Source organism: Gobio gobio (assembly GCF_949357685.1).
Source record: "Gobio gobio genome assembly, chromosome: 7".
Lineage (NCBI taxonomy): Eukaryota > Metazoa > Chordata > Actinopteri > Cypriniformes > Gobionidae > Gobio > Gobio gobio.
Genome location: NC_137103.1, coordinates 42,453,971 through 42,922,711, shown reverse-complemented (window position 1 = coordinate 42,922,711; position 468,741 = coordinate 42,453,971). Strand labels below are relative to the sequence as shown.

Here is a 468,741-nt window from a genome sequence, read left to right as displayed (position 1 = left end):
CTCATGGATTCATAGTCCTTTACTAACATGCCATTGCATGAAACAGAACTTTCACTGAGGAAAAAACAAAGGAAAATCTATTCTCAGGATGGAAGTGTCAGTGGAACTCATTCACCATGTTTTACCGGGGTAGTGGTGTGATTATAGGAAGTACACTGTTTGTTTGTTTTTACAAAATTAATGAAGTCTGGTCAGTTGTAGACCAATTTAACCACAAACAGAATGACATTTAAAGCTAAATATATTATGAATAAGCTTAACACACATTTAAATAAATCCACAGAGCTCTCAAAGAGGCACATAAAGAAACTTTCTGTTTGCAAAAGTTGAAAAAAAACATCAACAAACCTTATTAAAAGGTTAAGGCATAAAGTTACTAACAGGGAATGTCTTGACTTAAATTCAATAAGTAATGGTGGTCCTGAGTGTTGGCTACAATACTGACACCAAAAATGATTTAAAATGTAGACCAAAGGACCTTGAGATGTAATTATGGAACATACCGGTACACCAAAATGTGTTTCTTTACCCAAAAAAACAAAACAAAAAGTACATCTGGAAAAAACAATATATTAACTTAGTTAATTTCCTCTAATAGAAAGAGACTTCATAAAGAGACTAAATAATGTTATTTTAAGCATATGATTCAATAGTCAATAGTATAACTATAAATCATTTCATACCAATACTGTTAGTCAACTGGTTCCCAGTAGCCCAATAAGTGTGAATCCTCACATTCTATATGACTCCGAGAGTGGTACTGAACCTGCTTTAAACAGGACAAATTAATAGTGTGTTATATCCATAATAGTTTATGAAATATTGCACATGGATAATGGAGGTGAGCAGGGGAAATGGGGGTGGCAGTGATCAGTAAATAAGGACACTTTACCCAAACTACATCGACTTCTACTGGCCCCTCAACTCCAGTAAGAAACGTTTGAAAAACGTTTACTGAATGTTTTCTAATGCTACGTACAGTACACCCTGAAAATAGCCTACGGACAGACAGAATTTCTTTCTTCCTGGTTCTGCACAAAGCAAATCCAGTAGTTTATTACTATCAAAGCTACCTCTTCATAGAACTGCTCTCAGGTAGAACTTGAAGCAGAATGGAAACTGGATAAATCCAGTCATTTCCACACCAATCACATGTCAAAGATACATTTCTGTTCTGTGACAAACAGAATGGACAATAAAGTTCAATTCAATTCAAATTCAAATATATAGTATTATCACTCAGATATGATTAAACCAACTACATGAAGCCACTGAAGGATAAGGATCAAATGCTTTTCGTAACACAGTAACTATAATACTGAATCGACACTGCTTTTGTTCTCTCTCTGTGCATTACAAACGCGCACACGACACAACACAATTAAGGTAATCACGTCAGATCGCAGAACTGTTGTGATTTGTAATACCAAGAAACGAGTCGAGAAAAATGCGAGTGTCAAGATCCAGACAACATTTAAATAACTGCTAACGTCAAATAGAAGCAGTCTGGAGCTGTTTATCACAATGAAATGTGATTTAGCATTTTTCATTGAATAAAAAATGACAAATAACAATGAGATGGAGAAGTGTCAAATACAATAGGGAAAAAAAATAGATAAAAGTCCATCACACAAACCATCACCAAGTAGTTTTGCACATGCAAAGGCAGAATGCATGATTTGTTCATCTGAGCACTTCACAATGTCGAAATACAGTGTGTGAATAGCTTTTTGCAAACAGGCCTAATCCATTTTTTTAAAAAAGAAAAACATGTTTTACAGATAAAACTTTCACGCAAAACGGGGAAAAATACATACAAACAAGTCAGTGTTATGGACTCTTATTTTGATATTCTGGTTCATTTCCTTTAGTTCCTGTTTCCCTGCACTGTTTAGTTTCCTTGGTTATGTATTATTATCACCTGTGTACAGGACCGTAACCACCTTAGACATTGAGGGGGACAAGTCCCCCCCAAATAATCAGAAATGGCCAAATTGCCCCCCCAATATTTGATATTGTTGATGGTGCTCTGCTGTAACTTACTCCATTACACATCGCTCTGTTCGTTGGTAGGATGACAAAAGTAAAATGTCAAATTTTTTAGGTCGGTCTGCCTCGGTGGTCTAACCAAGCGACAACCTCCCGCAGTTTCTCTTGAAGCCAATACGGAAGTGACTTAAACTGCAATTCATCGACTGGCTGCTAGGGACAGGCTCCAGAAGGGAGCAGAATCTCATTGAGCCCCATGTTAAAAAAAACACATGTTTACAGCCTGGTACAAATTGTGTTTTTGGTCTATACGGCTAATTTTGCCCTTCATGACAATTTCTTTTTTTTTATAACTCATTCGTTTACATTATATAAAGCATTAAAGTTCAGCCTAATTAAGGGCGTGGCCACTTCGAGTGACAGGTGGATAGCCATTTATCTGCTGTCTGTTAGTCAACGCGTCACTTCAGCTCCGCCCAAATACCGCCTTTTTGCCCATTTTCTGTTATCCGGGAGAGACGCGCTGCCAAGATGGCAACGGCCTTCTCGTCCCTACTTTGCACTTCAAAACAGCTCATCAGAATCCTATGGGTGACGTCACGGACACTACGCACATACTACATATTTTTTTTACAGTCTATGGGTCTAACAGGTACTGTCAGAATGGGTGAGATGGCCAATCAGATCAAAGAAGGCGGGGCTTAATGTTAATGTGAATTCCAACGCGACACTTTAGTTATAGCAGTAAAAGAGTGCATCATAAGATGTAAGTAGCTAAACATTTAAAGGGATAGTTCACCCAAAAATGAAAATTCTGTCATCATTTACTCACCCTCAAGTTGTTCCAAACCTGTATGAGTTTCTTTGTTCTAGTGAGCATAAAAGAAGATATTTTGAAGAATGTTTGTAACCAAGCAGATAGAGCAACCATTGACTACCATAGTATTTTTCCCCTACTTTTCATTTTTGGGTGAACTATCCCTTTAATATTTGACAACTGTTTTATGATAAAAAACGTTCAGCGACCAACAGAAGTGATGCAAAGTACTTCAATTTTCACTATTTTGAATTGAAAATATGACATTATTTATGTAAATCATGACTGAATTAGACAGATGAAAATAAGAGTGAATGTGTGCATAAAAATAAAAAAAATTCACAACTACAATAGAACAGGAACTTTTACCGTTCTTATTTTTTTCCCTTAAATCCCTTTTTAATCCTTTAATAATTGAATTCCTTTAAATAAACCAATAAGACCAATACCCCCTCCCTCCACGCAAAAGAACAACAACTTTGGTCCCCCCCAAAGTTGGTTACGGCCTTGCCTGTGTATCATTAAGCTTGTGATGTATATGTACCCCCGTTTCAGTTCAGTCATTTGTCACGATTACGTTGATTTGCTATATCTCCTACGTTTCTTCTGCAATCAGTATTACATTTTCTAAATAAAGACTTTGTTTTGCTACTTCTAGGTTTCGTTGTGCGTGCTGCAAGCCAACCCGTGACAAAACAAGGCATTTCCTTTTACAGCTCGTACGTTTCATCTTAGTTTGTCTTAAGTCTAATTTTAATTCTAATACCCAGAAAATATACTATTGGTCAGGCACACACTAAATAGTTCAAGATTAGTAGTAGTCATAATACTCAATGACTGTTTCAGAAAGCTTAATAGGGCTTTATCGTGACTCAATGACAGAATGGATCTCCACTCAGCTGTCACATATTTCAGTGAAACACGGTATTGTGCCATTATATAGATATCTCTTTAACATGTTATAAAACATGCTATAATTATATAGCATAACGAAAATAATATAGATATAATCAGTGGCGTAACTTTGCTTTGAAAAGTGGTGGGGACACCGGGACACCGCACAACTCGTTTTGCTATGTGTTTATTTAATAAAGAGACGCATTTCTGCCACATAGGCCTACATATTATTTTTTCACTCAATTAGCCTATGTAGTAATAACGAGATCTTATGTCATAAAAACGACATCATTTTCTCGTAATAACGAGATTGTATGTTGTTAAAACGACATATTTTTTTTCCTAATAAGGACATGTGTTGTATAGTGATGTGTGTATATATATGTCTGTATCCATATTGGAGAATTTATTTAGCCCATGCCTTTGTCACACTTGTCTGAAAAGCTCAGCGTAAAATATCTCATCCGCTGCCTGTATCGGTGGCAATGCCCATAGCACGAAATTGTTGTAGCCTAATTTATTGATTAATTTATTTATCAGAGCAGGTGGCCATGGACCGCTCATGTGGCGTAACTTTAACCTTGTAATGACGGACCCCGGTGCAGCCACAAATATCATAACTATCTATAAGTCCTACTGTAATTAAGACATTCTAGAAATGTATTAAAAAGAAAGACGCTTTCAGCCTTACTCAACGGCCGCGGAAACAGTGGGTTCAATGCATTCCCGGCGTTCTTATTTTGCTTCCGATGTATTAAATATAGGCTACAGGCAATTAGTTTATGAAACCTTGATAAAAATTAAAATACAATTCACTTTTCATCATCAACATATAAAAATTAAAACAATAATATAATAGGCTAATATTTAAACATAACTGTGAATCTAAATAGGCTACGTTTTGCATGTAGCCTACTCCACTCCAAACGCTTAAAAAAATGATTTTGTTTATTAAACAAAAAGTTTTTCATTTCAAATGTAATTTATAAATTCAGTTCATATTTCCAGCAAACGAAATTCCGAGCCAAAATAACAAAGTGGTAAAAAAAACTGCAACAATGAAAAATATTAAAGAATTCGCGGGTGCTTTCGTCGGCATGGAGTGGGGTCAGACATGATTTCTATTGAGTGTTGTTTTGCAGAAATCATTTCTTTAAAGTGAATTTCGTTTTCTATAAATTGTATTTTAATTTTGATCAAGGTTTCATAAATGAATGGCCTGTATATTTAATACATAAGAACCAAAATAAGAACTGGATTGACGTGCGTAACGAACCCACCGGCCTGTTTCTGCGACCTTTGAGTAAGGCTGAAAGCATCTTTCTTTTTAATACATTTCTAGAATATATGTAGCTATTACAATATAGCATACAATATATTACTGTAGGCCTATTATAGAGTTAGATGATATTTGTGCACCGGTTATGCCACTGATGCTAACATGAGCGGTCCATGGCACCTGTTACCCGTAACGAAGTGGTAAAACTTTGAGTTACCACCATGCAATTTCAAACATTTTGCTCATCTCTGTAGCCTATGTGGCAGCTGGCAGCAATGCGTCACAATAACCTGGCGTAAAAGTTGATCATTCTTTACAGATGGCGCGGTATGTTTGGAAAGAAGACGAGTTCTTTATTAAACTCATAAAAAAAAACAATAGAATATAAAATGCCACAATTTATCAAGACCTTGAAGCAGATAAGAGAGAGAAACACCTCGTATGTGCCGCTCAAGTAAGGGGCTTTCCTTGCCATCAGTGCTTGAATAACACGCGCGTCTCCTTCCAGTAAAAATAATGGCGTGCGTTGGCTGGGATATACATAAACCTAAGAACATACGCGGCATAATTTTTGGAATGGCTTATCACGTGAGAAAAAAAAATGTTTTAGTCGCATAACATCAGTTAATGGAAACGCTGTCATTTCGCAATATTTTTTTATCGACTATTAAATATGGCAAAAGTTTTGCAAAAATCTGTAATGGAAAAAAAAGCTTCTGACCGTCGGAAAAATTTGTTAAATGAATGTATTACGATTTGTAGATCGTGCTTTTGCTTTAATACACACCTTCCGTAATCTATTTTTCAATTACTTTTAAAAAGTGGTGGGGACAATATCGAGCCTGGCAAAAAGTGGTGGGGACATGTCCCACCCGTCCCACCCGTAAATTACGCCTATGGATATAATAAATTCTTTTGTGATTTCTTTAGATTTTTGGGTTGAAATATGATCTGGAGATTCTGACAGGTTTCATGAGATTCGTATATTTACTATTACTACCAAGTAATGGAGTAATTTAAAGTGATAAATCCACCTGATACAACTAGTATGGTCTAATTTCTTTGCAATAGTGGCTGTGTCCGAAAACTTAGGCAGCTGACTTGTTGTCTCGCTGCCTTATCAGGCAATGATTTTGTAGGCAGCATTTGCGCACAAAGGCAGCGTAACGGTTTAATGATCTACTACAGCAAAATAAAGCGAGCGCTTTGGTGAACTGAGCAAATATTGAATAACTACAGTAGTAATTTTTCACTAGAAATGACATCAGAAGTGGAAAATGGCCGTACATTTACACCTGAACTTTCAAAAACAATCTTTAATTTTAGCTCAACTGTCACAGAATGGAAAGCGCAGGATTGTGGGATATCAAAGGCAGCGAAGAATACATCTATGCCTTCAAAAATCGATCAGATGAAGGTATCTCAGGAGACAGGAAGTGAAGCTAACATTGGATATGAATGTGCCTTGATGCCTTCCTACCTTGGAATGCATTCTCCGAAGGCAGCATTTTTAAGTTTTCGGACGCAGCCAGCATCTCACATGTAGGCCTGGGGAAAGCGCTGAGCGAACTATAGGCATTATGGTGTGCATAAAAAAGGACAATTTGTTGCAATATTTTGTATTCTGCTTGAAAAGACACTGTCTGCGGATAGCATCGTTATGAAAATAGACCACAGGAAAAGAAACCTCTTGGATTTTGGCACCTATGAAGCTTTCTGCTTCGTACCTGAGGCTGTCTGGGCCACCAAAAATATACTAAGACAGGAAGAGACAGACCAGTGAATGCGTGACACTTCCATTGGCTACTGAAATCGTGCAAAAAGGCTCTGTGCTGATTGGCTGTTGGCACCGCTGAGCATTTCAGCATGCCGGCACTAGTTCAGGGTGAAAATTAGCATGCCACCACAAAGAGTCCTGCTAATATAGACGGCGCAGGGCTTTGGTTAGCAATTAGATGCAGAGCTTAGGCCTCAACTAGGAGAAATTGGATGGACCATATGGTACTATAGTTCTCACTCCTCCAGGAGAGCATCTTATCTCAACCATTGCAGATAAACTGCCTGACAAAAGATGCTCATGAGCTACAAACAACTGCCTTACATAGATGGACCGGGTGCTCGGATTTTGGCTTTAGTTAAGATGGCCCATAGACGGGAATCTGTGCCGGAGTGAACGCAATGCACTGCATTTTCAGAAAGGGCTTACACAATTACATGAGAGTTATCTCATCACTCTGGCTGTAGTGGTTTGGGTGTTCAGAGTCTGTGCCGCGAGTCGTTACTGTAGCCCCCGGGGGAGCCCCGGTTGCGGTGAGGTTTGTACGCGTCTTGATATGGATCATGGTAATCCTCCTCTACAAGAGGGTAGTGGTCTCGACTTTGCTGGGAGCTGGAGGACAGGCGGTTATGACTCTTCTTTTGCCGCTCGTTGTTGTGGTAGTTCTCATCCGAAGTCATCAAGCTGCGTCGCTCCATTGGAGAGTTGTCGCTGATGTGATTGCTGTTTTTATTTTTTTGGCTCTGTTGAAAGTTCATAGATATCAGCTGTTTCTACACATTCTAATTAGCATATATTGACACATTCTAAACAAATTTTCTGGCTAAGCCCCAAGCCTTCACTCACCTGTAGTCCAGAGATGGCTGTGGGGTATGGTGACAGGACAGTGGAGCCCAGGTTGCGGCCCAGCAGAGGGTTTAGAGGAGTGCTGAGGGAAGTGTGAGTTGCGCGCCAATAGGCCTCCAGAAATTCAGCCAGATGTTCACATGCATCCTCGAGCTGATTCTCGTCCAAAATTACATCAAACATTTCCTGGAGTGGAGCAGGAACAGCAAAGTAGTCAATGTTTTATGATTTGTCACAAAAAAAATTTTTTTGACCCAATGAATAAATTTTTTACTCAGAAATACACATTCAAAAGTTTGTGGTCAGAAAGATTTAAAAAATGTATAAATAAATAAATACTTTTATTAAGCAATGAGGTTAAACGTATCGCAGTTGATCCATGATCTTACGGACCTGGCCCCATGGTTCGGCATGCATATGATTCACAGATTAAGTTTAACCACCATTGAGTGAAAGTTTAGCATTTGCACATGTTTTGTCTTACCAATTTACACATTGAAGAGATTTTAAACCCAGACGAAAAGGCAAAAATTATGACTCATGTGCTGTTATCTGTGCGCAGAGCCGCACACACCGAAGTGCGGGTAAGTATTCTCTAGGTTATGTCTTAAGTGAATGTAAACACTTGAGAAAGAAACCGGATCAGTATATTCAGTCTGTGTATTCAGTCTTAAAGTGACAGCAGCCTAATAATCCTGCTGATGTCTGTGTCATTAATGTTAATAAAACAACAAAATACAGATTTAACAAAGATTAATCTATATTTAATTTCTACAGTGAACACAATAGTGTCATTTTTTTGTCAACTTTGTTATGTAGCATTCATCTATGCTTGTAATCTGTGTATTTGTTCATATTTTATTACTGACTTCGCTTGTCTTTAATAATGTTTGAACTTTATTAGTTAGGCTAGTAGTTTACTGTGATATCGAAGTACTTAAAATTAGCTTTAAGTAATAAATAAAAAGCAAAAATGATCTGATCCGTGACTCAACAGCCGTAAATGATCCGAACCGTGAGTTTTGTGAAACGTTGCGCCACTATTTAGCAAAGGATCTAAATAATCAGAAGTGACAGCAAAGGCATTTATATTGTTACAAAAGATTCAACAGTTTCAAATATAAGCTTTGAACTTTCTATTAATAAAAGAATTCTGAACAAATTGTACAATGGCTTCCACAAAATTATTAGCAGCACAACTGTTTTCAATGATTTCATGATTTCTAAAGATCATGTGACATTGAAGACTGGAGTAATGATGCTGAAAATCCAGCTTTGCATTACAGGAATCAATTACATTTTAAAATATTAAAATAGAAAACAGATATTTTGAATTGCAATGATATTTCACAATATTACTATTTTACTGTATGTTTAATCAAATAAAGGCTGTCTTGGTGAGCATAAGAGGCTTCTTTCAAAAACATTAAAAATCTTACTGAACTCAAACTTTTGAGCAGCAGTGCATGTCAGATTATGAAAGTGAAATGGGTTGTGCACACTGTCTTCTAAATTGAAGAATCGGACTATGTTCAGATTACTCTGAATACTCACTGGAGGACACTGTGCTAATTTGTCTGCCGCCACCAATTGTACATTTAAATGCTTGCTCTGAGACTTCCCACGTGATTTGATCAGCCGTTGCAATACCTGCAAGCACACACAATATTACTGTTGAAGACAGAGACAATAACATTATTCAACTAACAGATACTGTTAGTACTTCTTTAGTCTTTGTTAAAGAAATGCAAAGGGGACATTATTTTATTAATGACTGATACCTTGGGAGAAGACACTTTGACATGGACAATAATGGGAGCTAAAGAAGTCTTGATGAGCTGGGCTGGATGGTTGATCGTGTCGGCATCCAACACAACCAGCTGAAGGGATCGGGCCAATTCAAAGATTCGCTCAATCTCACTCTGAACCTCCGCTGTCAGAAACAGGAAACATTCACAAAAACCAAGTGTCAGCAGGACAACCCAGCTAACAGGGAACGTTTTTCCCGAAACCTTTTAGTTGGACGGTCGTCTAAAGTTTCTTTTTAAATGTTTCAGAATGTTCAGAGAACAATCCAATATATATGCAAAATGACAAAATGGAATGTTTCCTTACAAGGTTAGTTCACCCCAAAATTAAAATGTTGTCATTAATTACTCACCCACATTTCATTCCAAACCCGTAAGACCTTCAGAACACAAATTAAGATATTTTTGATGAAATCAGAGACCTTTCTGATCCCACATAGACTGCAACGTTATTACCAGTATCAAGACCCAGAAAGGTAGTAAAGACATAGCCCTGAAATAATATTAAATTAGTTATGAAGTGGTGAGAATACATTTTGTGCGCAAACTCTCATCCCTGTGCAAATTCTCATCCGTGTCAGTCTCTGACGCTTTTCACGTTGTAAACACAGTGTAGTGTTTCCGGGTTCTACGTCAGAACACTGACTCAGTTTTGGCTGACGCTGTTCACTTGAGCACCACAACACATGCGTGTGATGCTGACGCAGGAGCTGGCCAATATTGAGCCTCGTAGAACCTGGAAGCACTATTTTAACAATGCCTTTACTACCTTTCTGGCCCTTGAAAGTGGTATTAACGCTGCAGTCTCGCTCTTGGATTTCATCAAAAATATCTTATTTGTGTTCCGAAGACGAACAAAAGTCTTATGGGTTTGGAACGAGGTAAGTAATTAATTACTTAATTTTCATTTTTGGGTGAACTAACCCTTTCACATTCACATAACCAAAAAATATTGTTTTGGATGTTTTGAACATTCAGAGAACTTTTAGAAATAACTGCCCGGATTCACAGACAGGGCTTAGACTAAACTAGGATTAGGCCTTAGTTCAATTTAATGCATTTAAGTAACTTTTATAAACATGTCCTAGAAAAAAAACATTACTGGTGTGCGTCTCCAAAACAATGGCACTGGCATCGTGACATATTGACACTTAAGATATTTCAGTTCAAGATTCCTTCAGTTAAAAAAACTCAAACATGCATGTTAGTCTAGGTGGGACTAGTTTAAGCCTTGTCTGTGAAACCACATTTTTATAACTTAAGCTTGGTACATGCTCCACAAGAACAAAGAAATTTATTAGTTTTCTCGGAGTGGCAAGAACAAGAACAAAGTTTGTTCTGGCCAGGACATTCCATACTTCACGAGAAAAGCAGGTGCAGAACATTTCCGTTTCTCTGCATTAACCCTGCACACTTTAAATTTCTGACCAATCACACAATAGTTCTTGGACACCCACAAGAAAAAAGTTCTGCTCAGATGATGTGTCGAGAACAAGCTGCGAGAACTCCCAAACCAGAGCAGGAACTTGTTGCTCTGTTCTTGCGGAGTATGTAATGGCCTTAAATGGGAACGTTAGAAAAAAGTTCTTAGGTTTGTTCTTTTTGGCTGGGAACATGTTGATTTAGTAAACATTTTTAACATCAAAGAGATAGTCCACCGAAAAATGAAATTTCTGTCATAATTTAATGTTTAATGTTTGTCCATACAATGGAAATCAATGGGAACCAAAACGGTTTGGTTACCAACATTCTTCACATAATTTTTTTCTGTATGTTCCACAACATGAGGGTTTTTGGTGGACTATCGGTTTAAACTAACTTTTAGTTAGAAACATTCAGTTAGAAATGCTTAATGGCAATTAAGGACATACCCAGGTTGGATCTGGTGTTGGATCTCTCAATGATGGCTCTCTTACTTGGGTTATTCAGCACAGATCTCTTGGCTAAAGAGATATCTGCGGTTACTCTTGTGATTGATATCCTGGAATTATGAAATAAATATGGTGAAATCTATCACATTGACAAGGTATTCAAAGTCCACAACACATTCAAAGTTGTCCCTCACCTGCCTTCAAACCTGTGTTTTAGGAAGTCAAAGAGTGCTTTCTGCATCATATCTGTCACCTGTGTTCAAACCCATGAGGACAGGAGAGTAAGCACAATGAACAAAAAGGAGATTTTTATTTGATCGATTTATTAAGGAACAATGGGAAACATCTACTGTACTTCAACAGTGTCTAGCCAGGAAACAACACAAATGTGCAGTCTGTCTTAAATGTTTGAAAAAGAGCAGATGACATATATGCTTGCATAAAGAAATGAAATGAGCAAACAGCTGTTTAGCATTCACAGATCAATCATTATATACGCTTCAAGCCTTGCATGCCTTGAGATCTAGTCACTAATATTCAGATGGTGCATGATTGTCACACTGATTTCTGGGAGGGTGGTTGTTTTTTTCTGTTTCTAATTTCAAACCATGCTCCATTTTTGAGACTGGCATGTTGTACCCAGAAGGTTGTTGCCTTGGCAACTCTGCTTGGAGATGATGACTGCTATTTAGTGACAAACCGACATCCCCTCTTGCTTGCTGCTTAAGAAGTGATGCCCTGGTTACCATGTCTAAATATATACACACACACACAATAGGGATTGGGGGAGACCTACCTCATATCCCTTAAGTGATGGGCCAACTAACACCACTGGCCTCATGGAAGGGACCACATCGTATGGAGGAATGTGCTCGGCCTGCAATATAACAGCGATTTAGACGTGAAATAATATTTATTTGCACTACAATAACCCTGTACTGATTACCACATGAACACTGCAATGCCTTGAAATAGCACACTGTACATTTAACAGGATTTATAGAATTGAAAAAACGAAAGACAGTGAACTCACCACTTTCTGTTTCTGTTTACCTGGAATAGTGGAAAAGAGGATTTAAAAAAAAGCCGATTTTAAACCGAGCCATAAAAACAAATACTGTACATCAAAATAAGATGCATCTTTCTTCTATTTAAATTTATATGAAGTTCTAAAATAAAACAAATTCAAAAAATTCAAACATTTTCAATGCCTAGCATTTCTCCTGCATGGTTTTTAATATAATACTAAATGTTCTATAATATGTTCTATATAATCACTGCTATTGTAAAATATCCATTCATTCCCTATTTTCTCTGGAAATTGTTATAAAATCAGCCTAAAAATCTGAATTGGTCTGGAAGTTTTCAGTAAAAGTGAAGTCTGAAGCTGACCTGCAGAAGCAGGGTTGGGCTTGAAGGTGCCGGACACCATTTCACCCAGACTGGAGGAGGAGTTCCCACTGGACTTCCTGTGGGGGCGGAGTAAAGAAAAGAGCATAGTGTTAATTAAAGACTAATGCGGTGTTCGAAATCGCCCCCTATACCCTCATTCACTATTCCCTACATAACTCCGCTTATATAGTCCACTGGAAGGAGTGAATGAAAATGACTCAGTGAATTCGAAACACTGAATGCAAACTCTCAACGTGGCTCCAGTAGTAATGAAAAGATTTATCTTGAACTCTGCCATGGAAACTAGCATGTATAAACCATAATTAAACAATTTAATAATCAATTATAAAGGAATTTATAGCTGTATGATATTACACTGGACCAGTGCAGTTTGTAAAATGTATGGATGATTGATTGAGCTGTGTACTTCCCTTGTACACTCGTTTTTGCAGTGCATTGCGGGATTGAATGAGTGTTCTCAATAACGTCCACTATGGTTTCGGACACCACTACAAATGACTGTCCCCTCAAATAGTGCCCTATTTAAGGGTATAGGGGCCGATTTTGGACACAGCCTATGTTCAGAATGTAATACTACATCAATTTTGTGATGGAGAGACATTGAAGTTGTCTTCCATCACCGTTTTTAATGTGTTCTTACTTACTGTGTATGCATTTTAAAATATAAACGTGGGAAAGCACAAACCTGTAAGGGAGTGCTCATTTTAGCTAATTTGTGAAAATGTTTGTGCAAAAGTATGTTTTGTTTTTATCTGTCCTTTTTATTGTATTTACTAATGTTGATTTTAACTCTTGTTCTTAATCATCTTTGCCGGTTTCACAGACAAGGTTGAAGCCTACTAAATGCATGTTTTAGCTGTCTTAATTGAAAGCAACTTGCACAGACACATCTTAAAATATGTCAGTGCTATTATTTTGTCTCAAGATGCTAAGGCCTAAGACTTAAGGTGCAGTGTGTAGTATTTATGAGGACCTATTGACAGAAATGCAACATAATATACATAACTATGTTTTCAGTGGTGTATAAAAGACCTTACATAATGTACCGTTATGTTTTTATTATCTTACCTTACTCATTACCCTACATACGCGGATCCCCTTACAGTGAAATCGCCATTTTGCGCAGTCATATTTCTACAGTAGCCCTAAACAGACAAACTTCTCTACAGAGCACTAGTCACACTCTGCTCTCTCCGATGATGACATTTTTTTGTGTCGACCCCTGTAGCTTCTCTATATGTTTCAAAAGGGAGGGGTGAGCAGTGTGTGATTGCAATTCACAACCTCACCGCTAGATGCCACAAAAATTTACACACTACACCTTTAAGGCCTGTTCACACTAAGGACGATAACTATAAAGATAACGATAAAGATATAGTACTAAAAATCGCTCTCAATATTAAAGAATAGCCAACACCACAGCTATAATGATAACGGCACAGAGAAACAATATAATTGGAATCACTTTCAGAATTATTTTATCTAGCTGATGAACGATAAAAACATTGACAGCCAATCAGAATTCATCCTGCTGTAACAAGCGCAACCCTTTAAAGTGACAGACAAGCATGCAGGTAGAATAAACAGAACGATATCAACCGCTGGTTTGGACGCTAGTTATCTTTATAGTTATCATTCTGGGCGTGAATGGGCCTTTAGTCCTGGCTTAGTCTAAGCCATGTCTGTGAAACCAGGGCCTTATGTATTTATTTATTAATCATATGGTGAGGTAAGAGTTACATTTAAAATATGGTATGTTGCTATGTTCCAATAAGTAAGAGCAGGAAAGATGTGCATTTAAGATGGCTGTCACCAGTAGCAAGGGACTAGTGGAGGGATTGTGGTTGTAGAGTAAATTTGAACAAGGTTATTTTAGTGCTGTTCAGCCTTAATTGCTGAAGAGGGGAGTTGGAACTTTTTTTATTACCTAGCAGGTCTAGTTTTTAGACTGTTTTTATTAATAACCTTAGTTTTATTTATGCTTGCAATCATATTTATTTGCACATCTGCTTTAATAAACATATTCTGGACGCCTGCTTGAGACCGTTCTGGTCCCTATCACACATTATATATGATACACTACTATTATATATGATACCAACTATACCCCTTAGGGATTTAACAATATATTGTCTCACAATCTATTGCAATACAAAAATGCAACAATATGTATCATGGATAGTGACAATCTGTATTGTGTATAGTTCACCCAAAATGGAAATTACTGTAAAAAAGAAATTCAGTGAGTTTTAGTGTCAGTACTAAATTAAACTACTATATAATGTTGAATATACTGTGTAATTGTGCATGTTTGTGGGTCCTGGTAATGCCAAATTAGAAACCAGTAGAAACCGGCCAACAATATTTTAAATATATCTAATCAGTGACAGTGTATTTTCAGCTTCAGAATCATTCAAATATTTTTATTCTGGTGTCACCATTGTCCTGTGCATTGGGTTACCAGCAGTCCAAGCCTATTCATTTCCACTCAAATGTAATACCATAATCAACAGTACATTTTACCATATGTCTTGGAGTATCGCACTACTATTGTATCGTGAGTTCAGTATCATTATATGTATCGAATCATGACATGAGTGTATCGTTACACCCATAATACCTACTATTTTTAAAATAGTTTTCAAAACAAAAATCAGTTCATCACATGCATGTCTAATTGGAGTCCAGTTATCATCTCAGAAATAAAGAGTAATTTTGCATTTTTAATTCAATTTTGAGTAAAATTTTGTGGAAATAAGATCAAATCAAGGCAGTCTGTGTCAAGATAAAGATGTCAGCAGTTAGAATACTGTATGCTATAAACGTCAGACTAGTTTGAGAAAAAGAGCATTCAGTCCTCCTCTCCCGAGCATTTTGCTCGCAAATGTCCAATCCTTGGAGAATAAGATGGACGATCTTAGAGCCAGGATAAGTTTTCAACGGGACATGAGAGACTGCAACATCTATTGTCTGTCCGAAACATGGCTCACGCCAGCGGTCCCGGATACAGCCGTGACGCCGTCCGAGAACTTCTCTGTTTTTCGGATGGACAGAACAGCCGAGGCCGGGAAATCTAAAGGCGGTGGAGTGTGTTTCATGATAAACAAGAAATGGTGCGATCCTAGGAACATCTCCATTCTTTCGCGATCCTGCTCGCCTCACTTGGAACATTTAACTCTCATGTGCCGGCCTTTCTACCTGCCGAGGGAGTTTTCCTCGGTCATCGCCACTGCCGTTTATATTCCACCACAAGCAGACACGGGGCTGGCTTTATCTGCCCTCCATGATGTGACCAGCGGCTTCATAAACAAACACCCCGACGCTGCTTTCATCGTCGCGGGTGATTTTAACAAAGCAAACCTAAAGAAAGTATTGCCAAACTTTCACCAGCATGTCTCCTGTCCCACACGAGGAGCAAACACACTGGATCATTGCTACTCTCCGTTTAAGAACGCCTACAAAGCTCGTTCACAGCCAGCTTTTGGCAAATCGGACCATGCCGCCATTTTCCTCACACCGGAATATAAACAAAGGCTCGTTCAAGAGCCCCCGGTGAGGAGGGAAGTCAAACGCTGGTCATCCCATTCAGAGATCACGCTACAGGCAGCTCTTGATGACGTCGACTGGGACATGTTCCGCGCGAGTTCTGAAGACGTCAGCGAGTTCACAGAAGTGGCGCTCTGCTTTATTAACACACTGACAGAGCAAGCCACACAAACAATAACTATAACGTCCTTCCCTAATCAGAAACCGTGGGTGGACAGTTCAATTCGCACTGCAGTAAACTCGCGCACCACCACTTACAATACCGGTCTCCAAACGGGGGATATGAGGGAGTACAAAGCTTCATGTTACGCCCTCCGGCGCGCCGTTAAAGCCGCAAAACTCCGCTATAAAGACCGAGTGGAATCTCATTTCCAACTCAACGACTCCCGGCGGATGTGGCAGGGACTGAGAACCATCTGTGCTTTTGGAACTAAATCCTCTGCAGAGGTGAGAGCTGATCCGTTGCTGGTGAACGAGTTAAACTCTTTCTACGCTCGCTTTGATGGTAATCGCGGCAGCGCGACTCCGGCGAGTGACGCGTCAGAGAGAGTCCCTCAGAGCAGCAACGGTCACGTGATCTCTGTCTCGGAGGACGAGGTTCGGAGGGCACTCAAACGTGTGGATGTCAGGAAAGCTGCTGGGCCGGATGGTATTTCAGGTCGTGTTCTGCGGTCCTGTGCTGATCAGCTCGCAGGGCTCTTTACATCCATATTCAACGAGTCCCTTGCTACATCTGTTGTCCCCACCTCCTTCAAACGATCCTCCATCATCCCTGTACCTAAGATCAGTAAACCCTCTTGCCTAAATGACTATCGTCCAGTGGCTCTCACATCTTTAGTCATGAAGGTCTTTGAGAGACTCATTAAAAACAACATTTGCTCCTCCATTCCTGACACTTTGGACCCTCTTCAGTTTGCCTATCGTCCCAATAGATCGACTGAAGATGCCATTTCTCACGTCCTTCACTCCTGCCTCACTCACATCGACAGCAAAAGTGGGAACTATGTCAGGCTGCTATTTATTGACTATAGCTCAGCCTTTAACACCATAGTTCCCATTAAGCTAACACACAAACTCCTGGATCTAGGCCTGAATTCTTCTCTCTGCCTCTGGATTGAAGATTTCCTCACTGGCAGACCCCAGGCGGTGAGAGTAGGCCAGTTCACCTCCACCTCCATCACCCTGAGTGTTGGAGCTCCACAGGGCTGTGTGCTGAGTCCCCTGCTCTACTCTCTCTACACCCATGACTGTTTGTCCACACACAGCTCCACCTCGATCATCAAGTTTGCTGATGATACTGTTGTCCTGGGTCTCATCTCCAACAACAATGAGACGGCATACTTGGACGAAGTGGAGCAACTGACATCATGGTGCCAGGACAACTGTCTCTCTCTGAATGTTAACAAGACCAAAGAACTGATTGTGGACTTCAGGAAGAGACAGCATCGGTCATACTCCCCTCTCATGATCAGCGGGACACCGGTAGAGAGAGTGAGCAGCTTCAAATACCTGGGTGTGAACATCTCCGAGGATCTGACCTGGACTACACACATCCAGACACAGGTGAAAAAAGCCAGGCAAAGACTGTACCACCTGCGCCAGCTGAGGAAATTCAGGGTTTCACCAGCCATCCTGAAAACTTTCTATCGAGGGGCGATAGAAAGTGTCCTGACTCAGTGCATCACAGCGTGGTACGGGAACAGCACCAGTCACGACTGCAAAGCCCTGCAAAGAGTGGTGCGCTTATCCGAGCGCATCTCAGGCTCAGCTCTCCCGTCTCTGCAGGACATCTTCACCAAACGCTGCAGAGGTAGAGCTACTAAAATCATCAGAGACATTAATCACCCTGCAAACTCTCACTTCACCCTGCTGCCATCTGGTAAGCGCTTCCGTAGCCTGATGGCAAAGACTGAAAGACTCAGGAGGAGTTTCTTCCCCCAGGCCATCAGACTCCTGAACTCAGTCACGTGACTCACTTCACCCCCGCACACACATAAACATACAGTCTTTTAACATTAACATCCACATACTGCAATTGCACTGCACTTTACGTCCCTATTGTTACTGCGTAACAACCTGTAATAAACCTTGCACATTATACTTCTTTATATATACATATTATATATTTTATGTTAACCACTTATTTTTAAGTCTACAGTTTATCTCACTTATCATATCCACATATTTTTTATATTTTTATTTTTATCTTATTTCCTATTTTTATCTTTTACTTGATTTATTTATAATTCTACTTATGTTAATACTTTTTATTCTAATTTTATTCTATTTCTATTTAATTTCTTGTAACTGTTATTTGCACTGTCCATGGAGCGGACCTGTTTACATTTCACTGCCAGTTGTATATTGTGTATATAACTGTGTATGTGACAAATAAAACTCTTGAAATCTTGAAATCTTGAAATCTTGAAAACGTAAACATTTTACGTCTTTGATAATTTTAATGCAAGTAAAATGTAAATATCTTTAAGGTATTACAGTATCGATCACCATTTTATAATTATGGATGCAACAACTAGTCAATAAAATTGATAATAATTGACAGACCCCTGCCCTGTTGGATTGGTTTATTATAAGCAAGACGCTTGCGTTTGTTCTAGACAGTGTTAGTCTACTCAATTGCTTACTCATGACACATAGCAACACAGCTAAAAGTATTACTGATATGTATTTTTATTGAAAGTAGCCTACTGATACCTGTTGAGACATTACTCCCCAAGCCCTCTCAAGAGCTGTTTGTGATCTTTGAGTTGGGGAAGGTGTGACGCACGAAAGTGGTGTTTGAAAAGTTGTTTGAAAATCTGCTTTATTTTTTTAAAGGGGTGGTAAAACACATTGTTTTGAAGGCTTGATTGTGTTTGTGGGGTGCACTGTAACATGTGTTCATGCTTCGTTTTAAAAAAAAATAATTATTTTTTCATATATTTGACCTTTATTTTACACTGCTCTGTCCCTCCTTGTAAAACGGTCTGATGCTTTCCGGGTTGTATGAAGCCAGTCCCTCAAAAATACGCAATGGGCTCAGATTGGTTAGCTGGCCCAGTGTGTTGTGATTCGCTAACCGCAGTGTACGTTTGTCGGATATTCACGCCCCTTCCCTTCACCGGTAGACTGTGCTTTGGTCAGTATTAGAAACGATGGCGTCAATAAAACCACACCAATCTGAGCCCGAATCAGACCCAGAACATTTTAGTGAAGATGATCGAGCAGAACCTGTTCAGTCCTCAAGAGTAAAGACTGCGGATCTACAGTGATCGCTACTGAATGGCACTGTTACTTTTGTATTTTTAGAACGATTATAGCCAAATATCTGTCGCAAGAACTATTAAACACTGGCTTTACTAGTAAGTTAGCCAAATCACACACAGAACCATGTTTAGCATGCCTGTAGATAAATAATACATAAAAGCTCTAATCAAAGAATCATTTACACTAATGCTGTCACAGTGACGAACTCTGTGACTCCCTCCTCTGGCCACCAGAGGGAGCCATCACAAGAGTACTAACTCACTATTGCACTACATTTCCCAATAGCCCGTACCTTGGACTGATTTCTCGCCAGCTGTTACCCATCACCTGGACTATAAAGGACTGCCATTCACTCCAGTGCACCGCGAAGTCTTGTTTTGCCTAGGTGGACATTTCTGAGCGTTTATATATCCTGTTTGACTGCCTGTTACCGACCACTGTTGTTACCTGTCTTTCTCTGCCTGCTGCCTGCCTTTTGATCCTTGCCTGGTTATTCTTCTGTGAGTGTTATCTGCCTGCCCTGACCTATTGCCTGTCATCTGACTACGTTTTCTGCCTGCCCCAGTCATTTCCAGTTTATCCGCTCAACCGTCTCACAGGTCTCACAGAAGAGCTGGTGAATGCACTCCAAGGCTTGCATATCCGCACTCCCGCAGAGCCTTCACTGCCCGCCACTGCACACGTGTTGGAGACGCCGCCAACAACCAATCCCCGCCTCTCTTTACCTGAGAAATTCGACGGCGACCCTGCAAGGTGCAAAGGATTCATTCTCCAGTGTTCCCTCTTCCTCAAACAACAGCCTGCCATGTTCAGTACTGATGCCAGTAAGATTGCTTTGATTTGTTCATTGTTTACAAGGAGAGCGCTAGACTGGATTACAGCGATGTGGGGTGACGACGGGTCTGCTTTTCCGTCGTATGAATACTTTCTACAAAGATTCAGGGAGGTATTCGATCATCCCAGTGATGGCAAAGGGGCCGGCGACCGCCTGTTGGAACTCACTCAGGGAAGGGACACGGCGGCTGAGTATGCTTTGGCTTTCCGTACACTTGCAGCACAGACAACCTGGGTGAGTGATACGCTCAAAGTCTGTTTCAGAAGAGGTCTGTCACGAGAGTTACAAACTGAACTCGCCTGCCGAGATGAATGGAAAAGTCTGGATCAGTTTATTGAACTCACCATTCATATCGATAACCTCATCCGTGCTCGTAAAGCAGGTTCCAGAGGTAACACTCGTGCTCCTCCTTCGACTGACCCTGAATTCAATGAACCGATGCAAATCAACGCGTATCGTCTGTCTGAGGAGGAGAGAGGACGCCGTATTGCTTATCGACTGTGTCTGTACTGTGGGGGTTCGGGTCATTTGAGAAACAACTGCCCGGTGCGCTCTCGCTCTGAGACTCCACGTTCGGTGAGTGACTCCAAACCTCATTACTCCTCAGCTATGTGTGTGTCTGTGCCCATCAAATTGTTATTTAATGACGTTCCTCTGGAGACCCTTGCGTTACTGGATTCTGGGGCTGCGGGAAACTTCATATCCCAAAGCTATGTTGATCAGCAAAAAATCCCAGTAATTGAATGTCTCTCTTCCCTCACAGTGGAGGCCATAGATGGACGCCCTCTGGGTTCAGGAAGCATTAACACCATTACACAACCACTAACCATGCAGATTGGTATCTTCCACACAGAACGTATTCAATTTCATGTTCTACCCACATCCACCTCTTCCATCATTCTGGGGTTACCGTGGCTCCGCACACACAACCCACACATCTGCTGGAGAGAGGGTCAAATCTTGCAATGGAACAAGCACTGCCTAACTAAATGTTTGCCTCGGTCACCCTCTTTATGTGTCAGGACCATCCAGGCCACCGAATCCACCATGGAACCTACCACAGAAGCTCCGGCAGGCTTGACACTCCCCCACGAATATCAAGACCTGGCTGTGGCCTTCAGCAAGGTACGAGCATCTCAATTACCACCTCACCGCATTCATGACTGTGCCATTGATCTTATTCCAGGAGCAACTCTGCCCAAGGTACGTTGGCCCATATCAAATCACACACCAAATAACACCTGTTTCATTTCGTCTGGCCCTGCCTGACCATTTTCGCATTTCCCCCACGTTCCATGTCTCACTGCTCAAGCCTGCCGATGGTCCCAGCGAGGAGAGGTCAGGTGATCAGGGTCCCCCTCCCATCCTAGTGGAGGGCGAGGAGGTTTACCAAGTCCGTGAGCTACTGGACTCCAGGCGCCGAGGACGCTTACTTCAATATCTGGTGGACTGGGAGGGGTATGGCCCGGAGGAACAAACCTGGGTCAACTCGGATGATATCCTGGACCCCAACCTATTGGAAGAATTCCACACCAATCATCCGGACAAGCCTGCCCCTCGTCCTCGTGGAAGACCTCGGCGTCGCTTGCCTCCTCACGCCAGGAGGCGTTCGCAGGGGGGGGGCTCTGTCACAGTGACAAACTCTGTGACTCCCTCCTCTGGCCACCAGAGGGAGCCATCACCAGAGTACTAACTCACTATTGCACTACATTTCCCAATAGCCCGTACCTTGGACTGATTTCTCGCCAGCTGTTACCCATCACCCGGACTATAAAGGACTGCCATTCACTCCAGTGCACCGCAAAGTCTTGTTTTGCCTAGGTGGACATTTCTGAGCGTTTATATATCCTGTTTGACTGCCTGTTACCGACCACTGTTGTTACCTGTCTTTCTCTGCCTGCTGCCTGCCTTTTGATCCTTGCCTGGTTATTCTTCTGTGAGTGTTATCTGCCTGCCCTGACCTATTGCCTGTCATCTGACTACGTTTTCTGCCTGCCCCTGTCATTTCCAGTTTATCCCTGTCTGACCCTGCCTGTACGACCACGCTATTTCATTAAAGCATGCAAATGGATCCCAGTCTTAGTGATGAATCATTACAAATGCCAAGTTCGCTGTTGAGATTTTAACGTTAGTGTTTGTAACGATAGGTGTTCGTCGGATAACGTTAAGTATGAATAAGCATTTAACAGACTGGTTTGCAGAACAGTGTTGTCATCTGTTTACTTCCTTGCTACAACCTATTACAGGAAAACACATCGATGAAAAATAAATCAGACTTACAGGTTGTGGCCCGTAAACAGCTTCTGTTTGTAAATCCAGCTTTTAGGTCAAGCTGTTGTGCATATCCTGTATTGAACTCGCGAACATTGTGGAAGTTTTCCTCCGTGAAATGTGCTGCGGGAGGGAGCCCCGCGCGCGTCGTGCATTCACACACTGGCCGCGTTTGTCTCACGCAGCTGACGTTGTGCAAATCCGGTGTTGAACTCGCGAACATTGTGAAAGTTTCCCTCCGTGAGATGTGCTGCGGGAGCCCCGCACGCGCCTGTTCCCTTCTGTCTCATACACACGTGCATATAACATGCTGTATGTTAAACGCTCTGCAACGCACCCCTGTCCCTATGAAGGCTGAACAAAGCAAGTGCCCCAGACCTGCAATCCGGATGAATATAACAGCGTTTCCTCGGCATCGCGGCAACAACACTCCAGCCTAACTATACCACAACAGCGCCGCGATACAAAATGGCGCCCCCGCCCCCCCTATTTAATATTCTCGGAGGAGGGGTTTATGTAAATATTGAGCCTGGTGATGTCACCAAGCCTGGAGGAATGTGTGTAGTCGCCTACTGGCCGTTTGCTGTAGTTCTTAGAAATGGATTTCTTTAAAAGCAAATATCTCCCTTTGCTTTAAACTTTGAACGTTGTAACTTTGCAGATGTTGTTTATGCTAAAGCAGCAACATTACACGCTAGCTAAAGTTAGAATAGTGAAATCGTGGTTTACCACCCCTTTAATTTCCACTAGGTGCCAGTAATGTCCCAATAACAACATACTTCACCTTTAAGGCATGGTGTTACACTCATTACTCTCATATTCTACTGTCTTACCCGTGGAAGCGCCCCCTTTTTTGCTCCTGCTGTAAGCGGATGTTCTCCAGTTTTAAGGGACTGGGGATGAAACCGATATCACAACCTTCCTTCACCAGTCGTCCAATCCACCAGTCATTGTTGTACTTCTGTGGAAATACAGAGAAGACAAAGGAACGTGTTTAAAGTCCATTTATAAATGTTCTACAATATGTGGAGACAGCTAGACAGGCTCTCATTAAATAAATGCCTTCTTCACCTCCTTGATGTGAAGGAAGTCTTTTACATCAAAGGAAATGGCAGTGCCAGCGACAGGGACATCCTCATCTAGGGCACCACAGTAGCTGACATTTGTCCTCACAGCGAAGGCCACTGCTTTGGCCTAAGACAGATATAAAGCACATAGTGATGAATGGCATAGCAGTGCTGTATGTCGGTACTACCGAGTACCGATTCACATTAAATCAAATGGTGCAAAATTTCGGTACCAGAGTCGCGTGAGTCACTTCATGAGCATTTTACCATTTCATTTGAGAAAACTATTGTCATCATAAACACGCAGAAACTCAAAGGTCTTCATGGCAACTCACCAAATTAAAAGTTTGGTTTAACTTGACAAATATATTACTGTTGTACAGTGAAATTTAGATACGTCTAAATGTAATAATAATACTAACAGTAATGTAATAATAATAAATTATCAAAACTTACATTTTTAAGTAATAATCAAAAATGTTCTTCCATGTTTTAATTTGAACAATATAAAGCTCAGTTCCCTTACGAGAGTACTCTCGTATTGCGTTTGCTAAACGCTTATGGGGGAATTCCTTTCCTCGAGATATTGAAGCAAATTTTTGAAAAAAATACCTTTTACACGCAGTGCAGCTGCACAACTCTCAGCAGGAAGCAGCTGCGTGCTGATTGGCTGTGCCGCTGCAACTGCAGCAACCTATAGCGAGACCGCGGGGCGGGACGGACCAATCAAGTCCTTCTAAATTCCCGTCACAAGGGGCAACAGAATTTTTTTATAGCCAAGGGTATATAAGACCCTGTCTCGCAAGGTTAGTCAGATTAATTCTTCTTCAGCGACTTGCTCTCGCTGAGCTCCGGATCGAAGCCTGCTGTCGACACGCACCCAGCGGAACTCTGCAGCCTGAGGACGTCGGATTCTCCGCCTTAAGCCTGCCTTCCAGCTGCGCCATCCGGCACATATCCTTTTAATACCTTCTGTGTTTACACATTCAAAAAGAGCCGAGACGTTGTTTCAAATGTCTCGTTCCTGCGCCTCGTGCAGAGGTTTAATTGCGGACGAGGATCGGCACATCATCTGCGTGTCATGTCTCGGACGAGACCACACACAGCCTGCACTCAACCAGGGCGGCTGCCCAGAGTGCGACGAACTGACGCTGCAGACCCTTCGGGCTCGACTCGCCAGTTTCGACCCGAATCCCGTCCCTTGCTCTCAGCCTCTCGAGCCACGGAAGAAGAAACGTCGCGACCAGAGGCCCCCGGAGCGCTCTGACGAGCACACGCCGGGCATGTCCCCGCGTGCCTCGCCATCGCCCGTATTGTTCGCCGAGGAACAGCACAGCTCCCCTCGCCTGGCGGCTGCTACTGTTTCCTTCGGCGGACCAGAGGAGGAAGAGGATGACAGCCTTTCCCTTGCTGCATCCGAAAGCGGGTGGTCGGATACCGCCTCGGAGCACGCACTTCGACGCGGACTGCCAGCGGCGCCATAACCTCAGTCGACGCTGAGCTTATGCGCCTGCTCACGAAGGCCATGGACGACCTCGGCATTGACTGGTCTTAACCCGAGGAGCCCACGAGAAGCCGACTGGATGAGTGGTTTTTCGAGAACCGCCGTCAACCGACCGCTCCCTTCTTCCCAGAAGTCCACGAGGAACTAACAAAGTCGTGGAAGGCACCATTTTCTTCTCGCGCCAAATCCTCTTTTTCTTCAGCTCTCGGTGGTCGATGGCGCTCAGAAAAAAGGATACCAAGCCCTTCCTCCCCTCGAGGAAGCCGTCGCTGCACACCTTTGCCCACCCTCCACCAGAGGATGGCAGTCAAAGGCTGTGCACCCTTCCAAGGCCTGCCGCACTACTTCCAGCCTCGCCGATCGAGCATTCGCCTCCGCCGGCCAGGCGGCGTCAGCGCTACACTCGATGGCGGTGCTTCAGGTCTTCCAGGCCAAACTCCTCCGTTCCCTGGATGAGTCTGTCCCTGATAATGAGGCTCTGAAGGATCTGCGCGGCGCCACTGACTTGGCCCTGCGCGCCACCAAGGCCAACGCTCAGGCGATCGGCAGATGTATGGCCAGCTTGACGGTGTTGGAGCGCCATTTGTGGCTCAACTTAACCGAAATGAAGGACGCGGACAAGACCGCTTTCCTGGACGCGCCCATGTCGCCTTCAGGATTATTTGGTCCCTCCGTGGTTGGGTTCACAGAGCGCTTCACTGAAGCACAGAAGGCTTCGCAGGCAATGCGACATTTCCTGCCTAAGCGTTCCAGCTCCTCTGCTAGCCATCACGCTAAAGCTGGACCGGCCCAGCCCACCAAGGCGGCGCCATCAGCTCACCAGCCTCGCGCGGCTTCTAAGCCCGGACAGCGTTCCCGCTCTACGAGCCGCAGCAGACCGCTGGAGCGTCGAGGTCCCCGACCCAGCAATGTGTCGAAACCTGAGCCTCCGAAGCCGTCCTAGCCAGAGGTATAAAGAGAAGGTGGATAGCGCCCGCTTCGGCCGGTGTACCACCTCGCTCTCTTCTAAAACGTTCCCCAGCTCCCTTCAAGGTGGCTGGGAACATCACATTTACAGCCAACGAGCCCGCAAGCAAGCGCGTTCGCCTGTGCACAAACGCCGTTTTCACAGTGACCCATATGAGTCACAAAAAGAGGCAGTGTGCCAGCATTAAAGCATGTACCCCTACACTCAAGCACTCCCCCATGTTCACCAGCCCCCTGCACTCAGGTGGCTGGAAACATTATTCTCACAGTCAACGAGCCCGTGCTCAAACGCGCTCGCCTGTACACAAGCACCAATATTCTATGCCCCCCGGCCCCCTGCACTCAGGCGGCGGGAAACATTTCCCTCATAAGCGCCAACTTGGCGCAAAATTATCGGGCCACCGAGTCCCTGTTACTCAGCGACTCGCCCCACAGATTAATTCAGCCCCTGGCTTCGAAGGCCGAGGCCTGGCAGGCCATTCCCGGCATTTCGAGATGGGTGTTGAACATAATAGAACAAGGTTACTCGCTACAGTTTGCTCGCAGACCACCGCACTTTCGCGCCGTGGAAGAGATAACGGTGAGAAGCGACACAAGTCACGTGCTTCGAACCGAGATATCAAAACTGTTAATAAAAGGGGCGGTGGAAGCCGTACACCCCTCACAGAGCGAGTCGGGCTTTTACAGTCGTTACTTCCTTGTACCAAAAAAGGACGGTGGTCTCAGACCCATCCTAGATCTCAGACATCTGAACAAAGCCCTTATGAAGCGCCCATTCAGAATGTTGAGAATGAAACAAATCCTCGCGCACATTCGCCCGGGAGATTGGTTTTTCACTGTGGATCTAGAGGATGCCTATTTCCACATATAAATAGCCCCTCATCACAGGCCATTCTTGAGATTCGCCTTCGAGGGGAAAGTATACCAATACAAGGTGCTACCTTTTGGTCTATCTCTGGCTCCCAGCACGTTTACGAAGTGCATGGAAGCGGCGCTAACCCCGCTGAGGCTTTGGGGAATGAGAATTCTCAATTATCTCGACGACTGGCTCATAATAGCTCAGTCAGAGATACAGTTATTAAACCACAGATCTTGGCTTCTCAACCATTTAGAATGCTTGGGACTCAGAATCAACGTGGCAAAGAGTTCATTGTCTCCCACACAGAAAGTTTTGTTTCTGGGAACAGTATTGGACTCACTGCAGATGAGCGCGCGACTGACGTCACAGCGCGTGCTCTCTGTTCAGAACCGAGCGGTTTCCCTCAGGTTCGGTGCACGCATTCCTCTCAAACCCTTTCAGAGGATGCTGGGTCTCATGGCCTCGGCGGCGCCACTTCTCAGACTAAGTCTGTTGCACATAAGCCCCCTATAGCACTGGCTGAATCGCCGCGTTCCAGCTCACGCATGGCTCTCGGGCCGATTGCAAATCAAGGTAGACCACAGCTGTGTGTTGGCTCTGGCTCTTTGGAAAAATCTCGTCTGGTACCAGACGGGCGTGAGTTTGGGCACTGTTACGAAGTGGAAAGTTATCTCGACAGATGCATCCAACCTAGGTTGGGGAGCCCTTCATGAGGGCAGGCCAGTCTCCGGTCTCTGGTCAGACTCGGAGAGGAGCCTTCACATAAACTGTCTAGAGATGAAAGCGGTCACGCTATCGCTAAGGGCTTTCCTTCTGTACATAAAGGACCACCATGTCCTGGTCCGAACGGACAGCAGGTCGGTGGTAGCCTATATAAATCGCCAAGACGGTCTGAAATCTATCGATCTGCACACAATGGCGGAAGAAGTCCTAATATGGGCAGAGCACAATCTGAGCTCGCTAAGAGCGACTCATGTGCCAGGCATTCTGAATTTGGGTCCGGACATGCTGTCCAGGGGCAAAGTGTCCCCTGCAGAGTGGTCTCTTCACCCACATGCAATTCAGACAATTTGGGGCAGGTTTCGAGAGGCAAAAGTGGATCTTTTCACCTCACAAGACAATGCTCAATGCCGAATATATTTCTCCAAGCACAAGGATGCGTTGGCCCACGAATGGCCCAACCTTCCTCTTTATGCTTTTCCCCCAATCTCAATGTTACCTCAGGTCATAGAGAGGATCAGGGAGAGCAAATGCGATGTGCTTTTAATAGCCCCGCTTTGGAGAAATCAACCTTGGTTCTCACTACTGAGTCAGATGTCAGATGTCAGATACAGATCCGTGGCCGATCCCGCTGAGGAGAGACCTCCTCATCCAGGCGGAACGGCAGATCTGGCATCCCCGTCCCGATCTATGGGCGCTTCATGTCTGGCCCATCAACGGGTACATGAGAACCTCTCTGAAAATGTATTGAATACTATTACTGAAGCTAGAGCCCCCACGACCAGGCGGCTCTATTCAGGCAAATGGTCAGTCTTTTCGGACTGGTGTAAAGCGCGAAGTCTGATCCCACATGATTGTGAAGTGTCAGAAGTGCTTACATTTTTACAAGAGCTTCTGGACACGGGTCGTTCCCCCTCCACGCTCAAAGTTTATGTGGCTGCTATAGCAGTGTATCACATTCAAGTGAACGGACTGTCACTAGGAAAGAACGATCTCATTGTTCGCTTCCTTAAAGGGGCTAGAAGGCATCACCCACCTCGCCCCCCTTCAGTCCCTATATGGGACCTGTCCACGGTCCTGGATGCCATGAAGAGCTCTACATTTGAGCCTCTGCATTCGGTGAGCTTAAAGCTCCTGTCACTAAAGACCGCTTTTTTGCTGGCGATCGCGTCAGTTAAGCGAGTGGGTGATCTGCATGCGCTCTCTGTGAGCGCCTCGTGTCTGGAATTTGGGCCAAACGACTCCAAAGTCGTCCTCAAACCAAGACATGGATATGTACCTAAAGTGCTTTCAACTCTGTTCAGAGCACAGGTCATTTCACTCTCAGCACTTTCATCACCGATAGATGAAGAAGATGCTAATTTGCTCTGTCCTGTCAGAGCGCTGAGGATATACATAGAGCGTTCCGCTGCTTACAGGCAAACTGAACAGCTCTTTGTATGCTTTGGCGGCCGCACCCGAGGGTGCGCGGTTACAAAGCAGACCTTGTCACGTTGGATAGTGGATGCTATCTCACTGGCCTATGAGTCTAAAGATCTCAGCTGCCCTTTAGGCATCAAAGCCCATTCTACTAGAGGCATGGCCTCTTCGTGGGCTTGGTCTACTGGCATTTCTCTGAATGATATCTGTGCGGTGGCAGGCTGGGCCTCCCTGTCCACTTTTATCAGATTCTATAATTTAGATGTTCCGGCCTTACAAGCTGGGCTTCTTGCTGTGTAAACAGATTTAACCCCTTAAGGCTCGAAAAGTCCGGTCTGGGTTAAATATTGTATAAGTCATAAGTACATTCCTTATACGGCTCGAATTATCTGGCCATTCATTATTCCTGGCCCGACTATGTCTGGTCTATACATTATATTATTACACGTATATCGTGTTCATTCTCATTAAGGGCCCGACTCAGGTCTGGCTCATTTTGGGACTTCTTGATATCATTTTACGGGCCCACCTAGTTTGGCCTGGGTTTGGTGTTGTCGGCTTTAGAGCCGTTAAGCAAGCAAGGCATTTTGCATTGGTCCCCCATAAGCGTTTAGCAAACGCAATACGAGAGTACTCTCGTAAGGGAACGCTTCGGTTACTAACGTAACCTCGGTTCCCTAAGATGAGGGAACGAGTATTACGTTTGCTTGCCGTGCTTGCTTACTTGCTCAGGAGTCACTTCAGTCGATTAACCTGACTAACCTTGCGAGACAGGGTCTTATATACCCTTGGCTATGCAAATTCTGTTGCCCCATGTGGCGGGAATTTAGAAGGACCTGATTGGTCCGTCCCGCCCCGCGGTCGTGCTATAGGTTGCTGCAGTTGCAGCGGCACAGCCAATCAGCATGCAGCTGCTTCCTGCTGAGAGTTGTGCAGCTGCACTGCGTGTAAAAGGTATTTTTGGATAAAAATTTGCTTCAATATCTCGAGGAAAGGAATTCCCCCATAAGTGTTTAGCAAACGCAATACTCGTTCCCTCATCTTAGGGAACCGAGGTTACGTTAGTAACCGAAGCGTTGTGCAGCAAAAATGACAAAAATTTCATGATTAAAAGATATATTAAATTAATGTTTTATGTCTTCATTTGATTACCAAAAAAAAAAACACAACAGAATTTGTGTGTGAAAAAAATCATAGATTATCATAGAAAAAAATATACATTAAAATTGTTGTTTTTATGAATTCACTTAATTAAGTAGCTAGTAGCCAACAATTTATGGGTAAATATTACAGTATACAAACATCACAGACAATGGCAGACAGAGACCAAGGCAGCTCTACACTTCTATAAATGACTTACAGTTTCTTTACAGTTATTGAGGTAAACATCCCTAAAGAATTTCAGGTACCGGTACCGGTTAAAATGTGAATGGGCAGGTACCCAACCCTAATTGTGACATGAACGTTCCCGGAAGAAAACTTAAGACTACAATTGAGATGTCTCAGGGAGATAGGAGACTGTGTTTACTGATATTGGGAATAACTCCCTTTGGAGTGGACTTTGTGCTATGTAACTTTGCAGACCTTTTTCATACTCAAACAGCAACATTACACACTAAAGAAAGTTGAAAGTGTAAAAATGCATAATAGGACCCCTTTCACAATTTGGTATGTCAAAAAAGAGAAGCATAAATACAGGTATAGCTCTGGTTAAGACAGTCTGACCTTTGCCCTCTCCAGCTGAACGGCGGCCTGCTGTTCTTTCTCCTGCCTGCCGCCCTGCTCCTCGTCCAGAGAGACATCTGAGTCAGACGGTCTGCTAGTGTAGGAATCGGCGGAACCCTGCACACACATGTGAATACCTATCAATTTATTGTCATACCCACAAATCCATCCTTTAAAAAGACAGTTGATGTATGCTACACTAAACAAAGGAAGAGTTTTTAGCCTTTACTTTGCTCATGCTTGTCAATACTGACACACTCACACATTTGTATTATGCATTTATATTATTTTGTATTTAGTCTGTATTGAAACGTTTTGTTTTAAATAACTCTTCATTGCAGTGCATCAAGCAGAAGCTGATAGTTTTACTAATCTCTCATGACAGATAGCCTTCAAAGTAGAAGTAGCAGTAATAGTGAAATGGCACATTATCAAGGAGAATGTGATAAGCATGAATGTCTTTATGGGATAGGGAGGGAGTTTAAATGATGGGTAAGATGAGTACTTAGTCATATTTCTTCAACCACAGAATAAAAAACAGTCTTTTGATTAAAAAAATACAGTACTGTCTATTATCATATACTAATGTTCAAATGTCTGGGATCAGTAAGAACAAATGAGACCTTTACAATAAGCTCTATTTTTAACATTAGTTAATGTATTAACTAACATGAACTAACAATGAGAAATTCATTTGTTACAGTGTTTATTAATATTTTATTAATATATGTTAGTTAATCAAAATAAAGCTGTTCACTGATTGTTCATGTTACTTCAGTGCATTAACTAATGTTAACAAATACAAAATTTGATTTTAATAATGTGTTTGTAAATGCTGAAATTAACTAAGATTAATGAATGCTGTAGAAGTGCAGCTAATTCTTAGTTCATGCTAACTAAAGTAGTTAACTAATGTTAACTAATGAAACCTTATTGTAAAGTGTTACCATTTCTTTAAAGAAATCAATGTTTTTATTCAGCAAGGACAAATTGATCAAGTGGCAGCAAAGACATTCCTGTTCTATTAATCAAAGAATAATTACATTTTCACAAAAAATATTATGTAATACAACTGTTTTCAATATTAATGAATGTTTCTTGAGCACCAAATCATAAATACATTTGACTGTTTTTGTTGTCTTTTTTATCAAATAATGAGCATAAGAGACTTCTTTCAAAAATATCAATAAATATTACCAACCTCAAACAAATCTATGAAATGATAAATGATACAAGTAAAATACTAGGAATTCCACCTTAATATTCAGTGACAAGGCACATAAAAAGGGCAATTCCCAGTTTGCATTCTGAGGAATCTGAAATCATGAATAACAAGTTAAATTCCTTTTAGACGCTTCATACATTATCACAAACAGGCGACAAGGCAGATGTGACACTTATGAAACCAAGTCCAGTAAGTGTGCAGTAAACAGGTCTGATGCAGACCTCACAGTGTTTGTAAAGCTGAGAAATGCAGTCGACTGAACATGTGCAGGTGTTAATGCACAGACTGATGGAAGCATTGAAGGAAACAGGACTGGATCAAAGGCAAAATGATTGAAGCTGACAACCTTGTTCAAGTGATTATACTGTAATCTATTACTGAGAAAGAGAAAGGGAGAATGGATCAATAGTCCCACAAAAAAAAGACAAACTCAACAAGATCTCTTTAATATCTTTATTTCTACAGCTAAACAGCAATGAGAGCATTAAATGGAGAGCAAATCTGCCTCTCAGAAGTTCCTATCTTAGTGATCTATCACAAACTGTCCTCAGATGTACAAAAACATGCAAGTCTCCAATCAACATCAGGGATTTAAATATGAAGTCAAACATTTCTCATCAAATCCTTCCAATAACAAATCATCTTGCTATGAGCTATATCATCCACATTCATTTACTTATTAATTGTGTCTTTTTATTTCACCAAGAGAGCTCCTTCAAAGCTGATCTTACACAACATAAATAGTCTTTTATTTTCCTTGAACAGCAGGAAACTACTGACAAACCAATATAAGAACAGATGGACCTTTAGAAGGAATATCTAAGATGAAGTATTGAGACGCATTGAATGCAAGAGCAACGTGCTTTAATCTCCTAATCAAAAGATTGTGCTCAAAGCCAACAGATGCCTTGAAGGTTCATTAACCATATAGTTGTGTCCCATAAGAACATATCCACTAATCATATAATCCACTATAGTATTCTCTTTATCACTGCAATACAGTCATCCAGCATCTAATACAGCCCTTCATCCCACCAGCAATTACTGTAAATGCCATTAAAGGAATGTTATATAATCTACGGAATCTGTGAAACACGGGCTGATTACTTATTACAAAAAATTATCTGTAAAAACAGTACATTAATGCACTTACAATGTGTATAAAGTCAATGCGTATAGATCAATAACCCCTTTCACACATACAGACTTTACTGGTACCGGGATTGCTGTGTGAAAGGGGCTATTGAGGTAAATTCTAAATTCCTGAAGCCCGCCTAAATTATATTCCATCTCAGACCCCCTAAAAAATAAGCGATTAACTCTGTCAACACCATTAAAATCTGTCTGTGATCTCACTTCATTCTTGTTGAAAACAGAAATCTGGGTAATATATCTGATTTGACTCTGAATGAAGTTTATTTCATTATTTATGCATTGTTATTATATCCTTTATATACAATACATGCATCCATATGGTTGTATCCATTGTATTTTATGCTCCAGTCAAAATATTAAATCCTTTAAAAAGCACAATAATAATAAAGGTGGTATTACTTAAAGGGTTAGCTCGCCCAAAAATTTAAATTTTCTTATTAATTTCTCACCCTCATGTCGTTCTAAACCTGTAAGACTTTCATTCATCTTCGAACACAAATTAAGATATTTTTTAATGAAATCTGAGTGCTTTCTATCAGCTTTTTTTCTAGACAGTACGCAACTGACACTTTGACGCATCAAAAAGTTAATAAAGAGGTTGTAAAACTAATCCATATGAATTGAGCGGTTTAGTCCAAGTTTTCTGAAGAGACTCGATCGCTTTATATGATGAATCTAGGCTTTTATTATATAAACACTGATCAGCAAACATAAACAGAAGCTCAACCGAACATGCTTGACGCGCAAGAACATACCTCTTGCGGAAGCTCAAACGCGCTGCATAACACGAGAATGAACCTCATTGGTTCTTGCAGAAGCTCAAATGTGCTACATAACATGAGAACAAACCTCAATGGTTCTTGCTGAAGCTCAGTTGTGCTGCGCAACCCAAGAGAATGAACCTTATTGGTTCTTGCAGAAGCTCGAACGTGCTACGTAACACACGAGAATTAACCTCATTGGTTTCTGCAGAAGCTCAAACGTGCTAACACACGAGAATGAACCTCATTGGTTTCTGCAGAAGCTCAAACGTGCTAACACACGAGAATTAACCTCATTGGTTTCTGCAGAAGCTCAAACGTGCTAACACACGAGAATGAACCTCATTGGTTTCTGCAGAAGCTCAAACGTGCTAACACACGAGAATGAACCTCATTGGTTTCTGCAGAAGCTCAAACGTGCTAACACACGAAAATGAACCTCATTGGTTTCTGCAGAAGCTCAAAAGTGCAAACACACGAGAAGGAACCTCATTGGTTCTTGCTGAAGTTCGAACGTGCTGAGCAAAACACAAGAATTAACCTCATTGGTTTCTGCAGAAGCTCAAACGTGCTAACACACGAGAATGAACCTCATTGGTCTCTGCAGAAGCTAAAAAGTGCTGCGTAACATGAGAACAAACCTCAATGGTTCTTGCAGAAGCTCAATCATGCTGAGCAAAACACGAGAATGAACCTCATTGGTTTCTGCAGAAGCTCAAAAGTGCTAACACACGAGAATTAACCTCATTGGTTTCTGCAGAAGCTCAAACGTGCTGCGTAACGTGAGAACAAACCTCAATGGTTCTTGCTGAAGCTCAATCGTACTGTGCAACACACGAGAATGAACCTCATTGTTTCTTTCAGAAGCTCAAACGTGCTACATAACACACAAGAATTAACCTCACTGGTTTCTGCAGAAGCTCAAATGCGCTGCGTAACACGAGAACAAACCTCAATGGTTCTTGCTGAAGCAACACACGAGAATGAACCTCATTGGTTCTCACACGTCAAGCGAACATGCTTGAGCTTCCGTTTACCACAACTGATGTGTGCATTTAATTCAATCTGTTCATGCATTCGTGTATCTTCAGAAAATTTTGGACTAAAAAAATCATATGGATTAGGTTTACGATCTCTTTATGAACTTTTTGAAGTGTCAAAGTGTGAGTTGCGTAGATGCCTATGGAGGGAAAGAAAGCTCTCAGATTTCATCAAAAATATCTTAAAGGGGTGGTAAAACACATTCTTTCGAAAACTTGATTGTGTTTGTGGGGTGCACTGTAACGTGTTCATGTTTCGTTTTTAAAAAATTTAATTATTTCTCATATATTTTACCTTTATTCTACACTTCTATGTCCCTCCTTGTAAAATCGGGTTTTCGGGTTCTATGAAGCCGGTCCCTCAAAAATACGCAATGGGCTCAGATTGGTTAGCTGGCCCAGTGTGTTGTGATTCGCTAACCACCTAGTGCAAGTTTTTCAGAAACGTCATGCCCCTTACCTTTACCGGTAGACTGTGCTTTGGTAGTATTAGAAACAATGGCATCTATAAAACCATACCAATTTGAGCCTGAATCGGACCCAGAACATTTTAGTGAAGATGATCGAGCAGAACCTGTTCAAGAACGGCTGTTAAACGACGTTTCAGAATGGTTTGTTTTTTGTTGTTGTCTCCTACTTTTTAGATACATTGTATGTAAGTTAAGTTTGTAATGTTAGGTGTTTGTCGGATAACGTTAAGTATGAATGAGCATTTAACAGACTGGTTTGCAGAGCCAAACAGCGTTGTCATTTGTTTACTTCCTTGCTACAACGTACAATTAACAATACGAACTATTACAGGAAAACACATCGACAAAAAATAAATCATACTTACAGGTTGTGGCCTGTAAACAGCTTCTGTTTTTAAAGTTGGAACTACTCCATCTTTCAGGACAAGTCGTTGTGCGAATCCTGCATTGAACTCGCGAAGATTGTGGAAGCTTTCTTCCGTAAAATGTGCAGCACAGAAAGCGAGATTTGGGTAATAATTATGAGGGGCCGAGTTAAAAATAAATTTTAACCATTGATCTCCCACGTCCCTGAAGGCTGAACAAAGTGGACGAATAATCCGGATGAAAATAGCAGCGTTTCGTCGGCATTGCTGCAACAACACTCCAGCCTACTAACTATATCACAACAACTCTTCTCCACAGCAATACAAAATGGCCTCGCCCCCCTTATTTAATATTCTAGGAGGAGGGGTTTATGTAAATATTGGGGCTGGTGATGTCAGCAACCCTGGAGGAATGTCTGTAGTTCCTACCGGCCGTTTGCTGTAGTCCTTAGAAATTGATTTCTTTAAAAGCAAATATCTCCCTTTGCTTTAAACTTTGAACGTTGTAACTTTGCAGATGTTGTTTATGCTCAAACAGCAACATTACACACTAGCTAAAGTTAGAAAAGTGAAATCGTGTTTTACCACCCCTTTAATTTGGGTTATAAAGATAAACGAAATATTAACAGGTTTGAAAGGACTTTTTTATTAATTAAAGTAAAACATTTAAAAAAAAAACTTTTTTAGTAATTAAAGAGGGTGAGACATTTTTGGGTGAGCTAACCCTTTAATGTGCCATATTATCTTACAACATATACCATAAAATGTCTTAGCTGTCAGCATAAATAACATCAGTGTATCCCCTGATGCAGTTTGACAGATGATGCCCATGCCTATCTTTTGTGAGTTGGTGTGGGTTGCTGAGTCGTCCTCTTGCCTAAGGTAGTCTGATACTGTTACCATCACGACAGCTGTAAAATACACACTGTCCCTCGCTTAAACAAAGCCAACCTGCTGAGATTGTACTGCATCAAACTTAATCAAGAGCAAAAAATAATGATGGACTAACAGAACACTGTAAATCTGACAGACAAAGATACACAGTCATGAACAACTGTTATGGATTCATAAACAATGTCAAATAATCAACAAGGCTCAATACATGAGGAAAAATTATGGACTTGGTCTCTGAAAAAGAAAAACTTGGAAAAAACTTTCAAAATTCCATGCAAGTTTTTTCCTGATCAAAAATGATCTTCGGTGGTGGCGGACGAACACCTGCCTGTCACTAATCAGGAGCTTGGATTTTCCTGTTGGATCTGCCTGGAGTTCTCTGCCTATTTGATCTTGTTGGCTGACTTGCAAGTTGGATTTGGTTGTCTGTGGGATGGTTTGAACTCCCTCTGAGTTGTGGAGCCATGCAGCTCATGCTGTCATCCTATTTGTTCATTAATAAAAAATTAAAATCCAGCATCCTACTGCATTTGGGTCATTTATTAAAATATAAATATTTAAAATACATTCAAGATAATCATTGTTAAAGATGCTTGATGGAGCTTAAAAATAAAGACAATTAATCAGTTATATTGGCTAAGAACCTTAAACAAGTGACCCAAATAAAGGGCTTAAGAAGGAAGAAAGACTAGAGATACGGGAGATTGGTGAAGCCCAGATGCAGCAGAAATGCCTCATCAGAGAGAAACTGATTCTATTCATGGTACTTCCTCAAAGGTACATGGAGACATCCACTGAATCAAACTATGAACTCATCACTTCTGCAGGTTCATGGTTACTCACTTTTGTGCCATGACAGATGTCTCTGCCATTTTGGGGGAAGAAGGAAGCAGACGAAAAGTTCAAAAGATGTCATTCTTTTATTTTAAGTAGCTTAGCAACTAAGAAGCAGCTGTATGGTGACTGGCAACCCTGTTGAAAAGACCAGTTTAGACCAAATCAGAATTGGTTCTGGTCTCGCGGGTGGACCAGCATATTAATTAGTATCTATAGATCTCTGGTCTGGACACTTGATGACTATACATCACTGACATCACACACTGAAATTGTGAAGCTCACAACCCTGGCATTCACATTGTCCTCACTATTGGCCATCACACTAGATCATGGACCTCCATGGCCAGAAAAGTCATGTGACCAGTGTTACATAAGGCGATGTGCACTGAGGCGCGTCAAGTGACAGGCGCTGCATCTGCTCTTAATGGCATCAAAGCCCCTGTGATTCATCCTCACCGCACCTCGTTCCATCTTCTCATTCTCCAGCATGCATTAAGACCACTGGACCATCAAACTATTCAGTTTAATACTGCAACACAAACAGTCTGAATCTTTAAAATGAGCTGATGCCCAATGACTTAAAAACACAGGTTTTTTTTGTGTGGTTTTGTTCAAGTCCATCACAAGTTGTGCATGTGTGATATGTGATAGAAAATTGTCCTTATATGGCAATTTCAGTGTATCAAGCCACAGAAAGTGTTTTGCTGTAGGGGAGGAGAAATATATTGCATTCTCAAACTCCGACTTTATTGATTTGCATGTAAACCGCTTAATCAGGTTATTTCAATATGAAATATGTGTGTGTTATTAGTGTGCATGTAAACGTGCTCAATGATAAATGCAAATAATAGAATGCATCTAATCATATAAACATGCAGTTAAAAGAGCGAAAAGTAAATTGCTTAAAATTATTAGGGCATTTTTACACCTGGCTCACTTGGAGAGTTTGTTTCGAAACCTGGTACGTTTTCTCCCTTAGTTCGGTTCGTTTAGGCATCGCAATGATGCTCGGATCAGCACCAAAACACTTCACTCCGAGAACGTCCGAAAAAGGTGGTTTAGGCCTGATTGAAAACTAATTCTGGAGCAGTTCAGTTGAGGTGAGAATGCAGTCTGACCCAACGAACCAAGCTGTATTATAATTAATAACGAAATGCGTTGAAACTCTAACCAATAAGAGGACCGTTTAACTCAAATGTGACTTGCATAAACACATTTTGTTATGTTTTGCAATGTTCCCTTGTGAAAGCGAACCGAACCAAGAAGAAAATGCAACATTTTAACAAATGAAGTCCCTGTTTCGGATTCCCGAACCAAGCAAACAATCTACAGGTCTGAAAATGGTCTTAGTCAGTTGTTCTTGAGATCGGAAGAGTCTGCAGGATCTGACAGAGCTTGCTAGCAAATGAAGATCAAGCCAAACCAATATCCATTCATTTACAGAATCCGCAGTCAGGCAATCACTTCACTTTGGAACACATTACACCCCGTGGCCAGCTGGTTTGCTTCCTCTACGCTGCCGACTCAGCATTACTGATGGTTGGATGGAGAGAGATGGCAGGGTGCGGGATGTCAACATTTCCCCAGCAGATGATAGCACAGTTCCTCTTTCACAGGCTGCCAGCAACAGACTTAAACTTCAAGCTTCAAGCAATGAACGGTTATAGCCATTCGATTTCTTTTATTTTAATGATCAGTTTTTAAAGTATTGAAATATTTTGAATTTTTGAAATATTTTTGAATTATTGAAATAATATATATGGTCTGCATCCTCTTCCTTAAAAGATAACTTCAGTGATTTAGCATTAGGCTTTGTATCAGTAGAAACCCAGTAGTATATTCAAATTATGGTACTTTTGCCCCTCATATCCCCCTGAGACTAGAGAATTATGCATTTTATTTCTGGAAAAAATCCTCCGATGACGCAAATATCGTCATTTTGCGTCATCAGAGGATTTTTTGGCCAGAGGCTAAAGACTACAGCCACTAGATAGAGCTGTTCCGCATGTTATCAACCCGCCCATAGGGGAGAGATCTCACACAGAATGTAAGACACATGCGATAACAACAGCAATAATTTAACCGCACGAACATTCATAACGGAGCAATGCAGAGCAAAGTGAGTGTTTCAACTTTTCAATGAATTCCTGTGATAGTTTAGCTTCCATATGCGATCAGAAAACGTGCCAGACTGGCGCTTAACGTTCTGCTCAGCTCTTCGTGATGAATGAAATCTGACACTGCTGCGTCTGTGCCGTGACTTTCGTTCGGCTCACTCACACTTTATTGAAAAGACACGCTCAGTTTTTAATTGTAGTGTTTATTCTTTAACTGAACGAAATGATTGTATTACTATGAAGATAAAAAAACGACGGTGTACGGAGTGGCCTCGTAGGGCAGCGAAGCATTCTGGGAGTTGTTGTATTTCATCCACATGAGACAAAAATACATTTTCTGTCTTTTCTCAGTCTAGAAGGCACCAAATTCAAAAATAATTTCACATTTCTACTACATAAATGACCCAGTTTAAATACAAAGCTTAATGCTAAATCACTGAAGTAACCCTTTAAACTGTCGGTGTTCTGGTCCTGTCCGTTCTCTCAATCAGACTGCAATTACATTTTGTGCTACTAGCACAGAAATTACGCACTTAAAACTAGGGTAGGCAATGTTTTTCATATGCAGTTGTAGACTGTTGTGTTGTAGAGTTGTAGACGCGTGAAAGTCACTGAGCGCCAGAAACAAACAGCAGCAGCCACATTTTACATTTATTCCTGAACCAAAACACAGAGCTTATGGTGCATTCAAACCATGCCGCAATTACCGTAATTATGAGATGGCAACCCGTGGCGTTCTACTCAGAGCGATTCCCATCCTCAGAATCAGATTTATGTGTTTCTATGGCAACACTATCAACACCAAAATGAATTTGCAGCTGTCAAGTGGTACAAGTCAGCGTTCTCTAAGTTGTTTATGTTCATTATTATTGTAATGTTGAGACATGAGGTAATTTAAAGCCGTATCTCATTTTGGAGGAGGCTTTGGAGAGCGCACTGAAGGGAGAGGGTGGAATTTTATGATTGCCTTTTACAGCACAAAAAAACTTGGAAGTTTAACAAGTGAGTTTTAAAGATTCTAGACGATGCTTAAGAGGGTCATAAATATATTTCTAATTCCTGAAGGCATGATTCAGTCCACTGACCTGTTCCAAGTCAATCCCATAAGAGAGCTTTCCTGAAACAATTTGGACTATCAAGTAAATTTTACTTTAATTGTGTGCTGCCAAGTTATTTAAATTAAAATATTCAGCACATTTACATGTACTTGATAAAACTTTAGTCTTAAAAATACATGCCAATACATATTTATTAAAATAATGAATGTTCTTAAAAATATAATGTAAAAACTTTAGTCTGATTATTGGGATTTAGTCTGTATCCGTCTGATTATTGGGATGTTGGACTGAAGTTCTTCTTCATTGAGCGTTCGTATAAAATACAATAATCAGACTACAGTTTGATTTGGTATAGCAAACTTGCTCCAAAAGACATACTCAGACAGACAGATTGAAGCCTGCGTCCGAAAGCTTAAAAATGCTGCCTTCGGAGGATGCATTCCAAGGTAGGAAGGCATCAAGCCAAGGCACATTCAAATCCAATGTTAGCTTCACTTCACTTCACTGAGATACCTTCATCTGGTCGATTTTTGAAGGCAGGTAGCATACAGTAGATGTATCCTCCACTGCCTTTGATATATCTCAATCCTGTGCTTTCCATTCTGTGACAGTTGAGCTAAAAAATAAAGATAGCATCTGAAAGTTTGAGGGGTGGTTGAGGAATCATCTCAAAATATAATTTCTACAATTCTACATCCCAACAACAAATGCATGCAAATAATGCAGAAAATGTATACTGTTCTCAAAGTTGGTACATCAGAATGAAACTCATCAGTCTGTTTAAAAGAGGCTATTTCGAATACACATTCTTGAGGGACATATGAAAACACCTTGGATTATAAACGCTTAGAGACACATTAGAATTTCTAATTCAAGCACTTGGTTTAGCATGAATGCCCACGGAAATTATTTCTGTGCCTCAGCTATCAAAACCTACTTAGCATCAAGACAGTTTTATAAATGATTCAGCGGATATTTATTTATCACCAGATAGTGAAATATATTAACCTGTAAATCCAAAAGCTTAAGTAGCCATGAATGGTCTGCAAGTAAAAAGAAAACGATAAAGTACTGCATGAAATATTTTTTTACGCCAGTCTCTCATGAACGCCCGTGCGACAGTTAGCGGAAGTTAGAGATTACAGTTTGAAAAGTTTTAAATATGGATATTTTTCTTACACAAATGCATCGCTTCGCTTCAGAAGGCCTTTATTACCCCCCCCCCCCCCCCCCCCCGGAGCCGTGTGGAGCACTTTTATGATGGATAGATGCACTTTTATGGACTTCAAAACAGAAACAGCCATTCACTGCCATTATAAAGCTTGGAAGAGCCAGGACATTTTTTAATATAACTCCGATTGTATTTGTCTGAAAGAAGAATGTCATATACACCTAGGAAGACTTTAGGGTGAGTAAATCATGGGCTAATTTCCATTTTTGGGTGAACTTTTCCTTTAAGTCAGTCTACTACACTATAAACCAAAAAAATATTTATTGAATTGAGTAGAGTAAACTTAAATTAAACAAATTAGTTCAATCAAAGGAACTTTTATGAGTATTTAGAACTTTCTTTTTCTTTTGAGTTTATAAACTTGTTTCTTTTAATTTAAACTAACTTAAATTTAACTGAAACTGGGATTTTTTTATATCCCAGCATGCTTTGCCACGACACTCGAACATACTCCGCCTAGAAACAAATGCCGTGACGCCAAACTCCCTTGTGGAAGAATTCCGCCGTTGTGGTTACAACTGTGACAACGAGCGCTTATAAGGATCAACTGAAGGCTGGATTTTCAAAAGTATTTGAAGTTTGTGGCTCCATAGTTACAGTAAACTTGAACAATGTTCTTGAATGAATAATTTATAGATGCACGCCGTTCTGTTATTGCAGGGACATCCGACTTTTTCACGCCCCTAAACATGACACGGAACAAAACTAACTGTGATTGGTTGCTTTGCATGTCAGTCAAACGTCCTCTTGGGCAGCCCTCGATCAATGAAAGCTGCGATAAAGTCCAGACCCTCTGCCGTCAGTCTGAAGGTCTGGCTACGCGAGACTACCATCATGGTGACAAGTGGAGCATGAGCTTGGCTATGTTAACGCTATCAAAGCATTGTGTTACCAATTAGCAAGATAGCATTTACTGAATTAGCTAGTAAAAGTTTCCACTACTAAAAATATTTTTTATTATTATTTCTTTTATTTGAACAGGGACAGTGCACAATAAAACATCAACCCTGTATATAACAAGGAGAGATGCATTGCACCGTTTTTTTAGCAAGTTGCTATTTTCCACCCGTAGTCCAGCACCCGTAGTCCCTGGGCATTTAAATTGAGATTACATGATAATTTTAAGTTAAATGTATGAATTAGCTTACTCAAATATTTCAAGTTAAGAGTAATTAAAATGTATGAGTACGAAATAGATATCTGCCAGTTCAGCTTACTTAAACTTTGACATTTTAAATGATTTACTGATTTACTTTTTGACTGATTAACTTTGACTGAATTTTGCCAACTTGATCGGGTTTACAGTGTAATACTCTAATGAGATAGTTACTTATAGTCAACAGAATATTCAAGTGACCATAAAAAAAAGTGTTACCAATGTTTACTTAGTACTCTTTATTATAACAAATCATCAATGAAAATTCTTCATGATATGAAGATGACCCGTTTAAACATAATGGCACCTTTCCTTAAAAAAATCCTTAGATTGTGTATGTGTACAGTACACACATATACAATATATATATATATATTTTTAAATTTTGTGTATATATTAACAGTATATATTAGAATTTATAATATTTCTATATTAGAATATATTAGATTAGAACTTTATTTAAGAATCCTTTACTTAAAAAAATAACAATAAGGATGATTTGAGCTAACATCTGGGGACAAATTTGTCCAGATAAGCGAACACACACCCAAACGATGGCTGAACCCCTTGCAGCATTCATGTATCTGCCTCAGTACGTACACCATTATCTAACCACGTCAAGTGTGTGGGCTTGGGTTTGTCAAGCCACACGTTCTGCTTATCTTCAGAGATTGCACGCCGTGAACATTTTTCTGTGATGCCAGTGGGTCTGAGAGCATTTGTGGCCCTGAAAGCCCATTGTGGTGTTAGATCCTTGCCCCGCATTTCTTTAAAAACAAAAGCAGATTAATCGGTCAGTGAAAAAGCATCCTCCAGTGAGCAGATATGAAGATGAATCATGAGTGCTGAGGACCAAGCGCAGTGTGTAATTACAGATAAATCTCTCCACAACGCAGCATGAGATCACTACCATTTAGGGCCACATCTGATGAAAGCAAATACTTAACCATAAAAAGAGATGATGAAAGCTTTGTATCACATAGTAAGCCATGAAAGGTACTTCTCGTATCTGACTAAACTCTTTAAATCAGTGGCTCTCAACTGGTTGGTTGCAACCCAAAAGTGGAATCGAGTCACTGCACACTGAACTCGTCTGTTTATTGTTCAGTCTAATTTGTGAACTGTTTCTGATCACTTGCAGAATCAGACATTGTTCTAGAATCATAGTACGCCCAATTATTGTCTCATTTTGAGACTGGTTCCCTGATTGAGTTATTAAAGAAAAAGTTCACCCAAAAATAAAAAAACTCAATCATCATTTACTCATGTCATACCAATCATGTATGCATTTCTTTTTTTCTGTGGAACACAAAAGAAGATATACAAAAAGAAAGTTAAAAAAAAAAGTTAATGAGGTCCAATGTGGTTTTTCAGAATAATTTGGGGTTACACTTTATTTTAAAGGTGGAGTCTAATGCTATTTAATGCATTCTGACTTATTTACACTGTTTTTGTGAACAATTATTTTTTATTGAGTAGTCAGTTCAATATGGAGAAGATACAATAGTTCACAAGAGCCCAGTTTCCACCGAAATTACCCGGAACAATTTGTACCAGGAACTTTTTTTACATGAACGTTTTTGTCCCCCAGACCTGCTACTGTCTGCATTTCCACTGCGGTCTAAAGTACCGTGAAGTTTAGGCAAATTAGTCCAGAGACGTGGGACTGCGCGCCTGTTCCTCCCAGTCAGTGACGAACAATAACCATTTTTGCGCGACACTGTCTGCAACAATAACAAGTATAGAGGAGATGCAAGCAGCGCTGCTTTTGCTGGTTATGTATTGGTTTACTAAAGAGGTCATTAACAAAACTGCGGAAAAGAGACAAGCACTGATACTAAAGCGTATTCTGAAAGCTCGTAAAGCTAGATTTAAAATAAGACAATGTATGTTGTCAGCTATTACGGACATTGACCGTGAGATGGCTGAGACGAACGCGCTACATCGGACAGAAAGAGCAAGACTGATATTTACTGAATGCAGAACGAACCTCGCAAAAGACTTTTAAAAATGCCGGTTGAAATAAAATGCTGCTTTAGCTCAACCAATCAGCATTTTCAGCGGCCAAGTCCCACCCCCGAAAGTTCCCGAACTTTGGGTGCGTCTCAATCAGCTCCTGGGGGCGTATAGAGACAGAGCGTATTTAGGCCACGCCCACACCGGGGGGGGGGGGGGGGGGGGGCAATCCAACGCTCTCCATTGACTTTGCATTGCGTGAGGCTGCCTCATTGTCATTTCGGACTTATAAGACTTCAAAAGACTTGTTCGAGAATGGCGTTACATTTATTAATTATACAAGAAGAAGAGCAGCAACATTTGATGGTGGAGAGAATTTTGGAGGACCCAGAGGATGTGCTGCGCTTTGATGATAAAACAATAAATCTGTAAATAATTACAGACTCCCACGACACATGATTCTGCAGTTAGTTGACGAATTGCGACCAACATTACAGAGGCCAACGAGCCGTCACGGAGCATTACCGGTCACTTTTCAAGTGACTAACGCCTTACGTTTTTTTGCAAAAGGCGATTATCAAAGTGAGGTCGCTTCTATAGCAAAAATGTCACAACCTGGCATATCTAAAAATCTTACAGAAGTGGCCAGGGCAATCAGTGCTTTAGCATCTACATACATTCGGTTTCCAAGAGGAGAGGAGCTGTCAACCATCAAAACTGAGTTTTTCCGGACAAGTAGGATGCCGGGGGTAATAGGACTAGTGGATGGCTCACTCTTTCCAATGAAGGCCCCTACTGGAGGCCGCCAGTGGAGAGAATGAGGTGGCGTATATGTGCCGAAAAGGGTATCATGCTCTCTTTTAGATTGGTTTGTTCCCGGTCATGAGTCGTAACCGCAGGATTTGCTGACAATCGGCGCGTAAGTGCATATAATGTAAACAACACAAACGTATAGTGAATCGAAAGTTATCCAGGGATAATGCCATGATGTATTTCGTGTGTGTGTGTATGTGTCTCTTTAGCTCCGCCCACTGCACGCCTGCATGAGTTCTGCTGTTTTCAGAAAGAATCGGTCCAGCGTATCTGTCTTTTATAAATATGATAAAACTAAAGACTCTTCAGAGACATGAAGGATGCAATTCTACTCTATAGGTACTCAAGATTAACATGAGACTGGTTATGTTAATGAGAACATGAGAAACTGTGTGTGTTATGTACCCTTTAAGGTGTCCGTGTTACAGTACTGAGTAATAATAATGATCTACATGCTTACTATGGGGTCAGGGTTAGGATTAGGGTGTGGTTTAGGTTAGTTGCATGCATGTGATTAAGCACAATTTATAGTAATTACTATAGTAACTACATGTAACAGACATGTTCCGCAGAACAAAAAAAAGTCATACATTGTCATTTTTGGGTGAACACTTGCCCTTTAACCGGGTAAATTCAAAACATAAACTGCTCTTACTGATTCAGTCCAATTTAGCTAACAATGCATTGATGAGAATTGGTTAAAAGGAACAATCACTATCATCTATTCTTCTCAAAAACATTTACCTTGAAACTATACTGAAAAAACAATCACTTACACTTTAACTGCAGTATGAGATCAAATTTGATCCAGATCGAAACTTATGCAGTTGATTTTATTAGAAACCAATTCCAAATATAATAGTGCGAATCTAGTTAGGCTAACAATAGTGGAACACCGTCACTGTCATAAATATAAAAAAACAGGATACATGAAACAATTACACGCAATGAATAGTACCCGCTTGAACCCTCCATTAGCTTTAATAGTCATAAGCTGTTAGGGAAGAGGAGAAAAGAGGGGCAGACACAATTAGAACACAAGGCTATATTAAGATCATCAGAGGCCACCAGATCTGAGCTACTTTGTCATTATTTCATTCTAATTACATAATTTCCATGATATTTCTGCACCATATAATTCCAGAGAAAATACTTGCTGCAGGGTATTAAATTGTCCTCCTCACAAATTAAACCGTTTCTCTGCATTTTAATGTAGAGAACAGTTATGTTGTAAAGTTGTACTTGCAGATGGACAGACGGATGGATGGACACTTCTAAATATTTTATTACAAACTTCATCAGAGCCTCCTGACTGAATCCCCAGTGGTATATGGTGTGAACCATCTGCCACCTGCTGCCTAATAAACAGAGCTTTAAAGGGGTAATTTATAGCTGACAAGATGGGCTTTTAAAAAAAATAACTTGCAAACTTGTCTTTTAACAACGTTAGAGCGCTTTATTAATTAGGTGAGTGGAGGTAAATCATGAAGATCTCCTAAGAGCCACAGAACAATGAAAGTTTTGAAGTTTTTAATGTTGTTTATATGTCTATGTGGTGTTTTTAATATGCTTTAAGACAAACCATGTGCAAATTCATAAGTCAACACTATTGCAGAGTATTTTCTCCTTAAAACTGCAGTGAAAAAAAGACAGTCTCAAGAATGCGATTTGAAATCTCCGGTGTTTCTTAGGTCACAAACTACCTTGTAACCAATCACATCAATGAGCGGGTGGGCTTTGGCATATCATTAACTATAACTTCTCTGAAGCAGGGGAGTCTCAAGAGAAGCCAGGTTCTCCTGGTATATTTTTCTGTTGATATAAAAAATAGGGTACATTTAGCAATATAGCATGTGAATTATGTACAAAGATGTATATTATGATGTTATGATGAAATATACGCATTTCTCCACTGACGTTCTAAGTTGTTCAAAGTGTTTCTAAGGGTACTGATTTTCAAAAGGCAGATGTCTGACTCTGAGATGGCGAACGGGAACATGGTTTGTGTAACATTAGCAACACATTATTAGCTGTTTGATAATGTAGTCAAGCAAAAAGCTAATCATGTCAATTACCATTATGTGTCCGATACTGTAGAGAGCGATACATAAAACACATTACCATTCTGATACATCAACTTGCATACAAGCCTGCATGAGTGAGTGAAGGCGGGGTTTGTTTGCATATTCATGGATCAGCGTATACTAAATGAAGGAAGGGTGCAGTTACATTCAAGCTATTTTAAGGCATGACTACATTTAAATATGTATTTTTGGTGATCAAAGATGAGCTTTAAGGGATACAATTATTGACTACGGGTGGATTTTAACAGAATGCATTTGGTAAAATGGAATGTTATAACACGTACAACACTATGTTAAAGATAGTGTCCTAATCTGAATTTCTGCTAAATTTTTGTGAGACAGTCAGACACTGATCTAAACTGATTTATGGTGACACACTTAATTTAAAGCTGCAGTTCGTAACTTTCTTTAGTAAAATATTATACAAAATACATTTTGAGCAAGTACACAACCAGCCAGTGTTCAAAACGACCTCCTCATCTTAGCGCGATCCTTTAAATTTAAATTATATATAAAATATATAACTCCTTTAATTCTTCTTTGTTCAAAACAAGTGTCACAATATGAGACAATGAATATTTTATGAATAAAGAGAATTTTGCAACTTTCTGTGTAATACTTTCACCAAGGCTAAATCAAACACACAATTATGAAGAATGTCATAATGAAGGGATAAAAAAATTATAGACATAACACAAAATGTGCTGGTTCTTGCTTCCACGGCATTCACCCAAACATTTTAATTGTGTCATCATGTTCCAATACTAGTTATTCTGTGAAACATAACATATTTTGAGAATTGTCTCAATGGATGCCAATAGGCTCCAATGCTGTTTGGTTCCCAGTGTTCTTCAAAATATCTTCTTTTGTACTCCACAGAAGAAAGTAAATCATATTGGTTTCGACCAAAGTGAGGATGGGAAAATTACAACAACAAAAATAGTCAACTGTTCTTTTAAGGATACGTTTTTTAACATTTAAACAAATTAAATGCATCAATGAGTCAAACCCTTTATAAAACCATATTCAGCCAAAAAAAATTATAAGACCATAGATTCATTTTTGCATATGGTAACTGAGTGGAATGGGAATAATTTGTGGTATATGTTAATAAATAAAAGAAAACAGCAGCGTCTCTAAGAGCAACAGGAGCATCTCTTGTAAAGTGTTGAAACTTGTGACCAGTTGATTAAGGAGACTGCCCTTGACATGGCTCTAACCAGCATAGACATTATGCTGAATGCTGAATATTAATGTTACACCCATGGGACTTGTTTATGTCTGATGATCTAATGATGGTAATTAAATGAACAAGAAGAAACAAAGTGGCACTTAAAGCAAGCATTTCATTTGAGAGTAGCTGAGGCTACACTGAAAATCCAACAAAAACAACAATGCATGCAAGCATTGAGGAACTAAACCAGTAAGCAGGCATTGTAAGCGACAGCTCAATGATACGGAATAACAGGCTACCAGCACAGCTGACTGATGCTCTCCACTGACACTGACTCCACCGATGCATCTGAGGAACAGAGCGTGGTTTGGAGAAAGAGAGAAAGAGTGGAGGGGATACTGAAACAAAACCCATACACATGCACACACACATACGGATCCCCTCCCCCAAAACACTCACTGGGACCAGTAGCACCATCTACGAGCTGAATTCCTCCAGCCATCCCCAGAGCGTTTGTGTGAGCATGCATTCATTGAAGATGCAAACATAGACCCTTACTCACCGCCTCCGAGTCTTCGAATCCATGAAGGTACAAATTGTCGTACATGGAGGTCTGATATTCCCAAGGGATCACCTTAATGATCAAATGTAAATGTGGGATAAGGAAGCTCCAGCGAGAGTATGTCTAACAGGGCTCTCTTACAATCCCCTTCCCCACAGAAAGACCACCGAAGGAGGAATGTCAAGGAAACAGCAGTCGCCCTCTCGCTCCTGAAGCCAGCGTGTTGTATTAATGAGGATGAAGCGTGATCGATCACATCATAGAAAACTGGGGCTCACCCCAGAGGCTGCAGAGACCTGGCATTTTATCAAGCTTCCACAAACAGAGCAAGCAAACAGAGCCTTCCTCAATCAGAGGCTGATGACAGAGCAGCTCAACTGTCTTCTGATTGGCTGAGGGGAGCTCCAGTAAGAAAAGACAAGTGCTCTCTTCTGTTGATTGTTAGAGGAGGAGAAGGGGTCTGCAGGGTGCTGACAGCATTCCACTCCTTGACCACTGGGTTTCCTGCAATTTTTCCTCGCCGTTTCTATTTTTGTCCATCATGGAACTGCATCTTACCTCTTTCTCTTTTCATCTCCTTCTTTCACCCATGTTCACATATAGACTCCACAAATATTCACAAACAACTAATGTATTACAGTTCACATACACTGTAAAAAAATATGTGTTTGCTAAATTCAACTAAGGCAACAGTTTTAAAATGAATCAATTCACTTGACTGAATTGTAGCTTTCTTAAGATTATTAACTTAAATAAAATCTCAATGTAAATAGTTCCCTTTATTTATATTGTTAATTATACTGTAAAGTATGTAGTATTATTAATATTATGTGTTTCTGTCTTAAACTAATGACAACATTTGAGACAAAAAAAATCATACAATACCTTAAAATGCCAAACACAGACATCCACAAGGTACATGGAATGCAAGGGTAAACATCATTTTAAGTAGAATAACAAACGCATCCTGACAACACAATACTAAATATGACAACAAAATCAGAGTCAGATGGTCAAATAATTGTAACAATTGCAAATGTTAATTATTCATGTTCATCCATGCTGACAGAAAATGGAACTAAACCGCAAACCTTTCCCCCCCAATGTATAGTAAGTTGAGTTAAAAAGCATTATTTGTGTTCCTACTCCAATAACTAAAATAAAGTAAATCTTTACAATTAAGTACATTTTTACAGAAATATTTACTTCTAAAAAATGTTTGAAGTAAATATACACACACACACACACACACACACACACACACACACACACACACACACACACACACACACACACACACACACACACACACACACACACACACACACACACACACACACACACACACACACACACACACACACACACACACACACACACACACATAATACAAAAATATCCATCACTACAAAACGTCCCTGGTGCCTAAATCTCTCTAACCACCAGTTTATGGCAAATTGAAACGAGAAAAAAAAACAACAACGAGAAATTGACATGCCGATAATGAACCAGACTTTCCTTTAGCAGCAGTATCAATACCTCTGCTTTGTGTAATTACATCCCCATGACTGTGTATAAGCTATAAAACACCAACTCCATCTCGAGGTCACTGACAAGCAGGGACCTAGGGCACTAGAAGCTTGTTTTGCATTGCTAATTCTGTTATTGATTAATATTTCCCATGATATCACTCCAGCTGCTGAAAAATTAAGAAAACCAAGAACAATCAGGCCTTTTCAAGTAATTACATGAAAATGAACTGACGGTGTTGCTGTTAATTAATCATGGCTCTCTCTTGAGTATAAAACTCTGGCACACATCGCCCCCTGTAGTTCAGAACGCTCATCTACATACAACGTGCCTGCTTTTCTACTCACTGAAATACATATTATTCTGAGTAAAGACAAAATACATTCACCTCTGTGATCTACTCTTATTACTTTAATCAAATAAACCCATGAAGGAGTCCATAGATATCACAAGAAAACAAGAGCAAGCAACAGTTTTCTATCTGTTTCAACTTTAACTACCAAGCAGCATTTGAAGAGATAATAATGGCAAATCTCTCTTTTAAAATAAAAGTGAATGAATATTGTTAATAATATAAAATATATACATCCACAAATTTACAAAAATTCTTACAATTTTTAGTAAAATGTATAAAAATACTTTAATGCGTTGCTTTACATGTACTCCTTAAGTCCACTACTGATATTTTCAGATTTAATGAAGAAGAAGAAAAAAAAACATTTATGATTTAGCTATCAGAGTGGAAGACCAGAATAAATGCCTGTTACTAAAAGCGTAGCTTAATGTTATCCTAACCCTGTAATAAATGTGGTTTCCTTTTAATACTTTTATGTGAATGGTTGTAATAATTGTTCGAAGAACCCACTTGCTTTTTTGCAATCAATGATTATGTGCCTTGTTTCCATATTCCATTTAATAATCTTTCAAATCTTATATGTCAACATTTGATCATCAAATCATCAGTCATGCTAACAGTCAGCCACTGTTCGAGCTTTTTGGGAGGGACTATGGTCAATAAACACAGCAGGGAAGCAAAGAAATAAATGAATTACTAAAGAGTTTAGCCATGTGACCTATACTACACATTAATAATTTATACAAGCTCCCAATGATCAGGAATTTTAAATGCGTTATTATGGATAACAATAAAAACAGCAATAACTTCCAATGGTTTGGGTTAATAAATAATTTTATAAGTCTCTCTGCATTAAAATAAGATTTGTTACAGCCATACATTTAAGGCAAGTTCAAGTAAGGTTTTATATACATGACTATACCTGCAGTCTTGTCTTTAACCTTGATCTCAGCAGGTTTTAACAACCCCTGGGTTTTCACGCCACATTTGAGCAAGGTGTTTCCTCGCAGAACCACTCTATAAAAATCTTTCATATACATCTGGAGATGTATATTTTAATTTCCCAGGGACTTGGAAGTATACTAACAGTCTACCATCTAAATCTAAGGTTCTCATAGATTAATTTAATTTAATTGAGAAGAATTTAACCTAAACCTAACTCTACTTAGGATCACATTTAAAAAAACATACATATGCAAACTTTGTTAAGTAGGTTGTCCTCAATGAAGGGTCTTGGCTGTGAAACCACCTTTATGGCCAGAAATAGAGTGTCCTGGAAGTCAGTCAAAACGCAGAATTCCCAAGGTTCTTTGGGGACCTAGATTCTAGAATCATTTTGAGCTAGACTGCAGCATATGGGCTGCATACATGAGGTGACCGGACTTATCAATTACAGTTAAAGCTGTTTTAAGTGTCATTACAGCACCAATAAAATTGCAACTAATAAACTGTTAATTACAAAAAACAAAAATCCAAAAAAGGAAATCATACCACAAGGAATGACAGAGATGATAAAAGAAATGTGACAACCTTGTTGTCATGAATAGTAAAATAGTGAAGTTACAGGAACAGTTATAATGTGTAATGAATATTTTGAAACACGTATTCTACATGTCTTTTAAAATGAATATTGATTATATATAACTATAAATTGATTCCAAAACAGTAAAATACACTGTAAAAATATATAAAGTATGTAGTATAAATTACCTTATAATTCATGGACAAAATATATGTTTAAAAAAGCAATGCATATGTTTCTATGGTAATATTATTGTAGCATAACATAGCGGTGGTTACAATTATTCACAATATGAATTATTTAAAGTAAAAATGTATCTGGAAAGAGGCATTCCCTGTAATAATCAATGCATTTGTTTGTCTGAATTTTTTTTTTTTAAATGTATGTTTCTTCATATTAGTAATGATTAATAATATAAAACAAAAAACAGACACCAAACTGCCATCCCATAGTGGTGGTGACATCACTGTTTTCACAGTCACGTTCTGGCAACCACGGTGGCTAGATTTGTGACTGTAAATTGATCAAAAACATTTACAGTAAATGTTGTTTGGTTACAGTATAGGAATGGAAGTTTAATCCTATCCACATTATGATTTAATACACAAAGGCAAAGCTATTTGCTTTACAGCAGCACAAAATCTCTGCATGGAATACTGTACAGTCCTCAAACGTACGAGCAAGAGTAGACTCAGCGACAGCTAGAAATGCCACATTGCAGGCATCAAGGTCATTGGTTTCCCCTGGGATACTTTCTTCTTCAGTGCAAACTCAGAGATCTAGATGCATCTGACAACAGGGATTACATCATATTTCTATTAGGGCTGTCAATAGATTTCATTTTTGTTGTGTGATTAATCGCACACTTATCGTGAGATTAAGCATACGCCATTTATCTCATTAAACCAGGGCTCCAGACTAACCTTTTTCACTAGGAGCACAGTGGCCCCCAACTGAAAATTTTAGGGGCACAACCAGAAATTTTAGGGGCGCACACCGTAAATCAACATGCTAACCAAATCTACTAATTTCCACTGTATTACTAATAGGGATGGGTATCGTTAAGGTTTTAACGGTATTACTACTCTTACCGATACTGCTTATCGATCCGGTACTTTAACAGTATTCTTACCGGTTCTTTTTATTATACTTTATTTTTATTTTTTTATGGAAAAAAAAAAAACATAATTAAGAACATAATTAACATTGCTTTATAATCTGAAAAGTAAAATATCTATAGCAAAAGAAACCGCAAAGTTTGAACAAAAATATAAAACATCTATTTGTAAATGGACCAGTGTGCAGGCATTCAGAAGGTCTGCTAACATTAATATTACAGTAAAGAACAAACCTACAAATAAATCTAATAAAGTAATGAAATGTAAAATAACGTTGCATAGTTTTCACTGTATAAATTGATAGATTAATGCTTATAAAAGCTAAAGTTATTAATTCAAGAGATGTGAATGTTTTCTATTTGCCTTTTGTTCGATTCGAATTAATGGCTCAATCATCAGCAGGTTTATTAGACGCTGCCCCTTTAAGACCGATCGAATGTAGAACTAATAATATCATATTCTCCTATTTCTCCAAACTATTTACGCCCATTTAAGATATAAACTGTTAAAATAACTACTCTCCAATCCGGTCATTTTGACACCGGCTATTTTTTGTTTATTTGATGGTTTAGACGCGCACACGAAGCCTAAAATATTAAGTGCAAGTTGGTCCATTTCGCAGCACACACGCCGCCTTGAAGTTGGAAACAGCGTCTCTTACGTGGATTATTGTGCATTTAATAGCTCTTTATTATCAAACACATCCCGCAGTTTAGCAACAGTAGAGACTGCAGTTTACAACAATCACTGATCTGACGTTAAGTTTAGGTTTAAGGAGAAATGACAGCGCAAGGCTGTGAAGGGAAGGATGTCGCGCTCGACTGAACACGGCTTTACTTTACGAATAGTTTTACCTCATATCATTTTATAATTCTTGGAAGCCAAAATCAAAAATAAAATTAGATTAATATCACAGCACATCCCTAAAGTTTAAGCAGACTAAACTTTAGTTTAGTTATTGGCCATCGTCACTCATTAAGCTGACTGTGGTGTTGTGTTCGCCGAAGCTCCACGTGAGAGAGCTCGCTTTCTCTCTCTTCTGGATTGCGAATAGCAAAAATGCATCAGGGACAAATGGTTTAATATTATCTCATATAGAAACGGCTGGCAAAGATAGAATTTGCCAGACATAAAGTCTATCAATTATAATTAGTAAGTGTATTTTCTTAATTTCTCCAGTACCGACAGCAGGCAAATTTACTGGTCGCACATGTGTGACTGGATTTAAAATTCAGTCGCACACTCTCAAATTTTAGTCGCAAAATGCGACCATTTAGTCGCACTCTGGAGCCCTGCATTAAACACATTCATTTTGTCATAATTTGCCATATCCAGCAAAGTAAACAATCAGATTGAAGGGTGATTCTCACAAAACTATTTTCTGCAAGCGTCAAGGATCGCTGGAGACTCAAAAGGACACCAAATAACCAAATATAAGGAGTCCATATAAGTATAAAAAAATTTATACACATGAAAAAACGTTACAGAATTCACAGTGTATATAGTATATGTACAGAGCAACCACAACGCGATTGTTTTCATTTTAGACGAGTCAAGCTGCGATACCAAACAGGACCACACGGAGACGCCCAAAAACTCCTAAATCAACCGCTTTGACTGCATAAACCTAGGATTACTAAACAATAACGTACACATGAAAAATCAAACATTATCCTTCCTGTGTGTGGAAACAACGTGAATGTACTGAAATATATCTGTACATGAATGCTGCGTGGGATTAGTGATCTAGAGCGCGCACATACATGGTTTATTCTTTGTGCATCAATATAACAGACTCTCACGCGCTTACTGTACGACTCCTGTCCGTCACCAAAATTGCGCTCTTCAGATACAATCGCAGAATACGACAGAGCTCGTGTTTTAAAGCACACACTGGAATGAATAATTCACTAAAACGCAATGTGCGTCTCTATTCTCTGATGTAATCAGCCTGGCCTTCTTTACATTAGCGCTGTTTTGGACTGACTGAATGAATTCGATTACTGGATCACTAAAGACTTTCCCAGAGTTTAACGGCTTAAAATGGCCTGATCACAAACAGAGAAGCATAATTGGGTTAAATAGTTAGAATGGAAAGGAAGAATGGCTTGAAGATGCTCAGTGTGATTGTGATAAACTCCCGACTTCTAAGATCATCTAACTGCGTGACGAAAATCACGTTAAGGACTTTATATTAATCGCATGCGTTAACGCGTTAACGTTGACAGCACTAATTTCTATATTTCCATTAGAACAACATTCAAGCTCTTTCATTTCATACTGCATGTTCTGAAAGAATATTTAGAGGTTTGAAAATCTATATATATATATATTTTTTTTTTAGATGTTATGAAGATCCAAGCTAGCTTTATTCAACTAAATGTCAAACAAGTTCAGTTGGAAAGGTAGCCATGAGCAATTCATATTCATCTGATGACAGTGAGGATTCATCTGTTGCTTGGAAACCAAATGACCCATTGAAAAGGCTGCACAGTAGTATAATTCTTTGAAATATATATATATTGAGAACTGTACAACTTGTACAAAGGTATATCAGAGTACAGGCCTATGATTTTAGAATTAGGCACTAAATTCAAAGATTTTGTTTGCACTGACTGCAGTATTATGATAAATGCAAACTCATTGGCTTCAATAAAAAGTATTACATAACCCAGTTTTGCACATTAGGCACATGGAAAATGGATACTCAATTGTACTGAGAATATTAGTCACTGTTCAAAACTCTTCAAAATGTCCTACGCAGAGTGAGCTATCTGAAACCAAGTCTCAAACAAAAGAGAATAATTCATTGCAAAACAAAAGCAAGCGTGAGAGTGTTTCAGAGAGTCATATCAAAACATCTAAATTGATAAACATTATTTCCATAATCTCCATCATCCCCTCTCACCTGGCGGAGGATGAAGCTGGTCGATGTCGTACTGCCGTCGGATCTCTTAAGTCGACTGCGCCGTGAGTAGGTTCCTCTGTTCACCTGCAGGAAGAGAACAAGCTATTAATCCATTTCTTTCCTCCCGGCAGAACAGGGGCACCTTCACAAACACGTACGCCCACATATCCCACCACAACACTGTCAGGGGGGTCTCAATGGGGTTCGTTAGTTATACAAGTTACTGTCGGAGTCAAATGCACTGTTAGGGCAGCAATTCATCACTCGCATTAATAATAGCTATTTTGTGCAGCAGTGTGAAACCTACAGCTAAACATGGCGGACATGAGCATCTTTGACCTATCCATGTTACATGACTAAAAGCTTGACAGGTAAGAAGGGTCTATTGAAATAGATGTCAAAGTGCATCACCACAAGGAAGGAAGCTGAACTCTGCAGTGCCACATAGACATCAATACAATGTGTTGAGCAGGCGAAAATGCCCTTCAGTATGGCTGGCCGCAATGCAGTCCTACATCGAACCCCTTTAGGGTAGATCATGCGGTTCAAATATATGGCGGTTTGGGCTGAACGGATGTTTTCAGTGAGTTTGTTGCAAACGAAAAATGTTATGGCCATCTGCTCCGTAAAAAGCACTGATGCTTACAAACTGGGTCAGTTCATGCATCCTTTACAAGGAAATCAATGAGAACATGAATTATTTAGCAGCCTAATTAAGGACCAATGGTTCAAACTGACATCCATTAATCTTTAGCACATTCGGGATTCGTTTTTAATGATCCTTTTAACTGTAAAAGCAGCATGTGAAGGTTAAAGGGATAGTATACCCCAAAATGAAAATTCTCTCTTCATTTACTCACCCATATATTTCTTCATTCCACCGAACACAAAAGGAGATGTTAGATAGAATGATGGATGGCCACCATTTACTTACATTGTATGAAAAGAAATGCAACTTGAAGTGAATGGTGACCGAGGTTGTCGGTCCATAACATTTCAAAGTCATTTGGGTATGGGACAACATAAGGGTGAGTAAATGACGACAGAACTTTTATTTTCAGGTGTACTGTCCCTTTAAGCTATTATCCCACATGATACATAGGTTTAAAATACAAAACTGAGGGATTTTGCTCAGTGTGAAATAATATGCAAAAGAGAGAACAGGTAAACATCATTCTGACGACCATCAGCATATCAGGAGAGAGCAAAACCTACACAAGACTTGGACATGTACAATTGTAATATCATGTTAGTCTTTTATATACATTGAAGTACCATTCAACTACAACTGTGTGTCATTTGTATCAACACAGTAAGTGCAACAACATCAAGTCATCTAATGGAAATATTACAAGGGCATTCAGAGGTTTGCTGCTTGTGAGATCTATTCAGGAAATGTATTACAAGCATAAATATATCTATAAAAAGTACATACAGCCTAGTATTGGGCTATGGTTTGGATTTAAGATGCTAAACTCGAAGACATTGTTTGCACAGCAGTATTACAGATACAACACGACAAGTTTTGAACATATTATTATGCAAATGAGCCATTTACAGTGAGTAAAAGACCTTTAAAAGAAAGCATCTTGTCACTGTTTGCAGATTTGAAAGAAATATGTTCATTATGGATAAATGCAAATGGATTCTATAAACACAAACATAACAACTATGCGAGTGCTAGTGCATGGTGCAGATTCACAGGGCATCAACACCTTCACTAGCGTCCCTACCTGAAAAATGGGCTTCTGAACCCCGTCGCCTATCCCGTGTCGGGTGTAGATATGCCGGGACATTTCTGCGAGTTCATCGGTCCACGGTGGTGGTTGCCTTTCGGTCCCGGTCCACTGGGTCGGCGGAGGATACTGAACTGTTTGCTCCAGTTTCGCTGTGGTGTCCGCGGTCCGAAGACGAGACTTGTGTGATGCAGTGCGCGCTCGCTGTGCAGCTGTAGTGAAGATGCAGCGCGAGCGGTCACCACTAGAGCATCGCGAGCTACTGTACAGCTGCTCAACAGAGGTCATCAGATTTTATGTATTAAACAGTGTTGGCAAGATACTCAAAATGTAGCTAAAAGGAAAGCTACGCTGTAAAGAAAGCTAGTTACAAAGCTACATAACATAGGCTACATAAGCTACGTCATACGATTTTTTTTATAAATATATATTTTTTTAATTATAAAACGTATTATAAAACAAATAATCTCCAAAAGGAGTAAAACAAAAAACGATTACCCAAGTTGATCACATGACATGCAGCACCTGCAGATGTTGAAAATAATGCTTTTTCGTCGCTAAAAAATTATTTGATAAATTTGCAGCTTTAGTTTCAATGGTTTGCGGCAAATATCCACTTTATCTATTTTTTTTCCTCCGTGCTCCAGTCTTAACTAGTATTGTGTTACTTTTTTTCTGAGCGGGAAACTGCACCAAACTGTTTAGGGCGCGAATGTGCTGCTCGAAGGCATTGTGCGTTCCTCTGATGGACAAGCAATATTCAACCATTTAAATTTTTATATCAAAGTGTCTGGTGTTCAACAAAAAATAATAGGCTGCTATGCTATTTTCCATAACATTACATGATTAATAGTTACAATGTTCATGTTTGACAGGCTAATTAACTACAATGGTGACAACACACTACAAATAGCTTTTATTTTTTATTTTATTATAGCATTTTTACTTTTCACATTTCAAATCTTAAAATATGAAATTCTCAAATTACTATATATATATATATATATATTTTTTTTTTATTTTTTATTTTTTTTATGTAATTTGATTACTGTGATATACACGTGTTTGGTAATTGTCAAACCATTTTGTGAAAAAAATTATTCAGCAAAATAATAAAATAAATACAATAATCAATGTGACAAGTGAAGGTAATGTAAGCATAAAAAATGTATTATAAATTTGGTCTATTATTGTTGGCTGTTATCTATTGTTTGTTAATTATAGTTTATCGCTGTAAAAGATTGGAAGTCAATACAACCAATCATACATGCCGTAGCCTACCTCTCCTTAAGTAGGAGACCAACATGCTGTTCTGTTTCTAAATACATAAATGACTACATTATAAAATTAACGCTAATGTAATGTGTTACCCATTTTGGCCTCCTATGTATAGATCTATCAGCATATTTGATGAAAACCAAGAGAATTATCGAAGGGCATTCATTTTTTTTTATTATTTTAGCATCCACAAAAAGCTGATAAGGAAATGCTAAATTGCAGGGGATCTGTATCATAGCTGTAGCTGCCTTTCCAACAGAGACCCTATGAGGAAGGATTCACATGAGGTTGATCATTAGTAGGATATCATCTGTGCATAAATTAGCAAGCTTTTGACAGAACATAATTGGATTTGATGCACAACTCATGTATGATAGAAATGTATAAATGTATATAGCAACTTTTGAAACAGGTAGTTTTTATTTTCTGAAGACTTTAACAATTCAATGCGTTACAAAAGGAATTTGAAAAATGAGCAGGCAGGATACAAAGAAATCTTGATGTTACAAAACATTGAGTCCATGAGTACAATACAGATTTCCCTCTAAATCTCTTAAAACATACAGGTTTACAAATATACAGCAGCTTCTGAAATAAAGTCTTTTGAATTGGTTTCTATGTTTATTCGGTCTCGTGAAAGAACAAGGCATCTGGTGGTAAATAAATGTTTATAAAGTTAAGGTGCAAAACAGACAAAGCCATTTATTTAACATCTAATATACAATATTTTTTCGAGCTGATAATGAAAAAAATAAAGACAATTTTCATCTACATTTTACTACATTAATCCCATTTCAACAAGAATGAAAGCTGTCTATATGGTAAGGGAATTATACATTTTCCCACCTCAGTTAAGGAGAAATGGGTGGGTACATCAGCAAAGCACGTTTCTTCACATATGTAAGAAGCACAAAACAACAATTAATCAATCTTTCCAGCAAAGGAAATCATAGACCAGATGAAAATTATACTGTATGCACTTTTACACGCTTAAATTAAGTCAAACAACAGCAAATGGCCAAACACAAGCGGTTCTTGCATATTATAAATATCATTATACAGCGAAACATATGGATTGACCATAAAGGGATTGCATTTGTGACCACTGTCAGTTCTAAAGCAAAGGTTGCAAAGGAATTTATGAATATTACATGAAAATCTAGCCTGTTGCTGCCCCTACTATATCTGGCCCATAATTCTGGAATCACTAACAGGGAGTTGAACCTAAAACCGCCATTTTGATTGTAGGAGTTTATACAAATGCTCTGAGTATTGGCACATAAAATCATTCCAGATTTGGTGATCCATGTAAATCCAATCTTCTTCATACAATTGTCCTCTCTATACCGCACGGTGCCATTGATAAAACCCCAACATTTGCTTTTGAAAGGCAAGAAATTTAAGTGTAGGGACGGTCAACCCAGACATAAATGGAAAATGGCAACATTTTAAAGAATTGTCTCTTTAAATGAAGTATAATATCATGTATGTGCATTTTACCATTTAATCTTAAATCCACAATCAGAAAAAAAGACGAATATGCTGGTGATTATCACAAGATGATGAAAATGATGTTTATGGTTAGTGTGACTCATTCCATCAATTCTGAACACCTGCCCTAAACTGCTTCATGGGTTAATAAGTGGGAGAGAAAAACAAGTGCTTGCTTCCTTTCGAGTGGATTACATCTCTGTCCTGCGAAGACAAATGTCAGCGAATCTTTGCATACCCCTTGACATCAATAGAGACGAGAGAGGAAAATACTCTCAACCTCATTTCACCATTTGGAATTTGCATTGGATATTAATTGCTGTGTAGTCGGACCTGTCATACGGTCAGTCTTACAGAAGGGGTTGCTGGTAGAAGGCCGCTTGTTGCTGATGGGGTGCGGGTTGGGCTGGACCCGACATCGGATAGGAGGTTGGAGGCAGACCAGGATTAGCGTTCTGATAGGCAGACATGTCCATAGCCACGCCCATCTGTGGTGGGTAAGGGGCAGGGGCTCCGGGAGCTTGGTTCGCATATGGTCCATTCATGGGGCCGCTGCAAGAAATAAACAATTTGCTGTTACTTATGGCGGTTTTTCCCAACAACACTATCAGAATGTTATTCTAAACAAAAGTATCTAATTAAAAAAAAATGGCCTCCTGTGGTTTTTGACATAAAAGCTCTGTGGAACAATAATAGCCTATTTCACAAGTACATTAGTAATGTCTTTTTATTTTTTATTTAATTTTTTTGTAGCTGGGAGTTAAAAACTGTTCAACTTTGGGTAAAACTCATGACTGTCACGTTTTACCCGGTCGTCCAATCACAGTGGAGGAGGGGTGGGACAAATACTACACCGACTAACCATCCTACAATGACTGAACAAAAAGTTAATATTGCTGGATAATGCATCTTTATATTCAGTAAAAATCCTAAAAATGAGATTACAGATTACTAACTGGCATATTTTGTGTCTCAGCTGGAAAAATGCTGCACCTCCAAAGCGTTCTTAAACGGCACCAGCTGGCCATTTTACGAAGAGCACCTGGCTAAATATGCTTTGGCGGACGCACGTTAATTGAATATTTATTGTTAGGCACATGGCCAATTAGTCTCTCTAGCATTTATGCAATATACTGGAGCCAAACCTGAGAAGGGAGTCCAGAAGATTCCACAGCGTTCCTGGACATGTAATTTACATAGCTGTAACTCATGGGCGGGGATTATGCTAATTGTGCATGCGCGCCCTATTTACGAATAAATGGAATTCATTAACATACACACCTTTAACTATCAAATTGGATGTTTACAAATCGTTTGTGGACACCTGTTTTTACACGCACATGACCGTTAATGATATCCCATTCTTAATCCGTAGGGTTTAATATGGAGTAAGCCCACCCTTTGCAGCTATAACATTCAAACATTCATAACCTCAAACATTTGCATTTGAGAGGTCAGGCACTGATGTTGGACGAGAAGGCCTGGCTTGCAGTCTCCGCTCTAATTCATCCCCAAAGGTGTTCTATCGGGTTGAGGTCAGGACTCTGTGCAGGCCAGTCAAGTTCCTCCACACCAAATTTGCTCATCCATGTCTTTATGGAGCTTGCTTTGTGCACTGGTGCGCAGTCATGTTGGAACAGGAAGGGGCCATCCCCAAACTGTCCAAAATGTCTTGGTATGCAGAAGCATTAAGAGTTTCTTTCACTGGAACTAAGGGGCCAAGCCCAATCCCTAAAAACACTGCCACACCATAATCCCCCCTCCACCAAACTTTACATTTGGCACAATGCAGTCAGGCAAGTACTGTTCTAGCAACTGCCAAACCCAGACTCGTCCATCGGATTGCCAGACAGAGAAGTGTGATTCGTCACTCCAGAGAACACGTCTCCACTGCTCTAGTGTCTTGAGCCGACGTGCTTTACACCACTGCATTTGACACTTTGCATTGCACTTGGTTATGTAAGGCTTGGACGCAGCTGCTCGGCCATGGAAACCCATTCTATGAAGCTCTCTACGCACTGTTCTTGAGCTAATCTGAAGGCTACACAAAGTTTGGAGGTCTGTAGCTATTGACACTGCAGAAAGTTGGTGACTTCTACGCACCGTGTGGCTCAGCATGGACTGGAGTACAATAAAAATCAATACTTTTACTTAATAAAATTTTTTAATAAAAAAAAAGTACTTTTTACTCCTTACAATTTTATTTACAGTCAAAAAGTACTTATTTTTTGGAGATCACTTCATTCTATTTTCCCTTGCTATTACCAAACCAATTGAATTGCGCTGATGCCCAGTTTAATCTAAATGTTTAATTTAAATGTATTTATTCTGCCAATGAGATTCATTTTCACATTCCATGAAATTGGTCAGACATGTTAATTGGTCCTTTGGAAGTGACGTCATGTCGCATCAATTACCACAATTGCAGCACCTTGACCTGGGCTGCGTTTCCCAAAACCATCGTAAGCATGTGAATGGTACATGACTACTAGCATCATCTATGAGAGTAAAAAAAACCTGCACAGACAAATCCATATTAAACTCTGCCACTTGTGACAACACATTGATGTCCGAAGACATGAAACGATCGGTTTGTGCGAGAAACCGAACAGTATTTTTATAATATTTTTACCTCAAAAACACCCGTTCAGCACGGCATCACTTCCGGTAAGTGTGGTCAATGTACATAATAATAATAATAATAATAATATTGGGTACTCAAATTGCTTTACATAAAGAAGGCGGGAATCTCCTCAACCAACACCAATGTGCAGCTCCACCTGGATGATGCGACAGCAGCCATATTGCGCCAGAACGCCCACCACACATCAGCTTATGGTGGAGAGGAGACGGAGTGATGAAGCCAATCGGTATATGGGGAGGATTAGGAGGCCATAATGGACAGAGGGCAATTTGGTCAGGATGCCGGGGTTACACCCCTACTCTTTTTCTGAAGGAGATCCTAGGATTTTTTTTAGGGACCTAGGTTTAACGTCTCATCTGAAGGACGGTGCTCTTTGACAGTATAGTGTCCCCTACTGGGGCGTTAGGACCCATACAGACCACAGGGTGAGCACCCCCTGCTGGCCTCACTAACACATCTACCAGCAGACACCTGGTTTTCCCAGGAGATCTCCCATACGGGTACTGATCATGCTCAGCCCTGCTTAACTTCAGTGGGAAACAAGTTTTGGGCAAAAGGGTGATATGGCTAACGGTGTCGGTGTCGGACTTAGGACGTATTTATCGTTTCGTGTCTTAGGACATTGGGACACAATGTGTCGTCACAAGCTGCGGGGTTTAATATGGAAAATGAAAATTCTGTCATTAATTACTTACCCTCATGTCGTTTGACACCCGTAAGACCTCCGTTCATCTTCGGAACAGAAATGAAGATATTTTAGTTGAAATCTGATGGCTCTGAAAGGCCTCCATTGGCACAATGGCACTTTACACTCTCAAGACCCTTAAAAGGTACTAAAGACGTCGTTACAAAGTCCATCTCACTACAGTGGCTCTACAATAACTTTATGAATCGGCGATAATAGTTTTTGTGCGCAAAAAAACCCTAAATAACGACTTACATAGTGATGACGTTTTCAAAACAAGGCATCATGAAGCTTCGAAGCGTTATGAATCAGTGAGTCGATTCAGCGGTTTGAATCGCCAAATTTCAGCAGTTTGGCGGTTTGACACGCGATCCGAATCATCATTCGACTCACTGAATAATGAGTATGAATCAGTGAGCCGAATGATGATTCGGATCGCGTGTCAAACCGCCAAACTGCTGAAATTTAACTAATTCTCGCAGATTCATAAAGTTATTTTAGAACCACTGTAGTGAGATGGACTTTGTAACGACGTCTTTTGTACCTTTTAAGGGTCTTGAGAGTGTAAAGTGCCATTGTGCCAATGGAGGCCTTTCAGAGCCATCAGATTTCAACTAAAATATCTTCATTTCTGTTCCGAAGATGAACGGAGGTCTTACGGGTGTCGAACGACATGAGGGTAAGTAATTAATGACAGAATTTTCATTTTTGGGTGAACTAACCCTTTAAGTTAAATCCGGGGTTTTACAACTTTGAGTAGCATGTTGCATACTGGCATTAGGTATAGTTTGATAAATACCATTAAATTCAAACAGTTCTAAAGCAGGATAAAACCTTGTATGTGGTTCATTCACTTCATGTTTTTAGAGATTAAAAGCTTAAAGAAGAATCTCTAGGTTTCATTCTTGCTGCTACTTTTACACTACTTTTACTTTTTTAATACTCAAGTACAATTTTAATGTGGTACTTTTTTACTTTTACTCAAGTATGATTCTGGCCAGATACTTTTACTTTTAATTGAGTAAAAATTTCATTCAGTACTTGTACTTTCACTTGAGTAACATTTTTGAGTACTTTTTTCACCTCTGGTGGTGGGCCGTTATCGGCGTTAACGTGCTGCGTTATCGGGCGATAAAAAAAATATCACGTTAATCTATTCTCAAAGTTGGGTTGGGAGCTGGGTCTATACTACGCAAGCTAAGATGACTTTCACCTTGATATTTTAGCGCGGATGTATACCTAGCCGAGTTGCACTGTAGGGGGCGAGATTTTACACAGTATCGATATCAGCTGCGCTCTCCTCTCCTCTCCGACCGACAGCGAGTTGACACACACCCGCCTAATTCAGTCCGGTTAACCATCTGAACATGGCAAACGGTTATTCATTTTTCTTCGTGACAGCGTGTTAGTATTGGTGTGACCGGTCTGAATTTCGTGCGGGGTTGCACATAACGTTAATTCTACTAATTCCCACAGATTTCGCGCTTGGATCTGAAGTGCACACACACATACCGTAATAAAGCCGCCTCTGACATACAAAAAATGCAAAAATGAGCTCCTTTACCCAGTTTATTAATGTTCAAATACACTCAAAAATGTCTCAATGCCCATGTTGGTGAGTTTTAACGTAAACACAGTCGTAACCAACGTAAGGAACAGTGTTTGGGATCCATGCGTGCGTCAGGTCTTAAAGGGACAGAAGTTATTTATTATTCAAACTACAAAAAGACAAACGATCACTTATGAGCACACATATTCTGAATGCCTTCGGCAGAATTCAAATGAGCCATTTTAATCTAGATTAATTCCAAGATTACAGTGAGATTAATCTAGATTAAAAAAAAATATCTATGCCCACCACTAATATATATATATATATACACATATATACAGTGAGGAAAATAAGTATTTAAACACCCTGCTATTTTGTAAGTTCTCCCTCTTAGAAATCATGGAGGGGCATCATCTAAAAAAAAAAATATCCAGAAATAACAATGTATGATTTTTTAAATATTTATTTGTATGATACAGCTGCAAATAAGTATTTGAACACCTGAGAAAATCAATGTAAATATTATACCCATCTTCAATGCTCTAACTGAGGGAAGGAGGTTGTTCCCCAAAATCTCGCAATACATGGCCCCAGTCATCCTCTCCTTAATAAAGTGCAGTCGCCCTGTCCCATGTGCAGAAAAACACCCCCAAAGCATGATGCTACCACCCCCATGCTTCACAGTAGGGATGGTGTTCTTGGGATGGTACTCATCATTCTTCTTCCTCCAAACACGTTTAGTGGAATTATGACCAAAAAGTTTTATTTTGGTCTCATCTGACCACATGACTTTCTCCCATGACTCCTCTGGATCATCCAAATGGTCATTGGCAAACTTAAGATGGGCCTGGACATGTGCTGGTTTACGCAGGGGAACCTTCCGTGCCATGCATGATTTCAAACCATGACGTCTTAGTGTATTACCAACAGTAACCTTGGAAACGGTGGTCCCAGCTCTTTTCAGGTCATTGACCAGCTCCTCTCGTGTAGTTCTGGGCTGATTTCTCACCTTTCTTAGGATCATTGAGACCCCACGAGGTGAGATCTTGCATGGAGCCCCAGTCCGAGGAAGATTGACAGTCATGATTAGCTTCTTCCATTTTCTAATGATTGCTCCAACAGTGGACCTTTTTTTTCCACCAAGCTGCTTGGCAATTTCCCCGTAGCCCTTTCCAGCCTTGTGGAGGTGTACAATTTTGTCTCTAGTGTCTTTGGACAGGTCTTTGGTCTTGGCCATGTTAGTAGTTGGATTCTTACTGATTGTATGGGGTGTACAGGTGTCTTTGTGCAGCTAACGACCTCAAACAGGTGCATCTAATTTAGGATAATAAATGGAGTGGAGGTGGACATTTTAAAGGCAGACTAACAGGTCTTTGAGGGTCAGAATTCTAGCTGATAGACAGGTGTTCAAATACTTATTTGCAGCTGTATCATACAAATAAATAGTTAAAAAAAATCATACATTGTGATTTCTGGATTTGTTTTTTTAGATTATGTCTCTCACAGTGGACATGCACCTACGATGACAATTTCAGACCCCTCCATGATTTCTAAGTGGGAGAACTTGCAAAATAGCAGGGTGTTCAAATACTTATTTTCCTCACTGTATATATCACTGTTGGTGTGGACAGGAGGACAGGATTTTATTTTTTTATATGGAGGGATGAGTACTGCATTTTCAGAAAAATCCATATACATGTAGAGCAGACAAAAGTTGTTTGAGATTTAGAGGTAGGCTAGCAGGACACATTTATATTACCTGATGTAAGGAGGTTGTGCCTGTTGGCTGGTGGCCGCTGAATTGACTGAAGGAGGAAGAGAGCAGAGAGGGCCAGCTTGGTCTGAAAGACTATAGCCCTGTGGAACACCAGAGGACATGTAGGCTCCAGACGGATGATAACCCTGAGAGAGACAAGAAATAAATAAAGTAGTCAGAATAACGCTTTGGAAGAAAAAAACAAAACAAAAAATATCAGAAAATATCATGGACTGAATTGTCACTAATTATCAATTTAAATGGCTAGGCCAACCTGCATAGTGAGATGAGTAGGGGCTCCTGGGTAAGTGCCTTGGATAGTCTGCATTTTAGAGTATGCATTGTAAAGTGGAGCCTCATTCATTAGCTGGTTATACAGCTCCAGAGCCTCCAGCACCTTCACGTTCAGCTCGGACAACTCAGAGTGCTTCCTGCGGGAATGAGAGAGATGTTCTTTTTCATATGCCAAGACTGGGAAAACGGGCAGCTTGTTTTGGGGTAAGATTTCAACAAACCTGTCAATCTCTTCTAGTTTCTCATCAATCATTGGGTTCATCTTTTCACAAGCATCTAGAAGATGAAGAGAACAAAAGATTAGCACCCTGGAATTAATAATTTACCCAGTGGAACTGTCAAAACCTGTGTGCAATGTCACATATGACAATAGTGACACAACAATTTTATGTCAGATTTATGACGAAATCTCCCCCATTCCCTAAAATAGGACACTATTTGAAGGGACAGCCATTTGTAGTGGTGTTTGAAACCATAGTAGACAACCAATGTACGCTCAACGGTTAGAGAATACCCATAATGCACTGTGAGAGTCACGCATCGAATGAATTCCCCTGTCTGACCAGTAGATGGTGCCCACAGCTGAATCATTCATCCATTCATTCATTTTACAAACCACTGGTCCAATGTGGCTACAGTGTAATATCATAAGTGTAAATTCCTTTTAATTGATTATTAAATTGTTTAATTAAGGTTTGCCAAAGCTAGTTTCCAAGGCAAGGCAAGGCAAAGTTCAAGATAAATCTTTTCATTACTACTGGAGCTGCCAGTTTGCTATGTTTCAATTGATACTTAAAAAGCAAGCACAAACTATGAAGAAATGGCAGCTCTCCAGGTGCACTCAGTGTCCGAATTCAATCACTCGTTTTCATTCACTCCTTCAAGTGGACTATATTAGTGGAGTAACGTAGGGAACGGAGAATGAGGGTATAGAGGCCGATTTTAAACTCAGCAACAGTTTTTCTGCCTGTTTTCCTTTGGTCCTCCCTAAAGAGGGTATGTGCGTGACATCACCGTCAACCGGAGTGACTACGGTTACGCCCAGTGAGTGGCAGAATGACGCGTGAATGCAGTGTGAATGCCGCAAAAAACACTCAAAACACATCTAAAATGGGAAAGAGCTTTGAGATTGACTGTAAATCTGAGGTATATTTTTAAAGACTAACAAAAGCTACAGAAAACAGAAGCAAATGGTTTGTTGCAATTCACAGAAACGACTTGTAAAGCATTGTGTCCGGAGGAAATAGGGATCACTCACTTGGTTAGAGACTACACAGAGCCGATTGACATTCCCAGCTCGCACTTTATACCACGTGAAACTCTGTAACTATAGCTGTCCGTCACAAACGTTCTAAGTCCACATCGTTACTTAATAACAAAATAACATAAAACAACAACGGAAAGACAGAAATAACCCGTATACACAGAGGAGCTCGAGGCGCATAGCATACAATGCAGACAATTCAACAGGGGAGCGCACAGCTCTTAAAGGGGCCATAATTAATTCTACACATTTAGAAACTGGACTCCAGTCAGCTTGTGACAACTCATCAATTAAATATTTACATCTTAGATTCTGCATTATTGGATGTTTTTAAATAAACACTGATAAAAACGATACAAGTTTTAGGGCTGGACAGGTCGATATGACGATATAACGTTGATATAAGTGGTCACCCGGATTTAGACCTACGTATATTGTATTTATTTAAAGCATTCACATGCAAATTTGATTTGTGTATTTCACTGGCGTCGAAATCAGGCTAATATAAATGTCAGGAAACACGATTCCTGGCTGCATGTCAATATCCATGGATCACAGGATCTTTGGTAAGTTGTAAGGAACACTATATCGAGGAGTGTGATTGGAGCCAGCTGTTCTACATAAGTGACTGTAGATAGGAGCCAGTATTTAAGCAGAAGAAACTGGCTGTTCAGAGAGAGACTTTCTCCAGACAGTGTGACCTGTTCCAGACATTGTGCTGTATAGTTGAGTGTGTGCACTGAGCTATAAATGGTATTTTTTTTTTTTTTTAAAGAAAACCCTTTTGCTCCTGCTGTGGTGGCAGCCTAAGTTGATGTGTTGAAGCATTACTGTTATTGATTGCAGAAGCAGTTGGGAGGTGGGTGCCATTTTCTTTGCTAAACCTTTTTCTCCTGCGTTTGGTTAGTATGAATCTCAGACAAGAGTTTTTTTGCTTATTTGATTTTCTTTTGATAGGTTATGTATTACTTTCTTACTCCCAGGTAGTTTACTTTTTTATTTTGGCCTTACCCCCTTCTGAAGCCTCTTTGTACTTGTTTCTTTTGAAATTATTGTTACTATTATTATCAACATTTTGATCATTATTTACCAGTAAAAAGACTGTAAATAAACCCTAGAATATTTCATTTGTGTGGTGAGTGCTGATAGAGCCATCTCTCTTACGTTCTTGCTCTTTTGTTCTCGTTGGTACATTTTTGATATGCTACTCTCCTACCGCCCCTAGACACAAGGGGACGTAACAATGTGTCATTGTGATACGAGAGAGAGATATAAAATGATGGATAACAGTCAATCTACAGTTTAGTGGACATTATACAAAAAGATTCTGACCAATCAGAATTAAGTACTCTAGAGAGCCATGCAATGATGTGATCTAAAATGGACCCTTTTCACTTTTCTGGGGTTCTCAGAAACGGAAGTCAACATAGTTGGGTAAACTAGAATAACTATAGCGGTGAATGGAAATATGAAAAAATATGATTTTTAATATAACCCAATAGCAAAAGAATAAAATCCACTTTAGTGTTTCTATGACTTTACATAAAAGGAAAAAAATATCCAGATTTATTTTGTTGGTCAGAAGACAAAAAGATGGCAAATTTACAGTCACCTCCCACCTTTTCTGTAATTTAATGTGAAAGTAATAATACAAAGTAGTGTTAGAAATTAAAAAAAAATGTAAATGTATTTTTGATGTTAAAGAGCACCTATTATGGCATTTAAAATGTTCCAAATATTGTTTTAGAAGTCCCCAACAACAGTTTTGCATGCATGCAATGACAAAAAAGACTTTAGTTTTCTTATAATATGCATTTATTTTTACCTGTTTTGACAGCGATTCTCAAATGATTCCTTTAGTGATTCACTTTTCAAAACCCCGCCTTTACGTGACGCTAATCTGCGGTGATTGGTCCGATGACCCAGTCAGTTGTGATTGGTATAGTCTGTGCAGATATTTTCGGAAACGGAACGCCCATCAAAGTCTTATAGTCACAGTAATTTGTTAATATGTGTCAGGAGTTATGAATATGAAAACCGCGTCGGTACTGTTTGATTGTAATATGAGCCTCAGCTGATCTCATTCATAAAAAAACTCCTCTATTCTCCTCACGAAGACTCGCGACAAATCAACATCCCTCAGGGCTTTTAGTTCAAAAGTGTGCAGATGAGGAGACATATTGATAGATTCTCATATGTCTGTGTCAAATTTCTAAACAGAGGAGAATTTTTTATTCAATACTTCCTCAAAATGCGCAGATGTCTCTTATTTGTTGTTTTCAATTCATACTGGCAGCCGGAGGGCGCTCTGTGCACATGTAGTCCATATATGGTACAGACAGACGAAGAAGATACCATGTGCCATAATAGAAGTCCCTAATAAAAGCTTCCTGAGATCGCGAAACATGCAAATAGAGACATTTGAAGACTAATAAACACCACGACGATGTATGGTTTGTCTTCAAGCCACTTAGTCTTCAAATGCTCATCCTTGGGCAGATGAAAAAAGTTTGCTTGAGTCGCACTTCAGAACACAGCGTCTCGTCGCCATGATGTTTTCTAGTTTTCACTGGCGTCTTGGAGCGCAATAAGTGGGCGTATCGTATTCAAATAACTTGACAAGTTGACGTCATCTAGTCAGAGAAAAAGCTTCGGTCTTCTAACGATTCTTAAAAATGACTGAGTCGACTCTTACTTTTGAAAGAAAATAACTATATATACGGTGCACTGTCATATTTCAAACTTTGCAGGATGTTTTTGTTCACTTAGATCTATGTTACACACTAAAATGTGTAACGTAAATTTCAAAATTCCATGATAGGTGCTCTTTAAAGTTACAATGACATATATTGACAATTCTTATTTTTTTAAGGACCATTGCAGTATTTTAGTAAATAATTTATCCATGCATATCTTTGTGTAATGTTTAACCAAAATAACTGTCCCTCCCTCTTGAAGCAACCTGTGACAACCTGTCACTCACATGAGATCACAGCAATAGCAAACCACAACAATCCAATTAATTCCCGATGGACAAAATCAAGTCCTGTCCTACATTTTTTTCTTGTTCAAGAAGTCGTATCACTCGGATATACGGAACAATAGGAAAGCAAAGACTATGGCAACTTCAGTTACATGTTAACTTTAACTGTAGAAACCAGTCATAACAGTGTGTGAAAAGGGTTCATTACATATTCATGGTCATATTTTGTTTGTACCGCCCACTCCTACACCTAAATGCAATTGGTTTCTGCAGAGAAGACATTAAAGACATCCTAGTACCTTCTAATGTGACCAGCTCTGAGCTGTCAGGAGAGGCATCTGCAGGGTCTGTGTTTTGGAGAAGGTAGAGAGTTTTGTCCATCTTCTCCTGTAGAAAACAACAATCAATATAAGACACCAAAAGAACTTCACCTAGAGATGATTTTTCATATCAATTACTTCTGGACACTTTTCTAAATTAGTGGTGAGGTGTAGCCGAGTCACGCAAAAATCATTCAGCACTCACCTCATCTATATACACAGGCTCAGGTTCAGCTTTGACTTCAACGATGGGCTCTTCTGGGACCACAGTCTTCTCTACAAACATCACTACAGGAAAGAGAATTCAGGAGATCTGTGTGTGCAATTTGATGAGAAAAACAAATCATCCAGGTTATAAAGTGTATTACCAGGGTCTGGTTCAGTGTTCAGGTTGGTGGTGACAAAGTTTGAAGGGAAGAGGCCTACTCCTCGATGGTTCTCTCCTTTCCACCAGTTTGGATCACTGTTGGATAATAGCAACATTATAATTTAATAATGGACAACCAATATGGGTTATGGGAAATTCAAAGACAGCAATAAATTAAGTTAAGTGAATGCCCTTGAACAATCAGTTTACCTGTCATCTAGAATGAGCACAAGCTCTCCAGCCTTAAAAGTGAGTTCATTGTCCTCAGCCGCTTCAAAATCATAGAGTGCGCGCACTTTACGAGACTCTTTTCCTCCATTTGTGTTATAGGGTGGATCAGCTATCATGGTGAGGGGTCGTGTCTCTACCTGCTGTTTCTGCTCCTGTAAGGACAGCTCAATGGCTGAGCAAAATATAAACACTCATTATCTGGGTAAAGAAGACTATGGTTTGACTCCACAGTCACAAATCATTTATGATGCTTTGGCAGGGCCGAAAATCATTTGTCAGAACAGACTAAATAAACCCCAATATCAAAAAACGATATGAAATTATGAGCAACCTTCCTCACCTTTGGCCAGATCATCATCATCAGCAACTCTGCTGGGGGCAGGAGCGCTAATAGGCTTTGTGCTGGAGCTCTGCAATAACAGATCACATGATAACAGATCAGCACTGATTTGCAAAAAATAACTGTAACACTTTAGTTTAGGGTCCAATTCTCACTATTAACTAATTGCTTATTAGCATGCATATTACTAGGATATTGACTGTTTATTGGTACTTATAAAGCACATATTAATGCCTTATTCTGCATGGTCATATTCTACATTCATTAATCCTACCCCATACCTAAACTTAACAACTACCTAAACTAACTATTAATAAACAGGAGGAGTTTATTGAGGCAAAAGTCACAGTTAATAGTGAGAATTGGACCCTAATCTAAAGTGTCACCAAATTTACTTTAAAAAAGTATTATATGCATATACACTACCATTAAAACGTCTCTTATGCTCCCCAAGGTTGCATTTATTTAGTCAAAAATACAGTGAAAACACTAATACTGTAAAATATTACAATATTTTAAAATGTCTTCAGTGTCACATGATACTTCAGAAATCATTCTGACTTGCTGCTCAAGAATTTTTTTATTATTATTATCAGTTGTGCTAAGATCATTTGTCATAATTTTTTTCAGGATTCTTAGATGAATAGATTGTTCAAAAGAACAACATTTATTTGAAATAGAAATATTTCATAACATTATAAATGTCTTTATTGTCACATTTGATCAATTTAATGCATCATTGCTGAATAAAAGATTGAATTTCTTTAAATAAAAATTACTGAACCCAAACCTTTGAATAATAGTGTATAAACTTAATTGATTTGTATATATTGCACAACAGCTGTACAGTATATGAACACAGAACTATAACGCCATCTGTAGATCTACTACTGTACAGTAAATACCAAAGAAAAAATAGTAGCAAAAACACTGATACTGATCAGATAAGGTTAACCAATGACTCATCACAAGCCATTTACAGAAGTAGGTTTTTGAGATAACGTATATGATGGCCTTTGCGTGACACAGTAGTGACACAGACACAAGACAAAGTCTTGTGACCTATTTACATAGTCGGACTCGGCACTTATTAACAGATACAGACAAGTTCACATGCACTAGTCAAGTCAAGTCAACTTTATTTATATAGCGCTTTTAACAATGTAGATTGTTTCAAAGCAGCTTTACAGTGTTAAACAGGAAAATAATGCAGCATAATTTTATTCAGCTGTATAGCCATTCTGGAAAAATTTCAAGTATCATACAGTGACAGTGTGGGCTTTAGATCAATAATTTGATCAGTAATTTAGTTTAAATGGTTAATTTAGTTTATTATTTAGATGTATTTCGATGTTTAGTTGAAAAATTTAGTGTCTAAATTTTTGGATTTTTGGACTACACTAGTCATGTAGTCCAACACAATAAATGGAGGAGGAAGAGAACAAAGAAGAATTGACAACTCATGGTTCCCTGAGGTCAGTACGGCAAATATGAGGCAGGAAATTCCATTCTAGCCGCTTGGTTCTCTTGTCTCCAGTTTTCACACATGCATAGCATTCCAGACTCACTTGGCTGATTTATACAAACAGCTAAAATGTTAACAGATATGTCATGTGAGAAACAGTGGTCATGTTTAGTCACATGGCTGCTTGCGAAATTGCATACTTCCTTACTATATAGTAGGTGACAAATAGTAAGTGGAAAAAAAAAAAAAAAGTATGCCTGAATTAAGAGTCATTGAAGAGTAGGAAAAAAAGTACTCGGATGACCCATTACTTCTGGGTGAGATTCTGAAGAGCATATACAATGGACACTTTACTATCTCATGAGGACATGGGAGAGGATTTATGAATGGTATGGTGACGCAAATGACGCTGGTAGGTTACACGAAAATGACAACATAGCGAACGTAGTACATCCAGATTACATTTATACCAGAGATGGGGGACTCGAGTCACATGACTTGACTCGAGTCAGACTTAAGTCACATATTTTAGTACTTGCTTAACAAATATTAATTAAAGACTTGACTTTGACTTGATATTCATGACTTGAGACTTGACTCGCACTTGAGTTTAATGACTCGAAATAACTTGTGTTTTGGTTAAATATCTGTTTTTGAACACACCGCAACCTAACCACATGACGCAGCAGGCAAGCATAGAGAGCTAACGTAAGAGCATTGACAGCCGTGACTAAACATGAAAGGCACTACGCAAAGGATAATTAATTTTGGGTAGGTACCAGGATTATGTGAATTTCAAGTATCCATGGTAATCAGTCACCCGCACCGTATCCATACTTTTCATACAAAGAGGTTGCGATGAGTTCAAAATGGCAAAAAAAAACGTCTTCACTACGAAAATGTCAAGCACTGCAAGTTGACATGTGGTATCCATATTGTGTTGCACAATGATGAGTAACTCTGCCTATTTCTCTTGTTGTGAAATTAGCCAGTTTTGCTGAAGACACCTAGCTGTGAGTGTTTCGGCAGCGTAGCGTTTTTTTGTGTAATATACGGAATATCCGCAGAAGTGTTTACTAGTATCTCAGTTCACAGATAGTTTGTTTCTGTATTGTTTCTATATAAAAATGTTGATACAATGTAAAGTATTTGGCAACAGGCTAAATTGGCTTTTGGCTAATGAAAACAAGTCCCCAATATGAAATGAACTGGAAATTGAATTGGAAATTAAAAGGCTGAAAGGTGAAATTAAAGGCAACAACTGCATATTCTGCAATCCAAGCAAAGATGTTACTTAAATCAGCATTTGTTTTTAAATTCAGTGTAAAGGAAAAAAGTCTTTACCAGTGAAATTAAATAAAACCAAAGTATATAATTTTTCCAAAATGTTAAATCAAATAATGTTTAGTGCAACGAAAAAAACTAAGATGCTACAGCAGGTGCTTTTTAAATCAAATTAAGTCAATGTAATTTTAAGGTAAAATAAAAATGATCATCGTATAGGCTACAGAACTGATAGTATTTCATTTCAAAAGTGCATGCACGTTCTTCATTAGGCTACAAAAAGAAGTATTTCGGCTTTGTCACAAGTTAGTCTGTTTCGTTCTCATCCGATCCAACACGTGAGAAGCTGAGCTGAACAAACGCTCACCATCTACGCTTGAGCAGGGCGCGGAGAGGTAAGCTTGCGCAGGAAAGCGGCTCTTCATTCCCTTCAGCATCTCGTCTCTTCCCTCAGTTCTCCAGTTTCCGTTTGTAACACACAAGTGACATGTTCGCGAATGATTGCAATATAGGCGTATGTGCACGCGGGCACACTTCCGGAAAAATCGGCGGAAAAATACAAAGAAAACCGTTTTTTGGCCGGTCAACCGGTGCATCCCTAGCTACACCCCTGTTTGGACATGTTAAGAGTTGATAAAAATCAATAATCCAAGGCACTCGAATATTATTGAGAAAATATTAAAAGCCTTTATTTCATCATGGCTTTAATATTTTAAAAACAGGTGACAAATACTGCACACCTACGCGCTGTGGCTAATAAGCCTTCATCAGGGTGTGAGCAACAAACACAATCTGAGTTCTCTTAAGTTAATTTGTCATAATAACAATCACCTGGTCACGTTGTACAGGACAAGCAGGAGAGAGAAAATTCAAATAATACAAAGAGAACCTTTCTCACCCAATATATTGGCCTAATTTCAGTTACATTTGCATTTTAGGCTATGTAGTTTTAATTTTAATTTTTTAGATTTTTATTGTATTAACAACTCAGTTGTATGTGGGAACCTTTTGAGTAGAAATGCATATTGCGATTTTTTGTTGCAAATAAAACTCCCATAGTCCATAACTACTGTAGTTTTAACTTATAATATAAATTCAGTTAAATCATCAAACATTTGTATGACTTACCAGTGACTTACTTGACTTTAAAGCTTTACTTTACAAGCTACAACTTGACTTGAATTGCTTGACATAAAGCAGTGACTTGACTTGCTTGATTCTCACAAAAATTGACTTGGACTTGCTTGAGACTGGAAGGTTAAGACTTGAGACTTGTGACTTGCACATGTGTGACTGACTCCCACCTCTGATTCATAATACACAGAACATACTTTTTTAGTGCACGCAAAGTAATTAATCGATTTCGAACACAGCCATGATTAATTTATAATCTCTCATACAGAGGTGGTTCTTGACTATTGGTAATTGACTGGGCATTTATGTTATTATACTTTTAATGTAGATTTTAAAAACTAGTGCTCTTTTTCAAAGATTGACCAAAACAAAAAAATAAAGAAAAAGCTCACAAGAAAACATTAAATCAACAATACTATTTCAGATTTTGCTCATATACTGTTAGTTCTTTAGGTTGGCAAATTAATATAGTAGTGAAATATAATACTGAAATATTATTACAAATTTAAAATATCAATATTTTCCTTTTGTGGCAAAGCTGAATTTTCAGCAGTCATTAGACAGATCATCCCCAAACTTTTGAATAGTAGTGTATCAGTACTTACACAGTTATGTGTAACTGTGTAAGTGCAACAACAACATACAAATGTAAAAATATCTGATATTATCCGCCACAGAAAGTTCCAAACAACATTGTAATGACCTACATTGCATAAATGCCATGGCATGACAACAAGGAGACACAGATACATCTGTCACAGATTTCTGTGACCTTACCGGTACAGAAAAACAAACTGAATACCTAATGAACTATGCTGATCTGGGATGTAAAAAGTCGCTATGAATTTTAACTCAGCCAAGTTACAGGGTCATTTATCTAGGCCAAAAACCAGCGGCTGCTTTCTGTTCATCAGCATCTGTGTTTATGAACAGCTGAGATCACAGTGAGAACCAACAGGATCATGGTATTAGTTGATAGAAGGAATACTTGGGGGTAACACGTCATTTTGACGTCATTTGACCACATTTGACATTCTACTAACTATAAGTAACTTTAGAACTAAATGTCAACTACCAGTTATTACATTATTAGTCGACTGTCTGCTTAAAGGGTTAGTTAGTTCACCCACAAATGAAAATTCTGTCATTAATTACCACCCTCATGTCGTTCCAAACCCAAAGAAATTGTTGAACAAAGTCAATATTTTTGTTTGATTTTGCGCACAAAAAGTATTCCCGTCGCTTCATAAAATTATGAACAACACATTGACTATTTTATCAATGTCTTTCCTACCTTTCTGGCCCTTGAAAAGTATTAATTAAATTGCTGTCTATGGAGGGGTCAGAGAGCTCTCGAAATTATCACAAATATCTTAATTTGTGTTTCAAAGATGAACAAAGGTCTTATGGGTTTGGAACGACTTGAGGGTGAGTAATTAATGACAGAATTTTCATTTTGGGGAGAACTAACCCAAATATCTGCTAACACTTTATTTTGATGGTCCCTCAACAGACAATATCTTTGCAACTACATGTCAGCTTATTCTACAAACCCTAACCTAACAGCCTACTAATAGTTAGTTGAGATGTAATTGCACAGTTACTTATAGTTAGCAGTAGGGGTGTCGAAATTAATCGTTTCTTCGATGCATCGTGATGCAGACGAGGACGATTCGGTATCGGTTCAGTAATAGACCATAACCGATTATAATGTACTGATTCTTTTCTGACGTCATGTCACGTACGTGCTGTGTCGAAGTAGCATACAATGGCAGAGGGAGGCGAGACGCAAGTGTGAGTAATTAAAATGCTCCAACTACTTTAAAAGCAAACATCTGGGCACATTTCGGCTTTTATGAACAACCTGGTAAGCACGACCTGGAGAACACACGCGCTGTGTGTAAATCAAAGCTATCTGATTTATCAAAACGATTTCATTTACACTTGGGCACATAAATGTATCTCCGCAAAACGGATATAAATCCGATATAATTCCCGCACTATATGCATATTTATTGTAGTTCACGTCATCGAAAACAACAGATATGAGCTGCATTTTATTAATCATCAGCTAATTTCACAATCAAAGGCCGCAATAGGAGCGAGCGTGGCAACAGCACTGGTAAGATCATTCAGTTTCTTTACTTTTAATGAATATGATTGCATGTTGAGCCTAGGGCTGTACGATTAATCGAAAAATAACCAAAACCGACATTCAGAACTTCTAACCGACGTATTTTTCCCATGTCGGTTATTTCGGTTTTCACATGACTCCGCCCCGTCAGTCACATCAAGTGCAGTTTGCAGGCACACAGAGATGCAGGAGCAGTTATCTGTGTTTATAGATGCCCAGAATCACTATAGTAACTTCATGTTTTACACAGTTTATACAGGTCAGCGCGCTGACACACACACACACACACTAGGGCTGCTCGATTATGGAAAAAATCATAATCACGATTATTTTGGTCAATATTGAAATCACGATTATGTAACACGATTATTTCACATGACTTTGGGAATGTGTTGTATTTATTAAAAATACACCTTTCAACAATTCAATTGAAATTGTAACATTTGTTGTACTTTTTGAACTATTAAAATAAATAATATAACATATATTCGAATCAAAGTATAAAAGTATTCACGTAAAAATGATAACCACAAATAAATAAGATCAACAATATGGTTCGGCTATGCTTTTCATGTACGTCTAACATTAGTTTTCAGGTACAGAAATGTATCAAATGTAAAATAACATTGCATATTTGAGTGCATAAATTAAAGATTAATCCTATTAAACTTACAAAAGCTATTCAATCAAGAGCAGTGAGTGATGTCCTTGTCTTTTGTTGTTTGACATTAAACAGACAGCAGTAAAGGCTACTGCCCCTTTAAGACCTCGTGTCTTCTTTATCGACTGTATAAAGTTCACTTAAGGCATATACAGACTATGTCTGCTAGGATACTCATCAAGATGGACATGTTGACATACGTTTTGTGTGAGTTTGTCCGTTTAAGAGCAAGACTTGAAAGAGAACTCAATATTTGCGCGCTGAGAGACGTGTGCGCGCTCTCGGATGAACGCACAGAGACACATTTTCTCACAGCGCGCGCGGCTTCTCATTCTAAACCTAAACCCTAAAGCACTAAACCCGGGTGATGACGGTGAAAATGACTGGTCATATTCGAAAATATGGCAGCACTCGCAATCTCGCATGCATTGAACAAAGTTTACAAAGAGAGAATTATTTGAAAAATATGAAGGAAAAAAAGGACGTTTACACGGCTCCCCTGCTCTCGTCAGTTTTTGTTTCTTTATTAGATTGTCATAGGTCACTCTGTTTAATGTTCAAGTGGTTAAACAAATTCGTGGTGTTCCCTTGCGTTGCAGCCACTACATGTAGCAAATCTTAGCATGTTTCTGCTCGTCGTCTGATTCCTCGAAGCCAAACTGTTCCCAGACAACGGAGTTGGTTTTGCCTTTTTTGCTCACCAAACGCTGCTGTAACTGCCCTCCTTCTGCCATCTTTACTCGCGCCGAGTTTTTAAATTCCAGCGGATGATATGCACACGAGACTCACAACCTGAGAGAGATTTGTGGCTTCGGGAGGGGCGGATGTGCGCGTGCGCGTTTCATTCAGAACGCAAGGCAAAATAATCGTTTTTTCTCGATTGTACTATTTTGGTGATCGTTGGGAGGCAAAATCGAAATCGAAATCGAAATTCGATTAATTGCACAGCCCTAACACACACACACAGACGGTGCGCGCAAGCCCCGAAGCCAGATCGCTTTCACTTTCATGCTCATAAAGTTAGTCAAGTACATGCGTTTAAAGGCTTGCCAGTTTCAACATTTAAAGCGATTGTGCACTATTCAAAAACAACAATACGTATCCGTTCAGTGCTCAGCTTTTTTTCTGTGACACAGAGAGCCGAGTCGTGTCGCGTCTCTGACAACACGCGCGCGCGCCCTGAAGGCAGACCTCTTTCACCTAAGTCCTCACAAAGCTTGTCATTTGTATGTGGTTTAAGCCCCGCCAGTTTGAACATTAAAGCGAGTTTCGACCATCAGATGTGTATTATGTTGAACTAATGCCTGATATATTGTGATATATTGTGACAAACGAACACTCAGACAGAAGCTCGCACATCACGTGAAGATCGCGCGCAGTAACGCAGTCACCGCCGTCCTGTGACTAAAGTCACTAAACTAAAGGAGCTTAGAAACTCAACCGTTATAGGCATATATTTGAATACCTTTGAAGTAAGTACAAACAACAGCTTCATAATGAATATAGACTGTATGATTACTCATGAGTAATTCACACTAGGGCTGTGCAATTAATCGAATTTCGATTTCGATTTTGCCTCCCAACGATCACCAAAATGGTACAATCGAGAAAAAACGATTATTTTGCCTTGCGTTCTGAATGAAACGCGCATGCGCACATCCGCCCCTCCCGAAGCCACAAACTTTCTCAGATCGGGAGTCTCGTGTCTCGTGTGCATATCATCCGCTGGAATTTAAAAACTCTGCGCGAGTAAAGATGGCAGAAGGAGGGCAGTTACAGCAGCGTTTGGTGAGCAAAAAAGGCAAAACCAACTCCGTTGTCTGGGAACAGTTTGGCTTCGAGGAATCAGACGACGAGCAGAAACATGCTACGTGCAAGATTTGCTACATGGTAGTGGCTGCAACTCAAGGGAACATCACGAATTTGTTTAACCACTTGAAAATTAAACAGAGTGACCTATGACAATCTAATAAAGAAACAAAAACTGACGAGAGCAGGGGTGCCGTGTAAACGTCCTTTTTCCCCTCATATTTTTCAAATAATTCTCTCTTTGTAAACTTTGTTCAATGCATGCGAGTGCTGCCGTATGTTTGAATATGACCAGTCGTTTTCACCTTCATCACCCGGGTTTAGTGCCAGAAGACGCGAATGAGAAGCCGCGCGCGCTGTGAGGAAATGTATCTCTGTGCGCTCATCCGAGAGCGCGCACACGTCTCTCAGCGCGCAAATATTGAGTTCTCTTTCAAGTCTTGCTCTTGAACGGACAAACTCACACAAAACGTATGTCAACATGTCCATCTTGATGAGTATCCTAGCAGACATAGTCTGTATATGCCTTAAGTGAACTTTATACAGTCGATAAAGACGACGCATATCCGATCCGGATTGAATAGCTTTTGTAAGTTTAATAGGATTCATCTTTAATTTATGCACTCAAATATGCAATGTTATTTTACATTTGAGACATTTCTGTACCTGAAAACTAAGGTTAGACGTACATGAAAAGCATATCTAGCCGAACCATAGGCCTATTGTTGATCTTATTTATTTGTGATTATCATTTTTACATGAATACTTTTATACTTTGATTTGAATATGTTATATTATTTATTTTAATAGTTCAAAAAGTACAACAAATGTTACAATTTCAATTGAATTGTTGAAAGGTGTATTTTTAATAAATACAACACATTCCCAAAGTCATGTGAAATAATCGTGTTACATAATCGTGATTTCAATATTGACCAAAATAATCGTGATTATGATTTTTTCCATAATCGAGCAGCCCTAATTCACACACACAATCACTCTCATTTCTCTACTCCCATAGACAATAACTGCTAAAAGTGAACCGTTTCCTTCAAGTATTTTAAAATCACAAAGAAATGCACTTTTTCATTAGAAAAAAAAAATCCACCTTAAATAGACAGTATTTACAGTACAAACCTTATCAGTGAACTTACTCAAAAACCTTATGAGGGCAAAAAAAGCAACCAAAAAAAAAGCACAATAATCGTTCATTAATCGTAATCGAGGGCAAATGTTCAATTAATCGAGGTTTTTATTTTTGGTCAAATCGTTACAGCCCTAGTTGAGCCCCTGCGACTTTACTTTCGGTAGTGTGTGCATTCGCTTGATGAAGAGATACGCAGCTGCTCGTCTGCGGCGATGCGTGCTTCAGTAGCGCTGTCATATATAGTAGCTATAACATGTCATATAGCCCATAACACGCTCACACATACATTTTTTTTTATATATTGTTGTGAGGAGTAAAATTTACATGTGGTTTCAACAACCACATGCATTTAGTCTTTAGTTTTGACTGTAATCCCAGACCACCTCCTGAAGTGGCTTTTAGTATTTTGTGTAATTGTTCTAAACGCTCCTGTTGTCTTCTGTGCCCAGACTTCTTTTGTCTGATACATTCAAGAAGCGTGTTTTCTTTGAGCAGGTAAAATTAAAGGTTCATTTCATATAACAGACTGACAAAATTGTATACATGAGGATGCAGTGCATCGTCAACGCATTGTGATATCAAATTGAACCGAATCGATGGCATGATAATCGTAATCGAACCGAACCGTGAGACCAGTGTAGGTTCACACCCCTAGTTAGCAGAATGTCTAAAGTGGGCCAAAGTGTAACCTACCTGGGGGTTTGCGGTGGGAAAGGTCACTCCTTCTTCTTTGAGGGACTTGATGGTGGCACTGATGAGACTCAGTTGCGGTTCTTTCTGGAATTCTTCAGCCCACTCCACCATCAGGGCCTTCAGTTTCTCACCAACCTTTGGGTGCACCTGAGGAGAAGAGGATGAAGATGGTAACAATTATCAATATTTATTGTACTCTGAAACCAGGATTTGCCTTAATGTACAGAATTACACTGATATTTATACAGCAAGCTGAAGTTCCTTACCCTGTTCAACACACTACGAACTTCACTTGCAAACTCCCGCGAGCAGATTTCTAGGTGAAAGATTTTTCCACTGTTTGAAACGCAGGCACCTAGCAACTAAAAGGGGATATAACAGCAATATTTGAACAGCTATTATTTGCTTAAAATACAGATCTGTGAATAGGTTTGATCGATTCATTGAAATGTTCAATACAAACAGTGATTGCACATGTAACATTTCTATAACTGTTAATACTTTAAATATGTGCAAGTTAAAATTCACATCATCATAAAATTATTACAGAAAACAACAACAATTGTTATTATGATAAAAACAAAACAACAAAAAAGGAAGAGCATATCAACCCATTCCATTCCTTTGTAATACCCATGTAATAAACTTTTGGAAAAATACATCCAGATGAAAAAGAATTAGAGAAAATCTAAAAATAGAGTGAGAAATCTGAGGCTGAGAAGTTGGTGAGTCACAGTAGAAGCCTACAGAGATGCCTGTCACTTCCAGACGCTAAAGCACTCTGGAGTTTTTAAAGCTTTTACAGCTTCCGTCTCTTCTATCCCAGCTTAGTGTGCAGTGACTATATGCAAGTCATTCACAGATTAACTTTACCAAGGATGTGTGACAACCCGTATGACTGTATTCTGGACTGCAGACACCCTTGTGGGTGCACCTCTGTTTTACTACAATGGGAACTGAAGATGAAGAGCTCACCGTTAACGCTTGCATAGCGACGTGAGGGACCTTGTGGTTCACTCGCTTCATAACTGACCTGAGACAGTCCTTTGCACTATAAAACAAAAAGAGTCAAAACGGCATGATTATACCTACAGTATATTAGGGAGAAATCTATATAAGAACAATAATAATGCATTCAAGCAACATTCATGTTACTAATTGTTACGAAAATAAGCATAAAATAAAAACATATAGGTCCGGTTTCATAGACAGGGTTTAGATTAAGCCAGGATTCTGCCTTAGTTCAATTAGGGCATTTGAGTAGCTTGTAAAACGTGTAAAAAAACAATGGCACTGAAGATATGTCAGTTCAAGTTGCTTTCAGTTAAAACAGCTCAAACATGAATTTTAGTCTGAGACTAGGCTTAACCCTTGTCTGTAAAACCGGGGGATGGTTATTCAAATCATGTTTGTATGCTGATATTTCAGCTCACCCATTCGGAGTTGTCCCAACACGGTCACAGATATCCATAATGAGGCCCCAGTCCTCCGCTGTGTTAGTTTCACTAGTTGCTTTCTCTGAAAAGGCAAATGAGCATTCAAATGAGACTCTAAATAAAAGGTGTCATTACTGAATCATATCAATGCTGAAAATCTGAAACTGAGTCAAAGTCTCGACCTCTACATGTCTAAACGTCCTTTCATTTACATAAAGGCAATCAACAAAGAAAATACACAAACACCATACTAGATACAATTTGTAAAAAGTTTTGAATATTATTAGTTTTACATGCTAGGAAGGGTTACAGTTTGTTAAGTAGCTAGGGGTGGGGACGGGTGTTTTTACAAAAATAATTACGATATCACAAAAATAAAACAACGTAAATATTACAAAATGTGACATTAAAAAGTATAAAAGTAATTTGTTTTTATGAGGTAACACTGTCCAATAAGGACACCCGCAGGTAAAGTTACAGCAAAAAGCTTGCCTCCCCTAAGTTCATTGGCTTTTAAAAGACCCCCCAAAGTGTGCGGCGAGTTTAGTGGCGGGTAATTGAGAATAAATGGGGGAAAGTCACGTTAGAGACTTTCATCACGCTCTGATTGGATATGATCAGTTATTATTGGATATGATTGACTTGTGCGCCACTTGATGCCGCCTCTTAATTTCGTGCACATTCTCAAACCAGTCTGAATGAAGACAATGATGCCATTAATGGGAAGACTAATTCATAACTAATAAGGAAGTCAGAATCAAACTTGAAATGGCCTGAAAACATGATGGCTGTGGGGAGTTTTAGTGAGCAATCAGCTTGGGGAAATTAAAGGTACATTTTCGTGTCTGTGACCAGTGTGTTCAAGCTGGATGACTACTGAAAATAAGTAAACTATTAAAAAGAAAAGCTGAACATTAGTTCACAAATAATCTATATTTTTTAAATTGTTACTGCCTTTAGTTATTACTTTGGAATAATTGTAACAATGCGTAAAAACACTAACTAAATGGTTAATAAATAGAACATTACATTGTTAGTGTAAAATATGTCTCTCTTTTTATGTAATGTTTATTTAACCAGGAAAATTAAGTGTAACAGGGAAGTTTAAAAAAATGTGAGGACTTTGCCTCCTCATTTTAAAACACCACCACCACCACTGAAATAGGAGTATTATGTGCATCCCGTTAAACAGACAAAGCAGCCTGTTTTGCCTGTTATTTTACATATCCAGCTTGTCTCAACAGGCACAACCATTTATGTCATAATCCACTAGTATAGATTATTTGTCCCCTCCTTCAAGAACAAAACAACTGGGCACATTTTAGTGACTAACTCTTAAATCACATTGCGAAATCTAGCAGAGTAAACCTTAAAATAAAATGAACAATACTCAAGTGCGTTAAGTTCATACACACTGAGCTCTTAAAGGACAAAGCTGTAAAAAATAAAGCCAATGTACATGTATGCTTATGGGTTCCCACACTTTTGACAAATGAACTTCCATTATACGTCCAGTCATTTTTTTTTAAATCAAGACTTTTTTTTAAATCTAGAAACTTTTAAGAGCAGAGCATTTTGATCTTATTATATAATAATACATTATATAAGCAAGATAATGTACTATTTCCTGATATATGTACATTTTTATATCACATTATGTCTTATTAATTACATTTATTATATTGTATTGTATTATTAAGAGATAGAATCTAATAAAAAATATCAAGGAATATATAGGAAACATAAGACAGCTCAAATCTCCTTTTCACAGAGAGTATTTAAACTGAATAACTGAAATGTTCCAGAAATGTAGAATATTTGAATAAGGATGCAGACAACTCTATTATTTACGTTTCAAATCTTGATACATAATATATAAATGATCAGAGTAATAGAAGAAATAAATACAACAGAAAAACAAAGCTCTTGAGGATATGACAGTAAACAGTGCGGCCCTGTTGACTTGTCAAGATCACAACACTTCGACAAAAACAACAGTGAAACTCACCCACATCTTGATCGAACGGATTTTGGCCAAATAAAGGCATTTTGTGACCTTTTCCTATCTATTAAAGAAGAAACTCGAGCGTATTTTCTACGTAGATCGACGATTTCTCCTTCTCTCATCCATTAAATTGCATTCACTTCCACCAGTTGCTCTTCCGTAAACTGAGTAAGCAAACGCAATGCCTGTCAGAAATCGCATACGTGTCATAACTGTCAAATCATTCTGGATTTTAAACTATATTCAATATTCGTGTTAATACCACACAATTAACAAATTAAATTATTTCATTTTGTTTTTGTTTTTATAAATCTATTTTTCTGACAGGCATTATAATTGAGTCCTTTTTAAAGGCAAGTGCGTTCCGAACTCGAGCCCGCACTGCCATCTAGCGACTGGAACAGATGTTTGTGAGATCTCTGTACTACACAATTTAACACAAATATTATCATTAGTATTATAGTTATTATTTATAATTATCAATTGTTGTTGTTGTTGTAAATGTCTGTCAAGAAGGCGAATCCAAACTGTAACTTGTAACACACAAAACATAATTTACACTCCGTTCTCGCCAGGGGGCGCTCCATTCATAAACACCTTCTATACGTATCAGCAAGGCCACACGCCTTTATTCACCGGGACCATTTGGATGATCCAGTTTTTCTAATGATAGTTCAGTCATGTCGGCACCTGCCATGGGGACCAGCAAAACAGCGCACAGTGATTCCAGTAACAAGAGGAAAAAGGGACCCGGAACGCTGGCCATCGCTTATCTGGTCATTTACAACGTGGTTATGACAGCAGGGTATGATGGAAATCAAATGCGCTTCCGTGCTCTCTGTTCAAGCGTGTGACAGTAAGAATGAATGGTTCGATTTCAGACAGTGCTTGACCGAATCGCGGTTACCTCCCCTTTGAGTTTATATGACATGATTTAAGACCGTTTACATTGAAATATTTTGAAGTTATTCTGTTTAAAAAAATCATTCAATGTTTGGCTACGTTAAGCCTATTAACGCCTATTTAACACGCCATAGATTCATCAGGGCTGGTTGCATGAATGCACTGTTCTCATTTTACAGTCGTTGGTCTGGTAATGTATGGAAGTACGAGTGAATTTACTGTCTTTGTTCATTTACATGTTGTAATACAGTTCACTAGTCATCAGTTGATACAATGAACTGAAGTCCACCTTACCCTTCGTAACCCCGAAACTGTTGCACAATGATGTCCGTCTCGGTCAACGAATCGATTTGCTAGAACCAATTCATTTCTAAATTACTCGTCTCGCTTTTGAAATCGGATGGCGTGTTGGAACCATAAACAACACAGTATTTGAAACCTTTCATATTGATAATATAATCTGTATGCACATAATATAAATGTGATACACATTTATTATTGAGTACAATCTATTTTACTGAAAATGTGAAACGTAGAAAGTGAGTTACGTTACTTAAACACTTGAATAATGCCTCATTTATCCGAATGAACGATTCGTTAAATTGGTGACATTGTTTTTAGTGATTGCTAAATGCACTCATGCACACGGAAAGATTAAATGCCTTTCACCTAAGCATGATGAGTAAAAAAAAAATAATAAAAAAAAAATAATCACAGATGACACTTTTATATAATTCTCTTGCCTGGAAACGGCGAACCGTGTAGTTCTTTTTAGTGATTCGATTAAATCGAATCGTTTGCAAATCACTCGACTGTATGGGAGGAACCACAAACTGTTCGAACGAACTGATTCACTCAAATTAATCGAACTTCAATCATTCATTAATTCCAAAATTAATTTGGTTGCATCAGCAGTAACCAAAAAGCATTTGCTATATTTTCGTCATGTCCGTTCAGTCCAGAATTTCGATAGTTTGATGCAATTCAGTCAATTCTTATCGCTTAGAGACATTTCATGATATCTCAAACGGACATTAATTATATTATTTAAACTTTGTCCAGTAATGTACTGTGCATTTATTATTTTCAATCTGAAAAACCAATTGCAATACAGTCCTGTGCATTATGCTGTTTAATTTTTTAGCTTCGTCTCATTTAAGTCGATCTGATTTTTGGTGATATTCAGTTAATGATGTGATGCGCTTCTGCAAGTATTATGGTTTTGTGCCTTCATCATTTTATGTCCATTTTATACATCAATGCATGTGAATAGCTATAAATGTGCTGGATCATTTGAATGAGACTGTTACATGCCACTACTGGCTGTTAAGTGCTGCGTGGTAGGAGATTTGCATGCTGTCTAGCGTTTGTGTGCATTGCGGAAATGCCCTCCTTTCTCAAATCAAGGGCAAGTGGCACAGCAGAGTTACTCTATGAATGTTTTCCTATCTAGATGGCTGGTGATTGCAGTTGGTCTTGTTCGAGCATACCTTGCCAGAGGAAGTTACCATGGTCTTTATTACTCAATAGAGAAGCCCCTAAAATTCTTTCAGACTGGTGCACTCCTTGAGGTGAGTTGTATGGGAGCGTTAAACATTTACATTCATCCAGTCATAATTATGAATTTGACTCTTTATTTTTGCAAATGTAATGTGGATAAAATATATATATAAATAAATAATTTAGTTTCTTTGTATAAAAGTAATAATACTTTTCAGAAGGATACATTAAATAAAATCATGAGACACTGAAGACTGGAGTAATGGCTTCTGAAAATTCAGCTTTGCCATCACAGGAATAAATTACATTTAAAAATATATTAAAATAGAAATCAGCTAAATGGTAATAATAATATCCCACAGTTTTACTGTATTAAAGGGAACATAACGCAACACACAGTTTCTGCCAGTCTCATGTTAGTCTTGAGTACCTATAGAGTAGTATTGCATCCTTCATATCTCCGAAGAGTCTTTAGTTTTATCATATTTATAAAAGACAGATACGCTGTACCGATTCTTTCCGAAAACAGCCAAGCTCATGCAGGCGTGCAGTGGGCAGCGCTAAAGAGTCACGAGCCTGTGCACGCACACACACACAATACATCATGGCATTATCCCTGGATAACTTTCGATTCACTATACGTTCGTGTTATTTACATTCTATGCACTTATGCGCCGATTGCCAACAAAACACAGACATTTGATGCAGTTTCACTCACCGCCTGCGGTTTCGACTCCTGACCGGGAACAAACAAACACACTTGCAGAACTCTGTTGCTGCTCTGGGAAAACAAACTGCATCCACTGTTTCCTTAATACTGGGTTATTTGGGAAGCTAAACAAGGTTATCGTTGCCTCACAAACAAAATCACACTTTTTTAGTGACATTGTTGATTTCGTGGTAAAAATGACAGCGCTGCCGACGGCTTCCCCTAACCGAACGAAGCTCGTTGATGGGCGTGCTCTTGCTCTCGCGCTGGTTGATGTGCGCACGCGCTCATCCGAGAGAAGTGCCCATAGAAGTAATTCCACCCTTTATGACCTTATACAGGGCCATACTGGAAGAAAAACTTTCAGAAACTTATTTTGAATCCTGAAGGAGTGTATTTGGCACAGAAATACTCCATCATACGTCCAAATAATTTTTTTAAAATTTTGGCCATGTTTAGCATGAGAATCCAACACTTTAACAGTGTACCGTAAATAAGTCAGAATGTATGAAATCGCATTAGACCCCCTAAGTAAGTGTAGCCTTGGTCCGCATAAGATGTCTTTCAGAAACATTAAAAAATCTTACAGACCCCTAACTTTTCAAAAGTAAAAATATTCTCTCACCCTGCAGAGTTGTTTTAATTATTCTTTATGCTAAAAATGGTATTTCCTTGAGGCTGAGTGCACCTTATAATATTTGTTCTGTGCTCTCTTCACAGATATTGCATTGTGCCGTGGGTAAGTGCACCTGCTAATAACAGTCTCTTATTAATTTCTCCTATAAATATGCACTCAGCGCAGTATATAGATCAGATTGTCTATATCGGGGAAGCTTTTTTTAACCCAGCAGTGCCATCGCCAGCTGCTTTCTCTGCCAGTCTGACAGTGATAATGTGATAAAAATTCTCACTGCACCCGTGGAGCGTAGAGTTCACAGTCCACACCTCATTATCTGGGACTTAAAGCTTAATGTGACCTTTCCCAGTGCAAACAGCCAGTCCTGCAGTACTCTGTCATATAACCCTCCTTATTATAATGATTCATTTCCAACCTATTATGTCTCTCTAAATGTGTAGTATAATGTATTGAATTTTTTTTTTTATTCTTTAACTCATCTCTGCATGATTATTTTGATTAGACCCACAAATGATTAATCTCTTTACTTGACATTCTAAATTTTGTGAAGGAATTGTTCCCTCCTCGGTGGTTCTGACTGGGTTTCAGGTGATGTCACGGGTGTTCCTTACCTGGGCAGTGACACACAGTGTTAGAGAAGTAAGTTATTTTTTAACTTGCATGAGTTATTTTAGAATTATTTATATACTATTATAGTATTTATCAGTGATTTAAATTGTCATTTTTATATTTTGGTATTTTTAGTATTTTGATTTTAAGTTAGAGTAATTTTGTACATTTTTATGCTTTCTATTTAGCTTTATTATTTATTTATTATTACTTAAACTTATTTATTTCAGCTAGTTGCCTAGGTTGTATGTAAGTTTTTAAATATACGTTTTTTTTAATGAAATAAATTGATTGAATATTTTATTTTAGCTTTAATTTCGTTAATGAAAAGTTTTAGTTAACAATAACACCGATGTGTTACTAGTTCAGGTCACCTATGGTCTAATGGTATTATAATTAATTATGATATGATGATGTTAAAGGGATAATTCACCCAAAAATGAAAATTAGCCCATGATTTACTCACCCTCAAGTCATCCTAGGTGTATATGACATTCTTCTTTCAGACGAATACAATCTGAGTAATATTAAAAAAGTCCAAGCTAATCCACGCATTATTATAGCAGTAATAGTTGCTCTGTTTTTGAAGTCCAAAAAAAATGCATCTGTCTGTCGAATAACGTGCTCCACACGGCTCTGGGGTGTTAATAAAGGCCTTCTGAAGCGAATCGATCTGTTTGTGTAAGAAAAATATCCATATTTAAAACTTTATAAAGTTAACTTCCAGCTGATCGCCTTGCGTGGAAAAGTGTTGAAAGTGCCATCTCGCAATTCAAGATGCGTACATGATGTCTGACGAGCGTACCTGGTAGCGATTGTCTTTCGATCGGCAGAGGCACTTTCAACACTTTTTCCATAAATTGAATACGGAAGGCGGTTGGCTGAAACTTTATAAAGTTTTTAATATGGATATTTTTCTTACACAAACGCATCGATTCGCTTCAGAAGGCCTTTATTAACACCCCGGAGCCACGTGGAGCACGTTATTCGACGGACAGATGCATTTTTTTATGGACTTCAAAAACAGAGCAACTATTAATTCTATTATAATGCTTTGATTAGCCTGGACTTTTTTAATATAACATAAGAAGGATGTCATATACACCTAGGATGACTCGATGGTGAGTAAATCATGGGCTAATTTTAATTTTTGGGTGAACTATCCCTTTAAGTCTAATTAGGATTCCCATGGTTAAACCTGGTTATAAAAAATTCAGCATCAAGTAATCTTCTGCCATTTTTCTCATTGGCTCTAGTATACTGCCATCTAGTGGACCAAATGGATTTCAACAGCTGTTTTAATATTTCAGTGCTCATCGAGAGCCAAACTTAGTAGAATGTTAGTGTGAAGAAAACAGTGTTATTTATTGTATTCAACTTTAAAATTCTTTGTAACTAAGAATCAGGTTTTGATTGTCTATCCCAGAGAAAGACGTCTGAGCTGAAGTGTATAGGTCTGTAAGTTATTCCTGCCAGAAACCTGCTTGAACCAAAACTAAAGAATAATACTAATATGCAAAGTGTCCATGTGTGCCTGTGTATGCTTATGTTGCTAAAATAACCTCCTTTCGAGCCTGTATGTTGAAGCCTTTGACAGGCCTGAATGCGTTTTGAAGTGCTCCGTTTCTCAAGTTCTGAGTTGTCCATCTTTGTGTGTCGAGTAGCCTCAGTGAATTGCGATGAAATGGTAGCAGACATAACTGCATGGTTCTCGACTAAATTTTGAGAAGAGATCTGTCTCTTCCCCTTGTGACTTAAAGTTCGCTCTCGTTTTAGGTCCAAAGCGAAGACAGTGTTCTCCTTTTTGTGGTGGCCTGGACTGTCACAGAGATCATCCGTTACTCTTTCTACACCTTCAGCCTGCTCAACCATCTGCCTTACCTCATCAAATGGGCAAGGTGAAGCTTCTCAGAGTCAGTCCACTGACTTTTTATTTGTAGAAAAGTGTTTTTTATTACATATTATTATTATTATCTTCACAGGTACACATTTTTTATTGTGCTGTACCCTATGGGAGTGTCGGGGGAACTTTTGACGATCTACGCCGCGCTGCCATACGTACAAAAAACAGGGCTCTACTCCATCACCTTGCCTAACAAGTACAACTTCTCCTTCGACTACCACGCCTTCCTCATCCTCATCATGATCTCCTACATCCCCTGTACGTTTGAACTCTTAGACTAAGAGATTGTACATAATATATTTTCTCAAAATGCTTTTGTTTAGATATCTGCCATCCGTAAATAATCCGATTCCTCAGTTGATCTTGTGTAGCGAAATCTCTTGAAGCTCATTCTTGTCCAGTGAATGAACAGCTCTGTTCCTGTTAATGACGGCCTTTGTCTGTGCTCCTCAGTATTCCCTCAGCTCTACTTCCACATGATGCGCCAGAGGAAGAAAGTTTTGGGTCACGTGGAGGAGTACAGCAAAGTGGAATAACTCGGCCCGCAGTGTGCCGCACACAGCAGACTGATCGCAAAACGGAAACATGCGGATAACCTTTAAAAGCCACACTTTACAGATTTTTAAAAAAAGAAGACCGGGCCAGATATGCCGAATGATTGTTAATACTATTTCGTTGAAGAACTGTTCAGATGGTGATTTTAGGGATCCTGTAACTACACAAATGCGCTTTTCCTCAGTTTAGAGGGAGGGGAATGGCGTTACCATACTAATACATCAGCTACTGTGTGAACATTTTATTTTATTTTGGATTCTAAATGTAGAATTACTGACCAAATAATGTAGCAAATATAATTAAAAAAAGGGCAAAAATACTGTTAGCTCCATCTGGTGCTTTTAACCAGAAGAAATGTCCCATAATTATCCTGTGTTGTGTGTTTTGTACACTGTATTTCAGACAACTGAATCTAGTTGGCTTAAATATCTCCTTGTTTCTCAGTCAACGCATTACTTTTCTTTATATTTGAGTATGATTCATAACTCTAACTGTACTTGACATTCACACTGCTTATGTTCCCATCATGATTACTGTTAGCATTTACTTTCTTTGTTTTGTGCTGTGTTTCTTAAAGGATCAATGTTAATCGGTTGTTTTATTCAGTATTGGATCTATATTGTTGGTTTGTGGCCGTTTGCTCAGAAAAGAGGTGTATCGCCCAAAGAAATTGGCTGAGTTGCAGGGTTCGGACCTCACAGTCAACACTACTAATGTACTAGATGTGCATTTCTGTCATAGAAGGAGATTGCAGCTGACACTTTACGAGCTTTTACGGCTGGTGATGTGGAAGGGTTTGGCTGGGAGAGGAGAGGGCTACGGAAGCGCATGCCGAGCAGAAGCGAGCACAAGCCTCGGCTAACGGGGGCCAATTGGATTTGAGTGCCTCAAGTCATGCTTCTCCAATGAGTCAAATCTAATAATGTGGAGAGAAATCTGTGAGTCAAGACTAACTTAACGCTTCATTGCCCGTCTGCCTAATTGTGAACAGCCAAGTTTAGCCCCCCAATGCAAACAAATCTCTTGCGTATTAAAGTGTGGTCCACACTATTGCCTTTCCAAACAAAGTGGTAAGCCTGTTCTCCTTATCAAACCAATTCATGAAATGATTAACATGGGATGGATGCTTGTGAAAAGCTGGAGTGCAACTTTGAATAACACTGCATGTAAAAGTGTGGCTGTACCTTGGTTAATAGAAGCATGACCCTTAACTCAAATAAAAACGCCGACATTGTTAAGCTTTTGATATTAAAGATCTGCATGGGACCAGCAAACTTTGTATGAATAGTAATACAACGATATATATATTTACAATAAACCATAACATGGGAAGCAAAGCTAGTTTGTGTCAGTATATATATAAGGGTATGTGCCTATATGAAATTAAATGCTTTTTGTCCCTCATTTTAGTATTTAACCTGTAGTTTAATTAGAAGTATTGTTTTTTATATTTCACTTTATGTGAGTATATTTACAATTAAACACCTATTATGTCTCCTCTAATAGACTGAATAATACATTATTTTAGTAAAGAGGATCATAGTTGTTCACTCTTGGTTACCGTATTCATCCTTCCTTCACATGATGGCAGTAGAGATCTATTCCCATCTCTAGCATAAGGTCTGATATTTATATTTGCAGATATATGTTGTGTGCTCCAGTTTTAAAAAAAAAAAAGTAATAACATGTAATATGTGCTCCTTTGGGTTTATAAAAACACTAGCAAATACATTAAACTTATTTCAGTAAAGTAACATGTACATCGGAATAATTATAATAATTCACCTTTAGAATAAGAATAAATGTCTAGTGTTTAAAAAGTTAGTATAAACCAGTTGTTTTGTTTCCACATTTTAAATTTCATTGGAACTTTAGCCCTAAATCAAGATTCATTTTTGACACTGATGTGCTCATTTTGTTATTTAGAAAGGTTTGTAAAGCTGAATGAACACAATTAAATGCTTCCTGTTATAATTGGTAACACTTTACAATAAGGTGGCTTTTTTTAAACATTATTTATGAACTATCAGTGGAAAATACTTAATCTTAATTTGTGATAATTTCAACATTTAGTAATATATTATTAAAAACAGAAGTTGCATCTGTTAATTTTATTAAATGAACCGGCGCTAACATGAAGTAACAACAAGAGTTGTACGTTAACAAAGATGAATAAATACTGTAAGAAATGTGTTGCTCATTGTCAGTTAAGGCATTAACTAATGTGACCTTGTTGTAAAGTGTATACATAGCCTATGTACAGTTTGAAATCTGAGATCAAGGTTATTCAACAATCCTATCTTTATGTCAGATTTTAACGTTTTAGAATCGACACTCAATTATATTTCAGTTTTTAAAGCCTGAAAGTTGTCAGAATTCTGTTGTGTTCATAATTAAAGTGGGGAAAATAGATTAAAAGCAAATTTCCTTAGGGTTTGTATCTCAGAATATCATCTGTTTAAAGGATGGGAGTCATGGGACCTATGGAAAAAAAAAAACAAGGAGGCATGACTCTGTTGACTGCAAACAATAAGTTCTTTTGTCTTCTCAGGCTGTCACAGAAAAGTTCAATTCTCTTCACACGTTACAAAGGTTCTGTGGTTGCATATAAGCACAGTGATAAAGACGAGGATTTCAGAATATATAATCTTCATTTATAAATTTAAATCACAAGAGAAAAGCTAACCACACTTGAATGTAAACAAGAACCAAGAATAAAAACCTGAAACACATGAGTAGCCTATCAAGCTACTAACAAAGGGAATTAGATGAGAAACAGGCGAATATAATAATCTCAGTAACTATTAATCAATGGGAACAAAGAGAACAGGAACTAAACACATTATATTATATAATATGTAATATATAACTTTAAAATATAATTTATTTATGTGATGCAAAGCGGAATTTTCATCAGCCATTCAGTGTCACACGATCCTTCAAAAATCATTATAATATGCTGATTTATTATCAAAGCTAGAAACAGATATTTTTTAATAACCTGTGATACTTTTTTCCGGATTCTTTAATGAATAAAAAGTTAAAAAGAACAGCATTTATTTAAAACAGAAATATTTTGTAAATTTGTTTTCTTTCTTTTTTTTAAAAAAGAAATTAATATTTTATTCAACAAGGATGTGTTAAATTGATAAAAAGTGACAGTAAAGATTTATATTGATAGAAAATTCTATTTTGAATAAACACTGTTCTTTTTATTCACAATGAATCCTGAAAAAAGTATCACAGGTTCCAAGAAAATATTTGAATGTTTCCAACATTGATAATAAATCATCATCATATTAGAATGATTTCTGTTGGATCAAGTGACTGAAGATTGGAGTAATGGCTGATGAAAATTCAGCTTAGCATCATAGAAATAAATAATATTTTAAAGTATATTAAATAGAAAAACATTATTTTTAAATTGTAAAAATATTTCACCATAATTCTGTATTTTTGATCAAATAAATGCAGGCTTTATGAGCATAAGAGACTTCTGTCAAAAACATTAAAAATAGTGATGTTTCCAAACTTTTGACCGGTATTGTATATGGTAGTTTCTGTTGTGTTATATTGTTCTGAACATAACAATAAACAAACAAACAAACAGCTTTCTCCCTTGCATACAGCTGTGTAGTTAGACCCGCCCACTTATCTAAATCACCATCGCACTGACACATGGGTTGACCAATAGAAAAATTGATTGGCAACTTGTGCGACCAACTATCCAATAGGATCGCACGTAAGGCGGGGCCTAAAGATCATACTTGGTTGAATGGCAATACAAAGACAAGAAGCACCAACGGATGATAACGCTTAATCAATTCTGTGTGCTTCGGTCTTGAGAATCTGCAGAGAAAGGACGTGCAGCTCCTCTGGCACAGTCAATACGCAGCTCTTATCGAGCAAGGCTGATTCGACGCTCCCGTGGCGTGACAATTCATCTCTCATCTATACGCCAGCGTTGATGATGTTGCTGCCACTGCATCAGGAGCTTTGGAGATGCCAATCTGCCCAGCACGGATGAAGACTCCTTCGCTAAAGGACAATTGTGAGGTCATCGTGGGGTGACGCAACTTGCCATGCAGGAGCGTTGGAAAGCTCAGGTTTTCACAGCGGTCGTGATCATGTAATCATCCAGTGGGCTGCGACCATATATTCACAGGTGTACAGCTTGTGTGGATCTAATGCATCAATGCGTACGCACCATGGAGTCGTACTCCGCACGGTCGTCTCTTACCACACCACACTTTCGCGGACACTATTTGCCCCTGTCATGAAAACGTGGAGATCTAGCGCGATGGACGTAGGGTCAGTTCTCTCTGATTTGGACTAAACCACGCAGTTTTAAGAAGTGTGCGAATTATACAGTGACTTAAGGGGGTTCGACTATTTTAAACGAACTTTTTTTTTTAGAAAGAAAGAAAGCTGCTGAATTATTAAATGTAAATTTAGCTGGGGCCACAATCTTTCGAGGTTCATCTCGTGCCGACGCAAATTGTCATTTGGCGCCGCCAGCACATAGATATCTAAACGTCAGTTATCCGAAAGACATTTTAAGCCAAACTCTTAAGTTGTGACAAATGTGTGAAATGTAAATGTATATTAAATTGATACATGATAGTTCTTGTCATGCTTTATGGACCTATCGTGCGGAACTGAAGGCTCGCGAGCAGCGTAGCCTGTTGTTATGGTTACCTCATCTGGCGAACGCGACTTCTGTTTGTTATATTTGGCGACAGGAGAAAATACGCTTTCTGACTAACTTATCTAACTTTTATTAGTGCTGAAACTTTGAACCCTACATACATATACGGATACATTTCATTACGTTCACAATATTTCGTTTTTATTTCCGCTGGGGGAGTTGGAGCCTCGTAATTTGTACCCAGAGGTGGTGTTTTGAAATGTATGAATTGAAATGTGGCGCACAATAACTCCCTCTGCCGTTTACATCTTCTAATGCTCTGGCCAACTGATGATGTGTCCCAAATGACTATGTCCTCGATGTATTTATAATGATATGAGCGGATTGATTAGCAAAATGCGTTTCTCTTTACCTGAGAGTTTGCCTTCAATATATATATATATTTTCACTTCACATTGGTCCTACTTTATAAAAGCAGGATGCAACGAAGAACTCTTCAGGGCCACTTTTACTAGCTCACTTTTTAACGAGATCCACGTGTAGGCTAGATCTCAGATAACCGAGTTCGTTTTTTTGTTTTAAATCACAAGTTGACTGCAACGTTGGCAAAATGGCTTTAATATAATATGTTCCCTTAAAATATAACCCAAACTGTAGTGTAAAAACGATGTATTTTGGGATCATATAGCCTACATGATTGACAAGTCATTGATCTAAACACGATAACTTCGTGGCGTGCCTAACTTAGCCTACATCTTATGCATCGTTTGATATTATGCAAACAGCTATTAAGCAGCTGTTGCTATGGTCACCTCCTCAAGCATAGGCGATTTCTGTTCGCGAGCGTGGGCTATACATTTAGTGGACTCCTGACTAACTTTCGTGGCTACTAAAACATTGCTGAAACTCGTAAGACCCCCGACCCTTTCTTTTAATAATTAGGGAGTCAGCCCCCGATGGGTCGCGCACTGTAGTCTGTAGTAAACTGCATGTAGTAGCCTAATCGAGATCATGTCCAGATCTAACAGCGTGAGCCCACCCGGCGCTGGCGCTCCTGTATTGAGGGGAGGGACGGAGCACAGATCCGCTTGGGGCGAGTCTGAGTCCGTGGCGAACGGATGTCCATACTCGGCCAGATCCTCCTGCAAAAAGCTCATACGGTCCAACAGTCGGTGGAGAGAGGACGATGACTTCGAGCGACAACCGGGCCGAGCCACGACCACCGTCAGCCGGGTTAGTTTCAGATCCAAGTCTGCTTGGCAAGAACACGGAGAGGAGAGTCGCAACAATAACCGATCGTCCCCGAGGTACCGAGATGGAGACGTGAGACCCAAGTCCGTGGAGCTGGGTTTGGAGGACAGGAGAACCAAGTCCAAGCCAGAGGAGGAGCTCATGCCTGAAGTGAACTTTTCCATGAGCGCGTTCTGCAACGGCGTGATGCAGATTTTCAAATCCAAGAAGTTCCAGTCGGAGAAGTTGGAGAGGCTTTACCAGCGCTACTTCTTCCGACTCAACCAGAGCAGTTTGACGATGCTCATGGCCGTTCTAGTGCTGGTGTGCGCGGTGATGCTGGGCTTCCACTGCGCTGGAGGAGTGTGTCGGCTCACTTACTTGGTGGTTTTCTCCACGGCGATCGTACTCATCCTCACGCTGATTGTCGTGTGCAACAGGAACGGCTTCCACCAGGATCACATGTGGATAGTTTGCTATGTGCTCATTTTGCTGGTGCTGGCCGTGCATGTGATCGGTGTGCTGCTGGTGGAGCCGCGGAGCGCGTCTGAAGGCATCTGGTGGACGGTGTTTTTCATCTATGTCATTTACACACTTCTGCCGGTGCGGATGAGAGCAGCGGTCATCACTGGAATTATACTCTCTGCCATACATGTGCTGGTCTCGTGGAAGTTAAACGAGAGGGACGTCTTTTTGTGGAAACAGGTGAGTGCAGTGCAGACTTTCATTACTTTATTGCTTGGATTTGAAGTAACGCCTTACGTTATTTTATTAATTAATTGTATTTATTTATGCATTTACTTGCATACACAAGCTACATATATTCAGTCAGTGACTTAAAGCTGTCAGCCATGATTGTGATTTGACCAATTATTGGTACAAGTTCTGTAGCCTACACTATTCCATGTGATAGGCTACTGTTTGCAGGCAACCGTTGTGTAGCCTAAACAAGAAGTTAATATAATGAGAGTATTTATTTAGTTCGTTCAATTTTTCTCTGTCAACGAAGATTTAAAAAAAGCGTTAGAATCAACGCAGGGACTGACAGCCAGTCTGGAGTCTCTGGACCAGGGGGTGACACTTTTCCCCTCACCTATTTCAAGTGTTCTGTAATCACTCCGCTCCAAATCCACTCCGTGTTTTCCATTTTCCTTTCACGGCTCTTTTATAGAGTTTATAGAATTGCTTAACTGTGTTAAAGTAGAATGGATACAGCTTTATACACGCGCAGTATTGTGCAACATACATCTTATGTGAACATTTTTAACAAAACAAAAAACAACGTTATTATAAAAATACAAAAATGACAAAATCGCTCACAATGTGCTGTTGGTCATGTTTGTATTGCTGAAGGACAGTTTACTGCACTGTTTATTTGATTGCTGTAACTATTTAGTTCTCTAGTAACTTTTTTTGATCTGAGAATTTCATTAACCTTTAGAAGAATTGCCAATCCCTTGTAGCCTCAAACCTTTCATCTAAAGTTTAAGAGTGTTTATACATGGGGGAAGACAAATAATGAGTCTTAAAATAATGTTTATCAGTGAAAAGCACTTCAATGTTCTTGTGATTCTGAAAGCAACAAAAGTTGATGACTCACACTTGTTTTCTCTGCAAAACCTCTGGATGTAGTTGAGCATATTAAAGTATGCTTTCTTAGATTTGGTTTGGTTTTTCTCCCTTTTTGGGTGACTTGGTCAAGATGAGTGATGGAGATATGTGTCAGTAGATTAATGCAACAGCAGTCTCTTGGTACTAATGATGTGTGCTTGGATTTTTTTACGTGATAACCTGCACAGTATAGCACATTCAAAAAATGCAATCAAATACAGTGATGATCTCAAACAGTGCCATCAAATATAAAGATCTAATGAACTCAGGAGACTAGTAACTGCAGCTTTTAACTGCATGTACGTGTGCTATTTATTTATTTATACATGGCATCCTGTACATTTCTCATCAGTAGATTCATAACCTTCAAAATAGGTTATGTAAACCCTTTGTATACTTTACCGCTGTGCTCAGTTGCAATCTTTCGACTCTTGCAGCTAATATAACATTTTATAGTAAACGTGCTTTAAACTCGTCTTTAGATATAATTATGTTTTCATTGAAAATACGGACTCTTTGAATGGTGTGTGTGGGAACGGGCCGCTGTGTTTGTTGCTCTTTCCACACAATGCTGTTGTCTTTAGCATATCAGATCTTTCTCTGTTTACATGGGACCTAGCAGGACTCCCCAATAGTTGTTGTTTTATAGAAATCCTGGGATGAAGGATGTATTAGGAGTGCTCTCATAGATGACTAGCTTTCATCTGCCGTTTTATGAGGTCAGAGGTTTTGGGGTAGGAACGACGCCGATCAGGTCGCTTTTTGTGTTCCTCGGTTGAGATTTAAAGGGCGTTCTGGGTTCAAAACAAAATGATTAGTCCCATTTATTATACATCTCATTTATTGTACTTTTTAGGATTTAGAACATGCAGATCATAGCGTTTTTTTTTCTTTTCTAAAAACATTGGGAATTCACTTCCAAAACCAATTCTGCTAAAACTAGCTTGTTCTGGCACAAATAAAGTCCTGATGAGTAGTGCTAATTATTTGCAACATTCGGAAGCAAATTCATTGCAATTATGATGTTTTGCAATTATTTTTAATGACTATTTAAGTTGTCTTCCACTCCATCCTTTCATTATAGCAGGACCAGGCTACAAGAAAACCGACATGTGCTTAAGGATAAGAACAAATCAAAGGTGCTTTTCAGGATTGTCTTACAGATCATCGACAGTTCACAATCTCCAGCTCCATTTCCCCTGTGTGCTTCATTAAAGCTGGAGGTGGGACTCAGTTAGAGGAGCTAGCATAGACGCTTCCCCCTAGGGGGAAAACAGAAGAGGTGGACAGAGTCCTGCATGGCACATCTCCAGTGGTAACATGGTTTGTGGCTGCTTTAATTGAATTGCCCCACTCTATAACATGCAGACCCACTGGAATTCAAAACAGATGTCCTTCTTGTCCTTCTTGAAAGAACTGCTATTAATTTGCCTTTCTGAGTCAACCCCTATGGAACCATTAAAGTCACCATCAAATTCACCTGCCCTTTGTATTCTTTAACCCTGTAAAACTAAATGTAATTTTGGTTGTAAAATTTGTGTAGGGTCACTAACGACCCGAGTTGTGTAATGTATTTTTTTCTGCACGACAATGATTTAATGTTTGATGACTGAATGAGTGCAATTACCCTTTATTGCTTTATTTTATTCTTAAAAAAATGCTAATATCTGGAGAGTTTTATATTATTGCGACAGGTAGCGATCCATCAGTGTTAGATATAGATACGGGTCACTAAAGACCCGAATATGTCATAGTGATTGGCAAAACATTCATGCATTTAATGGTTCCTCAAAATAACTGTCTCTCCCTCTTGCAGCGACATCTCTTTTCTCTGATGATGTGTTTACTGGGGTGAGGGCGGGACAATCTGTCGTTCACATGAGATCACAGCACTGGCAAATGACGATCATCTAACCATTTCCCGTTAGACAAAATAAAGCCATTTCACTTGCGTCACAATAGGGAAGAAAACACACTCGCAACTTCTGTTTCATGCTGACTTTAACCTTCCAACAGGCCAGGCTGACTACGTGCTCTGCAGAGCGGCTCGCTGAAGAAAGCAACACCTCTAGGGAATAATGCAGAGCGCACACACAGAGGATATTTTGATATACTGTCAACTTTTGCTCAACTTGTGCAGTTGAGTAGATGCACATTTACATTAATTTACGTTATATCACATACATTCAGACTAATGTCAGTGTAATTTTGCAGCAAAAACGTATTCGCTACTAAAGACACCTCTTCTTATTATTATTATTACTACTACTACTATTGTTATTATACAATTATTATATTATTATTACTATTATCACTTCTATTACATCATTATAATATAATCAGCAATAACAATGATCATTATTAATGATGATACTATTTATAAGAATTACTACTACTAAAATCATCATTATAATATAATGCACAATAATAATTATAATAATAAATTAGAGCTGTCAATTGATTAAACAATTTAATAAAATTAACATGAAAATAATTGCATGCAGCCATAAAAGCCCCTATTAAATAAAAACAAGTACATCATACACTGTAAAAAAAAAAACTTTTACTACATAAGTAAATACATATTACATACATATATTTACTACAAATTACATAAGTACTAATGGGTCTCAAAAACGAGAGTTTACAGTGAGATCTAGTACAGTGCAGATCTAGAAGAAAATAGTGTCATAGTCCTGCTTAACTAAATTCAGTGATGGTTCATTTCTGTTGTAAAAATGTTATTAATTTAGTTCATTTATCAATACAGCTGCTCTGGAGAAAACAGTGATTGTCATCGTCCAGGGGCCTGTACCATGATGGTAGTTGAACAAACTCAGGGTTACAGGATTAGTTTCAGGTTGACAAAACCAAACCAATACAATCCGGCTTTGTTGGTACCATGACGTTGATCATTAACCTTCTCTGTCAAGTCAGGCTTTGATCCTGAGTTTAGGTGTGACTGACATCAGAAGCGAACAGCCAATCATATGCTGTGGAACAGTGAAACTGCGAAACTTACTTCTCTCTTCTGCAGAATATTATGAGATTGAAAATACTAAGAATTTAAACAAATTTACACAGCAAGAAGAAAAAAGCTGTTTGTGGAAAAGGACAAATAAAAGAAAAACTTGTTATATCAGTGCAAGTAAAAGTTGTGAAGTTAGTTTATGTAGTTGATATTGTAGAGAGATTTGAACAATAAAGCTACATGTAGTCATTTGTATAGCTTTATCTACGGATTCTAAAGCTTTTTTTAAATATTACCTGTACAGGCTATTTTAATTTTAATTCTATTTAATTTTTTAATTTAACCTAAGTGCTTAATAATAATTGATCAACTAAAACTGTACATGAGTAATGGATTAAGGGTATGACAATTACATAACTAATATCTAAATTATAGCAAATTATTATTATAAATAGGCTTTGCTTAAAGCCAGATAATCATTTGCTATGTAGGGACCTTTTAATTTGGAGAAACTCTGGGAGTGACTTTATTTAGTCAGAGATGTGTCACTTTGTTCACAGCTTGATTGGTCCAATTTCAGTTTGAGATCTCTTATCCAGAACATAACCTGGTCCAATTTCAGTTTGAGATCTCTTATCCAGAACATAACCTGCCCAGGAGCAGGTTAGCCGTGGAGCTTAAGTTACTATGGCGATGAACACTGCTAAAATCCAAACCACTTTCATGGTCCCTAAAACCCAGGGTTGGTGCAAACTAAACTGAAACATACCTAGCTAGCCACCTTAACCGGCTTCATGGTATAGGCTCAGTTCAGTTCTCATACAATGATGTCAATGCAGGCAGATCAATAATATTGTTGAATATTTAGTGTCCCTAACTAAGCAAGCCAAAGGCGGCAGTGGCAAGGGATCAAAACTCCATCAGGTGACAGAATGGAGAAAAAAACAGGAAGTAGAAACTTGGGAAGTATGTTTTTATTTGACGAAGAAACATCCACTAATATAAATGTATGTTTCAATGTGTATTGTATTGTGATGTAGCAGTCAACCAACTTTATTGCAGATCTTGTTTGGTTACTTGAAGACATTACAAGTTTCAGATGGGGGTTTACAACCATGCGTGTAAGCTATGGGAATCTGTTTTTTTATTTATTTAAATGCAGCCGTAGGAGTGAGTTTGTGTTACCTCTCAAGATCCAACTCTGACATGTCTCAGATAAGTGCAGACCCTCAATTGTGCTTCTTGTATCTTAGCAACCAAGGCCTGGTCTCACAAACAACATCCAGAAGCACTCAGGGCTTCCCTGTGAGAGGACCCCTGCTTTTCATCTCTTAACCACCTCCAGTGAATGCGCGATTAGAGGTTCAAATTGAGATAATTAAGGTGCAACTGCCCCTGGTGCTGTGGGCCTTTTCTCTCTTCTCTCCCCCCTTGCATTGTTTTTTTCTGTTGTCAAGGTAGATATGAGGGTAATCAAGCTCTGCTGTGTGTGGGAGGCTGCCCGCACACCTCTCTTAAACATTTGCTGTGGTCTATGGCTTATATTAGATGTCTTATTAGGAGCTACATCTTGAGGCTTGAAGTTATAAACTATTCTAAGCTGTTTATTTATATTGTGTAATATACATAATATACATTTTATTTATATATATATATATATATATATATATATATGATATACAAATATTTCTTAAATATGTGTGTATTCAAATAACATAATAATTATACACAGTACACACATATATTATGCAAATATTTGACAGCACTAATATATATATATATATATATATTATACAGATTTTACAGATTATACAACCTGTTTTCTATAATCACAATAAGAAGTGTTACCTGAGTGTCAAATCAGCATATTTCTGAATGATCATGTGTCAAGGAAGACTGGAGTGTAATGGCTGCTTTGCCATTACAAGAATAAATTACATTTTAAAATATATTAAAATAAAAAAACATTATTTTAAATTGTAATAATATTTAACAAAATTGGTTTTCTTTTCGGTCAAATACAGAGACTTTTTCAAAAACGTAAAAAAAAAAAACCGTACTGACCCCAAACATTTGAACTGTAACGTGTTAATAGATTGACCGGTAGTATATTATTTAGAAAACCTGTTTGGAATTGGAAGCAGTTATTATTTTTGAAATTCCATGGGTGCTTAGTGCTAATGAAATTACACCCTTATCCCAAAATAAGAGGAGAAAGCATGTCAGATTTCGGCTGTTTTAATGAAGCTTCTAAATGATCATGTGCAGCTGCTTGGAATTTAATGAAGTTTCATGTGTACATTGGATAGTTAAAAAGCAGGAGTGTGTCTTGTAAACCATCTCCGACACATTTAGTTGCGTAACTTTTACGATCTTCAAAATATTTTCCATGTTGATAATAATCGTAATGAGAACTCAACATGCACATTTTGGATTCGTGAAACTCCTCCACTGATTAAATTAATTGACATGAAATAAACACTTTTGATTAATATATTGGCATACATTGGGTCATTTTCATTGGTGATGTTTTGTCAATATTTAGCAACCACTTTCTCCTCACTCCAGTAATGCTTCACACAAGATGAATGTGAGATGTGTCACGCGTGGAGACGATTATTTCTGTAGAGACTCTGGAATGCATCCTGATTCAAACCAAACTCAGCATGTTATTTTTATTGCCGAACCACCCCCTGTTTCTCCTTTATTTGTCACCCATCTTTTTCTAATTTTCTCTGAAATGGGCCTTGTTGCCGCCTACAAACTGTATACCCACATAGTGTCAAATCATGTATACGCACTAATTTTATAATTGTACATGGCAGGCTGAATGTACTAGATGTAATAGTCAACATGTTTTTCATGTAATTTTAGTGTCAACCTGCTGTGTAAGTGGCCCTCTTTTTTAAAATAAACATTGGGGCAAGTGTCATATTAAAATAGTATTTGGACACTTCATTTTAAAAAAGTGTTTGAAAAAAAAAAATCATTGCATTAGATGGAATGATATCAGAGCAAGTGGCACTTATTTTAAAGAATAAAAATATAACCTTCAGGCTAATATTTTAGAAAAATAAATAGGCTAATGTTACAGATATAATGTTCAAATTTCAAACAAAGTAATTTAGACTTTAGTAATTCAAGTAAAGTAAATAAACGATTTTAATCAGCTTTGTGTTGTTACAATGTCGGTAGTATGTAAATTACGGCGGTTTGCTTCGGGTAGAACTGATGGAAGTTTCAGAACTTAGGTTTACACCTATCGAAATTTCTAGCCACTTGGGGACCATATACAGGCTAGAGGAACTCATATTAATGTTGAAAAAACTCATAAAATGAAATTTTCATGCCATGGGACCTTTTAACAATGACAAACTTAGAAACCCAGGTTTTTAAGAAGTACTATTCCATATTTTTGTTCTGCATTTTTCTTGTGGACAAAAGTATTGATGAACCTGAACGGTTTACTATCCTGTAAAGTCATTTAGCATGATCATAAGCAGATGCTGCTTTCTCTCTAGAAATAAATGGAAGGTCCCTAAGCCAGTTCCAATGTTTGCATCATTGCTCATTTTCACTGTCAGGTTCCTGAACCGTCTTCAAAAGTTGTCTGAGCCCTTTCCATAGCTCTGTCACTATTGCAAAGGATACATGGAGGGAAGCCAGTTGGCTGTGTTTTCATTTTCATTTTTGCATGGCAAGCAGAAATAAGTCGTTTCTCACAACATTACATACGGCTAGGGTGTGGAGAACATTTTCAAACTCTTGTAGCTAAAATATGTTCCATAACCCATTGATGAAATCATGTTGTTGAAGGAATTAAGCTCTGTAGAACACTGACAGGCATAGATTCAAGAGATGACACAGAGTCAAGAGGAACATACAGCTAGTCAGTAAAACACTCAGATGTGATAAGTGTCATCCTATCGGCTACCTCACTAAAGCAGAACAAAAGAAAAGTGTGATTTTGAAGTTATTTCAGATCATCAGGATTTACATGAGAAATTTAGGCTAAACTTACTTGTAAAATAATTGACGAGTATGAACTGTTGTGACTTTCTGACGTTCCTCAAAGAGCTTAAGTAACAACAATTCATATTCTCTCTCTCTCTCCACTTTCCAGGAAGAGAAACTCTATATCTTTGTATTGGTTGCAGGCAAATTACCTCGTTTGCCAATATTCAAATAATTTATGAAATGAACTGTTATTTGTTTATCTTTGTTGTTGTTCCCACAGTGTCCTTATCTGTGTCAGGCAACTTTATGTTGTCAGGAAAGATCAAATCAGATTTGTATATGCGCTCTATTTTAGGCTAAGAAATGGGCATAAATGTTCAGTGGACTAAATCTAATCTAATTAAATTTGCAGGTAAAGTATTCAAATATATGACAGGGTTTGTTTAAAATAAGTTAGCATCACATTGCGTTTGACAGTTGTTGTTATACTTTCCATTTATTGCAAAGTCAGGGAAACAAATAATGCTTTGCAGAAGTGTGAGGACATCATTTATAATGGTAATAATAATGTAATACTGTTGCTTAATTTGATGATTCCAGACAGAGGGATTGTAGTCTTTAGACTAGTGCTGAAGAATGATAAATGTTTGAATATCTATGTACAGTATGCATGCATGTACAGTATACATATGTGCGCGTGTGTATATGTTTTTTCATTCTTAAGAAATGCTATAAAATTAGTCTTTGCAAAAAAAAAAGCTCACACGCATAACAGATGCCATTGTTTTGTAAATAAAGGAAAAGGAACAGATTTCAAGTTTGATGTCACAGATATTTCATTTTCTTCTCACTCTAGCAGTTGCCTGCTGTTGGAGTGAGATATGACATGTTTCTTGACATATTTTACTAGAAAACGCCATTTTGGCCTTGGAAGTTGTGAGCTGAGAAAGAAGTATTTGTTCAGACTCCAGAATGATGACTTTACTGCACCCATATTTGGTCTCTCTTATCTTATCTTAACTTTTTGGTAAAGAGGGGATTTATCTGAATTGGGTAGAAATAGCGGAGCATATACAAAATGTGCAGAGCGGTGGGTCCCCTGGACCAGAATTGAAAACAAATTCTTTACTGGACTATAAGGTTCATTATGTGAACAATGTAATTTGGTTACTTTGAAATGTTACAAACCAGCTGAGAAAACTGAAAAAAGTTACTTTGAGTGGTAGTCCATTTAGCAACATTTTATCATGATTCTTACACAATTTAGAACAGGGTTCCTCAAACTCGGTCCTGGAGGGCCACTGCCCTGCAGAGTTTAGCTCCAACCCTGATCAAACTCTATCTGTGATGTTCTAGTAATCCTAAATACCATGATTAGCTTGCTCAGGTGTGCTTGATCAGGGTTGGAGCTAAACTCTGCAGGACAGTGGCCCTCCAGGACCGAGTTTGAGGAACCCTGATATAGAACATTACCTATACAGTAAGTTTATACAAAAATGTTTGTAGTTTTTAAAGAAAAAAACATTTAAAAAAATTGGTTAGCTGTAAGGCCACTTACAAAAAAACTCTTTTTCAATAAAGTTCCATTTGTTAACATTAACTAACAACGAAAATACTTCTATTAGCATGAATTAATCTTATTTAATTTCAACAGTTAAATACTACATTAATAAAATCAAAAGTTGTAGGCCTATCTGTTAATAATATAAAAAAAATGTATACAAGTGTTCATTGTTAGCTCATGTTAGCTCAGGTCCATTAATTAACATTACCAAAATATTAGGCTGCTGTCACTTTAAGACCAAATACATGGACAGATCCAGTATAATGACATTCATCTGATTTCTTCCTCAATTGTTTATGTTCATTACATTATTCTATAATAACCGACCATGGTTACTACACGCCAAGGCAGATATTATTGACATAAGCCGCGTTTCCATTACAGATTTGCGCAAAACTTTTGCGATATTTTCTAAAAGTCGATAAAAAAATATTGCGAAATGACAGCGTTTCCATTAACTGATGTTATGCGACTAAAACAATTTTTTCCCTCTCGTGATAAATCATTCCAAAAATCATCCTACGTATGTTGTTGGGTTTATGTCCCAGCCACCACACGCCATTATTTTTAATGGTAAGAGACGTGTGTGTTATCCAAGCACTGATGGCAAGGAAAGCACCTTATACTTGAGCGGCACATATGAGGTGTTATGATAAATTGTGGCATTTTATATTCTATTGTTTTTTTACGAGTTTAATAAAGAACTCGTCTTCTGTCCAAACACACCATCATCAGTAAAGAATGATCGACTTTTACATACGCCAGGTTATTGTGACGCATTGCCACATACAGAGACAAGCGAAAAGTTTGAATTTGCATGGTGGTAACTCAAAGGTTTTTTTTACCACTTCGTTATTTTGGCTCGGAATTTCGTTTTTTGGAAATATAAACTGAATTTAGAAATGATTTTGAAATAAAAAAACATTGCGTTTAATAAACAAAATATATTTTTGAAATGAAGACAGCGTTTGGAGTGGAGTGCAAAATAATCTGTTCCCTGAGTCCACGGCCTTTTGCTGTTATAATGAGTGTACACAAATAAAAGTAGAGAGTTTACTGTTTATAATTATGTCTTGTACTTGCATTTTAGCATCTGTATGGCTAAAAATGATGGAGTATTGTGAGTTTCCGCTGGAATAAGGAAAAAATCCATCAAAAGGCGCCAACGACTTCGTCAGACAGAGGGTTAAAGAAAACGTAGCCTATTTAGTTTCATATAGTTAGGCTATGTCTAAATATTATAATCTTTTAATTTCATATGTTGATTATGAAAAGTGAGCAGCATGAGTAAGGCTACATAATCAGATGCACATATGTCTGGAGACATGGATTTTGAGCACAATTTAATTGTTTTCTAGAAAGTCTTTCTTTAAAATTAATTTCGTTTTGAATAAATTGTATTTTAATTTTGATCAATGTTTAATTAACTATTTGGCTGTATATTTAATAAATAAGAAGCAAACCAAGATCGTCAGGAACGGATTGACGTGCGTAACTGGCCTGTTAGTCTTTGAGCAAGGCTGAAACTATAGCATCTTTCTGTTTTAATACATTTCTTGAATATATGTCTTAATTACAGTAGGCCTATAGATAGGCTAGTTATGATATTTGTGGTTGCACCGGGGTCCGTCATTATAAAGTTACGCCACTTTCCTTATTAGGAGAAAATATGTTGTTTTAATGACATAAGATCTCGTACTTGAGTGGAAAAAAAATTATATGTAGGCCCTATGTGAGAGCAATGCGTGACCGTACCAGGTGACCTGTACATGCGGAAAAACTGTTTCCATTGCAGTTTTGCGAAAATTTCCTTTTTCGAATTGCCTGAAAAACCACGTCATGTGAGCGTAAAAACTTTTTTGCGATATATGGGCAGTTTTTGCGAAATTGACCCGTTTCCATTGAGTGTATTTTCAATTAGCAATTTCAATTTGCGCAATTTGAAGGGCAATGGAAACGCGGCTATAGTGTTGTGTATTTGTCCGTTCAAGAGCAAGAACATGGCAATTCTGTGTTTGTGAAATTGTGGCGGCAGACACTTTTCATGTTAAAGTCTTTTAAAAAATTTAATTTTTTTTATTATTTTTTACTTGTTAAAATAAGTAATCAAATGATTCGCTAATGTTTTAACAATTTTATATTTTTATTTGTATATTTTTTAAAGTGGAATTGCTTGGACATGGTGTGGAACATAGTGGCTCTCTCAGAGGGAGAGAAGAAAAAAGCCAAGCTCTTTCTCATCTCAAACTGCTGTGATGAAAATTTTATGTGCTCCTCTGCTATCCGTTGCCTTGATTGTACTTTTTCCTGCCTCCTCTTTTATCATCCAACTGGATTAATATTTATAGAAAATATCCCATGATGGCTTTAAAGAAACCGATTTTGCATCCCACGAATTCCATCGCTCGGCTAAAAAGGAAACTTAGTTGCAGGGATCACATAACACCTGCTGTTTGCTTGATTAACATTTATCATCAACAAGGTTGACAATTATGTTTTGTTGATGGCAATATCATTTAGTGTAATGCCACTAGAGTAGGGAACCACACAACTAAATGTGGGTACTAGTCATCTATTCAGCCCTGTATAATTGGCCTTGTTTATATAGGTCTGGAGTCAGCACTAATAGAAGTGATGGATGCTTTTTAGACATGTCTGCAGCCGCACTGACGTTGAACTTTGATATGCCATTCTAATCTTTCAAATGTTACATTATACAAGGGGGACGCAAAACTTTTGCAAGAGAATGCAAAAATATATTTATTTTTCACCCATTTCATTTTTTCCCCCATCACCACATGTCCTCACATTTCCAAATCTAGATTAAACTTTTTGAACAACTGGGCCTTGGTTCATATTTTCCAATGGATACTGGCGGTTTGACATGAAGAGGTGTGAATGTGAGCTGTGGGAGTGTGTAAGATAATGACAGTGATGTACAGGCTCGTGTCAGTGAGCCAAAGAGCAGCAGGTCTTGTGTCGAGCTATTAACTGGACGATGACAGCAGCAACACGGGAGGTTTATTCTTTATTTTTCTCACTCGCTCGCAAAACGGGCTTGAGAAAGCATGTGTGGGCTGTAGGCTTTGTGTGTGTGTGTGTAACATGTAAGTTTAAAAACCTTTACATTTTTAAGTAATACAATGAGAACACTATAGACCTTTTGTTTTCCCGCCCCTCAAAGCTTCACATGTGAAAGTCCATTTTTTTCAGAGACTCTTTCAGTTTACTCTCCCATAGTTTTTCGACTCCCACACTCAGTTGTGGTGTCTCTGGAGAATCTGAAACCATTTTTAACTTCTCACATGTCTAGATGGTTGTAAAAATATTCTCTAGTCTAATCTCAGCCCAGTCAATGTTTTTGGCCAAATTGCAATGTTTATGCCAAAACACTATCAGCCAGCTCCCTTACACCCCCCCCCCCCCCCCCTTCTTATACACTGCCAGTCAAAAGTTAGGACACACTTTTTTATTCAGTCTTTTATTTTGAATAATAGGAAGAAAGTTATCAAAACTATTTATACTGTAGCTAATAGCTATCATTATGAGTTATGTTATGTTGCAGCAGATGTGCGTATGCATTTAAAAGGGTGACCACAGTCAACAGCAAGTTATCAAGTTAAAGGACTAACACTGAAGTATTTTATGCCACAAAGCTTGATTTAACACATTTAGTGTAGTAACCCTTCAAGTGCATTTCAGTGTTGTAGCGAATACAACTATGGGCACGAAGTTCTCCAGATCTCAGTCTACATCCTGAGAGAGACATCCAAGCCACAGCTGACAGCCTCAGGACTTTACCCCCCCCCCCCCCCCATCATGACAGACTTTCACTGACACTTAGATTTGGAGCACTTGAGTAATGCATCAATGATCATTTAAAGGGATAGTCCACCCAAAAGCGAACATTCTGTCATCATTTACTCACCCTCTTGTCATTCCAAACCTGTATTACTTTCTTGAATGTTTCGGGAAAATTTAAAGATCATTTTTCATGCAATTACGAAGGGGACTGAGGGATGCAAATGCACTAAAAAGGATGCAAAAAAGGATACTGCAAAGTATTTAGTATACAATTCATTTGGACTACTTGCCTGACGTCGTCATACTCAATTCTAGTCAGAATATGAGTCTGATACTGCTCCATTGGACTGTGAATTATGGGGCGTGTTTCAAACGAACCAGGAAAGACCTCAATTGGATAGACCTACAACCAATCAGAACAACGGAACTCATCTGCAATGCACACTGGAAGAAGTAGAAGAAGATGAGTGTAAACGATCTTTGCCGGTGTTGTAAAAAGAATTTAAGGATACACAGAGTACTTACCAACACGGTCATCATTTTTGAGGGAAATAGTAAAGGTGAATGCATATACGAACAAGTTCTCTGTTTAGGATTAGAACAAATTCAACCCAAGCGATCTTTAGTGACGTGAATGCTTACGTTGCTGTTTGTCATCTGTCCATCATCGTATAAAGCCCGCCCTGACAATTTGATTGGTCTGAACAGCTCCTGTTCGGGCATAGTTGCTCCACAACGGATCAAGTCCAGACCGAATTTCCCGACCTCAAATGTTGTGGGCGGGGCTAAATTCGGCTGGCATCCAGGCCAGATTTCATTAAATAATAATTTTTTCTGGTCTGAATCAATTGATTAGTATTTTTGAAAATATTTTTTTGAAAGTCATAGATATTTGGAATGCCATGAGCGTGAGTAAAAGATGAAAGAAATTTCATTTTTGTGCGAACTATCCCTTTAAGTAATGCCTTCTTAAGATGAGCTATTTCTGATCATTTATTATTATATAGTTGATAAATGCTAATTTCCTCCTGTTGCTTCTGTAATGGGTGTGATAAAGCTTACTCATTATGTTACCAAATATAGCCTAGACAGACACATATGCAGTGTTGTGGATTCTACTGTCATCCTATACTGTATATGACTAGGCCAGCAAAGATTCTGCTCGCAGAAATCCACAGAAAACTCCGTAAATACCCACAGAATTCATTTTGTGTGTTCATTTAGCTAAATATTTTGGCTAGTTAGTTGATAATGCTTTCAGTTACTAACAAAAGTGTAATACTCTGAACTCGTGTTGAACACGTTGTCATATTTAAACCATTCCACAGATTTTAACACCATTATTTTGCTAAGAAAATGTGAGAGAAAGTGTGCAGAATTTGTGTAATGCTATGGTTCACACATACACTACCGTAGCACTTAGCATGCCTCAAATGGGTTTCTTAGCAGTCCATTTAAAGTCATGGAAAAAAAAACCTCTGCATTAAAACAAAGTGGAAAATTGATGACCTCACCATATCAGTCCTCTGGGACGTGTTTAAAGAGCGTTAGCCTGTGACGTATGTTCTCCTCTTGCTCCTATTTGCCTCTCCTTGTAGCTTTTTTTTCCAGTTTGCCTTAAGTGATTAGGCTGGACAAAACAAAGCGAGGTTCACAGGTCTCTCATATGTATCAGTAACAGCTGTTATTTGGATCCAAGCTCGGAGCTTTGTGAATTCCATGAATACAAAATTGCGCATTTGTGTGGCACATGGAAAGACCAGAGCAGCTCCATCCAGGGAAACAATATCCCAGCTGTCTAGCTGTGGCTTCACTCTGTGAGCCCATATGCTTGTTAATATAACAAGATATTTGTGCTAATCACAGGGTGGCAGAAGTAAATCCAGGTGACTGAAACAAGGCCATGGGTGCCAGACCTGCTATATGAATAAAATGGTCTAAATTAAATCTCACATGGTAGCATGGATTGGTTTCATATGATGGCGATTGTGCCAGGGAACCGTGTTGAATTCATTATTTTGAGACACGCAGCATGGCAAACAAAGCTGCAAGTAGTTTCAAAGCATTTTCTAATCAATATCTTGCATAATTCTCACTCAAAAAGGTTATGCGCAAAATACCAAGACCCAAATATATTTCTTTAAAGTCATGACCATAGTGGCTTTCCACCAAAATAAAAAGCTTGATGTTTTAATGTTTGAAAATGAACTTGAAACAGCCATAAATATTAGTATTGTAAAAAAAAAAAAAAGCACAACTGTAAAATTGCATTATTTTACTTTTACAGTTAAAATGAATAATAATTATAATGTCATATAGCTGCATATATATAGCACAATTGTTTGCCAAATTGTGTAGCCCTACAAAAAAGCACAGCAAACCTGATTTTTGTTTTTAAAATTGCTTTTTAAATCGCATTTGAATTCTTATCAGAAAAACTGCAATTCGAACCCCCCCCTCCCCAAAATGCCTAACCCAAGTCAAAGGTGCTCGCTGTTCCCAAAATGTTTGAATTTGGCACCCCTTTTCAAATTCTTCCCTCCAACTGATTCAATATTGTTAAATTAAATGCCCTAATTACATGATCAAAATCAATTCCCGCCTGCATTTTTTCATGTTCTTTGTTTAGACAAGTACAAGGGGTTGTGAATGGTAAAGTTTCATGATCAAATTTGCTTTCTAAGGAGAGCTGGAAAGTGTTTTTTATGTTGGATATGATTGGCAGCCACAAAACTTGAGCAATTAATGACACAGCACTGACACAGCATTTTGCCACTTATGGGAGGGTTGGGAATCGGGATAGTGGTGTCCTATGAATTATGGGTTAACAATTTTAAGCTGATATAAACAGACATAATTTTCATGCCATTATGGTAATTATTGCAACTTTACTTTGCTCCCCTCTCCTTCTTGCGTTTTAAATTCCTTGCGCAGAATGATGAGTGAGAGGGTGATTTTTCACACCAATCCCATTTTAGTCAACGAAGAACGGTAGCGTTTAGCACAGTTGTGCCTCAATAAATCCATTGCACCTGATTTATCTCCGAGCAGCAGAGTAGATCTGACATCGTCTAACAACAAAGCTGAGTCACTCATAGGAAACTTCATGTTCTCCCTGTCTAAATGCCATACCTTTTCAGGAAATGTTCTTGTTTTAATTCACCGATCTTCCGGAGTTTGTTTACATCCATTTAAGCAACAGGGAAGAATTAAATTGCTTATTCACATCAGATGGGCCAATCTGCAAATGTGATTTAATCTTATCCGGCTGAACTTGATGAGTGTTTCTTTACAAAGGAAAGGTTCGTGTAAATCAAATTTTTTTATACAAAATTAATTGCTACAATATTTGACTTCTTAATCTTTCTCCTTTTTCCGCTCCATATTTTTGCATTCCACCATGTTATTTTGTTATGAGTTGTAAAATTACTGGATGCAGAAATGAGGTGCGTATGTGTGTACATCAGCCACAGAGGATAAGCTTGACTGTATTCAAGTAGCGATTGCCACGGCAACTGAATGACACCTTTGGCGGCCTTGGTAGCAAGAGCCTCTGCAAATATAGTCAAGACTCCAGTGGGAGGAAAAGCTGGAATCTTTGACAAGTTGTATAAAAAACTAAGGCTGTCAAGTCGACAAGTTAATTTAGTACAATTATTTAAAAAAGAATGCAAAAATGAATGCAATTATTAATCATGCTCCGTGAACCCTAAATGTCAAGATGTCATTTAATTTGATTACTTTTTTTAGATTTTTAATAAATTGACAATACTAGTGAAACTAGTTTTAGACATTTGTCTTAAGGCTACATAATCAAAAAAGGGAGTTTGGTTAAAATGTAGCTATTTTATATTAATGTGTTTGAGGTTGTGTAGCTCTGTATAATTTCTTAGAAGGAGGCTAGATTTGGTTTAAAATTGGCCCAGAAATTACAGATGGTTCTCTTGGCACGATGTATCTTTAAATATGCATTATGCTTTGGTTATCATTATGCTGTGTTAAAAAATCCCACTCTGATGTTTCTCCAGTAAAGCACTTAAATACACAAGGAGTCGAATGAAATCATACTTTAGAGAGGACAGCAATTCTCAGCTATGCCATATATGGACCTCATGTAGCAATTGACCTATCGGTAAGCCCCGCCCCCCTTAGTTACTGTTGCTAACTCGGACAAACAAACGGAGATGCTATATCTTACAATGACAGCTGTCAGTGTGAAAACCTTATCCCGAGATGTTTTTGGACACACAATGTAGCGTATATCCCGTCTGAATGATGGCCAAACTTTACTGTTGGTTTATCAAGTTTATTATGTCCTTTTTCACTCCAAAAAATCATTGTAAGAGCTTAACAAACAAAGCATAAGAAGTGCGCATTAACGTCTCATTCACAAGCTATCTCTCTCCGTTGCTCTCTCCGTTGCATTACCATTAAACATACACAGCAAATTACACAAAAACACTCATACAACTAACAGTAAACAAACATATACACAGAGCGTATGCCTTTTCAGGGGTGCAGTTAATAACTGGTAAACTTTGTATCTGCAAAACAACTCCTATAAACTGCGAGTGCGAGCTCTCCCTTTCACTATAATTCCCATCAAAATAGGAGTCCTCCTTAGTAGGACAGATAATGTAGACTTTAAACATATCTAAAATTAAATTAATTTACATATAATCAGTTTAATATGGAGAGGCACTGAAACGTAGACCTTCGTGTTTTTGACCTACAGTGATACATGACGTGAGAACAGTTAGTTATTTCGGTTTGTATGTTAGCAGAGACTTAATGAGAGTATGACAAACAGAAAATCCTCTCTGGATCCCTGGAATCAGTGTTGCAATACCTCAGGCACGACGTTTTAGCATTTTTGTAGCATAAACACCATGAAACCGATGAGAGCTTCGGATTTTCCAATGAATCTCTATGGCGCTGACACCTAAAGATGTCCGAGTTCCGGTCCCAGCGCAACTGATACTCAACTGCTATTGGCTCATCTGCGTTCGAGGGGAGGGGCTTACCGATAGGTCAATTGGATTTGGGAGTAAACTTTAGAGCAGGGTTATTCTAATTCCAAATTGTCCAGCCTCTACATTCTGCTGTCGCAAGTGTCCAAACAAACATAACTTGTAATTAATGTAATCATTTTTTAAACATTTATTTACCTCAGAAGCAAATCTCTGCACATCTCTGAGCAGAGCAGTGTTTTTAAACTAATTAAGTGACTGATTCAATGATTCACTTCTTAGGTTAGGTATTGATTGAATCCATCTTGGAATGAATCGGTTGAATAAATTATGTAATGAGTAATGACTCATCATGATCAAGTCATGATCATTCGGTCACTTCAATTAAAAAGATGAATTCATCTGACTTTCTAGAATAAAACTCCCTTCCCTGTACTTGTTCAGTTAGGCATTGCGTCCAGCCGACTGTACAGTTGCCTGGTTACATATGAACTGGTATGAAGGATGGTGCCAGGACTTGAACATATGAAGGAAACATTGGCTCAGTGGGACCAATCTGGCAGTCAGCCCCCTCCTGCCCTCTGCTCCCCCTGCTAGCCTGGCCCTCTGGGCTGCTCTTTCCATTGTCTCAAAGCCAACAATTTGCACTTTTGAGAAATCTTGTAATTAGGAAAGCAAGGAGTATGAGAGCTTTTGAGTTGCAATTATTATTTGCTTGAGCTGTGTTAGGAAAACATTAGAAACGTGAAGGCCTCAGCTATGTCAGCATTTTCAGTTAAGACCAGCACTTCTGTTTCAGAGCACAATATGTAATAATCATGCATTCCTCCCTGCCAAACTAGACCCCGCATTTAAACAATGGCAAGATAAGGGCATTGTTAAGTTTGATGGTCTTTTTGCTAGTTTTAATGATTTGATTTGTTTTATTACATTGGAAATCTACAAACCCAACTAACGCATCGCATTGGCTTCAGGATTTTATGTTATATACCTATACTTGGAAAAGATTAAATATTAAATTTTCTTATGTCTTGCAACCCTAATTATCATATTTCTCTGCCATAAATGTACTACCTGGGGAGTAATGGGATTTACACTGATATTGTAACTTTTTATATCCTATATGGTCTAGTTGTGATGGGCGTTTAGATACTTTTACATATGTAAATATGTAGGTTTATGCTGTTTCTTGTGGTATCATTGTTACAACCTTGATTGCAGTGTCCAACAATTTTTTTTACAGTCATTATTATTTATTTTAATTTAATTTTGTATCATTATTATTATTATTATTATTACTAATTGTATTATTTGTTTTCACTATCTTTTGTACTATTACTGTTTAATTTAAACACCATCTAAGGCAGTTTGTTCTGGGTTAGTTGGGGAGGGATTGAAAATGTTAAAAATATAATCTTTGTACAATCAATAGTATTTGTCTTTGGAATGAAAGTAAAGGGGAAAAAAAAGTGAATGCAAAAGTGGGCAAAAACGGTGGCCAACTGAATGTGGTAAATGTGTTTTTAAAATGTCCAGCATAGTAAAGTTTTTCCTGTGCCAAATTTTCAATATTTAAAGGTGTGAGATGGAAGAAAAAATTGTTTCTCCTATCTCAATTTAATATCGAAAGACAACTACAAGCCAATTGTAGGATGAATTCCCAAAGAACATACACTGTGGTGCATATACATAAGAAAATAAATAAATACACACACACACACACGCGCGCGCGCACACACACACATACATACGTGTACATTATTAGGGCTGCCCCCTAATTGTCGACTAAATGTTAGTCGCTTAGTCGGCCAAGATTTTATTAGTCGTCAGGTCGCAGAAAAAACTAACTCAACAGGACGTGGCGCAGATGTCACGCAGTCCGTGAGGGACATATTAACGGTGGGTCTATGGTCTATGTTGGGCAGGAAATTTAAATGTTCGACCTCAAAATATGGCTTATCTTCTGAAACATATAAGTGGCAACTTTACATGGTCGCTCATTCTAACGTTAACCTAGATAAATGTGCGCTATTATTAGGTGCATATCCAAGTGTTCATGCTGATGGTGGAAGCCAAAGTGTAGCGTGTTTACTGCATGACATGGAGGCGCTGGAGTGATCACTTGCCATTTTTGCAACTTAAAATACTAATGCATCGCTGTATTACACAAATGTAAAGGGTCTACCATTTTGGTGTCAGTAGTGACAACGTAGAACTGTCTAAAAATCAGTGGATTGTGCTGGGAGTTGTCACACTTTTACCACGTAGATTGATTTTGCTCAACTGGAAACAAAAAAATCCACCTCACTGCTCTGCCCTGATTAGATATGTTATGCACCACCTTCAACTCAAAAAGATTAGATTTTCTTTAAAAAAAGAAGACTGATAATTTTTGTGCTGTATGGAAACCCTTTAAGACAGCAATAATTGAACCTTAACCCACTACTTCTTCTTCCTCACCCCCCTTCCTCAACAGCAAAACTTGTAAAATAAAGAATACAAACAGGATGCGCTTTCTGCCATCCCAGTCTCCCTGAACAGCAGCTCATCACTAGCCTGACAAGCCAGACCCACAATCAAGATGTTGGGTCTGGGAAAACACCATTGGCAGGGCTCAATCCGAGGGGCGGGATAAACGGTTGTCTTTCAAATTCCCTCTGCACGCAATAGGATAGCGCTACAACCAATCAGAGCAACGAAGAAGGTGAAGCAGAGCTAGTTGATAAATTAAACTTTCGCTGTATCCGGTCGGCAAACACATCTTCCTTTCTTAAGAATGACTTCAGTGCTGTTCTTTAGTTTTTTTTCTCAAAGAAAAGCTTAACTCCAAGTCTTCCAGAGTCACGGCCAAAGCCGATTCGAAAGACCGCTGTTCGCCGGGTTCTTTGTTTACAAGTAGCACGCAGAACCACGTCAACTCTGCCGTCATTATGTTAAGCCCGCCCACTGACTCTATACAACACGATGTGACTGTCCTGACCAGAGTTTGGTTTTTCCAGCTGCAAGCCAACGGAGAGTTGCTAGACTACCCTGGCTGCAAATTAGATTTGCTGCCGCTAAGGGTGCATCTAGATTTCTAGGCTAGCTCATCACAAAAATGAACCGAAACGCAGCCCTACTTGCCTCAAAGACATGAGAAATATATCTGTAGAAAACTTGAAATGTCTACTTTTAAACTAACCAATTTAAATCAAAAACAAATAGTCTCTGATTTTGTGATCCATATGAAAGGTGCCTTTCTCGCGTGTTCACGATACTGCGGAGGCGACGAGTCAGCATCGTCAACTTCCTCTTTACAGCATGACAGTCGGATCGTCAGAGGGTTGGCACCAAAATGAAAAAGTGCATTATGGATATTGACGTTTTTGGCAGAAGGGTATAGCCCTTTTCTCTGTTTTCTGTATAGTTGAAATTAACACTTCTACAGCATTAACACATACGTTTTGGCAGCACTGGTTGTGCAGAGATTACTTATCTTTTTAATTATAGACCATGAAAGCTTATTGAGATCCACCTTTTTTCAGATATTTATATTGCTATTGATTAGTACTTTTGTTAGTGCTTTGTTATTGTGAGCAACAAAAATAAATTCATGCATGATTATAAAATGTTGAACATAAGTTCTTGGATATTTTGATCTCTTTTAATGTTTGCCAAACAATTTGTTCTCTTAAAAGCCTAACAGGTTTTGGAGTCTAAACTCCAAAGTTGAGGAATGTCATTAGTGTGTCAACAGCACGGTTTGTAGACTGACTGTGTACTCTGTAAGAGGTTGAAATTCTCATGCCCGGGCTTAGTGCTGTTTCTGGTTAGCTGCGCTCCACATTAGCAGCTTTGCCTGAGCTCAGTAATGGGGAACAATACTTCCCACTGTCCAAACTTTTGTCCCCTACAACCATAATCCATAAGTGATCAAAAGGTGAAACATGTGAATTAGCCCAAGACATAAAAATAGAGAATGCATTTCAAACATAAACTGCAGAGGTTGCTATGAAAACATCAATTCAAACTTTTGTCCTTTGGCGTGTGATTGTTCACTGAATTCACTATGTGTGTGTGTGCATGTAATAATTGTAAACATTTATAAGTCATGCTGTGGCCCCCTTGGAAGTTAGCTGAGGCTCAGAACCAAGGTGTTAAACGAAACATAAGTGTTATCTGTTTTTTTATGATGATGTAATATGCTGCTTTCCTTTTCTGCATTAAAGGTGCACTATGTAACATTATTTTCAGTAAAATATCCAAAAACCACTAGGCCAGTGTTATATATTTTGTTCAGTTGAGTACTTAAAATATCCCAAATGTTTCCAACTATTTGTAAATCGTAAGAAAATTGCTGTTTAAACCAAGGAACCGGGACGTGTGAGAGAGTCGCCTGTCAATGGCGTCATATCTGCGTTACCCTCGGTTTCGTGTCATAGCAGCCGCCGAACGAGCGCACAGGGTAACGTCATAACATCATTTTCAACACAATCAGGGGCCCGTTTCAGAAAGGAGGTTAAGTGAAAACTCTGAGTAGGTTAACCCTGAAATAAGGGAAACTCTGGGTTTTCTGTTTCAGAATGGGAGGTATGTCAAACCCGAGAAAGCAGGGTAAGTCAAGTCAGTTTCTGAAAGAGAGGTAACTTATACTCAGAGTCAGTTACCAGGGTAACTTACTCTGTGAACCTAACCTGGTCAGGAGCAGGTTTTCTTTGGTAAACCCAGAGTTTCTTTCGTTCTCCTCCCCCTTTTTAAAGCACCAGCAGTGTTTAAATACTTTATTCATTCATTCAAACGCCACAAATGCTTTTCTTACTGAGTATTTTGGTTGTATTTCAAGTATAAATATTAAAAAAAATTATAAATTTAATCTAAATCTAAAGTAAGCAAAGTTTCCTTAAAACAAATAAAATTTTACACAAAAATTGACAAAAATTCAAAGTAAGAAAAGCATTCTTTGCAGGAACATTCATTGCTCATATTTTCATCATGAGGACACTGTCAAAGTGACAAAAATGGCATGTCCTTTTATACAGGATCCTGACGTTCACTTGATAATCCTCTAGAAGTATCCTAATAATTCGAATTTCCTTTAGGATTTCCAGTGGTTGTACGCATTTATGACACTCATATACCCATCATCACACTTTCTGAAAACGGATTATTGTATGGAATGGAAGGATGCTGCCAGATGGTAGTACGAGATATATGCCATAACCACCACCACAGCTGTTAAATACATTTATTTACAATTTTTTATGGTCATCTTTATTTCCTACAAATACTTTATTCTTTTTTCTGTTGGGTGTTAATATTCTTCCTCCATCTCCTCTTCATCTGTCAGTGGTGCTGGTGTTTGGCTGGCCTGAGTAGAAGTCAAATGTTTAATGTCATTACCCTGATTAATAAATGTAACAGGTGTGATCAGAGAACATTTCATTATGTGGAAAGAGCATAGACCCTTTTCACATTTCTGGGTTTCCGAAGCTGAAGTCGTCATAGTTGGGTTAACTCTTATAGCGGTGAATGAGAGAATACATTAAATATATATTTTTGTGTCTCCATTTGCTCAAATAGCAAAATAAAAACTCCACAATAGTGATTTCACAACTTTCAAAAAGGGAAAAATTAAAGTAAGATTGATAACTGCAGTGAAAAGAGAGAAAGATGTAAATTTTAACTATCACTCCCATAGACGCTGTATTAGAAACACTCTCACTGCAGCGGTAACTTGATTTTTGTAATTTGATGCAAAAGTAATATAATACAAAGTATTAGTGTTATAAATGTAATTGGGACAAAAATACATTAAAAAAAATACAAAAAACGTTGCAGGATTTACGATATTAATGACCATTAAAACGTCATCACAGTCTGTGAAAAGGGTCTATGTGGGAAAAGCTGCTGCACATTGGACACTGAATGATATTTATTTAATATGTCAAATGTTTGTAAAGTCATTAAACCTACACCCATGAACATTTTATGCTTAAAGCTTTTCCTGATTGAATTATGTTTTTTTTTTTTTTTTTTAGCTGCTGCCACATTCTTTGTTTGCCTTTTGGATACCATGAAAATTAAACTTCATTAAAATAATTAAGAATTAAACTTGTGTATTGACCTGGAAGTATGCAAACGTCTTTTTGTAGGGTGCTGTTGCCATGGTGAATCGTAATCTCGGAGCTCCATTGATCGTGGCTTTTCATAGTTGGAGTGCATGAGCTTAACTCAGAGTCAGTCTACTCAGAGTTGATTGAACTACCTCAATTCAGCTGTTCTGAAACCCAAAACTCAGAGTTTCCCATCTCAGAGTAAGTCAACTCAGAGTTCAGGTTTAAACTCAGAGTTGGTTGAACCTCCTTTCTGAAACAGGCCCCAGATGTATCTAATATGACAAAACAGAGCTGCGTTACCTCATACTCATGGCCGGAAAAGCGGAAATGGCTCCGGCGACTGTGGCATAATAAAAGTCCCGCCGGTCCCACTGCTCGCGAGGCTTGTGTTGTGTTGCGCTCTTGTGACGCAAACAATCGCTCCTGCTTCTGCTTCATACTACAGTAACTTTAATAATCACATCCATGAACATGATTTCTGCCCAAGTCCTATCCCGATTCTTTTCCACCGGCTGTGTGAGGTGAAGACCACATGTCCCAAGATTCTGCGCTCAAACTTGGCATCATCAAACTACGCCTTCGTTTTGAATAGGCGACCTCTAGTGGATGGAAAAGTTACATAGTGCAGCTTTAATGCTCACTGTGTTTCACATAAGGCTGTGTGCACATAAGGCACATAAATGTCTCATCACCCAGGCTTTGCGACCACAATCTGGTCAAATATGTCAGCATTAGAACATAGTGAGGACTGGAAATAGAAACAGCTGTTGAGTGACAGGGAGTTTTACATTTGGCATTCTGGTCCATGGATTGGTTGAAACTCTGTTCACTGTGAGATTGACAGACAGCCTTATCGATGTATGCAATTCACTTCTTCTCATTCATGGATTTTTTTTTCTCTTGGAGATTCCCATACTCCAGAATTGATGCCGTATGCACATGTGGGCAAGGGGGAAAAATCCATCTGTTGTATTTTAGATTTGGAGAATGCATTTAATTAGCTAGCTTTTTTCAGCATAAGCAATCTTTATGCTACTCTATTTTGATGCAGCTCTTTGTATGCTTTTTTTAAGCAGAACCCCAAACAATGACAATTGCCGAGAGCATGTAGGTGGAGTGGGATTGCGTCTCCAGTGCAATTGAGAGAGAGAACGAGAGAGAGAGAGATACACAATTTAATTTTGTCCATTCTTCCTTTCACTGGGCAATATCCTCTTTTCAATATAGAAGTAGACATGCACAATCAAAGGCTTTTATGTCCCTCAAGCCTCTCTGATCCAAGGTCTAAGAAGACATCTGTAGTTGGTTTACTGCAGTGTTGGGGAGTAACTAACTAAAACTAGCGATGATATTAATGCAACATAACCATTAATTAAGAGGTTTGGAAGAACACGAGGGTTTATAAATTTGCAATACTCTACAGCTAGCTAAAAATAGATAAATAATAGATAAATATTGAATAAATAGTATTTTTTTATGAGATTTAACCGATTGTACTTGACATTGAATGATTTACTCTAACGTTAAAAATGTTGAGGTCAGTAGCAATTTTTTAAAAGGAATTAATACTTCTATTTAACAAGGATGCATTCAGTTGATCAAAAATGTCAGACTTTTACATTGTCACCAAAAAGTTCTGTACCAAAAGCTCGCCGATAGTGCAGTTGCGCTTCAGGCTTCCCGAGTTCGAGTCCCATCACGTGGACCTTTCCCGATCCTGTAACAACCCCCCCCACACACACACCTCTCTCTCTCACTCTCTCTCTCTCTCTCTCTCTCTCTCTCTCTCTCTCTCTCTCTCTCTCTCTCTCTCTCCAACTTTGCTTCCTGTCAACTAACTGTCCTGTCATAATAAAACACCAATTTTTTTTTAAAAAGTTCAGTTTCAAATAAATGCTGTTCTTTTGACCTTTCTACTCGAAATATAATAATAAGTATAATATTAAAATGGTTTCTATAGGATCATGTGAAACTACAGACTGGAGTAATGGCTTCTGAAGATTTTGCTTTGCCATCACAGGAATAAATTACATTTTAAATACAAATGTTATTTTAAATTACAATAATATTTCACAATGTATTATGGATCAAATTAATATAGCCTTGGTGAGCAGAATTAGAGACTTTCAAAAACATTATACAATCTTACCGTCTCAGAGTTTTGAATGTAAGTTTAAGTTTCTATAATCGACGAACATTAACAATATTTACACACAGGTTCATGTTTTGAGTTCATTTGGACCGTGTTCTACTGGGCCTTTGATCTCCAGGAAACAGACAAAACCTGTTCCGGAGAGCTGTGGCCGACTTCTGTCAGGATCCTGAGAGGTCAAACACATCAACTTGACCTGTCATGTGGGGAAGGTCATCAGTGGGGACATTGGTTTTTGTGATTGGCCATGACCTTCTGGACTACTGTTTACCACAGAATGTCCCATGCAGTTAAGATGCATGCGCAAATAGTAATTTTATAATTTCGTAATTTACTCTAGAATTAATATCTGCATTTGAGATCAGTTTCATTTGGGAATTTCATACTGACTCACTTTGTAGGAGGTGATATATTGGCACACCATCTCTGTCAAATTAAGTTTTAAAGGATGTGTTTCATTAGAGGTTTGGTTTCATGACTGTTCTGAGGTTTTTAAAGAGATAATTCACCCAAAATTAAAAATCTGTTACCACCATGTCCTTGCAAACCAGTATGACTTTCTGGCTGCAAAACATATCAAAGAAGATATTTTGAGAAATGTCCTTCAAGTGGAAGTCAGTGGTCACCAAAACTGTTTGGTTAGCAACATTCTTCTAAACTTATTCTATTTTGTTTAGCAGAAGACAGTAAGTCATACAGGTCTAAAACGGCAAGAGGGTGAGTAAATTGACACAATTCTCATTTTGCGCGAACTGTCACTTTAAAAACGTGCCTTTTACCGTACCTGTTAGAGTCATTACGGCTTAATCTACATAAAAGCCCAACATGCTTTGTTATTGTAATGTTTGTGTGCTTACAGGACCTGATATAATCTATTAAATATTTAGTGTTTTTATTCAGCACTGTTTCTTTTGTTAATAAATGCATCTTTTATATACGTGCCACTCAGCCATGTATATTTTTCTTGCCACTCTTTGTAGCTCTCTAAAGAGGCATGATCCCTCTGGCAATACATGAAGCACCACCGTAAACTTGAAGCCCTTGTGTTATTTTCAGTGTGTCTGTTGTTTCAGCATTCGTTTCATAATTTTTCTCTATAGCACAAAGTCACAGTGAAGTGGAAATGTACTGTCAGAAGTCCATTAACTCAAGGACTGTGGACTATTATCGGTACAAGGTCTTTCAAAATACATTTTATGAAAATCCTCTTGTATATAATTGCCATTTTTAAGGTTGATATATTGGCTTCTAGGTATTTATTATGTAGTCATCTCTAATTTGCTGTAGAAAAGAACAGCAAATTAGAAAAGCAATTATTTATATATTTATTATTAGAGAAGACTAGCACCTTTTGAAGAGCCAATATTAAAAGCATTGTCTGGAGAAAAGTGATCATATTTTCTATTGATATCTGTGATCTCTGCTTATTTGTATTTGTTTATTTGTGTTTGTTTGTTTATTAGTTTGCTTTCTTAAATATTTTGTTTGTTTTATATATTTTCTTTATTAATTTATAAATTGTTGTATTCCTTAAAAAAAAGTATTTATTCATATTTGTTTGAACACTAATACCTAATTGAGAATTGAGTTTTTTTATACTACTTGAATTATGATCTCTTTCATACTTATAGGCTCTGATGGAATATGAATTTTCTGTGCTGATGTTGAGAATTAGCTGAATTCAACTGAATGGATTCACATTGGTAAAACAAAGCTCTTATTAGTAGCTTTAAAGGAGTAGGCCCAGTTCACTTTAAAATGAAAATTACCCCCTGATTTACTCACCCTCAAGCCATCCTAGGTGTATATGACTTTCTTCTTTCTGATGAACACAATCAGAGTTATATTAATAAATGTCCTGACGCTTCCAAGATTTATAATGGCAGTGACGGAGTCCATTGAGTTTGAAGCTCAAAAAAGTGCATCCATCCATAATAAACGTACTCCACACGGCTCCAGGGGGTTAGAAAAGGCCTTCTGAAGCGAATCGATAGGGTTTTGTAAGAAAAATATCAATTTTTAAAACTTTATGCGAAATATCTAGCTTCCGCCAGAACGCCTTCCGTATTCAACTCAACTTGCGCAGAAAGTGTAACACCTCTCGCAGTTCAAAACGCTTACGCTACTTTCAACGTCATCCGTCGCGCCAGTTACGCTTTCGTTTTACGTTTTCGTAAGTTGAATATGGAAGCCGGTCTGCCGGAAGCTAGATATTTTCCATTATAAAGTTTTAAATATGGATATTTTTCTTACAAAACCCCATCGATTTATTAACCCCCCGGAGCCATGTGGAGTACGTTTATGAGGGATGGATGCACGTTTTTGAGCTTCAAACGCAATGGACTGTCATTTATAAAGCTTGGAAGCATCAGGATATTTATTAATATAACCCTGATTGTGTTAATCAGAAAGAAGAATGTCATTATACACCTAGGATGGCTTGAGGGTGAGTAAATCATGGGGTAATTTTCATTTGAAAGTGAACTACTCCTTTAAAGTTCTTTTGAATTATCCCATATTCCCATACATTAACACACAAGGGGATGTGTAGAACTCTTTGTCTTGACTTTGTTTTGGAACAATTTATCATGAAAAACGCTATACAAACAAATAGAAATTAAGTTGGATTTTCCCCATGTTAATAAACAACGCCAATCTGATGCTAAGCTCATAGAGAACCATGAACAGCAACTTCAGACAGAGGTCTAACAGGTTAAAACGTTTAAAGTGAACCTCCATTTGCAGGCGATCAGATCCCACTGAAGAAAACCGAACGAAAACAAGTTTCATGTGACCGGCCTGCAGACATGTCCCTCGGTTAAAATATACAGAGTTGTTGTTGTTCACTGCCCTTCTATCGCTCTCGCTGTCTTCACACACCTACTTCTTTTCTCATTCTCTGGCAAAGTCTATCTGAAGCCTTGTTCTCTGCATTCACTTTCATGTGTTATTCTGCAGACCTTCTTTTCAGTCAGCTCAAAACAAAGAGAACAATCCAGAAGCATGACCTACTTAAATTTTCCATGCTAACAGACCACTGTTGTTTCCAACCACTTTAAACATGATAGATCTTACAGCTATCCTATAATGCTGTAAATACTTTGCCCTTGTAGGCAGAGCATACTGGAGGACCATCTTGCATCCCTTTGGATGTGCATCTGTGGTCTGTGTTGCCATTTGGCTGGCTGTTAGAAAGTATGAGCCCAACTCTAAAGGCCCGTTCACAACAAGGAAGATAACGATAAAGATCTAGTTCTAAAAATCATCAATATTAATGAGAAGAGTTCACAGCACAGTTATAACGATAATGGCACAGAGAAACGATATCGTTGGAATCACTTTCAGAACATGTTTTTCCAGGTGATGAACAATAAAAACATTGACAGCCAATGAGAATCCATCCTGCTGTAACAAACTTTAAAATGATTATTATTATTAAAATTATTATTAGCATTTAAAGCGGCAGACAAGCATGCGCTTAGAATGAACAGAACAATATCGTCCACTGGTGTGGACACTAATATAGTTATCTTTAAAATTAAATTAATTAATTTAGCATTTAATTATAGTTGATGTATATAAAATAACTATAGCTGAGTTTTCAGCATCATTACTCCAGTCTTCAGTGTCACATGATCCTTCAGAAATCATTCTGTTATGCTAATTTGCTGCTCAAGAAACATTTATTATTATTATCAATGTTGAAAACCGTTGTGCTGCTTAATATTTGTGTGGAAACAGTGTTATTTTTCAGGGTTATTTGATTAAATAGAAAGTTTAAAAGAACAGCATTTATTTGAAATGGAAAATCTCCTGTAACATTGTAACAATCTTTATTGTCACTTTTGATCATTTTAATTAGTCCTTTCTGAATAAAAGTATTCATTTCTTTTAAAAAGACTCCAAACTCTTGAATGGTATTTTGTTAGCCAAACTCACTTGCAACCAAATGTAAATGTAGTCTCCCTTGCCCTCTGTGTTAGGAATGCTATTTATGGCAGACAGAGTTGCTGTCTATGCAGAGCTTTTCAAATCGATCACATATGAGGTTCCATTTCAGGAACTTTCTTAGAAAGTGCAGCTATATGTAGAGGCTATACATCAAGACGGCTCACTAGGCTTTGGAACAGAGTCTAAGTCTCAGCAGCTGTTTTTATCCACCTATTTTTATGCACATTTCGGGATATTGCATAAAAAATAGTGGATAGAAACATGTAGATGCACATACATTCTAAAAATGTGCTTAACAAAAACGTATACGCTCTATTGAGTAGGATCATTTATTTGTGTTCCATGAGAAAACATGCACACAACCTATGATGGAAACACATTTACTGAATAAGTCCCTTGATGCACATCAAAAAAGTCACTTGACTTTGCGTGATGGGAAGGCATAACGGACTAACCAGCAGACCGATCTCTTTACACAATATCTGAAATTATGTTTTGGTCATTCTGAAATGCCTGCAATGTCTGTTGTTAAAGTGGTTTGGTATAATTCGCACCAGAACTGTCTTACATGACTACATTCCCAAACATCTGCCTCCGAAAGCAAGGTAACATCACCATGTTTTTAAAAATTAAAATTATTATATACATTGGCCTATCCTAATTTTCTTAGTGATGTTTAGTGACAGTTTATCAGGAAGTAACGGTTTTGTTCTCTTTGACTTTGAAACTGTGCTTTATTAGCAAATGTTTTTTGTTATATTACAATTTTGCAAATAAGTTAAATATGCAACTTTGGATGGAAAATAGCTAGTGTGAGTGTCATTAGTGGTCGACCGGTTATCTAGAGAACAATGGCTAAAGCCCAAAGTATACGTCCTCGCACCGTCCGCAGGAGGTCATCAGGAGGGTTCGTGGACATCCGCACACCCCGTCCGCGTGGTCTCAAATTTTGCTGCATGCGGACAGGGTGTGCCGATGTCAACGAACCCTCCTGATGACGAAAATTACAGTGCATGCGCAAGAAAGAAGAGTCCACTAGGCACTCAAAATTAGGGATGGGACGCTATGAATAAATAATAATAAATTTCATTTATAGTGACCAAAATTATCACGATTATAAATATTATCACGGTTTTGTTAAAATGAGATGAAAGTGTTAAAAAACAACTGATGCACACACTGAAAACATTTCAACAAGTTTTATATTTCAAAATCAACAAACAACAAATAAAACACGCAGCTCTATGCACTTTAAGCAAGATTCTATTCTGTGGCATTTCCTTCCTTATATTGACAGTCGTCAATATCAACGCATTATAACACAGCGCACATCCATGTATCACAACGGACGCGTGCTCACGTTTCATTCAAATGCAACTTGCCGTCTTGCATCTCCGTTTTTGATTGTATTGAAAATGAAATCAGAGGACTTTACTATTAATATGGCAAGGGGGGCGTGGTTCAGCAGAGTCTGCAACTGGAGAGAGGCAGAAGACGAGCCACGCACGAGCTCCCAGTCCAGTCTCACCCCCAGTCTTGCATTTCCAGGTGGCTTATATCCTCTCCAAACCAATTACTGAAACAAGACACAGGTGTTTAGTCATTTGTACTTGATCCACTTCTGTCCCGCACGTCTCCTGCCTCTCTCCAGTTCCAGATTCTGCTGAACCACACCCCCCTTGCCACGTACTACTATAATATTGTTGTGATCATCTTGTCTGGACGGTTGTTTTGTTCACTGTACAAAATGGATTTATAAACAGATAAGATTTAAAACATTAATCTCAATTCAATGTGTCCCCGTAATTATGTGGTAAAAAAAAATAATGGGTAAATAAGTGTACAATGAATATATATTATTATCCCTTAAATGTCACCCTTCTTGTCTGAACTTGTTTGTTTGTCTTTGGCTCAAAGCCACTTGCTGCGAACTTTTCTTCGCGGAAGCTTCGTGCTAATTTCAAGTAAGTAGAAAATATTTTAACTCAAAAAAACATTTTGTGTCCAATTATTTCCCAGATGTATTTTTGGTTGTTATTGAGTTCTGAAGTCTACTTGCCTTGCGTTCGCTATACAACAGATGGTCACGAAGACGACTCTGCAGATTTGAAGTGTTCCCCCCTATTGTCGCAACTTTCTTTTTGCATGTTCTGCTGACAGGGTGACCATCTTCGATTAAGTTTCCCTCAGGACTTTTGTAAAGGCCAAAAAATGACCAAACCTCAGATTTGGTCCTTTTAGAAGGCTGAAAAATCTCCCAAGCTCCCACTGCCTTCCGCCATTTCTTCTCGTTCAAAAAACGACGTTGCACGATGTGTCTGCGCCAGATGCTGGCTGGACGGGATTTACCACGAGTTTTCAAAATCGCGATAATCAAACACGGTTTCAATGATAATTAAATTTTAAACGATAATATTAACCGTTTAGTACATTTTATCGTGGTTTATCGTGAAACCGATAATCGCCCCATCCCTACTCAAAATCGAATTATTGGCTTTTAGGATGAATATGCTAGCCTTACTGTTATCTATAAGCTAGTGGGCTCCAGAACAATGACAAAATTCACATTTAGAAGATATACGTGTTTAAAACTTAGTCTCTCACTTCCACCAATATGGATCAGTGATTTTGATGACATCGCTCTGCACTTCAGCTTCTCATCAGATGTTCTGTCCAATCAAATGCTCTCTAGAATTGAAAGCGTCCCGCCCCCTACATCATAAATAGACGCTGAAGCTGCGGCTGAAATCGGTCTATTCGGCACTATTTTCTACATGGGGAATGGCACACATGTGCACTATATAGGGGATAGGGAACGATTCAGACAGTGTACATATGCTTTCCACTGGGGCGAATGAAGTTTCACGTCAGTGTCACGCGAACCGCCGCAGCTCTCACACAGTCTGCTCTGGTCCAGAGACACGATAGCACAGAGTGGATCATAATGCACAAGTCTGCGCAGACCAAAAAACTTATTGGACCCATTAGAATTCTGAACAGAATGATATTTTAAAGCAATATGGAGGAGATTAGGAGGAGATTCGGTTAGAGATTAGGAGGAAACTGCGGCTTTACAGAGCTCAACAGCTCTGGCCGAGCTGTGATTTTTAAATGAAACACTATTAGCTAATATTTAAAAAAAGGTGAGGAGCTATTCGTTATGTCCTGCTGTGTCTTTCTGTTTCAGTGGAAATTACATAAACACATTGAATAATACTGCTCATTTCAAGGCACTTCAGTGGGCCTTTAATAATAATAACCAATGCATCCTTCTCAAAATTACTAAAATTAACATTTGGGCACAGATATCGGCCCCTCGTAACACTTTCAAAATGGCCAAATATTGGTTGTTGGAATGGTTGGAAAATCACTAATGAGCTCATTTATCTGTGAATATGTCATTTGTTTTCCTAATGCAGAGCAAATTGAGTTTTCTGCATCTCCGGAGAAAAACACCCAAAATCTCACTTGTCTCTAGTGGTTTTCAAACCTGGTTCAGAGACCCAGCACTGCACATTTTGTATGTCTCTGTTATCTGACATGCTCATTTGAGTTCATGGAGCTCTCTTCTAATGGGCTGATTATTTGAATAAGGTATGTTTAATAACAAAAACATATAAAACATGCAATGATGTGGATCAGCACAACCAGGATCAGAAGAGGTCTCGATGATGGTGACAGCGAAGTCTGCAATCACAAGACACATTTCAAAGTGGTCTTATGAATTTTGTAGCTCTATGATGGTCTTGTTTGTCTCTCATTTCATTCCTCTAAGGGGATTTTAGGAGAAACATCTGAGACAAAGTTTATACGCAACAGAACATTATGCCTCTTGAGCTGTGAAAGAACAACCTCCGAGCGATAGTTTTCCTCTGGGTATCATCTGTCACTGCTCTCCATGTTCCATTGAGCTGTACACTTGAAGTCAGCTGCTATCAACAGTGAAAAAAGAGCTTTAGAAATAGAAAGGAAGAATAATACAACAACATCTCATAACAGTTATTTCCTGGCGCGGGTGGTGTAATGCACCTGACAACAAGAGCAGCCAGATCTTTGTTCTTTGCCTGAGGCCTGTTGCAAGAAGCTAGTTGAACAAACTCAGAGTTCCAGAGTAGGTTTAGGCTCACAACGTTGTTTAAACGTTCTCTGTCAACTCCGAGTTTGATCCAGGGTTTGTGATTAACTCTAGAGTGCTGGAACAGCCAATCACACGGAACATGGAGAGCGTCAGTGTGATTCTCTTCTTGCGAGAGAGTCGGCGCAATTTACTCCTCTGTTGAAAATGAAGAGGTCGTTTTGAAAAATATCATGATTTTTAAATGCATTTACAAGGCAGGAGAAAACTGCTTCTGCTGCGAGAGTTTGAGAAGACAGCCGAATGAAAATATCTGACAATATCAATGCATCTGAATGAACTGAATTGAAATCATTTATATAGTTTCACAAAGAGCTCAAAATAATTTTGAAACTGGCTTTGTGCAAGAGACCTCAGAGGAGTCATTAGTTTGAAAGCCTTGTTGTATTTTGAGGACACTGCTTGATTGGTTTGTGACATTTAGAGCTGGTTAATGGCTTTTTTACTTTTTAACTCGGATGACCTGAATTGGGAAGGCTGTTAGATGTGTCTCTCCAAGCATCATGTGTGTCGTAGCCACAAAAAGTCTATTCAACCCATCCTCGAGGAGGTTTTAAAGTGCGTCATGAATGCATAAAACCAGGCACTTGTTAAATAACTTCATAGACTGACTGTAAACAACATCCACCCTTAGCATAATGAGCAGTACAGTCATTTGAATAAGGCTAATCATTATGAGGGTGATGACATTCATTAAAGACTCACATTTACTGAAGTTTAATAGTGTGATTGCGGTTGCCGTCTCTTAGCAACTGTTTGTTCCAGTCGTCATAGAGAATTGTATTCCCTAGTGGAAGACCATTGTCATTGGGGTAACCCTGGATTTTCCAGCTGAAGACTGGAGAAAAAATGTCATTGGCAAATGAAAATGTAGGTTCTAAAAAGGCTGAAATGATATAAGGATGAGCTGATGGGTGATGGAATAATGTCATGTACATCCACCTGCCATGGTGTATTGGAGTAATGGACACGCAGCAGCATCAGGGATTCCATCTCAGATCCCAAAATGTATTAGGTCTGATTTACACCTACAGTAAGGAGGACAGACTTACAAGGGTAAACGGACACGGGTGTCAAATGAAACTGCTCAGTTTGAGAAAAGGCGCTGTCATTTTACATGTAATTAAGGATTTTTTATTTATTTATCTAGACGTAGATCACTATTACATCAGTATGTGACTGAGTGGAATGGAGGTTTTAAACTGAGTAACTATTGAGTGTATATTGGGTCTTATTTACTAATAATTGTGTAGATTATTTGTATTTTTATGATATGGAGAACGTCTCACAAAAATGTACGCATAATTCACAACACATGCACATGAATTTGTTTTTAACCTTGTTCTAATGTTAATGAATTTGGGGTGTTTTAAATGAGTGACAATTTATAGGAACACTCCACTTTTTTGAAAATAGGCTCATTTTCGAACTCCCCTAGAGTTAAACAGTTGAGTTTTACCATTTTCGAATCCATTCAGCCAATCTCCGGATCTGGCGGTAGAACTTTTAGCATAGCTTAGCATAGATCATTGAATTTGATTAGACCGTTAGCATCTTGGTCAAAAATGACCAAAGACTTTCAATATTTTTCCTATTCATACTAAAAGCTAAAAAACGTACATTATGATTTCAGGGGGACTTAGGTGATTTATTTTATTTTGATGGTTACCATAGACATCATTGTTTATATCTGAACTATAAACTTTTATTATTGTGATAATTTGAATTATTGTAACAGAAATAGCGATACTGTTTGTGAAGCTGTTTCATACCTATAGGGAGTGCCGGTCCTCCCTATACGCATAATACTCAAGTTGCGCAGGGCCCACCAGTTTAAGTCTCCTGCTGGACTCCTCGATATAAAAAAAATAAAAGAGTTAAAAGCGAATTGAAGAGACGCTGTTCCCCAGATGGCGTTCTGTGCACAAAATCCGAGACGGAGTGAAACATGGACAAATATAGGCTACTTTGGGCTTCGGCCATGCGCTTAAATGGAGAGATGCACAAATATGATGAAATATTACAGATGCACATGCAAAAATATGTCAAAATGTCAGTCACAGTCAGTTCTATCTTTAATTAAACATAAACAGTTGGGAAAGTAACCGAATGCTTGTCAGTGTATTAGATAGATCTATGCATTCAGTGTTAAAGTGATGGCAGCCTGATAAACCTGCCGTTGTCTGTAATTTAATGTTAATCAAACAACAATAGAAAACGAGAGAATCATTTACTGCTCTTCACTGAATAACTTTATTATTCGATGAAGACTATACAGTGTTTTATTTTTACTTTTACTTTTTTAATTTCTGTATAGTGTACTATTATTTAGACTAAACTTAGTTCCCCAGGAAGTCTAGGACCGGCACTGCCTATAGCCTACGGGACAACTACTCTCTCTTGTGTGAAAGCAGATTTGAATGATCCGCTGTGATCATAATTATCAAAGGTTTAATAATCAGCCGAATCGTTGCAATTTAGGAATAAGATTGCGTGGGTGTTTGAATATAGGATTTCACAATATTACTATTTCTACTGTATTTTCGATCAAATAAATGCAGCCTTGGTGAGCATAAAAGACTTTCAAAAACATACAAAAAAATCTCATCTACCACAAACTTTTTAACTGTTGTGTAATCTGCACAAACTGTCAAAAGCACTTGCTATTGGTCTATTTATAGACCATATACAATTCTAATGATTGTAACTTTATTTTACATCTACTGGTATGACATGGATTGGGTGATCTACTGTACCTCCTTTAATGTATTAACGTTTGTCTCTTGCTTACATGTGAATGATGTGGATGGAAATTGGATTAAGAGCCTCACTATAGTGACATCAAAGGGCTGCCAAAGCCCAGAGCCACATGTGGCTGGTGTTTGCTGTGGCTATTTTTGGACTATGTGTATGCTTTATTTGTTTTGATGTGGCGGATGAAAAATTTAAAATGCTTTCTATTCTTTTTTTCTTCTTTAGCCAATAGGCCTAGTGGTCCTCTTCAAAGGTGTGACTCAGAATGTGACATTTAGGACCCTTTCAAAACCATACCGGTATGGATCACACCAGTGTTACCGTGAGAGCACTCTGAAGGTCTCGGTGCTCTCACACAGGGAGAAGTCACAGGAAGAAATGTCCTTCAAAAAGACATGGACTTTTCTCAAGTGTATTGTCATCTTTTTCAATATTTTATCGAAACCTCTTTTTACGTGATCAGTATGAAGCCCCGGAGGCAGATAATTGTATTTTAGAGTCGACTCTGGGGATTTCAGCTATAGCTACCGTCATGACCTTTCTATTGTGTGAGGTCACATGAGCTTCATCCCATGAAAGAGGGAACACAAGGCAGAGTTCAAAAGAAGTGGTGACAAAGTGACACATATTCTTTATCTTATTTTTAGCAACAAAGGTTTGTTCTTCATATTGTAGAGTCACAGATATTTCATACTTCATGACGAATGCCATAATTCTTTCTGACTTGGAAGCAGTGTTGGGGAACGATTTTAATTATGAATAGCCTTTTCAGTTTCAAAGTAGGTTACCTGCAGTCAAATAAAAAAGGAAGCTAACAACACTCCTAACAAAAAGTAGTACGTTGAAGCCATTTAAACTATCAGTTTATGCTTTTTTATATTAAAGGATTAGTTCACTAACTTAACTTTAAAATGAAAATTCACTCACCCTCAAGTTACACTTTCTGTGTAGCTAGATATTTTAAATATGGATATTTTTCTTACAAAACACCATGGCTTCGCTTCAGAAGGCCTTTATTAACCCCCCGCAGCCGTGTGGAGTACGTTTAAGATGGATGGATGGATGCACTTTATTGAGCTTCAAACTCAATGGACCCTATCACTGCCATTATAAAGATTGGAAACGTCAGGCATTTATTAATAAAACTCTGATTGTGTTCATCAGAAAGAAGAAAGTCATATACACCTAGGATGGCTTGAGAGTAAATCATGGTGTAATTTTCATTTTAAAGTGAACTACTCCTTTAAGGACCATATTTATCTGAAAAACATAATGGGACATTTCATTTACAGTAAATATGATACATACATTTAGACTAACTAGGTCTAGGTCTAAGCAGTAACTATTAAGTAATTATTTAGCTACAAAAAAAAGACAATCAATTAGTTTTTTTTTTTGTTTGTTTAGTGAATTTTGATCAGTCAGAAGTTTGGGGTTGTTAATGTTTTTAATATATGAAGTTCCTTACTGAATGCTCACCAAGGCTGTATTTATTTGATTAAAAAATACAGTAAAAACAGTAATATTGTGAAATATTATTACAATTAAAAATAACTGTTTTTTAATAATTTAATGTAATTTTATTCCAGTGATGGCAAAGCTGAGTTTTCATAAGCCATTACTTCAATCTTCAGTGTCACATGATCTTTCAGAAATATGCAGATTTGCTGCTCAAGAAACATTTCTTATTATCAGTGTTGCTGCTTATTTTCTAGATACATATTTGTCAGGATTCAAAGAAAATTCAAAAGAACATTTTTAACATTGTAAATGTTACTTTTGATAAATTTTTAATGCGTCCTTGCTGAAAAAAAAAAATCTTACTGAACCCAAACGTTTGAAAAGAGCTAGTTAGTAGCATTACTATTTTTAGATGGTTTATTCCCAACACTGCTGACAAGATCATTCATTGCCTTAAACAGCTCAAATTCTTTAGCAAAATGAGATGTGTCATTTCTTTTGAACTGATACAGATAGCAGAACTATCAGAAAAAGGTGGGGAGAGGGGAAGATGGGGGACTCGTTTTCGGACAAATATTGACTTTTGGCACATTTTGCTCTGTGGGATTTTTATGGTGCCGCCAGCAATCATTAATCTCTCTGAAATAATGTTTTGCTGCGCGCTGCCTGTTCCCTAGTTACAGTTCATGCCGTCTGAGGCAGTACGCTTCTGTGAACACAGTCAGACAACTCAGCCAGCCATGCCTCTCCAACAGCCGCGTGGAACAGGGATGACAGCCTTATCCCTGCTTTTGCTCCCACATGATTGACGACTATATTGCATAGAAAATGAGTTGTTGACTGTGTTTTATTGTTCAGGTTGCGCTCTTTATAAACGTACTGCGCCCGTCTGTTATTAAATCCATATTCATCAAAGATGCATGAAGTTCTTCTTCTGGCACGTCAGTGTGTTAACTATAATATTTGGGTTTTAGAGAACATGCATTTGAGGCCAGAATTCTCATATATCTTCTTTTTAAGGCCAGTAAACAAGTATGCGAATGCAGAGGCAAATGCTTGGTCAACATGTTTGCATGGCAGTAACAAATACTCAAACTCAAGGGAGTGAAAAAGTTACCTTCAAATGTCTGCGCCATTGGATATGTTGTAATTCAGATACATAGTTATAACATATCAAATATAAAATGTTAGGAGTGTATATTGTACTGTATTTACTAAACTATGACAGATGAAAACTGACCTAATTGTTAACAAAAACCAACAACCTTTGTAAGTGGAAATAAAACCAAAAAAACGACTTCATAAAAAAATATTGAAACATTTAAAATAAGCTCAGTTACTGTAACACATTTACTTTGGCAGCCCTAAAATATTGACAGTCATAGACTGTCATAGAAATCAAACTTTTTTAAATTTAAAGGGGATAGTTCAAAAATGAAAATTCTGTCATTTATTTTAGTCACGCTCAAGTTTTTCCCGTAGTCAATGGCTGCCGAGATCTGCTTGGTTACAAACATTCTTCCAATTATCTTCCTTTGTGTTCAGCAGGGGAAATAAATTCATACAGGTTTGGAACAACTTGAGGGTGAGTAAATGATGACAGAAGAATTGTGCGTGAACTATCCCTTTAATGGGCAAAATGAAAAGAAATGGGAAAAATACTTATTCAAACTTGTAATAACACAACGAAAAAACAGCACGTCCTTTTCAAATTTTGCTAGACGCATTACATTCTTGTATTTGCATATATGTTTCAGGCTTTGACGCATTACTGGTGTTTGTACAGTATAGTGCTACAACCAGCCATTTCTTGTTCATTATCACTTGTTTTGTTTTTTTGTTTTTTCTTTAACAGCATAGAGTTTGTCTAGCTCAGACCTGCCAGAGCTCTCCATTAGGTGTGTTGTTGGACCTCAAGGTTCAGCTTGCAGCTCATACTGTACCATTATCATTGCTCACCTTGCTGGAATAATGCTGGAACATCCATTACACCGACTGTGTTCATATGAGGATTCTTTGCTTTTGAGATTCAACATCCTATTATATGCATGAGATTGCTCTGAGTAAGGAGGATGTTTAGGATGCTATTCTGATGAGTAATTTAAATGCTTAGAGTGCATTTTGTGCTATAGTTTAGCCTGGTTTATTATTACTTTATGAGCACAATATTATTTATTCGTTTTGGTACCAGTTTAATAATACTATATATATATATATATATATATATATAATCTAAAACATTTTAAAACACAAAGTGTCATTGCCCTTTTTTTACTGAGACCAGAAAAGGATTGCAATTCTTATTTAGTCATTGTATTTAAGATGTCATATAAATAATTTGACTGATAATTGGCTGACTTTTTAATGACATTTCTAATAACAGTAAAGCAACCAACTTCAGGACTTTTTTTGAATGTACTCAATTTATGGAAAAATTTGTTCTATTAACATAACAATTCAAGTTGGTCTGTGCTTTTAGTGAACATAATAAAATAAGTTCCATAGCAATCATAATTTATACCTGTGGGTCCATGTTCAATAGGCTATCATTTTCAATTCAAAATGAGTATTAATATTGCACATTATTAATGTAAAATTTCCTTTTGGCAGACCTTTCCACTAAACAATTGGAAAAAGTCAAATAAAGTTTGTAATGTCAACTTTTTCCTACATGATATAGTTCAAACTACTTTTAAAATAGACTTTGTCTGATGTATTTGGGAATGGGATGTTCTGTTTGTGAAAGATGTTTTATTTAATATATGTTAATATAATGTCTTTTTGGGGGGGATGGCCATTGTTAAATTAGACCTTATTTATTGCAACACAATTTGTTTAATACTTTACTATAGGCTAGGTAATTTTATTTGTTTATTATTCATGCAACAATACTTATTACTGTAATAGTTTTCATTAATAAGCATTGCTATATGATAACAAGAACTTTGTCTGTGCTCTTATGAATGTTTTCAAGCATGACGTGAAAAGTTAACTACTATACTGATTGAAATAGAATTTCTTCATGGCAGGGTTTGCATATTTGGCACATTTCATTCTGTAACGTACTTGTTCTACAGATCTGTGTACTAGTGTTGTTGTGCTACTGTTTTTGATAGTGTGATACCGTTACTTACAGATAATATAATGATGATCATTGCATTTGTCTTACCGAATGTGGTATCCTGTCAGCTATAAATTGTCTATGGGCCTTTTTGGATTAGTCAGTTTAAGTGCCGGTGATGCAGTGTTGCCAGAAATTGCTACACGACACAAACAAAAACAATTTTTACATACAGTACACAAATAAAGTAAATACAAGCAAGAGTTGGTTGTTAGTCGCCAGCAGCACAGCAGCTTGTAAGACCGCATGAATTCGCTCCAAGGATCGGCAGCGAACCGCGGTGAAGGCCTTACGCGTTCAGTGTCTCAGCTGGAAGAATGGATTTGATTATAATATTCTTTATCTGACTCCATTTCATTTAGTGGTCGCATTTAGAAGAGAATCCCAACCGACTGTTTGGTCATCTATATTTGGTAGTTAATCATACATTTGATCGTTCCGTTTTAACCCTTTGTTACAATTATACCGTTCCACATTGGAGATAGTTAATAATTACAGATTAATTCAGAAAGGATCAAAATGTAACAATTTATTAACAATCAAGTAAATGTAAAATGTCAATTACATCATAGACATAAATCTCTTCTAAAAGGAAACACAAATTCTGGTTATGGTTACACTTAAAATCGTTTCAAATAAATGTAAAACATAAACCCTTAATTATGCTCTGTAGGCCTCTGCCTAGAATGTTACCTGTGAGATAGAGAGAGAGAAAGAGAGAGAGAGAGAGAAAGGGAGAGAGCTAAAGAATAGCTCTCTCCAGAGAAAGCCAGAGAAACCAAAGAGAGCGAGCTACAGATGAAATCTTCTTTTATCCTCTTCCCTGATGTCACCAAATTCAAATCTGACTCTTGTAAAACTGACCAATCAGACCAACCCGTGAGACATTTGAAAATAACCAATCAGACAAAACTTCCCCCATTGTATCAAAGGTGCGAAAACCTGTTGGCCAGCCGGCCAATCATTCTTTTGTCTTTCTAACTCAACCTGGCCCTTCTGATGGCGTTAAGGGGGAAGGGGTTGAGTCAATTTCAATATCTTGATCACGACGATGGCAGTTAACAGCAAAGCAGAGGATTTTGTTCCATTTCAAATATCTTTGATTATTTTCCACCTTACAAGCTCAAGACAAACAATGACACTCAAAACTGTCCTGTAACTATGGCTAACATTACAACAACAGCATTTCTTGGTTCTGTGAAACTGTAAAACCAATGTTACTCACGTATGGATCAGAAACCACACAACCTCTGTGTCCGATTCCAGGCCTTCCCACGGAGGTCTCTCTAGAAAAGCTGGAAGGAATCTTAAACTGCTTATTAGTAGAGGTCCGGACCTCTTTGACCCCATAGCTGGCTATACGGCCTTGGCTACTGGTTTGCTAAAATTTAGTTGCTACAAAGTTTGCCAGGTTAGTGCCATTAAATCTTTGAAAGGTATTCTGACTCTGGTTGATCCAGTGTTGGGTGTAAATAGTGACTAAATACTTAGTTACTATAATATATTTACTTTTCCCTTGAAAAATTAAAGAAAGGGATTACTCTTATTTCTTCTGTAATTTAATTGCAGTTACTTCTGATGTAATTGAACTAAATACTGTGTATAGACTGTAGAACAATTATATATGATAAAATAGTGTAATTAATATAAACATTTAAAGTCTAAAATGTGTTTTTATGTATCCTTTTCACATTTCACATTTGTAATACTTTGGTCAGTTAATAAGAATAATTGATGTAGTTTTATATTATTTATTTGAATTAATTAAAAGAGCCGTTTCATGTCTATCCCATAGTAGACTGTAAAAAAAATATGGACGTAGTGTCCGTGACGTCCCCCATAGGATTCTGAAGAGCAGTTTCGAAGCGTAAAGTAGGGAGCTGGCCGTTGCCATCTTGGATCACTCCCAGATAATAGAAAATGGGCAAAGAGGCAGGACGTGGGTGGAGCTGAGGTGACGCGATTACTAACAGACAGTAATAGGGATGCACCGAATGTTCGGCTACCGAAATAATGTGAAATAAGTGACCGAATAAGTGAAAAGACAGAATAAATTTTACCGAACAATGAGGTTTTTGATAACGTGATCAAATATAGACACTGTTCTGCTGAATTGTCTAAGCACCCTCAAATGCAAACAAGAGCACCCTCAGTTGATACTGTAATAATATTTTGGCAAATACTCCAGTGCATATTTGTGTCTGTAGAACATCAAATGTATCCATTTACAACATGTTTCTGCTGCGGTGAAATAGTTGTTGACATCTTGTAAGCAATGGCCAATATGTTATAAGTTAGTCAGACTCCACTCACTGCTCAAAGTTTTTATTCAGTGCTGAGTTATACAGGCTCGCAAAACCTCTCGTGAACAAACAAACAAAATTTGATTATGATTTGCTTATGATACCTGTAGGCATAATAGGCCAAAGATAAGATAAGATGGCCAAATAAAAATATTTTTATTTTACTTTTTCTTTTTTAAGTTATATTGTGCTTTGTTTGTACACTGTAAAAAAAAATCAGGTCTCCAATTGAAAATTTTCTAGTGAGCAATCACATCTAAAATTTTCAGTTGGCCAAATTGAATTTCTTGAATTTTAATTGAATGAAATTGCATCAATTCACAGAAATTCAATTTGGCCAACTGAAAAATTTGTGATGTGAAAGATGTGAACGCTCACTAGAAAATTTTCAATTGGAGACCTGATTTTTTTTTACAGTGTATAATGTCTGCTGGAATGCTAAGAATTTTCAGTATTAAATAAATATTTTTAAATTGTAAATTTGTGTTTTTGTTATTTATTTTAAAAGCAAGACAAAATAGTAAAAAAAGCTAATTTATGCAATGGTGAAAAAATTGGCAAAATAAATGGAATTTTTTTTTGAAAAAACGTGTTCGGTATTCGGCTTCGGCCAAGTGTTTTATTATTATTCGGCTTCGGCCAAGATTTTTCATTTCGTTGCATCCCTAGACAGCAGATAAATGGCTATCGACCTGTCACTCAAAGTGGCCACACCCTTAATTATGCAGAACTTTAAGACTTTATATAATGTAAACGAATGCGTTATAAAAAAATTCACTCCCCTCACAGTTGTCATGAAGGTCAAAAGTAGCCGTATAGACCAAAACCACAATTTGTACCAGGCTGTAAACATGTTTTTTTTTCTGCTGTAAAGTTGGACATTTTAACATGGGGCTCAATGAGATTCTGCTCCCTTCTGGAGCCTGTCCCTAGCGGCCATTCAATGAATTGCAGTTTAAGTCACTTCCGTATTGGCTTCAAGAGAAACTGCGGGAGGTTGCCGCTTGGTCTATCCTTGAATCACTTAACTAGTCGAGGTTGAAATAGGATTTAGAAAGTAATTAGTAATAAGTAATTAAATACTTTTTGGACAGAGTAATTTGTACAGTAATCGAATTACACTATTGAAGATGTAACTAGTAATTAATAACTTTTTTAGAGTAACTTACCCAACACTGGGTTGATCGCTTTACTTGACAGTCAGGTGGTCTCTTAGCCTAGAAATCTAGACGCACCCTAGCGGCAGAAAATTGATTTTGCCGCGAGTGTAGTCTAGCAACTCTCGGTAGACCTGAGAGCTGGAAAAACCAAACTCTGGTCAGGCCAATCACAGCGTGTGTAGAGTCGGTGGGCGGGCTTAACATAATGACGGCACGTCACGGCAGAGTTGCGGAGGTTCTGCGTGCTACTCGTAAACAAAGCTGACGAACAGCAGTCTTTTGAATCGGTTTTGGCCGCGACTCTGGAAGACTTGGAGTTAAGCTTCTCTTTGAGAAAAGAACAAAGAACGGCACTGAAGTCATTCTTAAGAAAGGAAGATATGTTCGAAGTTTTGCCGACCGGATACGGCGAAAGTCTATCAACTAACGTTAGCTCGGCCTCACCTTTTTCTTCGCTCTGTTTGGTTGTGGCGGTCATGGCGCTATCCAATTGCGTGCAGAGGGAATTTGAAAGACAGCCGTTTATCCCGCCCCTCGGATTGAGCCCTGTCAATGGTGAGTTTCCAGACCCAACATCTTGATGTGGGTCTGGCTTGTCAGGCTAGTGGTCTCTTTTTGTCTAAGCAAATGTAGACGAAAGTCAAACTCAAGACTAAGTAAAACATAATTATAACATGTCTTATATTATCACCTTAAAATTTTGAGCCTTGGTGTCTTGTTCGCACTGCTCTGTAAGACTACCATTTCAGATTCCTAGCTAAGACAGCAGCCAGCTGTTCCAATTCATAGGGTTTGCAACTGGCGTCGGCGGGTTTGCTGTACTGGCTTTGACAGTGAGTGAGTGATTGGCTTCCCAGAGGACCCATGACTGACCCATCCTGCTCTGCTCAGTATTAATATGTCCAACAAATGCAGAATATGGCTACATCTATCAAGGTGGCAGATTGCATTAGAATTTATCGTGAATAACACATGAGATGAAACACAAAAGGCTAATTTGAGAAGTGTGATGCATACGCTAATCTGTTAAAAACAAAAGAGTTCCTACTATATTTATTCCCACTCTGATAGCCCCGCATTCCTAGGGCAGAGAAGCACTATTAGGCATCCCCTCCTACTGGGTGACAGCGATTCCGCCTTAGGAACTTCCTAATAAGGACATTACGGAACATGAAAATGGAGTGTATTAAAAGAGAGGATTATTGCTTAGGAATATTTGCATTGCAGTACGTCTATTTTATGTTTCAATGGCACTGATGGAGTTAATGCACAACTGGCCCAAAGCTCCTGCGCTCAATGCAGCAGACACCCAACACTGCAGCTGCTGCTCCCAGATAATGTTATAGTCTGTTATCACATATTCAATCTGCAGAAGTTAACTGAGCTGAAATGAATTGACTTACATGGCCAGACACAGTCTTTCGTGATAGACTCCCTTAGCCTTGAGTTGATACTGAAATCACTTAGGGTGATCCCTAAGTGATTTCAGAATCAACTCAAGGCTAAGACATGTGTGTACGAAATGGAGGTCTCGATTTGTTTACTTGGATGTGTGACACAAAACCAGTCCTTTCTCACAATTTGCTTTCAGTCTCTCTATTTACTTCTGTGTCTTTTTCATGAGTGTGGTGGTAGCCATAAATAGATAGATAGTTTGCCAAAAATGGAACATTGTCACTATTAACTCGCTGTAATGTTGTTTCAATTCTGTATGTTGTTATTGTCGTTCCAAACCTGTCGTTCCATCCATCCAACCCAAGCCATCCAATCCCATCCATCCAATCCCATCCATCCAATCCCATCCATCCATCCATCCATCCATCCATCCATCCATCCATCCATCCATCCATCCATCCATCCATCCATCCATCCATCCATCCATCCATCCATCCATCCATCCATCCATCCATCCATCCATCCATCCATCCATCCATCCATCCATCCATCCATCCATCCATCCATCCATCCATCCATCCATCCATCCATCCATCCATCCATCCATCCATCCATCCGATAATGTCAGGTTCACCTTGTCACGCACAACAAAGCTAATACTTTTTATTCGACAATGATTGGTTCATCCTAATCACTGAATAATGAAAACTTTACTACTAATAATTTAATCAAGAATACACAGTTAAGAGTACAATAGAGTAATTATTATTTACGCCATCAAATTTAACCATTTAAAGACAAAATAATGCAAAAGGAAAAGCAATGTTATTATGTTAACACAATCCATATAAGGGTGAAGCATCTGGTGCGGCTGTGTTTTGGACCCTGAGGTCATGGCAGAGATATGTCCACTGAAGTTCAGTCCAGCTCAAGAAAAGATTATTATGAGAATGCGTCTCGCTGCCCCTGATACCAGTGTTTAGAAGGAGTGAAGACGCCCTGTTCCTGACCCCGCTTGTGGAAGAGAGGGAGGAGGGCCTTTTTAACTCAGAAAAATTGAAACGTGTTGACACTGAACAGCTTCAGGTTGTTTGGCGAGTCCTTATCATATGCTCTATTTTAGAGACTTGCAGACTTCCTGGATTTGCTTTCTCTTAACCACAAACTCATCTTGGACGTTGCAATGTAAAAGTCAAATATGTTGTGTGTGTGTGTGTGTACTGGATGTGTGTTAACGCTTCTGGTTAACAATTTCAAATTAAACTCCATGGTAGCAAGGCTGTAACCATATAGTCAGCATTGGCGTAACCAAATGTAATAGTAGCAATTATATTGTACATTAGCTATTTTAATAACATGGTTATAACTATACAAAGCATCAGCTCCCACTCTGATATCATAAAAATAGTTTGGCAGAAATTTATTAGTTTGAAACTCCCAGAATGCCAAGACTTACACAACAGACTCCATTCAGTAAATCATAGATAAACTACTCCAGATGATTGTCAACTAATGCCTAGTTCAGACTGCACGATTTTCAAACTCGTCGGATCACTGCTCTTTTCACACTGCATGACTATCTGGGCCAGCATTCAGTCACTGCTGTGTTCCCACTGCACGATGGATCGGCGACAGGGGGTTTCACAGTGCATGTCTGTACAAGAGGAATAATCGCAGACGGCTCGGTCCTGTCCGCAAATTACGTTTCGCAACAAAGCACACGCGAGAAGTGAGAAGGAAACAACGCGAGACTGGAATTGTTATTAAAAATATAGACTGCTGTGCAGAAACTTCCAAATTGTCTGTGCGCTGATTTGCAGCAAAAGGGAGACAAATAAAAAAGATTATGGTGGAGGAAATGGTTGGGGAGACACAGGGAGCAAGGATTGTGTTCCGCAAAGAGAGTTTGAGGTAAATAAATAATATTGCAATGTGCTGCTGTTGCGGCTGATCAAGCAAATGTTTGTGCTTTGTTTGTTTGATATAACTGTATATCTATTAAAATACTAATATTATGGTCTATAGCTCCTGCCCGAACCTCCAGCTGCCCTGTATCTTGCTCTCTCATTGGCTGTAGGTCATCGCCGATGTATTTTTCAGTCAGAACACATTTCACACATGCAGCAGGAGTCTGAATCGCCGACAGGTCCAGATATTTAGCATGCCAAATATCTTGCGGGCGTCGGCGATTCTCCCTGATCGCGTCTTTGATCATTCACACTGCGTGATTGTCACTCGCGTGCACGAGCACCGATTTGCCTATGATTTCGGGCATTTGTCGGCAATTTCGCAAAACCTGTTGGCGAGTCAAAATCGGGGCTAAAATCGGGGCTCGATTTTAACCCCGATTTTGACTCGCCGACAGGTTTTTGATCAGTTGGGCAACGTGGTGGTTGCACCAGCGCGACCTCTAACCAAATTTAGTTGTACCAGTAGGAAAAAAAGTCGCAAAATGTGACCATTTAGTCCTAGTCTGGAGCCCTGCAAGTACATTTTTTTTTGTTTGTTTTTAAAGTGAAATATCCCCTTAAGGTGTCTACACACATATCATCAATACTGTATCAATATTTGGGTCTCTGAAGGCTGAAGAGCGCCGTTGTCACATTTCGTATTGTTTGATGTTGTATTCTGCTTTCTTTCACAGCTTGTGTCCAATGTCCTGATCTTCTCCTGCACTAATATAGTTGGCGTGTGCACACACTACCCTGCAGAAGGCTCACAGAGACAAGCCTTCCAGGAGACCAGAGAATGTATTCAAGCTCGTCTGCACTCTCAGAGAGAAAACCAGCAACAGGTAAGAGACCAACAGAAATCAAGAATTGTAGCTGCAGAGCATGTTTTCATTTCAAGTGTCATTCTGTGAGTCTGAAAGATTTGACGCTCAGCATGTTGATTAGGCACAGATATATACACTACTGTTCAAAAGTTTGAGGTCAGTTTTTTTTCTTACTATATTTCTGATTGAATAAATTCAGCCTTGGTGAGCATAAGAGACTTCTTTCGAAGACATAAAATCTTGCCTTTGTTCTAAAAAGTATATGGGAAAAATATATTTTGAACTCTTAAGTCAAGTCAAGTCAAGTCAAGTCAAGTCAAGTCAAGTCAAGTCAAGTCAAGTCAAGTCAAGTCAAGTCAAGTCAAGTCAAGTCAAGTCAAGTCAAGTCAAGTCAAGTCAAGTCAAGTCAAGTCAACTTTATTTATATAGCGCTTTTAACAATGTAGATTGTTTCAAAGCAGCTTTACAGTGTTAAACAGGAAAATAATGCAGCATAATTTTATTCAGCTGTATAGCCATTCTGGAAAAATTTCAAGTATCATACAGTGACAGTGTGGGCTTTAGATCAATAATTTGATTAGTAATTTAGTTTAATTGTTTATTTCAGTTTATTATTTTGATGTATTTTGATGTTTAGTTGAAAAATTTTGTGCCCGGTCATGCAAAATTTCATTGTGTTAGAAAAAAAAAAATTCAAACCAAGTGGCATCTAATTATTTTAATTACCTTTTTCTTTTTTTAGCAACTGGTCCTAGATTGTGTTTGAAAAGTGTAAAGTATAGTACACTATAGTATATGTAAAATATAGTGTTCTATATTTCTTTAAAATAAAAGTCACTTGTTTTGATAGTTTGTTATATAACGGAAAGATATTCATACAATTTTCAAACCGAACCGAAAAACCGCGATACACCACCCACAGTTCAAACCGCGATACTCTCATGTCGAACCGAACGTGCCCCGCCCCCTGCTGCCCGCCCCAGCTCTAACTTCACCTTATGCCACAAAATTTTTTTTTTCTTCCTTTACATTTGATTAAATAGTAATTAGTACACTTTTATCAACTAATAAGAGCTGTATTTTTACTAAATATTATTATACTAATATTATTTACTAAATATACACTAATTTTTGACTTCCAAGTGCATGTCACGTGACTTGGGTGATCCCTCAAGTTGCAATGTGGAAGGACAAAGAAAGCCAGTTTCCCCATTTTATCCAGGTAGGCAAAAAGCTACCTTGGAGTCCCACCAGCATCGTCATTTTCGTAGCTTGTTACGAAAAAAAAAAATCTCTCACCTCAGAAAACCGCATTCCTGTCCTGTCAGCTGTTATACTGTGCTCATAGCGCACACTCTTTAGGCCGTATATAAAGCGCAAGAGAAAGAGCATGCAACGTTACGATGTCAATTTGTAAGTCATGAAATAAAAGTAAAGTACCAATAAATCACGTAAGTGGTTCGACGTGTGTTAGCTGGGAAGGCATGCAGGTGTAATGTTTCATTAACAGTTCATGATGTATTGTGTATTCGCCATGGGAAACTGTTGTTTCCATAATCACAAAATGCCACTTTATTTTCACTTTATTTTGTTTATTTTAAAATTAGTGTGGTGACTACTTTATATTAACAAAAACTGCTATTTAATAGCTTTAACTTATAGGTCTGTTTATTTATCAGTATTAGTCATATTCATACAATTTATGTGTTTGTTTAGTAGACTAAAGTGGGACATTTGCTTGTGTGTGTCATCAATTTTTATGAAATAAACGTGCCTGTTTTTATTTTTTAAACATTATGGTAAATGGTAAAATGAGTAGATTATTTCTGACTAGTCTACAGTGCAGACATTTATTTTATTTTAGTTTATAAGATAAATTTCAATTTAAAAATCATTAATAAAGATAAAGTATGCAAACTGCTCTAAAAGGAAACATGACGCCAATTTATTAAGTTAATAAAGATAAATATTTATAAAGATAAATTATTGCTGTTGTTATTATTAAGTTAAAAGTGAATCTAGTGTCATTATTGCTGGTGCCCTGCCATGAACCCTGACCCCACAGCAAACAGAACCGAACCGAACCGAACCGAACTGAACTGTGGCTCCGAAACCGTGACATGAACCGAACCGTGGCATAGGTGTATCGTTACATCCCTAATTTTAACTGTGGCTTAAGTGCCTAAATACCTTAACTTGGTTACAAAAGTACCATGATTAATACTATAGTATTCATTTAAATACCCAAGAGAACCATATGAAAACGAAATTATATTAAATTATATTAGCAGCATGATGATCATTTAATGCAAATATTTTCTCTAAGCCGTACGCATGAGAAAAAAAGTATGCCCAGAAGACAGACTCAAACATGTGTGGGGAAACAGCTGCAAATTGCTTGAATTCGAGTTAAATAAACAGACAACATTTCAGCTGGAGTTCATTCACATGTCCAATGATTTTCAGTATGTAAGTGAAGCTATGAGAAAACCAGTGCATGGAGACACGCAGTGCTGATTAATTTGCGAGATTAGAACCACATCCTAGAACAATCCAGAGATTCATAGTGGCACCAAAGGGAAAAATAATAGCCGTTTCCTCACACACAGAAGCCCACAGGGGCCATGCATCATTACTTTGACAATATGTACATTTTTTTTCTTTTTTATTTCTTTTCATATCAAGTCTTTCAAAAATAACAGCATGGCCTCTAGATAAGATAGAATTTACTGTCACGAACTCTCTGTTGTTTTTTGTGGACTTTTCATTTGTTTCTCTCATTTACCTGTTTTCCTTTGTTCCTGTGTTCCCGCTCATCTTTTGTTTTTCTGTGGTGATTCATTGTTTCATTAATTAGAGCACACCTGTTCGTCATTTGAGTTTTATCTGGTGTCTGGTATTGATCATGTGAATGTGTAAACGTATGCTCAGTTGTTTATGCCATACACGCTGTTACGAAGCCTTTGACCTTTATAGATAACTTGATTTTGTTTTATTAAAGAACCTTTTGTTTATTGGAACCTGTTTGAACCTTTTTCACCAACCTCACCGAGACCTGATCGTGACGCTTACCAGTATTAAATAACTATTATAATAATCCTGCCACAGTAACATTTTTAATATATGGAACGTAACATTTTGTTTGTTCATTCATTTTTTTTAATTAGGCAATTTTTTTTTAAATTGATACAGTAACTAAAACACGAAAATACTGTTTTAGTTACTGTTTTTAAATAAATTAGATCAAATAAATTTAAAATCAAATAAATTAAAGGGGACATTGATCATATATATATTAATAATTAATTAATTAATTATATTTATATAGCGCTTTCTAGGCACTCACTCAAAGCGCTTATACATAGAAGGGGGGAATCTCCTCAACCACCACCAATATATATATATATATATATATTTATATTTATATTTATATTTATATTTATATTTATTTATTTATTTATTTATATAATATATACTATATATATAAAATATTGAAATACAATGATGTTAGCATCTGATACCATCACTGTACCATGGTACCACATTATTAGTGGTATAGGACTAAAGTAGTACTATAATACGATGTCTTTGTTTGTCTTTCCCCTCTTTTCCCCCTTACTATCACTGTCGTCATTTGCAGGAACGCCTCCTCCTCTCTGTGCTTCCTCGACATGTCGCTATGGAGATGAAAGCCGACATAAATGCCAAACAAGAGGATATGATGTTCCACAAGATCTATATTCAAAAGCATGACAATGTGAGGTAAGAGTGACTCCTCAAATAGCCTGAAAGATGGTAGTCAGTGTTTGCACCTCAAAGCACCTTCAAAGCCCGCAATAATCATTACATTTATTTTTATACCATTCACGTTAACAATTATTAAAGGGAAAGTTCACCCAAAAATGAAATTTATCCCATGATTTACTCACTCTCAAGTGAACACAGAAGCGCAGCGGATAGAGCAAAACAAAACACTGGTTACAAAAACAAGATTTTTTAAAGAGAAATGCTGGAGGGTTTTTGATATAAGAGAAGGGGAGCTTGAGTTTGTTGCCCAGCCCTATTTGTTTGAACCACGAGAGGCATCAAAGTTTACGCTACTCCTACATCCTACGTCATACATCGTGTCATGAGTTTCTCTTTTGCTGTAAGTCGACTTGTGTACGGTCGTCTGCTGGAAGCTAGTTATTTTAGTCTATAAAAATTTAAATATGGACATGTTACTTACAAAAACGCATCGCTTCACTTCAGAAGCCCTTATTAAATCCCCAAAGCCGTGTGGAGTACTTTTAGAATGGATGGATGTGCTTTTTTGACCTTCAAAATCTCATTTACCATTCACTCCCATTATAAAGCTTGGAAGAGCCAGGGCATTTTTTTTATATAACTCTGATTGTGTTCGTCTGAAAGAAGAAAGTCATATACACCTAGGAAGGCATTTTTGGGTGAACTATCCCTTTAAGGTTGAGAGCTTCCCTCATAGACAGTCTCTAAAAATATTGAACCTCATAAGCAAACAGAACATCTGCTCCTAGGATGTTTGCTCAACTAACAACATGATACAATTTCCTTATTATTAAATTAATTTATTATATTTATTATTAAGGAATATATATGCTATGTTGTCTCGGATTAAAAGCTGTCTTGATAAGCAGCTCACTAGGTTTTGGAACAGAGCTTGTAAGTGTCTTCTCTGATAAGCGTTAGATATTGCACCCTCTTGTGGATTTAGAAATGAGAACACTGGCTCATCTCTATCTCCAACTGACCATCCATGTGTCACAGCAGCTCTTCTGGACGTCGCCAGACACATTCCCACTCATTACAAGTTGATTTTCACAGCACCAGACTAGTTAGGACACTCACAGTCACAAGAGGCCCTATTAGGTGTTGTAACCTGTTGTTTCACCTCATGTTGATTTTTGATTTGTTCCTCAGCTTTAATCTAGAGAAGACTTTTAGAGAAGAGAGTTTGCTTCTAATGTACTTCTAATGAAGCATGTGTGCCTCAGGTCGATGACATAAGATAACTCTGGCATCCATGTGATGAATTCTGATTCTCCACTGTGAAGAAATCTAAATCTGGAGCCTGTGCCATAATGGTAGCTGAACAGACTCAGGGGTACAGGATTAGATTCGAGTTGACAAACCAAACCAGTCCAGAGCTGCCGTCAAATCATCAACTTTCTCTGTCTAGTCAGTCTTTGATCCTGTGTTTAGGAGTTTAGGTGTGACATCAATAGCGAACAGCCAATCATATGCTGTGGAACAGTGAAACTGCGATTTACTTCTGGCGAGAGAAGCAGTGCGATTCACTTCTCTCTTCTGCAGAATATTATGAGATTGAAAAATATTACGAATTGAAACAAATTTACACAACAAGAAGAAAAGAGCTGTTTATGACAGAGGACAACTAAAATAAAAAATTCTTGCTCTATCAGTGCAAGTAAAAGTTGTGAAGTTAAATTGTAGTTTAAGCTCACATGTAGTCATTTTTATAGCTTTATCTATTGATTCTGAAGCTATTATTTTCAGGCCTATATATTGATATAGTGCTTAATAATAATAAATGATAAACTAAAATTGTATGTGTGTAATGGATTAATGGTATAATAATTACATAATATCTAAATCAAATGAAATTATTATTATAAATAAGCATTGCTAAAAACCAGACTATTTTGTCTTTAAGAATTATTTGCTAATAGTAGGGCTGTGCAACATGGACAGAATAATCATATTGCGATTTTTTTTTTAATGAAAATTGCAATTGCGATTTTATTTGCGATTTTGGCAATTGTTTTTGCTTTTTCAAACATGTCAGTGCACAAGAAATGCATAACATAACATTTCACAATGAAATAACATAGTATTAACATCTTGATAAACAAAAATTTTAAATAGACAACATCAAATAAATTAAGGTTAACTAACCTAAATTCCAGTCATAACAATCAATAAACTTCAAAACATATCTGTGGACGCAGCGTAGTAAATGTGTTTTTATTCACTAGTAACATTTGTTTCATAAAAACAAATAAATACAGTGCATTGATTCTAAAATTGGTTGACAGATTATTTTTCAGATAAATTTTGGCAGCATTAAAGTTCTGAATATAATCTAAATATGTTGCTTTGGAATGATATTCATTGTGAAAGGTGATAAATCTTAAATTAATTATTCATTATACAAGTGGGTAGTAAAAAAAAACTGAACATGAAATAAATATTTCCAGATAATTTTATAAAGTTTGCTTTGGCATTAGTGGCAATATAAAAGCTAATTATTCAAGGGTGTAGTTTTGGTACAGTAGTCATTTCCCTTCAGAAATACATTAATAGAATTCAGTCCTACTTTAATTCATATTGACCGATTTCCCTTGTTATCGCTTGTAAAGGTTGTAAAACCTCTCAGTTCTTTCCGTAAAGAAACCTGCACTGCATGATGTGTCTGCATGAGACTGTTGCTTGCTTTCTACTTCAATAAGTCAAACTAACTTTACTTAACCTTTTTTTTTGTTAACTTTTTTTTTTAAACTTTTTTTTTACTATAGCATGATAGGAACAGCTTGTGCAAATCTCATCACCCTTTTGGAGCGCGCTGGTGAACGCACGCAGAGTAACCTACTAATAATGTTGCATTGATAATCGGTCCCTTCAGTTAGCGCGGGAACTTATAGCGCTTATAAAAGCTCAGAACGCATGATGCATATAATTCATAATTTAGCCTAATTCACTCACCACCATATTTGTCACGCTGTGTCCGCTCGGTCCAGTCCGCTGCAGTGAGAGAACTGCATGCACTGAGTGATCTCTGATTGGTTAACATCTTAAATATGCGCACAAGAACATTGTAGTATTCTGAATTCAAATATAAATAAATAAATACAATCGCAGCCTTATGCGGTTCAGAAATCGCGTGCTCAAATCACGATTGTTTTGCGATTGCGATTAATTGCACAGCCCTAGCTAATAGTGACATTTAATTTGGAGTAGAAACAGGGGGAGTGACTTTATTTCATCAGACATGTGTCCCTTTGCTCTAAGCTGATTGGTTCGATTTTGCTTTGAGATCTCTTACCTGAAACATAACCTGCCCCAGAGCAGGTTAGCCATGGAGCGCAAGTTACTATTGCAATGAACACCGCTAAAACCAGACCACTTTAATGGTGCCAAAAACCCAGGGTTGGCGCAAACTAAACTGAAACATACCTGGCTAGCCACTTAAACCAGCTTCATGGTATAGGCCCTTGGAGGGCTAAGGCACGGATACTGCCTGCCACACCATTTTACAGCTAAAACTATAGTTCACGAATACACTGAATTTTTATTATAGTAGAGCAGAGCATTATGCTAACTTTTTTTACTTTATGCAACTATCAATAGAAGTACACACAGTGATCATCCAGCTGATACTGTTCAATACAGCAGCAGCACCTACTGGAAAACAACAGCACAGAGACTTGGTGACCTCCAGTGTTATAATGGCTGTTGGGGTTTGATACTCTCTGCCAGCCCTTTTCTATGATCAAATGGCGGATAGACTAAAGGAACAACGGGCAACATGTACTTGGGGCTCATGAGCCAGTGGGCAGTGAGACTCCTGGCCCTCTTGGCTGTTGTCTGCAGTCAAGGGTCTGTCTGTTTTCCTTTTCCAGTAAAGCCCCCACCTAAGAGGCTCCATGGTCAGAGGAATTATGTAAGTGTGCAGCCAACCGATATCTCGCTAAGTGGAATATTGATAAGTCTGTTCCTAGAGAACCCAGTAGGACGGTTATATAACAATGTCTGTATTTGAATCTTTGCTCTTGAACAAAACCCACACTATTATGGTAAGTGGAGGCTGGGAGTTCCGCCGGAGGAATGAAAAAGTGGACTGATCCGATTGCTGCTGTTCTTGAGTCAACAACTCACTGATTCAATGATCCTGTCAGAGCGAGTCTCCAGTTAACGATTCCCTGAATTCACAAGTCTGACTCAAAATGAGCCAAGAACCAGGAGATCCTCTGAGCTTGAGTGCGTGGGTGACTGATTAAGTAAGTTAAGTAAGTAAGTTATTGATGCCGACTTCTAGGGTTGATTAGTGTAAATGAAAATCATATTTAGGTCGAGACTGTCAGTTGTCTGTGAACTAAATCTGCTGTAAAAAGGCGAGCTGTGTAATGCTTGAATGCAGACATGTCCACATTTGTGTAGGTTTTAGGTTGTTGAATTTTTAACATTAGAATAATGCAAAGTAATGGCCATGCATCTTCACTGTCATCAATGTTTCAAATGATATAAAACTAGCATGTTTGCATACCATTCTTCTTAATATGTTATGCATTTCGCCCTATGTGACGTCTTTTCATATTGTTTGTGAAAGCACATTTAGTTTTTCCTCATTTTTAAATACTATGTTATTGGTTTATTACTTGTTTGCACACATGAAGTATCAGTAACCTAAATTGATATTTTAATGTATTTCATATTTTGATAGTGTGACAAATTTTGATATTAAAATAAAACGTTTCCTTACTTTCAGATCAATACTGCTACTTGATAATTAAATATTTTCTTATGCTTTTTATATTTAATTTGAAATTATTGTATTTGTAATTTTCTACAAATCACTTGTGTGCAGGGAGGCGGATTTGACAGGCTTTTAGACAACAGCTGTAGATCCAGTATCATAATTAAGGAATTATAGAACCAGCTTGAGCTGATGAGGGGGAAAGAGCTTTAAGGAAGCGATCATATGTAGAACAGGCAAAAAATGTAGTATGAACTATAGTTTTCCAATCTGTTACAGAGTCAGAACTGATGGGTAGATACAAAGCAGCAGCCCTTGCAGTTTCAGGGGCGAGGGATCAAGAGGTCAGACTTTTCAAGCAGTGACCCTTGATGGATTTAGGAGGCCATGTTATATGGAAGTGTAGCTTTGTGCAAAATTCCTTCCAGGCACTTTTCTTTTTTGGATGACGTGGTTTTAATGCTGATGTGCCTAAGCAGACTGTTGCTGACACACTACACACGCTTATTAAACTTCCTGCCATTTTATTATGAAATTTCCCTGTCAACACTTTGCTATTCTGGCTCCCAAGGTAATTTTGTATGTTCAGAGAGCAGCTAAATTTGATCTTAGTGTTGCTGTCACCACAAATCCATTAACATCCCCACTGGCAAGAACTATTGTTTTGTCCCCACCGAGACAATATATATCTCACAGGCTTCTATGAGATTAATACTTTCTAATACTTTTATTCAGCAAGGACGGATTCATTTGATCAGAAGTGACAGTAAAGACTTTTTATTTCATTACAAAAGATTTTTATTTCAAATAAATGCTGTTCTGTTGAACTTTGTTCATCAAAGAATCCTTTTTAAAAAAATGATCACGGTTTCTACAAAAAGTATTAAGCAGCACACACTGTAAAATAAAATCAGAAAAATCAGGTCTCCAATTGAAAATTTTCTAGTGACCGATCACATCTAAATTTTTCAGTTGGCCAAATTGAATTTCTGTGAATTGATGCAATTTAATTCACAGAAATTCAGTTTGGCCAACTAAAAAATTTAGATGTGATCAGTCACTAGAAAATTTTCAATTGGAGACCTGATTTTTCTTTTTACAGTGCAGCTGTTTTCAACATTTATGATAATAAGAAATGTTTTTTGAGCATCAAATCAGCATATTAGAATGATTTCTGAAAGAGTAATGATGCTGAAAATTCCGTTTTGCCATCACAGAAATAAATTATAAATATATTCAATATATTCAAATAGAAAACACGTATTTTAAATTGTAATGATATTTCACAGTATTACCAATTATTACCAATATAACCAATTGTTGATCAAATGAATTCAGAATTGGTGCATAAGAGACTTCCTTCAAAAGCATCAAAAATCATACAGACCCCAAACTTTTGAATGATAATGCATGTTTGAATGATAGTGTATGTTTATATTTGAAACTAAAGTTATTTATTAGATAGATAGATAGATAGATAGATAGATAGATAGATAGATAGATAGATAGATAGATAGATAGATAGATAGATAGATGATAGATAGATAGATAGATGGATGAATGAGAGTCGCAGCACAGACCAGCAGCAGGAGTCAGATTTCATTTATCATGAGAATAAAGAGTGGAAGATTTGGTTTCCATGCGAAATGTAAAAGCGCCTATTTAAGCGAGCTTTTCATTGTACTGTTTTGTTGTTGTGTTTTTATTAAGAATAATAATGAACCCACCATTCAAGCAACTGCCACCCCCGAATTGACGCTAATTCTAAACCGAAAGTAAAATGCGCACGGCCATTCATAATGGTGCATGTCCACTGGCACAGATCAGAGTGAGCGTTTCCTGTTCATTCCTATTGAAGCTTAACTTCCAAAAGAGTTAATTGAAAACCGTCGTTTTGCTGCACACCGTTATGAATGCCCGTGCGGCCATTTTACTTTCGCTTTGCGAATTAACGATTTAAAATAAAGGTGCAAAAGAGGGAAAACTCCAACGTTGATACCGGTATTACCGGTGTTGGCACGCGTCGATTAACCGGTGGGAAAATGTTCTCACCGTCACATCCCTACTTGGAAGTAAAAAGAAATTTGAACTATAGATATACTGTTATAACGAAAATCCCGAAGCCGCCCACACTGCTGAGAGCGACGTTTAGATGAAGTAAATATGTGCTGTGTGCTTTCCTCTCAATAACATATTAAACACACAACAAAAATTACATGGCTGAGAAAGCAGCAGTTAAGAAAGCATCTGATCATAATGATGTGGATATGCAATTCACCAGGCATCATTTCGACAGATGAGGTAATTAAAATGACACCATTATAATAGTTTGATTTGATGGTTTGAATTAATCGCTTTTCTTTGCGTGACACCGTACAGAATAGCTCTTTCGTCATTATCCTTAACATAAGCATTCATTTCATGCATCATACACTCTAAAAAAAAAAGGTTCTATATGGCACCAAAAATGGTTCTTGGCTCGTAATCATAGGGGAACCTTTTTAAGTGCTATATAGCACCAATTTTGGTGCTTCAGCGGTTCTTCAGAGGTTCTTCATCGGTTCTTTGACTAAGGTGCTATATACAGTAGCACCGCTACCGTATACAGAACATGTTAAGATATGGTGCTGTATAGCACCAAAAGTGGTGCCTCTATGGTTATGACGAAGAACCATTTTTGGTGCCATATAGAACCTTTTTTTTTTTTTAGAGTGTAGAAGGAAAGAAAGGCTCTCAATGCACGTAAACGTCACGTCCTTTTGTTTTTCCCACCAAAAACATCCTTCACATCAGTTTACATGCTTTCATAGATAACAACCTAGGTTTTGTTTTTTAGTTTCGTTAAAAGCTGTTCACACATTGGCAATAATAATAAAAAAAATCTTATATATACAAATGTATGTGAATCCAGAAAGCTGTCAGTCTAGGCAGTCTTTCTTTTAGGGTGTGCACTGGATTTGATTGAATACTTTGCCTTATGTTTACACACTAGAAGCCCTGGATTACCAGCTCCTAATAAAGGACCCAGAGTGTGTTCGTAATAGACAGCAGAAATACTCCAGAGGCCGTAATGTGTTTGGATTCTCTTTAAAAAGCCGTCCTGCCATTGTGCCACACTGCAGCGACATTTTTGGTCCAGGCTGCAGGGAGCTGATGAGTCACCTCCGTGTTAACGATTAAATGAGGTTTAAAGATCCGTCTGAGATGCTCGCAGCAGCCCCGACGCTCCTGCCTTCAGAGAGCACTGCACTCTGTCGACTTTCAGAGTCAACTAACCTTAATCCACCCACCCAGGGGAGGCCTTTTATTTGGAGTTTTTATATATAGCAACTAATAGATTCGTCAGCTATATGAAAACCTTTGATCTGTGACCTAATATAAGGGTTTCAGCATGCTATATTGTATAAGGGAAGGATTGGATGTAGACTCTGTGTTTTTGTGCTGTTAGTTGTCTGTGGATTTTTAAAGGAATAGTTAACCCAAAATTATAATTCTTAATATTTTCTCATCCTCATGCAGTTACAAACCTGTATGCTTTGTTACGTAATAAAATATGAAATTATTTATATATTATTTATTTAATTTTTTTATAGTTAGTTTATCCGAGAATGAAAATTGTTTATCATTTACACACTCTAAAAGAGGATATTTTGAAAACTTCCTGACATGAGTAAATAACAAAATCTTAATTTTTGGATGAACTAGGTTATTCATTTCAATCTGCCATAACTAATCTGGTATCAGTTCAAATGTATTTCTAATGTGTTTATTTTTAGTTATCATGCTTATCTACTTATGAATGTCTCCTATGATAAATTGCACATATCGAGGCAACTTTTTCAAAAGTCACATACTGCAAAGCCGCATGACTCTTCCTTCAATTACTAATTTGTGCTTATGACAAGTTCTTTGCAACTTCCAGTAAACAAAAAGGTATAGGAGAAACCATAGCAATATCAGTTTACAAAGGCTTTTATTATGATTACACTTATGTCCAAACAGTCAAAGTTCTTGTTTTTGTTAGGACAGCTCCTAAGAGACTTGTGTATCGACGACAAATTCCTTGTATGCTTATGCATACTTGACCAGTAAAGTTGATTCAATTCACTTCAGCTCAATTCAATTCAATGTACAATTGTGTGATGCTTTTGCTTGGTTGTTTTTGCTTGGCTCTTGTAATAAGATATTCCTGTGCTTCATCTTTGTCAGCTTTCAGACAGCTTTCAGTATCTAATTATCGGATACAATTTCACGATGCTCTTTGTACACTTGATTTACTATGAAGAAGTGGCATCAATAATTCATTATGGTATATTGACATCATAGAGTAGGAAGTGGGCTAAATGTAGCAAGTTTTTTTTTCTTTTTTTCCCCCCTTTTGTGCATTAAATCGTAACATATAACCGACAGCGGCATGTTAAGGGACACAAATCAATTCCAATAGTTCAAATAATCTAATTTGAATAATTAAATCCGGCAAACAAAATCAATTTGAAAATTTGTACCACTAGAAAGTGAGTGAGAGGTCTGAAATACACTCTTGCTTACTATTGCTCATACTTACAGGGATAAAATAGAAAATTCCATCCATCCATCATCTTCCGCTTATCCGGGGCCGGGTCGCGGGGGCAACAGTCTAAGCAGAGACGCCCAGACTTTCCTCTCCCTAGCCACTTTCTCCAGCTCTTCCGGGGGAACCCCGAGGCGTTCCCAGGCCAGCCGGGAGACATAATCCCTCCAGCGTGTCCTAGGTCTTCCCCTGGGCCTCCTCCCGGTGGGACGTGCCCAGAACACCTCCCTGGGAAGGCGTCCTGGAGGCATCCGAAATAGATGCCCGAGCCACCTCAGCTGACTCCTCTCGATGTGGAGGAGCAACGGCTCTACTCTGAGCTCCTCCCGAGTGACCGAGCTTCTCACCCTATCTCGAAGGGAGCTCCCAGCCACCCTGCGTAGAAAGCTCATTTCGGCCACTTTAATATGGGATCTTGTCCTTTCGGTCATGACCCACAGCTCATGACCATAGGTGAGAGTAGGAACGTAGATGGACCGGTAAATCGAGATCTTCGCCTTACAGCTCAGTTCCTTCTTTACCATGACAGACTGGTACATCGACCGCATTACTGCAGAAGCTGCACCGATCCGTCTGTAAATCTCCCGTTCCATCCTTCCCTCACTCGTGAACAAGACCCCAAGATACCTAAACTCCTTCACTTGAGGCAGGAACTCTCCACCAACCTGAAGAGGGCAAGCCACCCTTTTCCGACTGAGAACCATGGCCTCATACTTGGAGGTGCTGATTCTCATCCCAGCCGCTTCACACTCGGCTGCAAACCGTCCCAGTGCACACTGAAGGTCCTGGTCTGAGGAGGCCAACACGACAACATCATCCGCAAAAAGCAGCGACGAAATGGCGTGGTCCCCAAACCGGACACTCTCTGGCCCTTGGCTGTGCCTAGAAATTCTGTCCATAAAAATTATGAACAGAACCGGTGACAAAGGGCAGCCCTGCCGGAGTCCAACGTGCACCGGGAACAAGTCTGACTTACTGCCGGCAATGCAGACCAAGCTCCTGCTCCGGTCGTACAGGGACCGAACAGCCCTAAGCAGGGGGCCCCGGACCCCATACTCCCAGAGCACCCTCCACAGGACGCCATGAGGAACACAGTCGAATGCCTTCTCCAAATCCAAAAAACACATGTGGATTGGTTGGGCAAACTCCAATGAACCCTCCAGCACCCTGGAAAGGGTATAGAGCTGGTCCAGTGTTAAAAACTGAAAAAATTGAAAATTACCCCATAATTTACTCACCTCAAGCCATCCTATATGGCATTCTTCTTTCAGACGAATACAATTGGAGTTATATTAAAAAATGTCCTGGTTAATCCAAGCTTAATAATGGCAGTGAATGGGAGCCCAAAATTTGAAACCCAAAAAAGTGCATCCATCCATTATAAAAGTAATCCACATGGCTCCTGGGGGTTAATAAAGGCCTTCTGAAGCAAATCGATGGGTTTGTGTAAGAAAAATATCCATATTTAAAATATTTTATACAGTAAAATATCTAGCTTCCACCACACCACCTTCCGTATTCAATTTACAAATAAATTGCAATGCCTCTTTCAGTTTTTTATTTTCTTTAGGGTCAACAAATGTTTAAAAAACCTGTTTGAATCAGCTGGTTTAAGATGGTTAAGCTGCTACTTTAGCTGAATTTGAAACATCTAAGCATTCAATTGAGGGTTGAAGGGTCTTTTTTGGAAAATATGTGGAAGGTCTGCAGTGTCAAAGTTCACAGTCAAAGATTGATTGAATGAAAGTCATTAAGCAGGCTTTTTTTCAGTGAACCAATGCCCCCTGTGTGCCTCGAAAAAGGGAGTGACAACCATCACATGAGATGAGTTTGTTGTTCGAGAACAGCCTGCCTTCTGCCTTTTTAAACATTCCTGGAAATCGTCTTTGATATTGAGTCTGAACGGAGGGGTCCCGCTCACCTGGATCCTGGTCTTCAGTCAAACCTCACTGTCTCCCTACTCTCACGCTATAGCTTGAGTGTCAGACCTGCCCAGAGCTGTTTGAAATAAAGCTAGATCAATGTCAGCATTTCAGCATTTGGTAAAAGCTCTGTAGATGAATATTGAATAGGAAAAGTCATTACAGCCCACAAGCTTTTGTTTTGTCTTTCATTCAAGGTGCACAATGATGAGCCATATCTGTTACCGGCTCCCACAGGGGAATATCGTGCTTTATTCACTTTCTTGTCTCTGTAGGCCCAACATTCTCTTAATGTGATTGTCATCTATTGCTATAAAGAGTGCTCACTCCCAAACGAACCTGTCTGCTGTGCCATTGGCATGGTAATGGAGCTGTGACGCTGGGATCACATTAGTTAGCTCATATTGTATCTATGTAAAGTCTGCCTCGCAAATGGTCAATTGAAATGAATAGCTGTGGGCGAGGGTTTCAATTGTCAGCCAGGTAACCGTGGCAACCGTGTAATATAGGTGATTGTGCACTGCACTGATGTGGGGATGAGAGCCTGAGATGATTAATGTTTTTTCATTGGGTTTATTTATTTGGCAAATGCCTTCATCCACAATGACAGTGTATACATGCATATATTGCTTATATCGCTTAAGACATAACCGACCATGTTTACTAGGATACTCGCCAAGACAAACATTTTGACATAATATTGTGTTCCATTCAAGCGCAAGAAGACTTGAAAGATCTAGGATTTCTTTCAGAGAAACGCATGTTATCTTTCGTGTCTTCTTGCGCTTGAATGTTTAGATTGGCAATGCTAAAAAACATGTGGAAATGATAAACTTTCATGATGATGCAGCACTGGCTGTTCTGTCAACTCTTGTCCATCGGGCAGTCCTGTCGAGACCTGCATTAACGTGTCACTTCTGTGTGTAAGCCTCTCTTTTTCTCTTATGTTGAGTGCGCATGTGTGAGAGAAAGTGAGGCCGCTCTCAGCTAAGCGACTGTGTTGTCTGACTTTGAGATGGCGATCTGGAACATGGAGCTGTGTCTCATTTCATTTAAATTTAGAAGGCTGCGTCCTCCGGAGGACACATCCTGTGAAGGATGCAGTATACGAAGTGTCCTTAATCAGAATTAAACAAGACGTCCTTCATAGGACACACAGGCGAAAAGGAAACGGGAAGAATCATGTTGCTATGCCAACATGTTCACAGTGTGGGTGCGCTCACACCAGTTAAATGAAAATGTATATATATTTATCAATTTCTACAGTTAACAAGAAATAAAATGTTTCTTGCCTTGCCAGCAAAGTACTGTTCTAAACGTTTAAAAATCACTGAACACTTGTAATCTATAAAATAACACTTGTAGTTCTGTTTACCACAACTATCTATTGAGCTAATACAACTTAAAAAGCAAAAACAAGCGTGACACTACTTACATTTAAGCACGACATCTTTGCTTGCATGTATATCTGCCGGCGCTGCCATTTTTTCAAATAATATAAAAAAAATATCACTGTTATTAAGGGCGATGCAAAGACTTATTAGGTTAGCTGCAGCAGCAAAGGATACACCTCATGTACCCTCCAAAATCCTGTGAAAGAAGGGTGCATTCGAAGGAGGACGCAGCCTTCGAAATGAGACACAGCCATGGTTTGTGTAACATTAGCAACACATTATTAGCTGTTTGATAACGTAGTCAAGCAATCATATGAATTACTGCTATGTGTCCGAGGTTGTAGAGAGCGATTACATAAAACTCATTACCATTCAGATACATCGACTTGTAGACGAGCCTGTATAATTCACTCTTCCACTTCTTCTGAATCAGTGTATGGCTGAATTAACCCAGTTTTTCCACTTGCCATTGTGCAGCATTTACTACTGTAAAGTGTGAGTGGAGACGGGGCTAATTTGCATATTCATGAAAAAAATCCCTGAAATCTGTTAGTTTTCATAAAAACGAACACATGAAAAGATATAAAAGTGCCTATTGCTGACTAAACCTCCAACCATGTTTAATATTTCTCTCTCTCTCTCCGCAGTATCCTCTTTGCTGACATTGAGGGCTTCACCAGTTTGGCTTCCCAGTGTACTGCCCAGGAGTTAGTGATGACCCTCAACGAGCTCTTCGCACGATTTGACAAACTAGCCGCCGTAAGTGTCCATAGAACAGCCCACGCCCTCCACCAAACAGCTTCTTTTTTTTGTTTTTTTAGCAAAACACGGTGGCAAACTGCGATGCAATCATATTAATTCCGCTTGCATCCCACTCACACAGCTGACTGGGATAGACAGGCCCTCCCTCCTGTCAGATGAGTGTTTGCGATCATGCTTCGCACACTGAGCTTCCCGCTGTTTTCCAGCCTAACTATCTCCTCATTATCTCCACCAGTGGTGGTGACTCATCGCAGCCAAGTTGCCATGCACGTATTCTCTGCTGCTGCAGAGAGATATCGCTCAAAGTGGAAACCATCTGGTGGCTGTTCAGATGTTTGCACACTTCCCAAAACCTTTGAGCAAAGACACAAAAAAGTATGCACGCGCACATCGGCCTGATGATCAACAATAGAGGTGTTGTACAGGCTACGGGTTAAATCAAGGCATGCGCTGGGGTGACATTCAGGTGGCTGTCATAAGACCCGGGCCTGCTGCCGCGAGTCCTGTGCCCAGCCCAAGGCTTTCTCTTCTGCTCTCCACTGTTTGATGACTCACTAACTAAGATACCTATAGTACTCCAATAACAATGTATAGTTATCTCAAAAATGACATTTATTTTATCATTTATTCAACCTTACGTTGTTTCAAACCAAGACTTTCTTTCTTCCTTCCAATGTTTGAAGAACGTTCTTGTTCTTTTTCATGCAATTACAATGCATTACTGGAGGTTTCAAGCTTCAAAAAGCATGCAAAAACACCATAAAAGTATCATATATGCTATATTACTCTATTTAATCTTATCATACTTTGATTAACAAATAATGACAGAATTTGAACTTTAAAAAACCTTTTTTGAGCTGTCTGTTGCAACTACACGTTTTTCCAAACAAAATATCTGGACAAATTGGGTTGGATTTTTGAAACCATGAAAGTGGGATGCCAAATTTACTACATAAAAAATACACTGTAGACCCAGATTAAAATCTGACCTTTTTGGAAGCCATTTTGGAACAGCCATTTGGGGTTTTGAGTTTGTTTTGTCTTCATAAATCAAATAAATCCCTATGAAAATCCACACCCTTAAAAGGAAAAACCATGTGCGGTATGTGAAGGGGTTTTAATGGGGGAAAGGCTATATATGTAACACTCCCTGTATGAGATATCCAGTATCACACCCTAATGGCGACTATTAAATTATTTCACCTTTGAGTGAAAGGTTTTATAGAAACGAACGCAAAGATGCTGAACTACAGCAGCTCAAACAGCAGAATTGTATTGTAGGACTCATCGTTGATCCTGTTTACACCATAAACATTACCGATCTTTGTTTCACTGTTTGGTCATTTTCTGTGTGTCTGCAGGAGAATCACTGTCTGCGGATTAAGATCCTGGGCGACTGCTACTACTGCGTGTCAGGGCTGCCCGAGGCCCGTGCCGACCATGCGCACTGCTGCGTGGAGATGGGTGTGGACATGATCGAAGCAATCTCGTGAGTATTACAGTGTTGCTTCTGTTCATCAGACAGGAACAGCAAGGCTTTTGTGTCTTGTTTTAAATGCCTCCCGGGAGATACAAAGAAGACGCTATGGTGAAGCAGGACCTGGCACTTTCCATAAATATAGATACACTTTGATGTCCCATACAAATCTCTCATTTATTATCATAATTCATTATAATAGAATAATAGTTTAGTTTTCTCTCTTAAAATGTACGTCAGCTGGGATATTCAAAGGAAAGACGCTATGGTGAATCATGACCTGGCCTATGGAATGTATTGTGGTCAGAACATTAAAGGTGTCATGAAATGGCTTTTTTTTATTTTGTTGTACTTTTGTCTGAGGTCAACTTCTGACGTTCGCGTGGTTTTTACATTCAAAAACATCATAACGAATAAGTAATAGGCTATTTTCTGCCCTGGTTTTGAGGCTCTCTCCTGCACGCTCGGATTTTATGGGCGTGCCGCACTGAAGACTTGGAAGTAAATGCCCACGGCTATGATTGGATAAGATTTGCATATTTAATGAGCTTTGACGCCCCACGAGTACACCGTGAGGGATTGTTTTGAAGCATGTTGGAAAACGGCAACCGGAATAATTCGTCCCACAGGGTTCGCAAAACGTCTTTATCAAACAAACACAATGATTTATCTCTCATCCACCCGCGATTGATTGGAATGTTATTTTTGTATTACTTGGCCCGCCCGATCGGAGGATATAAGCGTGAACTGTGCATCACACACACACGGGCGCCAAGTACGTTGCAGACTGCATGATCAAAACTGCCGTGATTGTATTTTTCCTTCAAATATCAAGTCAAGAGAGTGAACAACGCACATCAAGAACCACAAATAAAGGATTCTCCAGCCTGTGACAGCGTGCTATGGTATGTTAAGTTATACGCGTACACATAATCAATAGAAAACGATCTGTAACAATGCAATACTGTCACATACAGTATAAAAAACATGTTTTACTCACATTAGTGTGTTGGTTCATTCAATCAAGTCACTTGTTTACAAACGAATCCGTGATCAGAACAAACGCGCAAAGTCTTCCCCACGTGAGCTGGATATTAATTAAAAATAAAGTTCATCTATGCATTCATAATATTGGAATCCGAATTAAGCTTATGCGGTATGTTTAGAAATTCGATGCGGTTTAGCTCTATGTAGGCCTATGTCATGTTAGTGGCACGAGTCGGTGGGCGGGGCTACAGAATCAGGCATTCCTCTTCTTCTGTTGAGGCGGTGCTTCACTACACTCTGACGTCATAGCCTGGCACATTATGAGATCGATCTTTTGCTGGTCCTGGTGTCAATAAAAGCTTTTCTTTGACTAACAAGGAAGTTTTCAGCTCTGAAACTTACAGGATATTCTTATATTACCATGACCTTTTATATGTCAAAATCTCAAGGGAAAGTTGATTTCTCAATTCATGACCCCTTTAAAGGGATAGTTTACCCAAAAAATGAAAAATTCTGTCATCATTTACTCACCTTCATGTCATTCCAAACCTGTAAGACTTTTGTTCATCTTCTGAAAACATAAATAAAGATATTTTAATGAAATCTGAGAGCTTTCTGTTCCTCCATTGACAGTCCACACAACTGCCACTTTGACGCTTCAAAAAGTTCATAAAGAGATCGTAAAACGAATCCATATATATTTTAGCTTCCACAAGAACCAATGAGGTTCATTCTCGTGTGTTACGCAGCACGTTTGAGCCTCTGCAAGAACCAATGAGGTTTGTTCTCATGCATCAAACAGGTTCGGTTTATGTTTGCTAATCAATGTATATATGTGAAACGCTTTCAAACATTCATCCAGTCTCTTTATAAAATGTTGACTAAACCGCTCAATTCATAATATGAATTAGTTTTACGATCTCTTGATGCATCAAAGTGGTAGTTGCGTAGACTGTCAATGGAGGGATCGAAATTTCTCCAATTTCATAAAAAATATTTTCATTATATTTTTAACCGTATTTAGACATTTTGATAACAGGGTTACAAATTTGCAAAAAATAAATAAATCAGCTCATATAAAATTTTGTTTGAATTCCTTTGAAATGTTCATTGATCAATACCTTCTCAAGATTAAGTGCATCTTTTCTCTGACTAACTATTGAAAAAGGAAAAAAATGCTGTTTAGGAGTTTGAGGCCCTATTTTGTTCCCAGTTCATAGAAAGTGCGGCTATTAGTGGACCGTATCAAGGTTCACGGAAAGGCTGAGCTGAGAGAGAACACTTAATCTTATTTACCTGCCTTACTAATCGTGACTAAATTGTTATAAGCATTAGGTTTTTTTCTAGAAACTTTGAATTACCCTCTGTGGGTCTGTCCTTCTAAATAGTCAGGTCAGTCATCTCTTAATTGAGTTGTTTCCAAGTTATTTGTCTTGCGTGTGTGTGGACGTGTCCACAGGCCTGACTTCTCTAATGTTCAGTCTCTCTGAGCAGTTGTTTGTTAAAGCAGGAATGGCGGTGACTGGCTTTCTGCTCCAATGAGCACGTGTCTGTGTTTCTCTGAGCTGCAGCCAGCCGCCCCAGCGCCCCATCACAGGACGAGTCTATTTTCCGCAGACTTGCCTGTCGCCCTCAATGTTCAAAGAAGTTTGATGGCTTGTTTGCTGTGTGATGTCGGGATCAGAATGTGCTGTGTTAACTTGTTGATGTGCTGAGTGGAAAGGTGCATTTCAGGGAGTGCTAAACCACCTTAGGACTTTTTCATAAAGGTATAAAGTGAGAGGATGTCGATGGGTAAGGTTATGAATTATGTCATATATTAAGATGGTAGTTGTGGGATAAAGTGTGCCAGGGTCAAAATGTAGGAAAGACTGGTTAATTGGTCACATTAAAAAAGGGAAAGCTAGCAAAGAGAAACCCACCATTCAAGGAAAATTATCACAATTTTGCCCACTTATAACTTATACTCAAAAGCTATATACAGTGAGGAAAATAAGTATTTGAACACCCTGCTATTTTGCAAGTTCTCCCACTTAGAAATCATGGAGGGGTCTGAAATTGTCATCGTAGGTGCATGTCCACTGTGAGAGACATAATCTAAAAAAAAAAAATCCAGAAATCACAATGTATGATTTTTTAACTATTTATTTGCATGATACAGCTGCAAATAAGTATTTGAACACCTGAGAAAATCAATGTTAATATTTGGTACAGTAGCCTTTGTTTGCAATTACAGAGGTCAAACGTTTCCTGTAGTTTTTCACCAGGTTTGCACACACTGCAGGAGGGATTTTGGCCCACTCCTCCACACAGATCTTCTCTAGATCAGTCAGGTTTCTGGCCTGTCGCTGAGAAACACAGAGTTTGAGCTCCCTCCAAAGATTCTCTATTGGGTTTAGGTCTGGAGACTGGCTAGGCCACGCCAGAACCTTGAAATGCTTCTTACAGAGCCACTCCTTGGTTATCCTGGCTGTGTGCTTCGGGTCATTGTCATGTTGGAAGACCCAGCCTCGAGCCATCTTCAATGCTCTAACTGAGGGAAGGAGGTTGTTCCCCAAAATCTCGCAATACATGGCCCCGGTCATCCTCTCCTTAATACAGTGCAGTCGCCCTGTCCCATGTGCAGAAAAACACCCCCAAAGCATGATGCTACCACCCCCATGCTTCACAGTAGAGATGGTGTTCTTGGGATGGTACTCATCATTCTTCTTCCTCCAAACACGTTTAGTGGAATTATGACCAAAAAGTTCTATTTTGGTCTCATCTGACCACATGACTTTCTCCCATGACTCCCCTGGATCGTCCAAATGGTCATTGGCAAACTTAAGACGGGCCTGGACATGTGCTGGTTTAAGCAGGGGAACCTTCCGTGCCATGCATGATTTCAAACCATGACGTCTTAGTGTATTACCAACAGTAACCTTGGAAACGGTGGTCCCAGCTCTTTTCAGGTCATTGACCAGCTCCTCCCGTGTAGTTCTGGGCTGATTTCTCACCTTTCTTAGGATCATTGAGACCCCACGAGGTGAGATCTTGCATGGAGCCCCAGTCCGAGGGAGATTGACAGTCATGTTTAGCTTCCATTTTCGAATGATTGCTCCAACAGTGGACCTTTTTTCACCAAGCTGCTTGGCAATTTCCCCGTAGCCCTTTCCAGCCTTGTGGAGGTGTACAATTTTGTCTCTAGTGTCTTTGGACAGCTCTTTGGTCTTGGCCATGTTAGTAGTTGGATTCTTAATGATTGTATGGGGTGGACAGGTGTCTTTATGCAGCTAACGACCTCAAACAGGTGCATCTAATTTAGGATAATAAATGGAGTGGAGGTGGACATTTTAAAGGCAGACTAACAGGTCTTTGAGGGTCAGAATTCTAGCTGATAGACAGGTGTTCAAATACTTATTTGCAGCTGTATCATACAAACAGTGATGGGAATAACGGCGTTATAGATAAACGGCGTTACTAACGGAATAATTATTTTCAGTAACGAGTAATCAAACAAATGACTGTTTCTCCCGTTACAACACCGTTAGCATTACTGAGAAAAAAATGCGGCGTTACTATAATTGAGCTCACTGAAGCGGTTTTCATCCGAACAGGCTCTCTGTCAGTTGGACCTGCAACGTGTGTGTGTGTGTGTGTGTGTGTGTGTGTGTATGCGTGCGGGCGTGCATGCCATGCGTGTTGGGGGGTGGGTGGGGTGGTAAACATAACTGATGATAATTGGTGGGTGGGAGACAAGGTTGAGGTTGTTAGGTTGAGTTCACACACACACACACACACGCATATGCATATGCAAAGTCACACACGACCAGGAGGAGTCAGAGCGATGGCAAGTCCAACGACTTCAAAGGTAGCTTTCGCTAACTGGAAGTATACGCGCTACTTTTCTCTCGTTGAGGTGAAAGGTAAGAATGTTTATGTAACGTGTAACTTATGCCCAGGAAGAAAGAGTCTCTCCACGTCGGTGGCAAGTAATTATAATCTAATGAAGCGCCTCACATCATCACAGCCACAACATTAGTGGCTAAAAACCCAGGTGATAACATGAGCTCCACTATCAAAGGAGTAGTACTGATAATATTTACACAATATTTACACTATAGTAGGTCTACTGAAAATATTTACAATAATGTATTGAATTTGACAGGTGTCTCTCACATTGTCCCACAGCAACATTACAATAGTGTACATTAATGTACAATGTTTTATTATAATAATATATTCTATTTAGTGTCCAATTCATTCATTTAACATATTTAATATTGGGGGCATCCAAGTTATTTGACATATTTGAACATTTGAAAAAAAAAAAAAAAAAAGTCACGCAGTAATTACTTTCCTTGGTAATTAGTTACTTTTATAATGATGTAACTCAGTTACTAACTCAGTTACTATTTGTAAGAAGTAACTAGTAACTATAAATAATTACTTTTTTAAAGTAACGTGCCCGACACTGCATACAAATAAATAGTTAAAAAATCATACATTGGGATTTCTGGATTTTTTTTTTTTAGATTATGTCTCTCACAGTGGACATGCACCTACGATGACAATTTCAGACCCCTCCATGATTTCTAAGTGGGAGAACTTGCAAAATAGCAGGGTGTTCAAATACTTATTTTCCTCACTGAATATATACATATTTTGAATAAGTAATCCTTTCACAGATTCCCCTAAACACTTTCTTTTGAGATATCTTTATTTCTATTAAGATGCTTTCTTTTCATTTAAGTTTATTGCTGACACCAGGTTTAGTAGTTTTACATTTGTCTCCTTTACTAGAGGACAACTTAAAAAAGTGACACTTATCTTATGTGGTTCTCCCCACATGCTTCAACATGTAAACAGTTTTCAAAGTTTTTTCTTGTAATACTAGAAGTTTGATATCACCTTCAGAGTTCAAATTTAGCATATTGTTGATGCATGGTATAAATATATATGAATTACAAAATGAACAGCAGGTGTATCTACGTTTTTTTGTCTTTGTGCTCCAGGTTGGTGAGGGAAGTCACTGGTGTCAACGTCAACATGCGTGTGGGTATACACAGCGGGCGTGTCCACTGCGGGGTGCTGGGATTAAGGAAGTGGCAGTTTGATGTCTGGTCCAACGATGTCACCTTGGCCAATCACATGGAAGCTGGGGGCGAAGCAGGGTGGGTTCATGAACTTTGGATTTTTTTTCTGGCCATGTTTTCTCACCTGAATTCCCTTAGTCTCTTCACTTTTACAATCTGAATTTTTTTCATTAACACAAGATATGTTCAGACATGTCTCTCCAGTTATCTTTCTTCACCATAGTTTTGTACGGAATAAATTGCTAGCATACTGCTTTCTGTAGTATGTATACTGTGTATAGTATTTCTGTATGAATCTAATTCCTGACTGAATTACTACTACTACTATCAAAATGTCTAAATATACTTTAAATCATAATATGTGTGATTGTGCAATTTTCTAAAAATAAACCAACACAAAATAGAGAAAAATTGTATATTTATATATATATATAAAATAAATGACAAATTATATAATTATATTAAAAAAATTGAACAGGTATTGTAAGATGTACTATAATATTATGCATCATTCTCCCACAATCTATGTACTTGACTTGATCTTTCTTTTCATCGCAATGGAAATAGAATATCATCCCAACATTTCTTTTTTTTAATGATGAAAATAAATGTTTTATTTTTCAAAATAGAAAGTGCTTCATAATGTTTTCTGTTTCACACACTATAAAAAATGCAAGGCACAGGCAGTACATGAGATATATCCAGCTGCAGAACAGCAGCCACAGAACAGAAGTGAGGGGTGGAGATCATACAGTCTTAATAGAGTTGTAATAGAGTTGAATAATTACCTGTCATTTTCTTTTATTAGATATGAGCTATTTTCACATGGATTTTGATTGAATCGATATATACAGTATTTAATGACAATAGTTTTAAATAAGGTCTCTTTTCAATTTGTATATGCATAAGATATCATGCAGCATTATTTTAAGATCACGTTAATGCCTAGTACAAACAATAGTTTGTTGTTCATACTGCATGATCTTATGAGAGAAAAATTTTAACTTCATATAAATATATATCGATCAGGCATAACATTATGACCTAATATTGTGTTGGTCCCCCTTTTGCTGCCAAAACAGCCCTGACCCGTCGAGGCTTGGACCTCCATTGTTTGGACTTGTTTGTTCAGCACATCCCACAGATGCTCAATTGGATTTGGAGGCCAACACCTCAAACTCGTTGTTGTCTCAAACCATTTTTGCTTTGTGGTAGGACTCATTATCCTGCTGAAAGAGGCCACAGCCAGCAGGGAATACCGTTTCCATGAAAGGGTGTACATGGTCTGCAACAATGGTTAGGTAGGTGGTATGTGTCAAAGTAACATCCACATGGATGTCAGGACCCAAAGTTTCCCAGCAGAACATTGTCCAAAGCATCACTGTGCCTCCGCCGACTTGCCTTCTTTCCATAATGCATCCTGGTGCCATGTGTTCCCCAGGTAAGCGACGCACATGTACCCGGCCATCCTCGTGATGTAAAAGCCAGCCTTCGCTCCCCACGTGTATCAATGAGCCATGACCGCCCATGAGCCTGTCGCCGGTTCACCATTGTTCTTTCCTTGGACCACTTTTGATAGGGGATTGGGAAAGAGTTGCAGTTTTGGTCGTCTAGCCATCACAATTTGGCCCTTGTCAAACTCGCTCAAATCCTTACACTTGCCCATTTTTCCTGCTTCTAACACATCAACTTTGAGGACAAAATGTTCGCTTGCTGCCTAATATAGCCCACCCACTAACAGGTGCCATGATGAAGAGATAATCAGTGTTATTCACTTCACCTGTCAGCGGTCATAATGTTATGATCGGTGTGTATGTATATATGAACATGCATACATATATATATGTGTTTGTATATGTGTATATGTATGTACTATGTATGTTCATCTATATTGCTTTTTCTTTTTGTATTATGCATTCTTGTGTTTCGTAAGCTAGCTTATTTGTCTGGTATTTGCATTTTCCAGGTTTTTTTATTTTTATTTTTTTGTGTGTGTATCGCTTTGTTTGCTTAATAATAATAATAATAATAATTTTTTTTCATTTAAATATTGTAGATATCAATCCAATAAAAATCCATGTGAAAATAGCTCATATCTAATAAAAGTAAATTATGTGTATGCAGTAAATAGAGCAACTCTATTAAGACTGTCTGATCTCTTCCGTTCTGTGGCTGCTGTTCTGAATCTGCTGGTGCTGCAGTTCTGCATCTAGATACTGTTGGTACATTCTCAGTATTCCATTCCGAATCCAAATGTGCTGCTTTTGATTGAGTTCAGGGCAACTCCCTGTCCACATTATGCCAAAGTAGTTTTTATTAAAGTTGTTTTTATCATTTCAGGCGTATCCATATCACCAAGGCCACCCTGAACTACCTGAATGGGGATTATGATGTGGAACCTGGATTTGGTGGAGAAAGAAACGTCTATCTCAAGAAGCACAACATTGAAACCTACCTCATTGTGGGCTGCAGTCAGAAGCGGGTGAGACCTTTTATTTGTCCTGATCAGCTAATTGCATCCGTTCAATTTTATAATAAATTCAGGTCTTTAAGACATTTTAAAGTGTCCCGGCTCTTGTGTATTTCGAATCGCACATTAAAAACATGTGGGTTCGACAAGCTGTGATTCTCTGTTAATATGCACATCCTTTTAAAGCAGAAACACCTAGTGCTCAACAATAGCATGACTCACATGATGCAGGGCAGTAGATGAATGCAAATGAGCTGTGTAGATAAATTCAGGGAAATGTGACGTCAAAAAACAAGCTAGTTAATGACTATGACATTAAAAGCATGGACCGTAATACTGCCCCGGTTTTATATTTCCCTTCACAGAAAGAAGAAAAGGCCATGATTGCTAAGATGAACCGGCAACGTACCAACTCGGTCACTCATAATAGCACTCACTGGACCGACCGGCCCTTCTACAATCACCTGGGTGGCAATCAGGTTTCCAAGGAGATGAAGAGGATGGTGAGGAAGCTACACTTTTGAAAGGGCTGCATTAACCACCCTTGTAGGATGAGAACATTATCTGAGTACTGAAAAACAGTTGGTTTACATTTACTCTAATTGCCATGTCTAAAACCCATTACTGCCTCTGTTGGAGGATAAGGCCTTTGACAGGGGAGGCTTTTTTTGTACCATGTGTTAACTAAGCCAAAACAATCCCAAGGACATTGCTTTAGGGCCACATGTAAAGGGCCTTCTGCCCTTTGTGCAGTCCCAGTTCTTTCATTCAGTTCTTCGCTCTTCCCCGGCTGTGGAACCCGAAGGGAACAGCACTCTAATTAAATAAAGCTGGACTGCCTCACATACCGCCCTGAGGGATTTAATCAGGCAAAGTGGAACCAGCAATTAGTTCCTGTGCGCTCCATGGGAATATCCTTTTTTTTTTTTTTGTCTGAATCACCTGTTCCTTCTCATCTTGGTTAACATAGTAAGAAGAAACAGAAATCCAGCCTAACTTATTCTCTCTATGACAGACACACTTCAAATTGAGTTGTCAAATAAAACCCAACAGGAATACGTTTCCATTATTAAAATAGTTGTCTAAAAGGTTTTTTTTTTCCAGTTCAAGTTTATGATTTAAACATCACATCAGTTTTGAGCCAATCATTCGGGCTCTAGTAAAATATCTACTAATACCATCACGAAAAACACTTTCAAAAGTTTGGGCTCAGTAAGATTTTTCTTTTAAAAATACATTTTTTTTCTCCAGAATGGAGAAAAAAACCTTGGGAGAAATCAGGCTCATCACGATTGTATCACGATTTGCACAAAAATATTAAACAACACAACTGTTTTGAACATGAATAATGTTTCTTGAGCAGCAAATCAGCATATTAGAATGATTTCTGAAGGATCATGTGACGGCTGCTGAAAATTCAGCTTCGTTTCACAGGAATAGATTATATTTTAAAATGTATTCAAATAGAAAACAGTTATTTTATAATGTAATACTATTTCTTTACCAACCCCAAACTTTTGAATGATAGGCAGCATCTTTTGAATGTTTTAAAAATAAGCAGTGTAGTTACAACATCTATCAGCAGAGGGTAGCAGTAAACCCCTTGGTTTTAAGCGTCCTGAACAGCATAACCCAGCAACATTGGCTAAACCAGTGGATTTTGCTTTTGGAATATCTGTTTGTCCAACCAACTGCAGATGGGGGGGGGGGGGGGGGGGGCTGTTTGTAATTATTTCTGCAATTGCATTTGGTGATGATGGTGGCACAGATAAATCCTGTCGGATATATCCTGTCGAAGCTCAGGCTGGCATGTTATTCCCAGATATCATCTGCCTACATAAACAGCGAGCATTGATGAAGGCAGATGAACATGCAGTGTATTCTGACGAGCAGAATATTTGTTTCATAATAACAACAGCACCTCTTTTTGTCTGTTGTATTGTCTAGAGACTTGTGTTGGCCCAGAAGGTGTTGCTCAGTCCAGGAGAGAAACAAATGGTGTAACACATCAACATACTGACTGGGTCATAGTCTCTGTGGAGTGAATACATGGAGGCCTGTGTGTGGGAGTGCATCTCAGTCTACAGAGACTATAAATTTACTGACTATTATTATCCATCTAACAACCTGTCCCATAGATGCTTTTTGCTCCCAATTTAATGGTTAGTGGTTAGAAATTACCATTAAAACAGTCATTTGATATCTAATGGGAATAATTCAGTCTGTTCCTTGACCCACATATCTGCTGTTTTAAAATATATATATATATATATATATTAAGTAAGTAGTCAATTAGCAGATGCTTTTATTCAAAGCACTTATTGTAGAGATTGGGGTTCTCATATTACTGGGTTTCAGCAGTTGTCACCAATGCAATTTTCCATACAAATACCACAGCCAAAACTAAAATATGTTTGGACACATTTGATGGCTTAATTTGTGTTTCTTAGGGTCTATAAAATATTATCTAAAGGCTTTTGCTTAAATGTTTAAAGTCAGTTTTGAAGACAACTATAAATTGTGGTTACATATAAAAACATTTTTTTAACCAAACTAAATTATATTACTTATACATTACTTATATAAGTATAAGTGGCACTCACCGGCCACTTTATTAGGACCCCTTTCAGAACTGCCTTAATTCTTCATGGCATAGATTCAACAAGGTGCTGGAAACAGAGATTTTGGTCCATATTGACATGATAGCATTACGCAGTTGCTGCAGATTTGTCGACTGCACATCCATGATGCGAATCTCTCGTTCCACCACATCCCAAAGGTGCTCTACTGGATTGAGATCTGGTAACTGTCGAGGCCATTTGAGTGTAGTGAACTCATTGTCATGTTCAAGAAACCAGTTTGAGATGATTTAAGCTTTGTGGTATGGCGCGTTATCCTGCTGGAAGTAGCCATCAGAAGACGGGTTACACTGTGGTCATAAAGGGATGGACATGGCCCACAACAACACTCAGGCAGGCTGTGGCATTTAAAAAAAAAGCTCAATTGGTACTAAGGGTCCCAAAGTCTGCCAAGCAAATATCCTCCACACTATTACACCAGCCTGAACTGTTGATACAAGGCATGCTTCCATGTTGTTTACGCCAAATTCTAGCTTAGAAACATGGAACGGTTTGAAATGTCGAGTATCTTTTGCTGCTTGTATAAAGCATTCCACATTATATGGCATCTGTCTTTGTAGGCAGTGGCTTACTTAGTTTTGTAACTTCTAATGTTTGTGTGAAATCATAGTTAAAACCCCCCCAAGGAAAAGACAAAACACCAATCGCTAAAGCACATGTGCATCATGAGCCTATTTGGTGTCCTCTCCATGTTTCCCATGTCCTACCATGACAAATCAATGCCTCATCAGCCAGCTCTGTTTACTGCTGTTCTCAGTGGGATCTGAATGTTAACTTTTAACCCAAAACAGAGAGCTTGTGGTCACAAATCCAGCCACCTGAATCAGCTCTCAGCTTGCTTATACACAAAGTCAGTCAACATGTGTTTGGTTATATCAATACAGTAATATTAAATCCTCAGTCTCACAGCAGTTATTATATGTTTATTTTATCCCCCAATCCCTCCCTCCTCTCTTTCTTTATCTCTTGTAAATGTGTTAATCACTAGTCTGTTATGTGCTGTATGACAGTATAAGAAGTTAATAGAGATTTATGTGTGGAATGTAGGGGCTCATTTTGGAATGGAGTTTTTGGCAAATCATTTTTAATACTCAAATACGAAAAGAAGAATGTGGTCCAAACATCTTCCAGGGAAAAAAAGTTTTCATCTGCTTTTTGAATTCACTCAACCCCTATAATCATGAAGTGTTCTTGCCCTAGTTTTGTTGAAGCTTTCCAGAAGGGGACACTGTTGTGCTGACTGTACAAATGCAGATATTCTAATGCTCTTTCATTCTGCGTTGATGTATAATGCATTTTCTCTTCCAATTTTGTTGCAGGGATTTGAGGATCCTAAAGACAAGTGAGTATATGGAACACATCTCCCTATCTCTAATCCTGCATGCTAATTATTTTATTAATAGATGAATACGGAATTTGTTATACACTATACACAACTGTTCAAAAGTTTGGAGTCCGTAACATTTTTAAACAAGCCTCTATTTAAGAAATGTAATAAATGTCTTTACTCTCACTTTTGATCAAGTATGCATCCCTTGTGAATAAAAGTATTAATTTCTGTCAAAAAAAAGTACTGACCCCAAACTTTTGAATGGCGCATATATAGCTTTATATATATATAAAGTAAAACTTATATGATCAAACTTCAGACTCTTAGTTCTGGTTGGATGAGGTTAGATGAAATTGGATGGGTGCAGGTCAGGACACTATAGCTAACTTATGTAAGTGAGGAAAGCAAAATACCCAAAAAGTCTTCATACAGTGAACTACCAGTAAAATTGATAAAAATGTGGGACCAAAATTATTCAGACACTTTGACCTGACCATGTTTTGCTTGAGTGTTTTTTCGTTAATTGCTAATGCGACCTTTTACACCACAGACTGAACAAAATGAAGCATTGCTTGGTAATTGGTTGACCTAAATTGGTATTATCCAATTGTGTACTTAAATTTAACAGCTGACAGCTGATTGGTTGATTGTAATCCATTGCATACCTTATCAAAGTATTCTGACATTATCAAGATGAGTTTGTCTGACACAGTTTAACTCTGAGTTCTTGTCATATTTTATTATCATTTTCTAAACTATAGTGAATAAACTGTGATAATATGAGAAAATGGTGAAGGTGTCTGAATACATTTTGGTTTGACTGTATAAGTAGGCCTGTGTATAATCTGTGCCATCTGTCATGTTTTCTATACTGATTATAGGGAAAAATCTGCATAATGGATTAAATAATGGTAAAAATGGGTGAAAAGGAGTTAGCTCTGCTACAATTGTTTGTAGTTAAAAGACATTTATTTATTTTTTACTGTACAGTAAGTTGGAAAAACAAATAAATGGTGGGAAAAAACAAAACTACGCAGGAGACTGGGGAAGCGTTGAACTTTGTAAATGATGTACGTTCCTAGTCTGCAGAAAACTGCTGAGCTGTTGGCAGAGATTTCATATAGGCCTAATTACTAAGACTACACATTTATTTTTATAAAAAAATATATTACTAAAATATATTAATGTAATAATAAATGAACTTCCAAAGACACAAATTAACGAATCAACATGTGCACATAGTATGAGCGTTTCCATCACTTTTACAGTGGTGTTGAAATATGCTTTTAGAAACTGGAATTCTGGCTCTCTTGATACTTATGAATCACTGTGCTTGTCTTATTAACTAGTCGGCAGATATCTAAAGGTGTAAGTACAGATATGCACATCGGTTTGCTTCTCTAGGCAATTCATAATCAAACCTTACAAACCCATTGTAAAGTTTCAAATACTTTAAGTTCTTAATACTTAAGCACATGGCTGATAGTAGTTATTGAAGTGCTTGAACTCTAGCAGATGATTTGTTCTCTCTCAACATAATACTCTTAGTTTCACTGACAATCATATCAAGGCTGTTAATCATGGTGATTCTGAGCTGCCCTTTACCTTGTTTTTTGTGTTTTTTGGGGGGTGTGGTGCTGCTACTTTTTGGTGGTCTAGCTGTACACTCACCTAAAGGATTATTAGGAACACCATACTAATACTGTGTTTGACCCCCTTTCACCTTCAGAACTGCCTTAATTCGACGTGGCATTGATTCAACAAGGTGCTGAAAGCATTCTTTAGAAATGTTGGCCCATATTGATAGGATAGCATCTTGCAGTTGATGGAGATTTGTGGGATGCACATCCAGGACACGAAGCTTCCGTTCCACCACATCCCAAAGATGCTCTATTGGGTTGAGATCTGGTGACTGTGGGGGCCATTTTAGTACAGTGAACTCATTGTCATGTTCAAGAAACCAATTTGAAATGATTCAAGCTTTGTGACATGGTGCATTATCCTGCTAGAAGTAGCCATCAGAGGATGGGTGCACGGTGGTCATAAAGGGATGGACATGGTCAGAAACAATGCTCAGGTAGGCCGTGGCACTAAGGGGCCTAAAGTGTGCCAAGAAAACATCCCCCACACCATTACAACACCACCACCAGCCTGCACAGTGGTAACAAGGCATGATGGATCCATGTTCTCATTCTGTTTACGCCAAATTCTGACCCTACCATCTGAATGTCTCAACAGAAATCTAAACTCATAAGACCAGGCAACATTTTTCCAGTCTTCAACTGTCCAATTTTGGTGAGCTCGTGCAAATTTTAGCCTCTTTTTCCTATTTGTAGTGGAGATAAGTGGTACCCGGTGGGGTCTTCTGCTGTTGTAGCCCATCCGCCTCAAGGTTGTGCGTGTTGTGGCTTCACAAATGCTTTGCTGCATACCTCGGTTGGTACGAGTGTTTATTTCAGTCAAAGTTGCTCTTCTATCAGCTTGAATCAGTCGGCCCATTCTCCTCTGACCTCTAGCATCAACAAGGCATTTTCGCCCACAGGACTGCCGTATACTGGATATTTTTCCCTTTTCACACCATTCTTTGTAAACCCTAGAAATGGTTGTGTGTGAAAATCCCAGTAACTGAGCAGATTGTAAAATACTCAGACCGGCCCGTCTGGCACCAACAACCATGCCACGCTCAAAATTGCTTAAATCACCTTTCTTTCCCATTCTGACATTCAGTTTGGAGTTCAGGAGATTGTCTTGACCAGGACCACTCCCCTAAATGCATTGAAGCAACTGCCATGTGATTGGTTGATTAGATAATTGCATTAATAAGAAATTGAACAGGTGTTCCTAATAATCCTTTAGGTGAGTGTATATTAAGTTAAAGAATAAGAGGGGAGGAAGAAGGTGGAAAAACTATGTCTCGTCTTGTGTTATCTAGACATTTCATTTTCAGAAACACGCAAGAAAACCTGAACCCAGAGGATGAGGTGGATGAGTTTCTGGGCCGCGCCATTGATGCTCGGAGCATCGACCGGTTACGGTCCGAACACGTCAAGAAATTTCTGCTGACATTCCGAGAACCTGACCTGGAGAAGAAGGTATGGCTTTCATTTACGTGACCAATGATAAGATAAACCTCAACACCACAGCGTGGTTTATTAGCTAATGCTAATCCGCATGGAACATGAACATTTTTGTTCCATGGAACACAGAAAGGAGAAATTTAGCTAAATGTTCACAAAATGTTCAAAATATTATTAATAAATACTGTAATAGTTTTTGTTTTAAAATAGGCAAATGCTTAAGAGTCAGTGATTGGATCATTATTGCACTGAATATCAGGTTTCTAGCGTGTTAGATGTTAGCCCTAATGATCGATGAAATGTGTAGCTTTTCATTTTTTAAGCAACCATGTAGGAAGACACATCATGGCCATATTCCAGGATGACAAGGTCAAGATGCATCAGGCTCAAATTGTGAAAGAATAGTTGGGAGGGAGCATGAAGAATCATTTACTTTGTAAAGCACTTTGTAAAGTCTACTCCAGCACATCCCAAAGACTTTCAATGAATTTAAGGTCTGGGCTCAGAGGTGCCAATTCATGTGTGAAAATGTTCTTCCAACCCTTCCAACCATTCTTTCACAATTTGAGCCTGATGCATCTTGACATTGACATTGTCAAATCAAAAGGTTTTCTGAAGCCATGTAAAGTCTTCAAAAAGTCTTCAAAAATGAACATTGTTTACATTGTTGTCCAATGAAAATCTTTATTAGACCTTATATCAACTGATTATGTGTTTTTAATGCATGATAAGCTTAAACAATTGGTTTTTCATGCTATATTGGACATTGTAGTTTGCCAGATCTACTGATTTAAATGTGTCATCAAGATAAAAAATTTAGACTTCTTGGGGTTTAATTGTAAATTGCGTGACTTGTGAGCATGAACTAACCATTTAGCAGATCATTAGTTAATGTTACTGCTAAAGCGTTCCTTTAATTGCATAGCAAAAATAAAGCAGAGAGCCAATCAGAAGTCTATTATGTTAGTACTGTTGTTCAGGCAGCCTAAAAGTATTCAGCATAGCTCAAAGATGTGGCATACTGCTAAGATGAATAGAGGCAATGAAATTCAAGGTCCAGGTTCGGAATGAGTCAGAAACTGACGTCTTTATGCTGCGCTGTGATTGAAGTCATTTTGTGGTGTTACCTTCAAAACATTTGTCACCACTAACCTCCCCCACCTCAAAGAGATGCCCAAACTTTCTCAGAAAAGATGGAGTTTTTGTGACTGTGTAGGAGACTGCAGAGAAGGTGACGAAAGGGTAATGGAAGGGAAGTCTCTCAGCCTTTGCATTTACGTTCTCCTCCTCCATCAGCAGTTGCATACACTTTTGGCACTTTGTATGCTGGTTCTTATAAACTTTTAGCACTGATTAGATGACTCTTTCAGAGACTTGCCTCTGGTTTGTATCGGAGATAATTATTGCTTTTGTTGTCTTTCATTGTCTGTGTCCAGAATGTCTTGCAATTATCCTTCATAAGCTTTGTCTGAAGAAATTCACTTGTTATTTTGTTAGATATTTTACATAGAATTTTGTTTAGTTTTTTTTAAATAAAGACTTCGTTCTTTTATTTAAAAAGGATGCATTAAATTGACCAAAAGTGACAGTAAAGACCTTTATGTTTCCAAAGATTCGTGTTTCAAATAAATGCTGTTTTTAACCAAAAGTATCCTGAATTTTTAACATAGTTTCCACAAAAATATGAAGCAGAACAACCTCTTTTCAACATTAATAATAAGAAATGTTTCTTGAGCAGCAAATCAGCATATTAGAATGCTGATCATGTGACACTGAAGACTGTGAGAGTAATGTCTGCTGAAAATTCAGCTTTGCCATCACAGGAATTATTTACAATTTGAATTATTAAAATACAAAACAGCTACTTTAAAGTGTAATAATATTTCACAATATTACTAATATTACTGCATTTTTGGTCAAAGAAATGTAGCCTTGGTGAACATGACATCTATCAAATTTTTTTTTATAAATATTGCTGAACACAAACTTATGTAGTGTGTATATATATATGGGGCATTTTATTTATTTATTATTGATTTGTGTTCTAGGCGAGATATTTGCATGTATAAGACATGTTGGTCTAGTGGTGCAGTAATACTTTTTTTATTTATTAATCTTAATGTAAATGTCAACATTTACTAATACATTATTAAAATCAAAAATTGTATTTGTTAACATTTTTTAATGCACTGTAAGCTAACATCGCTAACTGTTCATTGTTTGTTAAACTATTATGTTAACAAAGATTAATAAATACTGTAACAAATGTACAAATTGCGCAATGTTAATTAATGTTATTTTATACATTACCTAATGAGACCTTATTGTAAAATGTTAAAAAAAAATTATAAACCAAGCAAAACTGCAACTTTTTAAATATTTAATATTTTCAGAGTTCCCTTTGTTGTGGTAAACCTGGATACATTAGGCAATTTTACAGTTGTGATTTCCAGGCCTGGATATGTTTTAAAATGTAAAAGCTTAAAACTTCTCGTACATTTATTTGTTTCTAGTTATACTCTGCTAAAATATTTAACAATTAACTTGAGTTAATATGTATACATACACTCCCTTCTGTCAGTTAAACACTACTTTCACATGCCATTTAAACAGTTTTTGTGACCCCACTCTTTTCTCTCGTCTTTCCTCACCTTCTATCAGTACTCCAAACAGGTAGACACCAGGTTCGGAGCATACGTAGCCTGCGCCTCCCTCGTCTTTTTATTCATCTGCTTCATTCAGATTGTCATCGTGCCGCAGTAAGTACACTACAGTTAAAACCTGATCCTAGCAAATGTTTTCTAATCCATTCAAACAAGCCACAGGCTCAGAGAAGGTTTTGTTTGAATTTGAAAGGGAGTGTCACATACACAGAAGCTTTCATTATGTTTGACTTTGTAAAGGTGAAGACAGTTATTACCTGAGCAGCCAACATATTCAAAGCAGGTCTCTCCTCTCAGTCAGACGCAATGTTAATTATGACATTATTATAATAATTCTGTTTAAAATGACATACAGCTATTTTCTATTCACCTGGTTTCCTCTCTATACCTGTGTGTTGTTGTTGTTGTTTTGCAGCTCCGGGCTGATGCTAGGCTTCTATATAGTGTGCCTGGTCATCTTGATGGCTGTCATGTTCATCTCAGCCATTTACTCCTGTTTTGGGGTGAGTGAAATATTGGTGTTTTACACATGAAATATAGCCTATACAATGTTAATGTGTAATATAATGAAGTTCTGATATAATAATAATGCTATGTATTCTATAGTAATATTGTTATTATTAACTAATTAGATAATAAATAGTTATTAAAAATAATATTAGAAATTAAAGAGATTATTAGTAATAATAGAGGTCAAACCTAGAGCAACATGCCCTCTTTTGTCTCTAAAGTGCAGCAAAACACAAAAACAAGCCCCAATAACATAATACATCTTTACACATCCTTCACAGACCATTTCCTAACAATCTCACAAACACATCTTCGCTAAATCCAAGTGTTTATCAACCTTCTCCACTAAAATAACCTGAGCGGTTTTGATTGATATTGAGCTTTTAGCTTTGAGCAGGTCTCCAGAGACAATGAGTCACACAGAGCAAAGACCGAGACACAATAAAGTGCTGGCAGCTCATTTGTGCATGCTGAAGTGGAACTGTCACTGCACCGCTCCATGGGGCGTCACAGGTCTTTCCTTAGAGATGCTCTGGAATTCTGAACTTCCTGACCCATAAAAAGTCTTTCATAAATGCCTGTTCGTTTCTCTACAGAATCTCTGCTTTAATGTTTAATAATTTATTTCTTTTTTTATTATTTTCTTTATTAAAGTTGAGTTTTCTTCAGCCATTACTAGGCATGCACCAAAATTTCAGCCGAGTAATGATTATTTTTGTTCAGTCTGTGGTGTAAAAGGTCGCATTAGCTAGTAAAAGATTATATCTGGGGCCGGTTGCATAAACTGCTTAGACTAGTCTTAAAAGTCGTCTATTTTTTTCTTCAAGACTGTTCTTAACTTTTTAAAGTCAGTTACATTAAAGCAGCACTAGGTAACTTTTCAACCTTTATAATATATTTTCAAGACTCTTGTGATGATACATCGACTTACAATAGGTTGAATGACACGTCTGCCATAGCCTGACGGGGTCTGTATCGTTTTTAATCGTACTTTTAAACTTCGGGTTTCGGGTAGTAACCCGAGAACAAAAAGAACTACAAAATTCGACTGCTTTACGGCATATACGTCACTTCCACCACCACCCCCACTTCCTTAAATTCGGACGTGCGAGCCCAACTATCATTTGTTTGCCGAATGTTATAGTCATGGCCGAAGCAGCACAGAAAAATAAGAAAGCAAAGGTTTTGTCGGAGGAAAGCAAAAAGAGGAAACGAGAAAGTGATCGGATTAAAGGCAGGACGAGGATCAACATTGGGCCAGCGTTTGCTCGTTGGCGTGAGCTGAAGGAGGAGGGGCTACATTCTTGCAAGTAAATACATAAGACGTACTAAATCATATTTTAGGATACCTAACATGTCTGTGATATTGGTTTATTTGTCTTGCCTCAAGCTATAATGCAAATCGATTTTTCAAATTTGCAGATTCATCTATGGTATCTTGATATTATAATATTGACGATATATGGTTATTATTACCTACCACTCAAACATTGAATTGAAGTATCATATAGATTCTGTAAAACGGGAACCAATAGACTAGGCTACTATAATGACGCTGGCTTGTAAACGTGAGCATCGCGATCATTTGGCGTTTGAAAAAAAATAAAACCCATGAAATGATATTCATATGACATGCTGAAACATATGCCACTGTACCTGGGATGAAGACATTTCACACGCGACGCAAGCAGAACACCTGCATGTGAACTCCTGCAGTGTTCGGGGCTATCATAGTTGTCATGTCAACAAATGCACGTGCGATGCATCCCCTGATGTAGAATGACAGAGTTTACGACAGTAGTAGAGCACAATACTGTTTCCCAACTGTAGGAGGACCCCGAGAGCAAAACCTACCTAGTGCTGCTTTAAAATTTAGATTAGATTAGTTCTTAAGACACAGTCTAAACATAATGGCTAGGTTTATGCAACTGGCCCCAATACTTTAGGCTTGACTGTCATTTTTGGTTTCACTCTCGCGCAGCATTTTTTTGTAACTTCGCGAGCGGTTCCGCTTCCGAAGATGCACAACTTAAAAGTGACTTTGCTGAGCAGGGAAGTCTATACCGACACCCGGTTTGCCCTGCTCTGCTCAGTCGCTCATGGCCTAAAGGAACGCTCAATTCATGTACCGCTCAGGCTCACCAGAAAAGCAAACTCTGCTCAAATAATGTGCCAACATGAAATTTCTCTGTAGTAGACTTGTTTCTGTTTGCAATAGTCCTATACTGTGCTGTAACATGGTGTGGTATAGCCATGATGGTAAAATGATGCTACCCTCGCATTTACTGATCCACTCCAAGCCTACGCTCTACTCACATGCTCTGATAATAATAGCTTTGTAGCACAATACTTTAATTTATAATATAATTTTACATTTTATCAAAATAAATCTGTTACATCTGATTATGTTGCATAGAACTGAATGAAGAATAATATATTGACATATTTAATATTCATTTTAAATATTTTCTGTCCAATTTTGGTGTGTTACTTTAAATAAAAGTGATTATTGGCTTAAATTCAGAATCAATAAAATTATTAAATTTAATTATAAAGTGCATCCAGAATTTTTGGTTTCGGCCCAGAATTTTCATTTCGGTGCATCCCTAGCCATTACTCCAGTCTTCAGTGTCCCACAATCCTTCAGAAATCATTCTAATATGCAATTTATTTCAAGCTTTGAGTAGAAAGTTCAAAACAGCAGCTCTTTTATTAAACAATTTTTTTGATTTTCATAATGCGACAGCAAAACTTTTTCAGATACTGTGGTATTACCTCTAATCATGTTTTTTTTCTATTGACAGTTTTTCCCTGTGCCTCTGCAAACTCTGTCTAAAAGGATTGTTCAGTCCAGGCTAAACAGCACCCTGGTGGGGGTTTTTACAATCGTGCTGGTCTTTCTCTCCGCTTTCATTAACATTGTGAGTCACACAAAAGTCTTAACCTTAAAATGTAGTGCTTTATTGCCTTTGATATTTAGCCATATAGCCATACAACTAACACTTAACCTGTGTCACATTATTTAAAGACTTACAGGACCTGAGGCACCAAACAGAATTGCAAAAATAGAAATCTTTAGTTGCAATCATGTATAGTGTTGATAGTGACACTGAAATCATCTGCTTTTAAGTAATTAACTTTTGACATTGAAAAGTTTGTTTATAACGTGATCTGTTGTGGATTCATTAAATAATGTTACATAAGTATTCATCTGAGAAACTATTTTATCCGTCCTTTAGTTCACCTGCAGTACAGATGACCTGAAGACGTGTTTAGGGCAGGAGTTTAACATCACCCCCAGAGATGTTAACGCTTGCCACGTCCGCAGCTCTTCCTTCAACTACTCTCTCTGGTCTCAGGACAGCCTCTGCAACAGCTCGTCACCCACCTGCAATTTCCCAGAGGTGTGGCAATATTCTCAGATCAGCTCAGTTTCGTAGTTTTGCAACTTTTGATCAGCTTGAAACCAGCTAGAGTACCGTGTTCCAAAAAAACAGCTTCAAGACTTTAATCTGGATTTTCCTGCAGCGATAGGTCTTTGCATTTTTTTAGGCACTGCTCTGAAATGCTTGTCTTTTGATCAATCATACATGGAACAAGTTGAAAGGAAAACGAAAGAGTAATGTCTGAATGTTTTTCTCTTCCTCTGCAGTACTTCTCATCATGTGTGCTGCTCAGTTTGCTGGCCTGCTCAGTGTTCCTACAGGTCAGCAGTATTGGTAAACTCATCCTCATGCTCTTCATCGAGATCCTGTATGTGCTTATCATGGAGGTGCCTGAGGTCAGCCTGTTTGACAATGTGGACCTGCTGGTCATGGCCAATGCCATGTGAGTATCTGGATTTTAGCCAACATCATCATCATCATCCTTCTTATCATTTATTTTGCTGTATTTTAAATGTTGGTCTTTTTTTACATATGGGTGGTTATCTCTTTCAAATTTATGGGACTGCTAAATATTCCCTAGATTTTTTTCTATATCAGAGTTGTAACTGAAAATAATATAAACTATAGTTCAAAAGTTTGGAGCCGGTAAGATTTTTCAATGTGTTTGAAAGAAGTCTCTTATGCTCATCAAGGCTGACTTTATTTGATCAAAAATACAGTAAAAACAGTAATATTGAGATATCACTATTAAACATAGCTGTTTTCTATTTGAATATACAGTATTAAAAATTGTAATTTATTCCTGTGATGGCAAAGTCACTTTTTGTAGGCCAACCGGCAGTTAGCATCACACCGGTTCCCTTGAGAAAAACCCATTAGGATTTTCCCATAGGCTTTTGGATTATCGCTAAAAACAAGCTCTGTGATCAACAAAAGTGTATGATACTTGCACGTTTTGTCCGTAAAGATAATTATTACAGATGAACATGAATTTTGAAGCCTATATGCCAGAAGTAAAAAGCTGAAGGTAGCCTATAAACGTCCCACGAATTCAACGTCACCCTCACTAAGCTTCTGACAGCTCTTTGAGTTTTTACTTAAAAACAGAACGCTTGAGTTAGTATAGTTTATAAGAACACAATTATAAGCTTAATGAGGCTGTAAAAGCGGACTGAGGTTACCTGCTCGGCGTGATGACGTTTAATCTCCTTGACTGCCTCTGTAGTCCCATTTAGCCACTTGTTAGAAACAAGTTTCAAAAAAATCATGAGTGGGGTAGTATTGATGTATTTTATGTCGTAGAATAAAATGTGAGCGTGTCTTGGGCTTGTGTTCACCACAGACCTTATTTCAGTCATTTAACCAAAATCCCCATTCAAAAAAACCCCATTGACTTCGGGATGGTGGAAGGAGTGCTAAAATGCTAATGCTACGTTTTGGCCTACAAAGTGATGTCAAACCTGCACCACTTGATATGCTTATTTGCTGCTCCAGTAACACATAATTTGCCTCATATCAGTTTTATCTGAAGATAAAATTTTGGCTGTTGTGCTTCATCCTTCTGATACATTTGCTTTTTCTTTGTATTCACAGAGAGTATATTAATGGAACAAGGTAAGATAAAATCAGTGAAATAAAAACCCTGATCTGAAAGAAATTCCAGTGTGCATGTTGTTTTCATTGTGTGCCTATAAAGGTTGCTGTTACCATTGAAGTAAATCGAATGTGTGACCATGTAGACACATACAGTACTGTTGTGATATGATATAACATGTATTTGAACACTATAGATCATCATGCACTTTAGTGTGTAATTATTGACATTCAGCACTGTGTGTGTTATAGCTGTGTGACAGACATGCGGGTTCCTCTAAAGATCATGACTCCAGTAGTCATCACGGTCTTTGTGCTAGCACTCTACCTTCATGCACAGCAGGTGGAGTCCACTGCCAGACTGGACTTTCTCTGGAAGTTACAGGTGTGTTTACCTTTGTAATTGTACAGATTGTACCGTTGTAATTATATTTTGCCTACTCTCGCTTCTTGTTCTTAAACATTTTGTTGTAGCTTACACTACTGTTCAAAAGTTTGAACTGAAGTTGAAAGAAACTAATATTTTGATTCACTAAGGATGCTTTAAATTGTTACAGTGAATACTTTTACATTGTTACCAAGCAGCACAACTGTTTTCAACTGGGATAGAAATGCTTCTCAAACCAGCATACTAGAATGATTTCTGAAGGATCATGTGACACTGAAGACTGGAGTGTAATGGCTGATGAAAATCCAGCTTTGCCATCACAGGAATAAATCACATTTGAAAATATATTCAAAAAGAAAACACTTGGTGACTCTTTGAAAACACTAAATTGTAATAATATTTCACAATATTCCTGTTGTACTTAATTAATCCAATAAATGCAGCCTTGGTGAGCATAAGAGTCTTCGTTCAAAAACATATTTTATTCATTTTGCCTTTGAGTGTTATCATAGAAACAAAGAGAGTCTGATGATGTGAATTCAGCATAGATTCGCCAAGTTAATTGCAGTCACTTTGGTGCAACAAGAATGCAGTGTTTAACTAGTTACCTTTCTTTTTTGTTATTTGTAGCTTCATCCTCTATTTTTATTGTATTCATAGGCTACAGAGGAGAAGGAGGAGATGGAGGAACTTCAGGCCTACAACCGTCGGCTTCTCCACAACATCTTGCCCAAAGATGTGGCTGCACACTTTCTGGCGCGCGAGCGGCGGAATGACGAACTGTATTATCAGTCGTGCGAATGTGTGGCTGTCATGTTTGCCTCCATCAGCAACTTCTCCGAGTTCTATGTGGAACTGGAGGCCAATAATGAAGGTGTGGAGTGCTTGAGACTGCTCAACGAGATCATCGCTGACTTTGATGAGGTACAGCAATTTTTGACAAACCTCGGGACTTTCAAGATGATTTCACACTACTTTTGAGCGTGATACATTACACTTGACTTATTTTAAAGTCTTTCTTTTTCTAAATCTTATTTGCAAAAGTTTCAGTTGGTGTTGAAAAGACTAATTCCCTTGAATCAGATCTTCCAAAATGTTTGCTTTAAAATTATTAATAAAAAACATAAAAAATACTAATAATAATATTGTAATCATATAATAATATATATGTAATCACGCATATATATATATATATATATACACCGATCAGGCATAACATTATGAAATTTATGTAGTTAGCATTAACACAGGTGTTACATCCCCTTCTTGTCCCCTTCAAAATGATAAAAAAGTAAAACTGAAAAAGACAAAAATGTCCATAAGGATGCACAAAGGTTAATGAACTCTGTCTCGTCTTCTGTCCAAACATACCACGTCATCTTTAAAGAATGATCGACCTTTACGTGTGCCAGGTGACCTGTTAATGCGAAAAAACTGTTTCCATTGCAGGAAACATGTATTTTTCGAAAGCCTCAAAATCCACCTCATGCGAGTGTAAAAACTTTTTTGTGATATACGGGAGTTTTTGCAAAATTTCCATTTGGCGTATTTTCAATTCGCAATATCAATTTGCGCAATTTGAAGGGTAATGGAAACATGGCTACTGATTATCTCTTCACGGCACCTGTTAGTGGATGGAATATATTATGCAGCAAGTGAACATTTTGTCCTCAGAGCTTTTGAGGATTTGAGAGAGTTTGACAAGGGCCAAATTGCGATTGCTAAATGACTAGATGGGTCAGAGTATCTCCAAAACTGCAGCTCTTGTGAGGTGTTCCCAGTCTGCAGTGGTCAGTATCTATCAAAAGTGGTCCAAGGAAGGAACAGTGGTGAACCGGCGAAGGACGGCCAAGGCTCATTGATGCACGTGGGGAGCAAAGGCTGGCCCGTGTGGTCCGGTCAAACAGACAAACTACTGTAGCTCAAATTTCTCAAGAAGTTAATGCTGGTTCTGATAGAAAGGTGCGTATGGGGCTGCATAGCCACAGACCATTCAGGGTGCCCATGCTTACCCCTGTCCACCACCGAAAGCACCAACAGTGGGCATGTGAGCATCAGAACTGGACCACGGAGCAATGGAAGAAAGTGGCCTGGTCTGATAAATCACGTTTTCTTTTACATCACGTAGATGGCCGGTTGCGTGTGTGCCGCTTACCTGGGGAACACATGGCACCAGGATGCAATATGGGATGAAGGCAAGCCGTACCACCTACCTAAGCATTGTTGCAGACCATGTACACGTATGTACGGTATTCCCTGGTGGCTGTGGCCTCTTTCAGCAGGATAATTCCCCCTGCCACAAAGCAAAAATGGTTCAGGGATGGTTTGAGGAGCACAACAATGAGTTTGAGGTGTTGACTAGGCCTCCAAATTCCCCAGATCTCAATCCAATCGAGCATCTGTGGGATGTGCTGAACAAACAAGTCCGATCCATGGAGCCCCCACCTCACAAATTACAGGACTTAAAGGATCTGCTGCTAACATCTTGGTGCCAGATACCACAGCACACCTTCCGGGGTCTAGTGGAGTCCATGGCTCGACAGGTCAGGGCTGTTTTGACAGCAAAAGGGGGACCAACAGATTAAATATTATTACAGAAGGAAAAATATTGAAAAGCAAAAAAAAGTTGAAAACAACCCTTGATTATTTTAACTAGGTTTTTACTGTTTTAATTCTTGCATTAAACATTTTAATTTACTTTGCAACAGTTGGTCATTGTTTCAAATTAGAATTGTGTGTGTGAAACTGGACCTGCATCTTCACGTCTTTCCTAAACTGTTTGTATTCTTAGAAATGTAGACGTTCAATATGCCTGCTCATTTGTAGGTGGAGGTCATCACCTTATTGTACTTTTCTTGCAGATCATTAGTGAGGATCAGTTTCGTCAACTAGAAAAGATCAAAACCATTGGCAGCACCTACATGGCTGCGTCTGGGCTTAATGACTCCACTTATGATAAAGTAGGAAGGTCACACATTCGCGCTCTGGCCGACTACGCCATGCGCCTCATGGACCAAATGAAGTACATCAATGAGCACTCTTTTAATAACTTCAAAATGAAGATCGGTAAGGATTTGGCTTAGCCACCCTTAAATAACCAATAAATTTGACCAATCAGCTGCCTAATCTGTGTTTAATATGTGTCATTTTATGAAACAGTCCTTTTACCCTTTAAAAAATGCTACATTATTGTAGGATTTAAATATATTCTCTCAGTCAAAGACTTGCATAGAGTGACCCATATATTTTACTGTTGTAAAATTAAAAAAAGCAAATTGCCTTGTAGGTCTCAACATGGGTCCCGTCGTGGCTGGTGTCATAGGGGCTCGTAAACCGCAATATGACATATGGGGGAATACTGTGAATGTAGCCAGCCGTATGGACAGCACTGGGGTACCTGAGAGAATACAGGTGAGATGTTGTCTTGCTCTCTGTGATTGTCCAGATCAAATTACCCATAAGATATCCTATGATTACTACTATAGTGTCCACATTGAGTGATTGAAAATCTAATTAAATTTGGAAAATACATACACAATGAACATTTTTGGAAGTTTTCTTTTTTGTGGTGTATATCTGTGTGAAACGGCTTCTTGAACAAGAAAACATGTTGGGCAGGACTTGATTTTGTCCATCAGGAATTTATTGGATTGTTGGATCATTTGCTAGTGCTGTGATCTCCTGTGAGTGACAGGTTGTCCCGCCCTCGTGCCAGTTAACACGTCATCAGAGAAGACGGAGTGAAAGTTATTTTGAATAAAGATTACGAGGGCACATGATAATATAATTATTATTATAATAAATACTGCAATATTCCATAATAAATAAGAATTGTGGTGACTTTAACTAGTGGTCTCAAATGTTTGGATCTGTAAATCTGATCTGCTTCACAAACTTTCCAGTCCATCACAAATGCTTACATGCTCTTAATTTCTCTCTGTATCAGGTCACAACTGACCTCTACCAGGTTCTCAGCTCATATAACTACACACTGGAGTACAGAGGCATGGTGAAGGTGAAGGGCAAAGGAGAAATGATGACCTACTTCCTAAACGGAGGACCCAACAGCAGTTAACACTCAGCATCTGATATTCAGAACATTTCTCAGATGATATTGGGGAGCAGACACTGTGGTCCGGGCCAGCCAGGCTGTTGACGGGCATCCTCCTGGACCAATCACAATAGGATGCGTTTGGAAAGCCAGTCTAAGAGTGGCTTCTTTGCACACTGAGACTTCCTATAGGATTAACGGAGGGCTTTGCCCCCTTTATTTAAGGTATGGAACAGCTCAGAAAGACGTTCAACCTCAGAGACCAAAGAAACAAAGGAATCTCAAGGCATACAAAGCAGTTCTCCCTGTCTTATATTTCTTATATTGCCAAGAGAGGACAGATGCACTGCATTCTCTGCACCTGGCTTTGGCTCTCTCAGGTGTGGCGGGACTGCGATCTTACTCCACCGACTGGTCCTGGTGGATCCAAATCAAAACTGCATGAAAACACTGAAGCCAATATACCTGTAAAACACACGTTTTATGTGTATAGGATTCATCAGTGTATGTAAAGACTAAAGTTCTGTTCATACGGTCCTGTTGCGCTCTACACTGTCTAGGTGATATCGCAATAGATAGAGATTTCACAATCAGCTAATATATGGTAGAAGGCCATAGTGAGCACTGCAACTTTACAAACCCTCTATGGTTCCCCGAACTTTGCTGCAGCGACTGTGGTTGTTACTGGTAAGGGAGCTAGTGTTGACAGTGTTACCTCCGAGCGATCTAGAGTTGAGAATGAAGCCCCGTTCACGCTGCCAGCACCTTGAAATGCCACGAAGTCATTCATTTTCAGTGCCGAGTTGTGGCCAGTTCTAACAATGCAACAACGTTTCTAGCATCTTCATTTAGCAACTGTAGTTGAGAGCCAGCTTGACTAAAGTTTGTCCTTGTAGTCAGAAATATTATGTGCATCTTACCATGTGCAGGGACAGTATTAAATACTGATGTGTATTATATGACAATTAAGCGTGTGTGGACCCAAATAGCCTAGCGTTTGTGCTTTCGGTACAGATAAATGGTATTCCACAATGACAAAGAGCACATAATGATTCTCGTTCATCTTTAATATAATGCATAATGCACTGTCACAGCTTATATACCGCGTTTTCTCCCCCAGAATGTTCATTTAAGCAGCATAAACTTGTAACAAGAGATGAGATGGAACAAAAAAGCAACCAGTGTGGCCGATGGCTACATGCAACGAGAACGTTTCTGGTGGCATGAACGTGGCTTGAGACTTCAACTTTGTGTTCCAAACAAATTTACTTTCACAAAACTGCACATCCACACACACTCGTCCACACTGAAGACACTATTAAAGACAGAGGAAAATGGCCAAATGTGGCTGTTTGTGTATTTTTAACATTTTATATTTTGACTCCAAAAGCCAAACTGTCAAAGCTATTTTAGATGATATATTTTGTACATTAATATATTTAAATAATGTCTATAAACACCAATGTGTATTTAGATATTTATATATATATTCATCTAATGGAACACTACAGTCCTGCACATTTGAACAGGGAGATTTAGTGTCTGCAAATTATCAGTCACCCTTTTTTGTCGCTGCATCCATTTAAATAAAATCAGTAGCTAGCCTTGTAACCAAGTAAGGAGAATATGTTTGGCCTTCCTCCAAAAAGGGTTTCTGTATCCTGTCAAGTACACTACAATGTAATTATGAGTATTAAATGGATTTGTAGGACGAGAAATGGCAAGTGATTGTTTCAGAACAGCCACAGTCGTTTAAAGCTTGGCAAACACATCTGCAAATATTGATTTTAGCCTCGCGTTTATGGTGAGTGGGACAACGAGTTTGGATCCTCTAGGGATGTTTCCGTTATGCCACAAATATTCACCATTTTTGCACTGCAGCTCGACCAGCATTCCCTTCCCTCTCAGTTTAGTGTGATGGTACGACCCAATGAATGTCCATTTTCTCCAATGAGGCCTTTGTATGTGAAGAATTTGAGTGTGTACACAAATTTATAGGGTAGTCCATAAAATGATCGTTTTTTTTTGTTGTTTTTTTGCTTTACCTGTTTCAGTTCTTCAGTCCATACAGAGAGGATTATGATATAATGTGTTGGGAAAATCTGCATTTCATCGAAAGTGTTATGAAATAGTAAACTATATTTGGTCCTGTTCTAGTTTCTAAAAACAGCTGGGCTTCCAGAGTCACTACTTCACTCTTTATTTCCCACAAGGAAATCAGTGCCATTTTTCTTGCCAGCAAATTTAAAATAAAATATATGGTTGAATGTTTTTTGTACTTGGTCATCATGATACACATATAGTATGGCCTTTCAATTACAATGCAGGTGCCATATGAATTCCTAAGTTAAAGGTGAAGTGTGTAATTTCTGTGCAGTTAGCGGCACCAAACGGAATTGGACACGCACCCTTTCTACCATTGGTTAAACTATGTATAAGTTAGTCCCGCCATAATCTCACGCCATTGGCTGAGCCAGTGTTGCTTTGTCGGGCTGGTCGGGATTCTCACAGCGTTTTGACAACGCTAGAGAAGAGAGTTTGACTCTTATCACAGTTTTAACTTATCTCTGCATATTGGGAGGAAAGAGTATTTTAACATAAAAAAAAATCAAACTTCAGCTTTAATTCACTTGTGTTTGCCATCCAAATGAAAGCACTGAGGTAAGAGATGTCAAGTAAATACCACATTTCTGTCCTGCTGAGTACTGGCATTACTATTCCAGTGGAGCTTCATCTTGGGTTGCTTATATGCCATGTCAAAACTCAATGCTGTAATTTTCTTTTTCTTTTTTTACATCCAATTAAACTATTATAACATTAAACTCATTCTGAAACCATGTAGTTATGATTATTACAATTATTATGTTTGCAAAGCAGCACTCTATTGAAATAAGGTTCAATTTTGAAATCACTTAAAGGAATCGTTCACCTAAAAGTGAAAAATCTGTCATTTAGTCACCCTCATGTGATTCGAAGTGTCTATATTTATTTTCTCTGTGGAAAATAATTTTTGTCCATTGTGAGATTGAAGTGATTTAATGGAATGTGACATGAAGGTTTACAGTGCATCCGGATAGTATTCACTTTTTCCACATTTGTTTTGTTACAGCCCTATTACAAAATGGATTACATTCATTATTTTCCTCGAAATTCTACAAAAAATACCCCATAATGACAGAAGTTTGTTTGAAATCTTTGCAAATGTATTAAAACTAAAAAAACTTCACTTGTACACAAGTATTCACAGCCTTTGTTCAATCCTATGTTAAAGCACCTTTGGCACCAATTACAGCCACAAGACTTTGAGTATGAAGCTTGGCACACCTATTTTTGGGCAGTTTCTCACATTCTTTGCAGGACCTTTTCAGATCTCCCCAGAATGTTCAATCGGGTTCAAGTCTGGGCCACTCAAGGACAGAGTTGTCCTGTAGCCACTCCTTTGTTGTCTTGGCTGTGTGCTTAGGTTCCTGTTGGAAGATGAACCGTCGGCCCAGTCTGAGGTCCAGAGCGCTCTGGAGCAAGTTTTCATCAAGGATGTTTCTGTATATTGCTGCAATTATCTTTCCCTCGATCCTGACTAGTCTCCCAGTTCATGCCGCTGAAAAATATCCCCACAGCATGATGCTGCCACCACCTTGCTTCACTGTATGGGCCAGGTGATGAACGGTGCCTGGTTTCCTTCAGACATAATGCTTGCCATTCAGGCCAAAGAGTTGAATCGGTTTAATCAGACCAGTTTCTGTTTCTCATGGTCTGAAAGTCCTTCTGATACCTTTTGGCAAACTCCAGGTGCCTTTTACTGACAAAAATACAAGAAGGAAGTGCCTTCCGTCTGGCCACTCTACCATACAGGCCTGATTGGTGGAGTACTGCAGAAATGGTTGTAGTTCTGGAAGGTTCTCCTCTCTCCACAGAGAAATGCTGGAGCTCTGTCAGAGTGACCTCCCAGACTAATGCTGCCTTCACGTGCTATCGGAAATTTCCTAATTCCCACTTTAGAAGTCGTGATTACGAGCTTGTTGCATTCAAGTGCTTTGTTGTCGGAGTGAACAGGAATCATGGTGGACACCAGTTTATTCTTGCCTATTTATTGGGGAAATCTTATTAAAACCAACATCAAATACTTGTCCCATGTACATGACAACCATAAACATTCCAGATAGTCCGCTTCTGACGATTCTGTAGCCTAATTTCAGTCAAATGCAGGCTATTTTCGCTGTGTACCAAACACGCTTCATATGATTATTACATGTAAATAGGCTACTACATTAATGTCATAATGGGGGGGGGGGGGATTAAAACTACACCTGCCACAGCAGTCTAGTTCTCCCCGCCACCATGTTTAAGGCTTATGACACGCCCATCTCGGGAATTGGGGTATCAAAATTATTTCCGAACTTCCCAGTGGTAAACACGACATCAGAGGGCGTTCATGTGCAATTTTTACCTAGGAAACTCGTATTTACGATAATTCCGATAGCACGTGAAGGCAGCATAAGGCCCTTCTCCCCCGATCGCTCAGTTTGGCTGGGCGGCCAGCTCTAAGAAGAGTCCTGGTGGTTCCAAACTTCTTCCATTTACAGATGATTGAGGCCACATTGCTCACTGGGACCTTCAATGCTGCAGAAATGTTTCTGTACTCTTCCCCAGATGTGTGCCTCGATACAATCCTGTCTCGGAGGTCTACAGACAATTCCTTCATGGCTTGTTTGTGCTCTGACATGCAGTGTTAACTGTGGGACCTTAAATAGGCAGGTGTGTGCCTTTCCAAATCATGTTCAATCAACTGAATTTACCACAGGTGGACTCCAATCAAGTTGTAGAAACATCTCAACGATGATCATGGCAAAGGCTGTATATATGTGTACATGTGACCCCCCCCCCCCCCCCCCCCATTTGTTGTTTTAGTACATTTGCAAAGATTTTAAACAAACTTCTTTCACGTTGTCATTATGTGGTATTGATTGTAGAATTTTTAGGGAAATAATTAATTAAATCAATTTTGGAATAAGCCTGTGACATAATAAAATGTGGAAAAAGTGAAGCGCTGTGAATACTTTCCAAATGCACTGTAATATAACTGTCCTATTTGAGTGGACATTTGAATTTTAAAAACCTAAACATTCAAATTGTAACCAACAATTTGTTAGGCCTACCTGACATCGTTATTATAAGATTTGCATACTGAATTGTGATTGGCTCTTTCTTTTGTTTAAGCATTTATAATCGCATTTAACGGTGCTCCCCACTGGACTGTGTTCAGATTATATTAACCGAAATCGTCCCCCCTACTATTTGAGGGGAAAGCCATTTGTAGTCCATGTAGTCCATTGTAGTCACTGAACGAATTCCCGCGTCTCGCCAGGAGATGGCACCCGCAGCTGAATCATCCATCCATCAATTTTTCCAAATTACGCTAATACAGCGTAATATCATACAGGTAAGGTATACATGATTTGACTTTACTGGTATAAATGATTAAATTGCTTAATTATGGTTTACATACACTAGTTTCCAAGGCAGAGTTCAAGATAAATACTTTCATTACTAACTTGGAGCTGCCAGTTTGCTACGTTTCAAATTATTTTATTAAACATTATTAAACCGCAAGCACAAACTGCAAAAGCGGCGGCCCTTCAGGCGCACTCTGTGTCCGAATTCACTCACTCGTTTTCATTCACTCCTTCAAGTGGACTATTATAGTAGTAATGTAGGGAATAGTGAATGAGGGCGAATTCGATCCGCGGTGCGTTTGAGTCATAGGGTGCTTCTCAATCAGCTCCCTAGTTCAGTAGTCAGGGCACGGATCAGGACATAAGTCAATGGGCTGACTCCCTGATCAGTGCCCCGACTACTGAACTAGGGAGCTGATTGAGGTGGTCTGAGTTCGGTTGCACTCGAACTGTGCCGTGATTCACGTGAACGGACCATAGACCGTAAAAAAATATGGACGACGCGACTTCATTGACTTCCGCTGTCCGCTGACCAGAGTTGAAGTTTTTCGGAGGCCGCACACGGAGGTTTCGAGTTCTGCAGGTTTGGAACGGACTAGGGTGCTCACTTGCTCAGGAATAAAAGTAACCTGCGCATGTGTTTTAGTTAAATAAACACATACAGTGAGGAAAATATAAGTATTTGAACACCCTGCTATTTTGCAAGTTCTCCCACTTAGAAATCATGGAGGGGTCTGAAATTGTCATCGTAGGTGCATGTCCACTGTGAGAGACAATCTAAAAAAAAAAAATCCAGAAATCACAATGTATTATTTTTTAACTATTTATTTGTATGGTATAGCTGCAAATAATTATTTGAACACCTGAGAAAATCAATGTTAATATTTGGTACAGTAGCCTTTGTTTGCAATTACTGAGGTCAAACGTTTCCTGTAGTTTTTCACCAGGTTTGCACACACTGCAGGAGGGATTTTGGCCCACTCCTCCACACAGATCTTCTCTAGATCAGTCAGGTTTCTGGCCTGTCGCTGAGAAACACGGAGTTTGAGCTCCCTCCAAAGATTCTCTAATGGGTTTAGGTCTGGAGACTGGCTAGGCCACGCCAGAACCTTGAAATGCTTCTTACAGAGCCACTCCTTGGTTATCCTGGCTGTGTGCTTCGGGTCATTGTCATGTTGGAAGACCCAGCCTCGACCCATTTTCAATGCTCTAACTGAGGGAAGGAGGTTGTTCCCCAAAACCTTGCAATACATGGCCCTGGTCATCTTCTCCTTAATACAGTGCAGTCGCCCTGTCCCATGTGCAGAAAAACACCCCCAAAGCATGATGCTACCACCCCCATGCTTCACAGTAGAGATGGTGTTCTTGGGATGGTACTCATCATTCTTCTTCCTCCAAACACGTTTAGTGGTATTATGACCAAAAAGTTCTATTTTGGTCTCATCTGACCACATGACTTTCTCCAATGACTCCTCTGGATCATCCAAATGGTCATTGGCAAACTTAAGACGGGCCTGGACATGTACTGGTTTAAGCAGGGGAACCTTCCGTGCCATGCATGATTTCAAACCATGACGTCTTAGTGTATTACCAACAGTAACCTTGGAAACGGTGGTCCCAGCTCTTTTCAGGTCATTGACCAGGTCCTCCCGTGTAGTTCTGGGCTGATTTCTCACCTTTCTTAGGATCATTGAGACCCCACGAGGTGAGATCTTGCATGGAGCCCCAGTCCGAGGGAGATTGACAGTCATGTTTAGCTTCTTCCATTTTCTAATGATTGCTCCAACAGTGGACCTTTTTTCACCAAGCTGCTTGGCAATTTCCCCGTAGCCCTTTCCAGCCTTGTGGAGGTGTACAATTTTGTCTCTAGTGTCTTTGGACTGCTCTTTGATCTTGGCCATGTTAGTAGTTGGATTCTTAATGATTGTATGGGGTGGACAGGTGTCTTTATGCAGCTAACAACCTCAAACAGGTGCATCTAATTTAGGATAATAAATGGAGTGTAGGTGGACATTTTAAAGGCAGACTAACAGGTCTTTGAGGGTCAGAATTCTAGCTGATAGACGGGTGTTCAAATATTTATTTGCAGCTGTATCATACAAATAAATAGTTAAAAAATCATACATTGTGATTTCTGGATTTTTTTTTAGATTATGTCTCTCACAGTGGACATGCACCTACGATGACAATTTCAGACCCCTCCATGATTTCTAAGTGGGAGAACTTGCAAAATAGCAGGGTGTTCAAATACTTATTTTCCTTACTGTATATGGGATGATAGTGTTGATTATTTACCTCAGATGCGAGCGCGAGAGTAAGCATAGCGAATGCAATCATGGCAAATTAATAGAAGAGTCATTCTGCAAGCAGCAGAAAGCAGACGCATACAGTAAACCCAAATGTCCTTTACTCAGCTGCGCAATATTATGGAAGCTTGTTCCCGGCCGCCACAGAATAATAAAACGTTTTATCTCTCAATTCTCTCACAATGCAACCCCCCCCCCCCCCCCCCCCCCAAATCCTGATGTATCACGCCAGACAGACTTCTTTTCACACAGTTCTGAGATGTAACTGCGAGATGTAAATTCACAACTGTGAGATAAAAAGTTGCAATTATCTTTTAAAATGTTTTATTCTGTGCCGGAAACAAGCTTCCATACATAACGGCACCAAATTAATAAATTGAAAGCGAATTTCAACCCCCTGCCAAATTATTACCCCCCTTGTAAAAATCGCTTCCTGATTGCCTAATCCAAACCCCACCCCTAATCCTGACCCCTCCTCACACCTACTCCTAAACCTACCAATACTAGTGGGGTAATAATCTGGCAGGGGATCAGAATTCGGATACAACACCTGTTACACAGCTCCCGAGTTCGGAAGACAGGGTTCACATCATCCAAACAAACCGAACTCTGACGTCAGTCCAACCCGTGTGCAAAACAAAAGTGCTAGTGTGAAAGCACCCGATTGTGGACGTCAGCCTGACGATTGTTATGCTGAAGGTAAAGTGGCACATATAACCATATCTAAACTAAACTTTTACCCAGGGGCGCCACAAGCAATTTTGGGCCCTATGAAAGAATATGATGTTGGAGCTCATACCGCACCAACCTAGCTATCCAAAATCTTTGTCTGCAATTTAATAATACTGACCAATAAGCTCCGCTTGCTCAACCCAGCAAGTGGCTGATGAACCATTGATTAAAATTTAGATACAATTTATACAAAATGAAATTTACTTTAAAGAAATGCTTTCTACAAAATCATGTCTGACCCACTCCCACTCTCCTGGCATTGCACATCTTATGATGTGTGCTGTTCACTTTTCATAATCAACATAGACATTAAAAAAAAAAACATAATATTTAAACATAAATATAAAACTAAATACCTTTTCTTAATGGCTACAACAAGTATATTACCCTATACTACAGTACAGAGAAATGTCATGTTGGAGTGGGATTTGAGCAAATGTCGTTTTACCCGTGAGTGTGAGCGGTTCATGAGTGGAGCGTTTTGCTGGATTTTGGCGGAAATGCAGAAATAAGCCATAATTTTGTTATATTTGTAACTCTTTGGTAGATTATTCATTTATAATTTTTATTACATTACTACTAGTACTGGTACTACTAATAAAACCAATCTCTGGGGGCCCCAGAAGTGTGGGGCATTTTATTATATTACTGTATTTGGACAAAAATAACATTTGGGATGTCCAGAGGGTGGCAGCAGTGCGCTTTCAATGCGCATCTAGTCCTACAATTATTTCTTTACTTGCCTCCAATGTCAATGTGCCAATGTGTTTGCATGAAACTCTCATTGTACAATGCTTTAACCACAGTATGCTAGTTGTATAACAATTTGCACCTTTGTTTTTTAACCTAATACAGAGCTGTTTTTCAGACTAGGCTATTCATAAACAAAATGTGCCCAGAAATATGAGAACAAAGAACAGAAACCCCACAGAGCGGCTGTTTGGTCACCCAGGCATGTTATAATTCACATAATTTCAGTACACTTTCCCCACTGGCAAGCCTGACCTTTTTTATCTTAAAAATGTGCCTGTGAAATACCCCCGTTTGAGTGCACTTGAATTTAGCCTGCATGTGTCCGATCTGGTCAGTTTGACTGAGCAAAGCTGTTTTATGAAGCATTAAAGAAAGGCCATTGTGCTGGGCGTGGGACTGGCATTTCATTGACATTAAAAACAGTCTAATGGCCAAATGGTTTGGGTTTGATCCAGCAGTCAAAAGGTTAGAAAGACCTGAGGCGAAGCACAATGTCATAAAAATCAAAGAAACAAAAACTCAAATCATTTCTCACCCTAATGATGCAGTTACGGAAGCCTTGAACTGATAAGGAACAAAATTACAAGGTGATTTTGTTGTTGCAGTTTTTTAATGTCACATTTGTCTTTTTTTTTTTTGTTGGTTCAAATGTGTATAGTCTATATGTTAACCTTGGCGGAAAAAAAAACTAATTAAAAAAGAGAAAAAAAAAAAAAAACAATTTTACACAGTAGTGTGCTATGCAACTATAAAATTAGAAAGAAAAAAAACATCAATTACAAAGACGTCACAAATGTACAGACTTTTCCCCCTCACTAAGTACAAATAAGCCTAAATGGGCTGCAATTTCCACATACACAAAAGCATTCACTGCATCACCTGGAACATTACTTTCATTTGTCACGCTTCTATAAGCCAAATGACTTGATTTAATAACCACAATCATCATCATCATTGCAGCTTAGAATTTGAAAATAGCAGTAAGTTTATAAATTGCGTGAGCTTCTTCCCACACTTGACATCACTGACTTTGAAGTACGTATTCAAGCATTTTCATATGTGAAAGAGGTTTTTTTTTTATATAGCTAAATTATGTCCAAACCGCTTTTTATCATACAGTAAAACGTGAATAATAACCGCGGACATCAAGCAAGATTTTTTGTGAATAATAACCTACATTTTGGCGTTTCTCACACAAAGCCGAGGGCAACAGTGCCCACACACTTTTTCAGTGGCCTTGGTTCCGGAAGTATTTTTTTCCTTTAGAGATTAAAAAAAGTCTTCTGTAAAGAGTTATAAGCCAAGAACCAAACTAACCAACAATCACAACATTAAAAACTTAGCTAGCCCCGATAAGTTACTTTTCATAAATGTGTAAAATGCATTAAAAACACACACACAAGATGCAAGCATACACATTCAAGGTTTTTACTGATGGTTTCAGGACAGGGCCTTTCCTTTGAGTACAAACACATTAGGCCAAAGGGCAATGCACTACTGCTGGAGAGAGAGAGAGCATTGAAGTACTTGACGTGCTGTCTTTGCAATGCAAAGGTGCAGATGCAATCTTTGATCACTGAAACTTGGGGGGGTGGGGGAGTAAAGGAAATGCATGAGGAATTTTGAAACCCCTTGACCCTTAATCTGTCAATCACCCATACACCATGTCATTTTCACAATGAAAACAGGATGCAAAACAAGCCAGGTGAATAGAAACAGAATAAAACATAATTCATTCATATTACCGCTCAACATGGTCACTGAACAGACCCGTTGACAAAAGGCAGCAAACACTGAGGGAAAACAACAGTGTGTATATTAGCGCGATTCCATTTCCCTCTTAGCCAAACACATTCATTTGCGGGAAGCACACCTGCAGGCAGCATAGACATGATTGACAAATAACACATCTGATTATGCTTTCAGGGCAGAGACGTCGTGACTAATGACCACAAACACAGTGACACTCAAATTAGGCTATATGACAAAACAAAACGCGCGTGGAAATGAGTGAAAATTACATTTCATATATATGGGCAGCTATAAAAAGTCTTGCATACAAGTTGGCTTTAACAATCAAAATACAAAAACAATTGTACAACGTCTAAAAACATTCTAAAAAGACAACAAAGATATAGTTTACCATAAATGAAAATTCATTATCATTTCTTTATGTACACAAAAGGAGATGGTTAGCTGAAATGTCAATACAATCAAACGTGAACAATGACCACAGCTGTCAAGCAAGATTTTTATTGAATAATAACTTACATTTTGGTCTGTTTCTCGCTAGAAGCTAGAGTGCAACAGTGCCCACACACTTTTTCAGTGGCCTTGGTTCCGGAAGTATTTTTCACATAGTAATTTTTAAAAAGCCTTCATTAAAGAGTTATAAGCCATGAACCAAACCAACCAGCTTCGAGGTGAATCGCAACATTACAAACTTTGATGCGAAGCAAAAAACTATTTGAAAATTGGACAAAAAGAATTATAATACTGTGTACTTAACAGCTTTAATATGGGAAAGAACTACAATCCCATGCAACATAGCAAATGACAATCAGATAAAAAATATAAAACAATAGATTTAAAGATTCTGATTGTGTATATAGAAACAACATATTTTACGTTTATTGCAAGATATACATATATATGCAAATATTTAAGTAGTTTAAAATGTTGTTATTTTTTATGCTTTTAATGTTTTTGTTTTGTTTTTAATCTTTGACAGACACTGGTAACCATCCACGTTCACTGTATGGAGGAAAGTCACTTAAAGCCACATTCTTCAAGAAATGACCAGAATTTTCATTTTTGGGTGAGCCGTCTCTCTCTAAAAATTGACTACAAAAAACTACAATGACTCCCTATTGGAAAATATATTAATTGCGCACATCTGAATTGCCTGCTAGCAATTTGCTTTAATATTTCATGCATAAATCTAATATTGTGTGCGCTTATGAAGTCACCGTTATGAACCTTTTGCTTTAATCAAAACAAAAGTGTGTGATCTGTGATCTCAACTGGATGTGAAACAGCAGGAAGTTTTTCAAAACAATTTGATATAAAACCTGCTTCACAATCCATAGTTCTTTTGTCCTCAGATTGGGTGGAAACAGGTTGAAATGCTGGGCTATGTTATGCAGTCTTAAAAGAGTTTGGGGGGGGTCAAACGTTGTAGTCGGGTGCTTTGCCCTGCGGTCTTCTCAGGTGGATCTGCAGAGTGATGAACGCACCCACCGTCACGTGAAAGAGGATCTGCCACATGTTACGGAGTTCATACAGATACATGTTACATAGGCAGATCATAGCGAAGGCCAGGAATGACTTGATGTTCCTCCAAACTGAGAAGTAGGCGAACAAATAACACTACATATAGAAAAAGAAACAAGAGGAAAACAGTTTTAAGCAGGAACAAGCAAATGCAGTACAAGCTTTGTTTTAAGAATAAATACAGACAGTATAAGATAGTGTAGTGAGGTTTAAGCCTTACTATTCAAAACCATGGGGGCGGTAATATTTTTAATGTTTCTGAAAGATGTCTCTGAAAAATGTCTCTTATGCTCACCAAGGCTACATTCATTTGATCTAAATATTGTATAACACGTGACTTTGGGCTTCTTTTTTTGGCAAGTCGATCATATACTAAATTATACATATATATACTACCATGTGTCACATGATCCTTTAGAAATCATTCTAATATGCTGATTTGGTGATTAAGAAAAATTTCACAAATGTATTCATTTCTTTAAAAAAAAAAAAGTATTAAAAATGGTTGTCTTTTCTGAAAACAAGTCTTAATATTGTAATTAGGGCTGAAACGATTCCTTGAGTAACTTGAGTTACTCGAATTCAAAAAAGCATCGAGGAGCTTCGTGTAGTCGTGCATTTAACTGCACACGATCATGTTGGAGAAAGATATTGTGTGAGGATTAGCGCATACTGCGCGGATTGCGGTTATATCCGCGGGTCAGGTGGGTAAAGTAATAAAAAGTAACATTCTAAAAATTGCGGGTGGATGAGAGATAAATAATTAATGTGTTGATTTTAATAATGACGCGGAACTCTCATTTCACGGTAAAACGCAATGAATGTGTCATTCTTTAACTTTCGGTTTCAGCTCATTTCAAGATCAGAGACCGAAATGCGAGAGAGAGAGCGGTATCAGCACTGGTAATATAATTGTCTCGCTATTTTTAAATTAACATTTTAAACGTTTATAAGCTTAACTTGATATATCGGGCCGAATTTTTTTCCCTGCATTATTTACAGACAGGCGTCCACAGGCAGCTCTCACCGTCTTCAAACTGTCTTGCTCTCCCTCCGTCGCGCATATTAATCAAAATCAATTGAGAATTGACACGATGGTAAAAGGTCGAAAGACTGAAGTTTCACGTGGAGCATTGGGAGATTTTTTCCTGAATTACCGCTGGTGTTGCTCTACAAGAGATTAAGTTAAGTGCACCTACACTCTAAAAAATGTTGGTTTAAAAATAACCCAAGTTGGGTTGAAAATGGACTAACCCATCAATTGTTTTAAGCAAACATTTAACCCAACCGCTGGGTCAAAACAACCCAATTGCTGGGTTAGTCCATATTCAACCCAACTTGGGTTATTTTTAACACAGCATTTTTTAGAGTGTAACCATTAAATGACTAGGTTGTAAATAGTTTTAAAATTAAGTATAGTACAGTCAGTGTGCACTTTATTATGCTGCTTGCTTGTTGATACTGTGTGCAATATTGTAATTATTTTATTTATGCTTAAATATTTATTTTCACCACTGAACTCTTTTTTTTTCTTGTTCTACCACACCTGTTTTTACTATTTGTTAAATATAGTTTTTTTAGTTCAATAAATGTTCCTTTTTTAAATTGTAAATTTTTAATTGTTATCATCATGATCATTGTGTCATTTTTATGTTGTAAATTGAGGGAGCAAAAGCAGTATCGGCTCCAAATATCGGCTCAAGAAAACCAGCAGCCCGTATCGGTCATCGGCTAAGGCTGATGAAAAAAAAAATCGGTATCGGCATCGACACTAAAAAATCCATATCGGTGGATCTCTACTTTGCACATGCATCACCGTCATTGTGATGTGTATGTGAAATGTTTAATGGGACATTATATACTTGATTTCACGGAAATACACCATTAAAATTTTCTCAAAGCTAAGCGCAACAAAAAGCAGAACAAGCTGTAACTGTTGTGTGCGCGACGCGTGATGCGCAGCACTCGTGCTCTCAGAGTTGCGTGCTTTCATTGATTTGCGTAATTTAAATCTCACACTTTAATCACAGGCTATTTATAGCTCCTAATATAATAAAACAAGCTGTGTTACTATGATGAATGATTAGCTCAAAATGTAGCCTAGATCTGTGCAACGAACTTCATCTGAATTAAACACAAACGCATCTCTCGTGTTTCCCCTCTCTTTCCATCTCTCGTGTTTATAATCTGGCAATTGAATGCACTAAATTGGTTTAGTTTTCACAGATATTAATGTATGCAATTTCAGCAATAAAACTTAACATTTTTCTAAAAAGGAAACTAATTAGTTGTTCACTTTAAGATACCCGTCTTATTTTCTCTTGTATATTTAGTATTGCTCTTTAATAAAGATAAAGTACTTCTTATCTGATTACTTGATTAATTGATGGAAAATTGGTAGAATACTCGATTACTAAAATATTCGATAGCTACAGCCCTAATCGTAATGATCAATTTTGCTTCTCAACTAAAAATGTATTTAGTTTTAGGGATGCTTAGATATTTTTTACTAAGAAACAAGCAAAAAATACTGGTTTATAATTATTATTTTTTGCTGTGCAGAATACGAGAGAAACGCTACTAATATAAAGCATGCTTGCCAGCTACAATGCCAGCTGCTTTTCTTTGATGCTAGTAAAAAGGCAATGTTTCTCCAATTTTCCAGATGACGCTTTTACACTACAGTGAGGAAAAGTGTGATATATTAGCATTGGTTGGTCAGACTAAGACAGAGAGCAGAGGAAATGAAGCCTGGCAGGCCGACAGTAACTCACGGTCTGACTGCCGTCACTTACCTGATACAAACAGGCCGCGGTTCCGAGGAAAAAAGCAATTACGTAATTAAAGTCTTCATCCTCGTTCTGCAGATGAAGCAGAAAAAGAGGAAAGACAGGGTGCTGTGTTAAAGAGTGAACAAATTACAGCAGGAAGCCATGTGCTAAAACAGGATGAATTAGAAAGAGAGAGTCAGGGCTCGAGGGCTCACTTATCAGTGCAATATAAAAAGCCAAGCAAAACTGTTATGTTTACGGAAGAGGAAAATCACATTACATCTAAGTGCAAAGTCTGACAAATTATTCAAGAGTACTGTTACTATCCATTAGGTATGATTCATTATATTACAATGGCACAAATAATGTTTTGTCCAATGTGTTAATCAATAAAAGAAACAAAGCCCAAAATAAAGTGCCAGCATCACTATTAGCGTATGATTTAACTTACCTGCAATACGCTTTCTATTGCATGGACTCCCCGCAGCAAATTAAGAGCGCCGCATAGGACACTTAGGATGCAGGCGACGATACCCGACAGGGTGAGGGCCTCCAACATTTGATTAGGAGCTGCAGGAATAAATCAAGCAGAAAATCCGTGTCAAACAGTAGCAAAGTAACTAGATTGTAAGATTTAAGAAGGAAACCTGTCGTGCAAAACTTTCTGCCATGATGCTAGGCTGTTCTGAGTGGTCTTTCAAAATGTTCTACTTCTTGAGAACAAAGGGAAGCTTACAAGTTGTGCTCACAGTGTGTTCCCTACCTATGCCTTTATATTTAGACTGCCTGTGTTCTGAGAAGCCGTTGATTGATCCAATGTCCTCCGCAGAGAGCTGATAAGGAGGCCGGAGCTTGATCTCAGTCTGCATGTCGGCCAGATTAATCTTGGTGGAGAGGGAACGTGGGCTATTGTAACGTTGCTTGGTTTTCCGAATGAAGTTATCTGTCAAAATAATAGAAACAGCGGAGTGAATAGATGCTTCAATCACAACATGGTCTATATGTTACAAATGGCTTCAGGTCATTTCAAATCACATTAAATGGAAAGTCTGCTGGATGCGTTTATATTTATATAGATTTCCAAAGATTCCTAGCCAAAACGGAGCCTCATAACAAGTGACTAAATGTTCCACATAAGATGCAACATTATTTACTCAAACTCATCCATGTGCAAAATGCTCTTCAGAGAATCAACTAATGCTCAAGGTTGGTGAAACTGCCCATGTAGAACTCATTTAAGTGGAACTAATTACTACACACTTTTCAGTGTTGAATAAAAAACTGAATGTGATAATCGGAGGGTTAACAACAAAATAAAAGTCTTTCTATTGAGTTGTCCTGACTCTTATAGGCACTAGTCAGATTCGTTTAATTCTTAAAAAAAACTGGTTAGAATCAGCCTGACAAATCCATCAGAGCTGCATTTCCCAAAAGCATTGTTAGCCTAAACAGGTCGTAGAAACCATTGCTGCCAAGGGTTTTCTACGATCTATGGCTTGCAGTGCTTTTGGGGGAATCTGACTCACTTGCTCACTTACTTGACTACAAGTTTTAATAAAGTAGGTTTTGTGTACTTAAGGTTCAGGAAACTTAAAACAGTATCATTACAGACTTGTTGGTTGTTCATAAGACATCATATAGTTGAAGATACACATTTGATAACATTTGGAGTAATGATACATATATATATATAGTATGCACCATTGTTCAAAAGGCGGGAGTCAGCTAGCTTTTCTTTTTCTTCTTTTTTTTAAAAGAAATTGATACTTTTATTCAGCAAAGATGCATTAAATTTATAAAAAAGTGCTAAATATGTTTGTTACAAACGATTTGTATTTTAATAAAATTGTATTATAATAAACCTTTTATTCATGAAAGAATCCTGAAAATAAAATATTAAAGGGTTAGTTGTCATTTCATGTCATTTATTAGTACTCACACTCATGCCGTTCCACACCTGTAAGAGCTTCGTTCATCTTCGGAACACAAATTAAGATATTTGTGTTGAAATCCGATGGCTCAGTAAAGCCTGCATAGCCAGCAATGACATTTCCTCTCTCAAGATCCATTAATGTACTAAAAACATATTTAAATCAGTTAAATTAAAGTTTAAATTTTAACGTCCTCATGAAATCAAAATCGATCTTATTTACTTTGTTAGCCCACATTACAGGTCTTAGGGTGAACAATTAATCTGTGCAAGTTAATAGACATAAAAAAATTGTTTGCCGTGGTAATCTTTAATCAAAAATCTGAAAAGTAACTTCCGGTCTTGAATGGCGTTTCCTTTCCGATGACGACTATGTGACGGCTTGGGTTTGAATATCCTTAACCACTCCCCTCCAACCGTTAGTCTGCTATGAGCGTGAGACGGAGAGGAGGAGCGCTGAAGTGAAACCCTGCCCTCTATTCAACATTCCGTTTCACTTGGAAATACGTCACAGCACTGAAATAAAATCAGTTGCAACTTCCGGTTCACTGGGACTTGAAAAAAACTAAATAACGACTTATATAGTGATAACCGATTTCAAAACACTGCTTCATGAAGATTCAAACCGTTATGAATCCGTGTATCGAATCAGCGGTTCGGAGCACCAAAGTCACGTGATTTCAGCAGATTGGCGGTTTGACACGCGATCTGAATCATGATTCGACTCGCTGATTTATAACGGTAATGTTTTGAAATTGATTATTACTATACAATTCATTATTTCGTTTTTTTTAGGCGCACCAAAAATATTCTTGTTGCTTTATAATATTAACATTGAACCACTGTACTCACATGAACTGATTTAAATATGTTTTTAGCACATTAATGGATCTTTAGAGAGGAAATGTCATTGCTGGCTATGCAGGCCTCACTGAGCCATCGGATTTCAACAAAAATATCTTAATTTGCTTTTCGAAGATGAACGAAGGTCTTACGGGTGTGGAACTACATTAGGGTGAGTAATACATGACATTATTTTCATTTTTGGGTGAACTAACCCTTTAAGCAACTGTTTTCAACTGTGATAATAATAAGAAATGTTTCTTGAGCAGCAAATCAGGACATTAGAATGATTTCTGAAGGATAACAAGTCTTTCTATTGAATAAATCACCTTTTATTCTATTTTGATCGCTACCATAGACATGAGTGTAAATGAAAATATAGCTTTGCCATCATAGGAATATATTACATGAAATTATAATATTTTACAATGCCACAATTTTTACTGTATTTTTGATTAAAAAAAATGCAGCCTTGGTGAGCATGAGACTTTGTTCAAAGTACTTTAAAAAAACTTACTGACCCCAAAGCTTTGAATGATGCAGTGGTGTAAAAATTAAATATGTATTGAAAATATACAAAAATTATAGTCCCTTTTGCAAAAACAGATTTCTGTCAGAAACCTGCCTTGACCCCCTTTAGAAACTCACCAAACTCAATAAAAGAGAAAGGTCTCAAAGCGCTGTTGATCCGCTTAGTGTCATACGTGACAATGAACTCTCTCTGAAGCTCGTCCAGGAAGCTGAAGGCCAGGACATTGGGATAGTTTTCTGAGCAAACCATCATGTACCCAACTCCGAGAGAGCTTGTAAAACTATGGAAGGAAAGATACATCATTGATTATATCATACATTTAGTCCATTTAATTTCAATTAAGTTAAGGACAATTTATGTTGTGACACACACTGACAACCACATGTGAAAACATAACATCTGTCACAGACAGGGTGGGGGAAGTCATTCAAGTGGACTTGAAAGTCCATTCCAAGGACATGAGAATTTAAACAATCCAAGTGTATAAGAGCATAAAAATCACCCTTCACCCTCTGTTTTACACCTGCTCTGGATCTGAACAGTTTAGTAACTTGCCTCGAGAACAAAGAAACTCAATGTGTCTCTCCATATTAACGTATGTTTGAGAGATAAAACGATTCATTGAGTCACTCCAGAGAGGGAGAAATAGATGACTCGTTTCTGCCTGCTTGTGAAGTTTGGAGTGATGAATAGCAGCCAGGCTATGAAATGGTCACCCCTGGGTCTCTCAGTGCAATGCATCTGAATTAGACCTTGCTGAAGGGGAACTTTTTGGCATTAGAACAGTTGGCAATCAGAGCACTCCTCCCCACTGTGTAATTTGTTTTTGTCGGGATGTTTTAATTAAAGGGATGGTCACCCAAAAATGAAAAATTTGTCATCATTTAGTCACTCAAATGGCATTCTAAATGTTAGGGCTGCACGATTTTAGATAAATTGAGAATCAAAAAATTTTCGTTCGCAATCCTCCCATGATTCTGAACAGAAAATTAAACAAAATAAAATGTATTTACAAGAGGTTCTGACAAAATGTTAATTGCTGCAGTCTGTTTAATTCATTTGAATGAATTATTTCGGTTTGAATGAATGATTCAATGACTCACTCAAAAATACTTCACTTGTTTTATTACAAGATGAATCAATGTTTTTGAACAAATTTCTTAAATGAATGATTCAATGACAAATCATTTTTTTAACAGTCACGTATAACAACGTAATTGACTCAATTGTTATTTAATGCACAGAGTTATTTTCAAATGGTGATTTATTCTATTTTGATCGCTACCATAGACATGAGTGTTTTTATCGTAACTATAAACATTTGTTCCAGTACTTCTGTGATCATTTAAATATATTTATAACACAGGAATAATGTTTGGGGAGTGAACTGTTCCTTTAGCCGCAAATGTATCAATGTAAGCAATCGTTTTCGCATTTAGCCTCAGTGGCCACCACAACTTCCGGTGTAGTGCAGTGTATACTTAAGACCTTCATTCATCATCGGAACACAAATTAAGAAATTTTTTATGAAATCCGAGAGCTTTCTGATCCCACATAAACAGCAACACAACGACCACTTTCAAGGCCCAGGAAGGTAGTAAAAAAAATGTTAAAATAGTCAATTTGACTACAGTGGTTCAACCTTAATGTTATGAAGCGACGAGAATACTTTGTGCAAAAAAATTAAAATAAATAACTTTATTCAACAATGTCTTCTCCTCCATGTCACTCTCTTATGCATTCACGTTGTTGGGCTATTCACACAGTACAGCGTTTCCAGGTTTTTACGGCAAACCGCCAGCTCACTACACTGTGTGCAGAATTATTATGCACGTTGATTTTCTGATCATATTTTTTTTCCAGGCACATTTGACCAATTCCAAACCACAGTAATCCTAATAACTACTATTAATTTAGTATTTAATAATGTATAAGTGATATATAATTGTTCATGAAGGCTGGAAATGAAACCACCTTATATTCAGGTGTGCAGAATTATTGGCATGTTTTCTTTTACAGATAAAATTAGCCAAAAAAGAGATTTAACTCATTTAACTTATGAAATGCCCATGAGAAGGATGCAATACTAATGCAATACTAGACATTGCAGTTAAGGCATGACCATTGGACAGTGAAATGTTCATTCAGTCAGCAGGATCAGACAAAAACAGGTGGTGAAGAAAAGACACCTGTTAACTGCAAAATAATTAAGGTGAAGAATTAAGGATGAAACCATCAGGAACCCTTTAGTCTCCAGCGCCACAATTTTCCAGAGCTGTAACCTACCTGGAGTCTCCAGAAGTGCAAGGTGTCAGGATCTCAGAGACTTAAATTAGGTAAAGAATCCTAAAAAATGACCCCCACTAGATAAGAATCACAAGCTAAAGTGTTGTAAAATACATGAAGACTGTTTTTTTTTATAGGCTTTATGGACAGATAGGTTGAGAGTGACTCTTGAAGGACCAGCACCACATCCTCTAGTACCACTGTTTGAAGAATTCATCTTCCAGAATCTGGCAGTACGTTTTGGGAGTTCATTTTAGTCTATCCTGAAGTCCATTTTCCAGAGATGGACTAAAATGAACTCCCAAAACGTACTGCCAGATTCTGGAAGTTTAATTCTTCAAACAGCGGTGCAAGAAGATGGGGTAAGGGTTATTTAATGGGGGTCATTTTTTAGGATTCTTTACCTAACTGAAGTCTCTGAGATCCTGACACCTTGCACTTCTGGAGACTCCAGGTAGGTTGCAGCTCTGGAAAATGGTGGCGCTGGAGACTAAAGGGTTCCTGATGGTTTCACACTTAATTATTCACCTTAATTCTTCATTCTTTTGCAGTTAACAGGTGTCTTTTCTTCACCACCTGTTTTTGTCTGACCCTGCTGACCCAATGAGCATTTCACTGTCCAATGGTCATGCCTTAACTGCAATGTCTAGTATTGCATTAGTATTGCATCCTTCTCATGGCCATGTCATAATTTTTGACTTTTCAGTCTGAGTTAAATCTCTTTTTTGGCTCATTTTATCTGTAAAAGAAAACATGCCAATAATTCTGCACACCAGAATATAAGGTGGTTTTCATTTCCAGCCTTCGTGAACAATTATATATCACTTATACATTATTAAATACTAAATTAATAGTAGTTATTAGGATTACTGTGGTTTAGAATTGGTCAAATGTGCCTGGAAAAAAAAAATGATCAGAAAATCAACGTGCCTAATAATTCTGCCTAATAATTCTCATGATCCCATGATTACATGCATGTGTTGTGGTGCTTACGTGGATCGCGTAGGAGACTGGCACGGGAGATAAGAGATTGTTGAATAAAGTTGTTATTTTTGTTTGTTTCAAAAAGTACGTTGCAGTCTATGGAGGGGTCAGAGAGCAAAAATATCTTAATTTGTGTTCCGAAGATGAACGAAGGTCTTGCGGGTTTGGAATGACATGAAGGTGAGTAATTAATGGCAGAAATTTCATTTTGGGTAAACTAACCCTTTAAGGGATGTAGAATATGGTTATGCAGAATATGGCATTATTATGTGCTTTATAAGTACTAATATACAGCCAGTATCCTAGTAATATGCATGCTAATAAGCAACTAGTTAAAGGGTTAGTTCACCCAAAAATGAAAATTAGCCCATGATCCTTGGTGTAAGTCATTCTTCTTTCAGACGAATACAATCAGAGTTATATTAAAAATGTCCTGGCTCTTCAAGGCTTTATAATGGCAGTGAATGATTAGGTCCAAAAAAGTTTATCTATCCATCATATAACTGCTCCACACAACTCTGGGGGGGTTAATAAAGGCCTTCTGAAGCAAAGTGGTGTGTTTGTGTAAGAAAAAAAAATTATTTTTAAAACTTTATAGACTAAAATAACTAGCTTCCGGCGGTTAGCGGTACAGGAGGCAACTTATGCTAAAAGAGTAACCCGTGACACTACGTTTTGTTTTGCTCTATCCTTTGCGCTTCTGCTTTCGTCAATACCATAGACTGTAAAAAAATATGGACGTAGTGTCCGTGACGTCACCCATAGGATTCTGAAGAGCAGTTTTGAAGCGTAAAGTAGGGACGAGCTGGCCGTTGCCATCTTGGCAGCGCGTCATCGCGCGTGCGCCACTTCCGGATAACAGAAAATGGGCAAAGAGGCAGGACATGGGTGGAGCTGAGGTGACGTGATGGCTAACAGACAGCAGACAAAGAACCGATTTGAAACTAGGCTCTGGCTCCGATCTAGCTCTGGCTCTGCTTTGGTGGAAAAGGGGTAACAAACGACAATCCACCTGTCACTCAAAGTGGCCACTCCCTTAATTATGCAGAACTTTAAGGCTTTATATAATGTAAACGAATGAGTTATAAAAAAATTCACCCCCCTCACAGTTGTCATGAAGGGCAAAATTAGCCGTATAGACCAAAACCACAATTTGTACTAGGCTGTAAACATGTTTTTTTCTTTTGTAAAGTTTGGCATTTTAACATGGGGCTCAATGAGATTCTGCTCCCTTCTGGTCGATTAATTGCAGTTTAAGTCACTTCCTTATTGGCTTCGAGAAACTGCGGGAGGTTGCCGCTTGGTCAATACGCATGCGTCAAGGGTTCAAGGGTTACTCTTTTAGCGCAAGTGACTCGTGTACCGCTGACCGCCTTTAGTATATAAAGTTTTAAATATGGTTATTTCTCTTACACAAACGCGCCACTTCACTTCAGAAGGCCTTTATTAACCCCCCGGAGCCGTGTGGAGCAGTTGTATGATGGATAGATGCACTTTTATGGACTACGAAAATGACCTAACCATTCACTGCCATTATAAAGCTTTGAAGAGCCATGACATTTTAATAGAACTTTGATTTTATTCGTCTGAAAGAAGAATGTCATATACACCTAGGATGATTTGAGGTAAATCATGGGCTAATTTTCATTTTTGGGTAAACTAACCCTTTAATAGTGAGAATTGGACCCTAAACTAAAGTGTTACCTAATATTTTTTATCAATAGCATTACATTTTTATGTCTGATTATTTTAGGAAACCATGTCGGGTATGTGGAATAACCATTTTATAAAAGCAATAAGTCCTGTGAAACTGTTTAGAACAGCCAAGCGGAGCTTTAATAAGCAACTGTAACAACATTCAGGAACTCATTACTGAAACGTTATGTTTTAATTTTATATACTTAAGTGTTATGTTTATAATACACAGTTTACTATGTCAGAATACTCTGGAAGGTCACGTAGGACTGATATTTTAGCGAAAATACTTAGGAACGCGTAGAGCCCATTAAAGCAACTGAAAGTTAATTAAAATAAGTTAAGTTAGTAATGGGGGTTTGTATTAGGTCAGTAATTATGCGTTTCAAATAAAAATTCTGCTTTGCATGGAACTTGCGTACAACAGACCGTGTCAAAAATACCTTTAAGTATAAATGCATTTCCAGTGTAATGCACTGCAAACACCAGTTTGTTTTCACACTGAAGACATGTAAAATGGTGTAACAACGTCCACACACATCCTCAATGCCTCTGCATTTATAACTCACTTGATGTTGAATATGCCAGATCTAAGTGAGCAGCGATCAGGAAACTGGCAGAGTTTTTTGGACAGACTCTTGAGATGTTTCTTAGACTCCTGAAGCCCTTTATCCTGTTCATAGTCCGTGGAGGCCGAGAGAGGTAGACCGTCCCTCACTCTCACCACCGAGGCAAACAGGACCAGAGACATCTTACAGGCAGCTCAGTGGAAACCTGGAAGAACAGGAGAAAATGCAATATTCAGTGCATATAATGTAAACAATACTCCCTTTTCCCCACTCCCATGTTTTATGCTGACAAAACAGAATGTAATGTATACATAGAGATTAAATTAATAGATATATAAACAGCTAGAGGCTCGTATAAATTCTATTATATTCAGCTCTGTAGACTCATGACATCTGTAGCACACTGTGCTATGCTAATAATAACATTAGCACGTTTGCTGGCAGCTGTTATCACATAACATCGGCTGATGGTTCTATGCGCTCACCAAAATAACACATCTAATTATATGGGTTCATTAGACTTTATTTAAAAGGGAACCATCAAAACCACACATTGCAATTGTGCATCATTCATTGCAATGATGATGTGGAGTAACTAAGATGCCACTGCTACCATAGCAAGACTGTTAGCGTGAGTGACACTGCATACACGGACATTGATAGCTGTACTTACCTACTGGCATGAGTCGTTTTAAAACATATTAAGACATTATAATCCTTTTTGAATATTTGGCTAATATACTATCGTGGTCGCTGAGCTCTTCCTGCATGTCTCATAGCTGACGGTTCCGCTCACGTTTGATAGAGCTTCGGCTAACTTCGTCTCATTTTCGTCGTAGTTCGGCTTCGCTTCGGCTCTGTTCGGCACAACTTCGTCGGTGTGTGTGAGCCTATGGTGTGAGCCATAGACCGTAAAAAAATTGAGCCTGTGTGACGTGGCTGGAGGAAAAGCATTATGGGTCACTAAAGTGAACATCAGCAAACCATTTAGCCAGAAAATCATTTATATGGGAAATTGGATGTGACGCTAAGATTTTATAAAATAAAACATAAACTGAAAAACCTATACTTGTAAAAATGATACAAAATCAAATCATTTAGAAAAAAAATGTTGACATTGCTTTAGCATTCTCAAATGAAGCCATTTGATAAAGCATGTGGATTCAAAAACTTTTTCTGTGGTTATAAGCCTAATGTTCCTCTGGGCAAGAAGGTACATTTTTAAATTATATACATTTCTAAATGTGATAAATTAAAGGGTTAGTTCACCCAAAAATGAAAATTCTGTCATTAATTACTTACCCTCATGTCGTTCGACACCCGTAAGACCTCCGTTCATCTTCGGAACACAAATGAAGATATTTTAGTTGAAATCCTATTGCTCAGAAAGGCCTCCATTGGCACAATGCACTTTACACTCTCAAGACCCATAAAAGGTACTAAAGACGTCGTTACAAAGTCCATCTCACTACAGTGGTTCTACAATAACTTTATAAAGCGACGAGAATAGTATTTGTGCGCAAAAAAACCCTTAATGACGACTTATATAGTGATGACCGATTTCAAAATAATGCATCATGAAGCTTCGAAGCGTTATGAATCAGCGAGTCGAATCATGATTCGGATCGCGTGTCAAACCGCCAAACTGTTGAAATCACGTGACTTTGGCGATTCAAACCGCTGAATCGACTCACTGATTCATAACGCTTCGAAGCTTCATGATGCCTTGTTTTGAAATCGGTCATCATGATATAAGTTGTTATTTAGGGTTTTTTTGCGCACAAAAACTATTCTCGTCACTTTATAAAGTTATTGTAGAACCACTGTAGTGAGATGGACTTTGTAACGACGTCTTTAGTACCTTTTATGGGTCTTGAGAGTGTAAAGAGCCATTGTGCCAATGGAGGCCTTTCTGAGCGATCGGATTTCAACTAAAATATCTTCATTTGTGTTCCGAAGATGAACGGAGGTTTTACGGGTGTCGAACAACATGAGGATAAGAAATTAATGGCATAATTTTCATTCTTGGGTGAACTAACCCTTTAAGTTATAATTTACGCTTACAGATCTGACACATTGCACCTTAGCGTGTAATCTGATTTTGATAATGTATTTGTTATATCAGAAGAACGTAGACCTATGTTACGAACTTATATTAGCTTTTGTGTGTGTGCACGCACTTGGATATTCTATAATCATCTTTTCACTTTTATTTTGCCAACTTTTCTGGAAATTGTTGTAAATCATTTTCATTCACTGTCAAAAAATAGATGAACAAAGTTTAAAGATAACGTCTCAACATGTTTAAGCTCAAAAACCACAAAATCAGACTTGCATTTTGTAGTTCTGTCGGTGTCTGTTGAATACCATGGTCTTTGATGTGAATCGTTCAAATTCATTCATCACACGCTCTTCTGAATTACAAGGATGAAACTGATCGCTCTTCAGCCAAAAGTGACCTCCTGGAAACATCCACTTCAAACAGCATGCAGCGTGAGCCATGCATTGAAGATTGATGTTCTCTACATGGACAGCTTGATGAATAGCTGGCAGTCGTAAAGCTATGCGTTTAGTGCAGGAGTGTCAGGGTGACAAGCGAAGATGTTGTCATTCTGACAGCATGTGGAGCGGTAGAGTGGGCAGTGTTGTACCTCTGAAAATTCTGCAGCAACTTATGGAGGAGTAAAAGATGAAGCTCAGTGGGTTGGGTAAAGCCGATATTGACATCACTCTATAAACGTGCTATACCTCCCGCCAAATGCTCATTCATCCCTATAAAGCACCCTTAATGACTGATCCAGTAGGTCTCTGTAATATACATTTTATGGATGATTAAAAACAACAGCAGAATTATTGCATTTCGATGGACGCTAAACTCACAGCCTCTCTGTGTCTTTCTCCATAAAACCCAATTACAGCTCAAAAGTGTCTTTTCTTATTCTGCTGCTGTTGCGGAAACATGCATTTTTGACAAGGGGAGAATGAGTTTGTATTGATTTCTTGGCAAGTGGTGCACATCATTCTGATTATTGCTATAGCAAGGGTGCAGGAAAATCTTTATTCCTCCTGTAATAATGCAATTCAATTTACATTTATTTGTGTAGCGCTTTTATATCGTTTCAAAGCAGCTTTACAGAAAAATGCATGATTCTACATGAGAATTCAGAGTCATAATCTAGGTCAAATGTATTTAAGATGCTAATGCAATTAGCTCATGTATTAATTTAGGCAGGAGAATGATCTCATGAAAGCAATTAGACTATTACAAGTTGTGATCATAATAATTACAATAGGCTTTATAGAACATTTGGCAGTGGTGCATGTTGATTCAGAGCTGGCGTCGTCTGAAGTCCTCGCAGGGGTTGGCATCATCTCTTCATATCTATTCACGTAATGGGGGTGTATTTTGACTTGTTACTGCGAGATTTGTCCCATTGACGTGTAGGCTATTATTGAATATTTCCACGGGCTATCCATTTTCATGCCACAAGCTGAAAGGACTGTGTTGAACTAACTGAAAATTGCAGTAGGTGAAACAATGCTCTACAAAAGGCCAATGTAACTGGAGAGACCATTTGCACTATAGTCAAATATTGACAAAATAATATATCAGGCTTTAGATTCATGGTCTCAAAAATTTAATTATGGGTAGGAAATGAATGTACATATAGTATTGATTAACAGCACAGGGACTGTATCATTCTGCTTGCCTTTCACACACACGGTGTCTGTGTATTAATGATGGGGATTTTTTTTAGCGACTCTTTCTGCAGGTTACAGTTACGCCAGTAGGTGGCAACAAATGACAGTGTTATGAGTGAATCATTCATTCAACCGATTGATTCAGTAACAAAACATGTGACGTTTTTATTTATGAATAGCATTGAAACATTCACTCAAATGATTCTTTCAAACACACTGATTCGTTGGCGAAGCAATAGAAAAAAAGACAATATTTTGTCTAAAACGTAAGTTACTCAATATCAACTTACTGTGTGTACGACCGAATCACTGGTCCGAAATTGTCATCATTTACTCACCGTCAAGTTGTTCCATTAACTTCTACAGTTTGGTATTTTTTTCACACCATGGAAGTTAATGGGGCTGATCAACTGTTTTCATATGCTCCACAACTGTTAGAGCGCGCATATATTCGTTATCATAATAATTTGATTCAAATTTAAGAACAATTCAAATTCAATAATCACTGCATTGCACTTTTATTATCGGCTCGTTCGTTTTTCAGTCAAACATGGATCTTGAGAATACGCAGACATCTCAATGGCAGACCATTTTATGCCAGAAGCTATATGCTTATGTTTGATGGATACAAAATTGTTAGCCTGCATTCAGTCTGCACTGGCAAACAATTTCCCGGCGATAAAGGGGTGGTTGACAGTCCATGTCTGGATTATGACAGCTATATCCTGGATGTTTAAGGTCAGTGAGATTGGATACACTTTATTAACTTTTGGCATCACCCAATTATACAGAGGAAAAGATGTACTCTATATTACACACAGGTATTTATCTTCCATTTCTTTACTTTCATTCATGCAGGCATTTTCTTGTCCTCTTTTTACCCCTGGTTCTGACAAGTAGGAGTGCATCCAGGCAAAATAATTGCCTGCACCCACAGTAGCTTCCTCCATGTAATTCTGATGGAACCATCCCTCTCTCCAAACCATTAAACAGTCACGTATTGCACTTGACAACACATGCATTTCACCAGCAGGTGTTTCTCCACGGGCAGCAGTTTAAATGTCCAAAAGTGACTCATCCCTTGAGTTTCCAATCTGGCAAACGGCTCATGCCTCTTACAAGGGTATTTCTGTGCGGTTTGATGGTAAAGGCCTCGGATCGTTTGAGATCATGACAGAATTAGTCCAGGAAGACTTTCGTAAACAGAAACACCTGACAGAAAAGTTTGATAAGAAATTACTCAGAAACCACACAGTAGCGCTAGTTTTCTCAGTTTTCTCAGGTAGTTTTCGTTGCCACCATGACAGCATAGCTGCTAATTGACAGCAGGGGAAGACTAATTTTCTCCTGCTTTTCAAAAGTAATGACACATCTTCCCATATTTACCATGAGCGTGTCTACAAAAAAAAGATTCGCTACAAAAATAACAGGTTTTGGTCAGACTCAGATGCCTCATTCTTCACCCGGTTGGCTTCATGAACCGGACAAATTGGCTAATTTCATATAGTAGGATAAAAGTTGATCTCTAATAAGCATGTGTGCATGTATTGGGTCCCTTTTTCCAAGGTAGTAAAAAGATTAAAAAAGAAAAAAGGTTATTAAAGTACTGTGTGCGTCACCTTAATGCAGACCAAATAGAAAATAGAAAACAAAAGATCTGTCGGTCAGGCAGACAAAAGGCGGCTAACTAACCAACATTTGTCCTTTGGACAAACTATAGCATTGTACAAATTGTGCAGAAAAAAATAACCCCCCCCCCCATTATGTTGTAGGCCTACTGGCCCACCCAAAGTCAAAAGAGCCCTCCCAAGTCTCTAATGGGATATTATAAGATCTTTAATTAAAAATATTTTGATATGCTTTCAATTTAAGTCTGGATTTTTTTTACCATCATCCCTGGGGTAAAAAGTAATAGTCAATTACATTTACCCTGCTTGCATTTCATCTTGGAAAAAAAAGAAGTTGGCTATGTTCATTACCAAATAAGTCATTTTAAAAATATTTGAATAATTTGGACAATGGTTCTTGGAAATGTATGCCTTTTATTTTGCATTGTGTTCATCAATGCAGCAAAACTGTACATATGGCTGGGCACAAAAAAAACAAAATGGCGACAGTGACTTCTTGGCATCGTGGTATCTCCCACATTCCACAGACCTTTGGGATAAGACAAAGCACACCTTTCTACAACAGAATAACTCAAAGGAACCAGATGAAAGTCCTTAACCATCCAAATATTGATGTAAATGTCAATGCACAAACGAACCATGTCTCGACAGCACCGGAGACAAACCTGTGCAAACGTTCATTTGTTACATCTGTCATTTTGGACCATTATTGAACATGTTCTGACAAACTATCTGTACCCTTCCCCTCATTAGGACCCTTTTACCATCAGCTACATGATACAAATTCAGCATGTGATCTTGCTTTGCTCTTAAAGACAGTATTTGAACTTGAAGCCATTATCTTGCATATAATTGACATCCATGCATCAGCGTTCCTTGGCTCATGTTTTATTCAACGCTTCTTGCCGCAAATTTGGCAAGGAAATGTAAACTGAAATCCTGTTCAATGTTTTTTTCCGTATTCAATCTCCCAAAGACACATGTAAACAATTCATAATTTGGCGAAATGAATAGAGAACACTCAACTGGATTGCAAATTACGATGAGCGCTAGTGCTCTTCAATTGTGTTTCGCTATCCCTGAGAACCTTATTTATAATGAAACAAACCAACCTTCTGAATTATACAACAAAAGTTCAGCTACAAGACCATTAAATATGTATACTGCCTAGAGCAGGGAGTTTTACACACACACATAATAGTGTAGTCGCTACAAAGATATTGGGGTATCACTAAGAGTGCTAACATCTGGCAGAGAGCAAGTAAAACAGATCCTCCGGCACTGCACTGTTTAAACCAGCGAGACGTGTTAAATGAGCATCACTCGACATGCCTTAAAGCAAACCATCTCCCTCCTGCATAAATGAAGACGTTATTATCTGCGGTTCCCATCATCACCTTTTGTACCCATGCTTAGAAGAGGAAATGTCCATGTGTATTAGAGATCTAGAGTAGCATTGTAAACCAGAAGAGGGGTGGGTCATAGACTACATAACCAGACTAGACATTTAAACCAGACAAGACTTTAAAAATAAGCAGAACAATCATTTACAATGGAACGTGAAGGGCCAAGAATTGCAAGAATTCCAGAATGAATTTGGAAAAGAAATGATTTCGATCTAAAGCTTTTTTTTTTTTTGCACTTCCAGTTTTGTTACATCATTTTATTCTGTCACAACTGACAATAAAACATGAGGGGAAAAGAATACTTTGAATACATGTCCTTGTCTTTTGGCCCTAGTACTGTACTTCTCGAAAATGGTAAAATATTTGGACAATTATTCAAACATTTAAGGCCACAAAGTTCAGCTACAACAACTTTATCCATCTTTTTTTTTCTCCCAAAACCATGATGTCATACAGCATTTTTCCCTTTTTTAATTTTTTTTTTTTATAAAAATATTTGCAGATACGATTGTACACATTATTCCTCCTCGCTGGAATGGGAGTAATGGCAATGTGTCCTGGCGATAACTGGTTTTATCCAAATAAACACCAGCCACCCGTCACACGTACGGGACCCTGGCGAGTGAGGGACCAGTGTTGCATAGATTTCAGGTGTGGATTTCAGGAACACAAGTCACAGTATTTGGAAACAATTTCACAAAATGTCTGAGGAAATAAAAAAACAAAAAACAAAGCAAAAATCTGAAGTGGTCTGATGGTAATACATTGGTATTATAAACATAAGGGCACAGCTGTATAAAAAATAGCCTTTTTAGCTGAGGTTTCAAGTCTGTGGCATCAGTGCTGGGATGTCCCTGCCCAAGTCACAGTGCAATGATAGGCTCCTCCCATCAACTGGAACCACGCCCATACTATTAGAGCTCCTCCTTTCGCTTGACCACTTTCTCTTGGTCCCGGCCCCTGAGATTTCTCATGAAACCAATGAAGCCAGCTTCCTGTATGGTGTAGACAGTGTACACGGTGAGAAACAGTTTACCTCGTAATGTGAAAAACAGTCAGCACAATGGCCCCCCCAAAAATATTTGGATGCTTGAATTGTCAAATGCATGAATGATAAACCAAGTGGCATTTGCAAACAAATTATGCTAGAACTTTTTTGTCTTTGGAAGTCGGCTCTTTTCAAATTCATACAGGTAATTTTAACCAAAGCAGCAACAGGTGTACTGTAGTTCATTACATTAACTGTGGACATGTTTCATTAAAGTTGCAGTCACACTAGAAAAGAGTATGAAATGATTTCAGACTCAGGATATAGTACAACAGGATGATGTCAGGCTGTGGTTCTTAAAGCCCGTTCACACCTACAGTGGGGCAAAAAAGTATTTAGTCAGCCACAAATTGTGCAAGTTCTCCCACTTAAAAAGATGAGAGAGGCCTGTGTTTTCATCATAGGTACACTTCAACTATGAGAGATAGAATGAGAAAAAAAATCCAGAAAATCACATTGTCTGATTTTTAAAGAATTTATTTGCAAATTATGGTGGAAAAGTATTTGGTCAATAACAAAAGTTCTCTCATCTCAATACTTTGTTATATACCCTTTGTTGCCAATGACAGAGGTCAAACGTTTTCTGTAAGTCTCCACAAGGTTTTTACACACTGTTGCTGTTAGTTTGGCCCATTCCTCCATGCAGATCTCCTCTAGAGCAGTGATGTTTTGAGGCTGTCGCTGGGCAACACGGATTTTCAACTCCCTCCAAAGATTTTCTATGGGGTTGAAATCTGGAGACTGGCTAGGCCACTCCAGGACCTTGAAATGCTTCTTACGAAGCCACTCCTTCGTTGCTCGGGCGGTGTGTTTGGGATCATAGTCATGCTGAAAGACCCAGCCACGTTTCATCTTCAATGCCCTTGCTGATTGAAGGAGGTTTTTACTCAAAATCTCACGATACATGGCCTCATTCATTCTTTCCTTTACACGGATCAGTCGTCCTGGTCCCTTTGCAGAAAAACAGTCCCAAAGCATGATGTTTCCACCCCCATGCTTCACAGTAGGTATGGTGTTCTTTGGATGCAACTCAGCATTCTTTCTCCTCCAAGTTGAGTTTTTACCAAAAAGTTATATTTTGGTTTCATCTGACCATATGACAATCTCCCAATCCTCCTCTGGATCATCCAAATGCTCTCTAGCAAACTTCAGACGGGCCTGGACATGTACTGGCTTAAGCAGGGGGACACGTCTGGCACAGCAGGATTTGAGTCCCTGGCGGCGTAGTGTGTTACTGATGGTAGCCTTTGTTACTTTGGTCCCAGCTCTCTGCAGGTCGTTCACTAGGTCCCCCGTGTGGTTCTGGGATTTTTGCTCACCGTTCTTGTGATAATTCTGACCCCAGGGGGTGAGATCTTGCGTGGAGCCCCAGATCGAGGGAGATTATCAGTGGTCTTGTATGTCTTCCAATTTCTAATAATTGCTCCCACAATTGATTTCTTCACACCAAGCTGCTTACCTATTGCAGATTCAGTCTTCCCAGCCTGGTGCAGGTCTACAATTTTGCTTCTGGTGTCCTTTGACAGCTCTTTGGTCTTGGCCATAGTGGAGTTTGGAGTCTGACTGTTTGAGGTTGTGGACAGGTGTCTTTTATACTGATAACGAGTTCAAACAGGTGCCATTAATACAGGTAACGAGTGGAGGACAGAGAAGCCTCTTAAAGAAGTTACAGGTCTGTGAGAGCCAGAAATCTAACTTTTTTTGTAGGTGACCAAATACTTATTTTCCATCATAATTTGCAAATAAATTCTTTAAAAATCAGACAATGGGATTTTCTGGATTCTGGAAGCAGAAAGAGCAACCATTGACTACCATAGTAGGGAAAAAAATACTATGGTGGTCAATGGTTGCTCTATCTGCTTGGTTACAAACATTCTTCAAAATATCTTCTTTTGTGTTCAGCAAAACAAAGAAACTCATACAGGTTTGCAGCAACTTGAGGGTGAGTAAATGATGACAGAATTAAAATTGGGTGAACTATCCCTTTAACATGTTTAAATAAATACACATTTTAACACAATACATATGGTTGGAACTAGATGGAGCGCAAAGTCTAATCGTATCTGAAGTGATGTTATCATGATCCAATCATTATAATTTCACAAGTGCTACTAATAATGCAACTTAGTTTGATATTTTGTCAAATGCCACTGTACTATATTCAGATAACTCACATGAAAGAACACTTACCCCTCTTTCCCCATTGTATTTCTCGCTGAACTTCCCATAGTTGTAGTAGTTGAATGTTGGGTAGCCCTCAACTCCTTCTTGTTTACACAACTCATGGTTTTGTCCCTTTGTGCAGTCCACCGCAGCATATGCAATCTAAAAGGAATGACAGCATGATTATTTTGACACGAATGATACCTTTATTACACCTACGTATGTTGTATCAGATACAGTAGTATTACTATGGTAATGTGATATATTAGAGTTATGGTAACATCGATCAGGATTATTTGGACACATAAAAGTACACTTTTCAAAGTTAAAAAGGCACGAGTTTGTGAGCAGTGTTGGGGGAAAGTTACTTTTAAAAGTAATGCATTACAATATTGTATTACTCCATAATAAAGATAATTTAAGGTCAGCATAGACATTGGCTAAAGGGATAGTTCACCCAAAAATGAAAATTCTGTCATCATTTACTCACCCTCAATTTTGTTTTGACTTTCTTCTGTTGAACACAAAAGATATTTTAAAGAATGTTGATAACCAGACAGTTGATGGTATTCCCTACTATGGACGTCAATGGGGTCCATCAACTGCTTGATCATTAACATTCATTAAAATATATATTTTTGTGTTCAACAGAAGAAAGAAACAACTTGAGGGTGAGTTTTTGGGTGAACTATCCCTTTAATAAAGTGAGATTAAATACATAAAGTATATGTGTGTAATTTAACATATTTGATAATTGCTGGTTTGAGTAATACTCTGAGTTTGTGTTGCATGGTTTTTTATAAATTTTGAGGAATACTAAATAATTTTTTTTCCAAGTAAGATTAAAACTACAATAACCATCATGTTTACACAAGGTCTCTGCACTTACTCCAGATTTCTCTCAACATGGGGGCAGGAGAGCTGTCAGTCAATAAATGGGAAAACAAAGTAACTTTCATACTTATTTGAAAAAGTAACTCAGCTATTTTATTGTACATTTAAAAGTATTGTGTTACTTTACTAGTAACTAGAAAAAAAGCTAGAATCTGATTACAAAATGCAAGTTACCCCCAACACCGAGTTGTGCAGGATGTAGCGTGTGGTGAGGAATTATGCTGTCTGATCATGGTTTCAATGAGTGCGTTTACATGCACCCTCATAATACGGTTATAATGGGATTTGGCAATATTGCGATTAAACTTTACCGCAATATTTTATCAAATTAATGCAATTTAAGCTCATAATCATAGAGACCATACTCACATTAAACTAAGTGGCGTATGCTGAATTTAAACGCAATAAACAAGCATGTAAACACGTTAATCGCAATATTACCGCCCCGACTAAAGTGCGGATGTGCTCGTTTGTACACGGATGTCGCGTGTCGTTCACACAAGTTCATGACTGAACATTATTCTTTAGTTCTTTCACTCCGAATCACTAACTCTGTCAACACAACAGCGTCATTGCGATGTTCATCACAGCACCAGATAACCTTCCAATAAGTCAAATGTATTTTGACTGCAAGTAGATTAAAACAGTGGCCAGTAACATGCCTAATGTATCCGAGTTTTGTATACTGGCAGCAATTGGCATGTATTGCATGTTAACGGTAGTAAAGAGGTTTGCTTGTAAACTGCAATTAAGTCCTTACTCTGATTATTGTAAATAATCGCATTATTTGTGCACATGTAAATGTTGTTATATACATAAGCCACTTGCAAACTCATTGTTCCAAACTCAGGAGAGGATTTACTTTCCTGTATATTTGAAACCCATTTTCAACTACAGCCCAACTACATTTATACCTACTGCATTTCATAGTATGTTGACTGAATTGAACAATGCTTTGGGTTTTTATTGGATTAATTTACAGAGATGTAAAACACTGCTCAATAATCCATAAGGTCTCATGGCAGCACATTTGAATCTTCTTGATGACCACTGGCTTGTATATAAACCTTCTTCTGATATGGCAACATAAAACATCAACATAAAACAGCAACATAAAAAACCTGAAGCTGGCAGTCAAAAGTGCCTAAAATCAAACTTCTTTGCCCTTTAGAGTTTTAATGTGTGAAAACGTAACTGTGAAATCTAACAGCACAGCTGCTTTGGCACTGACTGAACCGCTTCGCTCGCTGCACCCCTACATCTTGAATTTAGCCTGCCGTTTTTTTCTCTAGGGTAAGGAAAAATGAGTAATACGCTCCTGTCGAGAAAAGGCCATTCAAAGCAGAATAGGAAAAAATAATATAGCAATCACCCCAACATTCAAACAAGAGCAGAGATTAATGCTCAGGATATCTGAGGATGGCAGTTAGTGAAACAAACAAGTGAACCATAAATGTCTCTTGGCGAACGGCATATTTCTGTCATTTTTTTCCCTAGTCAAGGTGCTAAATAAAGGTTCTGTCAAGGTGCACTTTATCACTCCAAAGGTGAAAACAAAAAGCCCTATTTGCATAACTCAATATTTATCTTCATGGCAACCGTGTTTGACGCTATACAACCACATCAGTTCAGCAGTATCCAAATAAATTCTCCTCCTAGTGAAATTGCCATGGTGTATTCTTACTCTTAAGAGAAAAACGATTCACATAAAAAAGATGCAGAGGAGCTTGCTACACCAATCAAACAGGATCCTCCCAGATTACAGGGTTTCATTGGAGGTTGACATGAATGTGCTAGTGATTATTCGGTCTTTACATTGACAGGAGAAATTGAGAGGAAAGGGACTGTTCACTTGGTTGCCAGCCAATTCTGATATTGATCCTCATTCGTTGGTGGAATACCCTCCTGGCACCTGACTGATCTCGCTATAACCTCAACAATAAGCAGATGTAAGCAACATAAGACTGTGGAAACTGGATTTCGTGCTTACAGAGGGTGGTTTATGAGATGGATGAGGTTGAAAAAGTCATTCACAAGGGCACAGAGATCCATCTCAGACAGTAATTATCAACCTCACAGAGAAATAGCTCAGGTCATTGCGCAAAGGAAATGAAACAGCCAGTGAGCTCATGAATATTACAGAAGAAACTAAAATTTGAAGTTAAAACAGGTCAACAAAAGAACATCTGAACCAAGACTAGGATTTACACCATTAGCCTTTTTTCACAGTTGTATTTAATTGGACCGCATCCGTTAGCTTTTACTAAAAAAACAAACAAACAAAAAAACTGTTTAGTCAGACAGGAAACAAAGTGCAAAGAGGCTTTACATTAAAATTTGAAGGCCATGCGCTGCTAGAAGGCCATTTAAAATGTTTACTAATGCACTGACTGTATATAAAGGAAATGAGCACTAATGAGGAAGAGGATGAACAGTGGAACCAGGAGGAGATAATTGGAACCAGAACCACAAACCATTCTACATACAATCTAAACAAGCTTTCTTGTTCGAGTGTCAGGGTCACATTCATTTGCAAATTGACCTGTCATTTTACTAAACTCCTCTAGAATTCCTTTGATGCTTTAAATGAATAAAAATTGATTGGCATGCCAGGAAAAAAAATGACCGAAAAAATTAGATTGTTTGGAATATTCAACTCGGTTGTTTGTAGTCCGAAAAGCAAACCCAATCCAAACTACATCCATATGTGGTTTGAATGAAATGTTATTAAAATCAGATTTGAGCTTCCCTAATCCATATGTTCTAGACCTTTCCTGCCCTTTTCTTTACTACTGTTGCGCAGATTTCATTTGAATTAAGGCAAGGAAAAAAACAATTTTATTCAACTGGAAAAGCCCTCATCCAGATTTTATTCACATTAAAGACATTTACATGCTTCCTAGGTAAACCCAACAACGATATTTACTAAAATATGGCACCTTTCTTGCATGTCAAAACTGTATTCCCCTTTCTATTTCAATTTCCATTTCTGTCTCTGTATTCTTTATCTTTGTATACATCTTTAAAAAAAGAAAGTTCATAAATAAATCATAAATACAAAATTACATTTTTGGAAATGCATTTCAGTATGGGAGGTGATTTTTCCTTATATGTACCTCATTTTCACCCTGCCTTTCCCTACATAGTGAAGTATAGCATTCACTGTGTAGTGAATAATGGATGAGTGAATGAGTGAGCAGTTTCATGACAACAGGCCATTAAAATATATTGAAATATTATGCACACCCAGTGGTGGTAATGCAGCCACAATGTGAAGCATCAGGTGCGCATTAATTTTTAAAACGGCCTGGAGTCAATTATTCTGCTTATACCATGGTTACCACACCTCAAGACATTGGTCTCATTCACTAATAATTGTGGATTATTTCATATTTGTACGTGCAGGAGAACTTCTCATGAAGAAAAATCTCTAATTCACAACACATGCGTAAGCACATGAACACATGGTAGCACTTTATTTCACAGTCCTGTTCCCCATGTACATTCTATGTACTTATTATAGTTATTACAATAACTGGTCATTACATATATAGTTATTACTAATAACTAGGTACTAATCCTAAACCTAACCTTATATTAACCAGTACTTTCTTAGGTAAGTACACGCAAGTGCACAAACTGTAAAATAAAGTGCAACCACATGAATTTGTTTGAGTATTATAAATAAGCGGCCGTGTGCATATGGTTAGTCATTTGCATAAAACACGCCCAAACCATCTCCATATAAAGGCTTTCTGCACAACAGTTGACTCTTTGCAGACACGCTCTTGCCAGATCCCCGAGCAATGCCAAGTGTGTCATCCTTAAAACCAGTTTAATCACAATAAACACCTTTTATACAGACCCAGATTACAAATCTCTTATTAGCCAGCTGTAAATACTCATAAATCGGTGTTATTCAGAGAAACCTTGCAGTGGCATCTAACACAGTTTTCTTACTCTTTCACTGCATGATGAAATATATTTAAGATAAAATTTAATTGTGTTTAATAATATAATATAATATCATATAATAATAGTTGTGTTAAGATGAAATATAACCGCACAGAGAAAGTGCTTTTTGTGTGTGGTATGTGGTTTCAGTTTTTCCTACATTATTTCTCGTAAATTTTTAATACATTTTAGTCCGAAAGTGAATCATGACTTGTTCATGAAAACGCAGACAAATTCGTGCATACATGCTTAGTGAATGAGAGCCATTGTTTTATTTCAAGACATAAATCAAGTCAGATTTCTGCTCTTGCGTTTCGAAATTATTTCTTACATATCTCATCCCAAGCCTGTTGCGAATTAAAACATTTAATTTTAGAGCTAGTAACGGAGGCTTGAGACATTGATATACAGACTTAAAGGGTTAGTTCACCCAAAAATGAAAATTCTGTCATTAATTACTTACCCTCATGTCGTTCGACACCCGCAAGACCTCCGTTCATCTTCGGAACAGAAATGAAGATATTTTAGATTCATTTTATGAATCGGCGAGAATAGTTTTTGTGCGCAAAAAACCCCTAAATAACGACTTGTATAGTGATGACGATTTCAAAACACGGCATCATCAAGCTTCGAAGCGTTATGAATCGAATCATCGTGAGTCGAATCATGATTCGGATCGCGTGTCAAACCGCAAAATCATCCAAACTGCTGATTTGACTCACTGATTCATAACGCTATGTTATTTTCATAAAGTCGCAGATTCATAAAGTTATTTTAGAACCACTGTAGTGAGATGGACTTTGTAACGATATACAATCGGATGTAACAATATCTTCATTTCTGTTCCGCAGACGAACGGATGTCTTACAGGTGTCGAACGACATGAGGGTAAGGAATTAATGACAGAATTTTCATTTTTGGGTGAAGAAAAAGTGCATTTTCCATAGATAATGAAAGGTAAATTAGTGGGAAAAGCATGTAAATTATAATTTTTATCCTATTGTTTGTCATAGTTGTATGCATGGTCAGTGTCTTTGTGGGTTTTGGTTCATTTGCTTAGCTGTGTGTTTGAATGTTCGTCAACAAATTAGAATCAAGCATTCAACAGCCCTGTGATGTGTGTAAATAATGTAATGCTTCTGATGCTCATGTGGTCACGCATCTTGAGTGCAACTCTACGGAGAGATGCAATGACTGACAAAAGCAGAGGTTTATGCATGTGTGAAAAATAACTATGACTGTATTTTAAATGATGTGAAGTGGCTCACTGTTTGGAAAAAACAGCAGATGGAGCTTCATGAACCAAGCTTTTATTCTTCAGACAAACAATATCTGTTTTTAATAATATCTTTAAGGGCGTTAGCTCAAAATTGGCTCCATTTGAATCTTGGCAAAGTGAATTTCCAAATGCAGTTCATCTGAATAACGATTATGCGCAAACTTAAGAGCTATAGGGAAATTGAAGAGGACTGACGTTGTGCCTGATGAATTATAGACATTTGCAAACAACAATTCAACATCACTGTCTTATGGCCAATGATAAATGCATGCAGTTAAAGAAGCCAGGGAAATGTTTTCACAGGCCCCTGAAGATCCAAAAGAGAGCCAGCTACTTTCAAAGAAATTTCAGGAGAAAGAGGAAAGATTTAGAGAATGATGAAATGTCAGTGCATAGATGTCTGAGATGGAGTGTTACTCGGAAAAACGTGTCTGAAGCGTGAAAAGGCGGAAACATCGGCACTCGTCAAAGTGAATGCGATGTGTGAATTTAAAAGTTATGCCAAGCGCACACTACAAGACTGAAGCTTGTCAGCCCTTAATGTTTTAAGTCTTCACCTAGTCCGTGACAAAATGCCACAGATCATAGCCAAAGCCTAAGCACATTGTGCATGTGAGAGGGGAAAGGCGCAATACAGCCAAAAAACAGGAGGAAGTGCCTCCATGTCACTATGAGTGTTTGATTACCCTGTCACTGGGATAATGGGTAACATTACAGTTTTGCTGGTTTTTCAAAACGATTGAGGTGCCCCCAATCGCTCCCTGGGTGCCACAGAAACAACAAAAAAAAGGCTACCCACGGTTTGCAGTGTGTGTGTGTTCATTACTCACTTGTCCTAATGTGTGTGCAACTAACAGAGGACAAATTATGAGTATGGGCTACCCTACTTGGCCTTCACGTCATGTCACTTTTTTAGGGTCCTATCATACGCCTGGCGTGTTTTTTTGCTAGTTTCAGCCCGGTGCAGTCATCATATTCACGTCTAACTGTTCCCCCATGGGCGTGCCGCTCTGAAAACGAGAGGCACATTTTTGGCACGTTGCTATTTTGAGGCAACTGAAAACGACTGCGCCATTGACCAACAAAAACCTGGTCTAAAGACAATAGCGCAATATTTTTTATGTTATTTAAAGGGCGCGTTAGTAATGTGCACCTAGGGTCGGGTGCATAACACGCGTACAACATACACACACAGGGAAGCGCAGCAGCACACAAACATTTTTAAATATTAGAAATAAAAGGATTCCTCTCTGGAGAGCCGTTCAGTCGTTCCGCTCACAAATACCGCCATGTAAATAGCGAATCCGCCATGGTGCAAGCGCAACTGGCTTTTAAAGGGAATGGGAGATGAGGTTCTGATTGGTTTATTGCACGTTACGCCCAAAACACACCCTTGACTCATTAAGAGACTAGGTGCAACCCTTTTGGACCATGCGCCTGGCACGCAGACCGTCTTTTGCATCGTTAATTTAGCAAAAGTGGAATCAGACACGCCCTAAGTGCACCTGCGCCATGCGCTTCAGACCATGCGCTTAGATCGTTAAAATAGGGCCCTTACACTTTATTTTGGACTAAAATGTCCAAATTGGACATTTGCATTTGTCACAGGCACCAACCACTTAAAACATGACAGGGTAGAAAAGGCTTAGTCTTGTAGTGAGTGTTTGACTTAAACTGACAAAACATGACCAAGGCAGCATAATCTGCTACAGACTAGAATACAGATTTCAACAGAGGAACAACGGGTGAGGTAGAGGATTGAAGGTCAACAGCATCAGACGGCAAAGGGACTCTGACATTGAAGTCCTTGAGAATGTTCTGGAGATGAAAAGAGATTAAATTCTAGGATGTGTGAAGGCTGTCTGAATGAGAGAGAGCGAACTTGATTGCGCTTGACAGAACCTGGAAGTCATTTAAAAGCGTTTGTTATTTAGAGTGGATGGAAATCTCCTTAATGGCACTGAGCCTCACCTTGCGGTCCTCTTTGAACAGCTCGGCTGCTGTGGTGAAATGAGGGACGGCATTCTTGCAGTGTGGACACCCTGGAGAAAACAGTAAGATATAAGTATTCATCGAGCTGTCTCACCTCATAAATGAAGAGAACAAACAGCAAGAGGTGATATATCCCAGCATACACAAATAGAGATGAATACTAACGCAAAAGAACAGAAGACAATAACGGAATTCTTTAAAAATAAAAAGACATTACTCACATGATAATAACTTAAGCCAAACAAATGCAAATTTAATCCATCACTGCTTGTGTGCAGCAGGTTAAAATGACAAAATTAATCTATGTAGCACGTCGAAAGTTGCTTTCTTATTCTTATAGGCCCAACGGGGGCTTTCCTGAGGCAATGCATGTCCATCAAACGTACCAAAGAATAGGCAAGAGTTTCTACCCTCATAACTGCTAAACTTAAATTTCCATCATGTTCTTTCGAGGTGGTTTTAATGCTGAGGGTGTTATTCTTATGAATTATGCATGGCATTTGGAGTTAAATGTTTCGAACAAACAACTTCCATCGAATAAACAGCTGCCTAAAGCTAAAAACTTGCCAAATGGCATGGCAACATAGCCATGGGACAACTGTCTCATTTACTGTGCTAGTTTAGGTTGTCACGCAATCCTGTTTGCACACATTTGTTCTATTTTACGTTATTCAAGCAAGTGAGTTCACTTTGGAAAACTGGTGACTTTTAAATGGCAGTTAATGGCACGGTCATAATTTGCAGGGCAGCAAACAAAGGCCTGCTTGTGTGAGGAACAAGGCGTCTAATTTAAGACACACGAGGGTCATTATAAATAATGGAGCATAAAGTTGTGTACCTCCACTTTTGGCTCATGTTGCCATTATATGAGGAGAAGAAAGGCTGGGCAGGCCTCCAGACTCATGCAAGGTCGATGCGAGTCTGTCTCAGTGCCAAGTTAGATACGCTAATCAAGAACTCAAAGCGTGGGCAGAAGCTGTACTTAAAATAACAGAGCATAATAATTTTTCATGATATGCAAGAAGAAATTTTGGGTGCGTTTCAATCGACCCTAGTTCAGTAGTAAGTGCACTGCCCTGGGAACTAATTCTAGGGCGGTCCAATTGTCAAAATAGTTCCAGTGCACTGAAACATTTGCTCCCTAGAAATTGTGTGCTTGTGTTGACATTAACATCTGACATATGGGATGTGGCTTGAGAGAACTAAAGCCCTCGAGTCTGCTTGTTTCAACTATCATGCTCGCTCCGAAGTGTTACCACTGTTATCATCAGAGTCGCTGGGTGATATTTAAACCTTCAGCGCAGTACAAATGCAAAGACCTGCCCTATCATTAACTAGAAAGTTGCTTCTACATTGATGCAGGCTGCCCACTATCATGTTCATCAAATGGCCGTTCAACAGAACAAAGCAACACTGATGGAATCATTCAATAAAGCACTGCCGGGCTCGGATTTAAATCGGTGCTAATCACAGAATAAATTGTGCCACTAATCAGTTTTGATTAACAGTCTTTAATATCCAATACAAAAGCTAATTTGGTTGCATTCCACTTCTAAAGAAAAGCTGTAATTAAAGGATCCAGTGAGACTGAGAGGTCAGTAGATGTAAAGTATGACACAATACAGTCTAATGTTAAAGGGGTGGTTGATTATGATTTCACTTTTTTAACTTTAGTTAGTGTGTAATTTTGCTGTTTGAGCATAAAAACATCTGCAAAGTTACAACGCTCAAAGTTCAAATCAAAGGGAGAGATTTTGTTTTAAAGAAATAGCTTTTTAAGGACTACAACAAACAGCTTGTAGGGACTACACAAGTTTCCTCCCGGGTTAGTGACATCACTAACCCTGAAATTTACATAAACCGTGTCCCCGGGAACACGCAATAAATGGGGGTGAGGCTATGTTGAGAATGTATAGGTTATCACGACAGAATATGCTAATCAATGACTTAAATATAGTTAGCTCCACATCAGCTACATAAATTCATCAACTAACCATTTAGGAACATATTGTTGCATTCTACATGTTGTCACTTCTTCTTGAGTCTCTCCATCATTGTCCGACTCCGGTTTGAACATAAAAGGCTGAACAGTTTCATTGCCTGTCTGCATGAGGTAATCTGAGCTATTAACTGGAGTTCTTGAAGCTCCGCCCCATGAGCAGCAGCTAAATTGCATTTAAAGGGACACAAGTGTGATCATTTTAACATGCTATAAAAAAGGATCTGTGGGGTATTTTGAGCTAAAACTTCACATGCACACTTTGGGGACAGAGACTTATTTTACATCTTGTAAAAAGGGGCGATCAACCACACCTTAAAAAAAATTATAGAATTGTTCATTGAATACACACTGCAATTGTTACACGCCTCAGTTATGATAACAAAAAAGGCATAATAATATGAAATTATGTTCTCAAATGTGAGTACAACCAATACTGATGCTGCAGATAGAAAAAAGTCCAATAACTGATGCAAATTCAGCACAAAAGAGCCGATTCAGGTGTATGCAGTATACATTAAAAAAGAAAAGAAAAGAAAAGCTAAACACTAAGGGCCAGATTTACTAAACGTGGCAAATTAAAAACGCAGACAGGAGTGGAAGGTTTTGTACGTGATCTACTGACGACACATAAATTAAAGAACACAGACCTAGTCAGATCATTTAAATGGATCAAGTAAACAAGTAAACAAGTAAATAAATATATAATACAGAAAATGGGATAATTGTGTTTTTTTATATTGTGACATTATTTTCATGGCAATTTAAAGGGGTAGTTAATCCAAAAATGAAAATTATCCCATAATTTACACACCCTCGAGCCCTCCTAGGTGTATATGACATTCTTCTTTCAGACGAATACAATCGGAGTTACATTAAAAAATGTCCTGGCTAATCCATGCAGTATAATGGCAAACTTTTCACCACAAACAGCATCATTCTCCCTGACTATTGCTGTGATTCTTGAGATTTGTTTACACACATACTCAACATAGCAACACTACAATTCTAGAAAAGATGTCAACAAACAACATAAAGGGAGAAAAAGAAGAAAATGAGCCGAATGCCAATAAGGAAGAGACAGTTTTAGGGGAGACGTGGGCAGGAGTTTGATGTTTTGTTTTTGGCTCCTGCTTACCACTGTCTATCCCTCCTCTCACAATTTCATTGGCTGTTGCTCATCGCTGCTTTCTTGTTGACAATGCGCAGACCTGATGACTGGTTGGCCAGATTTCAAAACAGTTTGACATGTATTGTAGCATCTGCGTAAATTGGAAGAGCGTTACAACAATTTGGCTACGATCGGAGGCTTTTTGTTGCAGATTTACAACATAAAAGGGCAACAAGCTTCAGTCTTGACATACATATATATATATATATTATATAATATATAATAATATATATATATATATATATATATATTATATAATATATATATAATAATATATATATATATTATATACTATATATATATATATATATATATATATATATATATATATATATATATATATATATATATATATATATATATATATATATATATATATATATATTATTATATAATATATATATAATAATATATATATATATATATATATTATTATATAATATATATATAATAATATATATAATAATATATATATATATATATATATATATATATATATATATATATATATATATATATATATATATATATATATATATATATATATATATATATATATATATATATATATATATATATATATATAGGTGCATCGTAGGTGCATGTCCACTGTGAGAGACATAATCTAAAAAAAAATCCAGAAATCACAATGTATGATTTTTTTACTATTTATTTGTATGATACAGCTGCAAATAAGTATTTGAACACCTGTCTATCAGCTAGAATTCTGCCCCTAAAAGACCTGTTAGTCTGCCTTTAAAATGTCCACCTCCACTCCATTTATTATCCTAAATTAGATGCACCTGTTTGAGGTCGTTAGCTGCATAAAGACACCTGTCCACCCCATACAATCAGTAAGAATCCAACTACTAACACGGCCAAGAGCTGTCCAAAGACACTAGAGACAAAATTGTACACCTCCACAAGGCTGGAAAGGGCTACGGGGAAATTGCCAAGCAGCTTGGTGAAAAAAGGTCCACTGTTGGAGCAATCATTAGAAAATGGAAGAAGCTAAACATGACTGTCAGTCTCCCTCGGACTGGGGCTCCATGCAAGATCTCACCTCGTGGGGTCTCAATGATCCTAAGAAAGGTGAGAAATCAGCCCAAACTACACGGGAGGAGCTGGTCAATGACCTGAAAAGAGCTGGGACCACCGTTTCCAAGGTTACTGTTGGTAATACACTAAGACGTCATGGTTTGAAATCATGCATGGCACGGAAGGTTCCCCTGCGTAAACCAGCATATGTCCAGGCCCGTCTTAAGTTTGCCAATGACCATTTGGATGATCCAGAGGAGTCATGGGAGAAAGTTATGTGGTCAGATGAGACCAAAATAGAACTTTTTGGTCATAATTCCACTAAACGTGTTTGGAGGAAGAAGAATGATGAGTACCATCCCAAGAAAACCCTCCCTACTGTGAAGCATGGGGGTGGTAGCATCATGCTTTGGGGGTGTTTTTCTGCACATGGGACAGGGCGACTGCACTGTATTAAGGAGAGGATGACCAGGGCCATGTATTGCAAGGTTTTGGGGAACAACCTCCTTCCCTCAGTTAGAGCATTGAAAATGGGTCGAGGCTGGGTCTTCCAACATGACAATGACCCGAAGCACACAGCCAGGATAACCAAGGAGTGGCTCTGTAAGAAGCATATCAAGGTTCTGGCGTGGCCTAGCCAGTCTCCAGACCTAAACCCAATAGAGAATCTTTGGAGGGAGCTCAAACTCTGTGTTTCTCAGCGACAGGCCAGAAACCTGACTGATCTAGAGAAGATCTGTGTGGAGGAGTGGGCCGAAATCCCTCCTGCAGTGTGTGCAAACCTGGTGAAAACTACAGGAAACGTTTGACCTCTGTAATTGCAAACAAAGGCTACTGTACCAAATATTAACATTGATTTTGTCAGGTGTTCAAATACTTATTTGCAGCTGTATCGTACAAATAAATAGTTAAAAAATCATACATTGTGATTTCTGGATTTTTTTTATTTAGATTATGTCTCTCACAGTCGACATGCACCTAAAATGACAATTTCAGACCCCTCCATGATTTCTAAGTGGGAGAACTTGCAAAATAGCAGGGTGTTCAAATACTTATTTTCCTCACTGTATATATATATATATATATATATATATATATATATATATATATATAGTTGCAGTTACAATTTCAAATGGTAAAAAATAATCAGCATCACAGTAGTGAAAATTGGGGTTGTTTTAATTTCTTTCTATGCCTTTTTTAAATTTCTTTCTATGCCTTTTTTCTTTGCCATAGTCACCATTTTCTTATTTATTGAGGGTTTTTTGTAATGCACTATTCTTTTTAAAGCTGCTATGGAACAATATATAATATGTAAAAAGCACTATATAACTAAGATGAATAGAAATGCATTATAATGCATTGAATTGTGTTTGACTTCACAAATAATAGCAGAGGAGGAAATTCGTCCCTTTGCTTCCTTGAGCCTAAACATTTGAACATCAGAAACATACAGAGATGCAAACATCAAATGAAACTGTTATGGCCAATTGTGAATATTTTAAACATTGTAAAATATTATATGCAGGAAGCTATGGTGCCATTTGGCAGATGTTACGCCACCTGCACATTTCATTGCTTCATATAATTGCCGTCACACATGATGTTTTAGGAGGATGCAACAAAATTCTGCTTCATAATGTTAAAAGGTTTAGAAGAAGCCTGGATACGTGCTTTGAGACAGAAACAACAGCTGTGGTATTTTGGGGGAAAAAAACAGAAGGCTTACATGGAGCATAGAACATGACCAAGGCGTGTTTCTTCTTTTTCAGAGATTCCCTGAAATCTTCGGCTCCCAGGTGGCTCACGCTGGACGGCATCTCTTCCCACGACTTCTCTGGAGGAGGTGGGGCCTGGGGACTGAGAGAGAAAAAAAAGAGAGAGAGAGCCTGTGATTAAATAGCTAAGCTGTTAGGCTTAGATCTCTGAAACCATAATACTCACAGCCAAGTTAGCTAATTATATATTAACTATACAAATTTGCATCATCACTTTAATATACTGAATGAAAAGCTGATGTAATTAGCCCTACACCTAAGAATTCAGTGAAACTAAATGGCTCCAAAAGTATTTAGACACTTATAGTGAATAAACAGAGCAATTCCAAGAGGGTCCTTGCACCATCGGTGCTTGGGCCCTAAATAGTGTATAATATACACTACATATACACAACCGTTTGGGGTTAGTAGGATTTTTTTTAAAGAAATGAACACTTTTATTCAGCATAACTGAATAAAAATGGATCAAAAGTGATAGTAAAGACTTTCACATTGATACATTGAAGTTTTCTATTTCAAATGCTGTTTTTTTAATTAATTCAACTTTCTATCCATCAAACAATCACAATTTCCACAAATAATATTAAGCAGTACAACACTGATAATAATAATAATAATAATAAGAAGAAGAAATGTTTCTTGAGCAGCAAATCAGCATATTAGAATAAAAGCAGCCTTGGTGAACATAACATAATTTTAAAAATATTAAATAAATCTTACTGACCCCAACCCTTTGAACGGTAGTGTATATATAGATACGTTTTCACCGCAGGAACTTTCTCCAGGAACTAGGAACTTTGTGGTGGTACTCTGTGTTTCTCGACCGCAGGGACCAGGGTCTAAATGAAGTTCCGGGTAAAAAATTCTCCCTCAGAAAGTCCCTGCTCGAGAGGTAGCACTTTTTCAAAGTTCAGGAACTTTCAGGGGTAGGACTTGGGCGCTGAACATGCTGATTGGTTGAGTTCAAGCAGCATTTAGATTGGTTGACTCCAGACAACATTTTATTTCAACCACCATTTCTTTTAAAGCCTGTTGCATAACAAATGTACATCCATAGATGCAAACAAAGTATGTGGTCACCATCAATCATAAATAAGAGATAAGCAGCATCCTTAATCTTCTGTTTGAGTGAATCTGCACATGCTGTGTCGCTGCTGTATGCAGGATTCAATTTTACGCCGTTCTTTTTAACAACTCAATTTGACCCATGAATTTGATGAATGGTAATTCCTCCTTAGCTATGAAATATGCTGTGTTAAATTTCACTATCATCTGCTGACTGAATGTTAGCTTCCAATCTGCAAAATGCTGTTGGATGTGACGATGCAGTTTCTTTAATGTCTGTCTCGGCATATTTTATGCTTCAAGCTACTAGTGTGTCATGTTTAAACTATGCGGTGCCGGTTGCCTCAAACTTGGTTTTTCCCCGCGTTTTAGACCACATAGAGAGCAGAAGATACAGTTCATGGTGTTGGTGTTTTTTCAAGATAAAAGCCACGCAAACTCCCTCAGCCATTCCTGTCAGAAATATTGTTGTCTTGCCTTTTTCACCACAATGGCTTCTTCTGACTCATCACCTGATTTTCCCTTCTCTGCAATTTATTGCTGTAGAGGGCCTGGATCTGGGACTGAAAAATGTGTCAAAAGTAAATCTTCCCATGTCCCATGGTATTACCATATTGCAGTAATGCTATGAGTCTGACAACAGGCTTGGCCCTGCTGTTCTGGGACCTGTGAGATGGCACAGTCATGCACTTAAACTCAAAGCTGATGCCTGCGCAGCAGGACTGCTCCAGGATCAAACAAGGGCAAGCTCTTCCACTGAGAGGTGAGTTTAGCAGTGATTGATTGAAGTCAAGCTCCGTTGAACACATCCCAGAAAGTCAAGGGAGATGCAGTGTAAAAGTAAATTCTCAGACTCCCAGCCCACATGCAGGTCGCTCTTTAGAATCAGTCAGGGCGTGTTTTCGGGAGCATGTTCCCATTGACTGAACCCCTGTCAGTTATGTGGCCCTCTTAGTGCGAAGTTCGGTAATGCGTAAAAAACATATCCAGGTCAAATGTGTGGCGCTTTCAAACAATTCTGTTCTCTGAAAAAATTCGCCTTTTTTTCAAAAGTCTAGCACTTGTTTTAACTAGGTGACATTCAGTTACTACTTTAACATTTAAAACAAAACCACAAAGTGGGTACATACACCGTGGGTCCCCTTACAATGAAGTCACCATTTCGCTCCGCCATGTTTCTACAGTAGCCCTAAACGGACAAACTGCTCTACAGAGCGCTAGCTACTCTCTGCTGTCTCAGATGATGACATCTTTGCCCTGTGACGGCCACCGTAGCGTCTCTATGCGCTTTGAAAGGGAGGTTGCAATTTGAATACAAAAATGCCGCTACAATTTACACAGTGTAAAATGTGTACACATTTCTAAACTCTTTCCCAGTCACCCTCCCATGGAATAAACCTGTTGAATTGCTCCCGAAATTGCTCCATTATCCTCATTTCTAAACATCTCTTCTCATCTGGGATTTTTTGCAGCATCTTTGGAATGTTAATTAGATCTTTTTATTCACACATCAACTTTATCTAACATAGTTTTACTGTAAATTGAGAAATTATAATTTTTTTCATATGGCAACGCTGTAACACATTGGAATTGCAGTAATGTATTTCCACATTGGGATTTTTTTATACATTAGTAGCATCAATAATATAATTGCAGTTATTCATTTATTTGAAGCGTTTATTGTATTATAGTTGTATTTAAGTATAAATGACTACATTTCTTCTTTTCAGAAAATGAATACAGCAATATTTTATGGAAAGGGCAATAGGAAGAATGCAGAGTTAGCTCTTCCATGTGATGAGAGTGAGAATGAGTTTTGCCATTTTGAAGGTTAAATGAAAGGGATCTACTTATTTTTGGTTTACATGAGTTCCAAGTATATAAATCTATCAATTTCTTAAAGAAATGTGCATTTAAATAGAAAAGAAAATCCTAATTTTAAAGAGCCCCTATTATGCTATTTTAAAGTTTCCTTATTTAGTTTTGGAGGTCTCCAACAACAGGTTTACATGCATTAAAGGTCTAAAAACACTTTCATTTCCTCATAATATACATTGCACATCACCACAACGTTCAATGATTCTCAAACGACTCAATGGATGAATCAGTCTCTCGAAATCCCTCCTTTCCACGAGCCTACTCTGCTCTGATTGGTCAGACGGACCAGTCTGTTGTGATTGGTCTACCGCATACAGCGCGTATTTCGGAAACAATCGTCCATTACCATAACTGATCTTCAGCTCTGTTCAGGAGGCTTCCTGTTCCTAAAGCTCAGCGATAGTACACACTGTAAAAGACAGTAATGATGATGTTGATTTTGGCAATGGAAGAACTAGTTATACAACCCGAACCTTGATCAGGACGTTACTTAGTAATGTTACTCAGTTTTTAAATGCAATTCCTCAGCATCAGCATTAACAAGTGTGCTTCCATCAACAAACCTGTGTGTGTGTGTGTGTGTGTGTGTCTAATGTATTGCGGTGCACATGTGGGAACTGTATCAATAACAGTGCATACGTTAGGCGCGCTGATGTAAACATTAACATTTGCAAAACAAGTGGACAGGCAATATGCTAATGTTTCATCTTGACGTGACAACGAAACAGCTTGTGACTCATTTTAAAAACGATTAGTTTAATTGACTCAGACCACATCCACTTTTTTTCCCCCTCGTCTCAAGAAATATCTGCGTACACACGAAACCACTGAAACCAACTCAAAACGATGTAGTATACATGCAAGACCAGTATTTGGTGCTGTAATTCTGCCACAGAAATACACTAAAAACAGAGAAGAAGAGCTGTGGCTTGAAGGGGTACAGCAATGGTCGGAAGAAAGGCAAAATTTCACGATAAAATAAATAATAAATTTGCTACTAACCAGATTGTGTTTTATTAACACCTACACCTACCCCAACCCTAAATCTACCATTACAATAATGCAAAAAAAGTAATTAAATGACGCAATATTGATGTGCGCATGCCCAGTGGCCGTAGCTGTATCCCTTCTAGTCTTTACCGTGCGGGACGGGGTGTGATGACATCACCGTTTCACAAAATATACGGTTTGGCTGTACACACGAAAACGCAAGGGTGTTGGTTTCAGATTTATCCACTCTGGGACCTGGTTTTAAAAAAATAGTTTTCAGGCTCCTAAAACGTTGGATCCATCTGGACGAAACGCTGATACGATACAGTTTTTTTATATACGCACTTTCAGATTTAAAACTTTGCAGGACGTTTTCATTCACTTAGAACTGTTACACACTACATGAAAAGGTCATTTTCAAAAATCCATAATAAGGTCTCTTTAAAGAAAAACTATTTTTTTGACCATTTTTTCACGTTTCCCCAAGAACCCCCCAAAAACCTTTTTTTTTCTTTCTTTCTTTCAAAAATCTGTTTTGATGTGTTTGATTGAAGCCATTTCATGTAATAAAAACTTATTTAAAAATATATTTCATGGTAAGAACATAATGCATACCATAGATGGTTAAGAGATTGTAGAGGGTAAGCGTAGTTCAACGAAAAGCAATTTATGCCTCACCTGTACCTGATCTTAGCTAAGCACTAAATCCATTTCTATAATAAATAAACATTACAAAGTGTGAAGAAATAAATGAAAGCAAAAACAAGCGTTTACCCAGGCAGACCTCAGTTCACCTACATATAACCACATCCAGTCAAAAGTGGTTTGTGTTTTATCTGTTTTGTGCATTAAAACCTCTACAGACTTCAGAAACAACATCTTTTCACTTGTATATAGAGAGAGTAGAAAGAGAGAATAAACAAACAATAATAAATACATTTGATTTAATTTCTCATGCTGATTGTCAGTAAACCAACGAACAGCAGAGTTGAAAAGACTAAGAGTCAACTCACTTCTGCAGCCACTCGATGATCTTGTCTTTGTTCCGGAGATGAGGAAGCGTGTACTTCTCCTCCCCCTTTTCAAAGTACTTCACTGTGGGGAAGCCTGAGATTTTAAACCGCTCTCCGATGGACTTGTGAATGGTGGTATCCACTGCTGCCAATACACCTGGGCTCTAAATCCATACAGACATACAAAGAAAAGTACTGTTTTAGCTTAAAAACACAAACAGGGCTTAGATTAAGCCAGGATTAGGCTTTTAAGTAGCTTTTAAAAACGTGCCTTAGAAAAAACATTATTGGTATTCATCTTGAGACAAAACAATGCCACTGACATATTTTAAGATATGCCAGTGCAAATTGCTTTCGGTTAAAACGCTCAAACATGCATTTTGGTCTGGGATAAGTTTTGTCTGTGAAACCGGGGGTATACGTTATCTGACAGCTGATCAAGCACAAACACAAAAGATCAAAAAATCTCACATGTTGGACATTGTTAGTCCATTTGTTTAAAAACAAAAAGCCTATGCAAACTGAACTTTTTCAATGTGATTGAGGTGCCAAGCAAATTAGAGATGCTCATTTTTAATCCAACTCATTCTCTAAAAACTTTACAGCAATTATGGAACTCATTTAGTTCCAAATGTCAACTTAATTAAAATCATGAGGCTACATAATTTAAGAACAGAGCAAGTTGCCATTTTAATACTGATTATGTTCTGTGGCTGAAGGGACCTCCTGTAGGTGGAGTAGATGAGATGCATAATTATTCAACAATTTCAAAAGCTCAAGAGAGGAGATTAAGAATATAGCCATCAATTCCCTCTAATTCAAACGTTACATTTTAAAATAACTTTCAGTAATTTTAAAGACAGAATATATTGGTCTTTACACAGTATTTTACTGGTTTAAATCAGGGATTCATGTTAATTCATGTGACTTAAAAACAACAACAACAAAAAAACTATAATTTGCATTGGGTGCATTTCCAGAGCATTTCAAGAAATATAATAATTTGTTAGATTTATATAGCACTTTTCTCAGCACACAAAGCGCTTTATATGGAAGGGGGGAATCTCCTCAACCACCATCAATGTGCAGCATCCACCTGGATGATGCAACGGCAGCCATATTGCACCAGAACTCCCACCACACACCAGTTTATTGGTGGAGAGGAGACTGAGTGATGAAGCCAATCATATATATATGGGGATGATTAGGAGGCCATAATGATGGGCCGAGGACAATGGGAAAATTTTGCCAGGATGCCGGGATTACACCCCTACTCTTTTACGAAGGACATCCTGGGATTTTTAATGACCACAGAGAGTCACAACCTTAGTTTAACGTCTCATCTGAAGGACGTGCTTTTTGACAGTATAGTGTCCCCATCACTATACTGGGGCATTAGGACCCACACAGACCACAAGGTGAGCACACCCTGCTGGCTTAAGAAAAGTGATTTAAGAAAATTTACCGGCCAGAAATATTTTTTAACAGTCATGACACAAAGACAGGCAGTTATGACACCAAAATTTTAGATACTACTGAAAATTCACAATCCTCCATTCCAATTTTGATACCACAGCTAAAACAACTAGCTTAACTAATAAAATTTAATAGCCTTTTAAGACAAGTAAACAGTCAGTAACAAAATAAGAACATATAGCACACAAATACAATACAACAAAGATAAAAGAAATAAACAGTGCTCTTCAGGCAGGTCTAATAGTTTTCAGGTACTGAAATTTAATAAAGTAGGCTAATCAAATAAATAACACTGCATGTCTTCATATAATTTTTGTGAAAATAGTGATTTTTTTTCTGTCCTCTGTTGTTTGATTAACATTAAAAACGCAGACAGTAGCAAGATTATTAGGATGCTGTCACTTTAAGAACGAATGCATGCACGGATCATGCGTTTTCTTGCTCAACGGTTTACATTCACTTAAGACATATCCGACTATGTTTACTAGGATTAGGATACTCGCCGAGATGGCATTTTCTTTGACATAATTGAGTAAATTTGTCCATTCAAGCACAGGAAGGCACGAAAATGTTATGTTGTTGGCCTTTTTGGGCCTTTATTGGATATGACAGTAGAGATTTTTGACAGGAAAGCATGGGGTGGAGAAAGACAGGGGAACGGGATCGGCAAAGGACCTCGAGCTGGGAATCGAATCGGAGTCGCAGTTGCGGCATGTGTCAGCGAGCTAACCACAACGCCATCATTCCTACAGCGTTTGTATATTTACATTGTAAAGGTTGAAATGTTTGTGATGATGCAGCACTGACCAGTCAACTGTACAAAGCGCCGTTCATGTTTGTTCACGTTAATGTTCTGACAACATTGTATTGTTAGAACAATAATAAAAAAAAAACGTACCAGTCGAAAAGCGCCATTAATAAAACGAAAACATCTTAGAGTCCTTGATGAGGAGGAAGGGAGTTCAACAGCAGGGTAACGTTAAGTCACTACAAAATCCCACTTTTGTTCCGTTTGGAAGTGAGGAGTGACGTCCCTCCAGTAGCTCTTCTGGTGCTTGTTTACTCGTTATCCAGCTTGACAAGCATGACAAGTTAGCGTTAGCTTGTTAATAACAGTAGTAAAGCAGGGGTGGTATAGTTTGCAAGACTAAAGACACGTTTTTATTCACTTGCCTTTTTTGGCCCATTCATTTTTCAATCTGTTGCTACGTTAATTTCGTTGACAAATAATTTGTCAATATTTTAATCAACATTTTTCACACACAAAAACGAGACGAAAATCAAAACCAGCTTTGAATGACAAAAACTATGACTAATATCTACTGTCATTTTCGTTCAGCATTCGGTCTTTAAGTGACATCAGTCCATTAACCTGCTTCCATTTGTGCTCTTGAAGGGTTAGTTCACCCAAAAATGAAAATTCTGTCATTAATTACTTACCCTCATGTCGTTACGTACCCTCATAGTTTTTGTGCGCAAAAAAAAACCTAAATAACGACTTACATAGTGATGACCGATCTCAAAATAATGCATCATGAAGCTTGGAAGCGTTATGAATCAGTGAGTCGATTCAGCGGTTTGGATCGCCAAAGTCACGTATTTCAGCAGTTTGACACGCGATCCGAATCATGATTCGACTCGCTGATTCATAACGCTTCAAAGCTTCATGATGCATTGTTTTGAAATCGGTCATAACTATATAAGTTATTTAGGTTTTTTTTGCGCACAAAAACTATTCTCGCTGCTTTATAAAGTTATCGTAGAACCGGCACTGTAGTGAGATGGATTGTAATGACGTCTTTAGTACCTTTTATGGGTCTTGAGAGTGTAAAGTGCATTGTGCCACTGGAGGCCTTTCCGAGCCATCGAATTTCAGCTAAAATATCTTCATTTGTGTTCCCAAGATGAACGGAGGTCTTACGGGTGTCGAATGACATGAGGGTGAGTAATTAATGACAGAATTTTAATTTTTGGGTGAACTAACCCTTTAATATTAATCAAACAACAAAAGACAGAGAAAAATCACCTCTTTAGTTTTAATAAGGATTCGTTATATTATACATTATTTAATCCATATTTAATCTATAAGGAATGTTGTATGCAAGTTGTTAAAAAGAATGCATATCATTCATTGAAAATAAGACATTGTGTTCTTCTTTAGGAGGAGTAGTTTTATTTTATTGTTACATAAACATATATGTCACAGCAGTTAAATCTGTGTCTGTATTGCATGTTTAAACTTTAATATCATTCATATTAATAGGTTAATACAGTAGATGTTTTCTCCAGGAGTATATAATGGGTTTGGACATTTTAGAGAAATTCTTAATGCATTACAATTTAACTAAACCAATTCAATTTTGTTTGTGAGTGTGTGCATCTGAGTGTAGTGCTTTATAAAAAAAGATTTATATATTTATTGTAGCAACCTGTGCACTTTCTGAAGATTTTTTGCACTGTGAATTTGCACTGTCAGTTCTGTTTTTGAATAAAGGATTGGAAATTAATGTGTTTTTTTTTTTTTATCCGATTCATCTGAAAAATAATCGACAGATGAATCGATCATTAAAATAATCGTTAGTTGCAGCATTACTGGCCAACTGGCGACTGACAGAGTTTCATATACTCGCCAACACCAATTTTTACTTGCATTTGGCGCTTGGCGAGTGTTAATTTTAGGCAGCAGCCACCTAGTTTTCCCAGGAGGTCTCCCATAACCAATCTTTGGCTACAGGGTGATATGGCTGCTGGCAAAATATATGAAAAATCATATGATATGTTTTTCCGCGAGGGGGACACAAAGAGCAGTGTTGCATAAATATACCCTTTGAGTGTCACACACAGAAAATTGCAGAAAATTATATTTACACAAAGGCCTAATGTATAGACAGATTAATGACATCCCCAGTTTAAACACAATCAATTTGTTGAAGTTGTGGAGGCAACAGGCACGTTTTTTTAATGAAATGGCAGCATAATTTAGCACAGCTTTGTTTCCACCATTATACTGTATATCTGCAGAATGGACTGTCATTATGAATGTTTCCTCAGCTTAAACTTAATTAACTGCCTCTATTTGCAAACATCTGTCAGTGGGATACCTTAAATCTAAGATGAGAGCCTGGGTCATTATCACAAACAAAGGATTTGTGTTTGAGTTTAGGCACCAACCCTGCAGGGGCCAAGTAATCTATGGACCGCTATTGGATCTGTGAGCCAATTAGAAGTGTATGAAAACCAAACTACTTGAAAAATAATACAAACACTTCTCAAAGTAACGGCACTTCATTTCAACAACACACTTGAGAGATAAGCACAGCCGCTTCAATTTCTCCACCATCCACTTGCCAAATGTCACGTTCATAACCCCTCGGTCTTACAGCCATATATGCACATTTAAACAACGTTATTCCAAACTCTCAGTGAGATGCAAATTAAAAATATTGTTTTAAAAGATCTCGACACGTGGACTCGCTCTTTAAACTGCGTGTAGGGCCGTGAGCAAAAGGAATGAGAAAAATAAATGACTTCAGCTCTCTCAAGGGAGAAGATGTGAGGACTAGAGCATGCATTAGATAATGTGTAGTGGTGTCTTTATTGAACTCTTGGAAGAGCATCACTTTGATTAGCTTCAAGCTGAAGGCTAGAGGGACGGCACAGAGGAAAAGGAAAATGAGATAAATACTCCAACTATAAGGCTCTGGTGACTGCAATTGGCCTGCAACTGTGGACTCGAGAGCAGAGCCAGCACAGCCCTAGAAAATGAGAAACACATCACTTGCACAACATGGCCAGGGCTGTTTGTGACCTGGAAAGGTCTCGTTGTAACTTTAAACGTTAAAAAAAATCATATCATGGAAGAACAGACATTCTGAATTGAAAGGTTGTTGAGTAAAACATTATTTTGGGATTTGCTGCAGGGTGTCATCAAATTGTCTAGGCTGATGGGAAATTACAATTGGCTTTTTTAATCAAGTCAATTGGACACAGACATTTTACATTGAATGCCTCAAAGCAAAAATTACACATCTAGAACCATTTCATTAAGTACACAGGTGCCATCCTGCCTATGTTGTCTCTTGCAAAGTCTAAGGATGTATGAAGAAAATATACATTTTCCATGTCAGAGAATTAGTATGAAGAAACTCACATCAGAGTTTTTGTTGAGGAACTCAGCAGCTTCATCATACTCTGGCTTCATCTTCTTACAGTGGCCACACCCTAAAAAACATCACAAGGAATGTGAATAATTTAACATGTAATCAAAAAAAGTACGAGACACAAACATGTTTTGACTAAATGTATTTTGTCAAAGTTGTGCACTTTGAGATATTAATCAAATCTTTTTTTTTTTTACATTCACAAATCACCAGACTTCATAATATTGCTACATCACTCTGCTTTCTAGATTGATCACAAATCATGAAAGTAATTGTAATTATTTTATTCTATAGACAGCACTAGTTTTTAACAGAATGAAAAAATAAACAAATGTGCATATAGTTTTGTGAAAGAAATATAAATATTATAATATAAAGAATCAAGTAAATAAATGTATGCTACAGTTCAAAGTCTTGTGGTCAGTAAGATATTTTGAAAGTAATTAATACTTTTATTCAGCAAGGATACATTAAATTAATCAAAATGAAAATGTAGCTTTGCCATCATGAAAATAAATAGCATTTTAAAATGCATTACAATAGAAAACACTCGTATCAAATTCTGGCAGGTCACGTTAGTCAAGCTCACATCAGCTGACTGTCTACTTATAGGAATCATAGACCGTCAAATCTGCGCGGTAGAGAGCAGGAAGTAGAGGCGTAATATCAAAAACCATCCACACTCTCGCAGATGCTGAACAATTCATTATGTTGGTGTGAAATAAACAGTAATGGAAATGTAGAAATTAAAGCTAAAGCTCCAATCTCCTCCCAAAAATCCCCAAATTAGTGCCTCAGTGACATCAACTTCACTCAGAGAAGCCGTCAGTCTCAGCTGTCAATCATGACATCACACCCCCCGTTTTTATAGCATCAAATAACTAACTAAAACTAAACTTATTTAAAAAACGAACACTCATTTTCGAACACAAATCATTGTGATAAAATCTGCCTACAATGACAGAAACCAACTTTGGGAAAAAGTTATTTGGAGTGTAATTGAATTGTTTAGTTTGTCTCGCGTCTATTAGAAAACACGGAGGGGCAGGGGTTATGACCTATACTGGGACCAACCACCTGGGGGCGATCGAGGCGCGGAGGCTTCAGTTTCTGAGAGGAGTGCTACAGGCTTGATAGGAATACAACGTATATCACAGCATACATATACAAGCTCCTTCAGTACTATCAGCAGCTATCGCGTTCTCCAGAGCTCATTTACCCTCCTCCATCCAGTCAGGATTTGGTTTTCTGATTCCCCTTGAATCAGACTAAATTCCAGAATTATTCTGTATATTTAATATCGACATTAGGAGGCGCAGGCAGTTCTTGTCCAGAACGGAACCATACCGCCAATCCAAACTGTATGCTAATAGTCAATCAATCATCTTTGACGATAGTGGTCCTGACAGAATTTAAATTGTGATAATATTTCACAATAATACTGTTGTGTATTTTACATATAAACGCAGCCTCAGTGAGCATAGAAACTTCTTTCAAACACAAAAACAAATTTGTTCATGTTCCCATAGTGTAAATAAAAACTTTCTAAAGTTTTGAATGGTAGTGTTTATACATCAAAACATTTAGACAACTCTGCTGTAAATTATTAGCCAGATGTGTTTGATGGCTGGCCTGCTTTGGTTGTTTTTGAGTTTTTTTCAACACCAACTAAACACCAAAAACCATCTATCTTAGGCTAGTTTTAGCTGCTTTTTTTCCAAAAGGGCTGTCATGCATAATTGACATAAACAGCAGCAACTCCATAGCCATAAAAGACTACAACATGTCAGTCATAATATGATCTGAAAACAGCACTCATCTGGAAAGAGATTATATTTCCCTTCCAAGTATTTAAAAGATATTTCCTTTCCAATTCTCCACCTGTTACATAATCATAACAGCCTTTCCAGTAAAGTAATCCAGAGCTCACAAAGTCAAGCCTGGATTTATTTACACTATGGGAATATGAAAACAAATCTGGTCACTGATTATAAACGTGTTTGCATTTTTGCTAAGAATGATGCAATCCTTTTTTTTTTATTAATAAAAGTGAAATGAAATTTGCACACTGAGGGGAGTGTCAGTATGTATTGCATCTCATAGTTAATCCGACGCAGAGAAGGAGTTATTTTTTGAGCAGTGTCGATTATGTGTCGAGATGACTCATTGGCACTATGATATCTGTGTGCATGTGAACCGAGGTTTGTGCCTAAACAAGGATATTGCATTTTGGCAAGCTGATGAGAATGTAAACGAGTCATTCTGAATCCGTACCTTCTCAGTGTATTCATGTGGAGAGAGAGTTTGTGCATGTACTGTGGACTCAGTGGCAGATTGGTAGGATACACCCTGTGCCATACAGGAAATGAATATGTTCTATCAGAGGTGTTTGATCAAAAATGTATGAAAGCTGAGAGCCATCTTCCTTCAATCACTAAAAAAGCCCCTTCCAAGAAACTGAAATACTACCGACATGCTCATATCAGCAAATCTGTGTCAGGCAGATTCCTCTGAGAATAAAATTGATAGACAAAAATATCAACAGTGTCCAAGTGCAATTCAACCAAAATACGTTTGTTTTTTTGTCTCTCTTTGAACTTTCAATTGGACTTAGACAAAAATTACTAGTAATGATCCTTATACCATAAAATATCTATGTACTGTACAATGATTTTACATGAAACTCCAATGTACTTCAAAGAGTACTATGGTTCTACCTTAGTATGTGTGCAAATAATTATTGTGTTATCATAATAACTTTCCACAAAAAAAAACATGGTAATTCAGTGATTTTTACTACTTTCTTGCCCTAACATTTGGGGGGATAGTTCTCCCAAAATCATTTACTCACCCTCGTGTTGTTCCAAACCTGTAGGATTTTCGCTCTCTTGTGGAACTCAAAAAAGGTGGATGTCACTGGCTTTAATTATATGAAGAAAGACTTTTCGCATTCCACAGAATAAAGTAATTCATACAGGTTTGGAATGACAAAAGTGACAATTTAAATTCTTGAGTGCACTATCGCTTTAACTACTTGAAATGTCATTCAAGCCCAGCCCTAAACGAACCCTAAAATCTTATTGGTTGATAGATATATTCTTCCAGGAACAATATTCGTAAAAAGTCATCACCATGACCAGCAAGAGCCGTGTTGTTGATACTCACAGGGAGCGTAGAACATGATCAAGGCTGAAGGATGCTCCTCCAGGAACGTGTCAAAAGACTCATCGGTCAGATGGAAGACGGCTGAGCCGGACTCTGACCAGGGCACCTCTGGAGTTTTAGGTTGTGGAGGCTGAGGGCTACGCAACATAAAAACAAGTAGTTAAAATCATTTCCATATTCCATTAGTCAATATGTCATAGGCTTTGAGACATGACTCAAAACTCTCCAAATGACTAATGAGAAGCACCTAAGCTCTAAATTGGCCACTGCCAGTACACATCAGTACATTACATCTGGTGGGGAAACGGTCACACCCAAATGACTGAAGAGAGCTAGCAATTCACATGTCTTCTGATGGGCCTCGTGCCCATACAAGGATAGTCCAAATGATTCCCTCGTAGAGTGCAAAGAGCAAAAAGCTTGGCTCCTAGAAGTGCGTCAGCTGAACAAAGACTAGCCAGAGGCAGCTTTGCCAGGGATAAACACAAGCAAACTCAACCATTCAGTGGGTAAAATGCACTAAATGGTTGGGTTTGCTAGAGTTTTCACTTTACTTCATTCAAAATTAATTCTACAAGATAAGCCAGGGACATCTGCAAGTGTTTTGAGAGCCGGAGGTCACCATTGGAATCTCTTAGCAGGAGTTGGTTGACCAATACAAGTGCATGTTGTCATATAGTTTATAGGATTGCAATAATGATTTTCTGTTTCTCACAAACTATAGACCACCCACAGTTCCTTCACTGACCGTCTCATGGGTATATAGCACACAAAAATGATAAGAGCTGACTGAATTTGCTAGTTCTATACTAATTGGTTAGCAACTTTTATTGGTCCCCGAAAAAAAAAAAAAATTGTAATGTACCCGTTTGCTACATTGATCATTTTTGAGGAACAACCAATTACTGGATTTGTTTGCATGGTTAGTGGCATCAAATCTTTTAAACACTACTGTTCAAAAGTTTAGGGTTGGCAAGAATTTGTTGTTCACCCAGGCTGTGTTTATATGATAAAAAATACAGTAAAAACAGTAACATTGTGAAATATTACTACAAATTAAAATAACTTTATTTTAATATATTTTAAAATACAATTCATTCCTGTGATGGCAAAGCTGAATTTTCAGCAGCCATTACTCTAGTCTATAGTGTCACATGATCCTTCAGAAATCATTCTAATATGCTGATTTGCTGCTCATCTCATTATTATCAATGTCGAAAATGGTTGTGCTGCTTAATAATTTTTGTGGAAACGGTTATTACTTTTCCAGGATTCTTTGATGAACAGAAAGTTTCATAAGAAACTATTTGAAATAGAAATCTTTGGTAGCATTATTTTGTAGGATTTTACGGTCACCTTTGAGCAATTTGCTGAGTAAAAATATTACTTTCTTTCAAATAAATAAATAAATTCTTACTGAGCCAAACTCAACTTTAAACAGAGATGTTTAATTTGGTTGCTGGTAAGCTGGTTTAATTTCAAGATTATCTTAAATGACACAAAAATACAAAACAAGCTGTGGTTGGTCTTATTACATATTGTTCAAACAAGCCAACTGGGAAGTTATTGACCAGAATAAGTGGACCAGACTTGACGCCAATAAAAATGGTCTGGCTATACTAGACTACTCACTAACTATTGTGTCTTGTTAAAGCACACAAGTCAAAATTTAACAATAGAAATACTGCTCTACACTACAGGAACCTTCTGGCCTAGTTCACCTTGTCTTGTTCTTGACCCATAATATATAGCATCAGCAATATTTTTATTGTTATTGTTTATTGTTATATATTTTATACACTGAGATGTGTACATAGGAAGTGTACACCTGTATATTTTTGTTCACTCTGTCAGTTTGATAGTTGGTTAAGACACTGCAGAGGGCTTAAAGCCTCATCACATCTCTGTTAGGAGGCACAGAGGACTGTTTACCTCCAGTATTTTACAGTGCACATCATATCTTTTACAGCACAGTTCCTGTAAAACACTCCCTGGATAATGGTGGAGACCGTGGGCAGAAGTCCAAGATGTCACACCTCTTCAAAACATGCTTCTAGTGCGTGTAAAGGGCACTAGAATGAATGAAAATGTTTGTTGAACGTTGAAAAAAAAAAAGTGCAGATTATTTATTTACTCACTTTTTCAACCAATCCGCGATGTCTTTGGAGGTGGCTCCATAATTCTCATAGTGATGCAAGAATTTCCCCTTCCTTTTTGGAAAAAGAACAAAAAAGGGCAGAATAAATATTTATGATTAATCCTAACCAAAACAAATTTCGTCATGAGCAAAGAAAACAACTGTACAATATGTAAGATGGACAAAATTTAGTAAAGGGGGGTAATTTGTTTGTGAAATAGGTCAGAGTTCTAGCTTAGTAATTGTGGCACATGCCCCTGCTACGATGCTTGCAGGAGACGCGAGATCGATTCTGGCCCGTGTCCGATCACGACCCCATTATTTCCTGTCCTTGCTCTACTGCCTGTATAAAAACATGGCCAAAAGTTTGTAAAAACATAAACAAAAGGTTTGTTTAAAGCGGTTAGCATTGATTTAAAAAAAAGAAAAAAAAAAGTTCAAATCTTGCCTTCTTTCAAAAAGGACATACAAAAGAGGGAGAAGTCAATATTTATTAGCACTTATTTTCTTTACATAAATTGCACTAGACAGCTTAGGATATTTGTACCCACACAACAAAGATGCAAAGCATCCAAGATTGCTGCTCGCTTTTTGCCATCCAAGATAAACATTTTAAATGAGTGTTTGACTCAAAGCTAATTAAGCCATTTGGCCCAGGGCTCTTAGCATAATCAAAGACCTCAGCTAGCAGCCTTTGTGCTCTTACTAATCCATACAACCACAAGCAGATCATGAATATATACAGAAATGCTCTTGAACACACAGCTGAATGCAGAAGAAAGCTTCAAGCATCGAAAACTCGAGTTTTATCTGCCATCATCTGCTCCCTTTCCGTGACTCAGAATAATCTGCAGCAAGTGAGAGCTTAGCGGAGACGCTGGCAGTCGACTGCCATTTGTAACTGTCACTAATCAGTTGGGATCCACAAGCACTGTGGGAACCCAAACAAAGAAATATAATAATAAAGTGGAAAACCCATGTCCATCAAACAGAATTATCACTTTAGTGTCAGGCTAAATCTTGATCTTCTAGTCTGAAAAATATTTTTTCCCTAAAGTGACTTTCAAATTCCAAGGGACCGCAAACCCTTACTTAAAGGGATAGTTCACCCAAAAATGAAAATTACCCCATGATTTATTCACCCTCAAGCCATCCTAGGTGTATATGACATTCTTCTTTCAGACGAATACAATCGGAGTTATTAAAAAATGTCCTGGCTCTTCCAAGGTTTATAATGGCAGCAAATGGATGCCCAAAAAAGTGTATCTATCCATTATAAAAAGTGCTCCACATGGCTCCAGGGGGTTAATAATTTCTTTTTTGTAAGAAAAATATCCAGTTGTAGAGTAAAATATCTAGATTCCGGCAGACCACCTTCCGTATTCAACTTACGGGAGCCATGTGGATTACTTTTATAATGGATGGATGCATTTTTTTGGTCTTCAAATTTTGAATAAATGCCATTATAAAGCTTGGAAGAGCCAGGACATTTTTTAACATAACTCTGTGTTCGTCTGAAAGAAGAATGTCATATACACCTAGGATGGCTTTAGGGTGAGTAAATTATGGGATCATTTTTATTTTTGGGTGAACTATCCCTTTAATGCCTTTATGTTTGTAACGAGCATGTGACATCCACAGCAAAAATAATCAAATAAAATGATACAATAAAATAAATAATTATGCTCTCTTTGATCAGAGATATATAATGCATAACTGAAATATTAATTGATTCAAAAGAGCAGTGCTAAGTTGGGGAGGTGTGGTGCAGAGATCTGGCTTTTGGGCGAAGGACCGTGTTTAATTATCTTCTAGTAATTAAAACAGCGGTGTAATGGAGCACTAAACAGAAGCTAAATGCACACAGCTGCAGCCGCAAGTATAAATATACATGCAAAAGACCTCATGAAAAGAATCCATATTAAAATTCTCTGATTCATTTAAAATCATAAATCATCCCTTTTGCTTGGGCTATTAGTTCTAGCACGCTACATATAAAAAGCTGCCCCAAAAATGTCTTAGAAATTAATTGATTTTAACCGTTGGAATTGAATATGCAAAAATTATTTTGTGGAAGAAACGAGTACTTTTTCAAATAATGCAAATCACTTCTCTACCCCGCAATCATTGCTACATTATGTATCGGTAAAGAACATTTTGTGCAACTTTAAGTTTGAACTACTACTAGCAAATATTTACTAGAATTAACATTTGATGTATTTTTGTAACTGTTCTTCGATCTTAGTTTCATGAGAAATCTTTATTTTGGACTTTCTTCTTTCATTATCCATTATTTAACAGTATTGTTGTCAGTAACATAAATTTAAAACAATAAAAACCACTGACGTGCATGTTACGTTTAAAAGAACACTCCACAAAACTGATGTTCATTACGGTGCATTTTATCATGCTGACATTTTTATGTACTTGGGCCTTTGGAAAAATGAAGGACTAGTGAATGGTTCAACGAAAAGCACAGACGTCTTCAAAAATCCTTTCAAAACATTTGTTGTGTATGAGACTGAGCCAGTGGCCCTTAATTGGATTGTAGAAAAAGTACCATTCTGATCCATCTTTCCCAGGCTCCTTTAGACCAAATACATCACAAATGTACCCTATGATGCTAGTGTTATAATAAAGCTGAACTGGTTTAAGAAAAGTATTATGGGTAGGGCTGGTCGATATATCAAATACTTATCCAAATACTACAATGATTTGGCTTGCACCATAAACTTAAAGGGATAGTTCACCCAAAAATGAAAATTTAATGTTTTTCTGCTTACCCCTAAGGCAACCAAGATGTAGGTGTCTTTGTTTCTTCAGTAGAACACAAATTAAGATTTTTAACTCCAACCGTTGCTGTGTGTCACTCATATAATGCTTGTCAATGGAGACTAATTCTATTAGAGTAAAAAAAACATGGACAGACAACTTCAAATTAAACGCAGCGGCTCGTGACGACACATTGATGTCTTAAGACACGAAACGATCGGTTTCTGAGAGAAACCGAACGGTATTTATGCAAATATATCACCTCATATCAATCGAACGCTTTAGCTCTCCAGACTGCCATCACTTCCCGTAGGTGAGGTCAAAATAGCGGCCGGGTCATAGATATATACATAGATTCCTCATTCGAGCGATCCACGCCATGATCCACGCAGGCACTAATGAGGTATCTATGTACACTCCTTCAGGATTTAAATAAGTTTCGGAAAGTTATTTTTTCCGAGTATGATCCTGTATGATGCCATAAAGGGCAGAATTGCTTGTATGGGCACTTCTCCCAGATAAGCGCGTGCGCACATCAACCATAGTGAGAGCAAGAGCACGCCCATCAACGAGCTTCATTCGGGTTACAGAAGCCGTCGGCAGCGCTGTCATTTTGTTTTTAGACCACGAAATCAACAATGTCACTAAAGAAGTGTGTTTTTGGTGGTGAGGGAAAGATAACTTTGTTCAGCTTCCCAAATAACCCAGCGTTAAGGAAACAGTGGATGCAAATTGTTTTTCCGGAGCAGCAACATAGTTTTACAAGTGTGTTTGTTTGTTCCCGGTCACGAGTCAAAACTGCAGGCGGTGAGTGAAACTGCATCAAATGTCTGTGTTTTGTTGGCGATCGGCATGCAAGTGAATATAAATGTAGGGATAATGCCATGATGTATTGTTTGTGTGTGTGTCATAGGTGTGTGTGTGTCATAGGTGTGTGTGTGTGTGTGTGTGCTTTAGAGGCCTGCTACCCGACCCGAGCCCGACGGTTCCCGAAAAACGTACGGGTTTCGGGTCAGTTTCGGGCTTATGTTTAATGAACAGCCTCGGGTTCGGTTTTGTAATTAAGAAAAAATAAATCAGCTATATACTTTGCGTGCCTTGTGCTTTGGCTGTTGTGACCGAAAGAGCATGCGTGTGCGCAAGAGAGATAATGAGAATATATTAGGGCTGGGCAAATTAACGTTTTAACGCGGGCGATTCATTTTTTCAGCAAATAACGCAGCGTCCGTTTTTATATCCATTTTTGCCTAGCGTTACATCATATGATCACGCTCTTATTCATGTAAATGCTTCCAAGCGCGACAAGACACAAGAGAACGCGCTGTGTGTCAATGTCCTGTGTGTGTGTGTGTGTGTGTGTGTCAGAGTGTCCCTCGATTAGCTGACATGAGACGCAGCCACACACACACACACTCGACGCACAGACAGAATCGCGTCAGTCTCCTGCTCACATCGAGTTCTCTTTTGCTCTTGAACAAACAATAACAACAACACATAGAATTTTGAGTATTCTCATATTAGGAGTCTTAAATTAGTTAAATAACGTCTTAAATTAACTTAAAGAGTTGTGAGGAAATGAGATGCGTGAGATCCGCGTCATGTTCGTCAGTGGCTGTTCTTAAAGTGACAGGAGTACTGATGATGCCTGTCATTAATGTTCATCAAAGAACAACGGGAACAGAGAAAATTGTAGATTTAATGATGATTAATCTATATTACATTTATTATTTATGCAGTTAAGAAAGCTGTTTGATAACCATTACATTTCTGTATATGTCTAAAAGGGAAGGCCATGGGTAAATATAACATTTATTATAATGGGTTTATGTAAAGATTGTTTTAAGTTCAATTAAATTAAAAGTTGTTTTTTTTAAAGCCTAATAAATGTTGAAATTGGGAGCTTTCAGTTATACTGTAATGTAACGTAATTAATGTTTCATAGAGACATCAGTGATACTGGCCTTCATTCATAAAAACATGCCATTACAACACATATTTAAAATATACTGTCTTTAAATTGTTTATACATTAATTTGGAGAGTAACTGAAATTATTACAATATCAAAATATTAAAAACGTAAAATATTAAAAACTTGCGATTAATCGCAGAAAAAAATTCAATTAATTAGTTAAATTTTTTTAATCGATTCCCAGCACTAGAATATATATATACACATTTTATTTTATCATTATAATAGGCGCATGGTTCATGGTATCATGGTTCCAAATGATGCTGGAAAAGCTGCACTCTGGAAGAATTATGATCAACTGTCAATGCCATTCTCTTCCTTCATAACTTGTAGGCTGCTGAGAAGGATATATTTGTTTAAATAGTTTAGCAACACTGCGTGAACTTATTGAAGTTTAAAGTTTGAGTTCCAGAGAAATGTTTTTTTTGTGTGACTGTTACACCTATTCGAACACAGCAAAGTTACGTAATTGGTAAGTCTGTGCTTTTTCTCTTACTGCTGTGGGGGCAGCTGTGCCTGTGATTGTACATTGTGTTTACCGTTGCAAGCAATCTTTAAATACAACATATTGCAAAAATGGTATTTGCTGTTAGATACGGACCTCGGGTTCGGGCTTAACATGAAAAATGTAATGGTCAGGTCGGGTTAAAGGATCTCGGGTATGGGCCGGGTTTGGGCTTCTTTTAAAGCCCGTGCAGACCTCTAGTGTGCTTGTGACTCTTTAGCTCCGCCCACTGCACGCCTGCACAAGCTCGGCTGTTTTCAGAAAGAAGTAATACACCTTAATATGTCTTTTATAAATATGATAAAACTAAAGACTCTACGGAGATATGAAGGATGCAATACTACTCTATAGGTACTCAAGATTAACATGAGACTGGCAGAAACTGTGTGTGTTATGTACCCTTTAAATTAATATTGCAAGCTTTTGGCCATGAAGTTTATTACAGTTAAGTTACATTAAATGTCCTTCCCATTTTGTGGAATTCAATAATTTACTTGCCAACAATGACTTTTTGGTTGAAATAATAAAGCCACTGCAGAGCAAATATATAAATAGAGATCTATACTGTAACATCAAAAAGTTGAAGAATATAAATAGATCCTTTATAGCTGTATCACTCAGCTCTAATACTTAGCAAATTAGTCGATTTTATTTAGTTCAACTGGTGACATTGTGTTTAGAGGTGTTTAGGCGGAATCAAACTTACTCAAAGTAGCAGAAGGTTGGGTAGCCCTTGACGGTGAACTCCTGTTTGAGCCCGTCGAACTCCGCCGGGTGCACGTTCATCCCAGCCAACACCTACACCAAAGCAATGAATTAGACTCCAAACAAACAATCCCTGCCTAGCACCTCAAATACAGGAAAATGAAGATGAATGGCCACATCAGAGTGTACGCAGAAAGCTTGTCGACAGAGATGGCATGCAGTGAAGTGGCACACGGTAAACATCCAACTCTTTCATGACATTGCAGGCTTGACCTGACATGCTAATCGCATCCCGAGAACAATTTCAACTCACTTTGGTTGTGGAGGACATTTACTTTACATCACTCCAGACTCAATTTACTTTGTGTTTGAATGCATCAAATCATGAAAAAACTTCATCCATTTCTATGGTGTCACATTGCAAAGTTGAAATATAGCTTGTGCCCTAATTTCAAAACAAACTGCACCGTTATGACAGGCCATGCTTGATAATGTATTCCAAAATAAATGCATATTATCCCTGAGTAAGTCACAAATCGTTTCCAGTGCCTCGTATGCATCTGGCCCATGAAAAATATGCAGACAAACTCTGCTGACCAGCGATTACCTCACAAATCCATCAATGTTTTTGCAGCGCTATCAGCTTCACGACACATGCACGTGGAAACTCAGAAACACAGGAGGCAGCAAATCTACACATCGCGTCCATACCAGCAAGCTACCCATTCATTATGCAAAGCTCTAAACGAGCAGCTTATTTACTAGTGCTAAGTCATCAGTCCAGGGGTTAGAGGAATAAATACTGCTTAAATATCTCTCTGTCTGTGGGAAAAAATAATAATAACAACTGAAAAAAATTATAATAGTAACACCTTACAATAAGGTCCAATTTGTAAATGCATTAGGTATCATAAACAAAGAATTGACATTTTTAACAGCATTTATTAATGCATGATCATCTACTGTTCCTTGTTCATTAATGTTCATAATACTTATGCTAATACTAATTACAGTACATGAAATATTAAAAGTGTTAGTATACATTACTGTTCATTTTATTCAGCAACAATGTTATAAACTGATCAAAAGCAACAATTAAGACATTTATAATGTTACAAAAGTTTTCTATTTCACATAAATGCTGTTTTTCTATTTATAAAAACTTTATTTTAGGGTTCAATTCTCACTATTAACTAGTTGCTTATTAGCATGCATATTACTAGGATATTGGCTGTTTATTAGTACTTATAAAGCACATATTAATGAATTATTCTGCATCCCTTAATCCTACCCAATACCTAAACTTAAACACTACAACTACCTTACGAATTATGAATAAGCAGGAAATTAGTTTATTGAGGCAAAAGTCATAGTTAATAGCAAATGTGTGTTTCCTATACTAAAGTTTTACCCAAAAAAACTTTTCTGAAAAAAATGGTATCACGGTTTCCACAAAAATATGTTTTCATCATTGGATCATGTGACACTGAAACTCTATAATATGTCACAATATTACTGTTTTTACTGTATTTGCAAACAAATGAATGCAGCTTTGGTTAGACGTCTTTCAAAAGAAGAAAAAAAAAATCTTACCAACTACAAACTTATGAATGGTAGTGTAGAAGTGCAGAAATTAACATTAAACTAAATTAATAAATGCTGTACAAGCAATGTTTATTGTTAGGTCATGATACCTAATGCATTAAGTAACAAATTGAACCTTATTGTAAAGTGTTAACATAGTAATAATAAAAAAAAAAAAAATCCTTCCCACTGTGTGGTTTTTCTTTATGCGATACATTTTTCAGTTTACCAATGGATAAAAGTAACATAAGAACCTTCAGCTGCACAATACTAAAGAATGTTCTCTTGACTTACGCAAGCTCTGCGTTTTCTGCTTTGACATTCACAGTGTGATCTTAAAAAAAACGTTACATTTCAATTGGGACAATTTGAGTTTGATGAAAGTTTATGTTTGAGCTTCTGTGTACATTCTGAGATGCGAGATGGGGAGAAGGACAGGGGGAGGTAAAAAGAGAAGGGCTGAGAGAGAAAAATGTGTGGTGAATTGTACTGCGAGTCTCCCAGCAGTTCACATAGAGATATTGAGCTGAGTTGGCATATAATCCATACTTCACCATAGACTTCAACAGCAGGAAGTACATCCTATAACTGTACTATGAAATCAGCAAAAGGGCTTTTAAGCAAAATTGCCTCTTGCTCTAATGAGGGGGAACTAAACGTTCTGTCAAAAAGGGACGTCAATGGTTTCACAAAACATCCACCTGTTAAGTGATTCAACAACTATACCAGATATGGTTTTAAAAAAACAACATTTGGTTAAGATACAGTCTAGCAAAAAAAAAAAACAACAGGCCATGATTCTAACATGCTACTGTACTTACATATTTTCCTTTTGTCTCAGTGGCTGCTTGCTGGAAAATGGGCTGCATCCTTTTACATACACCACACCCTACATGTAGAAGAGATGATCGAGGTTAAGGTGCGGTCCCATTAGTGACATTTGAGACAAAATTTCATGGGAAAAAAAGGTATATTTGTCAGTAGTGTGGCATGGTCTGAATCACATCTCAAACAGTCACTAGGGTCACACTTTAGATTATGGTCCAATTCTCACTATTATCTAACTATTAACTACAACTTTTGCCTCAAACTCCTAATTATTGCTTATTAAGGGTTAGGATGTAGAATATGGTCATGCAGAACAAGGCATTAATGTGTGCTTGTATAAGTACTAATAAACAGCCAAAATCCTAGTAATATGCATGCTAATAAGCAACTAGTTAATATTGAGAATCGGACCCCAAACTAAAGTGTCAGTCACTTTCAAACAAAGAAGATTTCTGTTGGTCAAAGTGCCGAATCCGTGCAAACTTAAACCATTGCGAAATCTATGTGGGGTCGGTTAAAGATACTTTAATGGTTTTGAAAGAAATCTCTTATGATCATCAATAGAGCATTTATATAAGAATACAGTATAAACAGTAATATTGTAAAATACTATAACACTTTACAACTTTTCTATTTCGACTCTGCAGATTTGGTGCTCAAGAAACATGTCTAATTATTATCAATGTTGAAAACGATACTCGGTTACTTAACGTAACCTCGGTTCTCTCTAGAAGAGGGAACGAGTATTGCGTAAGTTCCTTACGCTACGGGAAAGTATTCTTTCTTCGAGATTTCTGAAAAACCCAAAATTATCCTTAATTTTGTAACATTGTCAACGCAGTGCGGCAGCCTGGCAGACTATAGCAGGCTATTCCAGCGTGCTATTGGCTGCTCTGCTGGCAACTGCAGCAGCCTATCGGTGAGCCCGCGTGACGTGGCGACCAATGAGGGCGCTTCGCGCCCACCTGGCTTCATTTGCCTACAGGTGGGGCGTGGCCACGTGTATATAAGCAGGGCTCACGGGCTGCATATTCGGTTTTCTTAGTTCTGAAGCGTAAAAGCCAGCGGGGCGCACGGCAAGGAACGCAATACTCGTTCCCTCTTCTAGAGAGAACCGAGGTTACGTTAAGTAACCGAGTATCGTTCTCTTACGAGAGGTTCTCTCGTATTGCGTAAGTTCCTTACGCTACGGGAACATATTGTCAACGCCGTGCGCGCCTCGCATACAGCATATGTATCCCAGGGAACCGGGGACCATAACACTGCTCGGGCAGGGTGGCCGGTAAAGAAAAAACGGGCCACCACATATACAGACACTTCATTCGAACTGACGGGTGGTTTACGACGGGTGGTTACAACACCCTGTCCCATGAATGAGGGAACGGCACCTGCCGGTCTCCTTCAAATTCACCACACCTTGTCTCATGAATGAGGGAGCGGCAACGCCGGTCGCCTTCAAATTCACAATATCTTGTTATATGAGTGAGGTAACGGCACCGCCGGTCACCTTCAAACTCACAACAGCTCGTCTCGTAAATGAGGGAACGGCACCGCCGGTCTCCTTCAAATTCACATGAGCCTAGTACCGAACTTACTACCAGTATGTGAGCTATGTCTGCGCAGAATCACTGGGCAGAACCAACGGCCCTATTGAACTGATAACACTTTCGCCTGTAAGGCAGGAACTTCCAGATTGTAAAATCTCACGAACGTAGACGGGGAGGCCCAGCCTGCCGCCATACAGATATCGTGGATGGAAATCCCTCTGGCCCAAGCCCACGAAGAGGCCATGCCTCTGGTGGAGTGTGCTCTGACACCTAGCGGGCACTGCAGGTGTTTGGAAGCGTATGCAGTTGCAATCGCGTCCACTATCCACCTGGACAGGGTCTGTTTCGAGGAGGCGAGACCTTTAGTGCGCCCACCAAACGAAACAAATAGCTGCTCAGAACGCCTGAAGGCGGCGGAGCGTGTGACATAAACTCTCAATGCCCTGACAGGGCAGAGGAAATTGCCACCGTCCCCCTCATCGGATGCTGGCAGAGCCGAGAGGGAGATAATCTACGCCCTGAAGGGAGTGCCAATCGCTTTGGGGACATAACCATGCCTCGGTCTGAGAATGACCTTAGAGTCATTAGGACCGAACTCCATACACGCCGGGCTCACTGAGAGCGCGTGTAGATCCCCCACGCGTTTCACTGAAGCCAGAGCTATCAGAAACGTGGTTTTCAGCGAAAGGAACCTTGGTTCCACAGTCTCGAGCGGTTCAAAGGGATGAGCCTTCAGGGCCTCTAGGACCAAGGCCAGATCCCATATAGGAACCGACGGGGGCCGCGGGGGATTCATCCGTCTGGCTCCTCTGAGGAAACGGACGATGAGCTCGTTCCTTCCTAGCATGCTACCTAGCGTCGTCTGAGCGAACGCTGCTATAGCCGCCACATACACTTTGAGCGTGGAAGGGGACCTGCCCAATTCCAAAAGCTCTTGGAGGAAGGAGAGCACCCGCTGGACACCACATTGCTGTGGGTCCAATCCCTTGGAAACACACCATTCAGTGAACACCGACCACTTAGAACTATATAACCGCCTCGTCGAGGGGGCTCTAGAGTGTGAAATCGTGTTCATAACCCCTTCGGGCAGGTCAACGGGTATCCGTTGGTCACCCATACATGCAGAGACCATCGCTCTGGATGGGGATGCCAAACTGAGCCTCCTGCTTGAGAGAGAAGGTCTGCTCTCAGCGGAACTGGCCAGGGGGGTGAGTGCGACAGCTTCACCAGCTCTGGGTACCAAATCTGGTTCTCCCAGCGCGGTGCTATAAGGAGCACCGGACGGCGCGTTTCCCTGATTTTCGCTATGACCTGGGGCAATAGGGAGATCGGCGGGAAAGCATACAGCGGGAGGCTGGGCCAAGTTTGGGACAGCGCATCCTCGCTTTTGGACAGAAACGTCGGGCAGCGGGCGTTCTCTTTTGTTGCAAAGAGGTCGAGCTCCGCTCTGCCGAACAGGCGCCATACCAGCTGGACTGTCTGGGGGTGCAGGGACCATTCTCCTGGGAGAATGAGGCCCCTGGACAGCTTGTCCGGGCCCACATTGAGGTGGCCCGGCACGTGCGCAGCTCTCAACGAGCGCAGCGAGCTGTGTCACCACACGAGCAGGCGTTCTGTCAGATTGCCCAGACCTCTGGACCTGACACCGCCCTGCCGGTTCACGTAGGACACCACTGTGGTGTTGTCCGACCGGACTAACACATGGTGTCCTCGTATAAGCGGGAGAAACTGCTTGAGCGCGTTCTCTACCGCTATCATCTCCAAACAGTTTATGTGTAGGAGTTTTTCCTCGCTCGACCAAAGGCCCGAGGCTGATCTGCCCTCGAAAACGGCGCCCCAACCCGTGGTGGAGGCGTCCGTCGAGATGACCTTGCGGTGTGAGATGGCTCCCATCGTCACTCCCCTCTGGTACCAGTCGGCTACTAACCAGGGCTCTAGGGCTGACACGCAGCCCTGAGTCACTCTGATCCTGAAGCCACCGGACGCCCAGGCCCTGTGAGGCACTCGGGCGTTTAACCAGCATTGCAGCGGGCGCATGCGCATTAAGCCCAGCTGGAGCACAGCTGCAGCTGAGGCCATACGTCCCAGCATCCTCTGAAACAGCTTGAGAGGTGCGATTTTGCATGGCCGAAAATACGCAGCCATGCGCCGAACTTGGCGCGCGCGATGGGGTGACAGGCGGGCTGACATTGCCACAGTGTCCAGATTCAAACCCAGAAATGAGGTTGATTGCGTGGGCACTAATGAGCTCTTGGTCCAATTGACCGTGAGCCCTAGGCTGTCCAGATGGCTGAGCAGCATTGCCCTGTGGGCGAGGAGCTCGGCCTCCGACTGCGCCAGGATGAGCCAATCGTCCAGATAGTTCAATACTCGCATCCCTCGATTTCTCAGAGGAGCGAGGGCCGCGTCCATGCACTTCGTAAATGTACGGGGTGCTAGTGACAGGCCGAACGGAAGGACGGTGTATTGATAAGCCTGGCCGTCGAAGGCGAATCGTAAGAATGGCCTGTGACGCGGCGTTATCTTGATTTGAAAATATGCATCTTTCAAATCTAGGGAGATTAGCCAGTCTCTCGGGCGAATATGCGCGAGGATCTGCTTGGTCGTGAGCATCTTGAACGATCTTTTCATAAGAGCTTTGTTCAGACGCCTCAGATCCAGAATCGGTCTGAGCGACCCATCCCTTTTTGGCACGAGAAAATACCGGCTGTAAAAGCCTGACTCGCTCATAGAGTGGGGAACCGGTTCTATAGCCCCTTTGCACAGCAGCGTGGCTATTTCTGCTCGAAGTAGATGTGCTACTTCTTCGCTCACTCTCGTCTCTGTACGCGCACAGAAGCGCGGAGGGCGGCGAGCGAACTGCAGAGTGTAGCCGTGCTTCACTGTTTTCAGCACCCATTCTGATACACCTGGAATGGCTTCCCACGCTCTCGCGTGCGCCACACGGGATAGAACGGCCTCCGGGCTCGAAACGCCGCGCTTCGCGGGTTTGACGGCCCGTATAGGAGGGGCGGGCGCAGTGCGCGCGCTCTCTGTGCTGTGGGCCAGCCGATCGCTCGCGATGGCTGGCCGCCCTACACACTGCATCTCTGCCGCTTCGAGCGGGGAGTGGCTTGTGTGCGGCCCTACACTCATCGCTCCGGCCACCCTGGGCGGAAAATAAATGGTGTGTGGCGTGGCGCGTGGCGCCTGAGGCATAATGTTCGCGAAAATGTGTGAGCGCGTTTGAGCGGGCACAACTCTTACGCGTGGAACATGACCGGTTAAGAGTGGCTGTGTGACAGCGCGTGTGGTGGTTAGTCGTGGACGTAAACAAGCGGACACGTGACCTAACTCTAGCACTCGAGCGGCCGGTGGCCGCTTTATGTGAGTGGGGGACACAGGGTTTATAGTGCTTGTGTGCAGGGGTGAACACAGAAAAGTGGGCACATTTACTGCATTTGAAACACATACGGCGCGAGCCGTGCGACCAGAAATAATGCAACTTTTGTGATTTCTCTGGTTCGCCGTAAAAACGGCGGTTGTTGACAGGCGAGAAGGCATTTTTGCCGGCTCGTTGGCTGCGTGAAATCCATCTGCAGCAGCCACAGTGGTGGGGGCTGACAGGAAAAAGAGTTTTGACGGTGGTCCGGCCGCGGCGGGACTTAACCGTCGTTTCTCGCCTCTTGCTAGGAGGACTTTGGAGGCTCGGGCTTCAGCGTGATCCTAGGCCGGGGGCCCCGAGGTGGAGGCGGCTTACCACGGCTGGAAGAGCGCGATCTGGGGCGGCCGCTCGGTCTTCTCTGAGACGAAGGGGGCCGCGCTGGGCGCTGCGCGGAGCTCCTTGCTGGCTGGTCACGAGGACGGCGAGCAGCGGAGCTATTGCTAGCGCCGGGGCGTCGAGGCAGGAAAAGGTTCATGGCCTGCGTCGTTTTCTGCACTTCGGAGAAACGGTCGACGATCCCCTTGACCGCTGGTCCGAAAAGCCCAGACGGAGAGAGCGGGGCGTTTAGGAAGGCCGCGCGCTCTGTTTCTCGCATGTCCGCGAGCGTGAGCCAGAGGTGGCGCTCAGCTACCGTGAGGGAGGCCATAGAGCGTCCGAGGGCCTGTGCTGCGGTCTTGGTGGCGCGAAGGGAGAGATCCGTCGCGCTTCGCAAATCCGTGATTAACTCAGCGTCACAGCATTTCTCGTCCATGTCGCGGAGGAGATTAGCTTGGAGGATTTGCAGCACGGCCATAGAGTGCAGAGCGGACGCAGCTTGACCGGAGGCAGCGAAAGCGCGGCCGATCAGCGATGACGTCACTCTGCAGGCCTTAGACGGGAGGGCAGCCTTTGAGCGCCAACCAGAAGGCGGGCAAAGGTGCGCTGCGACCGCCTCTTCCACCGGAGGGATAGCGTTGTAGCCTTTCTCGGCCGCGCCGTCAACTTGTGAGAGCGTCGAAGAAGCCTGAGACGAGACCCTCGCGGAGAATGGCGCATTCCAGGACTTTGCGAGCTCCTCGTGAAGCTCCGGCAAAAAGAGTGCAGTCCTGGAGGTGGGCGCACGGCGGCGACTGTTTAGGAAGCATCCGTCAAGTCGGTTCGGCACTGCCACCTTGGGCGGGGCCCATTCGAGGCCTAGCTGCTCGACAGCCCGGGTGAGAAGGCGCAAGAGTTCGGCGTCCTCACCCGCTCGAGAGCGTCCGGAGCCCCGGACTGAAGAGGATGCGGAAGACCAGTCCTCGCTGTCGGAAGCCATGATGGAGCAGCTGTCGGCGCGTTCTGCGGCCGCATCCGCCTCATCCCCGGAGGCGGCAACAGAAATGGCGGCCTGGGGTGGGGGCGGGGAAGGCGAGAGTGAAGCGGGCGGGAAAGGTTCCGGCGAGCTTCTCTCTGCGAGCTCCGGAGTCCGCTGCGAGCGGCGCTTCTTCTTGCGCGGCGTGGCAGGGACTGGAGGGATATCATCTTCGAACAGGACGAGTCGAGCCCGCAGGGTCGACATCGTCAGTTCTTCGCACTCTTGGCATCCGCCAGCGTGGAGTGCGGCGGCGGCGTGATCACGGCCCAGGCAGAGAGCGCAGATCACATGGCGGTCCCCGGAGCTGAGCTGCGCGTGACACGAGCCGCAGGTGGAACGAGACATTTGTATCAACGCTCGGCTCTTTTTGTGAAAAGTGTGACGCAGCGGCGACAACACTTTGAGCGTAAAAGGATATGGGGCTGCCGGATAGCAGAGCAGGCACGGAAGGCTGAAGGTGGCGCGATGCTGCCGGCTTCCTCAGGCGCTGTCCTCTGCTTGCTTGTCTGCGCGGTCACGGCGGCGGGTTCCAGATCCAGCGATGCGAAGGGCTTCGCTGAAGAAAAGAAAATCGAATATGCAGCCCGTGAGCCCTGCTTATATACACGTGGCCACGCCCCACCTGTAGGCAAATGAAGCCAGGTGGGCGCGAAGCGCCCTCATTGGTCGCCACGTCACGCGGGCTCACCGATAGGCTGCTGCAGTTGCCAGCAGAGCAGCCAATAGCACGCTGGAATAGCCTGCTATGGTCTGCCAGGCTGCCGCACTGCGTTGACAATGTTACAAAATTAAGGATAATTTTGGGTTTTTCAGAAATCTCGAAGAAAGAATACTTTCCCGTAGCGTAAGGAACTTACGCAATACGAGAGAACCTCTCGTAAGAGAACTATTGTGCTGCTTGATTTTTTTGTGGAAACCGTGATTAAAAAATGTCAGAATATAAAGTAATTAAAGGTCCCATGGCATGCAAATTTCACTTTATAAGGTTTTTTAACATTAATATGAGTTCCCATAACCTGTCTATGGTCCCCCAGTGGCTAGAAATGGCGATAGGTATAAACCAAGCCCTGGGTATTTTGATCTGCCTTTGAGAAAATGAAAACTTCTCTATATGTCATCATACGGGGAAAGGTTACCTCCCCTTTCTCTGCTTTGCCCGCCCAGAGAATTTGGAGAAAATTGATTCAGTTTATTTTTTACATTTAATTCAGTCGCAATGTCATCACAGGCTTTAAAAACAGACTTTTACAATATGGATATTCGACTATAGATTTTCTTTCTAAATCATTTAATACAGTTTATGCATCAGTGAATCAAGCCAGTGACTTATTTAAATTGTGATTAAACTACAGAGAGTGATCAAAGAACACTCTTTATAATGTTCGAAGCTGTCAATCACACGTCGCGAGTATATCTGCACACTTGCCCAAACTACCGTTATAATGAATGACGCGGTTATGCTGCACAATGAAGCTCTTACTGTATTCATATTCATATCGATGTCGTGTTTGCTGTTAGTTGTGGTGAAAGCATTTTGTGAGAGAAATAGCATTGCAATGACGAGATCACTGCATTCACGCGATAAACAGACTGTCTGTCTACTCAATGCTCATCAGTGCAGCCTTTCATGTGATGGGAAAAGATCTAAAAATAATGCTATAATCAACACTTTCACGATTTGTTAATCTTGACAGCTGTAATAGTGAAAAACATAGCAAAAGTTTTCGAGAGGGGTTCCACATGTAATACACATTTCAAATGCAAAGATGTCAGCCAATCACAACAGTGGGCGTTTACACTGAAGTCTCACAGCAGACACGCCCCTTCAAACAGAGCATTCAAGCCAGAGGGCTAAAATCAGGATAGAAAAATGCCTTTTATTTCTAAATGATGACATTTTATGATGTAAAAATCATACTAACAATAAGTACACCTCAGGAAACATTAAAATAAAAAAAATCCACATCATGGGACCTTTAAGAACAGCATTTATCTGAAACAGAATTATTCCGTAACATTGTAAATGTTTTAACTGTAACTTTTGATCAATTTACTGTATCCTTAGAGAATAAAAGTATTTAAAAAGTAATCATTTATTTATGGGTAATAGTAACAGCAATGATCTAATTAACCTTTTAGCCAGAGGTTAAAATTTAACCGCAAGAAGAGTCTTGGAGGGAAAAATATTAAAGAGTTTGTACTACCTAGAGCTTCCCTGCATCTGTCAATCTAAATATGATTTCAGCAGATTCCTCATCTACGAGACTTACTATTGCAGTAATGAGGGTTTGGGTTCCTCTGATCACTACACAAGAAATCAAGTCGAGTCTTTGGAAGTTAAACACCCATTGACAAATGCTGGACATCTTAATGACATCTCAACCACATTCCCAACCTACATTGATTCAGGCACACACAAATCACACTTTACACTTTATTTGTTTTGCTAGAACTTGGCACATCTTGTATGATTGCACACAGTTTGCATGATTGCACACAGTTTGCATCATATGAACTGTCTAGTTGTGGAAGATTACAGACAGGGGTGACTCACATGGGGCGTAAAACATCATTAGGATGGGCCGCTCCTCTCTTTTCAACAGCTTCCGGAAGTCCTGCAAGCCAAACAAGACAAATTGAGTGAGTCAAACACTGGGTTGAGTAGCTATAACTTTTAGTGAAGTTTCAAATGATCTCAGTAAACCAACAAACTAGTGCTGAGATTCCCTGGCCTCTTTAGCTAGCATGGTTTTGGGTTTGCTCGTATGGTTTCGCTATTGCAGAAAATATTCGACTAAATTTATTTTAAAATTTATTAAAAGGTGTAGTACCTAATTTCTTTCAATACACTGTAAAGTATGTACAATATTTAATTAACATTGAATGTGTAGCCATTCATAGTTTGACTTTCCTGAAAAAATAATATGTTTTTCACTATTGTAATTTCATGAAAATATTATCACAATTATATATTCAACATTGAATGTTGAGTCTTTAGGCTTTTCCAGACATTTAAGACCACACTTGTTCCTGGACACACAGTCCATCTGCCAGATTTAGCCTCAAGAGACAGAAGAATAGGCACCGGTTGTTCTGTTGCAGATTGCTCAGCTGCAAGTCTTTTGTTCTGTGTGACATTCCCACACCTGATAAATACTCAGCAGAAAACCGATCTTCGCTGCAGTGAGCTTTAGAGAGCGATACTTACCTTCTCTGACTCTATGTGAACAACATCTTTAGCCTCAGGGTTCTCCTCCCACAGGGGGGCACCTGCAGGGTCTTTCAGAAATGCCACCATGGACTAAGAGATGTGAGAGAATAGATAGAAACTTTGAAAAGAGACCATTAGAGAATCATCTTTCACTGTCAAAAGAAATGCTCAACTCACTGCATTTACTTCATTTAATAGTGAATCACTGTGATATTAGAGGTACGGATCTACAATAATAGGATGTACACTATTATTCAAAAATCTGGGCTTGGTCATTTTTTGTTATGTTTTGAAAGAAGTCTCTTATGCTCATCAAGCCTGCATTTATTGGATCAAAAATACTGTAAAACAATAATGTGAATATTATAACAATGTAACTGTTTTCCATTTGAATATATTTTAAATTGCAATTTATGACTGTGATGGAAAATTACTCCAGTCTTCAGTGTCACATGATCCAACATAAATAGTTCTAATATGCTGATTTGATGCTCAGGAAACATTTATTATTATTATCAATATTGAAAACAGTTTTGCTGCTTAATATTGTTGTGGAAACGGATACATTTTTTAAGGATTCTTTGATTAATAGAAAGTTCAAAAGGACAGCATTTATTTGGATTTTTTGTAACAATGCAAAATTATATATATTTGACTTTTAATCAATTTAATGCATCCTAAATAAGAATATTACTTTCTTTCAAACTAAAGATACTATATTTGTTCATTGGCATATTAGTATTTGCTGTGGTATAAATTGGTTATTGAACGTTTACATTTTGACTACTGAAATCGTCATTTTGCTAATTTTGGTAATATTCCAAACTTGTTCTAAGCATGATTCATCATAAAAAGTATGGAGAATTTTCACAGTTGAAAAATGTTTCACTCTTGCGCAATTACACAAATTTATTTCCTAATCTATGCATCCGAGACATTAGGAACTAATCACTCCCTTGACAAGAAGTGCTCAAAGTACAGCGTTATTGCTATACCAAGGGAAAATGAAGAGCAATATGTGGTACTTAACAGCAGGTGCATTTAATAAGAGCTCTCCATTTTTTCCACACCAGTGGCGCCAGCGAACATGTCCCATCACCGTCTCATCATCCAGCATAGCTCAGCTCATTCATTTTTAACATATTCACATTACAGCTCCCTTCATTCCAGAGCCATTCATCAATGCCTCGTCACATTTGGTCATAATTGAGCTGAAAGGCATGTGGCGAATGAGATAGGTGAGAGGGACCAATGAGACAAGTTTGAGTCGTCTACTTATGAACATTGGACTTCTGGCTCTGGTGCTTGAGGCTGAGTAGTAGGAAATAACAGCCATGGGAAAACTGTGGGTGTCAAGCGAGTAAATAACAACAAAGAGCGAATCATCCAGTAACAGATGACAGAGTATGCATCCGAAAAGGCACAGACGGTTTTTACTGAAAATGCTGATTGTCAATCCATTTGTCCAACAAAGAAATATCGATAAATTGGATTCTAAAAGAGGCTTCAAAAATGCTGTGATTTTTGCCAAAGATGCCTTCCTCAAAATGCAATTTTCAGAAAAATTACCTTAAATGTGGCTGGTCTGTCGTATTCTGTGTGGAAGGTCCCATCCCTAAAAGCAACACAAAACTACAAGATGAATTGCTGCGCTCATTGTTCTCAGTAATAATTCGTAAGACCTCCATCTACCATTGTTACATGGATCTCAGAAAATGAAGGCTATTCTTACTTGTAATGCAGGACCTCGACTCCTTTGGTCTTTGAGCTGGGATCTACCTTGACTTTTTTACAGAGTTTGCGGCCTTCTGAATCCCTGTGGTGGGGGAAAAAAAAAAACATTAATATTCAATCACATAGAAGTATATCACATAAATAATGCATATAGAACAGTTGTTTTTGATAAATATCAGGTTGGACAAAGTTCCAATTTTAATAATTGCTTCTTTTTTAATTCATGCGTTGGAATTCCATTACAGTCGTATCCGACTCATGGTGATCCTATGGGTCATCTCTCGCCATGCTTTATGTTCTTTTGCTTGCTTTTTCAGCTGTTCTATGCCTAGGCCAGTGTCACTTTTGATGGTGTCGAGCCAATGAGTTTTTCTTGTTCCACTAACTGTGACAAGCATCATTGCATTTTCTAGTGAAGTTGTTCGATACCCATGAGACGCAGTTTGGTAATTTTTCCCTCAAGTGACATCTCTGGTTTAATGTGCTCCAGGACTGCTCTGTTGGTATCCCTCACTGTCCATAGTATCCTTAAGATACTCAAAGGCATCAATCCTCCTTAGATCAGTTTTTTTTCCATAGCCCAGCTTTCACATCAATATGTTGATATAGGAAACACAATTGCCTGGAGTAGCTTGCATTTGGTAGTGAGGTTGATGTCTTTGCTCCTCCAGATTTGGTGCATGGTTGGCATTGTACTACGTCCTAATGAAATTTGGCTCTTTATTTCAGGTGTGCGGTTGCCAGTTTGGTCAATCATAGATTCCAAGAAGCAGAAGTCCTTAACACATTTAATGTCGTCTCAGTTAATGGCTACTTTAATTGCTCCAGTTCCAGCTGTTCAGGTGGAGTCCCATCTTTTCACTTTTCGTTTCTGCTAATAAGCTTGTATCATCAGCATAACTGAGATTATTGATTTTCTGCTGCAAATATTCACACCCATTTCTGATTCTTCCAGACCTAATTTCCTCATGATCATTTCAGCATGAAGATTGAAGAGAAATAGGGAGAGAATCAAACACCCCTTGTATCACATATTATATTATATTATATTATATTATATTATATTATATTATATTATATTATATTATATTATATTATATTATATTATATTATATTATATTATATTATATTATATTATATTATATTATATTATATTATATTATATATAAATTCAAATTTCAATTTAGCACTTTGTTTGCAACTTAGTAACTGAATTGGATATTAAAGGATTAGTTCACTTTCAATCCAATCCCTTGTCATCCAAGATATCCATGTCTTTCTGTCTTCAGTCGAAAAGAAATGAAGATTTTTGATGAAAACATTTCAGGATATTCCTCCATATAATGGAATTCAATAGACCCCAAACGGTTCAAGGTCCAAATGAGAGGTTCAGTACAGCTTCAAAGGGCTTTAAACCACATCAAACGGTACCAGACGATCAATAAGGGTCTTATCTAGCGAAACGAACTGTAATTTTTTAAAAAATAAATCAAGTTTAAGTTTTATAAGCACAAATGCTCGCCTTGCTCTGTTCAGTGTTGCACGCTCGTGACGTCACATAAAACGCAATTACGTTGAAAAGGTCACGCTAGACGCAGGCGCAAAGACGTTTGAATATGTGGATACGGTCCTCCTTCCGCTCATTTGTAAACACTGACTCGGTACTTCCGCCTGCGTCTAACGTGACCTTTTCAACGTAATTGCATTTTACGTGACATCACGAGCGGCTATCACGGAACAGAGCAAGGCGAGCATTTGTGCTTATAAAACTTAAACTTTATTTATTTAAAAAAAAAAAAGACCAATCGTTTCGCTAGATAAGATCCTTATTGATCGTCTGGTACCGTTTGATGTGGTTTAAAGCCCTTTTGAAGCTGTACTGAACCTCTCATTTGGACCTTGAACCGTTTGGGGTCTATTGAATTCCATTATATGGAGGAATATCCTGAAATGTTTTCTTAAAAAAATCTTCATTTCTTTTCGACTGAAGACAGAAAGACATGGATATCTTGGATGACAAGGGGGTGAGTAAATTATACGCAAAAGTTTATTTGAAAGTGAACTAATCCTTTAAAGCCATTATCAATTCAAGTATAAATGGCACACGACCCTGGTGTTGCAGGGAAAACGAAGTTTAAAGCAACCATGTTCGGCACAGTGTCTGCAAGCACAATCAATTACCTTCATACTTTGTGCAAACTCAGAGGCGAAAGCGAACATCAAGTCATAGCAAATTATGCTCAACAAATATTATAATCACATTATTCTATTATAACACAGGCCCTTGAAGGACATTTGTCATGCAAATTGATGCAGCCAAAAAGTGAAGCGATACAATTAATGTCCCAAGACATTTAATAAATTGCTGTAGCAGCAATACGAGACCGCTCATGGGAAGCGACAGATGACCACAGCAATAAGCTAATGTAAGGGCGGCTTCGAAGTTTTGGCAAACCGTGTCATTCTTCTTTTTTTTGAAGGACAAGACATTCAGCTTCCTTTGCTTCAGTGTATTATACATACAGTCTTGCCTGCTTTAATTCAGAGCCACAGGTCTCCAGATAAGAAAAGTTAAATGTTTCTTTCCTCCCCGCTCCGCTTTAGCGACTTCTTACAACTAAAGAGCACGCTTCATAAGTCCTGAGCATTAAATGGATTTTGTACGAGTATGTGGTACTGGTGATAGGCATTGTGTAAATCGGAAACATTCCACAATCTGGCACACTTTTCATCTAACGTTTTTTTTTTTTTTTCAAGCAGTTTTATTGTGACAAATATTAGATATGTTAGATAAACTCATCTAACATTAATTAATATAGCATAAAAAGTAGCTGGATTTAAACATCATATGTCTATCACAAGTAGTAAAGTGATTTGGATCCTTTCTACATGATTAGAAGTAAACATTTGCAGTTCTCAATTTCTACACAAAAAGTAGTTCTGAATAAATGTATCATGCTCAACCATTCAACCCTGTTACTCAAGTTATTGTAAGAAAACTATCAAAAAATATGTAACTTATGGGGTTAATACAAGTTATAAACATAACTACAATTACACATTTGGTCTGAAATTAGCTAACTCTTTAAATTTGATGTGCATTTCAAAAACAAACAGAAAATGAATTGAGAATACATAACTGCTTATTTAATATTAATATAAACTTCATGAGGCTGACAATTAAAAATGTCTGACGATTAAGTGTCTACTTTCACTGGCAAATTGATGAAAAAACTTTGTTTTTATGGATTTCTGGTCCTATTTTGTATCCTTTATTAGAGGAAGTGCCACAGAGGGATTAAAAAATTCAGTGCTCTGTAAATTCATTGCACAAAAAAAAAAAAAAAGAACGCTCCAGTTCCAGAAAAATTCATCTTTGTCATACAGCCAATGACAAAAAATAACAACAACAGCAACAAAGCACACTATCTTCACACTCACATCTCGACAGAATCTGAGAACAGAAAGTACCCACAATTACCTGGTCCCACTTTCACCGCACATACACCCACACCCTCCCAAAGAGATCCAGATCGCTCCATTGAAAAGACTTCCTTCCCTTAAGCGATAATGAGCATGGAAATGTATTACATAAGGACAAATAGGAGCAGAGAGGACTCAGCAGCAATCTAAAGCCCCATGCTAATGGAAATTCAAAGAGACAGAATTCAATTATGCTCCTGACAGCATCCGCCCCCAACCGGCTCCATCCCTTAAAGGTAGATGAGACGCCATCATTAGCGTTACGCATTTCCCACATAACGCCTTTGTGGGAGGACCGAGAGAGGTGCGGTGGAGATCAGAGCTCAGCATGCCTAATTGAGTTTCCCACTTGACAGACTGTGTGTTGAACGAGCTGACTCAAGATCACAGATGGCAATAAGCACACATGCGTAGACATACACCTTGATATCCTCCCCAAACCCTATGACACTGTTCGGTACTCCAAAATAATTGGTCATCCTTTTCAAGCACCATAAGACATTCTAAAGCATGAGAGTCAATATGTTTTACGTGCAGGGGAGTTTGAAAGTGGGTATCAGAGCCTCAAAATTGCTGAAGAGGAAAGCAGTTAGTGCCTGAGATTGTTGGCTTCAAACAAGTAGAGTGGAAAAAATGAGGAAGTTGAAAGCCAAGAAAAGTTTGAAGGTTCGAAGAAAAAAAATTGCTGACTTTTTTTTTTCTTTCAATAAATTGCCACAAAATATCCCATTGGATAGTTCAGATGGAATTACTGCACTCCCATTTTCTTCATACTGATCCCACTCTGTCCATGACCTACTTCCTTAATGGTATCCCCCAGTGGACTGCAGTTGGCCATCTCTCAGGTCCCTGTCATCTGTAGAAAATATGTGGGTGTATCTCTGCCTTGCTCTATCACACTGCTGCCTGTGTGGAGTTACTTTTTTTAAACCCAGCTTTATATAAGTTGTTCACAAGGGGACTCAATGTACCCAAGACGGTACTGGTTCTGGAAAAAGAAACCATGCTTGGCTAAGCTAGAACAAGCTTCACATCTTACACATCCTACACACCCTACCATTTATCACTCAGCCATTAAGAAATGATTCAGAGGCAAGCTTTGATTGCTTATCATCAGAAACATATAATGTGATATCTCTTTCTTAAAGCAGAAAAAGACACTGAGAAGAAGATGCTGAGCCGTGACCCTTGCATGAGCTGAACTAGAATCCAATGGAAAGCCAGAAGAAAATACAAGGTAATAACCACAGACATTGATGGTAAACACGACCTCTGCAATAATTTAGGCTTAAAGGGATAGTTCACCCAAAAATGCATTTTAAAATAAAACAAGTTCAAGGTTCTACATTAACATAGAGTTTGAAACACCATCTCCTAATAATCTTCATACCGCATGTATTGCTGTTTATTAAGTCACAGCTGGTATAAAAAGACACAATATCAGAATTTAAGCAACGCCAAAAGGTTGATCAGGATGTCAACTGCCTCAACCTTAGTGGCAAAAAAGTACACTAGCAGTAACCTGCTAAAATACAAGAGCCAAATCGATGGAGACTCACCCGCAATTCACCCAGGCGATGGTACCCTGACCTTTCACGGCTTGAGCAACATCAGAGAGCAGCTTTAGATGAGCATCTCCAGACGAAGCTGAGGACACAAAAAACACATTTAGACGACTGTAGAAGAGACAGTAACACCCTTAAACATCATAAGCTTGTATCCAGTGTAAGCGGATGGTCTCCAACACTGTGCCCATGGCACCTGGAAGCCCGCATGGAGCCTGCATGTCACCCGCAGAGAAAATGCTATAAATAGCCTAAATTATAATGCTTGAATTGCCTTTATTCCCCATCCATGCAATTAAAGAAATAACTATTTTAATATTTTACATAACATTAAATATTTTTAATTTTAACATTTAGCCAATGCTTCTGATCTGCATTCTCATATGCTACTAAGCAAGCCATTGCTAGTTCAAAAGATCTGTGTGTGAGTGATTGTGAAAGAGAAAATCTGTGATTCTTTGCATTGATTTGCTTCTATTGCTCTCCTCAATTTATCCAAGTCGCTTTGGATAAAAGCGTCTGCTAAATTATTAAATGTAAATGTAATTCTGATTGTGCTATTATTATTAGTCAGACTAATAAACGATTATTAGGCTGTATGTAAGGGCTGATACTCGTCTAAAATATGTTGCAAGACAATATATAAATACATACAAAATGAAAATATGTAAAGGAATGATATGGATTCACATACAAACTCATAAATTAGACACTAAACGAAATGTTATGCAGTCTAACATTTCAGGAATATATATATATATATATAGGATTACATATACAATGTTGTAAAATTGCACATAAATCATTTCCATAAAATATGTGGTGAAGGCAGTCATTAGGGCGATATTTACAACATTTACTTGGTGATAAAAAGGGTAGACCTAAAATGTTTTGATCAAATATAAATGAATAAATAATACAAATAAAAAAATCCCAAAAAGTGAAGTGAATGTTGTTCTCCAATATTACAAGCTGTTCTTGCCATAGTACTCATGTTAATAATGAAAGCATTTTGCCAACACTCCTCGGTACGGAACAACAGCGCACAGTGTGAAAGTACTAAGTGTAAAAACAGTGACAGTTTCACTACACCGCAGATTTACACATTTGTGACAGTCTGGGATCTCATACTACACCACTGAACACGCAATCTGCGTTTCTTCCCATTCATCAAATCAGCCAAGGTCAAAGATACAATCATTTTGGGGTCCTGCCTTGTTTACCAGTATTGTCTTGGGTTTTAATCGAATGAACAGAGTTGAAGCGGTTACCTTTTTGAATGGGACGTGCCTGTTCACCACCTGATCATGAATGCGTTACTATAGTGTAAAGGGACTATCACAGTTAGCAGGATGCATCTAATGGAAATGCTTCACGGGATAAGCAGCGCTAGTCAGCTATCAATCAAACGCACTGTTCGATACACAGTCTTATGCAATGACCTCATGCGCTCGAAATGAGTCGTAACTTATGAAACAAATAAATCTTGATCAGCAAGACCTTGAGAGTCTCTTTCCCTTGCTTTGTGGGTGGGAGATTGTTTATGAACCGTTCATCCATATGGTACCCATATATGGCGCTATGCCTGCTGGTTCTGCTAATAACAGCCAGGAGTGATGCAAATGAATATGCAGTGTTAGGGGGTGTTTTTTGTAATGGCTGCAAGGGAGAGATGAGGGTGCTGAAGTTCTTTATGAGTCTCTGTTCAAGTTATTTTCTGTCTATGGCCATAAGATTTATATTTTCACAGCTAATGAGTATGGGAAAACTTCAAGTGTGCTGTACAGAAGGTCAAGTACTGTATCTAAAGGCGCCATCATGCTTTTGGCAGTGAAAGCAAACTTGACCTACCTATTGTGGCATGACAGGTTTGTTAGAATACAGTGGAATCATAGCTTTCTCAGTGAATTTTCCCTTAGGGCATGTAACACATACACTTCTAACAACGCAAGCTTGACTTTATGCATCGTGTTCCAAAATGTGTCAGGATCCAAAATCACAATGAACGTACACATTGCATTCTTGGCAAAAGTCTCTGCTTCTATAGTGAGCTCTCTTTCAGGTTAAACACTGTCGTGGTAGAAGGAAAGACAATCCTGCTGAGCAAGTTAAAGTCAGCATGTTTAAAACTAACACAGGGTTGGAACAATAACGATTTTTTGCAAAACCAGTTAGGCCAGTAGTTATGATTACCTGCTCAGCAAAAAATAAAAAAATGATTATATACACAACCATTTTACAGCTTTTGTATTTGAAAGAAGTCTCTTATGCTCACCAAGGCTACATTTATTTGATAATTATTTTAAAATGTAATTTATTCCTGTGATGGTAAAGCAGAATTTCAGCAGCCATTACTCCAGTCTTTAGTGTCACATGATCCTTCATAAATTCAAAATATTTGTTCCCTTTGCAAAAAGAAAAAACTATACAGCTATAATGCAACTGCATAAATTCATTCAGAATTTACACGCTACATGTAAACAAAATAATTTCTAGTATTTTCCAGTCAAAATACCGGCGTTTTTTTGTAATTTGAATATATATATATATATATATATATATATATATATATATATATATATATATATATATATATATATATATATATATATATATATATATATATATATATATATATATATATATATATATATATATATATATATATATATATATATATATATATATATATATATATATATATATATATATATATATATATATATATATATATATATATATATATATATATATATATATATATTTTTTTTTTTTTATAATATATAAAATACATTTTATGGCAATATAGTTTTGCCAAGGTGTGCGCGTAGAGGGTTGGTGAGCCATCCTTATTGTTGAGCCCAGTAGCAACCTTTAATTAACACATTCTGTAAAACAGCACAGACTTTTGAAGGTAACTTTAAACTTAGGGATCACTAAAACACATGCGTTCATTAAGACATCTTGGCATATTTGGCTGCTAGAGCTGCAATACTTTTATTGCATCTGGAAAAACTGCAGTTTTGAGATAGACATACCTGACTTGGTGTATAAAACAAGAACATTAGTTCTGGTCCTCAGAAGTTTCTTGAAATCCTTGTGGTCATTGACTTTCTCTATGAGTGGAGACACCTTCACTGCCTGCAGGGCGGATGACACTGCAACCTGGGGAGATGAGAGACAGAGACCATCATTTTTCACTGTCTGTGCCAAATACCACAGGTGGTTTCAAAGCGAAAAAAAACAACAAAAGAAAACAGGAAGAAAAAAAACATCCATTACTAACAAGAGCCATCATACCATAAAAGTAGTTACATCACATCAATATAACCCTATATCACTCTGCTACCAATTAGAAACAACTGGAAAGCAAAAACAGAAATGGACTACAAAAAAGTCTGAAACAGTTTCCCAAAAGTGAAATTCATTATTTATTCATATAATAAAAGTTTCCCAGTGCTCTAAAATAGCTCCTGAAATTATGCTCTGATGTGAGACTTATGCTGACTTATAGACTATGCTCTCTCTACCACACTCTCCATCAGTCTTCCCAGCTCAGATGGAGCTGAGCTGATAAAGGCGACAGCAGATAAAAGGTGCTGTCATCTAAAGAAGAGGAAAATTACAAGATCAGACAGGCCATGTCACAAAGAGAGGCAGTGACTAAACATATCATACGTCCTTATCATCTCCCCATGCCACATGCTTGAAGAGAAAAGACACTACCACAATAAGTAGAAATTAATGCTCAACCGTTAGTGGACAAGACAGATCAAATGTTATTTACAAAATGACATGCTGAAAGAAAACTCATTTGGTCTGTCGGGATGTCATCTGATAGCTTATCAACACCCTTCAAGACTGTCTGTAGTGTTTCCACATCCTAGACATAGAAAAAAAAAACTACAAAGAAAAGTAAAGTTAAACTTTTTAAAAACATTTTGTAGAACCACAGAATTCCCATGTGTGACATTGTCAAGCCTACACCACATTAAAGGTGGCTGAACTATAAAGACGTTTTAGCATAAGAAACAAAATGTATCTTGATCTTTTGAGAAAAGAGCTCTATGTACTATGAAAACACACTAACTTTCAGAACTCAAAACTTCCTCCCCAGTCCAAAAACAGCAAACATTTATATTTTGAAGGATCTCAGCTTTAGATTTTTAAACACAACCCATGATCGTTTCAGTAGGATTTTATTTGTAATGCATAGCGTGCTGCATGATTACATATTTTTGTAGGCCCTCAACAAAGAGCCAATAGGATTATTCCATTTTGCTTTTAGATTATTGCAGAAAAAAAACTTTACTTTAAAATACACAACTTTTGAAGCCTAAATACAATTGGCAGAAGTAGAAAGCTAAACGTAATACACCAGTCGCATGACTTCAACATCACCGCAACTAAGCTTTCGACGACTCTTTAAATATTTATTTAAAAAAAACAAATAAAAAAAAAAACATCTAAAATGCATTTTCCCTTAGATTTTGGGTTAGAATGGTTTGTAAACACAATAAGGCTGTAAAAGCAGACTAGCGAGTAGATACGTTTATTTAAATGTCCCGTGTTAGCTATCTGTCTTTTTCAAGACAAATAGAGGCTTTAAAAACAACAACATCAAAATACACACAAAGGAGTTTTACTAATGTATTTTAAGTTAGAATAAAACATGCAAATATCTTGAGCTTGTGTTGTTAACCACAGACATTTCAAGCATTTAACCAAAAAACAATTAAAAAAACCCATTGACTTCAGAACGATGGAACCATAAGTGATAAAATGGTAAGTTATTTCATCATCCCGGTGCAGTGCTCATTTAATATGCAAAAGTGTATTAAAGTGTATCAATAAAAACTAGCCAATTGCATTCTAAGGATCAGATAAAGGGTGGAAAACAGTCAGGAAACTAACAACAACAACAAAAACTTACTAACAGTGTGTCGTGGCAGTTTTTTTAATCAACTCTGAATAAGAGACAAATCTTAATAAATTAAATAAAATGGTTTATTCTTTTGCAAAAGAAGAGTCAACAGTCATACAGCCATCCTGAATGTCTGCAGAGCATTGCCTAAAGACTAAACAAAAACAGTTTCCTTTTATACCCTTTCCAAGGTCAGCATTCTGCACTCCTTCTGTAATTTTCCACAATCATCTGTCTTTCAGTTTTACACCTGGACCCTCAGAATCAGGGTCAGGGACCCACTTTTAGGTGATCACCTTGCTGGTTTTATTCATAAGGAATTTTCTTTTATAATTAAATTTTATCCACCACACAGTGTAAGTGGGAAAAAAAATATGCAGAACAATGTATTCTCCATCCTCTCTCAATAAAAAGGGCAACAACTTTACATAATACAATGGAATAAAATAATAAACAACTGACAGTAGCTGTACAAGTCCGCAAAGATTGATCGTCACCATAATTGGAGTGTCACATGGAAGGGTTGGTGAGAAACACAGGTGCCTCAGACACTGACAAAACCTTCATCTTTCTACATGACAAACCATACTATCCTTCATTAAAAATCACAGCTCACATTCTCTACAATGGCAGTGACCTGACTGAATTCATCACTGCACACTCTGTTGAGCAACACCATTACATCTGGACAAATGTTAAATAAACAAAAAGTCTCTGTTAGTCTAGCATTATAAATATCTCAGTTCTTAGCTGGAAACCTAATTCAGGCAGGTAAAGAAGGTAATTTACTGCACCACTAGCGGAAGCAAATGGAATTGTAATATGCTCGAGCAGCCTAATTGTCCCAGACGTAACAACATTAGCTCAATCAATGGGGTGGGTTTGGCCTAGGACTACCTGTTTGTTTGAACTGAATGGTGCGGATTCTGAAATCCACTACCGCTTCAATATACCTATATACACTCACCTAAAGGATTATTAGGAACACCATACTAATACTGTGTTTGACCCCCTTTCGCCTTCAGAACTGCCTTAATTCTACGTGGCATTGATTCAACAAGGTGCTGTAAGCATTGTTTAGAAATGTTGGCCCATATTGATAGGACAGCATCTTGCAGTTGATGTGGATTTGTGGGATGCACAACCAGGGCACGAAGCTCCCGTTCCACCACATCCCAAAGATGCTCTATTGGGTTGAGATCTGGTGACTGTGGGGGCCATTTTAGTGCAGTGAACTCATTGTCATGTTCAAGAAACCAATTTGAAATGATTCGAGCTTTGTGACATGGTGCATTATCCTGCTAGAAGTAGCCATCAGAGGATGGGTACATGGTGGTCATAAAGGGATGGACATGGTCAGAAACAATGCTCAGGTAGGCCGTGGCATTTAAACGATGCCCAATTGGCACTAAGGGGCCTAAAGTGTGCCAAGAAAACATCCCCCACACTATTACACCACCACCACCAGCCTGCACAGTGGTAACAAGGCATGATGGATCCATGTTCTCATTCTGTTTACGCCAAATTCTGACTCTACCATCTGAATGTCTCAACAGATATCGAGACTCATCAGACCAGGCAACATTTTTCCAGTCTTCAACTGTCCAATTTTGGTGAGCCTGTGCAAATTGTAGCCTCTTTTTCCTATTTGTAGTGGAGATGAGTGGTACCCGGTGGGGTCTTCTGCTGTTGTAGCCCATCCGCCTCAAGGTTATGCGTGTTGTGGCTTCACAAATGCTTTGCTGCATACCTCGGTTGTAACGAGTGGTTATTTCAGTCAAAGTTGCTCTTCTATCAGCTTGAATCAGTCGGCCCATTCTCCTCTGACCTCTAGCATCAACAAGGCATTTTTGCCCACAGGACTGCCGCATACTGGATGTTTTTCTCTTTTCACACCATTCTTTGTAAACCCTAGAAATGGTTGTGCGTGAAAATCCCAGTAACGGAGCAGATTGTGAAATACTCAGACCGGCCCGTCTGGCACCAACAACCATGCAACGCTCAAAATTGCTTAAATCACCTTTCTTTCCCATTCTGACATTCAGTTTGGAGTTCAGGAGATTGTCTTGACCAGGACCACACCCCTAAATGCATTGAAGCAACTGCCATGTGATTGGTTGATTAGATAATTGCATTAATGAGAAATTGAACAGGTGTTCCTAATAATCCTATAGGTGAGTGTATATCCTAGTTAAAATTATAATCAAAGCCTTAATCAATATTTATCCTCCTATATTATTATAATGACTTTTAAATGATTCTTTCCAGTTGTGATATTACTTAATCAATAGAACCACTGATTGTTTGTTTCTTCATACATCTTTTCTAAAGTTTGTATTTGGTCTATGAGGAGGGACTGAGGGTCTGGCCTAGGGATGTGTGATGTGTCGCTAAACACTTGATAGCAACATGTTGTCGTGTGTTTGGATTTTGGAGGGATCACACACCCCTAACATGCCAGGAGTGCAGTAACAGTGCTTGCTCACTTAGCCCGGCTTCCAGAGATGAAATATGGATTGGTCTTTCATTTTTATATTATATTTTATTAATTTTATATTTTCTTTTACTGAAACACTAAAGAATTATGGTGAATACTGTCTGTACCTCGTACTGAGAGAAAGCACATGTTATCAGTATGTTTTGGGAAGCTGTCTGGTCAGAACTGGAGCTCAAACAACTCCAACCTTGGAGAGACTGTGTATCTGTGTATGTTCGCAGTATTCTGTGTTACAGATCAGCATTGAAGGCATACAACGGGATGTTATTCTGGACATGTTGGCACCTGCTCCACACCTGGAAGGTCGCTACGTGCCTAATTCCGGTCAACAAGTGCTCTATGGACACGTGAATCTGATTACCTGACAATGTGTGGAAATTTACTATGACTATCTATTTTCTCTTAGCCAATCAGAATCATTCAACTTGCAGTAAGGACGTGGCTAGACCTTGAAAACAGTACTGTTGAGAAATTGTTGTACGAAAAAAAACTGGTAGAGGGAGCGCGGCCTACGAACTCCTTGTGAGACTTGAAGCTGGCTTCTGCTGATGAAGCTGCAAACTATTCTTCAGTACATTTTTCTTTAATTAATTGCACTCCTGACTCTTGGTCTTTATTTCTTCACTACTGGTCCTGGGTCATAAACGGTTACCCCTAACAGAACAAACTTTATCTTTACAAGTCCATTTGGTGCCACCAGTGGTGCAGAAATTAAATACTCCATCTTTAACACTTGCTTAGGCCCAAATGTAAAACTATTGGCATGTAAATAAATCAAACTTGAGTTCTGAATTCTAAGAACAATAGTATGACCCTCGTTGACGTAGATGACATAGCAAATTGCAAGTCTTTACCAACTTTTTTCCCCCCTCCAAAACTTAATGTGGCAACACATGTGGAATATTCCATTAAGTGGGCCATCAAAAATAAAATGCAAGGAACGAAATCAATGTCATTTTGATTCGTTTTATATTAATAACAAAAATACAGTTTCATGGTGGGTAAATATTTTTTGTTATATATACACACAGTGTTGGGTAAGTTACTTTAAAACAGTAATTAATTACTAGCTACTAATTACATCTTCAACAGTGTAATTAGATTACTCTCTCCAAAAAGTATTGATTACTTATTACTTTGAATGAATGTGTTTAATCTTAAATCCCATATCCTCAACCAGTTGAAGAATACAGGAATAGACACAAAACTGCACTTTTAATTCTTTCAAATAAACAAACTAAAATTGAATAAATTATTCTTGACCTAAACAAAGTGTGTAAAAGGTTACATTAAAAACATATTTTCACATTACATTTTGATGAGAAATCAACTATTGTCTTATGTCTATACAGTATTTAATGCAATTACATCAGATTAAATTACAGAAAAAATAAGAGTAATCCCTTACTTTACTTTTTCAAAGGAAAAGTAATTCAATCAAAAGTATTAGATTACCCATTAATTACACCCAACACAGAATATATATTACATTAATTTCTCAATGCACCGGTCACAGGCAAGTAAAACTTTTATTTTCTATGGAGTAAAGACAAAAGATCAAGGATTAGAGACAACGTTCTGTTCCTCCTCCTGAAATGAGGAGTTTCATTCAGTGGCATGCATTTCATTAACACTGTATGAGCAAATGGGGTCGAGCGAGTGGACAACCTGTGCAGACAGGGTGACATCCCAGCGGCCCCAGCGCCTTGGGAGTCAGTGAGAGTGTGAAGATTATGGTCAGGGCTAATTAAAGTTCTGCAAAGCTGAGGGACCTGAGAAAATCACACCTTCTCTGACTTCAGCCGTGCTGACAGGGGGAGCAGACATGGTGATGCATTATGAAGAAATGTCAGATCGACTCACTGAAGTATTTGAAAGGACCAGCTTACTTTCAGCAAGTCACTCAAGTCCAACATTAACTTTGAATGGGTCATATCATGAAAGATTTCTCAAAAAGACTAAGCTGAAATGGCTCGTTCTGAACTATTACACCTTCCGACAACGGGTAGATGAAAATGACCACTCATTAACTCTTCAACAATGCCTGTTTGGTCTTCAAAACACTGGCACAGAAGGAAGCAGTATTATTTCTAAAAACAAATCCAGTCAAAGTGTGTGCAGTTGGCTGTGTGTAACACCTACAGCTCCGCACATCCTTACAAAGGACCCCAGCATTAGGAAAGAGTGACTTTAGGCAAAATTCATTTCAGTCTAATCACATTTCAACACAGATCGATTTGTGAACAATAATGTAATTTATGCTTTGCGAAGAGCCTCTTAATGACGAATGAAGCAATGCAAACTATATTGAACCAGACAGCAAACACTCTTCCTGTAAATAAATGCAGCAAAATCTAGTCATTTGGAAGGCACAATATGTACGATTTTTGGATTACAATATCCAAAAACCACTAGAAAAATATATTTTGTTGACTTGTCTACTTACATTATCCCGAGAATGTTTAAATCCAGAGAAATAAGCTATTTTAACTAGGACACGGAATGTGTCCGTGCGTCGCCTATCAATGACATCATACCCCTGTTTGTAGAAACCATAGAAACACCAAAAACGCTTTAATATATTATGTGTTTTATTAGACAGGTGAGCAACTATTTGGATACATTCATCGACAGAAAGGTTATCATTATTATATAGCTCACTGCAGTGTGAACAAGTGTCTCATAGTAGCCGCCGAGCGAACGCACAGAGTAGCATTATAACATATGACTTTTAACATACTCAAATGTATCTAATGTAATAAAACAGCGCTGCGTTGGCCCACATTCGCATGAGCGGAAGAAACGTAAGCGGTCGTCTGCAGCATAATATAAGCTCCGTGAAATCAAGGCGTCATCAAGCTATGCCTTTGTTTTGAATAAGCGACCTCTAGCGACAAAAAATTAATTATGGCTTTGAAGACATGGAACAATTAATAAATAAATGGCCTGATAATTGTAAGGGTCAGGGAGAAGTTGAAAAATGAATAAATAAAAGTAAATTATGACTATGTTTTGTAATAAACCTAAATATTATAGTTGGAAATGATAGAAGTATGAAGATACAATTGTTCTAGACAACATTTATAACTATCTCTTCAGTTTTTAGCACTGCTAATGTTAAAAGAACAGGACAGAATCCAAAGCCATTGATTTTTCCTCAAACGACCCATCTTTAAACCTGAAATGTACAGTTTCAGCACAGAGACAACTGCAGCATTCAACTCCGTTCAGATACAAAAGAGTTAGTGTTCCATGTCTAGTAGTCACATCAGGTTTCCATCCCTATTTGGTGCACCACCTATTCTTCAAACACTCTGTCCAAACCTGACAGTCGACCAATAGAGCGGGCCCATTACTGTCTGGCAATCATCATGTCCTGTACCTGTTACAAAGACTTTCATTTGGCTTTCCCTGAGCAGTGGTGTTCGACGTGGGCATTATCCTAACAACACTAGCTTTTGTACAAAAATGTGATTGTTATAATCATCCACTGAAAAGCTTTGATAGACAGGCCTGATGACTTCCTGGCGATCAATGAAAAGTGAACAGAACAAGTTGAAGAAATGTTGTGTTATATTTTGCACTACTATTTCATTCGAAGAGCAGCTCTGGCTCAAGGGAATGAAGAGAACATGCAGGGAAGAATGGGGTGATGGAGGAACATATTTTTCTGCATATTCTTAGCTGAATCTCTTAGTTCCTTGTGGACTCTTCGACTCAACAGGGATGGTCTGCAAATCATTAACATGGGAATAAACGATTCTTCAACAGACAGATATGACAAAGCTTTCAACAGCATGCAGAAGAATGAAATTCTTACAATAGGAACAGTGCTTTCAATTTCTCTCAAAATCAATCTCCTCTTTAACCCAAAACACATTAAGAAATTTTTAGGAAGAAACTGATGTCCAAGTAAAGACTGAAACTCCAAAGTGCTAAATGACATTTGGAGATAAAGAAGAGCACAACTGGTAAGGTTAATAGCGGGTTATTGTAGTATATAACAGTACATCAAACTCAATGAAAATATCTTATCACCTAGGTTTGCACGGCCGACCCAGATGAAGTCTGCAGGGGTCTTTTCTCTTCAAATTTTGTGCATTGATTCAAGTGATTAAAACCTGAAGGATTCAATGGTATGAAATTAAATGCTTAAGTTAAAAAAGTCTGGGGTTGTTTTGTCTCTTATGCTCACCAAGACTGCATTTATTTAATCAAAAATTTTGTAAAAAAAACAGTCACTGCATGAAAAAAGGTGTATCCGGACCAGTATACTCCTGTATACATATGCATATGTATGTGAGGTTTCCGGGTTTTTCTGGAAATATACTGTTCCGTGTTACTCTGATCCGCTTTTTCCCACATACATTCGGTAAACATCAAATTACACTTACACAGGAGTATACCATGCCCGGATATTGCCGGATTTCAGTGTTTTCATGCAGTGAGTAATAGAGTGAAATATTATTACAATTTAAAATAACATTTCTATTTTAATATATTTTAAAATATAATTAATTCCTGTGATGGCAAAGCTGAATATTCAGCATCATTACTCCAGTCTTCAGTGTCACATGATCCTTCAGAAATCATTCTAATATGCTGATTTGCTGCTCAAGAAAAAAAATATTATTATTGTTAAATACAGTTATACTGTTTAAAATGAAACTATGATTTTTTTCCCCCCAGGATTCTTTGATGAATACAATTTCAAAAGAACAGCATTTATTTGAAACCGATTTTTTTTTTTTTACAAATGTCTTTGCTGTCACTTTTGATCAATTTAATTAAATCATTTTTGCATTCAATGTATATTGCTATTAAAAAAAAATAAAAAAACATTGAAAACCGGCAATAAAATATAATAAAAATGATCCATAGGATATGACTTTTTGTGATGGACGATGGTCTTATTTGCATAAATTCTAGTTCAGAGAAGAAAGAAAATCAATAACATAGGAGTAAGTCAGCGATGATAAAATTCTCATTTGGGGCGAATTATTCCTTTAACAGTAGATCATCATTTAATAAAAAAAAAAAGAAAACTACACTTAACTTTTAGAATTTGCAAGGCTCTACTATATAGCACAGTATATATTTCCTCTGTGATCTAATTATGTCCACTATGTTCTCTTTGACTGTGGTTTATGCATGCTATTGCTCCTGCTATTAATCTTCCACTCAAGGAGACCAGCGTTTCAGTGGACCCTGCTGACATGTTTTGCACAGCATGGGAAACACTGTAACAAAAAAAATGATCTGTCATACATCAACGCAAAAACATCTTGATTAATCAGCAGCGGTAGCTGTCATCTACCATGCACTGCGCGACTGACATCGCAAATCTGCTTAATAAATAAAATCTCATTTTCACATTTAAGGTCTCACTGATTCAGCACAAATCGTACCTCTCCTCAAACACGCTTCTTCTTCCTGCTGAGCCAAACAACACGGGGGGGCTTCGGCCCTGCAAAGCTGACGTAGGTGATTCATAAACAGGAGGAAATGACTCCGTGACTGAAACAGTCATGAGTCAAGCACTCTCACACAATGAGTTGCAATAGCTTACTGTACTATGTGCACAACACAGCTAGTCATTTCCATACACAACATACTGCTGGACCAAGCAATGTGGAATGGGGAAGAGAGGGGGTTATGGGGTGCATGTAATCAAGATTAAGAGATTTTATAAATTGCTCTGACAAGCGGGAGGGCTGGAGGAAAGCACAGATAACAGAGAGAGGCTTCTCTTCCCACACCCAACCACCACAAAGTCCCAACAGTTCAGGAGAGTACCTTTGTTTGCGGTGGCAGGCACAAAACAGGATGTGAGACAGGAAAGCTCCTGCGTAATGGGAGTTGACTGACGTGGCCGAAGCAGCTATTAGAGTGTGGTGTTGAGGACACGGCTCACATTGATTCACAAATAGGTTGCAAAACAGGGTTGATGCACTTTAAACTGAAGCAAATGCGGGTTAATTAGCTCTAAACAGTACAAGCTCACTTCTATCATGTTCATCAAGAACAGAAAAAGGAAGACCTCTGATCAAGGTTAAATAACATTGCTACTGTAAATATAAACCTTGCCCTAAAGCAAACTGTAAGATGCGGTTAGAATATAATCATAATAGAGAAGTAGGAACATCAGTTGGTTCCACCGTGGTTATGTTGTTGATGCATCTGTAATGAGGGAACCTGTCAGATACTAGTCCATGCTATAAATGGGTCAAGATGATCAAAATATTTTGTACAAAAAAAAAAAAAAACACACACATTCCATCTTTGTATTCATGTTGGCTTCATGCATAATTTGAAAAACACTTTTTGATTTTGATTTAATTATTTTAGAAGTGTCAAGTCATAATATAACCAAGTAAAAAAAGAAAAGATGTCCTTGCACCTAAAATACAGTGTACTGTACACAACTTATCTATTTTTCCAAAGCATTTTTCAAGTAAAATTTTTTTTTGATACATGGATATCAACAGGTTTCCTTAAAGTTTTTTCACTGGTCATAAACAAAACAGGCCATTTCATTAAAAACTTAATTAATTCATTAAATTAACACTAAATAACACACAGTCATGGGGGATCCGCTGTGTCGTTTTGATCGACTTTGATTGGGTGGACAAAACGTTTTCAAACATTAACAATATCTTTTAAAAAGGTCTCTTTTTTTTGGACAATTTTCAGACACACCACCTAAACATTATTATAATTATTTTTTTTCTTTAAGTTCTTAAAAATATCTAAATGACACTTTTTCCATCATATAACAGGTGCAGTGTGCTTGAATTGTAAGCATTCTTCATATATTTTTGAATAACAATCTGTACAAATATAATACGCATACATTACACCACCATTGACCTCTACAATACTTCAAAAACACCTCTAACATGTCCACATTCATATTAAAGCAAAATGCATAATTGAAATAAGTGGGAATGTTTTATAGCAGATATCACCAGCATTAGTGAATCCGATTTGACATTAGATAGTTGCATGGTGCGGATTAGATGTGCATGCATGTGAAGCACACCGTTTCAGGTGTAACGTTATAGCCACCAAAAACAAGACCCGAGAACTGATGAATGAGACGGAATGATCTTGAGTCTCTCTCTTCTCCTGTCAACTTTGAGCTACTGCTGCAAGAGGAACAGAAGATCATTCCCTTTTCCTTTCGTTTTCGTCTTAAGTCAGATACAAAACATCTGTCCGATATGCGCATTTCATATTATTGCTCATATCGAGCCATTAGATACCTTAGAAAGACTCACCAATAACAAGAATAAGAACATTTCGATCGGTCTCCTTCGTCTCCCGTATCGGTTCCAAGAAGCCATGATGCCGCTGCCACGTCTGGCCACGCAAGCGCAAACCATATACCTCCAAATCCCTGGAGAACGCGGTGCTTCTTAGGAAATGTAGTTTCTTCGGAGATGTAGTTCATTAAGGACGCCTTTGGGGTGGGGGAGGGGGGCACACACACACACACACACACACACACACACACGTATACTTGAATATGTGTGTGATTTTATCTCATGTAAATTATTCATCATCCATGCAGAAACGGTGCATAGTCATTCTACTCAAATTACTTTCTTGTTCTTGAACATAAGCTTCAAAACTGAAAATAATTACCTATTTTTGATTAATCTGAATGCTCATATGGTTCATGAATTAACTGAGTTACAGGATGGTATCAAAATAATTTTTAGCTCCATATATTGAATTGAACGAACCACAGTTATACTGAAAATCTTACAAAGTCAACTAAATATTTTACAAAAGCCTATAGGCTAAAATAACTATTGCTCGTGTTGCAGTGAATGGCTCGACCTACAATGAGGGAAACGATCAAATTATTTCTTTATAATTTATGTGATGGAGTTGACACATGGTTGTGACAGATTTGTGACCACAAACAATTATAGCTATAGCTAAAGATTGTATAAAATTATAGAATTATAAAAACCTATACAGTAAAACTCACTAGGAATTGTGTGAGCTTGTTGAACTCATAGTGATTAAATGTTGGATGGTGTTGTAAAAACTAAGAAGACACCTGTAAATAATTTAGAAAACAAGTTTTATGTATATATATATATATATATATATATATATATATATATATATATATATATATATATATATATATATATATATATATATATATATATATATATATATATATATATATATATATATATATAGTGCTGGGCAATCGATTAATCGTGATTAATCGCATCCAAAATAAAAGTTTGTATTTACATAATATATGTGTGTGTACGTGTATAATTATTATGTATATATAAATACACACACTTGCATGTATATATTTAAGAAAAATATGTTATATTTATATATAAAATATACTTATATTTATATATAAGATAAATTATATAAATATATATACAGTATATACAAGCAAATATATATATATATGAAAGCACAGCAGCTTTAAAAATTCACATTTAAGGTGTGACAATGTGTAATTTGTTTTAGAGCAAAATGTGAAACTATGTAAATTTTACTCATAAATAAAAACAAGCATTATATTAAAACAGTCTCCTTCCAATTTGGCCTACAAATTGATTGAATAGCTCAAGAATAATCAATAAACTATTCTTTTGTAGGCCAACTGTATAAGTTGCAGGTTCCTTAGCAATTTATCAGCAGCCCTAATAAGAATTAACAGTCAGAAATATCAGTTTTATAAATGTATATTTTATAATAAATATCTTTGAATAACTTATTTTTCAAATTAGTCCAAGGTGTTTCTCAGTGTTGCTATTTCATGAATATGTAAGCCCTATAAGTATTTTCTTATGTTTTCATGCCTCATTACAGAAGGAAGGAATTAAATAATAGGCCTACATAATTATCGTTTCATATTTGCAGTGATCATGCTTATGTGTCAAACACACTGTAGTGCCACCACCTGGATGTGACCGTGGTACCACACAACTGTCTTGAGTCACCTCCCTCATCACATCCCCAGCTGCTTAATGCATATTGCAGCTTGCAGTGTTTGGGCGTATAACGTATTTCCACAGCCTATGTAATGTGACAGTTTTCAAAAATGAAAGCAACTTTTAAGAGTCAAGCCAATATATTTACACATGGAGTTTTCTTTGCATCATTTATTTATAAAAACATACATTTAAAAGTAAAATTGATTGGATACAGGCCTATTTTTTTAAATGAAACTAAATTTATACTGGCTACTCCATAAATGCTATTCACCTTAGACAGGGGAAATACACTTACATTATTAGAATTATGACTTATTTCTTTCTTATATTGTAACTTTCTCTACCTTACATTTATAGTCTGTCAGGAAGGACCTGTTTGCCCCTTAGCAGTGTCAAAAATTAAAATTTTTAGAGACAATATTTGTTTTTGTTTTGTTTTGTATAAAAACAAAAACCGAAAAAGTTTACTTTTTTTTTTCTTTAGAATTTTTTACTTCATCGGAATGGTTCGAAACTTGGTAAAGGTTTTGGCACTTGCTATTTGAGCACACTAAAAAAAAACATGGACATGATTCAAAAAGGTTCAATTGTCCTGAAAAAAATAGTCACACTGTCTTGTATTGTTCACAGTCAAAAATGAATGCACGTTGGAAATTAATTGGAGATGAATTTCATCTATTGGAAACGTTTGGTACTGCGCCCAAACAAAATCTTACTGAAAGCTAATTTTTTTTAGATATTTGGAACACAGCTTGTTTAGATGTATTGCTTTGAGAGTAAAATGTGTTTTGGAAAATATATTTCATATAAATTTGTTTTATTTAATTTTTCATAACATTAAATGTAAAAAATTTTTACATTTTGTTCAAGTGCACTTTTTTTCACAAATATCTGCCAAGTGTCGTTTAAAAAGAGACCTAACTTAAAGGTGCACTAAGTAAAAAAAATTCTGTAAAATCTCCAAAAACCACTAGGCAAGTGTTATATATTTTGTTCAGTTGACTACTTACAATATCCCAAATGTTTCCAACTATTTGTAAATCGTGAGAAAATTGCTATTTTAACAAGGGAACCGAGACGTGTGAGGGAGTCGCCTGTTGATGGCGTCAAATTTGCGTTCCCCTCGGTTTTATTTTGCAGAAATGCTTTACTCACCGCAGTGTGAACAAGTGTCATAGCAGCCGTTGAGCGAACGCACAGAGTAACGACATAACATCATTTTCAACACACTCAGATGTGTCTAATATGATAAACAGAGCTGCGTTACCTCATACTCATGACCGGAAAAGCAGAAATGACGCCGGCGACTGTGGCATAATAAAAGTCCCGCCGCTTGTGAGGCTTGTGTTGCGCTCTTCTTATTAACAATCACTCCTGCTTCTGCTTCTGCTTCATTCTACAGTAACGTTAATAATCACATCCATGAACATGAGTCCTATCCCGATTTTTTTCCACTGGCTGTGAAGTGAAGACCACATGTCCCAAGATTCTGCGCTCAAACTTGGCTTCATCAAACTACGCCTTTGTTTTGAATAGGCGACCTCTAGTGGACAGAAAAGTTACATAGTGCAGCTTTAAAGCTGCAGTTTGTAACTTTTTGCGCTCTAGCGGTTAATAAACAGAACTGCATGCGTCTTGCGGAAGAACATTGCAGCCGGAGCTACTTCTCTCTCTTTATGTCTATGGCGAGTCACGCAGGGACTGTGCTCCTCCGCAGCGGTTCCTACCAGACCGGTCTGAAATAGTCCCAATATAAACACTTATTATAAGTGTACCATAATGATTCAGGGTAAGACAAAAACACGGTTTGGAAAATGGATTTCATGTTGTACATTCTCATTATATAATTTTTTTTGTAAATCTTGAACACAAAAAAAGTTACGGACAGCAGCTTTAAGTCTGTGCTCAAAAGCATTCATATTATGTATTTGGTACCACTGTAAACCCATGTGTTTTTGAACATCCTTTGATTCTTCCTTGAAATGCCTTGGTATGGTAATCGTCATACATTTAAAAGTATCATTCATTCCATCCCCATATTTGGTACCACGGTACATCTTTGTCAAGGCTTTTTGATTGCACCACACCAAAACCAAGACATGACGATATGACACATTGCCACTTTTGGCAACATTGAGCGTTTCAGAGAGTTAATTAATTGCCATGGTACCTCACCGATTCTAGGGACAGACTATCCAGGCTGGATAGGGGTGTTGCTGAATCCCAAAAGACGATGTGTTTTTGATCATTTAGAAAGGGATAGCAACGTTTCTATTACAGGAATGTATTTAGAAAGTAAAATGAGAGCTTCATCAGCTATTGCATGCAGCCACTGAGCCAAACATTTGAGGTGGAGCTTCATAACAGAGCTTGCACCCCTATTCGTTTGAATTGCAGCTGTCCTTCTGTAGTAGCCTCCTCTTTCCAGCACAGCGCAGTAAAGCAGCTGCAGGTCGATCGGTGGAAGTCATTCACAGAAAAGGGATACTGCACGGGAGACCTACGCAAAGCGGAGATTGCGGTTTATGCGTTGCGTTTTACGTACGATAGAGTTTACTTCAGAGGAAGGACATCAGAAGGTAAACACGCTCTCTTAGATATCATTACCTCACCTTTACATGCGGTCATTTATAGAAACAGCCTCTAATGTTCTTGGAGTAGGATGATACTGTGAAGTACTTTTACAACTTCTGCGGTCCTGTTCTGCGGTCAGATTTTACTGACTATCAACATTTCATAGACTCTCTGTGATTTCTTTCTTTCTTTGTGAAGAACACAGCCTATGCCTATAACCACGTACATTTATTTTCTCTCTTTCCAAATTTAAATAATGTTCCAATTTCAAAGTATGTTTTTAAATAGACTATTTGCCAGTGGATGAGTAACATTTTTAGTAGGCTAATATTGTTTTTTTTATTGTTTGTTTTTTAATTATTGAACTCTTGGTTAGCCTATCTAATAAAACTGGATATTGCCAGATTTTCTCTCTTTATGGTGATGACAAAACCCTCATTGGGAATGTCATGTCTTTTAAACAGTCATTTTCTCTAATTTCCCAAAGAACATGAATGTTTTATATGAACAGGATTCAGGAGAGTATTCCTTTATCCTGACAAGGAATTTACTCGCTGCTCACGTTCTGTTCAAGATCCGAGGAATTTTGCTTTGGAATCGAAACGTTCGTCCTCACAAGCTCCCAGTAAAATGCGCTTGCCTATATTTCACTCTCTTTTAGATTCGTTTGGCTTTTGAGTGGTTTCCCTTGTGCATATTTTGACTTTTCACCGAGAATAATCTACTTTTGCTCAGGATGTGCGAATAAGTCTATCAGAAAAGGTGGAGGGAAGGGTTTAACATCTCTCGGCTACCTACACTATAGGCTAAGGGTAGCTATATGTGTGTTTTCGAGCAACTTTTTAAGCGTTAACAGAAAAGCTATTCATATTTTATTTATTGTTTAAATACAGAAACCGGTAGCCTATTTGTTTTTCAGTCAATATGCTTGTAAGTGAAGGATACTGTCACTCAGCTGTCAGATAACCATATGCGACTGATGTTGATGTTATTTGCAAGGCAGAGAAGACTTTATTAATACAACCTATAGTTTATTTATTTTCATAGGCATATACAGCAGAAAAGTAATGCATTACTTTTGCATGTGCCTATGAAAAAAAAAACGTTTCTTTTCTTTGTATTTAAGCTCGCATTGCAACACACAAAAGGCGCCAATGCCGAAAACAGAGGGCTAGTCTACAATAAAAAATGTAAGACCAATTATGAGAAAAAGTAGCATAGGCCTACATCTACTTGAGGACGAGTAGCATACTCTAGCCTACTCTGGTCAGACTCAGCAATGATAACAAGTAGCCTACCTAAACAATACAATATCACATATACAGTTTACTGGTATTTTAGGAAATGTAGGCTGGCGCTGAACCGATTATTGTTGGCGATATCTGCAGACATAACATTTCTATGATCTGCCTGGCACTTAATTTGTCAGCCTCGCGCATTAATAATGAGCTAAATCTGTGCCTCGGCTTTGTTACACTCAGTGGCTCAGTTTTAAATTTTCCTCAAAAATTTAAGGTCCAGCTGTTTTAAAACGTGTTTTCATTTTATTCGCTTTTTACTATCATTTGAATTGAATTGAAATGACCGAGTTTGGTGTAAATTATGTTCAAGTTCATTTGAACCGGAGAGCAGGTGTACAAAACATAGACTGTAGCGCTGGTCAGAGACGGTAGGGGGCAGTCTCTAGTCTTGTAGTTAAAGCACTCTCTGGTAAGAGAGAAGGCTGACAGTACACACACGTTAGAGAAGGAAACTCACCTGTTGGCCAGGCACACTTTAAATCAGGGCCGCTTAATCCTGGAGATCAACTTTCCTTCGGAGATTAAACTGCAATCAAACATACCTGAAGCAATAATCACAGACTTTTGGTTCATCCCAGGGTAACAACAACAACGTTGTTGAAAACGCAGACTGTTATGAAAAGCAAATGATTGAGCTGTCCAAATCGGTTCCAATCCTTAGATTTCACATTGTTGGCTAAGAGGGGATAAATTATAGATGCATTTGATGTTCTTTTAAGCTAAAATCAAAGAGCTTTTATAGATCAAGATGTGCAAGCTCACATGCTCTTCTATGATAACATCAAGGTTTGATGTAAGATTGATCATCCTGTTCAGCACATTAGTTTTGAAAATGCTTAAATAGCCTGTTACTAGGTTTAAAAGGAAAACTAGTCTTACAAGTTAGTCACACAATTTTTCTTCAAGACTGTTCATAACCTTTTTTATGCTATTGCATAACCTAGATGTGTCTAATTTGATACAGAAAAGTAAGACTTACCCACTAACTGCTAGTTGGTCTAATTAGTTCTTAAGACAGTCTGAACATAATGGCTGTTTATGCAACTGGCCCCTGGTATTCTCGAAAAATCTTTTGCTTTGGTCTAATTGGAAAACCTTTGCAGATTGCTTTGAAATTTCTGTTTTATCATCTTTGAATGTAAAAAAGTGTTTTTTTAAATAAAAAAAAAAGATCATATGATATTTCCCAATTATAAATTGAGACCCCGTTGTCCCTCATTTAAAGTGAGAATAAACAAGGTCCGGTTTATTATGTTTAGCTTGACTGTCCTTAGGAGGATTCAGAGATATATTTACCCAAGCTTATAGCCAAGTACCGTCTGTCCACTTATTCTACCTAAACACCACTCACCGCTATGTTTACATGGATGTGTCCTTGAAAAGCGTGGGTTTGTTGAGCTGAGAGTTCTCTAGGATCAAGCATCTCAATTGTTTATTAATGATGTTTCTTTCTTCTTGGGTTCTTGATAAGGATTTCTATAGATTCAGACTGTTTTCAACATCAATCAAGAGAAAACCTCAAGGGTGTCCTGTCCTTATAGTATAGCTCATTCTGAGGGGTCTGACACTCCACAGTAGATTGTCATCATTCATATGATGAAGGAAGTCTGGAGGTATTGTGTTTGTCTACGTGTGCCTGAGGCGGCTTGTGAACGTCTCTCTTAACCAAAGAGTCTGTTTGTTTGCCGGTCCACTAAAGGCTTTTGTGTATGAGTATTAATATTCATACAGCTCCAACCCCCCCACCACTACCACATGTGCCATTCGATTCATGTGTTTTCGTAGCACATGAGGCCTCTCTTTTCAAATGTAAAGTAGGTTTTCATGTGTAATGATCTTATGAGATCCCTTGTCAGTTTGAAAGTAAAGAAGTAGTAGCCTTATCTTGACATCGGTTACATGAATCCGTAGTGAGTGACATCCATAGTTACGAGACCTGAAAAATGCAAGGAAATCTGATCATTAGCATTTGATATCAGCATAAATAATTTTAGCACTTGAGAAGTGATGACTTGGTAGCCCTTATCAAAATTTTAGCGGTGCATACATAAGATGTGCCATGTGAATTATTTCTGATGCGGAATCATCATTTGAGAGGGGACAGTGTGGATAAAAGTTTAATGGGAATGAACTTGATCTGACTGGCAGTAGATATGACTGCATGGAATAGAGTGTCAATGTCAAGTGTACTTCTGCCTTGTTTTAGGGTTAGTTAGGTGTCGAGCTTAAGGGAAAGATGACCCAAAAAGGAAAATTCAGTCATCTTTAACTCACCCTCATTTCGTTCCAAAACTGTACACTCTAAAGAAAAAAGGTTCTATATGGCACCAAAAATGGTTCTTGGCTCGTAATCATAGGGGAACCTTTTTTAGTGCTATATAGCAACAATTTTGGTGCTTCAGTGGTTCTTCAGCGGTTCTTCAGAGGTGCTATATAGCACCTTAGTCAAAGAACCGGTGAAGAACCCCTGAAGAACCGCTGAAGAACCACTGAAGCACCAAAATTGGTGCTATATAGCACTAAAAAGGTTCCCCTATGATTACGAGCCAAGAACCATTTCTGGTGCCATATAGAACTTTTTTTCTTATGACTCCATTCTTCTGTGGAACACCACAATTTTGGGTAAATATTTTTTTCCATACAATGGAAGTCAATGGTCACCGAAACCGTTTGGTTACCAACATTCTTCAAAACACCTTTTCTGTTCAGCAAAAGTATTAAAATCACAGTTTTGTAATGTCATGAGGGTGAGTAAATGATGACAGGATAAGGTTTATTAGAGATTTAAAGCTATATAAATGTATAATGCTCCCTCTGAAAAGCTGTTAGCGGTTTCTTCATGATACGGTTCTTCAAATACAGTTTTAAACTCTTTAATCTCTGTAGAAGCATTTTCTCTGCTATAGCACTTCTTCATTTTGAATATTAGATCTTCTCAAGGCAGAATTCATCTTACTGAATTATCCTAATGATATCTTCCATAAGAGTCGGTCTGCCAATATGTTTTATCTAAAGTGTGTGTGAGCGCTGTGCCTGAGTTTTTAAGTAAAGGCAGTTAAGGAGCCATTCGAGTCGATATCATTCAGGTTCTTCAAAGCCTCTCTATTGTACATTTTTTAGCTTTTGAGGGAAATTACATGTTTAGCTCTTGAGTGTGAAATAAAAGTCAGTCTAACAGTTCAAACTCACATTTCGTATGCACACTGCTGTTTCAGAGCACTTTAGAAGGGTGTAATGCCAGTGTAGGCTGACCCTTCCTGACCTGACACATTGCTTGAGATTTAAAAAAAAAACATATTTAAAAGAAGGTTTCTAACAGGCCCTTCTTAATAGTGCTGTAAGTGTTAGGCATTGTGAAACTTTCTGTTCACACAGAACATAATTCATTGTATTTTAATCGTGATCACGATTCGCCCCATTAATTAAGCATAATCATCTGTGATATTGTCCCACTGGCAACCCTCTATAGTGCGAGTAAATCACCGAGACCAAATGTCACACTAGCTGACTAAAAAATGTCTTTATGGCTAGTAAATTGTATGATTTCACTCGGATGTGATTGAGTTAGAGGCAAAAAATAAGTTTAGCTTGGCTGAGAGCGCCCTCAGTCACTTTCTCTCACACATGCGCACTCAACGTAAAAGAAAAAGAGAGGCTTACACATGCCACATGAAGAGAATTGACGGCTAGATCTAAATGCGGGGCTTGACGATAAGCACTGCCCGATGGCCAAGAGTTAATGGAACTGTAACCGTCCCGAATGGGACAGTGCTGCATCGTAATAAAAGTTTTTGTAAGTAGCATTCAAGCGCAAGAAGATGCAAAAGAGAACTCAATATGGTACTTGTGCACACATTCGAAGCGTGCACCCAGAAAGCCACGTGTGTCAGCGCCTGACATTGAGCGAATACTGAATTGAGTTCTCTTTCACATCTTCTTGCACATGAATGGACAATTTCCCTCAAAATTATATCAAAATGCCGGCAAGTATCGTAGTAAGCATAGTCGGTTAAGTGAACGTAAACAGTTGAGAAAGACAACTCATGTGTTGTGTAATGGCTTGTTTCCACCGAGTGGTACGGTACAGTACTGTACGCAAATACTGTAAACAACTTTCGATTGTCAGAAGTTGTGCATGGTACCAAAATACCGAACCGAATGGTACCACTTTTTTAGGACCCTTCCGTTGGGGTATATAGCACAGTAGTCCGGTACCTAAAGGGTGGAGCTAGACTCACTGCCGAACATTGATTGTTTGACAGAGAATCGTCACTTGCGCATGCTACAAGGGGAATGACAACACAAGAGGTGCCATTTTTTGATATACAGTTGAAACACAATACAGTTGCAACACATGCCGAGAAGCAAGAACAAGATCTGCTGTATGTCCTCCATTGTTGTCACTTTTTTCTTTTTCTTCGCACTAGAATGATGTTGATCGCTACTTTCCGGCATATACCACACCTATCATGTAAGGGTACTGTTGGCGTTGGAAACATAAGCCAGATCAGGGTTTACCGTCCCAAATCGTACTGTACGGTACTGTACTGTACCGCTCTATATATATATAGTTTTGAAGATATCAAACGTTTCAACCCAAAAGTGCCATAATTAACTATTCAAAGAATAATCATATAGCCCGAGTGGTTTGTCAGGCAGAAATGCGACACATCCTGAACCCATGGTGTCGTTGGTTTTGAAAGAGGAAACTTAGCTTATGGTGTTCCCAGGCCGTCTCTGAAAGGAATAAAGGTTTTTGTGATGTTCTCCATTTTGATGCCGTGATTGGGGTGAATTGTTGCTTTTCATGAATTGCTTCATTATTATTCTTGTTATCAAGGAGTGGAACAGAAGGAGTTTGGTGGCCCTTGGCCACTTCTCAAGAATATTGTAGGAACGCCTTGCTATCTTTTGTTTGCAGAGGGGGGAGGGATGGCGGGGTGTGTTGAATTAAATCTATTCCCCAAACAGTTTAGCTGGGTCTCAACTGGAAAAACAAAACGTGTTGCTGGATTATCGTCTTGGTCTGTTCATTTCTGATAAACCGCGGTCACATATTGTTTTCAAATGTGCGACTGTCCGTAGCTCAACCCTTCTGAATGTCAGAAACCTGGTGTGGATGGATGGCTGCGCACTACTCGGTCTGTGAAATGTGATCTGTGATACGGCTGAGCTGCTCTCTGTCTGCAGTCCTAATTAATACTTGATGTGATTGAAGGCGCTCAATTTGTCTGGAGTCTTATCTTGTCAATGCGTTTGTTGTTGGTTTTTTTTGTAGAATGTCTTGCAGACAGACAGCAGCTGAAATACAACAAACAATTAAGCCTTGGAACTGACAATTATGTCTTATGTTGTCATGGAGATGTTTTTACACAAATCAAGCGAGACACATTGCTCACTCTTGTGGGTTCTAATTAAACAAACGCTATACTTCCTTAATCACACCTTTTTCACAATTGAGAAATTGTGTCCCTTAGCAAGCTGAAGTTTTCTCTTAAGAGTTTCCGTCAGCTCCCGAAGCCAGTCAGACGAGTGGTGAAATGGAAAGCTAGATGCAAATGCTTCCAGTTAGAGAACTCAAGTTATTTGTTTGTCGTTTGTCATAGTGAACGGTGGATTGTCATTTTAATATTTGTAAAGCTGGTTTTCTCCTCCCCGCTGTCAAGGGAGGGATGCAGTTGTATGTAAGCGGACGTGAAGGCATGCATCTTTTCTTTGGTATTGTTCGCTCCAAGGAGGCTTCAATGAGGAGACGGGGAAAAGGGTAGAGACCAAAATGCTCCCACAGTTGATTTGCCCATTGTGGGGGAGGAACACTATTCCCATTGATGGTGTTGTTGGTGAAGCCCCCAAAAGCTGGAGAAAGGGGGCCCATTCAGTGCAATGGGTGACCCTGCACAACTATGGGAGATGGGTGTTAGTGCTTTTGTGGAGCACGGTGGGAACATTGTCCCTATTTTAGTGATTTAATACCCCAGGTCTGAGGCACTTTGCTATCTCCCCTGAAATGTTCGTGTTCTGTACTATATCTTTTTCACTAGGTAAAATGTCTCATTATAATACCACTCATTTCTTTTTGTTGGAAAAGGCGAATGAGCAATTTGTAGTCAAACGATCTGTCTTACTCTATAGATATGGAAGCCTGTTACTGGAATCAGAGTAAAAAAATAAGACCAGTAACTGTGAGATAAAGTTTAAAATAAGAAATGAAACGCATTGCGATTTCATGATTTTGAGATGTCAAAAGTCATCTTACTATTTTCATTTTTTTTTTCAATCTCGTGCAGAAATAGGCTTCCATATGATTGTCCAGCATTTGTGTAGGGTCTACATAAAACAGTTGCTATTAGCTTAAATAAATTTTTTCAGTAGATTCACCAATTGGGTTGTTTGATTCATAAAGAGTCTAGAAATATTGTTTTATTAAAAAAATGGCTAAATGGTGTTGATTATATAAATTAGGGGGGTTTTCTTGAAACTGTAAATGTGTGCTTAATGTCTTCGTCCTATTGAGATCCACCGATAAATATTGTTCTTAATTCTCAAAGTTATCATCTGATACATATTTTTAATATTAAAAGTTCAATTAAATACCTTCAATGTTGGTAAATCATTTTTTAATTCATATTAAGTAACATTACTAACGCCCTTTTTTGAAAAGAAGAGCTTGTCACTGTACACTGTAAAAAGTAAGTTACCTGGTAAAATTTTGAGTTCACTGAAATTGGGTTAATCAACAGAAATTCAAAATATTATGTTACCTGAACCACATTAATTATCTAAGTTGATTCGACAAAAGAAAAAAAGTTGTCATAACAAACCATGAAAATAATTTTTACAGTGTAGTTTAATTTACTTAAATTACGAGTTGCCGAATTTAAAATAAAATCAAGTCAATACAAGCAAATATTGCTTTAAATGACTCAAATTATACATGCAAATATAGAGCCACCACTGCATAAATACAGAACTTCTGTTCTCTGCCCTCTCACTGTCACTGACAGTTTTCAGAGAATCTTTAATCCAGTGTTTGCACACCTGCTTTTTTATCACAACCTATCAAAGCAACAGAGAAATCAATTTCATTCAGCGCAGCTCAATAAAAAGACGTGTTATTATTTAGTTTGACAATTCTTTCTTTCATCCTTTAGCTGACAGTCATTTTCAGAAGTGTATGAACTCTGATATTGAATTTTGATAGGTAATTCGAAAAAGGCACAATAGCCCAGCACATTTCCAAATTGTAGATGTGAATGGAATTCCTTTCAGATCCAGAATGACAGACCATGTAAACTCTGGCTGTAAAATGAGATATTAATTGCCCTTCGCTTTCAGACACTTTTGAATACAGAAAGACGAATGAACAAAGGCCTCCAAATGGAAAAAATGCCACTAGAGTCACTTATCAGGTGCATTCAAGATTCATGCCGTGGATTGAGCCTCTTATCTCTCTGACCTGAAGTGATCTTCCTCTTGGGGCCTTGCCTTTCTTCCAGACGTTGATCCAATATGTCTTACACCCCATACAGGTCTATAAATTGCCCCCATGAGGGAAAAACGATAAGATCAGACTAGGTTTCCATAGCCGTGGGAAAAGTGATACATATTTGGCCTCATGTTGAGACAAGAAGTCTTTAAGCATACCAGAGATTTAAAAAGCTAGTCCTATCAAGTAAGTTAATACCTAAAATACTGCATTTTAAGTTTTTAGGCTGGAACATTGGTCTCCAACGTTGTCCATTTCTATAGTACCCTTTTTTTTAAAAGTACTAACAACAACTTTTCTGGTCTTGCCTATGTATTGTGGTTGGTTGCTGTTTCTAGCGATAAGAAGTAGCTCTCGGTTGGTGCACGAAGGTCTGTCTCAAACACATCGACAGACTGAACCCTGTATGACAGTGATTAATGTCTAACACAGAACATTCAGGGACCGCCCCGTCTCCTCGAGCAATGCTAATCCCATCCTTCACTCATCATCTTTGAATAAACAAGTTTGTATGCAGATTTATGACCAGTACTGATGAGTTAAATGTATGGGGAATCTGAGGGCTCTGCTATTGCTGCTAGCTTCTTGGAAATTACATAGAGGAAGGACGCTCAGTGCTGTAAAGGTTGACATGTTATTTTTTGAACATGGCTTTTCATCATCTGTAACAAGCATTAGTACTGTACACAGGAGGCAAAACAATGTTTATCATTAAAGTCACTTGAATTAGAGAACGTACCGGTCTAATCTAGAAATGAATTATGCTTGTTTTGCGAACTGAATAATTCAGAGAGGTTTTGTGAATGAACTGAATCAATTGAGCCTGTGTTTCTGTCATCATCTTTCTTTTTGTAGGGCGAGATGTGGTTACCACTCAACCAGATATGGTGGAAATCATTTTTCTTCTGAAATTACTATTGCGGGCAATGCAGGCACATGACTTGACCCTGTCCCCACTTCCAACTTCCAAGTTTGTGTCCTTGCAGGGTAATAATGAGTAATGTCAGGATCTGAATATTATCCTTGGGCTGGGATGGTTTTCTGCTAAATGGCTTTTCTTAATTCACTTGAGATAACCTGTAATGGGGATTTCAGTGCAAAATCTATAAACATAGATGGATGACTTTGTCCTTGTTTTACTATTAGTCAAGAGCAGCTCACAGTGGTTCTCAGACATTTGTCTTATTTTCGTGTGTCCCATATGGAAATTTCTTCAGTTAACTTTGTGCTTTTCCTGCTATAGCACAATGCCAATCGACAGTTTGCTTCATGGAATCACATTGCATACAGTATAATGTTTCATATACTATATTTATAGTAGGCTGTAGGGGTTGAGCAGTGAAGCCATTGTCTGTGTATATAATGATGAAATTATCTGAATACAATGATGCCAACTGAATAGCCAGTTTTTAATTAATTCTTCCTTTTTATAGTTTCCATTTACTGTAAATACCTTGTATAATAAGCTGAAAGCTGAAAAACATTAAGAAATTGGGTAAAATGTGGCCATCTGAATTCTGAGCTTGAAATCACACTGCTTTCATAAAGTTCACACCTTAGTTATAATGGCTTCACAGAATCACCATTGCATTAATTTCAGATATGTTCCTTAATAATATCTCTTTGTTAGTGTGCTTGTTGGATAATCAGTCTAACCGTTATTTTTTTCTATTATTTGGAAGTCATTATTTTGAAGTCATTATCCATACTTTCTGAATTACGTATTCAGCTTCAAGCACAGAAGCACATCCCTAGTATGTCAAAATGATAGGGGTAAATGGATGGATAGATGGAAAGCTAGTGACAAGTGAACTAGTCTCTGTAGTCCTTCACAAGAACAAAGATGTTTTAGGATTTGTACTTCATTTTATAGTTAGGTTTCCTGTACTGACAAATTTCATTTATAAGGCTTTTATAGCTCACTGAATTGCAACCTAAAGTGCTACTTGGGAAGGTGAGGGTGGCATGCACAGGGATACATCCTAGGAAGGAAGTGCCACACTAGCACACTTGTGTAAATCAGGCTAGCAAAATGTTTGATGTTTTAAAGTAAATATATCTCCGTACAGACCTGCCCTTCTAACAGTAGAGTGCTAGGCTTTGGACAAGGGCCCCATTGAAAGCTTCCCTAGAGGTGAGTTTTTAAAGTTTTAGAGGTTTTGAAGGGGGATAAGGACCTGAATGCCAACACACTCTGAAGTACAAAGGCGCCCATGGAGATGGATAGAGGACCCTCTGGATAACAGGTTCAGTCGATCAGTGAATCCAGGCAATATGTCCCTACAATACAACCAATGCAACCAAAAAAAAAAAAAAAAAAATCTATATGGTGAGTGTAAATAATGCATTGTAGGATCTTTAGAGTCATCTTGGTATTGGGTTTTTCCATTGTGATTTATAGGAAAAGCAGCAAACAGAAATGAAAAGGTACAGAAATCATTGTAGTGTGTTTGTCCGTTGTCGGTAAACCCATATATAAAGGTACACAACGGATATCTGGGCACTCTATTGTCATCTCTGGTTAAACGTAAAATTGCAAGTTACAGAGGAAGAATTGTATTTCGTCAGTTATGCTAAATCATTATTGTAGGTTTACTCACAATCGTAGAGACTTGGTTAAAGGGGTCATGAACTGGCTTTTTTTATTTTGTATACTTTTGTCTGAGGTCATCTTATGACGTTTGCGTGATTTTTACATTCAAAAACATCCTAATGAATAAGTAATAGGCTATTTTCTATACCCTGGTGTTGAGCCTAGCTACTGGAACGCTCGTTTTAATGGGAGTGCTGAATTGAAGACTTGGAAGTAAACATTCCCTGCTATGATTGGATAACAGTTTTGCATATTATAATGAGCTTCAGCTCCCTTACATGTGAGAAATTGTTTTGAAAACTTCCAATGTGGAGAAACGGCAACCGGAAAGATTCGCCCACAGGGCTCACAAAATGTCTTTTATCAAACAAACACAATGATTTATCTCTCATCCACCCGCAATTTGGAATGTTATTTTTTATTACTTGGCCGGCCCGATTGGTGGATATAACTGCCAACTGTGCATAACACACACACACACACACACACACAAGATAGTGCGAGCCCTAGCCCATACATGTTCGAGTCTGATCACGAATCACAGGACAATGAACCAACTCAAATACAAAACCTGTGACAGCATGTAAGTTATGTTTAGTTAGGCACGTATATAATCAGTAGATATCAAACGCAACAATTCTTCTTCTGTTAAGGTTGCGTTTCACTGCACTCTGGGAGGCACATTTGCAGATCGATCGTTTGCTGAGCCAGCTGTCAATAAAAGCTTTTCTTTGACTAACAAGGAAGTTTTCAGCTCTGAAACTTACAGGATATTCTTATATTACCATGACCTTTTATATATCAAAAGCTCAAGGGAAAGTTGATTTCTCAATTCATGACCCATTTAATACACTTTTTTGTTTACTGAAATTTAGGGCAAATTAAGAAAAATCAACCATAGTGTACATTAAATGTAGTCTGGTAGTTGTATTTTATTTTAGTGCAGTTTTCGTTTTTGAAGATCCGGGCACTTTTTAGACTTATAGAGAACAAAAGATATATGGTGTATTTCTGCTGCCTTAGAAAAAAAAAGCGTATAAACTTTTCAATGTTAAAGGAATACATTTACTCTGCTTTATGCTATTCCAAACCTGTATGGCTTTCTTTCTTCTGTGGAACAAAAGATGTTTTGAAGAACATGGGAACCAAGCATCATTGGACTCCACTGACTTTCAGTGTTAAAATAAAATAAAAGTTATTTTAAGAAGTGTATCATCTTTGTTGTTCCGAACTTTTACTTTCTTCTGGGTAAATAATGAGAGTTTTCATTTTTTAGTGAACTAGCCCTTTAACTATGCATGATTGTCTGACTAGTTGATTTTTTTTTTGTTTGTTCCCCTGCTGTCAGTGTCTCTATCAGAAAAGACCTGCAATCCCTTTTTCGGGTCACGACCCACCAGCTGAGAACATGTATGGAACCAATGTAATTGAAGTCTTCCATTACTCACGCCTTCATGGGATAGAAGCTTAAGGCACCTCATCAGACTCTCTACCCCCTATGGGTACCAGTTCCATTTCATCTGGCCTAAGGTGGGCTGCTCATTCCATAAATACATAGAGCTGATGCTTGGAGGTTTAGATCCAGCTCTAAGCCAACTTCACATGTCCCCCCCCCCCAAACACCCATCTCCCTCCAACTGTTAACAGTAAACATGTCTTTTTGTGTCTTAGTTGGCACTGAGCCCGGCAGCCCTCAGCAGTTTACAATGTAGCTGCAGCCCAGGCTTTGACTTTACAAAAGCGTGCTTGTGTTTATTAGGGTTTGTAAAATGACAGAACTGCTGCCACTGTGCTGTGAGTGGAATAAACAAGACATAAAATAGAAGCTTGTTAAGCGTAGACGGACAATTTGTGCTGCCGTTATGCTGCGTTTAGTCTTTTTTCCCCTTCTCTTTCTTCTCTCTCTCTCTCTTGCAAGGTAGTGTCACTGACTGTCAATAGAAGTGAATTCAATGCCAATGTCAGATATGTTTTCCCCCTCCATCACATATCTTTTGAGATAGATTTACATCGTCATGGGGTTTTGAATTGATGGGTAACCATTAACTACCCTGAAGAGACTTTGAGAGATGGATTTAATAACCAGAAACATGGCCATAAATGACTTGTGTTAAAACAGTTTGAGTGCTTTATGGAAACATTATTGTACTGGAAGTGTTTGTTAACAATCCCAGTTCTGACAGTGATCATTTTGACAGTGTTGACAGTTAAATAAGTCCTTGCGGAATATCAAATCAGTTTTCATAATTGTTTCGGCAGCAACATCAATTTTTTATTATGCCTTTTCAAAAAATATCTTATTCAAAGGCTCAGGGTGACAGTAGTTCCATACTTAGAAGATAAATGTAGACTGAATGTTGAATTTCCAGGCTGGTCTACAATGTGCTAGTCGGTGCAGATAGACCAGTGTACCTAAATAGTCTTACAGGACATGTTTTTTTGTGTTTAGTAAGACTGAGTGTAGTCGAATGGAAAATAATGCAGGAGTCTCAACGTTAACTTTTTTAAATATTTTAACTTGATACATACTCAGTGCTTTCTAGATGCCTTACACCAGGGGTTTTCAAACTGGGCTCCAGAGACCCCCAGGGATCCTCCAGAAGGTTCTAAGGGGTCCCCAGAAAATTTCAGAGAATAAAAAGACAAAGCAAAAATGGATGAAGTCTACCGAACATTCTTACTGTTTCATTTCTAAACGTTTCTCTCCTTTCTTGCCGTACATACTTTCCAGAATTGTATATGTTTGCTTTCTATCTTTCTAGCGAGTTCTTCTCACTATAGTCCCCTTTATCTTGCTCACTGTTGTACGGCAGTATTCTTAACACAGTACGTAAAACATTTATTGTAAAAGTTGCTTATACAAATAATTTTTCATTGAAAATGTTCTTCTTCAGGTTTATACATCCAAATGTAGTGGAGTAAAAAGTACGATATTTGTATTTCAAATGTAGTGAAGTTAAAGTCATACGTTTCCTGAAAAAACTCAAGTAAAGTACAGATACTCAAAAAGTGTCCTTAAGTACAGTACTCAAGTAAATTTACTTAGTTACTGTCCACCTCTGGAATTACCAGTGACCTAAGTGTATGTTGATTGGCGAAACACTTTCCATACGAAAAACTGACACCTGTCATTTTTTAAAGAAGCTTTACATATACTTCACAAATTAACTCCATTAACATGGATAAGACATACATACAGAAAGCTTATATTAACTGCATTTACCCGTCACCGTTGTCCGCACCATTGTGTTCTTTTCTTAGCGGCTCAGCCTCAATAATATGTAGCACTGCAAGTTGTATAGAGATTAGCCCTACAACTTATGCATCCATATTTTATCTCAGTTATCACGAAACACAGCTCTGTTCAGAGCCTCCTCTATCATCCAGTTGTTGACGTTGTTGAATGCCACGTTTAAGCGATGCCGCTGTTTTCTACTGCCTAAAATGGCCCTAGGGGAACATTTAGTTCTCGGGGGACTGCCCTGGTGGCTAGTTCTAATAACTACCCGGTGCAAAAGCCCCTAGTGTCACATGAACCTTTAGAAATCATTCTAAAAAGTCGATTTGGTGCTCAAGAAACATTTATTATTAATGTCAATGTTTAAAACAGATGAGTTGCTAAATATTTTTGTGCATACATTTATTTGAAATGCGTATCTATTGTATCAAAATGTCACTTTTGATCTATGTAATGTGCCCTTGCTGAATACTTTGACCTTGCTGAAGTATTAATTTCCTTCATAAAAAAAAATCTTACTGGCTTTTAAAGGGTAGTATATATATTATCAATTAGTTGTTTTAAAACTGACATTTGATCTGCTGTGTGACATCTCAAAAGAATCAAAATATTTGTAACTTTACAGAATCATTTTAGTTTTTGAAAACTGTTTTTAACCATCTTACATATGTGATGGTCATGGAGTGAGATGCTGTAAAAGGATGTGCCGCAGTGCGTTTTTGATATGGAGCAAGTATACGCAGAACAAATATTAACCTCCTAAGACCCAGGAAAACAAAGTCTTTTGAATTTCGTATATTTTTTATTACATTGTTTAGAGCATAAGAAACAAATGGAATTCGTTTTTTTTTTTTTTTATATTTTATTCATATGTTATGCTATGTCCTCGTAAGTGGACACCAGGACTCAGTTGTTTAAAAAATAAAATTACATGTTGAGATTTTTTTTAACCAAACTTTGTTTAATGATGATTCTCTACTATGTACTGTGATATGATGGGAGTAATAGTTGGCAACATTTTCATAATAATATCTAATATTGTATTTATACATTGATATGTAATTTCAGGTGCTGCTTTACATTGATATCTAAAGCAGCACCTGACCAACAAAGACTAGCACTTAACTATTCTATTCACTTTTCTGTTTGTTTGTTTGTTTGTTTATTTAATAAAAAACTTGTTACAGCACTTGCATGCCGTTGCCCCTTGTTTGTTTAGTTGCTTCTATTGCTCTCCTCATTTGTAAGTCGTTTTGGATAAAAGCGTCTGCTAAATGATTAAATGTAAATGTAAATTTCCCTATTCACTTGTTGTGTCTCCCAAAATGTCTGATAATAAATGCTTTAAGTCCTCTACAGTGGACATGTATGAAATCAATGCCCTGTTTTGTAACAGAAAGTCATATTTTGATTAGAAACCCAAACCCCATAACATTTTCCTGAGGTGTTGATTTATAACAAACAATTTGATAATTAGTCAGATTTAATATTATCCTATTTCCATAATAATGCTTTGATCATTCAGTCATTTTAAAAACCAAGTAGAAGTTGTTGTCCTGGTGAAACCTCAAAACAAATGATATCTCTGAAAAGCTCTGAATGTGCTCTTTACAGTACAATTGTGACATGTATGTTGTCAGAGATATTCACTAAAATATAATTTCCTCGTACGTGGACAGTGGCACCCAGGAGGTTAAAAAATAATGTGTACAGAATATAATAACTGGACTTTGTTATCTATGATGTTATCTATGATGTCATGAAGCAGGCAGGAGCTGCTTTGGAGGTGTTAGTTGCAATTTGTGCAGTCGAACAAAAGGCTGAGACTGAGTGGCTCGTGTCGCACTGCTTATGTTCAAAAGCTGAACCACCAGCCCTCCAGTCACTATCTCCAAATGTGTTGCTTATCTGTTTTGGATCTCCGCCGCTAATGAACGCTAGACCTCACAGACGTGTTTATCTGTGAGCGAGTGTACGTTTGATCCTTCGTCAATTATCTCTACACTTTACGTCTGCCCTCTGAAGTCTTAATTATGACATTGACAGAGATGCTGCTGATCAGGCCCTCCCTCTGTTGCAGTTTCCTGCCACAGTGACATTCAGAGCACACTATATTGCTCCGTCTGACCCACTGTGATAGGAGAGCAAGGGGAAACAATCATGTTGGATGTAGAAAGCAGCCAGAGGTCATTGTAACATGTAGTTGTGAGGTCACATCAGCCAACAGAGATTGACTGTCTCAACAACATGACAGATACACACCGATTAGGCATAACGTTATGACCTAATATTGTGTTGGTCCCCCTTTTGCTGCCAAAACAGCCCTGACATGTCAGGGCATGGACTCCACTAGACCCCTGAAGGTGTGCTGTGTATTTGGCACCAAGATGTTAGCAGCAGATCCTTTAAGTCCTGCAAATTGCAAGGTGGGGCCTCCATGGATCGGACTTGTTTGTTCTGCACATCCTACAGATGCTCGATTGGATTGAGATCTGGGGAATTTGGAGGCCAAGTCAACACCTCAAACTCATTGTTGTGCTCCTCAAACCACTGTGCAGAATCCATGTAGATAATACCAGCAGCCAGTGTGCCACAATGCTTGCCACACACCAGTTTTTGGTGGAGAGGAGCGTGATATAGCAAATTTACAGCTGGGATTATTAAGAAGCCATGATGGATCGGGGCAAATGGGGAAATTTGGCCTGGTTTTCACCCATACAGATCGCAGGATTAGCACTCCCTACTGGTTTGAGGGGCCATTTACACAGAACGCATTTTTGCAGATAAAAATGTGAGACGCGGTGCAGTTGAAGGGGAAAAAAAGACATTTTAAAACTTCCTTTAACATAAGAGCCGTATTTTAGAACGCTTTATCAGATTTGACACGCTGCAGAAGACAATTTGCGAGTGCAACAGTCAAGCACATCAGTTTAGCGCTAACGTTTACATAGAAAAACAATGTAAAAGCAGCACAATGGAATACAAAATGTGTTCTGTGGGAATGGTCCCTAGCAGGAACCTTATGCCACTTTCGCACTGGGTAGTTCTAGGAACTTAGTTCTAGGAACTAGCCACCAGGATGGTTCCCCGAGATCTAAATGTTCCCCAATGGCCATTTTCCTGCTTGCATTCACACTGCCAGTAGGAACTCTGTGGTGACGTAAGCCATGCTTGTTGTTGTGACTTATTTTGACAGCGCAGCTGACATTTATTTTGACGGCTCTGTGAATGCCAGAGCCTGAGCACACAGTTCTCACATTCTCCGTCTTCATTAGTTTATGATCTGTTTAACTAATACGTTATTAGAAACAACTGTTTTACAAAGAAAGCAGGCAATATATGAAAAAGTATTAGCGTTTGCCTTGTGGTTGATGACCAATGTCGCTAGCTAAGCAGAAATACACGATCATGTTTCAGTTGGTCACCTCACAGTTGCGTTGGATTTCCTCCTTAGTGTAAAGGTTGAGAGGTCCATCTATCACTGTTTTCCATGTTCGTAGAGTTAGCTTGTGGAGTAAATATATAGGCTATAATCTGTGTGTGTACACAGCCTTTTAAAAAATGGCGGGTGCTGGTGTTTCGGCCAATCAGCGTATACTTATGTCACTGGTAGTTCCTATTGTGCTGGGTTAGACCCTACTCTGAAGTAGGAGCTAATTTAGTCCCCAGTAAAGGCATTCCTAAAACTAAAATTGTTCTCATTTCCTGTGGTGTGAACACGGCAAAAAATAGGGTCCTTCCGCCATTAGTTCTAGGAACTATGACATGGTTCCTTCGGTGTGAAAAGCCCTTTAGTTTACCCAGGAGATGTCCCATCCAACCAGTCTGTTATAGCTGAAAGGTGATGCCCAAATGAAGAATATTTAAGAACTTTTTACTTTATTTAACCATAAAACAACTTGGAGTACATTTACACGAATGATGTGCTAAAAATGGAAAAGTTCTTCCTTTGTGTTTGTCAAAACGATTCCCATTCACACAGACGGATCCGTGAAAACAATTTAAAACGCTGTATTATGCTGCCAGATCAGGGGGGTATTCCAGAAAGCAAGGTTAACTTACCGTAACATGTACCTTGAACTCTCGGTTGATTAACCCAAACCTTGCTTACTCTAGGTATGCTGGTTCCAAAAACTGTCCAGGAGTAAGTTCAGACAACTCAGAGTATGTTAACCGTGAACAGACAAGACATTCTCAACAGAGCGACGAATCGATGATTCACCATGGAAACAGACGCTAAGAAAAAGCGTGCAATTCTACTTCCTCTTCTTCTTTTGTTTAATGCCGATTTACATAACCTACTTAGTGCACATCGCCGCCTATTTGGTGGTTATGCAATCATTTTTTCGTTTAATAAAATAATCTTTAAAAAATGATATTGTTTATTTGATGCTAATTAATTGAATGCAGATCCATGTGTGAGATGACAATAAATAAATAATAAATATATTTTAATTGAATTAACATTAAACTTATTTTTTATTAATTTTTTATTCTAATTCTTAAGAATTAATATAAAATATTGTATATTATATAACTGAAACAAATGTGGTTATATTAATAACTATATTAATTATATAAAACACATCTGAATACCTCTTAGGCAAACTAACCCTGGAACATAACCTGGTCTGGAGCTAACTTACTTTTAAACATACCCGGGTATGTCACATATCCTGCCTTCTGGAATACCCCCCAGTAGTTGGCAAGGTCACTTTGTAAAGAAAAACTACGGCCTATATAGACTGAACACATAATAAGAATGCTCATGATGTCACCATTTTCACAAATTTGCGTTTTTGTAGTTTACACAAAGACAATAAAGGTATCCTTTTCAAAAAGTTGCACTTTGAAACCAGTTTTTTAAAAGTTAGCAGGGACCATTTCAGGCCCCTAAAACGCCACTGTCGCAAATGAACTGCCAAAGCGCATAAAAGCATTTTTAGTTGAAACAGACCCCTAATCACCAAAAGCAGATGCTTAAATATACTAATTAGAGTACCGAATGAGTTTGATTGTGATGAGTAATGTGTTGTTGTGTTGAGTGCCTGCTCATTCATTCCAGCCCAGAAATGAATAATATTTCAAAGAGCTTGTAGAGTCATATTGAGAAATGATAGATAGATTAGCATGTTTACATTAAGTAAGCTAAGTGCATGCCCCCGATGTTTTGGAAAAAAGACAGCTAGGACGGCTATCCAGGGGTTATTTGTTTTCTGTAATGATCTCATTAAAGCGAGAGGTTTACTCTGAATCATTAATCACCCTGTTGACCATCAGAAGAGGGAGCACATTCTGTGGCTTTGTGATCCATCTGACTGGCAGTAATTACTCACAGGATTGGCACTTCATCCACTGAATTTAATTCATTTTCATTATAGAAAAGCTCCAGTGTTCATTAGCTTCAGAACTCCAACAATGAGATGAAGCAAGTTATTTGGCATAAACTGAAATAGGTGAACTTTTGATGGCACCAGGCATTGAGTGCTGTAGATGCTCTGCTGTGATCTCAGCTTTTGATGTCGCTGATGTTTGATGTGGTCGTCACAGACGGGCGCTGGAGACTACAATGGAGACTTTTTAGGTATTAAGGTGCTCTGCAAAGCTCGAGCAATTCCAATGCACCTTTCTGTGAAATCCCGCTTTTGCATGCTCCACTTTATGTGCTCGTGCACTCTGTCCTATTCCTGTTCAGAATTCAGTGTGGAATCTTCATTGTCAGGAATCTTAAATTCTTAAATTCTTCAGTCACACATATATTACTTCAATTTCCCACTAAGACACGTTCACTTTGAATCCATGCGTTCGTCTACTGAGATATGTTTTATGCAATTCAAACATATGGGTTTGAATTGCATGTAGTCCATCAAAGAAAACTTTAGGATGACCATGGCACTCTTTCAAATGAAAAAGCCTGTATTATCAGATGGTTACATAATTTTTTTTTAAAAACTCTCCAACGCCCTCCAACACCCATGCCTTCCTCAGGGAGAGCAACACAACAAACAGCGGGGTATTCCAGAAAGCAAGGTTAACTTACCATCACATACTTTGAACTCTCGGTTAACCCAAACCTTGCTTACTCGAGGTATGCTGGTTCCTAAAATGAATCCGGGAGTAAGTTCAAACAGCTCAGAGTATGTTACCGGTTAACACACAAGATATTCTCAACAGAGCGACGAATCGATGATTCACCATGGAAACAGATGCTAATTAAAAGCGCGCCATTCTACTTCCTCCTTCTTCTTTTGTTTTATGGCGATTTACATAACCTACTTAGTGCACAGCGCCGCCTATTTGGTTCAAACTTTTCGTTTAATAAGTAATCTTTATACACACTCGAATAATGATTATATTGTTTGTTTGATGCTCATTAATTGAATGCAGAACCATGTGTGAGATGACAATAACATAAATAATAAATATATTTGAATTTAACTAACATTTAAACATTACCTTGTTATAATAGTGCTTTAGAATTAATATATAATATTGTATATTATATATCTGTAACAATATAACAAATTTAGTTGTATTAAAGGTGCACTATGTAACTTTTCCGTGTCACTAGAGGTCGCCTATTCAAAACAAAGGCGTAGTTTGATGACGCCATGTGTGAGCACAGAGTCTTGAGATGTGGTCTTCGCCTCACAGCCGGTGGAAAAGAATCAGGATAGGACTCGGGCAGAAATCATGTTGATGGATGCGATTATTAACGTTACTGTAGTATGAAGCAGAGCAGGACCGAGTGTTGTGGGAGCTGAGCAAGACCGCTGGAACGATTGTTAATAAGATGAATGCAACACATGCCTCGCAAGCAGCGGGACTTTTATTATGCCACAGTCGCCGGTGCCACTTCCGCTTTTCCGGTCATGTGTATGAGGTAACACAGCTCTGTTTATCATATTAGATACATTTGAGTGTGTTGAAAATGATGTTATGATGTTACTCTGTGCGTTCGCTCGGCGGCTGCAAAAAAAATCGGAAATCGAGGGTAACGCAGATATGACACAATTGGCAGGCGACTTCCTCACACGTCCCGGTTCATTGGTTAAAATAGCAATTTTCTCACGATTTACAAATATTTGGAAACATTTGGGATATTGTAAGTACTCAACTCAACAAAATATATAACACTGGCCTAGTGGTTTTTGGATATTTTACTGAAAAATGTTACATAGTGCACCTTAGAGACATTTTGGATATAAACTAAAGGCTAATAAATGAAATGCTGTTTTTTAGTATGGAAATAAAATTTAATGGCAGACTGGTGCACTAATTAAAGAAATCTGACATAATTAGATGTTCAAATTAATATATTATAGTAAATAATTAGTTATTGGAGACGTCAAGCACAGATTGTCAACAAATACTGTAGCTATCTTGTAGTGCCACTCCAGGCTTGTTGCATTCAGGGGTGGGCGTTATTATATCCACTGTGGGAGGCGTAATTACTGCAGCTGCGGTCTCTCCGATCGCAGTCACACTGGGCCGCCGACCCAGGAGGTCCCCTTGCCTTAGACCGCCAGGTCTCTCAGCCTTTCATTGGCTGCCTTTTGTGTGGGTCTAGCATACCCAGCCTCCTGCTGACTAAATGCAATTGATATGGACAATGCCTATGTTCACATTATAGGTCTAAATGATCAATTCAGTTTTTTTTTTAAATTTCAGTCTTTTGTTCATGTTATTCATGTTTGTAAATGACTCATATAACATCATCTGTGTTAACATTCACAAATGAAAAACCATAACATGTCTACACTGCTAACATTGCAGGATTGCGATGCATTTATTAGTTTTACTTAAATTGATGTGCAAGAACATATAGTCTTGCAGTATTGACATTTACATCGTCCTAGTTTCTGCCTCGCCGTCTTCCTACGGATGCTGCCCGCTGTTGCTCACTGCAGGATGTTTTTTTTCAATGATTAAAAAATCTTTTTTGCCTCTTAATGAGGGTGACATTGACTTTAGGCCGTGTGCAGAGATAGAGTAATTCTCTTGTGGTTTGTACTTGGGTCACATTGTCATGAATCGTATATGAGACTGATCTGAACACATCAAATGAAATGGCCCAAATCAGATTTAAAACTTTCAGCCCTTAATGTGATCATAGCTAATAAAAATTCTGCACTACTTGCCAGGATGTTCAAACCAAATGGTCAAAGCCTGAATTTGCATACTAGCAGAGTAGTCTTACCATTTCTTCCATATGGCCTACTGTTCCGAATTCTGCCAGATTTTGGTTGGTTTACATGGTCAAGATGCTGGTAAATGTGACTGCAAAGAGCATTTTCCATTGATGTCTGTTCATACATTTTCTATACACTGTATTTAGTTTTTTTACATGTCTTATACTGATAATATTTCCTTTACATTATAGGGTCATTCCATGTCAAATCAACCAAATTTCAGGAACTTGATTTTTGATTTTGTTAATATTTTTCAGTAGAAAGCCAAACATAAATAGTGATGAAAGCCAAAATATTAAATGTCATGGATGGTTATTTACTGAGTAATTCACTATTTTGTAGAGGGGGGTCAAAATGAATTTTTTTTACATGAGATTTGGAGTAGGGGTGGGACAAAATATCGATAGGGCAATATATTGTTGTCCTTCTCCGTGCGATAAAACAATCAATATGCTGGCGCCAAATATTGATATTTTAATGAATAAAATAAGGCGCTCTAAATAGATTTCCCTGCTCCTGGCTCCTCGAGGTGACGCTCAACACATGAATGAGGGAAACGTGAACATAAATGAACTAGCCTAAGAAAAAGAGTTTTTAAACGGGATTGCGGACAGCAGTGTGAGTAAAATAATAGATGCCCCAGCCACATTTAAGTTCAAAGTCTGGAAAACCTGCATGTATCTTTTTCACGGGCATTTTGTTTTCATTGTTAGACAGATATCATGATGTATCATTATAGGATTGTCTAGCAATATATAGATTTTCTCAGAATTTCTGTATCATGATATTATCGGTATCGTGAGTCGTGTATCGTATTGTATCGTGAGGTACCCTGTGATTCCCACCCCAAATTTGGAGGCATAATACAAGGGGGTAGAAATTACTTTAGAAAGATGGCAGCATCATTTTATTTTTACACAGTGATTGGTAGATCTATTGGTAAAATCTTTTGACTTTAGAAATCTTTAATGCATTATATGCAAATGGCGACAGTTTAAAAATGAGGATAAAACACCCCCCCCCCCCCCCCCCCCGACATTTGCATGCTTCAAGAAGTATTAAAGATCTTTTAATATCCTTTTATATTTTGTTTTTTAACAAACTTGTATCCATATTTTTAAGGCTCTATATGGTTAAATTCTTTAGAAATGGGGATCTCAATGTGGCTCCATGAGTAAATTTAGTTGTACACATTTTCAGTGGTCAAAAACCAAACGTGGGTCACTTTACATATTTTTCTTTCAAAGAGGAACAACTGAAGAACAAATAATGTTGAAACTATAGAAATGTATCAAATTTAATAAAACATTCCTTTTCCTTGTCACTGTGTGCTTTTAGAGATATTTGGGAGCTATTGGCTTAGGTTAGCGCTGCTGTGTTGTTTCTTCAGGCAAACAGTTTTCGAATCCAATGTAACAACCACCACTCCAATAATTTTTTTCCGTATACTCCTTCAGAGCTGGAAGGCCAGCAGTAGGTTGCAAGGAGCAACTTTTATCATCTTCCCGGAAAAACGACTGCTGAAGCGACACAATCATTTTGCCACAGTCACAGGCAAATTAAAACTCTGAGATCAAACCATAGCTTGCCTCACCCCCTGCTTCCCACCTGCAGCAGCATTCTGAATCTGTTGCTCGCTAGACTCCCTTAATCTTGGGCCCTGGGGATCTTGTTGGAGCCTGTTAGCAAATGTTTATCCCACAGTGAACACCTGGTTGTTTGGAGAGTACGCCCACAGTGCACTGCCATCCCCCACCCGAGCAACAACGTGCTTAAGAGTGAGCCGGCAAATTGTATTCCTACCACAGTGTGCAGCTCGTCGCATTTAACATTGTGATTAGCATAAGCCTCATTTAGCCATCCTTTAATGAATCATTTTTCCTGGGCTTATTCCCAGCTGTAAAAAAGCATTAAATGGTAAAGCTATGAATTGTAACCTTAAACTTGATATTACCCAAAGAGACCCTTGAACAAAGCTTATCGCATATCATTAACCACGATTACTCATATGTCCCCAGGGATTTCTAGCAGTTTGATAGAATAGCTCTTTAGTGGCGTTTCATGGAAAATCTTGAAGGCAATGCACATTCAAATGCACATTCAATGTATTATATACCAAGTTAACATTCTCATTTAGCTTTCACATTGTGTGCACAGTGCAGGGCAAGTTAGTCCGTACCAACTGCCTTAGTCAAATCATGGTCCCGCCAGTCATTCTTGGTGCCATACTTTGTTTTAAAGGGATAATTTCCACATTTTCCCCGATCCATCATTAATAATAACCTCTTAATAATCCCAGCTATAAATATGCTATATCACGCTTCTCTCCACCAAAAACGGGTGTGTGGCAAGCATTGTGGCACATAATGGCTGCTGTCATATTATCTACATGGATTTTGCACAGTGCACACTGGTGATGTTAAAGGGTTAGTTCGCCCAAAATGAAAAATTCTGTCATCATTTTCTCATCTCATGTTGTTCTAAACCTGTATGAATTACTTCTGCGGAACACAAAAAAAGATATAGAGGATAGTTCACTCAAAAATGAAAATTCTGTCATTCCAAACCCTTTCGTTCATCTTCGGAACACAAACGAAGATCTTTTTGGTGAAATCGGAGAGCTTTCTGTCCCTCCATAGATGGCTACGCAACTGACAGTTTGACGATCGTAAAACTAATCCATATGAATTGAGCGGTTTAGTCCAAATTTTCTGAAGAGACTCGATAGCTTTATATGATGGACAGATTTTATTTAGGCTTTTATTCATATATAAACTTTGATCAGCGAACATAAACAAAAGCTCAATTGAACCTGCTTGACGCGTGAGAGCAAACCTCTTGCGGAAGCCCAAACATGCTGCGTAACAGGAGAATGAACCTCATTGGTTCTCTTTTGGACTGAACCGCTCAATCCATATGGATTAGTTTTACGAACCTTCTCTTTATTAACTTTTTGAAGCATCAAAGCGTCAATTGCGTAGCTGTCAATGGAGGGACAGAAAACTCTGATTTCATCAAAAAAGATCTTCATTTGTGTTCCGAAGATAAACAAAAGTCTTATGGGTTTGGAATGGCATGAGGGTGAGTAATTAATGACATTTTTGGGGTGAACTAACCCTTTAAAGAAGGGCTTTTTTTGTCCATACGAGAGTCGACAGGGTCCAAAAGAACATGAAACCCCCTTTGATTTTTATTTGAAAAAATAATTTTTTTTCAAAAGATCTTCTGTAGTATTCCACAGAAAAAAATGGACCAAATTTGGCCAGATTGTACTTTATTTATAGCCCTGCGGGTCTAGTGGTCAACTTGCACTATTTTCACCCTGGTTCAGCTTCCTTTTCCAATCACGGGCAGCATGTCCTGAGGCTTTGAAGGCCCCTGGCAGTCTGAGACTCTGGGGCTCTGGCCTCATTGGCCATCTGATCCATAACCCACTCCTGCCAGCTGCAAGCCTGCATGTTTTTCAATAAAGACATTAAAAAATTTAATCGAAAAAGATATTTCATTTTAAAAGCCTGGACAAAAAAAAGCAGTATAATTGAGTGTCATAAAAAAAATGACTTTCATATGGAGATAAGCCACCTGTTGAATCTGGGATGTTGAGGTTGCTCGGCCTGTGGCTAAAAAACGTCTTGTTTTCAGTGACCTTTTAAAGCAGTAACTCTCAGTGGTTGTCAATTGATTTATTGAACATGGCCTTGGCATGCCGGTCAATCAGATCATAGGAGCTGGGGTTCGTTGAAGGGCTTCATTATTTACTCCTTAATTACTCTGGCCCGGTGTCTTTGCTTTGCACTATACAATGCTGGACTAACCTTTGCTAGACCCTCAAGAGACGAAGAGAGCACAAAGCCCCTGTGCCTGGTCTGTGGAGGCTTATGAAGTGGAGCGGCCTCTCTCTTTGCTCTTCCTAATCTTAATTAAGTCCTGAACAACCTGGCTTTGCTCTTATCAGTATAGAGACTGATGTTGTCCAAGCTGCGGGATGCTGTATTGCACTTTTAATTGCGAAGTTTGATAAGAATGGAGTAGAGCTCAAGAAAAAGGTTTCATTTATCTTGAACTTTTGCGCAATGAATTAATATAATCATGAAATCACTTAAGAAATATGTTTTGTGTTTGTCTTAAAAATAAGATTTTACAGTATGTATGTATGTGACCGTAATCATATAATGTTATTATAGTTGTATTTACATGCATTTAATTATATTAAGTAAGAATGCTAAACAAAGCATAATTTATGTTCCAAACTTAGTTTGAATGACATGCACTTCATGTAATCGGGTCTCGTGCTCCATATTTTCGTCCATATTTATATGGGACAAATGGCAGCATTTCATCTTTTGGTGACACTTTAGTTTAGGGTCCAATTCTCTCTATTAACTAGTTGCTTATTATTAGCATGCATATTACTAAGATATTGGGTGTTTATTAATACTTATAGAGCACATATTAATGCCGTATTCTGCATGGCCATATTCTACATCCCATAATCCTACCCAATACCTAAACTTAACAACTACCTTACTAACTGTTAATAAGCAGTAATTAAGAGTTTATTGAGTCAAATGTTGTTGGACCCTAATCTAAAGTGTGACCCATCTTTTCAAAAGTCTGGCATCTTTGTTGAAAAGAAATTCATACTTTATTCAGTTGCATGTACCTTCTATCTCTTGCTTCACTAAATAAAACACTTATGTGCTTCCTTTGATTTTCTCTCCAAAGGCTACCGAAGGATTGCTACCCGTTTCTGCTATAGCCCTGCAGCTTCAAAGATGACATGCTCGTGATGCCTCTGTAAGTAGGTTTCTGCTTGTTTTATACACAAGATGCAATTATCCGAATGAAACATGAGAAACTGGGGATGCACGATATATCAGCCATTGGCCGATATATGTTCTTTTTTAATGTTATCATTATCGGCCCGATAAGAAGATTTGGCTGATATATTAAAGCCGACAAGTAATGGATTATTTCCTTCTGCTGAGACACTTCAGATGTACACTGTTGTACTCAGATGTTTTGAATTGCTTGAAATATGATTGAAATCACTTCGAAAAGGAAAATACGGTTAAGTGCAACATGCAGCGCAAGTCTGTCATATAGTCTGCATAAAATTATAATGAGAACATTATAATTGTGTGTTTGGGACATGGACATGGACTTTTATTGGTGAGACATTTGTTATTTGTAATCAGGATTGGATTTAGATATATCGGTTATCGACTTTCAAATATAAAGAATTTTCTTTATTGGTCAAAATTTTCATACCGGTACATCACTATGAGAAACAAAAGGACTTCAGAAGCACCGCATTATTGACCCTTTTCCATCAACAGGGTGCAGGTGCCGATGCCTGATATGAAACTTTTTGTTAGCTAGTATGGTTAACTCCGCTTGTGAGTTAACTGACACAACATGAAACATTGACCAAACTTGGTTTGCCATAATTAAAGAAACATTTAATTGTTGTCTTAACATTGTTGTATTAAAGTGATTTTTGTGGGATTTCTAATCAGGCCCTGAACAAAGAAGACATTAGAAAGGCTCCGGCACTCCATTTTGGTAGGCAAGGGACGTGAGATGTTGTACATTGAGAAAGTTTGGAATATTCAGTAACTTTGGTATGCATTTGCTATGTTTTATTTGTGAATTTTGAGGAAAACTCTTTCAATCCACTTTCAATCATCTCCTTCATACTTGAGTACAGCTTTCGTGAACGGGAACTCATAAGTCATAATAGAGATCTCCAGTCTTCCTGGAGAATCTGCGTGAGGTTTTCTTTCTATTCTCTTTCTTATTCTTTTTGTCTTTTGTTTTTGTCCCCCCCCGACACTCCTCGCTCTCTGCTTCTCTGTGACTGCGGACAAAGTCAGGGAGCCTTTCAAGTCAAATCCCTTTATTCTATGTCAGAAATTGAGTGTTTTGAAAAGGAGCGTTCTGGCAAAGAGAAAGGGCTGAAACTTTCATTGCAGCCATTTATGGAGGAGCACAGCCTGAGGCGCTTTTTCCTGTCCTCAAAAGAAACCGTAAGAGAGGCTGACAAATTTAATTGGCTGTTTGTAAGCTAATTAAAGCTTGTATGTTGATGTGTTTGACAAATCACCAGGGTCTTTTTCATGTTTCAGACTTCTTCTGAAAATACATTTTGTATGTCTGTGTGAAAGTACCAAATTCTACGAAGAAGCCTCTCTGAAATTGATTTTTGAATATTTGCATTCACAGTCATTAGCAAGGGTAGATGTAGTTCCTTGACCACTTGACTTTCCCAAATAATTGCAATTGTATAGCAGGATAAAGTTCATAACAAAAACAGCTGGTGTGCAAGTTTCACCCATAACGGTAAGAATACACTTATATTCAAATGTTTGTTGTCAAGATATATATTTAAATAAATGAATACCTTTATTTAGCAAGGATGCATTCAATTGATCATTTCAAATGTATTTTTGTATTTCAATTGAATGCTCTTCTTGAACTTTCTATTTATCAAACAATAGAGTAATGAAAATGTATTGGAGTAACGGCTGCTGAATATTCAGTTTTGCCAACACAGAAATAAATAACATTTTAAAATATATTAAAATTGAAAACAGTTATTTTAATATTGTAATATTTTACAATATTAGAGTTTTTACTGTCATTTTGATCAAATGAATGCAGCCTTGTTGAGTATAAGTGACTTCGACATTAAAAATGTAGTTTTAATTATATTTAGTTTGAAAGGAAATAATGAAAACAAATCTTAAAATCCTTACAATTTCTTAATACAATACTGTTGAGGGGTTTACTTTGAAGATCTTTGTGAAAAATATTTGTATTTATTTCAAAAGATTATTTAAAGGTAGGGTATACAAGTTCAGAGAGGCTAGCAATAGCAAGCTAGCTTTGAAAGCATGAGCATCCTACCCTCCTTCAGAGCGCTCTCCAAAGCCACGCCTCGTCCAAAACACATGAACGCACACAGCAGAGACCACAAAGCGTCACAAGATGAGAGACGGCGCAAAATTACCCCATGTCTCAAAGCACATAATATTACAATAATAACGAACGTAAGCAACCCATAGAACTATAGAATCATTTCTGTGTTGATAGTGTTCAGACCGAATGCAATGATTTGGCGAACATTTTTTGGTCCTGAGTTAGTGGTATTGTAATAAAGTGGAAGCAATTGGAAGCCAAAACAACTTAGCCACGAAGTGGTAAGCCACGTAAAATCACAGAGAGGGGTCAGCGCATGCTGACCTCAACCCGATAGAACACCTTTGGGGATGAATTAGAGCGGAGACTGTGAGTCAGGCCTTCTCGTCCAACATCAGTGCCTGACCTCACAAATGCACTTCTAGAAGACTGGTCAAAAATTCCCATAAATACACTCCGAAACCTTGTGGAAAGCCTTCCCAGAAGAGTCGAAGCTGTTATAGCTGCAAAGGGTGGGCCAACTTTATATTACACTCTACGGATTAAGAATGGGATTTCATTAAACTTCATGTGCATGTAAAGGCAGGCGTCCCAACACTTTTGGCAATATAGTTTTAATATTTAGACCACTTCTATTATTGATTGCTATCAGGATATTAAGAGAGTTTCAACCAGTTATTAGGCATTATAATAGACACCACCATACCATGATGTATAAATATTTTAAAATTTGAATCATTATTTTTTGAACAACCTTAATAAGAAAAAGACTGCATTATAGAAATGAGAGTCTCAATGATCTGGATATAGTCTTTATTTCCTTCAAGCAACATTTTTTGCAAAAGTTATTTTTTCTTGAACTTTGGGTGGCTTGTGTGAGTTTTGTGTGAGTTTTTAAAGATTCATCCAGCACACTTCGGAGTTGACTTTAGCTACAGAGGAACACATTGGTTGTCTGGGGATGGAAGATAACGAATTGCCAGACACCTGGATGTTGACTACTTTCCCACTCACCAGGTTCTCTGATGGGGCAGCCAGGGTTCCAACCCTCTGTGTCCCCAAGCACTTACTGCACTTCCTCCCTCCTGTGCTATGTATATTTTTACTCTACATTGCATCTTCCTCCAAAAGTGTATTCCACCAGTGACTTAATCCCACTAAATGACATCATTTTAGCAGCTGGTCTCAATCATTGTGCCTTTCTAAGAAGACTCTCTTTTTTGTTTATGTTTATGCTCTTCTGGGCCCGTTTAGTGAGGCCAGGAGCTGTAGCGTTGTTTTAATTTCGATCCACTGTTGTTTGCCGACATTTGGTTCAGGATGACAATGAGCCGGAAGAAAACAAGCCCTTTTACGATATGAATAGAGTAGGAACTAGAATGGGACTCCTCATCTGTAAGCTCGCTTTTAAGGGTCTGTTTCCCCCTCGGCCGAATTAAAGACGTGCCATTATGCTTGGCAAATTACTACACGCTCTTTGTGGTCCAGCCATGGTACATTAGTGTGCCTTAAGATGGTCTAGCTGTGCCCATTCACCTAACAAAGAGAGGGTCCCCCTGGCAGATCCTTGGCTGGTCACACAGAGGAGCCATTCACACCAGGCAGAAGGGGCCGTACGGTAGAGAGCTCGGCCACAAGGCAGCCATGACACAATTCACTAAAGTATTGCTTGCAGAACAACCATTTCCTCAAATGCAAACCAATTAAGTTCGATTTGACAACTGTCCAGGCAAAGAAGCAGAACATCTGTAGCTGGAATATCTTAACAGAACTAGCCATGCTTGTGATGTTTTTGGTCTCTGTGGAAGGGAAGAGGTGGAGTTGCTTGTTTTGGGTTCCGGCTTTGTGGATTTTGGAATTTAGGGGTGGTAATATTGTAGCTGGACCCAATTACAATGGAAGAATTCGGTGCCTCCCAGTGGATTCTTACCACACATTGTTTTACTGAAGACCTTTGCTGAGGACTATTAACTCATTCATTTTAACTTTGGTTCAATGGCTTTCATTCACATGGCGTAATCACATACATCCTAATTCAGTGCTCAACTTTCTTTCTTTGTATGACATAAAGCAACTGTTCACAGCTACATGGAATATTCCTTGTTGACAGAGTAGTCTCATAAATTAACCAGAATAAACAACGCGGAAGACAAGCATGTTATCATATATTTTAACCTAGATGGAGAACTTGAGAAAGGAGCCAGAACTCGTGTTATGAAAGCAGTTTTTTGTCATTCTGTAAAATTGTTTTCTCGTATATTGAGTCTAGTTCCCTCTCTCGTCATAAATTAGTAGTAGGGAGTGATGATGGGGACCAAGAGCCAATAAATTGTGTTGCTCTCAGGACCATTAAGCCGCGTGGTCTGGGCCCATAGGATCTTTTATCATCCGCCTTGGATCAGCGGCTGTAAAACGGTGGCTAACATTGTGTGTTTATTTCCCCATAACAAAAGATTAGCTGTCTACAGCTCATGAGTTCAGCTAATGCTCCTCGGGACTCGAGCAGCCGTGGAAACATAAATCTATTACCCAATTTTTGTTCTTTTCTCATTGTGCTCACCTTTTCCCACTTTCTCTCTTCCTTATGACTTTTAACTGATTTACTCTGTCTCCAGTCTTGACCTCAGAGCTCAGACGGCTCGCCCATGGACTGCCCAAAGTCCATTTGCTGACTGTTAGATGCATATTGCTGATAGAAATCTGACACCGGTCCAGCTTGTGGTTACAAAGTACTGCATGGATTGATGCATTACTTAGGGACTAATCGCTGGTGCTGATAGTTTTTTCCCATGTTAGTGGCATCAGATTTTTAAAAAAGAGTTTAGTGTAAGGAACTTAGAATTTATAGCGTTATATAAGCAATATACTAAACTTCCCCGAAACTTTTTTGATTAGCAAAGTTTATATAGACAGATATAATATTGTTAGTTGAAAATAACAATGCAAAAAAAAAAGACAGACAGAGTTAGGCTAATGTATGCTTCTGTCGATGGATACGCATTCTGGCTTCCCCTAAACTTTTTTCAATGCAAGTACTGAATGCTCTATATGACCAGTCATTTACGTCGTCATCACACGTCATAATTTCTTCATCAAAGCCGCGTCTCACAAATATTGAGTTCTCTTTCAAGTCTTGCTCTTGAACGGACAAATTCACACAAAAATTATGCCAATATGCTCGTTTTGGCGAATGTCTTATGCAAAAATTGTAGGTTATGTCTTAAGTGAACGTAAACAGTCGAGAAAGAAAACGCATGTGTTCGGTATCAGTGTACTGGGTCCATGTCTATGACTGTTTTTTATGTTAATCAAACAACAAAAGACAAGGAAATCATTCACTGCTCTTGACTGAATAGCTTTTGTAACTGTAATAATGATTAATATGTATTTAATTTATACAGTGAGGATTATATGCAATGTTGTTTTACATTTGATTACTTTATTAAATTCTGTATTTACAGTCTTTAAATACACTATATATATATATATATATATATATATATATATATATATATATATATATATATATATATATATATATATATATATATATATAATGTATGTAATATACAGAATAATATAAAAGACAGACAGAAAAAAACTGAAATGAATACCTCTATTCTACATTAAATTGATGAAGTGATAGTAAAGAAATTTATAGTTGTCTTTTGAACTTTATATTTATCAAAAACTCCTGAAAAAGTTCCCTGTTACTCAAAAATATGAATCAGCAGAACTGTCTTTAACTTTAATAATTAGAAATGTGTCTTGAGCTCCAAATCAGCATATTAGAGTGATTTTGAAAGGATCATGTGACTCTGACGACTGGGTTAATGCTGCTGAAAATGTAGCATTTATATCACATTTAACATAATATTTAAAAATATAATTGGAAAATTAGCATTAAAGTAGAACATTTTTATTTTAAATTGTAATATTTCATTATTACTATATTTTTGATCAATACATGCAACCTTGGTGAGCATAAGTTTTTTTTTTCACCAAAACATTAACAAATCTTACCGACCCACATTACAAAGTGGACAAGCTCTGCTGTACAGTTGTTAAATTAGTTTTAGTTAGTTTTCACACAACTAAAATCCTAAACAGCATGTGAAAATTTTTTATGTATCTTGTCCAGAATTAGCTGGAAACTAGACTCGTTTTTAAAAAGTCAGGCTCTGCGAGACTATGCATCTGTCTTAATTAAGTTGACTTTCATTTCATTGTTTGAGGTTGACTGTTATAAGAGATATTCTGCTCTTATTCAGTAGAGCAGATGATTGTGTCTGATAAGCATATTAATCCAGAGACCAGGAAGAATAGTTGCATTCTTAAATGTAACTTTGGAGACAGTGATATTTATGAACATGTTTTTGCACGTTTTACCATGTTCAGTGTAGAAATCACTCAAACATTGTGAAATGTTTTCTAAGATGTATGTGGATGTGGTTATGAGGGAAAGGATTGAGATAGGTCTCCAGTGGAAGCTTCCTAGAATGATTTGCTGCTGTGGTGGAGGGTTGGAGAGGCGGGGGGTGGCTTACTTTCTGGGTCATGATTCAGAAGTTAAACTCAGGAGAGATCTGCACTGTGAGGGGAAATATTTCAGGCTTATGGAAAATGATCATATTTACTATTCACATTTTTAGACTTTTCTAATTGTATTACTTCTGAAGCATCTCTTGTTCTTGCCACATATTTGAACTCTACCAGACAAGGCTGTTGCCAGGAGTAGGCATAGTGACTGACATAATGTGCCCCTTCCCCAAAATGACTTGTCAGGTGTGAGGAGAAAATGAATAGGAAAAAATTGTCAAGAGATTTCACTCGAATGAACTACAATATGTTCCTCCTGGATTTATTTAAGTAATTATAAGTATGATAGGCTTAATAGTATGCAGTCATAAGCTAAAACAAATAATTCATTTGGTGTGCTATATTGTATGGGATGTGAACATGGTACATTTGATCTGTAATTTTAAAGATTCTTTTGAATGGAATGTATGGCTCTAGGTTCATGATCAGGAATTTCATTTTAATATTTTTTTCTAAAAGTGTACCTTAAATTAAAATTCTGTCATCATTTACACACCCTCATATCGTTCTAAACTTATGTGATTGACTTGTCTTTTTTTTAGTCCATAAAATGAAAGTCTATTAGGTGTCAATGGCTGCGTTTCCATTACATTTCAAATAGCACAAATTTAAAATGCGAATTAAAAATACGGCTAATGGAAAAACTCCCATGTATCGCACAAAAAGTTTTTAAGCTCACATGAGCTGGTTTTTCAGGCAATTCCAAAAAGGAATATTTTGCAAAATGTAAACAGTTTTTTTGCATTTACAGGTCACCTGGTGTAATTAAATCATTATTTAAAGAGAGCATGGCTGTTTGGACAGAAGATGAGACAGAGATATTTATTAAACTCCTAAAAAGACAAAAGAATGACAGGAATACTGGATTCTAAACAAGAAAGAAAAGAACAATTTATCAAGAACTCAAAGCAGATAGGAGGGAGAAACCCAGAAACACCTCATACGTGGCCACTCCCAAGTATAAGATGCTTTCCATGACATTACATGGATAACACACCTACGTCTCCTTCGATTAAAAATAATGGCTATTGTGAGAGGGAAAAGTATTTTTAGTCGCATAACACCGGTTAATGGAAAAGCCGCCATTTGCAATATTTTTTATCGACATTTAGAAAATATTGCAAAAGTGGGATGCATTTTTAGAAGTTCAAACACCTGACATGCCTTTGGAACCTGTGCTGGTTTTGCCACCAGTTCAAGTTGTTTGTGTGAATGTAGACCAACAGTAAGCTTCTTGGTTTGAAAGTGACTTCAGTTTGAGCTATGCTTCATATATTGCTACAATATTGATAAAAGGACAATGGACAATGGGCTTTTTTGCCCGCAAAATTTTGGTAATGTGACCACACCTTAAGGCAGTGGTTCCCAACTCCGGTCCTGGAGACCCACCGCTCTGCACATTTTGTACATCTCCCTTTTCTGACACCCTAACAAACTGATTTTCTGAATTAGGTGTGTTAAATAAAGAAGACAAACAAAATATCCAAAGCAGTGGGTCCCCAGGACTGGAGTTGAGAACCACTGCCTTAAGGCTGGTAAAGAAGCATAGTCTTTAAGCTAGTTGGATAAGCAAGTTTAGCTTGTAAAGAAGTGTGTTTTGGGTTGTTATGCAGTTGCTAGTGTGCTTTGGGTTGTTGCTAGGTGGTTGATTATGGCCCAAGGCAAATTCGCCTCCTGCAAATCTCTATGACATTCTGCTTGTATATGTGGCTCAGGGGTTTCCATTAAATTTAAGTTTATGGAATTTTTTCCCCACCTGTTTTATCACCCACCAGGTAAATATAATGAGTCTGATCACAAAAGTAATTGCACTGTAAGCACACCTCTCTGCAATAATTGGGGTATACTGCATGTCTGTACCACAAATGAGTTAAGTGTGTTAGTTTAATACTTAGAGGTTTAGAATAAACAAAGCAAACACCACTAATTATTCTGTAAAATAGTACAAATGAAATGCCATCTACCATAACTTGTAACCACATAATTCATTTGAACAGTTCTAATTTCTTTCTGGGTTGGGGGGTAAAAGATTGAATTGATTTTTAACCAGTTCAAAATGTACAGTTGGCTTGTGCTATGCAGGATGTCGCTTTAGCTTTAGTGAAGGCAACTGGCAGAAAATATGTCTTAACAAGTAGTTTATTTTAATGTTGGTCTTTTCAGCAGGGTTATCAACATCATTATCAGGAAGCCTCATGCACATTTCTTAGAAAATGTGGGAAAAACAGACCAAAACTAGCCACCAATTGTGTTTTTCTCCTTAATGATTCAGGAGGGGGATTAGAGCAACCAGTCGGTCCTTTACCCAATAATAGACCTGGCCTCTCCTATACACTGTGATCCTTTTTTTGGAAGTCGTCCAGCGGCTTGCGTTCACTCTCTTTGATGAAGATGAAAAAAGAAGGAAGCAGCAGGAGACAATGGGCTGTATCCTGTTATTTTAGAATCCTAATGAAAATGCCACTAAAGATCCCTTTTAATGTCAGATAAGAGGCAAAGATTGGAATTTAAATAACTGAATTATGCTCCTCATTTACAGTCCACTTCATGATTTGTGTCTCTCTCTATAGTACACCTGAAGCACAATGGCTCTGATTAACACTGCCTCTACATGCATTCAGTCACAGCCCCGTTTTCACAGCTGCGAGGGGGAAATGGAATATTTTTACCTTGTTCACCTGTAGAGTTCATACTTGGAATGAAAGGGGCTCATCGAGGCATTAGTTTCAGAAATTGGAATGATAATGAATAATCCTACGGGCTGTCATAAAGCCCCATTAGTCGAAGCAAAGACTTCTAACGCAGCCTGTCTTCCCAGAATCTATTTTTATTAGGAGTTTTTTGAAGTATTCAGCCTCAGATATGGCAAACAGGTAGGACATGTCTATCTCTGTGAAGTGAGCTTGAGCAGAAAAGGGAGGGGAGTCTTAAAAGATTCACTGAGATGATGGGATCTGAGGGCATTTCTTTTGTTCTCGAAGTGTGGCATACACAAGCAGATCTTTAATGCTTTGAGACAATAATGCAATGCATCTGACTGCATTCAAGTGCAGACATTTTTTGGAAATGGAAGAGTTTTCATTTGTGCTGCAATCATAAACTCCTCCATTTTACTAAAAACTAGATTTAAGTTGTTCATTGGAAACAATGAAACAATTTAATTTCATTTCATTAGTACTTCAAGTTCATATATGCTGCATATTGCTTTATTTGAAAAGCAATAGCTGTGCACATGTTAAGGCAAGTGATAGTAAAATAAAAAATTAATAAGATGATAAGAATGTATTAATCTGATATGTAATCTGATATTTTTTATTTCAGTGGTTTAAATAGTATTCTTATCTAATATTTCGATTTTTTAATGAACTTGAATGAAATATGTAAATATATTTGGTTTAAATGGTTTAAGGCAGTCAGTTTTCTCAAATTAAATGAGTTATCTATTTGGGCTTTACAATTTGATGCTTACTCCCCGTGCGATATTAAATGCGTTGGATTGATTCAGATATTTTCCTGAACTATTTATAAAATCAAATTGTGATCTACATTTGTACATGTTATTAAAATGCTTGGTTGTGCATCTCGCCGGCATGATGCTATTTGTTGTGGGGGATTGCGTGAGGTTGCTTAAGTGTTCTAAGAGTTATTTTTTTACTGTGTTATGCAGTTGCTAGTGTGCTTTGGGTTGTTGCTAGGTGGTTGATTATGGCCCAAGGCAAATTAGCCTCCCGCAAATCTCTATGACATTCTGCTTGTATATGTGGCTCAGGGGTTTCCATTAAATTTAAGTTTATTGGATTTTTTCCCAACTGTTTCATCGCCCACCAGGTAAATATAATGAGTCTGATCACAAAAGTAATTGCACTGTAAGTACACCTCTCTGCACTAATTGGGGTATCCTTCATGTCTGTACCACAAATGAGTTAAGTGCGTCAGTTTAATACTTAGAGGTTTAGAATAAACAAAGCAAACACCACTAATTATTCCGTAAAATAGTACAAATGAAATGCCATCCACCACAACTTGTAACCACATCATTTCCAACTGTTTTTCATTTTAATAGTTCTAATTTCTTTCTGGGTTGGAGGGTAAAAGATTGGATTGGGTTACAATAGGCTTGTGCTATGTAGGAAGCCGCTTTAGCTTTAGTGAAGGCAACTGGCAGAAAAGATGTCTTAACCTTAGTTTATTTTAATATGGACGATTATACAAGATCATAGTTCTTGTCACAATGGCTCTTTAGCATTTCATGAATGTCTACAGAGAGGAATAGACCTTAATTAGCACCATCTTTACAGCATGTTCAACTCCCAATGTGTAGTCACAGGTCATGAAGGTCAGTCATATCATGTATGGTGTGAACTACCTGGATTTAGAAACTGTGATTTGAGTTATGTTTGTTAAATCAGCTATCCAGATAGGCAGAATATTGTTTGACAAAGTGAGTTTCTATCAGTTTCTACCCTCATGATTCATCTAACTTATATATCAGTATTTGTGTACACACACACACACACACACACACACACACACACACACACACACACACACACACACACACACACACACACACACACACACACACACACACACACACACACACACACACACACACACACACACACACACACACACACACACACACACATATAAAGCTCTGGAAAAAATCCACTGAGAACACTGAACATTGAGAAATTATTCATAAAAATATATAAAGTGGGCATTACGTACCAGAATTCAGCCAGACCAAAGGCGAGTTTGCTAAAACAATGCCTACAACTACAGTATTGTCTAATTGCTAAATTAAAAGGAGAGTTCTTTCAGAGGAAAAACAAGTTACTTCAATTGGCTTATCTGATGATTTTTATTTATTTATTTGAATAAACGTGCACCAATGAATCGTTCAGTTCAAATTAAAAATGTGGACTTAATATGACAAGCTCAGAGAATAAGATGATCTGACTCAGTGACTCAATATAATACTTGGAATGAGAATGTAAAAAAAAATAAAAAATAGAATTCAGAATGAAATAGTCACCACAAAATCCACTGTAAGCTTAAAAAAAACAAACAGGCATCAGTCTGTGATTGTTAATGAAGGAAAACATTTAATGGTCATTCTAACAAGCTTATCCAATATCAGCTCTGCTATTCTATTTTGAGTCTGTTATCATTATCAGCTGCTTTTCATTTCCTGGTACAAAGCCCAGTCATGCTTCAGGACTTTGGTAACAAGAAATCATGTTGTGAAATCCTATACCAATTAAAAAGGAATTCAACGGATGCCTTTTTTCCCCTCCTAATTAAACTGAACTATAGTAAATTATTGTAATTTACTTTCCATCCAAGTTACGGGTGCAGGCACTGTTAAGACTGATCTTATGCCTTGTTAAATGAATTTTCCTTTGTTCTCAGCTGTAAAACGTGCCATAAATGACAAGCCTTGCATGATATGCGGCCTCTAAAGAATTATTGATTCTCAAAGAGCTGTTCATATTTCGTTTGGCGTCGCTGAGTGAAATGACAGATAATTAAGATGCTCCTAACAAACTGACAACTTCACTAATTTGTCATTTTTCCAGCAAAATTACATAAAACCCCCCAAGTACCATAGCATAATGACAATTATGCCTTTGATGGACTACAGTAGTCGGTTGGGTTGTCAGACGTATATGTAGAGTTTGTAAATGACAGCTGCTAAACGCAGATAAAGATTCCTAATGTTCTTCACAGATGAATTAACCACATAGCTGGGTGGTTCTCCACAAATTACTTGCTTGCTATTAGAAAAACCTTATTAATTATTCCACCCATATGTTTTCATGCCGCCTGTCTCTTCCTTTTGCATTCTTTCAATTGGCTGAGCAGAAGAGACCTGTCCAGACTCCATAAATCCTCTGACAATGTACCCGTCTGGGTGTTTTGATTTAACTGCCTCGTAAAATGTTACCTGGGAGAGCCGTTGTTCACCTAAAGTGTTTTAGGCCCTCTTCACTGAGATTTCGACACTGATACTGAGCTTTCCAGATGTCAGTGGTTAGTGGTGAGCTTTAAGCTGTCTATGAAGAACTATGCCTGTAAGTGCTGGGGAAACAAGAACAAAAGTTCTGGGTTCTCCAAAGAACTTTTCAATTTTGGAGAGAAGAACATTTTTATTATCTAAAGTTTTCAAATGGAAAGGTTCCATGGATATTACATTTATTTATTTCTAAGTTAGGATTTTTACAGTCATTGACTCATGAGAATGATATAGAAAACCTTAACAATGATTGGCTTCATTAAAGAAAAAAGAAATTTGCCATTATTTGCTTTCCCTCATGTTCTTCCACTCTCTAAAAAGAAAATTCCATAAATGTAGTCTATTCTACGCTATATATTCTGTCTTCTGGAGTCACACAATAGCTTTTTGTGAGGGATAGACCAAGTAATATAAGTCATTATTCTCTGAAAATTGATTCAAAAATACTCAGTGATGCCAAAACGTTATTGGTTCTCATGTGTGCCACAACCAAATGTGACATGCCGGTTCGAATATGTGGAATGGAAAAACATTATCAGTGAATAATGACCTAAATATCAGACTTTTCAAGACTTGGAATATAGTATATGAGTAGTATGGACCAATTTTATGGTGCTTCAATAGTGATTTTTGTGTTTTCACATGAGTGAACATAAAAAAATGACAGATTTTTAAGGAATAAACTATTTCAACTATTAACAATAAACCCAGGTTGACTAAAATTTGGAAATGTATTTATCACAGATCACATTAACATAGTCTTTGAGGACTGTTGGGATCATTTCCAATGTCAAATTGAAATCAGCTCTTCTGAGTATTGCTCTCATTTTGGGTTCTCATTTTTTGACTGTCTGAGTTGCTGTTTTACCCAAAAGATTGGCAGCATTGCTTGAAATCGAGAAATATCAGGAAATGCAATATTTTTTAGTTTGTCCAATGTCTGTCACACAATGCGGTGTCTCAGAGTAATCCTGTTACAGTTTTCATTTTGAAGATTGCTCCGTGTGCGTGTGAATACAATCACTGGCAAACCACAGGAAGGGTGCGTGCGTGCGTGAGTGTGTGTGTGTGTGTGTGTGTGTGTGTGTGTGTGTGAAGTCTGTGCTTGTGAATGTATCTTTGGCTTAGAGCTGCAGATCAATTCACTGTTCCTCAGCAGGGACCAGGAGGAGACAAGAAGAAAGACAGGGAGCGAAAGACCAATAAAAGACTTGTGGGCTTCTGAAGGAAGAAATGAAAGGAGCCAAAGCATTCTTAGAAGGTGGAGGTTCTCAAAGAGCCTTGCGCTCTCAGACAGAGGTTTCTTAGAAATGAAGGGAGCAGAGAGGAGGGTCAGAAAGAAGGCACAGCAGCCATATCTACTGATCCATATTGAGAAGCCTGCTCACAAAGTTTCTTATCTGTCTTTCTCATAGGAAGAACACTGACCCCTCACCATGCATTCAAAGAGCTAGAGTAATTATAGCTCCAAGTTTGGTTATAATTAGCAAATCATCTTTGTAAAGTTCAGTGGCCATACAATAAGATCCTTTTTAGCCTCAAGGGCTAGACTGGGTAAACCCAGCCTGATCTGATGGCGATTTGATTTCGCCCTGCAGCTTAGGCTGGAAACCTGTACATATTTTTTGTCCTGCTTCTGTTACAAATTTGCAGGGACCAATCACAAACCAGCTTATCCACCTGGCACGCTATTGGCGGGTTGAAGGACTATCCAATTGCATACAGAGTCATTTGAACGATGCCCGTTGATCAGGCCTCTTGTGCAGTAGAAAATACAGAGCAGACTCCCCAGACCTATGTTCAACCTTAAAAGATTGAGCTTGGTCTGGTGATAGCCAGACAACTCGAGGGCCTGATTTTTATAGAAAATATTTTATATTATTTATATAAACTCATCAGTTGAATACTTTGTTGATGCAGTAGGTATAGGACTTTTTGGGTTTATAGCAAGACATTTTTGATCAACCAGCTGATGAATTGTTATGCTGGTTCAACTGCTGGAACAGCATCTAACCTGCATAAACCAACATAATCTTTTCAGCAGGGCTGGCCAACACATTTGCAGATCTTGATTAATTATTTGGACAGTGTTTGTCTTTCATCATATTTTTAGTACTCTGCACATCATCATACTTTGATGCTTAGAATGAGTAAGTGGGTTGCAGACTTTTGGGGAAGGCAGATTAAATGCTTTCCACTCAGCAGGAACATTATAATCCCCTCCAGCATTTTCTCATGCTCCCAGTTGATACAAAATGATGAATATCTACAGTTCCAAAGTGATCTATTAGTCCTTAATGGCAGTGGTTTTGCTTCAGATTTTACAGTGGACATGCAGTGGTGGCTTAACCGAAAATATTTATTGTACTTCGTAAATATATTTGTACAATACATTTATTGTACAAAATGTATTGCACAAAAAATCCTTAAAATCTAAATGTTTTTATGTTATATAATTTTTAAAGTTTGAGGTCAAAATTTGTTAAGTCTCTTTATGCTCACCAAGGCTTAACTGATAAAGAATACAGTAAAACAGTAATAATGTGAAATAATAGTATTACAATTTAAAATATATTTTCTATTTTAATATATTTGATCATTTATTTCTGTAATGGCAAAGCTGAATTTTCAGCATCATTACTCCAGTCTTCAGTGTCACATGATACTTCAGAAATCAGTCCAATGTGATGATTTGCTGCTCAAGAAACATTTCTTATGATTATCATTGTTGAAAACAGTTTATCTTTCCTTTTTTTCTGGATTTGTTGTTGATTAGAGAGTTCCAAATAACATTGATTTGAAATAGAGGTAACACTTTACAATAAAGTTTCATTTGTTAACATTCGTTAATGTATTAACTTACATGAACTAGCCATGTGATACATTTTTTACTGTAATCTTTAATCTTTGTTAACGTTAGTTAATAAAAATACAGTTTTGTTCATTATTGTTCATGTTATGCATTAAATAATGTTAATAAATACAACGTTTGATTTTAATAATGTATTAGTAAATGTTGAAATTAATATTAACAAAGATTAATAATGCTGTAGAAGTGCAGTTCATGTTAACTATTGTAAAATTATAAATGTTATTACCATCACATTTGATCAGTTTATTGCATCCTTGCTGAATAAATGTATTCATTTCAACTTTTGAACGGTAATGTATTTTTCCGATACTCCTTTTTATTTGTCTTCACTAACTATGCACACATATAGGGTTAGTTCCATTTTATTATTTGCATGTTGCATTGTTTGTTAGTTTTTGTGGCCAATTGTTGTGTCAGAATCCATCGAGAAACACTGCTTTTTGGCATGTGGTGAAATGTTGTAGTCCTTTTTTTCTGTGGCAGACTGTACTAAAACCATTTTATTAAGGTCACTTTATCTTCATTTAATTCAGAAATTGCAAGTGATTTGCACAATAGATTTTCACTTTTACCATTTACCAACAAATGAAAGGCTCACTGTAGTGGCGCTGCCTGCTCTTCTACCATCTGGGGGAGATTTTATTAAACTCGATGGTGATGACTAATGAAAGCTCTTAGACTAAATGAAATAAGCAGAAGAGGCTGGAGCTTCTGCCCACCCACAGCCGCATGCTCATCCTTAATCAATGTGTCCTGACAAAGAACATAGCAAAGACATGCATCCATGCTTTATCGCAATGTCACCTGTTATAGATCGAATTGCTCACTTTGTAGATCATGGCACTTTGAGCGATAAGTTTGTGGGTTCGATTCCCTGTGAAGTGCACATAAAATGCTGCAGTCAGTGTTAGCTTTCACTTTTGATTCATTGCTACGAAAAATATTTGAAGAAGAATAAGAAGTTTTTTTTTTCCAGCTGTGATGTCTCAGTAGTAATGGCATTAGAAGTATCAACAAGAAGCTGTGATAGAGACAGGAACAAGTCTTGTGCGACTATTTGTAGCTTTGCCCATTAGCCTCCCGTCAGCTAATTACTGAGCCATGTTTCGATCATTCTTTTCCCGCGGTGAGATCTTGAACTCAATTTCTTGCTGATTTCTTTTGCAATGCATCCAAGCTAGATATTTGAACCTCTCCTAGAGAGTCATTGTTTTTAGTCTGAGAAACCTCGTCATACAAAAAACATCCTGTCTAGCAGCAGTGAAGATCCACCCAGGCTTTCAAAGCGGTTTATCACAGAACTGCGAAGCGTGGATGTGTTATTATAGAAATCAGGGTAAGCTTGCACCGTTTACTTCCTTGCAATTTTTCATCTGCGCTAGTGATCCATTACCTCCTCTAGCTCTTTACGGTAAGTGACCATTTATAATTGAATTAACTTGGTCTTCTCACTTACACCACATTTTCATACACTATAAAAAATTCAAGCAAATCGAAAACCAATTTGAAGTCATTTACAGTTTTAATATTTTGTTTCACTGCTGTTAATCTCTTTCAGTAATTTTTAATCTGTGCCTTTCACTGTTTAAAAGGTCCCATTTACACCTGATATTAAAATCGATTCCAAGTGGACAGCAATACATAACGAGTGTAAACAGGATTCAACGATCAGGTACATTCAAAAGCCCTGAGAGGCCATGCATTATTATTATTATTTTTTCTGTTTTGTTTTCTCTGAAGTTTTCTGGGACCTCAGAAAACTTCCAGGGGGGCACAGAATGACAATTATACAATTAATACAATTAATATTCATCATTATTTATAAACTAAAATAATGCTCAAAAATGCATAAAATGAAGAAAACACATTTCTTTTATTTTTTGACCCTCACTAATCATTGTTTGTTTAGCAATTTCAGTTTATAATAAAAGATTAAAAACAAGCAGCTTTGTCATAATTATTGTAAAAAAAATAATTTAAAAAATTGCCAAAATATCTTACCTTATATAGGGTAATACCTTGAAAATTGTGTTGGACAATAGGGAGCCTTCGATTCAAAAAAAGGTTGAGATCCACTGTAGAGATCTTGAGAAAACAATATTTATGTCAAGAAATACATATATTTTACATCGTAGACAACTTATGTTATGTGTTGAGAATTGAGAAAATAAAGTAAAAATCTCGAGATGCTTTATCACGGTCACAACCAAACAAGAAAATAATGCATGGTCTCTTGGGGCTTACATATGTATGGCCACATTGTATTTGTAGTGTAAACACTATTGTGTTCTGATGCAACTCGGACAACACTATGGTCACATAATGTGCTGTAACCATTGTTCCAAAACAAAGGATTTAAACTTTGTCAGCTAGGTGCAGCTTTAAAGGAATATTCTGGAAAAAAATACAATTTAAGCATAACAGCAATAAATGTAGCATATTCACGAATACAGAAAATTGTTACGAATACAGCAATCCATGGGTCTTAATAAAGCTTAAAATAAAGATGTATTTAACTTTGAAATTTCTGAAAATTATTTTCCTTTACTTAACAAAATCTGATTGCAAATGGTCAGTGGAGACTCGTTTGAGACTATTAGTGGCAGTCTGTCTCAACTGACCATTTGTGATAACATTACAAGAACCAGAGGATACAATCAATTTACACATCAACATGTTTCTAAGATATTTTAGTCAATAGTTGAATGTGACCATATGCAGTCGTCTTAAGGTCCAAAGTGACAACTCTCAGGAAACCTTCAGGCAATAAATGGCCATTCATCCACTTGAGCCAGAGGAGATTCGCCCATTCGCCCGCATACGGACCCAAGTGCTGCTATATAATGTCTTAGAAACGTGCACAGGATATATAAGTACCTGTATTATTGTGATTGTCAGTCTCTACCTGTGATAACTCACTGCAAGATTGAAAATACAGACTAAGAGACACATCCATTAGATCCAGACTGAAGCATTGCTTCATACTGCTTTGTCACATCTATTAGTCCACACTGTAAAAAATGATAGGATCAATAAGTTATGACAACATATGTTTAAGTTAATTTAAACTCATCAAAATAAGTTTAATTTATACAAGATTCAACTCAAAAATTGTAAGGCAGTTTAATGTAAATTGTAATATAGTGAGTTGAAATGACTTTTAAGTTGCTTTAACTTAAAAATGTAAGGCATTTGCTCAAATAGCAAAAGAAAAACGCCACAATAGTGTTTTCACAACTTTTAAAAAGAGGGAAAAAATAGGGTGAGATTGATAGCGGCAGTTAAAACAGAGAAATATGTCAATTTTCCACCATCAATCCCGCTGTATTAGAAACACCCTCACAGCAGCGGTAACTTATTTTTTGTAATTTGATGCAAAATTAATAAAATACAAAGTATTAGTGTTATAAATGTACATACATTTAAAAAAAAATGACAATACAAAAAACTTTGCAGGATTTACAATATTGATGACCGTTAAAATGCATCATCACAGTTTGTGAAAGGGGTCTATAGTGCAACTTCCAAATTTCTGGGAAGATTGATTACAAGGGCATTGTGGTGGCTTTGCTCCACATTACAAGATGTTTCATAGTTTTGTTTGTTGCCACCGATTTATTGATAGTGAAAGGTGTTGTATGTGCGTGTGTATGTTTGTGTTGGAGTGATTTAGACAGGGTTACTGATTGAATCCAGTCTGCCCCTTCGTTTTCTGCTGACCCCAGGCTGACAGAAGGGGTTCTAATTCCCCCGCGGACGCGAATGCCCCGGTCCACCTGCAGCTGATGGGATCAGGACTGCGGTGGTGTCTTATTAATAACACACAGAACCTGGACCTTCAGGGTGACCGCCCAATCCGTTATTGCTTCTCACCTTCAGCGCCCCCCAAATAATTAGCTATAAACAATCAGATAAGTTACAAGACTTGTGTGCATGTTACACGAAGCAGAACGTTGACAAAAACAAGGATGCAATTGCATCCAACAGGGAGGACGTGATTGTTTTTTTGAATTACACATTTAGAAAGAATGAATTTGCTTGCATTTAAATGAAAACCCAGGCTGGTTTGGTGTTAGTCATGATGTTTACAAGCTGAGCTTTAATGCAACTAGCATTTTTCTGGTGAAACTGATTGACTAAGCACATCTTGTCGGTTAAGCGAGTTAATCATTTTAAAGACACAAAGGTACAGCTCACCAGTCCCTTGTGAAATATTTCTTTAGATGTAAATTTAAAACCAGGTACTAGTAACTCCTAGTTAGTTTGTAGCAAGCTGTTATTAATTTAGTTGTTCATTTTGTATGTGTGTGTATATATAGAAAGAAGTTAATGCTGGTTCTGATAGAAAGGTGTCAGAATGTACAGCGCATCGCAGTTTGTAATGTATGGGGCTACATAGCCACAAACCAGTCAGGGTGCCCATGCTGACCCCTGTCCACTGTGAACGCACCAACAGTGAGCATCAGCACTGGACCACGGAATAATGGAATAAGTTGGCCTGGTCTAATGAATCACGTTTTCTTTTACATCACGTGGATGGCCGGGTGCGTACGTTGCTTACCTGGGGAACACATGGCACCTCCACATGGTGGAGGCAGTGTGATGCTTTGGGCAATGTTCTGCTGGGAAACCTTGGGTCCTGCCATCCATGTGGATGTTACTTTGACACGCACCACCTACCTAAGCACTGTTGCAAACCATGTACACCCTTTCATGGAAACGGTATTCCCTGCTGGCTGTGGCCTCTTTCAGCAGGATAATGTGCCCTACCACAAAGCAAAAATGGTTCAGGAATGGTTTGAGGAGTACAACAACGAGTTTGAGGTGTTGACTTGGCCTCCAAATTCCCCAGATCTCAATGCAATTGAGCATCTGTGGGATGTGCTGAACAAACAAGTCCGTTCAATGGAGGCCCCATCTCGCAACTTACAGGACTAAAAGGATCCGCTGCTAATATCTTGGTGCCAGATACCACAGCACACCTTCAGGGGTCTAGTGGAGCCCATGCCTCAATGGGTCAGGGCTGTTTTGGCTTAAAAGGGGGACCAACACAATATTAGAAAGGTTGTCATAATGTTATGCCTGATCAATGTGTGTGTATATTATGTATTTTGTTGTATCTTTGTTGTATATACTGTATACTTGTGAGGTCCGTTGTGTCTTGCTGTGTGACTGTACTCTACTTTCATGGATATTATATAAATTCCCAGTCAGCTAGATCTCTTTTAATGTCACTTGCAATCAATTTAATTATCAGCTAAATTTCCCAGGGTCGCTGTCAGGGTTTGTTTAGTTTCTAACAAGTTGCATGTGTTGCTATTGAGTTAAATCGATTAAATTGTCAACACTGATGCTGTAGAAATGGGCTCAGTTTCTCCAGAATGGGTCTTGCTACTTTAAATGAACTTTAAACAAGTTACAACAACCAAAGGCATGAAAGGGTCAGAGAGATTGTGTGAAATTTATGGCCCTTTCAACAAAGCAGCAGCATAGGATAAACATTGTTCTTTAATCAGGGTTTATAACAGACCACTAAAAGCTTTAGTCTCTTTATCTTTTAGCTCTGTTTTGTCCTTTAAGCTGTGAGATGGTCTCATTTCACTCTCTGTGCCGCAGCCATCAGTTTCTGACCTCTTGACCTGAGTCACTTTGCTAAGGAGTTGCAGTTTATTAATAGATATGCCGGTGTGAAGCAAAGGATGGCACTTTTGTGCAGGCACATCAGAAGTCCCAGCCCTGGCTTTTATGCTGATGCACATCCCTGTCCATCATTTCATTGTCTCTGGAAAAAAGCTGCAGCTGTTTCTCTGCCCCCTGAACTCTGTCTGTGGAGGTCACAGACCTACTGCACTATTATCATTTTGTAATTTACAACACCTTTCCAATATCCAGTACTTTAGCTCACTTCAGGCTCTTAAATAGATTGTTCACTCCCAAAAAAAGTAAATATTGTCACATGTATATCCTAACCTGTATAACTTTCTTCTATAAACACAGATTTTGATAGAAGGTTGTTATTTTCCGCGAAATTACGATGAATGGGAAAAGGAGCTTTTAAGGAGTATCCTGGCCAAAATTTTCCCAGTGGCTTCTGTCCATCATGGCCTCCTAATTATCCCCATATACTGATTGGCTTCATCACTCTGTCTCCTCTCCACCAATCAAATGGACTGTGGTGGGCGTTCTGGCACAACATGGCTGAACACATCATCCAGGTGGATGCTGCACATTGGTGGTGGTTGAGGAGATTCCCTATGGGTAAACCCAGCCTGATCTGCCGGCGATTTGATTTCGCCCTGCAACTCTGTACATTCATTTCTACTGCTTCTGTTACACTTTTGCGGGAACCAATCACAGACTGGCTTATCCACCTGGCGCACTATTGGCGGGTTTAACACGATGATGGATAGAGAAGTGATATATATATATAAAGGGCTTTGAGTACCCAGAAAAGTGCTATATAAATGTAACGAATGTAACAAATAATAAAGCTTCAAAAAGAATGTAAAAGAACCATAAAAATAGTTGTTTTAGTGACTAATTACAGATTTCAGGCTATTCCTCCTGCAAATTTATTGTGTGACTTCAGACAACTTTTATGGAGCTTTTTGTCATTCACTTTTATTACATTGCCCAGGAAATGCTTAAAAAATTAACTTTGTCATTGGGGTGAGTAAATGACTGTTAAATTAATTTTGAAAGAATTTTTGAGTCAACTGTTCCTTTAAAAATAGGTGAAAATTACAGCAGTTTCTTTTTAGATTCCTGCAGGCGTTTAATGCATTATGTAAATGATTTTTTGAACGACTTCCAGTACACCCAGGGGAATACAGTCACAAAAATTTTACGGCTAATTTTTGTGGTGGAACGGAAAGGCCGCCCCCTCATCCCACCCAGCGAGTTAATGTCTCAGTGTGCGTATAAGAAGGAACTATGTTTCCTTGCATCACTGACTCTCTCCTTTTTCCTCATTATTTCATTTCTTTTATTACAGTTTTAGAAATGCTAGCTGTCAGAGCTGTGGCCTGGTGGGTAGCCCATGAGCAAAATCTCACATTCAGCTCACATTCAACTCTAATAGCCATAATGCCAGCCAGTCAAAGGTCATTTCCTAATCAGTATTTTTGTTGTGTTTTCTATTTACATTTACTAAACATCCTAAAACGCTCTTATGCAAGATATTAAGACTTGTTTCAGAGAATGTATCTTGATTTTTTCCCCCTTACATTATTGGCAGATTGTTCATTTGTTGTTTTATGTTTGTTTAGCTGTTGTTACTGGAGAACAAGACAAAAGAAAAATACTTTTTTTTCAGTGTTGCACATGTATACTCCATATAGTATGTGAGTGGATTGTTAGAGGGAAGACGACTTGACATCTCACCTATCACATTGCTCAAGCTTTGAAATCATTGGTTCAGTTCCAGACCTCTTTCAGCCTATTGAATGTTGAACCAATGAATCACCATCTAACATAACATACCTTGAACTACAAAGAGGTGACGTGAGCTCCGCATGCAATCTGATCGTGTCAGTGAGCACTGAGAGTTGAGATGATGTGTAACCCCAGGCTATCTGTGATAGACACATACAGTATTACAGGCTGGTGGGCAATTGGAGAAAGGTGCGTTACTCGATACGGCTGGACGTGGCTAGACTGTGAGGACATAATACAGGCCGACACAAGTTCAGATTGGAGGATGGCCTTTTTGCCGCCTTCTCAGATTGGGTTTGACCACCCACACGGTTCTCTAGCGTGGGTAGCCAAAGCGAAAGAAGCCGAGATCAAATAAGGGGGTATGTACAGGTTCTACACCTGGTTTATGTATTTTCTTTATTTTTACACACATTCAGTTATTATGATAGCTCTGTTAGTAATGCAATTTTTTTTATTTATAAATGATTATTCTGTCACCCTCATGTCAATCCAAAACTGTATTAATTACTTTCTCTTTTTTCCCCCAATACAATGAAAGTCAGTTTTTGGAAACCTTCCAGGATTCTGTTTCTGGAAATGTACCTGAAATTTTCAGCCCCTTTGCAACCCTACTAGAAACACTATAGCATTTTGCTTGTTTTCTATTTCAGTTTTGTTAAAGGTCCCGTTTTTCGTGTTTTTTTGAAGCTTTGATTGTGTTTACAGTGTGCAATATAACATGTGTTCATGTTTCGCGTGTAAAAAAACACAGTATTTTTCACACAATTTACTTATCTGTATACTGCTGTTTTCACTGTCCTCAAAACGGCTTGAAAGATTTCCCTGTTCTATGAAGTCCCTCCTTCAGAACCACGTAACGAGTTCTGATTGTGCCAGCGGTTCCCGTGTTGTGATTCGACAGCAGCTTAGGGCACGCAGAGCGCACGTTACCGGAAAGGTCACGCCTCTCACCATAACGGGGATGCATGCGCTCAATGATCTCTAAGTACATCGTCCCTGGGAAAGCCAAACAAAGGTGACTTGACTCCGGGATGAAAATAACAGCGTCTCGACGACATGGCAACAAACAAACTATACGAACGCAACCGAACGCAACCGAACGCAACACTTCCTATTCTCCACGCGGGAGCAACAAGACCACGCCCCCTTTTTCGCGCTTTCTTGTGGGCGGAGGTTAGTCGACATACTGCTCTACTGACGTAATTAAAGCAGGAAATACCAGGATGTAGTCCCAACCAGCCGTTCGCTGTAGGCTTTGAAAGGGAACTTCTGTTAAATAAAATATCTCGCTTGGCATTGAACTTTGAGCTTTATAATTTTACAGGTATTATAAATGCTCTAACAGCAACATTACACACTAACTAAAGTTTGAAAAATGGAATCACGAAGAACAGGACCTTTAAGCAGCTCAGCCCATAGTGAAATCTCATTGGTCCAAAATCATGCACCAGCTATATCAATATTATGATATGCTATTTAATCATGTGTTTGCGAATAGCTGCAAATTTACATCACATAGCTTTTCTGTTTTTCGATGTGAATAGACAAATTACTTGATGCTGGAAACTTTTCATGTAGCGGTCACTCTGAACTTTAGAGCATGTCAATCAGAAACCAGAGTTTTTGGTGGCTCGTTTGGTGAAAAATTGTCCTAATTTGCAAACCCTCTGAGAGTAAAGATTTCTTTTTAGTCTGCCGCGCAGTGTGATTATGTGGGTGAACTTCCCGCTGTGGAGTGGCTACTTTTGTAAATCGAGGTGAATGCTGTGCGTTAGATTAGGTTCTGTGATCTACTGGCCTGCATTCTGTCTGAAAACTAAAGAGATTGTTACCACAGACTGTGCTAAATCACACTCGTAACCTAATGCACGTCAAATGCAGAAGACCTCCTCTGAACAGGCTTGATTAGACCCTTGGGAGGCGATCTGTACCTGTAATTGCCAAACATAATGTTAATGTACTTCTTTTCATCAACATCTCTCCATGCCGAATCACAGTCCATTGTCTCTCTTTCTTTAATCTGGTTTGTCACAAACTGATACGATAACTCAAACACCTTTTTGCATTCAGTCAGAGCTGAAGATTAAACCCTGGCTCTTGCAATCAAGCTGTGCTTTTAATGGATTTTGTGGTGCGCTGAGGACTGTTGAGGTTTTGCTCTTTTCAGGCTCTTTTGAAGAGGCACTTCAGGGTCGAAATGGCTGAGCTGATCACGACCAGCGTCGCTTCGCTGCTTTCCTCAGCTTGTGCAGATTACGCTCTCACTCTGCCAGACACCAGTAGCCCAATTGGCCCTCACCAAATGGAACTGTCGCACAGCTGTGACAAATGATGTGTATTGTGTGTATGCGTGTGTGTGTGTGTGTGACTTCATATCTGGAGCCATGACAACGGAAAAGAGCCACTCTGCTGGATGGTCAAGACCCTTGTTAAAAAACACATCCAGAACTTGGATGGAGCTCTCACGTAAAGTTGCGAACTCTGTGTTCTGCCATTGTTGCAACCTAATTTTGTCATGCGCACATTGACACGCGGCCAACAAGCTTTAGTGCGTTGTTGTTGCTGAAGTACTACTCCTACACACGTAGAAGCTCAGAGATTTCGGTCAAAAAAGCTGATATGCTCTCCAAACACCTACCTACGCTCTCGACAGTAGCTCCGCTCTTTGTACAAGAATCCCAGATAAGTGTGAAATTGCATCGTTACAGATGCCAACCTGCCCCAAAGGCATGAACACTCTTTGTGATGTGTCCTTTTCCATGAATGGAGCTTTGATACGTTATCAGATATATTCCTGGACACGCCTGAAGTATCGGCCTATCGACTGAGTCTGATTATCCTTTTTGTGCCGTCCGTGAGGCTAGCGAGGAGGACAGCCTCCCGGCGATTTACCGGGCACACTCATGCGTGAGACGAGTAACTTTGCTCTGTGATTGCCGTGACCCGCCCCTCACCCTCATACCAAAAGGGTTCTTTATGAAGCTCTTTTCCATTTCGCTCTGAATTCAGTCATTCCTCCATTTAACCGTGTAGACCCCCATTCCCCTGCCTTCAGGGCCCCCTTTGTCCTTCTAATGGCCTTGGTAGGGCATACTGGTGCAGGCATTAAAGAGATTTGGTGTGACTCAGGCTTTGAAGAATTAGACATGCTTAATGTAACCCTGACCGACCTGAGACTAGATCTGGGGAACAGGGTGAGCCGAGCTGTAATTTTTGGAGCTGAGCTGATGATTAGCCTTTTTAGAAATGTGATTTTGACTAATTTGAATCCTGAAGATTTGGCATCACTTAAAATGTTAAAATTGGCTAATAATGCATTTGTTAACATGAACTAACAATGAGCAATATGTGTTTTACAGCATGTAACAATCTTTGTTAATATTAGTTAATAAAAATACAATTGTTCATTGTTTATTCATGATACAAATTTTCATGAAATTTTTTTTTATTATTAAATGTTGAAATTTACATTAATAAAGATTAGTAGGGGAGCGCGGGGCACAACCTAACGTGGGTTAGTTGTAACACGCATGTTTTAACCCTTTCCACACATGCCAGAATGACGAAACTTAGTGTATTTAATAGTTGCCATATCAACATTATTTAGAGAAAAAATAGCGCCAAAATTAAAAAATCTCTGGAAGATATTACTGAACATTTATTTAACCATAGCAAAAGTAAATTTCTTACTTAAGTTTAGTTTTCATCTCTGTTTTTTGTGTTTATTTAAAATAAGACAAATCCGATATTATTTTAATCTTATATCTGTTATTTAACAGTTGAGATCGTTCTTTAATGCTGATCTAACCAGCAGAAGACACGAGCCGCAATTTAAATCCCAGTTGTGCAGGTGGGGTGTGTTGTAACACTGCGTTACAATGAGCCCCTATTAGAAATATGCCATTATATTCTTAACTTTTATTAATTATTTTGAGAAACCATGAGAAAAGGGTGAATAATGACTGACAGTTAATGTTCAGAAATTATTAATTATTATTATGTTTTGAACTATGCTGTATAGCTGTATTTAGCGATGTATTTGTAGTCAAACTCAAAAATGCTTATATTTTTGGATGATTAAAAACTGCCATTATTTTATTTTAAAAAGTTAATAATTGTATTTTGTTGACCAAATATTTTAGTTTGTCTTGTATATTTTTTTGATTATATCAGGTAACATTTTATGCTGTTATTTGGTCATGTTACATTGTGCCCCACCACATGTTACCTATGGGGCATGTTGTCACAGTTCACTTCCATTCTTTCGGGGTAAATCAAGAAAAAAGTATACACTGTATTAATGAAACAAAACCACATAATTGTAATAGACATGTGTGCAATTTAATGTGGGAAAAAAAAAATACTCTGAACCCCAAGTGGATTTACACAAACCGAGAAAGTCAAAAAGCGTTAGGTTGTGCCCCGCTCTCCACTACACTGCTCTGTGGAATACTTCATTCTGATTGGTCAATCGTGCCATCCAGTGGTATGTTGTCCCCCGATAATGCCGCCATTCAAGTGCTTTGTTGTTGAAATGAACAAGAATCACGGAGGACACTAGGTTTATTCTTGCCTATGTATAGGGCAAATCTTATTAAAACCAACATCATAGGCCTATGTAGTGTCCCATGCACTGACAACCATATAAACATTCCGCTTTCTGCCGATTCTGTAATTTCAGTCAATGCAAAGGCTATTTTCGCCGTGTATCAAACATACAATACGCTTCAAACGATTACTCGTACATGTAAATATGCACTACATTAATGTCAAGACAAGACGACCTAGCTGTTTTTGGGGAAAAACGAATAAAATCACACCTGCCACAGCAGATAGTTCCCCCCGTCACCATGTTTAAAGTTTATGGCACACCCATCTCAGGAATTTGGGTATCAAAATTATTTCCGAACTTCCCAGTGGTAAACATGACATCAGAGGGAATTTTTACCTAGGAAACTCGCATTTACGATAATTCCGATAGCACGTGAAGGTAGCATAACAACCAGTAAAAACTGATAGCACAGGCACATCCGGCCGGTATCTGCCAGGGAAGTCGGCACTTTATGCTTGCTAGGAACGATTTTTCCTCGTGGAAGTTTTGCTTTTGGTGACCTAACAAACTATTAAAACTCAAATCAATATTTTGTGTACAGTTGTCATCCGATATCGCTCTCTCTTGTTTCATTCAAACGCAGCTGCTGGCATTTTGCGACGATTGTTTTGTACACTGCAATGTATTAGAAGATAACAAACAGGTAGGTTTTTAAAACAGTTTCATCTCAAATCAATATCTCTTATCCCCATAATTATTTATGTGGTGAAATACTGTGTAATAAGTGGTAGGGTGGCCATTTCCTTAACACCAAAAAGGAGGACACTTTGCGGAATTTAGTGAGGCAAGAATAATTGCATAGGACTCTGGTGTACTCGCAATTTTGTCCATCATATGGATGGTATCATGATACAGTGATTCTGAAATAGCCTACTCTATTCATTGCCAGACAATTTGATCTATGATATATCTTGATGTTGATCCATGTGAAACAGAAGAGGCAAAAAGGTGTTTGTGCACAGTATTTGTATTTATTCAAGACATTGTGATGTCTGTTTTTAAAACTGACCACTGAGATGAACCTGTCTTGCAAAGTGCACATTTCAGTTGTTAACAAAGAAGTTCAGAAGTTTTGTTAAGAACTGAAATGTGTATTTATTTATTTATTTTTCACATTCATTATTTGTTTATGTATTTCTGTTATTTACAGAAATGTAATGTTTTCTGGCACTGTGCCAGATTATTTGGTTATTTATGTATTTCTGTATGACTGGTGATGCTTGACTGCATGATTCTGATAGACTTTACAAAGCTCTGCAGCTGAGATTTTGTCATCCTGAGGTGATGTTGCTTCTCGAAAAAATGACCTAAGGAAAGACGTAGCCTTCCTTCCGTGCTGGCATGTCGGTCAATGGCGGCTTTCTCTTGACTACTAACGTCCACTTCACAGCGACACAGTGTGCTTTTTGATATAAATTTGTGCTCTTTTGTCCATTCTGGATTAAATGAGGTCTGAATGTCTGACATTGAGGCATGTTAACGTTGTGATATGACGTAGCCAGCACATCGTGGAGGCTTGTTTACGTTTTTAACCAATGATATATCAGATATTTATTTGACACCACTTTCAGCCAATCATTTGTTTGACCAGAGATCGTCCGGCATTATACGCTATGCTTGCTGCATCCCAATAAAGATAGAGCGGGTTTTTATAGGCCAATTCAGCACAACTCCAAAAAGGAGGACAAATGAGTGTCCAGCTTGAGGCTGCGCAGACAGAGAGCTTAAAATCTGGACGTATGGCCACCCTATAAGTGGTATGACTGTACCGTATCCTGTCTAGTTTGAACTTGCAAGCAACTGCTCTCTCTCCGCGAAAGCTTTGCGTTTAAAGAGCTAATAAAATATTTAGACTCAGATCAATATTTCATGTCTAATTATTTACTTATGTGGCAAGTAGCCGTGAACTATGCGGGGTAATAATGTACATCCAGCCGGTTGTTATTGCAGAATAAACCCCTTCAGGTTGATGCAAGACCCTTCCACTTCGTGTCCTGATCACCCTGTTGGGGTTTATTCTGCGATAGCAGCCGGCTGGATGTACATCATCCCTTACTTATGAAACGCCATAGAAGTATTGATCATTGTTAGTTAACAAATGAAACCTTATTGCAAGGTGTTACCAACAATTTTATTTAACACTTTTACGACAAACATATTAAGCAGTTAGAGTGTAAATGTGTTTTCATTTGTTTTCCATTTCTCTTCAATTGGATCTTAAAAATGATGTAAAGTGAAAATGACAAGTGCGAAACACTTACAATTGTATTTGTTTTCCCAGAAACTCATTTAATTTGGAGGCAATGAGCTGACAGTGTGTCATTTACGTTGCGGATCTCCTTTTGTATATTTATTCTAATTGAGAAACAGGTGTTTCTTAACCCTCCGCTGCAAATCAGACCTCCCAGGATCTGAGCTGGTGGGTGCCTAAATCGCTTTGTGCTCTACTGGCCCTCATCAGCATTCCTGCAGGGTCTGAGCTAATGACAAGGTAACCTCTGCATAATGCGCCACCTAAATGACTGATTTCTCATACATTTAGTATTTATGAGGACTTATGAGTGCACGCAAGACACTAAACCTGGAGAATAGCATAAGTGGTAATCAACTTTGCCTGGACAAGCAGATATTGCTGGAGTAAACATATTCCCTTGGATACATAGCCAATCTGTTGTAAACACATCGATTTGAAGTTGCTAGGCAGTCGTGGGCAGCACTGAAGGCTGGCCCACACTAAACAATTTTTTAAATCTTATTTTCAAAATTTGTGTAGAAAAAAGAAATAGGTTTGGATGAAGTTGTTTTGTTCCACGTGACAATTTACAGAGTGCATACACGTTTGTCCTCGGGGGTTCCACCTAAAAACAGGATTTCTGATGTTGAATATTTACGATTTGAGAATGGTGCGGCCCGACAATCTGAGCAGATTCAATTACTTTTAACTGGTGGTGTGACGAGACACTAAGCTCACAATACGAGACACGAGATTGGGTTCACGAGACAAGATTTTTGCACAGTATTTTTAAGAAATCCTCAATGACAAAATTCATGACTGGAAAAATAGTTCTACTTTCTGAGTATGAATTATCAAATGCATTGAAAGACAACAATATACAAGCACTGTAAAAGGTTTTGCCACAAACTCAACTGACTGGCTTCTGTTCTGCACAAGTCTCTTTAGACCTTACTGTACATGAATTATGAGCTTCCAGATCTTCTGATTGAGACTGTGTGACCTCCTAATTGAACTCCTTTCCACAAATTGAACATAGAAATAAAAACAGTATTAATACAATAAATAAATAACACAAACAATTAGTGCAACCGTAATCAAAGTACTCTTTCAGTATTCAAAGTGCAAACAGAGACCAGAGCTAAGAGGTTGTTACAACGACACAGTTGCGCACGCGTTTTACTTTCACTTTTGAATTCGCAATTGCACGTGTAGGGAGCGGCGGCTTAAAAGAGAGAGTAAATGCTAAAATTAAGTGTTATATAATGTTTTTTTTGTGCAAGATTAATGGTTACTAGTGATTAATGTTTTGTTATGCTAATTTAGAAGAGGTTCTGTTAATGTGGGTTTTTGGAGAATTACCATCATGGTGACAAGTGGCGTACTCTGCTTGGTTTGAGAGCAGGTAAGTTTTGAGTGTTTTAAGTTGCTGTACTCCTTCAGTAAGCGCTATACCATGCTATTGGTAACATGTTAGCAAATTAGCAAGTTGGAATGGTTGGAATTAGTTTGTTATAGCTAGCAAAATATTTATGTTGAGATAAGTTAAATGTATAAATTAGTGTACTCAAATATTTCAAGTTCAAGTAAAAAATAAAAATCTTAAATTGAGTTTCTTGACTTATAAAATCTCATTCAACTTTTTTAAGTTCTGACAACTTATTAGGGTTTGCAGTGAAGTAAGTAACTCATTTGATTTGGAAGAACTCAAAATAAAAAAGTTAATTAACTAAATATTTTATCTTAATTGCTTAATTGCAAAATGTATGAGTTAGCTAACTCCGTACTTAAAGTCAGGAGCAATTAACATGCATGAGTACCACAAACTCAAAACTTGACAGTTCTGCTTACTTAAAATTGGGAACATCATTACTCAAGCAATTTGATGTAACTGATTACCTAAACATTTTTGAGTTAGCTCAACTTAGTCGAGTTTACAGTGCATTTATCAGACGCTTAGGCTCTGTTGCGCAACAAATCCTCCGCCATGGTTTTGTCAGTCATCTCACCTTACTTTTGTCACATGATCTGTGAGCTGTGATTCCTGCTGCACTGTGTTGGGATGAGCAGAGCAGACGTTTACAAAAGTTTACAATTGAAGCGACCGTTATCCAACTGAACTGGTTTTTATTTAGATAAAAAAAGCAAAAAAACAAAAAAAAAAACAATGTAGTGGTGACATATTCTATGCTAATTTAACCCTTGAGTAATCTCGTCACATTTTAGTATGTCACTTAGCACAAATCGCATCACAGAAATATCTGATAAAATAATCTATAGAACCATCAAGATAATCGTGACTTTAGATAGGATTGTTAGAAGGGGAGAATTAAGCCCAAAATCAGGCCGATTATCTTGCTGTGTGTGAGTTCCTTAAGGCATAGTTTTATAGTGGTTTAAAATTACTAAGCAATGTCGCAACTTGACGGATCAATGTAGAATTCGGCTGATGTGACAAATGTAATCAAATTATATAATGGTTCATGTAATTAATTATGTTTAGGGGTGTCAAAAATAACACATATATCTGCAATTAATATTTCATGTTTTTAGCATTTTTCTGAAGTACTGTAGCTTTGCTAATGTTTCCCTAAGTCCTTTGGCTAGCATTAAAGCATAATGTCACGCTATCTGGTTTCTGCAATCAATTACTTAGTTTAATGCAATTAATTAGTTTAAATCGATATGTGTGCACATTTTACAATGGCTTTGAATGTGGCTTATCCAGTTCGAATTTAGAGTCAGAACTATATGTTTCATCACGTGCATTGCATTTTAAATGTGGGCAATATCCCATTTTTGTAATTTTTTTATTGAGTTTCAAATTAAGAAGTGTAGAATATGATTAGGTTATGGAGCGCCCCATGCTGTGAGGAGAGGTCTGAGCACAGTGGTTGACAGTTTACTGCTGCCAAAGCCATATGACATATAGCCGAAGAGATCAACACAGTTGGCAGCCCAACAGCCTGTGTAATGTGGAAGACTATCCTTTTAAGTTTGACTTTTGGAAGGATCGATATGTACTTGGATACATTTTTGGAAGTATATGACCCAACTAACCAAGCTTATGACCTGCTCACAGGCCAAAATGTGGTGCAATAGAAGCTTTGTGCTGACAGGAGGAAAAGTGGAAAGAAAGTGATTCACAAACCTAATCTTTTTTTTATTTGGGACCAGTGGAAGGGAACGCTGGATTTCACTAGTCAATGTCCTTTTTACTGCCCTGCTTGGAGACTTGTTGCATCACAGTGATTTGACATGTTTTAAAGTCTTGTTTCCAGTTTTATTTTCCATTCTTTCTGTCATAGACCGATGTCATCCAATTATTTGTTAGTGTACAAGGAGGGAATAGTGGGAATGGTTCTTAGAAAACACAACAGTACCAGCAAGATCCATTATATACAATTCAGTAGTTTACATAAAAATACATGATAAATAATAAGTAATCCACAAACCGTGTTTTGTGTGATGCAACTAACATTTATATTTCAATCTGTAGTCTTCCACATAAGAGAAATATCCATTTTGTTATATGTTTTATGAGTGGATATGACAATGAATTCAGCTATATACACACACACACACACGTTGTGTTTTCATGTTTTATGGGAACTTTCCATTTTATACTGTACAAACTGTATATTCGATTTCCTTACACTAACCCTACCCCTAAACCTACCCATCATAGAAAATGTCCTGCATTTTAACATTTTCAAAAAAACACTTGTCCCCACAAGGAAAAGGATTTCGGATATTGCCATTTTTGTGGGGACATTTTGTCCCCATAATGTAGTGTTTACCAGGACCACACACACACATTTGTATATAACTGTGTATTATTTTAATTTATTTTAAATTGTAATTACAACTGTCATTACTCCAGTCTTCAGTGTCAAGTCAAGTCAAGTTACCTTTATTTATATATCGCTTTTTACAATGCCGATTGTTTCAAAGCAGCTTCACGGTGTTAAACAGGAAAATAATGCAATAGAATTAGATTCAGGCTGTACAGCCGCTCTAGAGAAAACAGTGATGTCATCCAGCTCATTTCAATTATCATATAGTGTCAATGCGGGCGGATCAGTAATATAGTTGAATATTTAGTGTTCCAAACTGAGCAAGCCAAAAGCCAAAGGCGACGGTGGCAAGGAACCCAAACTCCATCAGGTGACATAATGGAGAAAAAAACCTTGGGAGAAACCAGGCTCAGTCGGGGTGCCAGTTCTCCTCTGGCCAACAAACAAACAGTGTATGATTTATGATTCAGGCAACACTACAAGTCAGAAGTCATATTAGATGGGAATATTCAGAATATTTGTCCAGTTCCATCTGATTGAAGATCGGAGTCATCCGATCGGAGTCAGCCGGAGACGGGTTTGTCGAGGATGCCGTGTCGATGAGGCCGTCACAGGGGAGAGTCTAGTTGAAACGGTCCCTGCAGGCACTTTAGGGCTGCGTTGGTCGGGTCTAGCGCAGGTCCATCATCTGATCTGGATACAGCCCGGATCCGGCTGGCTACAGTAAACCTCGGGATAAACAGAGAGACTAACATTAGCGTATGCCATTCTTTTTATGATGTAACGAGTACATCGGGTGTTATGGGAAGTGGTCCCGGTTCCGGCAGACCCAGTTAATGCAGCCTAAAACAATCATTTGAAATGTTTAAGGCGGCAGGATCAGTGTCACATGACCCATTAGAAATCATTCTGATATGCTGATTTGGTGCTCAAGAAACAATTTTTATTATTTTTATTATTATTATTACCATCAATGTTGAAAACTGTTATATTTTTATTTTCACAGGTGTGTTATGTCATCACACCTGAAACTCCTAATATACTCCTGCAAGCGTTTTTGACAATATGGTGTTAATGAGGATTTTTATAGGATTGGCCTGGGGCAAAAAGCTCAGTGTTACTACCCGGTGTGCTTGAAGCTGATTATGTTCTGTTGTTCATCTTACTGTCAGATGGACAGCCCTGGAGGTACATATGAGAAACTGCTGTTGACATCTTACAATCTGCTCACATTCAAGCACCAGGCTCAGTGCAATTCCTACTCGCTGACAGATCTTGATGCCCCCGTCTGGCATCACTGTCATTTGATGAGGTGTTAAATGAAGAAGTGGAGCTCATTAAGAGAGATCGTGTTTGCTCTTTGGCTATACCTGCTCTCTTGTCTCTCAGGGGACCTGTCTTGCCTGTAAGGTGGCAAACAGACCTGTGCAGTCATTCGCAATTTTCCGGCGGCATTAACGACTTCTTCATTAGTTGGGTCTGTTTCCATGGAAATATTCTAGGGCTTGGGTTGCCTGCTGGGCGCATGTTATCCTGGCAGATCTGGGTGCTATTGACAGAAGCACTGCGTGTGCATTCGTTAGTCTAATCAAGGGAAGTTCCTTAAGCCAAGTGCACATGGCCCGTGGATAATTGACCGTCCACTCAGACTGTCCACTACTCCTGTGAAACTAGAAAGTGTCCCAGATGGGAATTTTATTTTCTCACGCTCTCTAAAATAGCTTGACAGCCATAAAGTTCAATGGGCCATTTTGCAAGTATCCCAGAGGGAAGGAGTCTTGAGTGCTTTCTTTGGCTTGATCTTTCTTCTACCACTTTGGTAAGCACGCCGCATTCAGAAGCACTGCCAGCTCGACCCACTCTCCAAGGCCAGTTTAGAAGTGCCACCAGCTGTTTTGAGCCTTAATTTGTTAGTGTGGGTGGTGCTTGTGCATGGGCACTTCTGTGTAGATCCTTAACGCCTTCGCTATTTGGCATTGGGACTAATTAGCTAACAGCTGTTGAATCACTGTTGGGATGCAAGTTGTTAACAACTGCTTTTGAACCTTACATGTGCTTGTTGCTTGTGTAAATTTGCTTTTTATGTGTTGATTTTTTTTTTCTCCTAAACTCGTCTCTTGGGCTTAATGCAGCTGGTTCAGACTGACCTCTTTCTCATCACAGCAGCACTTCAACATCAGCAGAAACCAGCTGAGTAAAGCGCATATGCCCAACTACAAATTTCAGATCGCAAACCAGAAGTGTGTACACAACCTCCTCTTCATAAATTGGCATTGCTCTAGCATTCCTGAAAATTGCGGATTCTGTTTAAATCAGAATGCACTTTTTCTTATTTATGATAATGGAATCGTAGGAAGTGTGTATTTTATTGCTTTCTTTTCAATCTGGTATTTAGAAATATTCCATAATTCTTTATTAACTCACTGAATGACATAAATAGGCATCATTGATGTCACGTCAAACCCTGAGCACGTTTAAACAACCATTTTTTCCCAGTTTAATTTCCATAAATTGGGGAGAACGTTTGAATTTTAAATGTTAATAGATATAGTGATTGGCCAGACCAAGATGTATGAAAATATCAAAATCAGATAAATGATCTCAACCAGAGGCAACTGGTACTCACAAACAAAACTATGGGTTCCATAAGGGGAACAAAGTATCAAAAATGGTAGGTAGATCCTGCTGTAGAGCAAGAAAATCCACGTCCAGGCACTCACATCTTTAAAAAAGCCTTTATTGGAAGACAGGGCTACATCTTAAAAACACTAACGCATATCAGCCCAAACAGGCCTTCGTATGAAAATATTTTTGAACTAACCATGAGCAACACATTTGTTAATATATTTGTTAATCTTTGTTAATGTTAGTTGTATTTAAAAAAATACAGTTGTTCATTGTTTATTCATGTTAGTTCAAAGTGCAAAACTAATGTTAACAAATACAAGTTTTGTAAATGCATTTACTGAAGCATGCTGAAGTTAACATTAACTAAGATGCTGTAGATGTATTGTAGAAGTTAACAAACCTTATTTGTAAAGTGTCACCGTTAATTCTTAATAATTGTCAATTTAGTTTGTTTTTTGTAATATTAATACAATATATTGAATCCTAGTTAAAAAAAATCTCTCTTTAAATAAAATTATTTATGATTTATCTGCTCTATAGACATCTGTACATAGTAAATAAAAATAAAAACCGTGAAAAAGGATAATTATTTATGATATTACCCCTTTATATTACCTATTCTGAATCAGTGTTGGGTAAAGTAGTTACTTAAATTAGTAGTTACTACTAATTACTTGCTAAATCCTATATCAACCTCAAGTTAAGCGATTCAAGGAAAGACATGAAACGGCTCTTTTAATTCATTCAAATAAATAATATAAAACTACATCAGTTATTCTTATTAACTGACCAAAGTATTACAAATGTGAGAAATGTTTTCTACAGTATTTAGTTCAATTAGATCAGAAGTAACTGTAATTAAATTACAGAAGTAATCCCATACTTTATTTTTAATTCAATTACAGTAACTAATTACTTAGTAACTATAGTTACACCCAACACTGTTCTGAATGTACATATTTGTGATTGGCAAGACTAATAAATCTGTAAATATTTTTTAGATTAAATTCTATTTTAAGTTTTTTTTTTTGGTGAATTGAGGAAATAGTATACACAATGTTAATGCATTTTTTTTTTTTAGAAACGTTAATTTAGTTAATTTCTCATTAAATGGAATTATTCATAATATCTGCTCAATAGACATAAAAATCATCACTGAAACACCCACATTGGTCTGCCACTAGTCTACATAGTGAATCAAATTCTTCTATTTCAAAACATCAAGAAAAATTCATCAAGGATGATTATTTACAATATTACCCCTTGTCTTTTCTGTACATACGCATTTGAAATATTAGCATAAGGTAGTAATTTTTCCCATCCTGGCCTGTTTTTCATTTTTCCTGCATACTAAATAGGCTACAACGCTTTTTACACATGAGCCAATACACCCACCGAGCCATCCTTTATTACATAACCTCTAATGAGCAGTCTTGACCCAAGTGCATACAGTATGCAAAGAGGATGTGTGTTTTTCTGTAGCATTTGCATTCTCCATCATTATCTTTGCACTTGCACATACTCTGCTAACATTTTCGTTTTTTAATCCAGCTTGAGAAGTCAACAAAAATGTTGTCCACTCTGTTGTGATCGTTTTAAATCTAGAGATGGTTAGTTTTGTGAATAGCCATGTCTCATGCAGACGGTTGACTGTATAGCAAGCCTGTTGCCATTTTCATTTGCCTAATTAGTTACTCGCTGTTGCGAGAGGGATAATTGAGAAGGCATCATGGTAATTTGCAACATAACCAAGCTAATAATTTGTTATTGATTGCCTCATCCAATGGTAAAACTGTAAATTAGCTCCTGGTGCATTGCATGAATTCACTCTTGTTTTTAAAACACTCAAATAATATTACGTGCCACAAGATTAAGTTTGGCCCTGCATGAAAGATGGTGATATGCTGCTGGCTTCTCTGTGGCTATAAGCTCCATATATCATGTCTACACTGAAATAGCATTAACGTCGGAGGTGCACAACTTTTAACAGCATTTGTCCACAGTATAGAATTCTGGTGTGCTGATGTCTCTAAAAGGCTTCTTAACTAGTTTAACCAGAAAGTTTTAATAGGGGTCAATGTTTTGCTGGTTAGCCCCTGCTTGGAGGTGCTGTAACTACAAAGCACCTTTCAGCCATTCAATAGTTGCTGTGAAGGTCAAATAAAACATTTTACAATCGACATATGAAAGGCAAATATTTAAATATAAAATATAGATTTAAATCACATTTTATTATTTTATTTTATTTATAACATGTCAAGTCAAATACACTATGCAGATGATCTGCTGTGGCGACCTCTAATGGGAGCAGCTCAAAGTCAGATATTATATTAGTTGTGAAATACATGGATATAGTTTAAATTCCCTTTTCTTCTCTTCTGAATTTGTGACCATGTAAGGAAAATTGGGCTTATTTTTGCTAATGGGTTCCTTAAGAATACTAGATTCCAGCTATGGGCAATGTGGGTGTTCAATTAAAGCGTTGTTTCCTAGGTCAATAGGATTGCTCGCTGAAGTGTGACAGACATTGTGATTTGAGCATTTGGCATATAACGTTTGCGAGGAGATTGACGGGCAGCTGCTCGCAGAGAGCGCAGTGATTGAGATTATATGACTGCACTGGGGCTGTTCTGAATAGAGATGGAGATGTCATGCCTCACCTCTAATAAGATCAGGTGTGATATTAAAACTCCTCCGCATATGATGGAGACGGAAGTGCCTCAACACTTAAGGGGTTTTATGCTGATCAAGCTGGGCTACCACTTACTGCCAGAAACTTTTAACAACACCCACCACTTCTGCTTCCTACCCCAGTTCAACTCTACCAGCCATAACAGTTTCTGCATGTGAATTTATTTTTTATTTTTTGACCATATATTATTATCGTAATTGATGTGATCCAGAAGCTGAAAGTTCTACCTGGCTACTTTTCAAGTTCTAGATGTTTTTGTAAGGGTTTGCTGTGGGGTCCAATGTAGTTGTCCCTGTCTTTTATTTACAGTCTCTTATTGCAAAGCCTTCAATATATTGTGACAGAACCACAAAACATTCAGGGCTGAACTGTGCTGCACAAACTATTTAGGCTGGACTGAAAAGATCAGCGACCTTGTACAATACACTTCAGCCACTCTTTCCAAATGTTAGGATCCGTTGGAAGGATTTTTCAATGTCACAGGTGTTAATACTCAGCCAGGAACAGCACAACTTTTGACTTACTCATATAATTAATTACCAGCTGGCATATTAGTTGCTTCTTGTGATGAAGGTACCTTGTAGAATTCTGGATAAGGATTTTTGAGGTCCACTTTCTATAAATGACCTTGATGTGCTGGGGGAAAAAATGGATGTAACCCTTGACCTTGGCGTTTCTAGTGTCATAATTTATTGTAACATATCACATTATATCAACCATCACACCATAGATATCAGTACTTAGGGAAAACACCCATATTGGTCTAAATAGTGAATGCTTTTATTTCGAAACAAATTTAAATGAGTTTTAATTTTCATGAATATGAGTCCTTTACCACTTTCTGCTCATACACATTCAAATACATTTTCTTTCCCCCTAGCTCTCTCCCTCAATATCTTTTTCTCAAAGTCAACAAAACTTTGACGCAATCGTAAAGAAGTGAAATATTGCCAAACTACTTGACTCCCCTGATAGTAAAGGCGTGTGTGTGAACTGCATAAAATGAAGACTTTAAAGCTGCAGTCCGTAACTTTTTTTTGTTTTTTTGAGCAAGTACACAACAAGCCAGTATTCAAAATCTCCTTACGTTAGCCTTATTCACAACGGTTAGCTTGTAATAATGTGTTATAATTTGAGTGGTACTGGTGGATTTCTGCAGGAAATTCATGCATGTCTTTGCGTCATTACGTCACGATTGTATACATAAAGAAAGAGTCTGGTAAGTATTAGTAACGCACGTGAGGAGCGTGTATACTGCATGTTAGCGGATCATTTATATCCTTTACTCACAGCAGCTGGAGTAATTAAACGTATCATTTTGATGGCGGATTGTAATCCAGAAAGGCCCAAATGACATCATCAGTGACAACTGGAGATTCACCCGTAGTCAAAAGCAAAATATTAGACTGTCCGGAAATTGAAATCTGCAGGTAAAGCTACTACACACTAAATACACGTAGTCACGCAATGCTAAATCTGTTAACATTAACAATTTGAGAACAAAGTATAACAATAATAATAATTTGCGCGGTTTGATGGATGTTATATGAGCGCTCATTAGATTTAATCACCGTTGGTATAGGGCGATTTACTGTAATGCTTTGTTCCCAAAAGTGGCAGACATGTTACTTACTTGTTCAGATTACATTTTCCAGTGAAAATTCTTATTTAGGTTGTACTCCAAGACGTAGAATCTGTGATTCTGAAGTACAGTATCCACACGGATGGGGTGTCTGGCAGCAAAGCCGCACATACTCCTCGAAACATTAGATTCATCCTCACTGAGGAGCCATGCCAATGCACAACTCACATACAGATGATAACTCCACAAATAACTGCAATTGCAGGTTTCAAACAGAGATGGCGACACAGAGGCAAAATTTACGGACTGCAGCTTTAAAGAAAGTGCATGAAATAAACTTCGAGAAGTAGCATATTTACCATGAATCTTTGTCTTCTCTCTCAACAGGTGCATTCCAGAGGCCCGCCTTGGCAGCTAGAGGAGAGGTCGGCCTCCGTCAACATGACAGTGTTGCCACGGTACGTGGCTTCCCTGGCTGTGCCCGGCCTTATCCTCTGTTTCATCACTCTTCCATTTCCTGCTATACTATCCCAGAGGCCCCCTCTCCCCACAGAGCCCTCTCCTACCCCAGCACTCCACACAAGGCCGGAGTGTACCCGGCTAGAGCACCCCGTTGTCTCTATTCAAGGTGAGCATTGATGTCTCTTGCAAAACATGCACTCTCACTCCTGGGATATTACAGAAATATTTCTGTTTGCTCTTGGAATCTCTCGTGGTACATTTGCCAGTGGTGTTGAAATTCTAGCTTGCCAAAGTAAAAGTGAAGCTAAAGTTGTTGAAGGTGTCAATGCTAAAATATTTTCTATCACACCTTAGATAGAGATACCTTTAAGTAAGCCATTTGTTGGTAGAGGTGGTGTAAATGTCTCAGAACATTCAAAACATAACTTTGTTTTTTGGTTATCCCAACCAGCCCAGCGTAGCAACATTGGCTCAACTAATGGTGTGCGTTTTGTGGCGAGGCTTTTTGTTTACAGGGAACCTTTTTGAAAACATTTTCCAATTGCAAATGGTGATGCTAGCTTACATGCTTCACCTTTAAACCTCAGTCAAGGTACTATTATAAAAAGTACCTTGCTACACTACAAGCTACTAACACAAAGTATAATATTATTCCACCATTAATGAATAACTACACAGGAACAAATGAGCAACGCAATATTTACATTCTAGTAACTACTATTAACAAGAAGCTAAATTAGCAAGTAATAGCACTCAGTTGAATGAGGTAGTTCACTATTAGCTTATCAGTAACTACTACATCCCATAGGACTACTAAGAGCTATTTTAAACAGATTCATAATAATGTGAGTAATGCATTAATGTATAATTAATTCTAAAGTGAAGATCATGGTAACCCACTAGTAATGACTTATTATGACTTATGACTTACTAATTTGTTAATCAGCATTCTAAAGTGTTACCAAAGTAGCTAACTACATTGAATTATTTAAGGCTGCAGTTTCTTTTGAACCTTTTCAGATGATATATTATTTATTTGGCATAAAAACTGTTTTTCAATGAATGAACTCAATTAGGCTATCATCATTAAATAAATAAATAAAAAACGTTATGTAACTGCACAGATTATACAGCATTTAATCATTAAAAAATATGACTCCGAATGCTGTGTGTGGACTCATAAATGGTGATGGTGAAGTTGACTAAATTAATTGTATTTTACCAATGGTTAATACAGAAAGACTAGTAAAAAGTTACTGGTTGCAGGAAAAGCTATGCTATTTTTGAAATTAGCTGCAACTGTCATACTACAGAAAGAAATAGTTGCATGGCTAAACATTGGCAGTATTTTTGTTGGCTAACCCATGCTTGAAGGGCTCATTAGGTAGCTTGCATATAATTATAGGGAGTGTGCATACCTTAGTCAGCTTTAATTGTCAATAATCACAGCAATTCTTAATCTTTGTTGCAAGATGTGGCCAGGCATGTTCACCACCATTATGCACAATTTTATGTCAAAGTCCACTGCTGGAATTCAAAGTGTTTTTAGGAATTTAGTGCCCAGCCTAGTGAGTCTAGATGTTTTTCTACTGTCCCTATATATTAGACAGGCACAGACTGTACATCTACATTTTTTGTTGTTGTTCTGTTCATCTTATTCATTGGGTTTGGATCCACATATTTCAGACAGTGATAGAGGATGCTGAAGATAGCAAGAGATAAACGTCTTTCATTTCGTCAAGATTCATATCCTCCTGTGTCCTAGCCCAAAAAGAAAACCGAATGTGCAGCCATACCTTGATATCGCTTAGTAAATCGTTTCCACACCCATGGAACAAAGGTGTTTTCTACTCCAAGAACATATTTATTTAGACAACAGTGTGTTTGTAGCGAATATGATCTGTTGATGATTTTCTTGGCCATGGGGTGGGAGCAGTGTGTTTTCTGACTCGCTGAGGGACATGTCAAAGATTGCAGAGTAATGCCTCATGGGAAGCAAAAGGAATTGATGACCGGAGGGCTCTATTTAATATATGAAACCTGCTTGGACATTAGGGCAGCCATGGCTCATATAGACATCGCCTACGGCCAGTTCCATTTATTGCATCCGAAAAAACTCAGGCTGCATTTTGATTTGTCTTTTTATGCTTTGCTTTTAAAGCAACAAGATATTTTTTTTTCTTTTCATAGTGTTAAAATAGGACTGGAATTACAAACGGCCTTGTTCACTGAGTTAGAAAACGGTGCAATTTGTAAACAAGCAGTAAATCGTAATTTAAGCCGGATAAGCAAGGAGCTATCTTTTTGTTTTTTTGCCGTTCTCATTGTTTTTTATGGTATTCTATTCCCTTCCGTCATTTTAGCTCCCAAAGCAACGGCACTGTGGTATGCATAGCATGAGACAAGAATCATGCATCATGATAAGAGCTGCTGAACAATTAGCTTTGCTTTGTAAGCTAGCACACCTCAAAATCCCTTCTCATGTGTTCTCAATGGCATGGAAGTCCCATAGCACACCTTAATGCTTTCTTTTATGCTGAAGCAGTGGTATGGAAGCCCTGGTACAATGGAATGGTACAATGTTGGCTGAACTTGAGATTAGGTTCTTTGATGGATGAACGTTTTTTAATTGACGCCTTCTGGCGGCTGCTCGGTGGAGTCACCTGAGGCGTATTGGGGGCCTTTATCTCTGATCTCTGACAAGGTCTGTAGATTCACACATGCCTTTGAACTATTCTAAACCATGGAAATGATACTCTTAAGATGATTTAGCATGGTAGAGCATGACCACCACGGTTGGTCCCATTCTTATTGCTAAACCTTTCCGGGGCTTATGGTATGGGTCTAGCAACCTTAAGAAGTAGACTTTACACTGCAAACAATGAGAAATTCCTTGAAACAAGTATACATTTACTTATTGACTTATTTTAGGAGAATGTGTCTGTAGTAAGAGTGTTTTGCACTGGTTGTTTTTTCTACTTGGTTTAAAGTATAAATAAATTAAAAACAAGAAATCTGCCAGTTCAGTAACACTAAATTATATTAATTGAAAAACAAATCTTAATATCATATATAGTGTTGCTTTTCAAGTAAATCTATGTTCAGCATTTGGTGAATACTGGTAAAGTGGGACACTTTATGATAATTTACCTTCTACATAATTTTTTTATTATGATCCAAATGTCTTAGCCCCTCATATGATACTATTTTAAATAGCTTAAGAGCTCTACTATACTATACAGAATAAAAAAGAAAGAAACATTAAACAAAGGATGGATGACTCTTCCTCAAACACACATTGACCCCAAGCAAGATTTTTCTAGGCACTACTGTCAAACTGGGACACCTTTATTGGCAAACTGGACACTCACCTCAAACGCATTAAATTATTATTCAAGTGTAGGCCTAATGAATTAATAAATACACTATAAAAATATAAACAACAATAAACATCACTTTTTTAAGGGACAGCAGTTTCACCCCTCCCTCCCTCTCGCCTGCCCACAATATTTTGCATTGGGTGTAATTTATTTCATATAAATTTACATTTAAAAAAAGAGGAACCTTCATGAATACATCTTCTTATAGGATAATTCATTTCACACAGGCTAAATTTCATTTCTGCTTTTTGTATGGTAGGTTAGTCTATGCGTCAGTACAGCCAATGCAAGTGAATGCCTCCCCGTCTTCAATGATGCCATTCTCCTCGCCACATGGAACCAGTCCTCGCAAACAATAGACATGATCCAATCCTCTGTCTCATTTTCATCACAAATTTGGCTTTACAATTATTGCAAATGTCCTGGCCCTCCATCTTTCTTGTTTGTTTGTTTTTTTGGCAGACTTTGTTTGTTTTTTGTATGAAAAATGTTCATCACTGGTTAGGTGATATCTTTTAAGAGCTAGCTAACTGAATTTATGAGGGGTATATATATATAAAGGGAACTAAATTTCTCCTTTAGAATGATTTAAATGGCCAGTAATACCCTGTCCCAGTTTAACAAAACGTTATTGGCAAACTGGGACAGTGTGAAAATCGCATAAAAAAGCTAGATGATTAATATTAAATGATTCACCATTACATCCCATAAAAAAATATATAGCAATTACAAACGATCCGTGAGCTTTTTTAATTTATTTTTAAAACAACATTATTCAGCTCAGAATGCTATGTAATTTTACTAACCATCCCTATTCACTGCAAGGTTTTTGAATATGGTAAGCCACACCCCCCAGAAGTGATGTCATAGCCACAGAATCTATTTCTTTTTTATCACATACTACTTGCTTATGATGAGCTCTGTGTTGATTTTTATTAGTGGGAGCATATACAAATAGAAATTATAAAGCTTAACTGTCCCACTTTACCCATTGTCCCACTTTACCAGTATTCACCCTATTTTAACTGGAAAATTAGACAGAATACTTTGCATTGTAGGCTTGTTTTTAATGTACTAATAAAGCTAACTTGGTGAGTATTGTAGGATAATAATGCTACGTCAAATTATTTAATTGTTTTCTTCTGGGGTCCACTGATGAAGTTGGAACAAAAAAAACTTAGTTTTTTTTTGTTTTTTTGCATGGCCATTAATTTTTTTGTAAACACCCTCTATGCATGTGAAATGAGAAACAATGTTCATAGTTTGTGGCATGTTTTCTATCGGGTCCAATAAAGTTGTTGCTGCCCTGACCTTCAATAACCACCATTGCAAATGCTGGATTCGATTGTGGCAGGTTTATAAAACAATTCTCACTGAAATGTGACACACAGACAGTTTAGGTCAGACTGAAATTATCAGAATCCTCCATATCTTATTGTATATGCCAACTGGAATAATAACATTTTCTTTTTTTTACGTTTCAAGAATAATATATTCTACTTTCTCCATATTACTTCACCACGACTGGCCGGTTAAGTTGCTGACCACTGATTAGGCATCATTGATGTGCAAATGAGGGCAGTCATGTGTCAATGCATTCATCTGACTTCAGAAAGTTGTGGAAGTTTGGAAAGAGACGCTTTTGCGTTTTTGTTTCCTTTTAATAGATGGTCTGTTTAACCTGAAAAAGTTTTTCATGAGATCAAAGATTTTTTTTTTTTCATGATATGACTACCACTTAAAGAACCTCAAAGCTGTGTGTGTAGTTATATAATACCACACTGAAAGCAACCTGATACTTATTCCCTTCGGAGAAAATCAATCCGCTCTAAAATCATGGTGAGCATATCTATACACCAGCAGCAGCAATATCATGCTGGTACTACAAGAAATCTCAGTTTTAGATATCTGGGGATATCATTTGGATGGATTGTTGTGTGTGGGTGTATGTGTGTGTTTTTTCTTCTTCATGACTAAGCTTGCACAATCACACCTGCATGTCTAATCTATCTACAAGGATATCAACATATCACTCCAAACACATGCATGCTGAGTTGAGAAATTCCATGCTTCTGAAAGACTTATTCGACAAACATTCGCTAAACGCATGCAATATTTCAGCAAAAACCTGTGATGTATTCAATCCAGTGTATCCAGCTACAAAATGTGCTGAAATAGTGCAGAATGGGCATTATTTTCGGCATTGTGTATTTACTATTTTGTATAATTTTGAAATAAAACACTAAAAAGAAATGAATAGTTACATTAATTTTTATTTCAAGTAAATTTAGGCATCACAACATTGTTTACAGAATGAAAAATAGATATTAATTTTAAGGTTTGCTAAAGACATTTAACAGTTTAATTAAATTCTTGTTTTTTTAAAGATTAACTTATAGGAAGCATTATATGATGCCAATATATGATGGTAATATAAATGTAAAAAGTGAAATGAGCATACCGATTAGATATTGCCTAATAACCGAGGTAACACTTTATATTAACGTTCAGATATAAGTCACTTATAAGTTATTAGTTAATGATGAACTAATCATTTACAAAAATTGACTATGTTCATAAATGATTAATGGGTGATATGCTTACATTTTATAAATGTTTTGTTAATTTAGTTATAAGTCATTAATTATTAGTTAATGATGAACTAATCATTTATGAAATGCTGTTTCATGCATACTGAGTTTTTTACACTGTTAAAAACTTGGATTCCCATGCTAAACATGGACAAAGTTTCAAAAATTAAGTTGGGCGTTTGATGGAGTATTTCTGTGCCAAAAATACTCCTTCCGGTTTCTCACAAGTTTCGGAAAGTTTTTTCAGAGTATGGGTATGTGTGACGTCAAATGGGGCGGAATTTCCTTATACGTGTCCTAAGGGCACTTCTCCCGGAAGGGCGCGCGCACACCCGTAGACCAGAGCGAGAGAGCGAAAGCAGTACGCCCATCAAAGCGCTTTGCTCGGCTGCAGTCACAGGACTTCACGACATCAACAATGTCACCAAAGATGTGTGTTTTTGGTTGTGTAAGGTTGAAAATAACCAACCTTTACTGTTGGCAAACCAACATCCATTTGAAACTATTTTAAGTGTAACCATAACCAGAATTTGTTTCCATTTAAAAGAGGTTTCTGTCTATTATGTAATTGACATTACATTTACCTGATTGTTAATAAATTGTTACATTTTGATCCTTTCTGAATTATTCTGTAATTATTAACTATCTCCAGTACGGAACGATATAATGGCAACAAAGGGTTAAAACGGAATGATTAAATGTGTGACTAACTATTAAATATAAATGACCAAACAACCAATTGGCATTCTATCCTAAATTCGACAATATGATAAATGGAGTCAGATAAAGAATATTATAATCAAATCCATTTTGCCCAGCTGAAACACGAACGCGCAACGGCCTTCAACCGCAGCTCGCTACCGTTCATTTTAGCGGCCTTACAGTTGTCAGGGCAAGACAACCCTGTACAGCTTTCCAAAGAACCCAGCGTTAATGGGACATTGGATGGAATTAGTTTTTCCGGAGCAGCAACGGAGTTGTGCAAGTGTTTTGTTTGTTCCCTGCATTTCGGCGACGATTGTTTTATAAACACGGCCCAGTTCGACACCGGATTTGTAGCTCGTCTAATGCTGAAACATGGAGCAGTCCCTCTGATTAAGGTTCACGGTCGTGACTCGTGTTTTGGAAGCAGGCGGTGAGTAAAACTGCTTCAAATGTCTTTGTGTTGTTAGCTATTGACTCGTTCATCTAAAGACTTCTCGGAGATATGAAGGATGCAATACTACTCTATAGGTACTCAAGATTGACATGAGATTGACTGAAACTGAGGGTTTCACCCCCCCCTTTAATCTAAATTGTGAACCATTCATCACTTTACATTGTGTGTATGTGTACACAAGTCATTTACAAAGCTTTTTGCATCTCCTAATCTAAAGTGTAAACCATTGATCACTTATATATACGGATATAGGCGGTATAGCATACGACTTATTAATAATTTATGAATGTATTAACTAATAATTTATAAATGACATAACTGAATTAACAAAACATTCATAAAATGTTAGCATATCACTTATTCATCATTTATGGATGTATAGTCATGTTTTGTAAATGATTAGTTCATCATTAACTAATAACTTATAAAGTGACTTAAAACTGAACATTATTATAAGGTGTTACATTTTTGTGTAAAGTTGCCAGCTAACGCCAGTGTTTTTGATCATTTTCACAACAAACAAAAAAACTTTATGGCCCCCAGAATGTTCTGTTGTATGAATATCTGAACATATATCTCCATATTACTTCACCACGACTGGCCGCTTAAGTTGCTGACCACTGATTAGGCATCATTGATGTGCAAATGAGGGCAGTCATGTGTCAATGCATTCATCTGACTTCAGAAAGTTGTGGAAGTTTGGAAAGAGACGCTTTTGCAGTTTCCTTTTAATAGATGGTCTGTTTAACCTGAAAAAGTTTTTCATGAGATCAAAGATTTTTTTTTTTCATGATATGACTACCACTTAAAGAACCTCAAAGCTGTTGGTGTGTAGTTATATCAAGAGAAAGAACAGACCCTCTGCTTTTAAACAAAAAAACAAATATTCTAGCTTCATGCATTATTTTGTATCAACCCTTGAATATGGGTAAGTTTCATAAGCAACATTTTGAGCTAAAATCTGAGAAAAACTAGTTTTTGTCAAAGACTACATCTGGATTGTATTCAGAACGATGATCAACACAGATTTAGTAAATCGAGTTCATCAACACCCCTAATGCTTGCACATATTATACATATGCATATGATTACATATGAGATCACATGTTTCTGCGTCTTCTTCGCCTGTGTTTTGATCAGGAGATTCAGTATTATTTTAAGAAGATGTGTCATAGCGGCCCCTTGCATATAACAGTGAAAATTCTATGTTTGGCTGCGAAAGAGTTAAGAACTATGCTAAAGAGAAAGAGTTAAGAAACTGCGCTGCTGTTTCATTATTTTGTTCTATGTAAAAATGGTCTAGACAGAAGTCTTTGACCAGTCCTTTGCAGCAATTTATGAAATGCTTGCGCTGCCCTTAAAATGCAGCACTCAAGGTTTAAAAAATAACACTTTAAAAAAAACGTCTCTATACCTTGTTTTTTTTCCAATCTATTGCCCTGCATCTCGTATATTTGAACACAAAAAGCTCTCTTCCTGAATTCCGCCTATTGTTGTATAAAACCAACATCTATAGTTACCAGATTTGGATCTTGGTAATTTACCGGCCATGTAGACATTGACAACAGCACGATTTAAAAGCTAATGTTGGGTATGGTGTCTCCTTGCATGTCCAATACCGAGAACCTATAATGCAAAGTTCTAACCTGTTAGGCTGGAATTACAGTAATCTGTCCCGAGAGGAGTGGTGCCACAGAGCCATTGTCTACCTTCCACTCACACAGGCATTGTAATTGTCTTGAGATTGTTCGTCTCGTCTGTAGAACATGTTCAGAAACCAATCTCTATTGGGTAATAGTGCTGTTGTTTAACCATCGGCCCCATTTAAGAGGACCTTGAGGAGAAAAAAACAAAACAAAACAATGTTGTTCTTTAACTTCAGGCCCTTACCGCTTTCTCCCTCAACCTAATTGGAGGCACTGCTGCCTGAACTGTGTTCTGTCATGTTGTTGGACCCTCTGTCACCACAGACACAGAAAGTAAAGGGTGTTGTCGGTGTTGGCAAGTGAGCCTAACCTTGGGGTTCAGTTGGAGCGCAAGGTTTACATTTGCTAACTGTGAATGAAATTGAACTTTGTTAATGGTTTGAACTGATGGCAGCAGCCCTTACGCTTCTACTCGCCCGTTCCTATCCATTGTAGATGTTGACGTGTTACGCTTCAATGACCATTTGAAATTGCCAGCCCAGGTTTCTCTCATTGACTTTGTGAAAGGTGCTCTTTCAGAACTTTGCCTGAGTTGAACCGGCCCTCGATTTACGGCGTCATCCCCAGAGTGCCCTTTCCCCCATCTGTCCTCTCTTGTTGTGCTGTGGCATTTCTTGGGGCGCTCATTGTCTTTCTATTTTTATAATCTGAGTTCAGTCTGCGTAAGAGGATTTAGATTTCGGTGGCTCTCTCTGCTCATGCAGTGACAACAGGGGATACAACAGCAGGGAAATCACACGGCAGGCGTGGGGAAGGAGACCAGAAGACAAAACAAAAGCAAATTCAGACTGTGCTCAGATAAGCGCCGGCCTGCATCTTCTGATAAGATTCTCTGAGCTCAGATGAGAGATGGGCCAGTCTTTTGATCGAAGAGATGCAAAATATGGACTAGATGACTGTCTCTCGAACAGGACAGACATGTTGTGCTTTGTGAACGCATCTGATTTAGAGCTGAGCCTACAGCAGTCAATGCTGAATCTGATCCATTTTCACTTTATCATATTGATTCAAGAGAGGACTGGCTCTCTTAGGGTATTGGATTACCTTGTTTCTTTTGGAAAGTATTTCTCATTTTCACTTCACTTTTTTTTTGCCTTACACGGCATAAATATTTACAAATATACAACCTAACCACATTTCGGATATTGCAGTTTAATTGTTTTTGTATTTAGTAATTAGCTTAAAGCAAAGAATTCATCAAACATAGACAGAAATTATGCTTTATTTATTTATTTTTTAGATCATGATTAAAAAGAAACATAATAGGGCAATGTTAAAAACCCATGATCTTGCTGTTTGTGGATTAGCGTTAATGGCTTTTCATTTGCATTGTGTTTGAATAATTTTAATCATCTACATTTTTTTTTCTGTGTGCAGAGATGCATGCCACTTCTGATTACTGAACTAAACTTTATACTTGGAGGGGCAAAAGTGCATTCAGAATATTTGTAACAGTTTTAATATGTTTACAGCATTTTTGAACATTGACATCAAGTCAGTTTTTTTTTCTTTTTAATTTCTTTAGTAATTGTTTTTAGTATACAATACCCCCCCCGAAGATTGATATATATATATATATATATATATAATATACACACACTATATTGCCAAAATTTTTGGGACGCCTGTCTTATATGCACAACTTTACTTTAGTGACATCCCATTCTTAATCCGAAGGATAATATGCAGTTGGACCACCGTTTGCAGCTATAACCGCTTCAACTCTTCTGGGAAGGCTTTCCACAAGGTTTAGGAGTGTGTTTATGGAAATTTTTGACCATTCTTCTAGAAGCGCATTTGTGAGGTCAGGCACTGTTGGACGAGAAGGCCTCTAATTCATCCCAAAGGTCTTCTATCGGGTTGAGGTCAAGACTCTGTGCAAGCCAGTCAAGTTCCTCCACACCAAACTCGCTCATCCATGTCTATATGTACCTTGTTTTGTGCACTGGTGCGCAGTCATGTTGGAACAGGAAGGGGTCATCCCCAAACTGTTCCTACAAAGTTGAGATCATGAAATTGTCTGAAATGTCTTGGTATACTGAGGCATTAAGAGTTCCTCTCACTGGAACTAAGTGGCCAAGTTACACTTGGCACAATGCAGTCAGGCAAGTACCGTTCTGCTGGCAACCATCAAACCCAGACTAGTCCATTGGATTGCCAGACAGAGAAGCATGATTTGTTACTCCGGAGAACACACCTCCACTGCTCTAGAGTCCAGGGGCGGCATGCTTTACACCACTGTATCCTACGCTTTGCATTGCACTTGGTGATGTAAGGCTTGGATGCAGCTGCTCGGCTGTTCTTAAGCTAATCTGAAGGCCACATGAAGTTTGGAGGTCTGTAGCTATTGACTCTGCAGAAAGTTGGTGACTTCTGCGCACTGTGCGCCTCAGCATGCGCTGACCCCTCTCTGTGATTTTATGTGGCCTTCTACCACTTCGTGGCTGAGATGCTGTTGTTCCCGAATGCTTCCACTTTGTTATTACACCACTAACAGTTGACCGTAAAAATATTTAGAAGTGAGGAAATTTGAGGAATGGACCTATCACGGTACCATGCTTGAATTCAATGAGCTCTTGAGAGCGACCCATTCTTTCACAAATGTTTGTAGAAGCAGTCTGCATGCCTAGGTGCTTGATTTTATACTATACACCTGTGGCCATGGAAGTGATTGGAACACCTGAATTCAATGATTTGGAGGAGTGTCCCAATACTTTTGGCAATATAGTGTGTATATATATACATATATATATCAAGCGCCAGTGTTAGTTCTGGCAGGCCACGTAGTCAAGCTCCGCTATCAGCTGATTGGGAAATTCTAACTCCGCCCCTCTTTCAGCTGATCTGTTTCAGCTGATCCTATGCTCTCAATTGGCTTCTCTCAAACAGGGCGGCTTACTTAAGCATAGCTTCACTTCAATCTGCCTGCTTGGACGCTTCTGCTGCACGCTGCTTTGCAACCCAATTCCTCCCCAGCTCCTCCTTAAATTGCTAACTTAATCATGTCATTCTGTTGTCATTGATGCATGCTCTGTTCTAAATGGGGGATTTGCTCTGCCCTCCCAGTTAAATGGGAGGTCGTCCCCAGAATCTGCTGCTGTTCCCTGTCTTGGCTTTTCATGGAGCTCATGAAAGGATGGGGAATTTAGAACAGAGCCACACCGCCAAATCTAAATCTTTACAAAATATGCAATTAAAAAATTGTACTAAATGTTTGTCTATTGTGTTTTTTGACTTTAGTGGACCTGACAGAAATATATATAGTTGTGTTTGTGACGATCATAGGGAATATTCATTGTTCTGTTTTTGAATGTCATACATTGTGCGTGTTCATAACTATCCATGTATGCTTATTCTAAAAACTTCATTATCAAAGAAACCCATGTTTACATTTTTTTTTCGTCCATGCTTACAGTAAAAGATAAATATATATTGCATATAAACTCCTCGAGTGGCATTCTAAAAAAATTTTTTTTTTACAGCGAAATTGGTGAAATGGCCAAAAATCCAGGTAGATTTTACATGATACGATCGTTAAATTGTGTTGTTTTGATCGGGTGAAGTTCAGAAACTGTTTAATGTTTTTCCGTGACTTTACACTTCGTCAGATTATTAAGCATAACTGGTGTAAGATTGTGTGAACTATGAACTGTGAACTCTGAAACTCTGACTGCTGAAAGTTTGGTATTTCTGCAGCTTCTGAACTCCCATCATTCATAGTTCTACACATCCTTCCTTGTGTGTTCATTAATTCAATATTTTGGCCATTTTGATTATGCTTTCAGCTACCAATAAGAGTCAGTAGTAAACTCAGCCCTGTTTAAATCTATATTTAAATTGACCACATTCTCCCCACATCCCCCCCACCCCAATATAAGCAAATAAAGGTCTGCTGTTTCCTTCTGGGCCTGGTATTAGCTAGTACTTGTGTGATTTGTAGCATAACAACAGCAGTCTTGCGATCAATACCTGCAGCAGCGTGGCCAAAACCACCCCTTCTGTCTTCCTCTTTGCGTGGAGCATTAAGAACCAGTCAGTTGTAAATCTCTGAGAACAAAAAACATAATTATTATGATTTATGTCCTCAGGAGCATCTTGGATGCAGACTGTTGAACCTGTTCTTGTCCCTCGGATCTGCTGGCTAACGCATTAATCTCTTCCGCTGCGTGTTTGGTGAGGAAAATGCAATAATCGTCCATCAACCCCTTTCTGGCCCGGCCCTCATATTTATCCCTTTTTATTGCATATGGATTGCTGGACGCCAGGCAGACTTGATGATGTGTGGAAGCTGTCGGTGCATATAAAACCACCGTTTATATAAAACTCACCGAGGCTTAGAAGTCCATCAGAAAGGGCACTTTACGATCTCAACATCTGTAAGCGAAATGAAAACAAACATTCATACATCCTCATCTCTCAATGTGGTGGTGCACACACATTTAGTTGATTTTCTTAAAAATCACTATGAAGGGGAGTTAGTGCTTTTTTATGTTATGAGGGTTTAGTGGAAAAAGTATTTGAGCCCTGGAGGACATACAGCTGAACAGCTGAGTCTGTTTGTTTGCTTTTGCAAAGATCAGCTTTTTTCATGCTGTGCCTGACGTTTAACTCTGGTGTGGTTTGGACTAACTCAGGTGACTCCGAGGTTATCATGACAATCCTTCAACCTGCACAATCTATGCGCTTTGTCAGTGCACCTGTTTTACGCTTTATTTATGAAGCATTCACACTCATTTCATGCCACGCAGGACTCTGCTAAAACTGGAATAGATTTTCATGGTGGTCCTAGCGAGTATATTCAGTTTTTTTTCTGGTTTGTTGCTGGTCAAACAGGCAGAAAATGCTGGTCAACTAGTTTGGTTTTTCTTATGAAGCTCATTGACCAAGGTTAGCCGGTTGTGCTAGTTAAAAAGCCTGGTTTAGTTCTCTATGGATCCAACAAATAAGGTGACCAGAAATACTAGTCTTATTCAAGGAAGAACATGATGCTAGCTAGCTATATAGAGTATTTTGCAGTCATTTGTGTCAGTTATATATATAATATTTGGGTTTTTAAATCCCCATTTTAAATTAGTTAAATGTGTGTTATGTAGGGTTGACAGCTAGTGGTCGAAATAGGTACTGCAGTTCAAATTCAAAATATTGGCGATTGTTGTTTCCCCCGCCCGGGTCGGGTAGAATCGTTTCACGCCAACATGGCAACCTTGGGTGTCAAAATACTATTGGGTAAACTGGCAGCGTTTTGTTTTACACAGACCAAAACAGATTTCGACACGGAACACACACTTCAAAGTAGAATAACTGGCTGTTTTTCTGAGAAACTAGTAGGTTAGTTTAGCATGTTTCCTAAATATCTGCAAACATATTATGGTATTTTTATGCTTTAGTCAAGTGAAAAACTTACATGCAGCGCCTTTAAAAATCATTCAAAATAACAAAAACTGCTAACATACAAAATTCCCACATTCACACAGCAGCAGAATGCGGTTGTCAGGCCTGTATTTCAGTCTTTAATATGTTTACATTAACACATGACAACCGCAATCTATAACAGTGCAAAAGAGTGCTCTGCACTGTACAAACATGTGTCAACCATTTGTGACCGCTTTGCACTACCATAAACGCATGTCTGGTTTTAGATCCAGTCACTGTCACATTTACATTTACATTTATGCATTTAGCAGACTCTTTTATCCAAAGCGACTTACAACTGAGGAGTACAAGAAGCGATCCATCATGAGGAGGCAGCGAAACACAGAAAGTGCCTGAAGTACTACGTTTTGGACATCGCACAGAGCATCACACACTAGGGCAGGGAAGAAGTAGAGGAAAATAGAAGGAAAATTAAGAAAGAGCTGCTCTCGTCAGATTTGTGTGCTACGCCTACACGCGAAAAATGCTCCGCTCTCCACCTAGATATAAACGCTGCTGTCAGTTAATAAAGATTTGACGGATGAACTCGCGACTCGATTCTTGTCATGTCAAGTGATAAGACTTTTCAGTTTTATGGGCATTGCCATCTTTGGTCACGGTCGCTATGGTTAATGGTAAGAGAATATGGGCTTGACTCCCGTTGCACGTTCATACAGACAGTATTCGAGACGCTACTGAAGTTGCTGTGTGAACGGGACATTTCGAGACTCACACCTGTAAATGTGATTGTCAATCCCAAAAACTGACAGTGTGAACGTAGCCAAAATGAGTACTATTTTCTATATTTTCTATGTACTATATTCACTCTCCATAAAATAAACTAACAACTTACAAATGATTTGCAGTCATTCATTATATTTATCGAAAGCTTAACATTCTATACATTCTTATGGTGTAAATAAAGCCCTAACCTTCAAGTAAATAACTTGGGTCATAGTGGTTTGCTGACATAAAAGGTTGGAAACCCCTCTATTACATTATAGACTGTGAGCTGTCTCACTCCTGACCTACAGTAACGGATCGATAAACTCCATACTCCATGAGCTTCAAGCTTGTGCTACAGTTTTATATATAAAATAAAATCAAAAAGACCCTGTCTGGATCCTCTTAGTCATTAATCACTGCCTGTAAGACTGCTGTTCTTGATGTATGATATCCAATAAAATGTTCTATGATTCTCTCTGAACACGTTCTATTAGAGTGATCAAAGCCCATAACCACAATTTTAACACGGGTGAGATGGATGCTTATGGATGGGGTAGGCCTATAGTACAGATTGTGTTGTGTTGTCCTGTCATTATTTTTCCATAAATAATGCCTGAATAATATAGCCATATGGTCCCAGTCATTCAGTTTGTTAATAGATTAATTTAGTGGCATAGCAGAAGCTTTTTTATATCTTTTCCTATAAATTCTTTGCAAACATATCCTCACATCCATGTGATTCATGTTCTCATGTGAAAGACTGTTTGATTGTTTTGAATGACCCCAGCATCTGGATGACTCAATCCCCCACAGATTCAGAAACCGGTTTCACCGCTGCATTGACCTATGGTGTGAGAAAGCTGCAGCTGTGTTTGCGTGCACCTCAGTGCAAGACTGTATTCACTTAGCATTTGCTGTAGTCATTAATAATTTTATTTTTAAACATAGTATGTCTAATAGGGAATGTTTATACAGCACCATTTCAACTAAGAACGTTTTATGGGTTTTGGCCGTTCATTTTACCTGACAACGGCGTTTTGGGTGCCTGAAAATGTAAACTTTTGAAAATAGGTTTCATAGCGATAGCGTCATCATCTGTGTAAGCTTCAAAAACATGAATTTGTTAAACAGTGACGTCATGTGCATGTGTATTACATGTTCAGTATAGGCGCCTAGTGTTTCTTTACAAAGTCGTTTTCGCGGATCCATGTGAACAGGGATTGTTTTGACAACGTTTTCATCTGTACACGAAAAAGGAACTTTTCCATTTTTACTTCATTGTTGTTGTGTAAACAAACCCTAATTATGTATGTATAATAGAGGAATTATACATTCATAATATAGATACAGTCAAACCAAAAATTATTCAGACACCAGATATATTTTTTTACTAGTGGGTGCAGGACACTATAGTTAATTTATGTAAGGGAGGATAGCAAAATAAAGTAAATTGTGACATATTATAGGCAAAAGTTCTTCATACAGTGGACTATCAGTAAAATGTATAAAAATTTGGGACCAAAATTATTCAGATACTTTGACCTGACCATGTTTTGCTTGAGTGTTTTTTCTTTAATGGCCAATACGCCACAGACTGAACACAATTAAGCATTGCTTGGTTTTAGGTTGACCTAAATTGGTATTATCTAATTGTGTACTTAAATTTAACAACTGACATCTGATTGGTTGATTGTAATCCATTTCCATACCTTTCTATCAAAGTTATCTGACATTATCAAGATGAATTTTTTTCTGACAGTTTAACTCTGAGTTCTTGTCATATTTTATTACCATTTTCTAAACTATAGCAAATAAACTGTGATAATATGAGAAAATGTTGAAGGTGTCTGAATAAATTTTAGTTTTATTGTATAATATATAATTTGTAGCATTGGATATTACTTGATATTAATATATATTAAATAATAAAAATATTTTCATATGTATGTACATTTTATGTATTTATTTTCTCATATTTTTCTTATTAAAACCTATTTTTTTTGTCAAAATATTTCTAGCTGGTCTGAGATGAAAATAAATTTGTATTACGTGTACTTGACTACTTCAACTTATTTACATATTGTATGCATTTTGTGGATGCTTTGATCCAAAGTGACTTACATTTCAATGAACATATACAATTAAAAAAAATGTAATTCATGCATACCATGCATTAAATGCGTATTGTTATTTATAACATTTTTTGGAAGTTTCATTTTGTGAAGTACATTGGATTTCCAGTTATTTTTGTAGCTCAAGACAAATTGGTCATGAACGGTAAGAGCTGTGCTTTTAATCGCTTCTTAGGAAAGTGAAACTTGAGCCTGAATATGAACCCTCGGAGTACAAACCACATTTGAAAACTAAATGATGTAATGTTAGGGAAGGGTTTCTGAATTTTAGCTGGACATGGCATATCCAGAATACTGCTGAGAAATCCTATTCTGTGTGGAAGGATAACAAATCTTTTGGTTCCTTTTACAGTGAAATCCCATTTACTAAGCCACATTAAGGTTAACAATAGATCAAGTGGTTTTTATATTTACATAATGCTCTTTCTGTCTCATGTAATTCCACTTGAATAGACCCAGTCTGTGCTGTAAGAGTCTCACAGGGCAAATTGTTTTGATTTTCTAAAACTTTGTATCAAACAGCGCTTTTATGTTCTGAGATTTCTTGGGTAAGCAGAGTTTTGTATGTCATGTGTCATGTTGAATTAGGATCAGTATCCTTGAAGAGGCCCAGCTAGCTTTGAGCGGAAATCTCTGGTCCTCCTCACACGTTCTTAGGAACTCATGGGAAGAAACTACAATAATTTCCCCGGATTAGTGACCTCCATTGCGTAACTCATTTTGCTTAATCCATCCACCATGCGTTATTTCATGTAATTTAATTTGATATGCTATGATATATCTAAACTTTCAAGGTTTGTCAAATGGCAATCGCTTAATGAATTTTGTGAGGGACATTTCTTATTGTATCACTAATATACCTGGATGTTCTTTTATCTTTCAGCTCTAAGTCCTTTGATCTCCACTTTCTCCCATCCTGGTGTAAGGGACTATTCCCAGCTGACCCTTGACCTCACCAGGAATGAACTCATAGTAGGAGCAAGGTAAAAACTTAGGTCACACTTTAGATTAGGGTACAACTCTTACTATTAACTAACCATTATTAAAGCTGCTGTCCGTAACTTTTTTTGCGTTCAAGATTTACAAAAATGATATAATGAGAATGTACAACATGAATCCATTTTCCAAACCATGTTTTTGTCTTACCCTGAATCATTATGGTACACTTATAATAAGTGTTTATATTGGTACTATTTCAGACCGGTCTGGTAGGAACCGCTGCGGAGGAGCACAGTCCCTGCGTGACTCGCCATAGACATAAACAGAGAGAAGTAGCTCCGGCTGCAATGTTCTTCCTCAAGACGCATGCAGTTCTGTTTATTGACCTCTAGAGTGCAAAAAGTTACGGACTACAGCTTTAACTACGACTTTTGCCTCAAGTAACTCCTAATTACTGCTTATTGATAGTTAATAAGGTAGTTAAGTTTAGGTATTGGGTAGGATTAAGGGATGTAAAATATGGCCATGCTGAATAAGCCATTAATATGTCCTTATAAGTACTAATAAACAGCCAATACCCTAGTAATATGCATGCTAATAAGCAACTAGTTAATAGTGAGAGTTGGACCCTTGACTAAAGTGTAACCCCTTTTCACTAGTAGTACTTTTGGACCCCACTTTATTTTTCATTTCCCTTGCCATATTTTCATAGAATGAAATGTCATTTCATTGAGTCTTTCCAGTCAATAGATTATATCAAACTAACCTTTTGCAATCTCTCTTTCATTTTATCTGCAGAAACTACCTCTTCAGACTAAATCTAAACAACATTTCACTAATTCAGGTAAGAAACAGACCAACAGTGTTTATTACCGTTCACTCTCTTCTACTAGATCATGATTTCTGCTTGATGTGGCCTTTGAAACATTTTGGCTAGGGCTGTCTATCAAGCCTTTGGGTGTTTGAGAGTGCTGGCTTATGGTTATTGATTCTGAAATGAATGGGTCAGCTCCCAAAACAGCCTGGACAAACTTCAAAGGAAGTGGCATGGCACAGAGAGCATGGAGCGTCCTTAGCGAATGTACCAAGAGTTTACTCTGGCTTGGTGCTAAAACCACTAAGAAGGTCAGCCAGGACTGTCTGAGGTCTAAATGAAGCAATGAAATGAGACTGTGGTGGCTTTCCCACCTGTTGCTGTGGTTGCATATATCTCTTTTATTCCCCCAGTAATCTCTCTGCCGTGTCTGGTAGATGTACCACACATTTATTGAATGCTCTCACTCGAAGACCACTCATAATGTTTCATGCATGAACCAGCTTGTGGTTGAATATAAAAATGTGTGTATCAGGCAGCTTCATTCTCTCTCACCTTAGATGCCCAAATGCACATATCTGATTGCACAACAAACAGGGACTAAATAAGTCACTCAATTCACATATTCCCATGTTTGCGTCTAGTGTTTTGTTTCAATGACGTTACTAAATTTGTAGCAGTTTTCTCCGCTGTCCCAGTGGAGAGGATTAGGTGCAATTTCATTTTCCTCCATCTCACCTTCGCCTGTGTATCTCTCCTGGGTGATCCCAAACTGTGAATAAACAAGGCCGATCTTTCTTCATTTCGAGTAACTGGAGCATCACAAGTGGAGGCTGGGTCCAAATCAATGAGCAGCACCTTGCCAGCTTTTGAGAGTGCCTTTGCCTAAACAGCACACAGAGGCAGAATATTAAAATGGGAATATGCAAGAGGTTGAGGAATGAGACACTGGATACTAGAGTGAAGTTAAAGGAAGTTCCATAAATGAAAGAAATCAGCTGGTGACATTATTAACCTGATGACGCAAAGTATGGATTCCTGAATTGTAACCAATTAACAAAACACCGTAATTATACTGTTAGTGTTACAAAAGTTATGCCATGAAATGGAAAATCAGAAAAAATGACTAAGGTCACACGATCTTAAGACTTATTTGAGTTCTTGGTCTCGATAGCAATGATGAGAAACATTTGATTTAATGCTACCGTTCAAAAGTTTGGGGTCAGTAAGATTTTTCTTTGTTTGTTTGTTGAAAGAAATGAATACTTTTATTCAGCAATTAAATTGATCAAAGTGACTTTGTTACCCCAAAAAAAGCTATTTTAACTAAATGCAGATTTTTTTTTTTTTTTTTACTTTAAGAATCTTGCAAAAAAATATGGAAGCTTGTTTCCGCCACAGAATACAAAATAAAAAAAGGTAATTATGACTTTTTATCTCACAATTCTGACTTTTTAGCTCAGAATTGCGCGTTATAAAGTTGCAATTTGTGCAATTGTGAGACAAAAAGTCGTAATTATCTTTTTATATGTTTTTCTGTGGTAGAAACAAGCTTCCATAAAAAAATTACCACAGTTTTTACAAAAATATTAAGCAGCACTACTGTGCAGCACTACATTGAGTCTTAAGCAAAAGTCCCTATTTGCTCCTCCTTTAATATCACTGATGCCTCCCTAGAAGGAATTGAGATATTAAAGAGCTTTAATTTGTGTATTAGTAAAATTTTTTTATTATTATTATCTTATGGGGAAATCTTTGAAGCTACTTCAGATTTCTGTTGTGCTTTAGATCTTTTATAGAAATTGGAAAAAGAAAAAGCCACAGTAAATAGTATTTTGGCAGACACTTTGGTTACCATTTCAGCAGCTACAGTATATATCATATCTTGCTGCTAGAGATTCTATTATACGCTTTCATTTTATTCTTAGAATACGCCATTGTCACTGAGCACACTGATGTCTCACTCCCATCACATTCACACATTCTTCACCTTTTCTTTCTGCTTGCTATACCTTTGTCCACACTTCCACCTGTGTGCCACCTCTCTCTGCCTCCTTTTGTCCTTCTCCCTAACACCATTAGAGCTATCCTGCATCTCCCTGCCAGGAGTGTAATGGGGCTGACAGAAAGCCAGCTCATCTCAGAAATGTACGTCTTGGTGCCAAACATGCTGCCGTTGGCAGAGGATAGCAGCAGCTCAGACGGGCCTTTTCAACTTTACCCAGGCTGGGATTGGGTGAAAAGAGCTGATTCTTACCCTTTGAGTTATTCACTGCACTGACCCGTGGGTACGCACCTGCTGTCCTCATTTCCGTGAAACTATGAATAAGGGAAATTTGCCGATATAACATAAACTACCAGTCAAAAATTGGACACACATGACTAGTTTGTTTCTTATTTGATTTTTACAACTTAAAATTATGCATGCATCTGAAATTCCCATTTCCTGAAAAGTAGCATCCTTGGACACACAAAGTTTCTGCCCAATAGCGATGATATAAATGTTTGTCTTGCAGTGCATCTTCTAACTTTGAACACCAGCGATTTGATTTACCTGGGTCTCTGGTGACGTTCTTTTTTAATATTATTTTCAACAACTGCATTATGACTCAACCCAGGGTGCATAGACACGATTGATAAATGAACAGCATTTATTTTTGCCATTTTTTTTTATAACTACCACCATCATCAAAGCATTAGGCTTATTTTCCCCAGGATGCCAAACTTGTCTATCCTGAGAAAGTGTTTTTGACGGGATCAGTCCATGGTGCCTGTGCACCCTGTGTTGCTGCTGCTCTTTTCCAAGATCTAAATGGATACATGAGGCAGCAGGATTCCACTGCTTCCGCCTCATGGGGACCAGCCGTCTCATGGGATCAGGAACATCTGATGATGTTGACGTCACTATGTCGGCTCAATGGGGGAGCCCAAGGTACTGTGATTGGGTCCCACCACCCACACACTGCGCTCTTTCTGTACCTACTTGAGACTGCATGCTAAGTAGGTTTTATTACATGAGCAATAGAAAAGAAACTCAGAACACTGCTTCTGGCAGCTTCTCTTTCTTCTCGACTGTTGATCCCGTCCCTTTGGTACACACTTGCGCAAATGAACCAAATTTGCACAGATCAGTTTAAAACGCAAGATGAACTTAGTCTCTTAGATCTCTGGCTGCAGCATATAGCCAGTCAGAGCCTCCACAGACATTATTGAATCTGTCATATCTTATTAATGCAATTTCTCAGGAAAAATAAGATAATGATTCTCATTCTCAGAGCCTATAGTATTATATTTAAGTGCTCATGGCTATTCATTTACATTATGGCTGTATCTAATGTGAAAATAGATGATCGTGCACCATGCTGTTCCGAAAAACAAAAGTTCAGCCATCATCTAAATGCTTTTTGCAAAATGAACTGGAATAATTTCTCCATTCGCAAAAACACAGACATAGTCGGATGGATGTATTAGGGTTTGATTTTTCCAGTATCTATGCTACCAGACAGAAGTTTATACAAACTTGACTGAGTTTCTAATGATCTTTGATCTGAAGGACTATGTTTACATGCTTGAAATGTTTTGTAGACAAATATAAATTGTGTCTGCATACATATGAATTATTACAATACATTATTTTATTTTGTTCTATTGAAGAATTTGGCGCATGTGATTTTTTAAAAAGCAGATGGGACCCTCATAAAGTTGAGAGTATGTCCAGAGTATGCTTATGTATCCCCTCCTGTTCGAACCGCCCGCTTCAAGCAGGACTCGAACCCGGGTCCGCCGGCATGAGAGTCGGACGCTCTAACAAGGAGGCTAAAGTCTACAACCTCTAGTGTCAATCGCTAGAGCGTCTCTTGAGATCAGAGGAGTGAGGTTTACTCGCACAGCAACAACTAGCTGGCCTCCGTTACACTTATATAATAAATAAAGTTCTGATTTGTTTAAAATTAACCAGTGCACAATTCCTATATTTACATTTGTAAAATGACTTTTCTGGGTAAAACTTTATTTTACAGGGCCATTGTTACATATGTTACATGCAGTTACTATAGTAATAACTATAAATTATGCATAATTACATGCAACTAACCCTAAACCAAACCAAGTACATGTAGTTACTTAATATTACTCAGTACTTAAATGTATAATTACAGTGTAACAAAGACACCTTAAAATAAAGTGTAACCCTTTACTGTTTATCTAAATTGTGGGAAAATAGTCTAAATAAAAAAGAAACTGGTCTGTCTAAACTTCTGAATGGTAGGCTATGGTATACCCCAGGGTCTCAGAATGTTGAGAAACTTAGATCCGACACATCAGAGGCGCAGAACTTCTGGAAAGGGAACACAACCAGAAGCTTGACCTCGGGGTCACTGAGGAGTGATATGATGTTATGTATGGGGATGAAGAGCTATGGGAGAGGAGTGTTCACTTTTGCTGAGGAGCCACGAATGAGATAAATCCCTTGGTTCGACAGGTTTGGAATGTAAACAGATGAGCCCTGCAGGCGTAAGTTAGCTTGAGGAATCTATCTCTGTCTATCTCAAGTCTCCATCATCCCTCCTCTTTATCCACTGCACTCGCTTGCATGCGACCTCACACTCATAATGGCATCCTGCCTCCATCTCTCAAAGGAATCTGTCTCACAACTCCCTTCTCTGTCTTTGTTTCTGTGTCATGCAAGTACATAAAGTACACTGAAGGAAAGAAAAGGAGAAGAATTTAATGCCACTGAGGATTCCAGCCACTGCTCAGTCTGATTCGCTTCATAGTTTTGTGGCCCAAGTTCATGCATGGACCCAAGTGAACTGAGGGGAAGGGCTTGATGTATTGTTATGTTTTTATATATCTAACACAATTGTATTAGGATGGCTAGCGGATACTGTTGATAAGTTTGGGGTCAGTAAGATTTTTGAAAGACATTTATACTTTTATTCAGCAAGAATGCATTGAATTGGCCAAAAATGGCAGTATATTTTGTAACAATTTAAACATTATAATCTTATACGGTTTCAAATAAATTGTTATTTTTAACTTTCTATTAATTAAAGAATCCTGACAAAAATGTATCACAGTTTACACAAAAATATTAATATTATGCAGCAACAGTGATAAGGAGAAATATTTCTTGAGCACCAAATCAGAGGGCCCTATTTTAACAAGCTGAGCGCATGGCGCAGGTGCACTTAGGAAACATTACGCAGAAGGTTACTGGTTTGATCCCAGCAGTTGCCACCACCAGTGTGTCCTTGAGCAAGGCACTTTACTCCATGTTGCTCCAGGGGGATTGTCCCTGTAATAAGTGCACTGTAAGTCGCTTTGGATAAAAGCGTCTGCCAAATGCGTAAATGAAGATAAATTAACGCGCCAACGATGCACCTGAACACACCTCGTTTTCAGACCAGCACGCCCATGGGCGAACAGATGGGCGTGAGTGCATTTGCTAGTTTAACAACGTGGCGCTGGACGTGAAAATGATAACTGCATCGGGCTGAAACTAGCAAAAAAACACTTGTGTCGTGCCTGGCGTCGCATTGCACCGGGTGTATGATAGGGTCCAGCATGTTTTCTGAAGGTTCATGTGACTTTGAGGACTGGAATAATGGCTATAATAACCATAACAGGAATACATTTTAAAATGTATTAAAATAGAAAACAGTTGTAAAAATAATGTAACAGAAAATAATGTAATAGTTCACATTGTTATTGTTTTTACTGTATTTTTGATCAAACAAATGCAACCTTTGTGAGGATAAGAACATTTTCAAAAACATAAAAATTCAAAACTTTTGAACAGTAGGATACACACTGTATTATTAGTCCTTCTTACAAAAGAAAACATCAATTGGTGTGTAACTTTTGCTTTAGCATTTCTTTTTTAAAATTGGCTAAAATATCATGGCAGACAACGCCAGCATGCAACTAGACATCTTTCATTTAGCCTCGGAAAATGTATGAGGGATTTTGGTAATAAATCAGTGCTTATCATAGAATAAATAAATGAAAAGCAATACAGGAAAACATAAACTGAGAGATTAATCTAGCTGTCACAGCCTTCCTTCTGGTGCCATTTTAGAGGTTTTTGCATGGCCAAGATAAGAGCATTTAAGATTAACCTTTCATTGTGTGGCTCTACAATGAACAACCTTGAAAATGTCCTCAAAATGGCAGATTTTTTTCTATCGCCACTTCCCCTGACATTATACACAATATTTCCATGTGACTAGCAAGACCTGCATGTAGGGTTAAGGCCTTTGCACACTCCGAAATTCGCATGCAAAATTTTCGCACGTCAAAAAAAAATTCGACCTCATGTTATGTCAATCACGCTTGCACACTGCCTCCGAAACTTTCGTCCGTCAAAAAAAAAATCGGAACAGGTTCGATTTTCTGCGTGTTTCGCATCCGTTTTTCCCATCTACAGTGCTGATGCCCAACCTAAAACTGCTGGCAATGGTGGTGAATGAATCGCCAGTGCTCCTCAGATACCTACAATTATATATACAAATATCATTGTATCAAAAATACTACAATATCACAGCTATAATTATAGCACACCAACTCCCTGTAAACCGTGTGTGTGTGTGTGTGTGTGTGTGTGTGTGTGTGTGTGTGTGCGCGCGCGCGGATCCTAGACACTGCCAGTCTCTGTTCAGGATTGGAAATTGGTGGTCTTCTTTTTAATATGTGGCTCCAGTATCGCTAGCAAAGCATCAAACGGAACCACTGACATTCAACTTTGAATCGGTCTGGATAATCCGCAGCTCCTTGATAAGGAGGTGGAAGACGGCATTTTGTGTTGTTTTGCGTTTTTTTCCGTAACACATTCATTAATACGCATCGGACTCAGTGTGCAAGGTCTCTGTGCGTGACGAATTTTTCGGATCACGAATACGAAAAAACGCATGCGAAAATTTCGGACTCAGTGTGCCAAGGCCTTTAGAGCCCAAAGCACCATCAGGAACCTGATCCTTACTTTTAGAGAAGACGTCAATTGACCTCATTAGAGGAATGGTCCTGAAAGATGAAAAATCTGTCGTCATTTAGTCTTCTGTGGAACACGGATGGAAATCAGTATGGTCCAAAACAACATTGGACCCCATTGACTTTCATTGTGTGGCCAAAAACAGTTAAAGGGTTAGTTCACCCAAAAAGTTCTGTCATTAATTACTCACCCTCATGTCATTCCCAACCCGTAAGACCTTCATTCATCTTCAGAACATAAATGAAGATATTTATGATGAAATCCGAGAGCTCTCTGACCCCTCCATAAACAGCAACGTAATTAACACTTTCAAGTGTTAATTACATTGTTTCATTGTGTGTTCATTTTTGTTTGTTATTTGCTTACAATAAGTATTCTAGTCGCTTCATAAAATTAAGGTTGAACCACTGGAGTCACTATTGGACTATTTAAAAAACATTTTTTACTAAGTTTCTGGACCTTGAAAGTGTTAATTAAACAGCTGTCTATGGAGGGGTCAGAGAGCTGTCGGATTTCATCAAAAATATATTCATTTGTGTTCCTAAGATGAACAAAGGTCTTACTGGTTGGAAACGACATGAGGGTGAGTAACTAATGACAGAATTTTCATTTTTGGGTGAACTAACCCTTAGTTAAAGCATTCTGCAAAATATCAATTTTGTATTCCACATGATGAGGAAAGTCATATAGGTCTGGAACAAAATGAGGGTGAGTAAATGTTGACAGAATGATCCCTTGTAACACATGAAAGTACAAATTCTCCCCATCTTTCCCATCCTTTGTGTTTGTACAATATCCTGATACAGAGCTCATTAATACTTCACTCTACACACAGAATTCACACACATTTGCACTGAAAGGTAAACTGGTCAGTCTATATCCAAAATGCAAACATCCGAGCCGCCTCCCTCCGCATTGACAAGACAGAGTTCTCTGCTCCCTGTCAACAGACAATGCCGTGAGAACGCTCTGTGCGAATGCATTCGGTAGACATTGTTACAGCTGCTTTGGTCTGAGACCCCTGTGGTCAAGAGGTGATTGCCCTCTTCAGATGTAACCAATAAAACAGGAAGTACCCGACGTGAACAAATAGCAGTTGGAAACGAGATCTGTTTAGATTCTGCTCTGGTTTTGTTTTGGTTAGAAATATGTTCAGTGTTCACAAATACTCTGTGGTGATTATGAAACAGCATCCGGCTCGACAGATGGAAATGCATGAGCACAATGGTGGCTGCTGCTCTCATTTATTCTAATGATCTGACAGAGGCTCGCAGGATCACGGCGGCAGCTCTGCGGCATGCTACATATTTCATATTTCACCTCTCGTGGGACGGCTAGGGCCTTAGGAAAAGGATGCTCCAGACTGGAGATCAAAATGAAGAAAAGCAACGCTAAGCGTCTTCTTTTTGATATGATCACTCAGCGTTTGCCCAAGGTGCAAGTTTCAACTCTCTGACCTCAGAGTTTGATGAATCCGGGCTGATTTCATCCTACCCACTCATGATTAATTTCCTTCTGCAATTCGCCCAGATTTAATTATTTATGCAGTCTTTGTCACTGGTGAGCTAATTTGTGACATATAGACAGTGGAAGGAGACTGCAGCAATGAAACCCAGCGGGAAATGCCTTTTTAAAGAAAAAAAATGATTTCACTTGACTTGCAGCAGGCATTTTGTACCCATTGTTAGTCTTGTTACAAAATGACTGACATAAATGTTTGTTAACAAAAGATTTTTCCAATTTGTCAATGATAATGAAGATGAGGCGAAATGCTGCAAGGCCTAAAGAAAAGTGTAAAAAGCAGAAGTAGAAAAGTACATTCTTTTTAAATTAAGAATAGTATTATCACGTTTTAAGGATATTTTGTCAAATACTGTAAAACCAAAAAAATATTGTAAAAAATTAAACTATCTGTAAAATAGTTTTCCTAATGAGAACTTTTTGTTTTGTTTTCCAGTAAGATGAACAAAGCAAAGTTGTGAGAACTTTTTTTCAGAAAAAAAAAACATTCTTTTTAAGGATAAATCTAATCAAATGTTTGTTAAAAGGGCGCTTAAACCTGTATCAGAAAAGCACTGTGGTACCGTAGAGCCTCAGCCGGTCATGTCATTGCTCTTTTGCTTGGGAGTTTCGTAACTGGCTGAGGCATTTGGGTTCACTCAAAATGGCCTTCTTAAATTAAAGCCATCACTCACATCCACATACGCCTTTACTGAGCATGCGATGATGCTTTTATCCCGGTGTTGTAGTGCAACCACATTGTTAGAGCTATGCATTAGACACTGACCTGTTGCTTTATTTCTCATCCTGTTTTTCTAGCCTAAAGTAAATGTGTTCAGACGGCACAGCTGTGAAACCTTCAAAGGACTCCTTATTTGCATGTCCTGGGCACACACACGCCTCTAGAAAAAAAACCATGCACTACCCTTATTCGGGTCTACAGAGTTGGGTGTTCACCCCCATGCTACACTGGCTCTGTTTTTCTGATGGTGAATATGGTGCTGGGAGAAAAGGGTGAGCTGGAATGTGAAGTGAGAGAGAGACGGCTGTGGTAGATCCAATGCCGTGAGGGTAGGAGGAGATGGTAGAGTGCGGATCTGCGCCCTCTTGTGTAAGGTTCAGCGTTCTTAGACAATGAGGCGAAGGTATTGAGAGTCATGTCACATCTTTGAGGGCGGTGGTAAATGGGGATGGGGCTGCTTGAATAGGGCACTCCGTTAAAGGACAAAACAGGGCGGTGCCTCGGGTTGCCTATTGAAGCACACAGACCTTGAAGATCCGCCAATGAGACGGATAGCCTCGCACCTCAAGCCAGCAAGATGGGGGTGGAGCCATCACACTTTAATCAGGGGCCTCCTTAATGAGTATGCAAATGACATTGTCATCCCAAACCAGTGAAGTTTTGGAGGGAAGAGAGTGTGCATGCAAACTCAAGTCCTGCATTGAAAGTATTAGTATTCAGTATTTTTGATTGGTTTTCTGGTAAAATATGTAAACATCTTAAAAACTAAAAATGACCTCGGAACCAACATTTTCAAATATAACACTTGATTTGCCAGTGGAGTAATAAAAAATAAACTTCAAATATTTGTTCAAGTAAATTTATCTGAATTTTTATCCAAAATTTTTAAATTGAAAGATTTTTTTTGCACATATATGACATACAAATGCAACAAAAGCAACTTGCAGGCTTTGTTTTAACCGTTAATTGGTCCCTTTTTAATTTTGTACATGTAGCGGATGCTTAAGAAGGTGCTTTATGGTATAAGAATATTGTTGGCAGATGGCAAGGATTAAATTCAAAACTGAAAAAAGGACATATTCAAATACAACAAAAACTGTTAACAGTGTCCATGGCTATACTTTAAAAGCCAGGAAAGTTTGAGTTTAGTTTGAGCCTTTTGCTTTAAAATGTGCTTCAATTTGTTCATAATGATCCCTTGTGCTGTCTAAATGTTTCAATTATTCATATTTTTCATATTATATAATTCATTTAAAAAAACTTGTATGATTAATTGAGATATATTTGAGGAATATTTTTAAAATATGACATTTGTCACCATATTATGGGAAGATTCATTTTAAATTGACTAAAGGAAAATGTGTCGTCATAATAAGTAACAAGTGCTTGAAGGTGCCCTGAGAACAGGTGCAGTGTCCCATGATATGCTTTTCATTTATAACATTTGTAATGTGCCACCAAGACAATTGCCGTATCAACGGAAGCACACAGCCTGCAAACTGTGTAATTCTCCACCATCCTGCCCTATCTTGTGTTCGTACAGTATTAGCATTTCCTCAATACTTGAATGGAATGCATTTTCTTGCCCAGCGTTGTTTCTGTGCCTCTCTAATTTATGTATAAATAAATCCCAACTATTTTATCCCTCCATGAAAAATTCATGATAGTATTTCATGAGGATGCCAGGGGCAGGGCGCTTGGTGCCGCCACCATTATTAGAACAGATGAAGTTTGAGTAATTATGCCACAAATAGTGGAGCTGAGTGCGAATTCTGAGCTAGTGCACATACACGGTGCGATGGCCTCATTAGACCAGTGAGATCCAATTGCAGAGCCACATTAGACTGCACAGTCTAAACACATGCCTCACTGTGATTTTCTCTTTGACAGCTTTGTAGGCGAAACGGATGCTCATCTGTGATCTAGACATCTTTTTTTACCCTTTAGGGAGTTTTACAGCTATTCCAAATGAAAAAAGTGCATTTCGGACGACTTTATAGTGCATCGTTTGTTATTCAAGCATCGTAGAGATGTGAAACTGTCATTTATCTTTCTTAGCATGTCTCTATTTTACTCAAACCGCTCCATTTTGAGAGTAAGCTACTTTATGAGTCTATTTTTCACTTGCACCACTTGTTTTTAGTTTAAAAGTGAATAACTGTAGCTGTTTTATTTATAGTTTTTTTTTTTACATTTTAAAAAATATTACAAATATATCTTTTTATATTTTAAAACAAAGTGAATTATTGTAACAATTATTTAAATTATTATTTTTTTTTTTAAAATAAAATCAGGTATAAGAAAAATACCAGATTTCCAGTTTCATGACAGGAAACTTGAGCCATATCGATGCGGTTATGGGCATATAAAACAAATAAGGTTGGAAATCTCTGGCTTAATGAACAAACAATTACGTCATTACCTCTGCTTGCTTTTAATCTATATATTACCTCATTCTCTTTGGCATAACGCTTGTCAGAGGTAATTTATCATTCAAAGGTTCAAACCTCCCACCAGTGAAAAGCTCTCCCAAAACCATCCGCCATAGTGGAGACTGGCCCCCCAACGGTGGCAGGGTTTCCAGCTTCACATTCAAGCCTTCGCCAAACATGGCATACAGTGTGCTTTTCACAGCCTGCCTCTTCAAAACAGTCTTTGGGAATAGCATTGGAGGGCTGGCATTGTTCCAGTGTGGTGTGAAGAGAGGGACTGCGCCGTGGCTAAGGTCAGGGTTAAGCTGACGGATTTTTCCAGAAAACAGGGGCTCACAGACAAGATGTTAATGACCTGAACGATGACTCACCACTTAGGCATCCATCACAAATATGCCTCAGTCCTGAAACACACATGAATGCAAATACAAACAAAAGAGCACCAGATCTGTTTGGCATTGTGTGGTACCTGACATATTTGGTGTTGTTAACTACTAACTACTGGCAACGAGATCTATCTAACCATTGAAAATTAATTTTCTCAGTATGGTTAGTTCACCCAAATTTGGAAATTCTAACATTATTTACTCACCCTCATGTACTGTAGTTAAGCCCTTATTACTTTCTTTGGATTTGAAAAAAAGATTTTAGCAGATTAGTTCATGAGCTTTTTTCTATACATTGTAAGTGAATGGAAACGGATGCTGCCGGCGTCCTAAAATTACAAAAATTGTAAATTTGCCTCTGCCATAATTATCAAATCTCATTCATATACTCAGATATGGGATTGGGCCGTCAAGACATGCCATTAATAAATACACCATTAATACTCTAAACCAATTACCATAAGCTTTATCTGCTGTTTCTCATGTCAATTTTATTTCTTGAATGTGTTAGGTTTGTGGCTTTTAAATGAGGTTCAGTGTTTTAATTAGCCAAAGTTTATCCTATTCAGAAATACAAATGACATTTGGATCAATGGTGAATAGGGCAAAGTCTTTTTGAATTGTCATGTTTTTTTGTTTTTTTTCTTGTTGATTGATTTATTTGTCTTTGTCCAGTAACATTCATTTACTGACCAATTAAAACATTTCTTTCTGTTCAGCCTGAATATTCATCTCAATTTTGGGCTTAATAGTTAATAGATTTGTGTTTTCATTTTCATTTTCCTTTTAATTTTGTTTTGACTTCACTGTCATTTTTCAACCAGGGTCTCTACATGAAAAAGCCCACTTTAATCAAATCTAAATACAACATTACTGGCTATATTTACTGTTTTTAATTGACTTGTGGGAAGAATCTCTCTCAAGCACACTAACTTTGTGTCTACATTTATGTAATCAAGTCAGCTTTTTCTCTTACTACTTATTTGCCATCTAATCTCCCTCCAGGTTCAGATAATCTGTCCTGGAATTATGATTCAGTCAGGGTTCACTTGAGCCACAGCATTTATCTGCTTTTCCACATTGAAGGGTTTCCTATGGTTAGTGTTCCTGCAAACCTTCTCATACCCTTAGTGGGACATACAAACGAATAGACTATATTTAGAGTTAGGTCAAGATCTGAAACCCATGGGATCTCAAGCTGAGAGATGAAGGTGGTAATTTGTAAAAGTATGTGTGTGTTATTGTGCATATGCCCACCTTAAGACAGCAGGATGGCAGTTTTTAAGTGCTGCCTCTATTATTGTTGGCTGGACATGCAGCTCTAAGGGGGCATAATTGGGCAGAGGAAAATGGAGTGGCTTGTGCTGATGAAAAAAAGAGAAGACGACGAGGTCTCTATGCTTGAATTAGACTAGGGGATGGTATTTACATGCAAATTGCATCTGGTCTTCCAACTGTCTAGTTACCTCACCCTTTTAAGCCGCTGGCCCACTTATCATGCTGTTTACACAATAAACACCACAATAAGGTTAATGTCCTTTGATGCATCTGGCTAAATGCAATATTATCATCAACAGTTGCGTAACCTGCCTCCTGCTTTATTGCAAACAGCTGCCGGGAAACTGCGGATCGCAGCAAGTCACTTTTTTGGGGTTTATTTTGGTTTCCTAGGCAACGGAATGGGGCCCAGACGAAGACACCAGGAGGTCCTGTCAAAGCAAAGGGAAGACTGAGGTAACTTTAAACCCCCAGGTTCTCTGTTGAATAGGCACATTTCTTACAAAATGCTGACAGCCCATTGGCCAGAGAGGTCGGGTATTGTTGAGGTTTGTGGGAGGGCAATATGTTCAGCTCACTTATTCAGTATTTTAAAAGCCCAGAGGTCAGTATTTTCTTTTTTAAGCTTATCATTCGCTGCATGTGAAAGGCAAAATAAAAAATCCACTAGCAGATTAAAACGTTGCAGGAAAGTGTTTTTGCAATTATTAAAGGATTTCAAGAAAATGACCTAGCCTATTTGGAATATGGAGTTTGCCGTAATTATGTAATTTCCCAGAATGACTACTCACTTATTCAGTTTGTGATGAACTACAACAACCAGCATGGTGGGAGTTCTCATTACAAATAGACCGCACAAACAATAGTAACTGTTAATTTAAGCAACACGGCTTTCTGCCTCAGTGACGTTAGGGTGCTTATCACATCCCATCCTGTTTGAAATGCTGTCACTTTTACACTCAACTGCACAAGAAGGTTGATGCTGTGACTTGCTGATCCAGTGTTAGATGGGATTATTTATGGATTGTAGTACAAATGAAAGCTGAAGAAATCACACTCCTTGGTGATGAAAAAGTGCTCTCACAGGAAATAGTGGCTATGTTCAGAATGGCATATTAGCATTCTTTGTCATAACATTATAAAGGAATGATAATCATTTTCATAATAATATTGAAGCAGTTCTAATAGGATTGAACAAGAATCCTGCAAAAAAAAAATCCTCAGATGAACTGAATTTTGCACTACAGTTCAAAAGTTAGGTGTCAGTAGGATAGGAAGATCAAGTTTTACTCAGCAAGGACACATTCAATTCAACTAAAGTGTAAGTAAAAACACTTACCGGTACATTGTTACAAAAACGTACTATTTCCAAAAATGTGGTTCTTTTACATTTTCTATTCATCAAAGAATCCTGAAAAAAAAAAATATTATAATAATATTAGGGGCGTAATGGTACACAGAAGTTACGGTTTGGTACATACCTTGGTTTTGGGGTCACGGTTTGATACAATTTCTGTACAACAGGAAAAAACATTTCTTTTCATTTATTTTGAACAGACAATAGTGCAAAAATACAGCAGCATTTAGTCCCCCCTGAGATAGTCGGTACAGTGCAGCCTCCTTTAAGCACTAAGCAGTAAACATAATTCACTCTTGCACTGGTCATATTTTTTGTAGGGCTGATAATAAAACAGATTCCTGATTGCCTCAAATAAAAAAATTAAGAATTGTTGATTTGACCAATGCTGCACTGTAAAATGCAATGTCTGGTTTCAAACTTATTGGTTTTATTGAAACTTGTTTCAAACATATTAAGGAATTGTTGATTTGACCAATGCTGCACTGTAAAATGCAATGTCTGTTTTCAAACATATTGATTTCAAACGGATTGGTTTTATTGTTGATTCATTAATGTGATGTGTGTAGCCTATGCTACCATTTCTTTGCGCGTGAAAGTTCATTACCATGCGGCGACAGTGGCGGATGCACTCTTCAAAAATCACAGAAAGATGAGTGAGGAGGAGAAAAAGTGCCATCATCTCTTCTTTTTCAGCTCTTTTTCCTGTTGTGACGGTAAGCAAACAGCATTGCATTACTTTGCGTGACCCCTTTTGGTTTGGAGTGTGGATCGCGCCAGTGACTGACTGTATTCGTTGTCGGACTGTATGCACCGAACCGTGAAAATGTGTACTGTTACACCCCTAATGTGTGTATATATATTAGTGGTGTGCCGTTATCGGCGTTAACATGCTGCGTTAACGTGAGACTCTTATCGGGCGATAAATAAAATATCGTCGTTAATCTATTCTCATTGTTGGGTTGGGAGCTGGGTCTATACTACGCAAGCTATGATGACTTTCACCTTGATATTTTAGCGCAGATGTATACCTAGCCGAATTGCACTGTAGGGGGCGAGAGAACGAGTCTTCGAACCTGTGTGTATGCCAACTAGTGTTGTCAAAAATATCGATATTTCGCTATGTATCGATACTGAAATATCTGAAACGATACGATACTCATTTTCTACAGTATTGATATCAGCAGCTTCCAGCTTATTAATGGTCAAATACACTTAAAAATGTCTCAATGCCCATCTTGGTGAGTTTTAACGTAAACACAGTCGTAACCAGCTCACAGGAACAGTGGGATTCATGCGCGTGTCAGGTCTTAAAGGGACAGAAGTTATTTATCATTTAAACTACAAAAAGACAAACGATCACTTACGAGCACACATATTCTGAATGCCTTCGGCAGAATTCAAATGAGCCATTTTAATCTAGATTAATTCCAAGATTACAGTGAGATTAATCTAGATTATGCCCACCACTAATATATATACACACACATTAATATACCACAGACATATTTAGAAGCAGAACTCTTTTCATAATAAGAAATTATTCTTGAGATCCAAATCAGAATTAAAATGATTTCTGAAGGATCATGTGACACTGAAGACTGGAATAATGGCTGATGAGATTCAGATTTGCCATCACATAAATTACATTCAAAAATATTTAAAAATAGAAAACTAATATTTTACTGTCAAAAGTTCTCGGAATATATTTTCACAATATTATTGAATTAAAACTAGTTTAGCTGTTTTCATAGTTTCATACTATTTTCAATTACATATTTTAAATTGTATAAATTACAGTAGTAATTTGAACATGTCATACTGTCAAGTGTATCTCCCCCTGCAGGTGGAGTGTCAAAACTACATGCGTGTGTTGCTTGTCAACAAGACAGAGGTGATCACCTGTGGTACCAATGCCTTCCAGCCCCTTTGTATCACCAGAGAGGTAAGCATCTATCAGTTAAATGGGCTGTCTCAACAGGAGCTTTTATTAAAGTGTGTGTGTGTGTGATCCATGCCGTTTCCTTCTCTCAGGCAGGGAACATGAGCAGAGTGTTGGAGAGGGTGAATGGAGTGGCCCGTTGCCCCTATGACCCTCGTCATAATTCGACGGCTGTGGTGACCGATAGCGGAGAGCTGTATGCCGCCACGGTCATCGATTTCTCTGGCCGGGACCCTGTCATCTACCGCAGCCTAGGAGGAATGCCGCCTCTGCGGACCGCCCAGTACAACTCGAAATGGCTTAATGGTACATTAATCTCATCATCTCATGTCTGATAGTCTCATATTCCAGGGATTGTCTGGAAAGTTTCAACATTTCTGTTGCTGCCCTTCCTTTTTTCTGTCCTACTAATATGCAGCCAAATTGCCTCCTTCAAATGAAAAGTGATGAGACTTTATTCAATTGCTAATAGAATTCCCCATACAAAAGAAACATTAATAGAATTCCCCATACAAAAGAAACATTTCCCCTTGACAACAACAAGATTAAATGAAAATCAAAGCTTTTTGCTGAAGTCTCCTTGTTTTCAGATTTTTTTCTTTAAAAAAAAAAAAACCTCACATGCATTAGTTTGGTACTTAATTTTAAACTAAACGGAAATTAGAAATGTCTTGGCAACTAGTTTAGTTTTTCTTTTCTTTTTTTTTTTTTTAAATGTTTTTGTTTTAGTTAACAATAATAACCCTGGTCCATGTTTGAGCTGACCTACTGTAAGTGCGTATGACAATGTTCTATATTATACCTAGCCTGAGTTGTAGATTGTCCTTCAACAAAAAGGGAGAAAAGCAAAGCTACACTCTCACATCTTTTGTGTCTAAGGTAGATTTTTAGAGCAACCCTGGCCTGTCAGGGGAGGAACCAGTCAAACATGGAGACGAACGAAACTCAGCACACTTCCTGCAAAAAGTCAAAAGGTGTCAATAATCTCCCAGCTTCTGACACTGCCTTTTCCCACAGAAAATTCATCCAACACCAGTCAAAAAAGAATAAGCAGAACGTTGTGATGCCAGAGCTGTAAGTCATGCAGTGAGGCTCCACCGAGGATGTGTCAGAGAGTAGTTGAGGTGAAAGGAGAAGGACATAGACAAGGGTTGGCGAGTTAGAGATGGTGGTGCAAGTGTAGAATTGGGCGGAACGGAGTAAAGTTCAGGCATCCAGCAGTGTAATTATTCCTCATGACCGAGAGAGGGTGAAATTGCAGCTGCAACGCTTCACGTCACCCAGCCGGCCTGTAGTTCCACTGTAGGTTCACACTTTAGGAGAAAGACAAAAAGTGAGATTATTGAAGCATGCACATTTACCTGCAGTCTAAGGACATTGGGTATTAGGAAATTGACTATATTTGAATACAATCAGCGAAAGAAAGTTTGAAATCAAGGTGAATTGCTATTTTACTGCTATTTTATTATTTATGTTGCATAATTCAATGCGAAACAGGATGTACAATATGTAAAAATAACATCCATTTTGAATAGGCTGAATAGTGAAAAATGAGTTAGAACTTACATGAGTTGTGAGTTTGCACTATTTGGCTAATAATTAATGTTTGTTAATAGTTTGCAACTCTGTCTTCAAATATGTCTTTTTCCAGCACAGCCAAAGTAAAACGCTAACCTTTCAATCATGTGTGTTAGCTGGATGCAGACTCAATAGAGATGAAGTGTGAATTAAAAACTTGCTTCTCAACTGGGGTTCAGTGAAGAACGGCATGAACCTCAAAGGTCCACAATCAAATCCATCCGGACTGTTATTGTACCAGTCGTGCCAGGTGCTGACTGAATGTTTTTTTTTTTTTTTAACACTGAGCCTGTGTGAGGTCGGACCTGTAGTGAGATGTGATATTGTTTTAGCACAGCTCTGAATCAATGAGAAATATCATCATCCCCAACATCGTGGCTGTTAGAACATTCCTCTCTCCTCTGGAGCTTATTGGGACTCGTAATTCACTTCCCAGCTTAGTGTTTTCTCCTGACTGCGGCCCACAGATAAACACACACACATACAGGGACCCCTGATGGAGTGGCGGTGTGGAAATGAGGCAGTATTTACGTTCAGCATGGAAGAAGGAAAATACAGTTTGTCATGTTCAGTCCCACACAAATCAGCACACTCTCACCCTGCCCATTCCAGCTTAGCAAAATGACTTGATTAATTCACACAGTCTCTGAGAAGTAATTGTTGTAGTTCCTGAATGCAGGGTTATTTTTCACTGTGCCTCTCTGACCACTTTCTTCACCCTGATCTGTGTGGAAGTGTGGTTATGATGTACTGAAAGCTGAAGAATTCTTTGTTTGATCACAATAACAACAATCCTCTGTGAATACATTAGGACAGAGAATTGAATAAGTTCACCCCTTACAATATGTACCATACATATTCATATTCTAGTGTGTTTGCATGGTACCAAGTGCTTCAAATACATGTCCAAAAAAGCACACTACTGTGGTACCTATCCAAAAATATGTGGCATTACCCTGATACCATATCCAAAATAGAATAATGCCATAGTAATTTTTGGTACTTTTTATTAGAGAAAGTCATAAGTTATTCACTCAAAATACTGGGATGGCATCTGACGTTAATACCAAGGAATTTGATGTATAGAGCATCGTTCAAAATCTCTAATGCTCACCAAGACTGCATTTATTTGATTTAAAATACAGTAAAACGGTAATAATTGTTCTATTATGCTGATTTGGTACTCAAGAAAAATTTATTATCATCAATGTTGAAAATGGTTGTGCTGCTTAAAGGAACACGCCGACTTTTTGGGACTTTAGCTTATTCACCATATCCCCCTGAGTTAGATAAGTCCATAGATACCGTTCTCATCTCATTCTCACCGGCATGCCATAACTCTATCTGATGCACCCACCGCTAGCCTAGCTTAGCACAAAGACTGGAGGTAAACGGCTCCATCTAGCCTACTGCTCAGTAAGTGACAAAATAACGCCAACATTTTCCTATTTACATGTTGTGATGTGTATAGTTACATCGTGCACTAAGGAAAATTAAAAGGTGCGATTTTCTGGGCCGATACGGCTAGGAACTATTCTCTCATTCTTGCGTGATGATCAAGGAACTTTGCTGCCGTACCATGGGTGCAGCAGGCGCAATATTACGCAGCAACTGAAAATAGTCTAACTTCCGTCAATATAACCAACGTGAAAAACTGCTTGCACAGAGAGCGTGCTGGGGACTATTTTCAGGCGCTGTGTAATATCATTGCGCCTGCTGCACCCATGGTATGGCAGCAAAGTTCCTTGATCATTACGCAGGAATGAGAGAATAGTTCCTAGCCATATCAGTCTAGAAAATCGCAACTTTTCATTTTCCGTCGGTCTTAGTACACGATGTAACTATACACATCACAACATGTAAATAGGAAAATGTTGCCGTTATTTTGTCACTTATTGAGCAGTAGGCTAGCTGGAGCCGTTTACCTCCAGTGTTTGTGCCAAGCTAGGCTAGCGGTGGGTGCGTCAGACAGAGTTATGGCACGCACGGAGATGAGAATGGTATGCATGGACTTATCTAACTCTGGGGGATATGGTGAATAAGCTTAAGTCCCAAAAAGTCGGCGTGTTCCTTTAATATTTTTGTGGAATCTGTGAAACATTTTTAAGGATTCTCTGATGAATTTAAAGTTCAAAAGAACAGCATTTTTTATTTAAAAATAGCATGTATTGTCACATTTGATACATTTCATGTATCCTTGCTGAACAAAGGTATTAATTTCTTTAAAAAAAAAGAAAAAAAAAAAAGAAAAAAAAAGTACTTACCCCAAACTTTTGAACGGTAGTGTAGAATACTGTATTTACTTGGTGCTTTAAGGTACAAAATTAGGAACAAAACATGGTAATACCATGGTACTTTCATTAGTGACACAAACTTTAATTTTCTTCATATACTTACCAACCAAGATACAGCAATTGCATCAAACTGTGATACCATAGTATTTTAGATACAGTGCCCTCCACAATTATTGGCACCCCTGTTAAAGATGTGGTCGTGGACTTCTAAAAATTCTCCTTTTTTTTTTTTTTAAACAACATAGAACCCAAATGCAAAAAAACCCCCACACATTTAGAAAAAAAATCATGAAATCTTGATTTACCTTGAAATCATGTGTCCCACAATTATTGGCACCCCTGATGTTAATACTTTGTACAACCCCCTTTTGCCAACAAGACAGCACTTAATCTCCTCCTATAACATTTCACAAGATTGGAGAACACCTGGGTCCTCTCTTATGCACTCTCCTCTTTAGCTCGCCCCACAGGTTTTCGATTGGGTTGAGGTCTGGGGACTGAGATGGCCATGGGAGGACCTTGAGTTTGTGACTGCTGAACCATTTTTGTGTAGATTTTGCCACATGTTTTGGATCATTATCCTGCTGAAAGACCCAATGATGACCCATCTTCAGCTTTCTGGCAGAGGCTATCAGGTTTTTATTTAAAATGTCCTGGTAGTTCAAAGCGTTCATAATGCCATGCACCCTAACAAGGTCTTTGCCATGTTGACAAATGGGTAAGAGAATTAGGCCTCTGTGTCATGTCATATTTATACCCCAGGGAAACAGGAAGTCATGAATTACTAATGAAAAGTTCCTAGATACCCTGACCAACTTTAGCAACTACAGAAAATATATATAAAAAAAATCTATTAAATTTTTCAGAGGAATTGTTAGGGGTGCCAATAATTGTGGGACACATGATTTCAATATTTTTTTTTTTTCTAAATGTGTGATATTTTTTTTTACCACCAAAGTAATGTACTTAAATTAGTTGGTTGGATTTTTCTCTTTTTTTGCATTTGGGTTCTATGTTGTTTAAAAAAAAAGGAGAATTTTTTGAAGTCCACGCCCACATCTTAAACAGGGGTGCCAATAATTGTGGAGGGCACTGTATATACCATGGTAAATATTCATATACCACAGTATTTACAATTCCCTCTAAAAAGACATGTGGGTTACATTAATAGTGCTTTTTTGTAATTTTTGGACCAGCACATGGTACAATGCACAAATGTCCAGTCCAGTTTCGACCATATCATTCTGTCGCAGTCAGTTTATGCAGATAGAACAGTATCATTATTATTTTCTCTGGGCTGTATCTGGATAAGTGTCCACTGAGATTTGGTATTTATTGTGTTTAAAATTGAATCAAAAACAGTTATGGCTATTGATGCCTCTCCTGGGCTTCACGGCGTAACAGTAATCTAATTTTCGTAAACTGCTGCGATGGCCCCAGCAGTTATTATAGTCATGCCTATTTACAGGTGAATATCTACAGCATGCATTACTGGATGGGCTGGGGAATAAACAGGCCTTAGGGGTAAGACATTATTCAGAGTATGCGATATTAACTCTGACTAATGCAATCCAGACCAGTGCCACCTGGACCAACGGGACAGCTTTGTGCATTCAGAATTATTTTTGCATGTCACATGCACACAGTTTTCTGCTCCAGTCCAGGTCGATATTCAGAAAGGGTGGCACTAAGAAATTCAAGGAAAAGGGATGCAGGCCAGTTTACTGTGGAATTAAATCATTGTTTTGGCAGTTAAGCTGCTTTATGCTGCCTTACTGAGAGTCCTGTCATTTGAAATGCTTGTTTTGCCCATAAGGTCTTTAGCAACGCTTAGTCTTTTTCTTCTCCTTTAGAGCCTCACTTCATCTCGGCTTACGACGTGGGTCTTTTCACCTTCTTCTTCTTGAGGGAAAACGCAGTGGAGCACGACTGCGGTAAGACAGTTTATTCGCGGGTGGCACGGGTGTGTAAGAACGACATTGGAGGCCGCTTCTTGCTGGAGGACACATGGACCACCTTCACGAAGGCCAGACTGAACTGCTCACGGTCGGGAGAAATCCCATTCTACTACAATGAGCTACAGAGCACCTTCTACCTGCCTGAACAGGACCTCATCTATGGCATCTTCACCACCAATGTGTAAGTTTATCATCTAGTAGTCATCTAACAGCATAATTTTGTGTAGTTGTTTGAGTGACATGTAGTACTTTTATATTATATATGTATATAATAAATATGAAAAATAATAATTTATATTATATAGTTTTATATATTTTATGTTTAAAGACAAAATTTAGTGTAATTTATAAGGATATTTATTAGACTGGAAAGCTAGATCAAATTACTGAATGAGAGAGGATTTTGACAGTGACAAATTATGGCATCTAAAATATACACTTTCCCATGTAACGATATATATATACTGTATATTTAACCTAAAATCTTGGTGAAACAAGTTTGTTTCAGTGTGTTCAAGAAATGTAAGAAGGCCTTAGAGAGTAGTGCATGAATGTGTTGCATCTCTGCTACAGTTTGGACAGAAAATAAATTAGCACTAGATTAACAAGAATATATATTTTTTTCCCTTAAAAGAGTTAGTTTACCCAAAAAATACCATTATCCTATAATTTACTCACCCCCTTGAGCCATCCTAGGTGTATGTGACTCTCTTCTTTCAGCCAAACACAGAGTTATATTAAAAAATATCTTGGCTCTTCCAAGCTTTATAATGGGAGTGAATGGTAGGCCTATCTTAGATTTTTGCCCAAAAAAGTGCATCCATCCATCATAAAAGTAATTTATACGGCTTCAGGGGGTTAATAAAGTCCTTCGTTTTTGTAAGAAAAATATCTCTATAACTTTATAAACTATAATCAACTATAATCAATTGGTACGCAAGTTGAGTGAACTCTGACCCGACGTATGACGTAGGATGTAGGGGTAGTGTAAGTTTAGGTGAGAGTAGACGCATCTCGCAGTTCAAACAATTAGGGCTGGGCAACAAAATCAAGCTCCTCCGACAATTCTCTTTAAAAATTCTAATTTTAATTTTTGACTAATTCGTAACCAGTGTTTTGTTTTGCTCTATCCTCTGCGCCTCCGCGTTCGTCGGGTCAGAGGTCACTCTACCGCCGGAACTCGACTCACGTACGGCAGTTACCGGAAGCCACTGATTCTAGTTTATAAAGTTATAAATATGATTTTTTTTTCATACAAAAAACACATCGCTTCACTTTAGAAGGTCTTTATTAACCCCCTGGAGCTGTATGGATTACTTTTATGATGGATGGATGTGCTTTTTTTTTGCTTCAAAATCTAAGGTACCATTCAATCCCATAATAAAGCTTGGAAGAGCCAGGATATTTTTTTAATATAACTCAGATTGAAAACTCAGATTTCTTCTGAAAGAAGAAAGTCATATAAATCTAGGATGGCTTGAGGGTGAGTAAATTATGGGATAAATTTTCTTTTTCGGGTGAACTAACCCTTATGATTGTCACTTTGTTGTCAGTTTATTTTCTTGACTTTATTGTCACTAAGTCACTTTGCTAACAAAGTATTTGTTAAGAACATGAATTTAATATGATATGTAAGCTCGTAGCTGTCACAGATTTTCTTAATTAATATTTTAATAAAATGTTCCTTTTTTACTGTCATCAGTCACTTTCTCAAAAATCCATATCTTTCTATGCTCAAAATTGTATACTCACCTTCTGCATACTTCACATTACACTGTTTATTGCAGATTATGTTATGTAGTATTTGATTTATCATGCAGTATCCAAACAAAATCTTTTTTCTCCAACTCAGTATTGCAGAACTTAGAGATATTTTCCTTAGAATAAATCACTTGTCCATTCCTTTCGATTAAAACATCTAGTAAATATATAAATGTTTCTGTTGAAGCATACCAGAAAATACTGTATGCATACTGTCTGCTAGTGGTCCACCAAAAACTTTTTATCACTACTGGACTGTATACTTACTACCTTTCAAATATACAGCAAGTAGCATGGTAGTAAACAGTATACTTTTCAATACTACCTCTCTATATTTCATATTTCCTCTCTCTCGTTCTCACTCATTTTATCTGTTTCTCCTTTGTCTCTTTTCCTGTCCCCTTTCGCTCACTGCTTCAGTAGGAACAGAATATGGTAATGCAATCAGAACAACAGAGTCTCCATCTGTCTGTGGTAAATTGAACACCTTAAGCAATGCCTCCTTGGGGTTTGGGGCTGCAAAACAGGGAGGGTGGGCATGGGAGGAGTGCAGTGAGACAGAACACGAGAGCAGCCAAAAATGCCTGAAAGTGTTTGTAGTAGTTTGTCCCGAGGTATTGGCAGCCTAAGTGTGTACTTTCATTGAATTGGCTGAAGGTGTTAAAGCAGTATATGTCCTAATACTGAGCTTACAGACAGTAACGGCCATCTAATATGTATTAGATGTATTGTGAAAACTACTCTAGGTAATGGACTTTTACCTAAACACCAAAGTAACATAGATATATAAGCTTTTCAGACTCCTCAGCTGTTTTATGATTATTATTGTTCATAAATTTTACTTGACCATTGTTATGTTTTATTAAATTGCTGTTGCTGCATTTTATAAAAGCAATAAGTCATGAGAGGAATTGCAGAAAGTCATGCAGAATTTTTACAAAGGTTTTTTTTGTAATGGGCTTAACAGTGCTAAAATCACTGTTTCTTTTTCTCTTGTTGCTTTTATAAAACCTATTGCATGGCTCTCCCGATTCTGGTCAATCACAGCTAATTTTTTGTATAGTGATGACCATTTTACTGGATAATTGACTCTGACAAACGATTCCCTATATAGCTATACTAGTTTCATGTCTCAGGTATCACTCTTTGTTCTCATCTAATTCAAATTATGATTAACTTAACTCCCGATGACCCTTTCTGTGTTTGTTTTGCGATATGATTGGCTGACTGTACACTTTCCTTTATTTAGCCACTCCTGACCTATCGTACATTTTGTTATGAGGAAGGAGGACATGTTTAGGGAGACGTATTTCAAAGTATTTTGAAGAGGTTTCTTCTTTCTTTTAAAAGTAATTTTCGGCTTTTTTTAATTAACTTTTTGAAGGAATAGCTTCCACCCTCATTAACAGGTTGGAACAGACCTTTTGGCACTTAGTATGACAGACAACCTCTCTGGGAAACAGATCCACGGGTGTGAATGAATACGTCTATCATGAATATATACACTTTCATGCCTGAATTACAACAAATACAGAGTAACAACCAAGTGCATCTCTTCGCTCACTGTGATGCAGTATGACAAAATCCACCTTGAAATGAGTTTTTTGTACCACATAGCAGGAATCTTCGCTTTGTGTTTATTCCTTGCATATGTCTTTCAGGATTGTATGAAGGTGATGGAATTAAGGGATTCTGTATCTTTCATCTTTCTGTAACGGAAGATGTTGTGCTACACCTGTAAAATCAGTACACCTAACAACATACTTTAACCATAAATATTGTGTAATAAGCTTTCATATAATATACATTTTTAATATAAATATTTATTACATTAAAATATAAAAGTAGATGTATACAACATTTTTACAATATATTTTGTTGCAATAAGTTAGTTGTTATAAAATAAATTAAATACACAAATGTATAAACTATGAAGTAATTTTATTTTAATAATTAATACTATTTTTAAACAAATGCTTGAGTGTGCATATTTTACAAGGGCAGATATTATGCTATATATAATAATCTTGCCTCAGTCCTGGCTGTGGAAGGTTGCTGAGTTGGCTCTTTGTTTTTTTTTTTGCTGTGAAGCAGGTATTCACTGAAGTTGAAAACTGAAGTAAGGTATTTTTTTTATTTATTTTTTTCCTTTTCCCCTTGAGTACTGTCCTACTTTAGGTCTAAATCAACTTTATGGACCTCTGGGGGTGACCTCAAATGACCCTGTGCTTTTTGACATATTGTCTATTCTGTCACCATATCTCAACATGACTTCATCTAAATAAGCATGTGATCTACTGTACGTGTCGCTTGGAAAGCTCCGAAGTCATCTGTTCTCACAGTGAGAAGACTTCATTCCCATATGCTGCGTGTTATACCGAGCGTGTTATACCGAGCGTGTCGTGGGATTTGCTACAGTAGGTGACTTTCCAAAGGGTTATAGGACAAAACTCTGTATACTTTACTTTTTACACACCTCAACAGCTTTTATAACTGCACCATCATGTGTGTGAAAGTCACATCTGCACATGCATAAATGCAATAAATGCCACAGTGACTTGCTCAGGCATGCATTATTTGACCAGTATTTGTACATACTATTAACCTTGCTCAAACATGCAAACACTGCACTCACTTTTGTACTCAAGTTCATTATCTAGCTTCTGCTTTTAGTAAAACGTTGACTAGTACTTGTAAGCTACGTTCATACCTTGACAATAAATGTACTAACAGGAGTTTCAGATTGTCCTGTACTGTACATACACCAGCCTACAGGAGCTGAATGAATGATGTCCAAATTACTGAAGTCACTAGTGTTGTGTAAAATTAAATTAAAGCAGATTTGGCTCACTTTCAATTTATGAGTGTCAATTCGAATTGAATTGGACTCATCCCACAAGAAGTTGAATTGACAGGGGATATTCCATATATATATATATATATATTCCATATACAGTATATATATATAAACAATAACTATGAAGATATATGATAACTAAGTTATCATCCACACAGAGATTCTGTTTATTATAAGTGGCTGCTGGTTATGTTGTCTGCCGCTTTAAATGCTCAAGCTCTTTATAGTTGGGTGGATTCTGTTTGGCTGTCAATATTTTTATCATTCATCAGCTGGAAAAAAAATATTCTGAAAATGATTCCAACGATATCGTTCCACTGTTATAGTTAAAGGAACACGCCACTATTTTTGAAAATAGGTTCATTTTCCAACTCCCCTAGAGTTAAACAGTTGAGTTTTACAGTTTTTGAATCCATTCAGCCGATCTCCAGGTCTGGCAGTAGCACTTTTAGCATAGCTTAGCATAGATCATTCAATCTGATTAGACCATTAGCATCTCGCCCAAAAAATGACCAACGAGTTTCGATATTTTTCCTATTTAAAACTTGACAGACGGAAAATTGAAAGTTGTGATTTTCTTGGCCGATATGGCTAGGAACGATACTCTCATTCCTGCGTAATAATCAAAGAACTTTGCTGCCGTACCATGGGTGCAGCGGCGCAATGATATTACGCAGCGGCTGAAAATAGTCACCAGCTACGTAACTTCCAACATGACCGGCACTAAGTTTGTGTAGTTGCAGAGTTGCAGCCGGCAAATTAGGTAGTGGATTTACCTGTGTAATTAGCCATGGTTCCTTGCGTTTTAAAGGTTCGAATCTGCTCTCCTCCAACTATATGCCCCAGTCTGTTCAGCCACACTTACTTGCCTTTCCCGTTCCAAAAGCTCATCTTCAGTGTATTCCGGTTCAAATAGATACGTACAGGATCTGCACCAAAGTAAATATCTTCTGAATCGTCTCTCACAAATGTCTCCATGGTTACAAGGCACACTCCCTGTGCAAGTTTGTCACATTGGTAATGTTGACGGAAGAAGTTAGCCTATTTTCAGCCGCTGCGTAATATCATTGTGCCTGCTGCACCCATGGTACGGCAGCAAAGTTCCTTGATTATTACGCAGGAATGAGAGTATAGTTCCTATATTGGTCTAAATAGAAAATCGCAACTTTTATTTTCCGTCGGTCTTAGTACATGATGTAACTACAGAAGAGTCAAATAGGAAAAATATTGAAACTCTTTGGTCATTTTTTTGAGTGAGATGCTAACGGTCTAATCAGATTCAATGATCTATGCTAAAAGTGCTACCGCCAGACCCGGAGATCGGCTGAATGGATTCGAAAACAGTAAAACTCAACTGTTTAACTCTACGGGAGTTGGAAAATGAGCCCTTTTTTAGAAAATAGTGGCGGGTTCCTTTAAGGTATGGGCTTCTATATTCTAAAGGAATTAGAATCATGATTATTAACTAAAATGTTATAGTTATAGTTATAGTTATCGTCCTTGGTGTGAACAAGCTTGTATATCTTAGTAAACTATAGTGACCGAGTATGAAAGCGTAAGCAACTTGTTCTAAACCCTTTGGAAGACATATTGCACTATATGTAGCAGGTCCGAGTCCTGAAATTTTAATGTTGTCAGTTTGGTTGTAGAATATGATGTCCCTTTTATTTATAATTAAGTTGTGTATAAATGTAACGGTTTAGAAGTCTGAAACAGGACTAGGAATTGTATTCTGCTGCTGTGTGAAGGCGGCAGCTACCTATATCGGCAGTCGGCAGGGAAGCTGCTCACTAGCTTTTTCCTTTCTCTATAGAAGTAAAATCTCTCAAAAAACCTTGTAGTGTCTCATAACAAAGTTTCAGAGACTTGCTTTTGAATGTTAGAGTGAAAGAGAAAAAATAGCTTGAGATAATTGGCTGTCCTGTCAGAGCCTGCTCTGTCCTCGCAGCCTAGGGCTGACCGGTTTAGAGCCAATGTTTCATCTACGCAACAGCCTTTTGAGCTGCACTGCCAAGAGCCTCTCACTTTACCTCACTAATTTTCCATGTTGAACCCCTCATATGTAGTCCCCAGAGTCGAGCTGCAGAACCAGGCTTGAATCTTCTTCAAGTCCATGCCTCACCAGGCCACATAACAAGAGCCCAAGCCAGACACCAGCGTCTGGCAGGCCGAGTCCCCCTCCTGGAGCTCTGCCCATGGACCCATCTGTCTGTGGCTTCGGCATTACCGCCACAGTTATTGCTGCTCATTTATGTGTGGTCTCAACAGCACAAAATAATGAATATGGTATCAAGAATAACTTCCCAATTTTTGTGATCCTCTCAGTGGACATCAAAAGACGCCATGCTACTTTCCTTGCATGGTGTGTAACCCAACATCTAAATAGCCATGTGATCTACTGTACCATTCATAGTCAGATGACTTTTACTTCCAAAGCTGAAGGCTATAGAGCATGTCACATGTAGGTGACCTTTAACACCTGCTGCTTATCATACTCATAATGTTGTAATTATAAGCAGTAAAGCAGCATATACTTAGTTCAAAATGAACTTTTCTGTCACACCTGTCAATAAAAACTGAAATTGAATATGGCTCTGGTCATTAGGGGCCTCTGGCTACCCTCCAAACTCTACTTATGGGCATGTTGAATGCTCAGGGGACATTGCTCAGGGTAACAGGACAAGACTCTGTCCTTTCACTGTCACTTCAACAGCTTCTGAAACTGCACTGTCATCTGTACAAAATTCAGTGAGTCTGGTAACAAGAATACCCACCCAATCCATCCACCGCAGAGCTCATCTCTGCTCCTGACAGCTTACTCGGGTCTCTGAGCCACCTGCCACTCAAATCAATGGAGTTAATTAAGTCGCAATGCATTTGAGAATATTTCATGCCAGAAGAAGCTGGCAAGATCCTCCTGGCTGAACAGATTATGAACTTTTATGTTTGTCTCAAGATTCTAGATTGCATAACTTTTTGCAGCCCTTGAGGTCATTTTGATGTTTTCATTGTGCTAAATGTGACTGTCTTTCTTTTGATGCAGGAACAGCATTGCTGCCTCTGCAGTTTGTGCGTACAACCTCAGCGCAATCACGCAGGCTTTCAACGGGCCCTTCCGCTCCCAGGAGAACCCCCGCTCCACATGGCTGCCCACCCCGAACCCCATCCCTAATTTCCAGGTGCATCCTACCCCCTGAATCGCTTTTACATTTTGTTCTCTGTGTGTGTGTGTGTCTGGAACAAACATCCAATAGATAAATTCTATCAGCCCGACACTGTGAGAGTAATTGCTCAATACCAGCTGGGTGTACCTGCATGCATCGTAATTCACAGTTATTGTCTACTTTCCTATAAATTGACATGGTGAGAAGTTTTCGTTTTTTTGTAAAAGTTTTCTGTGAGTTTATACTTGCACTGCCCTGCTTGACCTCTACACTAATTAATCAGTCTAACCCTAATGACACTTACCAGTGTGGGACCATAGAGGAAGAAGGGCCTAATGAAGGACTTACTGAGCGAAGTCTGCAGGACGCCCAGCGGCTCTACCTCATGAATGACGTGGTTCAGCCAGTTTCTGTGGACCCGCTGGTTTGGCAGGACGATGTGCGGTTCTCTAAGTTGGTTGTTGACATTGTACAGGGGCAGGACAATTTGCACCATGTCATGTACATAGGCACAGGTAATTAGGCCTTGAGGAGTTAGTCACTCCAGTTTTGTATTTTTATTTTTATGTAAAAGTTTACCACCAAATCCTTATATAAATAGCATTAGTTATGCAGTCTTGTGTAATTATGCTTTGCCTTCTGTTCTGACTTATCAGAGTATGGGACTATTCTTAAGGCCCTGGCAACCACAAATAAGAGCCTGCAAGGTTGCTACTTGGAGGAGATGCAACTCTTCCCTCCTGGCCTGCGTGAGCCAATCCTGAGCCTTCAAATCCTCCATGGTGACAGGACTCTTTTTGTGGGCCTGAATGACAAAGTGCTCAAGATCCCTTTGGCAAGATGCTCCAGCTACAAAACAGAATTGTGAGTGACATGTTTTATCGTATCGTACATTTTCTGCTGCAACCAACTCTCAAAATCAAGATCTTTATATCTCATCATTCATTTGTCTGGCGTGCAAACACCAGACAAATTCTCCATGGTGACAAGTATTAGGTCGGGATGTGCAAACCTGCATATGGTTGCTGGATTGCCAGTTGCTTAACGAGCCTTATGGTGATGATACACAGGGCAACTTTTTGAGCAATGTTACTAGGCAATTTTGCCGTCAACAGGCAACCAGGTAAGACACAGGGCCCATGACCGGTCTAAAGTATCCAGATAGAAATGTGTTGCCCATTCCCAATGGGAAAGTGGCCAAGCAACATTGCTTTGTAACATTGCCCAGCAGCATTGCTCAAAAAAGTTGCCCCATGTATCATCACCTTTATGGATGCCTTGAATAATTGTTGCTGTTTTAAAGACACAATGCTCATGGCAAGACAACACAAACAGTGGCCAAAAACGGTCTGAATGTATATGGCTGTAATGGAGGTGGAAGTGGAAGTGCAAATTAATTCTCTAAAATTCAATAAAACATGTTTTTATCCATCTACTGTATTTATATTGTATATATATATATATATATATATATATATATATACTTTTTATTTTATATAAAGTAATTAAAATTAATTAATTATAATAAATTATTTTATAATATTAATTATAGATACCTTATTTATATAAATATATTATATAAAATCTATCATTTCTACTAAATAGTGCATATAATTTTAATATTTTCACTTTAATACCCTTTATAATACCAAAAATGCATTTATGTAAGTTTTAGGGATTGCTTTAACATGATAACGGCATATATATCCATATATACCTAGATACCCAGTCAACCTCACTAATCGACTAGTCGGTTGTTTGACAAATAGTCAACTAGTCGACCATTGTGACCCATTCCTAGTATTTAGACAACTTCATGCACATGCGTTTCGGGACTTTTAGATTTCAGGGACAATACCTGCTTTCTCATTAGACTGTAGGTGTTGGGTGACAGCAGACCCAGGTTGAGGTGCATGAATGGCTTCTTTCACATTGGTAAGAGCTCTTGTTACCCACCTCTGTGGAATTATACCCTTGATCTGTCATTGGAAAAGAAATTCCTCCTCACGAGTGACTGAAGCAGTAAGAGGAGCGCCGTTTGACAGCCCCCATGTATTCTATCAAAGCTTTCCATCAACTTCCCACTCCAAATGCAGGGTGGGGACAACAGTCAGGCTCAATTTGCCAGAGGAGCACATAGAGAACTCTGTCCGCTCTCTGTGCACCGCGCATGAAGGTGAAAGATCGAGTGTGGGTCTGGATGAATGAGGAAGAGATAAAGGAAGCTAGGAGGGTTCAAAGGAAAGAGGAAGGGTGCCGTCTCGAGTGAATGGTTTTCTGTGAGGGCAAACATATTGGACTGCGAGCAGATGATTAGTCAGCACTTTGATTTCAATTCTCAGTATGTGTGCACACACTCTCTCTCATGCACAGAAACACACACAAGGCTATGTGGTGAAAGCTGAGGGTGTTGCATACTAACAAGGTGTAGGTGAGATGTGAGAGATGGAGCGGAAGCGGACATTGCCAGCTCTATTTAAAACCCAGCGGGGAGGAACAATCACACTGGGCTCCAAGGGCAGGCCAGAGAAGAGAGTCCTTAATCCTTAATCTGTAATTTCTGCCACATCCAGAGTACATTCACCTTTTAACACAATACAGCAGTGCTTGACATTTCATTAAAGCCGTACTCTCATATGAAACGTCATAGAGGTTTGACAGGCCTGCTTATGAGCTGCGGTTTTTATTCACTTCACTGCTAGAGACCTTGTCTATTGTATTATGGAATGTTGAATGTCAAGTCATTTATTTGTATGGCGTTTTTTACAATACGCATTGTTTTAAAGCATCTTTACAGTGATACTGTTATGTCTATAATTCTTTAATATTGAGCAGGTTTTAGGGCTGGATGATATGATGATATATAATGATGATTATTGATCCTTCTAGCTGATATAAATAATCTAGATCTAGCTAAGACACCTAGTAAATATATCTAGCTGTAATATTAAGCTTTAAAAATATGTAAAAAAAATATTAGCATATTACAGCCTAGTTTTGCGCCTATTTATTTGAAAAAATGCTTAGAAAATATTTTAAAAAATGTAGCATATAAAAGCCCAGTTCTACAAAATTTTATGTATCTATAATTTTAGTAAAATGTGGTAAATTTTAAAAGTATGAAATATCTTAGCATATAACAGTCCAATTTGGCCAGATTGATCAAAAGCACTTTCTAAAGCATATGAAATATGTATCAATATATACATTTTATAGCTTAGACATAAATAAAACAAAATAAAAAAAAATCACGTTTATGCTACTTTTTGGAAAGACTAATATTTTATATTTTATTTATAAAAATATTTCATATTTTTGTTACACTACAAAAACTACTTTTTTCTTTTTTTTTTGCCGTTTTCAGGACCTAGGTCTGTTGCAGTGATTCTCAGGAAATAGCAGTAGGGACGATGTATGTCATCTTAAAATAGTTCTTTCTCCAGGTTTTATATTGGCGCCCCATATTATAGAACCAGAAACATTGCTAGTTGTTTGGTAAGTTGTGTTTTGACCAAAGCAACCTAAAGAAAGTTTCTGTAGGTCAAATGCAAATAAGGCATGTGAGATTGCATCAGTGATAGACAAATTCTGCTTTGCCCTTGTGAGGAAACAAATCAAATCAATGCAAACACAACAGAAAAAAAGAATAGCAGGCTTTTCAAAGTGTAATGGCTCGCCGTATAATTACTTTAAAATCATTATGCTTCTGTTCACAGTTGCTGCCCTTTTGCAGCTTTTTCTCTTTACAGATGAAAAGAGACAAAGAGAACGCTCCCAGAGTCTTGCCGCTCTTGCCTTTGGAGAAGTGTTTATTAATGACTTAATCTACATTGTTGGTGGCTCTGGTTTGAAAGCAGTGTGATAATTAAAGTTTGATCCCTCGAAATTCTCGTTTCTGCTGATGTTCATGGGCCTTAGCCTCTCGTCTCTGCTTTAAAAAACTCATTTACTCTGATCAGCCGACTGATTGTTTGATGGGATCTAAAGGGACCAACCGGCTAGGCTAGATCGATAAACTTAAAAATAGCAATTCCTAATCAAGGACGAAACAAATGTGCAAATTGATTGGCTTGGTCCCAGATTTCTAACGACAGTGCAGCGCTAGGCAGGGGAGGTGTGGGTGTGGGTGGGATAAAGGTGCTTCTGATATTCACTATTTACACGTATGTGCCAATGGATCTTAGTAGGGATGTGAAAACGGTCTTAGGGAAGCGAAGTACTGAATATTTAGGCTAGTTTTTGGGTTCAATCGTCCCTGATTCAGCCAACAAAATTTTTACTAGAAAAGAACTACAAAAACATGGGTTGTGAAAATATGACATGACCTAGAAGACATGACAACTCGCAGCTTAATTTCTATCTAGTTAATTCCCCTGACTAAGGTCTATTGATGAAGTATTTTACATTCAGCAGCCTAATTAGAGACAGCAGCGCTGACAGTTTTGATGATGTTTAGATGATGAGATGATGATGTCTTGGAGCGCTGTTAGGAATGTTGGTTTGAGGTTACAAACATCTTCCGCAAGCAGAGCATACAGCAAACAGCCCAAACCACAAGCTTTACTCCGAAAACCACAAATATGTTTTTACAGCTTTCCTTTCCCAATTCTTCTGATGTGGCTAACCCAGGTTCCCATGTCTACAGAGATGCTTTGCCACATCAGTGTTACAGAAAAAAAGTCTCCACAAACAATCACTGCATGTTGCAGTTTTAGAACTCTCTTACTTTATTTTTATTTTTATTAAAGGGTACATAACACACACAGTTTCTGCCAATCTCATGTTAATCTTAAGTACCTATAGAGTAGTATTGCATCCTTCATATCTCCGAAGAGTCTTTAGTTTTATCATATTTATAAAAGACTAATTCGCTGTACCGATTCTTTACAAAAACAGCCGAATTCGTGGAGGTTAAAGAGTCACGAGCACACACAATACATCATGGCATTATCCCTGGATAACTTTCGATTCACTGAAAGTTCATATTTTTTTTACATTATATGCACTTACACGCCGCTTGCCAACAAAACACAGACATTTGATGCAGTTTCACTCACCGCCTGTGGTTTCGACTCATGACGGGAACAAACAAACACACTTGCAGAACTCCGTTGCTGCTCCGGAAAAACAAACTGTATCCACTGTCATCCAACCGAACAAGGTTATCTTTCCCTCACAACCAAAAACACACTTCTTTAGTGATATTGTTGATTTCGTGGTCTAAAAACAAAATGACAGCGATGCCTACGGCTCCTGTAACCCGAACGAAGCTCGTTGATGGGCGTGCTCTTGCTCTCGCGCTGGTTGATGTGCACACACACTCATCCGAGAGAAGTGCCCATACAAGGACTTCCGCCCTTTATGACATCATACAGGGTCATTCTCGAAAAAAACTTTCCGAAACCTAAAGGAGTGTATTTGAGATACTCTGTCATACGTCCAACTAATTTTTTTTTTATTTTGGCCATGTTTAGCATAAGAATCCAACTCTTTAACAATGTAAATAAGTCAGAATGCATGAAATAGCATTAGACCCCCCCCTTTAAGCTTTGTGTCAATATTTAATTATATAATATAAATATATTTACGTACTACTTTCAACCAAATGGCTGTTGTAGTTCAAATAGTTTAAATTAAAAACCATAACACAGTAAAAATCTAGGTAAAAATAATGAAGGCATGTTTTTAATAAATCAACACAAGGAAGAATGTTTTGAATATTTAAACATTTTAATTACACTACCATTCAAAAATTTAAAAGCAGGGTTTTAAAAAATAAATTAATTAAGACTTTCAGTTTGTCTTCTGTCCACATTTAACTGATCAAAAGTGACAAAAAATATCTTTCAAAAACATGATGGATCCTGAAAAAAAGAGTTTGTAATAATAATATTTTACAATATTAATGCTTTTACTGTATTCTTTTATACATGTAAGCATAAAAGCATGGTGAACATAAGAGACTTCTTTCAAAAATATGAACATTAAAGCAGTTTTGAAAATTAGTAGACCAATATAACTATTCATAATAACAAATAGCAATTACAAGTCAAGGAAGCATCATGAAACTAGTTTTATGACAACGTTTTGTCTCTCGGTTTTAGGAAAATTGCTGGCTTGATCTTCGCAGGGAATGAATCGTGATCATCACCTTTGTGTGCTTAACCTCAGGTTACACCAGCATAATTGTCTCCGTCATAGTGCTGCGTACATGTTGTGTTAAAATTAGCGCAATTACAAGCTGACAACTTGAGATTCTACTCTGAGCTGAGCACGTTTTCAGAAATGATTTGTTTCTATGGCAACCCTCATATTGCCAAAAAGGTTCCATGTGTGGTTGTGTTGTTGATGACTGCAAAATATTTAATCACTACATTAATTCACCTTTATGCTTTTGAAAAATAAGAATAAAGAAAGTTCAGCAGATAACACTGGCTGTAATAAAATACTATCATATAAAATGTATGTTCCTAATTACATGTAATTGTTGAGGATGCTGCCATTTTCCAAGAAGTGAGAAAGCCAGTGCTTTCATAAAATGTACTTTCCAATTTGTAAGCACAACTTCTTCTTTTTTCGAGTCAAAAACATATCGTTTCTGTCATTTAAACAGCGTAATTTCACTGTGCCTTGCTATGGCAACATCATTAAATTCCCCGGTCATGTGGTGATAAATATATTTTCTAAAGGGTCTTTGTCCTTTACCTGTGGCTAAGCCATATAGCCAGTCTGTAAGAAATTCTCATTTCAGAGGCCCCGTCTGACCCAAACAATTTACAGCTCCTGTTGCCGCCAGCTTGTCAACAGGGTGCTAAAAAACACGGGGTTTGAGAGCTTGCAGCTTGTTTGAGCACACAGCCCAGCACTTCAGCAACTGGAGGAGCTGCAGAGAGAGGAAAGGCGAAAGTAATCAGAAGGTGAGAGCATTTATTACCACTGGCTTTTAACTGACTCTCCACTGGCAGAGTCCCAAAATTGAAGCCATTTTTCTCATGCGCTTTCTCCCATTCTTGATTAAGACAGGCAATATGTCTCAAACTCCGCTGTCCTGAACTTAGCATCTTTTCTTCTTCTTTTGAGATGAAGCCATTAATGCATCTGACCATCTTATCTCTGTCTGAGCTAAGCTGTCAGCGATTGGTGCGTGTGGAAATCTCTCAAGCTGAAATTTACGGGAGCCTGTTTGGCTCTGGCATTTTCCTAAAAAAAAATATACTGTATATACATAATTTAAGAGGTCATAATGAGAAAATCAAGTACTATTCTGTAATATTTCTCACTAGAAAGCATTAACAGTATGTGACATGCAGAGAATTTAATTGACAGTTACAGTGTTTGTATACTAAATGTGTGTGACACAGCTTGGTTAGCTAGTTTTATTGATTCTGAGCATAGTGTTCATAGTGCATCCATAAAAAATAGAACTTCGGCCCTCATTTACAACAAAAAGGTCATGAGTTGTATTAAAAACACAGCAATAACTATTTGCCTTTGTCCATCTTTTTTAAAGGCCTATAAAATAGGCCGTATCTTTTACAGCCCTCCAAATGACTTTAAAATCTCTATTAAACCACCAAAGAGGATGAAAGATTGATTGTCTTCTGTCCACTGCCTTGCCACATTGTTTTATGTATTACTTTATTTTTTTGCACTATTTAAAATTTTACAAGCAATGTCTTGTGGCTTTGCTGCTGAAATAGTGCGCTCTAAAAAGACCATGTTAAATTATACAGCGGTATGATTCATTTTGGTTTGTGTTACTTTTTAGCACTTTTTCCATGAACAGGAACCTTGAATTAAGGTGCAATTCTATGAATTGGCCCCAAGTGCACTAACTTATGTTTTGCAGCAGGTTATTTTTAAAATAGGTTAGCTGTGTGACTGGTTGCATGGCGAGACGGCTGAGTTTTTCTGCTGTGCTTGTCCTTTCCTGAGACCGTGGTCAGCTTGTGAAAATCTCCCTTTACGGAGTGCAAGTTGCAGAACTCGGGAGAAAAAAACACCTTCAGGAGGCCGTTAATTGAGTTTTTTTTCTCCACTAGGTCAGCTGGCAGAGAGCAGTCGAGTCCTGGCATTGCCCCAGGGCCGTGTCCTGAGCTCATCAGTAAAACGGGCTACTGTTGTATGCCAACCGGAATGTCAAATCAGCATTCCTTCCGTGCCGGCACATTTTCATAGTCTTAAGAGATTACATGGACGGTTGGCTTTCACTTTGGTCCGCGGGAGTGGATCTTCCACTGTAATTAATGAAATCACTGCAAAAGTTTTCGTTTAAACGGTTAGTTCTCGCAGGTCAGCGCCCTGAGGGCTTGTGTTTCTGCCCTCTGTAATGGGGGGTAATTGGTCCTTAGATGTGCACAAGGAAGGCATTATTATTCTCTATCCTCACATCCTTTTAATTGGTTGGAGCCATTTATTTCTTCAATTATGCACTACCAATATAATGCTAGCAGTGCTCCAGCTAATTTATTGTTGTTTATTCCTGTTGCGTTATAGCTGCTGTTATATTCAGAAACTATCAAGAAGATGATAATAATCAGGTCTGTTTCAGTATCCATATTGACAAGATGCAGAATTCACACTGCATGCACTCTTTTTAAAAAAAAAGACTTATGACTGAATCCAGATGACAAGCAGTTTTGCATAAAGTTGTGTATTTCTAAATGTTTTGATGCTCTTACTGTTTGCTCTGCTCTGCTGTCAATCCCACGATTCCTCACGTGAGCCAGCCACTCAGCTCCTGTATATAATTAATTGAAAAAGCTTGCTTGCTTTATTGCTAGCAGACACATATGGTCATTGTGGTTTGGTGAGGCACATTGGATCGCTGACTGTGAACTTGAAAAACATGAAGGTAGTAATTTGACCTTAAATTGCTTTTATGATAGGAAAATGTATGTACAGATAGCGCTAATCATTTGTAACCTGCCATTGCTTTTGAGGTCCTATATTAGTACTCTGACTATTTATAGTAACATTTAAAGCTATAATGTGCAGTTTTGTAGAGGCCAGCTTTGAAAGCATAAAAGGCTCTCTCCAAAGCCACCCCTCCTCGAAAACACATGAAGTCAGTCAGATCAGAGTCTGCAAAGCGTCACAGAAATGCTATTAACATTGAGAAAACTCATAAAGGTACATAAGTAATAAACAATGTAAGCTGAATAGTTCAGAACAATAACAAAACACAGCAAAAACAAATGAAACCATGTAATTTGGAAGTGCTGTTTGTCAGCCATCCTTGTTCTGTGTCTATAAGTCTGCATAGCCTTATGTAAAACCTGATGACGTGTGATGTCTGAATGGGCAGGGTGCATGATTCGTTCTGAATGCAATGATTAGACAAACATTTTATGGTCCTGAGACTTCCTCAGAAGATATGTATTATTCTTTTATTATTGATTGCTATCAGGATGTGGAGACTTTTAACCAGTATCACAAAAACTCTGTTCAGTGGTTAATTTTTGGTGTGAAATTGGTATTAAAAATCATGAAATGTCACTGTTATCTGCTTAATCTGCTACAGAATTTGTGGGATTGTGAGAGCCCCAGTACCACTGAAAAAGATAAATCCTATGAATTTTAAACAACACCGCACACATGATAACAGAATCTTCACTTTTTGGCATTTTACGATAGGGTCATCCAGGATCTATGTAAATGAAAGTGTTGAAGGGTGATATATTTTTCTTTTTGCCTTGATATTCCTGACAGACTTTAAGCGTTGGAGTGGTTGAGCTCCCTTCTCGGCAGGATTCAGTCTTGGCACTCTGCACTGTATCAACACTCTGTGTGTTTCCTCAACCTTGAGGCTGGAACGCCAGAGGGCCAGCGCAAACAAACCGATACACTTGTGCCAAAATCTAGCCTTTCAAGCTAAAGGGAAGGTTGTGAGGCTGCTGGTGTTTTACTAACACACCGCCCCAAATTCCTCAGCCCTTGAAACGGCACTCATGGCTTAACTTCATTAGTGGGTTTAGATTTAATTACACCTCATTAAACCTCTTTTTTTTAGCAGCTTACAAATATTTAATCAATTTCGAGGTGTTGCGTAGCAAGGGTTTTGTAGAAAGAATGGGAAATTCTCTCAGGCGTGGTTTAGATTTGTATCTGGGAACTGTAGTGCCTAGGGCTGCTGTCAGTTAATGCGAAAGGTTTTTAATCTGCGATGTTGGGCAAGGGAAGCAGATGTTGGATGTCTCTTCAGCTTAAAAGTCTTTGTCAATTTTCATTTGCAACCCATTTTTCTTTCACGATCTGTTTAAGAGTTCAACAGGATATTTAACTTGATTTTATCCAATTATTTATCCGTTATCATGAAAAGTATCATGAAGTATTGCTAAAACGATGGATAGCTATTTGCATTAAAATAACTATTAGATATTACAGTTTTTCTCAGTCGCTTTGGTACATTTCCCAGATCAGAATTCAAATTCTCAAAACTACCTGTTCAATTCTCACATCATTGTGTCACTTGTGCACATCAAAAAAGCAGTTTCTCATTTCTTTGAACAAGTTGCAAATGCTTGTGTACATCCATGCAAATGATTATGTACAATTTTCTGCTGTTTCCTACATTATCAGTTGCTTATGTCATGTTGATCAAAATGTATTATATTGGGTCTCTGTTGAATAGTCTCACCCCCCACAACATTAAGGCATTAGTTCATAGCATAAGTCTTTACATGCAAAATGGTTGAACAAGTTGTCATAATATGTCAAGCATATTTTTATACATTTCCGTTAGACGTTCATATTTCTACTTTTGTTTTTCAGTTTTTTTTCCTTTGTGCTATGCAGTGCTGTCTTTTTCTCTCTGTATCGCAATGACATGGTCTGTCAACAAATTACAGTACAAACAGTAAAAGCGTAAATGTGAATCTTGTCCAGTCTCTTACAATCAAACTCACACATACACTAAGGTGTAACCAAAAATTTACAATAATTGTCATCAAAACTTTAGCCATAGTTTACATCAGAACATCCCTCCAGAGTACACTGTTATATTGACAACATGACTAAGCAATTTGACTGTCTTATTCATACACAATGACACAAGGACTTGTCATTCTGATGGCACTGACATGGTCATTGACACAGATATTTACTTTTGAGAGATGAACTAAGGATTTTGAGCAAGAGACTGGCTTTTGCAGGTAATCCATGGTGTTTTGCTATTTGTACGAATTGTTTTGAGAAATGCACTTACTGTTTTGCAAATGTCGAGGATGATTCGAGAAATGTACCAAAGCGACTGAGAAAAACTGTAAAAAAGCTATTTGCCGTTGTCCAATAGCCTGCATGGTGATGTCAGCAGAATCTTTTAATTCATATGTATATAATTCATATATTTAGAAAGATTCGAACGAACTAAAGAAAATAATAAATGTTAAAAAAAGAGAGAGATTTTTACAAACAGTACACTACCTCCCTTTTTCTTTTTGTTCTCACCCCTTCTCTTTCTATTTTAGGATGTGTTTGGATGCAAGGGACCCTTACTGTGGTTGGGACCGAAAGCAGCGCCGCTGCACCACCATAGAGGACAGCTCCAACATGAGCCAGTGGTTCCAGAACATCACTGCCTGCCCAGTAAGGACCAGCCGTTTAAAGAGTCCACCACACTCACTGTTTCATGCATGACTGATGTTTCGACACATGTCCGCCGTCTCCATAGCGCTCAGTCAGTCTCCCACTGCAGCTTTGAAATCTGTGTTGCGTGAAAGGTGCTATGCCGCATGATTGATAACATCACTTGAGGCAGCTGCTTTGTGGTCGTTATTTTTTAGGACTGAGATTCTGCACGCACCCAACCTTCAAATTTGCACGTTTTTTTCTCATTAATTCCAGCTGAGGAACCAAACCGCAGATGGCGCGTACGGGCCCTGGGCTCCATGGCAACCCTGTAGCCATGATGACGGCGAAGGCACCAGTACGTGTCTTTGTCGATCACGGGCATGCGATAGCCCGTCCCCTCGCTGCGGAGGTAAAAACTGTGAGGGTCCCACCATTGAAGTGTCCAACTGTTCAAGGCAAGTAAAAAGTTGTGCGTGTTTTTTTTTTTTTTTGTCTGCCGCCATCCTGCATCCAAGGTGCTAAAACTGAATTGTGTTTTTATTCGAAGTGGCAGTTCTTTCATCACGTGAGATGCACTGCAGGAACAGAGCACTTTAGCAAACTAAGAACGTTTCCCAGTCAAAATTCCTTACTAAAGCTGTCCTCTTTCTCTTCCATCACCTCACATTAGCCTTATCAAATATGGCAGTGCTGTCGAAAAAAATGAGTATTTATGTATCCCAACTGAGAAAATGTGCTCTTACCCATCAGTTCTTGCCAAGAATCACTGATGCTCACTGTCTTTTCTTTCTTTTTTTTCTGCAGGAATGGAGGATGGACACCCTGGTCGTCCTGGGGCCAGTGCAGCACAAGCTGTGAGATTGGGTTTGAAGTCCGCCAGCGATCCTGTAACAATCCTTCGCCCAGGCATGGCGGCCGAGTGTGTGTGGGGCAAAGCAGAGAACAGAGGTAAGAAGAGAGAGTCTTTTTTTGAACATTAAAAAATTAAAAACACAACTTGAAAAGTATCATCATTTTAGGTAATATAATTAAGGAGCCTCAAATTAGATTTGATTTGCTTTTACATGAGAAATCGAGATCCACTTAGAATCTCTTTAAACCAAAAACAGTCATTATTATTATAGTCATTTTTATATTTCAATTTTCCTCTGAAAAGGGTAAAAAGATAATTTTGCTCTTGTGGTCTGACATTATTTCCCCATGATTTGCTCTCAACTATATTATATTACTTTTTTCGATAAAATAAGTGTTCATAGTGATCAGGGACTGTTCAACTCTGAAAAGGAACTATAAAAACACAACAAAAATACTCCATATGACTATAGTCCAAGGTTTATGAGGACACAGGAACCAAATGGCTTAAAAACATACTAGATTGTTTTTTTTAAATAAAAAAAATGCCAAAGGTTTTCTGTGATGGGTAGGGTAAGTTGTAGGGGGATAGAATATACAGTTTGCACTGTATAAAAACCATTACGCCTATGGAGATTCCCCAGAAAACAAGTATGCGTGTGTGTGTGTGTGCATTAAAGGGGCTATATGCAACTTTTTCCCCAAAATAAACGTAACAATAGCCTTTTTATTTTACCATTTATGACTCAAACATCTCCTGATGAGCATACTGACACCTTGTCCGCTCACAGTGGGTGCACCTATAAGTCTGTATCCTATTTTTCCTATTTTCTGGCGGGTCGTCTTTTCCCGCGCTGTCTGCGGATGTGACGTCACCACCGCTGCGAGAGCGAGCAGAAAATGAGAGCAGTTCTGTTTTTTGGCCACAGGTGTCAGTCGCGAGTTTAAATTTCAGAAAAACGCATATAGCCCCTTTAAGTTCAAATTAAAATCTTTATTATCAGATAATCTTTGTCTCTGCTGCAACTGTTAAAGGGATAGTTCATTCAAAAATGAAAATTATGTCTTTATTTACTTACTCTCATTACAAACCAGTAAGACTTTCGTTTATCTTCAGAACACAAATGAAAATATTTTTTATTTAATCTGAGAACGTTCTGTCCCTCCATTGACAGTCTACAAAACTACCACTTGAAAAAGTTCATAATGATATCCAAAAACTAGGTACATTTTGGGTTTTATTGATTTACATATAAACATTGATCAGCCAACATAAACAAAAGCTCAACCGTATTTGCTTGATGCGCGAGAACAAACCTCATTGGTTCTTGCCGAAGCTCAAATGGTTCTCACACGTCAAGCGAACATGCTTGAGCTCCCGTTTACCATATCTGATGTGTGCATTGATGAATGTTTATTTGCGAATTAAGGTAAGGTTAAAGCTACACTATGTAACTTTTCCGTCCACTAGAGGTCGCCTGTTCAAAACAAAGGCGTAGTTTGATGACACCACATTTGAGCGCAGAATCATGGGACATGTGGTCTTCAACTCACTGCCGGTGGAAAAGAGTCAGGATAGGACTTGGGCAGAAATCATGTTCATGGATGCGATTTTGAACATTACTGTAGTATGAAGCAGAGCAGGACCGAGTGTTGTGGAGCTGAGCAAGGCCGTAGGAGCGATTGAAGAGCCGGACTGTTATTATGGCATAGTCGCCGGCGGGACTTTTATAATGACACGGTCGCCGGCACCACTTCCTCTTTTCCGGTCATGAGTATGAGGTAACGCAACTCTGTTTATCGTATTAGATATATCTGAGTGTGTTGAAAAGGAAGTTATGACGTTTGCTCGGCGGCTGCTATGACACTTGTTCACACTGCAGTGAGAGTACAGCTTTTTCTGCTAAATAAAACCTAGGGTAACGCAGATATGACGCAATCGACAGGCGACTCCCTCAAACGCATAGCTCACATGTCCCGGTTCCTTGGTTAAAAAAGCAATTTCTCACGATTTACAAATAGTTGGAAACATTTGGGATATTCTAAGTACTCAACTGAACAAAATATATAACACTGGCCTAGTGGTTTTTGGATATTTTACTGCAAAAATCTTACATAGTTCACCTTTAATGTAAATCTGTTTATCTTATAAAGCGATTGTGTCTCTTCAGAAAATTTGGACTAAACCGCTCAATTCATGGATTAGTTTTACAATCTCTTTATGAACTTTGAAGCGTCAAAGTGGTAGTTGCGTAGACTGTCAATGGAGGGACAGAAGCTCTCAGATTTCATTAAAAGTATCTTCATTTGTGTTACAATTATGAACGAAAGTCTTGCGGGTTTGGAACAACATGAGGGTGAGTAAATGATGACAGACTTTTCATTTTTGGGTGAACTAACTCTTTAAATCAAATGTGATGCAGGTTTGACATTAATAACATTAAATGTCATAGGTTCAAGTTAAAGGGTTACTTCAGCGATTTAGCATTAAGCTTTGTATCAGTAGAAAACCAGTAGTATATTCAAATTATGGTACTTTCCCCCCTCATATCCCCCTGAGACGAGAGAATTATGCATTTTATTTCTGGAAAAAAATCCTCTGATGACGCAAATATATCGGAGGCCAGAGGCTATAGACTACAGCCTGTAGAAGGAGCTAGTTCTGCATGTTTTCAACCAGCCCATAGGGGTGGGATCTCAGAATGTAAATGTGCACGGCCGCTCGGATCGGCCATTATTAACGGAGCGCTGTGGAGCAAAGTGAGTGATTCAACTTTTCAATGAATTCCTATGAAAGTTAAAGGTCCTGTTCTTCGTGATCCCATTTTTCAAACTTTAGTTAGTGTGTAATGTTGCTGTTAAAGCATTTATAATACCTGTAAAATTATAAAGCTCAAAGTTCAATGCCAAGCGAGATATTTTATTTAACAGAAGTTCCCTTTCAAAGCCTACAGCGAACGGCTGGTTAGGACTACATCCTGGTATTTCCTGCTTTAATTACGTCAGTAGAGCAGTATGTCGACTAACCTCCGCCCACAAGAACACACGAAAAAGGGGGCGTGGTCTTGTTGCTCCCGCGTGGAGAATAGGAAGTGTTGCGTTCGGTTGCGTTCGTATAGTTTGTTTGTTGCCATGTCGTCGAGACGCTGTTATTTTCATCCCGGAGTCAAGTCACCTTTGTTTGGCTTTCCCAGGGACGCTGTACTTAGAGATCATTGAGCGCATGCATCCCCGTTATGGTAAGAGGCGTGACCTTTCCGGTAACGTGCGCTCTGCGTGCCCTAAGCTGCTGTCGAATCACAACACGGGAACCGCTGGCACAATCAGAACTCGTTACGTATTTCTGAAGGAGGGACTTCATAGAACAGGGAAATCTTTCAAGCCGTTTTGAGGACAGTGAAAACAGCGGTATACAGATAAGTAAATTGTGTGAAAAATACTGTGTTTTTTTTACACGCGAAACATGAACACATGTTATATTGCACACTGTAAACACAATCAAAGCTTCAAAAAAACACGAAAAACGGGACCTTTAAGTTTCCATATGCGATCTGAAAACGCGCCAGACTGGACACGCGCAGAGAATGACTGCCGCGCTTACCTCAGCTCTTCGCTCTCGTGATGAATGAAATCTGACTCCTGCTGCGCCTGTGCCGTGCCTTTCGTTCGGCGCACTCACATGTTATTGAAAAGACACATTCAGTTTTTAATTGTAGTGTTTATTCTCTAACTGAACGAAATTATTGTATTACTATGAAAATTAAAACGACAGTGGGGGCGGTGCCGCGGTGGGCAAGTGATAACCAGTAGCCGTGGCTTTGGGAGTGGCCTCGTAGAGCAGCGAAGCAAGTGCATTCTGGGAGTTGTTGTCTTTCATCCACATGAGACAAAAATACATTTTCTGTCTTTTCTCAGTCTAGAAGGCACCAAATTCAAAAATAATTTTACATTGCTACTACATAAATGACCCAGTTTAAATACACATTCATCTTCCCAGCGCTGAAGTACCCTTTAAGTAGGGTACCAAATGTGACCAAACCTGTGGCAATTTGTCTTATTATATGACCCCTTTAAGCTAACATTTATTTTGAGTTTTATCAACTCAGAGCAGACCAACTTAAACTCTTAACTATTTTTTTATGCTCACCAGATTCTGCAATGAGAAGGTGTCGTGCCCTCAGCCCATCTTCTGGTCATCATGGTCTCCCTGGTCCAAGTGCAGCTCAGAGTGTGGGGGAGGGGTGCATTCGCGTTCCAGGAACTGTGAGAATGGAAATAGCTGTCCAGGGTGTGCGCTGGTAAGTAAACCCGAAGTTATACACACACACTTATACACACACGCTGTAGCCTTGAAGCGTCCTGCTTGACCATGATAACCAAGCAGCTCTCCTCCCAGAAAGATATCTGTGATGTAGTGTAAAAGTGGAACTTATTTGCAATTCAAGATAGACTGAGTGGCCAAGACAAATCTGCACAGCACACTGTTTCATTTTGAAGATTTATGCAGTTCTGAAACTGTCATTTACTCTCAGCTGATCATCTACACAGCCTGCCAGCACATATTTACGTTCATCATCTTCAAAATTGAAATTAAATAAAACAAATTATTAATTTGTGTTTATATAACATCCTCACACTTTCAACTGAGTGTTCAGTTTATATGTGTGCTATTTTTGAAGCCAAGACATTAAGTGATGTGCCTATAAAAATAGACTTAAAATAAACTTACTCAGAGACATATTCACCGGAGTGAAAGTGTCACAATTTGCCAGGGTTTCCCTATACTGTTTACATTTGGATATATTTTTAAACAAACCAAAAAAATGTGATGTTAAAATGATGACAGGAAGTTGTCTCCTGGTATCTAATGAAAAACTGTGGCATGCAGAGTAATTAATTGAAATCAAATGTCTTTTACACAGGAAAAAATCAGTTGTTTTTTTAGTCAAGTAATCATACTAACTGAAGAACTATTTAAAAATATTTTTAAATGATTTTAGGACAATGGTTTCTTATCTTGCGTAAAGAGTGAACAACAAATCGAACCACAACAAAACATGTTATGGCATTGTGCAGTTTGGATCAGTAACATCATATTGAGAATCCATTACATAAAATCCATCATAAATCTCTCTCCATATCATACATATTTGTAGAAATATCTATGGATCTATAGAATTTGTTTGTTATATTTCTTTATTTCTTAAATGACATGCTGTAATGCATCTTTCTATAAAAAAAAAAATCAAGGCAAATCAAAACAGCAATCAGTTTCCTAAAATGCTCTTTTGCTCTTACATTTAAATCAGACATATTTCTTTGCTCTCCAACTCTCTTAAGAGCTGCAATTAATTCAAATTTAATCGACTTAATTAGGACTCAAATTAACGTTCCTTGCAAAGAACTGTAACACCCCCTTGGGTGTCTAGGAGCCATTACATTTTATTAACTGTTCACGGTGATGGCACAAGAATGGTGGGCTGTGGAGCTTCACATGAATCTTAGGAAGAGAGTTAATGTTCCCTGTGTATGAGGAATGAGCAACTGGATGATGTCATCAGTGTGTCAATCTTCTCCCCGTTGCAGGAGTACCAGGCGTGTAATCTGGAGTCCTGTCCAGAGGTGCGTCGAAACACACCATGGACCCCTTGGGTGCCAGTGAATATAACCCAGGGAGGGGCAAGGCAGGAGCAAAGAGTACGCTACATCTGCCGGGCCCAACTGGCTGACCCTCATGAGCTCCAACTGGGCAAGCGTAAGGTGGAGACACGCTTCTGCCCAAATGATGGGACGGTAACCTGCGAAACAGACTGTGAGTGTATAGATCCTCTTTTTTCATGCACACCCACACCTAAATTAGCAGATATGACTTGAGTCAGCCGATACTGCAGGTTTGACGACAGTTCAGGGTCACAGTTCAGCACTTGCCCACTCTGCGCATGTCGGGCGCCGCATTGATTAACTGTAGCATCCTGTCTAAACTCAGAGGAGGTCAACCACTCGAGGTGCACAAGGAATGCATTAGAGACAAGAGTGTGTCAGAATTCACCTTGTGCAGGTTGCTGTGACCAGAATGCTTTGTCACAGATGCTGTAAAACACAGCATGACGTTGGTGTTTTTCTAGGCAGCCTTGAATTACACAAGAAAAGGCCAGTCCTTGAAATAATAAAATACAGAATAAAGGGGCATTCACACACAAGAACGATAACTGTAATGATAACTATATTAGCATCCATTCCACACACCAATGGACTATAATTTTCTGTTTTTTATAAGCGCTGCAGATATGTCATATACCACTAAGTCAGGTGGATTCTGATTGCCTGTCTATGTTTTTATCGTTTATCAGCTGTAAAAAATCGCTCTGGTCGTGATTCCAATTGTATCGCTCTTTTGTGTCGTTATCATTAAGCTGTGGTGAGGTTTGTTATTGTCATGGAATTATAGTTATTATAGTTATTTCACTTTTATTTATATATCACTTTATACAATACACATTATTTCAAAGCAACTTCATAGTAATAAATAGGAAAATAACGGAGGAAAATGTTCAATAATGAGACCAATTCAAATTCTGCTGTAAAGCAGCTCTAAAAAGACAATAGTGTCATTATTCAGCTCAATTCAGTTCAGTGTTAATTTTCAGCTTTTAATTTTCAGTTATTTTTCAGCTCAAGTCATTTGAATGTTGATTCTGTTCAGATCAGTAACTGTCTGTTGCAAAATGTATCACTTGTGAAACAAATTAGATTTTAGCTTTAAAGCAGCTCTACAGAAGACATTAGTGTCATCACCAGCTCAGTTCAGTTTAAGTTTTGCTTTTGTCAGTGTAGTCAAATCAATAATATTACTGAATATTAAATGTCTTTTAAATCCCAACTAAGCAAGCCATAGGCAACAGTGGCAAGGAACTACATCATGTAACAGAAATGGAGAAAAACATTGTTAAAACTTTATAGTTTTAGTTATCATTATAGTTTTCATCCTTGGTGTGAATGGCCCTTAACAGTGTCAGTGGGCTGGGAAAGAAATTATGAGAAATAAAAAGACTGGCAATAACTGGCAAACTGGTAACATGCAATAAATGTTTGCAGCTCTAGTTGAGGAGCTTCTCAGGACGCCTGGAGTACGACTGACAGGCTCTGGCTGGTCATCATGGGAGATGTGGTCAGCTTGTACTCAGGAGTGTGCCAAAGGCTACCGCACTCGCAAACGCACCTGCAGCAGCGCAGAAGGGAAAAGCGTTCCAACTTCCTGCCGAGGATCTTCAGTAGAATATCAGGACTGCAATCCACAGCCCTGTCCAGGTAACACGCACAATCATAAGCTTGTAACCACAAGCTCATTTATTACACACAGTAATAGACTCCCACATATGCTCATAATCAAGGTAGTTGCGAATCATGATGGGAAAGCCTCTGCTTCCATTAGAGTATGTGAAGTGTTTGACTGATTTCATTAGCTAATGGAAACCTGAAGCCCCATAGGGACCTGCTGTGATCAAATGTAAAGGTTTTACCATAATTCCAAAAAGACGTGAACTCAAGGTTACATCGAATACTCTTTTGTTATTTTTTTGTTCGTTTTAGAAATCACAAGATCATATGAACTTTCCAGTTAGCACCAGGACTTTAAAGGTGAAGTGTGTAATCAAACTGATTACTCAAACTTTCTAAAATAACTAGATTTTTATAAAGAAAATGTGAATGAAAATAACTGCCACCAAGTTGCTAATTTTCTGTAGGTGAAAATGGAGTTCTTTTGTTTTCTGTGTTTTTAGCAAAATGCTACAGTATGCGATTGCTAGTGTTTGGGGATACTACAGTTTGAGCATGCTAACAGACAGTTTAAGTGTGTTAACAGACAGTTTAAGGGATACATTACTAACAGACAATTTAGTGATGCTAACAGGCAGTATAAGTGTGCTAACAGACAGTTTAAGGATGCTAACGGACAGTTCAAGTGTGCTAACAGACAGTTTAAGGATGCTAACGGACAGTTCAAGTGTGGTAACAGACAGTTTAAGGATGCTAATGGACAGTTTAAGTGTGCTAACAGACAGTTTAAGGATGCTAACGGACAGTTTAAGTGTGCTAACAGGCCGTTTTGTGGTGCTAAGTTGGGGCAATTTAAAGATTCTAACGGATAGTTTAAGTGTGTTAACAGACAGTTTAAGGAATGCTAACATACAGTTTAAGGATGCTAGCAGGCCGTTTAGTGGTGTTAAGTTGGGGCAGTTTAAAGATGCTAACGGACAGTTTAAGGAACGCTAATAGACAGTTTAGTGATGCTAACAAACAGTTTAGGGAGTCTAACAAACAGTCCAAGTGTGCTAACAGACATTTTAGGGAGTCTGACAATTTAAGGATGCTAACGGACAGTTTAGTGATGCTAACAGACAGTTTAAGGCTGCTAACATTTTAATGGTGCTAACAGAGAATGCGAATGGATAGTTTATGGTGCTAACACACAGTTTAGGGAATCTTAATAGATATTTTAAGGATTCTATGGACAATTTAGGGATGTTAACAGACAGTTTAAGGGTGCTATGTTTTGAAAGTGCAAGGTGACCAATCAACCCTGTAAGTTCCCAACAGATGGTTTATGTGTTTCTTTAGACATATTGGCAGATACTTGCCAATAGATTGTCTGCTCTAAACTCTCTCTGAGTGTGACAAATGAACATCACCTACAGTGTTTGCTATGCTGTTTTCTACCCAGGCCAGGCAGAATGCGAAAATAAGATTGAAATAACTGAGTGGGGGTAGGGCACACGGATTCAAACACATCATTGACATCAGCCAACCATTTTAATCATCGTTTTGACCTCAGACGTGTGCTCCAATCCGATGCCCGGCTTCTCTTTCAGTGTGCGAGGTTGCTGGACTCACTGTGATTGCGATCGCTCTGCCTTCACACTTCAGTCATGCCCCAGTACACCCATGCTAATCCACTGAAGTTAAATGGTGATTTCTAGTGTAGAGAGAAGGAGCCACCCCTAACCTTCTCCTCCATCAGTCTGATGAGACGTAGAGAGGATGGTAGATGAGGAAAATGCACAACAACAAAGCTTCTATCCTGGTCATTTCTGGAAAACCTAGTTTAAAGTGCTAGCTGTGATTTGGAACATGATAGCTGGTTTCTAGCTGGTAGACTATCTTGGACCAACAACAAACGAGTTGGTTATACCAGCTAAAGGTGGTCAAGCTGTTTTTTGGAACATGGTAACCAGCTAGATATCAGCCACCTGCTTAATCTGGAATTTCCAGCAGGACTAAACAAAGAAAAGAAAGTGAACAGCTGGCATTCACTGTAACAAGTGTTTGGTGAGGAGCTTTGCAGAACCAAATAAAGCTGTTTGAAACGGACCCGTGTGACATTCTGTCCTGCACTCTGAATGTCTGGATCACCATCACATCCCATAACAGACGTTCGCTTGCCTTGTCTGCCTTGTGCAAGTTTCCAATCATTTTTTGTATTGTTTTGTTAATTTGCCTGTTTGATGGATGCTGTTTAATGTTTGTGTTTGGTACATCATGTTTGCATCCTCCGCACCGTCTTTCTTGTTTGTGCTGCATTTGCGTCCGCTATCTGATGCTTGGATGATTGTGTCCCCCTGCTTGCCTGATTGTTTTGTGTTTGTCTTTGTATGTCGTATTTGTTTGTGCGTTTGGTCTGTGCAGTTAACGGCGCCTGGTCTTGCTGGTCGTCATGGTCACAGTGTTCAGTGCCCTGTGGAGGCGGACACTATCAACGAACGCGCACATGCACCAGCCCCGCCCCTGCTAATGGAGGGGACATCTGCATCGGCTTGCACACAGAGGAGGCCCTTTGCAACACACACACCTGTGATGGTAAGATCAGCTTCAATCCAAGACCATGAATGGGAAAAAAATATGCTTTAAGTGAAATGTGCTACAAGAAAAAAACACTCAATGTCTTCCAAATTGAGCTCTACCTCTGTCTGTAAGCAGAAGATACAGTTGCTTCTCAATGTGTCATCTGTCCATCAACAGCCATTATTACCACAAATCAGACACATGCAGTTCCAACCCTGCTGAAAAGTCTAGCGTAAATAGCGATTTTAGCCATGACGCCTATAAGCTTAAAGGTCCCGTTCTTCGTGTTTTTTTGAAGCTTTGATTGTGTTTACAGTGTGCAATATAACGTGTTCATGTTTCGCGTGTAAAAAAACACAGTATTTTTCACACAATTTACTTATCTGTATACCGCTGTTCTCACTGTCCTAAAAACGGCTGGTGATTTCCTTGTGCTATGAAGTCCCTCCTTCAGAAATACGTAACGAGTTCTGATTATGCAAGCGGTTCCTGTGCTGTGATTCGACCACAGCTTAGCGCACGTGAAAGCGGTTCCTGTGTTGTAATTTGACAGCAGTTTAGCGCACGTTGGAAAGGTCACGCCTCTTAACGGGGAGATGTATGCGTTCAATAATCTCTACAGCGTCCCTGGGAAAGCCAAACAAAGGTGATTTGACTCCTGGATGAAAATAACAGCGTCTCGATGACATGGCGATAAACACACTCAACGCAACATTTCCTTTTCTCCACGCGACCGTCCGCTTCTCCACGTGGGACAGCAACAAGACCGCGCCCCCTTTTTCGCGTTTCTTTGTGGGCGGAGGTTAGTCTGTTCTACTGCTCTACTGACGTAATTATAGAAGGAAGTACTAGGATGTAGTCCAAGCCAGCCGTTCGCTGTAGGCTTTGAAAGGGAACTTCTGTTAAATAAAATATCTCGCTTGGCATTGAACTTTGAGCTTTATAATTTTACAGGTATTATTTATGCTCTAACAGCAACATTACACACTAACTAAAGTTTGAACAATGGAATCGCGAAGAAGGGGACCTTTAAAGGGTAACTAAACCCTAAAACAACTTTTTTTAGTTAATGATCTGCAAGGCTGGGGCTTTATTAGTGCTGTTCATTGATTCGAGTACATTTTTGACATTTGGGTATAAAGTGTTTTAATTTTACAATATATGGTGTAAAAACGTCTGAGTGCTGCCCTCTTAAGGTTGAACGGTGGCTACTGCAGTTAAATTTTCCTATGTATTTTCCTAAAATACATTGCATGTATCTGATCAATTTTTAGTGGCATTCAGTATAAGGATTTGACTGTTCATAGATTAGGTCAGTGGTCCCATTCTCTCTCGCACTGCTGCTCCGCTAGCATTGTTGGCATGAGGAGTTAACGCTGTTTGAGCCAGCGGCTCGAATTGATAAGGCTCTGGCCCTGTGTCCACAGACAATTCACCCTCCTCCATTTCAGGTCAAGGTGGGGGAGAAAAGTCCTCTACTTCGAATGACCGCTCTGTTGCAAAGCTTCTGGCGTCACACCAGTCACTCTCCATCTTTGCGAGTCTGACAGCTGTCAATCAATCCATCACTGCAGGTCTCGGGTGCACGCCCCCGCTCGGTTCGTCCCCTCTGTCTCAGTGGGTGGAGTTAGACTCTGACCAGGGGTTGAGTTACCCTTGATGTCGACTAGTCACTGATCATGGCGCAGAAATGAATTGTCAACACAATCAATCATTGTTCTGTGATTTATCAATAAAATAGCTTAGAATCCGAGGAGTTCTAGCATATTTCTTAGTAACTAAAAGCTTCACTATAGAGACACTTCCAGGTAGAATAAAAATTCACAAGTAATCGTTACTGTGCTATCTATATCTGATTTAGAAAATATAATTTAAAATATAACGATCCAAAGACAAAATAACTGATAAAAATAAGATGTTATGTTGGAGCAATAGCCTTGTGGGCAGCGCTGTATCATGTGCCATAGCTGTGCACAAGGCAACCCATGTTCAGCCTCAGCTCGAGATTCAGGCTTTTTTGTTCATTAATGACGTCATCAGCTACTAGTCAACGTTGACTCGACTTTTATCACATAAAGGTCTTAAGTGGTTCAACCCCATAGCATAAATTAGCATTGTTGACCAGCATTGCATTCGCCAGCAAAACTCTGAGGCTGATTGGCAAGAGAAATTGTGCTAGTTGGATAGTTCACTCAAAAATGACAATTCCGTTATCATTTACTCACTCTCATGTCGTGCCAAAACTGTATGACTTGCTATCTTCTCTGGAAATCAAAAGAAGATATTTTGAAAAGGGTCTTTTTGTCCATACACTGAAATATTTTATTTTGTGTTCCACAGAAGAAAGTCAGTGAGTATGTAAATTATGACAGTATTTTAATTTTAAAGATGAACTCTTTCCCTGCCATTGACGGAAATTTACGGCAATCCATATGTTCACTGTTATACTGTAGTGAGCGCTATTACACATCTTCTGAAAGAGTACAGAATCTCTGAATCAAAACACGGGTGAAAAAGAAGCAGAAACAAGCAATAGAAGCATTGCTTTGCACATGTAAAATAACACAAACTGCCTAATGTCACCGAATAAAATGTCGACACAGTAGGGGTTATAGGACTGTGCAAGCTTTGGGGGTGTTGATGGAAGTGAGATACCCCATCTATGTTTTGATCATCGTTCTTAAAGGACAACTGCGGTGAAAAATGAACCTAGGGGTAATTAACACATGGTTACCGAGTAGATCGTTCTCTGGGATGCGTTTTCATGAAAATCGAATGTAAAGAGTTTTATCTCTAAAAACAGATGAGCTTATAATGCTAGTATATGGGGCATAGAATAAGTAAAATTAAATCTCTAGTTAATACCACTAACAAGGCTCAAAATAGCCTCACACTAACACGGTAGCTTAATGAGGGTCCCTACATGCAAACCGAAGCATTGAGAACTTTGTAAGTGTACAAACAGTTTAATAAGAAGATACTTTATAAAGACAGTACATTACGCGTATACAGACAGGAGCCATCTTGGAAAACAGTCTCGACAAGTCGAGCCACGAACGCTGTGCTAAGTGATGAACTGTGACTTGGAATCTCATATGGTCCGTTGTTTCCGGAAGAAAGCACTGAACGCAACAGAGAAAATAAATAAATACAAATAATTTAAAAAAAAAACTGAACGCAACAGAGACTAGTGCTTCGAAAGGATACACACTAAAGGAGATGGCGGATTATTCAACCGTGGCTCGACTTGTCGAGACTGTTTTCCAAGATGGCTCCTGTCTGTATACGCGTAATGTACTGTCTTTATAAAGTATCTTCTTATTAAACTGTTTGTGCACTTACAAAGTTCTCAATGCTCCGGTTTGCATGTAGGGACCCTCATTATGCTACCGTGTTAGTGTGAGGCCATTTTGAGCCTTGTTGGTGGTATTAACTAGGGATTTAATTTTACTTATTTTATGCACCATATACTAGCGTTATAAGCTAATCTGTTTTGAGAGATAAAACTCTTTACATTCGATTTTTATGAAAACGCATCCCAGAGAACGATCTACTCGGTAACCATGTGTTAATTACCCCTAGGTTCATTTTTCACCAGAGTTGTCCTTTAATCTGATCTAGACGTAGTCTTTAACAAAAACACTATTTTCTCAGCTTTTTGTTCAAAATGTTCAAAACAATGCATGAAGCTAGGATAAAATGTTTGTTTTATTGTTGTTTTTTATTAGAGGCTATATTATTTCTTTTTATATATTGCAAAATATTCTGGGGGCCATGAATTTTCGGTGAAAAAAAACGAAAGAGTTAAGAAGCCTGGCGAGCACAGCAGCATCCACACAACATATGCTGGTCTTTTCAACAGGGTGGTTTATTTATGACCAACTGGTCATCACTGCATTGAAGGCATGCTTTCAGACCTTTCAATCATCAGAAACACACTCTTCAGATTCAGAGAGGGGCTTCTGGGTCCTCCAGGCTACAGATGGTACCATATGTGAGCTGCATGCATATGGAAGTGTGCTGCGTGCTAGCAGACTCTGGCAGTGCAAAGCTCTGTTGTCACATTCTGTTGCCATACAAAAATCAGCTGTTCCTTTAAGACCAAACAAAAATTGATGAAAAACCTCAAATCCATGCTGTCAATGCAGATCCATTTTAATTATTAATCAAGAGCCTTTAAATATTTATCTTTTATTCCAGTTGATATTAAGAGCAAAATCAGAATATAGAACATTCCGTATCAGTCACTTAAGTCACATAAGATTCCATGTCAGTTAAGTTGCTGCCTAACTTCATGACATATTGTTTGCTTCTGAAAAAAAATGAAGAGCTACCTTTTATTGTTAACTGTGGATCTGCATTTTACGAAACGCCAGTATATTCTCTTGGAATAGTTGCTACTGATAATAAAGTCTTTTAGATTCAAACGTTTGGCCCCTGTTGGCCCCCTTCATGCATTACATTTTTTAGGCTCTGAGAGAATTTTAAGACTGCTTATGGTCTAGACAAGCATCTTAAAAGCTGGAACATGAAAGGAATGTGTATATTTACAGACTGGAATTTCCAAGCAAACAAATACATTTTAAATCAAAGTTTCTTCTAAGTAAAGTTCTTGGTACACTTGCTCTGAAAGTGTTGCCTCAGACTGTGATTATTTTTGCCTCCCCGTGTGACTCTGGTGGTGTTTGTTTCATGTGTGTGGGTGGGCCGTTGAGTCGGCAGTGCTCTGGTTAGGTTGCCACCTGAACTGTGAGGCCCAAATTTGAGCGCACTATTTAAAAGGGATAGTTTACTCAGAGATGGGACATTTGTTTTGTTTCATACCTGCATGATTTTCTTTCTTCCTTGCACCTACAATAGGAGAAATTGTAAATGTACTGATTTCTCTTTTCTATGGGGACTGGTGTTTTTAAGCTTCAAAAAGCAAAAGTGTCATAAAAGTATAATATACAAAATTATTTTTTGATACTCTTCTCCTTTGAGCTGTTAACCACGAGTCAATGAGTTAAACTTGGATCAGTTCAACCGATTCCTTGCAACAATTTCGGAATATGAATTTGAATATATATAGTGCACGTCATATGGACCACTTTTATTAAACTTATAATAATATGGTACTATAAGCATTTATCTATTGTTTAGATTAATATTGGCTATTTTAAGATTACCTTTTTTCAGCAATTTTGTGTAAATTTTAGCTACCATCAATAATATACAGTGAGGAAAATAAGTATTTGAACACCCTGCTATTTTGCAAGTTCTCCCACTTAGAAATCATGGAGGGGTCTGAAATTGTCATCGTAGGTGCATGTCGACTGTGAGAGACATAATCTAAAAAAAAAAAAATCCAGAAATCACAATATATGATTTTTTAACTATTTATTTGTATGATACAGCTGCAAATAAGTATTTGAACACCTGAGAAAATCAATGTTAATATTTGGTACAGTAGCCTTTGTTTGCAATTACAGAGGTCAAACATTTCCTGTAGTTTTTCACCAGGTTTGCACACACTGCAGGAGGGATTTTGGCCCACTCCTCCACACAGATCTTCTCTAGATCAGTCAGGTTTCTGGCCTGTCGCTGAGAAACACGGAGTTTGAGCTCCCTCCAAAGATTCTCTATTGGGTTTAGGTCTGGAGACTGGCTAGGCCACGCCAGAACCTTGATATGCTTCTTACAGAGCCACTCCTTGGTTATCCTGGCTGTGTGCTTCGGGTCATTGTCATGTTGGAAGACCCAAAACCTGGTCATCCTCTCCTTAATACAGTGCAGTCGCCCTGTCCCATGTGCAGAAAAACACCCCCAAAGCATGATGCTACCACCCCCATGCTTCACAGTAGGGATGGTGTTCTTGGGATGGTACTCATCATTCTTCTTCCTCCAAACACGTTTAGTGGAATTATGACCAAAAAGTTCTATTTTGGTCTCATCTGACCACATGACTTTCTCCCATGACTCCGCTGGATCATCCAAATGGTCATTGGCAAACTTAAGACGGGCCTGGACATGTGCTGGTTTAAGCAGGGGAACCTTCCGTGCCATGCATGATTTCAAACCATGACGTCTTAGTGTATTACCAACAGTAACCTTGGAAACGGTGGTCCCAGCTCTTTTCAGGTCATTGACCAGCTCCTCCCGTGTAGTTCTGGGCTGATTTCTCACCTTTCTTAGGATCATTGAGACCCACGAGGTGAGATCTTGCATGGAGCCCCAGTCCGAGGGAGATTGACAGTCATGTTTAGCTTCTTCCATTTTCTAATGATTGCTCCAACAGTGGACCTTTTTTCACCAAGCTGCTTGGCAATTTCCCCGTAGCCCTTTCCAGCCTTGTGGAGGTGTACAATTATGTCTCTAGTGTCTTTGGACAGCTCTTTGATCTTGGCCATGTTAGTAGTTGGATTCTTACTGATTGTATGGGGTGGACAGGTGTCTTTATGCAGCTAACAACCTCAAACAGGTGCATCTAATTTAGGATAATAAATGGAGTGTAGGTGGACATTTTAAAGGCAGACTAACAGGTCTTTGAGGGTCAGAATTCTAGCTGATAGACAGGTGTTCAAATACTTATTTGCAGCTGTATCATACAAATAAATAGTTAAAAAATCATACATTGTGATTTCTGGATTTTTATTTTTTAGATTATGTCTCTCACAGTGGACATGCACCTACGATGACAATTTCAGACCCCTCCATGATTTCTAAGTGGGAGCACTTTCAAAATAGCAGGGTGTTCAAATACTTATTTTCCTCACTGTATATATAATATATTATATTATATCAGTCGACGTTTTTAGTTATAATTATGTTTTTAATATAATATGCTGATAAATAAAAAATATATAATATGTGACCCTGGACCACAAAACCAGTCATAAGTGAAACCAACAATACATTGTAGCCTATGGGTCAAAATTATAGATTTTTCTTTTATGCCAAAAATCATTAGGATATTAAGTAAAGATCATGTTCTATGAAGATATTTTGTAAATTTTCTAATGTAAATAGTAAATACATAAAAAAAATATTAGTACGTAATATGCATTGCTAAGGACTTCATTTGGACAACTTTAAAGCTGACTTTTTTTGCACCCTCAACAAACCATACATCAATGAAAAGCTTATTTATTCAGATTTCAGATGATGTATACGTCTCAATTTAAACAAAAATTAGGGAGAAAATGTTTGAATGCCATGAAAATAATTTCACAATGCAAGAAAATATTAATGGTACAAAAATAGGCTTCATTTTCTTCATACTCAATTTACTTAGCACTACAAACTTTTGAAAAGTAGTGTAAAGATTTGTTCATTTTGGTGCTTGACAGAAGAAAGTCATAGAGGTTTGGAATGACACGAGGGTGAGTAAATGATAGAATGTTAATTTTTGGGTAAAGTGTTTCTTTAAACCCTGTGTTTGTGATTGTCTATGTGCAGGTGGGTGGATGGCCTGGTCAGTGTGGTCTGAGTGTGATGACTCGGGCCTGCAGCTGCGCAGTCGAGTGTGCGGAGCTCAATCCACGCCATGCGTGGGAAACAGCTCCCAGCACCGAGACTGCAATGAGATCCCAGGTGAGAGAGAGCTATATATACACACACTCACATATATTCACACGCCGTCCGACTATTCCATTATGAAGCAACGCTTTCCCCAATTGCAATGTTACTCCTATTAAATAAACATACACTTTTAAACCCTGTCAAACTCGCTGTTGTTTTTAATAGATTAGATGTAATATGTTTACTTGTGCTTATTCATTACTCTGGCTGGAGGAGTGGAAGTGTTCAAAGTGAAGAACTGAACGCACCCAGCCTGCGAGAACACGAGTTATCAGAGCGGAATACCAAGTGAATCAGGCACTCTAATTAATATTAATGTTATGCCACAAGGCAGACTCGCATCCAATTTCTCTCCAATTTTGGGAAAAGGGTTCCAAATCCTGAGGTGTCTTAGACGGTGAGGAGATCAAGGAGAATTGTGCATCTCAATCAAAACACCCCCCCCCACCACCACCCATCTCTGCTCTTTGTGGAGATTTCAGATTGAGCTTGAAAAGCATGACTCTGGGTGGTAATAGTGCACCTCAGACTGTATTGCAGCAGTGAAAAATGTGTTTCCATTGAAATGCACCTCATGACTTCAACCAAAATGAAATATTTACTCTAAACGAGTGTTTAAATCAAGTTTAGCAATGTATTTTGCAAAATAGCTTGCAATTGTTTTTACTGGCATTGCTGTTTATTCTTGAATAATTGGGGTGTTTGAAAACCTAATGGCAGAACAGCGGTAATAATTTCATCACTTTCATGCGACCCGACTGACTGCGAGCCCTTGATGTGATTTCCTGTAATTTATCACTGCGGCCCTGCTCATCCCTCAGGTATAAAACAGGAGACTGTCTTCCTCACCACTCAGGTCTACAGCTCTTTGAATCGCCTCACTTCCAGGAAGGTTGCTTTTGAATGCAGAGCGTGGAGTGGTGTAAGATGGAGGGATTGACATTTAGGCTGCAGTTCAACAACTGAAGGAAAAACAAGGAAGTGTGTAATAGGCCGTTCACACCAGACTGTTTCTTGCATCAGTCTGCTACATTTTTAAATCGTTGGTTTATCATTACATTGTCGGTCGTAACCCAGAATTTGGCAGCAGAACAGACCAAAAAATGGACACTAAGTGCATTAATAAAATAAACTGCAACTGTGTAATTGTGCATAGTTCTGATGGCAAAACAAATTAGCGTATTCGCTTTGAAAAGGAGGGAGCACTTTTCTTGTCTTTCAATGTTGACATCAAGACTGCATCAGCTTTATAAGAATAATATGAATAATTTTACATATTGTTGGGCCTATGCAGTTCATAATACATTTCAATATTTGACTATTTTTTTTTTAAATTTACGTTTACATACATTTATGCATTTGGCAGACACTTGTATCCAAAGCGTAAATTCAAGGTAAACACTTCATCAGTTTATGAATTCCCTGGGAACCCATGGCATTGGCGTTGCTAGCGCCATGCTCTACTGCTTGAGCAACAGGAATTTCAATTCTGAACCAAAACTGGTTGACAGCTACTGCTCTAGATGGATGTCTATGACCGTTCCGATGTATCTCGAACCACGATCCATGTTTCTAAGATGCCGTTTCAAGTTGAAAGATGTGCAGCATCAGTTCAAGACGTTCAGAAAGAGCTCAAGTTTATCCTGTGTTTACTACCTCTAACTCTATATCTCCTTCTTTTCACAGCGATTCTCCCGGCATCTAGCTATGAGAAGGACCAGCAGTGTGGGGGTAAGTGCTTCGACAGATGTGTTTGCATTGTGTTCACCGCATGTTCGTATGCGCTTGTGCATGCACTCTCCCGTGAATGCTCAAAGACATGTAGCAGTGTGCTGCTTGTGTGTCATGTTTCACGTCAGCTCCTTTTCATCCCGAAATCGGGAAGAAATGGAATCGCTAACCAGGTTTAAGTGAGTGAACTTCATCATTCACATTGCTAAACTTTTTTTTTCTCCATGTGTCGTGCTCCGCAGCGCTTGCAGCGCTCCCAAGCAGAGGTGTGCTGCCTTTCCAGTGCATGCACCAGATGAAAAATACATGAGGGGGCACAGCAGTGCCTTTTAGGTTGCGGATCCAGTCCATACTGGGCAGTGGCTGCCCTCAGAGATGGCACCGCAGTGCCAGTTTGGTGCTTCTCCAGGTGGCAGCACATATTACCCATCAATGTCCAGCAGTGGCACTCTCCTGAGTGATCGTTGTCCAATTAGAGCAGTTCATGACGGGGGTATGGCGTTCACTCTCCTCAATCACATTTCGCACTCATTACGGGTCAGACCGGCAGGATGCCTAGTCCGTCACATCGACCGGCTAATCACAGCACTGTCCCTTGGTACTGCATCATTCAGCCAGATGCTCTCAAGCACCTGCCTACCACTGGTTGATGGCTATGGACATGCAGTGTTAATGATCAGAGACGTAATGGTGCTGTATCACAAAGCTTCCACTGAAAAGGATGACTATATTGTCTCATTATTTAAAAAAGCATATTTAGCCAAAGGTCTGGATGAGAGTGACAACATATTACAGTTCTTTGCAGACAAATGGTTAGTGTAATATTAGCTTCTCTTGTTTTCCCAGGGTTCACTCTGCTTCACCTGATAGCCACGGGTGTGTCGTGCTTCCTGGGTGCCGGTCTGCTGTCCTTCCTGGTGTATGTGTACTGCCAGCGGTTCCACAAGCCCTCACAGGAGTCTGCCGTCATCCACCCCACCACTCCCAACCACCTCAACTACAAGGGAAACACCACACCAAAGAATGAGAAATACACACCCATGGAGTTCAAGGTCAGTGCTGACACCCTGGTCACAATTTTTTTTTTCTCGTTATGCTGTTTTATGCCCTGAAATGCATTTTTTGTTGTTGTTGTTTATCATGTTGCTGCACTTAATCTTACCCCTATTAGATGTACACTCCTGGGCAAAAAAAAAGGTAAAAAAGGGCCAAGCCTAAAATGGCTAACCGCTAAGCTTTTAATTGTCACACATTAATTAAAGCAAATGCGCTACTTTAAAGGCCATAGCCGTCTCAGTAAAACATCAAAGACAGAAGTTTTTGGCAGAATACGGGAAGTTGTGTGTGTGGAGTGATGAATCACAATGAAACACAAGTTGCATGGTGGTGCTCCAGAGCGGTGTCTTCGAAAATCTGGTGAGAAATATAATAATAAATGCATCTCTACTCATGTGAAGCATAAAGGAGGAGGTGTCATTGTGTGCAGAGTCTTTTTAGCTGCTGGTATTGGTGAGCTACTTCACTGTGAAAAGTCATTTAATGCTTTGGAGTTCAGAAGAATATTGCAGAATGGCTTGCTTCCCACAAATGAAAAATTGTTATCTAAAGAGGAATGATCAGGTGTTATTTTTAAACAAGACAATGCTCCTGCCCAAATTCCAGATTTGAACCCTATAGTGAATATTTGGTCTCTTATTAATCTCAAACGTACTGGGAGACATTTTTTTAACTACTTATGACCTGTTTGAAGCCATTGTGTGGAACAACACTAACTCTTCTTCCTGTAAAAAGCTGTCTGCAAGTTGGGGAAGGCTATTCCATGCTAAGTTATTTTATCTACAGTATTTGTGCAATTCTTGCTAATTTCCTGACCAGTGATTTGTGATTAAAATGGTTAATGGGATAGTTCATCCAAAAATGAAAATTCTGTCATCATTTACTCACCCTCGAGTTGTTCCAAACCTGTATGAGTTTCTTTGTTCTGCGGAAACACAAAATAAGATATTTTGAAGAAAGTTTGTAACAAAACAGATAGAGCAACCATTGACTACCATAGTAGAGAAAAAAATACTATGGTAGTCAATGGTTGCTCTATCTGCTTTTGTGTGGTTTTGTATTTTTGGGTGAACTATCCCTTTAAGACCATTAAAAGACCACTAAATATTTTATTGTTTTTGACTTGGCCCATTTTTTGCCCAGGAGTGTATGTACAGTCCATGACCCCTTTCGCGAGGAACTACTGTACCTCTGATTATATTGAGTGATCGATAATTGAAGTCTAAATAGAAGAAATTACATAATGTGGGAATGTTTTGCATGGAGCAGGGAGCTATAACGAGGTGTAAGGCACTTGCAAAGTCACATATAGCAGTTATTAGCAGCTGCTTGCTACAGTCATGCACATTTTTATTCACAATGTGCAAGACTTTCAGTAAGATGTGCAATGAATTATGGTGGCTTGCAATGTAGTTGCTAAAAGTAGGATGGAGGGATTTGTACTTCTTGTTGTCAGTATTGGCCTAATGTATCCCAAATGCACTCTGCAGTCTATGAAAATAACTAATAGTTGTTGTTGTTGTTTTAAAGGCAGGTAGGTGATTTGTTCCAGAAACATTATTTGTAATGCTGGTTGAAAGTCTCTTCACATCCTGATAGCAATCACTAAGTTAAGTGGTCTAAATGTATTTATATGTATATATATATCATCTGTGGAAGGCGTAGGACCATAAAATGTTCGTCCAATCATTGCATTCGCAGACATTACACGTCATCAGCATGTTTCATGCTATGCAGAGTTAGACAGACGTCAGTTATCGAGCACCGCAACCAAAACAGCAGCCGCATTTTACAGTACCTCCTGAACCAAAACAACAAGCTTATGCTGCGTTCACACACTTCTGTAATATGGAAGAGATGGAAAACGTGACGTTATACTCGGAGCGATTCATGACTTGAATTTATACATTTTAAATGGCAACACTATCAAAAAAAAAGAGACAAATGTAGTGTTGGTAAAATATATTTAAAGACATTACTGTTTAAAGACATTTATAATGATTTATAAAGATTTCCATTTCAATTAAATTATGTTCTTTTGAACTTTCAATTAATCAAAGAATCCTACAAAACCTTCATCGCGATCACCAAATCAGCATATTAGTATGATTTTTGAAGGATCATGTGACACTGAAGATTGAAAATTCAGCTTTTGACATTTTTACCACAGTGATAATATTTCAAAATATTACTGTATTTTTGATCCAATAACTTCCACCTTGGTGAGCATATGAAACCTACTGATCCCAAACTTTTGCATGGTAGTGTATACAGGGAGTGCAGAATTATTAGGCACGTTGATTTTCTGATCATATTTTTTTTCCAGGCACATTTGACCAATTCCAAACCACAGTAATCCTAATAACTACTATTGATTTAGTATTTAATAATGTATAAGTGATATATAATTGTTCATGAAGGCTGGAAATGAAAATCACCTTATATTCAGGTGTGCAGAATTATTAGGCATGTTTTCTTTTACAGATAAATTGAGCCAAAAAAGAGATTTAACTCAGACTGAAAAGTCAAAAAGTATTAAATGCCCATGAGAAGGATGCAATACTAATGCAATACAAGACATTGCAGTTAAGGCGTGACCATTGGACAGTGAAATGCTCGTTGGGTCAGCAGGATCAGACAAAAACAGGTGGTGAAGAAAAGACACCTGTTAACTGCAAAAGAATTAAGAATTAAGGTGAAGAATTAAGGGTGAAACCATCAGGAACCCTTTAGTCTCCAGCGCCACCATTTTCCAAAGCTGCAACCTACCTGGAGTCTCCAGAAGTGCAAGGTGTCAGGATCTCAGAGACTTCAGTTAGGTAAAGAATCCTAAAAAATGACCCCCACTAGATAAGAATCACAAGCTGAAGTGTTGTAAAATACATGAAGAAGTTTTTTTTATAGGCTTTATGGACAGATAGGTTGAGAGTGACTCTTGAAGGACCAGCACCACATCCTCTAGTACCACTGTTTGAAGAATTCATCTTCCAGAATCTGGCAGTACGTTTTGGGAGTTCATTTTAGTCCATCCTGAAGTCCGTTTTGCAGAGATGGACTAAAAATGAACTCCCAAAACGTACTGCCAGATTCTGGAAGATGAATTCTTCAAACAGTGGTACTAGAGGATGTGGTGCTGGTCCTTCAAGAGTCATTCTCAACCTATAAAACCTATAAAGCCTATAAAAAAGCAGGCTTCATGTATTTTACAACACTTCAGCTTGTGATTCTTATCTAGTGGGGGTCATTTTTTAGGATTCTTTTCCTAACTGAAGTCTCTGAGATCCTGACACCTTGCACTTCTGGAGACTCCAGGTAGGTTGCAGCTTTGGAAAATGGTGGCGCTGGAGACTAAAAGGTTCCTGATGGTTTCACCCTTAATTCTTCACCTTAATTCTTAATTCTTTTGCAGTTAACAGGTGTCTTTTCTCCGCCACATGTTTTTGTCTGATCCTGCTGACCCAACGAGCATTTCACTGTCCAATGGTCACGCCTTAACTGCAATGTCTAGTATTGCATTAGTATTGCATCCTTCTCATGGGCATTTAATACTTTTTGACTTTTCAGTCCGAGTTAAATCTCTTTTTTGGCTCAATTTATCTGTAAAAGAAAACATGCCTAATAATTCTGCACACCTGAATATAAGGTGATTTTCATTTCCAGCCTTCATGAACAATTATATATCACTTATACATTATTAAATACTAAATCAATAATAGTTATTAGGATTACTGTGGTTTGGAATTGGTCAAATGTGCCTGGAAAAAAAATATGATCAGAAAATCAACGTGCCTAATAATTCTGCACTCCCTGTATATTCATATGGTGTCAATCTGCAGCCTTTTATTGTATTTTCTGTTCTGAATTTTGATGGATTTAAACACATTAAAATGTGCTAAAATTGAGCTCAGAGTACTGCACTCCCATTGATACTGTAGCTGAATGCATAATCAAATGTAAAGAAATATGTAGAACTTGGGAATAATGGTCATAGCTGGTCAGAGTCACCTAAAGGATTATTAGGAACACCATACTAATACTGTGTTTGACCCCCTTTTGCCTTCAGAACTGCCTTAATTCTACGTGGCATTGATTCAACAAGGTGCTGAAAGCATTCTTTAGAAATGTTGGCCCATATTGATAGGATAGCATCTTGCAGTTGATGGAGATTTGTGGGATGCACATCCAGGGCACGAAGCTCCCGTTCCACCACATCCCAAAGATGCTCTATTGGGTTGAGATCTGGTGACTGTGGGGGCCATTTTAGTACAGTGAACTCATTGTCATGTTCAAGAAACCAATTTGAAATGATTCGAGCTTTGTGACATGGTGCATTATCCTGCTGGAAGTAGCCATCAGAGGATGGGTACATGGTGGTCATAAAGGGATGGACATGGTCAGAAACAATGCTCAGGTAGGCCGTGGCATTTAAACGATGCCCAATTGGCACTAAGGGGCCTAAAGTGTGCCAAGAAAACATCCCCCACACCATTACACCACCACCACCAGCCTGCACAGTGGTAACAAGGCATGATGGATCCATGTTCTCATTCTGTTTACGCCAAATTCTGACTCTACCATCTGAATGTCTCAACAGAAATTGAGACTCATCAGACCAGGCAACATTTTTCCAGTCTTCAACTGTCCAATTTTGGTAAGCTCGTGCAAATTGTAGCCTCTTTTTCCTATTTGTAGTGGAGATGAGTGGTACCCGGTGGGGTCTTCTGCTGTTGTAGCCTATCCGCCTCAAGGTTGTGCGTGTTGTGGCTTCACAAATGCTTTGCTGCATACCTCGGTTGTAACGAGTGGTTATTTCAGTCAAAGTTGCTCTTCTATCAGCTTGAATCAGTCGGTCCATTCTCCTCTGACCTCTAGCATCAACAAGGCATTTTCGCCCACAGGACTGCCGCATACTGGATGTTTTTCTCTTTTCACACCATTCTTTGTAAACCCTAGAAATGGTTGTGCATGAAAATCCCAGTAACTGAGCAGATTGTGAAATACTCAGACCGGCTCGTCTGGCACCAACAACCATGCCACGCTCAAAATTGCTTAAATCACCTTTCTTTCCCATTCTGACATTCACTCAGTTGGGAGTTCAGGAGATTGTCTTGACCAGGACCACACCCCTAAATGCATTGAAGCAACTGCCATGTGATTGGTTGATTAGATAATTGCATGGATGAGAAATTTAACAGGTGTTCCTAATAATCCTTTAGGTGAGTGCATGCTCAACGTTTTATTGTACAGCACTTTGGTGCAAATCTGTTGCTTTTAAATGTGCTAAAGAAATACATTTTGACTTGACTTGATACTTTCTAATGTAGGCCAGTATGAAATCTATGGCCTGAGAATTCCACATAAATCTCAGTGGATTTTGGCTACTTTCGGAATGTTTCCAGCTACTTAAAGGAGTGTTTAACAGCTCCGTTCTGCACATTTAACTATATTTAAATCTATTTTGCAATGTCGGCCGCTCAGTGTTTTGATGGCACCACAGAGATACAGCGTTTACACTTTTCATGGGAATGCGCCTTTTATGTAGTGTTTGCAAATTAAGCGTATTTTAACATCAAAAATGACATATTTCACCTTTACGTTTCCCCACAGATGAGCTAGCAGAAAAAGTTGTGAGCAGTCAAGAAACCAATCTCATTCGGAGAGCACGCTCGTTTGTTTTGTTCAAAATGAGCATCACTAGATAACGGATAGTTTGGAGATTACCGCTGGTTTCCCTCTCCCCGTGGCTGCTTGTTTAGCCGTCTCTTCCGGCTGCACGCGGCTCCTGGCACACACTCCGTCTTTATTAATGGGCTCCATTAGGCTGTTTAAGCAGCAGCCGCTCAGTGGACTCCCACAGCTGGTTGTGACTGATCGTCGAGCGCATCCAATTAGTTTGGCTCGGCTCGCTTTCCCTCCACCTCGTGTCCTTGCTATGACACCTGTGCGAGCCTTTTGCCACTTTTTCCATCGATCTTCTGCATGACCAGTAGGCTACTCACTCGAAACTCATTATGAGACTTGGGCTGCAATACGAGTGGCTCGAGAAAGAAGCACCCGCTGCAAAAGGCTGTCGCTCAGGCCTCTGTCCATGCGTTCCCAGGCCACGTCGTTGCGCAGATGGCTGTGTGATATTAACCGTGTGACACAGACTCCCTCTGATTGATTGGTGTTTGAATAAGCATCCGTTGAGAGCCACGTTTAAATCAGGATGAATATTCTGATTTCGCACAGGGAGCTGTTTGTCGAAAGGCTGCAGAAGATACCACAGTCAGGAAGATGTAATTTGGTTTCGTGATAGCAGACAAACATTCACTTGTCACTCATTGACTCTTGGATAAAATTGCAATTTTATCTGTCTTGTTCAGACTGGAATGGAGATCTAAGTCCCTTTGTAGAGCTATTGTTTGCCAGGTATTGAAAAGTATAATTGTTGCACAGCACTTCTCGGCTACGGCGAGTCACTCAAATCAATCTTGTACGTTTCATAGCTTCACTCCCCCAGTAACTGAGCTGCAGTTTTTTTGGAGATTACAAATTATATTTCTCGAGAGCACTACATTTCATACACACATGCTACTTTCATCCATGACCCACGAGTCCACCACTTTTTAATTATACAGCTTATCTTCTATGGGCTCCGTTCAGTGGTGCCTTACATATTTAAAGGTGCAGTGTGTAATATCTGCTCCACTAGTGACACCCAACAGAATTGCAATTTCTTTTCTGCATGGTTTTAACAGTTGCTGGGGAGTAGTAATGGGCGATATAAACGATATGCAATATAAACGATATGCAATATAAACGATACAAATTGGCCTACGATAGAGACTTTAATTCTATCGCGATAATGCATGTTGATGACGCAATCTACCCGTGAAATGTACAGCCACGAGCTGCAACTGGCTGCAACGCATCATCGTATTCGTCATCTTGTGGAAACATAGCTGAAAGCCAAACGGAGGAGCCAAATAACATCCATTATTTGGACTTGGTTCGGATTTAAGACGTACGATGAGCAGCAGCAAACTATACTCTGTAGTAGGGATGCCACAATTCTCAATATAATATTGAACCGTTCGGTACGGCATTCAAGGTTCAATACGCGCTTGTGAATTGCGTTGTTTGCATTTAATTACTTATTTCTCTACAAATTCTATCATTTGCCTCCATCCCAAACAGGCCTCCGCTGAACAACGCGACATACATTGCAATGTATATCGCAATATGGATTTTAGGCCATATCGCCCATCCCTACTGGGGAGTTGTAACAGTGGTTTTAACAGTGTTCTGGATTTTGTGTCCCGAGTGGTTTTTAGCATGTTGCTGTCTGTTCCCAGTGGTGTTCAATAAACTCCATGTGGAGGTCTATGATATTCTGGTCCATGGATATAGTTCATTGCAAGCCTACTTGATCTACTGTACAAACTCATTCCCTTGGTTGAGCTAATATTGCTATTTTGGGCTAGTCAAACATGATAGTGGTGCAGATATTACACCCTGTGTTTCATCTCAGAGATTGATTTGCCTCTCAGCTCATGTAACTCTCCTTTATTTGTTTTCTCTACAGACTCTGAATAAGAACAATTTGTTGCCGGACGATAGGACCAACTACTTCCCTTCGCCACTTCAGCAGACAAACGTGTACACCACCACGTACTACCCCACAGCGCTGGGCAAATATGACTACCGCCCAGACTCCTCGCCCTCTCCCTGCAGAACCTATAACCACAGCTGAGACACGTATGCCATCCGTAGCTTTATCACCATGGTGACAAGGCCGCTCCGGACATCTCCTCCTAAAACCCTCCACTTTTCCTACCCACACACTCTGCACCCGATGAGGTGCTTGTTCCAACATTCCAGCTGATTTTCCCCCCGAACTCTCTCCCCTGAGGACCGTGTCTCCCAAGTCATGCCTTGCGGTGTCCGATGGGGGAAAAGTCCAGTGATTCAAACAGCACTTTTTAAAGATTGTGTAGCTACACTGACTTTGATAAACGGATGTATTGATTGATCTCCGCAGAACTCCCGTTACTGGAAGGAGATTTTGCTGAAGCTGAAGGTGGGAAGAGAAAATTGTGCTGGCGTACCACTCCAACAAAATTCATTACGGGAATGCAATCTGCCACGCTGTGGCAGTTCTTTTTAAAACTACATAAGAGAAGAATAGATGGACACCAGACAAAAGAGAGAAATCAATGGTGACATTATCAGGTTTGGTTAGAGCGGTGGTATTATTACCTTTGGATGCAAATGTAAGGAATTCCCACTGACTTCCGACCTTTGCGAGGCAAATCTCGAACAAAAGAGGACGAGTCGCAGGATCAATGCATCTCCGGGGTGGACTGTTCGGATATGAGTTTGCAACCAAGCTGCAAGAAAAAGAACAGCTTAAAATAGGATGCTATTCAGAACGGACTCTTATCAGAACCGAAATATAGATTTTCAGCACGTTAAAAGCATAAGGACAGAAGAATGCCTCTCTCTTCCCCTAAAAAGTTGAAAACCCTTTTTGTACTTTGGAATGCATGGGAATTGAGGAATATTGCACCAACATGGAATATGCTTAGGTCTGAAGCAAACATGTTCTACTCTGTTACTGTAAGTCCCGGTGGTCATATTAAATATGACTGGGTTCAAACCGAGACAGACTATTTTTATTATGAAAAAAAGTAGGAAATACTGATAGCTTGGCACTTGTTTTCTACGGTTATTTTAAAGAGGGAATTATTCAGCAGTTGTAGGATAGATGGACAATAGAGTTTATTTAAGATATGAGTTCAAACATTGATGGAGCTATACTGAACATTTCATATATGATTTTTTATTGTTTCCAGATGGTGTATTCCTAACCCTCATCATATTCACCAGAGATATGAGCGAAGGCGTACAACGGTATATGAGCATCACAAATTCACAAAATTGCCCAGAGTGTCAACTCGCACAGAAATGATCAATGGATCGCTGTCTTTGTCACATCAAACAATATCTGGAAATATAATCTGTGCGCAGCACTGTGTGCTCAACTTCAGATCTTATTTTTCGATTCAGGAACGGCAACTCTCATCAGGATGTAGTATTTATGGTATGCTTGGTTTCTAAAGGGCATTGAAAACTAAACTAAGCTATTTTATCAAGCTCGTTTAATGAATGCTAGGCCGACCATGCTTTCAGCTAAGCATGAGTACATGGGTTGTAACGAAGTAATGTCCCACCACGAAAAAAAGTAACGCTACGCAAAGGTTAGTATAATGTACATGTATATTGTAAAGCTAACACTGTTTTTTAAACGCCTTATAGTTGTAAAATAATATGTGCCGCAGCTGTGTAAATATACCAACCATAGGGATTGTGTGGGGATGGAGCCTGTCAGTGTCCAGAGTTTAACTGCGGTAGAGAGACCCTAACCAACCCTGATTGATAACATCACAGATTATACACTAGAGTCCCTACAAAACTATTAGAGAATGTTATTTGATGATTTTTACAGTTCACATCACATAAATTAAGGCACTTCAATATCATACTCATTCAAATACATTTGCCTTTAATTGTTTTGATGCTGTTGAATCCTGTTCAATGTATTTAATGCGGAGGGTTTTTTTTGGCATTTAATTTTTATTTGATTTATGATGCTTGCACACCAAGACTTTACAGAGGGGTCCACAAATCCCAGAGCAGTACTCAAGTTGATCCTATTTTGCATTAAAAAAAAAGTTTTATCGGTAAATTTGAATGAAAAGTTGATTTTAAATTCACCTTTTCTATATATTCTTATTCAATCTAAAAACATTTTTTTTACCTGAAGTAAATCACAGATTTAAAATGTCTTTCAAAGGCTTTTTGACTCCACTTTACGCATGAAAAGAAATCAACAATAGGCAGGACTCTAAGCTCATATTTAAAGTTAAAAGGTCAAACTAAATCCCACATTCACTCTCATGTGCCTCCCCAGATAATATATGTTGGTCAAATGCGGCTGCTCTGTGTAAGTCGGGTTTTGAAAGGAGTATCTCTGCTATTGAACACACATAAAGCCAGACGACGCAATGAGGTGCTCCATCCCTGCAAGGCTTGGTGCCCTTCTATGCAACTGACCTGGTGGTTAGATATGCGATGTAGACTGTAATCACTGCCTTTTAGACACTGTGAATTTTTGGTACTCTATATTTTTGTATATTGTACATTGTAAAAGATAATAAACCTTGATGCCAACCCAGTCTAACATGAGCCGTTTCGTCCTTTCCCAACTATTCCCACACAACATCAATCTAGGTCACCCTGCTGTCTCCCGCTGAGTGAAAGGTAAGCGTTTTCATATTGTCATGTTTTCCAATCCAATGTCAGGTTGGCTATCATACACTCCAATTTGTATGTGTAGGGATTTGCTTGGCAGACTGAGGGAAATTGGACCTAAATGCTGACAACACGTGCACATCGTTTTCCCTTCGCACAATCCCTCCTCGGAGGAAAAAAAATGGATGTTGGTCTTTGACGTGAAGCAGTGTTTGCCCTTTTCACTCAAGACCTGCTGATGGCATAAATATTGAAGTTGGCATCACTACCCAAGATTTACCCAGTGAGTGTGGGGAGTTTATTCACAGCTCGGACTGTAAGTCTTTCTTATTTATAAAGAAGATGGTCTAGAGTTTTAAATGAGAGCGTCGATAGGAACCGGCAGAGCCTCTTTTTGTATGGTTGATCAATAATTCTAGTTTCAACAGTATTGCTGTTGCTCCATTCAATCAAAGGAGTAGTTCAACCAAAAATGAAAACCCTCATGTCATTTCAAACCGAGTTTTCTTCTTCTTCTGTGAAACACAAAAGAAGAAAAGGTGTTTTAATTACAGTACAGAGGTCTCTCTTGTCCGTGCAGTTGCAATGAATGGGGACTCGAACTTTCAAATTAAAAAAATTAGTGTCTTAAAAGTATTTAATCCAAATAATGTGCTATATTTCTATCTTTTTAGAATAAAAGATCAAACTTAAGCTGCTATTCACTGAAAATATTCTCCTTTTGTGCCAATGTGACTGGATCATACAGTTGAATGTGAATCAGATCAGTCAAATTTGTGGATGATCAATACACAAAACCTGAAAAGATCTGACTCAAGTGTGCGCATTGTGGACTCATTGTACCACGGCGTTCTTGTATCTTCTTGAAGCGCAAAGGAGCAACTATGTTTAATGTGATGGAAAAAGCGAGTCAATAGTTTCTGTTGCAACATCGAGTTCTTCTACGCTATCTGGGATGCTGAGGAGATGAAACTGATCAGGAGGATTATTTATAAAGCAATCTTTAGTGGTAGGAATGATAGTTCTACCATATTTGTAACAAGGAGACAGCTTTGCAGCCTTGGCTAAATTAAGTAAACACGATACTAGATAATGATCTGAGATGTCATCGCTCAGCTGCAGAATTTCAATGGCATCAACAACACTGATTCCATCTGACAATATTAGATCTAAAGTATGATTATGGCGATGAGTGGGTCCTGACACGCGTTGGCTAATTCCAATACATTTTAGAATGTCTCTAAATGCCAATCTCAAGAAGTCTTTTCCAGTCCCCAATTGATCCAGTGACCAACCAATTTCTAAAATAATTTCTGATACTATCCATTAAAGGTGCAGTATGTAATATAGACATCCAGCGAGGAGAAGGGAATGTAATTTGGTCTTAATGGTTGGAGCTAGAATATCCAACCACACCCCAACCCTACTCACAACTCTATCTCTCCACCCCATTAAACGTCGAGAGAGGTGGAGCTGGACGTCATTGACTCTGCAGTGAGCACCACTTTAAATATTGTCCCGTTATTGATATTGTACAGTTCTTTTGCGGTCTTTCATTGCTGCAATACACTGTGTTTTCCGCCAACTGGCAACCCAGGGTGTCAGTTTACCCAAAATGCTATTGGGTAAATTGGCAGGGGTGGGATCGCAGAGACCAAAACAAAAACAGACATTCCGACACGGAACACGTACGTGAACTTCTCATGTTTTTAGAAATTTAGGAAACATGCAATTTGTATGCTTTAGTACAGACAAAATAATTACATACAGCACCTTTCGTTTTATGTTTAGAATGATATGAGGTAAATTACAGGGATCATATTTGGGTGAACTATGTGTGTTCTGTGATATGTTTTTCCAAGCGCAGAGTGAATGATGTCATCTCTCTGTTGAAGACAATACATACTTGTTCCTCAGCATAAAAGCCAAACTTATCTCAATCTACCCCTTTGAGTCCAGCAGGGCAATGCTTTGAGATGAAGGGTGAAGGCCAGACTCTGCTGCGCTTCAGCAGGGAGGCTTGGTCTTTGCACAGCACTGCAATCATTTCAAAGTGGGTTTTATTGACGAGCACAAGGCTCCATCCATCACCCACTATCTGCTGACAGACTGGCACTGACAGATGACCACCGCTGTCCTCCCCTGAGTGGCCAACTGGCGTCATGCCAGGAAAGAACCGTAAGCTGCAGGTAGGGGCAGAATCTGCGGCCCATCAGAAAAGAGCAGTGGCGAGGAGTGAGACAGATGCTTTTGTGGCTGGTTCTGCAAACCTCGTGGAATCAATTTGTGCTGCTGTCAGCACAGTCGGGAACTGCAGAGTAATGTGTCTTCACCAGTACTATCCTGTAACTTCCTTAATTTAAATAAAATATTTAAGGACCCACTTTATATTAGGTGGCCTTAACTACTATGTACTAACATTTGAATTAATCATTTGATACAATGCACTTATTGTGTACATACATTTTTTTATATTGTACTTACATTTAAAAAAAACTTGCTTGTAATTACGTCTGTAATTAATTTCTGTAGTTACATTTGTAATTACACAGTTGACACTTCCCTTACACCTAACCCTACCCTTAAACTTACCCATACCACCACACCTGTCCCTAACCCTACCCGTATCTCACCTCAATATCAGCAAAGGTCTTTTGCAATACAAACACAGTAAGTACATTGTACTTATTTTTTGATGTAAGTACATAGTACTTAAGGCCACCTAATATAAAGTGTGGCCAAATTTAAATCCAGAGTCATGGCCTTGGAAATGTAATCT

At 38.4% G+C, this 468,741-nt stretch overlaps 7 protein-coding genes across 12 annotated transcripts; 3 read left to right on the top strand and 4 right to left on the bottom strand.

Moving 5' to 3' along the window:
* Positions 1–5,918: 5,918 nt before the first annotated feature.
* Positions 5,919–59,156, bottom strand: cacnb4a (calcium channel, voltage-dependent, beta 4a subunit). Of its 2 annotated transcripts, XM_079822187.1 has the most exons (14): positions 58,941–59,156; positions 57,208–57,291; positions 30,877–30,993; positions 23,688–23,810; positions 23,450–23,577; positions 12,677–12,753; positions 12,318–12,337; positions 12,081–12,161; positions 11,479–11,537; positions 11,285–11,394; positions 9,387–9,538; positions 9,160–9,255; positions 7,606–7,791; positions 5,919–7,502 (listed from the first exon to the last, which is right to left on the bottom strand). In XM_079822187.1, the coding sequence occupies exons 1-14, from the start codon at positions 59,001–59,003 to the stop codon at positions 7,239–7,241; spliced, it is 1,560 nt and encodes a 519-aa protein (XP_079678313.1). In that variant the 5' UTR covers positions 59,004–59,156; the 3' UTR covers positions 5,919–7,238. The 2 variants fall into 2 exon arrangements, with proteins under 2 accessions (XP_079678313.1, XP_079678312.1); XM_079822186.1 differs by lacking the exons at positions 57,208–57,291; positions 58,941–59,156 and adding an exon at positions 49,775–50,097.
* Positions 59,157–60,875: 1,719 nt separating this feature from the next.
* stam2 (signal transducing adaptor molecule (SH3 domain and ITAM motif) 2) lies at positions 60,876–88,299 on the bottom strand. The gene is made up of 14 exons (XM_079821439.1): positions 87,920–88,299; positions 85,909–85,993; positions 85,451–85,526; positions 84,742–84,837; positions 84,476–84,622; positions 74,149–74,218; positions 73,788–73,980; positions 73,579–73,673; positions 73,416–73,498; positions 73,190–73,277; positions 68,865–68,919; positions 68,624–68,780; positions 68,353–68,495; positions 60,876–62,264 (listed from the first exon to the last, which is right to left on the bottom strand). The coding sequence occupies exons 1-14, from the start codon at positions 87,957–87,959 to the stop codon at positions 62,063–62,065; spliced, it is 1,530 nt and encodes a 509-aa protein (XP_079677565.1). The 5' UTR covers positions 87,960–88,299; the 3' UTR covers positions 60,876–62,062.
* Positions 88,300–88,483: 184 nt separating this feature from the next.
* Positions 88,484–96,915, top strand: hacd2 (3-hydroxyacyl-CoA dehydratase 2). Its single transcript, XM_079821438.1, has 7 exons — positions 88,484–88,721; positions 90,273–90,390; positions 91,749–91,767; positions 92,216–92,304; positions 94,051–94,172; positions 94,257–94,435; positions 94,631–96,915. Exons 1-7 carry the CDS (start codon positions 88,597–88,599, stop codon positions 94,711–94,713), a joined length of 735 nt encoding a protein of 244 aa, XP_079677564.1. The 5' UTR covers positions 88,484–88,596; the 3' UTR covers positions 94,714–96,915.
* A 3,476-nt stretch (positions 96,916–100,391) lies between these two features.
* On the top strand, positions 100,392–200,433 carry adcy5 (adenylate cyclase 5; the record flags this gene model as incomplete). The annotated part of the gene is made up of 21 exons (XM_079822146.1): positions 100,392–101,315; positions 150,659–150,808; positions 154,431–154,552; positions 167,836–167,947; positions 169,312–169,439; positions 175,409–175,567; positions 177,830–177,971; positions 178,325–178,462; positions 181,918–181,940; positions 184,876–185,020; positions 187,667–187,764; positions 188,084–188,171; positions 190,983–191,099; positions 191,418–191,582; positions 191,831–192,006; positions 193,158–193,178; positions 193,410–193,542; positions 194,206–194,469; positions 196,407–196,611; positions 196,832–196,956; positions 197,492–200,433. 21 exons carry the CDS (start codon positions 100,392–100,394, stop codon positions 197,618–197,620), a joined length of 3,564 nt encoding a protein of 1,187 aa, XP_079678272.1. The 3' UTR covers positions 197,621–200,433.
* Positions 200,434–207,441: 7,008 nt separating this feature from the next.
* On the bottom strand, positions 207,442–222,624 carry sec22a (SEC22 homolog A, vesicle trafficking protein). Of its 2 annotated transcripts, XM_079822136.1 has the most exons (7): positions 222,397–222,624; positions 221,724–221,928; positions 216,306–216,469; positions 213,648–213,827; positions 213,336–213,454; positions 212,909–212,974; positions 207,442–210,209 (listed from the first exon to the last, which is right to left on the bottom strand). In XM_079822136.1, the coding sequence occupies exons 2-7, from the start codon at positions 221,903–221,905 to the stop codon at positions 210,009–210,011; spliced, it is 912 nt and encodes a 303-aa protein (XP_079678262.1). In that variant the 5' UTR covers positions 221,906–221,928; positions 222,397–222,624; the 3' UTR covers positions 207,442–210,008. The 2 variants fall into 2 exon arrangements, with proteins under 2 accessions (XP_079678262.1, XP_079678263.1); XM_079822137.1 differs by lacking the exon at positions 212,909–212,974 and having other exon boundaries at positions 207,488–210,209; positions 222,397–222,576.
* A 4,828-nt stretch (positions 222,625–227,452) lies between these two features.
* pdia5 (protein disulfide isomerase family A, member 5) lies at positions 227,453–301,114 on the bottom strand. Of its 2 annotated transcripts, XM_079821992.1 has the most exons (17): positions 301,022–301,114; positions 289,359–289,485; positions 286,315–286,402; positions 281,271–281,354; positions 281,108–281,153; positions 279,536–279,628; positions 278,882–278,942; positions 270,017–270,084; positions 267,613–267,704; positions 261,661–261,732; positions 259,523–259,659; positions 256,348–256,418; positions 250,722–250,885; positions 245,727–245,857; positions 239,769–239,839; positions 231,698–231,832; positions 227,453–229,454 (listed from the first exon to the last, which is right to left on the bottom strand). In XM_079821992.1, exons 1-17 carry the CDS (start codon positions 301,085–301,087, stop codon positions 229,374–229,376), a joined length of 1,587 nt encoding a protein of 528 aa, XP_079678118.1. In that variant the 5' UTR covers positions 301,088–301,114; the 3' UTR covers positions 227,453–229,373. The 2 variants fall into 2 exon arrangements, 1 of the variants encoding a protein (XP_079678118.1); XR_013816912.1 differs by lacking the exon at positions 239,769–239,839 and having other exon boundaries at positions 301,022–301,099.
* A 4,033-nt stretch (positions 301,115–305,147) lies between these two features.
* Positions 305,148–465,889, top strand: sema5ba (sema domain, seven thrombospondin repeats (type 1 and type 1-like), transmembrane domain (TM) and short cytoplasmic domain, (semaphorin) 5Ba). Of its 3 annotated transcripts, none has more exons than XR_013816911.1 (23): positions 305,152–305,301; positions 332,832–332,903; positions 373,886–374,126; positions 391,950–392,049; positions 392,804–392,849; positions 406,539–406,601; positions 409,349–409,447; positions 409,537–409,750; positions 415,170–415,455; positions 422,936–423,071; positions 423,364–423,571; positions 423,713–423,920; positions 434,525–434,642; positions 434,901–435,082; positions 435,432–435,575; positions 439,630–439,777; positions 441,066–441,291; positions 442,575–442,787; positions 445,164–445,334; positions 452,757–452,891; positions 454,566–454,610; positions 454,853–455,662; positions 463,234–465,888. XR_013816911.1 is itself a non-coding variant. In XM_079821990.1 (23 exons), exons 3-23 carry the CDS (start codon positions 373,940–373,942, stop codon positions 463,399–463,401), a joined length of 3,303 nt encoding a protein of 1,100 aa, XP_079678116.1. In that variant the 5' UTR covers positions 305,152–305,301; positions 332,832–332,903; positions 373,886–373,939; the 3' UTR covers positions 463,402–465,889. The 3 variants fall into 3 exon arrangements, 2 of the variants coding, with proteins under 2 accessions (XP_079678117.1, XP_079678116.1); XM_079821990.1 differs by having other exon boundaries at positions 455,457–455,662; positions 463,234–465,889; XM_079821991.1 differs by lacking the exons at positions 445,164–445,334; positions 452,757–452,891; positions 454,566–454,610 and having other exon boundaries at positions 305,148–305,301; positions 455,457–455,662.
* Positions 465,890–468,741: the final 2,852 nt, after the last annotated feature.

Coding starts and splice junctions, on each gene's coding strand:
- cacnb4a (XM_079822187.1), bottom strand. CDS start 59,003: ATGTCCCGGCATATCTACACCCGACACGGGATAGGCGACGGGGTTCAG. Junction 12,754..23,449: donor AAAAGGGGGCGCTTCCACGG/GTAAGACAGTAG, acceptor CCGCCCCCACAG/GAAGTCCAGTGGGAACTCCT. Junction 9,539..11,284: donor CAACACCAGATCCAACCTGG/GTATGTCCTTAA, acceptor TGTTTCTGACAG/CGGAGGTTCAGAGTGAGATT.
- stam2 (XM_079821439.1), bottom strand. CDS start 87,959: ATGCCTTTATTTGGCCAAAATCCGTTCGATCAAGATGTGG. Junction 73,499..73,578: donor GAACACTGAACCAGACCCTG/GTAATACACTTT, acceptor TCTTTCCTGTAG/TGATGTTTGTAGAGAAGACT. Junction 73,278..73,415: donor AGCCTGTGTATATAGATGAG/GTGAGTGCTGAA, acceptor TGTTTTCTACAG/GAGAAGATGGACAAAACTCT.
- hacd2 (XM_079821438.1), top strand. CDS start 88,597: ATGTCGGCACCTGCCATGGGGACCAGCAAAACAGCGCACAGTGATTCC. Junction 88,722..90,272: donor AACGTGGTTATGACAGCAGG/GTATGATGGAAA, acceptor TTTCCTATCTAG/ATGGCTGGTGATTGCAGTTG. Junction 94,436..94,630: donor CATGATCTCCTACATCCCCT/GTACGTTTGAAC, acceptor TGTGCTCCTCAG/TATTCCCTCAGCTCTACTTC.
- sec22a (XM_079822136.1), bottom strand. CDS start 221,905: ATGTCTCTGGTCCTGTTTGCCTCGGTGGTGAGAGTGAGGGACGGTCTA. Junction 213,455..213,647: donor GTCTAAATATAAAGGCATAG/GTAGGGAACACA, acceptor TTATTCCTGCAG/CTCCTAATCAAATGTTGGAG. Junction 210,210..212,908: donor CCGCGGCCTGTTTGTATCAG/GTAAGTGACGGC, acceptor TTCTATATGTAG/TGTTATTTGTTCGCCTACTT.
- pdia5 (XM_079821992.1), bottom strand. CDS start 301,087: ATGGCTTCTTGGAACCGATACGGGAGACGAAGGAGACCGATCGAAATG. Junction 281,154..281,270: donor GTCGAGGTCCTGCATTACAA/GTAAGAATAGCC, acceptor TGTTGCTTTTAG/GGATGGGACCTTCCACACAG. Junction 250,886..256,347: donor TCCTCAACAAAAACTCTGAT/GTGAGTTTCTTC, acceptor GTATGGATTTAG/AGCCCAGGTGTATTGGCAGC.
- sema5ba (XM_079821990.1), top strand. CDS start 373,940: ATGACAGTGTTGCCACGGTACGTGGCTTCCCTGGCTGTGCCCGGCCTT. Junction 392,050..392,803: donor GAACTCATAGTAGGAGCAAG/GTAAAAACTTAG, acceptor TTTTATCTGCAG/AAACTACCTCTTCAGACTAA. Junction 423,072..423,363: donor ACCCCATCCCTAATTTCCAG/GTGCATCCTACC, acceptor GACACTTACCAG/TGTGGGACCATAGAGGAAGA.